This window comes from Bemisia tabaci, chromosome 3 (assembly GCF_918797505.1).
Source record: "Bemisia tabaci chromosome 3, PGI_BMITA_v3".
Taxonomy (NCBI): domain Eukaryota; kingdom Metazoa; phylum Arthropoda; class Insecta; order Hemiptera; family Aleyrodidae; genus Bemisia; species Bemisia tabaci.
Genome location: NC_092795.1, coordinates 17,618,039 through 18,194,754, shown reverse-complemented (window position 1 = coordinate 18,194,754; position 576,716 = coordinate 17,618,039). Strand labels below are relative to the sequence as shown.

Below are 576,716 nucleotides of genomic sequence, written 5' to 3'. Positions count from 1 at the left end.
TTAAAATGTTTACGGACAATATTTTTGAATTATTTTCAAAATATTTTCGAAAAAAATATTTTCAAAATATTACTTTAAAAAGTTTTGAAATATTTTGGAAAATAGTTGGAAAATATTTTTTAAAAATTATTTACGTGACAATATTATAAAAATATTTTTATGCTTTCATTTTATAAATAATTACATTAAATATTTTTACAATATTGCTATGTAAATTATTTTTTAAAAGTATTTTCCAATTATTTTCAAAATTTTTTAGCAATGTTATTTAAAACTTTTTCAAAATATTTTTTAAAACTATTTTAAAAAAGTTGTATCAATATTTTTCAGAGGATATTTTAATAGCAATAATGAAAATATTTTTAAAATGTTTTTAAAATATTGCGGACTGACGGGAGGGCTTCTCCTTTTCATCTCAAGTCCTCATTATCATTTCTCTCTAAGTCGCGCCGTCCTAGGCGATATTGTTGGTTTCTCTCGTAACTCGACTTATTGAGAAGTGCTGTCTCTTGTATCACTATGAGACGACAAAATTAGAAATTACTATACTCGCAGGAAATGAGAGATTTTGTCGCCTTTTCTCGTTTGTGATTTTGTTTTTATATATCCGATTTTTTTTATACCTACACTTTAAAAAATTGCAAATTGCCGCCCCTTAGATTTGCAGCCATGGGCCGCGGCCCATGTGGCCACCCCCTTAATCCGGCCCTGGTTCTTTTTCTTGTCAATGTTTTCAGGAGTCTGGACGCTAGATCCAATGTGTTTTTTTTTTTTAGTGTAGTTTTCCGTTTAAAAAGTAAAGTATGCATGCAGTTTACAACGTCGCAGACCGAGATACGTGGTCTGGTAGTTGCACTTTCGATTTGTCATTTCCATCGATATCTCCGTAAGAACCTCGAGGCTGCTTTGACCGATTCACACCAAAAAATGTATATTTTGATAAGCAATTTACTCCATGTGTAAACTCAAGTTCTCGCTCTTTTTAATTATGCACCATTCCAATGAACAAAAAGAGTTTCCAAAGACAAAAGAATTAAAATAAATTAAAATACAGAGGGAAGGGGAGGAAGAGAGAAAGGAAGAAGAAAAAAGAAATAGGGGCAAGTAAAAGTGCGACAAGAGAGATGGAAAATAATGGACACGATTAAAGATGTAAATGTGCAAAAAAAGGCACCTAGATCGCGTCTCCTCTAAACTAAGAATCTAGGATGGAAAAAGGGAAAAGGGATATGAACCTACAGAACTGAGTAAAGGGAGCTTCAAAATTTAAGAACTTTCAGTAAATACAAAAACCGTAAATAAAAGAGATGTTTAAATAATCCGGAGGCGTTTCGCTGGAGCAGGTCCCTTTTCACTTGGATCACTTGAAGTTCGCCTGCAACTTTCCCGGATAGGCAACAAACCAACTAGGGAGCACGGAGAATAAAGGTCTTTACGAAAAAACATTTACCTCGCGCCTCATGCTTTGATTGAACCCGTACTTACGCGATTTGCAGATATACCGTACTACATTCATCAAAGAAGATGATTACTAGGGTTCTCTCAGTATTTTACTTACTGAACAATTAGTTTTTAAATGCGAAAATAGTGGACTCTAAAAAATCTAAGAACTTATATTTTTTCATTTTTAATTTTACTCAACTGATAATTTTTAAGAGATTTAAATCCACGGACCAAATCCTCTTTGGAAGTTCTGCTGTTCAAGAGGTGAAGGTCTATGGTCCCAGGCAACTTTTAATTTCTCAATTCAATTAAAAGCTCACTGAAAACTGTATTATGTAGACACAGTAAACACTTTTGAACTGTATTTGAATATGTTACAAAATCTAAAGTGGTTCATAATCAAATGTGTAAATAGTGTTATAAAATCAAACAAAAAAAAAAAAAAAAAAAAAAAAAAAAAAAAAAAAAAAAAAAATGATGGGAGAAAAAAAGAGGAAATGAAAAACTTAGCCAAGAAAATTCAGAAGAATCAAATCACTCGAGAAGACTTGATCAACTAAAAAAGGACAAATATCACTTTTAAACTAAAATGAAATTTATCTTTAAAATTTATAAATATTAAACTTTATATCTTACATGTGGAATTAAAGATTTTTTGGATTTTTTTTTCTTTTTAATCATATTCCTATTTTTAATTTTCTTTTCTCCTTTAGTTTTAGTTGATTCTGATAATTTTATTATGGCTAATTCAATTCCTACAACCAAGAGAGTGAAGCGTCCTGACTTCCTGAATTTAAAATCGGCTTTTGTTTTTCATTCTCTTTTATTTGATCCTAATCTCTCCTCTTTTTGCTTTTTGTCTCAGAGAGTGAATTATTCTTATAGACTAATCCTTCTTCTCAAATGTGAGCGTTCAGGATAATTTTTAGTTTTGATCTCAATTTTGATAGTCATTATTTTATCAATTTACTTATTTTTACCGTTTAATTACCTACGGTGCACACTGATTAAATTCAAGTCATGAAGAATAATGTTTTTGTGAGCAATATTAATTTAGAATTAATTAGAAAAATTTGTTCCTTTACGCTTGTACATTTCAAATTATTTATGAAAACTTGTTTTGTAGGTTACACTCAAAAGAAAGGAAACATAGAAACGAATTATGAGAAAAGTGTTTATTCAATAAATAATTTGTTTTTTTATAGATAAGTTTATAAATAAAGTACAATCTTAAAGTAAAGAAATTAAAACAATCTGTACGAAAAATCACAAATTTCATTTGTAATGTCTTTTTTGGTTTAAATTTCATAACAAAACAACTGCTGAAGATTAAAAAGTACCTACCTAATAACATATCACTTTAACAGAACCTGACAGTCCAAATATTTTTCATTCTTAAAAAAAAAAAAAAAAAAAACGAATAAATAAAATAATTAAGCATTAGGTATATGGTTTGGTGGAAAAGCTGTAAACTTGAGCTGTCAGATCAGATCTGCAAGATTAGATCTTGGTTTATGTACACATTGTTATTATTTTTTTACCGGCCATGTATTTGTTCCTACATTTTTACTTGGACTTGAATGTGATTTGCACATGACTGCATTATTGATCATGTGAAAATGTAGAGTGGCAGAAACCTGATTGTACCAGAAATATCAAATTGATTAATTTACGGGTCAAAGAAATTTTCAAAGGATTTGATCAAAGCAGAATTTTTGTCAGAAATGACCTCCTTATTCAAGATCTCAATCTAGTTATTTCTCCCTACACATCCATTCAAAACATTCAGATTTAACAAAAACTAGATTTGTCAAGATAATCGTAAATAATGTAAAATTTTAAAAAGTTAAAAACGGTTTCACATTCACTTGCATAAGTTTAAGATATTTTGTCCAGATACGTTTCAAGGCTTTTATCATCAGCGGCACAATTCCTTTTATGCAAGTACATTTTAAACTTTTTTAAAATTTTACCTTTTGAGTTGTGACATGATATAAACTACGGATTACTTCTGCCGATGATTGCAATAATTCTAGTAACTTGTAAAATTTTACAAGACTGTCCTCTCCATTTTAAAAATTTGATAGGTTTCTAAAAAAATATTTAAGCAGTTTCATTGGTTATGTTTCATATCTATTGGATAGTTTCTTTTCTGTCTTATTTTTTAGAATTCACTGTTTGATTAAACAAAAATATTGCAGATCGATTATTTTCCAGTTTCACGGACATGACATATTGACTAAAAGTTTCAATGAACTTCATAAAATTACAACTAGAAAAGAAAGTAAAAAAGTGAATATATGAGAAAGTTACTTTCATTCAAAATGGCAGAACAAATGAAGGAACCCCATGCAAAATTCCCTTAGGGAAGCTGAGATGTTAAAATACGTTAAATAAAAGCTCTCATCATTTTTAGGCCTTCAAATTCGACAGTTACTCACTGATTTTTTATAATCCAATCACTTAAAAATATTGGATGTGCACATTATATAATTGGTACAATGTTAAACATTTCAAAGATATCCCCCCACCCCTTCAAACTAATTATTGTAAAATTATTCAAATATAATTGCAATTTTTGGAGTAAAGAAAAAAACAATAGAGGAAAGAAAAATAAATAAAATGAAAGAAAAAAGGCAACTTAATACCTATTTAAAATTAGTTAAAACTGAGAGGCAACGATAAATTTGTGAGCTACCCTTGAGTAAAGGTATAAATTGTAATGATTAAAAATGGATAAAAAAAATTGAGGTTGTTTTCATATCCAAAAAACCATTAACCATTGAGCTAGAAAAAATATTGGCTTAAAATTATAAAGGAACACTTACAATCGTACTTAACTGAATATTGAACTAACAGCTGGAAGTGACCGTCGTTATTTGATCAATTAAAGAGCAAAGATTATTGATGTGAGACAGCGTTTGCGACTTTTCTTGGCTCAATTTTTCATTGGTAGCTTTCAATTCGTCCATCTGGCAATCTAAGAGTGCAGCTTCTTTTTGGTAATAACTTAACATTTCTTTTAATTTGAGCACCTTTTCCTGTAAAGCAGCCGTTTCCAAAGCTCGTTCTGTGAACAAAAATTGTACAACAGATTAAAATAACAAAAAATTAAAACAAAAAAATTAGGGTCATGGGACGACTAATACTAAAATGTAAGAGAAAAGAGAAATTCAGACTGAAAGTGTCAGCTAAATCAATTGCTTTTGCGTCCTTTAAGAGTATTAAATAAATAAAACCTGAGATTATTTTCCTAAATTCTTTTGATAACAGCAAAGGGAAGAAAAGATAATTCTGAAGTGTAGACGATTCCCGAAAAAAACTATCTATGGCTGTAGACTTCATCTTTAGAGATTAACACAAAAAAGCTAAGAAAACCAAAAAAAGGAAAGATAATTATGGGGGCCATACAAAAATGTTCAGTTACTCGAATCTGGCATGTTGCACCCAATTAACTCAATGGCAGCCAAATCCGTAGTGGAAGTACTTACAAAAATAATAAATAAATTAATGATGCAAAAAACCTCCTCAAGACATCCACTTCCACACACATACTTCATGGGTATTACATCTTATTAACCACCATCAACTCAACATTTATAAATGGATGATTCCTTTACATTTACAGCATATTTAAGACAGCCCTTGCAACAAGGCGGGCATTGCAGAGAGAATTTTTTATTGTGAGCAAAAGTTGCGTTATTAGATTATCTTAAATGGACATGATCAGGGCGTCGGTTCAGAAAAAAACATGTTATCGGGTGCAAAACATACCTTTAGCGTAGCTATGATAGGTAACAAGAACCTCCTCGATTCCAGGCCATTTCAACATTTTTTCTTGTAAGGAACTGTTCTTCTGCTGGATTTCTTCATTGCAGTAAAGTACTAATGGCGTCACTGCTTTTCTTCTCCTTCGTTCAGCAAGAATTTCTTGCCATATTATTTCATGCTCTAAAAACAAAACAAAACATTCATCATAAAGAGGCATGCGAGTTCAAAAAATCATAGTAAATGGTATGATGATATGCAACCAGAGAATTGCTAGAATTTTGAAATGAACAGAAGTAAGGGAACTTTTCAACCAAGTGACTGGTGAGTCGCGATGGGTTGCATGCAAAAGAGGGAAGGCTCCAAACCTACGGTCTTAATATGGGAAGGGTAGCTCACCCTAGCATAAAAGCTGCGTTTATCATAAAATTGTGACAGAAAAAGAAAAAATAGGGAAGGTTAGGACTTAAAAAGAGAAGGCCATTTTTAAAAATATATGGGCTAGGAGTTTTCTGTAACTTTGAAAGCAAGAGGCTCTCGACTCATCTAAGATTTTGGAACCAAAGAAAAAAAATACATCAATTTTTTCATAAAGAGATATTTTGTATCGTACAAGGCAGAAGAACTTCCCAAAACTGTGTGGTTCTTTTCATTTGTATACTATCTGGCTAGAGATTTGAAATAAGGAGTCGATGAGTAGCACAAATAATGAGTTCGTGAATCAGTTTCTTCTTTTAAAAATACCTTATTTACATTATTCAGTCCAAAAATAAATTCCCCAAAATTTAATGGTCACTTTGTTTGGGTCAGGAGAAAGCTAATTCTAACTCCTTGTGAAAAAAAGGAATTTAAAATGAAATTAGCGATTCTTTTATTAGTTGAAAATATCCACAAAAAGGGAAGAATGGAACAATTCGTCGGACCTCTGACGTAAGGGCGTATCTCAATTTCTACATGAGCCGTGTTCTCCGTATGATCTCATGCTTTCCAGGGATCATGTGGAATTAGAGATACGCCCTTAAGTCAGAGGACCGACGAATTGGGGGCGTTTAATAATATACGTAAGTAATGCTGAATTTGGGATATTTTGACCCGTCATCCCTTCTCATAACGCTTTCAAAAAACGAGTAACTATCCTGTACGTAACATGTGAAATAAAATGGCGTAACGCTCTCCTCGACTCCTCTCCACCCTAGAGTATGATGTATTTTATGAAAAGACTCACAACTGATCCAATTTCCGTATTTATAGGACAAACTGATAGCTGGACCTACAATCTAAATGATTAAAAAAAAAAAAAAAAATCACCATTTAAAGATTACTTACCCTGCTTTTCTTGCTCAGAAAGACACTGTAGCTCAAGATAGTCCATGTAAGATAACTTTTCATTTGAATTAGTAAGAGCCCGAGGAGACAAAATTGGATGGGGAAGATCAAGAGACTGCGGAGGATTCTTATCCTGCGGGGCCTCTGTTTGACTAGAAAAATCCATTTCAACAGTTGGGACTGCTCTTCGCCGAGATAACTTACACAGCTCCAAATCTGGAAAATAGGAATGAATCATTGTAATATGATTTTAAGAGGCACATAGTAAAGGGGACAAGTTCCTGCAAGATTCATCAAATTCACCGACTAATCCTCCATAAAATTTTTCAAGATGCACAGGGAGGGGCACCACTGATTTTTTCCAAAATCAATCCATTAGCCAAATTCCTCTGTGCAAACACCAATTTAGTTATGATCGCAATTAGTTGAGATTTGATCGGAAGATTTTTGAGAATTCAGCCTGACCTAACACCCTGAAAATTGGCATTGAAAAAAGAGCAATCATGTAGCAATAAATTACAAGGGTTTGATAATACTACCTACCTACCTAAAAACGTAACGCTAAATTTTGGAAGTTTTAGAAAAAGTGACAGGTAATAATGTTATTTGCTCAGCTAAATCCGTTGGTTTTGGACTCAACAGGGCCTTATGTTGCGACTCCATTGGTGGTATCTGCATTATTGATTTTTAAGATGTGAGTAAAACTCCAGCTTACCATTACGTTTTGCTAAAGTAGTTAGACCAAATATTGCCAGGAATCTGAGCTTCCGTGGAGGAGCATCTAGTTTATCCGGTGGCCCTTTTGTTAAGAATACATTCGATAAAAAATCCTCCGTTTCATCTACATTGTTGGCTTCCGGATTCAGTCGTTTTCGCTCAGCTTGGTCCAAACGGCTTATAATGTTCTGTAAAACAGAGAAAGATAATTTAATAAAAATAAATTTGGCACTGAAGGCAAGAAAATTCAAATGAAGAGAGCTGAAAAATAAGAAAACCAGTCGTTCTCCTCATTGGACACTTATAGTTACTTGCTAAAAAAATAAGCCTATTTTTTAGTCGCATTTTTATTAAAACTCTGTATCTTACTCACAAATAAAGCATTTAAAATGAAAAATAGGAATATCAGCATTGCAATGTGTTTCTCCACGACTGTAGAAAAGCTATTAGGTACAGGCAATCAGATGTCATTGGTAAAGAACTTTAAAGAACGACCTCGGCTTAGAGCGCCTTCAAATATGGGCGTTACTCTCCGCTTTGCTAGGCAGTTAGATTAGTTGCCTATTCGAGCCAAACCTAACGGAGGCCACTAATTTCACTCGCGAGTGTGCTAGATGGTAGGTACCATGTGTGCATTCAAGCAGAAAAAAATTCCGTCGGAATGCCAAGCATTATGATCAGCACTTTCCGTCTTGGCTCTTCTTTTTTGGAATTTTTACATTTTTATATTCAACACAAATAGAATATAATTTGCCGGCGCCTCATCCAAAGTTCACATGGAATACCTACTATCAGTTAAAAAAATATCCTGGCTTAAAATTTCTTCACTACCTATATGAGTGTGAAGTTGCTATTTATTAGGAAGCGGGTTACTTGTTCTTCCGAGAAATAGTTTTTCATAACCCGCCATACAATGCTCTGGTTTCTGGCCATCATGTTTTTCAAATGAAGATTTGACTGGAAATGATTCCCCATTTACTAACTTTCACAATAACCGGCAGGAGCCAATATAGCATTAGCGGCCGTGGCCGAAAATGCTATATTGGATTTGAGAATTTTGGAAATTTGAGTTTCCTGTCGAAAAATACCCCGTGGTTCAGAGTTTCATGAAACTCGAACAAGCAGATACCAAGATAGCATTTTAAGCCAGGCTTGCCATCTTGGATTTGAGAATTTTCAAAATTTGACTAAAAATTCGAGTTTCCCGTCGGAAAGTACCTCCAGACACCGAGTTTCAGAGAAAACCATCGCACAGGAGCCGAGATAGCATTTTAGGCCACGTCCGCCATCTTGGATTTGAGAATTTCGGAAATTTGACTAGAAATTTGAGTTTCCCGTCGAAAAATACCCAGAGGTATCGAGTTTCATGAAACTCCAACAAACAGAAACCGAGATAGCATTTTAAGCCAGGTCCGCCATCTTGGATTAGAGAATTTTCAAAATTTGACTAAAACTTCGAGTTTCCCGTCGGAAAGTACCGCCAGACACCGAGTTTCAGAGAAAACCATCGCACAGGAGCCGAGATAGCATTTTAGGCCACGTCCGCCATCTTGGATTTGAGAATTTCGGAAATTTGACTAGAAATTTGAGTTTCCCGTCGAAAAATACCCAGAGGTATCGAGTTTCATGAAACTCCAACAAACAGAAACCGAGATAGCATTTTAAGCCAGGTCCGCCATCTTGGATTTGAGAATTTTCAAAATTGACTAAAACTTCGAGTTTCCCGTCGGAAAGTACCGCCAGACACCGAGTTTCAGAGAAAACCATCGCACAGGAGCCGAGATAGCATTTTAGGCCACGTCCGCCATCTTGGATTTGAGAATTTTGGAAATTTGATTAGAAATTTGAGTTTCCCGTCGAAAAGTACCTCCTAATATCCAATTTCAGAAAATTCCATCGGCCAGGAGCCGAAATAGCATTTTCAGCCACTTCAGTCATTTCGGATTTTCGAATTTTGCATTTTTTGAAATTTGACAGATTTTGATTTAAAACGCGTGATACCCAAAATTGAAATTCAGATTCGGATTCCTCGTAAAAAATCGACGCAATTTCATTTATCATACCCTGACACCGAATTCTAGGAGAATCCATCGAACAGGAGCCAAGATGGCATTTTAAGCCACTTCAGTCATTTCGGATTTTTGAAGTTGAAAAATTTTACTTAAAACGCGTGATACCCAAAATCGAAGTTTTGATTCGGATTCCTCGTAAAAAATCGATGCGATATCATGTATCATACCCTGACACCGAATTTCAGAAAAATCCATCGAACAGGAGCCGAGATAGCATTTTAAGCCACGTCAGTCATTTCGGATTTTCGAATTAAGAAAATTTGACTTAAAACGCGTGATACCCAAAATCGAAGCTCAGATTCGGATTCCTCGTAAAAAATCGACGCGATATCATGTATCATACCCGAGCATAGCGTGAAGGAAAGAGACGTAACGTAGACATACTGATTCGAGCATATGAATGCAACGTGGCAACATGGGTAGAGCTCAGTGGGTCAGCGGAGGAGGAAGAATAAGAATTTATCGTAAGGAATTCCTCGCGACGAAACCGAATGTTAGCGCCGGCCGGCGCCTCCCCGTTCGGTTGCATCTCGGGCGACCCCCCGCGTGGCGCGGCGGCGTAGTTCAAAGAGGTGGTACGACAGAATCTAAACGCGTCGTTAAACATTTTTCCTTCACGCTATTTTGACATATGATGCATGAAATTTCATCAATTTTTTACGAGAAATCCGAATCTGAGCTTAGATTTTGGATATCACGCGTTTTAATCTATTTAAAATCGTAGGAGAAATTACAGGATTGTCCTTGAAAATTGATCACACATTAGTGTTTTTTTACGTCATTAAACCTCTTTCCTACACGCTATTCTAACATTTGATGCATGAAATCGCATCAGTTTTACACGAGGAATCCGAATCTGAGCTTAGATTTTGGATATTACGCGTTTTAATCTATTTAAAATCGTAGAAGAAATTACTGAATTGTCCTTGAAAATTGATCACACATTAGTGTTTTTTTACGTCATTAAACCTCTTTCCTACACGCTATTCTAACATTATTGATGCATGAAATCGCATCAGTTTTTCACGAGGAATCTGAATCTGAGCTTAGATTTTGGATATTACGCGATTTAATCTATTTAAAATCGTAGGAGGAATTACAGAATTTTCCTTGAAAATTGATCACACATTAGTGTTTTTTTACGTCATTAAACCTCTTTCCTTCACGCTATTCTAACATATGATGCATGCATATGAAATCGCAGCAGTTTTTCACGAGAAATCTGAATCTAAGCTTAGATTTTGGATATTACGCGTTTTAATCTATTTAAAATTGTAGAAGAAATTACAGAATTGTCCTTTGAAAATTGATCATACATCAGTGTTTTTTTACCCTGTTTTTCTTCTGCGTTCACGTAATGAAATTAGACCAACGGTTGACTCGTCGACTAGTCTAGCCTAATCCCCCAAATCGGTCTAAAGGGCGAACGATTTTATCGGATAAGATATGCGGTCCTAGTTTCCGGGCAATTGCGATTTGATGGAAGCTGCGATGAAGAGAAACGGAAGATATGCGAAACTCGGGCGGATATTAAGTGAAAAACCAGGAAGGGGAAAGGCTTTCTTCCCGAAAAGTTTGTGCTCGGACAAACTTACGTGGTCACTGGAGCATTGTATAGCAGGTTGTGGGAAACTATTTTTTTGCAGCAACAACCAATTGGATCGCATTTTGCACAAAGAAACTGAGAGCAATTCAATGTTGCTGGGATTGTGCAACTTAGGTACAGGCCCGCCACAAGGGAGGGGATACTGGGCCCTGGGTCCCCGTATACTGGGGATACTGGGCACGGGCCCCGGAGGGGGCCCGTGCTGCCTGTGAAAAACCACTATGAATTCACATGCAGCCTTTGTTTCGTGAGAAAAAGTGAAAAATTTACCCTAAAAATTTCACAAGAGGGGAATCAATTTTAGAATTCTTCTTAAATTTTCAAAGAAGTATACCTCTTGGAAAATTTCTATCTATTTTCAAGATTTTCCGTACAGAGGATATTTTTAGTAATTGCGTTTCATTTTCTTCCGTTGTCAGATGCTTAGAGTCTCCAGTCTGGGCATCCTCGACTTCAATGGCTCATGGCTCAACTCCCTTGCTATAGACAAACGAAGGGGGAGTCCAGGGGGGCCTGACCTCTTTAGAATTGAAAATAGTAGGATATGCCCCCCCCCCCCAAAAAAAAATAAAAATTTTCCAGATGCTTTGAATGCAACAATTCGCAAGTATTTAGTGCTGAAAGTAGGGGAAAAAAGTGTAATTATTCCGCAGAAATTAATAGAAAAATTCGTCATGGAAGCTTCAAAATGCGTCCGAATAGATTTACATATTCAAAATTTCTCGGGGGATGCCCGTCCCCCCCCTCCGTGCTTGGGGCTCGGGCCTTAAAACTAGAACCAGGGCCGAGATGGGATGTGGCGGGCCTGCTTCGGTACATTCTTTGCAAAAAGTAAACTTTACGACGGTAATTTTCGTCTTGAATTCATAGTTTATCGGGAATAGAGGTGAAACTAGTTTAAATGATCGATTATGTTTGCAAGGTAAAAAAAAGTGGCACAATCTTAGCGACATTGGAATGCTCTAGGTTCCTTTTTGCAAAATGCAATCCGAGTATAAAAAAATAGTACCAATAATAATCTTGATTTTTATAAGTATATTTTCGAGGTGAGCTTTCCTCTTGATAATAGAAGTATAACAGCTTTATGAAACAAACCTTCATCAGTGCCAAGCACAATTGGACGTATTTATGCTAAAAGGAACTATGTGCATAGGGTTTGCGAGTGACATAGTTCCTTTTAGCAATAATACGTCCAATTGCGAGTGGGTTTTTTATGAAAATGTGAGGTATGAGGATAAAATTACGAACTTACATTGGTGTGACTTTTAGTTGCGGAGGGCGTCAACTGCACATCTTTGGAGGAAGAGAGAGCTTTGGTGAGATCAGGCGAACTGAACACAGGAGGTATGAATTCTACGCTTGAATTGGAGTGGTCGCTAAACGCAGTAGACGTGAATGTGCTCGAGAGAGGCGTTATTTCTTCAGTAGGTACGGCAACGGCATGACTGGTGGGTTGACTTGAATTGGACTCATTATTGTTCGAAGAGGACAGGAGATTTGAAACATCTAGAGCTAGAGGTTTCGTCTTTGGTGTCGAGAGGGGAGCTGTGCCGATAATGGTGGATGGCCTTGAGTTATCCATGGACTTAGGCGATAAATTATTGTTGACTTTAATACTATTGTTATTACTGATCACATTATTGACTTTATTATTCGGACTAAAACTATTTGAGTTTGATTTTTTACTGCTACTGGTTTTTTTACTCGAACTGTTAACTTTACTAAGCGTATTTGAACTAATACTAATTGTTGCATTTTGCTTGAGTTTATTGCCCGCATTACAAACTTTATTACTGAAACTATTACTATTGCTGTGGTGATTTAAATTGGATGGCTTATGATCCGACAGTGCCAGACTATCGTTCAATTTGTGCTTCGTGCTGGCAGTTGTTGAAGAAATACATGAAGTTGTCACAGGGTATGGGTACTTGGCTTGTTGAAGGACCGGTGAGTTGTAGTACGGATCACTACCAAGGGGATGAATCCTGTTATTGAGTAAAGGATTCGACGAGGGGGAAGATAGGAGATAAGGGTAGGTTGATGACGTAGGTAACTCAGACTTATCATTGGCTAAAGATGAGTGACTGTTCAAATACAAAGGGACAGGTTGCGAACCGGATGAAATGGGAACGCAAGGCGCGAGGGAAGAAATTGGTAACAAATCGTTACTGACTAGAGATTGATTGCTAATACTTCCACCGTTATTACTACTACTGAGACTGCTTACACTAGAGTTATTAACTATACCGCTATGCACCGGCAGGATCCTAGAATCAGATTTGAGCAGCGGAGGAGGAGGTGGCTGCGGCAATAGATTATTGTAGTAGTCGTGGTTCAACGACAAATTGGAACTGTTTAGGTAGGACACCGGTTCAAGAGGACTTGGATTCTTGTAGCCATCGTTTGAGGAATTCATTTTTAAACTCATTGAATCGCTCATTGCTGTCACTGAGGGTGAGTGGAGGGGATAGCAGGAAGGTTTTGATAAACTTAGGGATGGCGAGTGAGAGGAATGTTTGGGAGTGGGCGAGGACTGGAATCGGTCCTCGAATGGCCGAACAAACTGAGGTTCCATCATAGGTCCTGTTGAATTAAGTGACGGAGATGCTTTTGGTGTCAAAGACGAAGAAGAGGCGACGGATGAGGCAGTTAAGTGAGGGGAGCTTGTTGTGCTCGGTGTGCATGATGGCGTTCCGGATCGGGACTTTCTCGCTGCAACAGATAAAAGAATACAAATTCGTTTCAGAATGATAGTCAAACTACGGCATAGGCTACTCCACAAGTAGCACAGTGCAACGAAAATATTGAAATTAAATTGCAATTTGATTTCAATATAAAGTCGTAATTTTTTTACCATTAAATTGCAATATTTTCACATCATTTAGTCGATTTATGCCGATTTTAAAAAATCAACAAAATGAGCTCTGTGTCAGAAAAGTAGGCAATATGCAATGCGATGAAAAATTGCAACTTATTTAAATTGTATTGCAATACACTTTCAATAAATGGGACCCCTTCAAACAGGAGCTAGGCAACACACACAACACTCAGTGGAATTTCAATATTTTGACGATGTAATTGCTACGTATTGCAATCGGTGCTACTTGGGGATTTTAGGTCAGGAAACAGAGAGATGAACTGTGGCATTTCTCCATAGGATATAATAATGTGGCCTAGAACCTCGCATGACAAAACAAAACAAAATTCTCTGTGAAAACCATTATAGCCTGAGTCGTGGGACTGACTGAAAAGCTTCATATAGGTATCTCGTTTGTAAGTTGAGTTTTAAGAGCTTGGAGGACTTTGAGTTTTAGGAGACAAATTCAATTTCGCTTCAGTGTTCACGGTTGGGAGAGTTGGTCCAATTTCAATTGCTAGAATAAAATATACAACGTATATGAGAAAAGATTTTATTAACGAGACGAGAAATAGATTTTTTTTTTTTTTTTTTTTTTGAATGTGACCATGCATATTGAAGATAAAATTGAAAGAAAAAAAAACACGTATTTTGCTAGTTGATTTTTTTTTCCTTTTGAAGCGACCAATGACCCTCTTTCATAGAAATTCAGGGTTGCCTCGAAATTGATCAAATAAAAACTCAATTCTTCATCTCTGCAAATATAGGTACCTTACCTGTTAACACATAAATAGTTCATACATAGCTGTCTTACTTTTTGCTAATTTAGGAATCAAATCCCCTTAGAGTAAAGGCCTCATTTGCAAAAGTTTAAAATTTTTATTATTATTTCATTAAATTGCCTATCAACTTACAGGATGCATAGATTATTCATATTCAACGTATCAGAAAGTAAGAATTTCCACTAGCCATTACTTAATACCTCAATTTTCTTTTTTTCCCCTTCCTTTTTTTTCGCACGACCAGTTACTTTAATTTTAATTGATTTTGTGTGATGTTTCTTTGCTATTATAACACTGTTCTCTAGAAATTGTGTACACAAATATTGAGTAAGTTAGCTAAGTTAAATTTTCCTTAAAAAAAATGAAGTGGGGACGCAAATTCAAAAACGCAGCAGCTGAGAATTGTGCTTTTTAGTACTTTCATAATGGGTCAGTTGCACGCAAGAAGTACAGTCATATGGAAAAAGTCTGAAATCCACTCTTTAGTGCAGTTTTTGCGCAATTTGGGACCTCTTATTCAAATTTCCCTAGTCTGGGGGCACTTCTCTCGTCACCGAAAACGAGCAAACGACAACTTCAGCCTGCCTCTGTGGTTGCCGGTAAATGTCAGTAGTTGTCGATTCGTTGCTGATTTTAATTTGTTTTGTTTACAAGTGAAATGTGATCTTCAATAATGGTGCACGCCCAGTCGCCCACGCACATCATCTATCAATTGCATCGATCTGCAGGTTATGTTAATAAATATTATCTGTGTGTATAATCGTCAGTTCCCGTTAACCACAAGAAGCCGTTGCTCGTTGCCCGATACGGTGCAGTGGCTAGAAACTGGCCTCAAACGCTGGAAATTTGAAAATGTGTGTTCAAAACAACGCAAATTGCGCCAAAAGGAGTAGATTTCAGACATTTCGATGTTGCCATCGTGTTTTCGTACCATTTTACCCCTACAAAGACTGTTTTCACGGCTTCATCTCTTGCGTGCAATAGACCAGTTGAGGAAATACCTATTGATTGATACCTAAGAACTAGAGTCATAACATTCTTTTTATAGAAGCACTGATAGAATTTTTCCATGCATTTCTAACATTTTAAAATAATGAGGGAAACCAAGTATTCACTGAGTTCTATGATAAACCAGACAGAACTTTCTGATTCCAAGGTTTAAAGAAGGGATTAAAAAGGCAAAATCAAAGTTTCAAAAAGGAGCGAGATTAGGAGAGTTTTCAAAACCGCAGTGAAGACAGAATACGCACATCATGATCATTCTCATGCGCTCTCTTACCCCCTAAATCTTCATCGTCACAGGTCGTTCCACCTTTCTACCAGGGGCGGGGAGGCGATTTTTTTCGAGTCATCGTTTTTTCCCCGTAATGTTGCGATTTTCCTATCCTTTTCAGTCACTACAAGGCCTCAGAATCCTTGAAAATTTGTCTCTACAAGAAACATACAAGGTCGTCTACAGCTTATAATACAGAATATATAGGAAAATCTAGTGTGCTCCTGGGGGCCCAGAAATAATGAGAGGGCGCGGGTCCCCAAAGAATCCTAAGAATGGGTTATTTTGAAGTTCAAATACTCTTGAATTTGACTCCGAAAAGGCTTAAAATTGCGTTTAAAATGTGTGAAATGTTCAAAATTTACCGGGGGAGGGGCCCCCGAACGACAGGAGGGACTCCCAAATCTAGGTCGCCTCCTAGCTTTTTGACTGCCAGTCCGCCCCGCCTGCGTTCTACTGGTATGCGGTTGTCGACAAAAACGGCGGCGACGGTTCCTTGATGAGCCTGTTCTTGCCAGATATAGAAAATATGACCAATAATTTTTTAATTACACGATAAAGTGGTGAATACTCCCATCTAAACAATGTGATACGGCAACTTGCACAGCTACGGATATGAAGGCGCGATCAGGTTCTCTCAAAAACGTTAACTTCATTCTACTTTGGACGAGACTTTTAATTTTTAAGTGCACCCCTTTCTTTTAGCGTCAAAAGATATCAGGGTGAAAATGCACAAAGACAGACGTATTAATTTTTGAATATATTTTGTAAAGAAGGCATGTGCTTATTAGTATCTCAATCTCTGCAACACGTGCGTTTTGACAAGAAAATCCAACTTGTCATTGGAAATTACGCGGCTATTTTTAGTCGAGTTTTTTGTCTGACAGAACTCCTTATCGATTTTGGTACGGAATCTTGGGCCACCGTTACTGATTAGAATTCGGCACACAAATCTCAAACTGATTGAGTTCAAGGAATTTCACGCCATGAGTTATGTTCCTTCTTGGTTTATTTTTTCAAGAACTTACATAGCGCTTGCTTTTTTGGGATTTAAGGTGATTCAAAAATTGAGTAGCAATGAATCAAAATGGTTCATTACGATAAGATGAGAACTCCCAGGGTAAAATTTTGCGAGTCAGGATGGCTACCAACACATTATCCTGAATTTGGAATGTAGTTACTTTCACCGTTTACTACAACTAGTAGGTATATGTCATCCGTGCAAAATAATAAGCGCATTTATTTTTAGAGTTTCAAATCCCCTGAAAGTTATTAGAATTTTATCGGAGTTTGATAAAGATAAAATTCAACATTAAAACCACTTGGGTAGCAAAGATGTTGAATATTTGCTTGTCGTTAGCGCAAAATAGCAAAATTTCCAATGTTATCGTGAGTAATGTAAGATTTTTTCAATAATTTTTCGCGTGTCATACTATTTAACCAATTGAACTTGACCTTGTGCTGCACTAAACATGCAGCAGACCTCTCATACGGTAAATTGTGCATTGAAACTTTTTTTGTGTGATCAGAATTTTCAGCGTCATGCTTGGATATTAATTTACTCTACGATGATAAATCAAACCATCTAACAGTAGGGAGGAATTTATCAAATCGCACGTAAAATTTCATTTATGAGGGGTGAACTTTTACGATATTGATCAAGGATGCGAAGTTTTAACGACCGTACGACCAATCCAGTCGCGATGGAAAATAATGTAAAGGCCGCCGAAAAGGGATTTTTGAAATATGAAGGCTGCTTTTGCAAACTTGTGCAACTTCTTGTGAATGAGACTATTAAACGCGCTATCCATCCAGAGGGAAACTGCTGATTGCGTTACAGTCAGTGAACTGTCGCTGGAAAAAAAAAAAAAAAAAAAAAAAAAAAAAAAAAAAACTCCAGCCGTGGAAGCCGTATTTACGGAGTTACAGGCTATTAAAATATACCGTCCGCGTTCCGGGCTCAGAGGCCGAAAGTTCCGGGCGGAGCACCGCGGAAAAATCGAAACTACGGCTCCAGCACCCGAAACCTTTGGCCTCTGTGTCTACAACGGTCGGTATGTCTATATACCCCGTAAGTTTATTTCCAGTGTGCCTTTAGCGGCAAAAAGATAGTGAAACGCGCAGTCTCATAGCCGGTGTGATTTTGAAAAAGTTGGTTTCTCAGCGGCAAAGAAAGAACATTGAAAACTGTGTAAATCCTTCGGAAAAAACACAGAAAATGGTAATAGGGATGATGGTCCGGTATGCTTCATTCAGCAACCAACGAGACTCGAGGGAAAGTACATATGAATAACACCAAAAACACAAAACCAATTAGAAGTTGCTGATATCACTTTATTCAGTTATTGACGAAATAAAGGAGTTCTTAAACTCACAAATTCAATGTTTTATTAAAACTAGACATCATACACATTTTGTCTTATTTAACGAACAAAAAGAGACTTTAGAACTATTACATAATCTACAAAATCAAGTTTGCTTGGACATTCCCAAGGCTTCAAAATAGAGGTTTCTTGCGAAATAAACTACTTTTTCAAAAGATCTGAGCCAGAGAATGCCGTGATCATTCTGCCAAAAATTGAGCTGATTCAGAAGTATCAAAAAGAGGGGGAGGGCGGGGGGAAAAACTATTCAACTGAGGAGTATTTTCTAAAGTCAGATGTCAAGTTGTCAGTCTCTTATGATATTAACACAAAGGGCGCAGTTAAAAGTTGAAAGTATAAAGGCTAATTTTGCCCCCTTCATTAAGACAAAAATTCAAACAATTGTCTGAAAAGTTCCCACCATTCTGGTATCAAGAAGTATGTACACGGAAAAAACGAGCTTAGGGTTGGGACCTACATGTTAGTGCTGGACACTAACGAGGGTTAGGTCAAATGGAGCCACCAAGTCAGAGGAGTGCTGGGCACTAAACAGCTCGAGGCTGGGTCACTAAGGTAGAAGTAGTGTCAAGCCCTAAAGTGACTTTGGAGCGAGCGTAAAATATGAAACGCCTCCGCCTGGGATCGAACTCGGATTGCGCCGGTGGAAGACCAGCGCGTTACCACCAGGCTATTGAGACTCCGACGTGTCATGGGTGAATTTACACCTGTTAAGCGCAACTACGTCTCGCGGCATCTGATTAGCACTACTCATGTTCAGTGCCCACCTGTACTGCCTTCCGGTGTTGAGCTGTACAGCGCTTAGACGCCAGCCCTCAACTACTCCCCACTAAACGGCCAGTAGTGCTCAACACTAGTCTTGTTTTTTCCGTGTATATTGCACTATTTTCTATCCTATTGGACGGTGCAGGACTATCCAAATTTCGGAAATTTTTTTAAGATTTCAATTGAGGCATTAAATAATGTATATTTTTATGATTTGATGCATGACAAATAAGACAACAGGAATTTCTAAAATAAACTCGTCCCATAAGAGGTACGTAGAATATACAAACACTCCTCTTTTATACATTTTTCATGCGATCTGAAAAAAAAAAACTAGGCCAATACTATACTGATTTGTTTCTTTTCAATGCAACTATGATGCAGCCTCTGATGCATTGTGAAATTAAATTACATTCATAAAGCCTGAGGTAAGTACTTGTGATTTTTGACCGAACTTGTGCAAAAGTATACCAACTACACACACGTGTGTACAATGACCATCATAATTCAATTTTTGGCTCAACTTCATCAGCATGAACTTAAAGTGGGCTATTGACATACATATTAACTGATTTTTCTTGAAAACATAAAAATATTGCGCTCCTCTTTCATTAATGGGATAATCACTTCTATTCTAAATTTATCATATGTTCAGTTTTTTCGGAATAAGTGGATTTCAACTTTAGTCGGAAATATATGGGAACACAAATTACTATTTTTCAGTGAGAAAGTCGACAGTTTCCTTCCATAATACTTTTGAAGATATCCTGGTTGCTGCGTATGCTGATCTACCTACAAAATCAGCGGTGATGTGACTTTAGGAAAATCACTGCGTTGTTGTTAGATTCACTTGTAACATTTACAAGTGAGTGAAGCTTTTATCAGGTAAAGTTGTACACATGCTGAGAACTCTCATGCTAGTGAGGCTATTTGTTGATATCATGTTTTTCTGTTTCCATTTGTCGGCACATGAACTGATTTCCACGGTGAATTACACTTTGAATAACACATAGTTGTACAGCAAGTAAAAGGAAAGTTACAGGTAGCATAATCTAAGGACTAACAAATAGTGAAAACTTTGAAAATAAATTAAAAGTTTCATTAGAAAACTCACTTTTACTAAAGTTCCGAATATTAAAATGAGACGTAGACGACTTTTGTCACGATTGAGAATGTTAAGCGAAATTCTCGAGACGTCCGTCTGATTTTAATTTCCAAAATTCTAGCGCGAGTGAGTTTTTTAACAATATAGTTCAAGAGTTCATTTCCAGAGATAAGTGAACATGCCAGACTTGAATCACTATTTCTGTAAAAATAGACCACTAGACAAGGTACGAATTTAAGCGTTCTGGGAAAAGTTTCCAATTTAAAATTTAACCTAGAACACGATTTTCGCGACAAAGATTAGTGAAATTAACTTCCAACTAAGATACTAACGTATGCATTTGTCACTGGTTACAAACAATTCGAATTTCCCGTTCACATGAAAAAAACATAGTCTCTGTGCTAAAGCGGTTTTGGCGTGCTTCTTAAACGAGCAGTATTCATTCCCTCTCTGCCCTTGGATGGTCAAAGTGTAAACAACATGCAACAGCTGAGCCGAAATGCCGAGACTGAGTTTGCCATATTTTTATACACCCTAGAGACTGATACAATAACCTTCAGTGCGCAATTTGACTTGTGAGGGATCATGGTTTGTTTTTTGAGAGCGGGAAGTTTGAACTCATGCTTCAAAACCGTAAAAATCGGGTGTTTTCTGGACGAATTGTATTCAACGAAAAATTTTAATGAGAAAACATACACCATAATGCTTAAATTTATACCTTGCCTCGTGTTCCATCGTCAACAGGAATGTTAAGTGTCCGATTTAAAAAGAGGTAGGAATGCCGAAATTTATAAGCTTGCTAAAGACAGCAGTGCAAAAAAAAACTCTTGGGAAAACACACCCTGAAAACTCGAACTATCTAAACTGTAGGCCTGGATATAAGAGTTCTCTGGATTTTCAGATTTTTTAAGCATTAAGAACCCCAACTTTCCCCTTGCCTTTCAGTGTTTTTTTTTGGCATGGTTTATGAAACAGTTCTAACCATGAACAATTCCGAGCGCGAAGCGCAAATGGATCGAGTTCATGCAAAAGGAACCAACCAAAATTGAGTTGAAACTGAGAAAAAGAGGTTTGAAGTTTTATTCCTGCAAAAGGCTCAATGTAGAAAATGAGCTTTAAACCCTCTTTTCACAGACTAATTTCTCTTTTTCGACTACCTATCAGTTTTTGGCAGGAGAAAATTTACAACTAGTGGAACTCAAAGACAATCTAAACTCAATTTCTACGAAAATGTGGGTTGGTTCCTTTCTGATAAACTCGGTCCAAATAATGGACCATTAGACAAAGTACGAACTTAAGAATTCTGATACATGATTTCCGACTAACATTTCACGTGGCTTAAGATTCGCGCAACGCAACTTACTGAAATCAACAATATCTGACTGAGATATTGATTTGTTTTACATTGGATACGGGAATTTCGAATTCCCCGCTTACAAGAAAAACAATATGGTCTATTTGAATTCAATCGCGCACTTTAACGGTCTTGGCAAGTTTTCTAATCGATCTGCGTGCCCTCGCGGTGTGCTGATTAAAGTGTTAAAAACGTGGAACAACTAAACCGAAGCACCGAAATTGAGGTTGTCATATTCCCATACCGCAGAGACTGTTTCAGTGATGTTAATACGCTATCTGACTGACGTAGACTTCAGCTTTTTCATGAGTGGGAGGTTTGAATCCACGCATTAAAAAAAGTTAAAAATCTTCATTAGGAGTTTATATCAGTTATTTTCGTAGCGCGAATCGTGTATTTCTTGATTGGGAAACACGCATTATTAATAGGCTTTTTGCAGCTCGCCTGGTGGTCCATTGCGGAAATTTCACGTTTTTATGGAAATGATGATTTGCAGAAATTTGCACCATTTGGTAACGCTGCCATGGTCCAACACGATTCATCCAAATTTCGAGGATTCCATGGTAAATGAGATTGTATCTGCACCGTAGAAAACCCTTGGGAGCTAACAAGGGCAGTCATGCGTCGTGATTGAGAAAACCAAAACGCCTGCTATTGTTAGTGTATGCAATACGGACATCCTGAGAACACGAATAGTTGTATCCAGACCTAGCCATAGAAAAAGCCGGAGCGCCTTCGATTTTTCCGCTTGTGATAACAAAATGGATCACCTGTTTCTTCCATACGACGTGGTTGCACGAAAAAAGGGAGGTTTCAGTATTTTATCGAACAATAAAAAAAAAATAAAATAATGAAGTCTATTCATTTGGAAATATTTCGAATTATTTTACGGCGATTACACGCTTCACCTATCACTGAATTTTCTCATTTCATCACGCATCAGAAAACGTTAAATATCTTCTTTGGGAGTTAATTTCAGTTATTTTCTTTGCGCGAATCGTATGTTCTACGTGAAATTTAAACAAGGAAACCTAACTGACATAGAATCAAAAATCAAACTCTTGTTTGTTTAAAATTATTATTGTCAAAGAGGTCTAATATTTTGAAAAAGATTGAGTTGTTACATGATAAATAGAGCAGATGAAAATGAACGGTCGTAATGCCTAAAAATGTAAGAATAGAACAGATGAAGAAAGGCGGGGGTTCATTCCATCACATGTCATGGATACACGTGCACGAAATTCCCAAACGTGATTTCAATGTGAATGTTAACACTCAAAATCGTACGTAGGTAATTCACAGGTTAGAATTTATTTCTCAAAATTTTACCGAAAGAGCCGTGGGTATACAGTATTGCCTGAATTTTCCGCTTCTCTGATGTGAGGTCGTACCTCGATTTCTACATGAGCCCCAGAAAGCATGGCAGGGTGTCTACTAAAACAGGCTGGCCACAAATCAGTACTTTTTCAGTACATTTCCAAGAAATTCGGTACCTCCTCAGCGGGAAAATTCAGTACTTTTTCAGTACCTCCAGTTCATGACGAAATTCGAAAAATTTGAATTTCTAGCTCAAATTGCTACAAAATTGAAAAAAATCCGGACCTTCTCCAGGGATTTCCGCACTTTTTCAGTACTTCCGAACCGCCCTTAAAAAATCAGTACTATTTCCGGAAATTCCGGACTTGTAGACACCCTGGCATGGGCTTATGAGTAAAACAGGACTCACATGGAAATCTAGATACTCCCTTACGTCAGAGGAGTGACGAATTACCCGACGATTTGTGGCGGGGGCCGCGTCGGATATCGAAAATGTCAGATAATCAAATCCACCAACAGAGACTGAAAAAATACCTTTCAGGCTCTTTTTGAGAAAAAGAACAAGCTTCGTCTATTTTCCATCGAATTTGTAAAATATGGTATTTTAATCAGAGAAAAACACAAATTATTACACTCATAGTAAATTCTCGCCAAAAAAACGTTTTTTTTAATGGCGGAAAAGTTTAGGACCAAAAACTCAATATGACAACACTGTCATGCTAAAGAAGAACGCCGTATGAGCCATCAGGCGTTGCCAAATTTCCTTCGAAAAGCAATGGATTTTCAGGAAAATTTGAGAATATTTCTCCTCCATTTTTCCGGAGCACTTGGTTCGAAATGTGATCTGAAGAGTCTAAAATGTTCCGGGAAAAGTATTAATAACTTTCTTCAAAAATAGATATTTTCTGAGAGGAAATTTGGCAACTCTCGAATGTTCATACGGCGTTTTTCACGGCAGTACAGTCGACGGTCGGATAATCGGGTCATTTCTATACTTCAGCCGATGAAAATGAAATTTTAAACAGAGTTGCACCTCATGAAACAAAACTTGATCACTAGACTCATTTAGGAGTCCTTGCGACCCTTTCTCAATGGCACTGATTATTGCCTGATCATTTTCAGTAGTCGCAATCTTCTGCTAGCAGCTCACTTCTACGTTGTCCCGTGTCAAGGAGTTCTAATGAGATATTTCTCAATCTAAATCCTTCAAGATCTTCGATCATCACTCGGTTCCTAACTTTACAGATGTAGTTGCTCTCTACTATGTTGGGAGACCTGTTTTTCCCACGCACTGAGGGGTGCTCCACTTCTTTAATTCTAAATCTACACTCTCCTTGCTGCATTTTTCATCACTATTCTCTAGAATTAAATTTGTTTAACAAGAGCTAAAATTTTCTTCCTACGTCTCGATCAATTTTCGGGATTTTCAGAAATTCTTTGATCAAACTGTTGAACACTACACATTTGAAGTTGCTCGGATAGCATCGGTAAAAGTGTCGGCTAGAGTCTACATTAGTAGGTTTTCTGTACCAGGGTGAGCTTCTTTCCGGTTCTAGGTTTTGTCTTGATTTCGAATTCAAAACTCTTCCCGACTCATTAGTTCCCAAAATGCGGTTTGGTGCGTTTTGTATTCAATTCAGTCCAAACAGTTTCTCATGCGGTACAAAGTTTGTCAGATTCATATTTTCAGAAACGTTCTACCCTCGGGTATTTCAGACTTCGTTTCTACATATCGATGGCCGAAGTACGAACCCACGTATCTCTATTAGAAAAATTGCAGACTTTATGTCAAACTTCATTTTTTCTTTGGAAAACTATTTAACTTGATCTCTTTAAAACTTCTTTAATCTGCTAATGAGAAGAATATTTCGTAGACATACAGGCATATTTTCTAAGTATACAGTTGACTTGTTTTTTTTTTTCGCGAAAATAAAAAAAAGCGGAGATTTTGAAACATCGCCATGGAGATACGTGGTTTCACACTTTAGCCATAGATATAGTTTTTAACATCTCATACTTTTTTTTAACTAGATTAAGTCTAAAGCAAAATTGCTATCAAGTGAAATTTAGGAGACGTTTATATGCATTACAAGTTCTTGATTCCACTAATTATGCTATTTTCCTAATTTGGGTGAAAAGACAAGATTTAAAGTCATTTGGGTATTCTTTCTTGCCAATTATTTTTCGGACAAGGACGAGCAATATCCTCAGTGTCTAGTCTTCAGTCTGCATAAATCTCAAAAACTATGAAGACTAGTGGAGAACATATTGACAGGATATTTATTTTTTACACTGCAAGACACAAAACAGTACAGTTAAAGTGCATCTTTGTCATTCTACCAGAGCCACTTGGTTGAGAAAATTCCAGTAATCTTACACTTACTCTGTTAATTAAGATGACAAGTTTTTCTTATAATTACAACTACAAAACCATAACTTTTTGTACTACTAGGATACTATGGTTTATCTGTTGAGAAGACCTTATGATGGGCTTAACTTCCATATAAATTTTGCCGAAATTTCTACTTCCCTGTACAAAAGCGGAGAAACCTTACTGACTGTGTGCTTTTTGTATGCATTGTGACTGCTCAATGCATCCTTGGTGCGCAAAATTTTCCTGACTTTTCCAGGTTTTTCCCTGAGCAAAATGATCAGAATTCCCTGACTTCATACATCAACAATTTGTGCATATACAGGCGGGCATGAGACATGTTCGGCAAAAATTTCACTGCGAATGACAGAAACACGTGGGATTTTTTTCTCCAGGTACTACTATACTTCACTTGACTAGAACTGCAATTCCTAATTGAAAATTATTATTCCTCTAGACTCACTATTAATAGCGCGAATCAGAGCATTGAACCTTAGACCAGACTTGGGAATTTCTTGTTTTGTGATTGTGTAGACAATCCTGATGTTTTTCCAGAATTCAATTTTCAAACTCCTATTTTTTAAAATAAAATTCTCTAATTTTCCTCACCAGATGACGATCTCTGACAGTTACCTGTTTTTCAGACCAATAGAAAGCCACCTTATGATGCTAATGAACTTGAAACTCCCATGATGAGGTGAGAGAATAAGCTATCATGTTCAAGTTTTTCACACAATGTGCCCTTAAGATGAAGAAAAAGTCTCATTCCTTCTTAAATCATAATTTGTGTCCTTCAATGCAGAAATTGCATGATAAAATTGTATTCAGTCGCCTGAGATCTTCACCATAACTTATGCATGTTGATTTTATGATGTTCATGCATGAGAAATAATCAGAGATGCTTTTAGTCACTGATTTTTCCCATAATAATGAATTGATATACGAGCATACTTTCATAAGTTCATAAAAACAGTTGGTACGCCAAGAGAAAATTCTTCTTTCACTGAAGTCTTCAAGTTGTCGATATTCAAGGCTTGTTTTCAAAGTATCTTTTAACTTGTTGCGTCACATACCAAAGTAATAAAACAAATTAAGTTTGAAAAGAGGGAACCAACTACGATCTTAAAAATACAAGTGTCTCTGTCTTGACACTTTCTATGAGAAGAGGCAAAACTACGAATACAGCTGCTTACACAAACAGCGCGGTCAAGATAATTGGAATCATTAGCATCAACAATTCCAGAAACTTCCAGTCAATTCTTCATGGAGGGAATGAAACTGAAATTCAAAACTGGCACTTCTTGGATAGTATTTTATTGTGACAAAAAATTAAAATAGGTTTCGCAAAAAATTGTAGTAAAGAACTTGGAACTGAGTTTGATTAACTTAAATATTTACAGTCATATGGTGTGAAAAGACATGTTTATTTTTTTAATCATCCTGAAAGGTTTGATATTAGGACAGTCAATCATTCAAAATCAGGGTAAGTTGTAAGTTGAGGTGCAATTATTTTTAATACAGGCTTGGTTTACAACCATATCAGAACACTAAAAAATTACTGACATGTAAGGGGTTTGTACATAGGTTGTCTCAAGTTTGAGTAGTCTGATGTTGCCATTTCAATACTAATAGAACTCTCTAAAAGACATGGCCTTGTTTCACTTCAAAGACCAAATCAAAAGCTGCTGTTCAAGACTAAGATCACCACATTCGGCTAAAAATTGACCAGATAAAACGATTTGGGTTAGCAATTAAATGCTACCATTGACAAGTATGTATTGGACAAAAATCTATTTGATTAAAAACGCTCAGTTGGGTTACAACCAACACTTGGCAGTTTGAGTTATGTCTGTATCTAAACTTTGCCAATGCACTGCCGTATTTTGACAAAAACAACTTGGAAGTGTCAAATTTTACGGTACAAAGTCATAAAGTTGTCATTTCAACTATGGTCCTCATTGTAGCATAGATGCAAAAAAACCTATCGATAGAGCACAAATTAGGTTTGCTGTGAAAAAGGGTTTTGAATTTGAAAATGGTGTGAACACCTACGTTTCACATAGGTGTACTGAATCGTGCGATATCTGCTAAGTAAATGGAGGGAAACAGAAGAAAAAGAGAGAAAGAAAAGGGGCCACTGCCTGGAATTTTAAAAAAAAAAAATTCTGAATAATAGGAGGATTTTAAAAGGGAAGGGCAAATTGACAAATGGCTTTGTTGGGAATTTCTTGCGCCCTTGATAGTAACAGGTGATCCCTACACTGATGCGGTGCAGAATAGCAATTTCTCAGAGTATGATTGCATTCTGGGTCAGTATCACATTTGATTTAATGGAACTTTTTATTAAAAAATAGAGAAATATAAGAATATTTATTACAGAGCATCATTCTAAACCTGAGGAGAGCTACACAGTGGGTAGATTCGAGACAAGAAGGATATCAAATTGCCTATTGATGAGATTTTGGAGGAGCTATTTCACAAAACCTTGCTTGAAAATTGACTCACTTGAATACACAAAGGAATTAGAAAGAATTAAAAGTGCTTAGTACAGCATTTAGACCTTCACAGCAAACGGACTTGGAGAATAGCAAACATGAAAATTAAACAAAAAACGTGTGGACTAGTTGCGTAAGATCCTGAGAATACATTCTTGTCATAAGCTTGGAAGCGACAGTATTTCATTCTTCAAAGATATTGCCATGCTGCTGTCAATTTTTAATCAAACGATATCCTTGACTAAACATATTGACTGCCCCACCAGACTGTCAGAATCAGCAAGTGACTAAGCCCACAATTGGGTGAAGGAAATGGCAAGTTGACACTTGCAGAAAACTGGCAAGGAATGTAGAAATCACAATGGGACAATGTTGGTATATGAAGGAGGATGTGGTAGCATTCAATTTTAGTGGCACGCCAACAAACAGCGCCCTCCTCTAAAAGCTACCGAACCAAATCTTGCTTGTTTCTTCTGACTGGCCTGGTGCGATGAAACCGGGGACCAAAAAAGCCTTGATAGTCAATGTGTAAATTAATAGCCTGGGATCTTATTTAAAAAGAAACAGAGATCATGTCTCTAGCATTATTAGTTTTGAAAATAACAGCATAGTCTACTTTCTTTCGGGACGACCCATTTACTTAATAAAAATAATTAGTCAAATGATTAAACTGTATCCTATTACAGTCTTTGGTTAACTGACACTTTTACTCAAGTGAGGATAAACATACTAGTAGGGTGCCTGTCAATGAAAAATTATCATAAATGATAGAAAATACAAAGGATTAAAATGCAGACCTGCATAAAACACGAAGGACATGAAGTATCCTGAGGGAATTCTTCGACTCCGATTCAGGTACAAACGAATTTTGTAGGAAAGAAACAAAGGGAGATAAAATCAAAATAACCTTCATCCTTCAAAAAAAGGTGACCTCCCTTTCAAAGAAAAAATAAAATAAAAAAAATGCGAGGAGAAATAAATGGTTGACAAATAAAAATAACCTACAGCCGTAGTCTGCCTAGAAAAATAATATAAAAAGTACTGATGTGTCAACGATCCAAGTCAGCATCAACAAATTAAAACTTACTATTAACAAGTTGAAGGCTCTTTTTTTCTTTCCTTTTTTTCTTCTTTCTCAAACACACACATAATTAAGTATACATAAATAAGGGTTGTAATGAAAGGATGAATTATAAACAATATCACAGTAAACATGACTTTGAGACTTTTCTAGAAAAAGAAAAGGAAAAAGGAGTAAATTAAATTGATAGTTTTAAGAGGATAATCAATCAACTTTGCCTCTTCTCAGCAACGAATTAAGAAGGAGGCATAACTTGTAATATGCGCTAAGGAGGGAAAAAGAGAATGGGTTAGTTGTGCACTTTCATCACAGTTTCGTCTCCTGATGATTGAAGCTTACAGATCGACAAAAAATAAGTGATGAGATTCGTTTAAATGTCATATTTATCTCTCTAATATTGAAATAGATTCCGATATATGAGGAACAATAACGATGATATCAATTGTCAGAACAGTACACATCATGATTTCTTTAATTTTTGTCTTGTCGATGGGACACATAGAGCAGCGATTGCAGATGTAGGCATCACAGATTTCTGAGACCAAAGTAGAAAAAAATGGATATGCACTGCCCACAAAGGATGCACTATCCACTGAATTTCTTCTGGGGTAATGTCTGATCTAAACCATTATTACGTGTGGAAAAATGGCTACAAGGCAGATTCAATTTCTCACTTCTTACAAGGTTCGTGCGGCCGAAAACCAAATTAGAAGAATATTTTACGTACTCTTGTAAGTTTTTCAAGAATTTTCCTTTGAAAATTAAAAATTGAAGGCTATCTCAGCTAAGAATCATGTTTCATACATCAACTTCCTATGTTCAGAGACACCTATTTACTTAAACGTCTTTCCTTACAAATCGAGCTGTCATGAGGACTTGACACTCAGATGAAATTAAAAATATTTAGCAACTTTTAAAGGAAACAAGAACTCTCTAATGTTCTTAATTTTTGGCGATTTGTTAGCTTCAACGATCAAAACCAATGCTGCAACTAGCGAACCAACCCATAGAGGGAAAGAAAAGAAAAATTAACCACGAATTATACACAGGGATGTTACATTGAAATGAATCTTAACAAGAAAAATCTCTCATTCATTAGCTAGAAAAAAAGAAAAACATGATCTATTAGATTCTAAATTTTCTTTTGAAAGCAAGAAACAACAAACAATAAAAAAAAACCATCTCCCATCTCAAAATTATGGAAAAATGAATAAAATGAAATGAAGGAGCATCATTTGAAATAAACAGGAGTCGCATGCCCACCTGGGTGATCATGGCTGTGAGAGGGTGAAGCTCGTGGAGAGGAGCGTCTGCTTTTATCCCTTCGCTCTCTTTCTTGCTCTCGCTGACGATGTTCTTCTTCTAACTTCAATCTGCACAAACAAAAGAAGAATTGATTTACTGATAGGTTAAAAATTCAGACATCGAAAGCAATAAGGTCTATTTTCATGAGTTCTTTAAAAATAAAAAGGTCATTGATAAGAAAATAAGGCATTTAAAAGACATTAGGGTTGTGAAGAGTCCTTACAGTGATAGCCTTGACATCACCTGCTACCCTAAGTGGGTTGAAATGTGCATGAATGGTTTTAGAGGTAAGTCTGGAATATGACTCAGTTTCACTGTCGACAATGGAGAAAGCATTAAATCGCTGGTAATCACTTTTGTCGATATTGTTTTCTTTCATAAAACTGATCCATGCAACGAAACGTCCATCGAATTTGGACAGGGTGAACAATTTTCGCGGATTTGAAAATTCACTGACTTTTCCAGGGTTTTCGAACGTAAAATCCTCCAAATTATCTACGAAGTTTTGTACATGAGTTCTCATGAAAATGCTTTACACCAAACAATTGAAGCGCCAAGAATCTTGAAATCCAAGAAATTCAAAATTCGATAATTTACAGGCTGAAGTTCTGTTTTTGGTCGAAAAATCGTTGGAGTGCCGTAGGAAATAGTTAAATATTTCGGCCTATACAAAGAAACTCAAGGCTCTCTGGAGAAATTCCCTGACGTTTTGAACATGAACTAAAATATGGTGCAGCAACGATTTTAGTCAAATTGGGTTTAAGGTGATTCGATGGACGCCATATTTCGGGTCAGAACGGCATGCGATATATCGCATCAATTGGTTCCATTTTTTTAGCTACTCGTCATTTTTCTCCAATTTTGAGATCGCAATTCTGTTGTCAGGAGACTAAGGCACTCACCAATTTTAACAAAGAAATTCAACGTAATAAAGGCGTGGTTTTCTCTCTGAAAAAACCACGCCTATATTACGTTGAATTTCTTTGTTAAAATTGGTAAGTGAGTGCTTCAGTCGTCTAGTGGTCCATCACACGAAAATCGCGGTGATATAAATAATAACTAGGGGCCTGCCAACCACTGAAAAAAAAACTATACGTGAAAAATTGTAGAGCAACCATATTCAAGTAATTTCATAGATGAATGGATTCAAAAGCCGACGGGTGCACGCGAAAGAAAGCGTATTCATCTTTGATTGCAACGTAATGCACCACTTTTTACGTCTAATTTTTGAACACCGTTTTTAAAAAGCTACACACACAGTTTTTCTGAAGAGTTCCCAAGTTTTTTTTTTCAAAAAAAAGCTACACACACACACAGTTTTTTAGAAGTTTCGAAATTTTGCGGAATGATTTAAAATAAAATCACAATAAATTTCGACGCGATATTTTCGTTCGTTCTGTTTTCTTTTAATTAAACCAAAATTAACTTTATACTATTTAAGTTTCAGAATCGCTGCATCGTTTCAACATCGTCCGAGTTTCTGAATCGTTGCAATTATGATACATATATTTACCATTTAATTGGGATAAAAACCGGGCAGGGACCGTCAAAAGAAATGACGCGTGGACCTAGTTATGCGGCGATTTCAGCGTCGCGCGAGCCAGGGAAGGGAGTGCGGAGTCATCTTCACAGTGGGATGCGCTTTCAATCCAGCTAGCGGCAATGTGCCTATGCCCGTGGTCGAATAGTTATCGCAAACTCTCGTATTGCGTTTGGTGCAATGCGAGAAGTATTCAGGCAGTCTTGTAGGCGCTAACATAGGCCGACGCCGACCGCACTGTTTGGCGCAACGTATGAAGTATTCCGGCAGTCTTGCAGGCGCTGATGTGAGTTAGAAGCCGACTGCACCGTGTTCGGCGCGATTATTCGAACTCGCGTTAATAGGATCATCATAGCATCGAACAATGGGGCTTTAAAGGCCCATGTTGTGTTTCGACGCCGTATGAGACGCTGTAACTCCAACGTTGCCTCGTTTCTCCCGATAAAATACTTTCTGTGAGAAAAGTTAGGGAAGTTCTGTATGTTCGCTTCTTTAGATTGTATGGACCATTAAACGAGGTACGAATTTAAGCACTGAGATACACGATTCTTCACCAGAATTTCACGTAGAATACGATTCCCGCAACGAAAACTACAGAAATGAACTTCGAGCTAAGATATCAACGTTTTTATTGCCCATTGGTTACGGGAACTTTAAATTGCCCGATCACAAGAAAAAAAAAAAAAAAAAAAAAACTATACATGAGTCAAATTGCGCACTGCAACAGCTTAAGCAGACAACTCAATCGAGCATTGTTTCTTTCCCACACTCTGTTGTTGTCAAGATTGAGGTTGCCATATTTTCACAGTACTGAGACTGTCATGGTGAAGTTTGGTGGGCAATTTAACCCTAGTAAATTATTCTTTCTTCCATGAGCGGAGTGGTTGAATTTATTCATGAAAAACGTTATTACCACGGCCAGGAGTTAATCTAAGCTTAGGATTTCGATCCTTCGAGCTCGACGTCGAGATATCGATATCCTCGTCGCCTAGTGGTGGTCACACCGCGAGCCTGCGATCCTGGGATCGAAGGATTGTGGACATTTTTCTCTTTTTCGTTCATTTATTTTTTTCAGTTATTTTAATTGAAAAAGAGGCTAACTTTTTAGCTTGAAATATACATAGAATATTCCGCCAAAGGAGGAGACAAATTAAGATAGCTTTAAATAAATTACGTTCAGTGTGGCAGGGAGTCTGCTTCTGCAACGTCGCAAAAGGAGATCCGTGGAGATCCGAGATTCGCACTTTGGTCATCGCTTTGTTTATATCTCGTTCAAAAGTTGATCTCCGAACTTTCCGTTGTGTAAATATGGTTAATTTACGTAACATTTTGAAGTACGCCTCCGCCGTAAATCCATCATCCACAGCGATTTCCATGACGAAAAAAAGCGCCCGAAAATAACAGAAAATCGCGCGTCTCCTGACAGATCGAACGGGATAACCGATCTTCTACAGGAAGCAAGGAGCGCAGGACCCACCGCGCGATCCCTCTATTTTTCCGGTCATCGGGGGACCGGGACGGTCATGGTACCACACGTGCCCGGATCGGTCCGGCGGTTCCCGCTGAATTTTGACCCGAAGGATTGGGCTTACGAAATTATATATTGTGATGATATAAGATATGATATGATATGATATATAAGTACGTATTTTCAAGCGGGTCCCTGAAATCCTCCTAAATTATACGCGCTATTCATCTCGGTATCGAGTGAAATCCACTAATGATGCAACGAATTTGAGAGAAATGATAAAAGACACAACAATAAAAGAGTATCGCGGCAAAAACGCGATTTTTTCCCGATTTTGTAAAGTTATGCAAAATTACGCGTACTTCGTCTAAATACCGCGACATTTACGCATATTTTCCAATGGTCAATCGAAGAAATCACGCAATGTTCACCTCAAGATTGCGGACAACACCCTATTTCATTATCGACGCGAGCATAATATTCATATACTTCAGTTCTTGAGATAAGCGAAAAGCTAAGATTTTCCTTCAATTTCGTATGATACCATAAACCTACTCCGGAGTTCGAATAGTTGCTGACAGCAATTCCGCGTGTTAAAAGCAATGAATGGCGCGAACTTCATCTCAATATTGCGAAAAAACGGCACAATTTAAAGGAATGCCGGAAGTCTCCAGATATTAGGTAAGTTTCATCCCCGTATCGCTCGAAATGCGCAACTTATCCAGCGAATGTGTAAAAAAAAAAAAAAAAAAAAAAAAAAAAAAAAATCTGATAAATGACGCGAAAATTACAGCAATACCGCTGTGAATATGCAATTTTGTCCAGCCGCTGTGTGAAGTATTTTAAAATTGACTCGTTATTAACCTCAAAATATCGCGGCATGTGCGCATATTTTCTAGCGGAATATAAAAGATCACGCAATTTTCACCTCAATATCGCGGAAAATCCTCATTTAAATATTGACGCGAGAAAAATATTCATGAACTTTAGTAATTTGAGATAGACAAAAAGCTAAGATTTTCCTTCAATTTCGCGTGATAATATATACCTACACAGGAGTTCAGATAGTTGCTCGCATCTTTGCCACTTTCTGGAAAGTAGAAAATCGCAAATCTCATCTCAATATCGCAAGAAGTACGCGATAAATCAGGCAATGCCCTTAAATCCTGAGAAAATACGCGCTTTTAATATCAGTATTTATCTCTAAAAATTCGTAACTTGTCCAGCAAATGTGTGTAAAAAAAATGAGAAATCACGCAATTTTTTTTATGAATGTGAGCTTAATATTCATAAACCTCCGTAACTTGAGATAGGCTAAGAGCTATGATTTTCCTTCAATTTCGCGTGATACCACAAACCTACTCTGGAGTTCGAATAGTTGCTCACTTGGGTTCCACTTGTTAAAAAGAGCGATATTACGCAAAATTCATCATAAAATCGCGAGAAGTACGCGATTCCTCCACCGAATTCGTTGAATCCTAGGAAATTACAAGCTCTACATCTCGGTATCGCAGTAAACAAGTCATTTTTATTGCAATATTACCTAAATTACGCGATACTCTCAGTGATAATGCGGGGAAAAAGCTATTTTGTGAGATTATTGAAAATTACGCGCGTAGTTTACCTCAAAATCGCGGTAAAAAAGTACTTTTACAGCTGTTCATTATAATAAAAAAATAAGATCACACTAGTTTCGCCTCATCCCGGAAAACACCCGATTCTTGTTTGAATATAAGCTTAATATTCATAAACGTCCGTAACTTGAGATAGGCTAAGAGCTATGATTTTCCTTCAATTTCGCGTGCAACCACAAACCTACTCTGGAGTTCGAATAGTTGCTCACTTGGGTTCCATTTGTTAAAAAGAGCGATATTACGCAAAATTCATCATAAAATCGCGAGATACGCGATTTCTCCACAGAATTCTTTGAATCCTAGGAAATTACAAGCTCTACATCGCTGTATCGCAGTAAACAAGTAATTTTTATTGCAATATTACCTAAATTTACGCGATACTCTCAGTGATAATGCGGGGAAAAAGCTATTTTGTGAGATTATTGAAAATTACGGGTAGTTTACCTCAAATTCGCGGTAAAAAAGTACTTTTACAGGGGGTTCATTATAATAAAAAAATAAGATCACACTAGTTTCGCCTCATCCCAGAAAACACCCGATTCTTGTATATGAATATAAGCTTAACTAGGGGGCTACGCCCCCCTGGCCGCTACGCGGCCCAACCCCCTGAAGGCGCTCCGCGCCATCAATGGGCCGCTTCGCGGCCCTATTTTTACCCTCCTATCGGTGTTAGTTTTATTTTTACCCTAAAAAATTACGATATAAGGTATACTATACTTTTAGAATGAAATAATTTTTGGTTTTGATGAATAAAGAAACAAAATTATTTTTTTGAAGTCTAAAGGACGCGTTTCGGAATGACTACTTGATGAAATATTGCAGTAAAACAACAATCATTGATAATCAGGTAATAATTAAGAGTTTCGGGAGACGGGGATCGAACCCACACCATGTTTTAAGTGGACGCTTCCGACGTCTTTGACGACTCGGCCACCGCTCTACTTGAGGCAGACGGGGCGAATATTGTGTAAATAAGTGTAGAGCTGATGCGCAGGCTACACAGCTACTGCGCAACCTCCTCGACGACTGCGCATCCTCCCGCGCATAGCGGTAGCAGTCTCGGAGCATTCTGAAAATTCACTCACGTTTATAACGTGATTGTAAAAAAACCTGGGTCCTATTTCCAAAATCTGAATAGAGCGGGCTCATCTAGGGCCAATTACCCGTCGATTACCGCAAAGAACTTAGAAATCGGCCCGGTAGAACGCTCAAACGAACTATGACAAAAAATATAAATTTACATTGTTTAAAATGGGAGAATCGCAACTTTACCACTTAATATAAAAAAACCTAGGCCATATTTTGAAAATCTGAAAAGAGTTGGCTTATCTAGAGACAATTGCCCGTCGATAGCCGTAAAAATCATAAAAATCGGCCCGGTAGAACGCTGGAACTAAGCGTTACCAGTTTCGCAAAATTAGGAGGCTTGAGAGCTTATAGTATAGATATTCATAAACCTCCGTAACTTGAGATGGGCTAAGAGCTATGATTTTCCTTCAATTTCGCGTGATACCACAAACCTACTCTGGAGTTCAATTAGTTGCTCACTTGGGTTCTACTTGTTAAAAAGAGCGAAATTACGCAAAATTCATCATAAAATCGCGAGAAGTACGCGATTCCTCCACCGAATTCGTTGAATCCTACGAAATTACAAGCTCTACATCTCGGTATCGCAGTAAACAAGTAATTTTTATTGCAATATTACCTAAATTACGCGATACTCTCAGTGATAATGCGGGGAAAAAGCTATTTTTTGAGATTATTGAAAATTACGCGTAGTTTACCTCAAAATCGCGGTAAAAAAGTACTTTTACAGGTGTTCATTATAATAAAAAAAAACAAGCAGTGAACTCCAACACAATGTGTTGATAAGGCGCGTCATTAACTCGCACATATCAACCCCTTTAGTTTTTATTTACAGAGATTTCAAAAAAGGCAAGCAGCACAACAAGAGAATTCACGATCCAACACTGCAGGGTCAACAACGCACCTTGACGAGACCGTGTATTGTGAATCTAGAAAGCTGTTCGAACAAATTTAAGTTTTTTGATCTGCCTCAAGCAAAATTTTATCAGATTCTTGAAGAAAAGTGCTACGGAAAAATTTAAGCGCAGAAAGGAAAAATTCTGTCGAACTCCTAGAAGATAAAGTCGATTTAAAGGTATTTTGGGGCTAAAATACCCAAATCACCGGTATTATAAATCCCGTTCTATTATTGAAAAGAAATTGACTCGATATAAATGAAATTGTAATAAATATGTCTTGATTTTGTTATTTTAAACGTCTTTTCATGCAAAGAAGCTCAACCATGTCCATGTTTTATTCATACATGAATTGAAAGTAAGCAATCCACATCCCGAAAATCTACCGATTCGCCGTAAAAAAATCGCAGAAACTTGATATACCAGGTCGATGTACCCACTCTTTGAATTTACCAATCAATTTAGTGAGTGCACGTATGTGAAAGTCAAAATGCTATAGTCATTTTGGGTGCATTCATTTTTCATGAAACAATTGTAAGTAATTTCAATCCCGAAAAAACCATAAATTTTCCGTAAAAAAATCGAAAAAATCAAATATGTTTGACTCCCTGACGTGAAAATTAAATTCTACGTGTGAAAATACTTATGTATCGATATGCTGAACAGAATGCCCGCCTCTCCTCGTAATTTACAAACCGTTCCTATACCCATCTCAAAATTTTTCTCAGAGCTTTGTGTTATTATCTGCTTCCATTTAAACCCCGGTTTGATGGCCGAATCGGCTGCCCAAAAAGCAAGCCATTTTTGAAGGGCTCTATGAGAAATTCGTGATATTATCAGCTCTCAGGAAATCACCCCATGGGTAAAATTGCTGGTATAAATTTTCGAGTGCTTAAAATAATCGTATTCAAGAAACTATGGAGTCCATTTCGTTTTAATAATAAACGGGATTTACCTGTCTTCAGGTCAAAACTCATACAAGGAAGTCCCTTGCAAGAGGCTAATTTTTTGTAATTTCACTCAATTTTTTCTCCTTTTTATAATTGAATTGCTTGTCACATTCTGAGGTCAATCATATTAAATTGTAATTTATACATTTCTTTTTTTCCCCTTCATTTTATTGTTTGTTTGGAGAAGTTTTGTTGATTTCTTCGGATTTCGAATACTGTAACTTCTCTTCTATTTGGCCGATTTTTATGAATGAGACCTCTTTTAATTCGTGTTTTAACGGAGAGTAAGGAAATAATTGCTAAAAACTCGCGAAACAATTTTTTTGAAAATTGGACGAATCCTAGCGTGACGGTGAAATGGTTAATGAAGCGTAAGTAATTGGGCGAGGGGCTGAGGATCCCGGCATCGCTTGGCAACCGTCATTAGCTATTGTTCGTCGAGACGCCGACGCAGTGAGCAGGAGCGTGGGAAGAGAGGGGTAAGTGGATTCTTTTATGAGCCACGTTTAGCTAATGGTCTAATGAGTCTCGAGGCTCATCACAGATTGCACTTACACAGATTGCAATATCAGAGCACGGGTACCAACTTTTGGAAAGTATAACCGAGGTTACAGATCTGTCAAAGCAACGTTTTGAACAAAACGGAGGAGTTAAATTCTCATTTCGAGAGTGCCGACCTGCTCAGCCATCCTCGAATCAATTCGCTTGATTCTGCTTATATATGCATATTTTAAATCAGCGCGTCGCATTCTTAGGCTTTTTTTGAAAAAACCAAGTAACGTAGACTCTTGGTATTCACTGCACATAAACTAATGAGCCCCAGAAAGAGAAACAACTTTAAATCATAATTATTGATGGATAAATAAACTTTTTACAGGCTTTGGAAAATCTCAGAAGTTCGCGGTAGTCACTTTTCGGTAAGGAACTAAGGGACTCGGTTATTGTATCGAGCAAGGTTCGAAACGATCGCAAAGGCGGTATACTACGTATACGCGCCAAAAGATCACACTAGTTTCGCCTCATCCCGGAAAACACCCGATTCTTGTATATATGAATATAAGCTTAATATTCATAAACGTCCGTAACTTGAGATAGGCTAAGAGCTATGATTTTCCTTCAATTTCGCGTGATACCACAAACCTACTCTGGAGTTCGAATAGTTGCTCACTTGGGTTCTACTTGTTAAAAAAGAGCGAAATTACGCAAAATTCATCATAAAATCGCGAGAAGTACGCGATTCCTCCACCGAATTCGTTGAATCCTACGAAATTACAAGCTCTACATCTCGGTATCGCAGTAAACAAGTAATTTTTATTGCAATATTACCTAAATTACGCGATACTCTCAGTGATAATGCGGGAAAAAAGCTATTTTTTGAGATTATTGAAAATTACGCGTAGTTTACCTCAAAATCGCGGTAAAAAAGTACTTTTACAAACAACTTATGTACTTTTACATTATAATAAAAAAATAAGATCACACTAGTTTCGCCTCATCCCGGAAAACACCCGATTCTTGTTTGAATATAAGCTTAATATTCATAAACGTCCGTAACTTGAGATAGGCTAAGAGCTATGATTTTCCTTCAATTTCGCGTGATACCACAAACCTACTCTGGAGTTCGAATAGTTGCTCACTTGGGTTCCACTTGTTAAAAAGAGCGAAATTACGCAAAATTCATCATAAAATCGCGAGAAGTACGCGATTTCTCCACCGAATTCTTTGAATCCTACGAAATTACAAGCTCTACATCGCTGTATCGCAGTAAACAAGTAATTTTTATTGCAATATTACCTAAATTACGCGATACTCTCAGTGATAATGTGGGGAAAAAGCTATTTTGTGAGATTATTGAAAATTACGGGTAGTTTACCTCAAAATCGCGGTAAAAAAGTACTTTTACAGGTGTTCATTATAATAAAAAAAATAAGATCACACTAGTTTCGCCTCATCCCGGAAAACACCCGATACTTGTTTGAATATAAGCTTAATATTCATAAACGTCCGTAACTTGAGATAGGCTAAGAGCTATGATTTTCCTTCAATTTCGCGTGATACCACAAACCTACTCTGGAGTTCGAATAGTTGCTCACTTGGGTTCCACTTGTTAAAAAGAGCGAAATTACGCAAAATTCATCATAAAATCGCGAGAGGTACGCGATTTCTAAACCGAATTCTTTGAATCCTAGGAAATTACACGCTCTACATCTCGGTATCGCAGTAAACAAGTCATTTTTATTGCAATATTACCTAAATTACGCGATACTCTCAGTGATAATGCGGGGAAAAAGCTATTTTGTGAGATTATTGAAAATTACGCGTAGTTTACCTCAAAATCGCGGTAAAAAAGTACTTTTACAGGTGTTCATTATAATAAAAAAATAAGATCACACTAGTTTCGCCTCATCCCGGAAAACACCCGATTCTTGTTTGAATATAAGCTTAATATTCATAAACGTCCGTAACTTGAGATAGGCTAAGAGCTATGATTTTCCTTCAATTTCGCGTGATACCACAAACCTACTCTGGAGTTCGAATAGTTGCTCACTTGGGTTCCACTTGTTAAAAAGAGCGAAATTACGCAAAATTCATCATAAAATCGCGAGAAGTAAGCGATTTCTAAACCGAATTCTTTGAATCCTAGGAAATTACACGCTCTACATCTCGGTATCGCAGTAAACAAGTAATTTTTATTGCAATATTACCTAAATTACGCGATACTCTCAGTGATAATGCGGGGAAAAAGCTATTTTGTGAGATTATTGAAAATTACGGGTAGTTTACCTCAAAATCGCGGTAAAAAAGTACTTTTACAGGTGTTCATTATAATAAAAAAATAAGATCACACTAGTTTCGCCTCATCCCGGAAAACACCCGATTCTTGTTTGAATATAAGCTTAATATTCATAAACGTCCGTAACTTGAGATAGGCTAAGAGCTATGATTTTCCTTCAATTTCGCGTGCAACCACAAACCTACTCTGGAGTTCGAATAGTTGCTCACTTGGGTTCTACTTGTTAAAAAGAGCGAAATTACGCAAAATTCATCATAAAATCGCGAGAAGTACGCGATTCCTCCACCGAATTCGTTGAATCCTACGAAATTACAAGCTCTACATCTCGGTATCGCAGTAAACAAGTAATTTTTATTGCAATATTACCTAAATTACGCGATACTCTCAGTGATAATGCGGGGAAAAAGCTATTTTTTGAGATTATTGAAAATTACGCGTAGTTTACCTCAAAATCGCGGTAAAAAAGTACTTTTACAGGGGTTCATTATAATAAAAAAATAAGATCACACTAGTTTCGCCTCATCCCGGAAAACACCCGATTCTTGATTGAATATAAGCTTAATATTCATAAACGTCCGTAACTTGAGATAGGCTAAGAGCTATGATTTTCCTTCAATTTCGCGTGATACCACAAACCTACTCTGGAGTTCGAATAGTTGCTCACTTGGGTTCCACTTGTTAAAAAGAGCGAAATTACGCAAAATTCATCATAAAATCGCGAGAAGTACGCGATTCCTCCACCGAATTCGTTGAATCCTAGGAAATTACAAGCTCTACATCTCGGTATCGCAGTAAACAAGTCATTTTTATTGCAATATTACCTAAATTACGCGATACTCTCAGTGATAATGCGGGGAAAAAGCTATTTTGTGAGATTATTGAAAATTACGCGTAGTTTACCTCAAAATCGCGGTAAAAAAGTACTTTTACAGGTGTTCATTATAATAAAAAAAAAAAAGATCACACTAGTTTCGCCTCATCCCAGAAAACACCCGATTCTTGTATATGAATATAAGCTTAATATTCATAAACGTCCGTAACTTGAGATAGGCTAAGAGCTATGATTTTCCTTCAATTTCGCGTGATACCACAAACCTACTCTGGAGTTCAATTAGTTGCTCACTTGGGTTCTACTTGTTAAAAAGAGCGATATTACGCAAAATTCATCATAAAATCGCGAGAAGTACGCGATTCCTCCACCGAATTCGTTGAATCCTAGGAAATTACAAGCTCTACATCGCTGTATCGCAGTAAACAAGTAATTTTTATTGCAATATTACCTAAATTACGCGATACTCTCAGTGATAATGCGGGGAAAAAGCTATTTTGTGAGATCATTCAAAATGACGCGTAGTTTACCTCAAAATCGCGGCAAAAAAGTACTTTTACAGCTGTTCATTAAAATAAAAAAAAAAAGATCATACTAGTTTCGCCTCATCCCAGAAAACACCCGATTCTTGTATATATGAATATAAGCTTAATATTCATAAACGTCCGTAACTTGAGATAGGCTAAGAGCTATGATTTTCCTTCAATTTCGCGTGATACCACAAACCTACTCTGGAGTTCGAATAGTTGCTCACTTGGGTTCCACTTGTTAAAAAGAGCGAAATTACGCAAAATTCATCATAAAATCGCGAGAAGTACGCGATTTCTAAACCGAATTCTTTGAATCCTAGGAAATTACACGCTCTACATCTCGGTATCGCAGTAAACAAGTAATTTTTATTGCAATATTACCTAAATTACGCGATACTCTCAGTGATAATGCGGGGAAAAAGCTATTTTGTGAGATTATTGAAAATTACCCGTAGTTTACCTCAAAATCGCGGTAAAAAAGTACTTTTACAGGTGTTCATTATAATAAAAAAATAAGATCACACTAGTTTCGCCTCATCCCGGAAAACACCCGATTCTTGATTGAATATAAGCTTAATATTCATAAACGTCCGTAACTTGAGATAGGCTAAGAGCTATGATTTTCCTTCAATTTCGCGTGCAACCACAAACCTACTCTGGAGTTCGAATAGTTGCTCACTTGGGTTCCATTTGTTAAAAAGAGCGATATTACGCAAAATTCATCATAAAATCGCGAGATACGCGATTTCTCCACAGAATTCTTTGAATCCTAGGAAATTACAAGCTCTACATCGCTGTATCGCAGTAAACAAGTAATTTTTATTGCAATATTACCTAAATTACGCGATACTCTCAGTGATAATGCGGGGAAAAAGCTATTTTGTGAGATTATTGAAAATTACGGGTAGTTTACCTCAAATTCGCGGTAAAAAAGTACTTTTACAGGGGTTCATTATAATAAAAAAATAAGATCACACTAGTTTCGCCTCATCCCAGAAAACACCCGATTCTTGTATATGAATATAAGCTTAATATTCATAAACCTCCGTAACTTGAGATGGGCTAAGAGCTATGATTTTCCTTCAATTTCGCGTGATACCACAAACCTACTCTGGAGTTCGAATAGTTGCTCACTTGGGTTCTACTTGTTAAAAAGAGCGAAATTACGCAAAATTCATCATAAAATCGCGAGAAGTACGCGATTCCTCCACCGAATTCGTTGAATCCTAGGAAATTACAAGCTCTACATCTCGGTATCGCAGTAAACAAGTAATTTTTATTGCAATATTACCTAAATTACGCGATACTCTCAGTGATAATGCGGGGAAAAAGCTATTTTGTGAGATTATTGAAAATTACGCGTAGTTTACCTCAAAATCGCGGTAAAAAAGTACTTTTACAGCTGTTCATTAAAATAAAAAAAAACAAGCAGTGAACTCCAACACAATGTGTTGATAAGGCGCGTCATTAACTCGCACATATCAACCCCTTTAGTTTTCATTTACAGAGATTTCAAAAAAGGCAAGCAGCACAACAAGAGAATTCACGATCCAACAGTGCAAGGTCAACGACGCACCTTGACGAGACCGTGTATTGTGAATCTAGAAAGCTATTCGAGCAAATTTAAGTTTTTTGATCTGCCTCAAGCAAAATCTTATCAGATTCTTGAAGAAAAGTGCTACGGAAAAATTTAAGCGAAGAAAGGAAAAATTCTGTCGAACTCCTAGAAGATAAAGTCGATTTAAAGGTATTTTGTGGCTAAAATACCCAAATCACCGGTATTATAAATCCCGTTATATTATTGAAAAGAGATTTACTCGATATAAATGCAATTGTATTAAATATGTCTTGATTTTTTTAATTTAAACGTCTTTTCATGCAAAGAAGCTTAACCATGTCCATGCTTTATTCATTCATGAATTGAAAGTAAGCAATCCACATCCCGAAAATCTACCGATTTGCCGTGAAAAATTGCAGAAACTTGATATACCAGGTCGATGTACCCACTCTTTGAATTTACCAATCGATTTAGTGAGTGCACGTATGTGAAAGTCAAAATGCTATAGTCATTTTGGGTGCATTCATTTTTCATGAAACAATTGTAAAAACCCGAAAAACCAATCCCGAAAAACCATACATTTTCCGTATAAAATCGAAAAAATCAAAATATGTCGACTCCCTGACGTGAAAATTAAATTCTACGTGTGAAAATACTTATGTATCGATATGCTGAGCAGAATGCCCGCCTCTCCTCGTAATTTACAAACCGTTCCTATACTCATCTCAAAATTTTTCTCAGAGCTTTGTGTTATTATCAGCTTCCATTTAAACCCCGGTTTGATGGCCGAATCGGCTGCCCAAAAAGCAAGCCATTTTTGAAGGGCTCTATGAGAAATTCGTGATATTATCAGCTCTCAGGAAATCACCCCATGGGTAAAATTGCTGGTATAAATTTTCGAGAGCTTAAAATAATCGTATTCAAGAAACTAAGGCATTAAACTATGGAGTCAATTTCGTTTTAATAATGTAACGGGATTTACTTGTCTTCAGGTCAAAACTCATACAAGGAAGCCCCATGCAAGAGGCTAATTTTTTGTAATTTCACTCAATTTTTCCCCCTTTTTATAATTGAATTGCTTGTCACATTCTGAGGTCAATCATATTAAATTGTAATTTATACATTTCTTTTTTTCCCCCTTCATTTTATTTTTTGTTTGGAGAAGTTTTGTTGATTTCTTCGGATTTCGAATACTGTAACTTCTCTTCTATTTGGCCGATTTTTATGAATGAGACCTCTTTTAATTTGTGTTTCAACGGAGAGTAAGGAAAAAATTGCTAAAAACTCGCGAAACAATTTTTTTTGAAAATTGGGCGAATCCTAGCGTGACGGTGAAATGGTTAATGAAGCGTAAGTAATTGGGCGAGGGGCTGAGGATCCCGGCCTAGCTTGGCGACCGTCATTAGCTATTGTTCGTCAAGACGCCGACGCAGTGATCAGGAGCGTGGGGAAGAGAGGGGTGAGTGGATTCCTGTATGAGCCACGTTTAGCTAATGGTCTAATGAGTCTCGAGGCTCATCACAGATTGCACTGTATTTCTTAGTTTTAATAAGAAATAAAATATAATTCTGTAAAATTAGTAAATAAATACCAAGACAATTATTCAGGATGTCAAAGACTGACTGAAAACTTTTTATTAACCTCATATTTTTTTTTTTTTTTTTTTTATCGGTATTTTAACAACAATCTACAATATATGTATTCAGTTGACTTTGGATAGGACGCCTCACAATATGATCACTGGCATATTAAAACGGGTGGGGAGGAACTTAGCATTCTAAATTCTCCAGCAGATAGCGCTAGCGGTGGTTCACGAATGAAAAGCCATGACGGCGAGCGGTATGAAGCTAAATATGATAAAAATATTATTATCAGCTGACACTGACATTGTTGTCAGATGAACAGCACTATCAGAGCACGGGTACCAACTTTTGAAAAGTATAACAGAGGTGTGGAGATCTGTGAAAGCAACGTTTTGAACAAAACGGAGGAGTTAAATTCTCATTCCGAGAGTGCCGACCTGCTCAGCCATCCTCGAATCAGTTCGCTTGATTCTGCTTATATATGCATATTTTAAATCAGCGCGTCGTACTCTTAGGCTTTTTTTAAGAAAACCAAGTAACGTAGACTCTTGGTATTCACTGCACATAAACTAGAGAGCCCCAGAATGAGAAACAACTTTAAATCATAATTATTGACGGATAAATAAACTTTTTACACGCTTTGGAAAATCTCAGAAGTTCGCGGTAGTCACTTTTCGGTAAGGAACTAAGGGACTCGGTTATTGTATCGAGCAGGGTTCGAAACGATCGCAAAGGCGGTATACTACGTATACGCGCCAAAAGATCATACTAGTTTCGCCTCATCCCAGAAAACACCCGATTCTTGTATATATGAATATAAGCTTAATATTCATAAACGTCCGTAACTTGAGATAGGCTAAGAGCTATGATTTTCCTTCAATTTCGCGTGATACCACAAACCTACTCTGGAGTTCGAATAGTTGCTCACTTGGGTTCCACTTGTTAAAAAGAGCGAAATTACGCAAAATTCATCATAAATTCGCGAGAAGTACGCGATTCCTCCACCGAATTCGTTGAATCCTAGGAAATTACAAGCTCTACATCTCGGTATCGCAGTAAACAAGTTATTTTTATTGCAATTTTAACTAAATTACGCGATACTCTCAGTGATAATGCGGGGAAAAAGCTATTTTGTGAGATTATTGAAAATTACGCGTAGTTTACCTCAAAATCGCGGTAAAAAAGTACTTTTACAGGTGTTCATTATAATAAAAAAATAAGATCACACTAGTTTCGCCTCATCCCGGAAAACACCCGATTCTTGTATATGAATATAAGCTTAATATTCATAAACGTCCGTAACTTGAGATAGGCTAAGAGCTATGATTTTCCTTCAATTTCGCGTGATACCACAAACCTACTCTGGAGTTCGAATAGTTGCTCACTTGGGTTCCACTTGTTAAAAAGAGCGAAATTACGCAAAATTCATCATAAAATCGCGAGAAGTACGCGATTCCTCCACCGAATTCGTTGAATCCTAGGAAATTACAAGCTCTACATCTCGGTATCGCAGTAAACAAGTCATTTTTATTGCAATATTACCTAAATTACGCGATACTCTCAGTGATAATGCGGGGAAAAAGCTATTTTGTGAGATTATTGAAAATTACGCGTAGTTTACCTCAAAATCGCGGTAAAAAAGTACTTTTACAGGTGTTCATTATAATAAAAAAATAAGATCACACTAGTTTCGCCTCATCCCAAAAAACACCCGATTCTTGTATATGAATATAAGCTTAATATTCATAAACGTCCGTAACTTGAGATAGGCTAAGAGCTATGATTTTCCTTCAATTTCGCGTGATACCACAAACCTACTCTGGAGTTCAATTAGTTGCTCACTTGGGTTCCACTTGTTAAAAAGAGCGAAATTACGCAAAATTCATCATAAAATCGCGAGAGGTACGCGATTTCTAAACCGAATTCTTTGAATCCTAGGAAATTACACGCTCTACATCTCGGTATCGCAGTAAACAAGTAATTTTTATTGCAATATTACCTAAATTACGCGATACTCTCAGTGATAATGCGGGGAAAAAGCTATTTTGTGAGATTATTGAAAATTACGCGTAGTTTACCTCAAAATCGCGGTAAAAAAGTACTTTTACAGGTGTTCATTATAATAAAAAAATAAGATCACACTAGTTTCGCCTCATCCCGGAAAACACCCGATTCTTGTTTGAATATAAGCTTAATATTCATAAACGTCCGTAACTTGAGATAGGCTAAGAGCTATGATTTTCCTTCAATTTCGCGTGCAACCACAAACCTACTCTGGAGTTCGAATAGTTGCTCACTTGGGTTCTACTTGTTAAAAAGAGCGATATTACGCAAAATTCATCATAAAATCGCGAGAAGTACGCGATTTCTCCACCGAATTCTTTGAATCCTAGGAAATTACAAGCTCTACATCGCTGTATCGCAGTAAACAAGTAATTTTTATTGCAATATTACCTAAATTACGCGATACTCTCAGTGATAATGTGGGGAAAAAGCTATTTTGTGAGATTATTGAAAATTACGGGTAGTTTACCTCAAAATCGCGGTAAAAAAGTACTTTTACAGGTGTTCATTATAATAAAAAAATAAGATCACACTAGTTTCGCCTCATCCCGGAAAACACCCGATTCTTGTTTGAATATAAGCTTAATATTCATAAACGTCCGTAACTTGAGATAGGCTAAGAGCTATGATTTTCCTTCAATTTCGCGTGATACCACAAACCTACTCTGGAGTTCGAATAGTTGCTCACTTGGGTTCCACTTGTTAAAAAGAGCGAAATTACGCAAAATTCATCATAAAATCGCGAGAGGTACGCGATTTCTAAACCGAATTCTTTGAATCCTAGGAAATTACACGCTCTACATCTCGGTATCGCAGTAAACAAGTCATTTTTATTGCAATATTACCTAAATTACGCGATACTCTCAGTGATAATGCGGGGAAAAAGCTATTTTGTGAGATTATTGAAAATTACGCGTAGTTTACCTCAAAATCGCGGTAAAAAAGTACTTTTACAGCTGTTCATTATAATAAAAAAATAAGATCACACTAGTTTCGCCTCATCCCGGAAAACACCCGATTCTTGTTTGAATATAAGCTTAATATTCATAAACGTCCGTAACTTGAGATAGGCTAAGAGCTATGATTTTCCTTCAATTTCGCGTGATACCACAAACCTACTCTGGAGTTCGAATAGTTGCTCACTTGGGTTCCACTTGTTAAAAAGAGCGAAATTACGCAAAATTCATCATAAAATCGCGAGAAGTACGCAATAGCTCTACACCTCGGTATCACGGCAAACACGTTACTTTTATGGTATTTTCACCTACATTACGCGATAATCTCAGTGAGATTTCGGGGAACAAGCTGTTATGTGAAATCATTGCAAGTTACACGTAGTTTACCTCCATATCGCAGCAAAAACGTAAAATTTTCAGCGGTTCATTAAATTTAAAAAAAAAAAAAAATCGAACGATTTTCACCTTATCGCGGCAATAACGCGAATTTTGTAGAGGTGTGAGCTTACGATCCAAAGACGTCCGTGACTTGAGACAGGCTGAGGGCTATGATTTTCCTTCAATTTCGCGTGATAACAAAAACCTACCCCGGAGTTCAAATAATTGCTTGCTTGGATTCCACTTGATAAAATGAGCAAAATTGCGCAGAATTAACGCCAGAACTACGCGATTTCTCCATCGAATTCAGTGAAACCTAAGAAATTACAAGCTTTTCATCTTAGTATCGCGGTAAAAACGCCAATTTTCCAGCGGTTAGCCTATGTCTGAGGCGACAAAATGTGATAGCATTAATAATACTCAGTGAAACAATAATAAGCAAGATATTTACCTTTCATGCATTGATGGAGTCATGAGTCCCAGAGGGGTTGGCATTAATCCGTATAAAGCAGGAGGGTAAGGAGGGAAAAGGGACATACCACATCGCTCTAAGTATAAGTGGTCATCCAAACTGAAACACAGAAATGGTATTAAATAATGAACACATGCTACATACTTTCAAGGGCATACAAATTTGAAAGTTTACAATAAGGTCAGTGTTGGAAACTCACCCTTGAGTTTCAGGAGCCATGTGGCGCATCAAACTCGATTTTTAGGGGCCATTGAAGATTTTTTTTGGGCCAAATTCACTTTTTGCCTGTACATTACAGCGCACTTACTGAAAAGTTAGACGCAAGATGTTTTCGTTACAGAACTAGTAACAGTAACTTAAGAGAGATTTCAAAAAACCACGAAACAGAAAAATTGGGATTTTTTTTTTTTGGGGGGGGGGGGGTAATTTTTTAGGGGCCAGGTTGGCGCAGAGCCTTCAGTTTTTAGGCGCCATGACCGATTTCTTAGGCGCATTTGGCGCCTGTGAGTTTAGAACACTGAGGTAGGTACACATTAAAGGTAAGTACACATGAAAACCTTCAGGAATGGATAAAAGAAGAGGAGCAGTAAATGACTTGCTCACATAATGCAGAGGGCAGCATGATTACATTCTGTCTCAAACCTTCAAAAAAAAAATTCATTTTTTGAAAAACTTACATACTTACATTCATAAAGCCGAAATATCTTTCTGTTTGTCAGGGAAATGATGAGTTGAATACATAACTTCATCTAAATGGGCGTTCCTTACAAGGGCTAAAATCAGCAGCTTTCTTTATAGGTATGATATCCTGAGATAATTGCACATACTTACAGAGAGACATGTATAATCTTTAATATAAGGTGATATGAGTTTGAATTATGACTTTAAACCGCAAGAAAAGGGAGAGAAGGTGTCCATTTAGAGACCTGCAGCAGGATTGTTGAAACTTTAACTGGCTATGTTGGCACGATAAGACAAGACATAGCCCTATCTATGCCATGTAATTTATCGATTTTCGATTCTTGTCGTGCCAACATAAATTTCAACAATCGTACTGCTGAAAGGCACAGTACCCTATTTAAACTTCCTGATATCCATTCCTGGTAAAAATTTAGTGCTTCCGGGCATTTGACATGCCAAAAATTCTATTTGAAAATTTTGTGGTCCATTTTTACATTAAAACATTGCCAATCTAACAGAGACAGACAGTAGTTTAGAGCCTAGGGCCTTGTTAATGGTAGGCAGACCTGTCTGCGACATTATACTCGTCAATTTGAGTAAGTTCCATCAGGGATGAAAAAATTTTCAAAATGCCCACAGTTTGCCATAATTTGGTACTTGGGTCTTACAGCATAGTTTGGATTTGCCTCATGGTCAACATCTTACATTGTGGCAATGAGCCGAATTTCTCAATAATATGAACTATTTGTCACCCTTTTCTGAAGAAATGGGGGAAAAAAGGAAGGTTATCACTTTTGAAAATTGCTTCATACCTGTGAGACCAGGCTTTTTCTGCACCCCTACATTTTTTCCTACTTTCACAGGTTTTTTAAGGGTGATATTGTCCTTTCTTTAAAAATTTCAAGATGGTCAAAGTATATTTCATCGATTTTTCAAAATTTGAGTATTTCTAGTACAATGACAGGTTTAGAAAACACCGAAGACCGTATTTTCACTATCTGCAAGAACCTTGCAATATCAATGACAAAACTAGAAAAATCCTACATCTTGATTAGTTAGCAAATCACACTTAACTTCTTTTAACTGAATTTTTGATTATGAATGAGATTTTGCATTATTTCTCTTGACCTCTCAAAGGTAGGTACCTACCACCAAAAATCTGAAACTTTTGAATGAAGTATTGAGGATATTTTTTTTCCTTCTAAATAAAAAGAAAAAAAAATTAAAATGAGATAAAATAAGAAAAAGAACAAAATGTTTTGGATACAGTAAGTAACCAAGACATAGGATTATTCAGTATGCTTAAAAATTCACAGTGCGTGACAAGATTACTCACCGATATGGATGCTGAAGGTGAGGTGGATACAGAGCAGCGGCAGTGGGAGGATGGTGATAGGGATTGTAAGCAGCAGCCGCTGCTGCTGCCGAGGGATCTAGGGTAAACGCAGGATGAGGAGAAGCTCCGGCAGGTGAAACGTTCACCGAAACCGGACCTCTCCCATCCTCAGGCGGTCTGTACGGCTGAAAACCGCTCCTCTGCTCAGAGCCAATATTAGGTACAGGGCGGTCTTTATCCTGCCCTTTCAATGGTTGGGGTGACGCACCCCTGACTAGTGGCTGAGGAGGACCTCGCGTTTTGGGTGAACTGACTCTCTCGGAATCGTTTTCATTCCTATCATTGGTTGGGCCAGCCTGCTTGGCTAAGTTACGTAAAGCGGCTGCAAAGGAACGATTCCCTGAGCTCTGCGAGGGCGGAGCCCCAGGGCCAGGACCGGGCCCAGGACCCGGGCCAGGTATGGTATGATGGTGTGGTTTCGTCCCGACTCCTCCTGCTGGGGATTTGACCAACCCTGTAACAGAAAGATAATGATCGAAGGTTAAAATTTGAACATTAAGGACTTAAAATTTTAATAAAACATCATTTCAAATCAGAATTGATGGAATGGATGCTTCAGTTAAGCAGGAACCAAAATCTCTCAAGACATTTCAGAACAAACCAAGCAGCATGGGCTTAAGTTGTTAACCGCATGAAAGTATCCATTTTTTCTAACTTGAATACGTTTATGGTTTAGGTACATAGAAAATATGGGATTCAACCATGGAAGGTTATCTGCAAAGGATTTTAATCACTCTGCTAAGAATTTGTTCAAGGTGTCTAGTGGCAAAACAACACTCTCCATTGCCCTGCCTATAAATTTTTCAATCATATTAATTTTTCCTTCGGAACAACCACAGCATTTCCCTACTTTAAATTTATACCCAATTTTCTCGCTAAAATACAAGAATTTTACAAGGAAACGTGAATATGGAGGCTTTTTTGCTCATTCAATACTAAGATAAGTACATCCTTTTTTTCTTTTAATTCATATAGCTCTCAAGAGTTGATCCCGTTTAGCTGTTCAGCAACCGTCCTTACTACCTTGTTCTTTCTAAACTCACAACAATCCCCATTTTTCTACCATTTCTATAAACGTTCTCATTCTGATGAAATCAAGAGATGCTTGCTATGTGAAAAGCAGATAAGACTCAACAAAGTAACCTGCGGACCAATTTGATTGTTGTGGTAGCTTGTGGATTATTGAAGAACACAACAGATTTTCAAATTAAGCAAACAAGTTACTTAAAACAAACCTTGGTAGTAGAGAAGATTGCTCATATTTGGAGGAACCATTGGTCCCGGGACATGCGGATTTAGACCCGGACGGTTAAAATCCATATCGAACACAGATTACCGAGAGTACGCGCACATAAAAAGCCGATACGCGGTCGCTAATTATCACAGGTTTAATGCACAAATGAATGGATGAAAATTTTTCACACTCAAGACTCTTCCACTAAAAAAAATTCATGTTCACTTAGCATCATCACTCTGAGCATAAATTAAAAGAACATATTTAATTAATGAACTTCATTACAATCAGTGGAAATAAGCTGTCAAGACGCGGGTAGAATGACAGTCTTGTTTTAAACCTTTCCAAATAGAAAACTATCTGCTCAAGTGTTAACGACCACCAAACAGATCTAAAAATTAAGTCTGTTCCAATAATGAATGAAAACTCTCTCTGGGTATTCATCAGTGATACATTCTACACCTCGCAATAATCACACCAACCTGAGGGCTAAGAACTAACGGAGAAAATACAAAAGAAGGAACAGCTAAAATTTAGTGCTCACTGAATCAATCTCAAGCAAGGAGCATAAAAAACCTGACACAAAATACCTAATCATGAAAAATAGGAATTTATGATCAAGATGCTGCCATAGATTGAATGGTGGATACCGACTACGATCGAATAAATTGAAATCGTAGAAACTTCAATCGATTATGCTCAGAGGTCAGATGTTCCGAGAAAAGCTAAATATTAACAGCCGTCAGTTCTCAATGAGATCACAGCAGAGTGATCTTAGTTTGTTAAGTGCAGAGATTAGTCTTTGATCAATTCCCAATCTGCTTTGCTTTGTGAGAAATGAGAAAAGGGCTATAGAATTGAGGCGATAGGTGCGTGATAAAAACTGAAATGCGAATTGATAATCAGTTGTTGTGATAGGATTTGAGATGAGAAATTTGCAAGCCCTCTCTTGAACTTTTTTCACACAGGGGCAGCAGATTGAGCCGTAATCAACCCGAATGGATTGAGGGCTATTTGGAAACAAGTACGGACAGGCGATAAAGGAAGGTAGTAGCTCGAAGTGAGAAAAATTTTCAAGGTAGAGATTAACCTAAAAACTTGGATCGAACCGAGGGAGGCCGATTCCGCTGTGTTGGGACACGCATTCAAACCGAAAACACTTGGAATAGCCCGGAAACGCAAGGAAACACTGTCGCGCGCGGAAAACTGAGCGACACGCACGGGAAAACTCGATTTTTTCGCGAAATTCTGCACGAAACCGACAGGCGGGCCGCCGCCACCATTTTGACAACAAACGATGTTATTGTTTTTTCTCGCGAGATGTCGCAGCTCGATCGGGATTTCTCGCGGAACCCGAGAGCGGATGCGGACGGCGGCGGAGGGAGGGACGGCCGCCGATGATGGACTGACGGGGTGACGACGCGACGGAGGGTTGCGGGCGGACGCGGAGGAGGGGCGCGGGGGGTGATACGCGAGAAGAAAAGAGGTGTCGATAAAGAAAAGCATCCCTCGTCCCTTTGTGCCGGCGAGCTTCCGCTTTATCACCCTCGTTCCTGACAACACATCAATCAAACCACCACTTACAAGGTGAAACTTCCCCTCTGATGATGGGTACCCAGGTATTTCTCGTTTTCTCAGGGCTGAGTTAAAAAAAGTCGATGCTTCCTGTTTAACCTTAATTTTGATGTTAAAATAACAAAAATTCAACCGAGTCACTAAACGTTAAATTTTTTTCTTAATTTTTTTTTTAAGGGAGAAAAAAAATTTAATGTTTAGTGACTCCGTTGGATTTTTGTTATTTTAAATTTTTTATTAAACTTCAACTGGACTGCGTTAAACAGAAATGAATCAAGCCACATCAGCTATTGCCAAATTTAACTGGGCAATTTAATTTTATACAAGAAAACTATTTTGCGGATTTATGTGCAAATTTCAGTGAATTTTCTCCATAGTGCTAAGCAAATTCTTCAAAATTTTTGAAAGAATCCGCAAGAACGTCCTCTCGTAAAAAATTAAATTGCCCGGTTAAATTTGGCAATAGATAATGTGGATTGGTTCCTTTCTGTTAAACGCAGTTCAACTAGCACACAAGGGCTAATCCCATCTGTCCTAACCGACTCTTGCGCCTTTCTCTAATATTCCTAACGTCCCTAGTATCACCAATGTGTCCTCAATCCTAATTCAAAACGTCCTTAATGTCCCTGGTGTTTCATTAATCCAATTTTTCCTAACCCAACCATCCCTAACTTAGATTGGATTAGATCCATAAAATAGATGGAAAAAATTAACGTGTAGAAAAATTATAATGAGGGACGAAAATAAAATAATGGTAAATAAACTGGGAGGGCAACAGCAAAAACAGGTATAGTAGCCAACAATTTGAAGGTACTTGAGGATTTAGAGTCAAGTTTAATTTTCCGCAAAAAATAAATTACTGTCGGTCCATCAACGAGGCAAACATTTTTTCTCTGTGATATTTTTTTCACATATTTTGAGGAAACAAAAGCTTCGAAACTTTTCGATCCCATAAACTAAAAATATAAATTACTTTCATGATGATTACCATTTATCTACTTAATTAACTCCAAAATAGATCATACCAAAGACTTTTTGAAAATTTAAAACGACATGGATTAGAAATTTTTCAAATGTAAGAATAATCAAAAACTTTCCAAATCATATTCCTGAAAGGCCCCTGTTCCACATTCTTGTAATCCACGGGGGCTACTTATTTTTAGATGTGGTTCTATCACTTCTTGTTGGGTATAACCTTGGGTTGAAATCTACCAAGAGCCTTGGATTACTTATTAGGTTTCAAAAAGGAAGCTAAAAACTTTGGCTGTATGCTGATTGTCCCAAAAAGAAAGTAGGCTGAAACTACCATTTCAAAACTGATGACACTACAGATATAATATTAGTTACGACTTGAAGGTTAAATCCTTCTGCTCCATTTGCTAGAATGTTAAAAAAATATTGGTGAAGGGTGAAGGGTAAGATGATGCACCCTTAAGTTTTTAAGAGTATACCAAGTCTACAAGTTTTGATCTTCTTTCTGCTACCCTCTAAATTAATTTGCAGGTCAGGATGTTTTTCAAAGTACTTTATCCAGTTCCGTAAGTACTTCTGCTTTCGATAATACATACCACTCTTACAAACAGAATTGTAGAATTGATCCTCTGTAATCTCATTGAAAATCTCCTTAACGCTTAATTTTAGTACTTTCTTTTGTTTTCATAAATACTCCATGCAGCTTCTTTTTGCGAGTCAAAAACATGGTCTTGAACTAGAGAAGGTATTCTGATCCTTTGCTTTTTCTTGAGTAAAAATTTCAATGGAAAAAAGAAAAAAACACTTGCAAAAATGGCAGAAAACTGGCAGTCAATACGTGTAATTTGAGGAATCAAAGACTGCTCAACAACTCACCAAGGTTTGGGAATGTTAGCTAGGTGCTCAGCTTTTGATTATTGTTTACTTTTGCGACTGTTGTCATGATCATGTATCAATTACAGCCAACTTTGTTGAGTTAAATAACGCATCTTTTAAATAATTATGCTGATAACTTTAAAAGCATCATGCACAAAAAGAAGAGCAAACATTAAAGGAAAATTTCTTACCTTGATCTAATTTGCCGGAGGGATTTTGCATTTGTAGACTTGAGCTTTTCCTATCAGCCTGTTTCGATGGACCATTTTTATTACTGGATCGATTTGGTAAGGATACTGGAACCTATAAAAACAGTTAAAGAAGAATTGCTTTGTTAGAATGTATCTATGAGTGAGGTAACTCGACAAGTTAGCAGTAGAGGCAATTCAGGCTAAAGAAATCATACAAGGAACAATTATTAAGTGCCAGCACCTGACATATCCCCAAAACATGCTCTTGGTCATTTTGAACAGCTGTCATTCGTAATGCATCTTCTAAAAACTGTAAGTACCCACTAAGGTACAAAAATGTTTGGAATTCCAATCTCATCCATTTTTTTGAAGGTTCACATACAGCCTTGGAAATCAATAAAGTTGCTCAAACTAGAGCTAAAAAAAAAATAGCAGTCAGGCCCTGACCCTCAACACCATTTCTCACGAATTACTTTCTTTGCTTAGCACAGATGAGTTTTCTTTGATTAATTAAAAAAAAGGTAATAGAAAAAATACAGGCAGCTCTGAATGTTTCTAGTCACAGGAAAGTGTCAGTTTTTTTTCCTACAGGATATCTCTGTCCTGCTACTTGAGTAAATTGCCCTCTGGAATTATGCAAAAATTGGTACAATGAAATTAACGCTTAAAACAACTTAATACGTCTTCATATGAGCCTCAGAGAAAAATAATCATTGCTTGCGCAGAAACTTACTATTTTATCAGACCGTTGACCCGAGGGTAATCTTGCAACTGACACTTCTGGGCTGTCTTCAGGCGGAGGAGGTTGAGCAAGCCAATTATATTCTCTTTTATCTACTGGAAGGCCCCATCGTTCATATTCTAACGCTTGTTTTCTCAACGTTTCATAACAATCTAGACACACTACTGCGTAATCGTTATTTTCGATGAGTAGAGGCTTGTCAACTTGATGCAGAATGAATGAATAATCCTGAAACAATAAAAGAGAGGTACATTAAATAATATTCAGCGCTATGTTTTTGAATGCATCAAATGTACAAAAAATAATGTACTTACTGCATCACTTGATTTTCTTCCTAATCATTGTTATAATTTTTAGCAAGAAAATATTACAAGTATCGAAGTCTGAGTGAAACTTTTTGAGAGTGAGACTACTCGATATTCAGCAATTCATATAGTAAATGCTCTACACTAGCCAAAAAAGACCTTCTGCACCCAAATATTAGGAAATTTCAGAAAAAATCAAACAGTTTGAGCTAAAATTCTGCCACTGAACCCCCCCCCCCCCAAAAAAAAAAAAAACCCCTGTAAATTCCTTTTAATTAAAGGTTGTTCTTAGAAGGGGTTGAGCAGATACCTGGAGAAAATCCACTGCGCAGTAAAATCAAGTGAATCGAGCTTTTACTTCACTAGCTAATTACAATTAGAATGGAAATTGCAATTGAAAGAGATTGCAGTTCCAAATAGAAATAACTGATAATATAAAATTCTACATACTTTTACAGGTAAAGCACGAACTCTGCGTCTATATGTAATGGTTTTACATAAACTACATGAATAATCATGAAAATTGTAATGACGATCGTCGCTTGGTGTGCTTGTCTGCTCATAGCGACGCCATTGGGACACCATTGAGTGGTAACAAAATGTACAAACTAAGGCTGACTTGTCATCTCTCAACTGCTCTGCATTCAAAGGTGACTTATGTTGCAGGAGCGAGGGAAAATAAGGTGCATTGCGACCCTGAAAAAAAGAGAAAAAATCACTTGGTTAACACTCATTAAATGGACACTGACTCTTTTAAGTGATATGGAAGGGTAAAGGTCAAGAAAATTACAAAAAGTAAATTCAGTAGGTATCACATGTTCACATACGTATCTGTATTTAAGAGCAGCAACTACATTTTCACTGATTTCCTTCATCAGAGAAAAATAGCACAGCGGTCCATTGCCCTCTTGTTAATTCACAATGTTTACAATTTTTGTACCTTATGCCAAGCAGTATTGGACCCTCAAATATCATCACCTCAAGGGATCGAACCAGAGACTTTAGTTCTAGCTGTGAATGGCCTAGACCACTTCACCACCGAAGCTTAAAGAAAAACTCAAGATTTTCATAATTTCTTCGTTGTCCGATTCCCTGACTTTTCCAGACTTTCCATTAAAACTGCCTTTTAATTTTTTATCTTTTGAAATGCTGACCATTACTTAACTCTTGGCAAAATCTCCACTTGTAGCGATTCAAATTCAGGAAAAAGGCAATCGGAAGTTGGTTGCATTCTCGAATCGCACCGGCTGAAGTTGCTTAGCTGACGCACTACTTGCGAAATTCCCTGACTTTTCCAGGTCGCAGCAAATTCATTGACTACCCAGGTTTTCTAGATTGCCATGAAATCTGATGCGGCATTTAATTTTGATGAAAACATTGCGACTTTTGGAAATTAAAGCAAAAACTTATGAAGTTAAATTATTAAAATCTACAATTTTTTATCAAAGGACAGTACATTTTTTCATACTTGTGAGGGGAAACAAACCGGATTCCCATACAAAACTTTTGTTTTGCATGGAAAGCTGGCAACGCCGGGATGAGCTATGACTCGAGGCGAGAAGTGCTGACTTTAAGGCGATGTCCGCTGCGGACTTCAGGCGTTTAGAAGCCATGCTTAGCTCCGACCACTCAAGCCGAAATAAGTTTGTGTGGGGTCGTTTGAAGAACAACTGACCAGCCGAACTCCAGCTGGACAGTCGTTAGGAAGTTGTAACTATTCTCTTGTCCTTGGTTAAGGTACTACACTGTGTGACCTTTCCCATACAAAACGATGGTTTTGTGTGGGTATTCAGTTCGTCTCCTCATACTTGACACATGAACTTAGTGTTTGGTGATGTACTATCATTTATTGCTCATGAAAAATATTCAGCCATGGAATCACGATTCCAAGATCAGTGCAACTAAAATGCAATCAAAATAAAAATGATTGATCCTTGATTTCAATGCTTCATTAAAACTTTGTAGGTTGAAGATAGATCAAAATTGAGATTGAGGTTTAGAAATTACCTGTGGACGAGCGTAGAGGACTCGAGCGAGAGTCAGATCAGAGTGAAGACCACACAGGAAGCAATACATGGAAGAGGAGGTAGAACTGTTACTATTTGGAGCTATTGAGCAAACGCTAGACCCATTTACACCTAAATTGTAACTGGAATAGATAAAAAGAAAATATTTTAAGGAGAAGTCTAAAATATTGAATAAGAGACATGTTTTTGAGGTCAAAAATATAACATATTTTGTTTAATTTTTTAAAAAAAGTTAGAAATTGACTTTCATTGAAGGGAAGAAAAGACAAATAAAATTCCACTTCTTTTGTTTGTTTTTCAGGACGAAGGACACACACATAAATTAATTTTTACATTCAAGTTTCCACGTGAAATAAGCATTCAACACATTGCTTGCCATGATGTCTTGGCAGTTATTTCCTGCCAGGCTATAGAAATGCACAAAAAATGCCCATTGAAAATTCGAACACAGTATGCTGACAAGTTATCTGACAAGGGGAACTTACGGACCTGCCGCCTCCGATTGGGCTGAATTTTTTTTTACAGACTCTATGGACCAATTCTAAAGGTCAATTTGAGCCGTTTTCCCGAATGCACAATAGGAAGGGCGTAAAAAATTCCCAAAAGTTGCGTTTTCGGCGTGTGATTTGGTCGTGCGGCGTGTGGCAACACTGAAGCAGCCTCTGGTACCGCTTTATCGGCCTGAAGGTTTTAGCGGAGTCCGGAGCCCTACTGCACACGTACTGGTTCCATGATAGTGATGTCCCGGGTTCGATTTCTTGACTTTTTATTTTCCGCATGATCACGTAACATTTTATTTTTAATTCTTCATCCGCATTTATAAATCAAGCAGTTCCGATCACTATCCCCCCCCCTCCCTCATTTTACGTACATTTTCCCCCGATATTTATTCACATTGGCCACATATAATCGTATGAAACTTCATTGATATAAATTAATGAATTAAAAAGCAAAAGAAAACCTTATTTGTTACTACATTATCTTCAAATGTTTTCCTGGAAAAATATGTAATGTGTAAATAAATCGAAGAGCAACCCCAAACCCATGTGCATGCAAGGGTCACCAAGAAACACATTATTTTAGCCCTTTGCTTTTTAATTCATTAATTTATATCAATGAAGTTTCATACGATTATATGTGGCCAATGTGAATAAATATCGGGGGAAAATGTACGTAAAATGAGGGAGGGGAGGATAGTGATCGGAACTGCTTGATTTATCAATGCGGATGAAGAATTAAAAATGAAATGTTACGTGATCAGGCGGAAAATAAAAAGTCAAGGATCGAACCCGGGACATCACTATCATGGAACCAGTACGTGTGCAGTAGGGCTCCGGACTCCGCTGAAACCTTCAGGCCGATAAAGCGGTACTAGAGGCTGCTTCAGTGTTGCCACGCGCCGCACGACCAAATCACACGCCGAAAACGCAACTTTTGGGAATTTTTTACGCCCTTCCTATTGCGCATTCGGGAAAACGGCTCAAATTGACCTCTAGAATTGGTCCATAGAGTCTGTAAAAAAAAATTCAGCCCAATCGGAGGCGACAGGTCCGTAAGTTCCCCTTGTAAGTAAAACAACAGTGTTTCCCTCTGTTGACCATTGGAAAGTGTTGCTGGCATACTTAAATGCCGAGAGATATGATGCTCCGCAGGGCCCAGCTGATAACGAAAAATTGGCGTGCGACTACCAGCAGTATTTATCAGTTGTTCAAGCCTGCAGAATACATTGAAACTGGTTGAATCAACCAGCATGGCGGGCAAAGTCCAACTGAAGACAAATGGCTGCATTTCTTCTTCAGAGGAACTTCATCTGACGTACTTAGAAATGGAGGAATTGTGATTCACTTACTTCCTACGTTCAAGCGGAATCCGTTCAGCTTCCATAGATTCCCATTGTTTACCTAAATGCTGCGCGCAATTTACACAAGTTAGAACACGGCCATGTGAATCTATGCAGCAATTTTCTGAAGACCTAAAGGTGGGCACACAAAAAATAAAAAATAATCAAATAAAAATAATTGACAGAGACGTGACAAGGATTGAGATAGCTAATGTGTTGCAGACCATTTTTAATGGCCAAACAACTATTGACTAGCTTAGTATTCATTTCATTAATGAGCCTATAAATTTACCTTTTCCAATAGAAGAATAAATAATTGATTAATTTAAAAAAAGATTAATTGATTCTACACTGTATGAAGTCTACATTTTGCAATACAGAATTAATACTTCTGCCTCATACTAGAAACCATGTCCATGCCATTGGTTTCTTCAGGCAGATATATTCTTTATGAATGAGCCGGAAATAGTAGTTCCTAATTGCAGTCCAATTAATTCATGAAATGCAAAGCGTAGATATAGAGATAGGGCTCCTACCTCTAGAGTACATAATTGCACGGAATTGGGTGCAAATAAGTAGGGTCAAATGAACTCTCACCCATATGTACCGTAAAGCCTAACTATGAATGAAAGTTTTGGTCAAACTTTTGATTGATTGATGTACTTCAACTGTAAAATCACTGATCAATACTAGAACAACAGCCCTTTTAACCGTGATGAAACCGTCTGTCAAATTCAAATCTCATGTCGAATCCAACAGGAAAATGGAGCAAAGAAATAAATAAATTTAAAAAACAGAATGAAAAATAGCACACCTAGATAGGTAACGTAGGCATGGAAAATGCATAGCATGAGAATTTAAACCTTCAGCACTTGTACTGAGCCATTCTAATTGGGAACCTGGGACAGAGTTTAGACAAACATAACAATTGTAACTGGAAGATGCGGAGGCTGCAGAGATTGTTCTCTGCATTGAGGGTCCTTGGTTGACTCCAGATACGTTTGAAGCTGCCGTACTTGCTGGAGTGCTACTGGGTAGAGAATCAACCTGAAAAATACAATAAACACGATCACTTACAACTGAGACAGCTCCTATAAAAAAAATATTCTCTACAGCGAAAAGTCCATGTGAGCGAGGGCAGTACTGCTTCCCAGACCTCAATAGGCACAGTGAATGACAGCTAAATTAAATAATTGACAAATAAACAATTTTGAGACTTTTGACTTCAATTGAGACAAATTTGAAAAGTAGTGCAGTAATGATAAGCAAAAATCTGCCTGGGGCTAGCACCATGTGATATGTTCAAAATAATTACAGAATTCTGGTACTTCATTGAATGGGTACGAATGAGACAAGAGAAAAAACTGAAAAATAGCAAAATAATGTGGACCGAGCACTATTTTACCATTTTGTTACGGATAGGAATACTTTAGGATCTTTTTGTATACTTTATTTTTTGGTAGGACTCTACAATGAAGCGAACTTAATGAATAAATACGACTGATTTCTCTGTTCCTGTTAACGATAATTTATCATTATCATAATTCAATCAAAAAATTAATTGCAGTTATTTGAATTTTCATAAAATGCAATATTTTAAATTCCCAATACGTTTCTTTTTTGCAAAGACATATCACTTGCTTCTTGACAGTTAAAAAGCTCTATTTTTTGCACATTACAAGGCAGAAAAAAGCATTGTGATCTAACGGTTTTTGGGGCAGATTTGAAGTTCATTGGATTTTTCTCAAAACTACTTTCTTTTAGCTGAACAATATCGATGGTCATGCATTCTATTCAGTTTTTACCAGTAGCGTGGCGTGGATTTTGATTAATCGATTGTTATGCCATTTAAACCTACGGAAAAGGATCGAACCTATGGAAGGAACCTAAAGGAAGGAACCTATGGAAAGGTGTTCGCTGCGGTGTTCGCAGCGAACACCTTAATAATCGATTCTTTACTGTAAGTTTAAATGGCATAACAATCGATACATCGCAATTCACGCCACGCCACTGGTTTTTACATTTTAGAGCTTTTTTGAGCTAAAACCTTCATAGAACACTTCTGTACACTCATCAACGCCACTATCATGAAAATCTTGACACTTAGGTCCTTTTTTCCATCAAAACTAATGTATGTGCGAAATGTTTTAGGTAATCCTTTATATTTTTATGTCTGAATAGCATATCAGCTCTTTCTAGTTATATCGCTTTTGTTCGAACCATACACTCTGTACGACAACAAAACAGATTACAGGCAGAACTACAAATGAACTTACGACTGAGGCATTTGCAATGGTTGAATTTGGTTTGGATGAGGTATTTGAGTTTTTGCCGTGTTTGGAAATTTCATAAGGCTTAAATCGAATGTCTGCCGGTGACTTCACTTGACGAGAGTACACTTGGGGCGACTGAGGGGGTGTAGGTAACCTTGCATCGGTGACGGTAACATTCAGGTTACTGGCACTTCCACTAGCGTGTTTCTGTGGCACTGACTTGTAGCATATGGAACAAACCTGAAATATCAAAAATCAATAATCAAATAATCAATATAAGAATTAGAACGAGTAAATTTGTACCTAGTCTAGTGATCCATTGTTAATAAGTGACGAAATTTGTTGCAGGACCTTCAGAAAAAGTGCCAGATTACTACAAGTGACTTGTGGGTTAATCCATGTCAAATCAGACCGAAAATTAACACTTTTTGACCTGACCCCTTCAGAATTGAATGAAATTTGGAATACTTTTTCTATTCACTGAGCTGAGTTGAAAAACGTAGATTTTAATTTTTTTTGATGCCTCGTTCAACTTTTGTTGGGCTTTAAAGTCCGGGCAAATTGACGGACATCAGGTTACTAGCACACACACGGTTTGGCACATGCCAAGACACTTGCGTCTTGGAGTGTAAGGTGCCGATGATAGATCAATTGGAACTGCGTGGATTTATACTTTTATTTCCAGTTAAGAACACACTAGGTGCAGATTCAAAACTTAGGATTGAGTCTATAGACAAGAAAATGTCCTTTATTAAGAAACAAGGGCTATGACATACTTACTTGAACCATTCCTTGAGGAGAAATAGGACTAGCTCCAGGAGGTGGCTTCACACTATACAAAAATGGGTAATATGCTTCTTTCTCAGAATTAGGACAACAGTATAAGAGTCTGAGGCAACTAGATGGATACTCCAAGCCACAAGTGTAACAAACAAAAGTGGTTGAATCAAGCGAAGGAGTGGCTCGTTTCCGAAGAACATAATCCCTCTCGGAGTGCGGAATTCCTTCTGCTGTGTAAGCCTGAAAACAAGATTTACTTTGTTCAGCAACAAAAAGAAATGAAATAATAATAAAAACAAGCGGAATCTTGTGTGGGAACTGAGATACCTAGGTATGCAGGTGCAACGGTAAAATTAGATGGAGACAAGTTTTGGTGATGGAAATTTTTTTATTTTGTTTCGCTGATTTTCTTTTAAAAGGAAATTATTCAAAGTTATTAATTGTTTGTTGCCCCATTTATTTTAAATCTCTCATTTCTTTTCAAAAAATATTCTTGAGAGGAGTAAGAAAAAACATCAGACATAGCAATCGATGATCACGTAAATTTAAAATTAGATTTTGATATTAGCTGAATGTTATTGGCAGTAATTACACTTGAACTGAGTTAAGCAAAAAGACATCAAGTCACTATTTCCAAAGAAAAGAGAAAAAAAAGAGTTGCGCACAGAGGGGCAGAACCTTCTAGCCTTCAACATTCTCAAACGCCTACCCAGTATCATCCAACATAATCTCCTGCAGCTTTCCACAAAATTCCCACCATTTTCAAGACCTTGCCAACTAGCTGTGTAAAATTTTAATTTTTAAAACACTGCAAAGCGCCAAAATGCATCTATTGGGTTTGGGGAGTTTTACTCCCTCAGATCATTGATCAAATGAGTTGTGACTGCTGAGATGCCAAGTTTGTCTATCAATCATGAGAAAATTTTTGGATCTTACCTGCCACTGGTGCAGCAAATGTGAATGACATAAATCACAGGCTTGAACCCTTCCTGAGCTGTCAACTGGTCTAGATCGACTCGGCCGAGGGTGAAACATTAAGCTGGGAAAGTAAGGCTCTTTGCTGGCTGGTATGCACTGATTGCCGTTACTTGTCGAACACTGACTATTATCTGTCAGAGGCTTGACAGCAATCTGGCGAAGAGTACCTCTTTTGAATTCATCACCGCAGATGTAGCAGACTTCAGTTAGAGAGTTTTTGTCTGGCATGGAAAGATCCAGAATATCTGTTCCGGTGCTGCTGTAGCTGCCTAAAATTATACAAAACAGAAAAATCAGAGAAATACAGATATGGAACCTCACTAATATGTGTTTTCTGGATGAAAGCATGATGAAAATCATAAAGCTATCTTTCATTGAGAATATCGATACCTTTAAGTAATCATTATTTTCTGATTCAGTGAATTACTATTATAAAATTTTGAGTCTGGGACTAAGAGAATAGGACGATTTTCTGGGGTCATAAATTTTTCTGGGATGAACGGAATAAGAAAATCTCCTAAAGTCATAAGCATTGTGAAATTTTAGCTTGATCAGGATTCATTATGATTTATTAGATGGTAATTTACCTTGTTTTCCCAATTTGTATTTCTTTAGCGTAGGCGAGTGCTATACTATGACCATTTTGGCTTGATCATAGTATAGCACTCACCAACGCTAAAGAAATACAAATCAGGAAAACAAGGTAAATTATCACGTAATAAAGTCATAACTCAATGAACTTTTGATGAATATGACACCATGCACTCCTTTCAGACTTTACGAAATCTAGCAAACAAAAAGGTTTGTATCTGTTTTTTCTTCATATTTTTTTAACCTTGAACCTCACAGAGAGACAGAAGAAAATTTGAACAGTCGAATAGCTCTGACAACATGATGGTAAACATGACACTGGGAGGGACATTTGATCCGGAAGGGTTAGCAAAGTATAAAAAGTTGAAGAATACTTTCCTCAATGAATCATATCAATAAAAGATGAGGGCTTCTCCTAAAATATATAAAAAGGTCCTAAATACTGAATGTAAGTAGAGTAAGATAAGATAAGATAAGATAATTACTTTATTTTCACCCTTTGCAGCTTTATAAAGGGAGGTTTAACAAGTGCAAAACAAAATTCCTTTCCTTTTCATTTAATTAGTTATACGATTTTAAAACCATTAAAAATTACTGAGCATAAAGATGTAAATGGAGTAAAGGAATTAGAGGTAAAGCAGAACTGAAACAGAAAAAGTTCAGCATTTGCTTAAAATTTTAAGATCTACAGTGGAATAAACTCCTAGATAAAATGCATACCTGGGTTGGAGTTGGCGCCATTCATCAATGAATGTGAGGTTGATGGAGATTGAGTTAGATCCAGAGGCGGCTCCGAGGAGGCGCAGGTGGTTCCTGGTCCTGCTAAGATTAGTTTATTGGACTGCTCATCTGTCGGTAACGAGGGGGCAGGCTCTCTATTTGGAAGCAGAATGAGGCAAAAATATTTTAAGTGTTAACATCAGGTGGACTATCAATGCTCAAAATTTTAGCACTACAAAATCGGTAACCACAAGGAAATTCTCGTGTCCAAAACTCTGTTTGCATAAGGTAAAATAATATGTATTTGAATAACCTCTTGTACACAGAGTTGAGAAAACAATAGAATTGGCTATGACTAATAAATAATAATGCATCAAAAAATAATTCTTTCTGAGAGACAATTTTGCCCTAAAGAGCTGTTTTTCTTCATTGAGACATTTTTTTATTTTAATTGGAATTTAATGCACTATCGTCAAGCATGCCTTTCGTCAATCTAAAACCAGTGAGGACTAGTAGAAAGTAACTTTACAAGATCACCATATACAGATGCCAATACTGCAGGGAGAAACCCTGAATATCCAGACTTTTCTGCTAGATAGCTAAGCTGACAAACATACAATCAAGATAATCAAAAAGGTCCCAATTTTCCCCCTTGACTTTTACATTAAGATATTAAAACAGTTAAATTTCCATTCGCTGGTTTCTTTTGTTTTATGTTGAAAGTTCACCATTGAGTAAAGATGAGAAACGGAGCTCACAGAGGAACAAAGGTGCAATTCTAAAAAATTGAGTTGCTTTCAATTTATTTTTATCCTGAAAAATCAATTCCTCGACAATCAAGTTCAAATTATCATGATCCATTGGGATACCAAGAAATTGAGAACAACTCGAAGGTGAAATCAAATCAAGTCAAGCCAAACCTCAAAAAATTCTGGACACGCTGACATGTCTGTTTCTGAGCAAAAAAAAAAAAAGTGTAGAAGGAGTGATTAGAAAGATCTGAATTAAGATGGTGTTATAATTTATAATTATCAAAGATGGTTCATGCTGAATGCTATCAAGCAGCTACAACCTTCATGGTTCTGTATTTAAGTCAGACATCATGTAGAATTTAGAGAATATAATTTCATTTGAACATACCTGCGTTGTACAGTCGGATCTAGATTTAAGCCAAGCAACTGAGCCGCATACTCTCCCTGAGATGTCATATCTGCACCGGTGAAAGCACCATTATCAGAGCGCTTCAACCAATACAAGCGCTGAGAATGGGGTGTGTCATCCATCTGATGTCGATCCCATTGTTGTAACAAAAGGGAGTAGCACAAGAAGCAGGCAGCAACCTTGGAATGGGGAGAAATTAAAATTTGGAATGAACATGGAATACATGCGAAATAGATCACCCACTATAAATACACAAAATCAGAGGTTGAATAGTGATTGATTAGCTAAAAACAGATTCACAAATAATTTGGACGGGACATTTAATTTGGTGAACTTCTTTAATATTTCTACCTCTTTACCATTTTAAATCTACATCAGCAAAAGTTGTAAAAATATTACGCTTAATTCATTCAAACTGCCAATGATTAATTTAATAATAATTATGAATAAGTAGTTCTATGAAAAGAAAATGCTGGTTAAAGCATTGTCTAATTAACTATGCAATTTAACAGTTGTTGGAATTTTTAGCGCTACTTCAAATTTAATAACATGGCCAAATTTGATACCTTCAGGTAGGGGGAAGGGTAATAAGACAATGTTCTCCTCAAAATTGGTACCTTCCTATTCAATCTCTGAAACTTTAAAAAATATTAATGCATTTTTGAAGGGTTATGAATTATTTTAGTTGTGGATTTAACACCGTGGAGGCAAAACATTTAAATACTGAAAATCTTTGCTCCTTTTGTAAGTTTTATCTCAGAGGATAAATGTTACATAGGTTCTCAACTTAGCGACACTTTCCTCTGAAAACATTTTAAAGGAATATGAGATAGTGGGTTACTAATGAGTCATTTTAAAAATAATGAGCCCCTAGAGAAAATCAGTGAAGCAGCCCCAGTATTAGAAATAAGAAGGTATCCCATGGCAAGAGAAAATTATGAAGGCATTAAAAATCGATGTCAAGTCCCTTCAAGCCTGAAACTTTCATCTTTTCCTTGGAAAAATAGCAACACATACTGCGAAAAAATTTCGACTGACAGACAAGCAGTTCAAGAAAGATGCACTGAGAAAGCATTCTGCAAAAAAACAATGCAGGGTGTCTATGGACTTAAGGAAAAATAGTTTTCCAAAATTTTCAGATTTTCAGTGTATCAATGTTCCCTGACTTTTTCCATTGACAATTTGAATACATAGAGCTGAAAATGAAAACAATTTTACATTACTTTCATTTCAAATGACAGATACATGTCAGCCTTTTCTTCTGGTAGTATTTATTCAATTGACTAAAACTGCATTGAAAATTGTTCCTCAGATACTCATTCAGAGTGACACTTAGAGTATTGAGCCCTGTACCAGTTTCTTTGATTACCCATGGTCATTAATCCCTAGTGTTAGCTATTTTTGCAACAACCTCTATTCTAAATTATTTACACAAAATGGATTCTCTGTATGACACACATCATGCAGCACACTTACAACAATTTATTTTCCAAACTCTTCGGCTGGTTTCTCTACCAGCTGAGTTCAGTTATTTATTGAAAAACACGATATGACACCTGCAGAGAAGTCTAGTGTCTAACCATGTTCCGTCTGCAAGTGCTACAGAGTGCCAAAAACAAATAAGTACTCTGAATCAAACATTGCAATTAATCTTGCTGATGGTAAGACCTGATAGGTCTATCATCTGATGAGCTTTCAAATCGGAGGAATCTTTTGACTCCTTTGCTTTTTAGAAAGTGAACATGATTCAAACATCTAGGTTTCAAACTAAGGTTCAACAACGGCCAATCAATCAAGACTATGATGATACTTACGACTGAATCATGAAGAGGTCCAGGATATCCTGCCGGTGGTTCATGACAATTTAAGAATGGAAAAAAAGGTTCCGATGGATTTTCTGGGTTTGCCTTGACACGCAGCCAGTAATAGTCACGATGTCCAGCACTCCCACAAACGAAACAAACATTCCGAGAATGCACTTCTAAGGGCGTAGGAGCTTCACGTTTTATGTACATACTGTTCAGCTCATATGCCATTTCCTCCTACTGTCAGGACATTACCTCTTGACCTAAACAGAGATAACAATGATTAGAACAATGGGCAGTTAACGTTTTATCTTTCAGATCAAATTAAAATTTAAAAAATAAGTGATGAAAAGAGGGATTGTCTTGGTCGGGTGCTGAAGCTTCCTTTCCAAAACTGTAAAACTGTCTTTCTGACCTAGCTCAACAAAATTCCACTTCCTTTTTTTGTAATAAGCTATTGTACATATCTTAGTGGTAGAACTAATCTTATCTTGAATGGCCATCTAACGAGGGCAGAAGATTACTGTTCAGACATCCCCCAACTGTTTGATCCTGTTGTCTGTCCAAACAGTAATTTTCTGCTCAGTAATGGATTTATTTATTTTCCTTTGGATTCATCTCCATTGATCATGCAGTGGCAAGTAATTTTTACCGTTGTCCTGATACTTGGTTAGCTGGGATTATTTGATATCGATACTTAGGTCCAGTAGCTAATTAGCTAATTTAAGTTGGCTAGCAATTATGTCCAGTTGGTTCCTGCAATAAACTAAAGCAACCTGATCCTAAATTGCCTGTATAATTCTAATTGAATGGTACAACTTAAAATTTGTAAATGAGTAGTCACAGATCAAAACTGAGCTGAGAGAAGAATTTGGTAAAAAATGAGACGCAAGACTCAGGACATCAAAACAATCATGTTCCTTCTACAACTTTAGGTACGTCCAGCAAAACACTAGGGAACAAAAAGTAATTCGTGTTATCTTAGTAAAAAGAAGGTTACAAATTCTGAAGCTGATTCAGGATGAATCTACAAGAGGGATACAGCACAACAAGATTTCAGGTTGAAAAATCTACTGAGTACCTAGACTTTGAGTACCTTCCAAAAAAACTTGCAGATTCTGATAGCCTATTCAATGAAACTTACCTGGAAAATCCCTTACTACATAGTTTAGTATTCAAAATTAGAAAACTAAAGCCTCAATATGTAAAAATGACACATTACCACCACACAATGCATACAAATGCGCCATTAATATTAAGTGTTCGTGGACTAAAAACATATTGTTCTCCTGATGATCAACTGGAGAGAACTTTTAGGTATTTAGATTGGTCGTGGAAGTAAAAAAATTACCACTAGCAACTACTTAGGTATTGCAAGTCATTCCCTGGATATTAAATATTTACTCCAGGAGCATGGATATAAAATATCTAAACGGTGTGCTTAATCATCAGAACTCAACATCTAAGTAAAGAGCAAGGGAAGCTGGTGCATTAGTCAGCTCTAAAGCTCGAGGCTCAAAATAGGTGACCAGAATTCCTTCTGTTCGTAGAAGTGGTAGAGTTCTGTAGTAGAGTACCTACCCACCTTGGAAGTCTTTTCATCAAGCTCAAAAGTGTGAAGAGCACTTATATAGTTAAAACAACCACTTAGTACCCTTATAAGTGGTGGTAACATCTGTTTCTAGAGGTTTCAAAGGTGACTTCCCCTTAATTCTCCGGCAATGAGTAGCTGTACTCAGTTGCGTACTTACTCAAGGATACCAATTACGTTCCAAAAAACTTCTAATTAGTAGGTAAATAACAAGGGTGTAAGTTAATAAATGGAGTACTCTCTGCTAAAATATTAAGTCTCTGACTCTTCAGTGACAAAATTGAGTATATAACTTGGAAGCAGATGCTCGAAGTAAGAGAGGTTAGGTTAAACTGAACAGCAACATACAGAAATTACACAGAGACTAAGGTAACAAAAAGCAGGTCTTCGGTGCTATATTCTTTTTCTCTTGCAAATGACTCGGAAGGGAAAGTTTCCACAAATTGTAACGTTGATTTCACGTCACACCTAAGAAGCCTCGCCTACAACTTCAATAGACGTATTGGACTCTTGCTTCACTAATGCATAGAATTGATAAAGAATGAACTTCTGAGAAACAGTCTGGTGATTAAGCTATTGGAGATTGCGTGCATAATGATACATAGTAGTGCACGTAGGGGAGGATAATAAGATATGAAGCTGGCGCCTGGTAGAGCTGGCGAAATCATAGATACTAAGAGTGCGCAAAATAAATAACCAGGAAGAGAACACAATTAAAGCTGATTTGAATTTAGAAGGACAGTCCTCAGCTCCGATACACCCCCATGAAACATTTGAAACTTTACCCTTATTCAATGAGGCCCACTGGTGACAGGGGTGATGATAACAAAAGAATGGAGAGAGTACACTGGGGCAGAGTTAGGAGTAGAGAAGTCGAATGATCACTAGAAGTTGCACAGAACGAATTATTAAGTTCTCAAAATCACTAAAACTATAATGAGAGATAGAACTGATGATAAATTTATCACCCATACGAACTCAAGGTTTGATGAGCTCGGCTCCCTACGGTAACTGCTGAGAGCTGAGGCCAGAAAAAGTTTACTTACCAACAGAAGCAATAATCAGAGAATTCTGGGGATGAAAGAACACACTTCACACATCAATGGAGGTAAAATGACACAGAATGAAAAATACAAGTTACTTTTGAAATAAAGCCTAAATTGGTACACGCATTACGATCTGGTGCACTCCCTTACAGTTTTTTTTAAGGCTGGTTGCTCTCTTTTTTCATGGTTTTTCCATCTCTCTCTCTCCCTCTCTACCTATTTTCTTTTCACTCAGATTTAGAGCAAAATCGGAGTAAGTACAAAGTGAAACCAGTGGAACAGATTTGACAGATTTTGCGTAGTCTCGTCCTATCTGCAAACAATGTACACTTTGGCCTTCAGCAACTAAAAATTGTAGCAACTAGTTTCAAAAATCAGCAAAACTAGTCATGCATCCAGTTTCCAATTCAGTGCTGCCGTTCTCGCTCAGGGCTCAGCCCAAGATTCCGTGATTCGGAACTATTTTATTCCGATTATTTTCAAATATTCCGGGAAAAAGTTCCGAGATCGGCCAGGAATTAATTCCGATTCCTGACGCGGGATTTTCAAATGGTTTACCCGTTTTATAAGACGGCCACCCCTTAAAATCACTGTCAGGGCGTCATGAATATTAAATGAACAGTTCTCAACTGGTTTGGACGTAATTATGACGCCCTGACAGTGATTTTAAGGGGCGGCTGTCCTATAAAACAGTTAAATCGTTTGAAAAGCCCGCATTAAGGAATGGGAATTAATTGTAATTAATAATTAATTAATTGACATATAATTGACCATATCCCCGAATGAAAACTCTGCTTATTTTATTTTTATATAAATTGAAGATTACCTAAACATTAGAGATGTAAAAATAACACATTTAAATGGATCAGCCCATTTACTTGAAGCTTTTCTTTTTTTAGGAACATATAGGTTTTCCCAGCAGAAAAATATTTGCTGCTTAATAAATTTTCAGAGCACTTTTTTTTTTTCATTTATGCTACATCAACTTTTGAAATTTTTAGCTTTGAACTTGTTTTCTTCAGAGTCATTGCAATGCATGTGTAGTGTGTTGTATAGAAGCTCGACTGACACTTCCGTTTAGGAAAGGAATTTTTTGGTTTTAATGCATAAATTGGCTTTAATTTTCTAATAATTTATTTTCTTACTTGAAAAATAACAAACAAATATAGAAAAAGGACAAGGAGAAAAATAAGTACGGCTTGGACAAAAATAGACAAGAAATCACTGATAGTTAACTATTTACTTAAAAAAACTACTTAGTAACAAGCACCAAACATGATGTGAACAGTTGTTCAGTTCATTTCATTATTTTCATATTTGATTTTCTTTCTTGAGGTTATAGGTTTGGTAGAAAACCGCGGGAAGATGGATACGACACTCGAGAAAATTCTAGAAAACAGAATCCCCATTTCCAGAATGATCATTGCGAGAAAATGTCCAGATTAATCTCAATACCTCCGATGAAAATATTAAAAATTCCTACAAAAATGGCCTAAATTCCGGGAAAATCCGAAAAAAGGCAAAAATTTCGGGAAACATCCGAAAAAAGGCAAAAATTCCGGGTAAAATCCGAAAAACGCAAAAATTCCGGGATATTCCGAGAATTACAAAGATTCCGGAAAAATTCCGAGAAACTTCAAAAGTTCCGAAATTCGGAATTAATTCCGGGAAACGGCAGCACTGTTCCAATTGCTTTTCAATTTGGCAATTAGTTGCCAGTCAAAGATTACATTTTGGTTTGATATTAATCAGCAACTTGCAGAATACGAAAAGTGTAATCTTTGCTAAACTTTGTTTACTTTTAGAGGTTATGTTTTCGGCACGGGAGTTTTCGTGATTTTGAATTTCGATTTCGAATGTCATGATAGGGTTTATCTCTACTTACCGCAGTGTTTAATTATATAAAATTCTTTCAGTGTGTTGATATAATGAACTTCCCAATCTTGAAAAATGACAGACTGTTGAGAGCAGCCAAAGGTGAGGAAGTGGATAGAATTCCTGTGTGGGTCATGCGCCAAGCTGGAAGATATTTACCTGAATTTCGTGAGCTTAGGTCCAAACATGATTTTTTTACAATATGTCAAACACCAACCCTTGCAGCTGAAATCACTCTTCAGCCAATCGATAGATTTGACTTAGATGCTGCCATCATATTCTCTGATATTCTTGTGATACCGCAGCCTTAGGAATGACTGTTGAAATGAAACCAGGAGTCGGCCCTGTTTTACCCGAGCCCTTAATCAAGCCAGACGATATTTCAACCTTAAAAACTCCAGTAGATGTGCATTCAACTCTGAACTATGTCTTTGAAGCCATCACCCTTACAAGGCACCGACTGAATGGCAAAGTACCCCTCATAGGATTTTCAGGGGCACCATGGACTTTAATGTGCTACATGATTGAAGGAGGTGGTTCAAAAACTATGTCAAAAGCCAAACACTGGCTTTACAAATATCCAGCTGAGAGCCATACCCTCCTCAACATTTTAAGTGTGGTTGTCATTGATTACCTAGTAGGACAAGCTTCTGCAGGCGCCCAATTGCTTCAAGTGTTTGAGTCAAATGCAGAATATTTGGGCCCAGACATGTTTAAAAAATTTGCCCTCCCTTACATCAGTTCCATTGCGAAAACTGTAAAATCCAAGCTAAAGGCTCTTAACATTGATGTACCAATGACAATATTTGCAAAGGGTGCACATTATTGTATTCAAGACCTTTCAAATAGTGGTTACGATATTGTTGGTATTGACTGGACAATAGATCCCTCTGTTGCTAGACAAGCAGCTGGGAATAAAGTCACTTTGCAAGGAAACTTAGATCCTTGTGCTCTGTACAGTAGCAAAGAAAATTTGCCGAACCTTGTGAAAGAAATGGTTAGTAAGTTTGGCAAAAGTAGGTATATTGCAAATTTAGGTCATGGTATTTATCCAGATATGGACCCTGAAAGTGTCCGTATTTTTGTTGAGACTGTTCATAGCTTTTAGATTTTTGTGCCAGTCCTTTAATTTTAATAAAATAATTCCAACATGCTCACAGGTCCACTTTGTTACATTTGTTATTACTTGTGCATATCAATTGTTCTTCTTATCTGAAGTGCTTGTAGCAAGTTACAAATTGTATATTTTCCCCCTCTCTTCAGTAACTTGTTTCCACTTCAATCATATTTGTATTTGTCATATATTTTATTATTATACTGTTAATTTACATCAACTTTTTGGTCATTTTCCTTCCCTCCCTTAACTTTCTAAATGGATACGAAGAATCATGTCCATCTGCTTGTAATAAGCTTACTCAATACCATGGATTTCACTTTCAAATGCAAATCTGTCAGTGGCTGAGGTCAAAGGACATGCCCATGCACTTCAGCATTGGGACTTAAATCGTCATTAGTTACTATTTTATGGTTTGATCAATGTTATTTCCGTAAATATTTTTTTTAAACTGACTTCCTTTCTTGGAAAATTAAGAGAATGTACTCAATTCTCACATTAAGAAATTAAACTAAAAATCAGGTAACATACATTTCCTTTTGTCAATTATTGTACATTATGCTCTATTTCTAACTTTTTTGACGACATATTATTTCATGACTTGTAGCACACAAAATAGATTTCATGTTATGAATGGCAAAGGGCAAGTTCCTCAAATTAAACAAGTCTTACAGAACCCCCCTCCCCGTTTGAAAATTGTCTTGGAATTTTTTGGAGAGCAGACCCCTCTAAAAAGAAGATTAAGGGACCCTTCTAAAATGAGGAGCTTGGAGGGCTAAGTGAATAAGTGCAGTTTTTAAGAAATAGAGACAAAAACAATTTCAACTAAAACTAGTCTTGAAATATATTCTGAGAAAAATTCACTCCTGCACTCCAATTTTGAGACATCAAAAAGTGAGATCGAATTATTTTTCTTCCATAAGGATCCATGTAATTTTGAAACTTCGAAAAGGTGATTCTCACAATAGCGAAAACTGCACTTGTGCGCCTTATCCTCCAAGCTCCTCGAGTTAAGGAGGGAAATGTTCATAAAAGGATGCCAGGTTTTTAAAAAAGTGCTGAGTGAGACCCCATGAATCTGTAGGGAGGAGTCCCTGTGGTGCTCCTTCAGTCAAAGATTAGGAGGCGATTGCCCCTATAGCCGTCTGGACCAGCCAATTGCTACCCCCTTCTCATGTTGTCCTCCGAGACTGAGAGTCTAACTTTGGTTTATCTCTGTACATGGTACATTTTCCGGGTGATTGAGTAATACTCCTTAACTCTGGATCATTTAAAAACTCGCATTTAATCTTAAGTGTCATTCAGGAAAAAAATAGTCTGAATTAGTGAAACTGAATTGAGTTTTTATTGAGATCAATAAAGTAAATACTTTGACTTCCTGAAAATATTGCATTTCAACTTCTGTTGGAATGATATCTCTCATTATAAAGAAACTGCTAAAAAAAGCAATTCTTTAAAAATATTTTTACCTGAAAATTTATTGCAATTTACATGTACTACCCAGTTAATATAAAAAGTTAATGTTTAAATATTTTTGTTTCTATCAATTTCTGATGTGAGTGTGAAAAGTAGAAATACATTTCTAAAAACATGAATGATATTCATACCTAAACTTAAAAAGGTACTAAAACATATTACTGGATACAAAACTTAAAAAACATGGTCTCCTATGCAGTAGACTAAAGGAAGGTTTTTAAGTTTTCGGATTTTTTGTTAAAATTCAAAATTTTAAGAATACTTGCTTACTTACTGGGAGTAAAGTACTAAAAAATATATCGATATTATGTACAAAAACAAACACCTCTATTGGGATGTCACAAAATTTGTACTTCTACTGGATTTTCCCATGGGAAAGAGAGTATTTCTTACTGACTGGGCTTTTTTTTAACAAATTTTTGGAGAATATTTTTGACAGAACGAAGTTTATCATACAAAGATTTTATGGTGAAAACCCGTCATCCTTCAAATGTTCAGAATGTGAGAGAAAATCTGCAGCTTCATGATACAACTACATAGTTTTAGAGTTTTGCCATTAATGTGCAGTCGATTTAGCGGACGGATGATTTTTTAACATGTTCTTTGCTTTATTTCTGCGACTAGAAAATTGATGAAAAAATCTCTCACTGATCTTTCTTCGAATCACTCGTCCTGGCTTTACTTTTTACTCTTGTCTTTGGTTACTTTTGATGCTTGATCCATACAGTCTCTAGATTCTGAGAAAATAAGCACCCACCAAAACATCAGCCAATTGGGTAGGAGAATGCTTGTCGCCACTGTGAAAGGCCAACTACCGTAAACAAAGGTGTCTACTACGCTTAAAACTAATGTTGTTTTGGTAGCACTCACTGCTCTCTTCAAAATTGTCAGGTAGCTCAAATCCATAAAAGTAAAGCCAGTATAAAATAAAACGGCCCAAAAAAGGAGAAGCAGAGGATGCAGGAGAAGCCACAGCGTCTTTTTATAAAAGCTAAAACAAAACAACAAAAAAACGAAAACGATCAATAAAAATTATCAATATATGTACTACGAGGTAGTATATTTTGTGTTGAAGTTTTCAAAAGAATATCGATGGTCAAAGTGGGAACAATACGTCTCCATGGCGATGTTTAACAATTTCCTTTGAAAAACAAGGCAACTTTATAGCTTGAAATATAAACAGAACATTCTACTAATTGAGAAGAAAAATCAAAGAAGTTTTCAAGAAAATACGTTGACTAGTTTTTACAGGAAGTCTGCAATGTTGCAAAATGAGCTACAGAGTTCCTCACTCTGGCCATCTATATTCATCCTCTTAATACTAATGTGATGAACATAGTATAACATATTTCATTCATCTGATAACTAGCAGTTTGCTTTCTCATTACTACAAGCATTTTTTTCTCCTTAGAAACAATCACAGACCAAAAGAAAAATCATATCAGTAAAATGCACATACAAGGTGAGCAACAGACACTACACAGCGACATACAAGGTGAGCCAGACAGCACCAGGTTTTTTTCTCTGTTACTTTAAACCGCATGAAGTCAAGGACTTAAGTCTGAAACTTGGCATCATCACACTTAAAGATTCTAAAAAAGCGTTTTCCATAGAAATGGCAGCTGCCAGAAGCTGCTGTTCATGTGAATACAGCTTTAGGTAAATAAAGCACTAACTTGACTGATAAACTTTGAAGAATAGCAAAGAAAAGTCAAATTGCCAATCATTTGATTAGATTACACGCCAGACCTCTGAAAATACTTCAGCCTCCTATGATTGGACTGAACATTCCTCATGCCAAAAGGCCGTTGCGATGTCAATAATAGGTGTTCATTAAAGTTGTGTAACTCAAAATTAGCGAGACTTAGAGACCCTCCATAAGTGCTCCCAACACAGGACTGAATTTTCATCAAGGAGACCCTAAAATTTGCGGCTCGAGGAACTTGACTTGCAATTTTGAGTAATAATAAATTTTGGGTAATTTTTAATTGAGTTTATAGAGAAAAAAGATAATGACGTCATGAAAAATGGTTCGAACTTGTCAAAAAGAGAACTAAATTTTTTGGCAATTATCAGGGAGAGGCCCCCCAAAATACTCTTCTGTACATACTTCCTTCCGCTGTGAATCTTGCGGGCATGGCAAAAAATCAAATCCAGCCATGCCTCTGTATTGAAAAAAATTCAATTTCAATGTTTCCCAACATTTCCTAGCAGGGAGAAACACTCACCCTATCTCCTCAGTGACTGCTGAGTTATTTCATCTTACTCCTAAATTGAGTGAAACAGAAATTATTCTTACCTATTCTTCTTCGAGTCGATCAGGATCGCTGGTAAAACATATATTGTTGAAGCTATGAATGCTAATGAAAAGTTATGCATTGCAACACAAAGTAACAAGGTTGCCAATTCATTAAGAGCCAGAATATTTAACAATATCCAATTGTTGCTGATACGGAAGCTGAAATCAAATAGCATGAGACTGGGTAAGCCAATAATTCTATTACTCATTGCACACAAAAAAATAGAGTCAATTCAATATTTTTTCTTTTTTTTCATATAAAATGGAAGAGATTAAAAGATGAAAGCTCCTGCCTAGAATTCAAGAGGTAGAATTTGGTTACCTGAGAAGCGAGTGGGTCACTTAACAGCAAGCTGAATACAATGAGGATGCTGACATTTTTTTAAATTAAAAAATAAGCAATTAGCGCTTTCCATATTGGTTGGTTTTAACTTCGCACTCCTAAAAATACCCAAGTCTACTTAAGAAAATATTTTCTGGTCCTGCACAATTATTTTTTGAAAAACTAGATTTTTCTTAAAAAGCTTGCAAGTTCCATGTACAAGAGACACAGTGGCGTGGCGTGCTTTGCGATCTATGGTTATTTCCCCATTTGAAGCTACGGTAAATAATCGATTATTAAAGTGTTCAGGAAATATCAGGAAAATATTTACACTTCAAATAATCAGAAGTTTCTACTGCTTATGATAAGAGTCAAGATCTAATAATTGATCTGAGATTGACAACATCATCCGTGATATTAATTGTATTTTTAAAGGAAACAACCAATGAGCAATTTGTTCATTATAAATATTTAAAATATTCATTGAGAAATAACTCACCATCTTTTAATTACTAAAGGAAACACCAGACTAATAATCGAGAAAGAAGCTAAGACGACCAACAGAGAGTCTTCAGTTGAAAAATAGCCCAACGAAGTAAATTTTTGACATAAATAGAGTAAGTTCATCCCAAGGAAGTGTGTCATTAGTATCACACTACCGACTCCAACTAAATTGAGAGTCTTAGGATCGTCTGCAGCAACCTAAAAGAAAAGAAATACAGAAGTTAGGAGAAATGATAGAGCAGACTAGACAAGCATAAAAAGGTTGAAAATCCAGACTACTAGATGAATAGTGCAATTTTCTACATGACTACACTTACAGAAGAAGTCTTAGTGATTCCTTAAGATGATAACTTTTTCTAGTGGTACATCATTACTCCAGTTGAAAGGTAGCTCCATTTATTTTTTAGGCATACACTGCTAAGAGCCTTATGTTTCATCAAAGAGCAGACACGCTTTTGAAAATTGTCTTTCGTCATGATAAATAGCTAAAAATGTTCTGATTTTTTCCACTTAAATGCCATTGCACTCTTGATTTTGCTTCGAATTCTGGAGGCACAAAAAAACCTAAATACTTTCATTTAAGACCGAAGAAAAATCGGATTAGCTTTTATTTTAAAGTTTTATGGGCTTGATTGTCTACAAATGGCTATTTAGGATAGATATTTGAAGAACATTGTAGGTTATAAAATTCTTTAAAGTTGAAGGGCATAGGGGGCCCCATAAAAAGTATTCCCTTCACTGTACAATGTGAGCTGTAGTTTATCCAGGAAGGATTATCAAGAATGAAAACCACTGTTGTCTTGTTTTGATCTTTGACTTTACAGTTAGTTAATTCTCAACTGCATATAAATACATATGCAATAAACATTTGAATTTAAAATATCTAGAAAATTTGTTTTCTATACATCCCTAATGTAGTATGCATCAGGTGATGCTGGAAACTGAATTTTCAAATTAATATAGGCTATGCTATGCAATCTTGGCTAAAAGTGATACTATGGATCAATACTGCCAACTTCGGGTGGTTCTCTAACAAAAAGAGCAAAATAAATCACTAGAAATATAATGAAATACAAAATACCATTTTTAAAGTCTTGATAGAAGCATCGTCTTTTGGTTTAGAGGTGTCACGTTTCCCATTTATTTGAATCTGCAGCCAGGTCACATAAGATTTTGCGAACAAAGCAGCAACTGATACCCCAAGAGATATCATGTAATTTCCTGAAAGGGAGAAGTAGGTAAGTGGGATTTTAAAAAATGCAAACATTAATATTCATGTTCGTCACTCTTACCATGCACTCTGACACTTTGCACAACACCCAAACGCCACACGCCCCTGTCTCCCCAAAAGTCATCGAGCAACTAACATCTTAGAATCTCTTTGTTGACGCCCTGCCAACATTCCTTCAAGGGATTTCCCCGTCTCCTTTTTCCCGAGGGTACCCAATCCAAAACTAGTTTAGGCAATCTCTACTGTGACATTCTTTGAGCATGTCCCTACTACTTGACATTGACATGATGTCTACATTTATAAAAATAGATTAGACATTTATTTAGTCTCCATTTTTTGGGGTGAAAAACGGTGGCAAATTTATGAGCACTAAAGGAACAAACGCTACAATAATTTTGTGATTTTTTACCAGCATCTCAAGGAAAAATGCTTATAAAATACGCAGCATTGAGGCGGCTACAGGAATGGATTAAGCTGAACCTCAGCTCCTTGATTACTATCATTAGCATACTGCAATTTAGTTAGAATGCATGTTAGTGTTTCAACTGTGGCAAGAGGGAGATCTGTGTTCGTGTACAAAAATGAGATGTAACTTAAAACAGAATCTGTTTCTGCAGATAGAAGAAAGGAGACAAATAAATAAAAATATTTACCAATTGAGACATATCTGTCGCTAGCAGGAAGAAGATAGAAAAAGTATGATTGATGGAACCTTTCCAGAAGATTGTTCAGACTTCTAAAAATACCCTCAACAACACTGCGGACAAAAAACATCAATTAGTAAAGTACAAAAAAGCTATTAAAAAGAATGGAGCCTAATTTAAAAAATAAAAAAATCGGGGTAGGTGCACTTTCAAGACAAATTTTTCTTAGGAAGCATGAGAAAAAACAAAAAACTGTGATGCTTGAGTAAAAATGCGCATTCTTTAATATATATGGAGAACAAAAGCACTGCCAAGAAGTTTCCCACCTATTTTAGTTGGCTTTCCTTTTCTGCTTGAAGCCGAAAAGCCCTGAATGGGTGCTTCAATGGTGACCACTCTTAGAGAAGGTCTGTATTTTTTCAAAATTAGAAGATTTTGAACTAAAATTTGAAGGAAATCTAAAGAAACTTTATAACTTACCGTCCCAGCTGATGAAACGTTATGTATTTGACGCGGTTACCATGTTCATAGCCTTCTAATGTTAAAGCTTCAATTCCAAACCTGAAAGTTCAATTATTGAAATTAGACGAAATCAAAAATCGACTTTCATTGGTAAAGAATTTTTCTAAATTTGTAATTTGATTTTTCAGCTCCATTTGGTAAGTTACGACCGGTTTTTTTTTTTTTTTTTTTTTTTTTTTTTTTTTTAAACAACATGTAGACTAATTGTAACAGTTTTTTTTTATAGGAAATTTTATGTTCATTCATCAAAATGTTCCCATTCTCAAAGAAATGGATAAAAATTCCTGGAAAAATTCATCCCCTAATTTCATAAAATAAATTGAAGAAATAGGTGCAAATTACCTATGGAATAATCCATGATTGCCATTGGGTACTCCAGATGCTTGAGTTGCCACCATTGATACCAAAGTATTCAACTTTGAGCGCCATTCTCCCACAAAATCATTAGGATGAGACTGTAACAGAGGAAAAATAAAAGACCAATAAATTTTTTAATAGTTATCGAATGTACGATTTTGTTACAGTTGAATTTATCTGCTGTGGAAAACAATTGTGCAATACAATGTACATACCTATTCTACCAAAGATATCCTCGGCGTAAATCCGCAATCACATAACTCGTTTGAGGAGTCTGAAAATCTCCGCCTCTATGTTATTTTTTTATAGGAGAACAACTCAACATCATTCCTTGAAGTTTTAGCAGAATTTTCTTCCCACAGAGAAGAAAAATCAAGGCAGTTTTAAAGAATTGCTGTTGAGTAGTTTTTTGTTGAAAAAATAAAGTATGACAGGAAGTTTGCGACGCCTCAAACCGAGTTACATGATTGCTGACTTACACTGTTGAATTGTGTGATACAATGCACATACCTAGTCTACCGAAGACATGTTGAGCAACTATTCAGATTGTTCACTTTGCCAGCAAATGAAGTGAATCAAATGCTATTAAGCTAGTAAATTCTGTATAATGAGATCTTAAAATGGGATGTAAATGTTTTTCCAACGAATAATCTAGGGAAGGTTGCGGAGAAAAATTATTTGTTGAATAGCCTATGGTTGAACTACTAGATCAGCATTCAATCTTAAATTATGCTCTCTACAATAATACAATGGGGTTTTTTTTTCAAAGCACTTGATACCTGCACTGATTTTCTTTTTTTATGATATCATGTTTCTGATTGCAAGTGAGGTAAAAACAAATTGAAATTTTTCAAAAACAAATGGTATTTGTTAAAAAGAGAAACAGCGCTACTAACACTTGAATCCTTGTTGTAGAAAGTGTGTTTGATTCCTTCTTTGGCACACATTCGATGCACAAGATTGAATAGATCTAGATTTGGAAGCTGTCCATTCAATCCTGATATTTTCACATCAATGCGAGAAAGTCTACGACCATGAATTTCAAGGTTTATAGCAGCTTGAATCGGTCCGCCTCTGCCATCAATGTCACCATAATCCACAGCTCCTCCCAAACCACATGAAATACCATGGTAGGCTTCTAACCAAGCTTGCACACCCAGCTGCTCATGCTCTGTTACCAGAAATATTATATCCTTAGCCCAGTATTTTTGCTCTGTAAAAGAAAAAAGATGAAATTGAAACAACAAACCATTTAACAGATTCAAAAGAAAAATCTGGTTATAATTTGTTTTAAATGCAGGATTTCGAGTCAGAATCTTCCCTACATTTACAGACAAGTCGTATCTCAATACATTTTACCTTTAAAATTCAGGAAAAAACCATTTATACCTAAGGCAAAAAAAAAAATAAAAAAAAAACTCCTGAATCACTTTAAATATAAATAAATCGACGTATGCGAAAACGTCCGTTGTCCAATACAGGGTTTCATAATTGCGGTGGGTTTCTTTTGTCCCACAACACTGGTGAATAGGATCAAACTCTTTTGTAAACGTTTAATTACACTTAGGGGATTATTTATAAAACTGTTCTTTATTCCTAACGTCTTAAACCATCTTGTGTTGTTAAGTTACAACGAAATTGTCCGCTCAAAATCTGAAACATCATCTTGGACATCGGACGTTCTTACATACTTCGATTCAAATGTCATCAATTTTTTTTCCTGGTTGAAAATTTTTGATTGGAGTTCCTGATGTCTGGCTGAGAGGTCAATTTTTTTTCTTAAATTCAAGTCTGATAAGCTTGTTATATTTTTTTCCATATTTTTGCTCGTTTTCAGAAAATCTCATTCAGGAAATTATGCCTCTTTAGTTTCTGCAAAGTGCATCTTTGTTGCTATGTATGCTCATACTTGGGCAATGACATCTGATTTGGAAAAAAAAAAAAAAAAAAAAAAAAAAAAAAAAAAAATCCAAAATTGTTTGCAGCCTAGCAGAAAAGAATAATACATTAAGTAAAAGATGAGAAATACTTATTGTCCTAAAAGAAATCTTGATTGAAAAATGAATTAATTGCCTCACTTACTGCCGAAAAAATTAATTAGTCCTAGCATGAGAGCAAGTCCTGGCAAAGTTGTTGGATTTGTGCTACTAGGAGGCCTGAAAAAGAATAAAACAAAAATAACACTCAGAATAAAAGACATAGTGAAAAACAGACGCAGAAAAAGAGATACGGACAGAGGAGACTTTAAAAAATAAAATAAAAAATACACTAGGTAGGTAGTGATAATATTTTGAGATTTGTGTTTTCATAGTACAACTATCGATGCTCTAAACATTTCCACCAATTTTTAGAGATATCTCGTGAGTCAATCATTAATCCTGACTCAAATATGTAAAGAGTAACAAGATTTCATTTATAAGCGAATCTGCTCAACATATCAACTATACAAGCGTATTTCCCAAGACTTCATACATAACTATATTTTTACATTAAATATCAAAATTAAGAGTACTGACTCCGTTTCGATCAAAATCAACATTTAGAGTCTCCAAAATAAGCTTAAGATTTGCGAAGTATTTTTACTTTGACCAAAATCTTAAACTAAATAACTGACTGAAATTGAGTTTTATGGGATCCCAGCGAAACATCAACTCTAAAATGAGCAAAATTGTGGACTTGCAGAATTAAAAAAGAAGCAAAACAAAAAGTAGCATGGTAATACTATTCCCAACAAGCTTCAGGAAACAAATTTCACTCTAAAATATAAAATGAGAAACTAACCTGTACGGAAGAGATAACACAACAGCTTCCGTGCTCGCTCCTCGTGCTGCTCTTAGTATTCCATAAATATTGGTTCCAGTGTATTTCTGTAACACAAATTAGACCTTCAGGAGTCATACAGTGAACAAGAAACTAGATCAAAGAGATGACCAAAAAGCTAGTCATGGGGCTTTGTTGTTTGTTGAGAGACAGACAAAATAAGAGAAGCAAATTTACCAAAATTTTGGCTCAGATGCTTGGACAGTTAATGTGACGGAAAATATCAACAAGGTAAAAATCGAGCCTCTTCCTCGGTGGAAATATTAATGAACACTTTGTTTTTTTCTTTCTTGTACAAGCCCACTTCTTTAGAGGATAGAGCAAATTTTGCCGAGTTGGTACTTCAGAAGGGACCCTCAGAATTAATATTCATACTCTGCAGTAAGCTTTGTCTCCACGGGCAGTTTTCAAGAGATATATCGCAGTGTTGAATCGCACAAAAGAAACTTCCGAGATTTTCTGCTGTTCCCTTCTCAGGATGGGGCTAATACATTCTTCCAACAGAGCAAAACTATCATTATAGTTTAGTTATTGATAGTCAATATTTCTTGCCATTTTCATAAGTGCAACATTTCGCTGCCACAAATTGCTAAATTGCAGGGAAACGTCTCATGGAGAAAAGGCCCTATTTTATGGACAGGCATTCATGTGTAAGTGTAGTTCTGACTTTTACTGCCGTCATGATATTTTGGTTGGGTACTTTTGATTTAGTCTTCTTTCTATTCATGTTCATGAGTATCAATATATTTGTTTTTACAACGATCTTCAGAAAGTTGAATCATCTTTGTACTTGAGGTTGGTTTGATAAAGTAAAGAAAACTTCATGATCATGAGTCTATAGATACAGGACAGTCAATTTTTTTTTTTTTTTTTTTTTTTTTTTTCATAGAACCCGTGATTTCATTTTGAGAAAACCTCACCTGTTCCTCAGCAGGTGCCTGAAAAGGATATTTTCACAAAATTTGCCATTATTATAATTAAATTTTTTTAAGGAGTGAGTGCTTGAAGTAAATATTTGTACTTTGAAAAGGTAATATTTTTTAAAAACCTCACCACAACAGTCAATTATCTTCAGTGACAGGTATTTAAACCGCCATTTTACGATTTGAGCTCAGACTTTCGTGATTACCTGTTTTTTGCCTAATGGATAGTTCAATGTAAAATTATGAAGGTAAGTATCAAGTCCGAACTGTCTAAACTTCGCAACTATCCATGATTGAGGAATAGAATTCTGGTGGGCATCAGCTTCAACTTCCAATTCCTCCATGACCCTCTTTGCCACACCATCATCGCTGTAATCTCCTTTCACTAATCCTGGTAGCAGTGCATTCTCAGAGAAATATGTTGCTGCAAAAAAAAGAGGAAGTGCTACTTACTACTTGAGAAGAAAATTAATGAGAGAGAATCATTAACACTTCTCCAATATAATCACCTTAATTATCATTTAAATTTTTCTTTTTCTTTTACTCATGAAACAATCCTGTGTGAACTACATGTGCAACAATACATGGTGCATGAAATATTAAAGCAATGACCAGGGTTTTAGAGCTGGGAAAGAAAAAAAAAGTCAAATGTCACATCAACTTGTATGCGTCAATCATTAGCTGGACATTGGTTACCGCATAAATATATGCTGAATGGTGCCATTTTCTGATGTGACATTTGTCTCCTTATCCCTTTCCCCAGCATGTTTAAAAGGGTAAATTCAGGCATTTTGATTCTATGTATCTCCTTTTTTTCAATGAGTGACTTAATACATAAACTTCATTCAGGTAATTTCCATGCCATTTCCTGAAAATAGAATTGACAGAAAATATATTTTTGTTTCTAAAATGACTGTGAAGTCAAAACGCCTGAGAATGAAGGCAAAACTACAGCGGGAAGTAGTGCAGCTATACTATCGGTTACATTTCCTTCTTTGAACAGATCAAATATTCAGAAAAAATTGCAAGTAGGGCATTTGCTATTAGGAAACTTAATAGGAAATAGATAGGGAGTCCCTCATGTTTTACTACCATTCTAACGTGGATTCCATAATTAGCTATGGCATACAATTATGGGCTATACAACATGCCAGAGATATTCTTTTAACTCAAAAAAAAATCTTAAGAATTATTGCAAACAAAAAAAAATTTGACTCTTGTAGAAAACTATTCCCAGAGTTCAATGTGATGACTGCCTTCTCTAGGTATATATATTCAACAATAAAGGAATCAATTAAATTAGGCTACATCATCAAAGAAAAATTAATTACTAATAATCAAATACAAACCAGAAATATCCTAGCAAAAATTGAAAAAAAACGGGGGAAAAAGTAGACTGGATAGCTTAGAAAGCAGAGGTATCAGATATTTTAACAAGCTTCCCAAGCCATTAAAAGACTTTTCATTAAATCAGAAAATTCAAATCTATTCCTAAATAACATAAAAAATTACTTCATAGAAAACCCTTTTTACGAGTTAAAAGAATATCTCGACGCAAATCTCCCCAATCCCTAAATTGCCTGAATGTAGTCCCCTAAGTCTTAAGTCTTAGTTCTTCATTTACTGTTTTCTTTTTTTTTTTTTTTTTTTTTTTACTTGTTTGTTAAAATTTTGTTACATTTATTTGATGTTAAATTTTGTTCCATTAAATTATTTGACGAGTGTTAAGCTCATAAATTTGTATGAATTTCATGAGGCTGTTGCATTAATAAATATATTATTATTATTATTATTATTATTAAATATATCAATGACTGCTACTTTAAAGCTCAGAAAATGTTAACGCTCAAATGTTATCAACAAGATATAAACATACGGGATTGCATTTTTCAGTCCAGTTAACCTAGCAAGGCAACTATTCGAGAGCTCCTTCCTCTGAAGTTTGCTTGAAATTATGTGAACTTTAGATATGAGAGGATAAAGAAACATTAAGTTATCACTGCTGAAAATGACAAATTGACCTGTAAGTGGACTCAGCTTTTATCTGGAGGAGGCTGCTTCAAAATTGATACATAACTCTGCAGCTTTGTCCAGACTTTTTAGAGGTACATAATTTTTTTTTCTCTTGCAGGAGGAACTCGATAATGTACTAAAAGCCAAAACACAGGTGCCGAGCCTTAGCGTTATGTTCTGATTTCATGTTGGTAATTTCATTGAGCAATTAATGAGTGATTGCTATCCCCTAACGAAGCATAAAAATTACAATAAAAGCTTCTTACCTGCGTTGAATTGGTTGTGCGCCAGTAAAACAAACCAAACAAGGGATGACAGGAAAAGGAGTACACAGATTTTTCCATGATGATTCAAGAGTATTTGAATAATTTTACCTTGGCCAGTTGTTGGATCAGTTAAAAGACCCATTGTAAAATGTCTGAAAGAAAAAAAGATGAAGTTTTGCAAAAACGTAGCCGAAAAGAAATCAGAAACTTCATAGAGACATTAGCAAAAAATTGTAGTTCCAACAGTTTATAGTTCAAAATCAAATTCGTCATACCTAAATGGTTAGGGCGTTACTTAATCATCTGATCAATCAGCTTCTTTTTGACTGCTAAACAATTACTCATTATTTGTAATAAATTGATAAAGAGAAGGATGAATTTCTAACAAAACATAAATTAATGATTTCATTTTGAAATGTGATGAGTTGTTCATGATGAATTTTACAAAACTTAAATTCAACTTTGCTCAAAATTTAAACACAATCCTTCCAAGTAAATTAACTGATAAGAGAGGCGCTCATTGTCAGGGTGAGTTTTTCACATCGACTTCGATAGCTAAGAGTTTATAAAAAAAGCAGGGATGAGCCTGTATGACCTCACATGGACTATTGTGAAAATAATGCAGATTTTGAGAATAGAAGACGGAGGGAGACAGGTATTAAAATCGGCATTAAACTATGTGAGGCACATACACCACTCGTTGAGCGGTTCCAGAGGACTTAAGATCTGCTACCAGCAATAATGGCTTGACCTGGCAGTAAAAGACTATCAATATATTTCAAGTGACACAGTTCAATTAAAAAGGGTAGAAAATAAAGAGTTTCTGACCTGGTTTTTGATTCTAAATGTCTCTTTTAGGAGGCTTCTTCGTTTCCCTCACACCCTCAACACTGAATTACAATCACAGGGATAAGTCATGCTTAATGAATACGGTAGGAGGATATTAATGGATCAAAATTTTCATACATAACGACATGATAGTTGATAAGAGACTGAATTTTGTGTTCTAAAACGATAATTTCTTTTCTAATTCACTGGATTCTGTTCCGGTAAAGGGGTAAGGAGACGGCATCGCAAAGATTGAGGTTATGTTTATGTTTACACAACAAGACTTACTAATTATCGGCAACACTGTAGAAGGCTGATGTTCGCGCTCGCCACTAGTATCAGCGACAGTATCAGCAGCACTAAGTTTCTTAAGTTACTAAAGTTTTGCGACGTAACGGCCGGCTCTACGGATTTGCAGGATAATGCAAATTGTTACGGACTTTGGTATTGACTGATTGAGTAACCGCGAGTCGTGTGCGTCCTTCGCGTCTCTCGTGCCTTGCCGGTGCCGTGCCTTTGCCGAAGTAAGTGTACTGTAGGAACGCGCTTTCCTTCTTTTTTCCTACTTCTTTGCCTTACCGCCGTCTTTCGCTCGTTTGAAGTTATTCTCGCCGTAAGTATTAGGATAGTTCATGGCACGGGCCTGACTATCCTAACAATGTGGTAGACGCCGTGATTCTCGGGTGAATATCCAGCCTTTCAGCATGTGACCAGCTTACAGCCCTTATTTGGGACCTGCTCGTCCCTCGCCAACGCGCTTGCCGCCCCTTTCAATGCACCCCATTTTAAGGTAGGCTCAATTTTCCATCTAGTCTCTCAGCACTGAGTTCCATAATGCAATTTTCTGTGTCTTCTTGCGATTTCATCTTTCCTCATTTTCTCTGCATCATATCACTTCTTTTTCTTTGGAGCCTCGGCTCCAACATAATGGTCTACATGGTCATGCAGAATATGGTAAAGTGCAATAATTGCCTGTGCGCGTCGTGAGAAACATAAATTTCATCGTTCAGGATAGGATTTATTCGTGATTTCGTGTCTGGGTGCGAGTGGGATGTGCCCAAATGATTTATAAACTTGTGAAATTGCTTTCATAGCTTACTTTTGAAGGTGTACCTACTTAATTTTCTTCTACATAAACATCACTTTTGGTGTGGAGACGTGTATCTTAAATTCAAATTAAGTTCTTATAGTCACATGTGAAGTGTGATCAATTTTCATGAACTGGATTGTTACCACGTGCAGGGCCAGATTTACCTACTTGCCGTCCATGGGCCACCTGTGTTTTGCCGCCCCCTTCTCATTCGTTTTGAAAATAAAAACCATCAAGTGAACGTGCCGCAGGAGGAGGGGTGCATGAGACGCGTTTACTCGTGTTGGACACATTTTTTTGCGAAAGCCCTGTCAACACTCCTGGCGAAAGTTCGCGGAACTTTGCGCGAAATTTAAGTTCGTTAAACCTATCTCTGTGTGGACAAGGCCATCCATTTATAAGAAATGAACGAAAAAAATTTCGAAAGAACAAATATAAATGCGGTTTCATAATTTTAACCCTCTATAGCATGAATTAATTTTAGATCTCAGATTCTATTCCAAAATCATAACACAAGGGAAAAATTCAATTTTTAAAAACCCCGAAAATATGTTGCTACGAATTCCTGACGCTATGCCATAGATGGTTAACTTCCGCCGCCGCGCTGACCGCGTGAAGTATGTTCACTTCAGTCTTGTAGGCGCTATGCGTCATACGCCGACCGCTGCTGAACGTACTGTGTTTGGCGCAATGCGTAAAGTATTCATGCAGTCTTGTAGGCGCTAGTATGTGTTACATGCCGACCGCCGCGCCGAGGGCTTCTCCTTTTCATCTCAAGTCCTCGACATCATTGCTCTCTGTGCCACGTCGCTCCAGGCGTAATTGCGTGTTAGGTTTCTCTCTTTACTCGACTAATTAAAGATGCTGTCTCTTGTATCATCGAAAGACGACAAAATTAGAAATTAGCATTCTTAGGAAATGAGAGATTTTGTCGCCTTTTCTGGTTTGTAATTTTTTTTCTGCATCCGATTTCTTTTTACCTACATTTAAAAAAATTGCAAGTTTTGCCGCCCCCTAAATTTGCCCATGTGGGCACTCCCTAAATCCGGCCCTGACTACATGTTTAAAACCTCTCATCCTCATGCTGGTTCATTAATTGTTTTTGCGATTTAATACTTATATTAACCGGTCAACCTGTATTTGTGTCTCTGAAGGTATGTCAACGTCTTACTCTTCACATGTATCTCTTTAATTAAATTAGCACCATCCATTGATCTGCCTGTTAAGTTTGGTTAAGGCCCTAGTGGTATCTGCGGTGGATTTTGAGGGAAGCTATCGGCAGGTTACTTTTTCGCTGCGTACCGTGATGTAACCACCAATCGCAGGTTACGGACCAAAAACGCCCCTCCCGATTTTTAAGAAGAATGAAGAAACTTCCTAACTTTCTTCCGGTTGACTACTCAAACGCAAAACCTGGTGAAAATATCAAGAATAAGATACTTTTAGAGTCTCATAACGTTTTTCGCGAAATAATGTTAGCAGTTGCGAAATACGGTATAGAGATACGGAGATACGTGTATTTTGGGACTAATGATTGACACCCGAATCGGAGATAAGATTTTTTTCGCTTATCAGTCTGCTGACGATACCCAATTCGGGGTCAGGCGTGCCTTCACTTTGTTTTCGTGTTTTTCAGAGCTATAAGGTATGATGCGCCTTCACTTTGGCATGTATGCAATCTTTGATGCTCGTCTGCCCTGGCGGTTTGAGCCGGAGCCGGCATTTTTTATTAGTTAGGTACGTTTCTTTGATTTCGCTGCATGATTATTTTGCAAATAAAATGGATTTCAAGAGAAAATCACTGAATTCAATTACTCGAATTTAAAAAAAAAAAACGTCGGAGTTGTATCAACGACAAAAAACATAGTTTTCTTTGACATGCATGATTATTTCACAAATTAACAACACGAATTTAAAAGGTAAAACAGCCGATGAGTGAGATTTAGTTCAGCTCTGGGGCGATAGAACCCCTGTAGACGCACGAATAGTTGCATAACCTGCAAAAATAAGGCGCCGAAGACGAGGTTCGGAAATATGTACTTGGTTTTTAAACTAGGCGCGAGATATGTGTTGGCGTGTCTCGTCGTTTTTAAGCAACTTCCCGATTTTTTTCTGTCATAGGGCCAAGTTTCATCGGCACATTTATTTTTTTTACAAGAAAACGGTAGGTAGGAAAATTTTGGGGGATTTTCTCTAACAATAAGATCACTATCAAGGCAAATTACCAGATGGAATGAATCGCACATTCGATTGCTCGGTAAAATTTGGCAATAGCTGCTGTGACTTTCTCCCTTTTTTCTTAACGTGATTCGGTTAATAGTTCACAATATTTTGATTTTTAGATGAGCTCTCAATATCACCCATTATGGCAAAATTGGAAATTTAGGTCTAATTTTTGTTAAATTAGAAAAATCGCGATGATCCGCTCGCGAAAAAAAACAACCAGGAAAGGGTAAAGACTTCATACTAGGTGAAGAATCGCGAACACTCCTTCCCTGCCGGAACTACAGTCTTGCCATTGTGATACATCGACGGTGCGACACTTGATGGTAGAAACAAGGACGGGAGAGCGTGTTAAAAGCCAATTTAAAAATTAAAATGCTAACCTTTACTACCAAGACGCTCATCTGAAAACGCAGAATCTATCTCATTGCCGTTTTTTGATCATCGTTTTTGGGCCAAATTTCGAGTGATTTTTTAAACCTCAATTTAAGTGAGAGAGAAAGAGAGAGGAAAAAATAATAACCTTCAAAATTTCAAAACCAAATTCATGTGAGTAAGTAGTATTTCGAGAATTCATGTCATTATCACAATAAGAATTGTATGCTTTGATGTAGAAAATTTGAACTTTGAAGGCGCAAGCAAACCTTGGAAAGTGTAACTTGTTAACAACACCTCTCTTCCACTCTTTCGCGTGGGATGGACTCTCTGCATAGGCAGTCGTTTGACTCTGTAGGCAGGAAGGTTGCGCAAGGAACGAGAGGGTAAGTTAACGTGTTGTTGACATTTCAGAGAGAAAATCCAGCGCGCCTTCAATTTTTGAATATGCAACACGGACATCCCCCGAACACGAACAATTGCATTCAGGCGTTATTACCAAAATGATCTTTTGCCAAACTAATGATTCAGACAAGATGCGCCCAATTATATCCTAGTTTTTTATGCGATCGAAACTCATCGATCTATCAAATGTTTAAATCAAAGTATGTCACGGAAATTTTTTTTCATGCAGAAACAACTCAAGACTTACTGTTCAGTGCGAAGAAACATGATTCACTAACACAACGCGATCCTCTCATTGGGAAGCTACACAGTTTCCTGTTATTCCAGTGGCTCATTTTACGGAGGATTTGCTCATTTGTGCGGAAATATTTCGTGCAGTATCCGCTACGAGCCGTCTTAAAATCCGTTAGAACCAAGACAGAGAAATAGTTTAATTTTGTTCTCATACTCATGCTTTACCGAAAGTAAAATAACCAAAATTGTACGTTCCTTCAAAATGAACGGAAGTAAGCACACACATACACACACACCATCCCCACCTTCGCGTAGCCCTATTTTCTTGAAAGGAAAAAATGGATTCCTTTTATGATTGATGCATTTTAGTTTTTCGCACAAGGTGCTTCTCAGCGCGGTACTCTTTCTTCGCTGTTGCAAATCAATGACCGAAGTGCGAGAGCGAAACCAAGTATCTCCGTTTGCGACGTTGCAGACTCCTTGTTATACTTCATTTTTTATTGGAAAACGAGACAAAGTAATGTACAGTCGGCCCCGCTTAATTGGGACACATCCGTCCCGGGCGGTTTTGTCCCGATTAAGCGGGTGTCCCGATAAAACGAAGTTTTCCCAAAAAATCGAAAATAGCGAGAAAATGGTCAATTTTTTTTGAAATAACGAAAAACAACATACTTTTGACTGTAAATTATAGCTGCCGCGTCAAAAAGGAGTCCATTACTGTTTGCCTTTTGTTGCTGACGGATATTTTGTTTATAAAGTCGGAACATGCAGCCAGTTCTTGAACCATTGATACATCATTGTATTGAGAAATACCTTGAGTTTTCCTCTATTCGTTAGCAGAATATTCTGTATAAGTTTCAAGCTGTAAAGTTGACTTGTTTCTCTGCGAGAAAATGAAGGAGGAGCGGAGGCTTTGAAACACCACAATAGAGTACGTGGTTTTGCAGTTTGGCCATCGAAATATTATAGCATTTACTGCGACTCTTCGCTCGTAGAATGGGTTAACCCCTGTCGGAATATTTTTGCCCTGCATTGTTAAAATCTTGACCTCTTCTGGAACACACCAGTGCTATGTCGCCAGTCTAGAACAAGTTCTCCACTTCTTTGTGCCGAAGCTATAATTGCTCTGACTAACTCCTACTTCACCATATTTTTTAGACAAAAACAACGCCTTCCGTAAAGTGGTTTCATCGCATTGAATAGAAAAATTGGATTTTGTGATTTCAATGGACTCGCAACTCTTTTTAAAGTCCTCACAAATGAGTCACGAGTGGTTTCGTTCATTTTTGTGCCGATAAAAGGCATACAATTTAATTTCAATTCGACAGTATCGCCTCACCAACATGGTAAATTAGGATATTATATATATTTTCTCTTAGAATGACGTTTTTTAAAGACTGAAAACATCAAATCGCCTTGAGCCCGGTTTGCCCTGGTAAAAATTGGCAGAAGAATGTGTGTTCCAAAATACTATAGACCTACAGCCGGCTGTAAGATTTCCAATAGCTTCTGTAGCCGGCTGTACAATTTCTTAAGGGCTTTTACAGCCGCTGGCGACTAAGCAACAGCCAGACGATAATGTTTATGCTAAACGTTACTAAATACGGATACTAGGACTTAGTTAGTTTTTGGACTACCGCTCTCTTTATGTGCCGTAGTATCTTGATTTATTTTGCGAGGAAAGCTCCGTACTTTTGAAAGATGACTGTCATTCTTAATATGTTGGAGCGCCTTCAATTTCTCATGATACTGTGCAATACCTCTGGTGTGGAATAGTTGCTTCAGACGCCGTGGCACGCTGCGGCGCGGCGGGCGGGTAGAGAGCTCGAAACGCGCATTGGCGCGGCGCCTACAAACCTAACAGGGATACTTCACGCTTTGCGCAATGCGTGAAGTATCCCTGTTAGGTTTGTAGGCGCCAGTGCGTTGCCGCTCCACTTTGTGTTAGGCTCTAATATTTAATCTCGCGGAGTCAGCGTTTTTTAACTCATGATTTTGAAATGTTTGCACACTCTGTATGGACTATTCTCATTTTAAGTGATGAAAAAAATATATGTTTAAAAGGAAAATATAATGTGTGTTTTGTAAATGTTAAGGTAGTTCCGTATCAAACTTAAAGATTTCCAAAGCACACGAATTTCTACAAAATTTCTTACAGCCTTTTATAGCCAATGGCGATAAAGGGTAAAGCCCGGCGATAGGAACTATAGCCCGACTGTATACTTTTTTATAGCTTTGTATGGCTATATGATTCGCTACGCTTTCTACAGCCAGCTACATGATTTTCAATAGCCCTCTTTAGTCGGCTATAAGAACTCCTATGGTATTTTGAAACGCAGCTCCTATCGCCAATTTTTACCAGGGTGGTTTACCATTTTTTTGGTAAATATATAAAATGACCTGGTTATACATAATGCTCGTAAAGAATTCCTGTGACTCCAGGCTCTGGTACTCATTGCTCAATGAGTCAATGATAAATTTTTGTACATTGAGGTCTCTTATATTTTTTTAATTGTCTCATACGGTAGGCATTTATATCCTCCGTAGGCTCTCATTTGAATCCATCTCTATTATATTCTGAGAGAGGAACCCAGCAGAATTTTTAGCTGAGGCTTGTTATAATAATCTGTAAGGTTCCGCCCACACTTAAATATTATTATTATTCTTCCGCAGAAGCAACAACTTGAGACTCATTAAAAGGGACGTGGGTATAGACAGGGGTGACTGAAGCCCCTGGAAACAACTCTTTAGCCCCCCTCCCCTTCTCCTCCCCTCCTTCAACGGAGATACGCATCTAATTTAAAAAAATGATGTTGTAAATTTCTCTCATGCATAAGTAGTGAAGCGAAAAAGAACCTGAAAATGGAAGCTTGTTTATCGTCGGATAAGTACTAGTGTGAGGAAAAACTGAAAACCCCTCAGTCTCTATGCAGGTGGATTTTGACTGGACTAAGTAATTCGATACCGCAAGAAATAACTCCGCGCAACTGAGCAAGTTCTTCGTGAATAAGGCCCTGAAAAAGGTTACCGTCTCATTTTAATTGAAGTCGGTGATCAACTTTCCCCGAAAAAGTCTTTGCGGTGTGTTTATGGAAAAAAAAAGGTGCCATGAGTAGTTTATACGATTTTCTTTTAACGATTCTGGCAACCTGAGGGATACAAACACGAGACAAAAGCAGGTAATACTAAACCTTGATAAATCCCTGAGAACAGAGTTAGATATGGTTACGAGTACCAAAAATTAACAAAAAGTTACCAAAAATTAGTGAAAAATGACAGATGGGTTTCATTCATAAAAAAACAGGCGCATTTAGCTTTTCATCATTGTTTTCTCCGTGGATCGAGATGTGACTGTGATAGTGACGTTTGGTGGCAACTATTCGTGTTCGGAGGGTGTCCGTGTTGCATATTCAAAAAATTGAAGGCGCGGCAGCTTGTTTTTTCATGCGTCAACCATCGACACACGGATTTACCCACCCGTTCTTTGATTGTCCTCTCTACGTACAGAGACAAATCAATGTCAATATCGAACTGTAGTCAGAGTTTATGGGTGATCTCAGTTCTGCGATAAAGAGAAAAATTGTCAATGCGTTAAAGGGAAAGGAGAAAAGAAGGAGAAGTAAAGAAGAGGAGAAAGAAGAAGGCTTTTGGCAATAAAGAACCGACAATCACCAACACGAAGCGGATCATCGAGATATCACGCATCGCGCAGCGCGCCTTCAATTTTGCAGACGCAACACGGACATCCATCAAGTACAAATAGTTGTATCCCTGCGCCTTGATCAATGTGCGTTCTTTCCTTTGCTCTATTTCCATATTGTGTCTATTTCCGTTTGCCACATTAGTAGAGGTGCTTCATGCATAGGTAGTCATATGACTGACTACCTATGCAGACAGTGCGCCTGGTTTGAAGTGAGGATTTTCCGACATGCTTTATTTCCTGAGGTTTGTTTGCATTTATAGTTCAGATTATAACTACATATAGAATACTAACTAACTAACAAGTCACTCTAATAGCGCCTCTGTGCGCTCTGCGACACCCAACCGCCACTGATAGCGATCCTGCCAGAGCTCCCCTGGCAGATCGCATCTCCTCATTTCCTGCCTTATTCCCTCAATCCACGATTTGGCAGGGCGTCCTCTACACTTTCTGCCAGGGGGGACCCAATCCAGAACCTTTTTAGGCAACCTATCATTTGGCATCCGTTGCACATGGCCATATCAGACAAGTTGTTTTGTGAAAATGTCATGCACTATGTTGTTTTCGACATAATAGAGTACAATTTTCTATTGTGACAACAACATAAATTCACGAAGTATCAAGTGGAATTTCGTTTTGAATTTTGTTAAGTTTTTGATCTACGGTCATTCTTCATCCTCCGTTACTAAACAAAATTTTAGAAGGTTTAGAAGCGGCTACAACATTTAATTTTCCACGTTGGCACCAACGACGACCACTTCACAAACATTTTCAACCAACCGTCCCGAGCTGGGTTCAAAAGTGGATGAGCCTAAAATTGACCGTAAACATCAGAATTAAGTCTTTGAATGCTCTTCTTCGTAAATTAAAGCGATCCGTGGAAATTCAAGGGCTGAAACAAGCATTAATACCTTCATTTTCAACCCTGAAGGTAAATCTATATACGGAAAAGACTGAATGCAGAGGTTGGCTCTTTCACATGGAGGGTACTTCTTCACAGTAAGTTCAACTCTGGGAACTTGTTTGAACCCTGAGCGTTGATTGCAGACGAAACCGCTGGCACCCTCGTGTCAGTGGCGTGGCGTGAATTGCGATATATCGATTGTTATGCCATTTAAACCTATGAAAAAAGATCGATTATCAGGGTGTTCGCAGCGAACACCTTAGTAATCGATTCTTTACCATAGCTTCAAATGGCGAGATATCGATAATCGATTATTCACGCCACGCCACTGCCTCGTGTTCCTCGCAAATTACTTCCGAGCGAGTGTTTAGAACGGAAATTCCCGGACACATGTTCAGCTTCCATTTTCTCGGCATCTCGAAGGGAAAAAATTAAAGAACAACTTGGTCTCGAGGAAACTTTCCCCCGCGGCGCTGCCGTGCTAAGGAAGAACGCCGTATGAATATTCGAGCGTTGCCAAATTTCCTTCAGTAAAATGTATATTTTTGAGGAAAGCTCTGAATGTATTTCCTTGAAATTTTCAGGAACTTTGGGTGGAATTGCGAGCAAAACCATCTGATAAATTTGGAAGAAAAATATTCATAAGTTTACCAGGAAATTCGTGTTTTATCAACGAGATTTGGCAACGCCTGAAAGTTCATACGGTGTTTTTTCTAAAGCAGCGCGCTCCGCACGCGACTGATTAACTCCGAAACCGTGTAAAATCGTCCGGGCGAGCGCGCTCCTCAGCGACGCGAAAGAACGAGTGCGTGGTAAGAAAAATTGAAAGTGGGGAAACAAGCGGTGCTCCTGGGCGCGCGCGGCGCGCGGAAATTGGAACATCTGAAGTGGAAAAAAATAAACGCGATTAATTCCACAGGTGAGATTATGAGGGGTGGAAAGCGGGGGTGCGGCGGGGTGGCGCGGCGAGGGTTCGAAGCAAGATCCCTGCCCGGGCGGCGCGGGGGAATTTCGCGAGGGGGATAATTAGGGTCCTGTGCGGATGCCGTATCGCTGCGCCGCGATGGGTAGGCAACAGGAGGGCACCGGGCGTCCCTCGAAGCGGACATAACGCCGAGAATAAACTTGATAATAGTCGGTGTGTAAGTACATACAAGGCTTCAACCGGTGGTGGCCAAGAGCGCATGCGGCCTAGGAATATTGACAGTTGTAGTGAGTAAAACCGACTTACCTCATGTCCTCTCCACAAGTAGCCGCCAGTTTCTCCTACCCTTACTCCGCGCACCGGTCGTTTCCCGCGCTCCGGGTTGTCTTCGCGTGGTTCATTTTTTTTTTTTTTTTTTTTTTTTCGCCGCGGCATGGATTCTTTATTTAATTTTCGACAGTTTCGTGCTCATAGCCGTCTTTCGTCGTCGATAGTGAGTTTTTGAGACGTTGAGTTTGTGAGTGCTTCATCATGGCGACTGATTGGATAATTGCGTTTGATAAAAGGTAGGTTAAACTGCACCAATGAAAAAAAGGGGAAAAATTTGGACGTTGAAAATATCACGTTATTTTTTTTATCCCTGAAATTAATTTATTCCTCTGTGAACATCGCACGAAACGTTCAAATTTCAAGACACGTTATTTATTACACGGGCATTCACGCGATATTCGCGCTAATATAAACGTTCGTTTGCGAAATTCATTCCAGAAAAATGACAGTTTTAATTTCCTTTTTTTCTCCTTTTTTGTGCCTCAAGTGTGGTATCCTCCCGAAATAGGTATCGAGTTAAAGACGATTATTTTGTGGAACAAATTAAATACATATGTGCAATTATAGATTGGGGTAGCTTTCTAGTTATACACTTTTTCAGGTTATGAGCCACTTGTATTTTTCTCTTTTTTTTTGGCACAAGAATGGAGCCAAATTTTTTTCTTGGGGACGAAACCGTGAGGATTATTTTAACATTTGACAAACAAATTGCATACCGCCTAACCAGAAATGTTCATGCAACAATGCAGAGAGATGGTAAAAATCAAAAGAGCTGTAAAAAAATGGAAATAACCAATTGACGTACGAATATTTTTCGAAAGGAAACGTTGTTTTGGAGCAGTACGATTGTTTTCTTCCTCATCTTTTAGAAGACAAATACTTATGGATTACTAATGTTCCGACGTTATATAATGGAACATTTTAGGAAATAATGTGTTGAATTGGTTTATCAGCACGGTCGACTTAGATTAAAATAACACAAACATATTCCACAGGTTATTCGTAGGTACTTCATTTGCACGTAAATTTGTATTTAATACGAAACATAAGACTCAAAAGAATCATCTGATGAATTGAATTTTTTACTTCCGATTTTAGGGTGTCCCATCATTTGCATGTCACATCCATGACTCAAGCTCTACATTTTTAAATCAATGCTTTGGCAGTATTACATAGTTGCAACTTTGTTCCTGTTTTAAACTGTTTTTTTTTTAAAACTTACCTACTAAACTGTGGGAATGTTTTTTTTGTAATCTTTTGTCATCACGTTCTTCAAAAATATTAACCAATCAAAAGAGAAAAAAATTGAATGGTAATGCTGAACATCATAATATTTGTGAAGTAAGTGTATGAATGAATATTATACTGATAAATACCATGAGATCTTTGATTCGATACCTTGCATGCTGACTATGAATTTAGTTATTAGTCACTCACGCTGTATTTGCAGTTTTCGAAAACACATCCACCTCCTTTGACGCTATCCGCGTAATACTGGGTTGTGTGTTCCCATACCGATTCGTGATTGTGTCGCTGACGACCTTCTCCTTTTGCAGGAAATAGAGAATGCCACAAATGCTTGAAATAATTAGTCAAGTTAAGTCGAGGTTGCTTTTTGAAATGAACAATGAGAGACAAAAAAACAAAAGTGAAGGGGTGAGGCCTAGTAACACTACAACGCTTCAAAGTTATTTACGCTCGATAATTTACAGGTACATGTTTTACATCGAAAATTTCAGAGAATTTTCAGCCGAATCAAGAAGTAAATTCACGATCAATTTCAAATTAAAATTTGCAACCGTTCTTGGGTAAATTGATAAATTTTAAAATGAAACGTTGCAGTGCAGTTAGACTTACGGCTCACGATGCTTCAAATACTGCAAAATGCCCGCAGTTTCTTGGTACCCACATCAGTCAAAAATTACAAGAGACCGCATAAATATAGGGGAAAAACTTCTGCTGGGCACTATATTGTCTTCTCCGCCCCTCCAAAAAGGTAACGCAGATCCCCCCTCCCCCCTTCTGCGAAATACTTATTATATTGATGGCCTTTTACAGCATATAGTGCATATTTCACAAGTCCATTTACCAACATAACTTCACATCAAATCATGGGGTAGTTTCCTCATTATTCCACCATTCCGCACACATATGTATTCAGCATAACGGCATTAAAACCCATCAATCCAGACTCTCGTTAAGGAAAGCGGAGTTTAGAATAAATTACGCGGACGAAAGACCTAAATTTTTTTTTTCTATGAGTTGCTTTTGAAAATGTGTAATTTTGGATGCGTACTAAGTGCTCCCGAATGGAATGATGCTTAAAAGCTTGGATCAAAAACATTCCTCATAAGACAAGTCTGCAAAAAATGAAAAACACAAAAAAAATGCTGGGGGTTTAAAAGTTGATTTTCTGCGTTATTTTTAGGACTAAATCTAGAAATGAATATTGTGTTTTCCCGATGCTAATTATCCAGAAAATCGAGATTTTAATAGAAAACGGTTGTTTTCTCTTTTTTTTAAAAAAAAAGAAAAAAATTGATGTTCCAGGAAACTGGTGCATGGTGTAGGGAAACGCCAAGGATATTTTCGGATTTAATATAGCAAAAAATTCAACGGTATGCACATGTATCGCATGCCTAAAAATATGTCCCTATTTGCATCTGATGATTAGGTTTTTGCGATCAGAATCTTCTCTTATATGTCCTCGGGTAAAACGAATCCATTTACTTTTCGTCTGAAAGGACGGACAAATTATCATACACAATCGTCTGATGAGAATACTTAACTATGTTTTTTTTCTTTCTTTTTTCTGCTGTTGACTCCGAAAATCACCTTGATTTTTCTCCATCTTGTACCAGTTTCCTGGAAAGTTGAACTCTCTTCGGAGGAGGCCTGTTTATTTTTGAAGAGAATATTCATTTGCCGAAAAATTGATAGGTGTTTGAGAAAAACCATTGTTATTCTCACAGCACTAAAAAATAACGCATGAATCAACTACAAGACCCCCTAGGAGAGTTTTTTCGATGCAGAACTGAATTGTCATTTAAAACATTGGCGCTACGCGACTTCGACATTAACATTCTCGGATGCAACTATTACTCGGGCTGAAAGTTTTTTTTTTCCAACAGACATGATGGCGTGCCTGTTTTTCATCGTTCTTTGGCTTGCCAACACAAACACATGAAGTTAAAGGAGTGAATTCCTGAAATTATCAAGTACCACTATGACCAGGAGGTTCAACCCAAACTAGGAAGGCATCAGTTTTAAATGAAAACTCGCGAGGGTGGTAGATAATTCCAACGAAGTCCTTTTATGCAATCTGTCAATGTTTTATTGGTTAGCAATTATGAAAGGACTCTAAAGCGGGGTTTTTTGAAGAAATAAAACACATTTCACCGAAATATTAACATTTTAATGAAATTTCACAGAAGTAATCAATTAATAATCTTTGAACTGTAATAAAAATTAACATTTGCGGTAAAATTTTGCGTGGAGTCTAAACAAGCAGTAAGCTCCAACGCATTCGCGTCGGAAAGCGGCTCTGGCGACGGTAGTTGTAGTCAAGAATGAGGGTCTAGACACATTTTGTCATTGATGTACAATCCGACAACTGTCGATTCATGTTTTGTAACTTAGCAGATTTACAAAGAGAGTCGATGTCATTTCAATAATCGCCCCGATGGCCACGATAGTTGTTAAACGTTTACGGTTTCCTTGGTAACCTTTGTTTGCTATCAGCTGATATCGAGTAATATGCCTAGGAAGCTCCAACCACTGCATTCTTCCAAAAAACCGCGAAAACTTTAAAATTCAAATTTTCAAATTTTGAACGTAAAGTACATTTTTTCCATCACGAGATTAAAGCACAGACAAGTTTTGAATTATTGACTGTATCACCATGATTCCAAAAATACACTACACAACATAGCATTGGCTAACAATAAAACAATATGCAATAAAATAAAGTCATGACAAGGTACATAGTCGAAAATGGCGCCGATTCCCATCAACCAACGCGCGGTCTCTCCAATGTAACATGGTCCATTGATACTCCCCAGCTGGGACCGTCCGGAATAGCAGCTCTAGTGCAAGCACCAGAGCCGCTAAAAAGAAAGAAAACAACAAAACGGAGAATATGCCTGGTCTGACGGAAATCTTTCCAATAAACTCTGCTGAACTTGTAATTATACCGTGAAAAAAGTCACACAATCCTAAAATCAGTACAGCATTTTATATTGCTTTATTTCAATGACAGCATAATTCTTCCTTTAAAAGTGATGGCATACTATGCATGCCGGATTATTCAAACTGAGAGAGCTGCTGATTTTTTTCTACCGGTTTTTTTAATTTATATCGGTAATTTATAGTATTAATGTGATGTCAGAGCACTATTTAGAAATAAGCAAGTGAAGAATAGGTATAGAATGAAGAGTATGAATTAAACTCACTGGCAATGATCTCTCGCTTATTATCCTAACCAGCCCGCCATCACATTAGTTCTTTTCTCTTCTTCAAATTTTGGTTCAACAATGATAAGCCTTGAGCTTAACGGCTGAGATAGATAGCATAGAATTGGTCTCGTAAGTATTATTTGGACGTGTAAAATGTTCGCAGAACACTCCATTAAGCCATAGTATAACAAAGCAAACTTGCGTTTTCAGGAATCTCATTATCTAAGGGTAAAATTCGAAGAAGAATACCATTGTCGATCCAACTTTATACTCCTGAGCCCTGAGTTCCATTAACCCTTCGATGCTTTTTTATGCGCAAAGTCCCAAATCGGGTCAAATGGACCCCTAAATGAATACTTTGATTTTGAAGGTTTTTAAAGTATTTTCTACGTTATCTCTATGTTTTTGAAGGCGAAAAATACTTTTTCTTATATTTTTACGGGGTGAAAAGTTAAAACAGAGGCCTGAATAAGTCTCTCCCATCTTCGGCTGTCACTCAAGTAGCCCTCACTACAAAGCATCACTATAAAAAATACAAACGGAAACAAGCACACAATAGAATAGAGCACAAGACACTCGGGACAAGGCGCGCGTTGATGACGGCGCAAAGATACAGCTATTCGTGCTCGATGGATGTCCGTGTTGCATCTGAAAAATTGAAGGCGCGATGGCGCGAAGCGTGAAGGAAATTAAATACGCGGAAGCCGAAGTTACGTTCGGGTCAAATTCACCGAATGATGACTGGTTACCAAAGAGTTGAGGAATTGATTTTGTAAGTGGAAACTACTTTGCAAAAACTCGCTTAGCAAAGTGCTCTTCCCGACAATCATCGTTCATAATTAGGCAGATTGTTTCCTCCGTTTGCTCATCAGTTATAACAGGGAGAAAAACAGCGATGACCTGCACTGCAATTTTGCCTCAACTGATTACATCAGTCCTTTCTAGAAGCTCAAACCGCAGCGTCAGTCTTGAAGTATCGATGCAGGTGTTGGCTGTTGAACCTCGAAGGTCTGCGAGGTGATGACTTGATCAACAACTACGAGTCAACTCTCGCCGAAAAGCAACGCAGAGCAAGGGACAGGGCACGCGTTGATGATGGCGCAGGGATACAACTATTCGTGCTTGACGTATAGTCGTGTTGCATCCGCAAAATTGAAGGCGCGATGGAGAGGCGTGAGCCAAAATAAACACGTGGAAGGCAAAATTACATTCGGGTCTTTTTATTTATTCTTTATCATTTTCAATAGTCAACACCCGCAAACTGACGCGCTTCAGTTTGAGCATCTGGAAAGGGCTTGCCTTCCCTGGAAATCGAGGTCTCCGAAATAAAATGTCTCCAGGCGCTCAATTCTTCGTGTAAATCTTTGGACGTGACGTTATCGGGAGATCCCTAACGGGGCGCCGCTTCCCTTCTTTTCATTCCTTTCGGCTCCTCGATTTTGAGTATTGCGATCCTGCGTATTGCGATCCTGCGTATTGTGATCCTGCGTATTGTGATTTTGCGTATTGCGATTTCGCGTGTTGCGATTTCGAGGCCCTCAAACCAGATCCCACAGAGATCTGAGATCCATCAGCCAAGCTCAAGCTCGTGGCACTCCCTCTACTGGACGTTGATCTCGGAGGTGGTGGTAAACCCTTTGCAGCACGTCGCTGATCGAAACTTATCCGCTCTTGCGCCAGGTGCGCCTCGAGTGAGAGAGGTGCTGTACCTGTGCTTTGCAGCGCTTTAACGTCCACGTTTTGCTGCCTATAGGCGCCTGCGCCAGCCGCGGGAGATGTCGGCGGTGCCCGCGGCGGACCATTATGACTCCGAGTGTTGTGCTGCTTTCGTTCTGTCTCCGCATGGGTTTCCCCACTTTCCTCTTCGTGTTCCTCTTCTTGTTCCTCTTCTTGTTCTTCTTCTTCCCCTCCATGCACTTGGTCCCACGTATAGAAATTGATCTTGGAGTTCTTCCGGAGCATTCGGTTGCGGGCCCATCTTCCGAGGCCGATCTTCTGGAAATACGGGTACATCCGGGCGGTCCAGGGACCAACGGCCTGGGCGACGAACTTCTTGAACTCTCTGGTGACGTTGCAGAGGCACGTTTTGAAGCGGACCCTTCCGAGGGAAACGGGCAGGGGCTGCCTCGTCTCAGCGAGGCCGAAATAGCCGTGGCTGGAGAGGCATCGTTGGGCGCACGCGTCTTCTGACAGCATGAAGGCGGGTCTCGGTACGGCTGCGACTGAAACAGAATTGCGTCACGTGCTAAGGGGCCGTTCATAAAACACACAACAATGCCGTGCCAAGGAAGAACGCCGTGTGAACCTTCGTGCGTCCCATAATTTCTTTTGGTAAAATACGAATTTTCAGGAAAACTTGTGAAAATTTCCCGTTCAATTTTTCAGAGAATTTTCTTCGCAATTTGATTTGAAGTATCGGAGAATTTCAAGTAGAAACAGCGTTCGAAACTCACCTTTGAGTTTCGGGAGCCATGTGGCGCATCATGCTCGACTTTAAGGTGCCATTGAGGATTTTTTAGGGGCCAAATTGACTTCTTGTCTATACATCACGGCGCATTTAGTGAAAAGTTAGACGCAAGATGTTTTAGTTACAGAACTAGTAACTGTAACTTGGGGGAAACTTCAAAAAATTACCTAACACAAACATTAGGATTTTTTTTTTTTTGGGAGGGAGGGGCAATTTTTAGGGGCCACGTTGGCGCAGAGCCTTCATTTTTTAGGCGCCATGGCCGATTTTTTAGGTGCATTTGGCGCGTTGGCACCTGTGAGTTTCGAACACTGAGTAGAAATATTCAATATTGGTATCAAAAATTAATATTTTAGGAGGGGAAATTTGGCAAATCTCGGATTTTCATGGGGCGTTTATCCTTAGCACGGCAGAACACGCTGGACGGAGGGGAGGAGGAGATCTGAGCCGCGACACTACGTTACGAGATGGGAGAGATCAAAGGTCTCGTATTACGTAACGCTTGATGCAGTATTTTGCATTTATTTTTTATTTAAGGTTTTCGTTTTTTACTTATATTTGGGGGTCGAAAATGACATTGTATTTGACGTCATGACCAGACAGCTTGTCTGGCATGGTCATGCCATTAGAATGACGGACGAAAGACTGCTGAAGAAGATGCTTGATTGGGTTCCTCCTGGGAGAAGACGAAGGGGACACCCAGTGAAAGGGTGGTGACAGGGGGTTTCAGAAGAAATGAGGGTGTACCTGAGGAAATGAGGGGTTCCTGAAGGGCTTTGGGAGGATAGGGGACTTTGGCGGCTAGGTGTCGCAGAGCGCCAGAGCGCGCTATTGAAGCGGCTTTATATGTATGTACTTCCTTATTTTATTTAATTGTAAAATTTTATCTTTTTCAATGTTTTTGAAATTTTCTCTTATGTTTCATTGTTCTCTTTTTTCTTCTGAATTTTGTGACTTTTTTTTTCCAAGGTCTCGCATTACGTAATGCTTGACGTTGTGTTTTTCATTTCTTCTTCATTTAAGATTTTCATTTTTTTACTTTCCTTATTCTATTTTATGGTAAAATTATACACATTTTAATGTTTTTAAAATTTTCTCTTATGCATGTTTCATCGTTCTCTTTTTTCGTCTGAATTTTGTGACTGGGAATTGTTCAGACTACTTATTTCGCCGTCAGTTTCCCTTAGATTCTTGATTATTTTAGTTTTTTCCAAAAATAAAAAAAATGTGGGGAAAAACTGAGATTTTTCGGATATTTTTTGCACACTGCACTACCAAGAAAAGCTTGGGACCAAAGGTTAATTTTTTGCTAGAGGCCTCTCTCATCAGTGGGTTTCTTTTTATTCACTTCTCGTGGTGACTTGCTCTGTCACAAGAGAGGCCACTTTTGGGACGACTATTTATTGTTTCAGTCGTGATACCTCCCCTCTTCTGCTATTATTCCATGATGAACTCATGTATAACCATTTCAACAAATAACTCAAGGTAGTTCTAATGAGTGTTGATGTTTTATCTTTCGTATGCATAAAAATAGTCGTTCATATTTTGAAACATTCAGCTTTAATGGCTACCTATTTATTTTTTGGTTGAATTATAGAGGTGGCATCACAAAAAATATTTTAGATATTTAGTCTGTGGTGAAAAGTATGAGGATTTCGTTGGCCACACGAGGGTCATCGGAAATCAATTCATGCAGTATGCGTGAGAAATTCCTTATAATCTTCCTTTTGACGAAGACAGTTTTCATCCCGGTTTACTGATGCTCAGTTACGTTAAGATTAGATTTGTCTAACCCTTGTCTAAGAACCAACTCTAATAACTTCATTTTTGAGAGGAATTCAATCTAGTTCAATTTCAATGGAGCCGGATCAGCTTAATTTTGTTGCATTTCAAAAGTTTAATGAACACTATCGGGGATTTAAAAACTTTATTTAAAAAACTGTAACCTTTAAAACTCATCAATTTTTTTCAATACTGAAAATATATAGTTTGCTCAAAAACCAAAGGTGCTTTTCCAAAATTTTTAAGTTTTCGCATTGGATGATTTGACTTGGTCCGTACCGAAAATAGCCTACTCCGAGCTTAGTTCTAAACCTCGTCCAATTGGCAGAAGCACATACGACCTGATATAAAAGTGCATGCCTTAATTCAGTGGCTGTAAACGTGCAAAAGAGAGGGGAAAATTTTGACGCACACCATTACGAAGAATGTATGAATCACGTGATGTTCAAGGTCTTAAAATGCCAAAGATAAAACTGGAGTTTTTTGCTGCGTATACATTTAGCAGGCACCTACCGCGTGCAATTTTTCTGAGTATGGAACCTCAGGTGCTCACAATTCCAGTTGTTTTCATGTGCTTTTTATGCCCGACATTATAAACGCGGCGCTTTAAAGATTAAAAAAAAAAATAAAAAAGTAAAAAACTGTGTGTTTCATCATGAAAGGTTCCACATTTGAAATAAAGGATTTAAGAAAATATCTGCTTCAATAATATTCTGTGATATTATGCGCTAGATATCGTTGAAAAATTAGCGACATTAAAGTTTCAAATTTTATAAATTGGCTACATTTTTTTTAATTTTTATACTTTTAATTTTAAACTCTTAGGTTATTTGCCCCTCGCCAAAAAAGGATTTCTCTCGGTATCAGGAACCTAAGACGAGTCGAGGATTAAAGTCTTGGATCCTTTTCTTGCCCTAAATATTTAATTCTTAAAATATAAAAAGCAAAAATCTAAGAAATTCAAAATAGGAAAGAAAGTCAGTTAGAAAGAAAGAGATGGCAAGAAAGTTCAATTATTTGAGTTTGGGTCGAATAGGCAACTAAACTAGCTGTGCGATAAAGCGTAGAGTATCGCTGAAAATGAAGTCGCTCAAAGCCGAGTTCGTGCTTTAAAGGCTATCAATACCAATACATTCAATATGCCAATGTAAATTATTGTGATTTGGCGAGATATTTGTAAGTAATAAACCGTATGCAAGTTCAATTCCGTTCGATTCGTCTTCTTAAGTGTCTGCGGCGTACACTTTGACTAGAATTCTCTGTGAGACTTTATACATCACTCATAGGGTCTTTTAATGAGACCTAGCACTTGTACAAAGACACACCCTGAAGCTTCTCATAGGTATTTACAATCATGACGGCTAAAACCGACGTGTGAGACATTTTAGTTAGGAAGAAATAAATACAGTCTCATCATGTTTTAGTTGAAAATAAACGATAATTCGAAGGCATTTATGAAAAACCAGTCCCGTATGTAAATATTTAAAAAAGAAACAATTGCTCAGGCACTGAGCAAAATAAAAAAAATCTAAAACACAAATTACTCACTACTCTAAATCTAAACTTTTGTTTTTCTTTTCGTATTTCCGACGTGTTTCGGCGATAGCAAAATACCTTAAGTACTTGAGGGGCTTAGAGGACAGGGCGCATAAGTGCAGTATTTGCTTTTCCGAGAAAACGTATTTAAAGTTTCGAAATTACATGGATCCTTATGGCGGAAAGAACGTTCAAACTGACTTTTTTATGCATAAAAATTGGAATTTGGGAGCAACTTTTTCTTAGAATGTGCAGTAAGAAAAGTTTTACTTGAAAAATATCTCAAATTAATAACCATTAATATCTCAAATTTTTTCAAAAACTACGCTCATGCACCTTTTCCTCCAAGCCCCTCATTTGATCATCTGTCTGAGACGTAAACAATTGAGATTTGGAAACTCAGCCACCACCGGACATCGCTGAATCAAATACCGCCTACTTTAAAAAAGGAAGAGAGGATATTATGCGTTAATTTATAAATTAATAGCAAAATGAAGCCTACAGGACCACTTGAAACACAGCAGGCGCAAGAAATCTGCTCGAAGGCCTACTTTATAGAGCGATTAAAATGAGAATATGAGGTTTAATCTGGGAGAATTTCAATCTGAAAAATTAAAATAGTAATTATTAACTTGATTTATTTACCTCCAAAATTCCGAGTTTCCAAATTTGCCAGAATCAAAACGAAAGCACCATTTAAAAACAGCATTATGTCAATTTTGCGTAGCCTCTAAGACTGGGGTATGAACGTAACTCATGTAAGGTCAAAACACTATAGGCAAATGATGAACGAGACTACACGAGAAGTAGGCTCAATTCAGAAAGTCTGTTAGAATATGAACGAAAGCTTGCGTCAGGACCCATTTTTTTTTCCGAGGCAAGAGATTGCATCGCAAAAACCTGTTACTTCGGGATTGAGCCTTTTTTGCCTCTCTGAACAATGAACAACCTAGGAGAAATTTCCACGTTTTTTTCCAGCACGCATCGAAGCTCGGAGAGAATTTTCATATTCATTGCGAACAATTTTCGGGGAATCTAGCGACCACAGTACTGCCGTGCTTAGGAAAAACGCCGTATGAACATTTGACAGTTGCCAATTTTCCTGCGATACAAACCGGAGTATTTGGAACCCGGAATATTTTAAAACCGGAATTTTGTGAATATTTTTCCCCAAAATTTGCCGACAATTTCGTACGCACTTCAATCTAAAATATCTGAAAATTTCAAGGGAAAATGTGCAGAAATACCATAAAAAATACTTATTTTATAAAGGGAAATTTGGCAACGCTCGAGTGTCCATACGGCGTTCTTCCTTAGCACGACAGAGAGGGAGAAAATTTCGTATCAACATTTTATGTATTAAGGAAAATTGCAAAATTACAACCTGAAGACTAAACGGATTGTAAAATAGTGACGGGTCCACTTCATTTGCTGCAGGTGGTGGAATGATAGTGGAAGGGACCCCAGAGAACATTTTAATGCACCATTTCAGAGATGAACGCCTCCCCCTCTCAATTTTGCACTGAAACGTGTTGGAATTTTTTCCCGATCTCTGATACTAATTTTTTTTCTACCTCTTTTTTTTTTTACTTAATCCCTAATTCTAATTTTTTGATAGAATTAGAGTTTTGCTTTTAGTTCTTTGCGACATTTAGAACCAGCACTTTTTTATCATTTTGCCACACATGCATTTGACTGTAGACATTAGTGTGCATGACACATACTACTTTTCCGAGCTGAAGACAAAAGATTGGGGGGAAAATGAAGGTTTGAGCATATCGACGGTGTAAGTCGGCAATCACATAACTCGATTTGCGATGTCGTAGACTTCCTGTCATGTTTTATTTTTTAAACGGAAAACCGTACAACGGCAATTCTTTATAACTGCCGTGACTGTTCTTCTCTGTGCGAAGAAAATTCTGCAAAAACTTCAAGGAATGATGTCACTTTGTTCCCTTTTAAAAAAATCACATAGAGGCAAAGATTTTCAGACACCGGAAACGAGATGTGTGATTGCGAACTTATGCCGTCGATATGTTGAAAGCCTCTTGGTCTAAATGCAACGTACTCACTACAGTGTTTGTGCTGGGCAGACAATGGTTTGCATTAAAAACGATGCTAGGCAATGAGGAGATCAAAAAAGAGAGGAGATTCAATTTTTAAAACGTATAAATGAAATTTTTCCCCTCCAATTTTTTTAAAAGTAAAGGCACCTAGCTAATATGCCTCTACAGCAGATTGAAATTTCGCAATACTATTGAAAAAACATGTGAATATGTGAGAGATTTCAAATTTATTAAAATGAATATATTTTCCAACCAAGATCGTTTACCATTTTTAATTAATGGGTTTTAGAGCTTCCTTGATTTGGAGCAGCTCTTGTATATCCATCGCAAGAATTCTCCCTAAATTGCTTATACATATACTGCAGTAATCTAGAATCGCTCCACACGTTGCATATACAATTCATTTTTCACCCGGTCATTTTCATTTCTTCTGACGTAAAACAAAGGTTGAGTCATGCATTATCATTGTTAAACTCGACGCATACAAGCGAGCTCATGAACGCAATTAACTGACAAAGGAAATGCAATTTTGAAAAGTAAATAAAGCAAAATGAGAGTCAAATTTAATTCCATCCAAAGTCGACCTGTTTCCACGGGACTCATTTCTTTTTCTCCGCTTGAGGGATCAAGTTGGATACTAAGCGATTGTATTATATTTTCCTATTATCAGGTCGTTTTAACTTTTTTTCAGTCCTGCATTCAGATTATTTGAGTATATCCAAGGCTTGCAATTCTCCAAGTTCAGAGGAAAAAGAAAAAAAATGCAAAACATTTTCAAATAAAGTGTTGAAGCTACCTTTGCCCGTCGTTGAATGATATATCAGCTGCAGGCGTTTATTGTGAAATGAAGAGGGCATACAAACGAATATCAATAAGTACTAACAATTTGCACTCTCCTAACCTCCCCCTTCCTCTTTCAATTTTAAAGTGAGAACTGAATTCATGCGGAGTGTTCTTCATTTGAAAATATTAATCTTGCAGAAGTAATATCACATACACGGAGAAAAAAACTTCGTTCATGGAACCCGAAGTTTAGGTCATATGGATCTCTGAAGTTTTCGGATTGAGCATCTGAACACTTTAGATCTAGCTGTCGAGGTTTGGATCACACTCAGAAACTTCAGCTCTGACATCTGAAGTACTTCAGATGTGAGAACCGAAGTTTTTTGAATGTGAAAACCGAAGTACTTCAGATGTAAGAACTGAAGTTTCAGATGTGTGATCCGAACCTCGACACCTAGATCTAAAGTGTCCCGATGCTCAATCCGAAAACTTCAGAGATCCATATGACTTAAACTTCGGGTCCCACGCACGAAGTTTTTTTCTCCATGTAGAGGGGCAGATGTAGATATGACGTGGGGAGGGAGGGCGTGTTGTCATTCAAAAATGAGGTAGCTTAGACCATCGAACAGATGAATTTTGCATCTATCGGCACAGAAACACATACAAGTATTGTCTGAGACAGCTTCAAAGTTCAAAAGGAACACTTTGATAAACACTCTGCTCATCCCAAGTACCATTTTTCAACGAAAAAATCGCGATATTTTGAAATTAAATTTCGATGATTTTACGATTTTTTGGCGATTGAATCTCTAGGATCGTTAACATCTAAACGATCATCCACAATCTTGTAGCAAGTTTAGTTCCTCCACAATCGGGTTCAATAAAATTGAAATTGTATCTCAAGTCATCGCGACTTTTTGTTCGATAATATTATATTGCCATAAATTATTGTAAATTTATTGCCACTTTATTGCAAATTTATGCGATGAAATTGCACTTTATCACAACTTTTTATCCGATCATATTGCAATAAATCAATGTCAAATAAAATCGCGGTAGATTCTCCGATCAAATCGCAACCTATCGCGATTACTGCGCTTTGGGGTACAAAAAACATTGTTCTTGCAGCAAAGAACACGTATGTGTCTAATGAAAAAGATAAAAATTTACTGCAGCGAGTAGATTTCTGTTATCACAACTGTGTCTTCTCTTGGCATGATAAGTCACCCTATTGACGCAACAAAGAATCCTCTCAGTGAAACGTGACTTTGACTAGGAGACGGTTTTTGTGATAGTGAATTTCGTTTTTCTCACCAGACACTGTGCAAAAAAGAAAACGCCCGTGAAATGAAATCACCGAGCAAATTCGTGGCACAGTATTGTTAGAAAAGGCTCTTCTGCCTACATATGCTTAACATTATTTTATGCTGAACTTGGATACGTTTTCTAAATTTAATGTTACATCATAATTCATTTTGCGCAGCTCGCGTTGAAGTTTACAGCTGATACCGCCCAGCCGAACCAAGATGGGGCCAGCGTTGTGCTGTTGCCGTTGTAAGAAATGCTTCACTTTAAATAATTAATTCTACACAGGGTCGGATTAAGGGGGTGGCCACATGGGCCGCGGCCCATGGCGGCAAATCTAGGGGGCGGCAAATTTTGCAATTTTTTTAAATGTAGGTATAAAGAAAAATCGGATTTAGAAAAAAAAAAAATTACAAACGAGAAAAGGCTAAAAAATCTCTCATTTCCTGAGAGTATAGTAATTTCTAATTTTGTCGTCTTTCAGTGATACAAGAGACAGCAGCTTTAATTAGTCGAGTTAAGAGAGAAACCAAACACACAATTTGCCCTGGAAGGGCGCGACTTAGGGAGAAATGATGACGAGAACTTGAGATGCAAAGGAGAAGCCCTCGCGCCTCGGCGCGGCAATCGGCATGTAACACTTATTAGCGCCTACAAGACTGCACGAATACTTCACGCATTGCATCAAACGCAGTGCGGTTATTGTGGTCAGCGCGTGAAACGGATAGCGCCTACAAAAATGCATGAATACTTCACACATTGCGCCAAACACAGTGCGGTCAGCGTGAAACGCATAGCGCCTACAAGACTGCGTGAATACTTCACGCATTACGCCAAACACGGTGCGGTCGGCGCGGCGCGGAGGCGGAAGTTAAAATCATTAAACCAAATTTTGTTTTTGTTTTTTCTTAATTTTTGCGTTCATTTCTTATGAATGGAAGGCCTTGTCCATTAGAGATAGGTTTACGAAACTTGACTTTCGCGCAAAGTTCCGTGACCTTTTTCTAGTAGCGTTGACAGGGCTTTCCCAAAAAATGTGTTCAATACGAGTAAACGCGTCTTATGCACCCCTCTCCCGCTGACATGTTCACTTGATGGGTTTTAGTGATGTTTCAAAACGAATGAGAAGGGGGCGGCAAAATACAGGTGGCCTATGAGCGGCAAAATACAGGCGGCCCATGGGCAGCAAGTAGGAAAATCTGGCCCTGATTCTACATTTGGTAAATTCAAAAATGTCCGTTGTATTCTTAAGGATTTAAGAGAGCAAGTATATCCGAAACTAAAAATTGCTAATTTCAACCTCGGGTTGCCATTCTTTGCTAAACCAAGAATTTTAACCTTTTACTTCAAAACCGAATGGAAGAAACTCTGATGAGAAAAATCTCTAAAAAGCTAGTCTAGAATAAACTTGGGTCTATGGAGAGTAATTTTCTTTACTCAAAAAAAAAATAAATTGCGAAATGACAAGGAAAATACTTATCGTCTTCGTCATGAAAGAAACGTGTATGATGAAATCAAAAGATTTGAGCACAAGCGGAAAATTTTATCGGGAAGATCAATTGACGTCATCACACATCTAAAAGTTTAATCACAATAGTAAATCACTCCTTGACGCAAAAAGTACCTAGTTTTCTTAACGCCTTAAATGCGACGGAAACGAGTTTCATGTTTACGGCACTAAATTTAATTTTTCTCAGTGAAACTGAAATTAATATTAAACTTACGAAGTACCTACGTGTTACCTTTTTTTAGTATTCGTAAATGTGTGCGAAGAACATTTTTCATCCCAGTTTTATCCAAATACTGCAGCTATTATTCGTGTACCATAATGATGGCCGAGGTAAAAAAATATGTACCTCCAGTGACAATTTAGAGGGGGGAAAAAAACAAAAAAAAACTTCAAGTTACTTAGTTTTATTCCTCTACAAGGAAATCAAGCAAAATATCTCCTTATGAAGTTCGTTGTGAATAATTTTGAAAGAAGGCATTAACTTTACACATAATTTCAAGAAAAACTATTTGTTAATTTTCTTGTGGGAATAAAACATAGGTAGAGCCTCGAAACGTCGCATTAGGAGGTAAGAGCGCATTTTTTTTCCAAAATTTTGCCATCGATATTTTTCTGTGTAATGTGTCGGACTTTTCGAATATGTAGTCCTCACTTTTTTGTCGCAGACCATCTGACAATCCGCAGGAGACATTTCACTCGCATGTATTCATGTGGGTTGCGGATATTCTGGGGTATCAGCAAGGCTCATTCAAAGCTAATCTTTGATCTGACATTAGCCGCACAAGTTACCCTCTACATACATTCTACAAGTCGGCATAAGCCTTATCAGCCGTAAGCAGATGTTCAAAATGTATTTCAGCCCTCTTGAGTGTGTTCACATTCCCGGGTTTGTGCGTGGAGTTCGTCCCCTCCGAAACCACCGATCTTACCGGTAAAGTGTCCTCACATAGGAGTTTTACTTTCTCCCAGAAAACCCTTCTCATTCAGAATCGGGACGGAAAGGTTCAAACGACGAGAATTTAATATCTGACGAACGTGTTTTTAGTCGTCTGAAATTGCTATTTAGAATTCTTATTAGGTAGCTCTCGGTCTGGAATGGGCGAGCATGCTGGAGTTTTTGCGTGGGTACCTGCAAGTTCGCCTTCAAGTCGGAACTTCAAAAACACGGAGAGGAGATAAAACTCGAAAATAAAAACTAAAACAATTATTAACTTCCATTCAACATGAAACAATTGTCTTAAAAAAAAAAATCAGACATAATTATTCCCACTGGAGTGTTCTCATCTTCGCATTATTTTCAACATTATTTTTCTCTCGTCGCTGGAAGTGCTTTTCGCGAGAGAAGTCATTCTTAAGTTATCCAAATTTAAGCAGTTCCATATTTTTCCAGTAAAAAAATGACGCGGTATATATAGGTAGCTCGTTTTTTATGGATATTTCCCATTCTACATGAATGTTGCATAACTTCCAAAACAAAGCAATCGACTTATAGGAACCCTTCAAATATAGCCAAATCTGTTAATTTTAGGATTTGAATGTAAAATCTTTCAGTAATTTTCAATGATATCCGTAACCATCATGCGAGATATGGAAAAAATTGAGGATCACGGGTCCACGGGATTCTTTAAAATTTTCTAGACTTTAGCGGCTCTCTTTCCTTATCTATTTATACTTTTTATTGATCTATTCTATTCACTTACTTATCTATCAATTTAATTATTTTGTACTCGGGATTGATAATAATTGCTGGACTTATACGAACTATAGAAATTTAATCGCAGGAAGCCGAGTTGAAATTTCATCAGTTTGGATCTATTATTACATGGGATCCAAACCTATCAATCGCTGAATCGGCACTGTCCGAGGGTTCCACTTCACTTCGACTGACGCCAATAGAAATGTTTCTGATTGCGATCAATAGATCGGCCAACTAATTTTACTGGTGACCTCTTTGCGCATTCTTCAATTTTGAGGGCATGGAATTATTGGTGTCTGAATATTCATTTTAATTCATGAAATAAACTGTAAACTTCAGTGCTATGTATATCTGCAGTATTTTTTTCAACAAAAAATACAATGAACTGAGTTTCAGCATGAATTTAAGGGAATAAAATCCAGTTTCAGATGGGTCCAAGTACAATTTGAATGAATAATCATCTTGCGGTGGAGACAGCGCCAAGCCACTTTGGTTCGGACCCAACCGTTTCCATACAAACAATTGTGAAGAATTTCGCTGGACGTATTCCCCCGGGACAAGGGGACGATGAGGGGCAATTAGTTTCAATTTAAAACGAACTTGGGGAGTGAGGCGGAGGAGAGATTCAGTGCTGCCAAACTAGTCAAATAATTCAATATCACCCATAATGCTGCGAAAAAAAAATATTTATTAACTGTTGGGGAAAGTAAAAGTAACTTAAGCATCATAAAAAATATTTCCTAATTTGAACATGTTGAATTCATTGAAGAATTCTGAAATTTACCAACAAGTGAGTGATTTGCGATTCGTTTTGTTGAAATAAGTGACTTTCAAACTTACTGAACACACACACAAAAAAAAGAAAGAAAAAAAAAAATACAGAAATTGGTTATTAAAAATGAACATATTATTTTTAAAATATTTTGAGTATAATAATTTTACAAATATTACGTTCCTCCTCTAATTCTAACTTCTTATCTTGGAAGGGAAAAATCTACCTGACTAAAAAAATAATTTAACCTAAAATCACGCTGGAATGATCAAAGTAGATTTCAGTTTTTTAGCAATTGGCTATTTTAGTGTGGAAACCTACGAGCCTACTCAAATATTGTGATGCTTCTTTTCACCGGCATTAGCTTTTTTGTCCGATCCAGAGTCAACACAACTGACATCCTTCTCTCCATTATAAAAAGTTGCTGTAACAACTGCATCCGCACGTTCCTGGCTTATTATTTCTGCTACATTCGGTGCATTTTCAACATGCCCCATTTTTCATTGCGAGGCACTTCATTATAGCTCTGAGCAAAACCAAAGGCAGGTTTTTTCCAGAGAAAAGCTTGAATGATAACATTGCAATTATGAAATTGTGACAATACGCTTATAATTTGGATGCAATGTTTTAAAATTTCCTTCCTTGCTTTATTTATCGAAGAAAAAACTCATTTTATTTTTAAAACATGTTTCAAAGTTTCGCCAACTGACCAACGGTTAGTGGAACTCTGGTTTCAATCCAATTTTGTATTTTGAAACCGTACCCTACCCTGCGGCATTAAGAGTTAACATTTTGCAAAACGGGCTATCGGCTATTTTCACTGGGTCGGCAACCGTGGAGCTCCTTGCCGCGTGGTTCTTCAACCGCGAGCGATGGATGGCTAACTCAGCCAATTTAATATCCAAACTGCTCCTCGTCCAGCTTCAAAGTGATTCGCCTCATGTCTCTCGTACATTTTTAATGACAAACTATTGTCCTCAAATTGTTTTGGCCTGACTAATAATGGATAGAAAAGTCCTGCCATAGGTCGAGACCTCGACCGAGACTCAAAATTTCAACACCCAGGGCAGACTTCTTAATTTTTAAGGAGTTCCACCGAGACGCGTATAATTTTCGTCGGTCGTTTCCCTGTCCATAAGGTCCAGTTACACGATCAAATTGAGCCATCAAATTGGGCCTCTCATTGGGCGCATACTCACCTTAGGTCTTTTTCCACCAATCAAAGCTTCAGTTTGATGGCTCAATTTGATCGTGTAACTGAACCTTTACTGGAAAAAACGAATGTACCTACGCTTTCCTTCTTTCTGCACCTAATTTTCTCTTGGATTTTTTATGACTATTACTTTCAAAACGTCACAAAAATAAGATAAAAAGAAAATGAACGGAGAAGAGAACATCTCAGAGTTGCATAACGATTCAATGACATTGAGCTACAATGAGTTTGAATTGTTTATTCACAATGAGTATTTGATAATTTATAATTTTGTAACAATTCTCATTTCTCAGGGTGGGGTGGGATATCCCTTCCATTTTGGCCTCAACTTGAGAGTTTGTTTTGAGCTTGGGATATGATTTCAGGGAAAACCAGTGGAACCATCGTGTTTCTCGCGAACTTTTACATAAGAATCAACTGTCAAATCGCAAATTCCTCACACATGCAACACCTCCATTCTGAGAGACTTCTGGAGTTCTTCAAATACCACGTGGCACCTACAAAGTACATTCTTGAACTGAGCCTAAAAATATGAAAATTCTACGCCGAGAACGGAATCTAAACTGTCCATGGGGCTGCTTTAAAAAAAAGTATCTTCCACTGATTAAAAAAGAGTGGAGATTAAATTTTGTTGCGAGCCTGTACCCATACCTACACACGTTTGTCACACAAGATGACGCACTAAAGCAAAAGCCTATTGCCAAACAGCATGCCTCTGTAAAGAAAGTACATTGTGAGGTCATACAATATCATTCTATTTTTATAGAATTTCTGCGGGGAGGAAGCAAGTGCAGCCGATTCTTTTTTTGTCTGACACAGGATTCAAAAGCGGGATTCTTTTTTGTACGATTTAATACTCTGAATGAGTTTAGAAAAATAATTCACCATGCTGCACCGCGATTGCGCTCTTGTTGTAACGATCATTTAATAGTCCCTCATAATTTGTTGAGAATGAGGAATCACGCGGTACTACACGGAGAAAAAAAACTCGTGCGTGGGACCCGAAGTTTAGGTCATATGGATCTCTGAAGTTTTCAGATTGAGCATCTGAACACTTCAGGTCTAGCTGCCGAAGTTCGGATCATACATCTGAAACTTTAGCTCTTACATCTGAAGTACTTCAGGTGTGAGAACCGAAGTACTTCGGATGTGAGAGCCAAAGTACTTCGGATGTGAGAACCGAAGTACTTCAGATGTAAGAACTGAAGTTTCAGATGTATGATCCGAACTTTGGCAGCTAGACCTAAAGTGTTCAGATGCTCAATCTGAAAACTTCAGAGATCCATATGACCTAAACTTCGGGTCCCACGCACGAGTTTTTTTTCTCCGTGTATGAGCGCTATTTCTCTCTCGGGACAGCTCCTAAAAATATCTGAATGCATGCCGTGGGTCTCGTGGATCATGACTATTTTGGAGTTTATTTTTCTATAAAAGATGTCCATAAACTGAAACTAACGTTAGAGAAACCGTACGAAATACTTAAACTAGTCTCATTTGCTGATTTGCGTTCCCGGACGATTTTGCTCGTCACGCAAGATATGAACGCGTGTCACTAAAAATATGAAAATTGGTCCCATCGCACAACTTGTTTCGTGTTTTTATGAAAGTCTCACAGAGTCTCTTAAAAAATAATACACTCGCCCTTTTTTCAATCAATGTTGTCATATTTTAAGATATACGAGCCGCAGTTGCTACGAAGCGCGTTTTCCACCGGTGCGGAACGTTGGAGGACACTAACGCATGCGCCGCTGTAAACCTAAAAATTATTTTAAAGACACAACTTATTGCCTACCTGAATGTTCTTACCATAGTTTTCCCAAACGATATTCACAAAAAATAGTTTTTCCCTTCTTACACGCTGTCCCATTTACAGTTGAGATTCTCGTGACATTTGATGAGTCATGTTTTTTGTCGATGCGGAGCGTCAAGTACGACAAAAATGAGAGCCCATGAACTCGTGGTATTAAGAATCGAAAAATCAGTGCATTAAAACAACTGTTAAGTGCTTTCGAGTGATGAATACATACAGTCTCAATGCGAGAACTTTAAAAACAAATGTCACCGCCCAGACGTGCTACATTTCAAGGAGTGAAAGAACGTCACTAAAACTCACTGCGCAACATGTGGCATGTCTGAGTGCTTACAAAAGAGGTTTTTAACAAAAAAGTCAGAGTAATGGCACTCACCATTCAAAAATACGAAAGAAGTTGTGCTAATATGCTGATTTTCTGAGTTTCATCCCTACACGGAGAAAAAAACTTCGTGCGTGGGACCCGAAGTTGAGGTCATATGGATCTCTGACGTTTTCGGATCACGTATCTAAAAACTTGAGGTCCAGCTGCCGAAGTTCGGGTCAGACATCAGAAATACTTCGATACATACCGAAGGGTTCGGATTACACATCTGAAGTACTCCGGTACATACCGAAGTGCCTCGATGTCTGACCCGAACTTCGGCAGCTGGACCTCAAGTTTTTAGGCACGTGTTCCGAAACCTTCATAGATCCATATGACCTCAACCTCGGGTCCCACGCGCGAAGTTTTTTTCTCCGTGTACTCTCTGATGCTCTCACGCTTGCTATAGGTCCATTTCGAATTTTCGATTCAACCTGGCAAAAATCGTTCTCAGGAAAAAAACTCAGTACACTCGGGCACGTAAAGGTTGTAAAAGCTCTGTTCTCTTGATTTGGCAAGGGGAGGGCTTCCGATAACAAAGCGCACGCATGAAATTAAAATGAAGCAGGAAAGAAGGAAAATGAAAAAAGTGCGAAAAATTCGCGGAGCAACTCCCGGACGAATATGAATATTTATGTTTTTGTTACAAGTTTTCGCGAGATTCGGGATGGTCTATCCTCGTAGACCCGGGAGAGACGCGAACAATGAATGCGCGGATAAACGTAAACATAAATATTTGATTTTTACAAAGCGTGGCTCGGCGTTAACCTAACGGATGAAACACGCGAGTAAGTACATACGTGGGTGAGACACGCGGTGCTCCCCACAGACAATTACCCCTTCGGCATGGCGCGGAGAGCACCGCCGCCGCGCCGCAGGGCGGGGGAGGGGGCTGCAACTTTCCCGACGCTTTTCATACAAGTTTATTACGAGGCGAAACTTTCTTTGCAAAACAGGTAAGTGTATATTGGATGAAGTGTGCGGGGACTCCGTTACTTCGTCAGACGACGATGACGATGAGATGAGATGCATTGCCCAGGGCTCGTGCCGTCGTTGTCGGCTCGCGCGCCTTCACCGAGAAAAAAAAACCCTTGCGCACTTAAAAAAAATTCTCGGCGTTTTTACCAAGGTCCGTTGGTACCTTTACCCTCTCACTTTTTTTCACCAATTATTGGTAAGTTTACCAAGACAGACTGGTAAGCTTACCTAAAAACCGGTATTTTTACTGTTTTTTTTCAGGTAAGAACACCACTTTTATTGGTAATCAAAAACCCGGTAACTTTGCCATTTTATCTCGGTAATTCTACCACAGTCGAAAAAAATATTGGCCTTTTTTTTACCAAGGTCCAGTAAAATTACCGAGAAAGTTCAATAATTTTACCAAGATTTCTCGGTAAAATACCAATTCCATGAATGGTAATTTCACCAAGAAAAAACTGGGATCAAATAGAACCCTGAATTCTTGGTATTTTAGATTTTTACCCTTTTCTTTGTGTATACATCGAGATTTTTTTTTAAGTGCGCATAGTGAATTTTGGGGTATTTTTCACCGTAAAAAAAGGTTAAGTTGCTTTAAAATTCGCACATTTTCCGTGCGAGAACTTACAAAATACTAAATTACCCGCTACAGCAATTACTTTAGCAATGTCAAGATGTAAAACTAACTGCTGTGGCGGGTAATTCAGCATTTTATAGGTTCTCACACACTTTTTTTTACACCAAGGAGGTTGAGTTAACCTCACTTTTTTTCGGTGTTCTGGTCACAATTATACGAGTTCAGTGAACTGATTATTGAAAATGACAGACGAAGAGAACAAAGAGAAAATTGAGTTGCTTAAACGATCCGATGAAGGCGAATCATAATTCCAGCGGGCTGAATTTTGAAATTGATAGACAAAGCGATAGACATAGAATACATTAGGAGTATGAAAGAATCCTGTCGGCCGTTGAAATGGGTGGTTCTCGTAGACCAAGGGAGAAAATGATGGACTAACACTAATGGAACTCTCGTGGGTTGCCGTTCGTGTTAGTGTTAGTGTTTACCTTTGTTTATTGCAACTACCCGCTTCCACCAATCGGATCCCTCCTTATCCCTTTTGTCTTCTTTGTCTAACAATTTCAATAATGGGCTCGCAGGTTGGCCTACTAGTCAGCGCGTCTGATTCTACGTCAACAGGTCCCGGGTTCGACTCCCGGCACTGGCGTCAAATGTTCACGGAGCTGACGAGTGGATCTGCAGCTGCACGAACAGATTCACTGGAAAAAAGTCGCTTGGATCTAGAGTCCAGACTCTTGAAAACATTGAAAAGAAAAAATACTATTGATTCCATCAGATTTTTGCTTAAATCAAAAGGAAATCCGCTCAAATAAGAGGCTTGGTTCTTGATTTAAGCTAGATTCTAATTGAATCAAGAGTACTTTTTCTTGTCGATGTTTTTAAGAATCTGGACTCTAGATCCAATGTGTTTGTTTTTTCCAGTGTGCGTTTAAAGGCTCATACGGCGTTTCTCCCTAGCACGGCGATACAGGGCTCATAGACAACCATACAACCGGAAAATTAGGCATTCTGAGTTAAAAATTTGAATTTCTCGGATTAAATGCAAGCTCAGGTTCCAGCGATAGCTAAAGCGACTCAGTGATGCGATAGCGCGCGCGAACGACTGTTTCTCAATTGCATAGTCGTTGCATTTGGCAGTTGCATAATCGCGAGGAAGCAAATGAAAAAGTATTTTTTCTTGTCGATGTTTTTAAGAGTCTGGACTCTAGATCCAATGAGTTTTTTTCCAGTGTTCTGCTCGACCTTGAACCCTGGTAATTTGAAAAGCCTGGAGCATGGATTTACCAAAAATACCTTTATATCTACGGACAATCAATTTATTCCAAGAAATTTCAACAATGACGCTGCGGGGTGCAAAAATTTCTCGACCACACGACCGGGCGAGCCACGATCGGTCGCTTGTGAAAATTAGAAGGCTCCAAAAACGGTGTTTCCAGGTAGGAAAGCCGGTGAAATCGCGTTTTTTTTTGGTTGTCAAACTGCGGGATCAATCACGCGAGTTTCGTAAAATCACTGTGAAAATCACGTGTTTTCGCAAAATTGCGGCAATCTATACGTTCAGAGTCATGACAAAGTCATTAAGGTGAAATTTCTGAGGAAAGAGGAATTTTTCAAATGGGAAGTCACATTTGAAAAATGGGAAGACTTAGAACTTTCTGCATCCCTGCACGATTCGTTTCTCACTCGGAAGCTGTTGCTCCTTGCTCCATGGTGCGATTTGATTGTCCGCCTTCATTTCGCCCGGTAGGCAAAAACAGCTCCCTCACGACAGTATAGTTGCCGAACTACTAAATTGAAGGCGAACTGTTGGTTATCGCTAACTCGGTGGAGAACTCAACAAAAGTGTGCTCTATGGTGCGTAGCTCAGTGATGCCTCCCACTTACGGCCTTGATTTCAAAGCGACTCCATAACGTTGGAGATCGATGCTACATTAGTCGATCGAACAATTTATATTTGTTTTAAGTTTAGAATGTTTCTTTTTTTCAAAAGTTACTGGACGTTCAATCAAGCCGCAGTATGTCAGATTTTCGCACGCAAGATCTAGATAAACTTTTAATTACCTCCAAAGGTAGATCCTCAGTGAATGTCTCTGATTGTTTTGTCTCTCGACTTGTGGTACCTATGGGACGTGCTGTTGACGTTATTACTTGCAGGCGGTATTTTCCGGTCAAACTTTGTGTGCGAATACTTGATGTGCCTCAGCGTCGCTGAAGTTTTGTCCAATAAGTCTATAACGTAAGACGACTTAGTTTGTCCTAAAATCCAGAAATGATCAATTCATCAATAGATTATTGTATCTTTTGGCAGAGTGCTGTAGATCAACCTTAGGATCTTTCATTGAGCTTGGGTATGGATTTTACACAAAACCAAGGCACTATATTGTCTCATGCGTGATTTAATCAAAATGTCGATGATTGAATCGAAAATTCTCTGTATACAATTTGAATGGGTCAGTTATTCACTAGTTTTGGAATCGTATTTATTTAATTAAGCTTGTGGATAGGTAAATACTAAATATTTTGGTCCAAATTCCAAATTTTTACGTCAGCGTCAGCCAAGGTGTTGCTCGTCGGAAACATGACTTATGACATCATCCACCACGGTTTTACATGTTACATACCGTAGTCCCTTCCACCCGTTTTATGTTGAGCAACCATTGGAAATATTCGTATCGCTGATTCATGAAACTTAAGGGGAAGAAACCATGGTATATATTACAAAGGTGGATCACGTCATACAACGTGTGCTTCGATAAGAATATCTCTGTCGATACTCTACGAGGAAACTTGAATTTGAAGAGATCTTATAATTTTTCGCTGATCAACAAGTTTGAACCGCTAAACAGATTCTGTGACCAGCGAAACTGACTCATTCTAGAGTACCTCTATGGTGAGAGTATAGACAGATGTGAAACTCCGAAAATTCATCAGGCCTTCACCGATGCCTCCGCGAATAAAGTTAGGGCCCAGAAATGCAGCCAACCTATGAATTTCAAATGTCTAGAGTGATTTACAAATACAATTGTTACGAACCGTCGTTTATAAAGCGTGTGATTGGCTTACTTTTTGCATAATTTTACTTATTTTTGCGAAAGAACGCTCATTTATGTACATTCTTGGCCATCTTGGTTAGAATTGAAATTTGTAGGCTGACAGTGAAATTTCGTGTGTTAGAAGTTGCTCAGAAGGGTGGCTGCACTTTTGGGCCCAAAGCTCTCCATCAAGCGATCTGTCCATACTCTCGCTATAAAGGTACTCTAACTCATTCTAACACACAACGTCGTAATTTGAGTTGCGTGCCTTCAGAATACCTTCATCAAGTTGGCAAGAGTGCGCGATGACGATGATTATGGCGCGGCGGGGCTTCTGACTGGAGGAGAGTAGAGAATTCAATTATTTAACCCGGGCTCGAAGCTCGAAGCAAACGCGGCTCCAACACTGAGATCCTCTCCCGCGCAAAGTTGTCGGGTTTTGCGATAAAAGTCGGATATTTTACATTGGTTTATGCGAGGAAAATGTTCGATTTTTCAGCAATAGCTGGCAACAATACTCCCGCACTCGACCGCCGGGCGCGGGCGTCAACCCATTCTGCCGCGGCTGAGGCTGGACCCACCGCTGTTGTTCTTAGCTTCGTAAACTTCCACCATCCGCAACCCAACCGCTAAATAGATGCAGAATGGATGTCCCTCTGTTGACCTATCCCTTGACACCCTACCTGCTCGAGCTTTGACTTTGAGGACTTTCAAACCGATGCGAAACGCTGAAATGTATCTGGAATACAAAGAAGATAAAAAAACTGATTTTTGCAATACGCCGCGTTTTTCTTGCGTCTTTCACGGTTAAAGAGCATATCGACGGCATAAAACGCATATTAGCGCCTACAAGAGTGCGGGAATACTTCACGCATTGCGCTAAACACAGTGCGATCGCTGGTCGGTGCGGAAGCATGTTAGCGCCTACAAGAGTGCGGGAATACTTCACGCATTGCGCTAAACACAGGGCGGTCGCTGGCCGCCGTGAAACGCATATCAACGGTGTAAGTCAGCAATCACAGAACTCGGTTTGCGACGTCGGACTTCTTGTCATACTTGTCATACTTGTCATACTTACTGTCATACTACCTGAAAACTACTCAACGGCAATTCTTTAAAACTGCCGTGATTTTTCTTCTCTGTGCGAAAAAAATTCTGCAAAAACTGCGAGGAATGGTGTCAATTTGTTCTCCTTCAAAAAATAACATAGAGGCGGAGATTTTTAGACACCGCGCAAACGAGATGGGTATGTGATTGCGGACGTACGCCGTCGATATCCAAATAGTTGACGGCGAAATGAAATTATCTTTGAAACAACGTTCAAAAACAAAAGACACTTTAACGTGCTTTGATGACAGCACAGAGATACAACTATTCGTGCTTGATGAATGTCCGTGTTGCATCGGCAAAGTTGAAGGCGCTATGTCGCGAGGTGTGAACTCGCAATGCTCCGCTCTATGCTGCTAGTAAGGTGTCGCTTGGATTCGGGAGGAAAGTTAAAATACAAGGCGCGAATTCGTCTCTCCTGTTTTGGGCTGTATTGCTCACGTAGCCCTCGAATCACTACTACAAATAAGACAAACGGAACCAACACAACATGGAAACAGAGCGAGGAAAAGGAACGCGCGTTGATGATGGCGCAGAGATACAACTATTCGTACTTGAAGGATGTCCGCGCTGCATCTGCTGAATTGAAGGCGCGTTGGCATGAGGCGTGCACCTTGCAATGCCTGTTCTATGCTGCCCATGAGCTGTCGCTCAAATTCGGGAGAAAAGTTGAAAAACAGAGCCAGATTACGTTCCTCTTATCTTCGGCTGCGTTAACGCACGATTCTTTTCTTCTTTTTTTTTGAATTTGATGTCCGATTCTTTTTTTAGGATGTATTTATATACCCATATCTAAAGCTCTTATGCATTTGCCCCATATAACCCGCAGGCTACTTGTTCTTAGCAAACCTTGGATCAACTTGACCCGGCTTGGGCAAAGGGTTAAGTCTCCGACAGGAACATTTTTTAAAGCATATCTAGAATGATGGGTTCCGAGCGGTTTATTGTTAGTACATTTACTTGTTGAGAAAATATGTAGAATTGCATTGAAATTCGACAGTTTTTAGCGACAACATTGCTGATTTCCAAGTAACTTTTTTATGACTAAGTTTTCTTAACTGAAAAAAGAGTCTCATGACTTCGCTTCAATTTTATATTCCTCAGAATTTCCGGAAAATCATCGGTATATCAAATTCCATTTAATTCCCTCAGCCGGCGCAATGATGAACCCAACCAATAATTCTTGGGAATGCTGTAAAAACCTTTTTCGAGAACCGTAATTTCCATTTTGTTCGCTCACTCAAGAGAAGTTACCTATTCCATTCTCTGATAAATGTACCGTCGTGTCATGTAAAAGGTCATGTACATCAGGCAACGAAACTACCTAAAAGGCCCATTAGGGAGAATCCAAAAAAATTTAGAAGAGGCATTCGTATGTAGAAAACACGAACACTTAGCGCCTCTTTTTTAACGGAAAACGAGAGCAACATGTCATGAAACGGTGAGAAATGAGGGTCCGTAAGCGATGTTACCGAATATTGTGTAATTTTTCACCGTTCTTCGTTAGGCACGTTAGGAAAAATCACGAGTGTACGCGAAATGTGGCAACAAGCGAATGTAAGTTCCAGGATGAAATCCCTCCCACAAGAACAAACCAATCGGAAAGAGACACTCAAGTCCTCGTTTGATCTGGAGAGGGAACCGAGCATCCTTCTCCCGTGAGCTTTTTACAGCTTTCAATAAGAGACAACGATGCGACTTATCAATCATATCAAAGCCGCCGTGCGATGGCTATAAATTGTATCAAGTGCTACCGAGGAAAGGCTTCCTTGCTTCGAATAATCGCGCCGCCATGTTCCGAATCCTCGGGTCTTTTGCCCAGCCAGTGCTGTCGTATTTAAGCGTATATATTTGGACCGAGTTCATCAGGAAGGAACCAACCGACATTCAGTTGAAACTGAGAAAAAGAGGTTTGAATGGAGATGTTGCATGTGTGAGGAATTTGAGATTTGACTGTTGATTCTTACGTTAAAGTTCACGAGAAACACGACGGTGCCACTGGTTTTCTCTGAAATCAACTCCCAAACTCGAAAAAAGCTCTCAAAGTGCGGCCAAAATGGAGGGGATATCCCATCCTACCCTGAGAGTCCACGTCTACATCAAGACAAACTCTCCATGCAAAGATAGGGAGCAAATGCATTGACAGGGCTGCCACTTTATTTGGGGACTCTAAAACTCACGGCAACCCTGTCAATGTATTTGCTCCCTATCTTTGCATGGATAGTTTGTTTTGATGTAGAGGTGGACTCTCAGGATAGTGTGGGATATCCCCTCCATTTTGGCCTAACTTTGAGAGCTTTTTTTGAGATGATTTCAGAGATAACCCGTGGCACCATCGTGTTTCTTGCGAACTTTTACATAAGAATCAACAGTCAAATTGCAAATTCCTCACACATGCAACATCCAGAGAAACGACCAGAGGTATCTATCTTCAATAAACATTCTTAACTCAATTTTTTTGAAAATATTGATTGGTTCCTCTCTGATAAATTCAATCCATCTAACTCTTGAATGACCGTTTCACATAAAGACATACCAAAGACATCGTTTTGATAACCTTCTAAGACAAAAATACGAAGTTCCTTTCTTTCTTTTAACTGCCTCCCTTCCTTTTCTTCCTCTCCCCACGCCCTTCGCAAAAAAATAAACCATGTGCAGGATTGACAACACCGCAGTTAAAATTGTGGGGAAAAACAATGAAAACAAGCATGGTTTAGAAACTCTATTTTGACGTCATACCTACCGCTGAAATTTTGGCCAACAATGACATGAAGCACAAAACTCACACATCGGTCCCCCAGACCAGTAAATTGTGATGCTGAAATTTACGCGATTTTAAGTGACCGCGTCAGGGGATCTCGGCCCCAAAACGCTTAAAAAGCTGAACCGCAGGCAAATATTTTAGTGTAATTAAGCAGAGTGAATGAAACAGGTGTGGCTCATGACATCATTGGAGGCTCTCAAGGCGTCAATAAAAGGATTTGAGGGTAGCAAATTAACTTAACTGTCAGCTTAACATCATAAAAGGAGCAGGACACTACCGTGCTGAGGTAGAACGCCATATGAACATTCGAGAGTTGCCAACTTTCTACGGATAAATCATGTATTTTTAAGGAAAGTTACGCATATTTTTCTTTGCGAATTTCAGACATTTTAGATTAAACTACGAACAAAATTGTCTGAAAAATTGGAAGAATAATAGCCAAAAGTTTCCCCACAAATTCGCATTTTATCGAAGGAAATTTGGCTACGCCTGAAGGATCATATGGCGTTTTTCCTTAGCACGATCGAATGTCAAGTTCTTCGCGCTTTTCATACCTGCGCTGTCACATATCTCTAATTAATCTTCTGCCGATGTTTTTTTCGACTGTTCGCATAATATGAGGAGAGATAATAAAACTAGACATTGACTTATACTAACCCCTATAAAGACGTACGAAACGAATTAACAATCGATATATTGGCTCCCAAGATGATACATCGGAAATTCGTCACGCTGCTAGTGTGCTTGGAAAAAAGTGCAACTCAATTTTTACGCAGAAGGTAGACAGCATGGATATCAGTGGCGAGGCGTAAATGATCGATTATCGATATTTCTCCATTTGAAGCTATGGTAAAGAATCGATAACTAAGGTGTTCGCTGCGAACACCCTGTTTATCGATCCTTTCCCATAGGTTTAAATGGCAAATCAATCGATATATCGCAAAGTACGCCACGCCACTGATGGATATGTGTGCCTGACAGGGCTCATCACAAAATGAAGTCACGTTATATAAAGGAGAATTTCGATGAGAGGGAATTGCACAGAGCAAATGAAACAGGTGCAAAACAACGGTCGCAAATCGAGAAAATACGGCATTGCGTTGCACCGAGCGGGGTTTCATTCCTTCCTGAGTCGTCCTTTCCTGTGAGCTTTTTTCTCTTTTACGTTCCGGTTTTATCAACGAAAATTCAGAATAAATAAATCTTCTATCTGGTCTTTCAGCCAATACTGCCTGCCTGAGGAAAAACGTCGTATGAACATTCGAGAGTTGCCAAATTTCCTTCGATACGATGTTTATTTTTAATGGAAGCTATGGATATTTTTCCTTTGAATTTTCAGGAAATTTAGGTGAAATTGCGAACAAAATTATCTAAAAAATTGGAAGAAAAACGTTCACAAATTTTTCCAAAAATTCTCGTTTTATTAAAGGAAATTTGGCAACGCCTGAAGGCTCATACGGCGTTCTTCCTTTGCACGGTAGAATAGCCTTCCCTACAGCATGAAAAATTTTCTATTAAGGTGGATCCTTAAGCTTTGGCTCATTACGTTCTGGGTACGATCCATATATTTCAAATTTTAAAATATGGTGGGTTATTTTGGAAAAACAAAAATTTGAATCATCAGATGAACTGTATGGAAACGTTCCAGACGAAAATCATCTTCTAAAAGCTTAAAGTAAAGTCTAAAAGGTTATACCTAATTTGTAACCGATTGCAGTATAAATCAATGTCAATGATTAATTGCAAACATTCATTTTGGCTTTATTTTAAGATATTTGAGAATGTTTTTCTGAAGGTCTCCGTAACGGCTGATTTTATGATCTAGAGACTGAAAATTAATCCGCCTACTTTTAAAAATCGATCGCACACCGAATGGATCGAGCGGAGATTTACCACCCCTAACTACCCCCCCCCCCCCCTTGACCCATTCTTAATTCCCACGTATCATTTTGACTATCGTCAAGAGCCATATTTTCCTCGAGTCAAAAATATCCCTCTTCATTGTCATTATATGAGTGCTGCTGCAAACTACTTTCAGAAAGCAGCGGATCGCATTTTACCCCTCCCCCGAAAGAAGAAGAAAAAATTGGCTCCTTTTCAATCAGTGCACGAAGTGGAAATCCAAAACCGCGAAATCCCTGAATGGATCTTGAGTTTGAACTCTCGTGGGGTTGAATCGGAAAAGTTTGAAATCTTAAGCGAGCCCTGAAATTCGTGTCGACGCGAGATTACAAGGAGAGTTTTGGGAAATAGAGCGGCGGGATGCGAACCTGGAGCAGCTGACGCTGACATTAGCAATTAGCAAGCTCATCAAAAGCTAGCGAGGAACAACGCTCCTTGCATACTGATCGAATGAACTGCTCTCTCTAATCGCGTATCAGCGGAGAGAACCGCGCTGAACGGAGGAAATGGGTCACAAGTGAATTAAGACTGCATAAAAACTTAAGAGAGCGGGGCGTGCCGTGCATGCCTCGTACTGTGCTCAAAAGCGCCGGAGCTCGTTCAGGACCTCATATTTGGCCAGAATATGTAAGATAGAAGCTCGAAACCGTATGCACACTTCTATAATAACCTGCAACGGTAAAATAAAGTATATTTCTGGGTATCCATTCTTAAGTGCCGTTCCATTAGCACAGCACTTAAATATTATTAATGCTAGGGGGCTATGATCCCTGGGCACTACGCGGCCCAACCCCCAGAGGGCGCTTCGCGCTCTCTTAGATCCGCGTCGACAAAAGAGCGACTAAATAAAATGAACAGATTTTTATACCCGGCTCTCATTTGTCCAATCTCCCTCTGGCCGGGAGCGATTGGACCAATAAGAATCGAATGAAAAAATCGGCATTTATTTCAAACTTCACGCCAAGACTGGAACGAAACAGAACAAAGCGTTTCGTCGCTTTTTGATTGTCTGTAGTAAAGGAGCATACCTTCAATGCACTTACCTTACCAACAGACCAAGATTCAACATTTCCCGTTCATTTCAAATTTTGCCCCCCTCTCAAGCTCTCATGGTCTACTTTTATATAAAAGAAACCTGGGTCCTATATTCAAATTCTGATTACCGCGGGCTCATCTAGGGACTATCACCTGTCGATAGCCGAAAAAATCATGGAAATCGGTTCGGTAGAACACTGGCACTCAGCATTACCAGATATGCTCTCCTAGAGAGAACTTCCTTGATGAGGAAATTCGGATGACGCCCCTCCCCCATCTGTAGTGAGATAATCAGTTGTACAGTGACTTTAAAGCAAATACCAAAATCAACAACTCTATCCATTATTTTCTATCCCATAGCATTCTGCACTAAAAATTGCATTCACTCAAATTCTTCCTTTTAAATACCGCCCTTTTTCATGGTACGCTCGATAGCTTACTGAAAAATATGAGATCTAATGACTGTCGTCGTTAGTAGCGCTTTGCGATATATTGATTGATCTACCATTTATACGTATGGAGAGGATCGATAAACAGGGTGTTCGCAACGAACACCTCAATAATCGATTCTTTACCACAGCTTCAAATGAGAAATTATCGAAAATCGATCATTCACTCCTCGCTTCTGGTCGTTATCCGAGTCTTTTTCTCAAAGGGTTGAGGAAGAAATTGTAAGAGAGCTGTTATAATGCTCCAGCGGTCACATACCGTAGCGATAAGATTTAAGGATCGGTGCTAAAACGAATTGGAAGTAAAACCATCAGATGGGTCACTTTATCGTCCAATTATTTCGAAAATCTAAATCGGTGGGGTAACTGAACGGTTTGAGGAAGCGGATCATTAGGCTGCAAAATGCGGGGGTTTGCAGAGGGCGACCCCCGCATGAAGGGGAGAGGAATCACTGAGTAGAGTAAATGATGCTGTAGCTTGAGAGGTAGAAAGAAATAAAATCCACTAAAACCTTTGTTGCCGAATTTTCGCCAGCAGTTATTAAGGTGCTTCATAACCGTAAGATAAGCAGAATGCTCAAGAGGAATGATGAAAAATTCAAATTTTATGTCGGCCCAGATGTAACTCCTCTTTACATACTGTTGAGAAGTGATATACCTATCTGCAAAAATTCACATGGAAAAAATGACCCAGGTATCTGCCCAAAGCCATGGTCTCAGCGGGCTGATATTGAAATTTACAGGCAAGGTATATACTAGAAGACAAACGGTAACAAGCGATCCTACTAGTAATAGATTAATTATATATGGCACGAAAGACCTTACAGTTAGTCCATCATTTCCTCCTTAGGCATTGACAACCAACCGCTTCAACCACAACAGGTTCGCTCCATTTTCGCTCCAACTCTTTTGTATAAAGTCTTGTCTACAGGCCCGCCACATCCCATCTCGGGCCCTGGTACCAATTTTCTGGCCTGGGCCCCTAGCACAGGGGGGGGGGGGGGTCCGGGGGGCCTCCCCCGGGAAATTTTTGAAATTTTAAATCTATTTGGACGCATTATGAAGCTCTTATGATGGAGATTTTCCATCAATTTCTGCAGAATAATTACGCCTTTTTGTTTACTTTCAGCACCAAAAACTTTCGAATTGTTGCATTCACAACATCTATAAATTTTTTTTGAGGGGGCAGATGATAATTTTCAATTCTATGGGGTGCCGGGCCCCCCTGGACTCCCTTTTCGTACGTCTATGGCAAGGGAGTTAAGCCATTGAAGTCGAGGATGCCCAGAAAGGAGCCTCTTAGCATCCGACAACGGAAGAAAATGAAACACAGTTACTAAAAATATCATTCTACATATACTCAAAATCTTGAAAATCTCTAAAAAAGTAAGAAAAATTTTATAGTGCCCTAGCGTGTTTTTGAAACTTTATTCACCTATTGCGGAATTTTTAGGGTAATTTGTTCACTTTTCTCTACGAGACAAGGGTTACACATGAATTCGTAGTGGTTTGCCACCTGCGTCACGGGCCCCTCCAGGGCCCGGGCCCCGGTACCAAGGACCCAGTATCCCCCCCCCCCCCCTTGTGGCGGGCCTGCTTGTCTATCAATTTCAATATTCAGCTCGCAGTTTTCTATTGCCAATGTCCCATTTTCCGAAGTGATTAAGCATAGAATTACTCCAAACCCAGCCTTCATTCGACTCAAATTAAAGCAAAACAGATATTTCAAGAAGGCGCCGAGGTGTCTTGTTTGCCTGATTCTACAGAATTGTATTCATGTTTGTGATATAAATATAAAAAAATAAATAGTCTCTAGGGGCTTGAAAATTCAGGCGAGGTATTTACTTTTTCCGAGGAGAATTCACGGCGGAGGAATTTCTCGTGCAGCGTGATCTTATTTCTAAGTCTCAGCCGTGATGACCCTCTCTCACCCTCACGCAAGGAACTCGATAAAATATTTTCCGAATGATCGTTCTCGGGACATAAAATTCCCTTCGAAGGAATTTATTCCTTATCGGAGCTGATTTTTTTTTTTTTTTTTTTTTTTTTTTTTTTTTTTTTTTTTTTTTGATGCCACCGCTTGCGCCTGCCGACGGTTCTCCCCCGATTTTCTCTCTAGGTCTTCGTCTTTGTTGAGAATATATTTTTCATTCCTCGATGCGTCTGTGGAGGGGTGAATTTTTTGTAAGTGGCGATAAAAATTTTGCTCAAGCAAAAGATCCGAGAGTATCTTCAACTTCCCTTCGTTTCTTCTGAATATTAAGTGTGGTCAAAGTTCCATGCCAGTGAAAAGTTCAACGATCGATCCCTAAACAAAGCATAAGCTTCCTTGGGTAGCAAGGTATATTATGGTATGAGGTCGCAAGGTACGTACATCAGGAAAAATATGAATGAACTAATGCAACCAACCGCCTTTAATTTGTTAAAACTGATTATTAGTGTACGCTTCAGTTAGTTGCGGCGGCAACCGGGAAAGGGACCTACTGCCAGAAAATAAAATTGAGATTTTTGTGTCCCTGCAAATAAAAGTATTTTGCAAATACGTAAGCCAATTATGTATGTATGTGTGAAGCCGCTTTTATAGCGCTCTCTGGCGCTCGTTAGCCCATTAAACACCCAAAAAAAGGAACTGAACTAGAGTTATGACGATTGGAGAATTGCGGGTCAAATCATTGTTGCGGGGAAAGTATTTTCGTGGTAATGTCCGTAGTTCAAAAGCGTCGAATGTCAATCCAGCTTTACGAACTGTGCATTTGCACCGAATGAAATGAGCTGCTCGCAACACATTGTTATGGATATCCGGGTGTCTTTCGCTGAGAGCTCAAGAATAATATTTTCGGTCAAATTTGATGAAGGCTGACAAAACTTTGAATGGAATTTGGAAAACGCAACGCGTAACATAAACACAAAGGTTCTAACGCAAGGTTCTCATCGAGAAAGTAAAGCGCCTTCAATTCACCGTGATACCTCCGCATACACGCGTGATCGAATAGTGGTATCACTCGCCGTGAGAACATACTATACTGGAGACCGCGTGTGTGAACGGCACAGGAAGAGAGGATCTTCGTCAATGGAGGCAAACATTGGAGCGATTTTTGTCACATACTACCGTTGGATGACATCATATCCCGCCTTTTCAATGAGCTATGTCTCCGTTAATATTAGACATGAAAATTCAGCATTTGAGCAGATCTTATTGTTTTTTGCTCACAAAACGCAATTCGATCGTCTCTCGGACGAAGGACCGTAACTCTATTCCAAGGTCTCCAAATTGACACGAACCATTCTTCTTCTTCTTTTTACAAAAATGTAGCTCCGCAATTTTTAACACAATTTTTCCGATTTTTCTATGAGATTTGAGGGGAAAGTCAGGAATATTTTCAGCTAGAAATGCTCAAGATACTCTTGGTGAAAGTTTAATTGGACGTACTTCTGTCAAACGGAACCATGTGCATTATGACATGAGCCCTGTTATGCATGTATTCTTCTGGGTCTCAGGGCTCATACCTGAATGCACATAGCTCCGTTTAACAGAAATACGTCCAATTTTCGAGAAGGTCTGTTGCAATTTGGCAACATTGAAATATAGTTACGTTCTTTCGTAAGGGTAACGACGAATTCTGTGACTTGCGCAACTAATGCACACACCGGCGTGGGGTGCTTTGCGATATATCGATTGATCTGCCTTTTAAACCTATGAAAAAGGATCGATAAACAGGGTGTTTGCAGCGAACACCTTGACAATCGATTCTTTACCATGGTTTCAAATGGGGAAAAATCAATAAGCGATCATACGCCTCGCCTTTTATCCGCACCGTATGAATTTGCATGAGGAAGGACGCGGTACCTGCATCTGAGTGCAACTCCGCCGTGCTAAGGAAGAACGCCGTATGGACATTCGAGAGTTGCCAAATTTCCTTCGATAAAACACGAATTTTTGACGAAATTTATGCATATTTTCCCTCGAAACTTTCAGACATTTTAGATTAAATTGCGTAAAACATAGTGTGAAAAATTCGAAAACAAATATTCACAATTTTCTCAGTGAATTCGATTTTTATCGGAGGAAATTTGGCAACGTCTGAGGGTTCATACGGCGTTTTTCCCTAGCACGGCAGAACCGCGGTGGCTCGCCCGGCTAGCTGCGAGCTGGAGGAATTTCAAAGGAATCGCAGGCACTGGAAAAGAGCCGCATGTGCATTCCGAGATGAACCTTGAGACACATAAGAGCATGTGCTAATCGTGGCTCATACAGAGATGCATTTACGGCTTTTTTGCTTAACACGGCAGGGCAGAAGCCGCGGAGGTGGAGCGCAGACGAAAACGCGCGAGATCAAAGTGCTCGCTCAAGTTGAAGTCGTTTGCAAACGAGGCTGAGCGTTTTGCAGACAGCCACGCGCTCCTATTCGCTGCAGCATTAAAACATTTTAAAAGCGCAAAAAAGGAGGGCAGCGGGGCGGTGTCGGCGTCGGGGGAGGGGCCGCGGGGGGTGGGCAGAGAAAACAATAGGAGTGTCGTCGGTAAATCGATTTAGTCGGCTTTAAGTTGGCTCTTGGCTGAGGGTAAGCATTGAGGCGAAAGAGGTGTAAATTGTAATTGAACCGAGGCATTCGTCCTCACCACTCACCATCACCACCCAGTCTCACTTCCGTCGTTGCCGCCCTCAGGCAAATTTTATTCGCGGAGCTTCGCAACTTTTTTGAAGGCTCAGTACGATTCTATCTCATCGATCATCAAACCTAATGTTAGGGCCGTATTCGAGGCGTTGGTAGCAGAAGGGCATTTCTTGGTTGCGGTGTCTCAAAACCGGTAGCGCCGAATTATTTTAGACTTTCAAAAGGCTTCATTTCTCGAGATCTACTCAGGGATCGCTAAATTGTCCTTGTTATGACGTTGAGTTGAAGATCTCTCGAAACCTTTCTCAATATAATATGGAGCCTCTAATGTGGAATAGAGCTAAATTCATTTTCTAGAACATGCCGGCTCGCTACGAAATACACATGCTTCAAAACTGTGATTTCGATCGAAACCCCTTACTTTCACACTTCTGGAAAGTTTGCCCGGGGCTTAAAAGTTTCAGACCCCGAAAAGTCCTCTAAAGTGCGTCATTTTGTTATACGATGTAATTTCTAGGAAGTCTGGAACATGTCCTTTGATGCGGAAGGCGTTCGACCGCAAATTATTTGTTTACAATCCTCCGGTTAAAATTTCGCGGAAAGAGAACGGAATCTGAGAATGATCGATGATATTCAAACTTTAGCAGCTTGGGAGATCGATGGTAGCGGTGCCGGCTACGAATCGTAAGTGAACTCTCCGTACTCCACGAAGAACTTTTTGATCCTTTGATCTTTATAAAGGTGAGCTCTCAGAGGGTCCAATTTTGCGGGTAAGCTAGGCTTTTGAGGCTAGTCGTAGGTATGCGTTGTTCGTATAATATTTGGTTAATCATACAAATGAGGACTTATCTGTAACAATAGCGGATGTGAAAAATTACCTTTTCGAAACACCTTCAAAAAACTGTTTTGGCATAGAGAAAATTTTGAGAAAATACTTGAGATGTGATCTTCGAGATCTGTACATTATGCCAGAGCCAAACATATTACATTTTTGTGTGAACAAAACAGTTTTTTAAGCATGTTTCTTAAAGGTAATTTTTCACATCCGCCATTGTTACATATAAGGCCTCAAATACTGTCACTTTAAAAAAAACCGCCCCGCTAATTTCAAGAACTGGTCAATAATAATATGCTAGTCATAAACTTGTAATAATACTATACTAACTTTTACGGATCAACAAAAAGTGGTGACATCATTCCTTCCTGAGCATCGAATATCAAAAAAAAGAAAAAAAAACTCGACGGAAATTATGAGTAAATAGTATAGATAAGGCGCTGTTTGTGATTGTAGGTTTCAATTCCACGATTAATAACGTTATCCATGATGTTTTCAGAGGTCAATATCTTTACAAATAGTGAACGTAAAGATTTGAAGTTTGGACAGGTCTTGTATTTTATCTATGTAAATATGATTATGTATGTACTAGCCGTTCTGGGCGCGCTTCGCGCGCCCGTCACGCCTAGCCGGGGGCTACGCCCCCTGGACCCCCGGTCACTCGCTAGGCGAGTGACATTCGGCTCGCTTCGCGAGCCGATTTTGTAGTAGTTGCAAATTTTTTATCATTATATTTTGAAGATTTCATAGAAAACATTATGAAATTCTCACTCCACAATTAACTTGTAGAATAATAATAGCAGGGCAAGAAATATACTATATCTTAAAATGGACGGTTCCCACTTAGTAAAAACAGCCAACACCACGTGAAGGTGAGGAACCATCGTTAGCCACTTTTTGTTTTCTTTCTTTCTTTCTTTCTTTCTTTCTTTACTTTTCTGAAAAAAATTTACTGAAATTTTAGTTGCGTCCCCTAAAAGGAAACACGGAGAAAAAAATTTGTGCATGGAACCCGAAGCTGAGATCATATGGATCTCTGAAGTTTTCGGATCACGCATCCGAAAAGTTAAGGTCCATCTGCCGAAGTTCGGGTCAGACAATTGAAGTAGTTCGGTATATACCGAAGATTTCAGGTCACACATCTGAAGTACTCGGTGCATACCGAAGTGCTTCAGATTTCTGACTCAGAGATTTAGGAAAAACACAGTAGAGAACCAAGGAAATCACAGTAGAACAGAGAAAAAAATACAGTCGAATAAATAAAGAAAACTATTATCGAAGAAATTCTAATTATTAGAAAGTAATTAGCTGGCGTAATCAATGCGTAGCTGCATAGGAGCATGAGCGAGATTTATCATCAACTGACCGCTGGCCGCTAGGTACCTGGGTGGGCGAGCGACAATACGTAAGAGGTGTCATATGGTTCGATTGACAGAGGAGTGGGGAACGGTCAGACGTAGGGGAAAGTTTCAGGCTGAACCGTTCAGCACAGCGCAGCGTCAGTCACCGGGTGGGGAAGAGAGTCCGGGAGGGGACACTTCCCCTCGAGTGAAATAGAAAAAGGCAGAATCCTTCGAAGTTTATATTAATGATGATGATGATTAATGATGATGCACGGCAAATATTGACTCCTGACCCAAAGCTCGTGGTTGTTTTTAGGGCGAAACAACGGTGGCTTTGGATATGAGGGGGTGGTCGCCAAACTTTGAAGGTTTCCAGTTCCTGCACTTTTACCCACTATTCCCACTACAAGGTCTGTATGGGAAGGATTTTCTCCGAATATATCGCAAAAAATTGCTTTTTGAACTAAATAGACTCGTTTAATAAAGCAATGTAAGTGAAACATATGGTGCACCAAGGCAAGAGAACACAATTTTTGGTCATTTTAACTCACTCCTGTTAGAACCGTCCACCTCTTTTTGAGCTCGAATGAGCATTATGACGAGTCAATCAAAAAGAGATCTTTAGGTGTAAATTATTCTCAACAAACGTATTTCAGAGCCAGTAATCTACATCCGATTTTATAACACCGCCCCAACTGAACTATCGTATAAGCGCCACTTTAAAAAAATATGGTAGATTTTATCATACTTTGACACACTGATCCGAGTATGGTAAAATACCCCAGTATCGATGGGAGTATTTACCATTTTATGAGTTCTGGTGGGTACTACTATAATTCTGGGTATTTTCACTAAATAGTATCATTGTGTAAAAAATCAAGTAGACTTATAGGAGACGTTACTGTACTTATATTTCAGTCGGTATTTTTTTCGCGGTGGGATGGTAATCTTGGCAACCGGTTCCGCTTGATTCGCATCCACCCGGTGGGAGGAAGTGAAATGAAATTGAGAAAACAGATAAAATGCGAAGGATGTCCTTACACAAATACAGACTGACAACGCAGTGGGACGGTCAAAAACCCAGGGAGCGGGATTGCCAATGGAAATTCTGGAGAAACTTACCCTCTTATCAACGCAGTACCGTTCAGGGGTATCGGGAACTTTGGCGGCGCCGCTTGAAGGGTTGGCGAGCTTGGCGCTGGCCGCTTAAAATAAACATTTCTGGCATTCCATTATGATACCACCGCACCTCTCCTCTCGCCCTAGAGTGTCTGTCCATCATTTATTTTACCCCCACGAAATTTTTTCAATTGTATCGAAGTCATCCCTTCCGTCGGGTCGATTCAATTGTACCGACAATTCCTTCACGATGTCTCGGTTTCATTTACATCTCCCACGAGTTATTCAAACACCTACATGTTTGATCTTTTTGTTTTCGCATTACTCTATGAGCAGACAAATTATGAACAATTCTCATACGTAGAATTAAAAAGAGAGATTTAAAAATTAAGGACAAAAACCCCTGGCCCCAAGAAATTTTAAATCGTAAGACTTTCTGCGTGAAAAATAGGTAAGAATTGTTATGTAAACCAGCGCAACGGTTGACGAAGTAGATGCCTTTGTGCAATTATAAAGACAATATACACGGATTTTTTTCAACCCCCCTCCCAAAAAAAAAAAAAAAAAAAAAAAAAAATCCGCCAACAGGTATCAAAGTTTATAGTTGTATCAATTTTTTACATGGAATTGTTCATATTGTGAGATCGATGCGTTCCCTATCATGAGGGAAACAGTAGCTGTTTCCCTGTTTAGAGTTACGAGGAATTTCTTTTTCCGTACCTGCATTTATCCTTCCTTATTTACTTAAGTAAAAACATGTGATATTCATCTAATGTTTAATTTTAAATCGCCAAAAAACAGGTTTCATAAATGCTTGTTTTTATCACACGCTTGAACAAATTTGCTTACTTCATAACTTGTTGCGCTCCTAAGTTAGTGCATAAACAATTATTCATTTAACGTTACGGTCTATTTAATTGGACGAAGGTTTAAAAGCAAACAGAAAATTTCGAACATACCTTCTATGCAAACGTATCGTGCAAATAATGCATGTTCTATTTTATTTTCCAATGTAAAGCGGACCTGGCAACATCATACAAAATGGCTGACCGGTAAATACGAATACAAGATTAAGTAGTTCGGTTTTCGACAGGGGCTTTGGAACTGAGTTCCTTCGAGTTTTAAGCCCTGCTGGGAAATTTGCGTCAATAGGGTCGTAAGCCGTCTCTCCTATCATTTGCCCTCTTCAACAGGAGGGCGGTCTCGCTAGCTTTGTTTTTGAGTCCTCGCTTCATCGTCAGTTGTTTATTCCAAGTTTATGTAGCGCAATTGAATTGTAAATCGATCAAATTATGACGAATTGGCGCGTGCATCAAGGAGCACTGTATCGAAACCTTGATAATATTGTGAGAGGCCCATTCTTACGCAATAGACTGCTGGACAAAGTAAGGAATAAAATGCTCAAAGAAGCCGTTTATAAAATACTCGACAATCTATGAGAGATGAGGTTCATTTAGAGCTGCGTTACATGACGCAAGAATACAACTATTCGTGTCCGTGAGGTATCAATATTGCATATATCTAAAATTGAAGGCTCGCTGGCTATCTTCTTCCTCATTCGAGCACTTTCATCGACAATGTGCATGTACCTTTCAGTGGCGTGGCGTGCTTTGCGGTATATCGATTGTTATGCCATTTTAACCCATGGAAAAGGATCGATAAACAGGGTGTTCGCAGCGAACACCTTAATAATCGATTCTTTACCATAGGGTTAAATGGCATAACAATCGATATATCGCTATTCAACGCCACGCCACTGGTATTTTTATTCTAGCAATGAATTAGAATTAGACTCACGTGTGTTGCCCTACTACGGCTGTCTTGTTGAACCCTAAAGCTAACGAGGAAAAGAGACTTCCTCAATCGGCGTGAAACAAAGCGACACAGCAACATACGTCTTTGCATACTTATTTTCATTTTCTAAGCTTCACACGCCAAAATGTATTGATTTTGTTTCATTTGTTACAGGTATGGGGCCTACTTGTTACCTTATTGGACGTTTTATTTAGACAGTCTTGTCCATCCTGCTTCCGTGAGTTTTCGTTGTAATTTTTCAAGTGATTCGGTCACCGAGAGAGATAGTGATAGATTTACCCAATTTTTAAATATACCCACCAACAGTGAAAGACTGGCCATTTTCAGAGCGAGCGAAAATTAGTTTTTCTCAAGTGCTACAACGCCATTTTTTTTTCAAATGTGTATTTCCTTATTTTATTACTATGAAGGTTTATGCACCATGCATAAAACTTTAATGAGAACGATTGTCTTGTGTCCTGTAACGGTTTGATTATTTTCCTCTATAGTAGACTAATCAATATTGTGACACCTCAAAAGACTTTTTTTTAAGTAAAGTTTTTTGAAAACCAACGACCATCATACCTTACTCCAGAGGGTGATCCACGGTTGAACGGCCAGACTGCAGGAGCGTGTTCTATGGGTCAAAATAAGACAATTTTGTTGTAAATTGACATTCCGATTTTTTGTTTTAGATCATATCGACGGTGAAACTACCAAACCACGTATCTCGTTTGCGGTGTTTAAAAATCTACGCTCGCATTTTAGTTTTTTGAAGTAGACCAAATCAATATCATTCCTTGAAATTTTCACAGAATATTCTCCGCACGAAGAGGAAAAATCACAGAAATTTTCAAGACCGGACGTTAAGTAGTTTTTCATTTAAAAAATAAAGAATGACAGGAAGTCTGCGACGTCGCAAACCGAGATACGTGGTTTGGTAGTTTCACCGTCGATATATGAATTCAGGGCATAAAAGTACAGGTGAGCACAAATTTTTATGAGATTTGGTTCAGAACCGTTGCCAAAATTAAGGAAAAACTATTTACTTACCGAAATTTTGGGGGGCCGTGCCTCCGACTGGGGGCACTGTTGGAAAACAAATTTATACAGCCAATAAGTCTTATCTAGACCCATACACGCTCCTGCAGTTTGGCCGTATAACCCTGGATCACCCTATATTTTATGAAATTATTATAGTTACGCGTAACGCATAAAGCTCAAGGCGCGAAGCGCTTGGCGAAGTTGGACCGCGAAGCGGTCATGGGGCACCCCCCTCTGGTTTTCATATTAATTCGTAGGGGGACCATTTCAATGCATCCTTAATTATCGTACATATTTAACGGATCATTAGGAGAGCCGACAGTGCGTTAGGAGCAAGTTATTCGCTTTGAGTCGATGCGGAGTTTGAAACAGCATTGATTACCGGGCAACTGGGCATTGAAACAAACCGGTGGGTACATTAGCGGAATGAGCGAACGGCCGGGCGGCGCGGCGCGTTTAATTAAATTAGGCCCCGGATTTCGGGAAACTGCTCGAATCAGCGTTGTCAATTCCATTCGGGTGAATCGATATATTTCAAAGACCTCTTAGAGCGGTGGCTTGGATAATTTAAAGTACCATCACACGGAGAATATAACCATTTCGGGCTCTAATGCTCATGGCGACCGACATCTAAAGCTTTCATGATACCCTTTAGGCCCGCATTTAAGCAAACAGAATGCGACTTCGCCGTGCCCTTTTACCTTTTTCTCACGTCGTAATTGGGACCTGAAAATGGGACCCGAGCTTGCACCAATGGCCAATGAGGAGGCTGGAAAAGGCATCGATGGCTCCAATTTTAGCTCTCGTTGCGACTTGTTACAACCACACAAAGGGGGATTTTAAAGAAATGGAGCTTCGACTCGTGATGGGCATTATCACTTCAACCCATTGTTTAACATGTGTCTAGCACAGTTTCATTAACGCAATTAACGTCGCCCTATAGTTGACCCGTCTAGACTTTCTCCACCGTTGAACCCTTCGGATGAGTCACAACACTCGTTGGGATTTTATTATCTTATACATTATAATGGATTAGATGGGAAGACATAATTTTGCCCCAGTTTGGCAAGAATGAGGGAACTTTAATGATCATTTTAGATAAAATTTAAAATTAAGTTAAGATAAATTTTAGTTTAAATTGGGAATTGAATTTTTTATAAATGTATTTAAAAACAGAGTTTTAAGAAAAAGGATTAAAACTTCAATTTAAATTAGGACAGTTTCCATACATGTTCAATGTTTTAATAGTTCGTCAGTTTATAAAAACCTAATCTCAGTGTAAACATCAGGCTTTAAAGCCCAGGTTTTGTTTTTGAAATCAATTTCCGTGCTCAGGAAGTACCCAAACTTTAAGCGACATCACTGCGCCACACGTGCTACAAAGAAGAGCCCACATTTTTTTCATTCAAATTTTTGGAGCAGAGATAGGGCTGAATAAGTTAGCTGGGTTGCTTATCTGTGAGGGCATTGGGAGTATTAACAAAGTGATTAAACTCGTAGTCAGGGCAACCTTACGAATGGATATGGTACGGACTCTCCTAAAGAGGCGTGACGCAACTATACATCACGGTTAACTTTCAGAACTTTTTTCAACTTAAGAGTTTATCCTGAATACAGTTATACCATTATCTCGTTTCCAGCGAAAATTGCTGATGCATAGACGAGTAAGTGCATTAAAAATCCTCGACACACTTCGAGTGTTGGAACTCTATTATCCTCGGAGATAAAATGAAGTCAGTAAGAGTACATAAGTAGGGTCCGTTCATTTATAGTACGGGAATTCAAAAAAGAAAAATACACAGAACTATTTGCTGAGTTCCAAGCTTTTATACGGGAGGGTTAATGTGTTTTGCGAAAACGCGATGTAACAGCTTTCAAGAAAAAAATGGAAGTATGAGAAACTTCTGTTGATACTTTCTGAGAACTTTCCTCGTCGTGTAAAAACAATTCTATAAAACTTTCTCGTGCTAATGTTATTTCGTGCGCTCTCGAGAGGGAAATATTTAGGCGCTTGGCGAAGCGCGGGCTTTTTCACACTTTCAATGTTCCGGAACCTAATTTAACATTTTAGCTCTTTTATGAAAAACAGATGCTCTGCTATAGGTGTCTACATGACGATGTTGCGAAATTTTTCCGGAAATGTCTTTTCAACTTATTTTTCATGATATTTGAACAGTGATTTCAAGTATAAATTTAAAAGATTCCTTCAAATTTGTCGAGATTTCAAATTTATTGAAATTTGTATCCACACTGAGAGGAAACAATGTTGAACAACTTAATCGAGGGGCTTGGACGGCAAGGCGCGGTTTTTGCTATTTTGATAAATGCGTATTTGAAGTTTCGAAATTACATGGATCGTTATGGCGGGAGAAGAGTTCAAACTGACTTTTTTATGCTTAAAAATTAGAATTTGGGAGAAAATTTTTCACAGAATGTGCATTGAGGCTAGTTTTACTCGAGAAACGAATATCTTAATTCTTTAAAAAAAGTGCACTTATGCGACTTGTCGTCCAATCCCCTAAATTAATATGTCATAAAATCCGTCTTCGACAGTTTGGCTCATATATGTCAACAGCAGATATGAAAAACACAAATTCTAATAGAACCCAACCGTTACTTCACGTAATCTCATCGAACATCACTCTTATAGCAACCACAGATGTATTATACCCTAAAATTGTTACGTCCGAATAGTTTCAGAGGACGTTGGAATAATTCAAATCAACCTAATTTCATAATAAAACGTTCAGAGGTATGAGTGCTGTTTGTATCTTTTACCCCAAAAATGATCCCCATACGAATGTTTTTTTGACAATAACTGTCCCTCTCGACAAGTCATGTGCCAAAACACGTATTCTCGTGTACGTCGGATAAAAAGGCTCTCATATTTTTTTAGAGGGTGAAAAAATACCTCAGTCGTGGAGACGTATTTTCCTCACGTCCGTCGTAGAGGGTCAGGGATCGAAATCTCATATTTTTCTTTCATGGCACGATATGTTTGGAATCTAGAGAACAAAATTTTCGGTGTCGCCAGGTGGAGAAAAAATTCCGCCACGAAAACCTTCCGCGAGGAAAGACTCAAGTAAGTTTCAATCATTCCAAATAAAATATGTAACAAAACCATCCAAGACTAGCAAATTTTTTGCCATCAAAAGACGTAGAATTGCTCATACTTCAATCGCTCGGCCCAAGTTTAATAGAGAGGAGCACATCGATTATCGATATTTCTCCATTTGGAGCTATGGTAAAGAATCGATTATTAAGGTGTTCGCTACGAACAACCTGTTTATCGACCCTTTTCTATAGGTTTGAATGGCAGCTCAATCGATACATCGCAAAGCATGCCACGCCACTGATCAAGATCAAACCAGCGGGCTGATTTTTGAAATTGATAGACACGCTAATAGACAAAGAAGACTTAAGGGAAATGAAGCAATCCTATTGGTGAAAGCGGGTGGTTGCAATGGACAAAGGAGGTAAGTAATAGACAAACTAAGGGCAACGCATGAGGGACCCTTTAGTTAGTCCATCATGTTCTCCCTTAGTCTATAACAACCATTGGTTTCAACCAAAAGGGTTGCTTCTTGTTCCCTATGTCTTCTTTGTCTATCGCCTTGTCTATCAATTTCAATAATCAACCTGCAGGAAAAGAAATTCTAAGTTTTATAAGTTTCCAAGTTCCACGAGATAACGCTAAGTCCCTGTTCCGTGACTGACTGTTCGGCACAAATGGCATACAACAGTATAGTTTACCCGGGAAAATCAAGAAGAAAAACAAACAACTACCGTGTTTGAAGTTGTGAAAGTTCGCATGAATTTTCCTGCATTACCTAAAAAAACGCACTCCACAACCTTCATAAAAAGTATTAGATCAGAGCAGAAATTGTTTGACACTTCAATCGGTGTGCCGCATGCCGGGCAACCATGAGCATGAGCGTCAGGAAAGCCAAAGCTCCTTCAATTTTTCGCATATGCAACAGTGACATCCGAAGAGCAGGAATAGTTGTATTCAAGCGCGTGTGACGGCGCGTACTCGTGTTCATGATTTTTCCCATCAAGTCTGTGGCAAAGTACGACCACCCTGATCATTCGTATCTTTGCAAACGAGGTACTCTTTTTCTCAGACTAAAGAACTTTAGACGTGCACACATACAGCATTCTTGTTGAGTTCAACTCGTTTTCCATTATGTAAAATTACAATGTAGAGTTGAATTCTTTTTCCATTCAAACATATCAAAAGCACATCGACAGTCGATAGTCTGTAAAGTGCCGTTATAAAACTCAGAAAAAAGAATATTCTATATTCTAGAAGCCCGCGCCCTTCATTAATCTCACGGGTCCTTGATTACTTTGATTTTTTCTCGTTCTTTCTTTCGGAGAATTTTAGATGCCCGATTCTTGTAACAAGGTGGACCATTTATCCGTTCCGTGCATGTCCAAACCCATGAAAACTTCTGGTCCCTCCTGTGCTTTTACATAATAGAAAATATAAAATCTTATACACAGTATTGATAGCGCGTTAAGAGAGAGAGGGGGAGGGGGGTTGGAAGAAAACCGGATTTTCCACAACTCGGTTTTGAGTATATCTAAGATCAGAAACGAGCCTCTTTATCGAAGATATCTGATGAAAAAGTAAAGACCAACTAAGCTTCCAGACCCTTTCCGAGACTAGACTACGCCGTCCCTAGGGACCGACATTTTCGAACGGGTTGTAGGAGTAAACTTGATTCGATGTTAGAGTCACTGAAGTGGGCTGCATATCTTAGTTGGACTTCATTTTGCAATTAGGAACTACACAGACTACACTTTCTTGCTTACCCGCAGAAATACTGATAGGCATAGGGAAAGTAACGGTACATACGTTGTTTCTGAATTCAGCCAGAGATTGTAGTTCCTAATTGCAAAGTGTAGTCCAATTGGAACCGAGACGTAGGGTATTGACACAAGGAGCAATGCCACGCACGGGGACGAAGGTTGAATGCACGGAGAGATCCTGGAGTCGAGTGATGTTGCCGTCTTGAACAATAATAATTCAAATTTTCGCTCGCAATGATACGTTTGGTTTTCTCAAAGTAAGTACGTGTTTGTAAGAAGCCACTGAAGAAGATACCATAAGCAGAAACATTTTTCAGGAAGGCTTTTTTAATCAGGTTTAGTCCAAAAAATGTTTTCGGAGATTTCGATGATATAACTCTCTCTCAAATATCCACAAGATTGAGGCGTGGGCCATGCCTTTATACCGGGGGAATGGAGCTAAGCTTTTTCTAAAGTGAGCCAGAAATATTAGTTCCTACTTGCAAAATGTTGTTTACTTGTGGTTTAAGGAATTACGTACACATGTTTTAAATCAAGAGTAAAAATTTGCATAAATTTTGCGTGCTTTACAGCTCATTTTTTAGTCCATGTGTAATTTGTTTTTGTAGCATTAATAAGTCCCTTTCCGAGTTCTGAACATAACCAAACTTGAAAATGTCGTGTTTTTAAAATCAGATTTTTTTTAAATACCTCAAACTACAAGCTGTTATGTTGGAGTATCATTTTTTTGGGTTTTTTTTGTCAAATGCACTTAAAACACTCTTTTAAAAGAGAACATACATACATACATACATACATACTCGATGTTTAGTTTTCCAGCACCAAGTTAGTTAGTTAGTTATTATAATTTTGAGACATTCAGCGACTCAGGCTATTAACGTCTTTACAGGTAATTTTACCAAGAACCCTTTTCCATTGGGTGAACATATATGTATTATCTCCTTAATGAAAACCAATCAAATCTGAAATAATAAAGTTATCACCAAGTACTCTCAACATTCCAAGAGTTTTTCCCATTTCCAAGGGATTTTCTTTAAGTTGGATCCTTTGATTCGCGCGTAACGTATTTTCTTTCGCATTCACCACACACCGCCCCCACGCCGCTAAAGTTTTCCTCCAAAGTAGAAAAATTGCGGCCCCCTGTATTCGTCGATTCAAATATCCGGTTTCAAAGACAAGCATTGTCCGTTCAAATTGGACGCCTCTTCGTATGTTTTATCAAGTTGGAAACATTTTATTTATGTACCATGAATTAATGGAGAAGGAAAATTTGTGTGACAACGAGCTTTAGGGAGCTATTTGCCGATCGTACTCGTTTGTTCTCAACGGCTAATTTTAGCTACACACTGAAAAAAAATTCTCGGCGTTTTTACCAAGGTCCGTTGGTACCTTTACCATCTCACTTTTTTTTACCAATTATTGGTAATTTTACCAAGGCAGACTGGTAAGCTTACATAAAAACCGGTATTTTTACTGTTTTCTTCAGGTAAGAATACCACTTTCATTGGTAATCAATTCCCGGTAACTTTGCCATTTTATCTCGGTAATTCTACCTTAATCGATAAAAAATATTGACGTTTTTAGCAAGGTCCAGTAAAATTACCGAGAAAGTTCAATAATTTTACCGAGATTCTCAGTAAAATTACCGATTCCATAAATGGTAATTTTACCAAGAAAAAACTGGGATCAAATAGAACCCTGAATTCTTGATAATTTTACCCTTTTCTTAGTAAATACACCGAGATTTTTTTTTTCAGTACACAGATTTATATTGGGTTTTCACCGCTGGTGGTAAGTTAAAATTGGCTGATTTTTATGTAAACTACAGACGCTGTTTCTTTCACTTCTGAGTCGATTGGAAAATTTTCTATATGTTCAACGTGTCTTGCGTGACATTCAACACTCTGAGGAAGGCACGTTCTTGTCAACTTTTTGTCAGCACTCTAGTTAGTTTGTGTTAGTTTTTGTCCCGCGACTCCGTGGTAGACGACACAAAATCAATGACTTAATCCCGAAAAACTCTCATAAGTATACAGTGACCTCAGATGACCCTCGTCAGACAATCATAGCACTCAGATTTTTCACGACATACTCGGGTTTTTTTTTTTACCCTAATGGGTAAAAATCTAAATTACTTCTCTGTAGGTACTTCAATCTGAAATCCAACCAAAAAAGTACCTATCAATAGACATTGAAGCTGAACGAAATTTACAAGTAACCATAACTAATTGATGAGATAACGAAAGTTGCAATTCTTGTAATCTTATCCTATACAGATTTTATTTCTTTTTTGTTCCATCTGTACGTTCATGAAAAGCTTTATGTGAGTCTTTAGTCTTAAATGAGATAAACGTTTTATTTTCAGTCACCAACTTTCGGTTGCCGCTCATAACATATTTGACACCGAAAATTGGATTTTCCGTGTCCTCAATTCATGAAATCGAGGTTTAATCGAATTTTATAAAAAGCTTGGTTACATGAACCGAAGATGCGGTTCCTTAGAACCGAGAATATGCTCACATGCGACTATAGCACGGTCAACACAGAACTTCGCACTAACGATTCATATGACCCACTTTTATTTCTAAGTAATACTAAAACATTTTAAATATATTTCGACGATTTTATTCCGTAACCATGTGTCCGCACCTCGTTTGCGGTGTTTGAAAATCTCCGTTCCTATTTCATTTATTTAAGGAGAACAAGTGGATTGCATTTTGCAAAAAGGAACCACTAGCATTGCAATATGATGCTAAGGTTGTGCAACTTCATCCTTTGCAATAAAATTGCGGAAATTGTGAAAAACTATGAAATTTAGATGGTAATTTTTGTCTTAAATTTACAGTTTTTAGCGAGTAAAATAGAAACTATTAAGGGATAATCGGGTTTTTCCTCCGTGACAAAAGAAAATGCACTAACTTAACAACATGACAATGCTAGTGGTTCCTTTTTGCAAAATGCAATCCAAGTCGTCACCATTCTTTTGAAGTTCTCGGAGAAAACAACCACGGCAGTTTTTAAGAATAACCCTGGGTAGTTTCCCAATTAAAAAGTGAGGTATGACAGGAGGTCTGCAATGTTGGAATATAAGATACGTGGTAGCGGATCCACACTGTCGACTGACGGTGCGGAAATAAATCGTCACCTTCCGGCTGAAGTATCAGAAGTTTAAAAATTTCCGCCGCCATTTTATTTTTTACAGAGAAATTGTTCAACGAAGCTGTCCGAAAATTTTTCTGAATTTTCTTTGTACCGCCAATTAAATTCCGTGAAGTTTTCGAACATATTCGACCAACAATTTCTCTGTAAAAGAATAAAATGGCGGCGGAAATTTTGAGAGGTCGCATGGCGCTTGTAATTCTTTAGCTGGAAGCCCTGGTAAAATGCTGGTAATATGCTGGGTCGCCTTCAATTTCGTATTACACTGTGCAATACTTCTGCTGTGAAATAGTTGCTTCAAACGCCGTGGTACGCTGCGGCGCGGCGCAGCGGGCGGGCAGCCAGCGCAAAACGCGCATTGGCGCCTACAAACCTAACAGGGATACTTCACGCATTGCGCAATGCGTGAGGTATCCCTGTTAGGTTTGTAGGCGCTAGTGCGCCGCTGCTCCGCTTTGTGATAGGCTCTAATATTTAATCTCGTGGAGTCAGGGTTTTCAACTCATGACTTTGAAATGTTTGCACACTCTGTATGGATTATTATCATTTTAATTGATGAAAAAAAAGATGTAGTAAAGGAAAATATAATGTGCGTTTTGTAGATATTAAGGTGATTCCGTACAAACTTAAGGATTTACAAAGCACACGAATTTCTACACAGTTTCTTATAGCCTTTTATAGCCAATGGCGAAAATGCAACAGCCAGGCGATAAAGTGTAAAGCCCGGCGATAGAAACTATAGCCCGGCTGTATAATTTTTTATCGCTTCGTGTAGCTCGGCCGTATGATTTTTTCCATTTTCTACAGCCAGCTTATATGATTTTCTATCGCCTTCTTCAGTCGGCTATAAGAACTCCTATGGTATTTTGAAACGCAGCTCCTATCGCCAATTTTTACCAGGGAGGTGACGATATATTGGCATAATTATTTTTTTACACGAGAATGACATCGCAATTTCTGTCTAAAATTCCTTTGCTTTATGATTGAAACTCTTGGACAAATATGTGAAATAATTTATGTGCCACCGATAAAATTCAGTGAAATTTTCAAACGGATTCGACAGACAATTTCTCCGTAAAAAAATAAAATAGCGGCAGAAATGTTTAAACGTCGCGTGGCTCTTGAGATACTTTGGCCGGGAGGTGACGACATTTAAGTTTACCTCAGACTGGATGGATTTTTCCAAAGTCGCCTTGGGAAAACCGTCGCAGAATACTTCTCAGGCCTTGTCTCCACGGGCCGTTTCATGGGATTTGTCCCAGGGAAAAATCCCACTTACAAAGTTGGGAAAAATATTGATTAACTCAATATTTTTCCCAACTTCCCAGTACCAAGTATGGTCCTTGTATTGTACCCCTAGGACCTACTGAGAGAGGAAGAAGAGGTGAAAGCGAACTGTGCGATATTTTGTCGATTACTCTATTGTTCATGTTTGTTCAGTTAAAATAATGTGTCGAATTGTCTATTGAGTGCAATTATTATTTTAATCTCGGTTAAATACTCGACTTTATCTAATTTATCTTCCCGCGCAAACTAGTCCCGGGACCGTATGCGCCTCGTCCCGTGGAGACGGTAACTGGGAAAAATCCCAGAAGTTTCATTCCTGCGATTCGAACTTGGGACAAATCCCATGAAAACGTCCCGTGGAGACAAGGCCTCGCAGTAATAAACCGGCGGAATATCGCGGGAGAACGCAACCCTGTCCGGTTGGCAGAGACGAGTAATGAGAGCGAGAGCGCGTTGCGAAATTACTCGCTAGTGTAAGAATCAAGGCTGACACGTGTTTGCTCATTTATTATGAGGACCGAACGCTCCGACGCCCTTGTTAGTTCCTTTCCGCGGTCCTTTTCTCCCTCCGTCTCTCTCCCATCCCGATTTCCGAATCTCTGCAGACATCTCGATTTCCCCGTAAATCAATACGCTACTAAAGCAAAACCGCTTCGCCTCATCATGACCGTGTACATCCTCAGGGTCCGTCCTATCATTGCGTTACGGTTTAAGGTCGGCGCTTACTTCGCCGCTCCTTTGACGTAAGGGCGTATCTTGATTTCCGTAAGAGCCCCCGAACGCATGGATTCTTGTATGTAAAAGGGGACTTTAAATAATTTATGTTAGCGAAATTGTTATTTTGGCTTGAATTTCTGCACTTAGGGGCAGTCCCTAAATGACGTAACGCTCTAGGGGGAGGGGGGGGGGGGTTCGAGGAGAGCGTCACGCCATTTTGTTTTTACGCGCTGAAGGGTAGGAGGGACCTTTGTCACAAAAGCGTTATGAGGGGGGGAGGGGGGTCAAAAATGCCAAAAAAGTGCGTTGCGTGATCTAGAGACGGCCTTAGGTGTGAAATAAGTTTAGGAGTGATAATTTATCAAACATTTGAGGAGAAACAATCAATCTTACGACCAAAATTAGCACTTATGTTGTATCCTGAGAGGATTCTGTGACCATCTTGGCGCATGTAAGATAAACTACGTATTCGTTTCTTGGCCTTTGTGATGCTTGCATTAGCTTTCAATATTTTATTTATATATATAAAGTCGCTTTATAACGCACTCTGGCGTTCTACGACACCCAAGCGCCACATATGCCTGTCTTCCCAGAGGTTATCGGGCAACTGACACCGCAACATCTCTTTGTCAACGCCCTGCCGCCAACCCTTTACGGGACGTCCCCGTCGCCTCTTCCCAGGTGGTACCCAATCCAAAACTTGTAATGGATTTCCAACCCAAACTGAAATGGATTTTTGGCGGCGATCTGCCGGCATTTCGAGACGGGACCGTGTCCGTAATGAGAGAATTCGCCAGGTGATGAAGGTTGAGAAAGATATCGTGCACGACGTCATGTCCAGGCAGTTATGCTGGTATGGACATGTGCAAAGAATGTCGGAGGAGAGGTTGCCCAATATTTTATTTACTTTTTCATAAATTCAGTATTATTAGTATATCAGAGGAGGAAAAGCAGTTGTAAAGGCAATTTTCCGATCGTATGAGTCCGTCTTCAGCGTATACGGTAGCAACGTGTGGATGCAACTAATACAGCTCGATGGATATCCGGGTTGCATATCCAAATATTGAAGGCGCACAGCTGTTCCCAGCGTTCGCACTACCGCACGGTGGATCGAGTCAATCAGAGAGGTCGGACATGAAATTTATGACTAAAACTGCAAATTTTGATGTTTATTCCATCACATTTTAAACAACGGGTGGTTGAAGTAGAAAATTTCACGGGGGAACCAATGGAACCACTTTTAGAACCTCAAAGTTTTGTATAAACAGAATTATAAGCGTTGAAAGTTTCCAAATTTTTTCCGACCTCTCTTATCGACTCGATCCACTGTGTGCCGTGTCATGCCGTGCAAAGGAAAAACGCGGTAAGTGAATTACAGTATTTTCAGTCTCTCCCTACGCAGCGTGCTTTTCACGAGGATTTTCCCGCCCTTTTTCTGATCAGGACTTATAACTAGGACACGCAGCTCTCCGACGAGAGAGGCGAGACGGAGATTTCCCGACCGCGATTGACAACTGGAAGTCGAAGCTAGTTAGCCGTTTTTTCGGGGGGGGGGGGGGGGGGGACCGCGGGCTGCGGCTGCCGAGCTCGGAGCTCGAAGTTGGGGGTGTTTGCCCCGAGGGAGCCGAGAGACGCACCGCACACGAACAGCTGCGAGCGTCGCGACAAGGTGCGGGGCGGGAACCTATAAGCCTAGCTCCACCCGTCCTGCCTCCGCCGAAATTGAATGGTAGACAAGCAATCCGGCTCGAAAACTTTACAACTTTATCACTCCAATTAAAGTGCACTTAGGTCGGGCCGTGCGTGCTCGCGACTGATCGAGATCCAGCGTTGCCAAAATGCTCCATGTTAAGAAGTGCGTGTCATATGAGTCTTCAGACGATGCCATTTTCTTCGATAAAATACGAATTTTCTAGGAAACTTGTAAATATCTTTCTCTCAATTTTTCACGGTTTTATTCGCAATTCGATCCCACGCGTGTAAAAATTTCAAGGGAAAATATTCATAATTTGTCTCAAACGTAATAATTTTAACACGGAAATTTGGCAACATTCAAATTTTTATAATGCGTATTTCCTTAAAATGGCAGTAGAGTGCCCCGGGCGTTAACTCAAATTTTCAACATACACCTTTTTAGACACATTTTTTTTCTATAGAAAAGGCACCAGCATTTGAGATACTAAAAAAATGTGCGACAACACACTGAAAGTTCACGTTTATTAGCTTGTAACTTTATGCCATTCCCCAAAAAGATAAAGCGTAAAAACTATACAAACGCAGAAGAAAAGGGGCACAAAGGAAACAACTTTACTTTTAGAGGGAATATATTTTACGGACGTGTATTCAAAGGTGACAGCAAATAGGGTTTAATAAGTATTGATTGCGATTCGAGTTGTCGTGCACGTGTTTAACAGCCTCCGCGATCAAATACATTTAGCACCTTTCTGGTTCAGTCACAAAAGTGAGGTTTGAGGGTGGTGAATTTATTATTTCAGTATTTTGGGGTAAGGGAGATTCAGTTTGAAAATTATGTGAGTTATTTAAATAAAAGTTCAGAAAAAAGAAAGAGTAAACAAGTTGGATTTTGCAATCGCTAGCGATAGCAATATTCGTCATGGGAACGTTAGCTTCTGGGATATGAAAATGTTAAGGTACAGTTCGTTTGTAGTATCTTCTGAATTGAAGGGGCTATGTAATTTTGTGTTGACATCTCTTTTTTAACATTTTTAATTATTTTCTTTGCATACAAGAAAGCTGTTATGTACCAATTATTTATTTTCGTTGGATTATCTATGGTTTTCGGAAGTTAACGCATTTAAGTTTCAGGTTCGCTTTTTCGGCGTAAAGTATACATAAGGTGTCCCAAAAGCACCGGGACTTCTTCTGTAACTTCGAAAGTGAGATAGATACAGACATGATCTTGATTTCATTTTAAAGATCAACTCAATACCTATCGATTAAAACCAAGATCAGCTCAATCGGATAAAAATTGACCGAGTTATGGCAATTTGAAATCAGCGAGGAAAGTTTACGCCTACGGTTTTTAAGGAAGATTCTTCATCGCCGTAAATCGAAAAGTCGGCCGATAAAGTGATGCTTATTGTGTTTTTTTATTTTCGAGGTGTCATTTATCAACATTTTGTACCATCAAACACAACAGTTGACAGTGCGTATTATTGCAAAGTACTAAAGGAGTTGAGAATGCACATTTCCCGGATACGGTCGGACTTGAAAGCTTCGTGGATACTCCATCAAGACAATGCGCGGCCTCACACATCGAGCTTAACACGTGAATTAATGAGTAAAAATGGAGTTGAAACAATCTCTCATCCCCCTTATAGCCCTGACTTGGCTCCATGTGATTTTTGGATGTTTTCTACGCTTAAAAAGGAGCTTCGCGGACGAAGATTCGTATCGAAGACCGAAATCCAGAATGCAATTCAAAACTTCTTCAACTCCATCCCAGAGGAAGAATTCAGGAAAACAATGGATAAGTGGCAAGAGCGCATGAAAAAGTGCATCCGGTTTGATGGACGGTACTTTGAAAAGCAAAAGGAAGTTATGGAAGATTCGGAGGAAAGTGGATACGAATATTAACTTTTTGAATCCTGGTAAGCGAAAAATCTTCCTAAAAACCGTAGGGGTAAACTTTCCTCACTAATTTCAAATTGTCATAACTCGGTCAATTTTTATTCGATTGAGCTGATCTTGGTTTTAATCGATAGGTATTGAGTTGATCTTTAAAATGAGACCAAAATCATGTCTGTATCTATCTTACTTTTGAAGTTACAGAACCAGTCCCGGTACTTTTGGGACACCCTACGTATGATATTTTTACTCTACACATATGCCCGAATACGCATCATAAGGGACCTATGTGCTTCCTAAGTTGCCAAGTATTAATTATTGCTTGATGATTGGTCTAAAACATTCAATACAACCAGTAAAAATTAACTGTCTCCTACGAGATTCGAACCCCCGCTCGCACAAAAAGGGACGTCATCAAAACGCTAAGTAGGTGTCGTTGACAACTGAGCTATCTCCGATCACGTGGTGTATTGGAGAAAAAAGTACAGTTAAGTGATCTCGGACGCTGAGCGGGGCTTCACAAAAGAAGACCTTGAGGTTTCGGCGGTGCGGTGATATGAGAGAACGGATGAAGCGCATTTCTCTGTGAGACATTGTTTGCCTATGCTTTCATGTGTCACAAGGTTCATCTCAGCATGCATTTGCTATCGCGGCAGTAAACTGAGGCAATATTTCTGTATTCATGGATTAAATCCATCAATCGAGTTCTGATTTTGGCTCATATATCCGTAACGGGTCCTCCAGAGCAATTTTCCACCTTGTACGATGGTTATTATTTCTTTATATCTATGTTTAAAATTTGAGGTGGGATAATGGCGGCTTCTCAAGAGCACCGAGGTAGGCGATCTTTTGCACCAACGAACAGAAAACTGATGGCAAAAAATAACCAATCAGAACCTCCCAAAAAAAAAAGAATTTGCCCAAAATCGGAACTTTGTGGTTCTGCGCAGATTTACCAGTCAGACACGACATCTCAAGGTGGAAAAAAACTCACTGAAAGCGAATTTTAGAAATCAACACAACTTGACGTAGAGACATGATTGGCTAAAAAATACAACGGTTTTTGATACATCGGAAAATCAACCAAAAATCGAAGACTGGGCGAAACGCTCAAGGTCGCAGAGGCATAGGGAATCCCATAGCGATAGCAACGGAACGATTGTAATATCATGGGGAACTCCGTTCCCATGACAATATCAAGTTCTTTGGTGAGAGCACTAAATTTTCCTGACTCGTCACGTCCTACAAAGCCGCCCCCCCCCCCCCCCCCATACTTAAGGCTGTATCTCAATGAGTCAGTAGTGCTGGTCATAGAATCGTGTTTTGATGCTTGGTTCTTGTAGATTAGCTAAACATAATAAGATAAGTCCAAAGCGCAATTTTCCACTTCAAAATTAACCGATATATCGCGCTTTGAAAAATTCGGTTTATGACGTCCTCCACTGCGGCAGGTACACCCTCGGTTTCTTCCACCTTGGTTTAATCGGTCAGGAAGACACACTCTTGCACTGGTTACTCAACGTGAAACTTGGATGGAAGCAAATTGAAAGAAACCAAAGGTGTCCCTACCGCGGGGGATGACGTCATGGAACAAATTTGCCAAAGCTCGCTGTATCGGTTCATCTTGAACGTTTAGATTGTTGCTGTTTAGACAGATCTTACTACTTTTAGCAAATCTACAAGAATCTAGCATCAAAACACGATTTGCCAACTGTCCCATCTCCAGCCCTGAAAAGAAGTTGCGGGCTATACACACATAGACATACCATATCGTCTGTTCCGGACTCTGGGACCGAAGGCTCCTGATGATAGAGCCGTAACTTCGACTGCTACGGGCGCTGGAGCCATAATTTCGACTAATTCGACTGCTCTGGGTGCTACCCCGGAACTTACGGCCTCTGAGCCCGGAACGAGGACGGCATGTCTATGTAGCCTGTAAATACGGGTTCTACGGCCGGAGTTTTTCTTGTTTTTTTTTTTGAGTGTCTACGTGAGTAAAACTAAACTAATTTACGTGTCCTTGGTAAAGTTGATATCCTAGCAAATTCCAGAGGGGGACGACGTATGTCCATATCGTCTGCAATTATCTCGAGATTTTCCCCCTTTTCTTCTTTTTTTCTTCAACGTCCGCGCTCTCGTAAGCATAGAGAACATGAACTTATAGTATACATAACCTATAGCGATGATCTATTCATAGAGATCAATTCACAACTTACGAATCGTCTGGTTCTCTTCGAAAGCACGCGAAATGTTCTCACCAAATGGCAACCTTTGATTTAGGCTCGGTGAAATTTAGAAAAAAAGGGGGGAAAAACTTGAAGGCCTTTTTTCAATTGGCCAACCCTGCAAAGCCCGTGAATTCGTAGAAATTTCGCCAGCACCATAATGAAGAGCGGGAAGGGGGGGGGGGTGAGGGGAGGGTTCGCGCCGGACCTCGGACCGTGGAAGGACCCGAGACGTGAAACAGGACGAATATAATAAATGAAACGGAAGCGGGTGAGTTATTGCTACAGGAACGGGAGCCATAAGAACTAGGCATTTCGGCCCATTTCGGCGGCTAATAATTTATGAGCCAACTGAAAGATTTATCGACGCAACTGCCAGGATTTTGGCCCCTTTTCGCCACCTCGTTGCGTCCGAAACTCAAGCCCACCCCGCCGCCCCGCGGTCTTTGATGAAAGACTAATGAAGAAATTAGTATCCTTCCTAATTTTCGGAATGCCGCTCTGTGGGCCAACACGCGCTCTTCTACGAGCAAAATTTCTGCCCAGCACAAGATCAGATTATACAATTTTCAGTTCGAGACTCTGGGTAAACGCCTCGACTCATAAAAGAGTACGGTTTTGTAGATTTTGAATTTAGGTTCATAGCCCCGTCAAATTCCGACAGAATCATGGATTGTTTTCATTTCGCATTTTCGGCTATTGGCGGGGCGAATCATTTCACGTTTTAAGGACATGCATTTTCAGCGATACTCTTTGAAAGTTTCTTTAAATTCTGTAAAAGTTTCCTTTTGCTGGCTGTTTGCACTAAGTCTCTGCGAATCACGAGGTAAACCAGACTAGGTCAAAAATCAAATTATCGAACTGCGTACATCAGTTTACAACGTCGCAGATTTTCTATGACATTTTACTTTTTTGATGGATGATCGGTAATTGATATTGGATTTTTTTTGCCCTTTCAAATAAATATCTGAAACATTTTATAAAACAGTATACAGTGATTAAAAAAAGAAAAGAAAAGAAAAATATGAGCGGATATATTTAGAAAACCCAAATCTATTTATAAATGCTACATCAAATCTCACTATTAATGCGCAACGCATGGATCACATGCAGAATATCGCGGATGAAGGAGTCAGAAACATTTTGGGAAAAAATGGAATCTCGATTATTTTGAGCAGAACTTTGTTTCAAGGTATGCATTTATGCATATATACTTTACGAAAAGAATCAAGTATTGAACAATATCAAGTATCTTTTATTGCTCCAGTTTTCAAATTGAAAGTTCATTCGTATCATGAACTCCCGAACTTTTTTTTCAACTTTAAACGCGTTTTTCTGAAATTTGCAAAACAGGTTTTTTACTCATTCTTTCTTCATACCGAGCTCTCGAAGAGTAACTTCACTACATTTCTCCTGAAAAATTTCACACCGAGTCCAAAAAAATTAAAACACATTTAAAGATAACGGTATATTTAGCTACACTTTAAGCAAAAACGAAAAACATGATGCACATACACAAAAGCATGAACGTGTAGTTATGAACTGGGGTTTAGAGAGGGCGACCATTATGCCAGTGATTAAAAAACTCTATTTCATACGTTTTAAAGGAACAATTTCGGCTGCTGTCCACTTCACATATTACTTAGCCACTGTGTGGAAGCTCAAACATGTACGGCTCAAATTACTTTTAGCCTTGACCGGTTTGAACTTTGATTTTTTACGCCCAGTTTTTCATCGAGCTAACAAGGTACACGCAGCTTTATGATTGCGTCCTACCTCGTGAGAAAATTATTTTTATGATTTTATACGGTGCCCTCTATGTTCGAGGCGAGACCTGATAATAGGATTCAAGGTCCTCTGAGAGCTGTGTGGCTGTGGAGGGTACAATAAGCCTCGTCGTCTTACCGACTTCATGAAAGTTGAAACGTGATCTTCATTTCTATGCGTACCTGAAAAATTAAGGTTCATCCCATAATGTATGGTTTTCTTAACTGGAAAATTAATTAATACTGTAAACAATGCATACAAGATAACCAAGACGGAAATGCCAAGAAACTTGGAATATTTCAAGGAATTTTTTACCTCACGTCTTTTGCTGCTGCGTCATTAAGTAACTTGCGCATGTCACAAAATCATGTTTGTAACTGTCTCAATTTATTTGAAGGCGCACTGGGGTAAAAACGCACTATTCGAAGAGGCGATATCTCCGTCGATATCTAGCGAAGAAACTCAGCGTTTCAACGAATGATCAAAGCACAAAAACACGATTTCATGACAAGCTCAACTGACCCATCGATTTACATGTTCAAACAACTCTTGTATTGATAAAATTAGATTGACATTTTGACTTGCTCCAAAATGAAAGAGGTGGAAGATTCAACCCAGTCAAAGTTAATCTGTTAACGTTAATTAAGACGGAGCCTTGAGCACGGAAATTTTGCAAAGATTATGCAAATTTGGTCTCGTCGTTAAGCTGACTGAAGTGACTGCACCCCGAAAAATGACATTTACAGGATCATTGAGCGTTGTAAAATCGTATCAGCAAATTCGCGTTGCATACCTTTCTCCCGTGCAAGGAACTGCAACAAGCGGTACCTGGCAGAGACACATCTGTTCATCCTCAAGTATTCTAGGGCGATCGCAAAAAAGTCGAGTGAAAATATAAGATCTGTAATTTGGGTCTTAAAATGAAATGTTAGAGACCATTTTGAACCGTCTTAATGTAGTTGCATCGCCTTTTTGCTGACTGAACTGCAGTAATAATGAAATGAAATGGAAGGGTGATTCCTTCATCTGCGGAACCCCACCATACTGAGCTATAATCCCGTATACAAACGTTCAAACGTTGTCGATTGGCTCCGGACAAAAAAGGTATGAACTTTTTTTTAGAAAACTCGTGAACATTTGTCTATTAACTTTTCAAAATTCTCGAAAGCTCATGAAACATTCCTCTCCAGCGAGGCAGAATAGTTGGATTACACTTTACAATCAGGACCTAAAATTTTTGGTTCAGTTCAGAAACAACGTACGTACCCTTAGTTTCTCTATGCACGTAAATGTTTTTACGGTTGAGCCAGAAATTGTAGTTCCTCTTATCTAAACAGGTATATAAATGTATCACTTATGCGTTATTTAGGTTTACATAATGTCTCATTTCATCACTTTTACTCGATCATTTATCGAGAGATAACCCCTTCATGGTGGAGTGATTTGTAAGTTCAACTTAGACATATTTATACAAAAAAAAAAAAAAAAAAAAACCTTTTTGCAAATATAGATGAAATCATAATAAAAAGCTACGCGCATATTAATTTAGTGATCCGCAGTTCTTTTCGATTTGATTCATTTACATGTTCTTTTTGGCATCGATACGTCCAGTTGGATGTCACAAGGCATCTTGAAACTACCTGCACAGAGAATTTTGAAAAAAAGACGTTCGTACAATAACTTAGAGTTTAGTTCAAATGAAGCCTTGAATAATTAAGCGTTGAAAATGTAAATGTTCGCGGGCTATACTGCCGCGCTAAGGAAGAACACCGTATGAACCTTCAGGTTTTGCCAAATTTCCATTCATAAAACACGAATTTCTTGGTAAACTTATGAATATTTTTCCTCCAATTTTTCAGATTATTTTTTTGCAATTTCACCAAAAGTTACTGAGAATTACAAGGAAAAATATCCATAACTCTGCTCAAAAATGAACAATTTATTAAATGAAATTTGGTAACTGTCGAATGTTCATACGACGTTCTTTCTTAGCACGGCAGTATGTAACCATGCTGCGTTGATATTGCTCTATTGAACGGTTAGCAAGAACGTCTGATGAAAGCCTAACTTTGAAACAAGTAGTGCGCTCAAGAAAAGAGCCCACGGGGATCTAAATTCTCTATCGCTCGATCAAACTTTTAATGCAATATTCGAACAATAGTATTTAATTAATGGCCGCTGGGTGGGGGGGGGGGGGGTTGGGATTATGCGTTGTTAATTTCATTACGAACCGATGAATCTCCATGACGCATTAATTGCATTTATTCCCACTAAATTACAGCCATTAGTCCCAAAAGTCAGATCAAGCTTGGAGGAGATAAAAATCCCTCTTAACTCGATTTATTTCGCTAAGCTCGGGCAAATCTCTCCATCAGAGAAAATTGCACTCTATTCAAATAAGTCACATCATCAGTCAACTCGATTGTGTCTCAGTCTACCGCTCACGTTGGATGAATGGGGTGTGCGCTAAGAACTTATCGCGTTATTCATAAAATTATAAATGCGGTCGTTTGTTTCCCAACAAAAAGAATAATAATTTAAGTCACTTTGTTTTTCCTCCGTGTTTATTTTCACATTCTCAAATGGCTTTTTAGTCGGATTTTTGTGCCAGGGCGCATATTGTATTTTCAGCATGTGTGTATTGTGTGCAACAGTATTCACTGTGACTCCATTTATTAATAATTAAAAAAATCTCTGATGTTAATACATATAAATAGCGAAAAACACTGATGTCAGTGCCGTAGAAATTCTCTACCAAAATACGAACAATCCGAACCTCATTAATTTTGTATAAAATTCGATATAAGTTTTTGCCTTTGCAAATCTCCGTTCAGAGGAGGCCTCGAAAAAGCTCGTGATTCAGGTAATGCCGTAGTTACATTGTGTCACAACTTGACCGATATTTGCGCTCGAACGCATATTTTTCTAACCTAAAAATCAATTGAAAATCATTAAAATTTAATTGCACTGATTCAAGCTTACCTCGTGCTTCACTGAATGCAAAACCTGGAGACTAAGTGCCCCTATAAAGAGGATTGTCAATGCAGGAAAGTAAAGCGACTTTTTCTCGGAATTGAAACTTAAAAGTTCAAAGATCTTAGTGTGCAAATAACAAAAGAAGAGACTAAAAGAAAGAGGGCAAAAGTAAATACTTTTAAAAGTTTAAAACGGATCCGGAAGCACCAGCCTGAGCCGGTATCAGATGCTGAAAGTGGAGGGCGCGGACTTTTTTGCCTAATTTTCGAAAATGCCCGAAGCTCGGCCCATTAAATATCCAGTTGAAAATGCAAATTTGGCAGCGCTAGGTTCTTGTTTTCTCTCTCGTTGCAGCTGTGTTTACCGATTCATTGTTTTTACCGTCTTAACTTAAAAATCCTTTGTTTATCGTCATTCTCTTTATGGGTTTTCTCGAAACGTTCCTCTGACTCCTTTGTTTTGAGAGTGCAGTTTTTCCACCGCTGCACTTTGCACGCCCGCCCCGCCCCGGACAACAATAAAAAGCTCAATCCTTTAACCCTTTCCTCACCTTTATCTCACCAATATACCGATCCAACGCAGCGGCTGAAGTGTGTGCTGGATGAAAGTTTTCCTCGAATGGCGGCCAGAATTTAAAGATCACATTACACATCTTACCTGAGCGTCAGAACTGTCGGAGCACGTTCCTTGATTACGGTGTTTCAAAATTTTCACCTGGTATTTTTCCCCCCAATAAAAAAGAAAGGAAATTAAAATTAAAATTAAAATTTCAAAAGAGATTCTGGCGGATAACGGAGGATAACATCAACATTTAGGAGAGTCATAGTGCTTGTTTTTTACAAACCGAGGAAAAATGTGATAGAAAATGTGCGAGGGCACATCTCGAAACATTTTCTACTCTTGTTAAATTTGTTTTTTCTACTATGTTTGGCTCTACTTGGAGTAATCGTTTAAGTTTTATACTTTATTCTATATTATTAGCTTCTGATTTTTTATTTTGAGTACTCATCAAGTTACTCATATTTAATATAACAAGAGAAGAAAAGAACCAAAACCTTGAAAGTTGACTGGATTCATAAGATTGCTGAGAAATTTTCGGACAGAGGTGCCTCTTCTCAGCTTTTAAACTCTTGGACTTTGAAACTTTGGGCTTTGCAATGAATTTCAGCGTTTCAATGCAAATTTGTTCTAAGTACGAATGTAGCATCATACATGTTACGTTATTACATACAAAGAAAAAAAAGACTAAAAAAGAAGAAGGAGAAAACTGATGTATGCAAATTGTTTTAAGTGTTCTCGCCCCCCAACCTACTCACACGTGACTTATTTGCATATACACTGGAAGAACATATCGTCAAAAGACTTCAGGCATTCAAAAAGCGCAAGGAAAATTATGGTGGATGGCTGCAAGAAGCTGAACCAAGCTTAATTAAGTGATGTTGATGTTACGAAGCGACCCTGTTGCGAGATTTTAAGTAAAGTTTGTCAACTTTACAAGGAAATTGGAGAAATTCTGGCGAAAAATGACTTCGATGAGGTATGGAAGAGCCGCGAGCATAGCTGCCGTTGCTGCTTGGCGCATGTAATAACTTCTCTGAAAGAGAACTCGGGAAAAGAAAGTTTTAACTCTGTCGCTATACAGCAACGTAACAGTTTGCTTCGTTTTCGTGGGGAACAATGATTGGCGCTGAAGAATAAGAGAAGATTTAATCGCACGAACAATGAACATCTCCGAAGTTGATTGAGTTTACTGGTCAGGAATTGTTCGGTAATCAGACATTTTTCTTGAGGTGAGTTCTCTGTCTAAATTTACTCACAGGGGGTGGGGATTTGAAGGTAAAAAAGTCCTGAAAATCTCGAAAAATGAATCTACTGGGAGAATTATCCGATAATATGGGGGGGGGGATCTCAGACCTTCTGTCCTCCCTTTGGCCCCGTCACTTAAGTAACAAAAGATGGGAGGGATTTGGGATTTCATATTCACAGGATGATTCATACTGACAAAATTGGACGCTATGAAACGGTGCGAAACTTTCTACGTTAAGAGTTTCGGAAAACGAACTATATGTGCAATAGTTTCAGACGGGTATCAAATTTTGAAAAGGGACGCAAGTAAAATTGGAATGTTAGGGAACACTTATAAAAACTAATTTAGGCTTCAGTAAACTCCATTGTTCTTAAATATTCTTAAACTAGATTATGCCTAGTTCGCTCAATGCAAGCTCCGCTTGACTCAGACATTTGACATTTTGACAGACTCGGATATCTTTTTCTAGTCAAATCAAATGTACCTTGAAAAGTGAAGGGTAATACAACCTATATACCCAACATATACATGACACTCTTTATATTATCCAACCATCTATACAATTGTATAAATGTTTGATGTGAGGATGTATAATACCCGCATATTTTTTGCTTTTAATGCAAAGAAGTTCATCACTTAGTGCTAGCCAGCATTTTAGGTTCCATACGCGAGGATATCAAGTATGGGTGACTCTTCATTACGTCGCCTAAGGTGATGTACAGCGATTAACTGCAACGGACAAATAATTTTACGAAGGTTCGCAAAACCTGAAGACACTATTCGTGCTCCAGGGATATCCGTGTTGCATATACAATTAATTGAAGGCGCCTCGGCCGCGCACCAGTCAGTCGCAAACCTTTGAAGTATCTCTCACATAACCCACCTTTACTAAAATATACATCATGAAGCTAGGAATTGAAAAAACTCGCAACTGGTTGTAAAATAGTGACTTTTAGACTTTTCTTAGGTGCTCTCACGTGAAATATTATCTCTCTCCTCGGCATCAGTAAAATATGGAAACATTATCATTCACTGTACATGACTCTTCTCGGTGCAAAATTTCGATGCGTGTATCTCTATTAGAACCGTTAAACATTTTCGAATGTATTTTATTCGTTTAAAAAAAAGAAAGAAGAAGAAAAATCTGACAAAATCTCCTTCGATAGTATCTCAGGGGAGAGCGTTCCTTTCCCGTAGCGCTCAGCATGCTTATTTACGGAATAGATGGTAATTTTATCGATCGATTCTTTCGTCTTTGTGACACACGCACATCGGGAAGTGGGAGCGCAAAACATGTAAAACACTCTTTTCTCAATTTTGATTTTTCTCTCTCCAGTCATTACTTTTACCGCTTTCAATGGCGTGCTTGACAAATGCATAACTCATGCTGCATAATAGAAAGAGCATTGGAAAAATGCAACGTTTCCAGAGCGCACGATCATGGACCAATTTTTTAAGCGTAAACCTACCTCGGTTACTGATGGTTCTTAAAAATGCTCTCATGTATAAAAAGAACTTCATAAATGGATACAAAGCTAATTATTGTCGCAAACTTCCGACTTTTCTCTCACAAAAAAGCGTAACTACATTTAAATGTTGCCAAATTTCCTCTCTTAAATTGCATTTTTACCAGGGGAATCTTCGGCATTTCTATAATTCAAAATTTCACTGATTTTTCTTATCTGATCTAATGTGAAAATCAGATAAATTTTGGACAAAAATTGTGCATGTATTTTCGTGTAATAAATTAAATTTTTTGAGTCAATTTGGCAAATTTGCAATTGAGCTGCGTTCCTTCGGCCGCAAAACGACGACTTGTTTCAAGAATAAGGAAGTCACATTGAATGTGCAAACGCGTTTTGGTTATTTTTCAAATAGATATTGACCAAAATCGTGTTTGGTTGATTCTCCATTTGATTCTCCCTTTTCGACTAATTTGAAAGTAGATTCACACTGATTAGAATGTTATAGATTACAGTTTTTCAGTCTCATTTTCTATTTTCTCGTATCACTGATTATCGTTATCACTCGGGATCTTCCTTTGCCTTTACAAGAATCATCTTGGAAATTACATATATATGAAAAATGAATTCCACAATTTTCTTTTTAAGAGTAAATAGGGAGCGATTACAGCACATTGCAATCGTGGCACGCTACAGTTTCATCAAAGAAGTGGCGCAGTGTGGTGGATTTTTAGATAAAAAACGTGAAAACTGAGAAAAAAGTGAGTTGCAATTATTTTAACTTCCCCGCGTGGCTTAAATTGCATGAACAACGAAATGCAGAAACACTCAATATCATATTTATAGTCTGGTCGATCTACTGATATCCCGTTTCTCCGCTCGAATTTGAGCCTAACAGAATAAAGTGTAAATAAAATGAGACAATGAAGGAAAAAACGAGAGAAGGAGAGGAGTTAAAAACTCAGCGAGCACAGCGGCATGATGATGAGCGGAGAGACCTAAAAACTGAAGATGCAAATTTGCTTTGCGTCGCAGAGTATACTTTTTAGGCAAGGAATAATAAGTATAATTATTTACTTAGCTTGAAGCAAATTCAATTACCTTATTAAATTATGAAAGGAGCCTCTTCCTTTTCGCAACAATACAGCACGACAATACTGCCGTGCTAAAGAAAAACGCCGTATGAACATTCAAGAGTTGCCAAATTTCCCTTGATAAAACATGTATTCTCGACGACACTCATGCACATTTTTCTTTGAAATTTTCAGATATATTAGATTAAATTGCGTAAGAAACTGTCTGAAAATTTTGGAAAATAATAATCACAATTTTCCAGTAAATTCGGTTTTTATCGGAGAAAACTTGGCAACGTCTGAAGGCTCATGCGACGTCCTTCCTGAGCACGGCAGAATAATCAGCTGACGCGTTAGACGGGACATTTGAACACTTCGCTCCTGTTAAAAGGGTGGAAGTCAGTCACTTTTAATTGTAGGTTCGCGCACTTTTGCATACATAACAGGAAACAATTTCACTTAGTGCACTCGCAAAAACTCAAGGGCTTCTCGGTGTAATTAAACAAGAGCGCTCGGTTATTGATCATCAGAAGTTGAAGGGAGTTACTTCATCTGTGGATTTTCTCGTCTATTATTCAAGGGATCTCATCTCGGAGACTTGGGACCGGAGCATGTCAAATTTGTTCACCGGGAACTGCTTGATTGAGTCGGAATTAATAAAGGCACCTGAGTGCTCGTTGTCAAGTTGCGGCTTACTTCCAGGGTGTTTATTCTACCGTGCTGAGGAGAAACGCCGTATGAACCTTCGAGAGTTGCCAAATGTCTCTAGATAAAACATGAATTTCTGAGGAAAGATATGCATATTTTTCCCTTGAAATTTTTAGACATCATAGATTAAATCGCGAACGATATTCTCTGACAAATTTGAACAAAAATATTAAAAATTTTCCCAGTAAATTCGTTTTTTATTGAAGGAAATATGGCAACGCCTGAAGGCTCATACGGTGTTCTTCGCTTCTTTCTTGGCACGGCAGTATTGTGAAATAGGAACAAGCCCCCTGGCCACTTGAAGGCCCAACCCTCGGAAAGTTATCACGCTCCCTGGCGTCGCGTACTGATAAAAAATAATATTAGCGGTTGGATCTCTGATCATGCGTGATCCCCAAGATATCCAGTAGCTACATTCATACATCTCTGCTACATTTACAGTACAGTTACAGTACATTTCCAGTAGCTACATTAGCTACATTTTATACATTTCTGGCAGTTCTTATCACAAGGCATGTAAACGCAACTGGACCTATGATCATTACTCACAGACATTAGAACTTTGACGAAAATCTAGTAATGGTTACTGGCGTTCTCGGCGAACATTTATAATCGGCAAGCTAGTGATTTTATGGCTCTCACTTAATAAATGTAACATTTAGCAAATTTATCAAAATTTACCATTTATCAGCGTCTAAAGACGCTTTAATTTTTCCCCACTCAGTGTTTTTAGACCATTAGCAAATCGGCAATAATGGAACGACGTGCGGCTGCGAATCCTCTCGTGAGAGTTGTCAGAGAAGTCTTAGTTGCGATTCTGTTTTCAATTGTTGAGCAATCGCTTTTGGGCATAATCATGCTCAGTTGCTAGGATTTTATCCCAGCTTTCTTTAAACGATCCTTTCTTGGAACTGACCAGTGACTCGATAAAAACGAATTGGATTGAGTTAGGCCGCGAGATCAAGATGTCAACTTCCATTATCGTTTTTCGCTCTCTCCGTGTGGGACGCTGCCCGGAGGCAGTGGAAACTAATCGCATTTTGGTGTGCAAAAGACTGATCGGTACCTCAAATTACAAAAGTAATTTTTGGCATTTATGACGTAATGTCAGCATTGATTTATCCTCAAAAATTATCTGAGCAGCAAAATTGTTCAAGATTTTTCGATACAAGCCATGAACACGTCAGAGTATGACTTGAGATTTTGCTCAACTCTATCTTTTTACTTGAGTCAACTTCAAACCGTCATTACTCCAGTTTGATTTTAAGTTTTTATGTTTTTTTTTTTCAATTTTTTCAAAGCACCTGGCAATAAGATAGTAGCAGTATTTTACTTCAGAGCTAAGGCCCCGTTTTTCGAGAACGGTCAGAAATAGAAGATCCGACTTAAAAATATTATCGCACATATTTATTTTTTAGAAGCAGCGAAAGAACGAATGCGTTGAATAAACCTACCTACCTTGAAAACCCCTCATTTCCCGTTGCCCCTCATCCTGAAAGGATGAAGTTACGATAGAGCCTCATCCATCATCCACGTACGTGGCTTCCCATTTGGACGTATTTCTGCCAAACAGAACTATGTGCACTAAGAAATGAGCCCTGAGACCCATAAGAATATATGCATAATAGGGCTCACGTTATAATACACATAGATCCATTTGGCAGAAATACGTCCATTTGCTCCTTGCTTTGTCTGCTTTCACCGTGAGGAAGGTGCAGGAATCAAATTTTTAACACTCTTTGGACATCATTCAGCAGAGAGGATTTTATCTACTAAAAAGGATTTTAAAAAACAATGTAGGGTTCATCATACCGCTTTGATAGGTAGACGTTTTCTCAAAACCTGAGAATCGTTGTAATTTCTAACTGAAAATTCCACTGACTCATCTTCTGATCTCATGCAAAAGTCAGAGAAATTTTAAAAACAAAATCGCACAAGACTCATTCTTTTGAAAAAGATTATTGTTTTGCGACAATTTTGCAACCTCGGAATGGTGTTACGTTCCTTCGTCCGGAAAATGACGATTCAAGAGAATTTCGCAGTTTGAAAATTTTAATTATTTGCGACAATTTTACAACCTTGGAGCAAAGTTACGCTCCTTCGTCCGGGAAACGACGATTTTAGAGAATTTCAGTTTGAAAAATTGTAATTATTTGCGACAATTTTGCAACCCAAAAAAAACATAAAACACCAATATCTTTCTGATTAGTTGAAAAAGCTCAAATTTTCATATTTTATTATTAATAGTTAAATAAATAACACTAAGATGCAATTTTAGAATTGACTGATAGAATGTTAATAAATAAAGTGCCTGATAGAAGGGTTAAATTGTTACGTTAATTGTTATTTTTTTGAAGTTACGTTCCTTCGTCGGATCCGAGAGACGACGATTTTAGAGAGTCTCGCGGTTTGAAAAATGTAATTATTTGCAACAATTTTGCAACCTTGGAATGGAGTTACTTTGTCCGGGACACGACAATTTTAGAGAGTCTCACAGTTTGAAAATTTTAATTATTTGCGACAATTTTGCAACCTTGGAATGAAGTTACGTCCCTTCGTCCGGGAAACGACGATTTCAGCGAATCTCGAAGAAAAAACTCACAAGGGGCGATTCTGTGACGCATATCACGAACTGACCTCATCGAAGTTTGAAACGCATGTGACTATCACGTCTTCTCGCGGAGGGAAACATGTGGCCGCACCGTTCCGCTATGCAAAAAAGCGAGTCTGCATAACCTTCCTATCACAGTTACGCGTTTTCATACCCACGGTGAAACGAGTTTCGTCGAGCGAGGTCCAGGAAGTAGGTGCGCGAAGGGGGAGCGGTGCTGCGGTGAGCAGGGACACGGGAACAAGTGTTTGTTTCAAAATTTAATTTATTCGGTTTGTGCGGCCATCCTGGGGGACCGCTAACGTCACTGTCGCCGCCGCGTTGCGTTGTCATCAAGTTCGGCGGGGATCGACCTCTCGGCGAAACGCAAATTAGAGCGCACACAAAGACAACTAAAAGCCAACCTCTCGCTGATGAGAGTAAATCCCCAGGGACGGAGACAGAGGAAGGCTTGAATTGGTTAATCTCGAGGTCATCAACGGCCGACTTTTACGGAGGGAGGTGGTGCCCACCTTGCGGAACGATTTCGCAGCTACATTGCCAACGGTAGTAACAAAAGATTGCTACTTGCTACTGGCAAACTCCAATTTTAGGCGATTCAAGGTATGCCGAAAAAAATGTAGTAAGTAATCCCTGCACTTTTGTATACTTGTACTTTTTACGGGTCTGCTGTACACAAAGACAATGCATAATTGAGGGGCTTGGAGGACAAGGCGCACAAGTGCGGTTTTTGAAAAAAACTAGAATATTAATGAATTTAAGTAAAGCTAGTATCTTCTGTGAAAAACTCGCTCCTAAATTCCAACTTTTAAGCATTAGAAAGTCAGCTCGAACTTTCTTGCCGCCATAAGGATCCATGTAATTTTGAAACTTCAAACACGTATTTCTCGAAACAGCAAAAATTGCTCTTATGTTTAATACTCTCAAAATAACATGTCCTTCACTCAAAAGCTCGATTCTAGCAATAGGTAGTTTCCAAAATCAACGAAAAAGAAATGATGATACACTGGAAAGGTGAAATTAAATATTTATCAGAAATTTAATTAATTAAATTGAAAAAGGAAGTCCTGCCTTTACACGCTGTGTTGTTTATGACGAGTTGTTGTAGTGGAAGTACATTTCGGACATCAAGTCCATCCTGAGCACTTAATCACAAAATTACACAATAAAACCTCGGTAGTAGATGAAATATCACAACGCATTACAATTAAAATAGGAGCAATTTGACAAGTGAAAAGATTAAAAGCAAAAAAGTGCGTAGTTATTTAAAAAAAATAGCTAATCGACTTATTCTCAGTTATTATGAAAACATCAACAAGGTCTGATCACGCAAAACGCGATACCCCAATTATTTAAATTAAACTGCAGGATTACGATTGCGCCCGCGCGCCTTCGATTCCGAATGATACTTCCAGCATTGCCGCCAAGTTTGTTTAGTTGCTGAACCTAACCTAATGTTAGTGACAAAGGCAGAGTTGAACAGACCGTACTATCCATGATATAAGAATGCGCAAGATCCTGCTTGATAGATGGTATACTTGGTATACTCCTTCTGCGCCCAAGGTTCAACGAATGGTTAAATATCTTGCTCTAAATGTTCTTCAGGGCAATGTCATCCTAGAATGTGTGCATTGGGTTTGAATTTGAGAGAGCTTTAAACCTAAAGTTTTTCTCGATTAGTGGGATCAAATACGTCATTTACGATTTTTCGGGGGAAAAGAAACTCTATTCCGTTAAACTCTTTCCGTGGACGGGGACATATAGATAGCGAGAGCACCAAAACCTCGGATCTCAAAATAGTGATGTGCTTGAATATATCCGCTCGTTTTTATTTTTTCAAAATATAACGCATTTTTGTACAAAATTGCCAAAGAATATTGTTAAAAAAAACGATGGAAAATTAAACAAAATTTTGCGCAAAAACGATAATCAAGACATACGCAGAAAAATAAATAGGACAGAAAATCAAGGTCGAAAATGGAGATCCGTTGTATTAATAATTTCACCATCGATATGATCAATTTTATTTTACTTTATAATAGGTTATAGCATGATAGGCGTAGGCGTAGTGCGTGATAGATGCTTTTAAAAGTGTGTTGGATTAGTTAGAATGAAAGCTATGAGATATAGTTGATTTTGTCCTCAAAAGAAAAAATAGAACCTACTTTAGAGTACCATGGGTTTGAAATCAATCGTATAGCAAACGCAAACGCAACAAAGATCCTAAAATGCAAGAAGATGGAGGACCATTCCTTTGGTCCGAAACGAGATCAAGTACCTACGTTTTCTGGGATAAAAAAGAGAAGAGGACCCTTTCTCCTCTTCTCAAATGGAGTGCATTTGATAAACTTGATAACCCCTGCTAAACGAAGGTAATCTGGTCTAAAGCCGACGGCAAGGGTTCACGTTCATGAGACGGGAAACTAAAGAGGGTGATTCCATCGACAGCATTATCAATTCATGGAGGAATTCCCGAATTTCAGATCGAAACCAGTCTACGGAGAAAAATTGTCACGCAAAAATGGACAACGCTGATTGCTAGTTAGCCAGAGATTTAACGACAATAAGCCACGTCACGCTAGTGCGGAGCCCATCAATCGTTTTGATTTTCAATTGTTGCGACCGCGACGCCAACAACGTTGCCGATTTTCCATTAAAATGTCTCAATTTCACACCCATCTTCGCTGAAAAATTGAATGATTGTCCACGATCTGGCTGTGGCGCTCACAGAATAACAACCCCGATCGATGTAGTTACAACTGGGATTAAAGCCCGGGCTAGCTTTGCCAATTCGTGGAGAATTCATCAACTTGATTCTTACGCATTAACGTCGAGGGGTCGAATGATTAGCTTGCCAAATTTTGCAACACTGAGCGCGGCTTTCCGGATCATGAGCCAGTTATCTTGTGGCTGTGTTTTTACAGCGTCAGCTTAATTGGATCTGTTGGTGAAAAAAAAACAGCCTCGAAAAGTTACGCCCCGGTTTACGCCTCCGTTTGTAAGCTGAGCGAAAAAAAAGCCTCCGATTTTATTTACGGACGTTTTTACGCTATTTTCTATGTTTTTTCAAGCTTAGATTATCGTGCAAACTAATTTAGCATAGCGTAAGCGTGATTCTATTGGAGATTGGTATGCACGAACCGACAGAATTTAATTTCGTGCTGTTTGCGTAAGAGAGCCCCCAAATCTTCCTGGAAATTGATAGAATCAGGAAAAAAGTTTTTCTGAAAGTTTGAAAAAAGTTTCTGAGTAATATGTTGAATAGCTGAGAAAGAAAATATTAGTTAGAGCAGGTAAATAATATAGTTTGCTCTTTTCTTCGTGTTTTGTATGATATAATCTACTTTTTACGACCAACACGTTAAGAGATAGCCAATATTTAACCCTTTATGGGATAGACCTACTTGAAACTTGAAGGAAAGTTATTTTATTGGTGTTCAATGTACCAATAAACAGGGTATAATTATAAAATCGCAAGACCTGTGTCCTCATTGAAATTTTACGCAGTTTCATCCTTTAATTAAATCAAATTGAATGGAATTTGTTGAAATTTTAACCGAATTTTCTTGATAATTTTGCGATGCTGAAAACGGAAAATTTCAGAAAATTCGTCGATTCCTCTCTCATAAATAGAAATTCTTGTGCTTTGTAAATCCTTAAGTTTGTACGGAATCACCTTAATATTTACAAAACGCACATCATATTTTCCTTTACTACTTATTTTTTTCCATCAATTAAAATGAGATTAATCCATACAGAGTGTGCAAACATTTCAAAGTCATGAGTTGAAAAACGCTGACTCCACGAGATTAAATATTAGAGCCTAACACAAAGCGGAACGGCGGCGCACTGGCGCCTACAAACCTAACAGGGATACTTCACGCATTGCGCAATGCGTGAAGTATCCCTGTTAGGTTTGTAGGCGCCAATGCGCGTTCAACGCTGGCTGCCCGCCCGCCGCGCCGCGCCGCAGCGTACCGCGGCGCTTTAAGCAACTATTCCACACCAGAGGTATTGCACAGTATCATACGAAATTGAAGGCGCTCCAACATATTAGGAATGGCAGGCATCCTTCAAAACACAAAGCGGGCGTACGGAGATTTCCTCGCAAATTAAATCAAGATACTGCGGCCCAAAAAGAAAGCGGTAGTCCAAGAACTTACTAAGTCCTAGCATCCGTACTTAGTAACGTTCAGCATACACTTAATCGCCAGGCTGTTGCTTAATCGCCATCGGCTATAAAAGGCTATAAGAAATTGTGTTGCCGGCCGTAGAAGCTATTGGAAATCTTACAGCCGGCTGTAGGTCTATGGTATTTTGGAACAAAGGTTCTACTGCCAATTTTTACCAGGGGAATGATTGATGTATTCACCGTGACCCTCAAATGATGAACCTGATATGTGATAATAACCATTCCTTTCATTAACAGCCTAATGGGGTCTTTTTGTCGAAATTTTTAATGGAAATCCTGCACGGACAGGTCGAGAATAAAGTCAAACCACGCTCAGTCAATGCCACGTCTGAGCGGAGTTCTCGCGAAAAGTTAAACTTTTCCTCCTCGCTGCCGGTCTCCAGGGTTTGTTCTGCCGTGCTAAGAAAGAACGCCGTATGAACATTCAGGAGTTGCCAAATTTCCTTCGATAAAATGTTTATTTTTGTGGAAAGTTATGATTATTTTTGCTTGTAATTTTCAGGAGCTTCAGGTGGTATTACGAACAAAATTATCTGAAAAATTGAAAGAAAAATATTCATAAGTTTACCAGGGGATTTTTGTTTTATCAAAGGAAATTTGGCAACGTCTGAGGGTTCACACGGCGTTCTTCCTTAGCATGGCAGTGTTTTCCTTCGGAAGAGGGAAACACATGGAAATGGGTTCAACAAAGTTCCAAGTCCGATATCCGGGGAAACTAATCCGTGACACTCGCGTCGGAACTTTCCGGAGGCCTCTGGTCCTCCCTGTCCAGTTTCGCCACCTTCAATTACACTCGTGTTCTCGGCTCGCTTATCTTCCCCGTGCGGGCTCTCCCTTGACCGACATCCCGCGGAGGGGCGCGCTCGTTTCGGCGTCCAGGGACTCCCATCCGAAAACTTTCCGATGCCCGCTAGTGGCTATGTCACTCGACACCGTGTGGAACTTCACCGCGGCCGTCCGAACACGTTTCAACTCTAATTACATTATTTGGCTCCGCGCCGCACCGCGCACGGCCGCAGTTCGTCCGCTAATTCGGGAATTCGCTCGTCTAATGAACCGTAAGGGGTTGTCCGTAAATTACGGCACCTGAAAGCCGGTCTAAAATTCTAAATGGGGGAAATATTTTATAGAGATTTGGTAATAATTACTAATGATCAAAGTGCTGATTTATGTGTTTAATTCGCGAATGAGGGCCGCACTCATCTGCCGTGATAGGGAAGAGAGCAGTAAGTGGATTTCTGTATGAGCCATAGTTTGCACATGCGGTTATGGGTCTGTAATGTGCACTTTTTTAAAACTTCTCATATAGCATTATTCCATTCATTTGTACCATTTTCAGTTGTAGCAAGCCTCAGGTCCAAAGGATTCAATCCTGTAAGACTGAGGTTAAGGTGATTCGATGGACGCCGTATTTTGTGTCAGAACGGCATGCGATATATCGCATCAATTGGTTACTACAAATCGTTACTTTTCTCGAATTTTGAGATCGCAATTCTGTTGTCAGGAGACTAAAGCACTCACTTACGAATTTAACAAAGAAATTCAACGTAATAAATGCGTGGTTTTTTTAGAGAGGAAATATTGCATTCGAGTGCAGTTTCGATATCAGTATCGAATGCGATGTTTTCTCTCTAAAAAAAAACCACGCCTTTATTACGTTAAATTTCTTCGTTAAAATTGGTAAGTGAATGCTTAAGTCTCCTGACAACAGAATTGCGGTCTCAAAATTGGAGAAAAATTACGAGTAGCTGAAAAAATGGAACCAATGAATGCGATGTATCGCATGCCGTTCTGACACAAAATATGACGTCCATCGAATCACCTTAAAAAGTGTAATTGGGGTTCTTTTGTTGAATGTGGATTTATTTTGACTGTTTCAGGCCGGAGGAGCGGACCGGTCGAGATGTGGAGGCGATCGGGGCCCGGCTGCGCCGGTTGGAGAACCTGAGTCGGATCCCGGGTTCGGTGGTTCAACAGTTGGCAACGCGCGGCTATTACGAGGACCTCGAGCCAGACATAACAAGTGAGTGCCCCCGCAAATTCCATCCCTGGCCCCGTCCCAACTCCCAGCAAACCCATTAAACACCTCCAAATGGAGGGCTAGTGGTCACAGCATCCTGCGATATATCGCCCAAGTAGCCGCAGCTTGCCTCCAAACAAGTCCTTCCCATCCGTTTTCATCACTAATTCAAAATAATGGGGAGTTAAGGAGCGCTTTCCTGCACTAATTGAAAAAACAAAAACAAAAAACAAACAAATTGTCCACAACAAACAATCGTACCAATATCAAACGCCTTCAATTGCGTGTGATACTGTGCAACACACCGAAGTTCAAATAGTTGTATTTTTATGTGTGCTTAAGTGAGCTTAATAACTTGAAATTCACACAGAATATTCTACTACCTGAGGATAAAAATCAAAGAAGTTCTCAAGAAGTTACTTTGACTGGTTTCCTAAAAAAAAAAAAATAAAGTATGACTGGAAATGTACAACGTCGCAAACATAGATAGATGGTCGAGCGACTTTAGCCATCAATAATAAAATTACTTGTCATATTGCATTCAATGTACGCAGAGCGAAACACATCAGGACGGCACTCTCCGTAAGTCGCGGTCAGACCAATATAAAACGCCTTCAATTGCGTGTGATACTGTGCAACACACCGAAGTTCAAATAGTTGTATTCTTAGGTTGGAACCTAACTCGAGTGAGTTGATCTGCTAAATAAGGCTGTCAGCCTGTTAACGGCTGTATTTCAAGTCACCTCGCGTATTTGAAGCCCATAATTGCCATGACAAAAACGTAAGCCTCGGTTGATTTAAAAAGAGAGGATTATCATCATTAATACGACCAACGAAAGCAACCACAACCACGTGGCAAGGCGTCGAGTAGCATCGGAAAATTAAGGTATCTCAAGTCGAGATCGTGCGATTGCAGTAATTTTCCGTGAGACTGTCATCTTGGCAATGCAACTCATTGTCAACAGATGAGCCCTTTTATCTGTATAACTCCATACTTACCAGGAATCTCACTGGAAAAAAATCACATTGGATCTAGAGTCCAGACTATGGAAAACATTGACAAGAAAAAAATACCTTGATTCTGGTAAAACGATACTGGTAAATGACTCTGATAGCTGCTAAAATGAACATACTATCAGCTCCGGGTTCAGAGACTGTTAAAAATGTTGGTTCTAAGAGACGTATCTATAAGGCCAGAGCAACGCTTACAGCTATTGAATCCAAAGTGGTCGGTGCGTCTACACAACCCGTATTTACAACTTTTGAACTGGAAACTTAATTATCAGCATATGAATTTGAGTTTCCGACAGGAAATACTCTCCAATATTCCAAAAAAATGTGCCAAGAACAGTATTATAGTGCATCTAGTTCCATTACCTACGCGTTATATAATCTTGATAATAAGAGTTTTTCATTTTAAAATTATTAATAATTTCATAAATTAACTTTCATGAGTGCGAATGGGTTATTCTTAGTTAGGTATTAACAATCTATCAATTTAAGAATATAAAATAAAGTGTTTTTTTAAGTTCATTGATTTAATAAAAATAAATACAGTGACGGTGGTTAATACAGACAGAGGGCATCAATTTTCATTATAATTCGACAAATTTGTGCCTCAACACGGCAGGTTCTAACTTTCAACAGCTTTCAATCAAGCTTACGTTCTTTAAGGAGCAATTTTGAACTCAGAACATGAAGGAATGACTCTTTTTCACGGTTCATTTTTAGTTGGAGCTCTCAAAACTTTATCATATTTTACCTATAGTAGGCTGAAAAGTATAAAGGCTATTATATTCTCTGGTCATCATTTTAATGATGCATTTTCCTAGAAAGGAAAATAATTGAATTATCTGACTAAGTTATGGACGCACTTGCTTCAGACGGAAAAACGCTCTGAAGGGTCTCAATAAATGTATATCCGTTTTTGCGGGGCGATGAATATATTTCCATGCTCAACCAATTCCCTTTTCTTCTACGAGTTTTATTGAGTGGTTTACATGACAATGGTGCCTGTTGGTTATCTCGCCCGTTAAGGCAGCAACATGTGAACTTGCGGAAGGAAAATACTTCCGATGAATTCGCGATATGCGCGCTTTGTACGATGCACGTTATTACTTCCGACCCCCCTTCGCGATGCTTCTTGCTCTGTTGATGTTTATGAGGATAATATGATGCGCGCCAACCGAGTTCAAAAACAGTTACTCAACGGACCTCAATAGAGAAGTGTGCCAACGGATCGTATTTTAGCAACCTCGGTTCAAAGCTCTGAGTTCCGTTTCATATCACAAATATAAATTACAGAAGTGAGGAGTAATTAAAATCTGTATCAATCCACTCCTACTTAATACACGCGGTAACAAACAGCACCAGCCACCCAAAGCGTATTTAAATGTATTAAATCTCGCTTCAGCTCTCGATGGCTCTTCTTGATTTAATTCATTAATTTTATGGTAAGAGGAGTCATTCGCCTTGTTGAGTGCTTTAGAGGATACATCGTTTTTTTAAAACTCTTTATATTTGCGAGTATGTCCGCTCCAAAGGCAGATCCAGCAATTTCGCAACAGCGGATTCTCTCCATTTAAACCTATGTTAAATAATCGATTCATGTCAGAGCACCTGGCCCCTCAAGGAATCGATGCATTTCCATAGGTATAGGTAAATAGAAAAAAACAATGTGGCCATTTAGCTAGATCCGACAATGATCCGCTCTATTTGCTGCCCCGATGGAATACCGTCGGTCTTCAATAAGACTTATGGAACTCAATAGAACTCAAGGCTAAATAAAAGAAAATGTATTAGGTGTATCAAGACGAGAACTCTACTTGACAACAAGGTAGGAGATAAATATACTAAGTGATAAAGTTAAGGTTTTCATTGACAATTCTGCCCCGATATTCAACCGCAACGTGAGAATTTAAGGCAGGAGGAGAGAATGATAAATAGGCGTAAAATGACAAACAGTTTCCGAACGATTGGTTCAATCCAATAGGGTGAACGTTGGTAGAAATTAAAAAATTCTCAGGTATCAGAAATGAGGCAGAGAAATAATTATAAGTAATGACCATTGAGCCGAAAGGGCGGAAATAATAAATAAAGCGGCCACGCGAATAATTTTAGAATCCCCTTCTCATTAATTTTGAATGCTGTCGCATTTCATCTTGCACTTTCAGCCTATAATTAGGTCGATTAAAAACTTTGGCCGTATCTTTCTCCTTCGAGGTTCCGATGTTTTCATAACCGGGTTTGGAAGGTACTGAAAGCGTTCTCCGAGTCAGGCAGTAAATTGTAATGTTAGGCAGCCTGTAAGCCCCCAAAAAGCCCTGGTAAGCCTCGAAAAAAGTTGTTGAATTTTAAATATGGTAAACCTAAAAAACGTGGATACTTAAGCTAGAGTAGGTTTAGAGACCACTCACACAACTTGACCTCCAAAATTTCCGAAATATGCGCTCTCTTAATTACCCATTCAGCAGTTTTTAATCCTGTAAAAGTTAACGCCTTTCAACAACGGATGAATTGCGCAAAATAAGAGTAGCTGTGAGCACATGCTCGAGAATACCACAGATTACCGTACATCCATTTTTGTAGATTATAGCGCAAAGTTCTCAACAGTGATTATCTTCTATTTATTATTTCTCTATGGAAATAAGTTCTAGTTTGGGTGTAAATCAAAACATCTCTTTTGAAATCTACAAACATTTTCTGAGCCCATTGCTTTTATGATGCTGAAATTTATAATGTCACTAATTTGAATATTTTGAACATACGGCCTTAAACTTCCTTCGAAGTTCATTTCAGATGCAAGAAGGCAACCTTGCCAAATATTAAGTAAACTCATTCAAATCTGTACTCTTTCTCCGACCGAAAATTTTAATTTATAAAAGGGCGAATACAAAACGAAATTCAATATTGCTACATCGCTAAAGAAAAAAAAAGTTAGTCGGTTAATTATTAGTTAATTTATTTAAAGACATTCAGCATCTTAGGCTATGAATGTCTTTACAAATGGATGAAAAATATGCACCTACAGAAACAGTCTTCCGTGCGTGGTTTTATAGAAAATGGAAGAAGCAATCTTGCACCATTGCTCGCGTGACATAAGAAAAACACGACAACCGCTCATACAGCGTTGATATGCGTATATCAAAATTCATGTGCATAAGTTTCTGTTGGCCCTCAGTCTTTTTAGAATTAATATCATCTTCCGGAAACAGAAATAAAAGGCAATCTGTAGCAAATTTCTGGGCAAAGAGATTTATTTTGTATGGTATTATACAACATTATACAGTTAGCTCGGCATGTTTAGAATACGTTTCCATCATTTGGACTTCATTTTGCAATTAGGAACTACAATTTCTAACCTATTTGTGTAAGCATTTAATTGGCGTAAAGAAACTGATGTCATCTACGTCGTTTAGTGAGCTGGAAATCGTTTATCATAATTAAAAAATGCGGCTCATTCATTGAAAATTAATTAAAACTTTTTCATTGATGAAACATTTTTCTTTTGAGCTTAATTTGTAACTCGTTTCTAAATTATCAAAAATCTGCCAGTAGTTCTTACTTTTATATTAAATGGAAAATCAGTTTTTACTCCACAAAAATTTCATTTCACGTCAATACCTCAGAGAAAATGGATAGCTGGCTCAAATTTCTGAAAAATCAAGTTTTTGTTTTCCAATAACGGTTCCATGTGTGACAAAATATTTTGTAGCTTATCCGGCGCAGCGTCGGTTCTGCGATACGAAATCTCAAAAATTGCCATTTAAATCATACTGGAATCAATGCTGCAACCGACCCATTGTTTTCTCCTGATATCTTGAGTTGGCGGAATTGAAGCTGGGTACCTTTCCGCTCTGAGGCATCGACAAATTTTAGCACAAACCTCAAATGATTGAACTTTTGACTCTTCTTGGAAGCTGTGTTGAGGGTTGAAATAATCCTATCGGGTGATTGATGGTATTCCCGATATGCATTAATAAAGTTACCGGAATCAATTAACGCTTGGAACTTTGCCGGGTCCCCAGCTTCCTGTCCTTTCCGGGAACTTCTCCACTGAAACTAGAAGGTAGCTCGTACGTATCCAAATACTGCTCATTCCTCAAGAATTTATAGTCGTTCTTGCTTAACTTTGGTAGGTGCTGACGTGATGTTTACACGGCGACGCTCGTGGTTGAAACTAGGTATCTAGTCCTGCGCAAACACTCTTGGTTTCGTAAATCGACAGAGTCAGAATGATTTAAATTTTGAAATTATAGTTGGTGAGAGAGGACTAACAAGATACGAGCAAGATATGAAAGCGCAAAATATACCGTATTATATGAATGATAAAATAGTGAGCCATCATGTTGAGTAATAAAATAAAACTGGAGAGAAGCGTGACTTGCAATTTCAATCCTTCAGAAATGGATCGATTACCGAAGGAGAGGATTCTGGAAGATTATGAAAAAAAACCTCAATTCTATACGGGAAAGCTACCTTTCAGAGGGTCATGGCATCAGTGACTAGAGGCAAAAGAAGGCCTTTGATTTGATTGTAGTAAAAGATGATGTCATATTGCATACAGCAAGAACGCACGAGATTACCAGACACTTGTAACGAGACGATAATATTTACTCGAGTAAAAGCATGAGATAAAAATGAACACTTTTTTTGAAGTTATCATATTTCTATGACTCCTTTCAAATTTACATAAACATTTAGCTAATTTTTTATGAAAAGTAAAACGTGTCTCCTTTAAACGTTACTTTTTCTCGCTAGCGTTTTGTTATGCAACTTGTGCGATGGTAAAGTTGTGCGGACTTTTCAAGAGGTTCATCTCATCATCGGGGTCTCCTCCAAGAAAGTTAATAAGGGCAGGGATGGTAGAGCAAAAGTTCTCTATAGAGAATACACTGAACGAGACAACTCGAAATGTTTATCTACGTCAGCATCACCGAAGTAATACCATATTTCAGCCCTAAAACACACCAGCGGAACCGTGCCTTAGTCACTTGTCATAGACACTCTCTTCTTTGGGGTTGCCAATCTTCGTGGGTAAAGTCTTATCATGATTAAAGCTTTTCTGGAGAATTTTCGTGAATTCCCCAAACATCGCAACTTTTCTTTTGGGAAATAAATTGCGTCCTCACTTTCTCTTCATGGCTCCTTTGTCTTGCACCTCGTTGACATCCATCCATAGTCACAGAACATAAATTTTTTAGAGCTCATTCAATTTCGTTCAGCTGTGAATTATTACCGATGAATAGGAGCTTTATCGATAGTAAAAGTAGAAAAACACGTCTCTCGATTTAAGACGATGCTAATTCCCTATCGCAATCTTCTTCCGAGAACAAAAGCTCATCTTAACGATATAATATTTCTTTATCCTCCCAAGAAAATTCCTCGAAAATCGTATTTAAACATATATTCTCGGAAGATTAATCGAGCGTGGGTATTTCGAAACGGTTTAATTGAACCATTGCTCACCATTTTACCCAACGCAAAGTTATTTACTCTGATGATGAGCCGCATTTATAATTTTCTAAAATATTCCTCATGAATTAATTAGGGACACTGCTGTGAAAGTTTCACCGTAAATTTATTTCAATAAACAATCCATGAAGAGGAACAAGTGAACTTAATAACTTAAAAGTTACACAGAATATTCTACTACCAGAGGATAAAAATCAAAGAAGTTCTCAAGAAGTTACTTTGACTGGTTTCCTACGGAAAAAATAAAGTATGACTGGAAATGTGCAACGTCGCAAACATAGATACGTGGTCGCGCGACTTCAGCCATCGATAATAAAATTTCTTGTCATATCGCATTCAACGTGCGCAGAGCAAAACACTCAGTCAAAACATCAGGACTGCACTCTCCGTGGGTCGCGGTCGGACCAATATAAAACGCCTTCAATTGCGCGTGATACTGTGCAACACACCGAAGTTCAAATAGTTGTATTCTTAGGTTGGAACCTAACTCGAGTGAGCTGATCTGCTAAAGAAGGCTTGTCAGCCTGTTGCCTGCTGTATTTCAAGTCACCTCCTCGTGTATTTGAAGCCCATTATTGCCATGACAAAAATGTAGACCTCCGTTGATTTAAAAAGAGAGGATTATCATTATTAATGTGACCAACGAAAATAACTACAGTAACCGCGTATCTCGTCAATGCAATTCACTGTCAAAAGATGAGCCTTTTTGTCTGTACTGCCGTGCTAAGGAAGAACGCCGTATGAACATTCGAGAATTGCCAAATTTCCCCGAATAAAAAATGTATTTTTGAAGAAAAATATGCATCTTTCTCATTGAAACTTTCAGACTTTTTAGCTAAAATTACGAATAAATCCTCTGAAAAATCGAAGACAAAATATTCACAAATTTTTCTGAAAGCTAGTGATTTGTCGAAGGAAATTTGGCAACGCCTGATGGCTTATACGGCGTTTTTTCTTAGCACGGCAGTGTATAACTCCATACTCTCCAGGAATCTTGGGAAAGAGTGCAATGTTGTTTTTTCAGAAGCATGACGTCAAAAGAAAAATTAGCTCAAAGCTTGTTTAGCATAATAAAATCAATTTTTTGAAAGTCATTTTTTAAACAAGTCAAGCTCTAGCAGATCAGTATCTCAAATTTCCGATTCATTTTCTCTATCTCCTTATCTAGTTCCACCCGACGGTCCATCGCGGCAATCGGAAGCGACCGGATCCAAGCAAAGATATTCGACGAGCTTGTGCTTCGATTACAGGGTATCCCCGGGAGGGTTGCAGAATCCTCAGAGATAAGACCAATCTCTCCTCTGGCGCTTCCTCTGCCGCGGGATCAGGAGCGGAGAAGGAGAACAAAGCGGGAAGCGGAGTCAATCCGACGCAGTACCTTCAGGTAGTTAGCCGGGACCGTAGTTAAAGTCACGCTCGTGTTCAACTGAGCCTAAAGTGCTCCGCTCTTCCGATGGATCTGAATCATGTCGGCCCGAAAAACACCGCCGACTCGACTTCAAAGGGAACTCGCCGCACGGTGGATCGAGTCAGTCGGAGAGGTCGGACAAAATTTGGAAACTTCAAACGCCTTTAAGGTGATTCGATGGACGCCATGTTTTGTGTCAGAACGGCGTGCTATATATCGCATCTATTGGTTCCATTTTTTCAGCTACTCGTCATTTTTCTCCAATTTTGAGATCGCAATTCTGTTGTCAGGAGACTTAAGCACTCACTTACCAATTTTAACAAAGAAATTCAACGTAATAAAGGCGTGTTTTTTAGAGAGGAAACATCGCATTCGATACTGATATCGAAACTGCACTCGAATGCAATATTTTCTATCTAAAAAACCACGCTGCTGAAAAAATGGAACCAATGGATGCGATATATCGCATGCCGTTCTGACACAAAATATGACGTCCATCGAATCACCTTAACTCCGTTTATACAAAACTTTGAGGTTCTGAAAGTGGTTCCATTGATATCCTCGTAAAGTTTTCTTTTTAAAGCACCCATTAGAATTTAAAATGAGACGAAATAAACATCAAAATTTGTAATTTTTTTAAAAAATTTCATGTCCGAATTCTTCCAAAGACTTGTGCCACTGTGCGCCGTATCAAAGCCTGGCGCGCTGCATTTTTCATCGCACAAATCATCCCTCGGTGATCCGTCGTAACTTATCTCTTTGCTCTCCGCTCGCGAAGCACAGCAAAGGAGCATCCAAGTTAACTCTACCATGATATCGAGGAACGTCGTATCAGCCATCAGACGTTGCCAAATTTCCCTCTACAAATCATAAATTTCCAGGAAAATTTTTAAATATTTTTCTTTCGATTTTTCACAGGATTTTGTCCGTAATTTGATCTGAAAAGCCAAAAAATTTAAAGGAAAAATATTCATATTTTTCTTTAAAATTAAATATTTTCTGATAGAAAATTTGGCAACCTTCGAACGCTCCTACGGCGTTTTTACTTAGCTCGGCTGAACTTTATGCGCGCTGTACCCAGAATGCAGTCCTGAGCGTTAAAAAAGTTTGTGACGTGCTCCGCATTCGTTTGCGTTGCCCACTCCTCTGCTGGGGCTCTCGTAAGCGAAACGTTTTCGCTTCTGATTTAAACGCGCGACGGATCAGTAGTCAAAGTGAATTTTGAAGCACAACGTACCGTTTGACGTTTGAACATCGCAGAGATGTTCTATTTATATCTTTGAACATTTTTAAATGACGTACATACTACAAAGGGATGAGAATTGTAATTATTAACAGTTAAGAACGTGGGAGCCACCCTTAAATCGTTGTCCGGCTGATATAAAGACGTATTTACGCTTTGGGATGAGCCTGGAGAAGTATGCAACTGTATGGATGACAGGGTTCGTGGCAGATTGTAGTTACGCCCTTATTTAAGGAGGGTGACGAAATGACGATGACGTTAGATAATTAGGGAAAAGAGGGTCTAAAACTACCTGACAAACTTCTACACGGAGAAAAAAACTTCGTGCGTGGGACCCGAAGTTCAAGTCATATGAATCTCTGAAGTTTTCAGATTGAGCATCTGAACATTTAAGGTCCAGCTGCTGAGGTTTGGATCACACATCTGCAACTTCAGTTCTTACATCTGAAGTACTTCGGTTTTCACATCCGAGAAACTTCAGTTCTCACATCCAAAAAACTTCGGCTCTTACATCTGAAGTACCTCTGATGTAAGAACTGAAGTTTCAGATGTGTGATCCGAACCTCGACAGCTAGACCTTAAGTGTTAAGATGCTCAATCTGAAAACTTCAGAGATCCATATGACCTAAACTTCGGGTCCCACGCACGAGATTTTTTTCTCCGTGTATGAAAAAGAGTGAGAGGTGAAGAGAGAACCTGTAACGGGGGTGGAGAGGCATTGAAAAATCTGCAGCAGTAGTCGACGCTAAGGCTCTTTTTATTGTTGAAATGTCTAATATTTGCAAATGCTCATTCAAATGTATTGCATCTTGGTGGATCCTAACTCTTTTTCAAATGAATAATAGAGGATGTTGAAACTTAGCTAGGTTTCCCGGTGAAATCTCAAAATCCGATTTTCGGACCCGACTTGTCGAAAGTTTCTGCATTGAAAACTTCAACTCCGTGGACCAAAGTCTCTTTTTCTCGTGGACGTTAATATTTTATTCGGATGAATACTGCTTCCGAATGTTCATGCGCCGCGCTGATAGCACTGTGTTTGGCGCAATGGGTGAAGTATTCATGCAGTTTTGTAGGCGCTAATATGTGTTACATGCCGACCGCCGCGCCGCGCTGAGGGCTTGTCCTTTTCTTTTCAAGTCCTCGTCATCATTTCTCTCTGCGCTGAGCTCCAGGCTAAACTGCGTGTTTAGTTCCTCTCTTAACTCGACTAATTGAAGATGCTGTCTCTTGTATCACCGAAAAACGAAAAATTTCGAAATTAATATACTCTCAGGAAAGAGAGATTTTGTCCCTTTTCTCATTGATATTTTTTTTTTCGGAATCCGATTTTTTTTATACCTACATTCAAAAAAATTGCAAAAATTTGCCGCCATGGGCCGCGGCCCATGTGGCCACCCTCTTAATCCACCTCTAAATGGAATGATGTGAGAATTTAAGTTCATTTCCTATCACAAAATATTGTGGCTTAACTCTCTTACAGTAATGCATCCGATTTCTGGAGTGGAACGTAAGTGAATGATTTACCGACAACTTCAAAAGTGCTTACGACAACAGAATAAGAACACCAATCGCTAGGGTGTTGCCTCTGGGTCAGATTATGAGGTAAATTCTGTAATCAATAAATTCGTAATAAATTATTAGCTGCACCAAATTTCCCTCCTCCGAAATCGAAGCAGGATGTACATAGCAACGAAGCACTGCCTTTATCACACTCACTGAGTTGCAAATTCGTTGCAAGTTAGAATATTCGTGAGTTTAAACCCAAGTAAATCAAATAATAAATTGCTACGACCGTTTATTATTTTGACTCCCTGTATCACAGGGAAAGGAACTCATGATGATGTATTTGCTTGTGTAACGAAAAAATATCAAAAAGTCAAAGGAAACTGTGAGGAGTATGGAGAGAGAGAGAGAGAATAATTCGATAGGATGAAATTAATATACAGCTGAGTAAAGGCAAAGAGTGGAAAAAATAATGGGAAGTTGAGAAAACACACTTAATTAAGCTCATTGAAATTTAAGAAAACAACGGCAACGAGGAAGACAGAGCTGATAATTAAATTAAAAACAGCCTTTTTAAAATGTTATCGAGGCAAGAGATACTCATTAATAAATGGATTAGGAGGAGGACTTAATAAGGCGCTCAATTTCTCGTTCGGCTAATAAGAATTTTCAACTTTCGAATGGAAAGGAATGAGGACTGAGCCAATTAAAGAAAGCGGGTCGCATTTCGCTTCAAGTCTACCATTTAAAAATTATAGTCGGGCAGAGAATGAAGATGAATCCACTAACAGCGAATATGGTAGAGGTATCCACAGAATTCACCGTGCTATTTCCACCGAAGAGAGGAAATACTATATTTAGAGCGAGAGCAACACTTCAGTGGCGAACATTTAAGAGGTATATGATACGCAAGAGCACCTGCATTTTTATTTGTATGCATCACACGCTTTCATTGAGTGGGTATAGTTGCATTCAGGCGTTAACATTGGCGTCGTGGCTCATTCGTTGGGAGTTTCGAATTGTTGAGCTCTTCATCTGGGTCCGTCCGTTACCCAGGGTCAGCCATAACTCGTGCTACTCCCAACGCTGCTTTTTTATATTAAAGTATGTGTAAAACTGAAGTTTTGAAAAATGCAATCGACTAATTCCCCATTCCATGTAAGATTATCAATATCCGTTAAATTATTGACAAATGAAAACAACGTTTCAACCCGAAATGTGACAAAAACACGGTCCGGTAATTTTTCGGTTGTAAGTGGGGTTATTAGGACTCCAAAATGCCAGGATTTGTTAAACATCCAACATTTTACAGTTTTCGTAGCCCGATTTTAATGCGTTAAGCGCTTGTTAGGACTCGTTTGGATGATTGAGGTCCAAAACTGCCGTGCTAAGGAAAAACGCCATATGAGCCTTCAGGAGTTGCCAAATTTTCTTTGACAAATTGCAAAATTTCCAGAAAACATATGAATATTTCTCTTCCAATTTTTTGGAGGATTTCGTTCGAAATTCGATCTAAAAGTTCTGAAAACTTCAAGGAAAAATACTCATGACTTTCGACAAAGATAAATAGTTTCTGATAGGAAATTTGGCAACATTTGAATACTCATACGGCATTTTTCCTCAGCACGGCAGAATATTCACTAGACTTTACTTTTCACTGTAAAAGCAACAAGGGATGAACTCATTTCATGCAATCAGTTTCATGCTACGCAAGACCGCAGTATGTGACAATTTCTGGTCGCTTGCGCGATCATGTACATCTTAGCAGACAAATATGATCTTCAAGAGTTGGCAGGAAGAGAGACATTTGCAAAAGACGGGAGCTTGCACAGCTTTCTGAAATGGAGTAATTTGAACTGACTGTTGTCTTGGCGGAAATTGCTGCAATGAATGTACTCTCGTACTCTCTTGCGTTTTGCGTCGCTTGTCTATCACATTGATTTAGCAGAGTCGACTGATTCTCTGCTTGAAATAGTGCAGTTTGTGACATTTGTTCGTTACTGCTCTTCTCAATAGCACGGCTCACAGTGCAGCTAACTGATGCTCAATATTCCCTCTTCTGTAAAAAATGGTCTCGAAATCAGAATTACGTACTGCAGATTGCAAAAGATTGTGACTCACACCCAAAACTCATGTTAAGTCAGATCGTTGAGCAAATACTACACATTTAACCTAGAGAGTTAAAAAAAAAGAAGGAGAAATACTCACAAGTGCTAGGGGAACAGGAAAAATTAGACAACTTCCATTAGCCATGTCATTAATCTTGACTTGCCAAGTAAATTAGGGCGACTGATAACTTGGTTTGATAAATTACTTGTCGCTAATATACTTTTCCCAGCCTTCCGCTAGTTTATCCGGCATTTTCTCTGCGGAAAACCGAATGTTGCTTTATTGTCATGTTAAGGGCCTCGTTTGACTTCGCAACATTCTCAAAATTGGATGAGTATTTGACAAGCGTGACTTGTGACAACCTCAATAATACCGCACTGCACCGACTGCAAAAAAAAATGATAGGAACTGAAGGGTCTCCTTCTCCCGATCGAATTTTCCGCGAAAAAAAAGCTGGCCAAAAACTGTTTCGGAAATTTTTCTCAAGCAAAACTACGATTGAACATAAAATTGCGCAATAAATAATGATAACAAGGCCCATTGGCTCTCTGAAATATTTTTTAAGGATTCCATACACTATTTTAATGGCTATAATAAAGTGATTTAGCTTTTGAAGGCTTCCGAGTTATACCTGAACAAATTTCAAAATGAAAAAAGTCTTCAAAATTTACTTTAAGTATTTTAGATTATTATTTTAAATTAGATTATGTTTGTTTTCCTATTCAATCAAGTGAAGGCGAACTAATCAAAATATTACAGTCGTTACATTATCTGCGTTTATTATGAAAGCATCCAAAGAGTAAATTTTTACCGGAAATGGAGTTTCCCCCAGAGAGAGTTAATTTTCTACATCAGATGAAGATTTTGGAACGTTCCTTTATTTGCCCGATCAAATGGATATCATTGAGAAAATCATTCATATTTACATTGAGAGTTGGGGAAGGGGGGGGGGGGATCTGCCCGCACACAGTCCAGCAAAACGGCCACATCTACAAAATTGCCAAAAACCGAACGTTTTATCAACTTAAGGCCCTCGCCTCTCCCTGGAGAGAGTATTCCAATTTTAATATTCCTTTCTGTAGGAATTTGTATGAATCATATTCGTATTCGTAGAATCATCCTATACCAAGCATCCCTGCATCTAAACTGCCGTGCTAAGGAAGAACGCCGTATGAACCTTCAGGCGTTGCCAAATTTCCTTTCATAAAACGCGAATTTTGTGGTAAACTTATGAATATTTTCTTCCAAATTTTTCAGATTATTTTGGCCACAAGTTCACCTAAAGATTCTAAATATTTAAAGGAAAAATATTCATAACTTTTCTCAAAAATAAACATTTTATCGAACTAAATTTGGCAATTCTCGAATGTTCATACGGCGTTCATCCTTAACACGGCAGTAAAGGTAACTCAAATTTTTTCGCTGCTGAGCAAAAAGCCTCTTTTTGAAAAGATCCAACGCAGGTACAAATGGTTTGTTTATAACAATATCCAAATGACAGCAAACCATGCGAAAACAGTATTTCATCACGGCGTGCGTAGATGAGTCCTTCCCGTGCTAAAACGCCGAGCCCCCGAAAAATCCCTCTTCGCCCTTTTACATTACTAAGATAGATAGCGAAGGGTCTACGGGATATTTTGTCCCCAGCAAAGAACAAGTCATCACGCGGGAGACAGCCAGGGGTCGAGGTTAAAAATGTCGGTTTTAGCTCCAGGAACGTCGCACAGTGGAACACGTTGCAGGGAAAAATCGGACATGATGAGGACAATTTCAAAGCTCATATGGACCGCGTTTAGCAGAAAGGAACCGAGCCACATCAGCAATTGCCAAATTTAACTGGGCAATTTAATTTTTCACAAGAGAACGTTTGTGCGGGTTCCTTTGAAAATTTTACTGAATTTTCTGCGTTCTACGCAGAACAATCACCTCTTCAAATGTAAAATTTGACGAAATAAACTTCAAAAATCGCAATTTCAGTCGAAAGTTACCTTTTCGAGCTCTTTCGAGCGCGGGCTAGTTATATTCCGATGAGGAACCACTATTTTTGGCTCATTTTAGAAATATCTTATACGCCATTGGTTTCCCTTTGCAGGAAGGTGCTTTTATGGAAGAGCCAGAGATAGTGGTTCCTTAATGCACAATGCAACCCTACCTACAATCCCTTTATACTGAGAGTCAAGACAATGTGAATCCATTTCTGATTGTTTCCCGTATTTTAGGCCTTCCCAGTGTCACAAACGGGAATAAAGATTACATTTTCACCGATTGCAAATATTATAATCTGGAATGGACCAGGGAATTACGGGTTTGGCAAGGAACAAACGGAATGAGAGAAGGAACGGAGAGAGGAATTTGAGAATGGGCCGATCAAAGATTACGAAAAACGTTCAATTTGTGGAATCTTTATTCCCGTTTGTGACTCCATGAGGGGGTGTTGTCTTGACTCTCAGTATAAAGGGACTCTAACCCTACTGTGCGTTGCTTGGTTCGTGGAAACGGAGGCTTTTAAAACGAACCGTTGGATTCGACGGCGGATCCCGGGATGCAGACGCGACGCGCCGGCGACGTGGACGCGCGAGAGACGAGGGTGGGGGTAGATATCAGACGGGTAAGTTGAAAAAACGAGGTCGCATTTTTGCCCCGATCGCGGTATCGTTCGAAATTTCTCCCTCCCTCTCGAGGCGTTCGCGGGGTCCCGCAAAAAGAGCCGGCGGCCCTTCTTTTATTAACCCTATTATATCCCTTTTACTTGGTTGCCGCGCTCCAACTTACGGATGCGTGAGCCAGCTCCGAGTCTTAGGGTTTCGTCTTATAGATAGGAAGGATAAAAATATGTGCTGGAACTAAAATTTAAGAAACTAGCAGTTACTAAACTTGTTTCACCACTACGAAGGCAAAAATTAAAATAAAAATAATTCCAATTGATAATACAAAGGTTCAAAATGATAGTTCGACTCCTCATATAAAATATCTGATCTTACTTATCTCTTGTTTTTGTCACTTTAAATCCAATAACAATACAATTAGTGAATAGCTAAAAACTGATTTTTGTTGTTGTTGTCATTCTAATTATCATCATAATACCCCTTGAATAACGGTCGTTGCTGAATTAATTAACGCTCCAAGAGGGGGGGGGGGCTTTGCCAGCGTTACGCATCGTTACAGAGGGGTGGGAATAATAGAGCAAAGCGTTACGAGACAAGTTAGGGTGATTTTTTTTTCGAGTTTCTGTAGGATTTTCAGTCGGTCCTCTTTAGAATTAGAAGATATTTAGATTATTTTTCATCGAAATGGGGGGGGGGGGGAGTGCGGGCAAGCTTTACGTAATTTTAAAGGGCGTTTAGCACAGCGTTACTGAGCGCTACAGGGGGCGGGGGTGTCAAAAAACTGCAAATTTAGCGTTATGTAACTGCATCACATCTTATCGTGGGCAGTGTGAAGATGTTCGTGTCAATTGGACGGAGTTAAACAGAAAGGAACCAAGCCACATCGGGATCGAACCGAGAAAAAGAGGTTTAAAGTTTGGCTCCTGCGTAAGACTCAATGTAAAAGATAAACTTCAAGTTCAATTTCTACAAAATTTGCTCCAACAAAAACTTTGAATTTTTGTTGATAGATAGTAGAGCAGTGGTTGAGTTCAAAACCACTCATAACTCAATTTTTTCCAAAATGTGGGTTGGTTCCTTTCTGCTTAACTCAGTCCAATTCAAGTGTCGAAAGACGACCGTCACTTAAGTACGTTTTTTAAGCTGGCACTCATAAGGATTAATAAGGTGAAGGGTGATGAGATACACAAAACTTTAAAAAAAATAGGGGACCAAAAATTGAACTCTGTTGGGATGGGCAATGGAGCTGGCCACTACGGGATAAAATCTTTGACTAAACGAAAAAGAAGCGGCTATTCTCGAGCTCCAAGTCGCCATCCCGTCACTGGGCTTACTTAACCTTAATTGCTGTTAATCTTAAAAACATACTGTTTCAAAACTTTCTGCGACTTCTCCATGGGTTGTATACGTATAATATACTTACCAAATTCCAAATCAGAAAGTAGCTCGTTTTTCTATCGAAGGAATGAAACATGAGAGGAGAATTAGCTAATTCTGATGTAGTTAAGTTGCTTCTATTTACCTCTGTCTACTTTAAAGTTAGTCCACATTCATGACACAAAAATTGCACATTGTTTGCAACGTCGCAATTTCTTGTAGCAGCTGTGCATCGAGGCTTTTAATTAGAGTCGGAGCTAGGAGAGTCAAAGAGTTTCAGCAATTTAACTTGAGGCCCGACGAGTTGTTTACTCGAGTTGACGGCTCAAACACGCCTGGCTCCCCGGCAACCGGCAATACTCTCAGGAGCGGGGCACGGATACTCAAAGAAAGCAATGCCTCTGGATATACAAGTTGATTTCAGTCTCGTGTGCCGGGGGCTTCTTACTGAATCAGTTTGTGAATACTTTATTCTTGCATCTTGTTGCGATATCTCTTTCGTTGTCGTTGTCTCTGGTTGACTGCAATTTTTTTCTACTTTTTTTTCTTTTTTCTTCTTTTTCTTCTTCCAAATTCATGCCCTTATTTGGAATAATGGCTCGAGGGATTCCTTATTTGCTGATAGAAATAAACGTCTCTACCTCTGGTAAAGAGTCTGTCTCGCATGGCTCTAAATCATGTTTTGGAGAATGAGGCACGAATGTGACTACCGCTCAGTGGCGTGGCGTGAATTGCGATTTATCGATTGTTATGCCATTTAAACCCATGGAAAAAGATCGATAAAGAGGGTGTTCGCAGTGAACACCTTAATAATCGATTCTTTACCGTAGGTTTAAATGGCAGAACAATCGATAAATCGCAATTGACGCCACGCCACTGCTACCGCTGCATTTTCCAATAAGGAACCACAATTTCTGACTTGATTCAAAAGCAATATTGCGATGGATAAATGGACGTATTTCTGCCAAACGGAACTATGAGCATTAAGACATGAGCTCTGAGACCCTTAAGAATATATGCGTAATAAGGCTCACGTCATAATACACATAGTTCCGTTTGACAGAAATACGTCCAAATGTGAAACATGCGTGTCTGCATTGCAACGTTTAAAAATCTTCGATTGTGTTTTATTTTATGCAAGGAACCGATTATGCTTAATTTAACCAAGGAAAATTAATTATAATGTTTCTTTACAATTTTGTGTGATTTTTTTAGATAGAGTACAGGTAATTCTCTAAAGATTCAATGGAAAATGCTGGTTAGTTTCCCTTTCAATAAATCAAACAAGAGCAGAGACTTACAACGCTGAAATTTCAGATACGCTCAATCAGTATTTGGCTTACAATTAAAAGGCATGAGGGAACATACGAGATCTACGAGATAACTATTTTGACTCCCAGGATGTCCTGGTTGTACTCTTTTTTTTAAGGATGTTTTTAATGTGGATATGTTTGCTTGATCAATGCTCAGGCTCACACGGTGCACAGGTGACACAAAGTACCTTTGTACACGGCACATGATTACACATCCACTAAATTCTCGAGGATATGCTTGGGTATTATAGAATATTCAATTTGTACCTATTGTACATACTAGGTGCATGATATAAATGATTCAATCTGTGTGGATTCTTGTAGAAAAGTTTTATATTACTGACGATATCCTCTTTCGTTCTTTTTTTTCAGTTTTTCGACATGGAGAGTCTGGAGTTGGATGGTACGCTGTGTTAGCTGGAAATTTGGAAGTGCGTTTATCTCAGCCCGAACAGGTGAGTCACCAGCACACATCGCATCTCGCTGTAATCATTGTTTGATGTGGTAAAAAATACATTTACTTGTGCCTGTCTTTGGCACTGAAACTTCCATCGTGTCCCCTTTCTAGTTCCCAACACGGGTGCGAAAAGCATGGCTTTATCTTTGTAAAGTATCTTCTAAAGAAATTTCGACAAAGATATTCAAGTGTATTCCTTCAAAACAAAGCAACAACTAAACAGTATTACGAGCATCATGGCTGGAGAGATTGAATGAAGTTTTTGAAAAGATTGTGACCATCATAATCTTGAGCGAAGCGCGTTCCAGGGTGTGTCTGTAAACAAGGAGCCTTAGAGCTTTTCGGGAAGCTGCGGTGCCTGAGTCCGTATGAGTCATAAGTTTCCAAGTAATTTTTAAATGAGTTTTTCTGAAAATCACAAAAACATCACAGGAAAGTCACCATAACTCCTTCATCCGTGGTACCTTCGAACCACGATGCGTGTCCTCAAAGCTCAAACATCGACGATATCTCCATTGTACAAACCATCTTCTTTCAAAAAGCATATTTCAAGCATCACGTGGAATTTCAAAGTTTTCCTGATATTTTATTCATCCACAGATAAACCATCGAACTAATTCTTTCGAGAATTTTGCACAGTGCCTATAAAAGTATGTAAAACTATCGCAAAAAAGTTCATTGAATGGTTTTTCCCGTAAGAAAATATAAAATCAGGGAAAACTTGGCAAAGCTTGGATCGGGTGATATCCTTCCCAAAAGCGACTTTTTTTGAACGATTCGGCAACAAAGTAATCAATTACGTTGCAGCCATGACTCGTGAAGTTCAGGAGTGTTACAAAACTTCTCTCAATTCTGTAATGAATTTGATTGTTCTGCCCTCTTCAAGTTTGCAGACGTGAAAAGCGATCAAACGGAGCTGGAAAATCTGTCGGGTGACAATTCCATTCCAGGGAACTTTCACGCGGTTTTCTTTTTGCACGAGCGTCTCTTTTATTAAAGATTGTCTTTCTTTGCGGAACTTCTTTTTCTTTGCGCTTGTTACGTCAGAGCGACTTCATGTACTGGTGGTAAACAATTATCCATATGTCGAGCAAATCTTCCTGGAAAAATACCCGTTTCGACCGACGAAAAAACTAGAACATAAAAGCATACTCTTCAACTATCCGTATCCAAAATATCTACTGGTCCATATCAGGTACCTTTCATTAGGTTGTAACTTTTCTTCAATTTTGATTAATTCACATTTCTACGACAAAATCTCATTTTATCCGTGTGAAACTTAGCGAATTCATAACCGCTTTTGAGTAAATTGCGATCTTGTAAACGGCGACTCTCTCAGTTTTGCATTAGAATACGATGACCAAAGCAAGATGACTTAAAAATCCACAATCTGAACCGAGCGTTTGGGCTCTCTTTTTGAAATAAGACTTACAAACAAAATAAAAGCTTAGCACGCAAAATAATGTTCTTCCGGCATTCTTCAAAATTAAGACTCGATTGAAGACTACAAAATTATGAACATTTTGGTCAAAATCATTGAACAAGGCCACTCAGATAGGATACAGAAGAGCGCCTTCAATCCACTGCGTAATATTAATTTGAAATTCTGATACCACTATTCGTGCGTTACGACAGTCATTTTGCATAGCCGCCTAATTGAAGGACAATTTTTGACCCAGGCACCAAGGTGCTTTCAGCAATGTGATACGTGTTTTTTAAGGAGAAAAACCTCTGGGGCTCCCCCGCCTACATCCCAGCAGCCCAACCCTCGGGGGCTGCCCCCTCCCATGAGATCCAAGGAGCCCAACCCACCAGTTTTGTTGTTGGGAAAATGGCTACGGCTGAAGGCTCTTTCTTGCGGTGTTCTAGTTGCTTAGCACGGCAGTGTAGGTGCTTGAAGTCATTTCTCCACGCTACATTTTCTCAAACTTCATTTTGTACATTATGCTACTTTTTTAGGAAGGCACTAAAGGTGCGTTGATAAAAGTTGAGCTTGGGGTGAAATTTTAAAAGATAGGCTCCGAGCTTACACTGCTGCCCAAGGAAAAACGCCGTATGAACATTCTAGAGTGGCCGAATTTCCTTGGATTAAACTTTTATTTTGGAGGAAAATAGTGAATAATTTTCCTTGACATTTTCAGACACTAGACCAAATTACGAACAAAATTATCTAAGAAATTGGCAGAAAAATATTCAAGAATTCTCCTAAAAATTAGTGATTTGCCAGAGGAAATGTGGCATCGTCTGAAGGCTCTTGCGGCTTTTTTCCTTAGCACGGCAGTGCAGAAGTCTGACTCGAGACCCGGGTGTCAGCCCGGCCGTGAGACTATATTTTCCCTTGAAATTTTCAGACACTTCAGATCAAACCACGAATAAAATTATTGAGAAATTGACAAAAAAAAAAAAATTCAAAAATTCTCCTAGAAATTATTGATTTGCCAGAGGAAATGTGGCATCGCCTGAAGGCTCATACGGCGTTTTTCCCAAGCACGGCAGTACAGACGTCTGACTCGAGACCCGGGTGTCTGCAGCCCGGCCGTGAGACTGAGTCGACCTCTGGTGTTGATGTTGGTGCGTTCGCCGGCCTCGGCAGCCGGCACCAGCGTCGAAGAATTGGAATTCCTCGTTTTTGTTTGCTCATGTGCTCATTCTTCCGCTGTCACTCTATTTGCTTTTCATTTCTCTCACATCACCGCCACTACGACTCCTCCCCTTTCATTATCCAGTATTTTCTTTTTTTCCCCGCGCTTTGTTCAATCTTATTAAAACGAAATCGCTCCTTTTTTAATAACGTTTGCGGACTCTCATCTCTCGGTTCTCGCGCGTTTCGTGACATTGAACTGGGACATAATTTTTATCTGGGGCTCAGAGGACTAATAAAATATTTAGGCTGTGTATTTTGGGTGCCCATTTTTTTGTAGGATGGGGGTCTCAATCAAGATAAGTGAAAAGGAGGTATGCGTTCTTCCCCTATCCAAGCACCAAAAATCAACCAAACGCACGATCACGCTGGTCTCTTTTCAGTCTTGGCGGGAAATTTGCCCCTTGGGGAAAATCGGACCAATGAGAATGGGCGCAACCCCCTTGGGCGAGTCGCCCAAAACACAGGTAAAAAGTAGGAGCGCTTTTGGGCGAGGAGTAAACGACGAAATGAGGGAGGGTAATTGAGATGAAGGGGGGCTACTGGGCGAGGAGCTCTCGCCAACGCGGCAACGTTGCGTTGTCGCCTTATCACCATCACCTGCTGTCCGTTGATCTGATTATGAGGAGATCAGCCGATCAGTTTGTTTACATACTGGTTACCTACGGTTCCAATTGCCTATCAGAGGTTAGTGCTTTTCGAGCGGCGGACGGGACATTAGCGTGCAGGATGGATTTACGCATATCCTCAAAGTTTCAAACTTTTCGCGGAAAAACATGTATAATCGTAGAAAATTACAAACTGACGGAGTCGAATAATTTAACGCCGATATTACGCCGAATTTAACGTCGAATAATTGAACGAGGGCCCGCCTACGAGGCGGGCCCTCGAACACACGAAAGTCGCTTCCAATACATTAAAAAAATATGATATTTGCACCAAGCAAAAAAGATTTAAGGTCTTTCATTCTTCTGACGAGAAGTTTTTAAAAAAATTTCGAAGATACATTTTTTATCGTTTTAACCGTTCTTACCGTTTTTACCGTTTTTACACATTTTACGATCAACTCTCACGTCTTTACCACTTTTACGCTCAACTATCAAGACATGTGGTGAGTTTTATTACTTACTACTTATTTATTTTTTTAAATTCTGATTTCTGATGGTGATAAGGCGACAACGCAACGTTGCCGCGTTGGCGAGAGCTCCTCGCCCAGTAGCCCCCCTTCATCTTCGTTCCCCTCCCTCATTTCGTCGTTTACTCCTCGCCCAAAACACCCGTCGTTTCTCGCCTAAAAGCGTCAGTTTTTGAACGGGGTCGCCCAATATTCCTGCGCCCATGAGAATCGCGTATTGCAGAATTGGAGCCTGTTTCAAATTTTCCACCAAGTCTGACAAAAAAATCAGCACAATTGAGCGTTTTGTCGATTATGGATGGTCTGTATCGTGGGAGCATACCTTCCAGTGGCGTGGCGTAACTTGCGATGTATCGATTGTTACGCGATTTAAACCTATGGTAAAGAATCGATTATTAAGGTGTTCGCTGCGAACACCCTCTTTATCGATCTTTTTCCATGGGTTTAAATGGCATAAACATCGATATATCTCAAAGCACGCCACGCCACTGATACCTTCGTTTCACTTATCTTGGGTCTCAATATCTTTCTTGAGCTAAAATGGTCATATTACAAACAATTTTGTGACCATAGTGAAAACCGTTACAAGAAAAAAAGTGCTGTGCTGAGGGCGTATCGCGATTGATAAAGGAATGACTTTAAATTTAAAATTAGCAAAAACCTTTTTCGTAAATACTTTTCAGTAGAATTTAAGTCTGGTAAAATTTATATAGACAAGAAATTCTTCTAAATAAACACGGTCTTTTCAGACTTTTTTACTGTTTTTAATTAAAGATACACTCTTAGTGTAAAAGCTAAACTGATTTTTTAACATTTTATTTATTGAAAGTTTATAAGTAAATCTACTCTAAATAATACCTCACCAGAGCCTCCTAAATATTGTTTATCTTGTGTAATTTTTACCAAAGAGGTGCTGAGGGCGAATAAAAACAAAAAAAAAAGAAACTTTTATTTATATTATCGGTGTTGTCAAACTAAAAAATTATATGATAAATATTTTGGTGAGCCTAAGATATTTGATACAATAAAAATGACCCCAGAGAGTAGCAGATCTTATGTTCCTAAAAAAAAAACGTTATGGCACGGAGTTTTTCATTAGCGAGATCTATTTCCAAACGGTGTATAAGTTGGAACTTTTCTTGTTCTTATTGTTATTTTTTTAATACCTTTGTTACTTAGGGCAGTCAAAAGTTCCTGTAGGACTTATGCCCTAATTTTGTCGGCAGTTCATCTAATAACTTGTCAGTTATCAAGGTACTCAGTTAGTAAATTAAGATAGAACAACTATTTTGAAATGTGAACGTTTATTCTTGCAAGTTACAGAAAAATTAAATGAATATACATCTAAGTAAGAAAATGCTCTTTTAAAAAAACCTGACTATATCGAGGCCCTGCGTCACATCTGAATTGCATTTTGATGAGGGTAAATGCTGCGTTTAGGTGCGTTCCGAATTTTTGCCGTTTCTACTGCGCCTGTTTTTAAATTTGATTTAAAAGAGTCCCTTAAATCATCACGTCAAAAGAAAATCCCCAAGCTTCGTGTGGCGGCGCCCGAAAGGTATTTTAAACGGTGACGGAGGGATTTTTCTTTTTATTTCCGAGCACGTGTGTCTCAGGGAAAATATTGTTCTTCTGTAAGAAAAAAAAGAAAGGGAAAAACCAAAATGGGTCACACTTGAGTAGAAAAGTCCTAGGGATGAGGATAGCCTCGGATGGTGTTCTTTGTCAGCGGCACGTATTCATAATTCCTGCGGCCGGGTTGTCAAGTCGATTAGTTGAGTGAAGTGGCGATGTGTTATTTCACCGGTTATTTTAGGATTGTAAGTATCTTGGAGTCAATTGACATCTACTTTCATACAAGATTTAGACGCTTAAACATGTGAGGGTAATTTAGTTACAATGGATAATTCAAAAATGTGACCTAATAGTGCTAAAAAAGGACCTAAGCGCCAGAAAAACTAAAAATTGAGTCAGAGGTACTATTGCACTCGGGAGTATTTTTAAACATTTTGAACAAACAAATCCTTAAGTTGGTGAATATACAAACTAAAATTATGAAAATGTGACGTATCTGTGCTAAAAGAAACTATATGCATATGGTATGGGTGCAAAATAGTTAATTTTAGGATAAACACTTCCAACTGAAATTCGCAATAACGGCCTTCCTTTTTTGATTTTTTATTCCATTGAAATTGTATCAAATACCCCATTCACCCTATATCTGAACATCAGCCGCATGGTTATGCCATCGCCATCACTAGCAGAAATAATGGAAGGCGCCTCTGCTTTCTTAATGACAAAGTCAGGATACAACTATTCGTACTTGAGGGATGTCTGTGTTGCATACACGAAAAATTGCAGGCATTTTGGCTGCCGTGACGTTCTCAACTTCTAGCTGCAACTAAACAGATACTAACTTTCTATAAACGCAGCTTTTTAAAAAATATTCCTGATCGACTGAAAAGATTTTGTTACTTTTTAAAATAAGATGTTAAAGACTTGAGTTATCATAGTAGTCGTAAAAATTTCTGAAACCAATCTTACGAATTTGATTCTAGACACTGAACCCCGAAAATAGCTATCTAAAACTAAATACGATCTAAAAACGAAAAGGTATCGAGTATTTTATAAATCCGTGATTATTGTCGCAGTAAGAAGTTTTGAATTTATCAAAGCCATACTTTTGAAAATATTTCACAGGGTAAACTTTGTGCATTGTTAAATGTACCCTCCTCCCTCCATCTTTGGCTATTATTTTCAAGAGTGTCCCTGTCCATGCACTAGAAACATTCCGTGTAACAGTCGTTGTTTATTCGATGAATCCATGCAAAGTCCTTTAAGAGACTTTGAGCTCAGCTTTTTGACTTTGACGCGGCAACAATGGCAGATGCGATTCGTTCGAGGCATTGTTTTATGACGATGTAGATGTCGCCAGGTAGCGAGGACAAAGTAGTAATTAGGTCTCCCGAGACAAGCACTCAACCGGCATGAGCCGCCAGTCATCACCTGGCAAACGAGGTAAATAATGAAAATCTCAACAAACAAAGGAACCAAGCAGTCTTGCCGAGGAAAAGTCTCTTTTATTCTCTGGTTTTGGCGCTTTTGCCACTGACAGGAGAAAATGAGGTATTTGCGACGAAAGTTCTGGAAATGTTTACTTAAAAGTTCTTGGACATAGCCCGGAGAAAATAATGGCTCAATCTGAAGAAGAAAAAAACTCGTCATTACTTTGCCGTTGTGAGATGACTCTCCAAGATCAACTGCTCGTTAGTAAGAACGACCGTTAAGAATGACCTTCCAAAAACACTTATAAAACATAGTAAAAAATATGTTTAAAGAAACATTTTTTGGACATTTTTACGAAATAAAAGTCTTTAAAAAACTACAATTCTTGTCGGTTTTTTAACTTTTTTCAAGCTTTTTCGAGCGCACCTATCTTAGATGTAACATGATTCCAGTAAATCTCTTAAGGGATTTTAACACATTGTTTTCCTTAACCGTCGAATCTTATTTTACATTAAAAAAATACCCCATTAGGATTTTCCCTACATAGAATACATTTTGACGTTTTTTGGGGAGTTTTAAGAATTTTGTAAAAGTTTTTTTAACAGTCGTTTATGGAGCGTTCATAAATAACGTGCGTAACCCTTAGGAGGATGGGGTCGAGGAGACAGGAGTACGTTACGCTATTTTGTTTTCACGTGCCAAATAATATGGACCTACGTCACAAAAGCCTTACAGGGGGAAGGAGGGTTAAAATGTCGAAAAAATGTATCAAGTATCCTCAATCACTCAAAGATACCATTCAGAACCCACATTTGAACAAAGGCAGATCCAGACGCATTTCGAACGGGGGGGGGGGGGGGGCATGAAGGATATGGGGGCACGAGGGGGGGGGGGGGGGTCCGAGGGCCTCCTCCAGAAAAATGTTGAATTTATTACGCAGCTAGTATGCAGTTTGAGTCAATTTCGTCATGATTATTACCTAATGTAAGCGTCTTTCATTCTTCTTCCTCCGTCCCTTTTTTTATTTCTCCTTTTTCCGAGCGAATGGGGGGTGAGGGCGTAAGTTCCCCACGCCCCCCACCCCAGCCCCCTGGATCTGGCTATGCTCGGAAAAAACCCGTCACAGTTTGAAGGTCCATCCCTCAAAATGTTGACCAAACGCACAATCGCTCAACAACGTTTGTTTTCACATAAATCGGAACGCTTCTGATGCGAGGTGCCTCGTTAATTTCGGAATTCATCAGTTTAATGCGCATCGAAATAAACCGCACTCCAGCGGGCACCGTGTCAATACAAAGTAGACTAATTCTTCCGTAAAAAAAATAATCGCGGCCAGCAGTGGCGTGGCGTGAATTGCGATACATCGATTGTTATGCCATTTAAACCTATGGAAAAGGATCGATAAACAGGGTGTTCCTTAATAATCGATTCTTTGCCATAGGTTTAAATGGCATAACAATCGATATATCGCAATTCACGCCGGCCAGTCGAGAGCATCCGCGAGAGTTTAGCTGCTGTGCGGGGCAACAGAGGGCCGTTGGTGACTTCATTTGATCTGCATTAAATCCGGAAATTCCCAGATGAATAGGCAAGGGCCCCAGGATGTTGCACGTTACGTCTGGATGAAAGCTTCGTTGCCCTTTAAATCCGCTCCCCGGCTCCCCCGTTAAATCTTATCCGGCTCACCAGCTCGTGTACCTATTCTCTCCTCCGGGGGGCTCCGGCCCTACTTTTCATTAGACTCAAAAACTCTCGCTCCTTTTCAAAACCCGACCCCATTTAAACCGCTGCCTTCGGGAGATTTGTATTTTTCAACCATCTGCACACCGTTCAACGGGCAAACGGATCGGGGTCCTTTTTTTCGGGAGCAAAAAACTTCACGTTGATTGCCTCTGGCTTCCCGAAGTTGTTTCACGAGAGGGAATAAATGAAGTTAAAAACTGTACCGGCATTACTTAATCAAATTATAAATAAAGCTTCATTGCCCTGCGCTGCAATTGCCCCCCCCCCCCCCCAATAAAAAATTACGTAGCGCTGACCCAGACTCTCTGAGTTGAAGAATAAAAAAATTGTTTTTTTTTTTTTTTTTTTTTTTTCAACGGCGACCGAAAGAGAAGGGAATATATTGGTTTCTTAACTCCTCAGCCAATAGAAAGCTCTTTTTGAGTTCAACCTGTCTCCAGAAATTATTATAGTATACCAGTGACAATGTGTTCAAATGGTGCACTAGCTCAACAACAAGATGGCGGACAGGGGCCTCACATATTTAAAAAAGATTAATCTGTGATACCTTCATTTAATAGTTCTGACGTCAAAGCGCGGAGGACGATAATCGTTTTTCTGTGATTAATTTTTTTAGCTGTAGTTTAGTTTTCCCAAAATTGATGGTTAAAATTTTGGAGAGCGAGTTAATTCACTCCCACGGTGCTCATCTTCTTCGGGGATCTTAAATACGCGCCTACGTAAAAAATAGTTGAGCGTTTCCCTGGTAAAAATTGGCGATAGGAGCTGCGTTTCAAAATACCATAGGAGTTCTTACAGCCGACTGAAGAGGGCGATAGAAAATCATATAGCTGGCTGTAGAGAGTGGAAAAAAATCATACGGCCGGGCTACACGAAGCGATAAAAAATTATACAGCCGGGCTATAGTTCCTATCGCCGGGCTTTACACTTTATCGCCCGGCTGTTGCTTTTTCGCCATTGTCTATAAAAGGCTATATGAAATTGTGTAGAAATTCTTGTACTTTGTAAATCCTTAAGTTTGTACGGAATCACCTTAATATTTACAAAACGCACATTATATTTTCCTTTACTACCTATATGTACATATTTTTTTTCATCAATTAAAATGAGAATAATCCATACAGAGTGTGCAAACATTTCAAAGTCATGAGTTGAAAAACGCTGACTCCGCGAGATTAAATATTAGAGCCTAATACAAAGCGGACCGACGGCTCATTGGCGCCTACAAACCTAACAGGGATACTTCACGCATTACGCAATGCGTGAAGTATCCTTGTTAGGTTTGTAGGCGCCAATGCGCGTTCAGCGCTGGCTGCCCGCCCGCCGAGCCGCGCCGCAGCGTGAAAGCAACTGTTTCACACCAGAGGTATTGCACAGTGTCATACGAAATTGAAGGCGCTCCAACATATTAGAAATGGCAGGCATCCTTCAAAAGCACGGAGCTTTCCTCGCAAATTAAATCAAGATACTGCGGCCCAAAAAGAGAGCGGTAGTCCAAAAACTCACTAAGTCTTAGCATCCGTAATTAGTAACGTTTAGCATACACTTTATCGCCAGGCTGTTGCTTAATCGCCATCGGCTATAAAAGGCTATGAGAAATTGTGTTGCCGGCTATATGTGGAAGCTATTGGAAATCTTACAGCTAGCTGTAGGTCTATGATGTTTTGGAAGATCACTACTGCTCACAGATCCTACTGCCAATTCTTACCAGGGTGTTCCAATACGAACCTATCAGAGCTTTTCCACTTGTTTTTCCGGTGAGACCTTTCATTTAAGCGCCAAGTCATCAAGACTGCCAGAGGCAACAGGCATAATCCGCATTGTAAAATCACACAAAATGGTTTTACGTCACGCTACACTCGAAACCAGTCTGCGTACCGCTGGCGAAGACTACACTGTTGTCAAAAAGGTAGACCATAGACCATACATCGACGATGTAAGTCGGCAATCACATAACTGAGTTTGCAACGTCGCAGACTTCCTGCCATACTTTATTTTTTAAACGGAAAACTACTCCACGGCAATTCTTAAAAACTGCCGTGATTTTCCTTCTCTGCGCCAAGAAAATTCTGCAAAAACTTCAAGGAATGATGTCAATTTGTTTTCATTTGAAGAAATAACATACCTAGAAGCGGAGATTTTCAGACACCGCAAACGAGGGATGTGATTGCGAACTTACGCCGTCGATATAGTAGCTTTATCGTTACAGATACAACCTTGAACAGCTGTCGCCGAGAATATAACCATCTAGACTCAGCTATTGCTTCAGATATAGTTATCGTCAATACATTAGGCACAGTTACAGACTGGAGCTTTCGATGTAGCTACAAGCCGTGGGCATTGTAACGGAGAAGTACCCTTCAGTTCATAATTCAATCAGAAAAACGGCACAAAGGAAATAATTAAGACACAAATGAGGTTCTAATAAACGTATGTATGGAATAACACGAAGTTACAACTGAATTGAAAAATTATTCAAACCTTTTTCCCGAGAACCAGGTTGATCCCTCCTCTTTGAGTTGATGCACGAGTTCCTATTCAACAGGCGGCGGGAAGGGAACGCGAGAAAGCTCAATGAAAATAGGGTTGTAAATTTTGATGAGTACATTCCGCCGCTGGAGGATCGAAGGTGGAAATATCGCTCTGCTGCGCCGAGGAAAAAAATAAATTATAAATCTATAAAATTTCATTTTGTATGCAAATATTCTCTGTGCGAGTCGTACCCGGGGGGTAGTTTTCTGCGAAGGCCGGATCGAGCGGGGTCAGTGACACAGACCGCTTGCATAATTTAACACCAATTCTTGTTCTGCTTTCAGCTCGGTTCTACCGCGGCCGGGAACCGTCCCGTCACTTTCCACGTGGTTGGAAAACGATACTCGAGGGCCTGAAATCAGGCAACTCTCGACAAGGGAACTGGGAATCTTCACCTGGTTACTTGGAAAGGAATTGGACTGCATTTTGCAATTTGGAACAAAAAATTCTGGCTCTTCCGGAAAAACACTTACGTGCATGCGGAAACTAATGGCACATACGTTGTTTTTGAACCGGGCTAGACTTCATAGTTCCAAATTGCAAAATTTAGTCCAATTATAGGGCAGCAAAAAAAATACAGACCACTTGATTATCGAATCTTGGAATAGTTTGGTGATTTTAGAAAATACACGGGGCGATTCAGGTTAAGTAGAAGTACTTCAGGAGTTGATTTTTAGGGTCAAAATTAGCATTTTTTGGTGGAGTAAACAACTTCCAAGGCCACTTAACCTGGGATTTGTAGCCCTGAAAATTTTAAAATAAATACACATTACAAAACATTTTTATGCATTTATGGATTAAACAAGTAAAAATAATTATTTATCTGAGAAGGGAGAAAAACCCGAAAAAGTTACTAGCTTACTGGGTTTTAAAATGCATTCCGTTCGTAAACACAGCTTCCTGCCAATTGCCGCCCCCCCCCCTCCCCCTCCTAAAACATGAATCTACAAGACAGAAAAAAGCATAGAGCGCTTAAAATCACCATCGAATCCGGGTTTTGATCTTATTTAATTTTTATGGAAAATGTCGCACATGGAAAAAGCCTGGTTCTGCGATTCAAAGATTGAACACCTCAAGTCTTTGCAATCAATCCTAAATTGTCGGCCTAGTCAATCCCTAATTGTCGGCTGCATGACGATTTCACTTTCTACTGAACCCATTTTCGCAGGGCCATCGCAAATATCACGTCCGTGAATCACTGCCAACAACAGTTTCATCAATGGTATTGGTGTAATTTATTGATTCTTGATGATTACGGCGTGCTGCAATAATTATCATGATTAAATTGTATCATTTGGCAATTCTGGAACACAGCTTTATATCCCTCCCGCATTCCGCTGCGATTTCACGGTCAACGTAATATATATTCGCTGCACAAAAATATTATGAATTGCAGCCAGACGTTGAGACTTTGGCGACAGCCAAAACGCCTGCAATTTTTCGTGTATGCAACGCGGACATCCCTTAAGCACGAATAGTTGTATCCAAGCTTTATCATCAAAGAAACCGAAGGGCCTCCAAATCTTTCTGCAAGTGATGACGGAATATGCTAAGTAATAGCATTTTCATGTCATTTTTGTACAGATAAAATAGAGTGATTAAAATATTCAATAACATTTGAGAGAAATAATAAATGAAAATACAAACACAAAATAGCGATAAGTTGTTGCGGCAGTTACTCGTCTCATATTATTTAGACCTGATTTTACGGGCAAAAGCCCCATTGTCAATTATTTTACATTTCTGCCTTCAATTAATCTGGAAATATTTATACATCATATCATAGTAAAAGTCGTATCTTCTGCACATGATAGCACCACCGAATAGTGTAATTTGAATCGAGTTCGGCAGGTTTTAAGTTTTTTGAAAAGGGTTTGCTTGTTGTAGAATATGTAAAAGTAATCGAGTACAGCTGGTTCGAGTCTAACAGAAATGCAGCGAGTCGCATTTTGGAAAACAACGAGTTGAGAGTAGTTTTTAATTATCTACTCGAAAAAAAATGCTTTGAGCGTGATAATAGACGTTGGATTTTGTCCAAAACATTTAATCTTCCAGAAGAATACAATTTTCAACACCTTTTTTCGGTTGAAACTTAATGTATGTCTGTTGAATGTGGTCCACATCATCTTCAACATTTTTACTAATAAGTTATAGGGTGCACTCGTGCTTCTTGACCTATGTTAATACTTCATACTGATCGGCGGCAATGGCCGGAATGAACCATCCGACCGACCCGTTCCTTCAAATAGACGTATTTCTGCCGAACGAAACTGTGTGCATTACGACATGAGCCCTGAGACCCATAAGAATATATGCACAACAGGGCTCACGTCATAATGCACATAGTTCTGTTTGGCAGAACGTCCAAATATATACAATTGTGCGGTTCGTTTGAAGAGGAGTATGAGTTCCGAAGAGTTGCCAGGGCTCTCACGTACTTCTCTGTAAAAGGCGTTCGACCAACCCGCCCGAAGTCATATTCAACTGACAAAAGGGCATGACGCTGCATTGAAATTAAGGTCCGCGTCTCACCGAATGTTGTGTTTGTGTTCGAAAATTGGGTATCAACATGTGCGTGAACTTTCGGCAACAAAAGAGAAGCTTTGAAACGCACCCGTGAAAGTCGGTCAAACAAACTGAAAATTCGTTTCATCACTTCCGTCATCCCCACGTTTGAGCCTTGCGTAAAATCCTTAGCTCACGTAGAAACTTGAGTTAAAGTTTGCCCGCCTCGGACCTCATCACGCTTGATGGGATTAGAGGGAATAACCCCTATGCTTTAATTCTCCGCTAGAATTATCCACGAGAACAAAAGACGGTAAAAAGACTCGTGCTGTATACCGATTTATTACTACGCCATTCGATGTAACGAAAAAAAAAAAGAAAAAAAAGAAAAAAAACCTCAATTTGAGTCCTCGTGATCTATTGACCTATCGAACTTTGCCGCTCTAGCAAATTCAAATAAACAACCAAATTATGAAGTCACCACATACACTAAATGAAGTTCCCCTTGAAGTCCTGAATCGGTATGTTATCAAAAATCTGATTCATTTTAAATTCCTTCAAATTAATTTAGTTTGCGAACTCAAAGTCTAGCGCCTCTAGGTTTGATTGTCTAGGAAGATAAGACGTAAGAGGAGCATTTCAATATTGCAAAATTTCCACTGGCTGATAATAATTCTGATGGGAGATTTTTCTGGGGTTTCCTCTGATTTTGGGCACTGTTAGCAAAATTTTGGACTTAGACCGCGAGGCAAAATTCTTTTGAAAAATTAAATTATTTAGGTCAATTTTGCTGCTTTAAAATGAAGTTGCTTTCCGTCATCCGGGCAATGACGGAATATGTGTTTATTTTAAGATGTAGCTTATCATAAGAATTAGAAATAATTTATAATATTGCGCTGAATTCGAACAGAAGCTCCTTTGCCAAGTATTGCTCGATGTTCATTCAATTTTTTTTCTGTGAATCAAATTAACCTGAAATCTAGTCAATTGTTTAACTGGTGTATTTTGCAATTCAAGATTAAATATTAACAAAGCTTAGAGCAGTTTATCAGGGACAAATTTTAGGAAAGATTTTTGTGCTAGAACAGTCAAGACGCAGTTCTACCGCCTTTCGGAAATTCTATGAACATACATTTTTTCCCCACTCAAAAACTTCAATAATATTTTACACTTCCTACTTTCCAAATGTCACCACTATACTAATCCTTAACACCAAAGAAAAATTAGGATGTTGAATTAATACTCTAGTCGTTTAAAATGTTTACGCTAACTTCAAAACGTTTATCTCAACCGTCCTCGCTGTTAATTTTACTTCCAGAGAATGTTCAATAAACTGCAGGGGCAGTTGAGACAAATGTTGTGAGGTCGTCACTTGCATTTTTTCGACATCCAGCATGCTAATTCTTTTCGGTGATTAGCTCGTCGTACGGCGCAGACGAAAAAATTCACTGGTAAACTTAAATTTAGTACCTAAAAAATGGATCTTTTACCGTTCAAATTCGGGACGCCGCCGCGCCGCGAGAGCACGGCGATATTTTCAACTTGCAAATCACGTAATGCAAATAAAGGGAGCGAACTTTGTTATAAACTTGTTATAATTCCGTCGTAGTGTTTCTCCCGTTTTTAACATTTAAAATTTCGTTCGAGCCATCTGGCGGCCAGAACGTGACACGCTAATTGACGCGCACGTGATGAACAATGCGTAGTTGCCGTCCGCACAGAGAAAAAAACTTTGTGCGTGGGACCCGAAGTTTAGGTCATATGGATCTCTGATGTTTTCGGATTGAGCATCTGAACGCTTAAGGTCCAGCTGCTGAGGTTTGGATCACACATCTGAGACTTCAGTTGTTACATCTGAAGTACTTCGGTTCTCACATCCGAAAAACTTCGGTTCTTACATCTGAAGTACTTCAGATGTAAGAACTGACGTTTCAGATGTGTGATCCGAACCTCGACAGCTAGACCTAAAGTGTTCAGATGCTCAATCTGAAAACTTCAGTGATCCATATGACCTAAGCTTTGGGTCCCACGCACGAGGTTTTTTTCTGCGTGCGCGTGGAATTTTTCTGGATCATACAAAAACTTCAGTCAACCTCGTTCCGCTGGAAGAAACGCTCGGATCCAAATTCACGCGCCTTATTGAATCGGTGAACCGAATTGGCTCGAGTAAGTTTCCCAAATTTGGTCAAATATCCAAAAGGTAGAGAACCTAGGTGAACGGAGACAAATCTTTTATTTGACCGATTTTTCCAGGCTGGGTCAAACAAGTCGAATTTTAGCCTCCGCGTTCTTAAACACTCCGATTTCCCAAAAAACATGCTGTTTTGGTGAATAATTTCATATCCGACCTCTCTGATTGATTCGATCCACTGTGCGGCGTACCATGCTGCCGTGCTAAGGAAGAATGCCGTATGAACCTTTAGGCGTTGCCAAATTTTCTTTGGTAAATCGCGAAGTTCCGAAAAAATGTGTAAATATTTTTCTTCCAATTTTTCACAAAATTTTCTTCGCAATTTTACCTAAAGTTCTTGAAAATTAATCGGAAAAATATTCATAATTTTCCTCAAACGTAAACATTTTTTCGCCGGAATTTTGGCAACTCTCAAAGGTTCATACGGCGTTTTTCCTTAGCACGGTAGCATACTGTTCAAGAGCACCCCCCCCCCCTCTTGGTGAGTGATTTTTCCCGGGCGTATCGCCGGAATAGTTTTGGACGTACAGAGTGTTAGATAATGCAATTTCCAATAAAATGCACTCTCGAGCCGGGATAGTGGCGGCGGGGAGGGGCTCCGTTGATTTTGTCACGCGTGTTGCGCGCGAATGTCAATAATAGTTTCCTGTCGACGCCAAGCACCACTTGTGACGCGCGGCATCGAGAGGCGCATCGCGAGTAATAATCAAAGCACCGGTGGCCATCCCGCCAGCAATTACCGAACATTGTTCGTAATCAACTCAATCATGTCCTTCGTGATCTCGTTAAAATTTTAGCCTCTTGTTAGGGGATGTCAAATATGCCGGGGCCAAAATAAATCCGTCCCGTTAATTGAAGTGTGCGGTTCGGAAACAAGCTCCTCTCATTTTTACGAAAAGGCGTCCCTTATTGTCGGTCACGTTCTCCGAAGCATGGCATTTTTAGTTTCTGATTCTTGCGGGCCGATTATTGAAATTGATAGACAAAGCTATAGACAAAGAAGACAAAAGGGATATGGAGGGATCCTATTGGTGGAGGCGAATGGTTGCAATAGACAAAGGACGTAGGTGATAGACTAACTAACGGCAACCCACTAGAGACCCGACAGTCAGTCCATCATTTTCTCCTTAGTCTATAGGAACTACACATTTTAACCAATATAGGTTAGCTCCATACTCTCTATGTCCTTTTTGTCTATCGCTGTGTCTATCAATTTCAATAATCAGCCCACACTGGGAGAAGAACGTTATCACCACAGCCCGTGATTATTTTTTTTATTTTTTTTTTTTTTTGGTCGGTGAGAAACGCAGTTGTGCTTCAAAGAAAGGAATCGAGAGCGTAATTTGCTTCAAATCGTAAGGATAGAGGGATTGAAGTCGATTGGCTAAAGTGCATTTTTTACAAATGAACATCCATGTTTTATTTCTTTATATATCGATTTATTTTTGTTTTTGACTACCTTAAGTAAACCCCATCCCCTTCAGCCTTGGTCTCTAATCAGTAACCAGCCCTGGCACCGATTCTGCCGTCCTAAGGAAGAACACCGTATGAACTTTCAAGTGTTGCCAAATTTCCTCCGATAAAATTTTAATTTCTTAGAACCTTCATGAATATTTTGCCTTTACATTTTCAGATACTGTAGACTAAATTGCGAATAAAATTCTTTAAAAAGTTGGAAGAAAAATATCCACAGGTTTTTCAGGAAATTTCCCCTTTATTGGAGGAAATTTGGCACTTTGTAGTGCGCAATTTGACTCGCGTAAGGTTTTGTATTTCTTGTCGCCGTGCAATTCAGTTCCCGTCACCAATGGACAATAAAAACGTTAGTATCTTAGCTAGAAGTTGATTTCAGTAGTTTTAGCTGCGTGAATCGTGTTCTGCATGAAATTCCGTTGAAGAATCATGTATCAGAGTGCTTAAATTTGTAACTTTTAACTGTCCATTCAATCTAAAAAAGCGAACATAGAAAACTTTCCTAACTTTTTTAAGAAAAAATGTTTTATCGGGAGAAACGAGGCAACGTTGAGCTGCTCGCACGGCGTCATAACAAAACATGGGCCTTGTAAGCCCCTTTTTTAGTTGCCGCGATTATTCTAACGTTCGAATAATCGCGACGAACACGGTGTGGTCGTTTTCTAACTCATATCAGCGCCTGCGAGACTGGAGGAATACTTCACGCATTGCGCCAAACAGTATGCGGTCGGCGTCAAACGCATATTAGCGCCTACAAGACTGTATGAATACTTCTCGCATTGCACCAAACGCAATGCGAGAGTTATCTCTTCTTCTATACTATAAGCTCCGAGACCTCCTAATTTTGCATAACTGGTAACGCTTAGTTCCAGGTAAAAGCTTAGTTTTATCTACTTTGCAAACAAACTTATTGTAACCCACTTCTAGATCATTCAGCATTTGTTTGACACTCTATCAAGCAAATCAAACTTCCTGCTCTTTCGATCGTTAGAATAATTTTTTTCAGCTAGATTTTCAGCACATTCGCTCAAAAATTAATTGTGAATTTTACGCGGGGAAATGCCCAAATATTGGCCCACGGTGCGGTGGGATAGATTCGATTACTTGTCAAAAGCAAGTACAGGTTTACAAGGGCGGTTACTTCAGGGTTGAATCTACACTCAGGACCAATGAAATTCAGTGCTGAAAAGCATCATGTGGGGAAACTCGATTAAATTTCCTTTCCATCAACTTCGTCTCCTGATCCTCTTGACTCGTCATTCTTATATTATCATTTATCCTCCTAAATTACTGAGCGAGCAGACTTCTATTGATGTCAATCGCAGAGGTTCTGTTTGGGAGGATCTCGCAGAACGGAGGGTGTTTAAAATGCGCCCTCGAATTATTCAATATTATTACGATGGCAACTCGGAATACTCTTCGGGTGTGCTTAAAAAAGCTGCGCACTGAAAAAAATCTCGGTGTATTTACTAAGAAAAGGGTTAAATTACCAAGAATTTAGGGTTCTATTTGATCCCAGTTTTTCTTGGTAAAATTACCATTTATTGAATTAGTAATTTTACCGGTAATTTTACTGGACCTTGGTAAAAACGCCAATATTTTTTATCGACTGTGGTAGAATTACCGAGATAAAATGGCAAGGTTACCGGGAATTGATTACCAATAACAGTGGTATTCTTACCTGAATAAAACAGTAAAAATACCAGTTTTTAGGTAAGCTTACCAGTCTGTCTTGGTAAAATTACCAATAATTGGTAAAAAAAAGTGAGATGGTAAAGGTACCAACGTATCTTGGTAAAAATGCCGAGAATTTTTTTTCAGTGTGCGGATATGTGTGTGTAGTATGTTGATGGCTAATGTCAGAAAATGCGCATTTCCTTTCCGGCGTTTAAATATCTTGGATCACTTCTTGTTTCTTTAAAGGAACGAGCTGAATACCTCCTTCGAATCTCTTGTGAATATTTATGAATGAGCGAAGTTTCATGCGTATATTTTGAAAAAATCTGATGGAGATTTCTTTGAAACAAATACGTGAAAAAAACAAATTTCTTTATTTCAGCTAAAAGTAATGTAACTACCATAAAAATACATAATGTATCCATCTATCTAAACATTGAATCAAATTAGAATAAATTAAATTAAAATGAAAATGAAAAGTAACATTAGACGATACTACAATCATCTAAAAAACAGGAATTATAAATTTTCGATCTTTTTTTCTAAAAAAAATTAAAAGTATGGGTTACTAGTTTAGAAAAATTAATTGTATAAGTTACTAGTTACCAGAACATTCATCTTTAAAAGTAGTTTTTCATTTAAAAAAAAAAATTCCTTGACCGTAGGGGTTATGAAACCATGAATAAACCAAACTTCGTTATTTTAAAATGGACTTCGATGGAGAAACACATTTTTTCACACAAATACCAATTTGGAACCCCTCAAAGAACGATCCTCATAACTATCGAAACCGGGTCGGCGCAACATCGGCAAGAATGCGCACCTCCTGATTATGAGTAGCCCCTTGTATGTTCTGACAGCTTTCCCGCACACGTGTCTCGAATTCACGGAATTTTCCCGAGAGAAGTTTACAGTTCGAAGTTCGGACCTGCACGAGATCCGACCGTTCCCGGGCGGGGGATTCCAAAGGGAGAAATCGTTGTCCCTCCGACGTAAGGGCATATCCATATTCCCACGTGAGCTCTGTTCTACGTACAACTCAATGCTTTCTAGGGCTCATGTGGAGATAGAGGTATGCCTTTATGTGGGAGGAGCGACGGAGTAGGTAACTCGCTGCCGCACGCTACCGCCGTGGCGCCCCTTAAACAATAGCTTTTAATAAACAGACAATGGCGGTTGCCTCGGGGGTTTGTTTCGGCTCCAGAACTCGATAATCCTTTTGAGCTTTCAAATGAATGCGCGGAAAAGTAAAATTAATCGTCTCGCTCTCAACTCTAAACTCAACCTTTCATCCGCATCGCTGACCTCGAGGGACTAGAGCCACCGAGCCACTTAAAAGGATCCTCGGATGGAACTGAAGTATGATTTTAACGCACTACTGCCAGAGTAATAGATGTAATTGAATAAGACAAATTTCATATTTCATCATCCCTTAAAAACTGTTGTAATTTTTGTCTTCGTGTGAAGAACATGGAAATGCCCAAACAAATAATATGCTACTGAGGGATACAACTATTCGTGCAGTTAGGACGCTGGGTTGCCTACCTGACAAATTGAAGGCGTTTTCGTCCCATCACATCTAACAGCGTGTCGCGTACAAGATTTCATGGATTTTCTTCCACCTTGATCTCGCTCGTTGTGTTGAAGTGTGTGTCACTGCAGCTTGAATTGTATTCGATATTTCTTGTTGAAAGGCACGGTATTCCGTAACTGCCTTTCAACGTTTTAAAAATCAAGGAAAATTGTTTTAAATCCAATGGAAAGTTATGATACTCAAATTTTTCACATAAAAAAACATTCCGCACTGAAGTCAATTAGAGGTGCGTTCTTTTTTTACACAGCACAGCTGTAATTAAAATTGATTAATACACTAAGATGAGGATTCCAAAGAGGTCATTGAAATATAAGAATTTGACTGTACACTGGAAAAAAAAAACACATTGGATCTAGATTCCAGACTCCTAAAAACATCGAAAAGAAAAAATACTCTTGATTCAATCGGATTTTTGCTTAAATCAAGAACCAAGCCTCTTAATTTGAGCGGATTTCCTTTTGATTTAAGCAAAAATCTGATTGAATCTAGAGTATTTTTTCTTGTCAATGTTCTCAAGAATATGGACTCTAGATCCAATGTGTTTTTTTTCCAGTGTACAAATTTAAGAAAAAGAAGAGGATTAATAACTATCCATAAACCGCACAAACGGATTTTCGAATTTTTTTTATTCGAAAAACTACAGGGCGCTTGCCATTTTTTTCTTATAATTCTTCTTACGACATAAAAATTATACACAAATCTTGAATAAATTTTAGCCTGGCCGTGAGTTTGGATTTGATCTTGTTTAAAAAAAAATGATACGACAGGAAATGAACGAATTCGACGGTGGAGCAGAGTCTAACGCCGAAATAAGAGAGATTAAAGGGAGGGGAAAACTTCCGTGATGTTATTTATCCGTTTGAGCAGGTCGGTGAAATTGTCGAGGCGAAAGTGGGAGTTAGGGGAGCTTGGATTGTGTTGGGTCGGCGGAGGAATATCGTGTTTATGTCGGGAAAGATAAAAATTGGTGAGCTGGAGTGAGCCTCTCGGGAGATTCAAAAATTTAATTTTATTAAAAAAGGGGAGAAAATAACCTCGCGAAGAGTGAAGAACATAAAAGAAGAATCGGACAAGATGGGCGTCAGCAAGACGCGCGGGATCAGTGTTGCCACGTTGTTCAAACTTTTTAATTTTACAGAGACTTCCGGGTTTTTTGTTTCATTCCTCTCATGATGCGACCTCAGAAATGTGACGGCTCTGCGTCAGAAATCGTTGAAAATATCACATAATTCACACTGTTCTCGGAGATCACGGTAATCGAGTAACTCCGGAAATGTCATCAGTTATTCCCGAATATTCTTACTTACTTGCTCAATTTCGCTTTTTCGGGGAATTTCCAGCCCATAAAAGTAATTTTTGATTTTTCAAACGATTTTCGACAACCTGTAAGCATGAGCACGCCCTGACAAGTTGAAAGAGCACATTTTACGGACCGTTTAAAAATTACGTAGGGCGCTTTTCCGTGCTGTTTTACTTCCCTCTTCAAGTAACGCATTCTTACGGTGCAAGTTTGAGTTCCTCTGCATATTAAATAACACGCTAACACTCCTTTACAGTAGAAAGTGAAGATTATATTATGGAAACATTTGACCCTCCTTTCAAGTTTCCAAAAAATCGTCACTTCTGCCAAATATTCGTATTATTTAGCGCCGCGTTTAATTCCCTCTCTATGTTAAGTTCCCGCAACGCAGCTTCATACTTTCTTCCCGCAGGTAGGGAGCGTAGTTAATAGAGATCTTGCTGCAAAGCTTGTAAAGCATAAAGAGCGGTTTTTAGGCAAAAAGAATGAAAAATTTGGCTGTATGAAATGGCAGATTGAAGTGCGGAACAGCCGTATCGATTCGAGACTTGCAAAATTTCTTCGGATAAATAATGTATTTTTGAAGAAAGTTATGCTCATTTCTCCGTGAGATTTTTGGATGTGTTAGATCAAGGTGCGAACAAAATTATCTGAAAAATTCGGAAAAAATATTCAAAATTTTTCCAGTAAATTCGGTTTTTATTCAAGCAAATCTGGCAACGTCTAAAGGCTGATACGGCGTTTTCCTTTAGCATGGCAGCATAATGGCACACTATCTCAGTCTAAAATTCGTGCTGTTCTCGCTCTGATCATCTTAATATTTACTTAATATATACTTAATAATATAATTTTTTTCTTGCCACACAGAGGTCATTTTTTACTTCAAATCAGTGTCCAATAAAACTGCAGCATGATTGAGTCGCTTGCCTGTCATTTTGAACTCCCTCCGTTTAAGTCAAACTCAGATTCTTGATGAATTAACCTCATATTAGACCTAGACGCAAGACTAAACAACCTTCCCACCTCACATTTACGGAATCTGGGAATATCGGATCAATACAGTTTAATAAGCTTCGCTACGATGTGTATCTGCAAGCGGAACTAGGAGGTTCCGGAAGGGGAGGTAGGGCGGCTTCCCCGAAGCTCTACGTGGCCCCCAGGAAATGCAAGGGATTTTAAGGAACAACTGAGTTACATTAATTTTCTGTCATCTCTGAAATATTATTACAGTGAATTCGGCAAGAGCAGCTCACAATTCCTCCTGAGACGTTTTAATTTTCAAAATTGTCCCGGGTGGCCCCGCGCCGACTTACGAAAGTGCCCTTGTTCACCCTTCGAGGGAGGGTTTTCCATGTTCCCCGAGTCCTTCTCAATAAGGTGCCCCTCTGTACCTTCCCATGCAAAGAATTCTTAATTTCGTTCAGTTTCTATCATGCCTTCATCGAAGTACGAACAATATTACGTACTTTTAATTACATGAAACAATTTGATGGTTACTATGAACACCGTTAGGGGGCTGCACAATTCTCGAATGTTTTAATAACACAACACGTTTTTTGGAGAAAACCAACTCACTTGCGTAATTTAAAAAACAAAAATTAAAAATAAAAATAAAAAAACGCAAGTGAGTTGGTTTTCTCCAAAAAAATGTTTGTATTTTTAAAAAAATTTGATCATTCCCGTGGTGCTTTTATCATTGAAGAAGAGCAAATAGCTTTTGAGCGAACTTCCCAGATGAGTGGAAAGAAGAGAGGAAGGTCAAAAATATTCTCTCTTGGAGTTTAATGCTGAGCTCTCTATAAATTTACATACCTACGTATGACACACGTCAGAGAAGAGATTCATTAAGATTCAAGTGAACACTTAACTCTAATAATTTACATAAAAATGACGTTCGATCTTTAAAAGTATCGTTTAAAGTTCGCTTTAATATAAATTACAAAAGCAAAGTTTCAGACGTCGAAGTAATTAAAACTCGGATTTTCCTCCGGAATCACTGCACTTTATACTTAATCTTTGCACTGCGCTATTAGGTATTGTTTTTTTTGTTTTTTTTATTCAATTTTTTTACGTTTTTCGTTCCAACGCAGTCGATCTTCTTGGGACAAAGGTAGTCGATGCGTCTGTTGTAGATCTTAACCTGTTAATACAATCAAATGTCACCAAGCAGAGGGAAATTTTCCGCAAAGGAAGGTATGAAAACAACGTCTATCTCCTGAAGCTATTAAATAGAGGACTAGCTGCTCCGGGCGCCCTTCACAGCCAGCAATGGTGGTGCAATAGCTTATTTGGAATCGGAGCAATTAGTTGAATCTATATAATAATGATGATAGCCGAAGGAACGTGGCGGGTGGGATGGCTGAGAGCGTAGAGATGGGGGGGGGGGGTACTTAGCGACGGTCAAGCAGGCAGCGACCGGACGACCGCTCTAAACAGCAGAACTTTACTCGTTGATAAAAGTAAGAAAATTTGAGAAAATCGAAGAAACAATTACAGCTTGCAAATCTACAGCTCAGGGGCTTTTACTTAAAAATAAAAGATCAGGAAAATCCAAAGATTCGGAACTTTGTGTTTTAATACATAGGATTCTTATTTCCAAACCCTTTTTGCAGGAATATATCCCCTCTTTTGTAGAATGGCGTCCAGTTCGGCTTCTGGGAAACGACGCGCGATTTTCCCCGAAAGTAATTTGATACTCTAAGCCAATTAAGCCTACAGCGGTGGATAAAATCATTACACATGAATAGGTCCTTTCGACAAACTACGGAGTCGAGTCGGCTGATTCCTAAACCTGAATCGACAGGATTTGGAACGACCTTGATCGGATGATGAACTTCCGAGATAGAGCATCATTGATCTCGGTCATTTGGTAAAGGTTCCAGTGACGTGGCGTGCGAATTGCGCTATATCGATTGTTATGTCATTTAAACTTATGGCAAAGAATCGATTATTAAGGTGTTCGCTGCCAACACCCTGTTTCTCGATCCTTTTCCATAGGTTTAAATGGCATAGTAATCGATAAATCGCAATTCACGCCACGCCACTGAAAGGTTCGGTGATCAACCTGTCAGAGTCAGATAAATTATTGAAACCTTCCTCCCCCCCTCCCACTTTCCTTTAATGAAATTATCTATTTAATTGGTAAGTATCACACTTCATTGATCCGATGCTGCACTATTCTGCCGTGCTAAGCAAAAACGCCGTATGAACCTTCGAGCGTTGCCAAGTTTCCTCCGATAAAAACCGAATTTACTGGAAAAATTGTAAATTTTTTTCCCAAACTTTTCGGACAATTTTGTACGCAATTTAATCTAAAATGTCTGAAAATTTCAAGGAAAAATATGCATGATTGTTGTAAAAAATACATGTTTTATCAAGGGAAATTTGGCAACTCTCGAGTGTTCATACGGCGTTCTTCCTTAGTGCGGCAGTATTCATCAGCTGTCACCAGACACAGAAAACGCTTGACACTCATCACGTCCCTCTTTAGTCACCATAAGGCGAACCTGTATATCAATAAAATGGCTCACTGACTCATAGTGATCGATGTGCGTCGATTTTATTAATAATGAATCAGTGACGCTGTAAAATTGTCTCAGCCGTTTTCTTTGGTCAAAATAGAGGAGCGAGGTCTCTGATATAGTGTCGGTTTCTCGGTCGTTCAACAACATTTTCAAATGAAAATGAAAAAAAAAATTATGAAAATTGGCCCAATAAAACAGTGGAACGAAGTGAGACAAAAATAAAAATTTAAAGGGTCAGAGAGCTTACCTAATACTTTTTGTTCTTTAAAATTTTTATTAAAGTCAACATTATTATTTTTCAGTGTTATTTACGATTGAAAAATATTCCTAGCAGTTTGAATTTTTCTTCAAATCTTTGAATGCTGCAAGAGTTCTGATACTGGCTACCATAGAGTCAGTTGTTTACTGCCGTACTCATTTCACTCAAAGATTTTCATAGTACCGGAATCAGATATTTTTTCAGTGACCTTATAACTTTTGCCTATCTAAAATATTTCATCAGAGGAGCTCAACTTAAAATCGTCAAGGCGGAAATAAATGCCGCTCCCTGCGAGAAAATGTTGAGTTTCTGGGCAAAACTTCAACCCCACCCGCAGCATTTCTCGGACCCTGTAAAATGTTTGATCCCTCCTGAGGCCTCACAACACTGCCAGACGGCGCGGTCGCGTATCGGATGACAGCACCACCATTTGAAGAACCACACAACTGCCCGACAGTGGCGTGGCGTGAATGATCGATTATCGATATTTCCCCATTTAAATCCGTTGTAAAGAATCGATTATTAAGGTGTTCGCTGCGAACACCCTGTTAATCGATCCTTTTACATAGGTTTAAATGACAGATAAATCGATATATCGCAAAGCACGCCACACAACTGTCCGAGATTTTAATTAGAGTTGCGCGGTTCTCGCTCAACAGAGTCATGGAGGGGTAGTGAACGTACGACTACTTGTTGAGCTCGAATCCCGTTAGGGGTAGGTTTCTCGGCGCAACAAATTCTTCCTCGGCGACAGAGCTGCGGTCGTGCCAACCCCCCCCCCCCCCCCTTCCAACTCCCTCTTGCAAACGCTCGGGTCTTTGTTTTCTGAGCGCCGTTATTTGCTTTTAATATTCTCGTTTATTTTAAATTTTCGCCCTGCGGCGGTTATTTTTACTTATCGCGTGGAGACGCGGAACATGAGAACGAGGGACCGCGCGCGCGGGGAGGGGGGGACGGATTGGTGTCCCGTTCCGTTCGAATATCCGATATTTTTTACTCGGTGCGAGGCTCATTAAACTCGGGTTTCTTTGATCGGACCATGTTTTTGAATGAAAGGCTTGGGGGACAAAGCGCACAAGAGCAGTTTTTGCTATTTCGAGAAATACGCGTTTAAAGTTTCGAAACTACATGGATTATTATGGCGGAAAGAAAGTTCAGACTGATTTGTTGGTGCTTTAAAATTAAAATTTGCAAACGAATTTTTCACAGAATATGCATTAAGACTATTTTCATATAAAAAGAAAAATATATCATTTGTTTCAAAATCTGCACTTATGCGCCTTGTTCTCCAAGTCCCTTGAAAAAAGATCTACTGGTATTGCACCTTCTACGTTTACAAAAATTTCAGGTGAGAATAGATCAATGAATGGGCTAAATTTTACAATGAGAAACTACTTTTTCTAGCTTATCTATAAAGAAACACTTTGCACGCAGAAAACAAACGGTACACGCGCTGTTTTTAAATATCACTTAAAATTTCACAAAGTTTTGGAAAATATGAACCATATTTTCAGGGGCTGGGTGTGCAACAAGCTTTAAATCACCAAAAAGCAAAAATCATTTGCCTCCCATTTGGACTGCATTTTGCAATTTGGAACTATAGATTCTGGCTCATCTGAAAAAACACTTATGTGCATAGGAAAACCAATGGCACATACGTTGTTTTTAAACCGAGCCAGAATTTATAGTTCCAAATTGCAAAATGCAGTCCATTTAATGTAGAATTTCATTTCGAATTTTTTTCAATATCTTTCGTATTTGTCCGAAGTTTTATGAAATATTTCAAGAGAAATTTCAAGATTTTATTTTCAGGAATAAATGCAACCCCGTCGTGCTCAGTAACGACTGCACCTATTCTCCATCGCATCATTGTGTGATAGATATTTCTGAAAAGCCATGATATTAATACACGATTACTCGTCCTAGGGTTTATTATTTACGTATATGCTTTTAGTTTAATTTCACCATCCTGTTTTGTTCCAGACCCCAGTGGCGCTATGTTCACTCAGAGCGGGCGCAACTTTCGGCGAGGAGATTTTGAAAGACTTATCAAGAGACTCGGCCGTTGTCACGAAAACGACGTGTGAGCTCCTTAGGATTCCTTTTCATGATTTCCGAATGATTTGGGAGGTAAGATTTCTATTGAACTGATTTTGCACAATTATTTCTTGCCCTCGCTCATCTATTGTTTTACTATGGAAATATTTCCATGTTAGCCTTACGCCGCTGAAAAGAGAAGAAAAATACATACTTCCAGAGCATATAGATTGCATTTTGCAAAAAGGAACCAAGAGCGTTCCGATGTCGCTAAGATTGTGGAAATACAAAACATTGCAACCTTGCAAACCTTGCAAACATGAACGATCATGTAAAACAAGTTTTACCTTTATTCCCAATTAAATAAAAATTCAAGACGCGAATTACCTTCGTTCATTTAATTAATACATAATTCCAGAAATTTCATAATAAAGAATGTAAGTTGCACAATCCTAGCAACATACGCGAGCTCTATTTCTTTTTACAAAATGCAATCCAAATAATAATTGCTGCATTTTTACTTTCCGTATTAGCTGGGACTAGAAACGCTAGTCTTTCAAAATTCCATTGATTTTTTCTGTCATCTGGCAACAATTTTTAATTTTTTTTTTACTAAATTAGGAGGAAAACGTGAAAACGTGTAATCATTTAAATAAATGGACGTATTTCTATTAAACGGAACTAAGCGCCAATTTGAGTTCCTTTTGAGGGATTTAGAATCCCGGATAGCGCGTTCTGTCAAACGGACCTAAGCGCCATGGAAAAGCATTGCGAGTATAGGACGGAATAAGCCGGACGCCCGATTCCGCCGCCAATCCAAGCCCCCCTCTACCTTCCTCACCCTATGGCGCTTAGGTCCGTTTCATAGAAATACGTCCAAATATATTCTTTAAAAAATTCATTCTATTTTACCTCCTTAAAAATTAAGGAGACACTGTCATTTTTTAAAAAAAAGGAGTAAGGAGGAAAAAATAAAACATAGAAAGGAAAATTAAAATAGATAAAAGAGGGAGAATTTTAGAGAGAAAAAAGTGAATCTTGAATCTAGGACTGGGTATAATGTGGGCGTCCTTTGCTCATTTTGGCTGCAAACACGTGGAAAACCAACCCCGGAATGCGATTCCAGCCAAGACTTAAAGCAGGATGATGGGAACCACCATGCTGTTCCGGGAAAAATGTACGGATGAATAACGGCGTTCGACCGACGGAACACACTACTACCCAGAGGGCATTGGATTTTATTAATAATTCATTAATTAGTATACATATCAACAGGACGAAGCCACGATTGAATCTAGCAAGTCATAAATATCGAATGCGGATGGAGGGATAGAGACCATTAATATTATTCAGATTAATTCAACGGAAAGTCAACAATATCCCTGTTTAATTAAGCACATAAAAAGTCAAAATAGAACACAAGTAAAACCGTCCGGCATACATTGAGTTGAATAAAAACGAACCGGAGGGATTAAAAAATGTTTACTCTCTCTTATGAACGCGTGTATGAATCTGATCGTCAGAATTTTTCATTCGGTTGAGGTCTTCGGCTAAAACATGTCAGGAAATCAATACAGAATTGGAAAAAGTAAAAGATACTTTTAACCCTTAGATGCTGATTGATCCAAATTGATCCTCGGCTAACCACGGCTCCCGCGATTTGTATGGCGCCAGCACATACTATAGTTTTAGATGTAAGTTAACGTACATAAATCCAAAAAACGAATAAGACATCAAATTGAAAAAAAGAAAAAAAAACCGTGTGTCAACAAAGCCGAGGATAGGATAGATGTAATCGAGTCTCGTCCTCTAAATTTACTGTATGCAGAATTCGAACGGCACACTGGCAGCATAGATCGGAGAATTGCGAGTTCACGCCTCGCGCCATAGCGCCTTCAATTTTTCAAACGCAACACGGACATCCATCAAGCACGTATAGTTGTATCTCTGCGCCGCCATCAACGCGCGCCTTATCTCTTGCATTATTTCCCGTGCTGTGTTGGTTTCGTTTGTCTTATTTGTAGTGGTGCTTCAAGGCGCGCATCCAAAAATTGATATTTTGACGAGAGTTGTGTCGTATTATCAGGGAATTTTATTTTACGACTACCCTCAGAGAGCCGAGGTTCCCTCCATATCTCTTACCTCCATTTCCTCTTATCTTGTAACATATATCCTCTGGAGGAATTAGGTACAAATTACCGAAAAGGTTTAAATTTAAAAATAAAGTATTTCCTACCCTTAGAACATAAAAATAAATTAGATAATACTTCAAAAACCATCAAGATTAATGTATTTAAATACGGGTCAAAAAATCTTGGGCACCCAGGGGTAAAACGAATTCATTTTTTCGTTTTAAGGAGCGGCTCAAAATAAATAACGACGAGGTCAGTAGCATGGCGTGCTTTGCGATATATCGACATTCCTCCATTTGAAGGTATGGTAAGGAATCTATCATTAAGGTGTTCGCTGCGAACACCCTGTTTATCGATCCATTTCCATAGGTTTAAATGGCAGATCAATCGATACATCGCAAATCACGCCACGCCACTGGACGAGGTCACAGTTACCTACATTCATTGCTTTAGGACTGAGGATAAGAGAAAATTCGGAATAATGCGACCTACAAGAGATATTAGCCTATCAGGAAATCAAAGAAAATTTTGAATGCAACGAAAAGTAATATATATCACTATCCATGCACAGAAGGTTATAGGACATTTCGTCAACGATTTTTTGTCCGAGCACTTGTTTTTTTCAGTAGTTTAAGTCCACACGTTTTTTCGGCAGGGGAGTTTTGGTCCACTTACCAATTATTGAGACCCAAAGTTAATTGATCTACATGTAAATACAAACAACATTTGCTCACGACGTTTTTGGATGAAATGTATAATGTCTTGGAAGAATGAAGGTTTGCTCGTTTTTTGTTTGTTTGGTCGGCCAAACGGAATAAAATATATAATTGAGAATTTTGGCGTCAATTCCAAGAGGGAAAATTCACTAAAACTCTCTACACCTCCTTGGTGCAACAGGACTTAATTATCTTTCAAGAAAATCCCATCTTCTAATACCTGAATCGGATGAACCTTTCGATTTTCCTCAGCTGAAGGCTCTTAGATTTTTCCTGTGTACGATAACTTCGCGACGGCGCCAGCCGCCAGCGTGCCGCGGCGCTTCGAACTACTATTTCGCCATGAAGGTGTTGCACAGTATCATACAAGATTGAAGGCACTCCAACGTATCATGATTGATGGCATCTTTCAAAAGTACGGAGTTCCCTCGCAAATTAAATCGAGTGACGACGAAAAAAAAGGGAGCTGTAGTCGAAAAACTTGCTAAGTCCAAGTATCTGATCTAGTAACGTTTAGCATGATTTTTAAACTTAATTAAAGGAAAAAGTGACTTGATTCAAGCAGGAATATGCTCACATTTACCGCCGAGAAGATTTTTGTATAAATCAATAAAGAAAATAATGCCTGTTTAGAGAAAAAAAGGATGCTTATATAAAGAGAAAGGTCACTTAGATCAAGAAGAAACCCGCTTTCATTTAGCTATTTTATTCTTGATTCAAAATAAAATCTTCTTGACGGCATACTCAATAATGTTTCTGCCCAAATCGAGTCACATTGTTCTCTAATGAAATTCAAAAATTATGCTAGCTAAACGATATTGAAAACGGATGCTAGGATAAAGTGAGTTTTTTAGATTACCACTCTCTTTTTGTAACGTAGTATCATGGTTTATTTTGCAAGGAAAGCTCTATCCTTAAAGGAAGCTTATCGTTTTTGATACGTTGGAGCGCCTATGACACTGTGCAACACCTATGTCGCGAAATAGTTGCTTGAAACGCCGTAGCACTCTGCGGCGCGGCGGGCGACCAACGTAACACGCGCATAGGCGCCTACAAACCTAACAGGGATACTTCACGCATTGTGCAACGCGTGAAGTATCCCGTTAGGTTTGTAGGCGCCAGCGCGCATTTTGCTCTGTGTTAGGCTCTAATATTGAAACTCGCGGAGTCAACGTTTTTCAACTCATGATTTTGAAATATTTGCACGCTCTGCACGGATTAGTCTCATTTAAATTTATGAAAAAAAAAATATATATATATATATTAAAGGAAAATATGGCGTGTGTTTTGAAAATATTAAGGTGGTTCCGTGTCTAATTTAATGATTTCCAAAGCTTTTAAATTTTTCTTTTATATTTTGTGCTTTTACTGGGCTGCAGCGTGGTGTATTCGCAACCAAACGCTCAAAATTGGACGTGCTTGACCGTAAAAGATCGATGTAAAAGTGGGTTAAAACCAAAGATTGCGTCCTTCTTGGTTTTTTCTCTCTTTTTCATTTTTGTATAGTTCCTTTCAACACAAGTACGCCTCATTGAGACTAATATCGATGCCATCGCTTGGAAAATGTTCTACCATAGAATTTGCCACGTTTTAAAAATATAATTTTTTTAAAATGAGGTAATATTATCATTTAAAAAATTAAATATTCACCAATGAAAATTTGAAAGATCAATCAAAAGAAGAAAGTAACATTTCATTTAAAAAATGAGTTACCATAACAACACCTTCCTCTCTCTCAATTTTCTAATTCGATATTGTCAATATAATTTTACATACGGACTGAAATATAATCTTTGGACCAAGTCACTGTTTCTTATTTTACGCGTGGACGTAAATTACTGGACTAAACAGGTGTCCGGACAAAAAATCGTTGACGGAATGTCCTGAAACCGTACAGAAACAAACCGAATAAAATATACATACCTCCACGCTGTGAGCTTCATGCACCTTGAAGTCCTCAACTTTCGTGACTAAGCAGATGCACGAATTCACGCGCAAGTTGGCAATCCGGGGAGTTTAATTCAGTGAAAGCCATAAAAATTCATTTATTACCTGCGCAACATTGCGCGACTAAATTCACGCGAAGGAAGGTGAAAGTGTGAGCACCTCACAATACAAACAGGGCCCTGAAATCCCTGCACAAGCGCGGACTACCCGGCAACAGACAAAGCCAAGCTTACAGTGTTGCAAGATTATGAGATGAAATTTACTCACCTGTGCTACATCGAGAAAAATGTCAGTTATATAAACGGTCAGCACCGTGATCTATATTGGCCGTATTTTTCGGCTCATGAAACCGTGACCATATTCTCGGTTCTAGGAACCATACACTTGGTAGAGCAGCTGAGTTTTATTTAATCAAACTGAACCTTAGAAAAATTACGGTTGTTGTATGGAACGGAGAGCACAATTACATTTGCCGATCAGTACGGCCGCGGCCGATGTGGGACGACCGCACTTATGATTCACAAGGCGGAAATTTCTCCTCAGTCTCAGTGTACCGAAGACGAAAGTAACACTTTCAGTTTTATCGTAGAATTTCTTCAAAGCTTGACTTATTTTAGTCCGTTGAATTGGTTGATCCTGTTTAAATCCTGAGCTACGTTTTTTCCGCAAAAGAAACATCGGATACAAAAGAGCAGAAAGTAAGCAGGTAAAACTGTCAGTGGCGTGGCGTGCTTTGCGATATATCGATTGATCTGCCTTTAAACCCATGGAAAAAGATCGATATACAGGGTACTCGCAATGGACATCTTAACAGTAGATTCTTAATCATACCTTCAAATGGGGAAATATCGATAATCGATCATTCACGCCACGCCACTGAAAACTGTTTGTAATTTTCAACAGGAATTTTGGTCGGTTTGCTAAAGAGTCATTTTTTGCTTATGCCCTATCGTGTATATGAGCTCCCTTGCTCCCTCAACTTTCTTTTTTTTTTCTTTTTTTCTCCATAGTTTGCTCTAGAGATGTATTCAATAGTTTTCTCGCATATCGGCACGTAATACACTCCATATAAACTCGTTTTCCTTAAAGTTATATAGGCTTGAGAGGCGGCCCTTCTAAGAAGCGAAGCTCTATTAAAGGGTTGGACTGCTTAGCGGCCAAAGAACTTACCCTACAGAAAAGTGCATTGACCGAAAACTTTTATTTTTCTGCAAGCACAACGGCAGCACATTACTCCGCGTTATAAAAGAGGATCCGCCGCTAAATCCGGCAACGACGATGATTTATGGGGGAATAGGAGCGTGCACTTAAAACAGAGCTTTTAGAAGAGCGTAGCGGGGAGCCGGGGGAGGGAGGGGCTTGACTTTTTATTCACCGGATATATTATATATTCTAGATCCAGCTGCAAGTGTTGGAGCGCGCTCGATATTTAGCACCCGCGCGGGGGTGGAAACGCTTCATTTAATATTCAAGCTTATTTGATGTTTACTTGTTTGCTCCGTTCCATATTCATCCAACGGTTAGCGGTGCGCGCGTACATCTCACTCATTTCACATGCACCTTTCACGCAGAGGCGTTTCTCACTACCTACTTGAGCCCTGGAAATGGCGGCGTTAAATGGAAAATAGGGCTCAACTCGACAGGCAGTAACGCTTATAACGTGAGAGGTGTGATGATTTCACATGCACCTCTTGCGGGTCCGGGATGGCTCCCTCGCTCTGCCATGCTAAGGAAGAACGCCGTATGAGCCTTTAGACGTTGCCAAGTTTCCTTCGATAAAACCCGAATTCACTGAGAAAATTGTGAATATTTTTTTCCAAAATTTTCAGACTATCTTGTACACAATTTAATCTAAATGGAGAATTTGCACGCAATTTTTTTATTGCTTCATCTGAAAGTGCCTAATGAGCTGAGTTCGCAATATTTTTCATAATTTTTTTCTGACATGGGAAATTGGAGAAAAATCGATTTAAAAGTGAGAAAATGTGCCGCCTTGTGACGTCATCCGGCGGCATTTCCCATTTAAACACATGTATTTTAGCAGAATCGGTTATTTTGTCATATCTCCTCTAATAATTGCTCAATTTATGAATCAAGGGTATCTTCGTGTTCAGTTCACTCAGAGGATTCCACTTAAACAAGAAATTCATCAAATTTCAGACCCTTGCAAATTCTCCATTATCTGAAGATTTCAAAGAAAAATGCGCGTAAATGTCGTCAAAAATTCATGTTCTATCAAGGGAAATTTGGCAACTCTCGAATGTTCATACGGCGTTCTTCCATAGCACGGCAGCGCTGCGATCAATATTCCGCCCCCGCGCCCCTGGGCGATATCGAAGACACATTACGCTACTGTACCACGCAAGAGAACAGTAAGTGCGTGGGACGTGGTCCGCGATCAACGCGTGTTCTTACGCGGTTGAAGGATCACTTTATGAGGGAGTTACTGCTGTTTTGCGTAACGCGGCGTGTCAAAGGCCCCCCGGAACAAATCAAGCTATGCGTGGTATTCCATTGATGCTCTTTAATCAAGGCCCGGTGTGATGGGGTGGAAGTCTGGAGGTGGCGCCTAATGAGTCGCGCATCGCTCAGCTGTTACATATTCCGCTCGAGTGGGGGAGGGTGGTGGCTAAATTTAGGCGGAGCTTCGAATGCCCTTTTGTCTATAAATGAGCTGCGTTTGAAATGGGCAGTAGAGGAGAGAACACTCCTTCAGACCCTCCTATGCAGGGAGGGGGTGGGAGGGGAGACGGGGAGATAGGCACCTGGACTGCCGCACAGGAAAAAAAGAAACATTGGATCTAGAGTCCAGACTCTTAAAAACATCGACAAGAAAAAGTACTCTTGATTCAATCAGAATCTAGCTTAAATCAAGAACCAAGCCTCTTAATTTAATAAGCGAATTTCGTTTCGATTCAAGCAAAAATCCGATTGAGTCAAGAGTATTTTTCTTGTCAATGTTTTAAAGATTCTGGACTCTAGATTCAATGTGTTTTTTTCCCAATGCGTGCTAAGGAAGATTGCCGTATGAGCCATCAGGCGTTGTCGAATCTCATTCGACAAATCGTGAATTTTCCAATCAACGTCTGATGTAGTTAGTCCGATTCTAGTTAATTTCATCCAATTAAATTTCGCTCCGCGGCAATCTGAAGAGGAATCACGCATCACCTGATTTCTTTCTGCGATTTAACTTGCCTCATTTTTCAGCATGGGTGTAGCGTGGGCTTGGAAAGTGAAGGGGGAGGCTTTATTTTTTCGGACACTTTTATTTTTGCTTTTTATATTTTTTTTTTATTTTTATGCTTTATTTTGCGATGCTCCTACTGTATTTACGTGCAAAACAAAAGGGGGGCGGTCGAAGGGCTTGAGGGTGTAAAGGGAGAGGGGGACCTCCACTGGAGCTTGAAAAAAATGGGTGGGCTTTAACTCATACAGACACCCCCGCGCGCTACTCCTATGTAAAGGAATCGTCTCGCGTGAAATGAAGCCTCCCGTAAATGGAAGGGGGTCAGTATAACAGTTCTGTAATCTGCGTTCAATTCTATGTCGTGGAAAACGAATTTTTAAAAGCATCAAGTAAGCTGTAGACCGATGAAACATTTCCGAACGTATTCGTCTCTAAACAGACGTGTGTTAAATCTAAGTTTAAATTGAGCAATTCGAAAAACGCGTATCTATTGATGCTTCATTACATGAAGATATGTTTTTTTTTTCAAACTCATGATAAAGTGACGTATCATTTTTTCCTTACAACGTCCAATTCGACCTAGTCCTCATTTTTTGTCATGAGGCCTCGCCTTATTTGTCATTTTTTCGAATGATTGATTAACGACTCTTTTTCCATCTCTTTGTTTTTTTCACAATGAATTCTTAGCGAACGGAGAAACGCTAAAGATTGATTGATCACCTCATAGCATTACGAGAAATAGCTTTGTCAGAAATATGACATTTGTTAAAGTAAAATAATCTCGGGTCTCCCCCAAAAGGATGTTTGCCTCTTGATTCAAAGATCATCCACGCGAGGAGAAAAAATGAAGTATACTGTTTGATTTGTTAATTGTTGAAAGAGAAAAGGGAGGATGAGAAAGGAACAAAAGGAGAAAAGAAGGACAGGCTCAAGACCTTTCATATCATAAGAAAATTATGGACTGCAATACTTAGACTTTTTTCTAAACCATCTTCTCGCTTCAAATCAAATGACGCTTCTTAAATGTATAATCATCAAGAAATATTATTCGGAAAAACACCAGAAAAGCTTTTGAACAATGAATATTCATTCGGTCAATATTTGATCCGTCGAAGAAAGCTTTTTTTGAATGAAGTGCCAAGCTGATTGAATAATTTTTCCATGAAAGTCATTCAGAATTCATTTAAAATTTTACGAAGGTCAAGAGTGAAATAAACAAAGTAAGGGTGCATCGCGTATAATTTCACTCCATTTTGCTTATTTTTTCATAAATTTTGCAATGGTTTTTTCTTTCTCTCTTATTGTCTTCAGGTGTTTATTATTTTTTGAGAGACTAAAAGTGATCATAATGAATAACGTGGCATTTATTAATTTATTTTGAACGCATAGCAATATTGGAATGATATTTAATAAGTCGTCTAGAAAATGGAAGTGAGGTTGCCAAATAAGTAGATACCTCTTGTTTTTTCGGTTCTCTCGTACTTTCTATTGTGTATGATTCGCGGATTAGTTAGGTGAGCTCCATTTTGGAGGCTTTTTCTTGAAATTTGAAGAACATTAGCTGCTTCAAAATTTCTGAAAAAAGTCTGACCTTATTTACGGTAATCATTCAATTTTTCCCTGATTGTTCTCTGTTTTTATTTTCAAAAGGATGAGAAGAGGAAAATTACGAGACTCTACGTTTATGATAAACGTAGAAAAAGCTTTAATAACCTCCAACTCCATGTCCATGTAGTTCTCGTGAATTTTCATGGAACAGTATCAATTTCAAATGTGTTTCCCCAACTTCGTTGTTTCATGGATTGATAAGATTACCATTTTTTACTTTTTTCCAGAAAAATAAAGACCTCATGATGGACCTGTTAACGAATTACAAAATAAAAAATGGTAAGTTTTTCTTTTACCTTAACTTAATTTTTATCAATGGAACTATTTAAACCTTTTTTCTTAAAACATTTTTATAAGCAACCTATGAGTTATATGTTTAAAGTCAGAATAATGAGTGTATAACAGAAATCAAAATCGACTCAGGCCACATCGACCATAGGAGTTCAATTAATCTTACGACAAAAAAGTGATGATAGATTTTACAAAAATCTCCCTCCTACCCCAGAACGCCACATTAGTATCAGAAAACTTCAGCGCGCTGAAAAAATTATGGATCTTAAAGATAAAAAAACCTGAAGTTAGTTCAATGGCCAATTTAAAACTAGTAAACTTTGGACGGAGGGGACGCCCAGTGAGAAGGTGGCGACAGGGGGGTGTTAAATGAGATGAGGGAGTGTCAACTCCCTTTTGACCTATGGGAAGACCGAGTTTTGTGGCGATTAGGCGTCGCAAAGCGCCAGAGAGCGCTATAAAAGCGACACATGTATGTATGTAAACTTTGGCTCTTTGTTAAGCAGTATGAGTTCAAATAAAACAGTGAACAGTCTTTAAGGTTGACACATAGAGGTTTATCAGTTGATCTATTAATCATTTCTTTACATATTGCGGGTGTGTCTTCAATTTTAGGTTCATGCAGTGAATTTTATTGTTACTATTTTTAATATGCGAATTCTTGGTATAAACTTTGAATATCTAGGATTATTTGTTTGGCCAGTAATAATTACTGTATTCTTACCATTAGTTTCACTTCCTGTTCTTGCAGGAGCTATCACAATGTTATTAATAGATCGAAACTGATTCATTCATTGATTGAATTTAAAAATGTTTGATACGTCCACAATGCGGTCTCTACGTGGAATTTTGAAGAGAAAAACATGTGTTACAGTGCATGATCCCTTACCCTGTCTATGTTATCCATTAGGGATTTCGAGTTACAGTCGTTTCAGCATGGCGCGGTAACATTTATCTTCAGGCGTGAGGGATTTTCTCTACACAGTGACAACTTCGCGCGGAGGTGGTTGAGAATTCTTCGATTATTACGAGAGCATCCCTGCTCGTCACCCCCTTCCCCTCCCCCCCTTCTCGACGCGTCACTAGCGTTTGAGGGTAGTGCTGCTGCACCTTGCAAAGAACCTCGTAACTGGATGGGGTCTTCATTGCTGGGTTGCGCTGTTTCTGCTTAGGAGGGTAGAGTGATAGAGGTGGAGGTACCCTTGTTCCCTCCTACCCTCACTGTTTTCAATATCGAATTAAGCATCCCTGAGAAAGCGTGTCATATCACTCCTCCACTTTCACTTCGCCGTGCAATCGGAGGCGGAGGGGGAGGGGGTCGTCTCTCGTTGCAGGAGAGGCTCCCGCGCCCGGATCGGAAAACTCCGCAGATTTTCCCCCTTTTCTTTCACTTTTCTTTTTGAGGGATGCGAGAAAAGTTGGAGCTCTCGGGCTGGAATTAGCTGTTACTGCTCCAGACGCACCCGACGGCTTTTGAGTGCAGGTGAGGCGGCTCCTTCCGCCATTCCAATACGTGTTGGACATTTTTCATGAATGGTTTTGCGGTGACATCGAGTTATTATTTTTCCTTTATACTTGGTCTCAAACGTTTACATGAAACACTTGAGGGTTTCTATTCGCTGTAAATTAAAAGGAACCTTTTGGGACGACGGAAAAAAAAAAAATAGATTATTGGTATGAAGAACGTTAACAAGGAAAGCGACTCTATTACAAAGAAGATAAAATCACAAAAAATGAATTTTGTCACGTTGGGCCGAAAAGTTGGAGTATTCACTTGCACCGGGGAAAAAACACATTGGATCTAGAGTCCAGATTCTTAAAAACATCGACAAGGAAAAATACTCTTGATTCCATCGGATTTTTGCCTTAATCAAGAACCAAGCCTCTTAATTTGAGCGCATTTCCTTTTGATTTAAGCAAAAATCTGATTGAATCAAGAGTATTTTTTCTTGTCAATGTTTTCAAGAGTCTGGACTCTGGATCCAATGTGCTTTTTTTTCCAGTGTGGAGTATTTGGAGGACTTTTTTAAATCGTAGCGCACAAGTTCGCTTTGCATAACTCTGATAATCACGTTCCTTGGAATGCAAAACTCAATGTGCCATAACTCTGGTGTTTGATTTGAAATATTATTTTTGAGGATTTTTTGCCCTAAAATTCCCTAGGCCACTTATCTAAATAGTAGAGCAAATATACCGAAATTGGAATAATTGAACCGAGTATAGCAAAAAAAAAAAAAAAACCAAATCAAGTTGGAACCGAAAATAGGATGTTCAAAGGTTTAGCTCTCCGTAATTAATTATAAATATCAACGTTTTATTCAAAATGTCTTTTTTATGTCAAGAGGAGAGGTGTTTGGCTAAATTAGGCTTGTTTCCTTTTTCTTGATTACGTCAAATTTTGAGTTTTTCGGCACTAAGGCACATGATGTTTTCGTGAAAAATCACAAATATTTGAACTTGTTGAGTCCGCGCCAGATAAGTTTACGCACTTTTAGACTATGACAGAAAATCCGCCATCTCGCTTCTTGCATTTACGTAAAAGTGACATCAAACGATTTCATGTCGCAGTCTAGAAGTGCGTATAAACTTATTTGACGAGGGCTTTAGAAATAAAATATGACTAAAACCATCGCACCACTTGTGTCAAACATGATACCTATTATGAAGAAAATTTAAGAAACCTTAGACTTAAAGGACGACCTGCTCATTCATGCGATTTTGCAGACTTTCATGGAAGATCGCAGTTTTGCTAGAATTTGAGTATGGTTTAACGCGCCGTGATAATCACGGTCGCCTGCAAACATTGGCGTGGGAGCCAATTATATTCGCGTGAAATTTCCCTTCGCTGCAAATCGTCGCTCCCCGGACGTAAGGACGTGAACCCTTGGCTCCGTTCAAGTCTATCCTTTTCGGGGCTCTTGCGGAAATAAAATTACGTTCTCACGTCAAAAGAGCGACGAAATTTGCAACATTTCAAACATGTTTTTGCGACGTGACGTAACTATGGTTACGTTCGACGGAGCTATTTTCTGTTACCTCCCAGGAAAACACTCGCATGAAAAACTAAATAAAAATTGTAAAGAAAAAGCGTGTACAGAGAGTCGCGAAATGTAAACAGCACGCTTTGCGCATTTGACGAGAGAGTTTACGTCTTTTACGTGTGCCGGACGCTGCATCACGCCAGGCTACTTCCCCGGCTGCCGTCGCGTGGAAGAGAGCAGTATGTACCTACATTCTAGACTGAACCTTAAAACTCATAGAAACGGGTCACAACCGGGGCTCACGCTGAATTGCACATACTGCCCTTTCCCGGAGCACGGTAGTCTATAGCAATGTCGGCAAGCCGGCCATCCGTCTTTCTTCCGCTTCATCTATTTTGCACGAATCTAACTTCCTTTATAACACGGTTGCAGTTTCATCGGAAAATTTTCCGATTCTACCGCTTAAAAAAATGAAAGAAAGAGGTGATTTTGGAGGAATTGCAGTGAGGAGAATAGCTCTGTTTCATGGGTACACACGTGTGTTTCAAATCTCGAGTTCGCTCCTCCCGGCAGTAAATATTCCAGACAAAGTATTTTCTTCCCTACAAGCAACTCCTCACATCCATGAATATTAGAGCCGGAATGAAAGAGGATGGAATGTTGTGAGTGGGGTCTAGCAATCACGAAAAACGGTTTTCAGACTGTGCGAAGTACTCATCAAGTATAGAATGGAGGGGGAAATAAGTGTAAAAATCTGTATCTTTTAGCATTAAACTCTCCCTCTCCCCCGCGCTTTTAATCTCATGCAACGTTTTTAGGATTATAATTGAGAAAAATACGGAAAAAACTGTTTACGTCGCATACACAAGACAGCTGTTCTGCCGTGCATATAAAACCACCGTATTAATATTCGTATGTTACCAAATTTATTCTTTGAAATTATTTATCCTTGGAGAAAGTTTTGAATATTTTTCCTAAAAATTTTCAGACTTTTCAGATCAAATACGGATTAAATTCTGTGAATATTGGAGGAGAAATGTTCACAATTTTCCTGATAATTCGTTATATTTCGAGGGAAATTTGGCATCGCTTGATGGCTCATACGGCGTTCTTACTCAGAACGGCAGTTATCCAACCTTTTTTCCGACTTGCTTCTCCCCCAGTTTGCGTCTCAGCTTTGCAAGGGTGGAGCGTCGAAAAAAGTTAGGAAACACCTATTGACCCACCTGTCTTGCGTCTCTGGAGCCAACTTTTTGTTTCCTTGCACGCACGCTATAGATAAAAAGGAGAAGACTGTGCAATGACCTGGATACTCTTTGAGCGGGATGTGATGTAGTACTGGGTGCTGGTGCTACAGAAAAAAGCCGGGTCGTATTGGAAGATCTTCCATGATTTAAAATTTACAGGGGATAAAATATAGACAGAAATAGCGAGAAGTATAAAGTTATATGAGGAATACTTCCGCGTGAGGTTGTATTTGTGTCATTCAGTTCGTAGCAACCGTTCCTCGTTTCGTGATGGGTCGAAAAGCAAGATCAAGGGGCATCATACAACTATATCAACGTTTAAGTATCTCAAATTGCAGAACTGCTTGAATGAAGGCGCCCGCGATTTCGCCCATGTCGGCTTTTCGACAATGGGGAATCACACTATACAGGTGCTGGGAAGTTATAACTAATAACATAATACAATTGCAATGGAAACGCCGGTAAAGGCCTATCAAAGAAATAAATTTAATTTTAAATGATCTTGCAAAGAGAGATTTCGAAGATTTTATGATGACTACAAGGAAAGTGTGAAAATGTTCCTGAATTTCTCGGATTAGTTCCTTCATTAAAAAGTTGCAAACTTATTAATAAAGAATGCATACATAGGGAGACGGATCCAGCAATTTGGCAACGCCGGATTCCCTCCATTTAAACCTATGTTAAATAATCGATTCTTGTCGGAGCACCTGGCCCATCTGAGAATCGATACATTTCCATAGGTTTAAATAAAGAAAATCAATGTTGCCAATTTACTGGATCCGCCAATGCGTACATACGGAGAGTACGGACATTTCGGCCATTTCGAAGTTGAAGCTTTTAGGGCCCAAAAGGACAGCCAACCTGTGAATTCAAATTATCCAGATTGATTTACAATTACAATTGTTACTACCCGTCGTTCCTAAAGCACTATTTGACTTTTTTTTTTGCAAAAATATACTCATTTTTACGGAGGAACGCTCGTTTGTGAACATTCTTGGTCATCTTGGTTTGACATTGGAGTCTGAAGATTTGGCAGTGACATTTTTTGTCTTAGCAGGTTGGCTGCTCTTTTGGGCCCTAAAGGTTTCATATTTCTACATCTCTCCCAGCATAGGTACTCTGTATTGATCTAACTCTCCGTTCTGTAAGAAAAGTTGGTCGCAGAGCTTCCTTAAGTTGGACTCGCGTCTCGTTGCGCTCTAACGTCAAACGCGGTTAAATTCACCCTAAAACGTTTTACTGGTAATAAAAACTCACTCAACCGAAAACGAAAATTTAAAAGGATTGTTTGACGGCGCAGGATTTCCTAAGTGATCAACAAGTTGCGTTGAATTGCCTCCGTTGTTGCCGTTTTTTGCTTGAAAACTGACTTACTTCGCGACAGTCCCGAGTATAATCATCGCGATACTTTCTGGGAAGTGGCAACACCGAGTGGCTCCCCTGTAACCACTTCACCACAGTTTTATGGCCTCCTCCAATTCCTTTCCCGAATGCTAGTCTGACACCGCGCCGAGATTATTTCTGCCGTGTTTAACAGGAACCTCCTAACTCCAATGGAAACCTTACGGAGCTCCGTGGGTTTTGCGTAGCGAGGCAGATTTTCCGTAACAGTCTCCTCCTCCCCCCCCCCCCCGACCAATCCTCTTTTCTGCATTACAGATTTCTCAGAATTCAATGATCATCTACGAGATCCTTCTTTCGCCCTTTCCTCCTCAGAGTAAGTGAAATGAAAGTTTATGCCTTGAAACTTTGGGTCTCTTATTATCTGAGTTTTGGGAAACGGGGTTTACAGTAGATACTTTTGTGTCAAATGAATCAACATCAGACGATAGTTAGAAGGAAATAAAAAGACGAAGACTAAAGTAGGAAACTTACGGATAGTAGCGGGACGCAGAAAAAAAATAAATTTTTCTAATGACTCCGTGTTCGTCATTCAAGAATTTTAAATAGGACGGCTGGTCGAGGCTTGACTTAGATTGCTCAATATTGTTCAATTGCCAGAAATTACCATCTGTGCCAAATAATAAGTCACAAAAAGAAGCTTAGGGATCAAATAAAATCCACGGTCCGACTTTTAACAATGGGTCAGTTGCACTGGTCACAGATTCGTGTTTTGATGCTTTATTCTTGCAGATCAACTAAAAATAATAAGATCTGTCCAAACAGCAACTTTCTACGTGGAATATTAACCGCGATACAGCGTCTTGAAAAACTCGATTCATTACGTCATCCGTAGTACATACCATGTCATGTACTACCGCGGTGGATGACGTCACGAACCCAACTTTTCAATGGGTGATATCTGGGTTAATATTTAACGTAGAAAGTTGCGGTTTGGACGGATTTTATTATTTTTAACTTATCTATATGTACAAGAATCTAGCCTCAAAGTACGATTCTATGACCAGCACAACTGACCCATTCTGACAAAGTAAGTGATTTTGCCGTGTGCGATAAATTCACTAAACCACTAAGTCTCACACATACATTAGGTTATCCGCCACGATGACCAAAAATTATAGTTCCAATAATCTCGGAAATAAAATCCACGGTTCAACTTTTAACAATGGGTCAGTTGCGCTGGTCACAGATTCGTGTTTTGATGCTGTATTCTTGCAGATCATGCAACTAAAAATAATGAGATCTGTCCAAACTGCAACTTTCCACGTGGAATATTAACCGAGATATAGCGTCTTGAAAAACTCGATTCAGACGTCATCCAACGTAGTACATACCATGTCATGTACTACCGCATTGGATGACGTCAAGAACCCAACTTTTTTTAAGAACGATTTTAAGAATGAACCACACTTAATTACAGTTGAGCGAATCCCTTAATTTCTCTCAGATCAATTACGATATTTCTCCTAGGAGAAATGCTGTTTGGAGCAACACTTGTTACGGCGAAGCAGGAAGACAACCGCAGACGCGTTTCGGGTCCACGTGGACCCGTCATCAGTGCAACGCAGCCTCCTGATTTTCTGCCTCCAAACTCGGAGAGGTTGTGAAAACCAGACCGAGCTTTGGGCATGCGGTCACGGTGGCAAGCAAACTTGAGCGGCTCGAGCCATTTTGTGAGGGAGAGAGAGCTATACGAGAATTTCAGTTGCTCACTAAATTTATCGCACATGACAAAATCTGAAAATCACCAACTCTGTCCAAACGACTTATGCGTCAAACCGCATGCAATCTGTTTAGTGTTAGTAGTACTTGCTTACTAATTGTTCAAATGAAATTTTAAATGACTTTTTCCGAAACCAAATTTTTTGAAGCAAAACCCTTTAAATGTTAACTGGCTCGGATTTGGTGCAACTTGAAAGAAATATTCGGTTTACTCTCACAAATTACTTCTTGGTAAGCAGTAAGACCGATATCGCAGTTTCAGATTTCGCAAAAAGCGTGTGTCGTCATATTATGTCAAGGTCACCATTCTGTATAATAAAACGTATCAAAAACGGCCAGGTGTTTCGGGGTTTGTCGGCAAAATGTGACCATATAGCTACCGAATAACACTGTGAATATTCTTCGTTCAGGCGACACCAATATTTCACAGCGGGACAATTCACCTCCGACAGGGGCATGTTATCGCGGCGAAAATTCACCCCTCGACTTTTCACCACCTTTTATTTTATATTTATTACCCTAGAACTCCCCCTTCACATATCTTAGGGTTTAGGATTGGCCAAAATCGTTAGCGGCGAATGGAGAATTTGCAAGGGTCTGAAATTTGATGAATTTCCTGTTTAAGTGGAATCCTCTGAGTGAACTGAACACGAAGATACCCTTGATTCATAAATTGAGCGATTATTAGAGGAGATATGACAAAATAACCAATTCTGCTAAAATACATGTGTTTAAATGAGAAATGCCGCCAGATGACGTCACAAGGCGGCACATTTTCTCACTTTTAAATCAATTTTTCTCCAATTTCCCATGTCAGAAAAAAATTATGAAAAATGTTGCGAACTCAGCTCATTAGGCACTTTCAGATGAAGCAATAAAAAAATTGCGTGCAAATTCTCCATTTGGGGGAATATATCCAGAGAGTCGCAATCTGGGATTATACTGAGAGATTTTTTCGCAAACCAACTAGCTGTAGGATAAAGAATAAGTAGCCTGACGTGGCCATGCTAAAATAAAAAGGTGGCAGCGAAGAAAAGTGGCGATTTAAAAAGTTATCGCGGTGAATTGTCCGCGTTGAAGCGTGGCGAGGTGAAATGTCGCATAATCTCGTGTCCACGGTCTTGTCCCAGCGCCTCATTAACTTCTGTGGTCCGTGTTGTGGCATCGCCGAGCTGCCGCACAGTGGACCGAGTCAGCAGGAGAGGTCGAACAAAATTCAGAAACTTTAAACGCTTATAACTCCATTTATACAAAACTTTGAGGCTTTAAAAATGGTCCCATTGGTTTTTTCGTGAAATTCCCTTCCATGAGCACCCCTCAAAATTTAAAGTGTGACGAAATGAACATTAAAATTTGCAGTTTTAGTAAAAAATTTCATGTCCGACCTTTCTAATTGAATCGCTCTACTGTGCGGCTGCCGGACCGGGAATTAGTTGAGGATACATGACTTATCCCAGGCTCCCCGCGCCCCGCCCGCCCAGAGCCCCCGCCCTGGCGCGTCATCCCTTGGCGTGGATTGCACGTTTTAAGCGCCTCACGCCCCGCGTGCCCGTGTCCCTGTCCCACATACTGTCCATCTTAGCCGTGGCTCCAGCCGGAATGCGCCTTCGTCTACGTGTCCGGAGTCTATGATTTCCAACCACATTGCCAACAATATCCAGTCCTGGAGATGTAGCCACATTCATGAACACGTGTGTTTCTTTAACTAAATGCAGGTTGCAATATAAACTTGAGTCTACCAGCTGATTATTAAAATTGATAGACGAAGCCATAGACAAAACTATAGACAAAGCTGTGGACACAATGATGGACGAAGCGATAGACAAAGGAAACAATGAAATAGGGGCGATCCTGTTTGTAGAGACGAGTGGTCGCTACGGACAGAGGAGTTAGGTATTAGACTAGCCATCGGCAACCCTTGAAAGACCATTCCATCATTTTCCCGTTTATACAGCCATCTCTTCCATCCAATAGGATCGCTCTACTATCCTCTTACCTTTTTGGTACATCAACTTCAATAATTAGCACGTAATTTTGTGAAATGGTTAAATGCCCAGGCAGATGGTGCCTTTAGGCTGCAGAGGTGAGCACTTATTGAAAGGAACTTGAAAGAGAAAAGCTTTTATCAATTCTCATTTCTAGACTCCAAGAAAGCATCAGGGGGTACTGATGGCACAAATGAAATCCTTAAAACAAGATACAACTATCTTAACTCTTCGGAGCGCGAATTGCCTACTCGATAGAGTGAAGGCGCTCTGTAAACCTCAGTGCCAATCAGGTAGAATAATACGTTGCCCAATGCATGTGTGCCTTTGCAGTAGCAGTTAAATTCATTTCTAATGATTTTTTGATAGTTTTTTTGAACTCCTTGCTTATCAGAGTTTTATGTGTGACCCAAACGCATGCAAATTCATCTTTCAATTACACAGTTTCGAGACTTTATTTTAGGAAAAAGGAATAAATTCCACCCAATTTTAAAATTAAAATGTTACAAATAGTTTTAAAAAAAGCAGAGTTTTGTTTTGAGGCACATCTAGTGCATGCTGATATGAGCAACAAGTCAGCACTGTCAACTCATTTTTAGCTCTGAGGACAGGCCGCTCTTACCACCATGCTCGATGAATTTGATTTCGGATTTGTTTTGTAATTAAATATTTTGACGACAACTTATGATAGCGTTTTTTCCAACGGAACGCGTTGCAATACATGTTTTTCATCTTGCACAATTTCAAAGAGAAATTAGTCAGAAAATACACATCATTTCGTACTTAACTCAGCCAACAGCATGCATCCGCTTGCTCTATTAAATCAGTGCATCAAATGCACGTTCAAATCTTCGCATGGTATAAATTGGATTTCATTTTGCAACAAAAAAAATCAAGAGCATTCCAATGTTGGTGGGATTGTGCAGCTTATATTCTTTGCAATGAAATTACTAAAGTGGAAGTCATGAGGAAGAGTCATGGACGTCATAAAAGAGACTTAAAAGAGACTGTCTCTTGAGAATTGTTTGGATGATCAGTTAATATTTGCAAGGTGAAAAAAGTTGCACCACCCCAGCGACATTAAAATGCTCTTGGTTCCCTCTTGCAAAATGAAATCCAATTAATCTTAAACCTAGGTAAAGTCTTCGTCATCTCCTTTGATTTTCTGCATCAATATATCCTCGGTGTTAATACAGTCGTATTTAGCCTGACCACGCGTTTGTTCCACGAGGTGTTTACATCGCGTCCAAAAGACATTAATCACTGCAGTTGGAAGGGCCTCTGATTGATTGACTCCTACTCACTATTCATCGTTGAGATTGGGAGCGATCATAACTTCTAATCGTGTTTGATCTGCGGATCAATTTATCTACATTGATAACAGTTAGTCGTATTGACGCCTTTCAAGCTGATGCACGGAACGAGAAACTTTTATTTCAACAGGAAGCTCGGTTCCAACATGAACTTGATTCTTCATCTTTCTGGTGTTATTTTTCTCTTACATTAATTGCGTTCAGCTTTTGAGTGGTTGATTTGTATGATTGCAGGGTTCGGGAGCTATGTTTCCAAGACTGCTGTTTCACCACCATCTCCGCCCTCCTCGGGTATCAGCCAAATAAGGACCTCGTCACCCGAGAAAACCAACCCAGCAGACCCCATCACAGAGGTAGGCCTAACTACAAAATTTTACGACTAAATTACTAGAGTCCCTTTATACTGAGAGTCAAGACAACACCCCCTCATGGAGTCACAAACGGTAATAAAGATCACACAAATTGGCAATTTTTTGTATTCTTTGATCGGCCCATTCTCAAATTCCTTTCTCCGTTCCTTCTCTCATTCCGTTTGTTCCTTGCCGAACCCGTAATTCCCCGGTCCATTCCAGATTATAATCTTTGCAATCGGTGAAAATGTAATCTTTATTCCCGTTTGTGACACTGTGAAGGCCTAAAATACGGGAACCAATCAGAAATGGATTCACATTGTCTTGACTCTCAGTATGAAGGGACTCTAAAATTTAACAATAGCAACAACTCGCGGAGAAAGTCGCGGAACAAGATCTGAATGGGATTTTTGAAAAATGGTTGCATGCACAGGGTCGGATTAAAGGGATGGCCAAATGGACCGCGGCCCATAGCGGCAAAATGTAGGGGGCGGCAAATTTTGCGATTGTTTTGAATGTAGGTACCAAAAAGAGAGAGAAAAAAATCTGATTTAGAAAATAAATTACGAACGAGAAAAGGCGACAAAATCTCTCATTTCCTGAGAGGAAAAGTACAGTAATTTCTAATTTTGTCGTCTTTCGGTGATACGAGAGACAACACCTTTAATTAGTCGAGTTAAGAAAAAAACCAAACACGCAATTTGACCTTGGAACGGAGCGGCGCGGCGGTCGGCTTAAACGCATAGCGCCTGCAAGACTGCATGAATACTTCACGCATTGCGTCAAACACACTGCGGTCAGCAGTAGTCGGCTTGAAACGCATAACGCCTACAAGACTGCATGAATACTTCACGCATTGCGCCAAACAGTGTGGTCAGTAGCGGTCGGCGTGAAACGCATAGCGCCTACAAGTCTGCATGAATACTTCACGCATTGCGCCAATACAGTCGGGCACGGAAAAAATTAAATTGCTGATTCAACAGTTCAATTGCTAAAAAAAAGTTACTGCAATATTTCTCACCAAAAAAATGCTACTTTAACCACGGTTGTAAGCTATTTTAACCACGGGAGTGGTTAAAATAACATTTTTTGTTGTAAAAGCTACATTGAAACATTGCAGTCACTTTTATTAGGAATTGAATTGTTTAATCAGCAATTTACTTTTTTCCGTGTGTTATCAGCTCTCAGCATTTTATGGAACCTCAAAGTTTTCCTTCACAATAGAGACTGAGACAGACCTTCGTATAAATTTCGAAAACTTTATAAATCCATAAGAAATTCTTTGCTTAATTTTAAGTACGATTTCAATGTAGACTCTACACAAACGAGAATCTTCATGTTCTAAAGATTATTACGACGTACTTACCAATTAAGTTGGCTTGTATGACGACGCGACGTTCTTTTGAGAAACACTCAGTCGCATCAGTCCCATGACGCTTTTTCCCGCATTCCGGAATTGAAGCAATTGTTCTTTTCTCACGGGAGAAAATACAGCAAATGGTGAGGGGAAAAATCGCAAAAAGTGGGGAAGCGGGAAAATAGATGGTTACTGGGGAGGCGATGCAACAAGCGGAGAGCGAATGGCGAGATAAATACTCATCGTCGAGGATAATGGGCGGAAATGTAAAAATTCTAATGAAAATGTGTTGGTTTCTCTTCTTCTCCTCATCATTCTTCGTTTGTTTGAAGAGAGAGGTGGAGTGGTTGGACCGCCAAGATTGACTCCATCTTGCGGTCTTGCGGACTTTGTTAAACGGAAGAATAATATTTACGAATCTAGGGATTTTCCTTCGACGGAGTTCTTGCGAGAGCGAGGACTTTGCTATGTAAAAATGCATTTCCATTTACAGTTTTACAAGAAATAAGGTCCCACTGGTTTTGTTAAGTTTAGCTCTGAAGCTCACAAAAATCTCTGAAAGCCGGGGCCACAGTGAGACAAATAAATGACGCTAAGAAAAATCGGGCTCATTACCTTGCTTTCCTGACGTAAGGGGCTTATCTCTATTCCCACGTAAGCCCCGAAAAGTATGCGGTTATACGGACCTCAGGGCTCACGTAGAGATCGAGATACGCCCTCAGCGGGCCGATTTTTGAAACTGATAGACAAACCGACAGACAAAGAAGACATAGGGAGTATAGAGCGATCCTGTTGGTTGACATGGTTGGTTCTTATGGACTAAGGAAGAAAATGATGGACTAACTGTCGGGTCTTTGGTGGGTTGCCGTTAGTTAGTCTATTACCTAACTCCTATGTCCTCTGCCACCGCCCGCTTCCACCAATAGGATCCCTCCAAATCCCTTTTGTCGTCTTTGTCTATAGCTTTGTCTATCAGTTTCAATAATCGGCCTGCAGGTCAGAGAAACGACGAGTATAGACTGAAGAAACAACTTCCCTTGGCAGGTTCTAGTTGCCCGGGAAAGAATACCTACTCGTTGCATTCAGAAAGCGAGTGATCGCCCGCCAAATGAAATTCTACGATAAGAAAACGAAAGTTTTCTTGTGACGATAATTTTTTCTCTTATTTTTTGGAGAAACCCTGAAAAATTGCATCTCAAAGAGAATAACACAATTACACAAATTAATCATACAGCATCGGTATTCGAATTTTATAAATAGAATCAGAAAGAGGAACAACCTTGGCGATGAATAATGAGGTTTAAAAACCGTGGGAGAAATTTTTGAAATAAAAGAAACAATGTGACTTTGAAGCGGACGGAAAAATACAAGAGGAGATGGATATAGAAAGAAGGTTTTCCTTTCTGCATATATAGGCACCTATGAAAATACAACGTGCCATCAAAAGCTTGCTAAAATTTAGGGGGCGGTTGTCTCTTACTCCAGGGACTTGTGCGTCCCATGGGGGGAGGGTAAGAAAATTCATATAACTTCGATTCTCAATTTTCTTCTGAGCAGGAACAATCTTCTGAAATATCCGTTAGAATCCGTTCTCTATCCGTTTTCTATCTCGTTGAGAAATTCTACAAATGAGGGGCTTGGAGGACAAGGCGCATAAGTGCAGTTTTTGATAATTCGAAGAATACGTGTTTGAGGTTTCGAAATTACATAGATCCCTTGGGCGGCGCGAAAGTTCAAACTGACTTTTTGGTGCTTAAAAATTTGAATTTTGGAGCGCATTTTCCACAGAATGTGCATTCAGACTAGTTGAACTTGATATAATTAAATTCTCAATTTCCTCAATAACTGCACTTATGCGCCTTTTCCTCCAGGCCCCTCAAACATTTCCTTACACTGATGAACATTGCGCTAAACATAGTGTTCAACGCGATTGGAGCGTTGGGTGTAGCAGGAGCATATCTTGGTTGCGGTGTTTCATGAGCTCTACCGCTGAATTATATTTGAGAGAGAAAATTATTGGGTGAATTTTTGGACATTTTTAGTTTTCAGCATTGTAAAATCATGAAGGAAATTCAGTGAAAGTTTTAACAAATTCCATGCATTTACTTAATTATAGTGGATGGATCGTAAACTGAGATCTCAAGACGACGACGCAACCAACATATGCCCTTCCTAAACCCAGCGCCTCAATTTTTCAAACGCGTAAAAATAGAGGATCGGCAATATTGCAAATCCCGATACTACAGCCAGTGAAAGGAGAAAAACTCTAAGGAATAGGGATTCCTCCAGAAATAGATTTTGGCTCATTTGTTTCCCGCGTTCGCTAGACTTGGGCTCAGGGCGATGTTTGTTTCCATTAGTCTACCTCTCGCTCGAGTTTTCTTATCTACCGCAAGTCGGCGAGATTTAGGGGGTGCGTTGTGTTTTGGGATCACTGAACGGAAAACCCTCTCTCTATATCCTTCGCCTCCTTATCTGCCTCTCCTTTCGCTTCGCAGCCACAGTGTTTCATAAATGTATCTCGCAAATTTCCTCTATAACTTTTAGACCTCGATTCGTCATATCTTCTATTCTACTCCCGTCATCTTCTTTACATAGAAAGAAATCATCTTAAAACAAACATCCAGAGGCGGATCCAGCAATTTGGCAACACCGAATTCCTCCATTTAAACCTATGCTAAATAATCGATTCTTGTCGGAGCACCCGGCCCCTCCAAAAATCGATACATTTGCATAGGTTTAAATGGAGGGAATCCGGTGTTGCCAAATTGCTGGATACGCCGATGCAAATATCGACGGTGATACTGTAAAAATGCGTATCTACGTTTGCGGCCTTGCAGACTTCCTGTCATACTTTATTTTCTACATGAAAAACTGCTGAACGTCATTTTGTTTTTAAAATTTTAGTGATTTTTTCCTGATTTAAAAGAACATTCCGTGAAAACTTCAATATCGTGATATCTGTTTAGCCGATGAAATCCGCCCAATTGACAAGCCTACATAGTAAAACGATCGACTTAATATTCACTATTCACCGACGGACGTTAATAAGTGCTACTGCCGGTGCAGAAATTTTCACCAATGGTGGTAATTCAGTAGTGACCCGCTGATAAGCTTGGATCGCCAGGGGTGGTTTTCCAAAATATTTTATCTCTGCTCACTTCATTCCGCGCGAATTTACATTTATCCTCCGCGAACACATTTTCGTGATGCTCTTTACACAGCAACGGACGTTGCCATTTTTCACACATTAAAAACTTTATGGTTATTTGGTATCCAAGGGAAAACCGCTTTTTCACAAGAAGAATCCTGAAAATATTTCAAAACAAATTTGAAACTTTTGCAATCCATCGTTGCCATTTTTCACACACAGAAAATTTATTGCTATTTGGTGTCCAATGGCTAAACCACTAATTTTTGTAAAGAGAACCTTAAAATATTGCAAAACAAATTTGAAACTCTTAAAATCCTTGAACGCCGAAAGAATTTTTCAAAGTTATTTTTCTTCTTAATTTTTTTTCCGCATAAACCAGCAATAAAAAGGCCGTTCTTAACATGATTTTGAACACTCCGGAAATTCGGTCAGGGAATTTGGAGACAAATTACGGCAGGATTTTTTTTCTAATTTCATTTTATCGGATATTATCTGAGGAAATGACTTTCGAAGTTAAGGAAAATACGGTCCTGTTTATGGAGAGAAATGTTACCCTCACAGACTTCGTGACGCCGTTGTTTGGTGAACGCACTGAATCTCCTCCACGTACGTTTCCACTCGTGTTTACATCCTGGTTCCGGATCGTTAAGTTGAGGTTAATGCTACTGCGGTGCAGTGTTTACGAATTTTGTTATTTTTCTTCACTCCACTTCGAAAATGAAAAACATTTCGCCACTATTTTATAACTGGATTAAGATCACTAGCCGATCAAGCATATAAAAGTCAGAGGTCTGAAATCGATAAGAAACGTAATATGTTTCGTAAAAAAACAACATAAAGTTTCGTTTATTACAAAAGGCTTTCCTATTTACGAGAAGCTCGGCAACTTTTTTTTCTCAGTCTTACGTAAGTTGCTGGGATCATGCAATGGCCACATTCGTACCGTGCAATAAGTGAGATAAATAACATTGTGCACCGCCGTATAATCAATCGAGTAACGGGTATACATGTGCTATAGGCGCTGTTGAAAGCGGTTTATGTATTTCTTACGAGGAGGAAGTCTAAAAGAGAAAGGCGATCCCTGCCGGAAAAATGGCGACCTAGGACGTGTACTAAGCGCATTCGCTTTTTCAGTCGAGCAAAGCTGTCTTTGCGGATTTACGTCCAAGAATGCTTTACAGTTCCAAGAACAGTTCCTGTATATTTGCAGTCCTTACAAGTGGTGCAAATCTTACGAAACATAGAAAAGAATCTCGGTGAAAAGGCGATCACGGTTTTGGATTTTCTCTTCCGTGAAAGACTCGAATCAAAAGTGTGTCACGACCGCAAGATATTGAAAAATTAAGAGAGAACAAGTATAGGGAACTGTTTCTGTTTCAATATTTGATCAAGTCCTTGCCGCCTTTCAAAGGACGAGTTCTTTTATTCTCGATGGTTATTTTTATGACTTCCACTCCATGGAAACGTTTCTTTAAAGGTAAAATCCTGCACTTAATATGACCGTAGGCCCACTTTCAGTCCGAAATTCGGGAGAATCTTTAGGTTTTAGCATCAGAAGAATATTCCGTAATAATTCAAATCCTCTGAACAGGTGCAGGTGTCTAACTTTCGCAAAAAATTGAATGTAACAGAGACATCACTTAGGGAGGGCAGGGGCATGGAACAACCTCCACTCCCCCTCTTCATTTTAAAAATGACGTTTTAGTGTAGGTCAGTTTTGATAAATGTCCCGGCATTTTTGGAGATTTTCCGAAGATCCCCCTCCCCTCCGCTAATATTGCTACTTTTGAACAATCCCCTCCCCCTCAAAGTTTGGCTATAACAGACGCCCCTGGATGTTAAGACATGTCGTCGTTTCCCGAACGAAAGAACCTAACTTCATTTCAAGGTTACAAAATTGACTGGAACAATTTGATTTATTACAAGAATGCACTTGTGCGGTTTTTGTCCAAAAGTTCTCTGATTTTAGCATGAGATCGGAAGAAAAATCAGTGAAATATTCAGTTAGAAACGCCCAAGATTCACCTGGTAAAAACGAAATTCGTGAAAGGAAATTTGGCAACGATGAAATGTAGTTACGTCCTTTCGTGAGGTAAACGTCGCGTCGATGTTCTCTTTTCGAAACGACAGATTTAATCAGAAATGAATTCCTCATGTCCCAATACTCTCCCTAGTAGGAGACTCATAAGATAATACTCGAAAGAGGAAGAAGAAAAAGAAGAAACAACGATAATCGAGAAGACGATCGATTCTCTGTCAATGAAGTCAGGCCGAGCCCCCAATTTCCATACACGCCCCTATTATTTTTATTTCCGCCCCAAGTTGAGCCGGCCTCGGATCATTTCCTGCTGTGGCTCGATAGTTGACTCGTTATCGAATGACATTGATCGATTCATAGCATTGCTAAGATAGGGAGCTATCGATTAAGGTCGCATTCGATTACGATTCAACGATGGAACTGGGTTCCATGAGGCGCAGGCGGGTCATGCATGAGCAGCCAGCACTGCGACTGCCGCACAAGTAAACTTTCTTGGGAAAAGCGGTGCGTGCACAGCCGCAGGCTCCCGCTCCAATTCCCCGTCTCCATTCAAACCACCGAATAATGTTTGTCTCCTCCAGGCCAAACGCAAACGCTCCCTCTACCTACGGAGTCGTTTGAAGGGATCATCCGCGGTGCAGTGCTGCCACTTTATTTCCAAGCCCCCCCCCTCGTTGATTCGTGGGAATAGACAAAGCTACCGGGTTATCGAAAAGAGTGGATGATATAATTTGGAATCGAGGTTTTTTCAAACTACGACTGATGAAAGTCTAGGGAATTGTCTCAATGAAATACCGCATGTTTTGGGGGAAAACATTTTATTTTTGGTATTTGAAGAGGATTACTGGGTCAGTTGCGCTGGTCACAAAATTGTATCTAGATGCTTAATTCTTGTAGATTAGCCAAAAATAATGAGATCTGTCTAAACAGCAACTTTCTACGTTCAATATTAACCGAGATATTGCCCTTTGAAAAGTCGGGTTTTTGACGTCATCCACCCCGGTAGTGACACCGTTGGTTTCTTCCACCTTGCTTTTATCAGTCAGGGAGACACACATTTGCATTGGTCGCTCAACGTGAAACTCTGATGAAAGCAAGGAGGGAGAAACCAAAGGTGTCACTGCCGCAGTGGATGACGTCAAAAACCCGACTTTTCAAACGGAGTTATCTCGGTTAATATTGAACGTAGAAAGTTGCTATTTGGACAGACCTTATTATTTGTAGCTGATCTACGAGAATCAAGCATCAACACACGGATTCTGTGACTAGCGCAACTGACTCATTGGCACTTATTTCAGAATAATTTTAAACTCTGAGTTAATAAATGTTTATTTTCTCTTGATATATGATCAATTGTCATTTGAGGGACTTAAAGGACAAGGCGCATACTTGTCCCCCTTATCAATCGAAATTTCGAAAATTCTCTCATCAAATATTGACGTAGCAAGTATTGAGGAATCAAAAATGCATACGCCGGGCATTGATTTATTATACTTAAAAAATTCTTGACCAGAGACGGTTTCAGCAATTTGGCAACACCGGACTCTCTCAATATAAACCTATGTTAAATAATCGATTCTTGTCGGAGCACCTGGCTCCTCCAAGAATCGATACATTTCCATAGATTTAAATGGATAAAAACAATGTTGCCGATTTTCTGGATCCGCCAATATTCTTGACTCTCGACCCTAGTACTGTAAATTAACGTGGGTACCGGTACCTACATGTTTCAAGTAAGTAACACTACAAATATCACACTAATGCTTGATGAAATGAAGTAATTATCATTACATTGTGTCTTCTTCTTCTTTTTGCAGACTCCAAGTATGGCGATGGCACGTGCGGGATGGGTTCTCCGCACTCTACTGCTTAACGAGGAAAAAGGCATCCTGCGCGACCGTAAAACCGGCGGAGGTAATCGACCTTAATCAACCTCTCGCAGACTAACATCGTAACCAACCTTTTTTAATCTCACTAGTCTTTAATTTCATTTAAGTCAATCTCGCCTCCAACTTTTAATTACTCCTCCTGACTCTGTTTCTCTTGAGAGTGTCGGTCTTCCATCATATTTCCCTCCGGCAGCTGGATGCCTCTCTCCTTTCCTCAGGGTATCAACTCACGCAAAAGGGACACGGGTTTTATTGCAGGCACCTTGAGCTCCATTCAGAAGTATTTTCTTCCAGAAAATCAGGCCGTGATTCAAACTAGTGCATTGGAAAAGGGATACATATCTGAAAGAGGAGTGGATTGCTCAGCTCCTCACTTCAAAGCACACTTTCGTTACACAAAATACTGTTTTTTCTAAACCATTCAACTTCCACACCAAAATATCATTGCCAAGTAGGGCCAGGAACACATGGGGCGTTTTGGAAAAGTTTTCCGTACTGAGCGACACAACCTCATTGGCAGCATAGAGCGTAGCAACGCGAGTCCACGATTCGTGCTGAAGCGCCTTCAATTTTGCAGACGCAATACGGACATCCATCAAGCACGAATAGTTGTATCTCTGCGCCGTCACGAATGCGCGTCTTTTCTCTTGTTCTATTTCCATATTGTGCTGGTCCCGTTTGTCTTGTTTGTGAGGGTGCTTCAGGGGCTACGCGAGCAACACAGCCAAAGATATAAAATACGTGATCGGGCCTCGTTCTTTAACTTTTCTCTCGAATCTGAGCGTCACCTCATTGGCAACATAGAATGGAGCCTAGAGTATGCCGAGCACACGCCTCCAATTTTGCAGATGCAAAACAAATATTCATCAAGCACGAATAGTTATATTTCTGCGCCATCATCAACGAGTGTTGTCGTGTCTTTAGTTTCTGAAATTTAAGAAAAGTTAAGGTTAAGTTTCCCTAAAATCTACAATGCTGTGTCCAAATCAATAATCGTATTGAAGTATTTTAAGCGTCCTAAAAGACGCACGTCTAAAAATTGATACGTTCGACGATAGTTATGTCGTTTCAGTGAATTTAATTTGACGACTACTTCTAGGAATCCCTGGCAAGGTCAAATGTTTCCGACTTTCTCTCCTGGGGGTGTTACGAATGGCGGACGAAGAGGGGACTGAGACAGGGCCAACATGTTACCAAAAAAGTGAAAAATTAAAAAAAAAAGTATACTTACCTTCAAAAACATCGAAATAACACAGATACTCCCTCAAAAACCATCAAAATTATGTATTTATATACGCGTCAATTTGACCCGACTTGTCAAATTGACCTGACTTTGAGCTTTGCGTAAGAAAAACATTTTGATGATCTAAGGGTTAAAGCAAACATACTACTCTGAGCTCTCATACATTTCTCGGTATTGCTCTGAAGTCCTCTCTCGGGAAGCTGAGCTATGGCGATGTTTTGACACCGGTTGAGTATTCTCGAAAGTTTGAAAAGACTTTCCTAGGGACACAACATTGTCTTGAAGTACGACACGAATTCTCTCTTTTGATCAAAAGCTTAAACAAGATATCAGCTTCTCAGAATCACCGCTTGAAAAAGTTTCATGTTATTTATTCCGGTGGTGGGTCTGCCGATTTCTATAGATTTGCGATGCTATGAATTCGGAAGAGATGATTTGGAATTCTCCTAGTTCATAATAGAGCTGAACAATAGTAAGCAAAGTTCATAAATATGTTTGACCTTGGTTAGTGTGACCTGCTTCTACGCAAAAAACCAAACATCCATAGAAAATATCATAATTAAAAGTTTTGAGCAACTAGTTACACGTCTTACCCATATTAAATCCCATTAGCTGCAATCCACCCATTCACGGCGTTCTTGCTTAGCACGGCAGCATACTAGCTGACTCCATTTGGACTGCATTTTGCAATTTGGAACTATAAATTCCGGCCCGGTTCAAAAACAACGTATGTGCCATTAGTTTTCGTATGCATATAAGTGTTTTTTCAGATGAGCAGATGATTTATAGTTCCAAATTGCAAAATGCAGTCCATTTGATCTAAATTGTTGGTGCTCAGCACTAGGTATATCGTTTCTTCCATGTGAATGCTGCCAATTTTTTGTTCTGGATGCAATATTAAGACCCAAGAAAGAAAAAATTCCATTATGGTCAGTTGGCATCCTTCAGAGTTATTAAGCACAGGTACCATTCATAAAATAATTAGGGTGCAATGAATCCGCAACTTCACGCGGTTTTGGCGAACACCTGCTCTCTCAGAGACGCGTGGGGTGGGTCGCGATCGAGCTAAAGTGGAAAACCGTGTACGGGGCTAATGGGTGCATTCCTCGTGGTTTACTGAATTGAATTGAAAGTTGGAGCGTTCATTGATCCACCTAATAATTTAAAAGGATTTAATTTCGGAAGACACCTCATGAGACTGGAGCCCTTTCGATACTGAAATAACGCGGATTTTTAGCCATATATTTACTGGTAAAGCTGAGACGTTAGGCTGTCTATGTTAGGGAGATTTCAAATCAAATAAACCGTTTTGAATTAGTTCTGACTAGGTACCTATTGCAATAATGAGGGGCCGTCGATAAATAACTAAGAAACTTTCAAGGTGTGAATTTTGTTAATATCTACTATCACATCAAAAGAATTTTTCGAAAAACCTGTATAATTTCATTTTGCTTAAATTGTTGTGGTTGTTGTACAAATTGTAAATTTGACTTGTGCCAGAGCTTTTTACTATAGGCTGTATGCATCAATAAATTCTATATATCTATCTATTTATCTATCTATCTATCTATCTATCTATCTATCTATCACTAAACGTAATTTACGTAGGGCATTTTTGACAATATACATGGAGCAAATGCTCATTTTTCCATCGTACTGTTCTCTTTTCGATTGAGTTCTCTTATTTGTGTACCTACCTACTCATTGGAGGGAAATGCACTATTGTTTCACCAAAGGTAACTCTGGTGTTTCCGATTTAGATACGACTCGGAAGCAATTTTGATCTCCAGGGAGAAGTTCCAGAGTAGGAAAAGAATGGATGGAAATAGGAAGGAAAAAAGAGGTGGAGGGAGATAAAGAGTGAATTTGTTTTCAAAGATGACCTGATGTTAATGACTGTCTATACTATAGATGTGTGAATAATGAAATTAAAATTAAATTATGAAACCACAAAAACTTGTAACTCGATAGCGATGTTTCAGTCATAGATTCCTTTTTTCCTTTCAGTCATAGATTCTACTTCATATTCTTAACGAAGTATTAATTAACATTCCCCCCAAATTTTTGTAGAATTTTCTTGGACAAAAAGTTGATCTCGTTGCTCGAGAAAATATACTTTGATAGGGTTGCAACCTAACAGGCCAAAATATGCGATTTCGTATCTCATCGAATATTTGTATGGTGATCTACGGCAGGGGAACCGAGCATCGCAGGAGATATGGAGGGGAATCTTCCAGTGTCAAAAAAACCGTAAATTTGGGGGCACGTAATTTATGGAAAATCCCCGATTGGTTTTTGTGATAGAAACTAAAATACGATGCGGTCAGAAGTGAATACGCGTTGCCGTTCACCAACTGTGAATTTATTGCGAATGGATGGGAGAGGGCGTAAAGTTGCCAGGTTGTGCAATGAAAGTGAAATACATAAAATGGGTTTAAGCAAGGAGGAGTGCTGACTTTTCAGCACAATCTGGCAACGATAAGAGGGCGAGAAACGAGAGAAAAAAGGCTCGTTTCAATTCTAAACGCCCGTGGGCTTAACGTGGGATAGACCTAGCCAGAATAATCTTTACGGTCCGAGAAAAGAATTCATGCCCAATTTAAATCTTACTCGACTGAAGTGAGCGGGGGTGGTTACTCATGCTGCCGTCCGAAGGAAAAGAGCCGCGTGAGCTTTCGAATGTTGCCAAATTGCCTATCAAGAAATATTCCCTGTTGAAGAGCGTTAAAATATGTTGCCTTGAAATTTTCAGACACTTTGGATCAAATGGACCGCGTTAAACAGAAAAGAACCAAGCCACATCAGCTGTTGCCAAATTTAACGGGACGATATAGTTTTTAATCCGAGAACATCTGTGCGGATTACTTTGAAACTTTTAAGGATCGCTTCGTACGACGAAGAAAATTCACTGGAATTTGCACAAATATCCGCACAACCGATTTCATGTATAGAATTGAAGTGCCCAATTAAATTTGGCAATAGCTGTAGTGGCTTGGTTCCTATCAGTTTGACGCGGTCCAAACGGAGATTTAATTCGCAGACGTTAGAAAGGCGAGTTTTATGTTTAAGAAAAAACTACTATAGTGAAGGGAGTATGATAATAAATGATTCTAAAATGAACGATGCGTCGTTCTCCTCACGAGAGAACGATAAGACTACATTCCTGTGATGACAAATTTCCACTCGCAAATTGCAGTTTTATCAGGAGAATTTTGGAAATTTCAAATTGAAATTTTCACTGATGTTTTTGGTGTCCTCATGCAAAAATCAGACAAACTTTAAACAAAAGTTGTACAAGCATATATTCTTGTAAAAACATTGAATGGTTTGAGTCAATTTTACAATCTTGAAATGGAGTTACCTACATTTCTTCGTCCAAGAAATGACGAATTATGAAGACAGATAAAAACAAATCACCTCTTTTGCTAAAATGCTTGTGTTCAGATGAACAATGCCGCCTGATAACGCCACAAGGCGGTAGCTATTCGGACTTCTAAATCAATTTTTCCACGATTCCCAATATTAGAAAAATATTACCAAAACTACTACGAACTCGGCTCGTAAAGCATTTTTAGACGAAGCAACAAAAAAATTTTGCGCAAATTCTCCATCACGAAAAAAAGTCCCTGAAAATCGGAAGAAAATATCTAAAAAAGCTCCCGAAAATTCATGATTTGTCGCAGGAGATTTGGCAACGCCTGGGGGTACATACGGCGTTTCCCCTTAGCACGGGAGCATGGTTCTAGGCCTCAGCCGACCGCGAAGGCGCGACTTAAACGTTGAATGCCACATTAACTTCCAGACTCAGACGGGGCTGACAACTTTCGAGGGGGGATCCTGTCTTTCAGGGAGCTCGTCAAACTTTTCTCCTCGGGTTCAATGTTTTCGTTGGGGAACGATTTCAGGATATCGCTCTTGGTTTTCCGTCCCGTTTCGACCCACCTTGAAAATCCCAGGTTCAAGGGTAGGAGCTTGAGACGGTTGAGAAGTTTAAGGCGCCCACGGTCTCCGTTATTCAGATCTTTTTTTATTTCCATTTAATTTGGAGATAAGCATTTGTATATTACGGTAGAAGTATTCGGAGGCAGGCTAGGGTGCTCCATCCAAGTATCTGAAGTGTTTATTTCTGGCTCATCTGCTTAGAGGTTTGACCTTTTTGAAATTGTATTTTTAATCTTTTCTCTCTTTTTGTGGTTGGCAGACACTTAAAGTGGTTCTTACGGGCTAATCAAGATCAAGGCAAGGATTTTAAAGACCGATTCTTTGGGTACAAATGGACCGAGTTTATCAGGCAGGAACCAACCCACATTTTCGAAAAATTTGAGTTAAGAATGTTTTTGAGTTCCTTTAGCCATATATTTTTTCCTGCCAAAAACTGAAAGTCGAAAAACAGAAATTAGTTCGTGTAAAGAGGGGCTAAAGTTGATTTTCTACATTGAGCCTTATGCAGGAATAAAACTTCAAACCTCTTTTTCTCAGTTTCAACTTAAAGTGGGTTGATTCCTCTCTGATGAACTCGGTCCAAGTAGGACTTTTCTTGTGGTTTAAAAATTTCTACAAGAGTCACCAACAGCTCTTAAGAAAATATGCTAATTTTTTAAATCACGGTGATGCTCAGGGGGCAAATTCATTCATCGGCTCAGGCAAAATAATTATTATTGAAAGAAGCTGTAGTTCATTGGTGCCATTTTAACGATACAGAAGATGCAACTATTCGTGCCCCGATGGATGCGTGTGTTGCATACACAAAGGAATTGAAGGAGCTTCGACGTTTTTCTTGCTCACAGATATGCAAGCGGCTTCCACGTAGCTGTAATGAGAACACGATTCGTTATCTTTTTTTCTTTTCCTTCTTTTTTTTCTTGTACTTCTCTTCCTCCTTTCATGAATTTTATTCAGTTCACTTAGTATATTATGAATGATTTTATCTTGGCTCCTGTTTGCATAAAATATTAACGATGAACCGGAAAATATCCACGAAGTTGCTTCCGAACAACTGTGCGGATTTTTTATCCGTGTAGCAATGTAGCATGTTGTAGTCTGCACTCCTCGTTTAGCCGTTGGAGCCGTAGTGGCATTTGTTCCATAATTACCAGTTTTTTTCTTTGGTGAGGCCTCATTTAATTTAAATTTTCAACAAGGGAAGTTCTAGGAGACATTTGATGTAGCGTTTGAAAAAAGATGATTTACTTCCTGATTACTTTTTATGTATTTATTTAACGCGGTGGAAAATTATTTAAACCTTACAAGGACCCATTTCCAAATCAGTGCTGTTGAATTTTTTTGTAGGCTTGTGAACATTTTTCCTCTCATCGCGGGAAAAAAAAACACGAGGTTGTTGGATGATATGGAAATTTTCAATTAATTGTGGCAGTGCCTTAATAAATCAAGAAGTCGCTAACCCAAATGTTGCGGCACTACCACAAGTAATTGAAAATATCCATGTCATCCAACGAATTGGGGTAGTGCCACAATTTTAGAGGATAACCCCCTTACACTTTTTTTCCGTGACGATGCTAGGTCAAAAGCTACTTTGGAAAGTTATGTAACCCACAAGGGGACTCCCCGAAGAAAGGAAGTTGATTAAAGAGCGACTATGAACACAGCACTGAGAAAAGTCTGCAAGAACCTGATTTGAGGCATGCGAGATGTCGCGGTGTCATTTGTCAAAGGGATATCAGTTGGAGGATCTGACGTTAATTTTCGTGCGTTTGTCCCGCAGTGATCGCCCGGCGGTGTGCATCGGGGAGCGACCTGGTAGATTGGCTCGTGTCCCTGGATCCGCGAGCCATCCCCACGCGACAAGTGGCCGTCGGCATGTGGCAAGCCCTGCTCGAGGAGGGAGTCATCTCTCACGGTGAGTCTTTCATTTTTCATCCCCTTCCGCCACCCTCTCCGCCCTCCGAAACGTTTTATCGACCCTATGAATACACCCCCGTTCCGGCATCGTAAACTCACGCAGAAATCATTCCTTTCAACGCAACGCCAACGGTCCGACGAGATTTTATGTGAAGCGTCGAATAACTTACTGGCAACGGAATCCGCTTGACTCAGGATCCGGAGCCAGACGCGCTGTTGCAAAGTCTAATGCGGGGGCAAAAGAATAAAAATTTAAATATTTTAAACATTTAAAAGTTGAAATAAATAAATTTTTAGGTTTTATATATAGGGTAAAGACATATTGTGGCTGAGAAGATGAGGGAAAGAATAGAAGAAGAATAAGAGGAGAGACATGAGGGAGAGGAAGAGATGGAGGAATAAAGGACTAGGAGAGGAAAAGAGAGAGAGAAGAACTCTCGTGAGAACCAGATTGAAGCATTCTTAAATTTCTGAACTATTAGTCTATCTCATCTTATTTTAAATCAATATTCCTTAAATAAAAAATAAAAATAAAAAAATTCAAGTATTCCTCTGCTGAGGGAACAAACTCAACACTACCTAATTCTTGTTTGAAGTTTTGAAAATAGGACTGATAAAATTCTGAAAGATCATTGAACGATCAAAAAAATTTAAACACACAAAATTGCCGTTCTGAGAATCTAGAAAAATGATATACCGACTTATCTTGTGGATGAATGAAAAAACATGTCCAATGTATTGATTTTAAATAATTGCTCAGATATTGCTTCATTCTAAAATCCCATTTTAATACTATTAATTTCCTTTGGTATGATTTTTACTAATTATTTCGTAATTCCTCACGTAATAATTTCTTGTTCCGGATCGATGGAAATTTAAGAGCCGTTCATGGTTGTTTCTTTTCGAAAATGCTTGATATCTGCTGCGAGCTTTGCGTTCTAACGGAGAAACATAACAAAGCTTTTAAAAATCCTGAGGGAGACGTAAGCTCTTTCTTGCGTAACCCCATCATCACGATTCTTTCTCCTATTCTGCGCTCGGAGCACACTGGGCAAAAAGCGGGGTTTAGTCGTAAAAAAATTAAGATGCGTGTCACGAACACCAACATCAAATTCTCGTGGCCTCACTCACAGGTTTATCCTTATTTGATGAAAACGGATTGTTATTGATCACTATCGGTGTTCACCAAATGCAAACTATGATAGATTATAAAATTACGGTTGAGTATTATTTTTTCAGCGTAAAATGTGATAGAAAAATTTTAGAAACTTCTGTAGGGACAGTCACAAGACAAATGTACAAGAAATGATAAAAACCGCGAACTCACTTGTGCTAGGTATATTAATTTAGATGAAATATATTAATGTAGGTATATTAATTCATCTAAATTAATATACCAAGCATAAGTGAGTTCGCGGTTTTTTATCATTTTTTGTAAATAGAAAAATGGTGTTTGTTTACTAAGTAAAATAGCCTAACAAATACATGTTAATCAAATCTTACGTATGTGTACGTGGAGCTTCTCGCGACACCAAAAATTAATGACGTTTAGCTGTCAGACGTATTTTATTTTAGGTTGCCAGGAGTTTACTTCAGGAAAGACCAACTGTTAGCCAATAAATCGGATTGATTCAGTAGATTGAGAAAATCTTAAATAATCCCGGAGTGCGACATCTTTACGTCCACTCTAATGTCCTTTCCCACCATTCCCTCCTCAATCCTACTTTTTTGGAAATCGTTTGATTTACTGCACTGCTGAATCTCTTCCATTACGAAGTTAGGGATCGATTTTAACCTAAGATATCCTACGCTTTTCGATAGAACATCTGCGACAAAAATGAGGATGGGGAAAAATATTAAGATGAGGTGCTTGGAGGACAAGGCGTATAGGTGCAGTATTTGCTATTTATAGGAAAGCTTATTGTTCGTAGTTTCGAAATTATATGAAGCCTTATGGCGGAGAGAAAATTCAAACGCAGATTTTGATGCTTAAAAATTGGATTTTACCGAAGAATTTTTCACAGAATTTAGTTCGAACCTAGATTTAGTTGAAATCACTAATATCTCAATTTTTTCGAAAACTGCACTAATGCGCCTTGTTTTCCAAGCCCCTCAAATATTATTTCGTCACTCAAGTGTTGAAAATTAGCGACTGGAGCGTAATCTGCAGAGAAGCGTGGGAATTAAAGTTAAGGTCGCGAATGCGGAATCATACCGTCCGAGACGTGACTTGAATATCAGCGAAGAAAAGGAGAAAATAATAATTATTAGTCGAATGCCAGTGGCTTCAATAACGTCATTTCTTCGCAGCGGTGAAAACTTCCATCGAAAAATACTTATAGGTCAGGAGCCACTCCGGACGGATTCTAAACCATTTCGCAGAAAAATGAAACTTGAGAAATGATCTTAGATCAACAAGAGCTGCACCTAACACATCGATGAAACTTTGAAATCTCGTGCCACGATTCCTCCTCTTGCTTTACTTTTGAATGGAAAACTAGTGCACATCACTTGTCTAGACTCCCGAAATGTTTCTTTTCTTAGAAACACGCTGAAAGAAAAATCTCGGTGTATTTACTAAGAAAAGGGTAAAATTACCAAGAATTCAGGGTTCTATTTGATCCCAGTTTTTTCTTCGTAAAATTACCATTTATGGAATTGGTAATTTTCCGAGAAATCTCGGTAAAATTATTAAACTTTCTCGCTAATTTTACTGGACCTTGGTAAAAACGCCAATATTTTTTATCGGCTGTGGTAGAATTACCGAGATAAAATGGCAAAGTTATACCGGGAATTGATTACCAATAAAAGTGGTATTTTTACCGGGAAAAGACAGTAAACATATCGGTTTTAAGGTAAGCTTACCAGTCTGTCTTGATAAAATTACCAATAATTGGTAAAAAAATTGAGATGGTAAAGGTACCAACGGACCTTGGTAAAAACGCCGAGAATTTTTTTTCAGTGCAAACCGTTCATTCCCATTTAAAAATAAAGTTGGAGAAAAAAATGTAATTCCTGTAACAAAAAACAGTTTCCTTGGATTACAAAATCTACATTTTGAATAAACTACATCAATTTTGAGTGAAATTTTGACACGTTCGCTTGAAATAAAGGGCGTTGGAATTTAGTCATCGAAAAGTATTTTCGGTGTCCAAGTTACGCTATGGAGATAGGCGAACACAAGATAAAACAGAGCAGTTCGATTGCTGAATGGTTATCATATGTTCCTAATCGATAAGTCCCTATCTTAGCAATGATTTTTATCGATTCAACTATCGACCCGTAGAAGCGCGATGAAGTTTGATTGATGTTCTCCTCCTGTTCCAGTGAGTGGCGAGCATCCCTTCAAGGACAAGTGCATCCTGTATCATTTTTGGCAGGACAGAGAGGGCGCCATGAACAAACCTACAGTTCAAGATGTGGCTGAAGCAGAGGAACACCTAGACGAGAGTATAACAGAACTACTTCATAGGCAACCTGACGCTACGTTAAGGATGATCTTACGAAAGCAGTGAGTCTTGCCTCTTTGATTCCTTAGTATTACTGGAAACACTTACGGCAAAAATGCGTATTTGACATTCTACTAGAGAGGAAACTTTATTATACTTACAAAAGCATATTATTCAGGACAGTGAATTCTTTGAAAGAGTGAGTTTTGTCGATGTAGGCTAAAAAGCGGAACTTGAGTCTCCAATTTCGAAGATGCTTTTCAAGCGAGTGGTAGAGAGATAACTTAAGTACACGAAAACACAAGCAGTGAACTCCAACACAATTGTGTTGATAAGGCGCGTCATTAACTCGCACATATCAACCCCTTTAGTTTTCATTTACAGAGATTTCAAAACAGGCAAACAGCACAACAAGAGAATTCACGATCCAACACTGCGAGGTCAAAGACGCACCTTGACGAGACCGTGTATTGTGAATGTAGAAAGCTATTCGATCGAATTTAAGTTTCTTGATCTGCCTCAAGCAAAATCTTATCAGATTCTTGAAGAAAAGTGCTACGGAATAATTTAAGCGAAGAAAGGAAAAATTCTGTCGAACTCCTAGAAGATAAAGTCGATTTAAAGGTATTCTGGGGCTAAAATACCCAAATCACCGGTAGTAAAAATCCCGTTATATTATTGAAAAGAAATTGACTCGATATAAATGCAATTGCATTAAAGACGTCTTGATTTTGTTATTTTAAACGTCTTTCCATGCAAAGAAGTTCAACCATGTCGTTGCTTTATTCATTCATGAATTGAAAGTAAGCAATCTACATCCCGAAAATCTACTGATTTGCCGTAAAAAATTGCAGAAACTTGATATACCAGGTCGATGCACCCACTCGTTGAATTTACCAACCAATTTCGTGAGTGCAAATGTGTAAAAATCAATATGCTATAGTCATTTTGGGTGCATTTATTTTTCATGAAACAATAATAATTTCAATCCCGAAAAACCATCAATTTTCCGTATAAAATCGAAAAAATCAAAATATGTCGACTCCCCGACGTGAAAATTAGATTCTGCGTGTGTAAATACTTATGTATCGATATGCTGAACAGAAACTATGTGTGGACACAGTCAGAAGCCCGCGGCAACATTAATTCAACAGAAAAACTGTAAAAATTAGATCGGATTTTAGCCGCTTTGCCCGCCTCTCCTCGTTACTTACAACAAACCGTTCTTATACTCATCTCAAAATTTTTCTCAGAGCTTTGGGTTATTATCAGCTTCCATTTAAACTCCGGTTCGATGGCCGAATCGGCTGCCAAAAAAGCAAGCCACTGTTGAAGGGTTCTATGAGAAATTCGTGATATTATCGGCTCTCAGGAAATTACCCCATGTCTAAAATTGGTGGTATAAATGTTTAAGTTCTTAAAATAATCGTATTCAAGAAACTAAGGAATTAAACCATGGAGTCAATTTCTTTTTAATAATATAACGGGATTTACTACCGGTGATTTAGCTATTATAGCCCCAGAATACTTTTAAAGCGGCTTTGCGTTCCAGAATCTCGACGGAATTTTTTTTTTTTTTTTTTTTTTGGCTTAAACGATTCAAGAGACATTGTAGTTAAAAATATAACGATTTTTCGATTTGGACGTATAAAAAATGTTTAACTCGTTCAGGCACACCGTGTATTGTATGGAGTACTGCTGTTATTCGACCGTTGTCTTCAGGTCAAAATTCTTACAAAGAAGCCCCTTGCAAGAGGCGAATTTTTTGTAATTTCTCCCAGTTTTTTCAGCGTTAGGTATATAAATGAATTGCTTGTCAAATTCTGAGGTCAATTATATTTAATTGTAATTTATACTTTCTTTTTTTCCCCTTCATTTTATTTTTCGTATCGAGAAGTCGAGGTTTTGTTGATTTCTTCGGATTTCGATTACTGTAACTTCTCTTCTATTCGGCCGATTTTTATGAATGAGGTCTCTTTTTATTTGTGTTTTAACGGAGAGTAAGGAAAAAATTGCTAAATACACGCGAAACAATTTTTTTTGAAAATTGGACGAATCCTAGCGTGACGGTGAAATGGTTAATGAAGCGTGAGTAATTGGGGACGGGTATCGGCCGCGTTGGGACCCAAGGCGGCCCAAGGCCCATTGTTCTTCGTGACGCCGACGCAGTGTTCAGGAGCGTGGGGACGAGAGGGCTGAGTGGACTCCTGTATGAGCCAGGTTTAGCAAATGGTCTAATGAGTCTCGAGGCTCATCACAGATTGCACTTACCACTATCCTGCTGGCCCCGGCTATCAGAGCAAGGAGTACCAACTTTTGAAAAGGATAACAGTGGTGTGGAGATATGTCAAAGCAACGTTTTGAACAAAACGGAGTGAGTGAAATTCTCATTCAAGGAGTGCCGAACTGGTCAGCCATCCTCGAATCAGTTCGCTTGCTTCCGCTTATATATGCATATTTTAAATCAGCGCGTCGTACTCTTAGGCTTTTTTTAAAAAAAACCAAGTAACGTAGACTCTTGGTATTCACTGCACATAAACTAGCGAGCCCCAGAATGAGAAACAACTTTAAATCATAATTATTGACGGGTAAATAAACTTTTTACACGCTTTGGAAAATCTCAGAAGTTCGCGGTAGTCACTTTTCGGTAAGGAACTAAGGGACTCGGTTGTATCGAGCAGGGTTCGAAACGATCGCAAAGGCGGTATACTACGTATACGCGCCAATAGATTCCATGTGGTTTACTCAATTTTTATGCCGGTGAAAGGCAAAATGCTGCATTTTAACGTAATCAAACAATTGTACAAGCCTTCAACATCACAAATGAAACCTTTGAACATATTTTTCTTAAAATTATGTTATGTTCAAATGGCATAAACTTCAACTGTTATATCAATGGTTTTGGTTTGATATTTTAGGCATATTTGAGCCAAAAAAAAATATAAAAAAATAAATTCTTCTTGTCGGTGGTACCAATGGGTCAAGTTGAAAATGTTTGACAAAACGGTTCCATCTTTTTTGGGTTGATAGGTACTTTTCACGGGCCAAGCGTGTATCCAAGAAGGAGGGTCATTTTAAGGTAGCTTAAAATTGCTCCTTATAGACATTTGTTATTTTGAAGGACTAATATCAATTCTTGAACTTTTTTCTCTCTTCTTTTTTTAAATCCCGCATTTATTTATATTCAAATAAACTGCTTCAAACAGTCAAAAAGACGTGTACGCAAAATTCCTACCTAGTACCTCTAAAAATGACTAAAAATTCCTTTTGGAGCTACCATCATCAGCCACAAAGACCAGCTGCATCATTTTCACTACTAAATTAGTGAATGAATTTTGTGTCGTTAGCCAGCAAGACCGCTCGGAAATTAGACAAATTAATGTCACGGGAGCAATTCAAAGTTTGAATGCGGCGTATGAGAAGGAACAAGTTTCAGGTTTCGTGACCATTAATGTGACGGTGTATAAGTTATCGACATGGAGCTCAAAACTTCTTGTTTAAACATCGTAAAAAACTATTCAATAAAGAGCTGAACAGAAACAATCTGAAATCGCGAAAATACGTTGTTCTTGGATCGGTACTCGAAACGTTTTAAACTATTTTTGTCTTATTCTTCACAAAAACTCTGATAAAAGTCAAAGGTAGTTTTTCACTTCTTTGTCTTCACTCTAAAACAGAGTGTCATCTCAACTTCTTAGTTGCTGAAAATTGAGTCCAACTCAATTCATGAGAAACCTTTCAAATCATCATTACACATACATTCTAATTACAATGATTAATACATTTTATTAGATCAGGAAAGATGTTACTTTTTAATTTTCGTGTTCAGAAACAGAAATCCAAGAAAACCAGAAAACAAGTTCCATGACAAAATTCTCCGCGAGTTGAACGTTTTATAGCTGGTCGAACCTCCTTGTGAATTAGTGTCTCCACGACGCTAACAGTCCCTGGTAAAAATTAGCGATAGGAGCTGCGTTTCAAAATACCATAGGAGTTCTTATAGCCGACTAAAGAAGGCTATTGAAAATCATATAGCTGGCTGTAGAAAGCGGAGCAAATCATATAGCCGGGCTATACGAAGCTATAAAAAAGTATACAGTCAGGCTATAGTTCCTATCGCCGGGCTTTACACTTCATCGCCATTGGCTAAAAAAGGCTATAAGAAATTGTATAGAAATTCGTGTGCTTTGGAAATCATTAAGTTTGATACGGAACTACCTTGATATTTACAAAACACACATTATATTTTCCTTTAAAACATATTTTTTTTCATCAATTAAAATGAGAATTATCCATACAGAGTGTGCAAACATTTCAAAATCATGAGTTGAAAAACGCTGACTCCGCAAGACTAAATATTGGAGCCTAACACAAAGCGGAGCGGCGACGCACTGGCGCCTACAAACCTAATAACAGGGATACTTCACGCATTGCGCAATGCGTGGAGTATCCCTGTTAGGTTTGTAGGCGCTCTTTGCCCGCCCGCTGCGCCGCAGCGTGCCACGGCGTCTGAAGCAACTATTTCACGCTAGAGGTATTGCACAGTATCATAAGAAATTGAAGGCGCTCCAACATATTAAGAATGACAGGCATCATTCAAAAGTACGGAATATTCCTCGCAAAATAAATCAAGAAACTACGGCACAAAAAGAGAGCGGTAGTCCAAAAACTAACTAAGTCCTAGTATCCGTATTTAGTAACGTTTAGCCTAAACTTTATCGTCTGACTGTTGCTTAGTCGCCATCGGCTATAAAAGGCTAAAAGAAATTGTACAGCCGGCTACAGAAGCTATTGGAAATCTTACAGCCGGCTTTAGGTCCATGGTATTTTGGAACACAGATTCTACTGCCAATTTTTACCAGGGGTTTAATAGGCTATCAAATAGCAGGGAGGAATGGACTGAATTTTGCAATATTAAGCTGCTACCTTGCACTTTTCTACTGAGGTCATGCAACCTTCCACCAGAAAATACCTGAATATGTAAGCAGGTCCTAATTTTGTGCAAAAGAATCTTAATTTGGTGGGAAAATTACCGTGTATGATTTTCATTCATAGATTCACTTCTAAGTAGTTAGTTTTTAAGCTCCAGCAGTTTAGTAGGTTCAGCGCTATGAGTAATTTGCACTGGAAAAAACCACATTGGATCTAGAGTCCAGACTCTTAAAAACGTCGACAAGAAAAAGTATCTTGATTCAATCAGTATCTGGCTTAAATCAAGAACCAAACCTCTTAATGTAAGCGGATTTCGTTTTGATTCAAGCAAAAATCCGATTGAATTAAGAGTTTGTGAATTTTTCATTTTACCAGGTTGATAAATGAGTTTTACCTCCAGGAACCACCAGTACAACCAGGAAGAAAAAATAAATAAATCAGGTAATACTGAATTAAGAGTATTTTTTCTTTTCAATGTTTTTAAGAGTCTGGACTCTAGATCCAATGTGTTTTTTTTTCCAGTGTGATCGTAAAATCCATTGTCTGCAATTTTGATCCCGAGCAAGATATCTTGAATGTTTTTCTCTCTCGTAGTGTCATAGTTGCTCATTTTTACTTAGCACGCCAGGGCCCAGGACTGCACCGGCTAGCGCCGCGTTTCGTTTGATGAATGAACCACTAATTACAGAAGAGCCTCCAGAGGGTCGTGCAGCAGAGGAAACAACGGCCAAGATAATGGCATCATGTCGCCATGGCAACGAAACTCGTGGCTGCCGACTGAGCGCGACAAAACCACCGCTTAGCCCACCTGAAAACGTGTAAAATGATATCATTTTTACGGGCTCCCGGCAACCGCGTGAGCTTAAAAGTATTTCAAATCTTTGGCCGCAATGCACTATGGCGCGCGTTGAATTTTAATGTTCGCAACATCCTCTCGAGTGAGATTCACGCGCGGGACCTTGTTTTTGCTGCGAGATCGGACGCTTGAAGCGGCAGCGTTGCCAGTTGGGCGTATTTCCCACCTAAAAACGACCATAATAGCATATCGACACATAGTGAATCGAGTAAATTAGAGAGATCGGACTTGAAATTTTTGACTTAAACTGCAAGTTTTGATGTTTCTTTCGTCACATTTTGGATTTTAAGGGGTGTTTCGAGAAGAAAATTTTTCGAGGAAACCGATTTAGCCACTTTTAGAACCTCAAAGTTTTGTAAAAACGGAGTTATGAGCGTTTAAAGTCTCCAAATCTTGTCCGACCTTTCCTATTGACACGATCCACTGAACGACGGTGAAACTGCCAGACCACGTACGTATCAGTGGCACAGCGTGAATTGCGATTTATCGATTGTTATGCCATATAAACCTGTGGAAAAGGATCGATAAACAGGGCGTTCGCAGCGGGCACCTTGATGATCGATTCTTTACCATGGGTTTAAATGACATAACAATCGATATATCGCAATTCACGCCACGCCACTGGTACGTATTGGTGGATCTAGCTACTATCAACCAAGAATTGATAAGAAACATCTCCACTATGGCTCTTAGAATCTAAGATTTTTCTCAGCGTACGAAACAAAACTTTTAAAAGTGAGAAGGAACGTATTAATAAAAATAGTCATGCCTTTGTGACGTAATCTCGCGAATACAATTTTCAGAAAATTTTTAGGAAATTGGATCTTGAAAATGTTCACCTATTGTGTTCGTTCGCGTCACATGGTTTGCTCGGCGAAGAAACTTCTATAAATTGTAACTCATTCTCCCATCGCAGCATTCGAATTTAAAGTTCATATACAAGCTCTTTTGCATTTTTTCTGCTTTAAGCGCATTTTCACGACATAATAAAATTTCACACAATTCCTTCATCTATGATACTTGTGTGATTGTTGCGAGTTCAAGTTCAACTAAATTTTTGTTTTTAAGAACAATGTCATCTATTTAAACCGAGCTGGGGTGCCATAAATTTTTGCTCATTTCATTGCGTGTTTTTTGAAAATTTTATTCCATTGATGATGATTTCAGGAGCTTCGAGAGATCACCCGAGGAGCTAGAAATGATTTATGAGGAACTTTTACACCTGAGAGCTTTATCGCACCTCTCTCACTCCGTCAAGAGGGAGTTGGCTGCGGTCATCAAATTTGAAGCCCATCCTGTAGCGGGACAAACACGTTAGTTTGAAAAGAATCCTTATTTTTAACGAGTTGGCCGGTGGAAATTTTTGCTAGTAGGCAACACTTTGTTATGTCCACTTGGACGCGTGTGAAACAGCCAACATTTATCAAGCCAGTCTTGATCGATTTTTTACTCCAGATTGAAGGGAGGGCATGGATTCGATCGACATGAATCGATCGACACCGATTCGATTGACAAATTATTACAAACCTGGTGTCGATTCGATCGACATAAATCGATCGAAAAACAAGAATCGATGTGAGTCAATCGACACCGATTCGATCGGAAACCGTGAATCGGTCGGTAAAACCGTGAGTCGATCGAATTTTGTCGATCGAATGGGTGTCGATTGATTCACGTCGATCGATTCACGTTTTTATTTTTCGATCGATTCATGTCAATCCAATCAAAACGGGGTTTTTTTTTTAAATTGACTGTCTATCGAATCGGAGTCGATTGATTCAAATTAGTCGATCGATTCACGTTCTTGTTTTTCGATTGATTCATGTCGATCGAATCCATACCCTCCAGATTGGAATAGAGGAAAAACACATTGTCTCGTAATTTTTTTATTTTTTAATACAGTAAGATTGTTGAAACGAAGACTATTTTCGTTGGAAAAACTGAATGAAGATTAGTTAGCTCTACGTTCACTAAGTATTACGTCAACGCCTGAAGTAAAGGCGTACCTTTAATTCCACTTAAGCCCCGAAAGGCATGGAGTTATACGGAGGTTACGGCTCACGTGGAGATTCAGAGACGCCCTTGCATCAGAGGAGCGACGATTTGTCATTGGCGAATGCAGCAAATTGGCAACATTGTTTTACCCCACTTAAACCTATGGAAATGTATCGATTCTCGGAGGGGCCAGGTGCTCCGACAAGAATCGATTATTTAGCATAGGTTAAATGGAGGAAATGCGGTGTTGCCAAATTGCTTGATCCGCCTCTACGATTTGTACCTGTGCATTGAAATATGCATGCAAGTTTGCCCCGCCCTCTCCTTTAAATCTCACAACTTCCTCAAGAATATATCATGTTCTCTTTTTTTCAACAGTTTTCCGACAAGGCGAAGATGGCAAATCGTGGTACATAATTTTACAAGGCTCAGTAGACGTTGTCATTTATGGCAAAGGAACTGTGACGTCACTACACGCTGGAGATGACTTCGGGAAATTGGCACTTGTCAACAATGTTCCGAGGTAAAATTTTCATACATCGATTAGTTTATTCATAATATTTTTTGTCTTCCTTTCGATATTTATTCCAACTTCATTCGCCCGACAACAAATGATAGATGAACTGGACACGATGACATTAATTGATGGCAATTAAACCAGGAGAGAGCAAGCCGGAAGAGTATATGCCATTATCTATTTTATTTTTTTATCATTTTTTTTTCTTAAGTGCCCTCTTCCTCTGTAATTTCACGATTTTTTTCCCTCGTTTCGCCAAAACCATCATCTCCTTCTCCCCATGGACCCAAAACATCTTTCTTTCTCTTTTACTTCGCTTTCAAACGTGCATTGTCAGTGTGAATGTACATGTCAGGGCATGAAAAGGATACTTTTGCAACCCCTTCCCTAAATCCAAGGGGAGAAGGCGAGATGAGAGTGAGCTTTCCCAGTTTGTCAAAATAGTGGGGAATGGGGGGAAAAGAGTGTTTGAAAAAAAGCATGAAAAAGGACGGTTTTTTTACATAAAAACCATTGATTCGTCCCCACTTCTCCTCTCTCGCACCCTGATTCGAGTGTTGGGCAAATTTTGAACACAAAGAGACAGATTTTATTTGCAGTGATCGGATTTCAGATTTTTAAAATAGATCGTCAGCACAATTCAGGTACTTAATACACGCCACGCTTCCCGGCACTTTTTTTCCCTGCGCGATGACTTGATGCGGGCTGCCAAATTTATTTGATTTTACATTGTGAAAACCAGTATTTTATCCTTGGTGTTTTTTGTTAATGTCAAACGGCAAAATCTACAATTTACAGAGGAGGCGAGGAGTTTATTACATATTACTTGGAAAATGGAACATCTCGTGACACGGAGCATTAAGGGAGAATTCGAGGCTAATTTTGAGCTTTATTCACGTCTCGATCAAAAATACAAAGATCGCGCATTGCGATAAGCTCCGATTTGTTCGGAGAATGTATTGCGATTTTATCGACGTCCATTCATCGCAATATTTTCGGATAAAAAATTGTGATAAATTGAAATAAACTTTCAATTTCATCAATCGCGATTTTGTAGAGATGAATTTGCGATAATATTAAGGATAACAGCTCAGATGCTAATGATCCTAGCGGTTTTATCGCCAGAAAATCGTAAAAAAAAATCGCGACTTAATTTCAAAATATCGCGATTTTTCCAGTGAAAAATGTTACGCGAAAAGTTCCAAAGCTGATATTTTTTTTTAATAAATTGGTGAAAATTGAGAGGCGGAAAGTTTCTGCTTAGTGTTACGTAATTCATCAAAAGTGACCAAGGTTTTATATTCCCGTCGCGTTACAATGGAGAGAGAAGGGTGAAAGAAAAAAAAAAAAAAAAGGTCACGGAAAAGTTGACTTCCGTCCTCTCCTACGGGAAGCCTTTTTTATCGTAATTTTGCTGCATCGTTTGTCTGTGCAATACATCGCATCTCCATCCAATCATGAAAGTTGGACAAGAACTGACTTTGAATTACTGGTAATCGGGGACGGAACATGGCCGAGAAAAATAAATGGCTACTTCACTGCCCCATGAAAAGAGTAAGAATTTATGGGTCCGAAGTATGAGGCAATAAAAAAGAGCGCATTGCAAATGTAACCGAGTGGAGCATTGAATGAGATACGAGCCGGCTAAAATAAATTATTTATGGCTATCGGCGCGGCGAGCAATTCGAGGTAACTCTTTTCCCTGTCGTCCTATTTCTCTCTCCGATGTTATTTTTGTCATAGCATGGCGAGATCGTTTTACAGGCAATATTTTGAATGCAATTAAAATTAGATTGCTAATGTTGACACTTCGTGCTGCTTACAGCCTCATTTTCTCTCGTGTAAGGCACATTTTGGGCTGTTGCCATAAATGTCGCCTAGTGTCTCAGAATTAATAAAAATTTTAGCCGTAGTTTTGAAAAAATACATTTTTCCAGGTTCTTCCGACTGAATCTCATCAGCTGCTGTTTACATGGAATCATTTGCTGGACAAACGCACTGATGAAATGATCCGAAAGACCATTTTTCATAACGAAATTCTCTTTGTTTTAAGATAACTTTTTTGTTCAGTGAAAGGATTTTTTCGTATTTCAGATGATTTTTTTTATTTTCAAGAAAAACAATTTAATTTGCCATTAATGGTAAACTAATGTTTCTTCAAATAAACAAAAAAAAATACTTGCGTTGGAACAATAATGTCTTTCACTTAAAACAAATTTTCTTTTCGCAAAAAGATATTTCCTTTCCCAAAAATTTTCTTTAAATCAAAGCGAATTTTGTTTTAATTTAAAAAAAAAATTCCTGACCACTTTTTTCGATGCATGCCAAACATTGAAGGATCTAGTGCATAAATATGCTTTGATACGTTTTTAGAAAAATCAAATGATATATTGCTAAGAAAATACCACAACGTTATGGCACTGATATTGAAGGGCTTTGAGTGACTTCTTGTTCTAAGATCAAATCTTAAAATAAAAATTCACCGCTGTCTAAAAGAAACCTTCGAATTCTTTTGATCCAAATGGAACCGTGTTCCCTTTCATGTTTTCAGAGCAGCCAGTATCGTTCTGAGAGAAGACAACTGCCAATTTCTACGGGTCGACAAGGAGGACTTCAACAGGATCCTGAAAGATCTCGAGGCCAACACAGTAAGACTGAAAGAGCACGGCAAAGATGTTCTCATACTGGAAAGGATGTCTACGCCGCAATCTCACTATAAGTAAGTAACCTTTTTCTCTTGGGGCTCTTTGTGAAATCGTATGAATGTCAGACAAAACTAAAGAAAATATTAGACCTAAAATCGCTATTGTATTGTATGCAAATCTATTATAGATGACGATGGTTAAATCATCCTATTCATGCTTCCGATTGCGGTGTTTACGCAGGTACACAGTCGTGGCTGGAACTCCACAAAAGATGCTGGAACATCTTCTGGAGACCCGGCTTGGTGGTGGAGTATCTGCAGGCAGCACCATCGATCCTTGCCTGGATGACTTCCTCCTCACGCACATCGTTTTCTTCCTCACCAGATCTTTAGTACAAGAACTCAACAAACAATATCCTTTTCAAACACCACTTTACAACCATTCGCTTTTCATTCCGCCTTCGAATCATTTCGAAAAAAGGCCTCCTAGGACATGCGTAGCAGTGGCGAGGCGCGATAATCGACTATCGATACAATCCAATTTGAAGCTATGGAAAAGAATCGATTATTACGGTATTCGTTGCGGACGCTCTGATAATCGATATTTTTGCATAGGTTTGAATGGCATATCAATCGCAAAACACGCCACGTCACCGTGCGTAGGAGCCGTGAGTAGCTATTTGCTTCCGCATTAAATTTGTCCTGGAGCTGCTCATTCGTTGGAAGCACAACGTTGGCGCAACGATGCAGGGCCGTTTACCCGACAAAAATTCGCACCAGGTGTTGTTCCAATTGCGGATTAAATTAACGTTCCGATTGAGCATGTTTTGATGGTGAACGGAAAAATAGTCAGCGATGGTTAACATGTAAAATACAAAGAATCAGCTGGGGCGAATATCGAGGCTTTAATTTGCATTTCGGGCATCTTGGATTTTTTGGATGACGTAGGTCAGTATGGACAACTTTTATCATCGATTTTCTTGGAAATGGTGTACTTAATGAAAAAATGACTTCTATATAAAGTGTTTGAAATTATGAGTTGATTTCAAACAAAAAAGTCGGACGTTATGGTCCGTTTTTTATAGGTACCTCGAATTCTAGATTTTGCTGGCCATGTTGTATACCGAACTTACATCCTCAAGATGCAAACACCCCTTTTTTTCCATGGGAATGCATTAATTTTTTTTGCATTAATTTAAAATTTCTTTTAATTTTGTCTGTCGGATCTTGGCACCCAATCGATGGATGCAATTTAAGCCAAAGCACATCCATCGAATACAAAAGTATCGAGTTTCTTGGAATCAACAGCTGCGGCGAAACAGCAAAGCTGAAACGATCGATAGTCGAAACGATTATATTAAAAACAAAACTTACAATCAGGCTATTATTACTAGGCGTCTAATGTTACAGTCACACTAGTTTTCCGTGTAGGTAAGCATAGTTCATTAAAAATAAGAAAGTAAAATATGATACTACACTTTCCCAATATTTTTTTTTTCCAATAAAAGCGATGAGCTCTTTTCCTTGACTGGTTGAATTCACCTATCATGCAGATTCAGTCACGCAGGATCGTGACTTTCTAATGACGTGTCGCAGAAAAGTCGTTCAATTCGTCTATCAATGGGTCGTTACGATCAGGCATCCTGTCTTCGACGACCCAACGTCGCAGAATTTTATAGAGGTAGGACTCGAAGTATTTGCACAAAGGTTCACCATTCCGCTATTTATCCAGGCATTCTCTGTAAATTATAATTATTTTATACTGTATGATATGAATTATTTTTTAAGGTTACTTTTCTTTAGGGCGTTTCATCATTGGGGGAGGGGGGTTACAAACCCCTCCCTGACTTCTTTTCTACGCCTTTATGTTGCTTTAACAAAGGATTCGACCGTTTTTTTCTTCACTTTCGATGATCGGCCATTGATGCGTAACATCGAAAAAATATGACCATAATTAAATTACAATGGCTATAATAAACTTGTTAAAATGGCAACAACGCTCAGAAAGCACTGAAAAGGCTGTGGTCACTATTACATCATAATACACGGGTACCCGGTGCATCTGACAATTTTTGGCTGCTGAAAAGCGCAATTCCATTACTTCATTCTTTTTTAAAACAGAAAAAAAAATTATAATTTTCAACTTGGCAACGCTGCAGCAGGGAGAGAAGTTTTTACCTGTCTTAAAAATTTTAGAAATATACTCATTTTATCCTTGTCAATGGAAGGCAGGAGAGTATCAAGTAAAGATTGACATAGGTATTTACTTAAAGGACCAATTAGTTAAAATCTAGGACTTATACTTATTGTTACTTTAAATTAGCTTACCGAAGTTGAAATTTTCAAAACTTAAACCGGCTGCCACTTTAAGACAATGATAGAAAATTTCAGCTGTGAGCAATAATCATTTTTGGTGTTTTTTTCCCACTATTTTTCTAGGAGGAATGTAGTCATGACAGTAAAAAATTGAGAACTTCATCAGGTAACTTGCTTAAATCGATGACAATTATAATTTTTGTACAGCGCGGCGTGAGTGTCAGTACCCTTTTCGTATCCTGATATTGACCTGATAATGTGTACAAGACGTAACACCAGTTTTGCCGTTTTCTTGTTACCCTTTTCTACGCCCCGAGCAGCGGGCGGTGATGAGAATCAAGCCAAGTTAGGTTCGGTTGGGTTAAGCAACTAAACTAACTCCGCGGTGGTGCTTAGGGTATCCAGCAAAATTGAAGGCGCTTCGCTGCGTTCTTCTTGTAGATCAGTTTTATAACTCTCACAGTGTGCCTGAGCACATTAATATAAAATTGAAATGCCTTCTAATGGAACCTTCAAGACCTTGTGGTACCTCCACTAACATTCTAGCCAGAAATTAAAATACCCTAAATAAAAATTTTAGACCCTTAGAACACTAACCTAGCATTACTCATAGATTAATGATGATTGTTGCAGGATTTAGCGGCAACAGTTGAAAGTGATAGCGGTCAAACCGAGGAAGCCAGTTTAATGCACAGAGTAATGTCTTTATTACGAAGGTATCAACAAGACACAAGTGTCATTAATAAGTGGAAGCTGCCACCTACTGGACAACCTGTCACTTTGTTTTCAGATCCTGTGGATGGAAAAAAGTTATCAAACGTAGCAATAAGACCAAATGACGAAAGTAAGTTTCCTGTAACTACGCTATGAGTTGGAAAAGAGATTGTGACCCTCAAATCTTATAACTTTGCTTACATCGAGCATTTTCTTAGCGTAAACCTCCATCCTTGCCAATTTCCTCAGCCTCAAATTTTCAGATTAGACCAAACGAGGGGCTTGGAGGACGAGGCGCATAAGTGCAGTTTTTGCTATTTCGAGAAATGTATGTTGGAAGTTTTGAAAGTAAATGGATCCTTCAGCCGGAGAGAAAGTTCAAACTGGACCTTTTGATGCTTAATACCGTTGTGATACCTTTGACGATCAATCTTACAATATTTTATGAGGGATTATACCAAATTGTAACCCTACACTCCGAAGTTCCAACTTGATAAGCCGCCCCTCCCCCTCCTCCCTAAATTTATTCAGGCTTCTATCGAGTGCCTCTAGATCCCACCTTCTAAAAATTACAAAAAAAAAAAAAAAAAAAAACTCGTTGAAAGTCGTAATTTTTTCAGAATTTCTTCTTTCCTTCTTTTTGACCTCCTCAGATTTGGATCTACCGGCACATTCAGCCTTACCAATACGGTAGAAATGAGGGGAGAAAAAAAAGAAGGAAAAAAAGCAGCCCGAACTGTATGTAACAAGGTGGAGAAATGGTGGTGGGTCAACACCATTTCGCGGGGAAAACAAAGCCAAGAAAGTCCAAAAATTTCAATCAGAGGAATTATATTTTTTTCATGTTTCCGGTTCTAATTGAAATTTTTGGCATTTCTTGGCTTTGTTTTCCCCGTGAAATGGTGTAGGCCCACCACCATTTCTCCACCTTGTCTTTTGGTGGGTTATTCATAACCTTCCATTTTCGTCATTTTTCTGCCCTGAGGGCAAAACTCCGTTTTGGGATGATCCCTAATTTTAATTTAATTGGTTCCATTCCAGAGCTCACGTAAAAAATGAGTTATACCCCTACGTTCGAGGAACGACGTTTTGTCTTACCATTTTAAACAACTTCTTTCCGAAGTGTCTAACATAACTGGCAAATGCCCGTGTGGAGCTACTCTGAGTAAGCTAATCTTGCTCCACGAATTATGACCCTAAGTTAAAGTATCTGAATATTGCTTTTTTCCAGTAATTTTCCGCGTATATTGTGCCGATCACACGTACTGCACTCTAAGGTTTCCAATTTCGGCGACTGCGGAGCAAATAAAAGTGTCGGCTGCTGAGAAACTGGGACTGAAACATCAAGCCTCGGACTTGTTACTCGTAGAAGTAACGACAGCAGGAGAGAAAGTGCCTCTACATGATAGTATAGTGTCTGTGCCTACCGCTTTAACTCTTAACGGGCGATTATTTATCTCGCCCAAGGACCACTTAGATGCATTGGTGAGTGCAATCATGATTAGCTGTATTAAATGGTCTCTCTCTATAACAAAAACTAAAAAAATACAAAGGACCATCGATTTCCTTGCTGTAGAGAAGGTCTCGTTATAACGGTAGTCGATCAAAACGAGACAGACGACTCATCATCAATGATTCATTAGACTAAAATACCGTTTACGGCAGCAGAAACTCCACGATTCCTTGATCCTAGGATTTCAGGCTTGCAGTCCGGTACCGAGAAATTACGAATTCTCAACGATTAAAGCGCGCAACGTCGCGTCGCCGGCGGAACGTAGTGAACACGCAATGCGTACGCGATGCGTGAAGTATTCATGGAGTCTTGTAGGCGCCAATATGAGCCGACGGCCGACCGTGTCGTTTGGCGCAATGCGTGAAGTATTCCAACAGTCTTGTAGGCGCTAATATGCATTCTACGCCGACCGCACTGTGTTGGTCGCGATTAGTTAGAGTAAATTCGCGGAATCAAGTTTTTCAACTTGATACTAATAATATTTTGCACACTCTGTATGAATTACGGACATTTAAAATCATTATTTACAAGCGGTTAACACCATGCCCACACCTCTTGTGAAACTGCACTGAATTTTCCTAAACTGTACTAAATGTGCAAGAAAAACAATTATTATATAAAACTTGCAGTGTGGTAAGAATTTTTGACTTTTTGTTTCTTATCTACGTCTAGACCTGCGTACCAGAGCAAGAGACGGCAGTGGAAGGAATGGAGGGTGTTGACATGGAATTTTTTAGCACACGGGAGCTGGCTTATCATTTGACTATGTTCGATTGGGATCTTTTCTGGTGTGTTCATGAGGTAAGATACTCGTTTTTCAGCATCTTTAATTTTCGAAATTTCCCGTTTTGATAAATTATTTGACCAATTTGATTATTTTATAATTTTATCATGTTCGATTTTTAAAAAAACAAATTCTACGCTGTAAATTCTATCGAACTTCAGGACACTTGACCAAAATTACTGCACCGCTTACTCTCTGATTTAATCACAGGAATTGTGTCAAATGTAATAATATTCTCAAAATGCCTTGCACCCTCTTACCTAAGGCTCGTGCAAATGACCGTACGTCTCCGAGTAAACATTTCTAAACTGTTTGCAAACTGTTTCTAGATGGCAAACTCTGTGGGGCATCCAGGCCCATCTCAGTTGATCTTACAGGATAGAATTATGTTTTTACATCATAAAATCTTCTAAGAATTTTGGATGCCCCCTGAAAAAGATTCAATTTGATGCGATTCCGTCAATGATGTTCTCAAAATATGTACTTGTCACTCGATCGTTTTTCTCATGAAATGAATCAATTGTTTTCAGTATGAGTTGCTGTATCACACATTCGGGAAGCATAGGTTTCAACAAATCACTGCAAACTTGGACGTTTTCCTAAGGAGATTCAATGAAATTCAATATTGGGTTATAACAGAAATCTGTATGGCCACAAGCATTAGCAAAAGAGTTCAAATTTTAAGGAAAATGATCAAATTAGCTGCTTAGTAAGTAGATCACCTTCTAATTATTCTTCACCGAAGTATCTGCTCAGCTGTGGCATTTTTTGCCTTGTAATGATTATTTCTTGTTTGAAATGGTTTAATTTTCTCATTTCAAACATTGGCTCATGCTTTCTTAAGATTCAGATAATCCACTGAAAAAAAAGCGAAAGGAGGCAGAGAGGTTGGTTGAGAGGGAGAGAGAGAGGGAGATTTTTCCTGTACAGAGTTTAGAAACAAGCCGATAAAATTTCAGCGAAGTTCGTCATTTCATTAGTGTTGCAGCTGTAGGTCTACAGGCTATGAGAGACTAAGTTTAAGACTAAGTTTGAGACTTTTGCATGAGAAATAACGGTTTCTGGGGCTGTAATCTCTCTGAGCTAGACACAAAATATTATTTCGTCTCTTTTGCCATTAAGGTGGAAGTAAGACAATCAGTTTCATAGTATTTCAGACAAATTATGCGGAGTGGCATTGAAAAAGATGCTTGGACGTAACTTTGTCTATTCAAAGGATACCTGTATTGCATACCCCCCAAAAAACAGGCGTTTCAATTTTCAGTGCACTCTTAAAGATGCATGCAGTTTCTATTCTAAAACACAATATTGTTACAAGCAAGAGTCCGTTACTCTTAGGTACTACCCATGGGAGAGTTTGTTGCAGCTGACATATTTACGTAACGTTTCCGTATGATTACGGATTAATTGCACACATCGCAACATGAACCTCATTATTAACCATTCATTTTATTTTTGTGGTATCATTGCTTTATTATATATTTTTCAGCTGTAAGGGTTACCGAAATTTAAACGCATTCTTCGCAGTGATAATGGGCTTGAGTAATGTAGCAGTTAGTCGATTATCCTTGACTTGGGAAAAATTACCGTCTAAGTCTAGAAAATTGTTCACCGAACTAGAAGCGCTCACAGATCCGGGCAGAAACCACAGAGCTTATCGCACAGCAGTTGGAAAATTGCAATCGCCTTTTATTCCTTTCATGCCTCTAATTCTCAAAGGTTGGTGACTATTTATTTAATTGGAAAATTTATTTATTTCATACAAATTTATTTTATTTAATTTATCGTAACATTTTTATTAACCGAATGCATTTTTTTACATATCCTAATGAGAGAATGCATTAAAAAAGATGACACAAAATATCAAAAACGGCCAACTACGTTTCCGAAATATGACAAGACTTTTACACATTTCGTTTAATAATTATTTGGCACTTACTTGATTATTTTTTAACGGTTGAGCCGAGCCCTGGTAAAAATTGGCAGTAGAATTTGTGTTCCAAAATACCATAGACTACAGCCGGCTGTAAGATTTCAAATAGCTTCTATAGCCGGCAACACTATTCTTATAGCCTTTTACAGCCGATGGCGATTAAGCAACAGCCAGACGATAAAGTTTATGCTAAACGTTACTAAATACGGATACTAGGACTTAGTTAGTTTTCGGACTATTGCTCTCTTTTTGGGCCGCAGTATCTTGATTTAATTTGCGAGGAAAGCTCCGTACTTTTGAAGGATGCCTGCCATTCCTAATATGTTGGAGCGCCTTCAATTTCGTATGATACTGTGCAATACCTCTGGTGTGAAATAGTTGCTTCAAGGGCCGCGGTACGCTGCGGCGCGGTGCGGCGGGCGGGCAGCCAGCGCTGAACGCGCATTGGCGCGCCTACAAACCTAACAGGGATACTTCACGCATTGCGCAATGCGTGAAGTATCCCTGTTAGGTTTGTAGGCGCCAGTGCGCCGCTGCCGCTCCGCTTTGTGTTTAGGGCTCTAATATTTAATCTCGCGGAGTCAGCGTTTTTCAACTAATGACTTTGAAATGTTTGCACACTCTGTATGGATTATTCTCATTTTAATTGATGAAAAAAAAATATGTAGTAAAGGAAAATATAATGTGCGTTTTGTAAATATTAAGGTGATTCCGTACAAACTTAAGGATTTACAAAGCACAATAATTTCTACACAATGTCTTATAGCCTTTTATAGCCGATGGCGAAAAAGCAACAGCCAGGCGATAAAGTGTAAAGCCCGGCGATAGGAACTATAGCCTGGCTGTATAATTTTTTATCGCTTCGTGTAGCCCGGTCGTATGATTTTTTTCACTTTCTACAGCCAGCTATATGATTTTCTATCGCCCTCCTCAGTCGGCTACAAGAATTCCTATGGTATTTTGGAACACAGCTCCTATCGCTAATTTTTACTAGGGAGTCTATGAACAGAAAGAGATACGAGACAATCCTGAGAAATAACTTTCAAAATTCCAATATTGCTGCATACAATGTTCCATCCAAGTGGAAATTAGTAACTTTGAAAAAAAAATTATTCTGGATTCTGCATATTTCTGACTGCATTCACACCATGAATATGAGCCGGAAATGGTCAATTCTGGTAATACCTACAAGGAACTTTATCGTTTTTGCGTGAGGATTGGGAGCCTTTAATTTTTAATTTCTTCCTAAGCTTTAACAAAGTTTAAAAGTTGTTAAATCCACTGTACTTCTTCGTTCTAATTTCTAAACTGCTTTTTGATAGTGATTTTTATTTTGCTTACACTCCTATAATTCCATACTTCCTTCTCTGCTTTCGTAACAGATATGGCGTTTGTTCATGAAGGCAACAAGACCATCGTTGATGGATTAGTAAATTTTGAAAAAATGCACATGTTGGGTCAAATAATGAGGACACTTAGATATTGCAGAAATAGGCATTTAGGTAAGTACCAAAAACTTACAAAATTATTTCAGCTAGTTTCATGAAATAGTGCTCCTGATTATTCTCTTTCTAATACTTCCTAAAAGATGATCAGACGACTGACTACCTAAATTTTGCAGGCAAATCCTCTCTTCAAGGAAATAACGTGGCACTAGAAATCTTTGAATATAAATATATGACGCTTGGGTAGGTATGCATAAGTTATGACCACGCCAGTGTCAAAAAAAAAACTCGAGCAGAGCAAATGCTACACTGATCAAAACTGACGTAAGCATTATTCACATTGGATTCAGTCTCTAACATCAATCTGATACTGAGAGTCAGATCTGCTCTGAAGGCAAACGTTATGAACTTCTCATTTTTATAACAGAAATGAACTCTTTGGAGTTCAACATCACTAACTATGATCATAATATAGTAGGATCAAAATGAGATTAGCTCACAATATTTTCAACAATTTTTTCATTTAATTTGACAAATAAAGTAATTTAATTCAAGGTGCTTTGGTTACTAAAATTTGTTTTTTCGTTGCATTTCAGTATTAGAGCCACCGTCTCCAAAAAACGAAAATGAGGCTGTAGCATACGTCCGCGGCCTCCGCACACTCAACAATCAGAGAGCTCTCACTAGCCTTTCAAATAAACTAGAGCCACGTAGATCATAAGTTTGAAACAGCTTCTTCCATTTAGCTTTAGCGTTTGAACAATCAGAGTTGGTAATATTTTAACGATTGATGACATTAAAATTCCTCTTTTAGGATGGTCATGCCGACTTTCTCTGACTTGTTAATTTGAAGTGTTTTCATGGTTGGAATTTGTGATCCTTGTGTGAATCCACACACGAGTATGTCATACGGTTTCATATTACCTATATTGACAGAAACTCTGGAAATCTTTTACCTTTTCTCCAGTTTTATCAAAAAGAGCAGTAAAGGGTCAAATTTTCCGAATCAAGTTTCCGTCAAAAAGCTTATCACAAGCTGAAAAAGCGCACATTTTTGAAAATTTATTTTTTCAAAAATTTGGTGGGTGCTAGATTTTGGCTTCAGCGATTAAAATTGGGTAAGAATAGATAACCCCATTTGATACTTGAGAAAAATTTCCAAAAGTTCTTCTAAGTAACTAGAAAAGAAGTTGCCAGTAAACCTATGTAACAATGTTTCACTCGTTCTTTCATCACAGCAAGTAACTACAAATAAGTATACAAATAGCAAACAGAACACGTTCAGCACATTCAAAAAGTTACTAAATTTTGAATCACATGCAAAAAATTCATAAGGTTACAAGGTCGTTTCATAGAATTTTTCACGAATTTTGTCAGCTATTTTAATTCTCATTTTTCATGAGCGTTTTTTCCCTACATATACGTTTGAAACTTATTTTCATCCTTAAATTTACTAAGTACATAGCACCTATGTCTTATTCAGCTGAGAAATTTTTTTTATTACCATTATCATTCTTCTTCGTTTCCAAAAGAATGGCTTTAGAAAAGCAACAAAGTAAGCAAAATAGATAATTTGTCAAAGTTCAAGATTATGACAAATTCTGTGTTTCCAGTCTCCTTTCATGAATTTTAAAATAGATAATTTGTCTGGCAACCTCTTGCGTTTATTACCTGATTATCATTATTCCACAGTCGCTTTCTTGTTGCACTTGTTTTTTAACTTATGTAAACTTAGAGATCTCTCTTTGAAGGGAATTCTTTCACCACTTCTTTGTAGCTAACTTGAGTGCTGCTCAATGAAGAAGGTGATTAAAAGTTCAACTCATCTTTATCAAAGATTCTTTGCTACATTAGCTACTATATTCGTAAATCACGTAATGGATAAGCTATTAACTACTAGTTCTGGAGCACAGTATCTCCTGTTAAATGAAAAATATACTATGCTGACCAAGTTTATGCACCTGATAAAGCACACATCATGTATTGTTCAACAGTTTACAAGATGAATAATGCATGAATTTTTTATTGATATTCATTCATTACATGCAATTGCCTTTCCTTTAGGGGTATCAAAAGGAGTCAACATTCTATCAGCACAGTTGTGTTACTAAACTTAGGAGAAGGTATACGGGTAAAGTATGCTGTTTCAAAAAAGAGAGAATAAATTGAAACAATTGAAAAGTAGGTTTAATTTAAGTCATGGAAGCAGTAAATTTACCAAAGAGACTGCTAGATTGAGATTAGCATATTTTGAAAACTCTGATTACTGTTATTGAAATAAACCAATGATACCATCAGACATGGAATTATGGGGGGAAAAAAGAAAAATAAAATCGCATCCACCCCCAGGCCTCCTTAGAAGTCTCTTAATAAAATCCTAGCGTCTAATTTGTTGCAAAATTCAAAATATCACAGTGATCCAAGGTCACCTGACAAATCTCCACTTTCTGCTTTGGTCAAAAACGTTCGACCAATCATGAGACGAACTAAAAATTACGAGCAAGAATCTTTCAGTTTATCACCGTCTCAAGGTTAAACTCTTGGTTTTTACGACTTTAAGATTGAGAGAGCTATAAAATAGATACTTCATGGGTCATGATTTGAAAGCTTGCAAATGGGAGACAGAGGGATATATGAAAGTAGGAAGAAAGCAGACAGTGGAGAGTGAGTGTGAAAAAAAAAGCACTGACACCCTGCAAATAATTCTAAAAACATCCTCCATTCAAGCAAGGGGTAAGGAGCAATAATCTGGCCACTTCCGGAATCCCGAGATTTTCCGATATTTTGCAGTCGATGACGTATGTTATGCAGAAACAGCTGTGTTTCAGCAATTCTCTCACTTTTCAGCTTCAAAACTTAGGCTTAAATTCGGGTCTGAAGGCAAAAATTCGCGTTTTTTCAATGTTCCATATTAGATTCCATGCTGGGCCCAAAGGATTTGGTATATGAGCTTTGGATATCATGTATGGAACCACTTGAGACGAAAAATATGTGAAGATGGTGAAACGAGTCCTTTTGGACCAGCATTGAATCTAATATGGGGCACTAAAAACATACAAATTTTTGTCTTTGGACCCAAGCAAGACTTCCACTTCACTATCCTTCTTTTTTATTCGTTTCCCGGGAGTCACAAAAAGAGATTGATAAAATAGTCATTGTACAGCCTATGACGGATTATGACGAGCTGAATGTTTAAGGCAAAAATTTGATACTTAAATGTTTAACCCACCGAAATCTAAATAACTGCATTCAAAGATATATTTTACCACCATTACTCTGTACATTTATACCAATGCATTGTGATATTAGTTTCTCCTTTTTTCTTGTAACGTTTTATTTTTTTTCACTTTTCTGAAAGGGTCCATCTTTTTAAGAAGTTTAATTTTTGTGTAAATATGAAATTTTAAGGATTATATTCTGTAAATATTTAATGAAAAGGAATGTTCTAAACATTGATTGAAATTCATACTTTACAAATTAAATATCAAATAAATATATTGAAATACTTGAAATGTTTGATTGTTCACCTTTTTTTTCCACCTGTAATAAAGATGGTCAGATCATATTGTGAAATTTCTGGGGCATATAAATATTTTCTGGTTGAAGTTTTCGATGGTTTAAAAAACTTGTGCTTATTTACAAAAAATATTAGATTTATTGGTTCAGGAGCACATGAATATATAGACTTGTCATAAAAGTTCCAAATTCATTTCCTCTGAAAGATTCCTTGATATCTTTTAGCTCTGTTGATTCAGGGATGCAGTGAAAATACAGATCCCTTCCCGACAAATGCGCAAGAATGGTTTGTCTTTAGAAGTAGTGATTATGGCTATGCTCGCATGAAATTTATCACAACACTCACAATAAATAAAACTCAGCTTTGAAATTAGGCAACAGAGCTTATTAATATTGACATGAGTTGATGAATTTCACCATTCTGGCTCTAGAATCATTTGAAAAAATTTGATAGGATGAGAATTTTTACCATTCAAAATTTGCCATTTAAATCATTGTTCAGAAATGATAGGGGCAACTACTAAAAGATCTCGTTTAAACTTACTTTCATAGGCATCAAAAATCAGAGATTCGCCATAAACCTTTAAAAATTAAAACAGGTAGACGATAATCTACTCAAAAAAAGCAGCCTTCAGTTGGTCAAAAAGTGAGTACGAATGTTGATCGATCAAATTCTATGAAAGGGTAAAAACAATGGACTGACTTTGATTTATTTAGACGCATTTTTATTTTTCATGGAAATGCAAAAATTCTAAACATATTGGCAAATTTTTTGATCACAAAAAAGCAATTGAACATAGTTTCAAACATTGAGTGCCATCTCAGTGGAAATAATATTTAGATCTTGATCAAACTTTAATTTTTAATTTTTGAGAAGGAGAGAAATCGGAGAAAAACCAAATACATTTTAGGAAGATCTAAACACCACAATCAATATATTTAAATTTGCAGTTGATCCATAATATTTTACATATGGATGTTTCATGAAAGCAAGTGCTAAAGAAAGTAAATTATATTCGAAGAATTTTTTCCTTTATACTGTAAAATTTTATTTACAACTCCTAAGTTCTTCGGGCACACACAATCAATGCCATCTTCAGCGCACAGCAAATCTTAACTTTAAATTGACAAGCTTTGAACTTTATTTCTCCTTTTTAATTTTGATTTCTTTGAAACTAGTTTCATTTCCAGAAAGGACTGCTGACTAAATACATCAAGCTTGGGAAGTTATTCAGATTCATCAACACCCTCCTCTTTTCAGGAACCTCTAAATTCCTAAAAACTACACCAAACAAAATACACTGACTCCCTTCTCGTTCAAAAAAAAAGAGAAAAAAAACTGCTCAAGATTATTTTTCAATCTTTTCTCTTTTCTTTACTTTTCGAATTTTCAAACTGCGCTTTTGGTCTTGAATCTGAGATAAGTGTTCTTACTGTCAAGCATCTGTCAGGGACTTCTGGATCTTCTCCTTTTAAGCACTTGGCATTAATTAAGGATGGTCCCATGAATTTTTGGTTTAGATGCTTGATCCTCTTAAATACTTAAGTCCATGATTTTTCCTGTAGAAAAGTTCATGCTCTGATAACCTATCCTAAGAACTTACAATGTCAACATTCCTTGGGTCTCTTCTGATTGTCCTACTCCCAAGAAATTTTAAGCGATCTTTAATTGGATAGCATATTAATGTTAACGAGTTACTTCATATATTTTGCATCTGTTTTCAACTCTAAAACGCCTCGGTTGCAGGAAAGAATCTAGAACTCTCCTGGGGATTCTCTTTCCCCGCAGAATACTTTTCCTGGACACTCTGAACCCTTTTCATGATAGGGACTGAAAGATGAAAGACAGATAAAATCTTTCCGCTGTCTTGATGTTAGATATGGGTCTTCACACCATTATGTCTTATTTAAACATGCAATCGAATTTGCGATACAAATCGAAAACAGTGAAACTGATGGTGAGAAAGAACAAATGTGCCTTTTGAAGGAAAGTACAAAAGACAGGAATTATAAATGTAGAATCTTATCTGGTTTATCAATTCCTAGGGATTCTTCTTGAGTAGATCTTTGTATGGATTTTGAATTACACTTTTTGTGCCTTGAATTTCAGCTGATTCGTAGATCCACTTCCTGAATTGCCTGGAAAGAGAAATAATTTTCTTCTTTATTAAAACCTTTTGTAGGGGAGACTCTTCTGAGTCTTTGATGGTTATATTTTATTTCAGTTAGAAGGTTCTAAAAGCTTAAACGACCTTGTCAGTTTCCCGTCTCCCCCAAAAATTTTGAACAGTCGGGTACATTAGAACTTCCGTCTGAATCTTTCATCTAGTCTAAAAATTACTAAAAAAGTACCAATAAAACAAATTCTAAACTCGGCTTTAAACAATTTAAACAGCCTGTTGTTTTAGGTCTTGAGTGCTGAGAACGGATTAAGGGAACTAGAAACCATTCTCTTCGGAGATAGTGACTAATTTAGACTTGGTGAGCATTTTGATATCAAAACAGGGGACAGTCAGCTTCCACAGCATATTTGCTCACAATGAACCATCAGACAAAATTCAAATTCATGGATTCTGAGGCATACCAGGTACCTCATCAAAATTTGACGTAGAACTTGATTCACGCAGCAAATATTATTGATTTAACTCCTAAGTAAGATGTTTGACATTTTTTATGCATAAATTCAAACCTCCCTTTCATGAAAAACACAAAACTACGTGAGTCAAATTCCACTAAATGTTATTGTAAAAATCTCTATCGTATGAAAATATGACGGCCTCAAGGCTCAGCTGTTACGCGTTGTTGACACAATGAGCAACATAGGGCAAAGAAGAAACATTGCTCGATTATGAAGGCTGCCAAAACCAATGTATGGTGCGCAATTTGATTCAAGTTGACTATCATGACTTTCATTGAAACTCATGAGAGTGGCTGGGGAATTAAAACTTCCTGTAACTTTGTGAACTAAAAACGTTGGGAGTTGATTTCAGTGATTTTCAAAGTGCAATTCATTTTCAATATGAAATTTTAGTCAAGAGACATGTATCATAGTGCTTAAATTCTCACCTTGTCTAGTAATCCACTAACATGGAAGCAAATTAAGAGTTTTCATGAAGATTTTTACATTACAGCGCACATTTAGGTTCATCAATAACTTTCAAGTTACTTGAGCTCACTCAAAAGGAGAAGTCAATATTATAAAACTGGCAGCCAGAACAAAGGTTGACCGGTTTATTCTGGGTCTCCTATCATAAGAGAGAGAGAGAGAGAGAGAGGAGAATTGAAAAACGTTGGTTCAGTTTTTCTGTGCTTTCTCATTCCCATTTGAGTTCAAGACCATTTTTGGGCTTCTTCAGTAATTTCACAATGGTGCATTGTTAATTTTAAAATTACACAAAGATATCCATTTCATAATAATTGCTCGATTTAATTTGAAACAGTTGAGTGACATGACTCACCTGCATTCATGTCCACACTTGCAGGATCTACATTTTGGACATGGAAAGAAACAACCAGGACATTTCTCATTGAGGCAATCACATAAATCTTTGTTACATACAAGCAGTATTCCTTTTGCATCATATGCACGTTTGCTGAAAATAAAAACAGATTTAACCCTCTACTGCATGGAATTTTTTTGCGACGCCGATTTTGATGAAAAAAATATATGTTATAGTAAAATGTGATTAAAAAGACACGTCTTTGAGCTTTTTTGAAATTTCAATTTTTTCTTTAACTTTTGAAGCTTAAAAAAGCTCATTGCCATACGGCAACAACATGTAGTAATTTCTTGCCAGAGTATCCACTTGTTTCCATATGGCAACAACATACAATGCAGGAGTGGAATGGTGATGCCAGGGCATAACTCTTGTGCGGGACTTTTGGAAAAAAAAAACTAAGAAAAAAAGTTTTTTTGATTCTTCTAACATTACCAAATTCAAAAAGCATCTAATGATGAATTGTAAGCTCCGTTTTTGAAACAGCACGACAATGATTGCGTCGGAGCCAGTATGTTGTTGCCGTATGGCAACAGGAAAAGTGTTGGGCCAGAAGTTTGCCGGTATGTTGTTGCCATATGGCATCTTGCCGTTTTTGAGCCGAAAATAATATTTAAATTGTTTTTATTATCATCGGACCAAGAAATTTTCAATTTAGACCGTATGGGCCATAACTGTGATTTTTTTCCGTCTCTGAAGGCAAGCCAAGTCATTCAAAACATCCTTCAAAGTTTGGCTCCTCGCGGCTACTCCTCAAAAATGGTCCCGTGGAAAAACATGATTATTTAGTTGATTTGGCAGCTTCAGTTCCCACCACAATTTTTTTTTAGGTTGGTAATGCGGTTGAGTTCCCTATAATCCACAGGGTACCAATATGAGCATTCCTGAATTTACTACGAATTAAATAATTGCTGTTGCCATATGGCTACGCGATGCAGTAGAGGGTTAAATTTTACAGTAGGTAATGTCAAAAAGCAAAACAAAAACGTTCCAATAAAATTTTGAATATTTAGAGACAAAAAAACCTGCATTAATCTATGTCAGGTCATATTTGGACCGTGTTGAACAGAAAGGAATCAAGCCACATCAGCTATTGCCAAATTTAATCGGTCAGTTTAATTTTTAACACAAAAACGATCGCGCAGATTTCCGTGCAAATTTCAGTGTAAAATCTCCATAGTTTGAAGAAAATTCCTTAAAAATTTCAAAGGAATCCGCACAAACGTTCTCTCGTAAAAGAATTAATTGTCCGGTTAAATTTGGCAATAGCTGATGTGGCTTGGTTCCTTTCTGTTAAACTCGGTCCATTTGAATGTTGTAAGACTAAGTAAATCGGGGTTTCACTTCATCGGGGCCCATTTATGACAAGGTATGTATGTACCTTGTATGTATGACAAAAAAATTCATCTAAGATGTCATACTTTCTATGGCGCATGTAGGTGACAAAATTCAAGTTACATTAATTAATTTGGGTGCACTTTAAAGATTCTCTCTGAAAAAATGAACTGTACTGCTTGATTTTTGAAGTTTATCGAATTTTCCTTTACAAGAATTAAGAAGTACGAGCCACATTATTACTGACTTTGAAAAATGACTTTACATAAGTACAGCTTTGAGAAAAGTTGACAAAGTAATATTACTTAATTCTCTCTAATTGCTCCCAGTTTTTTTTTTGTTGGTAGGCTGTGAAAGTATTAATTTTTTGCAGAAGCAGTGTTCAACTATAGGTGTAGTGTTGCGAGTATTATGAAAGATTGAGGAGTGAATCAACAACTACGTGTAAATTTCATAGGCACCGACAGAGAAGAAATAAAAAGCTTGAGGTATCTTCGTTCTGTTGGTCTAGTGACTATTCTTTGCCCTGGGTATCTCAATATGTACTTCAAAGTAAAACCAACAGAAAATTCGAAGATACCAGCTTCAGCATTTTGAGAAGCCTCATCTGACATTTCATTACAATTTCTTTGATGTACTTACTTATTTTGGACCAATTTTCTTGTTAATTTCCTCCTTTCGCGATTGCTATTTTCTGGATTAAAATTATGAAGAAACTTATCTGTGGCTGATGTGAGTCCCAATTTTAAGGCTTGCTGAAATGAGAAAAATAATTTTGAAATTAGTCTCAGCATCAGTAAAATTGTGTGCTCTTTCAGCATAAGAGACAACGGAGAATATGTCAATATAAAAAAACTGCAGCATTGAAAAACCAGTTGCATGCTTTCCTCGCTGTTCACCATCAGTATAGTGGTGAACCTTAACTGTTACATACATTGTTTTTCAAACCTCAGATTGTAGATAAACATCTTAAAGGATCTTTTGTAAAAATGCAACGTAAATGGCAAATATGGCTCAAAAAATGTTTATCTAAAATTAAGTATTTTGGTCCATACATTTCATGAACAAATATTTTTAATAATTTCTACATCAGAGGCACTCTGGAATCTGCGAAGAGATAATGTGCCGAAATTCCTTTGATTCTTTTTGTGGCATTCCATACTTGATACTAAACTAAAATCAAGCTGAATATACATGCTAACTTACGGCATGTTCACGGTGTCTGGTTCTTCTGATATTGGACGGCCAGCTTACATTAGCTAGCGCTTCTGATATTAATTTTTCTTGGTCTGAGTCCATAACACTCTGGGTTGCTGCCGTACTGTTTCCATTTGATTGATTGTCAGGAGTATCATCAATGATTTCTACATCCATCATTACAGAGGATGACCAAATGTTGCTTGAGACGTTACTTCAATGCTAAAACACAGTTGAGTAAATTAGAAAGCTTCGCTTGGTTTCATCTTAGAATAAACCACAAAATGGAATTAACGTCTTGGAGAATGAGTAACTCTTTCACTTTTTCAGGTGCGGGAAACGCAAATGGTTAATAAATAAAAGATGAGAGAAAAGAGAAGTGAACTGATACGAGAAAAATTCGACGATCTAGGAAAAACCCGGAAAACGGGAAAACTTGAAAAACTCCACCTCACTCCATGTATTCTTGCAGGTTGAGGTTAGGGTTTTGTTTTGGATTTAGTTTCTCCTCAGCACCGCCAGGAGCACTGGAAAATGTTTACAAACTTTCTAACCTCTCGGCTCTTATCTCTTATCAGCTTATCAGTTCAGTTTCAATTTTTGACTGCCGCCGATAAGGTTTTTTAAGTTTTACTTGATCCTTGGCAGTTTAGTTAATGTTAGTTAATTATGCTATTGTGACGTTTTTATCGTCAATTCATCAACTACTCACAATGAATGGCGATTGACTGGTTTTAAGCATATTTCAGTTATAGAGACACTAACAGCTTATCATCTTGAGAGTTGGCTGCTTCTCTAATCGCTTCATTCTCTTGGAAGTTACTCAGTTTTAATTCAAATCTCGTTCCTCATCCATGACTGCTGTGTGCACTAAAGTGACTAAATTCCCTCTGGCCGAACAAATCTTTTCAGTTCCTGCAGAAACTTATTATTGTGATATATCATGAGCAACAACAGAGAATTTGCTGAATTTCAGATTGACGTTCCATGGGGCCACATCAGTGGTTAGTTTCTCACTATTTCATCATTAACACTTCTCACCGTATCAATTATTTTCACCGACATACCTTTCAGTTTTTTTATGAATTTGTCGAGCGTCCAATTTTTTTGGATTGCCTAGCAATTGATCCTAATTGATTATCAGTATGATACTGTGTGTTAAATTGTTCTTTTCCCTCAAAGTTATATACTCAAGTAGTTTATAAATGAAGAATGAAGTTTAAAAAAATTGAATTGAGTTATGATAATGGGTTTGGGATGAAAGGGACGGCTATCAGTCTGTGTCAGTTTTTGGATGTTTCAAGTCCAGATCAGTTTACTTGACATTGATGGGGATGTTGACCACTAACTCTCCAAGGTCATCACCTTGACAAATCGCAATCATTTTCAGCCTCTGTCAGTATTCAGTACTGGGATTTTGAAGGAAAAATTGATTTCAGTCAGTTGATTTGATCCTTGCATAGAAATCAATATAATTCAATAATCGGTGGTGGAAAATTGATTTTCCTTAAAATGTATTTCCTTTACTTAGGATTGAAATGATTAGCAATCTCTAATACTTACAACGTCATTGTTGACATCACTTTTTTGTTGGATTTCTGATGTTTACCAATTTCAATTATTAGTTGTCGAGAAATCGGTTGAGAAAAAATCTTTTGAAATGTGGTGTTAATACATGAGACCGTTCACCCTGAATCCTTGATTCCTTGAACAAAAGTTCTATATTAAGTAGAGGAGGGGTGTAATTTTCAATTAAATTCAGTTTCAAAATATGTATTAAATATGCATTTTATGCATGTCATGCATGTATGTATTAAAAAGCAAGTAATAGGCATGTATATGATGATAAAATTATAATGATTATGGAGAAAGACCAATTGGTATGTAGTTGAATATTATCCTCTATTTTATTTTGTATGTTTCAGGCAAATGGTGGGGTCCTAAAGGTAAACAAGCTATATTAGCATTGCATGGTTTCCAAGACAACGCAGGCACGTTTGATGAGTTGATCAACCTACTCCCAGCTAACCTTTCAATCTTAGCCATCGACTTCCCTGGGCATGGACAATCATCACATTTACCTCCTGTACATAGCTTGAGTCTATTTATTTTTAACACATACTTCTTTTATTACTCGATGATTTTCAGTGGAATAGACGTAATTGCAATATTGTATGTTGGAATTTTATAGCCAATGTGCGTTAAAAATCAGCATAAAGCTGAAAATCTCAATACAGAAAGAAAAAGCTCAAGCATAATCACAATTTTCCCTCAAAGAGATATGCCGTTTGGTGCAACACTAGTAACAAGTCTCGGGCTGGTTTTCACAACCTTTCGAGCTTGGTAGCAGGAAATTCAGGAGGCTGCACTGCACTGAGAATTGGCCCAATAAGGCCCAAATGCGTCTGTAGTTGCCTTTCGGAATGGTCGTTACTAGTGTTGCACCAAACAGCGCATCTCTTTGAGGGAAAATTGTGATTATGTGTGAGCTTCTTTCCTTTTCTTCGCTCTGTATTGAGATTTTCTGCTTTATCCTGATTTTTAATGCACGTTGCCTAAAAAATGCCAACATACTGTCTTACGATCCGTGTGTCTACCGCAATCAGTTGGTGTAGTTACTATATTGGTACGCGCAGACCTGAAAAGATTTGACCTTACTAGAATATTTGTGATGGCCCCCTCCGCAGGAGCTGTTTGCGTTATTGTTGGCTTATTACTGATATATAGCAGGTTCTGATGAAAAGATTCTGAATTGAGGATCATTTTAAGCAGGGTGGGTTATGAACCCTCCTCATGAGGTCAGAACTCAGGTTTGTCTTGATGGAGATCAGGCTATCTATAGCCAGCCAATCTTGGCATTAGTATGAGAATCATTTTTTTAGTGTATAATTTGGACAGCTTCGACCAAAATCAGTCCAGCTACATTACTCGCTACCTGATTTCCTCTTACGTTTTATTTTTCTCAGAAAAAAACTTAGCAACAATCAGATTTGAAACTTTCTGACTATTTCTCATATACCATAGGAAATTAACAGCAATTTTCAAGGCATCACTTATGTTGCTTGGTACTCTGTGAAGAAACTAGGTATATAACTCCAGAGGAAATTAAGCAATGTGAAATGCAGTCAGCCTGATTTTGGTTGAAGTTGTTCCCACAAGTTACTGAAGTGAACTCAACACAAGTTAAAGTTTGTCAAAATATATTTTCAAGACTACTCCTGCGCTAAATTCTTAGTTGAATCTTAGCTTAACAAGAATATAGGAAACTTTTGATAGTAGCGAGATATATTGATGGTAAAATTTTAAGAAAGTGAGAAATGAAGAAATTAAACAGTCAGTTCTAGTTTCATTCTTTCATTGTAGAGCGTCAACAGGAACAAAGTTTAGTCATTCGGGACTATAGCTAGATTGACCTGACATTTCTGCCGAATCTAAGAAGTACCCAATTGTGCGCAAAACCAGTAGCAACTATACTAACACATTAATCAACCCATCATAACCCACTACCACTTAACAGAAGAATATACATTTTCATTTTGTTACAGTATTTAATTCTGTCCTCTGTTCTAAGGGAGTTGCCTACTACCGCTATTGGGATGGCCTCATACATATTCGAAGAATTGTCCAGCATTTTAATTGGAAAAAAATTACCATTCTTGGTCATTCAATGGGAGCTGGGATAGGATTTCTCTATGCCAGTTGCTACCCAGATGACGTAGAAGCTCTTATTTCTTTGGACGCTGCTGGTCCTCGAATTGATCCACCATCAACTCATGCTCAGAGCACTCATGATTATGTAGAAAAGTAAGTCACCTCTGAAAGCCTTTTCCACTCGAATTTTTTAAAGCTTTTTATGGAGAGTTGTACGCAATTTTTAAAAGATGACAAATGACAAATTTCTAATTTGATGGCGAAACTTGGTGACTATACATCTCACTTGTTTAGGTACTTTATTTAAATGGGATTGCCAATTAAGAACTGAGTAATGCATAACCTTAGTTGGACCGCGTTTAACAGAAAGGAACCAAGCCACATCAGCTATTGCCAAATTTAACTGGGCAATTTAATTTTTTACGAGAGAACGTTTGTGCGGATTCCTTTAAAAATTTTAAGGAATTTGCTTTGTATCACGGAGAATATTCACTGAAATTTGCACAAAAATCCGCACGACCATTTTCATGTATAAAAATAAATTGCCTAGATAAATTTGGCAATAGCTGATGTGGCTTGGTTCCTTTCTGTTTAACGCAGTCCAGTTGTTTCAAAACTGAAATTATGAAATGCAAAATTTTTTCTTGCCAAGTCTTCGTTGGCTACTTTAGAGCTAAGCTGTTGTTCAAAATTTTCAGTGTTCACAAGCAAGCCACATTTTTCAAGTAAAATGTAAGTATTAATTTTCCCTAAGTCCCAATTTCATGTAATACAACAATTCCAAACAGAATTGTGATAATAATATGTAAGAAACCATTAAGGTAGGGACAATGAAAACTTGAAAGAGAGTAAATAATTATTTTCTTACTCCTTCAAGAGGTTTTCTTTTCCATCAACCTCCAGGGAAAACTTATGACAACTTTGTAGAACTTATGACAGTTATTTTCTTTTTATTTTATAGATTTTTAAAGTATGAGAAACTTAATGAAAATAACATGCCATCTTATACCTACAACGAAATGATCGATCTTGTGGAGGATGCGTATGCTGGATCCATGACAAGAGAAGCTTGCAAAATAATGATGAAACGTGGAATGCGCCGAAACCCACAAAATCCTAATCTATATCATTTTACACGGGATGTCCGTCTGAAAGTAAGTATGTCAGCAGGGTGATTATTAAAATTTCGTGTCTTTTGGGCGGACATAGACAACATAGGTTAAATGTTGGAGCATGGTTGGTCGCTCTACTAATCACACTCTGCCATTAAACCTATGTCGTTTATTTCCCCCCGACAAACACAATATTTCAATAATTGGCCTGCAGGATCGTCTTTTCAAGTTCTAGTTGCCTTAAGCTAGGAGATAATATTAATGATACCTTGATTTAACTTGAAGAATTATGCTTTAAATAAAGTAGGTGAACACTGAATTACTGTGGCAGTTGTCTGATAGATGGACCTAAGTTTGTATGATCGAAGATCGATGGTGACAAGTATGCTATGATACTTCTCTTACTCTTCAATGGCTATTTTTACGAGTGGAAACCATTTCATTTCCTAAATTTCAATTCATTATAAATAATTGATTCTAGGTGAGGCTGCCTCCCTCAAAAAATATTGATTACGTATTTATATGCGCTTAAGTGGACAAAGCCAAGTATTGCCAACTTATGAGAAACCCACTGATCCTCTCAATTTCTAAAACATTATGAAATAAACATGTTTTCACGAATTTAAAGTATATGATGTGAAAATGGTCTCTATAATTCATTCTTGATATTTGTGTAACAATCGGTTCACCCGTTTCAAGTAGTCAGTCAGAGGAAACTACTGAGAGAAAATGAGAAAAATATGACAAAAATCAGTTCCCCCAAAAATGAATTTTGAGAATCTAAAGTTTTGGTGTAATCTATTGTTTACCATACTAGTCATTTAAGATATTGGTCAATGCATTTACATGCTTGTTATTTTGCTCCTGCCCCCTTACCCACATTAAAAACCAAAAGACTAGCTTTTATAGAAAAAAAATCTGTTGAGGCTACTCCAAACTTTTAGTTGCAAGCAGAAAAATGTGAAAGAAGATGCCTCTGCTAGAGTATCGGCCACTCAAACTAGCAGGCTACTCAGGTAATCTGTCTCAAACAAAGTAGATTGAAGGCTGAAAAATCCAAATTTGATATTAATTTATGACTGTGCTCAAAGTTATAAGAAGAATTCAGTTTGAAAAAAGTTTAGTTTCATGTGTATCATTCTCTTTTCATTCTTCTTCAACTATGTCTCATCCAAGATTACAAGTATTCCTCTAATAGTTTTTTGACCAATTGCCTTTAGGTCTCAAACATTGGCCTGCCCTCAATAGATGTTGTTCTGGAATTTGCCAAAAAAGTGAAGTGTCGCTATTTAAATGTGAAAGCTGTACCAGGAGGAAAGTCTGCGGAAAAGGAAAAGATCTACAATGAAATAATGGAGGTGCTGAGAGAAAGTTCCAGAGATTTTCGTTGTGTCGAGGTAGAGGGGGCACATCATGTTCATTTGAATAATGCTTCACTAGTCGCACCTCATGTTATGGCATTTTTGGCATTATAGCAAACCCTTTTATATTGATATTTTTTGGTGTAACAAAATCAGCTTTAAAATTCTGATTACAAAGAGAGACTTTACTTCTTGCGTTTTACATGAATATCTGTTAAGTTCTATGATTTTTGATTATGATTAAAGTTTTTAAGATCAAGCAGCATCTCTAGTTCATGCGTTGATACGAAGACAAATTGTACTGAACAAGTCAGCTTTCATGCCTTTTGTAAGGTCTACCTCTGCAAAAAGAGCAAATACACAACATTTGGAACATTTACTTTGAAGCTCATGGTTAAAATTTGAAAACTAATATCTCAATTTGTGGTATCAGGCATGAGATCTCATTATTGTCAGCTTTTTAAATTGAAGTCTACGTTTTCTTATTATTTTATAGAAACAGTTCTGACTTTTCTCCTCCAAAAGATGTATAAAAAAGAACTGACGATTTAAAAACGCTGCAGTTGAGATTCGTGTATTTAGCGTTCAGCCATAATTATTAGATCAGACTTTCTTATTAAATTTATGTCATTTTACCAATACTAATTTTTCAGCTAGAGGTGTGATTTTGTTTGTCTGAGGAAGATCATCATTCTGTGATAATATTTTTGTTCTTACATGTTATTATAATAATTATTTTTTATTATTAGTCTCAAAGTAAGGGTGCGTTGATTGATTTATTCTTTTTTCTTATTTTTTAAACAGACTTAGGTACCATTGTACACTCATTTTCATCTTTCTTCATAAATTCTACAGTAGCAACCGTTACTGTTCAGATCTCTACTAAGTAAATGCCCAATGGTTCGAGTTTTCATATGTCCAATTCTTAATTATTTTCCTAAAATGTAACCAACCACATGAGGAGGTGCCTCAGTGCAAAGGGACGAATTTCATAGGATAGTAATTTTTTTAAGTCGGGCAAGAAAATCAGAATCTGCATTTTGTCGGGAAACTTGTATTTTCTAGATCCCAAGGAGAATGTTACATGGTTACAGAAGGCATCCAACATTCTTGCGCTCTGCGCATGATAGATTAAAATTTGAAACAGAGGTTCCCTAAAATTACTTGTCTTGAAAGGAAAACTGGAGTTGCCATGTGTGTGTTTGGTGTACCTATATAGTGGTAATTCAATCCTCTGAGAAATTCACGGATTTTACAGGAACCAGCCTAATTGCATTTCATTTGGCCTAATTTTCTCGCATGGTTTATTTTTTTAACACAGAGCTAAAATATTATACGCCATTGAACTCTCTGTGAATTTACCTACGATAGATTATGAAGAATACTCTCACAAAATTTCAAGTTTCAGTGATGCTTGGTTTTATATTTATAAAATAAAATGAAACATGCGAGAAAATTGGGCAATGTCTGATGTAGTTAGGTTAATTTCAGTTGCATGTATCCAAAAAACTCTGATGATATCTTAATTTCAAGTTTTTCAGCACTAAAATCTCTTTTCCATGGACAGTTGAGTAATCTATGCTATAAATATTTTTCTTCCGTGATATCTCAGCCTGATATAGGTGAGAGGAGTTTTGAAAAGGGTTCATTTTATTTCATTAAATAACACGGGTATGATTATGGGTTTCTTTCATGTTTTGGATTTTTACAAATCCTGAAATTATTTTTTCCAGTCTGTAGACTTTTTTGTTTTTGATGTTGAGGGAAAATATTTTGAGAAAAAGAAATACTGATGATGAAATATATTTCTTCTTTTTTCACAGTTTATATTTACTTATTTTTTCTAACTTTGCCCTACTTTCTCTTGCATAATGTATACATATACCCTCAGCCCTCGGACCAATCTTGTACCAACTGTTTTTTCATATGAGTGAAAACTCATTTCAGGAGGGGTAGAAAAATGACCTAGATCTTGTCATCACAGAGTATTTTCATGAGATTTGTCGCGGGGAAAAATCTCACTTGCAACGTTGGGAAAAATATTGACTAACTCAATATTAATTGCAGTAATTAGTATGGTCATTGTAATCCTTGAAAAGAAACAAGACCAACTGAGAAAGGAAGAAGTAGAAATGAAAGCAAAGTGTATGATATTTTGTTGTTTACTTGATTGTTCGTGTTTGTTTAATTTAAATCATTTATTTAATTGTTGATTTTGTTCAGTTATTATCTTAATACCAGTTAAATACTCTCTTTTACTAATGCATCTTCCTGCGCAAACTTGTCACAGGAATGTGAGAGCCCCGTCCTGTGCAGATGGTAACTGCGAAAAACCCTCAAGTTTCATTCCCAGGATTCGACCCTAGACAAATCCCATGGAAAATTTCCTATGGAGACAAGGCCTTAAACGATACTCATATTACCCAGTACACTCTATCATATATATAAGCTCCAAGACCTCCTAATTTTGCGTAACTGGTGACGCTTAGTTCCAGCGTTCTACCGGGCCGATTTTTATGATTTTTGCGGCTATCGACGGACAATTGTCTCTAGATAAGCCAACTCTTTTCAGATTTTTAAAATATAGCCCAGGTTTTTTTATATTAAGTGGTAAAGTTGCGAATTCTCCCATTTAAACAATGTAAATTTATACTTTTTGTCATAGTTCGTTTGAGCGTTCCACCGGGCCGATTTCCATGATTTTTGCGTGAATCGACAGGTAATAGGCCCTAGATGAGCCCGCTGTAATCAAATTTTGGAAATGGGACCCAGGTTTTCTTAAAATCAAGTTATAGAATTGAGTGAATTTACAGAATGCTCCGGGACTGCTACCGCTATGCGCGGGAGGATGCGCAGTGGTCGAGTAGGTTGCGCAGTAGCTGGGTAGCATGCGCATCAGCTCTATACTTATCTACACAAGATTCACGGCAATCATCACTATCCGAGCGGTGGCCGAATCGTCTAAAACGTCGGATGCGTCCACCTAATTTACGATATGGCTTCGATCCCCGACTCCTGATTATCTTAATTATTACCTGATTATCATTGTTCGTTGTTTTACTGCAATATTTTATCAAGCAGTCATTCCAAAACGCGTCCTTTTGACTTCAAAAAAAAAAAATTCTTTATTCATTGAAACCAAAAATTATTTCATTCTGAAAGTAAAGTATACCTCATATCGTAATTTTTTAGGGGAAAAATAAAACTAACACTGATAGAAGGTAAAAATAGGACCGCGAAGCGGCCCATTGATGGCGCGGAGCGCCTTCAGAGGGTTGGGCCGCGTAGCGGCCAGGGGGCGTAGCCCCCTAGTAGTTTTATAACATATCAACAGTGAAACTGCAGGAATGCGTATCTTGTTTGTGGTGTATCAAAATTTTCTCTCCCATTTTATTTCATCAAAGAGAACAAATCAATGCTATTGCTGGACATTGTCACAAAATGTTATTCATGCAGAGGTAAAAAGTTAGAGAAGTTTCCAAAATGTGCCATTGAGTATATTACTATACTAGGGGGCTACGCCCCCTGGCCGCTACGCGGCCCAACCCCCTGAAGGCGCTCCGCGCCGTCAATGGGCCGCTTCGCGGCCCTATTTTTACCCTCCTATCGGTGTTAGTTTTATTTTTCCCCTAAAAAATTACGATATGCGATATACTTTACTTTTAGAATATAATACTTTTTGGTTTTGATGAATAAAGAAACACATTTTTTTTGAAGTCTAAAGGACGCGTTTTGGAATGACTGCTTGATGAAATATTGCAGTAAAACAACGGTCATTGATAATCAGGTAATAATTAAGTATATCGGGATGTGGGAATCGAACCCACACCATGATCTGAGTGGACGCTTCCGACGTCTTTGATAACTCGGCCACCGCTCGTCTTGACGGAAGCAGAGCGAATCTTGTGTAGATAAGTGTAGAGCTGATGCGCAGGCTACACAGCTACTGCGCAACCTCCTTGACCACTGCGCATCCTCCCGCGCATAGCGGTAGCAGTCTCGGAGCATTCTGAAAATTCACTCACTTTTATAACGTGATTGTAAAAAAACCTGGGTCCTATTTCCAAAATCTGAATAGAGCGGGCTCATCTAGGGCCAATTACCCGTCGATTACCGCAAAAAACTTGGAAATCGGCCCGGTAGAACGCTCAAACGAACTATGACAAAAAGTATAAATTTACATTGTTTAAATGGGAGAATTCGCAACTTTACCACTTAATATAAAAAAACCTAGGCCATATTTTGAAAATCTGAAAAGAGTTGGCTTATCTAGAGACAATTGCCCGTCGATAGCCGCAAAAATCATAAAAATCGGCTTGGTAGAACGCTGGAACTAAGCGTTACCAGTTTCGCAAAATTAGGAGGTCTCGGAGCTTATAGTATAGATAAAAAATTAGGTATAACAGGAAGTCTACAACATCGCTAACGGAAATATGAGTTCCTGCTGTTTCACCATTTATATGCACGATGAAATAAAATTGAAGATTAATTTGCATGAGCAATGAATCTGCACAGATTACTTTTTTGGACTTGATTTGAATGTATAAAGTGACTTTTGGATGGCAAAAATTCGCCCACCCAATTTTTGGATTTGCTATTTTTCTAAATTTACTTGACCTTCTGGAGAGTCGTTTTGACTATGGCAAAATTCAGTGCATAAGAAGGGAAATTAGGAAGAGAAAAATTGTTGATGATGCATAAAATAATATTTTTTTTAAATCAAAAACAGAACAATCTCAAAATGATGGAATAAAACTGATTAGTCCTCCTATTTCAGTAAAAGCTGCGCTCAGTTAAAAAAATTAATTTTATCTTATAAGCAGCCTGGAGGATAAGGCGCATAAGTGCAGTTGTTGAAAAAATTAAGATATTAATGATTTCACGTAAGGCTAGTCTTTAGTAATGCACATTCTGTGAAAAATTCGCTCCCAAATTTCAACTTTAAATTGGAGCATCATAAAGTCTTTTTGAACTATCTTCCCACTACAAGGATCCATGTAATTTTGAAACTTCAAACTTGCATGTATTTTTCGAAACAGCAAAAACTGCACTGTTGCCCGTATGTTAAAGTAGGCTGCGTTAAACAAATAATTAGAAAAGGTCAAAATTAAACAGAAGATGACTAATCGAAACATATTTGATGCATTTGATAGTAGCGCCTGGATTCAACTTTATTCATGAAAACCATTTAGAATGAAGGACAAAACACATGCAACCGCACAAGATTTATTGGCAATAAATTAGCTTTGGAGATAAATCTTTATAAACAATAAATAACGTAACTAAAAACTATCAAGCACATATAAACTTCGTATAGTACTTTGGGATGGAGGGTAGATCCGTAAGAAATACAAACCTACGAATACCATGTTACACGCTTTTGATCGTTAGCAAGATTGCAATTGTGTAGAGCAATAAAAAATTAGGATTTTAGAAATAGTATACACTTATGTAGGCGGATTTTCAGGCTAAGTTGACAATAGAAATCAAAAGGAATCGATGATAAATGGAGAGTGCTCCATAGGAAAAAGAGATTTCACTCATCCGAGTAAAACATTTTAGGAATGGAATTCTAGTTAAAATTGGATAGGTATTAAGAATTTTAGTCAGGTAACTTACTCTACCAAATCATGAATCTCCAATGCAAATTGAACGCAATTCATCAGATCACTAAACAAGGAGCAAATTCAAGCATTAAGATCTTTCTGTTTGAATTAATAATTTCGAGAGCTTTTGAACCAAAATGTTGGAAAGAAAATATTTTACTCACGATCTTCATTATTGTTAAATCTCAATTTTTAATTTCAGAATGTTCAGATCCCTTCACCCATGGAACATAAAGATCTATGAAAATAAGTATTTACAATTTGTCATTCGATTTGACTGATCAAAGTGTGATATTTGCATTTCTTCACTTAGCGCTTTGATCTGGGTCTCCAAAAGACAGTCTTATTAAATAGAAAGTAGAAGAGCTCCTTCAGCCGGGTAGGATATGTTTAGTCAAAGAATCGAGTCAAATCAGTGCTTTAGCAGAATGTGTTGAATATCTCACACTTTATTCACCTATAGCGTATCCTAGGCCTTGTAATTTTGTTCGAATCCTCATATCAACATAATTAAATCAACGCTGAGCCCTTTATTAGTGATTAATTTCTTATGGATTACCTTGAACAAATGTGGAATGTAATTCTAAGGAACAAAACAGGATATAAATAAAAACGCTGTAACAATATAACAAAACGTAGAGTATCTGTAGGTACATAGTTAATAGTCCCTGTGATGAACAGCTTCTTACAAGTTTTAAACAAAACTCATTTTAGCCATTTCTTAACCAATGACTTCAAAGATAAAAATAGACCAGTGCTCGGAGAGATCATTAGAACACTAAGTAACGCATGTTTTCTTATCTTTTACCCCCCTCTCCCTGACTGAAAACAGTTTGAATATTTCTATGATAGAAAAGAACACTACATGAGACCCCTCTCTCCCTTGGTACGTTATGACACTTGAAGGACCCTTGGCCCAAATTTGTTAGCTACGGATGGCTACAAGCCTCCTCAACATCACTTTTCAACTATTTATATAAGGGTATTGTGCCTTTTTTTCCCCTAGAAAATTACATTAGATAATAAACAACAGTTGTTGGTTTCTTGATACAAGAACATCATAAAAGCTGCTAAAGTAACAGAGGGAACCGACTTTACTCGGGTTAAAATGGATTCCAATCCAAAGCTGCTATCACACTATGGGAGCTGATATGTAATAGAAAAAAAAGAGAGAAAAGGAATCTTCAAATCATTCTCTACTACAACAAATTTTGCAAATAGTAATTATTAAATATCTATTAAATCGGTGTTTGTTCTTATGTAATATTGAGCAGGAAGAAGCATTGAATTTTGCTTTAACTACAATTGAATTAACAATAAAGGTTCAGCGATCAGGGCAATTTACAGCCAAAAGAGAAGCACAAGTAAGGATGGTGGCTTAGTGAAGAAAAATATGTACCATGTCAAACATTCAGTAAATTTTTTGGTTGATAATTTTGGACATTAAGAGGCAGATAATTCATTCTCTGCTTTAGAACAGTTTGCTGCATTACAGTCAGTTGGATACATACCGTTGGTCAAATTCACACCTCATTTCCAGCATCATGTCATTCAGTTGAGCTGGATTGAAATTTCTTAAAATAAAAACCTAGTGAAAACTTCACAGCCAAGATCAATCAAATTTGTCCATTTTTATCAATTTTAGAACAACAAAAGGCTGTGCTTACTCCTGAAATATCTCTTGCATATACTTACATTTATCAAATCAAACAATATCACACTTTATGTTTTTTCAGTGGCCATTACTGTTGGACTGTTTTTTACTGCTTGAATAGAAGAACTCAATGTTTCTAGAGAAAAAAAATTGGTATTGATGATTTTTCCTCCTACTTATCAAAACCAAGTTCCAGTTATTCAAGAGAGTAATAAGTAAATGATCAAAGTAAGAAGCTTGTTAAGTCAGAAGTTGAGGGTCAGGCAATATCGTACGTTAGAGATTAAAGCTAGTGGAACGCTCCAAATTTTTGAGCTATTGATTGGTGATGATAAGAAAATGTGAAATAGAGTACGAAAACCTCTTTAACTTTCAGTGACAAGCTTTAAAAGGCCCATATCACCTTCTAAAAAATTTGATGTTCAGCCGAAGCAAAACTTTGAAGACTTTTTCTGCAAGCTGTCATTAACACAATTACAAGTGCACTTCTTGGATTAAACAAGTAAGAAGAAAACATACTTAACAAATTTTATTTGCTAATAACTTAGTCTACAGGTGGGAAAATTTTATCATACCCAATTTTCCCTGCCTCAAAAATACTATCAAAGATAAAACAACAATAAATATATAAAAAATTAACATTTGCATCAATACGAAACATCTCGTAAAAGAGAAAAAAAACCATGTCCAATTAAAATTTGTTCACACTTCCACTTCACTTAAAACGTTAACAACAGGGGACAGACTTCTTGTCCAATTTGGAATGACAGACAAGGAATACTGTGATACTTGTGCACACAGGAAATGAAAGCAGTGAGGACAAAGGGAGGTTTTGCAAATAACGCAAAGGGATCTTTTGCTGTGTCGGAGAAACAGTATAACTAACAAATGAAAATAAAATTAATTTTTTTTTTTAAATATTTTTAAAATTTTTTAAGACAAGTTCTACTAGGATGATAACACATTATAACAAAGGTGCCTATCACAGCCCACTTCGTTAGTGATTTTTTTCTTTTATCCACTGCTGTTTTGAAAAAATCGAGAAACTTTGACTACATGTGTGAAACAAAAATAGCAGAAAGAAAACGACAGTTAGGTTCAACATCCAGTTTTTATGAATTCAATTATTTTCATTTTAACTTAAAATTCAGCCTAAAACTTAAAACATACATTAAGTATTAGAAATTCAATTTTTATTTTTTCGCATGGTGCTTCCATAGAAAATAAAAGTATTTAATATGATACTTAACAGAAGACCCCTTTTTTCATAAGAAAACATTCTTTCTCTCATGTAGGTCAAGTCTCTATAAATCATGATTTATAGATTTTCATCAGTATAGATTCAAAAGTCATAAAATTTGGCGAGACTGTAAAATTTTTGCACTCTGGCCTCATCAAACTCAAATCAAAATTCATATTACATCAGTTAAAAAGGAAGAAATATATATCCAAGACTTCCCTGGAAACGGAGGGATATGTGATAATAATTATCGGTGATAACAAAGAGATGAGAAAAAAGAGAAAAATAACAACTAAAGTCAAATCTTCAGGAAAAGATGAATGGTTCATAGCATCAAAAGTAATCAACCGACAAGTCATTAATACAAGAAACTACATATTCTCTCATAACAGTAGTTTTAAATCGTCCAAAATTACATAAATCCAAATAAAAATCTGGGTGAGGAAAAAGATGGATTCCACAATATTTTTTGCAAAAGTTAGAGACCAGTCTTCTCTCAATGTTTTTACCCTCTTTAATCCCCCCCTCCCCCTCCACACACATACACATTCTTCATTCTTTCTGACATTAAATGATGCTAGAGAACTCCACACCCCCCCCCCCCCTCTATTCTTCAGTTTCTCATCTGAAAAATATCCGACTATCCATGTTTTCCTCATCAAAAAAACACACAATGTCTCTACACATATCGCTGATTTTAATCACCTTGTGACAAAATTGTAATGTAGTTCTCAAATCCCCTCCCCTCTCTCATCCCAACAGAAGAATATTGCGCAATGTATGAGCCACTTTGGAACCATGCTTGATTCTCATGAATGAATGACTTGGATGTAGGGAATCAAGAGAGAGAGTAAGCTCTCTCATTATGCGCAACCTTGAATACGGCCTCTAGGCGGTTGATGTAATTATGCAAATTTGGATCACAGTGGAACTGTACGAATGTCTCACTGCATAATCATAGCAGAATTGATTTCACACTAGAGACTTGCAACTTTAAATTAATCTAAAGCTGTAACCTTATCTAAAAAAGAAATTACTCTTGTTCAATGGAGTCAATTGCAAAGTCTTGGGAGTAAATTCATTAGTGTAAGAAAAAAGCACAGTAATGAAATGCAAAATAAAATGGAGCAGAAAAAGGCAGCAACGTAGGAAAAGCACCTCTTTTTTATTGAAAAGCAATAGCAAATGGTGCGCTTTTGAAAATTAATTACTACTAGAATTCGAAATTTCTTTGCATCTAGACAAAAAACAGAGGTCCGAGGTTAACCGACAGTACAACACTGATGAGAAAGATGCATTTCCTGGGCAAGGGCTTTTATCTGCTTGACAAATACTTTGAACTAAGTTAGCATTCCATGCAGAAGAGAAACGTGTGTAAAGTAAAAGAGTTAAGTAATACATAAAGAAAAATCGGCTATAGGTTTATTAAACAGGAACTTTGGGGTTGGATGTTAAGGGCTAAATGAGCAAAATTCAGCAGCAAGTAGCCGCGTAATGTTACGTCCACAAAACAAAGAGAAATCGTACAGTTTAAAGTTCCAAAAAACTTTCCTGAAGCTTACAAAGGATTTGACTTGTTTGATAAGTGGCATATAACCAATATGTGGGTCTTCAAAGTCTTTAAGTTTACAATTTGATAAATTTACACTCAACAGTTATAAATGTGACTATTCATAGGAAAAGGGACGTTAGTGCATGGAGGAAAATCTCTTGAAAAAGATGTTTAAACGGATTTATCTGGGAACTTAATATTTTTAATCTCCAGATTCAAAATAGCACGAATGCTAGTTTGATATTTAAAAGTTTCCTCATACAAAAATGTTTTTAAAACTCTCTTCTAGGCTCTTCTAGGCTTCTTGAATGTTTCAGCACTGACAACCTCTTTCTTGTGAAAGGTCACAAACAAAAGAAATCAATCGTAACCAGTGCTAAAAAATTTGTGTGGGCAACAACTATATTTTTTTATACATACAAATAGTAAATCTATTGGTGAACATGTTTAAAAAAAAGTAGCATTTTCAGGTTTTTCTAGGAAAAGTTTAATTAAAGCCTTTCAAGCAAACTATACATTGTGCTTAAACCTGTTCCTATGCTATATCACATTTATCATACTGTAAGCAATACTTTCCATGATATAGAACTTCCGCTCCTAATGCTTAGGGGTAGAAATATCATTACCATTTGAATAAGAAGAGGAAAATATGTTAAGGTAAAAATAAATGAGCGGAATGTGAATTTCATAGGAGAAAAAGCTTTAAATCTTCGAATTTCATTTCTTCATCTCTGAATAAAAACATGAATTAGTTTAAGAACAAACTTCAAGAGAAGGATAGACTTGTAGAACTAAGTGAAAAATTGAGCTCTTTGACTAGAAACGAACGGTTTCAGAGATCAAATCTGAGCGTAACAAACTGAGTTAAACATAACAAACAGTTGCATATTTATACAAACAAGAAGGCGAAAGGTTTCAAGGTTAGATCTTTGATGTCTAATTAAATAGCAAATTTTCGAATTATAAACTGTCAGATACGCTAAGAATCATTACCACCTATCTACATTTAACAATTTTAAAATACAGGAGTGAACCTGTCACATGATAAGAAAATGATCAAGAGCCCTGGAAAAGCTACTTCGCCAAAACAAGGCTTAAACATTATTCTTGTTCAAATATTGATGAAATGCTCCATATTGTAACCTTCCAAAAATCGTTCTGCCATTGGCCTTTGTTCTTTCTCTCTACTCTATTTTAACAATGCAAGAGTTTAAGCATAGATTAAAGTACTGAGTGCAGAAAGGGCACTTCTTGGTTGTTGTGTCTCAGAATCGCTGATGACGTTTCATCCATTAGGATCAAAGCAATGCATGTAGTTCGCTGAAAATTTCACTGAATATTCTTCGTGATTTCACAATACTCTACACGAAGAATTTCAGAAAATTCATCCAATAGTTTTCTTTCTAAACTATAAATTAGCAGTTGAGATTCTGAAACATCGCAACCGAGAAGTGCCATTTCTACACTCGATGCCTTAATTCTAGTTTCAAGCTTCCATTGATGTTGGTGCATTGCAATAAAAAAATTGAAAAGGTTTTAGCGAAAACGCTATTGATCTTTATGCAAAAGGCAGAAAATACATACCTAAAGACAAGAATTTTTAGATGGACAGAGCAGAAATTTGTCCTTGTGGAGGATTATCAACCCCTGCTTTTGCTCAAGAGAAGGAATAGGAGAAATCACAAGAATTTATGATTGCTTCAGTTTTTTTAACAATAAAAATGCTTCTACATAGACAAATAGATAGTCTGTAAAGGTATACAGACTAAATTATTAAGAGGATAATATTTCACATTAAAGATAATACTTGAATAAGTAATTTTGGAGCCTTATTTATGGTGATTTGGTTTTTGAATGATGTAAAAACCAGAGCTAGTTTCAGACTGAAAGAAAGAGAGAGGAAATGTAGGGATTAGTTCTCACCTCCGTTTTCACATGGTTTTTTCTCTACGAATTCGACTATATGCGGGGCCACCAGCTGAGGGTCGTTCATGTGTACATGATGTTTGCCCTCAACTTCCACGTACTTGTATTCTTTTACGGATGGTTCAATTTTTTCCAACACAGCTTTGTAATTGGAGAGAAGCTCCTTATTTTTTTCGGGCACAGCTTTGACATTTAAGTATCGACACTTTACATTGGATGCAAACTCTAGAATGAGATCCAAGCCAAGAAGGCCTAAGCCGGCAATCTGGAAAAAAACATGATAAAAAGTTAGTGAAGGGTAAACATACACGGTGTCCACAAACTCAAGGGGAAAAAGTTCCTTGACTTTTCTGATCAAAATGATTAAAATTCTTGATTTTTCGCACGACACTTCATAAGTTTAGAACTGAAAATGATCAATTCTTGACATTAATTTCCCTGCAAATGACGGAAATATATAACTATTTTTTTCTCAGGCATGAATAACTCAGTCAACTAAAATTGATACTCCTCATTGAAACTCATTAACCTGTTCACTATGCAGCGTTTAACTTGGATCATTGAGCCTCAAACCAGAATGTGGTTAAGTTTGATTGTGAGGACAGCGCTGACGTTTGCTCGGATTCAAATATCCAGTCTGAATCATTAAATTCCCTGACTTTTTCCTGTTTCTCTGGCCTGATGAGGTTTCCTTACAATTCCTGGTTTTTTAAACTTGTAGACACCCTATTTTTTCATTAATATGATGGAATTAAAAAGTTTAGATTTGTCAACTTTATTCCCACACAAAAAAATTGAGGTCCTGCCGTTTGACTTCAATTGGAGTTTGTTTTGCCATTACTTTCCGACAGTGACACTCTTGTGGGCAGGCTTCGTGCAAAAATTGCTGCTAGCCAAATGTCCGAGATGATAATAGTTTCCATGCAGGTAATTACTTTTGATGGTTACTACATGAATCGTTACATGAATCGAAATGGAGCAATGGCAACTGGCCAAGCAGTGGCTATCCCCCAGTGTCTATCTATGAACTTCCAAAAAACTGTTTATGCAGAATAATGGGTCAGTTGTGCTATAACAGAATTATGTTTTGATGCTAGATTCTTGTAGATTAGTTTAAAAAATAAATATAGGTCCAAACCGCAACTTTCTAAATTCAATATTAATCGAGATGTCGCCTTTGAAAAGTTGGGTTTTTGACGTCATCCATCATGGTAGTGACACCCTTGGTTTCTTCCACCTTGCTTTCATTTGCGTTTCACGTAGAGTAACCTTTGACTGATAAAACCAAAGTGGAAGAAACCAAGGGGGTCACTACCGCAGTGGATAACGTCAAAAACTAAACTTTTCAAAGGGCGATAACTCAGTTAATATTGAAAGTAGAAAGTTGCGGTTTGGACAGATCTTACTAATTTTAGCTAATCTACTATAATCAAGCATCAAAACACAATTCTGTGACCAAAGCAACTGACCCATGAGTAATAGATGTCTCTACAATACGATTTCACAACAGTTAATCAACTGATGTTTGGGAACAACGAATTAGTAGTTTCATGTTGAAAGAATGACTGTTTCACCACGTAACTGGCTGCTTCAGATTGCTTTTGAAACTGGCCAATTGACCTGCTTCTTGCACGAAACATTTCCTAGATGATTTTCCAAACATACAAAGTTTAGAAGCCTTCCTCATCCATCCTCTTGACATGCTTCGGTCACATTTTCCTGCGCATTTCAGTCAATTTTGCTACATTTTAATATAATTTATATTTCCTTGATAAAATTATTTTTTGTCCCCACACTCAATCTGATGTTGTGAAACGATTGGTATCATCGGTAAATTCTACGTCATGAAATGCCAAATTATTTTTGTGTTAAGATGGAGCCTTTACCATAGAGATTTGAAGTAGTAATCTTTCTTTTTGTTAAAAAGGCTTTGTCAAGTAATTTTGAATGACTGTCACACAAATAATCTCTCTGTAAAAACCTTTCCAACCCTCTTATCAAAAGCACGGATGCGAGAATTGCATAATTCTGCATTATCTGAAGGCAAAGACCACCTCTCCACCTCTGCTTAAAAAAGGTTCTTGAGCCATGAGCAGACTTGAATTTCACTTAAAATTTGCTCACCCTACCAATTAGACAATTTAACGGAAACAAGCTAGAACAAGGATAGTCTAGTATTGGTAATGGGCCACTAGACAAGCACACTATAATTAAAGCACTAGGTAACATGTTATCTCTTCAAAATTTCACACGACAAGAAGTCTCCATGCCAATTCCTTAGCAGGATATAAGTGTTTACAATTAACACTGGTTGACAGACAAAAAACACAAATGGCGTTTACTTGATCTGTAAGCCTTTAAAGAGAAAATATACGACTTTTTCTCTGGTTCAAACCTAGTATAGTTAAGTAGGTACCTATTACAGTTTTTTTGCGCTAGGGCACTTGTGAATAGCCATTTCATGTAAAGTGAAAGGAGCAAAATCAATTAAAAGCAATTATTCAACAATTTTCAAAAAATGAAACAAAAATTCTGTAGAATTTACCACCGGTAATAAAGGAAAAATAGTTTTCAATTATTCTTCAGCGATTGGGGCTTTTGAGTAGCAGTTGTTTCAGCATGCTGCCATTCAGTTAATTTATAAGAGTTAAAATTTTAATGATGCTAAAATAGGCAGATCTAAAGATACTTTACATACCTTTAGGCGTGGATCTCGAGCAAAGTGGTATAGCTCAGGATTATCTGGATTCCTGTACATGCCTCGTCGAAGCATGATTTCGCACGACTCTCTAGTTAAAGATCCACTATAAGCGTCCTCAACAATGTCCACCATTTCTTCATAGGGCAAACCTCGAGTTTCCACGCCTGCAGAACTTTCATAAACTAAAAGCCTGAGGATGAAATCAAAAATTACATTAGTTCATGGATAAATGAAAAACTTTCGACAAAAAATTTAATTGATGAGAAGTAATGTTAATGAGTTTGTAGTGAAAAAAATCAAAACGATGAAATCTTGGGTGGATGGAACAGAAATTACCTTCGAGTAATTATTTTGTCTCCTCATCATGATCCATCAGTTCATATTACAAATATTGAACTTGAATATATTGATTTATTGAATATTGCAAGAGTGCCGTGGCCACTATGCCAGTCTATCAAATGAAAGTATAGTAGTTGCTAGTAAAGGGCACTGAAGCTACCAGATTCTATCTGATGTTTGGATTCATTTTAGAGGTTGCCGCCAAAAGCGGTTCCATTTAAATGCATTTTTCATGTTCCTGCAAAGGCTAGCATTATTTCTTGGATGGAGAAAATTACACATGCAATCTTTACGTACTCAATGTTTTTCTGGAATCAAAAACTGTACTAAACAACTATTGGCCCAGCAAATCATACCAGGCATCATTAGCTTGTCTTTCGAAAATACGGAAAAAACATCTGCATGCTGTGAAAATGTTGGAAGATCTCCCGCAAGTATTGCTTCCAGAATCTTGTAATATAAGAGATAGCTTACTAAATTAACGTACTTGTCAATGATGTGCCCACTCCTTTTCACTTGAACTGCTGGAGTATCGATATGCGGGCCAGCCATGTCCAAGGAAATTATGGCTTCCACATCATCAGGGTAACACGCAGCATACAAAAATGAAATAGCACCACCCATTGAGTGACCCATCAATGTTACATCTTTCCACTTGAAATATTTTAAAAGTCGTCGAACTGCTATGACTCCATCCCAATATAAATTATAGTTAATACCCTGCTCAAAAAAGGAAAAAAATAACATTAATTGATAAAACAAAGAAAAAGATAACCATTGTAAAGTAAATTTTGAACAGTAGTTCTGTTAATTGAATACACAAAGGAGTCTTAGTCAAAACCTCAGCTAAGATAAACATTGAGGGGAAAAGACTAGAACATGGCAAAATTTTGTCACCTTCCGGCCTCAGTATAAAAAATGCCAATACTGTGCTTAGGCACTGTGTTGCCAGACTTCTTAAATCTGTCGAATTTTTTTCAGGAAAACTAGCAAACAAATCTACTGGAAAATTTTACCTAGTTTACCTTTTGTCTGTTTTTTGTTGAGGTTTTAACAGTTTGCACAGTATTTTGTTCAGGAAAAGGATAATCCATTTAGAAAAAAATTCTTCTTTGATCTGTGGGGGCTTTAAGAGCAGAAAAATTTTGTTGACTATTTGCTCTTCAATGTCTAGGTTTGCAAAGTTAACATTACCCACCGTAGGTAAGTGAGATGAGAGGCCGTGTCCAGGTAATTCAACAGCTAATATAGACCAGTCTTCCGGTAAAAATTTGACTAGTTCATCAAAGCTACCTGCATTGTCTTGCCAACCATGTAAGGCTAAAATGGCCTGCTTTCCTTGAGGACCCCACCATTTACCTGAGAGACATAAGAAAAATTATTTCTAGAACACACAAAAACTTCAACTGCCTTTAAATTGGCCCAAGAGAAGCCATAGTACCTCGAGAACCTTTGATGATGGGCACAAAACATGTTTAACAATTTAAAAGTAGGATACACTCAACACTCACAAGTTGATTCCCTTTACATCGAAACTAGGGTTTTCCGAAACAGGAGGGCATTCAATTTCAGTCTGATTTTCAATTCATATTTTCTGCTCAACTGTGGTGATCATATTTTAATTAGATTTCCAGAGTGATTTTGTGCATAAAAAGGCTACTTGCCATGCAGTTTAGCTACATGTTTCACCTAACCTGTGACATCAGGGCTGAATTAAGGAGAATTGGTGGTTTCATCGTCGTTATTTTCATACACATGCATGGCAAGAAAATAAAAATATGTGACTGAAACATGCTGCGATAGAGCAGTTGGAAATTACAAGATTCAGAGTGGTTGACTTCTCTTGATGCTTTTAAGCTATTCTTATATTCTTTCAAACTGTGTTTTAGAATAATGCCAAAGTTTCAGAAGAGTCCACATTGCATGAATGGAGTAGTGGAAAATTTTTGAGACTTTAAGAAAAAGTTGAAAATTTAGATAGGACCTTATGGCTTGAAAAAATTAGAAATAAACCTGCTCGGCGACAAGTAGTTGCGAAAACGTTGTCACAACATTACTGCTAAAAAAAATAATACAGCGATGTTTTCGCAATGATTTCATGACATTATTTTTGGCAATTGCCAGAGGATAATAATGCACCACAAGACAAGGTGCAAATTTAATCATTATGCTATGTATTTCTTCATCAAAATTTCACATTGAATGTGATTTGCGCAAACTAACATGATTGAACTGATGATAACATGATTGTAACTCCTGACCAAGACATCGATATTTCTCAATGTATAAATTCAAACATTCCGCTCATAAAATAAACCCTTCACTACTGGAGTTAAATCGCACACTGTGCATAGCTAAGTATTAGTCTCTGGGGTGTGAAAATATGGCAATTTTAATCTTGGCACTTTGAAACGGCTGTTGTATTTTGTTTCTCCACTTTGAACAACACAGAGTAGGGAGGGAACACTGCTCGACTGAATAGCCTGTCAAAACCGTCAGGGAGTGCTATGTGATTCATGTGCACTCTCTAGTGTTTTTCAAGAGAGGGAAATTCAAATTTATCATGACTAGTGCTGTAGAAAATTTTTAAAACCTTGATTGGGAGTAAACATTAGTAATTTCCTTGTATCGAATGAAAGTTTGAAGAAAGTAGGTACAAGATGCTGAAATGTGTACTTCGTTTTGTGGTACATTGAGTTGCATTTTAATTTTCTATTTTTTCAAGTGCTACTTGAAAATTACTGAGGCAACTCTCGTAAGATAATCAAAACCCTAATTTTTCCAAAAATGTCCTGGAGCAAACATTCTGTTACCACATACCTGAAATTGTGCCCCATGGTACAGGAATTTTGACTTCATTGAACTCTCGTATTTCTGCCATTTAGATATCTGGAGGGAATAGAGATCAACCAAACATTAGAGAGTTAGGAGACAAATGAAAACTAACACAGGTGAAGAAAAATAGCAAGGAGCCCTTTTGTAGATAAATTCTAGCATAATGAATGGGAATGATATCAATAGATGATCTTCCTCTGCCCATCGCAAAAATCTATTAAATTTGCATCAGAAGAGTCCCATGGACTCAATCAAAATACTCGAAGATACATCATAGATGCCCCTGCTTGATCGATACTGTTAGTTCAACCAAAACCGAACATTTTTTTGCATGATAATAAAAAACAAACTTGACTGACAGAGGGGCATTCAGCACTTCTAAGTTAGGAATTGAAATGATGTCCTGGATGCGATTCAGAATACCTAATGTGGAATGGCACTCTAAATGTTTTCAATGTATTATTATAGATTTCCTGGTCTCATAAAACATCCTGCTAGACAAATATCAACATACATGACAATTTGCTCACAAGCAACCTCTCCTTCCTTTCACAGAATCATGCTGCTTCTTTTAAAATTAGACAATGATTGAAATTTGAAGATATCGAGGAGGATCAAAAGAAGAACAGTTGGGAACTAGAAAACCACTAGAGCGACTTCAAGGGAATTCTGATCTTGAAAGATAAGATAAGAGCCCTGGATGCTGAGATCGATGATAAGCAAGTACTTACCTGTGCAGTCAGATGATAAGAAACTAGGTGCCACGAACTTCTGCAAAATCGAGACTTGGATCGCCAGTGATAATAGACTGAGTATTGCGTTGATATCACGAAACGAGATGACACGACGGCGAGTTACTTTCTAAATTTAAAAACCGAATTGCAAATAGAGGGGGAAAATTCCATGCCGATTTCGAAATCCAAAAATCGGCTCTCCGCGAAATACGGAAATTAATGCAAGTCTGTATGACCTAACCTAACTTTCTTTCGAAGGAGGAAGGAGCTAGGTCAATGTTGCAAAATCTTACGTTAAATTTGCTTATTTTAACCAAAATTTATTATGAAACGGCACCACTGCACAATTCTGGGGCAAATACCTGTTTGAATGTGATAACTGATACTAACTAGAGACAACCTTGAGACCTTGCGTACTTCGTCCATGCTTCATGCGTGTAATTTTAGGTTGTGTTGTGTCTGTGTCTGATAATCCCTGGCAGGTCCCTGGTATCTGATAAGGAATAAGGATAAATGACACGTAGCTACTCAATCCAGAAAGTCAAATGTGTATCTTCTGGCGATTTTAATTACTAGTCTCAACACTCACATTATTTTCTGAAATAAGTAGGTATCAGGTTTGTACAAGGATTTCTACTACTAGCTGGGAATATGTCAGAAAATCGTCATCTTTTTTATCTCTTATCAGTGATGTGATTACTTATGTAGGTATATTACTCGCTGTACCAAATTACTGCCAGACACTTGGTCACTATTTTCACAGGGTAGGATAGGTACTCCTGTAAGAGCAAATATTTTGGATAAAATATGTATCTACACCTAAAATGGAGTGTACGATTAAGAATTCCTTACCTACATGTCATTGGAAAGTATCTACTTACTACCTACTTAGTGTATTATGATACATGATCCTCAAAAAGATTTTTTGAGACCTGAGGGTCTATCTGGTTTTTACGAGTGAAATTACCGAAAATCAATGAAACTATTTTAATCTCCTACACTATCTCAAACCTACCTTATTGTAAAAGCAGCAAAATCATATTCACATCTCTTCTTCATTTTCAGAGTTTATTAGCAGAATGGATACTTCAAGGGTACTGGAAGAAATGGTTGATGAATCCACTGTTCCAGATTTCGTCAAATACTTTTTTGATCCAGGAAGAAATGGTGGCGGTTTGATCTGCAGAATCCCAACATGTCGTAAAAATCTTACAGTAAGCTAATAAGTCACCTTTTATCATCTTTTTTAAGCTTTCATCTCTTGAGAGGGATAATTGGACATATTTCTATCAAACGGAACTATGCGCCAATTTGAGTTCCTTTTGAGGAATTTAGAATCCTGGATAGCGTGTTCTGTCAAACGGACCTAAGTGCCATGCAAAAGCATTGCGAGTATAGGACGGAATAAGTCGGACGCCCGATTCCGCCGCCAATCCAAGCCCCCCTCTACCTTCCTCACCTTATGGCGCTTAGGTCTGTTTGATAGAAATACGTCCAATTGAAGGCAGCCACAATTTTAGTTGAGTCACCATTTTAAGTACAGCCTCCTGAAGCAAGGCGAGGGCAAATTCTTCCTCTTGCATTAAAGGAATGGCTCATGCAAAAAGTCTGATCAGTGGCATGCAATCCTGATAACCACGGCAAGCCGCTGCCCAAAGATTTCAGAAAAAATCAGATCATTAACATGTGTTGTATTTTAGCTGGATAGAATTGATTAAAGGATTTACGCAAGTACCCAAATTGTAGTTGAATAAGATGGACAGAAACAGAAATAGGCATGCCTGAAACTGCAGGAGAAAGAATGGAGTAGAGTCGATAGGTAATACAAGTGTGCTTTGCGGCCAGAACATGCCAATTTCCACTCTGAAGAATTACTTACTTTCGTCTGAGTGGAGAGTGCCACTTGATAGAGGAGATGAAGACAATAACAAGAGTGCAGTGGGCACAGAGTCTTTGCTAAACAATGCCCAATAGCAGCTCTCCTCCAGGCCGCTGATCACAGCCGGCCGTATAACTTTGTCTTTGACGCGGTCCTTCCTTATCGCTTTCTGTTATCATTGAGTTTATTCTCTTCAGAGCAGGTGCCCTCCAGTTCTGTGATTTGGCAACCACTTAGATCTACTTACCTGATGGTGAACTAAACAGGCTCAATTTGTTTTTAATACAGAGAGGAGGTTTTTGAGGAAACTTAATATTTCAAATATGCATACTTAAGTGATGCTCAAAAACTGGGATTAGGAACACCTTGAGTAAAATACAAATTGGAAGGTAAGTGCAAGCAGGAGACAGTCCTCTAGGGCTCAAATAAGTCAAGAGAAATGAGTAAAAAAAAAATTGTGGGAACATCCTAGATTCTACTCTTACTTGGGGGGGGGGGGGGGGGGTGCTTTTACCTTGCCCTATTACCAAGCCCACTTCATCCGATGTCCCAAAAAACCAAAACTTGGTAAATTGCAAAACAGTTGTGAAGGCCTTTGAACCGGGGTTTTTAAGAAAATCAAAAGGTGATTAATTTCTGTGGAGAATTGTAAAAAAAAACATCCAAGTGGCTTTTCTCCCAACTACCACCGGAAGCAGAGTGATTTTAAAAAAGCACGCTGGGTATCAGACGTTTATGCACATGGAGCACAAATCTGTTTCAGAAAAAATTTACCTATTTCAACACTGAAAAAAATTTCATATAAGCATTAATCAGCATTTGAGGCTTTCAATCAGCGAAATGAAAATTATTTCAAGATTTTTTTAACCTCTACCGAGATCCACCAAACAGTAGAAAAAATTGACATCTAATGTTTTTGCACAATATATGTTTGTCCCGGAAAAAATGTGTAACTAGATGTAAATAGAAATAGAGACAGATGCTCAAGACCAATTCACACAGGTCAGTCATTGCGCATCTTTTTGAGAGCCACTTCCCCGCCCGGCCCTAACTCGGCTGTACTCAATACTACGTCACAATGGGTGCTCCCATAAGAAATACATTGCAAGCACTCAATAGTACGTCACTGCGCAGTAGAGTACCAAAACTCGTCCACCGGAATGACTGACCTGTGTGGATTGGTCTTGCAGATGCTTCGGAATTGTCAATTTTGGTTTAGGAGATTAGACTACTCATAAAACTACTCTTCTCTCACTAATAGGTACTTGCATCCTCTGCATTTAATACGCATGCTTTGCATGGTATGTGAACTAAGTGTTCTATGAGAAGTCATTAAGAGTCAAGTACTCACCTCAAAAATCTGCTGCGACCACTACTCCTCTTTTCATTTAGGGCAAAGTTCTCCTAAGTATACTTTTGCTTACCAGTTGTATGAATATCCATCATTTCCTATTTGTACGAATAGTGCACTTGTACGATCAGCGCATTAGTGCAGTGACGATGTCCGAAATGTAACGAGAAAACAGGGTGAAAAAACAAGTGGACATTGCACGTTTTTGAACAATTTTGAGGTTTGGACGCTCCAAAAGGGAGCTGAAAAAACCCCCTAAACGTGTCAAATCTTCCTGTCAGATGCATTTTCTTTGTAGCTTTTTAATATTAGGAAATAGAGAGATGAATCAAATTACTTCAATATTATTCAAGAGCAGATTTATGAGTATAGCATGTGGATATTTGCTCCAAAAGTCAAAATCGAAAAAAGAGGACATCGGCTGTTCTTGCATACGTCGATTTATTTATCTTTTTGATAACAAATTTTTGTGCAAATTGCCTCAATGATAGTGTGTCCTTTTTGCAAATATACTATTAGGGAGGTTGAATGCAATCGTTAAATGCTAATATTAATGTTCATTATGAAAATGTTGCTGCAACATTAAATTTTTGTGAATATTTTCAAAATTTTCAAGTTTTCGACTATCATTGAATTATGGTACAATATTTAAGTGTACTTGAAATTCTATAATTATGTGTCCTTCACCCAGTGATTATTTTTCTTGAATGTCTCGGAAGTCAGTCTTCATCATTGTTTGTGTCTGTTCTATCATTGCTTGTCAGCCTTTATTTTTGTGTCCTGTTTCAGACTAAGAAATCATCAAATTTACAGAGGCATTTGAAAACTCAACACCCTGACCCATGGAAACTCTTTGTGGAAGATAAAGAAAAAAAGATCAAAATTAAAAATTCCATCGCGAAACGCAGCAGAGATAGAAGCCTTGAATCTACAAAAGTTACAATTAAGTTTTCGAAGGAGCATCTAATATCTTGTTGTGTTGAAATGTGCACTGTCAATGCACATCCATTGGATACTATTAATTGCCTACTCCGGTTCTTTGGTCCCATCCAAAGAAGCCTCAAATGCCAAATAGTAAACACCTCGAGGATTCGGGAGGAAATTCAAAAGAAAGCAGAATCCCTCCGGGAAGAAGTAAAAGCAGAACTGAAAGGTGCGTTTGTGTCTGTGAAGATCAACTTTGCATCCAGAAACACCACAAAGCATTATCTAACCACCAATGTGCAGTTTAGTAAAGATGGATGTATTCAGACAAGGCTACTAAGAATAGTACCGGTAGCGATCTCATCCACAGGAGAAGACCTAAAAAAAAAAGTTTTAGAAGTCCTTACTGAATATGACATCCCCCTTAAGCTAATCTTCTCATCATCGATTAGTAATGGTGGGAACATATGGGAGTATCCCTTCCTTGTAGATTCAAACGCAAACTGTCCCAACCAAGGAGTGACGAATCTTTCAGACTGCCTCACTACCGAAGTTGAAGAACAAGTAGATGCTTTTGCTTCATATCGAAGCAGGAAGATAAGTCTAAAAATGGAAAGAGACACTCAGGAAGGAGCGGAATGTAGCAATAAGGCCAAAGGGTGTGCTAGAAGTGAAGAAAACAGTGATGCCAGTCAGAATGAATTTGAATTTGCAGATGATGAAAACTTGAACAAATTATTGTCTGCCACAGACAAAGCTTTGCAGGAAGAAGGTATATGCTCAATACATTCTGCAGCTCGCGTCCTACAACTTGGTATTCAGGACACGCTTAAATCTAGTAGATACAGTAAGTATTACAAATTTAATCTTTTCATCTATTACTTATTCCAAAGAACAAAGGTGATGAGACACACCTGCCAATAAACAAGGCAGTGATAGTATGATCATAGCCAAGGCCATGACTGCATTAAGCCAGGGGCTATTGACTATTGAGGGAAAATTCAGAGCGTAATAATACTCATATTTCTGCCTGTCCACCAAAGAGTAAAGGTACAGGGAAGGAAATTCATATTTTATAGGCATACCTTAGGACATGTGAATACATTTTTTTAGTCCTCAAGAATCCCACTAGAAGCTCTAAAAAAAGTCTTTAAAAACCTTGATTTTTATTAGAGCTTATGCCAAATAAGTCAACCCACTTCCTAGTTGAGACAGAAAACTCTTGATCTTGAGTTTTGCACTCATTTTCGATACTAAACTTAAGACCGCTGATCCTCTATTGTACTCTAAAATAGTGTTACTCTTTTGGCACTGGCTCTAATCAGAACTCCCCAATAAGTCACACATTTTGATTTTGAAAACCTGTCCTTGTAGTAGAATTTGATGAATCCCTTAATTGTTGTCATACACTTGCCTCTTGTTTCCCATTTTGAAATTTTTCAGTACTTACGTTGTCTGTCTAATCTTTGACCCCATTCATTCGCCTCTTTCATGAAAACTATAGGACAGATGCACTAGGGAGAGTGCATGAGCCATGTTCGCTGTTGTAGCGGGGGACATGGTATTGCCTCTTGCATTTTAACAAAAAGTATAATATCTTGTCACACTTTTTTCTGAATCAAAAATTTCTCTTGTACTAATAAAGAAAAAAATTGAGAAAGCTATCATTGGTTACATACAACCCATGTGGTTTTTCCATTAGCTGGTGCTTAATTTATTATTACCAAAGTTTTAGAGAGTTTGTAGTACTGATCTTATCGCAGAAAGCTAAAAATCCCTGACTATGATGGAAATTTTCAGGGTGGATAACATGAACATCCATTCTCATGAGATTTTTGTGTCCTCTTCTTTGTTCCAGAGGCGGTCATCTTAAAAGCAAAAAAATTAGTGAAGTCACTGCAGACATTTGAAATGGCAAAGCTATTTGCTGAAAAAAACCAGAAGAGACCAGTATTATGCAATGATAGCTGGGATTCCATCTACAGGATATTGATTCAACTGATTGAGTTAATGCCGTTTATCCAAGAAAATATTCCATCTGCGTGCGGTCAGCTCTCTCTCCAAGACCAGTGTGACATGAAGGAAATCATAGTTTCGCTGAAGCCGTGCGCAACCGCCTCAATGAAGCTCCTGTTAGAACCGCTGCCATACAGTGAAGTTTTCACTATTTTCACAGTGTGCATCGCCAAAATTGAAATGCTTACGACCAATGGAGCTTCCCAGTTCGCATCGCTCCTGTCAAACAAAATCCGAACAAGAACAGAGCAAGTATTTTCTCCGGATCTCTTTGCTGCTGTAATTCTAGATAAGCGATTCAAGACAGTGCTTGATGGTACCCAAGTCAGGATGGGTACACATCGTCTTTTAGAAATTTGGGAAAGAATCGTGGGCACCGATCAAAACCACACGCCAGACTTACAGCCTATGGTAGAAGCACCAATGGAGATGGATTCAGAAGACGATGAGATGAAAGACCTGAGCATTTTGCGAGATATTATGGAGCGTAACAAATCAAACGAATGTTGCTTCAAGTTTCCTACATCTCTTATGTTAGAGCTTATTCGTGCCAAAATCGAGACGTATTTAAGGGAGAACAATCTTGAAGCTAGTGAGAACGTATTTAAGTATTGGCATGACTCCCAGTTTACGAATCCGGAGCTTGCTTCCCTTGCAAAAATTTTATTAGCAGTGCCTGGAGATGAACTCCTCCTTCAGAGGCTGATATCCAGCCTACAAATGATTTACAGTGAACCCTCAAATAAACCGGACTTCCAATTACTGAATGACATTTTGTTCATACGAATGAATTTTCCCAGATGTTTCGGTGAAGTCGAATAACATGTACTTGCATCAGTTTCATTCTCCTGAGTTGAAATTTTTGTGAGGATTTGTCCTCTTTACACTTAGTTGTTTTTGAATCAACCTCCTTCAATTGCATTTACCCTCAGCTGTGAAATTTGACAAAGCTGTTGCCTAGATTAAGGTTTTTGTGATAGCTGACTGTGATTTTAGGGTAAGAATATTTACAAAATGTATACATGCATCAGTCAACTTGCTAGGCCAGTAATATTATTAAATTGTTGATGTATTATTTTCATGTATATTTCGAGCCAACATCTTATCTTTACCACTTGTTTTGATTATTAAGAATTTAATTAAATTTAAAAAACAGGAAACATTTTACCGACGGCATCATGCAGAAAAGAATCAACTTTTTTACCATTTAAAGAAAGACTTACATGCAATTTTCTGATTCAGAGAGGTGCTCATATAAATAAGCTCGGAAAATTGATTCCCTCCAATTACAGCATTTAGTTGAAAGGCACTATGAAGTGGTATCAGAATATTTCCAAGATTGTGCAACTCCTTGGTTCATCATTAAATAACTCAAAGCAGATCAATGTATGAAATTTGAAAAATAATTTTTCTTGTTCCACTGATATTTCTTTTGTGAGCAAATAATAACCTTTCAGCTACAAAATAAAGTAAGTTGCACTGTCTTAATAGCATTCCATAGCTAATGGTTGCTTTTTGCGAAGTGTAATCCATATAAATGTTGGACTGTCAATTGGACAAGGTTCAGCGAAAGAATGTCATCTGCATTCTGGTAAGCATCTTCCATCTTTTCAGCTTATTGTTACTAGGGTTCTCCCAATTGAAACATTTGAGTTAGGAGTTGTATTTTTTCAAAATTTCTTTGAAAATGAAAGTATTTTGCTTCTAAGAGAGTGATTGAAAATTTGATCCTCTACAGATTTTTTCTTTAGATAAGTTCATTTCAAAAAATCCCCAAGAAATACTTACAATAAATATAAAATTTTGAGGATTTTTTCCTTCAACGATGTACCTGTTAATTTTTGTCTTCATTTAATTTGTTGGTTCAGGGAAACTGTTTTTTTATTCATGAAAATGTTTTATGGTCAAATAGTTGTTAAAATTTATGATTAGGATTTGCAACTAGTGTTGTTTTTTTTTTTTTTTTTTTTTTTTTTTTTTTTTTTTTTTTTTTTTTTTAAATTATTATTTCAGTGAATTCCTCATTTAAAGAATTATTTTTTGTTTATAGAACTGCTTCTCCTCTTTATTTCATGTTTCTCCCCTTTATTTCATGTTTTTACCCCCAAATGTATTTAAAAGTGAGAATTAGTTACAGGGAAAACTATTAAAATTGCTGAGGGAAGTGAATCGTGTTAGTTAATTTGTTAATTGTTCCTCATAAATTTCTTTTTCAACCAAAAAATTACATGACATGCCATACTTGTTGTAATTTTCATAAATAAGTGTAATCTTGCGAGCAATTTTTACTAGTCACCAATCTTTAAACTGTTTGATCACCAAGCTTCAATTTTTTTTTTTTTTTTGGGGGGGGGGGAGGGGCATTCTTAATGATCTTTACGTATTTTAAGTGTAGCTATGTAATAAAATATGTATCTTGAAATTTTTGTTTCAAAAACTGATGTTTACCTTGTGCGAAAATGATTAGACTTTCTGTGGTTTTCTTATGTTTACTCTTCATGTACTGACTTTTCCTCATTCGTTCATGATAAGACTGCTGTTTTTGGGTAAAACAAAAACAAAAAATTAATATGTATTGAAAATTTGACAAAATAAACAATTTGATCTCATTACTTCTAGTCCTCCATGATCTTCTCAACTCTTTTCTGGCTTTCTGTTTCACAATAGATTTCTATCAAAGAATAGCCTGCACATTCCCTGGAGTTGATTGAATTGGCAATTAAAATTATGATATTGTCAGTAATTCTGATTTTTAATAACATTTTATTCAAAAAGTAGATATGTGCTAGATACACCATTTCTCTGTTAAAAACGAGGAGAAAAAAAATTAACAAAGAATGAGAGGCAACATTAGGCTTGATGTCAAGCAATTTAATTAATTACATACTAGGTACATAGTTGTGAGACAATACAGAGATATATTCAAGGAAAAATGGACACTACGGTTCAGTTCTTGGGATTGAACAAATTTTTAGGTTCCATTGAACCCAACTCAACTGAAGTTTGAGATTTACAATTATTTGCATAAAACCACCGACAGTGACAATCGAAGCTGCAGGGAAGTAATAACGTGTTTTTGAGAATAGCAGACGTTAATACTCAAAAAACTAATTTCCCTTTATTTCTTCTTTCTTTTTTTAGAAAAAGAAGAAAGAGAGAAGTCAAGTGCATTTTACTTCACTGAAAAAAGAACGGAGAGCACCCATTTTTAAAGCTTTCAATTTTACAATAATATTTTTTTTTTCCAGACATTCTTGCCTTCCATTTTTCAGGATTCACACACTACGTATTAAAAGTTCTTCTCTCATTTGATGTTTAGTCTTGACGGACTTTAAAATATACCATCAATTTTGAAAAACTTCTGAGGATGGAGGCTTGTTTCTTAGGTAGAGGAATTGTGAAAAAGAATACTCATCATAAAAGAAGTTCTCTCTGGTCCTTCACAGAACAGACTTCCTTAACCTTAAGTGGCAGGGTAAAACTATAATGACCTTTTCTGTTAATATAAATTAAGAGCACCTAGAATTATTTATGCCTGAAGTAAAAGGTCTAGGGACATTCTGTAATGCATTGCATCCTTTGAAATGATACCCAAAGGTAAAGAATTTTGCAACGCGGAAAGTTCTAGGTTATACTCCTCGAAATTTGTCCCATTTATTTGACCTCAGTAAGAATCAAAACATTCTATAGTTTTCACCACTTTTAAAAGATCTTCGAAATTTATTATCTCTTAAAAGCTATTAAAGATGATAAAATTCTGTCCAGACTTCTAACAGAACATATAAAAAAATTTAACTCAAAATAATCAAAGCTCATTTACCTTCCACATCTTACAAGAAACAATACCTGATATTTCTTACCTATAGAAATTTTTTTACTCACAACAGTGGCAGAACAGTGAAACAAAGCATAATGGCGACATGAAATCATCCTCCTACAGTTTACCCTTGATCTCCTAAGTTTAGAGTCAATTATAGTACAAAAATTCAACTTTATACCTGATTTTTTAACAGGTAGGCAAAGTGGAAATTAGCTTAAAATGAGCTGCATCTCATTGGCACCCCATTGCACTATTTAAAGAATGGATGCGAAAAATGACTGGTGATTCATCAGTTAAAATTTTGATGAGACATTTTACCTACAAATAACCTGCAAACTGACTTAGTTTAGCAAACGGAACGTATTAGTTAATATATTTTTATTTTTGATGAACTAATAAGGTACTCCTGATTAAGAGTAAAGTTCGAAAAAAGGAAAACAAACACGTTTCTTAGCTTCTCATCGCGTGAATTTGTTGATTATTTTGGAAAAAACAATTTTATCCTATCAGTATTCTGTTAGTCATGCATTTAAAATCCTGAAATGTAGGTATACGGAATTCGAACAATGGATAAACAATTTTATCCCATCAGTATTCTGTTAGTCATGCATTTAAAATCCTGAAATGTAGGTATACGGAATTTGAACAATGTGATCTGCAATTATTTCCTCCATACCCTGAAGAAGAAGAGCCTGAAAAAGCGAGGTGAGTGATGCGGGCCTAAAATGCGCACCTCCAGTATTAACTTCACAAGCAGATTTCAATGAACAGAGCAGAGCTTGGAGCTCCAATGTTTATTGATGGAGATCTTGATAGGGAGGATTTTTGTTTAGTATTCCAAGAAGCCAATGAGTTCAATTTTTTTTTTTTTTTATCTCAGTGATTGAATTATTGATAGTCACCCAGTAGACAAGAAATAGATTAAAGAACTGAGTTAAAAATTTTCCCTCCAAAATTTCATGACTAACATTGCATGCAATTTTTTTGGGATGGGTGGGGGGGGGGGGGGTCTAAACTTTTGAAGGAGGTATAAACATTCAAAATTAACATACAGTAAATGCAAAACAATGAATAGTATTGTTCATTCTCTGTTTTATCAATTTCAAAAGAGTGCAATGGTGAATCGGCGAGGAGTTGAGATAATTGAAATGTTTTTCCGAGCAAAATTCCAATCGAGAAATTTTAAAGGGAAGACATACAATGTATTGCTTCAATATAATAGCTACTGTATCCATTTTACAAGAAGAGAACCTAACAGGGTAAATTTACATGCAGCTTCACAAGAAATGAAAATTTAGAAAGTAAAATACAAAATTCTTGCTGTTAATATAAGGGTTAAATGAGGATGGCTGAAGGGAAGGATATATTTTATGATGTGAAGGGGGTGAATCGATTTAACATTCTTGGGCCCTAAGAAAGTGAGCAAATTACATAGCACCTAAAAATAATAATGCACCGAAAAAAAGGTACTGGCATCCATTGGAGAAACTTTTAATTCAATCCAAAACTGGCACAGCACTCATTATGATCCGTAACACGTCATTAAAAAACTAATTTAACTAATAATAAAGATGGAAGAATACTGAAGGCAAAAAATTATGGAACAGCAGAAAAAAGGCAATTCTCTGGTAGCACTGACCGTTAAAAAAGTTAAGGACTAAACAAGAGGAAAAACTTATCTTTTGAAAACAAAAACAAAAAATTTTTTCATGTAAGAAGTAGGAGATCCTTTTTAGTTTTTCCTAACTTAGAATTAACGACTTGCACTTTCAGAAGTTTTAAATCACATTATAGAAGTGCACTGTAACAGATATTATGAGTACATTTTTCATTTTGTATGTTTTATATTGATTTTAGTTTGTCCTGTATTGATAGAGACAATTTTCGAATTTTATTCAATTATGGCTAGCCTTTTTTTCACTTCTTCTTTTCATATAAATTTTCCGTTCAACATACGTGAAAAATCCAAAAAAAATGTCTTTATTTGTACATTTTAACAGTTTTTTTTTAAAAATATACTTGTTATGTATTTAAATTTAGTAGTCAATGCTACAAGGAAACCTTTAGAGCACTTATTCCAAGATAACAATTATCTTGAAAATGAGCAACACACCATTAATTTCTTTCAAAATCATAATATGAAAGACGACTTGGAAAGAAGCTGAGAGCTAATACATGGTCCTAACAAAGGGAACAATGGTAATACATTTTTCAAAAGCACACAAGGGTGTGCGCATTTTCAAACTTCAAATTCTTTTCGAGTCCAAATATAATAAAAGCATTCCCCAAGAAAGAAACATAATTCAATAAAAACTAGAAAAAATTAATCTAAATTTCCACTATGAGAATCTAAATGTTATCTGAGAAATTTACAACATATCACATCAATTATCAAAGCTAATCAAGATAATGAATGGCAATGGTGATGGTCAAAAAACACATACCAACCTTGATTACTACGTTTCAAACTCTATTCTATTATTCGATTTTCTCAAAGGAAAAACTAACAAATTTAATTTATTTGGAATTTTTCAGGAATATTCTGGAAAGAATACAAAAAATCAAGAAATCAATAAAATTCCAAGCATCAATGTTCATTCGTTATCCTTTGAAAAAAATAAAATGTGACAAGAAACCTACAACTTTGCAAATAAAGGTACCTCCATGGTTTCACCATCAACAAGGGACTCAGCGTACCTTTCAAACAATTCAAGCCACAGATTTTATCAGCAACCAATCTTCATTCCCAGATGACAGCGAGTTTGTTCACGATTGATGATTATTGGCTATTTTATGTTTAATATCATTGAAATGGGTCGTTAAAACAGATTCACTCGCAAACAATTTGTGTTTGGATATGGATGCCTGATTTATTCTTCAGAGTCTGGAGGTTATCTTGACTTGACTTGCGAACAGCTTTGATCAACAAGATTTAGGCCCAGGAGTTTATGGGGGAGAGAAAGAGCAACTGGTATCTTCACTGCCTACAAAGGTGGAACGCTGTTTGCCTGGATGATTTTATAATGGCAGTTAAGGGTAATTAAGGGCAAGGATAAATTGCTCAAATTATCATCAGTTTTTCTAAAATTAAACCTCTGCAATAAATCAACTGCAATGTCTCATTTTATCAAAACTGTATGCCAGTAACTGAGACTTTAATTTTTTTTTTCTTATCAATGTTGAGTTTTGTAGCAGTTATGGCATAACAACTTAGCTTCATTTGAGGCTATTAGCATCAATTTTTTTGAAGTGAGCAATCACGCACACATGCACTCTACTCTTCCTCATCTTTATTGTAGTTCATTGTAGTTCATTCTATTTCTCAAGATCTCACTTTAGGGGGAAGAGGTGTCCAAAGGGGCACTGATCTGGAAAACTTGATCAAAAAAAAAATGGCAAACTTTAAAAGATTCGTGACCTTAATCTTTGTTGAATGTTTCAAAATAAGAAAACTGAAAGTTAACCAAGAAACTTGGTGGATTTTTAACAAAGTTTGTTTAGTAGTTCCAACTCTTGTAAAAAAAAATAAACATAATCCCCCTTCCTCCTAATAAACTGTGGGTATTTAGCTTGGATAATCCAACTCAACTCGTTCACATCTTGATTAGCATTTCAACAACAATAAACTTTAAACAACAATAAAATATAAAAAAATATACACTACAACCGGTTTTTAAAATAAACAATAAAAGATAATAACAAGTCATGGCCATCATACCCAAAAAGAGTTGCGTTTGTACGTTGCGTACAGCCACTACCATTACGATTAGAATCGAAGGGGCGAGAGGAAGTGAAGAAACTTGTCTCAGTGGAAAGAGCTTAACAAGTTGATACCAGACAAGAAAACGTGAGAACAATACGGGCACAAAATCGATAGTTCTCTCAGCCAGGCAAAAGAGCTTCAGTGTAGAAATCAGGTTCGTCTTCTTTATCGTCTACATCAGGTTCATCACTGTCCAACTGAAAAAAAATTAACAAATGCATTAGTGAACACAATATTAAGCAAGATTACTACTGTTTTGTCCATTAAATAAATTGATTCCTCTGGATTTTATTCTGTCAAAGGCAAAATGATGTTCATAGTTTCACTACAGTAAAACCTCGCTAAGTCGGTTTCCGGATAAGCCGGTAACCCGCTTTAGTCGGTAGAATCGCCCGGTCCCGTTTATCACCCATATAACACAATGCTAAATAAGTCTCGGTATCTCGGTTTGGTCAGATTCTGAACCCGCTTAACTCGGTGAAATTTTTCCATCTCGACCTGTTTTTCTTCGATCGTCACCCGTGATCAAGCGTAGGTAGTGTTTCCGTGCGCGGTCCGGGTTGGGTCAAGTTACGCCACGAAGGGTGAGCGAATCTCCGAGAAAGCGCAGCGCAGTGCGAGAAACGACATCGGAAATAGAGAGATAAGGAATCAAAAACACTCGATAACGACACGAAAGATGAGAACAGTAGAGAATAGGATATCTGATACCGCGTGTTATCTTATCGCGCGTGTGAAAACACGCATGCATAATTAAGCAATTTCACGCATCGATGAGTTGACAGGTCAAGTCGGCACCGGCCCCTCTCCCCCTACCATCTTGCATTGCCCTTCCCCGCTCCCCCCAGGAATCTTCCGCAGAGTTTTTCGGAGATTTTAGCGAGTATTGATACGTTGCATTTTCAGTTCAACGACCCGCCATAGCGGGTGGCCGCGGCGCATCACCGCGCGGCATGCCGCGTGGGGTGCGCGGGGGGTGATACGCAATGGGGTGCCGCGGCACCCCAACATACGATTAACCCGATGACTTCATGATGCCCTGACACTTACAACACGCAATTTCAAGTGCATCTCATGAAATTTTACTCTTTAGTACCATTCTCTTCGATCAAATGGCTCTCCTAAACACTCCTACAAGTCACTCTACACGCACGTTTGCGTTTGTCCAATTTAGGGCGCGAAATTTGAAAAAGCGCGGCAGGAAAAGTGGCAGTCCGCGTAAGTCGGTAACCCGCTTAACTCGGTAAATTTCCTCGGTCCCGATGAAAACCGACTTAGCGAGGTTTCACTGTATAATAGCATGGATAACGAAACTTAGGACAACTTGGAGGTCTATATCAGTAATGTAAAATGCTGCTAGTTAGGTACATTATTACTGACTGATGCATTAAAAACATTTACCAAAGCCTTAGTAAGATTTGTGAGATAATAAAAACTATCGGGGAAAAGCCTTAGTTTAAAATTAGTGTGATAAAATTAATAATTGAAATACTTACAGCTCTAAGTTCTGCTGGTGTGAATATAAATCGCAGTTGAGCTCGCAATGGAATCATCAAAATTAAGAAGAACGGAAAGGCAAGAGATATTGCAGTTGACTTGACTATCCACAAGACCACAAGACACAAAAGTTGAATTATTGTAAACAAGTGCATTTTCATAGTTTGGACCTGAAATTCAAAATTAGGGAATTAATATACGTAATAATAGTACATATAATTTTGATATTTAGAGGTCAAACATTTGCCATAGAGAAAATACATGCCAGAACTAGGGGTGCAAAAATTTTCTTACCTCATGATCCTAGAATTGGGGAAATTGTGAGGCAGATTTTGGGATGAGAGGCAAGACTAAGACTTTTATTTCTGCTTTTTTAAGAACTGAAAACTTGTAGATCATAGTTTCTCCAGTGCCTATTTTCCCCTTGGCAGTTCTGCAGTTTTCAAGCATTTATTTTATACGATGAACAGCTTGTAATCCATTTTCATACCCTTTTGAAAGCCGGCACTTGCAAAAGATTGTTACTGATGTGAAAGACAGAATTCTACTTTTTTTTAAGAGATATTTATTTTTGAGGCATTACTTATAACAAGAAACAGAACTGGTTGGTACTCAATATGAAATTTGCATTGTTCTCAGTGGCAAAAGAGCCTCACCCATGAGCCTCACTAGCCACACTAAAGTAAACAAAATTAGCATTGTAAACTTAGTAGATTTAGGGGGAATTCTGCTAACTTATCTTCAGTTTTTAAACTTTTTCCTAAAAAGTAACATCAGCCTTTCAAGGCGGGCAGTCAGTCTCATGCACCAGCCTCATGCGCCAGCAGATCGACCTTACAAGCGATACAAATTTAGGACTAAACAAAATTTATTTGGTGTGCCTATTAGCCACAAAGGAGGCTAAACTCAAAGAAGCAAAATTATGGTTAGATCATGGCAAACACGTGAAACGCTCGACCAAAAAGCAATTTCAAATAGAGATGAACGCCCAGAAACTTGTGGGCTGAGCTTTTCGTTTTCATCAACCTCTAGGCAAAGGGGAAATACTCGCTCGTACAAAGATCATTCATGGCGCTAGACTGATTTGAAATAGTTTACGTAGGTAATGGAAATTCTTACATCATTTGTAGTAATAATTTCGGTTACGTTCTGATGTACTTGGTGAACACAAGAGTGACACCAAACGATTGAGAGGATTTGGGTCTTTTTCTCACCTTTCGGACATAAGTTGCTTGAGAATGATGTTTTACAGGCATGAAGAATAATCGCAGTCTTTCAAAAAATTGAACTCCGTTCAAGGAGGAGATTCCCATGTACAAGAAAACACCGAACAGAACAGACATTGGAACCAACCGTAGGAGAGGTGACATAAGCACCGAAAGCCCTACTGAGACTGAAACTATGAGAGCACTGACTCTCTGTTCTGAAAAAGGAAAAAAAAAAAAGAATTACTGCATTTTCTAAGGACACTTAAAAAAATTTTTATTCTGAAAATGAAACAAATCATCAATTATGATGGCTTTTCTGAGGCATTGACTCAATCTTTGACAAAATGTGTACTTTTCATCAATACAGGATCCAGGAAATTGCAAAACATTTTTGGCTTCAACCTAATAACTTTATACTAAATAATAAACTCAAAGCCATTTTTTTCATCTCATCACTAATTTTGTGACTAGTCCTCGGGAGGAGGACTTTCAACAGGGATGAACTTCATACCCTGAAAGCCCTCTTTCCAATTTAAAAATGCAAGGAAGATAAATTTTACAGGTGAGCAATTTTTACCGGTTGTGTCAAAAATAAAATTTTGAGTTTGTATATATGGGTCTCAGGAGAATCTTCATGAAAACGTATTGGCTTACTTTTGAAGCTTTACAACAAACACTATGAATGAACTGAATTTAATTAGATCCAAGGAAATTCATTTACACAAACTTACTCAAAAGAGGGTAAACTATGATGAACATTTAATACTCAGAAACCTAGTTTAAAAAGGTTTTTGTTCAAAGAATTGCATGCAGTTACTGTCGGTTGGCCCTCGGTTGTAACCATTTCACATCACTTAAATTTTCCACAGAAATAAATATTAACACTTCCCTAGTGAAATGGGCAAAACAAGTCACAGTTGTATGGATGAAAAATGCGAAGGATACCTTTCACATCTATGATATGTGGTTTCTCTCCCGGAGCGTGAGTGCGGGACATGACTGTCACAGAGGAAACATGAGTGACGGAGCGAACAGTTGCGGCACACATCCATGGTGCACCCATCAATCCACAGCCAACATTTAACATACAAACAAGAACTATGTCTAAATGGAATCCACTTCCTTTCTTCAATTTCCTTTCTTTTTTATCAATTATCAACCTGAAACCAGATAAAATGAATAAAACTTAATGTAAACTGACAATGCCCCAAACATAGAGTTTGAAAGTCCTGCATTTTTGTTCTTTAATATTGAAGAAAGTTTTGTAGAGGTTTGCGAACTTTCAATTTCTTTGATTTAGAAGATGATGTTGAAGCTGTTACTGATGGAATCTCCATTTTGTACCTGTGCAGTATTGAGGTAGATAGCAATAGAAACAGAGACAGAGAGGGTGAGGAGGCTACAATGAGTCGTTCTGAGGCACTCGCCAGACTGACAGAGATATGATGACACAAGGAGGGAATACAATACAAACATACCACAATTTTGTTTTTGCGTCCAGGCAAAATACGATAATACGTAAAAAAGAAAAGTTTTCATTTCCCCTTGAGTTCATCATAATTGGGCTTAAAAAATTTTTTGAGATGGAAATTATACTACATGAAAAGCTTTTGAATGAGAGGCAAGATGATTTCAAATCATGTTTTCTTTCATCAATTGGTAGAAGTCAATCTAAAGATGGAATAAGTCATTCCAGCAAACAATTTTGCTGAATTTCGCATTAAATGATGAAAGCATCCGCAGCAATGATGTAATAAGGAAGATTTTTCATCCTGTTTGTCCCAAAAATTGATGAAATCAAATTTCAGGCAAAATCAATTTTTGCTGCTTATTAAAAAATCGTATTGATTTTATTATAAAAATCAAACTGACCTCTGAAATTTATCAAAAATTGCCATCCCTAATAAAAATAAATAGAAGATTAATGTTTCACACAAGGTACTTACTCGCAAATGTGAGTTTCCATGAAAAGGAGAATGTAAACAAGTAATGCGGGAATGCAAGCAGCGAACATGGTCCATGTCTGAACCGGTAAATGAACACCAGTCGGTGGAATGATCCAACTTCTTTCCTCCGGGTTTGACGGCGACAATCCTTCAGGCACTTTTAATTTTTCTGTGTAAGTTTGTGGGTTGAAGTAATCCAAAGCAACCATCGTTACTATTGCAATTGGAACACCAAAGTCACCCAAGGCTCTTCTTGCCTACAAAAAAGAAGAAGAAAAAGGTTCAAGAGCAAAATAATGGATTTTCATTAATATTATACTGCTATGTGAATGCTAATGAGTAGGAATGTGCGAATAATCGGCAGATAACATGCTTAAATTGTAGGTCCATTGTCATAAATTGATCTTATTTGGCAAAATTAAGCATTTTTATGCCAAAATGTCTGAAAATACTCCCTTTGGCAATAGTACCAATACCTCAATATTGGCACTGAGAACAAACTTTCTACTACATAATTTAAAAGAAAGGGGAAGTCCCTTTGATTGAAAATGGTCACAAATATTGAGGAGCAATAATTCATTCGTTAAAAAAGTGTTGTGTAATGAAACTGTTGTACAGTATTTACCATTTAAGCTCATGAATTTTGGTAAATCCAAGCATTTTCTCGCACTTCCTTTTAAAGATAATTCATTTTATGTGAAGATTTCAGATTTACTTGAGCTCAGCTCTCACTGCAGTCTCAATCCTCAAACAAAATATGTTGGCTTTTTGACACATACCAAGTCTTCAAGTGGGTACATGAAAGAGAAAAAAAATTACCCTACAAAAGCTACACCTAGTTCTGAATAATTTACTTACACTTCTGCCTAAGAATTTGCTGTTACGAAAATGGCGCAAATAGTAAGCAATGAAGAAGGTACCGAGCGCCAAAATCAAACAAAACAAAGCAGTATTCGGCTGATTGGTTACTTTTGGCTCAAAAATTGGATCTTGAATTTTGCGGGCATTTACATCTAAACTGAAAGAAGAAAAAACTGTGCGTAAAAATCTAGTGTGAAGTGCGTTTTGCCATTCTCAAAGAATGACGTAATGAGCTCAATGAAAAAAAATGCTTTGATTCATTCACTAAAATAAGTCTAGACAAATATGTAGCACAAAGCATGAAATGAGCACACACAACAGTGAGTCAAGGAAATGAATGGTCAAACTACCAAACCACAAGGCATTATTTGCAATTGTATTTAAAATTTCAGCAAGATGGACGGATAGGTTTTCAAGAAGTTCAGATCTGAAAGTACTTCTTAAATCTGAAAATATTTCAATGTGTTTTATACTGACACGTTTTGACACACTTTAAAATGGATTGCCCAATTCACACAACTCCTTATATGGCAATTCCAGAATTCATTGCATGGACAATCAATTTCCTGACTTTCTGGCTGGTAGATTGCATTTCAGTGTCAGATCAACATGCTTTTATTGTCTTTATATCAGCTCTTTTCATCTCACAACAGGCCTGCTGCAAACTTTTGCTAAAGCAAAAGTAAGAGTTGTTACTTATAGAAAATGTCTCAAAAATCACAATGAGCGCATTGACAAATGCTGAAATTTACTCCTAACATCACAATCTGCGTAAGAAATTGGAGTTTTTTTTTAACTTCCTGCCTCAAAAACGATACTACAGTACTGCCAAGCTAAGCAAGAACGCTGTAAATCCATCAAGATTTTCCCTCATTTTTTGGAACTTAACACTTTATAAAATAAAAACTGTTTTACCTATGTACCTCAACTTTTCAGGTTAAGTTCTTGATAGTATTTGCGAAAGAATTCTGTAGAAACATTGTCCCAAGGTGCATAGGTTGTTCTGCTATGATACATTGTTTCCAAAAAATTTAAAATGGCGTTTACGGCGTTTTTGCGTTGCACAGCAGTGTACAGGTGAACACTTCGTTAGAGGAGTCATTCTATCCAACCCCTGTGCATTAGGATACTACACAATATTCAACATGGCCAGCACCAATCCACCAAAACACATTTGTCTGGACGAGATTATATCTATTTGTTAACAACCTGTATGGCGTGTTTACATTCACGATATCTTCGCGTTGATAAAGATCCGCTTTGATTGACCTTGTGCTCCCGATTGCGATTTGCGCACGGAAGCGTCAGCTATGTTGGGAATTGCTTTTGCGAAAGGGTTGAATGAAACGACTCCTCTGACGAAATTTTCACCTGTGGCATAGTATCGTTTTTGAAGCGGGAGGCTAAAAAAAACGCCAATTTCTTACACAGATTGAGAAGTTTGGAGTGCATCTCAAACTTTGCCAGTGCGCTCATTGTGATTTTTGAGACATTTACTGATAGGAACAACTCTTATTTTTGCTCCAACAAAAGGCCCATTTGCTTGAAATGTCCTTTTTTTCAATTTTTATTGATGAAATTAATTGATTTATTGATGGACTAGAACAAAGGAAGTGATAAATGAAAACACAAATTATACTTACTGTGATGAGGAATTATTAGAAGGTGCAAGATACGGTGCAGACCTGGTGATAATGCTGTGGGTGGATTTGGCACAGTAACTATCCAAGGTCAAAAGGGGGTGAAGATAAAACAACTGAAACAGAGTGAAATACCTGTATCATACACTTAAGATGAAAATCAACTAAAAAGCTGCTTATGAACTCCCAAATAGACACACAAGAGCCAATTAAATAATGGATCCAGTAATCTTAGAGATTCTGTGAGTTAAATGGAATTCTCTCTGCAGCTTAGAGAAGGTACCAAGGAGGAACAGCCTTTTTACTCTCATGTTTTGTTGCTTTTACTCACGAATAAGTGACACTCTGCTTTGGAAGGATGTATTTTCTCCTAAGTCATAAAAAAAATTCACAGAATAATTATTGATTATTGGTCATCAAATGAGAGATATATCTTTCATTTTTCTCTTGTTGTTGGCTCTTTCTTTTTTGGTTGAATACATAAACATCGAGAGTTAACTCAATTTAAGACGCAGTTTGACTGATCACAGTCACTGCTTTTCATAAAATTTTCATGCGATATTACCTAGTTCAGAGATATATTTTCTGTTACGTAAATGTTGAATTATTGACAAAGAGGAAACTTACTGCTAGTATTTTTAAAAGACTTTCGTGAATATACAGTAATGAGATGAGAGAAGAGAAAATTTCTTCAGAAAAGCGTGTGAAGACTTTGACAAAAACACTGCCCTCGACAGCTGCCACCAGCAAAGCTATTACGCCCAGCCAAAACCCGATGTAAACTCTCATAGTTAAGAATTCCACATTATTTTTTTTGCAAAACTGAAACAGAGATAAAAGAAAGCTATAGAATGAGAAAAGGCGCCAGACAAAAACGCTGGAGAGAGAACTTCTTGAGACATCCAGAAATTTAATTCCACTACAAATGACAGAGACATGTGAATTTCTTTTCTTCAAGTATTAGTCATTCAATTAAATACAATTTCAATTCTTTATCCACTATTCAGAAAGTAGCTCAGAGCACTGAACCCTGACCTAAATTAAGACTCAATCTGATTTTGTGGATAGCGCTGATGGTTTTCTGATTTCAATTTTTCAAATTTCCTGTCTTTTTCATAAAATTCCTCAACTTTTCCCCGATTTCCCTGTCCTGATGAAATTCCGTGACAATTCCCGGTTTTCAGACCTATGCACACACTATTACAGTACAGTGCACCAATTTGAATAAGTTTTGACTTAGGTTTTTTGTATTAAAAAACAAGTTGAGAACAAAATTTTTGGGGTTTAACTGGAATCACTCATAATGCAATTAATCAAAAATGGATTTTCTATGATAGGTACTGAGCATTTGAATTTTTTAGCTATTTCTGATTGAATTTTTCGGAATACATTTTTAATTATTCATTCTGGTTACAATAATACTGACCGATATTTGGATATTCTAACTTACACTAAAAAGGCTCTCATCAAATAACAATAATGGCCCTGTTGTGCCGATGATAACCAGTGGCTGGCCAGCGAAAAGAGCGAATATGACGCCCATAATGGCAGTGGATACCAAGGTTTCAGATATTCCCATGAGATTGCTTGTTTTGTCAGCTGAAAGAGTGAATTAAACCAATTAGTTTCAATAATCGATGGAAGAAAATGAAAGGCATGTGTAAATTATGATTGAGCACTTGTTGAATTTCATCATGCTTGGATACTTTGTTCATAAAAACATCACAAGCTCCAGATAAAAAGTTATACTGTGTTTTTCTTGTTGGAACAGGACAGTATGCAAAAAAGTACTTTTAAATGCAATAGTGTCTCAATCATCCGACAATTGGTAACGAAAGCTGCATCGGATATCAAAAAAGTTGTTTCGGCAAAACGACCGAAAAAAGGCTAAAAAATGCAATTGAAGGCTCTGTTTGTAACCATTAAACACAAGCTTGGCCAATTTTCTATTGTATATATAAAATGAATTCATTTAATTGGAGAAAAAGCCAAATGAAAATTCAATTATTTCCTAAAAAAACCGCTTTTCATTAAGTCAGCTAACTTATTTACCTCTTAGTACCTTTAGTTACCTTTAGTACCTCGAAGGAGACAAATTTTACCAACAAGAATAATTTATTACAAATATGATGGTTTTGAATGAATTTTCCGTCCAAAATATGTTCAAATGAATGAATGATTCAAATGAGATAAGGTTCCATTTCAATCTGAGGGATCAGTCCCAAGACATGAAAACCTTACAAACTTGAACTGAGGTCTAGAATTAGCACAAATCTGTTTTCAAAATCGTTACCTAAAAGACCACCAAAAGCTATGGCACCAGACAGAGCAGCAAAGTACATGAAAATAGCAGCAGCTAAACACTGCAAATTCAGACCATCTTTAAAGTCGGAGGCATAGAGAGGAAATCTTCTTTTCATGTCGTTGAACAATCCACCAAAAGGCCTTTTAGTTCGCTGCAATGGGTCAATTGGTGGTTTTTTTCCTCCATCTCCTGGTGAGGCTAAAGCTATGGACATATTGAACAAATTAAAAACAATTGATTCTTTATTTGCAATAATGCGTACATTTGAGATGGGGTCTGGAGTGAAATTTATCATCAACATTCATGTTTCTGAAATATTTTTTTAAAACATTTTTTTATTCAGTATAAGTTAAATTTTAGATCTGATGTGGGTTGAAAGTAAGTTTTTCTACTAACAATAAGTATCATTTGTTCAAGTATATTAAACACCAAGTAAAATGTAAGAAATAGTTCAGATTCACAGATACTTCCTTTGCGTCTCATAAATCACATTCGTGCCTCTGATCGGTATATGTTTAAAAATGACAAAGAATGGTTCTATTACACGCAAAAAAATACAGTCCATAGGATAGACTATCTATAGGAAAAGTTGCAGAATAATGGGTACATGAAAAAAAGTCTAAAATCCACTTCTCAGTGCACATTCTGCACACATTATACAGTTTCAATCCTCATTACTTAAGGATGGAGTCTTTTGCAATTATACTTAACTAAGATTAGAAAATAGAAATTACCTTTTTGTGTTTCGTGCTTTACTTTGGCTCGGATTTGTCTTCGTCGAATTGCTTCACTTTTTGCTTTAAGTTCTCTGAAGGGAAGAAGAGCTTGTCTTTCCCAGTCTCCTGGCGGCAGTACGATACTACAATCTAGAAATTCATTAATAGCACTTAAAAGATCTTTCCTTTCAGTAGCTTTGTAAGCTGATTTATGAAACTCCTGGAAAAAACAGAAAAAAACCAAACCGTCAATACAACAGAGTTTCACAAAAATGAGCACTATTGGTTGTAGCTTGATGAAATCACACAGAAAAGCGGATGATGTGTAACAGCGCATTAATCTATGAAGATTACATTGAATCATTTTGTTAATAAGAGACACGACATGGTTCTGAAGATGATTATTGGTCACATAATCATTTGAATTTAATGACCTTCCAGAAAATTATTTTTCCAAATTTTTAATTAGAAACCAAACCACCGTATGGTCAACCGTTCTCATAATTTTTGCTCTCCATATGTTAAAGTCAAAATTTTCAAGTTAAAAACATACTTAAATTGTCAAAATGCAAGGGTAGTGAGAAAGAGCCCGAAGCAAAAAATATGAATGATGCCTGAGAAAATAATAAAAAACTAAGTCTTAACAATTTTGGCACAGTCGTGGACAGTTGAGGGAAAGTTATCTTGCTGGATCTCCTGAATCTACCCCAAATTCCTGGGTTTTTCTAAGTTTTCAGATGTGTTGAACCCTGCTTGATTCTTAAAAAATTGATGACACCTTTATGAAAAGTTAAATACTCACAACATTAGACATCAGTGTGGAGATAGAGCGACCTATTTCATGGTAATCTAACTCAGCGTCTGGAGGTCCTAGTAGAATGAACATGAATCTCACAGGTATCGTTACCTGAAATGTAGGGAGGGAAAACGTTTTAACTTCAATACAAAACAGTTAAAAAAAAAAAAAAAAAAAAAAAAAAAAAAAAAAAAAAAAATAAAATGATGCTGCAACCACAATTAGGGAATGGAAAATATGTGAGTGAGCATCTTTGATGCGGATTTTGATTTGCAAGTTATATTGTATTGTTACTAGTAACGTAAAACTCTTTATGATCATTTAGGTAATATTTTATGTTTTCAGCAGAAGCTTATTACGCCTCTCTCGGTTAAGAAAGGTGTAACTACAAAGGAGTCTTGTAACCTAGGAGTACCTAAGGGTGAAGTAAAATATTAATACAAGATGTGAAGTCATATCAGATGGCAATTCTTCTTCTTCCTTTTTACAGTTTTTTTAAACTTAACCTTACAGGAGGTGAAAAAAATAAAATAATAACATTAAAATCAGAAATACTAAGAAGGTTAATAAAGAGGACAGCCGTCAACAAAAAGAGGAGCGACTCAAATCTTTCGTTAGGCAATAATGTGTTCCTTCTTAGACAAGCTCAAATTTATCAAACTTATTATTCCTTCATGGTTCTCTCTTACTAAATGCTGTCTTTTTGGGTACTTCTCTGTCTTAGAATTTCTGATAAAATGGATTTCATGGTTGGAAAATATGCAAAGGTTAGAATCCGTTATGTGAAATCACTCAATTGCAGGAGGGAAGCAAGATGTGTCTAATTGTAAGCACATGCTGAGAAACTCACCTCAGTTATGGAAGGTAACAAAATACCTTCAGCCAATCTGACAAAAGCAATAGTCGGTTGTTCCAAAAAGTCAACCGCACCAACAAGAACAGTTGTGGCTTCTGCATCAACAGGAATCCTTTTTAAAATGCTTTCCTTCTGTGCTTTGCGGGACAAATCCTCACTTGATGACATATAGGTAGTTTCCTCTTTCATATCAATCTATGAAGAAGAAGAAGAAGAAAAAAAAAGAAGTTAATAAATGTTCAAATTGGAACACAACTAGGCAGAATAGACAGTTTTGAAAGCTTATTGAAAAATGAGGAAGTTCTTGTAACGTAAAGCATACTGTCAACAGTTTTACTCGAATTTCATTCAAGGGAATATTTGCTTTCGTAACATACACATAAATAAATTGATGAATACTGAGTACATTAATACAATTTTTCAATAATAAAAATAAATTTGGAATTTTCATTGCAACTATCATATTTTATTGACAGATTTTGCTGAGAAAACATGTGTTTTGCTGTATAATTTCATTTCTTGTCTGATTGTGTACCATGCAGAGATTATGTTTAAAATTTTGGCAATATTAATGCTAAAAACGATGTTCAGTGAAAAAGTAGTAAATTTTATGAACTACAATACAGTAAGAGCTTCGTGCAGAGGTGAACAAAGCATGAAGATTTTATGTACGGCACTTACAGCATGGTGGGTAAGGCCATTTTTATTTTCGGCATCTTGTGTCACTTTTGAAACGGTTGAAACTTCCAAATTAGATGCTGAGGGTATGACTTTGATTTTGTGTTTACTGTCTTCATGAATATTCTGTGAACACCAAAAATCACAGCATAATTAAAATAATTAAAAACATACTATGATTATATCGCACAGTGTTAATTCCCTTGAATCACGTGCTTGGACCTGTTCCCATAAAGTAAATTGGGAGGTAACAAACGCTGATTTTCAAATATTTTAATATTATTAATTGTGCCTCAAAAATTAAATTTTAATCAACTTGATTTTTTCTTTCTATAGCTGGTTAATTTATCTAGAAATTAAAGATTTTCAACCCTAAAAGGTATTGTATGAGAGAGTTTAAAAGACCTGCAGAAATTTAGACTAAAGGGTGGTGCTCAGGCTAACAGCTAAAATTATGGTATCAAACATTTCTACTTCATCCCTTTTTTACAAAGTAGAAAAACCAGTCAATTTCACTTTTTTAATTCTGAAATTATGAAAATTTATTAATATAATAATAGCAAAATAATTTTTAAAACTTCAGTTGCTCAAAATATTTCACCCATAATGGATAAAAACATGATGATCTTTGCAGCAATGGCTTAGTTATGAATTTATATTTTTTATAGCATTAATATTCTTTTTCTTATTCTTTGTAAAAAAAAGGCTATGATTCAACCGAGCGGTTTAGAACTTACAAAAGAGGTCTAAATTAAATGGAGTGGAAATTACTTTCTAATCATCTCATAAGTAGGTTTAAAAAATAAACGCATGCAATGTTAAGGACTATCAGCGCAAACCTATTCGAACACTCATTCCATGAATTTTTACTTCAGAGAAATGAGCCTAAGGTAACTCGAGCGGGCTGGGAATAGCAAATAAGGTGAGACAAATCTTTTTCACAAATTTTAGGGAAAAAGAAAAGAAGGAAAAAAAACAAACAAAAATAAGCTCCAAATACAGTGCTCACATGTATACTTTTGCACAAATATTTAAGACTTAAGAATTATGAATTTATTCTTCTCTGTTTTTGGGAGGGAGTTTTGCAGTCAAATTTTTTCTCCAAACCGACTAAGGTTGTATTCAGATCAGCTTCACTCACTTTTTGTCCATTTTGTCAGGATAAGGAGCACTACTATCTGACTGAAAATCTTGGCAAAAATGAGTTTGCCACTTTGCCAAATTCTAAATTGCATTAGCAACCTAATGTTATTGCTTTTTCCGATTCCGCATGGGAGCACTGTAATGTATAAACTAAAGAAGGCAAACCTAACTTCAAAATTACAAAAATGGCGAAGTTTTTTCTTCATCCTGTAAAATTGTCAGTTTGCAGATGGATCATATAGTTCCTTAGCCATCTACTTTACATCGATGAAAAATCCAAAAAATTTTTAAATCCATGATTCAAGAAATGCAATGGGAGACATACTGGTGAAAGACCACACTTGCAATACCAAAAAAGTCGGCTCCTGTTATATTTCGATTTTATTTGATATGATGTTCCTTACGACCTTTTGAGAACAATGATCTTTTAAAATTGAACTTTCTATGCGCAGATTTCAAGAAAGCAGGGTTTAAAAGTGAATTTTGTGGCCTCCTTACGCATGTTTTCTGATGGAAGAAAAGACTGTCATTATGTATGTGTGGACACTGTGCCGCTTGCTGTTATCATTTGGAGGAATTCGATTCTTTTTGTCTGTTTTGTCCTCCCGTCCAGTGAGGAAACAAAAGCTCTACTTCATCACCAATCAAATGTTGCAACAGTTCTACTGAATATTCCATTTAAAATGCTAAAAAATTCACTTATAACCCTCTCTTTTCGCAAGATAGGTACATAGATGATTCGATTCTAAAGTCTCAAAGTGCTCAGAATTAGAATTAGACTTTAGTTGGTACCTTAGTCATTTGAAAAAATCAGAATGCTTCCTTTATTGTGACTTTTGTTAAGAAGAGCAGATTGTTGAAAAATAACTAAACTACATTTTGTAATAAGGCACTACTATTTGTGGCTCATTGTAGAGACAATGTATGTGATATTAATTTACCTTTGCAGATGGATGCTTGAATATTTAGCTGGAAATGGCGGTTCTATATTGCAAAATGCAGTTCAACTAATGGGAAGGTAAGGATTACAAATGATTAGGCGAATCATATGCCTGAGGAAACAGTCTCACAACGACTCCATTTGTATGAGAGATTCATAAGAAATTGGTGGGCATAAAAGTAAAAAAAACCATAAAATAAAATATTTTTGCTGGCTTACTTCATTGCTAACATGCATGTCATCACTCTTGAATTAGACATTAAGAGAGGGAGAAAGCAAGAAATACGAATAAAGGAAAAAAGAAACAAAATCAAAATACTAGAAAATTTCAGGCAGCTGAAAGCATGATGTAAGGAAACTATGACTATATCTTACGAACTGATACAGATTTCCTCAATGAGTGTCACTCAAAACTATGCATTTTAAGAAGTTTGATATGGACTGAACGAAGATATGTATGACTCGTTTATTAAGACAAGCAAGATTTATTATAATTTGTTGACACCTTATTTACCTAATTTAAGTGGAAGGAGCTATAAAAAAACGTAAAATGTGCATTCGTTATGATCCATGCTACCTAGAACTTTCCCTTTAAATTTATCTGCTTTGCAAACAGTTTTGTTTGAATCCAGTGAAAATAGTATTGGAAGTTACCAATTATTTAAATCTTGGTACCTAACTTAGGATACACAACCGACAGCCAGTTGAGCTATCGTCAGTAATGGCAAAGTACCACGGCAGTCAATAGGGCACAAGATGGCAAGTCAAAGACCAAAGAGCACTGTGAGATAGCATGAGGTGCATAAGAGCTTTTTGTAAGAAAGTTTCTTTAAATAACACAGGAAAAAGTTGTACATACTTTTAACGGTAGTCCATTATATTATTCTCATTGGAAAGCAGTCATTTAGCCTTAATCTTATGACTATTCTACTTAGTGTCATGCATTTTTCATCAGGCGAAAAAAAAAGTAGTGAGGAATGTTCCCTTAGCGAAATGGACCTCTAGACACGGTGTACATTAAAGCACTCAGCAACACGTTGTCTCATTGAAATTTCGTAGGGTAAACGAGACACACGAGTTGTTTGTTTTTAATTTAGACCTGGTCTAGGGGCCTATTGAAAATTGGTTGCAAAAATGCACTGAGAGAAGCTGATGGGAATAACTAAGGTCAATGGAATTTCTCTAAAAATCAGTTAACATTTATGGCTAATGTGCTTTGATGAAAAAAGGAAGTGTGTCTACCATCACAATGCAGAAGTAAAGATAAAAATATTATAAAATGTGTAAATTGAACAAGCAGAGTAAGGGGTATTACAGGGTTATTTTCAAACTCTAAACAGGCTGCTTGAAAGAACAGTACTGGAGCCTTTTTCTAGTCATTCTAAAAGCGCAATAGCATTTTTAGGTGGAGAATAAACGAGGAGTTTTGTCTTGTACTGCATGTGTGTTTCTGACAACTATGGAATAGTACTTTTATGAAGAGACTTCTCTGCATTGAAAAATCCCATTATTCATTTTAATACTATAAACTATTGCTAGCTTGACTATATCCAGAGATCTAGAAGGCCAATTTTCAAGATTTTTGATCACCGGCAGGTAATCAACTTTGAATGAGCCTGCTGTCATTGAATTTTTAAGTCATGACACGGGTTTCTGTTGCCAAACAGCCGCCTCTGAAGGACACAGAGCACCTGTTAAAACTTGAGCCACATAGCAGCGAGGGAGGTGCCCCTGGTGATTGCAACTGATGCTTCAGAGAGAGCAATATTTCAGCTTTTTATTAGACTGTTGGCAACAACTTTTTAGAAATAAATTTATGAGGAATCATAAGAATGTTAGTGATCAAGAAAGAGAGATTGTAAGATTCAGTTGAATATTTTTTTGAGGGGAAGGGAGATACATTTTAAGACAAAAGATTTGAAAGCAAAAAGGAGAGCTGCAATTTAACTTTCAACTGCTAAACTATCTAAAAACTAGAGGAGGCAAAATGAGGGAGGGACTGAAACTACGGAACAATGCAGACATGTCCGGCGGGAACAAAAGAAGAAAACAAATTGAGGATTACGTTATTTTTCAGATGAATCGAGACTTCATCCAGAGAACCTGCTCCTTCTTCAGACTGCCCAACAAATATATTAGCAATCTCAGTTATATTCTGCATTATCACTGACATAATACAATTCAAAGTGATCTGAGGATTAGATTTCTTTCACTGCTAGGTTTGGAATCTTTCTTATAGCAATTTAACAGCACCAAAGTGGTAAAATTAAATTTGCTTGAAGTTGCTTGAGTGTAAAGTGCATCAATGCACAGTTCAATATGTACAGTGTGAGAAAACACAGCGAGGAGTAGAGAAAATCTACTGATACAGGTTTCTAAATTGTTACAAAATTATCTCCTGGCAGAGCATACAGCAGCATACGGTCTTCCTAGTCTTATAGTAAGTATTGCTAGTAAGTAGACTAGTAGTAGTACAGTCTTACTAGTAATTTTAACTCACGAATAAACACTAAGCCAGTCTATTCATTAAAAAAGGTTTAAAAAAGCGGCATATTTTGATATTATCTTTGACGAGATTAAAGCAGTGCATAGACAAAATCAAGAAGCTTAATACTTTTTCATTATTTTCACGGTTTCTGGTAAAAAGCTAAACCTGAAAACATACACTGCAGTATAAAGTAACTTCCTTTATTCTCTATTACATTAGATGACTTTCTCTGATAGGCCATAAACGGAACAGAGGCAACATGAAAAGAGAAAAACTTTGGCCTAAGCAGAGAAATTATTAAGTATACATCAGCCTTTTGATACAATATGATATGCAGTAAAATTTTACTTATTTTCTTTTATATCAAATTCTCCTTCATCTTTCAGAAAAATTAGGCCTAAAAATCCAAACACTGCAGATTATTCGCTTGAGATCTCACACCAAAGATTTAATGGTTCCCGATCTTAGAAATACGGAGGGAGTGAAAACAATTTCTTTTGCTTTCCTGTGCAAAAGCTTTCCAAAGAAGTTGAAGAACGGTTCTGAGGAAAATACATACAGGGAATTTAAATTACGTTACATACCTACCACAATTACATTTTTAAGTTCAGGAAATACTGCAAATACCTTCAGACCAGTTTGCAATTTAAACATAAATATGGAAAACTAGGTCATGATAAACAACTGATAATATAGCTTTATGTGATTTGGGAGGGAAAATAACTACAAATATCTTTTACTTTTCTCCTCCTCTTTTCAGAAAAGAGATTTTTGATGAAAAAGTTTCTTTTCTCACCCCCCTTTCCCCCTCAAATACTGATGGGGGTGTCAGGTATCATCAAGTGCAACTAATGATGGAGGTAGAGCCTACACTTTTATACATTGAAAAGCGAGCTTAGAACTGACTGAAACGACTTTAATTCAAAGATCAACGAGGAAATCAGATACTGATACAGTAATGAAGATTAGATGAGCTAATTGAATTTCATTAAATAGAACTTGACTTAAAAATGTACATACCTGTAAACTTGTGTAACTGGAATTATTTCGTCGCACACTGAATTTGAACCGATCATGATTTTCTACATGTCGATGTCGTAAGAGTAAAGCTCGCATTACTTTTGTATGGTCCCCTGGATTAATTAATTCGGCAGTCACCATTTTTTCGACTACCCGGTAAGCTACACCGGGTAAATCTTTTTCTTCTAAATCTAATAGCACCACACCTAAAAATAAAAATTTATTTTTTCACCATAAGAATACTTTGACAAAATGATTGAAGCGGAAATAAAAAAAAGGGAATATTTATATAAAACATCTCAAAAAAGAGACATCACTACCAGATAATAGAGGAATGCTTTAAAAATATTTTCAGCACAGAACATTCAAAAACTTTGAACAAGTCGGTATTACAATGCACTGAGGTTTGCATTCAAACAATATACTCTTTAGAAGAGTTGATTAAAGTTTTGATATGCTAAGTTTGCATTTCTACATAGTCCTGATAAAATGAAATTCTACACAACCTATGGACACAAAAATGAACTAGACAGCTTGCATATTGTTTTTTGCCACACGGAGGAGTTTTTCTCGCAAATATGTGCAACTCCACCCATCTTTAATACTTTTTTACAGAAGACTAAAAAACTTCAAGGAACACGTGAAAATTTATATAAAAAAGACTAGATTTTATAGTTTTAAAACTGAAATACAAGGCGAAAACTACTACATAATTTCATAAATGAAGAAAAAAAAACACTATGAAGTGGCCCGAAACTGTATGTAACAAGGTGGAGAAATGGTGCTGGGTCCACACCATTTCGCGGGGAAATCAAAGCCAAGGAGTTCCAAAAATTAAAATTAGAGTCAAAATTAATTTTTTTGAGCTCTAATGCGCACCAGTACGAAACTGAGGGGGGAGAGTGTTCAGCTCAGGCAGTTTGCATAGGAATATTCAGTTGGAGTCACGTCGAGAGATCTATACCGGTTTGGGCCTTTTTAGACCTCATCAGTAGATCACACTCGGCAGTGAACCCAACTTAACATGCCGCAAAATCCAAGACGGCATTAAAATGCCGTCATGGATATGACCCGAGGCATGACACAAAAGTGTGATCCTCGCGCCATCTACCGTCGCTCCTGAAAAACTCTCATAACAAACAAGGAAAACCCAAAAAAATTGTGTTTGATTTCCCTGCGAAATGGTGTGGACCCAGCACCGTTTCTCCACCTACTTAATTTCATAAATTAATGGAGAAAGTAGAGATGAAAGTCACCTGTTTCAAGGCATCGTCTTAAATTAAGTAAGGAATGGAAGCTGAGAGATGCTACGTGAGGCTGACCCCACCTCTCAGCACCTTCTTCGACATCTTCTTCATATTTGATCCATCGGGCGGTTTCTTTCCACTCACGATCTTCGCCTGTTCCACAAAGCTCATCCAATTGTACAAAAATCTTGAAAAATAAACACAATAATCTTTGTTTAGGGAAGAGAAATTGTTTAAATAAAACTAAAGTTTGAATGGATAATATTAGTAACTTAGTAGAGAATTCTATATCGTAAATTTTAGAATAGAATAGAATTTCTTTTTTCTCTTATCAAAATTTCATGCACCTGTTTCATTTACGTGACTCTTTTGAAGTTTTCTAAATCAAAGAGTGAATCTAATTAAGGAGGATCATGGATAAGGAAGTTGAAATTTTTAAAATTTTAGGGAAAGAAGTCCTGCTCAGAGTTGTAAAATTTCATGGAGGCTTACTACGCAGATTAACTTTGAATTTGTAAAATGAAATAAAAAAAAAATTGAACTGTACTTGAAGCTCATTTTCTTCCAGAAATGTCCAGGTTGCCCTCTCTTTGTGATACCTTTCAAGGAGAAATTATAAAATTAGAATAACAGAGAACAATTTTTATGTATACACACCTCATGAGGGCTATGGTCGAAGAACTTTTTATAAACTTGATAAGGAAACCGACTAATGGTTGCAAGCGCATCGTGTGGTGGTATTTGATTTTTGGTTTTTGTACTATATCTCCTTTTGCCTTTGGCGATGTCATAACGATGCCCTGTAAAAGAGGATGGAAAATATGAAAATTTTTAACAGATTCTAAATTATTTGAATGTATACTTCATCATACCCTGCTTAGAAGAAAAAAATTGAAAAAAGAAAAAATACAAATAAAATAATGTCAGTTTGATGGAAGCATTTGTTGTATTAAAAGATGAAGGCTCTTAAATTATGAATGAATCCAGCTACATTAAAATGACTGAAAAAGCGCTTAATGATGCTGAGTAAATAAGTATTAGCATACTGCCTGTTTTGGTGTATACATCCTAGTTGTTTAATCCTTTGATTACCAGGCTAGATTCTGCGTTCACATCCCCCATAACAGAAATCAATCTGTCATGCAAACGAATCAGAGCACACTAAGTCAGGAAGTATCTAAAATTATAGTTTAGGTCCTCCTAGACAAATAAAGCGACAAAAGCGAATACTTCTAAGAAAAGGTTGCTGAGTAATGACGGAAATACTGCTGGAAGGGCAGTATACTTTTGCCATAAATGCAGGTGCTACGATCTTGGTAATAAAAGGGTTAATTCACAGGATCAAGAAAAATCTACAAAAATCGCTGTCTTTGTTCTAAAATTATCGCTGAAATGTTTTCTGATAAGTTGTCAAATGAGAGACAGCTAAATAATCAAATGGAAATGGTCTTACTGGCAAGTTCCTCCCGATCTATGTCCTGAAGAAGAGTGTCTTCTTCAATTTGAGCAATTAAAGCATTGTAACATTCTTTATCTAAATACTCCGCGCCTGATCGTTTTCTCTTTTTAGGATCTTCAGAGGTACTGTGCTTCCTTGATTTATGATGATAGTAGTGTCTACCACTGAGAAAAAAGAACAAAAAACAAAATAATTATTAGTAAAATGAAACTGACGATGAGTTAAGTGGGTCTGTCTCTATTACAAGAGATATAGATATAGAGATAAAAGGCAAATTCAAGGCTTGATAATGTTTGCAAATTATTTGATGATAGGATCAAATAAAAAAGGGGTTATAAACACGTTTTTTCAGATTTTGAGAAAAACGAGATAAAAATTAAAAATGACATTGAGTCTCACAGCTCAAAAATGTTTAAACCAATAGAAATTGAGTTTTCGAGGTCAACTTTTTTTTTCAAGCCCACTTTAAATCAAGTTTTGTTCAGAATCAGACATATTATAATTTTCTTCAATGTTACTACCATGTTACTTTCTTCATTTGGTAACTACTTCTGTTGTTTGAGATCATTACTGCACAAACAAAAACAAAAACAAAAAAACAACCAAACCCAACTGTAATTAAATAAACATAATTTCACATACTCATAAATGAGATGTTCAAGGTTAAAACCAGTTTAACACAATTAAATTCTAAGGATGTGGAGCCCTGATTTTTTGTGATTTATCAATTTTTCAATCACATGCCACAAGTAAAGTAATAAGACTTAGTAAGCAAGAAGTTTTAAGTATTCAGCACAACGTCCAGGCACAACCTTCTGATTATCTTCACACCAAGATATGCAGCACCAACTGACAGGCAAATGCTACCATCTAGCAAGCAAAAGGCATGATGGCAGATTCACCATCTCTAACGAAACAGCTCGAACAATCAACCATGACCGTTCATAATTAAATTGCGAGTATAAGATTGATTAACTACCTGTGTCTCCGTTTTGACCTTTTATCACTGTCTTGTGGCGAATCCTCAACATCACCTGTTGTAGTTTTCCTTTCAACTAGAGGTATTAATTGAGTTCCATGTTCTTCCTCAATTCCATCTACAAAAAATGATGGTTAGAAGAATTATAGGGGATATGATAAGAAAGGAGATGACATATTCGCTATATCATACTACATAATTTCCACTACCAAGCTTCAAATGCAGCTTTCCTGATGAAAAAATCTTGTATCATTGTTATTAGTGCGTTCTTAGGTAGCCTTGGTTCCTTTAAACAGCTTTCGATAGAAATCATTCTGCTATTGATTGTAAACAATAAAGCTTTAAAGAAAGAATACATAAAGCAGAAGGAACTTTCCTCCTTAAATTAGTGAATCGTCTCCAATCGACAGACAATTTTTTCTAATTTTTATAATTTTCACTTTCTTTATAAATTTTTTTTAGGTTGGCAATGCAATGGAACTTTTGGTTAAACATTTCAGGTTTTCTTTCTATGTGGTATTCAGCCTATTTTATACTAGGTAATTGTAGTTTTTTACAGGTAACATTGATAACTGCTTTAGTTATTTTTCATCATTGCGTTTCTTCTACAGCTGAAGTAATGCAATTGTGACAACTTATGTTCTCAAAATTTAGTGGGTTTATAGGAGACTCCTTGCAAATAACGTGGTTGTATAGTTCAGTACCTATTTCAAACTGGACCCGCCTGTCAGGAGAACTACTCAAAATTGAGGCGTCAGGCAAGGTGGCAGCTCGTTCTGAGATTTGTGGCTCACTGCCACTACTGAACAATACATCTCTTGTTGAACTCTCTTCACAATCAGGACTTGAGATCTGACATCTATAGATACAAAAAAATGTTCGATTAAATTAAGTAGGTAACTTTAAAAAGAGAAACAAATGAAAATTGGGTTAAACATTAGAAAAAAATTTCTGCTTAGTTATGCAAGAATAATGCGTTCTCACCCATCAGGATTCATAGGGGAAAATTGGTACTTATAGAAAATGCTACGACTATAAAACTGACGGACCGTTTTGAGGTTTACTTCAATGATTTCATTTCTATTTGCACGTTAACTAATCTTTTTTTGGATCAGTGAAATGTTGGGAGCAATAATAAAATGAAAATCTCAACTATAAAGCCATGCCATTCATCATAAATCTGTAATCCCTCCCCTCCCCCTCCACTCTTCCCAGGAGAACACTAGAACAAGCAAATAGTATGTAAGTTAAAAGACTTTATAAACTCTTACATACATTTTTAAAACGTCGAACATGTGTAGCTGATCCCCTGACGAAATTTTAAGATTAAAATATTTGGAAATGCAAAATGTATTCTTTATTAAGTCTCCAATCAAATACTTCATCCTAAAGTCTTAAGCTAATTTTTTCACAGTAATGGGAAGGGCCTTACCCCGCTGGTGAAGAACTGCCTTCGTTGAGCGCTTGGTTGCTAGTTTTAAAATCTACAGGAGGTGGTGTTGGTGGAATCGAAGGCTTGGGCGCTTGACTACTGTCATCAAAGGAATCTTGGGCTGGAATTGATTGTCCGACAGAGATTTCACCTCCATTCTCTGCCACTGCTTCACTTACTCCCTTCTCTGATAAGGATGGAGAACGTTTCTGGGCATCTCCGCTGCTAACCTAGAAAAAATGATCAAAGTTTCAGTTCACATTCTACAGGCTCATCTTAAAAGTACCATTTTCTAACACTCTATGGCATAGCGTTACAAACTTGTAACAACGTGTTTTGGGGGTTTTTAAAATCAAATCTGAAATGATTTTGCGTTAGTTTCTCTTTTTTTTTTGAAAAATTGATTCCCTTAAATTCAAAATTTTGAAAATTTTGGTACTCTATTTCTTTTATGCGAGCTACAAAATAGATGAGTGTCTCCTAGACTCTGAAATCAAAAATTATTTCATGCCACAGAGAGTTAAAGATTCCAAGACCAAAAAAGAATGAATACGTATGCGATCGTTCCTTGAAAAGGGGATTTTGACTCAAGGTGCCAAATTTTTAAAAACGCGATGTTCGTAATGTTTGATCAAAAATCGGAGTTGGAGTTTCAAATAAAGAACATTTCCATTGCTCAAAGGGAATAATTCAATTGATTTTTAACTTGAGTGAGTTAAACCACTACAATGTTTCAAAATTGCCACAGAAAATACATTTTTGTGCTCAAGGAATTGCAAAAAAATCCCAACGGAAAGTTTACTGAACTTGGTTGGTTGTAAGGAAAAAACTATCCATCCCCCTCCGGAAATATGATCGGCAGTCCTGCTATACAAAAATGACCAGAAAATCAGCAAACGCCTTTCCCGCGCCTGGGTTCGTCATCAGCGCCCGCCCAAAATGTCGTTTCAAACGAGTCCTACTTTTGGCATTTTCAAAACGAAGTTTCTTTGCCACTTAGGGTTCAAAAGTATCCGACGAAATTCCTAAAAGCTTAGAAAAGTATCCGACGAAATTCCTAAAAGCTTAGAAAAGTATCCGACGAAATTCCTAAAAGCTAAGACTACTACGTACTTTCAGAAAATATATTAAAAAAATGAATGCCACTAGCCCATTGAAGAAACGCATTTCTCAATTTCAGTCATCGAAATAGTTGTTTAAAAGAGACGGGTGTTCACTTACTTCGTTACTCTCTGAGCTATCTCTCGTGGGCACAGAGGAGCGCTTTTTCATCGAGCGAGAGTGGATTGCTTTGAGAGGCACATGTGTGTGAGGGTAGCTCTTCTTGCGGTGAACTGAAAAATAGAAAGGGCAACGAATAGACTGATTAGAGATTGTGTAAAACAAAAGGTGCGATGAAAAAAATTACAAAAAACATTGAAACTTTATGTGTTGACAATTATGTGAGCAAGATTTATCCTTCCTCAATGAAACATGGAGTCTCGAATATCCGCGACTCGAATTAACCGCGGTCGCGGTACCATCCAACAATGTTGCCGAATAGAACCGTGAAGACCGAGTTTCCGAAATCGAGTTTTTTCAAACATTGAGTCTCGAATATCCGCGACTCGAATTAACCGCGGTCGCAGTACCATCCAATAATGTTGCCGAAGAGAACTGTGAAGACCGAATTTCCAAAATCGAGTTTTTTCACACATTGAGTCTCGAATATCCGCGACTCGAATTAACCGCGGTCGTGGTACCACCCAACAATGTTGCCGAATAGAACTGTGAAGACCGAATTTCCGAAATCGAGTTTTTTCAAACCAATCTTAATCGAATGAACTGAGTGATTCCGTTTAAACGGCGGCATTTGCCCTTCTCACCATTACGAGGATTGTCGAAGAGCGGTAACTGCTCAGAAATTGCCGTAATTTCTGTCAGAGCAGCAGTAAGTCCGCATTATTCCGCGAGAGAGCTGTTCTTACTGTGTTCGTACTATGCTGCAAAATCGCACCCTTTCCTGCCAACGTCTAATTTAAAAGTTTCTTGGTGATTTGTTTGAAACGTGACCAAGCATTCATCCAGAAAACTGAACATATGACTGCTTTCCTAACTTTTGATGAATAAGCTCCTTTCTATACAGTCACGAAAAAATTTTTTCAATTATTTACTCGAACGATTTACAATCGTTTTTAGAAATTTAATGAAAATTATTTGACAAAAAGCGGGGAACTGTTACAAAGAAATTTTCCGGTGGGCCAACTTTTTCAAACCTTCATTTTTGGACTCACTTCTTACTTTGGTAACGCGAGAGGACAGCGTTATCTGTTATGTAAAAGATATAGTTCACTGTCTGATTTTATTTTTCTAATGAATTCCCCGCCTTTCCCGGGAATTTTTTGTTTCTCGATGGGTTTCGTTTTTTCCAGGCTTGATAATAAGACACCGTGGGGTTAAGCTCAAATCAATCGGCTTACATTTTCCCAAAATATAACGTGGCTCTTTCTCGTTTGATTCGGTCCATTTTTCTGACTTAAAACCGACATAGGTGGGAGAGGGGGGGGGGGGTGTCGGAGCCGTAGTTCTCCGTTCCTTAATAGAACGGAGGCTGGATTCTGGAGGTCCAGGCCTGCTGAAATATAATTGAGTTATTACAACTTGTCCTAAGTCCTATAAGCTTTGAGAGCTTATGATCGATCGGCAGTGTAACTCCGGCTCAAGGGTGTGGAGACCATTTCATCTTCAGAATTCGAGCTCGAAGGCTCCGGAGAAACCAATCTCTGTCGGTTCCAGTTCCTACGCTTTCAGGTACCCGCAAAGTCTCTCGAGTGCCCAAATCAATCACAGTTTTCAAAATCTCCCCCTGAGGTCCAAGGATTTTTCTGTAGTCCCGTTCAGCGGGAAACAGCCGCGTTACATCGGAAAGGAGTCCAGAAAAACATATTCTAAGTTGAGGTTGAAGGTTGAAGGGTTGAAGAAGAGGTGCAGTTGTTGAGATCCTACGTGAGGGTGTGTAACGACAACGAGAGAATACATTTTTCAAAATTTTCAGCAGAAATATGGAGGGTATTTAACTTTACAGCATAAACAGTTATCAAACTATTCGGCTAGAGACATGAATTCGGACCAAAATCTGCATTTTTTCGGGTATCTCTCTCTTTTTTGGAGGGTACTTTCCGCACTTACGGATCTTTTTCCGCATTTTATCACATAACGTTGATATAAGGTGGCCAAAAAAATTAGAATTGGAATTTTCTCTTTTTCCGGGTTTCTTCCTGACCAATGTTGAGAATATTGACTTTCGAGATCACAAGGGATGAAAAATCGTAACTTCAAGATTTTCTTTCTGTTTCAAACAAACTGAAACTATGAGATACGACACGAAAAAATCGCAATTTCCATAAACGCAGCTTTTCTCTGATTTTGGGACATTTTGCTCATTTTCCCCGACTCATCTTCGATTACTGGACCAATTTTCTTTTCCTGACCTGAAAACAAATTTCTAAAAATTTCAAATTCATTCAAAATTCATTTTTTCATTTTGTTTTCATTTTTTTTTCAAATTTCCAATTTTCTTTTCTTGTCCTGAATTTGACGAGGATAAAATCACTTTCCGTTTGTATCATAATTTAAGAAAAAGTGTGCATCTTAATTGCAACGTTTCAGAAACTCGGACCATGTTTAATTTTTTTCTTTCTTTAACCCCCCCCCCCCCCCCCCAAAAAAAAAGAAGAAAAAAATCACCTCGAAATTTCCTGTGAATATACTTGAAATGATGGGGATTATTAACTGAAAATTAAAAAAAAAAATAGCTTTTTAAAGGAAATCTATCCATCGAAAGTAAAACATGAGTGGAGGTTTGCAACGTTGCAATCAGAGAAGCGGGGATGAAGACGCTTTTATTTGCGTGCAGCCAACGGTATTTGATTTCATTTACGGAAGGCGCTTCTGAGATAACTATTCGGCCACGGGTGATGCCCATATTGCCGCTGGCTGAATTGAAGGCGCGTCACACTGCGACGATAACTCGACCACGCTACGCTTGCTTCCACTTTCCTTACAATGGATGAAATATTAGTTTCATTCATTGCAAGGAAAGTGAATGCACCCATTTCACTAAAAATTCTACTGAATATTCCTTATGATTCTACAATTTTCTACGGAAAGATTTCTGGCAAATCACCCATTCTTCTCCAAGGGATTAATCAGCAACAGAGATTCTGAAACACAGCAATCGAAAAGTGCCCATTTCGCATCCAGTGCCTCAATTTGTCTTTGACATTTTTGTCATTTTCCGGTTTCCCCTGACATTTTCGTCATTTTTCCTAACATTTCCAGGTTTTCCATGACTTTTTGAAGTTCCCTGAAATTTCCAGGTACTACCCGACTGTGGCAACCCTGTCCTTCATGCGGGAAACGCGACGAGTTATGTACGCTTGTGAGTGAAATAGGGTGGGAGTTTCACGGGGGGTATTTCTAGACAAGTGCATTGGTGGCTTAGTTTGACTTACAGCTGTAGTCGCGCTCGTTGAAACGTTTCTCGGGCGGAGTGGCCTCGGGCGAGGATGCGAGGCGCGCCACGTCGAAGCGTTCGCCCTCCATCGCGAACACCTTCTCCATCTCCTCGTCCAGGTTTGGCCCCGTCTCCGGCCCATCTCCATCTGTCTGAAACAACACAAAAACACAAAATTAAATTACAATCTATACATTTCATTTCAGCCAAGCTTCAAACAGTTTCACCGCTTCAACTAGGGGTGCGAATTGTTCTAGACCGCGCGATCGCGACCAAAGTAAGGAGTCGCCCCAAAAATTGTAGAGGCTGGGGTTTTTTTTAGATAGGGGGGTTCACTTTCTAGATTTACAACTCTTGTTGAATAGTGCAATTTTGGCACACATTCTAAAATCAACTAAAGAGTCAACGAAACTTTGATCAGCGCGTTATGTGGACCCTTTTGAGAAAACCCAGCGCGTTGCAGAAAATTGTGAAGTTGCCCTAAAAATTTTGGAGGCTGCTGAATTTTTTTCTTTTCTTTTTTAATTTTTCAGCTTCCAGATTTTCAATCCTTGTAGAATGATGTGGCTTTGGCGTACATTCTAAAATAAAAAAAAAAATTAAAAAAACTTTGATCACCGCGTTTAATTGACCCTTCTACGAAAACCCAGCGCGTTGCAGAAAAGTGAGGAGGTCTCTTGGAGAACTGAGGAGGCCTATTGAAAACTTGCGGAGACCTAGACAAATTTGCACCTCTGGCTTCAAAATTGAGTTGCTCCAGGCATCAGAAATTTGTGAGTGAAATCTGATAACCACAAAATGCGATACAGTCAGGCGAAAACGTCCATGGTGGAACTATACACGGTAAATACTTTCGGTTACCTGGAGTTATTTTTATTCGGTTAAATCAACCAAGAGGATTTGAGTGAACAACCGAATTTCAACTGGAAATTTCATTGATTTATCCTATGTTCTCATGCAGGGGTCGGACAAATTTTGGACAAAAATTACACAGGTATGTTCTCGTAAAAAATTGAATTGTTTTAATCAATTTTGCAACCTTGGAATGGAGTTAAGTTTTTTCGTCCGGGGAACGACCATTTGTCACACGTTGGTTCTGTATGCAAACACATAAAAAAACAAAAGCCTGGGAGGAGTAAGCGGGCGTCCTTCAGGACACTCCCCCTACGACTACCCGGCCTTGACAACTTAAATATGTATGAACTATTTTTTTGGGAGGCGTATGAGAAGGGGGGAAAGGGGGTTGGGGGATATTTCACTCAAGTAACTATGTCACATGAGAATGAATCTTTCAACGGACGACGAAGAAACCGTAGAAGAGCCTCCATTTGGACGAGTTATGTTTACATAATACTTACTTAAACTCTGGCTGTATAATTCCCTTTGCCCATGTCGTCGGCTTCAGGGAAATTATCTAGCTTACCCCCTGGCCACTAAGCGGTCCGACCCCTAACAGGCACAGACAACTATAGAAGGTAGCCTCGTTGCGACAAAAAACCTTGAATATTTTTGCGAATAATCACACTGTTCCGATGAGGAAAATTCATTTGACCCTCTATAAAAGAAACTTTAGATTGGGATTGTTCAACTGGTCCTCCTCTTTTTGAAATGTATATAGAAGAAAATCGTTTGCTAATTTTTTTAGAACTTCATAAGTTGATTGCCGCAAAAGCATTTTTAGAATATTTTGATTTCTGATTTTTAGAACAAAACAAGTTTTAATGAAGTTTAAAAAGGATCGCAAGAGCGTCAATCATGCCCGAGTTGCTGTCTAAAATTACTCAAAAACATTGCGGCGAAAACATTTTTAAAATATTTTGATTTCTTAATTTTTTTTTAAAAAAAAAAAAAAAAAAAAAAAAAAAAAAAAAAAAAAACCAAGTTTCAATAAAGTTTAAAAAGGATCACAACAGGGTCAAGTATGCCCAAATTGTTGTCTAAAATTACCCAGAGACATTTTTTAAAATTATTTATACATTTAAAAAAAATATATTCTTAAAGATGAAAGATGAAATGTTTCACAAAACAAACTTATTTATCAGCGTGTTATTAGGGCGTGTGGATACCCTAATGGGTCTCGGCTTCCATGTGTGAGTGTGGTTCCGGTTGGAATTTTTCACGGCGTTTCCCGCGTGTGACGCGACTTGATACGGCGGCTAATGAAAAGATTAATGTTGACAAGTGTCGCAGGCTTGCGGCGAGGTGGGGTGGATTGGACATTAGCGCGAGTGTTCGGGAGACCGAAGGGATGAGCATCGATTAAACGACCCTCTCCCGGACAACACCTAATTCTCTACGTTCCCGTCCATCACATCAATTTCCACCTTTTCTCTACCTCTTTTTTCTCGGCGTAGGGAATTCATGTCTTACACATCTGTTAGTCACGTGGCTTGAGAAGCTCGCGATCTTCGAAATATTGTAGAAAAATATGTCGACCGGTGTACGATTTTGATATTTCTTAAACAAATTCAACGTAATGATGGAATTATGCATCAAAATTTGGATTTTATGCCCTCCTAGAAGCTAACACGCGCTGCAAACGCAGCTCTTTGTAGGAAAAACATGGATCCTTTCGAATATCGGTTTATTTAAAATCGTCGTCCTCGAATATGTCATGGTGACAATTTTTCTTAAATTCCGAAATTCCCTGTCTTTTATACGACTTTTCAGAGTTTTTGAACTTAAAATTCCCTGAAATTTATATGTTTTTAGTTGCACGATTTTTTAAATAATGCTGTTCATAAAAATATTTCAGAATGAAGTTTCTATAAAGATATTGAATATGATTGAATGCTTTAGTCTCAAGAAAGGATTTTAGAGTTTTGCATAGAAATTCCCCAACTTTTCCACGTTTTTGATGACTTTCCAAGAACTTGCCATCGTAAGACTATATTCCAACGCAGCGCTGCAAAATTTTCAGTCGCAATTTGTAATTATACTGGAAAAATATTAGGTGTTCCTGACTGAAAATTTCACCGATTTTACTTCGAATGACACAAGAAATTCAGCCACATTTAGGACAGAAATTGCACGGTTGTATTTTTTGATAAAACTTGAATTGTTAATATTAGCGCAGTGAACCTAGGAATTAAGTTATGTTCCTTCGTTGAAAAACGACGAAATTTAAAAGTAATATACCTCATTGAAACCGAGAATACAAGGATAAAAATGCATTCGACACATTTGCTTTCATCACTCATCGCTTTTGAGGAAAAAATTGGGAAACTTCCTCTAAATCCGTGACACAGCGGGAGGTTAGGCCTCAGGCGACGGTGGGCGGTCTTATTGTCAGTAAAATTGAGTTTTCTCGCGAACCCCTCGACCAATGTTCAAAATCTAATGCTTATCCTAAAGCTAATAGAATATCTATTTAGCTTCTTTTCGTCGAGTAGACACATCTGCTTTAGGTTGGAAAATATAAAAAACGGAGTTTCTTTTTTGATGACCCTCATACCTGGCAAAGTGCGATATCTTGGTGTTCGTTTACTTCCGGTATAAATTCATCTAAAATGAATATTCAGGTTAGAGAGTGGATTTCTGCGATAAGAGACTCCAACAATAAATTGTTTCAGGAACATACTTTAAAAAATTAGTCGAAGTCCCTCTTCACAGATCACCAAGACACACTGATAAAAAAAAATCCGGCTGTGGAAAGCGTTTATACTTATGGACTATGCTAGACGTACCGTCCGTTACGGGGTCAGAGGCCGAAAGTTCCGGGTGTAGTACCAGTTGATCTGGGCACTAAACCCGGAGCAGTCGAAGCTATGGCTGCGGCACCCGGTACTTTCGGCCCCTGAATCCGGAACCAACGTAATGTCTATACAGCCCGTAACTTTTTTCAGTGCAACAGGCAGCGCCGGATAAAACACATTTCCAGGCTCTTAGTGTGTTCTTCACGTTAGAATGTTCTGACGTTATCTGATTTTTTCTCCAAAATTATCACATTTTCTGATTTCTTCTAACCTCCGAGCAGAATTTCTGCCATATTTTTTTTTTTTATTTAAAAGAAAGAAGAAGAAGAAGGGAAAAAAACGCTGAATTTTCTATAACTTGAGGCAAGTTGTCCACTTCTAGGGATTCAAGTTATAGACTGAAGCTCTCAGAGGGTGTTCAAAAGTTACCGCAACATAACGGTGCATTGAAAGTGACAAGCCACTCGCAAAATTCCCTGATTGTAAATTTCCAAGACTTTCCCGATTTCCCATTTCTGGAAATCCTGATTCAGGTGCTAAGCAAGAGTACTCCAAACGCCCGACTTAAAATCCAGAGCAATTTGAATTCAGTACACAAATGGCGTCTTATTATAACCATACCCATTACTACCTCTTTTCTAACCGCCGCGTCGTGAAATTGCATAGCTGATAAGCTGAAGGCACGCGACGCTCAGAAAAAACCTCATACTTAACACAGATTCCTCAAGAGCTGATGATAGACAAACAGAATGATACGCCCAGCGCTTCCGGTATTTTCATATTCCATGAATTTTAGAGTCGATTGCCGGCCTTCCGCGTTGACCGGTTTTCAAAACTGACCTTTCCTAATGGTAAACTGCACCTTTGAGAGCGGCGGATACGCGAAGAATCCCGGTCCCAACAAAACGCGACGCGATTAAAATTCATACCGTAAAACCGCGAAACGTTTGAAAGGAGATTTTCTAGGTTACCGCCCGTAATAACTCATTCGGAGATATTCTCTTATTTATTTAGGTGTTCGTGAGCACACGAGGCACTCAATATTCAGATAGTTGCGGTTCGACAGAGGCGGAAATTGCCTGCCTTGACTCTCATGACGTCACCGCGATTCATCAGCTACTGACCGGCGCTCAGTGCGGCCCTATCTATATGGACAAAAATAAAAAATGCACAACTCGACAACTGAATATTTTTTTTTTTTTTTTTTTTTTTGAGTTTTTCACCTTAAAGATATTTTTGACTCGCAATGGTGGTTCATTTTCAAATTTTTCGCTCAAAACTGCTTCAAATTTGGGTAGAAAGTGGGCGGAAAATGGGTCAATGATCACTGGTCTATAAGAAATACACGGGAAAAAGACGTTAACTTCGAGTGGAGATTTCTCGCTTGAAACGCAAAATGCTCTGGGTGGTTGACATTTTCTTAATCCTCAGATATCCAGCTTTAATTCTACCAAAAAGATCTTACGACTTTTTGCGACTATCAGAGACATTTGAAGGTAAAGTTTGGGTGTTTCACGTTGCTTAAACATTGTTAACATAGGGCTAATGCGAGGTTGCCAACTTGAAATGAAATTTTCTCAAAAAGGACGCAAAAATCCTGAGATATAACATTTTCTTATTTCGAGTGTTTTACTTTGATAGTGCCAAAGGGGTTTCCTATGTCAGTGCAACTATCTTCATTATTTAAAGTTAAGCGTCTTTTGCCGATTTTTGTCCGCATCATCTATAAGGATGTCGCACTGTGCGGTGTTGCCGCAATGGGGTCGCCGGTCGTTGAATATGATGGGCTTCGTAAAAAATGGAATAGTGTATTTTCTTATTTTCTTCGGAAAATACACTAAAAAAACACTCGCTCGTTTACACTTAACACTGGATGAGAAAGGGACTCCTGAAATGGACCACACACTCGAAGGCACAGTAATTAAAGTGTCACGAAGCATCTTTCCTCGATAAAAGCGCATCCAGAGTGACCATCCACGAGAAAAAAAACCTCTGTCAAAATCCGCCGTGCTAAGGAAGAACGCCGTATGAACATTCGAATATTTCCAAATTTCATCTCAGAAAAGATTTAATTTTGGAGGAAATTATGAATATTCCTCCTTGCAATATTTAATTTTTTTATATCAAATTACGAACAAAATCCTCTGTAAAATTGAACGAGAAATATTCACAAATTTCCCGAAAATGCATGATTTGTCGAACGAGATTTGGCAACGCCTGAAGGTTCATACGGCGTTTTCCTTCGCAAGGCACAAATGGGTACAAGTTCAAGTGAAGCGATTTTTGTTGAGTTGGATAAAAAAAAACGGACTTTGAGATTTTGACGGATAACGCTTTTTAAAATCCTAAAGAGTGAATTACGTATTTTTTCAAATGGCGGTCTCTCAAAACGAAAATTTTGAAAGACGTCCGGTTTTCATGAATCTCTCTCGTGGCAAGCTTGGTCGCCGGCGGCTAAGAAAAGCACGCCCGTGGACGCAGTAAATTTGAAAGTGCGTGATAAAGTTTAGCACGAATATAGCACATTCAGAGGTATATTTTAAACATTCCTGATAGTAACGGCATTATTTTCGAGCAATTTAACCTGTAAAAATTACACTCGGTTAGCTTTATCTCTTGAAAGCAACAGCTCTATCGTCGCATTATGACCGCCCGAGTTTCGAATCACCACAAAGCGCGCGGGGGGGGGGGGGGGGGTGTGTGCTTCGTTTTTTAACGGTTTTCTACTTAATTTTTTCATTTGCTTTGAGGCGAATTGACGCCGGAAGCAAACAAACATTGAGATATCGAACAAAAATTGCTAAAGTATACTGGTTCAAATTCATAATTTCTGGCAAAAGGCGGATCTGTTACCCCTGCAGGGATCGAAAATATTCCCGATCATGCGCGTCAAGGCGTCAAGGCGTCAAGCTTGCGAGAAAATCGTGGAAAGCTCTCGGGGGTTTTTTTTTTGGGGGGGGGGGGGGCGATGCCCGGCATAGAAATGGTACGGCGTTATACATCTATTTCAGACTCCCAATTTGAAATTCAGCCGGTATTTCATCTACGTTTGTTCGACATTACCGTCAGTGGCGTGACGTGAATTGCGATGTATCGATTGTTATGCCATTTAAACATATGGTAAAGAATCGATTATTAAGGCGTTCGCAGCGAACACCTTGTTTATCGATCCTTTTCCATAGGTTTTAATGGCATAACAATCGATACATCGCAAAGCACGCCACGCCACTGTACCGTGTTTTCTTACTCCAGCTACGGATTTGTCTCGACGCACAGTGAACCGAGGTCAATAGGAGGGGTCGGATAAAATTGGAAACTTTACAAGCTTATAACTCCGTTTAAACAAACCTTTGAGGTTCCAAAAATGGTTTCATCGGTTTTCTCGTAAAATTTTCGTCAAAGAGCACCCCTTAAAATTTAAAATGTGATGAAATAAACCCCAAAATTGGCAGTTTCAGTCAAAAATTTCATTTCCGACCTCTCTATAATTGACTCGATCCACTGTGCGACGTTTCAGAATTTAATACTCAAATAAATCCGTTTTCCCGCGCCCCCGTTTTAATCGGCCTCCTTCACTGCACGCGACGAACAATGCCCGGTAGCGCAGGAATCCGGATTCATATCCTGGAATTCATGAAGATGTACGTTTTCATATCTTTGTTTCAGGAGATTCGGATTGATGAAAAATTCCTTCGCTTTAGAGGATATGCAATAATTCCTGTACCTTGTTATTTAATTTCGTACTCGGAAAACGCGACATCGCTTTTAATTCCCATTCAAGGTGTCTTCGAAAACAGGCTGGCCCAAAATCAGTACTTTTTCAGTGCCTCCGTTTGACGAGATTCGGAAATTTTCAAAAATTTGAATTTCTCGCTCAAATTGAGACAAAAATGACAAAAAAAAATTAAAAAATTCAGGACCTCTTGCGGAATTTCCGCACTTTTTCAGTACTTCCGGACCCCCTTAAAAAATCAGTGCTTTTTCCGAAAATTTCGGACTTGCAGGCACCTTGGGATGTCAAAATTTCAGGGATAGCGGCGGCGGAACTCAGAAATCCAAATTCATTGATTTTTCTAAATATAATAAAAACAAATTTTAATTAATTTCAACAAAATTCCTTGACGTTTCAAAAAAATTAAATTTAAAAAAAAAATCCCGAGTAATTTTGACAAAATCCCCCGGACTGTGAACAAGTCTGACGACTATTTCCGGAAAGTTGAACCTCGTCGTCAGTGTGGTCTCACCTCAAAACGAAAACTTTCATGACTTTTCAGATGTTTTTTAATTTCCTGACTTCTGCTACGTCAAGATTTTCTCTGACTGTGTCACCTTCCTGAACATATTTCGCAATGTAGACAAGACGATGATTTGAATACTCTTTACATAAGCCCTTATAAAAAGTATTTACTCTTTTCATATTCCAACCCATTTCATTATTTTTACGACCATTTTTCTATTTGTTTCGTGTTTTATCATCATGTTTTATTCATCTTCAGTGTCATCTTCTTCCCTCTCTATAAATGATGCCGCGCCGCTGAGGGCTACAGCGATGAGCTTGTTTTGTTTCATAGGATCCATTCGCTGCAACTGATCCATTTTTGAGATCCTTGTGTATATTCAGTTCCATTGATGAGCAATGTATGGTTTTTTTTTTTTACTAGAGATAGGGTAAAACATGAGGCATCACAAGACATGCTTTGGCTTTATCTTCAAAAGCAGATCAAAAACTTGTTGGGGGTATTGGAAAATGTCCAAAATTAACTCGTAAATAAGATATTACTGTGCATAGTGTGCATTAAAGTTGGTCGATTCAACCTCTTCGTTCGCTAGAGATAAAATTGGATAATTAAGAAAAAAAAAAAGAAAAAAAAAAATGGACGTATGTAGGCCGTAGGATTTGTCGGCGTTCTTGCTGACGTCGACAACGCATAACTCCTACATTATTTTTGCTCCCTAAAAAACCGAGTACAACCTCGAGCCCGCAATACTTAGGTCACACTAAATAGTTTCCACCTATGAATAAAAGTCGCCGAATTTCAAACACCTGCAAAGTCTTAATTGCCTAATTTTCCTGGCTATCGCTCGTTCCCTGGCGATTCCCGAGTTTGCCAAGCAGGGTGTCTGCAAACTCGAGGGGAAAAAGTTTGTAAACCGTCAAAGTTTTACATCTGTCAAATTTCCGGTCTTTTCCAAGAAATTCCCTGACCTTTCCCGGATGTGATGAGTCCCGTTTCCCCAGGCCTGTAGACGCCCTGCCAGGTCTTGGACACGGTGATTAACAAACGTCTTCTCTACACTTTTACGTCGGCAATTAAAGTCATTCCGGGGTCACACCCCTCGGGTTCGGCACCGGCCGAGTCGCGGGGTGTTTTCCGTGACCCCTGCGTGGAAATCGATGCGCGGTGTCATTGAAAATGGAATATAAAATTGTTTTCCTTGTAATACGCTCGCGAGACGGGGTTCGTGTTCGGTTCCGACGAAGAACAATAGGAGGGTCTTGCAAGACGACATGACACTTCTTCGAGCGAGCGAGCGAAAATGTCATCGATTTATCTTGTGAGAAACTCGAGCTTTTGACTTGTGTGCTTCGTTTGTCCGTGCTTTGCCCGGTTCTTTCACGCTAACAAGCATCCGATCTTACGCGGAATTGGGGGTTGGATCGTAACATGACAGCTTCAAAGACGCTTCATACGCTTAATTTGACGCAATAATGCAAAAGAAATCGATCTACAGAGAGTGTTATTTCATGAATTTCAAAATTCCCTGACTTTTCAGAGGTTTTGTACGTAAAATGGTCCGTGGGGTTTTAACATTTATTTCTGGGCATGATTTCTCGTGGTAATATTTTCACCGACAATTTTTTGCGCAAAATCTCTAAAAATTGAATAACATAATGGTCTCTCTCCAAACGACTATCGTTGTGACGAGGACTTCTCGATAATGAGGAAATGGGTCGGTCCCTTCAACTACCAATATTAAAACACACTATCCTCAAAATGAGAACCTTTCTACAGTGCGGAAATCGGTCGGTTGAGTTCTCGTTATAGAGAGAGCGTATACTGTAATTGAATTTTTCGGATTGGAGAAAGAATTTTAAGATTCCGCAACATAACCGGCTTATCAGGGCTCCTTATCAGGGTTGAACAAAATTTCCTGGCTTATCCAGCGGATCGACAAATTTATAGGACTAGTCACCTTGATTCAATTTTGGAGATTTATGAGAGTTCTGGTACCTGCGCTTACAAACGAGTTTAGTAAAAATGAGCTGTGCGGGTCATATTATTTGACCTAGTTTTGTTCAGCAAGTACAACCGCATATTGGGTTTCTTTTAATAAAACTCTTCAATCCGCAGAATCAAATTTCAAGAATTCGGTAACCTCAACCGAGAGTGATTTGCATCGAAAAACGACGGGTAGCATATCACCGAACCGATGAGTTTTCTCGGTTTTGTTCATTCTGTGTAAAAGCCCGTTCTCCACTTGTCAAAATGGAAGATCAAAGTGGCTTAAAGTCGGGACTTAATTAGCCCGTTGAATCAACTGACCAATCAAGTCCCTACTTTGAACCACTTTGATCTTCCATTTGACAAGTGGAGAAAGCGCTTTTCAAGCATGCTCTGGTTAAAGTTGGAGGGTGATTCGGACCAAATTCAATGCTCAACACGGGAGAAACAAGTTTGCACGCATCGGAGACACAAGATGAGTAGGTCAATTGGACTACATATTTCAATTAGGAACTACCGTTTCTAACTAATTTGTAATAGCACTTATCTGTATGGGGGAACTAATGGCACATATACGTTGTTTCTAAAGTGGGCTCGAGGAAGAAGTTCCTAATTTATTGCAAGATGAAGGTAAATTGGCTCTGCCTAACTTTTTTTCGTCCCACACCCACCGGTTAGGGCTGAGACGCAATCGGAGTATGCTGTGGCTCTACCGCTCTGAACTCTAACTCGAGGTGTGGGGACGCAAAAAAGTAAGGCAGCGCAAATTGACCTATCTTCCTCGTGTTTCCGACGCAAATCGTTTTTTTTTTCTGTTGAGCAAGGCCATGAATGGAAGATCACGGTAAAAAGACAAAATCTACTCGGTCTGGCAGTACCTAAATAGAGAGTTTTTCTAGAGTTTCCATGCAGATAGACATTTGTTCTACGCGATGTTCCAAAGAAAATTTGCAATTTGCAAAAAACCCAAGTTTTAAACTGCAAAAACGTCGAAACTCCTGAGCGGCTTCTTGGGCACTGAATAGAGCATTGAGAGGTGTATTATCACCCCATTAATTTCTTGAATTTCATGTTCCGGTGTGGATCAGAAAATTTTTTAGTGTAGTTCTGACGTCGGACAAGAACTGAAAATTAGAGGACTTCGAGCTATCATCGTATATCTCTAGTGATTAAAAGCGACGAGAGAGAGAGAAATCTTTTTAATATCAAAATTTTTGATAAAACACTTCAATAAGTCTAAAAAAAGGGAGGAAATATGGATATGTGTGTTATATTACGCTCTTCCAGGGTGTCTCCTGACAATGTACTGAATAACTGAAGTACTATTTTGACAGTTCTCAAACACTTCTCACAACTAAAAAAAAGTAAGTTCTTGCTTAATCTTTTTGAGAACTTTTTCACAACGATTTACAAATGCCTTTTTCCCTAAAAATTCCGACAATATTTCCCAGAAATATTTCGCGATGGATTCCCAATTCCATGAAGAATTACACGAGATTTCGGACCGTTCAAGCATTTTCGAACACACCCCAAGAAACGAGTTATTTTTCTAAGGTGGTTTCAAGGGAAATTCAGTACTAAAATTCCTTGACTTAACCAAGATTTCCCGAGACCAATTTTGAGAAAATTCGCGGACCTTTGAACGAAGACAGAAAATAAATAAAAGATTTTCCGATCTTGAAGAAACAAGCTGGAGCTATGTGACGCGAAACGTAAAAATTCTCCATTTTTGCGAACGAAATTTTTCGCTGACTTTCGGATCACTTTGCTCTTTTCCTTTGACTTTCCAGGTTTCCCTGGCTTTTAAGAGTTTCCTACGTACGGCTACTTTGTTAAAGCTAAGAATAAAAGTTAATTACTATTGTTCAATAGATCCTCTTCAGCAATTGTTCACCCCCAAATCATTTGGATATGATTTTTTTCCAAAAAATTCGAAAAAAGATATTCTGCGAAGAATTCTGGACTTCAGGTAAAATTTAAAGGAGGTTAGGGATTTGTCAGGTGGGTTCTTGTGGGATGTCAATAACATTCCACTGAGAATTTACATTCTACTTTGGTAATTTTTCAATATTTCCTCTTGGAGCAGACAAAAATTGGGTACCCGTAGATCCAGAGATCCTATAGGGTGACAAGGTTTCTTAGATTTTCAAAATCCCCCAACTTTTCCATGATTAATCATAGTTCTTGAACATAAAATTCCTTGACTTATACACGGCTTTTTAATGTTTATTTCGACATGATTTTTGATGAAAATGCTTTTCACAATGAATTTTCAGCGCGATGTCTCTTGACATTGGAAACAATCAAAACTGCATTAGGCAGGAGTTGTTTGATGCATGATCCACAGATATGGACCAAAAAACAGCAGAAAACAATTTCCTCGCTTTTACCACGTTTCTAACTGACACACATGCTTTTTTTATAGAAAGGTATTGATAAATTCAAGTATAGATTTTAACTTAAGAAAAGAAGAAGCGTGAGGGTGCGGTAAAAAATAATTGAATGTTTCGGCCAGAGAAAATAATTTCAAAGTTCTGCAGAAATATTCTCTCACTTCTCCATGATTTTTCAGGCTTATATAAAATTCCCTCACTTTTCCAGATTTTCATAGACTTTTTGAGAACTTGACACCCTCAATCAAAAAAACTTTAAGTTCCTCTGAAGAACTTTTTCAACACGATTTTCTCCCCATGAGTCACAAAAAATAATTAAATGTTTCGGCCAGAGAAAATAATTTCAACGTTCTGCAGAAACATTCTCTCACTTCTTTATGCTTTTTCAGGCTTAAATAAAACTCCCTCACTTTCTCAGATTATCATCGACTTTTTGAGAACTTGACACCCTCAATTAAATACTCAAAGTTCCTCTACTGAACTTTTTCTACACGATTCTCCCCGTAAGTCACGAAAAACATTTTCGGAAAAATTCCAGACTTGGCGGGAAATTCCACGACATTCCGTCCTGTTCGAATCCTCCCTGACCCACCTCAAATACCTCCCCGGTTTTCCCGCGCTCAGAGACACCCTGCCTCGCAAAATTTCACTTTCCACCCCCGGGCGGGGGCGAGGGGCGGGGGGGGGGGGGGGGGGGTTGCGGATGCGGAAGTTTACCTCTTGTCGTTTCCGAGGACTGATCGCTCTGCGAAGCTTCCGGATCAGTTTGGAGTCTTGTCCGTCCGGTGGTCCGAGAGCCCCTTGGCGGGGGGAGGGGCGCGCGGGCGGGCTGGCGGACGGACGGGCGGACGGGGCGGCCGCGAACGGGGGTGGCGCTTCGACGGACGGGACACGACTGCGAGGATTCTCTGGGTCAGGACGAGCGTCGAGCGTCGACGGCGGTGGCGGATCGATAGGCCGCAGGGCGCAGGATCGGGCCCCGTCCCCCGCGAAACCGCGCTCGCGTCGCGGAAAATCCCGTGAGGATACGCGGTTTTTGCACGGGGAGGTGGAATTATGCCCCCCGCCCTGCCCCGCCCGCCCGACCGAAAAATTCCCTCCCCCTGACCTCTAATTTTTCTCCGCGGAGGATAGGCGGTTGCCTCCGAGCCGGGCGGATTAGGGTAATCGACTCCTCTCAACGACCAGGATCGCGCGATCGATGAGCGAAAATATTCGGTTAGAGGATTTATTGTTGGAGGATTAAACAACACTGGAAAAAGAACACATTGGATCTAGAGACTAGACTCTTAAAAACATCGACAAGAAAAAGCACTCTCGATTCAATCAGAATCTAGCTTAAATCAAGAACCAAGCCTCTTAATTTAAGCGGATTTTGTTTTGATTCAAGCAAATATCCGATTGAATCGAGAGTACTTTTTCTTGTCAATGTTTTCAAGAGTTTGGACTCTAGATCCAATGTTTTTTTGTTTTTTGTTTTTTTTCTCCAGTGAAACAAAAAAATCGCATGGATCACTGAGAAAAAACCGTGATTTTTAATGGGGTTGTTGTATGGGTGGGGTGTTTCAGGGACAAATATCTGTTCCGCTTGATTTTTTAGCGAGAAAAACGATGGGGACGTCCAAAAAGTTCTAAATAGAATCCTAAAGCCCAAAAAAGCTCGCTGAAGTTCGATACAATCGCACGTGGGATTGACGGATTCTCATTGGCTGCTGCGAAAATGACGTCACTACGCTTTTTCTCCATGTTCCCGTCGTCAGAATTTTTTTTAAATAAATAACTTCATAATCAGAACACTTCCAAGTTTTAGAAACTGAATTTTAAAAAAAATGCATGCAACATCCCCATTTTCGTTAGGGTGTGAGAGCCATTGGATGGATCTTCAGGAAAATAATTCCCTGACGTCATTATTTAAAAGGGGAAAAGGGGGAAAAAGTGATTTTACCAAATTTCATGATAACACAGCATGATGCATGTCAACGCGATCTCAAGGTCAGCCAACCTAAAATCTGATATGTCAACGATTGTTGACGCCGTATCCAGAAGTGGAAGTTAAAATTGGCATTGAAGATGTGATGGTAACTGCGATCACGGTGCAGTATTTTCGACCGATCATTTTACAAAGATAGAAATATTAAAAATAAACCAGACAAGATAATAAAATATTAAAGCCACTCACAAGTCAGAAATTTTCCCGTTAAAAACCGACACGTTTCGGCCCACACCGTTACTAGTGAGCGGCTTCAATATCTTAATATTTTATTAATTCACGATCGAGAAGGCTGGTAAAATTGGTATCCTGTCATTATTCTGATGGAGGTCAATCGTGCTTCGTTTCATGACAAATGGTGAGTTCAACTTTAATTTAATGGGAAGTGGACTTATGTAAAGTTAAAAATGCACCGAGAGACCACACCACTCAAAAGTAAAAATAGAATTCAAGCGAAATCAAAATAATGTTATTTACCGATACCATGAATGCACGAGCGAATATTTTGTTGACCGTTTTGACAACAGCGTATTTTTGATTACCTTAACTGGAAAAGAATCAAGATATGGTTAAGACAAGCATACGTCCTTCAGAAGAATCGATTTTTGGAAAATGTCTGAGTGAAAGTGACAACCGCCGAGAGCATTGTTTATCTTTCTTCCTCGATTTCAAAAGTCAATAAATTACGCTTTTACTTCGAGATTTATTAAGTAGGTTGCGTAGGTTGGGAGTGGAAGCAGCAGAAGCTCCTTGAAGAGTTGTGGGGGGGGGGGGCGCTAAGTGGACTACTTTCTATCATTTGTTCAACAGGCGCATAATGGGCGCTCTTCAGAACCCCTTGACACTATGAGCGATAACTATTCGAACACGACTGTCGCGAACACGCATACTCTCCGTTTTGAAGGCGATTTTTGCGCTCTAGTCGGATCAGAGTTCATTGCATTACATTATACCACTACCTTAATGGTGATGTTTCCAACCAACTCCTGTGAAAATAAAGTAGAGCGGGCCTTTGAAGTTTATCATTCTGAGGAGTCAGATCTGAGCCGTTGTAATGATGAGATGAAATCCCACAAGACTTTAATAAACTGTCCATTTGGTAGAAAATTTTCAGGATTTATCAACGAAGATTAAACGGCTGTTACTTACAGGTTATACTTTAAACGCCTTGTGCATTGATTAAAAAGTCTTCAACCTTCCCTTCCACCGAAACGCAACCCGAGCTGATAGCACATGCCAAATGGCAGCGGTGTTTCTAGCGCGTCTATTTTTATTAACTTGTAGATCTTTCAGTTCGTTTTTTTAACCTTCCAAAAATGTTCTTTTCAATTGAGGGGCTCATTCATAATTTAACGTCATTCTACCATTGCTGCTCTTATTCTTTCATGTTGTCACTCTGCTTATGTATGCGACCTACAGTGTATTTTAAATCCTTTTTACTCAAAGGCGAAAAATAAAGACAGACTCCCCTTTTTAATCTCTTTCGACTGGCGCGCCGGACCATTCGGACTTCGTTTAGGGTTTCAGGACATTTTGTCAACGATTTTTTGTCCGCGCACCTTTTTTGTCCAGTATAGTTTACGCCCACACGTAAAATAAGCAACAGTGACTTGGTCCAAGCGTTATATTTTAGTCGGTATGTAAAATTATATTGACAATATGGAAATGAGACATTGAGAGAGAAGGAGGTGTTGTTATGGTTGCTCATTTCCTAAATGAAATGTTATTACTTTCTCCTTTTGAATCATCTTTTTAAATTCTCATTGGTGAATATTTGGTTTCATTTCTATCCTTAAAATATTCGATGTATAATATACCTTGTGCAGGTACTTTTTTTTTAATTTTTTTAATTTTTTCTTTACGAAATCATTACTTCATTTTGAAAACATTTATATTTTTAAAACGTGACAAATATTTGTAAAACCTTTTCCAAGCGACCTTAATCTCAATGAGCCGCAGTTGTGCCGACAGAAACTGCAAAAATGAATAAAAGAGGGAAAAACCAAGAAGCACGCAATCTTTAGTTTTAACCCACTAGTACATCGATCTTTTAGTGTCAAATACGTCAAATTTTGTGCGTTTGGATGCGCGTACACTTCGTTGCAGCACAATAAAAGCACAAAATGTAAAAGAAAAAATTAAAGTGCTTTGGAAATCATAAAATTTGACTCGAAACCACTAATACTTAAAAAACACACATTATATTACTATTCTCCTTTGATAAATTGATACATATTTTTTCCCCATCAATTTAAATGAGAATAATCAATGCAGAGTGTGCAAACATTTCAAAATCATGAGTTAGAAAACGCTGACTATGCGAGTATAAACATTAAAGCCTATCAGAGCAGAGCGGCGTGCTGCCAGCGCGAGAGGCTCACTGGCGCCTACATCCTACAAACCTAAGTTGATACTTCACGCATTGCACAATGCTTGAAGTATCCACTTAGGTTTGAAGGCGCCTATGCGCCTTTCGCGCTGGCCGCCTGCTCGCCGTGCGGCGGCGCCAGAAGCAACTGTTTCACAACAGAGGTGTTGCACAGTATTTTACAAAATTGAACGTATTAAGAATGGCAGGCATCCTTTAAAAGTACAGATCTTTCCTCGCAAAATAAATCAAGATACTTAATGTACACAGGAAAAATCAAAGAGCCTTTAGCTGAGGCAAATATAGAGGTTTATCCGGTTCAGGTATAAGAAGGTGGGAATTTCTTGAAAGATAATTAAGTCCTGTTACACCAAAGAGGCATAGAGAGTTTTAGTGAACTTATTTACCTGATGGAATTGACGCTCCCCTATTTTTACCAAAACTCTCAACTATATATTATTCTCCGTTGGACCAAACGGACAAAACAAAAAAACAAGCAAACCCTCATTCTTCCAAGACATTATACATGTTCATCCAAAAACGTCGTGAGCAAGTAATTGTCGTTTGCATTCACATGTTGACCAATTAACTTTGGGTCTCAATAATTGGTAAGTGGACCAAAACTACCGTGCCGGAAAAACGCGTGGACGTAAATTACTGGAAAAAACAGGTGCGCGGACAAAAAATCGTTGACGAAATGTCCTATATAACCTCGTTTAGCAATAAAGCACCATTTTTTTGGATTATCCATAAAACCTGCTTTTTGCATAAAGAAACTAATGGCATATATATATACTAACACATCCCCAGCGAAAGAGTGTAACTCCATTGCAAAGTTGCAAATCTTCGTAAAAAGTTCAAAATGTCGCAAATTTTCGCGAGTAAACAGGTGGAGAATCACTCGGATTTTCAATTAGAGAAACCGACAGATTCCTAGTACAATAATATTTTTGAGAAGTTTTGCGGCGTTGAAAAATGGCTACGTTTCTTTGTATCGAAACCGACAATATGTTGCTTCAAGAGCGAACCAGAATTAGAGACTCTGTAAAATGTGGTCCAAATATTATTGAAAGAAAAATGTTATTAATCGAGGAGCGAAATTCGGTGCCGGAGTCCAAACAGCGCCCAAAAACCCCGAGTGATATGAATGCGAAATGAAATTAGCACCTTATAACACCGTGTGACACTCCACAAAAAGAGTAGATATTCCACTCCGTGATAGTGTAGCCCCCCCCCCCCCCCGGATAGATTTTACTTCGCATTCAAATCACCCGGAGTTTTGGGGCGCTGCATACTCTGGCACAGAATTTCACTCCAAAATGTTTGACATTAAATTGGATTTCAATGGGCGCACAGTGGATCGAGACAACGACAGAGTTGGGACAAAATTTGGAAACTTTAAGTGCTCATGACTCCGTTTATACAAAATTTTGAGGTTCGTAAAATATTCTTCTTTGAGCACCCCTTAAAATTTAACATGTGACGAGATAAACATCAAAATTTGCAGTTTTATTCGAAGATGTCATGTCCGACCTCTTTCATTGACTCGCTGCACTGTGGGGCGTGACCTTATTATTGCGACGTCACTCACCGGAGGGTTGCTCGGTCGGCGCCTGACGATAATGAACCTCACGTGCATTCAGTTTCCATGTGCGACTGGAGCACTTTCAGAATCCTGGATCGACGAACGATTTCCCGAATTACCTTTGGGTTGAACGGACGGTGCGACGACCGGATATCCGACATAATCGCGATCGACAAATCGGCGGCGAACACATATTCCATAGTCAAGATTTTCAGATCCTCTAAATCGACGCACAGTTCAATCGATCGTGGGTGCAGCATCCCGACGCGTGAACGATTCGCAGACGCGGTATCCCACATCCCCAGCGTCACAATGTTGTCAGAATGTGCGGTAAAATATCCATGTTTCACGTCGGGTTTACGAAAGGCACATGCTACTTTTTTTAAACACGATCTGGCAATCGTACAGCGCTACCGAGTTATCGTAAAATTGCGGATGGCGTTATTGGAGCTCGGAAAAAGTACTGAACAATCTAGCAATCACTGCATTAGCGCGATTATTATTCGAGCTATGTACATCAAACACCAACCGACTAGGACCACCGATACGAAAACCATGCTGGTCGCTGAAATCCGTCGGAGGCAGCACTAATGGAATGTGATCGTCCGCACAGAGGAAAGGACCATCCTCAATCCGCGATTTCAATTTCAGTTTCGGGTTGAATTTAAACTGTCCACGTGAAGAATCTCGGAGGACGGAGACACCATCAACGGGACCTGTGATCGAAAACCGGCCTGAGACACCATCAACGGAACTTATAACCGAAAACCGGACGGAGACACCATCAACGAGACTTACGACCGAAAACCGGACGGGGACACCATCAACGGGACTTATGACCGAAAACCGGACGGAGACAACGTCAACGGGATTTATGACCGAAAACCGTACGGAGACACCATCAACGGGATTTAAGAGCGAAAACCGGATGGAGACACCATCAACGAGACCTATGACCGAAAACCGGACGGAGACACCATCAACAGGACCTATAACCGAAAACCGGACGGGGACACGATCGACACCTATGACCGAAAACCGGACGGAGACACCATCAACGGGATTTATGACCGAAAACCGGACGGGGATACCATCAACGGGACCAATGACCGAAAACCGGACGGGACACCATCAATGAGACCTATGACCGAAAACCGGACGGAGATTCCATCAACGGGATTTATGACCGAAAACCAGACGGAGACACCATCAACGGGACCTATGACCAAAAACCGGACGGGGACACCATCAACGGGATTTATGACCGAGAACCGGAGGGACAAAATCGGAAGAGGAAGAGGACAACCGAAAGTGATAGCGCGGTCGAAGGAATGACCGATGGGATGAAGCCGTGCAAAGGAAATAATTGCGGCGCGAGTTCCGCGGCCGTTAAACTGATTAAAGGCGACGGCGACGACGAATGCGACGCCGGGCATGAGCGCATCTCAAATCGCGGCACCGGAAAGGAAAGCCAGCCGACGATTCCGTCCGGGAACTTGAACGGATTCGCCAGTTGTAAGGGGATACGGCGCCGCGCCGCCAGGACCAATTTATCCTTTTCCGAAAGAGAGGGAACCGCCAGGGGTGCAGACTGATCGATCACGCACCTTGCCCGGCGCGTGAAAATGTCGCACATTTCGTCGCTCCTCTGACGTAAGGGCGTACCTCTATACTGCCGTGCTAAGGAAGAACACCGTATGAACATTCGAGAGTTGCCAAATTTCCTTCAATACAATGTTTATTTTTGAGAAAAGTCATGAATATTTTTTTGAGAGATTTTCAGGAGCTTCTGGTAAAATTGCGAACAAAATTATCTGAAAAATTGAAAGGAAAATATTTACAATCTTCACCAAAAATTCCTGATTTACCAACGAAAATTTGGCAACGCCTAAAGGTTCATACGGCGTTCTAGCTAAGGAAAAACGCCGTATGAACCTTCAGGCGTTGCGAAATTTCCTTTGATAAAATACGAATTTACTGAGAAAAATTATTTATCTTTTTTCCTCAATTTTTCAGACAATTTTGTTCGTAATTCTAATCTAAATAGTCGCTCCTCGACGAAAGTAGTTTTTTTCTCTGGCCTAGCGAGAAACTACTGGGGCAACAAATGGATTGCATTTTGCAAAAAGGAACCACTGGCATTACAATGATGCTAAGATTGTGCAACTTCATCTTCTGCAATAAAATTGCGGAAATCGTGAAAAAGTATGAAATTTAAATGGTAATTTTTGTCTTAAATTTACAGTTTTTAGCGAGTAAAATAGAAACTATTATTGGATAATCGGGTTTTTCCTCCAAGACAAAAGAAGTTGCACAATCTTAGCAACATTGCAATGCTAGTGGTTCCTTTTTGCAAAATGCAATCCAAATGTCCTTAGTCCTTACTTACGTATAATGAATCCGATTTTTTCTTTTTTTTTAAAAAAATTGAGGCTCCTACGATGAGATAATTCTGGACAGCGGTGATTTCTCATCTCGTCCTCATTTTCGGGTAGTTAAGTCCACGAAGAAAACGACGAGGCACTTGTTCCTAATAAAATCCGCCCCTGAGCACAAAACCTGAAAAGAGCTCGGAAAGTTGAAGCCGTGAAGTGGGAGCACCCAACCCTGCATGAGAGAGTCCATCGCCATATTCAATCAAACTTTCCGCGCAGAGATGAGGTTGAATACATTGGCAGGGTTGCCACTGTACGCGATGAATTTCAAATTTTAAGATGGTAAAATTTAGTATCTAGTAACGGCAACCGTGCTAATGTATTCAGTTCAATCTCTGCATACAAAGTTTGAATGAATATAAAAGTGGAATCTTTTATAGAGCAAGGAGCACGGGTCCCCCTCCATTACGGCCGCAACTTCAGGAACTTTTTTCCTCTTAGGAGTTGATTTTACAGGAAGTCAAAGGCAGTATCGTGTTTCCCGTGGAATTTTCTGACGAAACTCGTGGGTAAATGTAAAATACTTGCAGCAGCGGGAACCCGACTAATACCTGGCTGGTTGGATTATTTTTATTATTCAATAAGGGACCGCTAATCCTGCCCTTCTCAAAAACAACTAATGTGTTGTTAGTTTCTCTGTATGCGGATTGATAGCACAGTTACACAATGGAATGATTTTAATGTTGTCAATCTCGGATCAGTCATTAACAGGTTCATAACACTTTTTCAAAACGAATACATGAAGTGAGTAAGTTGACTGTGTCTTTGAAACATATTGAAAACATATTGAAAATGTTTCTAATTGTAGTTAATCAAACGTTCTTAAAATTATAATGTGTTGGATACGTTTCAAATTTATTTCAAAAAGGCATAAAAAAACCCCAAAAAGTGTGTAATGATGTGTCAGATATATGTTGTAAATATATTGCAGTCCGTTCAATAAACAATATCAGGAAGGTTTCAAAAACATTTCAAAACCATTGCCACAGCTAAACCTATGAATGAAACATATTTACGATACATTTCTGATACTTCGACGGAGATTGACTTCGTACTCATTAATTGAAATTCATTTTGCTTCAAAGTGCGACTACATCTGGCTCATATTTAGATACGCCCTTACGTCAGTGAAGCGACGACTTGAGCACTTCAAAAAAACAATCTCCTGAGATAGGTAGCAGGAAGAACAGGATTGTAAGTCTGAAAATGACATGATACCCTTGAGAAAATGCTTCATAAACACGAATATCGCACAGAAAAACCAACAAAAGTAAACTGCATACTGGAGTCTTCGGAAATGTGCTGGTATCGGGCCAATGACACCAAGACGACAGTTGGTGATGCCATCCCATAAAAACTTGATTAATGGGGTGCGAAGAGTGATGAGTGATGACTACGCGTGGCTAATGGGCAAACTATTCGCAATAAACAACTCATGGTGAGGATGTTGGAACTGGCTACCGCTAATATCTTGCCCCCGAGCTTCGCACAGCGCATCATCGATACTGACACCTGTTGCGAGTGCATTTTATGGCGTCTGTTAACCGATGGATGGGCTAGGGTTGAGATGGTCGCGGAATTTTATGAGCAGTTCTTCTTGGCTCGGCGGTTTTTATTCGGATGCCACTAAACGAGCGGGACGTACAGATATCGTCACCTTCTGGCAAAGTATCACAAGCGCCATGCGGCGTTACAAATTTCCGCCGCCATTTTATTTTTTCATGCAGAAATTGTTCGACGAAGCTGTCAGAAAATTTCACTGAATTTTCTTTGCGCTGCCGATAAAATTCATCGGCGGCAAAATAGATTCAACCAACAATTTCTATGAAAAAGAAATAAAATACCGGCGGCAATTTCTTAAGGTGATTCGATGGACGCCATATTTTGTGTCGGAATGGCATGCGATATATCGCATCAATTGGTTCCATTTTTTCAGCTACTCGTCATTTTTCTCCAATTTTGAGATCGCAATTCTGTTGTCAAGAGACTAAAGCACTCACTTACCAATTTTAACAAAGAAATTCAACGTAATAAAGGCGTGGTTTTTTTAGAGAGGATATATCGCATTCGAGTGCAGTTTCGATATCAGTATCGAATGCGATGTTTTCTCTCTGAAAAAACCACGCATTTAATACGTTGAATTTCTTTGTTAAAATTGGTAAGTGAGAGCTTTAGTCTCCTGACAAAAGAATTGTGATCGCAAAATTGGAGAAAAATGACGAGTAGCTGAAAAAATGAAACCAATTGATGCGATATATCGAATGCCGTTCTGACATAAAATATGGCGTCCATTGAATGATTCTTCGTGATTCTTTGGCCGGAAAGTGACGATACGACGAAATTTAAGCCGAACATCCGCTAAATAGATGTTACGATGTACTGCAATTGTCTATATTCCCTGCTCCCGGGGTTCCTTGGGTGAAGAATAAGGTTAACGGAACGACATGATACAGGGTGACATCGCGCGGTACTAAACAGCCGTTGGTTACGGCGACTATTTATTTATGATTTTTCGTGTGCAAGCACGACTCACGAATTAAAGCCACGGTCCCACAAAGCGCGGCGACACGAAGTTGGCTGCGCGGCAGATTCTTGTGACCGAGCCCAATCATTTTCCATCCATCCATTTCTACAGGCTCTAAAATGGAGATGTTGCATGTGTAAGGAATTTGCGATTTGACTGTTGATTCGTATGTAAAAGATCGCGAGAAACACGATGGTGCGCTACTGGTTTTTACTCTGAAATTAACTCCCAAGCTCAAAACAAGCGCTCAAAGTGAGGCCAAAATGGAGGGGATATCCCACCTTACCCTGAGAGTCCACGTCTACATCAAGGCAAACTCTCCATGCAAAGATAGGGAGCAAACACATTAGCAGGGTTGCCGTGTTTTCAGTTTTGGAGTCCCCAAAATAAAGTGGCAGCCATGTCAATATATTTACTCCCTATCTTTGCATGGAGAGTTTGTCTTGATGTAGACGTGGACTCTCAGGGTAGGGTGGGATATCCCCTCCATTTTGGCCTCGACTTGAGAGCTTTTTATTAGTTTGGGAGTTGATTTCAGCGAAAACCAGTGGCACCATCGTGTTTCTCACGAACTTTTACATAAGAATCAACAGTCAAATCGCAGAATCCTTATACATGCAACATCTCCATTCCAAACTTACTCTTACTATTACAGCAGCAACGGGCGATTAAAAACCATCGCACACGATCGAGGTGTTTTGCGCGGCCGACCTCGCGCCGGACCGCTTTCTGTGAAACCGTGGCTTGAGCTGCGTGCGGGGACTTCATTCAAAAGCGACCTGGAGCACCGGCGCACAATGGATCGAGTCAATAGGAGAGGTCGGACAAAATTTTTAAACTTTAAACGCTCATAACTCCGTTTGTGCAAAGCTTAGAGGTTCCAAGAGTGGTTTCGTAGGTTTCCTAGTGCTACTACCTTTTAGAAACACCCTTTAAAATTTAAAACATGACGGAGTAGACATCAAAATTTGCAGTTTTAGTTAAAAATCTCGTGTCCGACCTCTCTGATAAACTCGATCCTCTGTGCGGCGACCGAGGAACGGGGAACGGGGAGAGGTGCAAAAATGCAAAACGCCCGAGTGAAATGATCGGACTGTGCCACCACCACAGGGGTTCGCGCAATGTTGCCGCTTTATAGATGGATTCCCCTCGGGGCTTTACAAATCGCGTTCAAAACGGTCCTCGTCTGCAGTGGCGCGGAGTGGCGTGAATTGCGATTCATCGATTGTTTGGCCATTCAAACCTATAGAAAAGGATCGATAAACAGGGTTTTCGCAGCGAACACCATAATAATCGATTCTTTACCATAGGTTTAAATGGCATAACGATCGATATATCGCAATTCACGCCACGCCACTCCTCGTCTACATGCTTGGTAAATATCACGAGAGACGCGATGATGGTGGGTACAACGGTTTCAGTGCAGTGGCGTGGCATGCTTTGCGATGGATCGATTGATCTGCCATTTGAACAAATAGAAAAGGATCGATAAACAGGGTGTTTGCAAGAACGGACACCGATCGAATGGTAATCGATTCTTTACCATAGCTTCAAATGGGGAAATATCGATAATCGATCATTCACGCGCGCCTCGCCTTAGAGCGGTCTCCATCTGAGGCTTTTAGAATTGCAGTCATTATTTTGATAAGGCGAATTATAAAGATCAAATATGATAACTTTCGCCCCCCCCCCCCCCTTGGATAATATTAGGTGTGCTTGTTGGTCTAACCAGAGACAGATGTAATTTACCGATTGAAAATGTTAAGCTTGCTTCATTTCGAGGTTCGGGGGTAATTTTGACATCCGAACTCATGGTAACGCGTTTTATTTAGAGTTTCAAACCTCTGGCCTGCGTGGGTGACTTTGAATCGTTTTAGTTTCATTGATTGATTGTTTTCGATCCACTTCGCCTGAGATGATTATAAAATTTCATCAATTTGACTGCTGAATCTAAATTGATGATCGATGACAAACGACACAGCCAAATAGTCTCCACAAAGGTTCTAAACTTTGGGACAACATTGGCGTTGCTGAAAAATAGCGAGTAAAAAGATTCCGCGCGTTATTCATTAGATCATCTTTGACATTGTGCCGAACACATTTCGAGAGAAAACTTCAAGGGTGAAAATTCGAACAAGCAAACTTAGTTCGACGGCTTCATCAAACTGTTGAGCTATACTTTTCGGTGGTAATAAGGCGTGGTTTGCGATACATTGATTGATCTGTATCGGAAAAAGTTCGCTTGGCTCTAGAGTCCAGACTCTTCATAACATTGACAAGAAAAAATACTCTTGATTCAATCCGATTTTTTCTTGAATCGAAGAGCCGAGCCTCTTGATTTGGGCGGATTTCCATTCGATTTAAGCAAGCCCCCGATTGAATCAAGAGTATTTCTTCTTGTCAGTGGTTTTAAGAGTCTGGACTCAAGATCCAAGCGACATTTTTTTTCCAGTGTGCCATTTAAGCTTATGGAAAAAGATCGATAAACAGGGTGTTCACAATTGTCGATTTTTTACCACGCCCTCAAAAGGGAGAAATATCGATAGTCGTTCATTCACGGGTCGCCACTGATACTTTTCCGATCTCAATTGTAAAACGATAAAAATGGACCAGTAGACAGGGCACGAATGTCAGCATTCTGATACACGTTTCATGACCAAAATTTCACGTAGACTACGATGCACACAACGAAACTTACCGAAATCAACTCCTTACGAAGATATTTAATGATTCTTGATGCGTGAATTCAAACCACCCGCTCATGAAAACTCAATGCTCTACGTGACTCACATCGCGCGCTAAAAGTTATCATGACAGTCTCTGCGATATAAAAATCTCGAAACGTCAATCTTGACGCTTTGGCTCAGCTATAGCAAGTTTTTCATAGTTTGAACAACACATGGTGGGAAATGAACATTGCTTGATCAGGAAGCTTGCTAAAACCGTTGTAGTGCACGATTTGACTCACGTAGAGCTTCGAGTTTCTTGTGAGCGGGCAGTTCAAATTCCTCGTAACCAATGTGAAATAAAGACGTTGATATCTTTCGTAGGAGTTGATTTCGGTGATTTTCGTTGCGCGAATCTTGTTTTACGTGAAATTCTGACTAGGAAACATGTATCAGAATGCTTAAATTCGTACCTTGTCTAGTGGTCCATTCCCTAACTTTAGACATTTACTTTGAAAATTTCCTCGATTACCCTTAAATTTTCTGGGTCATCACAAATTTCCAGCTATTGTTTGCTGCTTCAGCGGCCGGCCGTCAAACCTGTCAACGAAGACAAAGATAAATCGAACGATATTCGCACAAAGCGAGGCATCGCAGCGCGGCGCACGGTGGATCGAATCCATCAGTGAAGTCGGACATGAAATGTTTCGCTAAAGCTGCAAATTTAGATGCTTAATTCGTCATATTTTAAATTTAAAAGGATGCTTGCAGAAGAAAATTTCACGAGGAAACCAATGAAACCGCTTTTAGAGCCTCAAAATTGTGTATAAACGGAGTTATAAGCTTTTAAAGTTTCCAAATTTTGTCCGACCTCTCCTATTGGCTCGATCCACCGTGCGGCGGTCTGGATTGACACGACGACGGCGAAAACAGGGTTCCATCAAAACATAAGATTATTGATTGAAGTGCTCTCGGCTCAAAAAAGGGTACTTATTTTGCACCGAGGACGTGGGCGGGCGGGAGAGATGAAAAAAAGATGAGGAAGAAGAAAAAACAACAACAGGAGAACGCGACCTTTCCGCGCCATTGATATCGGAACGGATCGTTCTCGAAAGGGATCCCGCGCTTTTTAAGATGAGTCACGCGACGACCGTGCTTTTCCGTGCGTTGAAGCTCGTCTGAAAATGTCCGTGTCCTTTTTTCAAAAACGCCCGGTTTGTTTCCCGTTTTCGTCCGGATTTGGTAGTTGCGCGCTGGGCAGCGACTCGGCAAATGTCAACCCATTTGCGAGTTTACCCTCAGCGCGGCAACCCTTCTCTCCCGTGATTGGATGCCCGGGGTGTAAATCTGACGTACTAAGGAAAAACGCCGTATGCGCCTTCAGACGTTGCCAAATATCCTTGTATAAAATACGAATTTATGAGCAAATTTCTGAAGATATTCCCTCCGATTTTTCCGAGAATTTCATTCGCAACCAGATCTAAATTCTCTGAAAATCATTGGGAAAAAACTAATTGGATCTAGCGTCCAGACTCTTAAAAACATCGACAAGAAAAAATACTCTTGATTCAATCAGATTTAAGCTTAAATCAAGAACCAAGCCTCTTGATTTGAGCGGATTTCCTTTTGATTTAAGCTTAAATCTGATTGAATCAAGAGTCCTTTTTCTTGTCAATGTTTTCAGCAGTCTAGACTCTAGATCCAATGTGTTTTTTTTTTTTTTTTTTTTTTTTTTTTTTTTTTTTTTTTTTTTTTTTTTCCAGTGATGGGAAGAGAAAATATTCACAACTCTCCTCAAGAATGATCATTTAGCGGAGGGAGTCTGACGACTCCCGAATGTTCATACGGTGTTTTTCCTTAGTACGGTAGAAATCCGACCGTATTTGGTTCACTCATCAGGGGAGAAAAATATCGTCGCGCGAAAACATCTATCTACACTGCGGGCCACACAGGGGGTTCACATCCTGCACAGTGGTGTTAAACTTTGAAATTTGACCTAAATTCGAGTTTCTTGTGGACTGTGGAAAAGTTCTTCCGAGCAAAAGTTGATGGCAATCTCAATGATAAACGATGACAAATGTGAAGAATCTGGAAAACTTAACCTCTAGAATGGACAATTAAAATCGTATAGAGGGATGAAAATGGATGGTTGATTACCTTCAAAAATTTCAGAATTTTTGGGATATTCCGACGGAAGTGGATGATTTATATCGAATAATGTCTCTAGTTTCCAGTTCTCTTAGGATATTCTGGAAAAACTGAGCAGTTTTTTTAGCGATTGGATTTTTTCTTTTACTTCCTTTGAAAGCTCAAATTCCATTGTGAGGTTCGGTGCACGACCCACGAGAGCGAGAAAAAAAGAAAGAGAGAAAATAATTTAAGCGCGATAACGCGTGGAATATTAAAATGAACGGAGACTCATTTATAACCAAGTCATCGCCACTATCTTGTTGAATTAATGTGTCGGTGATGTATAAAGCAAACAAAAGGATCCTAGATTCTAAAATGTTGGACACACGCGGTTTTCATAATCCGAGGTCTGAATGCCAATTCACGTTCAGCATAGGGGCAGAAATATGTTCTTTCTCTCTTCTTGCATACAAAAATTGTTTGCAAAAAGCTTAGAGCATTAAAAAAGTTACCCCTCCTCCTGACGCGAGGAAACCCACAGCGTGCACTGATACGGTACCCCACCAAGTTTTTTCAAAATGCATTTTCTCCGCTGCTTCAAAACGTAAACCTTCTCGCTAGGACTCAAATATGACGCAAACTGAAGGTACGGCTATTCTTAGACAAGTGTCGCACAGGTGGTGCATTACATTTTTGTTTCAAAATCGTCGTACATCGGTTATGAATCTCGAAGTCGAGCCCGGTGCAGCATTAGAAGGATGAAAAGGCTCTAGATTGCCCTCTGGGCCGAAAAAGAAAATGAATGTAGAGAGAATGAAAGAGCATGAAAAAGGGATGGGTGAAAAGGGGGAATAAGAGGGGAAGAGCGAGAGAAAGGGAGGGTACTTAAGCAAAAAAGAAAAAGGAGCAGGTTTGGGAAAGCAAGAGCACGAATATAATATTTCCAAGCCTACGCCACAAATGATCACAAAACCAACATTATATTTTTGGTTTTATGTGTTTTATGCGTTTTAAGTTCTTTATCGATTAAAACATATTTCTTCTCTGGTGGTTTTCAATAATTGCAGGACGGAGGGTGAAATTAATTTATTTTTACCACTAATAAGGTACATAGTTTTTAACTTCAATGCTGATTCGGTTAAATTGTCAATTTTTCGAGGCGACTCGGGAAACAATTATCCGCGGGAGGCACCCCAGGTGTCACTTTAAGTTAGAGGAAAAGGGGTTCCTCTAACGCCCCCCCCCCCCTCCCGCCCTGCCAAAATAGCCTGGCCATTTTAGACCACGATTTAGATCCGCCATTTTCATCCCATTTCCAGAATGCCGAGAGACCCGCGGAAGGAACTGTCCGAGGTGCACGTGACCAATCCTGACCAGACATATTTTTGGTACCGTCAACTCTCCTGGATGCAAAACAAGGAAATTATATGTAACTTCTTATCAGCCTCTATCTCTCCTCCCTTCCAATGTACAAAAGAACTAAACAAGTTTTTGCGATGTGACAACGAGGGTATCGGAGAGAATCAAACACTGCACCAGGGCACCTGGGGGCAGAAACGCAATTTGTGGCGAAGATTCTGCACTGAACCCGCACTACCCCTCTCTTTCGAATTGATCGCAGCTGCAGTGATTAAAAGAGGCCAACGTCTTGCCTTGCAGCCTTCATTAATTGACTGCTTTTAAGCCAGGCGCTGTTCAGTAAGTGCCGTAAATGAAGATCTCATGAGGTCCCAAGGTTCGCCGATGGACTATTTTCGCACAATAGAGAACCGATTTTTATGACCAATCCACCAAACTCAAACGCATAAGGAAAATAAGCCAAATAAGAGACAATCCATAAAATAATGACGTCAGTTTTATAAGAAGGGACGGGAGTAAAAGACAGGCCTGACTCTTTTGAAGGAAAGCGTAAAGGGAAGAGAAAACCAGATACGGGATAAGAAACATCATTTGCGAATGACCTCTAGGTTAGTTTCTATTCGCGAAATGTATAGTCCGCATGAACTTCCTTATCGTGGGAAAACTTTTGCGAAAGACAACACGATAAGGATTTCCACGTCCGAGTTTTCAGCTGATAAAAGCTGTAGAGGCATGTGAAAAAGCAAATGCAAAATGCTTGATAGCGATTTCAAAAAGTACGGGAAGGCACTTGTGCCTACGGTGAATGTCTTGGTCAACGTTGACGGCGCTTTCGGTGCAACTATTCGTACATAATGGATGTCCACGTTGCATACACGAAAACATGAAGGCGCACTGGCTGGTAACTACTCTCCTCCGAGCAGCAATTTGGGGTTGCAATTTTACAAATCACTGATGAACAGTCATGTTGCTACACCTCAATATTTGAGTCTTTGGGCTCAACATATAATGAATTTCAGATTCTCAGCATCTTTCATTTTTTTTGCTAGAGGTTGTGACTGAAGGGGAGAGAAATATTATAAGCTATCGTGACCTGTCTTCAGAATCTAATGGAGCCTTAAAGGGATGTTCGAGATCCCTTGCTCTTTGTTCCTTGCTGCGCCACTTGCTTTCTTGCAATGTTGATTTAGATGTAGATAAGAGCACTCCTCACGAGACATTTACCACGATAAATCCTTTTGACATTTAAAAAGTTGAGAACTTCTTTTAAGAGTTTACCTTCATGATTGTACTGGGTGCGATCGTAGGATGTACCTAGGGAGACAACAATCTGCGGAAGGTTATTTTTCCCTCGATTTACGATTTACCTTCTTGTTTCAGCATCACATCTAGAACGAAAATCAATTGACACATGGATGCCAAAAGTTTGAAAAAAGATCGCAACTACGGCCTTGATGTTTATGACTCGATGTTTGACGGCTACATTTCAATTAAATTTCTAACTTTCACAATTGAGTGCAATTTTCTAACTTTATAAGTACGTCACACTGTATGTAGTAAATTTCCAGACTTTTCCCCAACTTTTAAACCTGCCTTAAGATTGATTGAAAGCGAATATTAATAAATATCTCTATCTGCAAAGTTCAGAAATATGAAATTGTTGATGAATTGTATGAATTGTACATTATGATGTTGTTCAAACACAACTTAAAAAGAAAATGTTTTTAAACGATTGAAAAAAATTCACGGAAATTTTCAAGAACCACTTTTGGTTGCTTCCTTTTCACAAAAATGTAACATGAGCGGTGATTTGCAAGTTGTAGTCGGAGATATACGCTTTTCCCGGCTTAAACCATCAAAAAATCTGACCTTTCAAGTCAGGTTGTTTGAAAAAAAAGTCCAGTCGAATGAACCGAATATTCCACCATGATCCTTATCACCCTAACTATTTGGTTTGTCTGAACCGAACCGAACGTTCGGTTTATACAACCGGACGTTCGGTTCATACGACCGAATTTCGTTCGTAAGTTGCCTTTACCGCCGAAGCTAGGTTACACAAACCTAAAATTCGGTTTGACACGACCTTTTTTTTCAGCGCGGATTTTTTTTTTCTTTCTTTCATGAATGACGAAATTGAGATAACGTCACTTTGTGGCCGTCGCACAGTGGTTCGAGTCAATGGGAGACGGACAAAATTTGGAAACTTTAAAAGCATATAACATCGTCATCACAAGATGTCGAGGTCTTAAAGACGGTCTCACTGGTTTTTCCCCGTAAAATTTACTTCAAGAATCACCCCTCAAAATTTAAAATTTGACATGACAAGCGTGGAAATTTGCAGTTTTAGTGAAAATATTTCATGTCCAACCTCTCTCATTAACTCGATCCACTGTGCGTCGCGTCGCCAGGAGCAAAACGCACACCGCCCTTCGTGAGCGGTCGGTGCAGACAGCATCCACGAACAGACGTCAGTATCGGCGGACGGACGCAGTCGACGCAGCATCCAGCATCGATAAAAGCGGCGATCCTTTCGGATCATCGGGCCTCTCGCAGGGTTGCCGGATGGCCCCGGCAAAAATTGTAGGGTTCGGGTAAAATTTCGCGGGAACCGGGAACGGGGGCAACGGCGGCCGAAGGCGTTGTTCTCTGTTTGGCCTCGTTCGGCGAGAGACATGCAGTCATTGCGGAGTCAGTCAACGCTCGCGCATTTCACGCGCGGTTTGCTGCCTATTCGAAATACAATCCCCGCGAACCGCGCGTCGCGGCGAGACGACGCGAAACGATCGCCCGCGGTGCCAAACCGAACGACGACGCGCATCGGGCAACCGGGTTGCATGGACGCACTGGAACGAGAGAAGTCCGTTTCCATTGGTGATTTGAAAGAAAAAAAGAAAAGAAGAAAAGAAGAAATGAAGAAAAAAAGAAAAGAAGTAGTGGTAGTAATACAGGGTGAGCGAGAAGTCCCCGATCCCCCCTCTAACTTTTGAACGAATTGAGCTAAGGAAATGAAACTTTGGGAATGTTCCTATCTCAAAGGGGACCATCTTTTGAGGGGCTCAAAATTTTGTTCCCCCCCTTAGGGGGGACAGGGGCCCCCCAACTTTTTTTTTTCAAATAGCAACCCCTATCTTGTGATACCTCATTCAAAAGAGCAGAAAAACTAAGAATTTTGGCGCAAACCGCAGATCAATATCTCAATTTTTGACCGAGTTATGATAGGTCAAAGATCAAATTTGACCTATTTTCAAAAAATCATAACTCCGGTTCAAATTATCGTAAAGAAAAAAATAAAACGGGAAAATTTACCAAATTGTGTTCGCTTTTACGTAAAAATTGCAGAAATCACTTCGATTTAATTTTAAGGGGGGGCTCGGACCCCCGAATACGTCAATTCAAAGGTCATTCAATTTTCCCGCGAAATAAGCCAATTTCCTCTGGATTTGCCTCCACATTATCTCAGTAAGGTCAAAATTAGTTCAACATTACGTTGGAAAGTCCCCAAATTTCGGGAAAAGTTAAAAAAACGAAATTTAAACGGTCAAATTTAATCACCTTAAATTTCGTTTTTTTAACTTTGCCCGAAATTTGGGGACTTGCCAACGTAATGTTGAACTGATTTTGACCTTACTGAGATAATGTGGAGGCAAATCCAGAGGAAATTGGCTTATTTCGCAGGAAAATTGAATGACCTTTGAATTGACGTATTTGGGGGTCCGAGCCCCCCCCCCCCCCCCTTAAAATTAAATCGAAGTGATTTCTGCAATTTTTACGTAAAAGCGAACACAATTTGGTAAATTTTCCCGTTTTATTTTTTTCTTTACGATAATTTGAACCGGAGTTATGATTTTTTGAAAATAGGTCAAATTTGACCTTTGACCTATCATAACTCGGTCAAAAATTGAGATATTGATCTGCGGTCTGCGCCAAAATTCTTAGTTTTTCTGCTCTTTCGAATGAGGTATCACAAGATAGGGGTTGCTATTTGAAAAAAAAAAGTTGGGGGCCCCTGTCCCCCCTAAGGGGGGGAACAAAATTTTGAGCCCCTCAAAAGATGGTCCCCTTTGAGATAGGAACATTCCCAAAGTTTCATTTCCTTAGCTCAATTCGTTTAAAAGTTAGAGGGGGGGTCGGGGACTTTTCGCTCACCCTGTATAAGTTTATTTAAAAGCGGTGCTTTAGCATCTAAGGCCATTTAGACCTCTAAAGAGGGTAGTAGTAGTAATGGATTTACATGGAAATTAAGGTTACATCAGTAAAAATACAAAAGGGTTGAAGGGAAAGGTTAAATTTTGAGTTTAAATAAGAAAAAAAGAAAAGAAGAAAAGAAGAAAAAAGAAAAGAAGAAGAAAAGAAGAAAAAAGAAAAGAAGAAAAAAAGAAGAAAAAAGAAAAGAAGAAAAAAAGAAAAGAGGAAAAGAGGAAAAGAGGAAAAGAGGAAAAGAGGAAAAGAGGAAAAGAGGAAAAGAGGAAAAGAGTCGAAGGAAAAGTCTAACTCTGATGGATTTGGATCCCGGTCGCAAAGGAAATGTGTGCGAAGATCAAGGGATTTAATTTACTTATATTTCTTACCGCGTGTTTATTTTTCATTATTCTATATGGATTAATGGAGTATCCATCTAACTTAAGCACACATAAATTATGCGGTCAAAACTGTCATAGCGGCAAGGGAAAACCGACAAGGCCAGCGTGGAGGCTGATTTGATATTTATCTTCCGTGGCGCTGCTAAGGCGCAACGGTACAACTATTCGTGCTCTCCGGAATGCGGGAGGTATCACGCCACAATTGAAAGCGTTTTCAAAACCACCAATTTTCTGTACCAGGATAACCAGGATTCTCGTGTCGCATAAAATTCGGAGCATGAGATTAAAAAATGACTGATCTTACGAGCTTGTGCAACAGTTATGAGCGAATTTCTTGGTTTATTTTTTTTTTATAGCTTTCGTTCCAGTCGATAATGAGCCTCTAATTTACTCGGATATGTTTCCGTCCTACTCAAGCTTTTCATAAAAAAAAATTTTGCTGTACTTTCTTGTATTTTGCGGTTGATTTGAGTTCCCTTTACCTCGTTACATATCTTACCGCGTGTTTGTTTTTAATTTTTCTGTGAATATCATCCATTTGCTAAATACAATCCCAGCTTGGGCACACTTAAATTATGCAGTTTAAACTGCATTAGCGGCAAAACAACACCGACAAAGCCAGTGTGGAGGCTGATTTTAAAATTAATCTTCCAGCGCATTGCTAAAGCGTAATGATACAACTATTCGTACTCTCTGGAATGCGTGAGGTATCACTCCACAATTGAAGGCGTTTTCGGAACTGCCAACATTCCATATCGGGATTATTGTGTCGCATAAATAGGGTGTCTACTAAGACTGGCTGGGAAATATTAAGTACTTGAACAGTACTTTTCCAGTACCTTTTCAAATAATTCAGTATCTCATAAGCAAAACAATTCTGTACCTTTTTGGTACCTGTAAGCGACGAAATTCGAAAAAAGTCGAAATTCACGCGGAAATCGCGAGAAAAATGACGTAGCCAGGAAATTCGAAGCTCATTGCGCAGGCTTGAGGATCAACTGGCTTTACAATATCGATCCAGCCGGAAAATACTGCACTAAAAATTATTGCGAAAGGGATTGCAAATTTTCCAGGCTGTTTTAAAGAACACCCGTGGCATGAAGCAAAATATTCCGGACCATTATAGGGAATTTTCGTACTTTTTTAGTACTTCCGGACCGCCCTCAAAAAATCAGTACTATTTCCGGACTTTCCGGATTTTCAGGACCAGTAGACAACTAGCGACAGTAGAGGCCACGGGACCTCCCTTAGTGGTCTACTAAAACCAAAGCACGTATACACAGTTTCCTTTGGGTCCGGAATAAGGAACTGAGGGAAAAATGAAGTGAAACGGAGGAAAAACTACCGAATACAATGAATAGAATTAGAAGGAGATTCTGACACCGAACTCGTTGACATTCCAATTATAGCGTGAAGCAATAAGTGAAGAGCTTAATTCCAGTCACGCGGCCAAAAATCAATTCAATTAAGATATCGGTTTCGAATCCGGGCACTTGAGCCGTGAGCCCTCTTGAGAGCGACGAGGCTTACTTAAAGACACCCGTTTTTTCAACCGGTATCATACGTCTTGCGCTGCCATGCCGGTTTTCAGATGAAAATTCGCTCATAATACTATAGCTTTCAACGTAGAACAGCAGATTTTTTATTTGTAGACGCCCGTTTTCAAGCTGCTGTTAACGTCTTGGGCTGCCATGAAAATTCGCCCGATGAACATATATATAGTCTTCAATGATAAGACAACGGTTTTCCCGTTTTAAATTGTTTAACTATGCACATTCGCTGTTTCTAAATAAAATGTGGGGCTATTTTATCCTATAATGACAGCACAGGAAATAATTGGTTTCGTCAAAAACGTGCCAACTTCAGGACTATTGAACGTGAAAGTCTGCTATTTAAATTTTTTCAAAAAACGCCTTCAATTGTGGCGTGATACCTTACGCATTCCAAAGAGTACGAATAGTTGTATCGTTGCGCCTTAGCAATGCTATGGAAGATTAATGTTAAATCAGCCTCTACGGTGGCCTTGTCGGTCTTGTTTTGCCGCTAATGCAGTTTTGACCGCATAATTTAAGTGTGCTTAAGATAGGATTGCAGATGCAAAACAAGGAAACAGAAGAAACAACGCTAAAATACAAGGATTGCTAGGATTGTGTTCAGCAAATGGACAATTATGACATTTTTTTTTTTTTAAGAATTAAAAATAAACACGCGGTAAGATATGTAACGAAGTAGAGGGAACTCAAATCAACCATGAAATACAAGAAAGAACAGCAAAAACATCGTATGAAAAGATTGACTAGAACGAAAACATATCCGAGCAAATTAGACGCTCATTATCAACTGGAACGAAAGCTATAAACAAAAAATTGAAACAAGGAGGTGTGCACACAACTGTTGCACAAGCTCGTAAGATTAGTCATTTCCCTAATCTCATGCTCCGAATTTGCACACGACACGAGCACGTTTTCATGCGGCACGAGCACGAGGGTCCCGATATGGGAAATTGGTGGTTTCGAAAACGCCTTCAATTGTGGCGTGATACCGCACGCATTCCGAAGAGTACGAATAGTCGTATCGTTGCGCCTTAGCAATGCTATGGGAGATTAATATTAAATTAGCCTCCATGCTGGCCTTGTCGGCATTCCTATGCCGTTATCGCAGTATTGACCGCATACTTTAAGTGTGCTTAAGCTAGGATTATATTTAGCAAATGGATAATTTTTACAGAAGAATGAAAAATATACATGCGGCAAGAGCACGACAGTATGATAGAGATGGCTTTTTCGGAGCGCTTCGCTCCAACGAATGAATGGCTGCTTGATTTTGTTTGGTGTTCAACCACTGTGGCAACACCACCGGGAGATTCCCACGGAAAAACACGCAGGAAAAGCCGTAACGGCTCAAGATGATGAGACAAATAAAATTGTGATGAGCAGAGAGAATAGTTCCAGCGGCGGCGGCGCGGCGTATATTAACCTGCTGATGAGATTTCGTTGAAAATTGAGCCGGACTCTTTACGTAAGAGCCATCGACTCGCTTTTGACGAGTTTACTACTCTAATGATACTTCCTTGTTATTTCCGAAATTTGGAGAGTAAAAATTCGTGAAGAACAGCCCAGTAAATTTTTTGACTACCCATAAACGGAAATGGTTAACCCTAACGGAAGTGTGAAAGAGTCCGAACCTCGCCGCACGGTAGATCGAGTCAATAGGAAAAGTCGGACAAACTTTGGAAATTTTAAAAGCTTTAACTCCGTTAATACAAAACTTTGGGGTCTGAAAGTTGATTCCATTGGCTTCCTAGTGAAAATTTCCTTCAGAAACACCCCTTAAAATATAAAATGTGACGAATTAAACATCAAAATTTGCAGTTTAAGTTAAATATTTCACGTCCGACCTCTCTCATTGGCTCAATCCACCGTGCGCCGTGCCTCGAGTCCGTTACGCGTTTCATAGAATCATTTTTCCTCTGTCGAATATTGTAGACAGGCGGAAAATAATGAGATCAGTCTAACGAAAACGGATGAGTAGATTCTATTTCAGTAACTTTTAATTGTTCCCCCTTGAGATGTTGCGTAATGCCTCACGGAAATTTCCTGCGAATTTTCTTTTCATTAGGAAGAAAATAATATCATGGGATTTTTTTTCGCCATGCAACCCTTGCCTTAGAAGTTAAAAGATCCTTCAGTTTCAGTTTCGACGAAAATTTAAAGAGGGATTCTTTGTTGAAGTATCGTAGATAAAATTAATAAAATAAAAGTCTTGCCTCTTGGTTTTATTTTTTGCTCAGTGTACGTGCTTTTCGGATGAGTCCATTCTCAGTGCTACACCACAAACTTCACGGCAAAATTCACTATAATGAATGTAGTTGCATCACAAATCTCACGGCGAAATTCGAAATCTCTGTTGCAGGGCCGGATTTAGGGGGTGGCCACGTGGGCCGCGGCCCATGGCGGGAAATTTTGTAATTTTTTTAAATGTCGCTAGGTATAAAGAAAAATCGGATTCAGAAAAAAAAAAACGAGAAAAGATGACAAAATCTCTCATTTCCCGAGAGTAAGTATATCTCTAATTTTGTCGTCTTTCTGTGATACAAAAGACAGCACCTTTAATTAGTCGAGTTAAGACTAAGAGAGAAACCGAACACGGAATTTGGTCTGGAACGGCGCGGCGCAGATACATGCCGATGATGACGAGATGTTGAGATGAAAAGGGAAAACCCGCGGCGCGGCGGTCGGCATGTAACACATATTAGCGCCTTCCAGACTGCATGAATACTTCACGCATTGCGTCAAAAGACAGTGCGGTCGCTGCAGTCAACAGCGGGCGCTGTGAAACGCATAGCGCCTACAAGATTGCATGAATACTTCACGCATTGCGCAAAAACACAGTTCGGTCAGCGCGGTGCGGCGGAAGTTAAAATTATTAAACCATATTTATGTTCGTCCTTTCATAATTTTTTCGTTCATTTCTAAAAACCTAACTTCCGCGCAAAGTTCCATGAACTTTTGCTAGTAGTGTTGACAAGGCTTTCGAAAAAAGTGTGTCCAACACGAGTAGACGTGTCTTATGCACCCCTCCCCCTCCGGCACGTTCACTTGATGGTTTTTATTGATGTTTCAAAACGAAATGAGAAGGGGGCGGCAAAAAAACAGGTGGCCCATGGGCGGCAAGTAAGTAAATCCGGCCCTGCTCTGTTGAGCGTTTTGAAAAGAATATCCTGGAAAAGCTGAGGATAAATTCCGCGAAATTCGATACTATAACTATGAACACTCAACCTTTTAAAGCTTAACTACGATTGGAAACGTGCAACCGTGCAAAACAAAGTTGATCATTATCAAAGTCTCACCATCGAAATGCCATTATTAACAAGAATCGCCTCCACTTCCAAGAAATAATGGTGCCCTAGCCAAGTCGTTGAGTGGAGATCATAAACATTTATTTTTCTCAATGAAGGGAGGATTAAAGAACAATCCAGAATTTGAGCTATCAACGGTTTCAGGAAATTGCACGTCTACGAAGTGACATCCTGGGATTGGGTTCATTTTGCTTGTACATGAAGAAGAGACAAATCTAAGGTTGACGTATTTTTTTTTAGCCGCCACCTCCCAACCGTTCTCGAGATATCGATTTTTAAAGTTACGATTTTTGCACGTTTCCGCGCGGAGTTCCGGCGAGTCAACTGAGCGCCGGCAAGCTGCACGAAGCGCGTTTCCTATCAGCGCTGCAGACCGGCCATTCTTATCAACAGTTCCGTGGCCGAGTGGTAGAGTGTTCGCCTACCGTTCCATCGATCGCGGGTTCGAATCCCGCTTCGTGCCGTAGCTTTTAGGGTACGCCGCAATGCGTTTTTACAAGTTTTCTTTATTTTTATCACACACCAAGGGGTCCGCCCCCTGGCCGCTGCGCGGCCCAACCCCCGGGGCGAAAAGGCGCGCTTCGCGGCGAGCGAAATCATCGAAATCGACCGTTGACGGTTGCAAATTCAGAGTAAGGAAAAAGTCATTAAGAATATGTGTGGTGGGAAATTTTTATTTGAAACATCATTTTATCATTCAATTAAAATTATTTACCCAGTAACCGTCAACGGTCGATTTCGATGATTTCGCTCGCCGCGAAGCGCGCCTTTTCGCCCCGGGGGTTGGGCCGCGCAGCGGCCAGGGGGCGGACCCCTTGGTGTGTGATAAAAATAAAGAAAACTTGTAAAAACGCATTGCGGCGTACCCTAAAAGCTACGGCACGAAGCGGGATTCGAACCCGCGATCGATGGAACGGTAGGCGAACACTCTACCACTCGGCCACGGAACTATTGATAAGAATGGCCGGTCTGCAGCGCTGATAGGAAACGCGCTTCGTGCAGCTTGCCGGCGCTCAGTTGACTCGCCGGAACTCCGCGCGGAAACGTGCAAAAATCGTAACTTTAAAAATCGATATCTCGAGAACGGTTGGGAGGTGGCGGCTAAAAAAAAATACGTCAACCTTAGATTTGTCTCTTCTTCATGTACAAGCAAAATGAACCCAATCCCAGGACTTAGTCCTGTTTGGGTACTTTCGGAAGATTTTCGCATTTTTGTCGGCCTTGGCTCAAAGGAAGGCACAAAGAGAGCGTTTTGCGCCGCTTCTCTCAAGCACTAAACAATGGGTTGTTACTCTGATGAACGATCGCTCAACGAATTTCAGCGCCATTCACCAAATGCGACAGTCTTTTCGGGAATTTGTTATCTCTGGCATTGTTCGTATGCAAAGTTGCAAGGCAAGAAGATTTCGCGTGATCTTGGCATGCACTTAGTGAGGTTCGAGCGGGTGCGAAATTTGTTGCCTATTATCTTCGCGGTAAGTTTTAGACGTGAAGTAGAGGTAACGAGTACGTAAATGAACTAGGCTGGGCTGAAATGTTACCGCGTCTTGACTCCGTCTGAAAATACCGCTATGAAAACAAATAACGAAATACTTAACGTACTACTACTGACCGCCTTCAATTTTCAGCCGATGAGGAAACGAAAACGAGGATTTAAATATAGCACGAAGGTGAAAATCCGTTTTAAATCTTGGCGTAACGGCAAGATTTAGATAAAATATTTGGGGCCCTTATAGCGCTAGTTGGTAGGTGAAATTTTCAGGATTTCTCGCCGATTGTGTCATACAGCAACCAGTTTTTTTCTCTAGATTTTCGAGATTTATACTCAGATTTTTACTGATTGGGTTCCATGTCTACTACAGAATATGTACCGAGATCGGCTATTGCCGGTTTGTTTGGTTTACACATTAAATTTTTTTTGAAAGCTCATCATTGAACCGTGCAAAACCGCATCGACCAGAGGGTGAACGAATAAAATGTGCGAAAGGAGCGTTTCGCCAGTTTCAGTCGGTAGCGGCTGGAATCTGCTGACGGGCAAGATTAGGTTTCAGGTTTCGAGCTTCGGTCTCAAGTGGGCTAATTTACGGGAGAATAATTTGACTGCGCTAACATTACACGCTCTCAACCAAAACAAACTAATTATGCGAGGCGAGGCTCAAGCCCCTGAACGGCTGAGCAAGAGAGCAGCTAAGTCCTCGGAGCAGTGGCGGCATGCAAGTTTTGGTCGGTTTTTTCAAAATTCACAAAGCGTGTGCTTAAGTGAAATAAAGCTCCTGCATATCGTCGTTTTCCTCACGAAAGAACGTAACTAGCGATTTCAATGTTTCCGAATTTCCCCCTCACGAGTTGCATTTTTACAGGGTTGCCACAAAATTTAGAAAATGAAATTCCCTGACATTTCCCTAATTTCCCTGTCTTATTTTGGAAAACTTCCAGGAAAATTGAGGATGTGTCAGATGCTTAAAAAGACATGATTTGAAATAGTTTTCGGACCAAATCTGTTATTGTTGAAAACGTCAAACCTATTCTAGAAAGAAAATAAAGGCGACTTGACAATTTTTCTTGACATTTTCGTCATTTTGTATAACAGCTACATAACTTTGAAAGCTTTGTTTTTGGGTTTGGAGTTTGTTTCGGAAGAAACCAGTGGCACCATCGTGTTTCTCGCGGAATTTTACATGGCAGCCAATTCTTAAATCGTAAATTCCCGACATAAGCAAAAGCTCTGCTGAAAATGATGAGAATCATCGGGTCAGAAGAAAAAACTTAAAAATTCAATTGCGAAATTTCCCGACTTTTCACGGTTGATTAAAAAAGTTTCAGAGCTTCCCGAGTTTTCTTGACTTTTCGAGAGCTTGTCACAGTATCGTAATTAATCATATTCCGCATTCTATGGGGGGAATCGATGGAGCATGGTTGGAAGGTTGTATCAAGATGTTCCACCTTTCATGACTTTGCTTCGGCTCGATGTGCTTGGAAAGTACTTAAAATGCGCGACGCGCCGCGCGCCGCGACGAGAGACACCGCATTTCACGCCCGAATAATATGCGTGAAATTTCGTCGCCTTGCTGACATAAAGGCGCAACTACACTTCGCGATGAACCCTATCGTCCATTTAACTCAATGCTTTTCCGGGCTCATCTCAATGCGTAGTTACGCCCCTTTGTCAGCCAAGCGACGATTTTCATAACAAGGCGCTGAGCTTTGCGCTTATCAGACTCGCACTGTAAATGGTTCTACAAGGCTAATATTCTCATTGCGGTGAGTAAACTAATCATAGTAATGTCTTCATCCTCATGACGCTTTTTTCCACCTCTCCAGTTGATTCTTGTGCGGTTTTTCGTTAGGATTTTCCGTCTGAACAAATATTAATAAGCCGTATTGCTAATAAAATTATGTAGGTCTGCTTCATTGAAGATTATAGCTCTGGAAGTGATTAATTAGTGTTCCTCAAACTGGTAAAAAAAAAGTTACGGGGTATATAGACATACCGTCCGTTTCGGGCTCAGAGGCCGAAAGTTCCGGGTGCTGGAGCCGCAGTTTTCATTGCTCCGGGTGCTACACCCGGAACTTTCTGCTTTTGAGCCGGAACGCGGAGAGTATGGAAGTGTACATAATTATTTCCCATTGCCATCTACCTCTAATATCTTTACGGCCCACATTGGATCGAGTCGATAGGAGAAGTCGGACAAATTTGGAAACCTCAAACGCTTATAACTCCGTTTATACAAGACTTTGAAGATCTAAAAGTGGTCCCATTGGTTTCCTCGTGAAATTTTCTTCAAGGAGCACCCCTTAAAGTTTAAAGCGTGACAAAATAAACATGAAATTTTACGGTTTTAGTCAAAAATTTTATGTCCGACCTCTCTCATTCACTCGATCCACTGTGCGCCGCTCATTCAGGGTGTCTAGTATTTTTTAATTTTGAAAAATCCTGATACGTATTTTCCTAATATTTTATGAAAAATTCCTGATTTTTTCATTTTGAAAATTCCTGATATTTTCCTGATTTTTTCCTGATCGGCCAAAATTCCAGATATTTTCCAGTTTTTCCGGTTTTTCCTGATGCTGGACACCCTGTTCATAATTCAAAAGCATGGTTTACTCACCGATCGGACGCGGAGGAGGGAGATCTTCCTCGACGGGAACTCGCTCATTTTGGCACTGAACACTGATCACCGGACACTGGACACTGATCACTAATCACCGGTCACTATCACAGCGATAATTCGATAATAAAATTCACGGGCGGCGGGAGGTGATGGGGCTCAGCGCCGACATCGGCCACGGTCGGCGCGCACTTTTTTCCGGGGTGCCCGTCCGATTCGGCTCAGCTGGGAGCGCAACCTCATAAGGGGGTCCCGGTCCAAGGCAGCGATCGTCCGCCCGATTGCGACGAGCCGGGGGCGCGCCGTATTTGAAGACTTCTCCGGAGGCTCACCGGCGACAAGACACTCCCGAGGGACACCGCGAGCTTGATGCGAGATCCGACACCGGACACCGGTTAGCACTTCCTCATCGCACGATTAGCGCACTTTCGTCACCAACATGACGTCACTCGGAGCTCCGGTTCCTGAAACAAACAAAAATTGCAAAACAGATAAGTAAAATAAGAAATTAAAATCATTAATCTTACTAAGAACTTAAAACCAAGATATCAAAGATAGTTAATCACTAGCCATTTATTAAAAATCCAAAAAAAGGCGGAAATCCAGAAATCCTTAAGCCATAAATAAAAATTATAATTTTTATATTTAAATTTATAGAACTAAACTTGAATTGATTAATATAAAAAATGTTGTACTTAACCAAATCATTAATCAGTCAGCAAAGTATAATTATATAGCCTATAAAATAAATAAATAGAAGAGCGAGGTGAGAATGGCTATTGAAGGATCAACTGGAAGTCCTTTTTTGCACCAAAAGGAATCATTCCCAAATATTCCCTGCAAAAATGGTACCCAATAAAAATGCAAAATGCAACGTATACAAAAAAATTAAAAAAAAAAAAAAAAAAAAAAAAAAACTCGAGGACTTAGGGCTATAATATACCATATACCAAGTCCTTCAAGTTCTATACATTTAAAAGTCGTTCTCTTGGCTACTGCACCCGGGGTAACCTCACGTCAACCCTAAATCTAGATCCAAAACGAACGGTCTCCAAACCGAGATCAGAGAGATTAGACTATGAGGCTAATTGGGCGTATTACTATCAAACGGACCTAAGCGCCATAGGGTGAGGAAGGTAGAAGGGGGCTTGGATTTACGGCGGAATCGGGCGTCCGTCCGGTTTATTCCGTCCTATACTCGCAATTCTTTTCCATGGCGCTTAGGTCCGTTTGACAGCTGACGCTATCCGGGATTCTAAATTCCTCAAAAGGAACTCAAATTGGCGCTTAGTTCCGTTTGATAGAAATACGTCCAATTATCACTCCGTATTAGCTCTAGACTAAGCGCTAAGGGTGCGAATCGTCGCTCCTCTGACGTAAGGACGTAGCTCGATTTCTGCTCTGCATGAGCCCCATAGAAAGCATGGATTAATAATTAAATTAGGCTCAAGAGGAAATGAGCGAAGGGTTTGGCTCACTGCTCCGGTCAGTTTTCGTCCAAATTGGATATTTATTTAAATGACTCCCCTTCAGAGATGGAGCTTCACGGCCGTATTATGAACATTTTGGCACAATAATCCACTCTCGGTGGTGTTCAAATTACTCAAGAGGCGCCGAACGGAAGGGAGAAAATGCTACAATTTCCGGCTTTTTCGGTCGTTATGGCAACTGGAATCACTGTTCCGTCCTTCCGCACAGTGGATCGTGTCACTCAAAGAGGTCGGAAATGAAATTTGTTTTACTAAAACTGCAAATTTCAACGTTTATTTTGTCAAATTTTAAATTTTGAGTGAAGAATCTTGAAGTAAATTTCACGAGAAAATCAGTGAGACTATTTTGAAGATCTTGATATCTTGTGATAACGGAGTTATAACCGTTTAATTTTTCTAAATTTTGTCCCACCTCTCCTATGGACTCAATCTACTGTGTTTCGGCTTGGTGATTCACGAGGGACTTGTTGCTTGCGTCGGGATGCTGTTTTCATACGGCCCCTTTATGATAATCTAATATTCTCCCATTGGGAAATATTATCAATGCATTGCGCCCATTTTCACCATCTAAAAAGGAAGCGGTCGTTCTGCGATAACAGGTCATCTCGTTTGCAGTGTTGTCAAAACCGAGATTAATAAACGGTTGTACCTACAATCGGAGCATCTACGTCCGACGTTGTTTTTTATACATTTTAGTACTTTTTCGCAAGGAAAGTAATTGTAAGCAACTTTTCGACTTAAAAGTTTGGGATTCAATTCTTTATACTCGAGTCGAGATCCACGACAAGTTGTTTTTTGTTTAAGAGAGTAAGTGACGTAAAGTACGGTTGCGCTGACTCGAGTTAAATCCGTCAAATGTAAGAGCTTCTCCTACTATACACTAGAGAAAATCTTGAAGAGTGAAGCGCACTTAAACTACGAGTTAATTTGGGCACCGAACAGCTCGGAATAGGAATCGCCTCGAATCCCTGAGTTGACGGTTGAGCAAGCTCACCGCTTTAAAAAATTGAAGCGACCTCAAAAATAAAAAACGCAAAAATCCTCAGACCCTTGGTGTGGTTCGAACCGACGAGAACACGTAACTTCTTCGGAATATCACGTTTTGATTTTTTTGTTTTTAAAATTTCTTTTGGCCCACCCCTAGAATGCTTGTGGCCCCTCCCAAAAAAAAAATTGTTACTGAATAAAATTAAAGAATATACCACAAGACTCGTGGAAGCATAAACCATTTTCCTACGGTTGCTCCCCCAAAGAAAAATACCCACTACGCCCATGCGTATACCACGACTTGCAACGATCTCCGCAGCATTGAACCACCAGATGACACAATTTCGAAATGACCGCGAAACGGAATTTGTAACAATTTTCCTGTTTTGCCGGGAGCACTTTCCGTTGTCAATCACAATCCGTAATCCGTCAAGTGCATGGCATGAAGGAGCGCAGTCTAGCAGTGGCGTGGCGTGCTTTGCGACAAATCGATTGATCTGCCATTTAAACCTATGGAAAAGGATCGATACACAGGGTATTCGCGACGAACACGTTCATAATCGATTCTTCACCATAGCTTCAAATAGGGAAATATCGATAATCGATCGTCCACGTCTCGCCGCTGCAGCCTAGCGCGCTTGCGCAAAGTCGCCCCTCCCTCCCGCACAGCGGATTGGATCGAGACAAATGAATCGTCCTGTAAAAATCGACGTAAAGGTGTAACTCCACTCCCTAGTGAGCCCTAGAAAGCATTGGTTCATAAGCACGAGAGGGCTCATCTGACAGTGTACCTACGCCTTTCACGTCGACGCGGAGCGACAAAATGCGTTGCCGCGCGGCTAAGTCACGAACTTTACAGAAAAGCTGCTCCATCGGTATACGTACCGTTAATTGAACCGGTAAAACAAACAACAGATGGGTTCAGGATCTCCTCCCAACCCCCCCCCCCCTTACAATCCTCCTATCGCAAACGCAGCTGTGTGAGCTCTCCGCGCGATGTGGATTTTTTTCGCGGATCTAGATTTTAGGAGCGAGAAGGGGAAAATAGACCACATTTTGCGATTAGGAAGCACAGTTTCTAGCGCAGTATAGATAGATACAACATACGTGTCATTATTTCTCCTACGTAGATAGGTGTTTTTAATAGGACTATATTTTGCAATTTGGAACTATAAATTCTAGCCCGGTTTAAAAACAACGTATGTGCCATTAGTTTCCCCATGCACATAAGTGCTTTTCCAGAAGAGCCAGAATTTACAGTTCCAAATTGCAAAATGCAGTCCAATTCAGAACCAGAAATTGTAGTTCCTTATACTGCAAAATGTGGTCCAAATTATGTTCGTGCCGCGGCCGGTGCGACGCGTTCCGGGAATCTGCCTGCCGCTTCCCTGAAGGGTTGATTTCAGCTGATGCTGAAGATGCTGGTGTTGAGTTACAAAGGCGCCATTCAATTATGCAGTTCCCGGAACTGCCGTCCAAAGTAAAAAAGCCGCATCTTCTTTCAATATTTTTTCGAGTCTCCTCTGACAAAATGCTGCTTTACAAGAAAACTACCAAGCACTCATCCTTCATTTTTTATAGTCAACTCCGGCATACCCTTAGGAACTAAAGTGAAAAACTGAAGCCTTACGGCGATTAGGTTTTCTTGTAATAGAACAGTATGTGTAGAAGAAACATTACAATATTTGGAATGTAGGCGCGGCGTTTTTTTCTGTGAACAGCAGAGAAGTGATAATTCTTCATTGTAAGTTGGCGACACTGGTTCTCTTTCATTAAAATCCAGAATAGATATTGGTTTTTAGTGAAACAGCCTGCCTCAATTCGAATTGATGGTTTGTACATAATAACTGGATGAAAAACAGTGTTGCTACTTAAGAGGATCGCCACTGTGCTTACTACGGCGAAAATTACGGACGTTAATGCAAACACATGGATGCAACTATTCGTGCTCATAGGATGTCCGTGTTGCATATTCAAAAAAATGAAGGTGCCTACGTGTTTCTATCATGAACCCTTACGCCGCATATCACGCCTCTTCATAAATTTGGCAAGCTCTTTGAAGATTCGTAGCGATCGGATAGGATCGCTACTGGTTCTTAGCTGCTGGCAGGGGTGCAGGAAAGAATTCTCCTTCAAATTTATGACAAAGCCTAAGAAAAGCTTTCGAAATGTTCTTTTTTTACATGAGTCTTGGCAAAGAGAAAGTACATGTCGACTAAAAATCGACATTTTATGAGCACGCTGCCTGCTGCGACTTCGCAGAGGGGTTCAAAGTAGCCGCTGGCTAAAAATTGACAGACCATTTGGTGCAATTTACTTTCAGGAAAATACACAAAATATGTCCCAATAAGTTGGGAAGTTCCAAAACAAGATCTCAGATATTAGAAGATTTAAAAGCTTTTAAAAAGCTGGGAAAATTCGGAAATATTCTTTAAAAAAAAAAATAATAATGTAGTGCTTGAAAACATTTTGAATGTTTGCCAAAACTCGAAACATTACTATTCGGAAGCCGGCAAATTTCGAAAAAATATCGAAAAGTTACGCTAATTTAAAGAGAAAAGCTCAGTTGCTTATGTCTTGTGAATAACAAACCCATTCAGGAATTATAGACTAAACCATCGCCGATCTCCCATCTTCTGATCTGTTTTTTTTTTGGACAAAATGCAGCCGAATTATTTCATCACCCAAGTTAATGTGAGCAGATTTTTTTTAGAAATCCCTTCATTAATTATTGCTGAGAAAGAAGTCCTAAAACTTTCTTCGCGATGTTTGCAGCATTCGAGCGTTTAACTGTGCAAGGGAGAAAGTATTATCTTCGGGATAATTCTTTTAAGTGACGTCAAACAGAGCTGTTGAAGAAGGCCCCGTGAGTCCCGTGACATGATGAAGCGACACCTGTCACCTCATTTACGTACAAGAGCTACCGTCAAAATCACGAACGCAAACCAACTCCCAAGAATCCACGAGGTAGGGCTATTTGAGTAGGTAGTGTATCACTCATGTTCTCACACTGCATTTCCAGGCAAAATTCAATAGAAAGAACGTCCAAAATGAAGGGGGTGTTTGTACATTACTAAACGCTTTTAGGGGTGAGTGGGCCTTCTGAATTTTGCTGCCGGGCGTTCTGAGAGGGATGGTCAAGCTCAACGTTATGTAGCGATGTCAGCATCAATTTTTGTTTTTTGTGAACTGTTATTTCTTAAATACCTGACCATATTTTTGAATCTAGTGTATCAATTATTATTCGTTATCAAATTATTTCTGGACTCCATCTACTTGCCTTGACAACTAGAGGCGGCCGTTAGTAGAGAAAGAAGATGTGTCGCTGAATGGTTGCGTATAATATTTGTGGGGTCATCTAGATCAGCATTATGGGCGCGTTGTAAGGGAATAAAATCGGAAAAATAGCCTCACGAATATCATGGAATCCCCCCCCCCCCCCGATCCAAAATTTACAAAATAAGGTTTGCTTGTGGCATTGACGGCAGACAATGGCACTAATAAGCATTGCATGACTTTATCTTAGAAATTTAACGTTCTCACATTAAATATAAAATTTTTACTTATAAGGTGCTCCAAAATTACTGATGATAACAACAATGTTCTCGCTTCTAAAGGTACAGCCAAGTATTACGTTTTAGATTTTTACAATTTCTTTACTGTTTTATCCTACTGAGGAAGGCTGAGTTTTCACCCGAGACGTTTTGGTAGTATTTACGTGAAAATTAGCCTTCTTGCCCGCTGTGTATTTGTTTTATTATTGAATAATTGTAAAGTCTACCACGTTCTGCGAGAAATTATGTTAAAGAAATGAATATGGCGACGCTCAGTTTTCACCTTATATTATAGGGATTATAAACGTCTTGGACAATGACACACTTTTATCCAAATACGGATTTACTATCGAAAGTGCCTGTTAATCTAGTCGGCCATAGGAAACGACGTATCCTGACACCGAAGTGAAAATGGCCCGAGCAGGGCTTAACTTTTCCACTTAATGAGTTTTTAACTACCGAACGTAGCTCCCGTGTTACTGACTTTGGCATTTTGACGTGAGTCGTGGTTATAACTTGCTCTCGTCCGCTTGGCGGCTCACTCCGTACTAAAATTACTGCTTTTTCATTTAGTACAGGTCACGGAGTTCGTACAACGATACCTCATTCCACCCTGCCGCACAGTCCCATTCAGAATCACAAAAGGCACCCCGAGAAACATGGAAGGTTGTAAATTTCCGCCGAGGACACTGTGAATTTCTTCACGAAGCGGGGTGTCTACTAAAACCAAAATTCAGTACATTTACAGTACTTTTTCAGTACATTCCCAAGAAATTCAGTGCCTCCTTAGCGAGACAACTCAGTACTTTTTCAGTACCTCCAATGGACGAAATTCGAAAAATTTCAAAAATTTGAATTTCTCGCTTAAATTGCTACAAAAGTGTCAAAAAAATGAAAGATTCCGGACCTTCTTGCGGCATTTCCGCACTTTTTTTGTACTTCCGGACCGCTCTTAAAAAAGCAGAACAATTTCCGGACTTGTAGACACCCTGCGAAGGCTCACCCCTCTCCAAAAAAACTAACAAAGTTTGAGCAAAGTCATCGTGTGTTAATCGAATGTCAATTTCTGAGCAGCTCTGAATCAGCACCACTCAATAGATTAACAAATACATTCAGATGGCATCACTGATGAGTGGTGGCATGAACAATACTGCCGTGTTAAGGAAGAACGCCGTATGAGCCTTCAGGCGTTGCCAAGTTTCATTCGATAAAAACCGAATTTACTGGAAAAATTTTGATTATTTTCTTCCAACATTTTCTGACAATTTTGTACGCAATTTACTCTAAAATATTTGAAAATTTCAAAGATAAATGTGCATAAATTTCGTCAAAAATACATGTTTTTTCGAAGGAAATTTGGCAACTCTCGAATGTTCATACGGCGTTCTTCCTTAGCACGGCAGAATACTGCCGTGATAGCGCAGAGAGCAGTAAGTGCATTTCTGTATGAGCCATGGTTAGCACATGCTTTTATAAGTCTCGGGGTTCATCCCAGCATGCACTCACTGCTCTCTTCGCTATGACGGCAGAATACTTAACTTTTGTCTCAACAAACGATGACTCCGTTCTATCGACCTGAAACAATTGATCTTGCAGTCGGTATGAGCCTCTACCTTGCTAGATCCATAAATCAACGATCCACGCATTTACGTTGGTTACTTCACGTCAGTTTTATGGATCTACAGTAGTGTTCGAAACTGACCCTTGAGTTTTAGGAGCCATGTGGCGCATCAAGCTCGATTTTCAGGCGCCATTGAAGATTTTTTAGGGACCAAATTGACTTTTTGCCTCTATATTACGGCGCATTTAGTAAAAAGTTAGACGAAAGATGTTTTCGTAACAAAACTAATGAGTAGCTGTAACTTGTAGAAGACAAAAGCACTAAGAATGAAAAATCGTGAAGAATAGAAAAAGCAAGCTTTCACTTGTAGTGCTGAAAATTCTGAGTTTTTTCAATTCAAATAGATTTGTTTTTCTTTCTTTATGTGACTTCCTGTGAAAATCCAGCTTTTTAGGAGGCAATTTTTAGGGGCCATGTTGGCGCAGAGCCTTCATTTTTTAGGCGCCATGGCCGATTTTTTAGGCGCATTTGGCGCGTTGGCGCCGGTGAGTTTTGAACACTGACTACAGGGCCGTCCCTAAATTACGTGACGCACTTTTCCGACGTTATTAACCCACTCGCCTCTACCCCTTGTAGCGATTTTGTGACGTAGAGGCCCTTATTAACGCGTAAAATCAAGATGGGGTAGCGCTCTCCTTGACACCCCTCCCCCATGGAGCGTTACGTAACTTAAGCACGGCTCATAAGTGAGAGCTTTTCAGCCAAAGTTCCTGGGAATTCCCGGCTAAAATCTACTTGGACGAGAGAATCATTCGAAACAGAACAAACCAAATTCGTGGTTTCCTGAACAAGAGACGTAACCTCATCCCAAGATTGCAAAATGGACATAATCGATTAAATTTCTTTACAAGAATGTATCTGTGCGAATTTTGTTAAAAAGTTCTGATTTTCACGAGAGATCAAAAGAAAACTCAGTGAACTTTTCAGCGAGAAAGATTCTCCTGGTGAAAATGCAATTTGCGCGGGGAAATTCGGCAACATTGGAATATAGTTACGTTTTTTCGAGAGGGAAGTGACGAATTGGACTGCATTTTGCGTTTAGGAACTATAAATTCTAGCCCGGTTCAAACACAACCTATGCTGTGCCATCAGTTTCCCTATGCACACAACTGTTTTTTCAGATGAGCCAGAATTTATAGTTCCAAATTGCAAAATGCAGTCCAATTATAAAGGACTCATGTACGTGGTTGAAAAAAACCTAGGTTTAGAAAAATGATTTAAGGTTTCTAAACTATCCCAGGTTCAAAATGCCATAAAAAATTCAAAAAAAGTCGAATTACAGCAATTTAACGTACTAAATTGGCCCGTAAACGAACTGGACCTCTCGTTACTTCTATGGATTCAACACGATATCCTCGTCGAATACTCAAAATTCTGATAGTTCGCCTCAACTTGACCACAAACGCTCCATTGATTTTATTTCTAGTTGACTGTCAACACATGATGATTACCAAACAAAACGTTTTTCTTCCGGTAACGTTTGAGTGCTTGTTTTTCAGATATTTTTTCTCTTCTGACAAGAAGATCGACGATTCAAAATTACTGAAGAGCGGACCAGACACAGACGCTCGCGGTACTTAACCTTCACTTTTAACCAGAGCCGTACGCACTTCGTCTACAGCGTCTATTTTTCAACAACACACGAAACCCAGCGATTTGCTTGGCGAGGACGTTAAAATGGTTACGGAAATCTGTCGATAAAGTTACGATTTGCGTCGTATATCTCATTTTTGTCGAGCTCAACTTCTACGAAACAGCTTCTCAGAATACTGACATTGATTCCGAGGGACCATCAATAAACATGACAACATTGTTTTAGTTCTTTTTGAGCGTTCACAACGTTAGTAGTGAACGCTCTTTCCCGTCGTTTTGCAGCGGGTATGTTACTAATGGATCCATTGGTAAAGGCCCGCACTGCTCCATGGGAATCGGCGCAATTTTTCGTGGCGGGAAGCAATACCTAGTTTCTCAATTTTATTTATGTATCATTTCTACCTTGTTTCTCCTATTTTGTCCACTTTATGTAATGCCTGTAGGCTTGTCTATGAGAAATTAATATCTTTACGTTTTAAAACTCTGCAACGTACTTTTATTTAATGACACTTTCAAGCATCGTTCAAATTTTTTGCCGTCGCAGTTCTAGAAAAAATTTTGGGTACAAAGTACCCCTTTACAAATGACCCCTATATTTTACTCGGAGAGTCAACAAAAGTCAAACTTTTACATAAGAATCAACAGTCAAATCGCAAATTCCTCACACATGCAACATCTCCATTATTGGCTTTCAATATTTCTCATTGCGGCTGAGATGATGCCCCTGACCGTTGACCTATCCAACTGACCGGACCGTGCACCGCATGTAGTGTGCTAATAAACTCTTTCCTGCACAGGTCTAAAAGAGCAGTCTAGACCAATTACCACTGAAGTGCGAGTGAAAAATTAGAAGAGCAAGCAGTGCGCGGCGTCCCATTCATGTATTCTCAATTTAGAAATAAGTCCAGTGCAAATTTAAGAATAGACAGAGAAGCAAATTAAAGCCTCCAAATTTAGCAGAAAAAACTTCACTGTTAAATATTTCGGAGTGAAACTCTGTACCGGAGACCAAGTAGCGCCCAAAAACCCCGAGTGATAAAAGTTCGGAGCGAAATCTATGCGCCTCAGGGAGTAACTTACACTTTTGAGGAACGGAATCTTCTCTTTTTGCAGTTTGTGGGTTTTTGAGCGCTACATCATGGACTCCGCTTTCAGTCCTAGGTTTTTGAAAAAGTGAAGAGTATACAGAGTTTTTGCAAAATAGGTTAGGTTTTCTAGACCAATTAATCGCTTGGCTCTACAAGCATAAGTCGTCATTAGGCAAATCTGAAGGTTGATTTCCAAAAGTAACTTCTACACTACAATGGAGATCTGCTGTGATAGAGAAAAGAGCCGTATTCTCAAATTTTCGAAATCGGGTTCGCTTCAAAATTCGTCCAATCTCTATTAGATGAAATCACTGAGACACCGAGCAGGACGATTTGTATGAAAACGAGACATATGAGAAAGCCATAAGTGCGTAAAAACTGACTTTCAGACGTTTCAGACAAAGCAGCCATGAGGAGCATTATTCAACTAGAGAGCCAATGTGAACAGTGTTTTCGAGTAAACTCATAAACCGGCATCATTTTCTATTTTCCAACTGGAGAATTTGTTTGTTGATGTGTCCAAAACGCAACCACGAAAGCATGCAGAGGATGGCTTACGGCAGAACAGCACTTCGGCTGTTTTGTCTAACACTAGCCTGACATGAAAATGAAAAAATACCCGTTTTATGTGGTGGAAATGAAATTCGTTGATTTTTAATCATCCAAACGATTTCCGAGAGTCTTTCGGATGATTGGTGGCAATTTGACATGTAACAAAGGCTTCTTCCGATGACATTTTCCGCTCCGAAGCCGCTAAGCCTATATTAACAAAATTTGATTTTTGCACACACTGCGCACTCCGCTATCACGGCAGAGATAGCAGTGCAGGGTCTCTAAAATATACTATCTATAGACTTTACCTATTGAAAAAGTCCTAACATCAGTTGGCTGTACTTCTTGCGTGCATGCAACAGGCCCATTTTACAATTTTTCTGACGATGCCGGGATGATAAAATTGAACAGATTAAAGTACACCTTTGCACTAGCACTCGCACATTCGCACTGCAGAGGAACGAAAAGCCTTGACACGCGCGTGTGCGTTTACGTTCACCGTCGTCGGCGCGATACCGATGCACTAACCAGCGCAACTTGGGCGTCGCAGCGCGGCGTCGGGCGTCAGGCAGGGGCAAACCTAACGTTCACTTGCACAAGTGGATGCCGTTCCATACCGCCATGCTAAGGAAGAACGTCGTATGAGCTTCCAGGCGTTGTCATATCTCCTTCAATGAAAAACTAATTTACTGGGAGAATTGTGAATACTTATATTCAAATTTTATACAGACTTATTATTACCCAGATTTTTTCATTATTTCTCATCTCTATGTAGTTTGAAATATTATTTGTTTAATTTATTTTTGGCTTGTAGCTCGATTATTTTTTCAATCATTTTACCATATGTTCTATGAAGGCCAGCCAAATTGGCATTAAAATGTTTTTACAGACAATTTTGCTTGTAATTCCATCTGAAATATCTGCAAATTTCAAGGGCAAAGATAGAAATCCTTCTTTTCTGGTCAATCTGCGAATAATTGTATTTATTTATCTTTAAATAGGCACGTTTCGGCACGGCAAAGCTCCGGAAAGTTTCCGTTTAAGCGATTTTTAAAAACATTTCTTTAAATTTTCTACATTTCGATAACTTCCTGAAATGAGAAAAATTGCACGACAATAAACAGCTAATCGGGATTAATATTTGATATAATTCAATTTGTACGATAAAGATACCTGGAGATTATCAAAATCAACATCCATACTGACCATTATCGATTCAACAAATGACTTGATGGCTTGGTAACGCAGGGGTAGTGGTAGAGGGTAAACACGCAACGAAACCGATAGAACTTGGCTGAAGAAGGTTGGCTTTGTGCGTGTGTGGACGTTTCCGAAGTGAGTACCAGGGCCGGATTTACATTCTTAGCGCCCTATGGGGTAAACTTATAGGGTGGCGCCCTTAAAAGTAGGCGCTCTCGTGGGGGGGGGGGGTCCCTAGACGCCCCTCCCCTCTAGATCAGACGAGGGATGTTAGGTGTCAGGAAAATGTTCAAATTCACCCTTAAAAAACACGATTTTAAACAGTTTTGAGGTATGTTTACGTCTGCAAGTTGGTTTTGGAAAATAAAAAGTAACAAAAGACTCGTTAAATTAAAAAAAAAATAAATTCTCAAAATATTGCGCCCCTCAGAATGTTGCGCCCTAGCCTACAGCCTATTGGTAAATCCGGCCCTGATGAGTACAGCAGAAAACGCTGGGACGAGGAGTTTTCGATGGCTGAACAACCGTCTTAGAAATCCTAAGGAATGCGATTGATTACGTGCGAATACGCTGTCACCTTCTGGCCAAAACATCACGAGAGCCATTGGACGTTCCAAAATTTTCGCCGTAATTTTATTTTTTACAGGGAAATTGTTGGTTCAAAATGTTTGAAAATTTCACTGAATATTATCGGCAGCACGCAGAAAATTCAGTGAAATTTTCGGACAGCTCCGTTAAAAAATTTGTCCGTAAAAAAATAAAAGAGCGGTGAAAATGTTTAAACGTCGCATGGCGCTTGCGATACCTTGCTTGTGATGTACTGCCTCACGCAGGGGTGCAATAGATCGTTTTCGATACATCAAATAGGTGAAATTGTATCGATAACGATTGGTTCGACATGTAAACATAGCCTGAAAAGTCAATCTAGTAATCTGAGGAAACGGGGGTTTTCTGATAGATTTTTTATTCTAATAAGTAATAAATGGCATTGCAAGATGAAATGGTTAGGAATTTTCTCATTTTCAGCTTTTCGGAATGAAATCCTGAAAGTGATGTTTGAGGTTATGTTCTATTGTTTGGAACCAAACGATACATCGAACCACTATCGAAAACGATCTATAAAAAAACTCGACCGGCCGACCGTTGTAGGTCGGTCCCGGGAGAATCGTGGAGGCACCAGAAAAGGGGAAAACTATGAAGGCAACGCTACTTTTTGTGAAGAGAACCATCGACCGCGCTATTTTTGCGAAGAAAATAGTGAAAGCACGCGTTTCATAAGGACAGCAATGTGAGGGCTCCCTGAAAAAATGTGGCACAAAAGAATTTTCTGCACCCTCTCTGGCCCCACGTTTGCGCTTTCCCGAGATCGCGAGGTCGGGCATTTGCTGCGAACTATGCTAAGGTTTAAAAATGTTCACACTTTACGCGTAAAGGAAAAGCAATTTTCATGTTTTTTTTTAGGTTGACCACGGGTCTATCTTGGGATACTGAATGGCATGCGTGCGCTGAAAACGTTAACCATTCACCGAAAGTTTCTGGACTTTCTGGGAGAATTCAGTTTTTCCTGTTTTCTGGACTGTTTTCCTTCCAGAATCTGGCACTTTTCGAAACAAGATACTTAAAATGTTTGCAATTTTGTCGAAAGAACCAATTTTGAAAGGTTAACATGACTTGTTCAGTTCTTTCTTGACTACTTTAATTCTTACTTGTCTTATCTGGTAATTCATCCTCACATGAAAATTAAACATGCGTGAACAGAGGCGATTTCTATAGGAGGCGGTATCTCTTGTGTTTTTCTCCGTTTACATGCACGTTCAACAATAGATTTTAGACGAGTTAGAGTGTCTCAACTACAATCGAGTTTTAGAATGACTTTAAATGTAGTCAAAACAATGTTGCCAACCTGCGCGTGAGTTCTAAAGAATGGAGACGAAAATTATGTGCGTGAGAGTTCATCGGACGTTACTTTTATGCTAGCTAGCACGGCTGAAACTGGCACGGGAACAAAACGGAAAACCCTAGGACGGGTGGACAGGTTAATGTCGAAAATACGCGCTGAAAATGAAAATTAAATATAACTGTCTAGCGTATATTTATAGTCGGAAAGATATAAAAAGTCTGGGTCGTTGATGTACGCAAGTGCACGGTGACGACGCTATTAACTTCGGTTTTTGGCAAATATTCCAGTTTCGTTTTCGTTCCAACGGACTGCCCGTTCCCAACAGCTGCGCGGAAACAGCGCACTAAGGTTAAAAATTTGAGTTCCCATTGAGAGAAGGAGGAGAAGAAGAAGATGAAGATTGAGTACACGACGGAGAAAGAGGAATGAGTGATAGGCACCAAGTAAGAAAAAATTAAGGTGATTCGATGGACGCCATATTTTGTGTCAGAACAGCATGCGATATATCGCATCAATTGGTTCCATTTTTTCAGCTACTCGTCATTTTTCTACAATTTTGAGATCGCAATTCTTTTGTCAGGAGACTTAAGCACTCACTTATCAATTTTAACAAAGAAATTCAACGTGATAAAGGCGTGGTTTTTTTAGAGAGAAAATATCGCATTCGAGCGCAGTTTCGATATCAGTATCGAATGCTATGTTTTCTCTCTAAAAAAAACACGCCTTTGTTACGTTGAATTTCTTTGTTAAAATTGGTAAGTGAGTGCTTTAGTCTCCTGACAACAGAATTGCGGTCTCAAAATTGGAGAAAAATGACGAGTAGCTGAAAAAATGGAACCAACTGATGCGATATATCGCATGCCAATCTGACACAAAATATGGCGTCCATCGAATCACCTTAAGTTGATTTTCTAAGAGCACGCAGGTAAAAACCCATTTTGGTTGACTTCAGCGGCGTTCCAGTATAAAGTGACTCTATCGTTCACTATGTTTGAAATGCTGCGATTCGAAGTTATCGAAGAAGAGTTTCGGAACTCCAATGTTTGCAACTGCGAGATTCGGGTATTAAAACTAGCTCGAGCCTCAAAATAAAATTCGCTTGATAGCGGCACCGACAACAAAAACAATGAAGCAAAAGCAAATGAAGTGAAAAAAATTATTGGGTCAATCTGTCACGCAAAATAAGAGCTTGCAAAGACGAGTTTGATGACTAATCAGAGACAATAATTATTATGATCACATTCATTTATTTTGATTGATCATCTGCGGGAGCGGTTGCGCACAACTGAAGTTGCAAATTAACACTTCGGCGCGGGCAAAAGAGTTGCCGTCGCTACAGGAAAATAAAACAACGAAAACGAACCAAAATGTTCCTGTGCGAATCAGATTCGCTGGTGAAGGGCCACAGGTCCAAGTGCTTTACCCTGAATGATCCAAAGCCTCTTGAGACCTCACCGAAAAAAAAGAGAGGTTGATGTAACATTCTGGATGTAAAAAAAAATGTGCGAGAACTTACAAAATGCGGAATTAACCGCTACAGCAGTTACTTTGGCAATGTCAGGATGTAAAACTAACTGCTGTAGCGAGCAATTCAGAATTTTGTGAGTTCTCGCACACTTTTTTCACATCCAGAATGTTACATCAACTTCTCTTTTTTTGGCTGCTCTCTTAAACTTAAACTGTTGACATATTTTAAAATCTTCGACGGATTTTGTGCTAAAAATTGTTTTCAGTTAATTCTGGTCCAAAGCCTTCGACACATTAAGGAAGAAAACGATGAGTTTCCAGAAAATTTGAAGAGGGGGGGGGGGGTCATAGTTCCATCCGGGGGAGCTTCCGGGGGGGGGGGGGGGAACTTAATGAAGAAGGGAACATTTCCATTTTGACCCATGGAAAATATTTCTACAGTCCGACTGTTGAAAGAACCCAAGCAGAGTGCCAGAAAGTGCCACAGTGCCAGAGCAGTGCTTAGCTATGCACTGGCACTCAAGTCTCGCGTTCTAGGGGGTCCATATAGCTTGGCTGAGTTGAAAGGGAAAATTGCTTTGAAATAGAGTGATAAAAATGTAGGGGTGCATTGCATTGTAAGTAATACTGATAGTTCATGGACGTCGCATTCAATTAGAGTTAGAATCATGTGAGGATGTGAAGGTAATCGTATCATTCAAATTTGGATGCGATCGTAATGGATTTACTCCTCTCACACAAGGGACTTCCCGTCCCTTCCCAATCATCTGGCGACACACACATCTCATACCTTTATTCTTAGTTCCCATGACTGTAGTGGTAGTGTGTACAACTACTGTCCGGAGTCATTCACTCCGGCTTGGAGTAACACGTGCTTCTATTTTATAACACACCTAATTTAACTCCGTGTTAACGGGTCGTTTCTGTCAATGTTGTAGTGCCTCCGCACTGCAAAAAAAATATCGGTGTATTTACTAAGAAAAGGGTAAAATTACCAAGAATTCAGGGTTCTATTTGATCCCAGTTTTTTCTTGGTAAAATTACCATTTATGGAATTGGTAATTTTACCGAGAATCTCGGTAAAATTATTGAACTTTCTCGGTAATTTTACTGGACCTTGGTAAAAACGCCAATATTTTTTATAGCCTGTGGTAGAATCACCGAGATAAAACGGCAAAGTTACCGGGAATTGATTACCAATAAAAGTGGTATTCTTACCTGAAAAAACAGTAAAAATACCGGTTTTTAGGTAAGCTTACCAGTCTGTCTTGGTGAAATTACCAATAATTGGTAAAAAAGTGAGATGGTAAAGGTACCAACGGACCTTGGTAAAACGCCGAGAATTTTTTTTTCAGTGCGCTGTATAAACCCTGAATCAATATGGCAACCCTGGCGAAGAATAGTATCGTTCGCCAATCTGGTCAATTGGGCGCTGGCCTCCGCTGATTGGTCGTTCGGTCACAAATCACAATTACGAATTACGACGCCATGCGCCCCGACGCCCGTCGATGACCCGCTCGACGCCGGGTAACGAATCCGCGGCAAACAGAATCATCAATTCGCATCTTGTCACCGAATTATCCCGACGCCGCACAGTGGATCAAATCAGTAGGAGAAGTCGGACATAATTTGGAAACTTTAAATGCTTATATACTCCGTTCACACAAAAATTTGAGGTTCTAAAAGTGGTTTCATTGGCTTTCTCGTAAAATTTCCTTCATTTAGCACCCCTTCAAATTTAAAATGTGACGAAATAAACATTAAAATTTGCAGTTTAAGTCAAAAATGTCATGTCCGACCTCCCTAATTGACTCGACCCACCGTGCGCCGACGCCGGATCCTCGAATCGCCTCTCTTCTAATGCGGTGTAAGGACGTATCTTGATTCCGGCATGAGCCCCAGAAAGAATGGATTTAAATGTAAAAAAGGACTCACGTGAGTAATGGAGATACGCCATTATGTCGGAGGAGCGAGACGAAATGCCGCTCCATTATTAAACTACTTACATTAGTCGCGCTACTTCCCGTGCAACAAACTCCAGCGTTGCGACACTTCGCAGTTCAAAATGTCAGGGTTTATGGTCACGTTGGATTTCTTTGAATGGAGATGTTGCATGTGTGAGGGATTTGCGATTTGACTGTTGATTCTTATGTAAAAGTTTGCGAGAAACACGATGGTGCCACTGGTTTTCTCTGAGGTCAACTCCCAAGCTCAAAAAAAGCTCTCAAGTTGAGGCCAAAATAAAGGGGCCCCACGCTATCCTGAGAGTCCACCTCTACATCAAGACAAACTCTCCATGCAAGGATAGAGCGAAAATACATTAGCAGTGATGCCGTTTTCAGTTTAATTATAGTCCCCAAATAAAGTGGCAGCCCTGTCAATGTATTTGCTCCCTATCTTTGCATGGAGAGTTTGTTTTGATGTAGAAGTGGACTCTCAGGATAGCGTGGGATATCCCCTCCATTTGGGCTTCAACTTGAGAGCTTTTTTTGAGCTTGGGAATTGATTTCAGAGAAAACCAGTGGCACCATCGTGTTTCTCGCGAACTTTTACATAATATTCAATTGTCAAATCGCAAATCCCTCACACATGCAACATCTCCATTACCTTTTTTCGGCCGAATCAATACTAAAAGGACTAGATTGACCGATCAAATTTTTGGTCCATCGACCAAACAGTAAAACGAGAGAGGAAATCGGACAACGTCTGATGTACTTTCGTACTAAGGAAGGACGCCTTAGGAACATTAGAGAGTTGCCAAATTTACTCGGATGAAGCATGTATTTCGGAGGAAAGTCATGCATTATTTCCCTCCAAATTGCGAATAAAGTTGTCTGAAAATTGTCGAGAAAAATATTCGCAACTTTCCTGATAATTCGATTTTTGTTGAAGGAAATATGGCAACGTCCGAGGGCTCATAAGGCGTTCTTCCTCAGCACGGCAGTGTAAGTGGAATGATTCTAATTAAATCCACCAATAATATAAACTCGAGCCTTCCAGTATTTGTTCTACGACGCACTCGACAAATGCGCAAAAACGAAAAGGGACCATCATCCTCATCTTTTTTACGGTTGAAGTAGCAGGGATTGAAGAGCCTCTCATAACTGTGCAGTTATGAGAGTGCTCTCGGATTAGATTAACGCGACTGACTCTGGTCATGAATGAACGAGGTATGTGTGTGTTTTTTCGGTCGTGTGCTGGTGGAGATAAGCCGAAAGTTATTTCAGGCGGCGGAAGCCTGTTCGATTAGGTGAAAAATGAGACCTTCGCGTTTTGATTGCGACTTGTGAGGCTCCACTTCTCAAACTAGTAGCGACGCAGATTCACCGCCTGATCATGATTGACGGGGCACTTTGTCGATTATTCGTACAGTAGACTCTAGATTATCCGGATTAATTGGTGCCGGGCCCGATCCGGATAAAAAGAAATCCGGATAATAATAGTGAACACAAACACTACCAACCAACACTACAGTATTCTTATTATGTATACATCATGTACATACCAACACGAATTTAAAAGGTTAGCGCCAAAATGAACGACTCAATGGTGATTGTGAATGGTAGCCGACAACGATAAATTACAATACAACGATTAAAGCGCGCAATGCGTGAAGTATTCATACAGTCTTGTAGCCGCTAATGTGCGTTTTGGGCTAACTAACCGACTGCACTGCGTTTGGCGTAATGCGAGAAGTATTTATGCAATCTAGTAGGCGCTAATGCGTTCCACGCCGACCTCACCGTTTGGCGCAATGCGTGAAGTATTCCTTCAGCCTTGCAGGCGCCAATATGCCTTGCGACCGCTTCTCCGCGGATCCGCTCACTTATCGGAATGCGTACGTAGTTACATGGTTGCAAAATCGATCCGCATAATACGAAGCCGGATAATCCAGAGTCTACTGTACACTGGAAAAAAAACACATTGGATCTAGAGTCCAGACTCTTAAAAAACATCGACAAGAAAAAATTCTCTTAATTCAATCGGATTTAAGCTTAAATCAAGAACCCAGCCTCTTAATTTGAGCGGATTTCCTTTTGATTTAAGCTTAAATCTGATTGAATCAAGAGTATTTTTTCTTGTCAATGTTTTCAAGAGTCTGGACTCTAGATCCAATGTGGTTTTTTTTTTTTCCAGTGTAACTTTTCTCAAAAATACATGTCTTATCCGGGGAAATTTGGCCACTATCGAATGTTCATACGGCGTTTTTCCTTAGCACTACAGCATTATCCGAGCTTTCCGCTAACCTTTTTCTTTCGATGGATGCGACGAGCGGTGCGGAATTTCGAGGTGTGGAGAGAATCATCATTCCTGGCGTCAATAAAGTGTCTGCCTCCGAGAAAAGTGAAACAATGCTCAAACCGTTCCGATTAGTGGCGTTATTGGACTGAAGGGCATCAGCTACTTGTCTCTGACGAGCGGCTGCGTTCGGACCCGAGCGGCGTTGCCTCTTCGCCGAAAATCCTCCCGTTCTTCCGTTCAAAAACGCTGCATTTCGACGGCATTTTCGAGCAGAATACGCAACACAGCGATCGCGAAACTAGATGACCGGCAATCGATTGATCATCGGTGATGGTGCCGAGTAAAAAATCGACGATTCTAAGTGTAAATCAAGGTAAAAGGGCTCTGGAATTGAATCGCACTGAGTATTTCCGAAAGGGCGGAAACGCCTGAAAAGTAATGAGCCCTAATAGTCATTGTGGCTGTGGGGAGCCACGGTGAGAGGGCTATGCCACTTTGGTCTTTTCATAAGTAAACGGTTCGATGGTGTGTGGGGCGGTGGACAAGAAAAATTCCGCGAAAAGCCTTTTTTTAGCGTATCGCGAAGACTTAAATAAAGCTCTTAAAGTTCAACCTGCGGTTATGACCGCTTATGGTACAGATGACCTTCACCTACTCAATGCCCAACACCAGCGCTGACGCGCTGAGGAAAAACGTCGTATAGACATTTAAACGTTGCCAAATCTTCCCCCTAAAAGTGTTTGATTCTGTAAAAAGTTATGAATCTTTTTCCTTGACATTACAATAGAAGAAATTGTAAATAAAATTCTCAGAAAAATCGTAAGAAATAAATAGGGAAGACGGGTAATAAGAGAGACCATGGGGTAATAAGAGAGTGACACCCTTATTTGAAGAGTTGTAATTGAGTTACAAATTTGAAAAAAATAGGGCATATGCACCTATCAGTAAGTAACACTTCCTCAAAGTTTCAATGTTTTTCGTGCTTTATTTTAGCGAAAAAAAAAATGTAAATATTTTAAAAAAAAATTTTCTCTTATTGTACCCCCTGGGGTAATAGTAGAGCAGGTCTGTATCTCGTATGAAATTTTAATTGTAAGCACGGAAAAGTATATAAGATCAAGCATTACATTACTCTTAATAGCCCTGCAAAATTTGAGTGAGATCGGACTAATAGTTCTTGAGTTATGAACTTTTGACACTTGAAAATCGCTAAGTTTAAGAAATGAATTCAAAATGCAAGTTTTAGAAATTGTATCAAAACCATACCCAAAAAAAAAAACCCCAATCCCCCTGCCCCTGTGTGCCTGCCAATTCTCTTTAGTGTAAGGCACCCTCAGGCCCTTCTTTTTTCGGTTTCGAGTCATTTAATGTGAAAAAAAAAAATCACCAACAGTTTTAGTGTTCATTCTACTATTGTACCCCTCCCTGACATAACCTCACTCTCTTATTAGCCACAGGGGTCACCGCTTGGGGCCAATAAGAGTAGAACATTATAAATCAGTAAAAAAAAAACTAATCTAAAAAACCAAGTATCAGGAAGAAGCCCCATATCCTAAGCTTCAAAATGATATATAGTTCGATTTTTTATGAAAATGTTTACTTGACTTTATGTTGATTAAAGCGCCGAGGTACCCGAACTTCGAAACCCAGTTCAAAAAGAGGTTAAGTTTACACGCTGGTCCTGTCCCAGCCACTTTTCCGATTCGGCCGGAATTAATACGAATGCAGCAAGGACCAAGATCGTTCCCCACGGCGGTAGTTGTTATCACTCACCAGAGAGCGCAATCCAATCTACCTTATTGTCCACTGCTTATTACCCCGTCTTCCCCTAAATAAGTTTCTGAAAACCCGTATTAGTTAAAGGAGAGGCGACGCCTAAGAGCTCATACGGTGTTCTTCCTAGCAAGGTAAAGCGGTTATTTACCAGTGTTGCTCTACAGACCTTTTGGTTATTCGCGGGCTGGCCTTCTTACTGCGATGGTTATACAGTGGTTTCACCTCTTTCGTTCGGACCGAGGCTCTAACTAAACCCCAAATGTAGAGCATATGGCCGAAGTCCGTTAGCCGCCACATAGATTTTAGAGGGCTCTGTGAACTATTTGATGGTAACGAAACAGAAAACTTTGTGTGATACAGTCGCCAGAGAAATTAGGGCTGCGCCGATATTTTTAAGGGGCATGATTGGCGCAGGGCGCTGGTGCAGTGCTGCTTTAAATTTTCAGACGCACTTGGTGCGAGGCACCCCGTAAAATTAGAACTCTGGTCCGAAAACGGCAACTTTTAACTTTACTTTTAAATGATTCAGTAATGAGTATAACGGAAAACGGAGGGGTCAAACCTTGAGCCTCTCTTTGGCGGTGTCAACCTGTTGTTAAGTGGTTCCTTTTTGCTAAACTCGATCCAACTGTCCACAAAATGTCGAAAAATTACACCGATCGGGAAGTATACTTCGCAGCGGTTTCTTAAAAGCGACTTTCGTCAATCCTTTTGCTAACTTTGATAGACAGAAAGAATTTCCGCCCGACTTTCCGAGCCTATATCTGTGACTAGGCGAAAATGAGAGAGAGCGAAGGGTTGAATGAGACATTAATGCCCCCTTGCCCCTCCCATCACTTTGCAATTAAGTTGATTAACTTGCTTGCCGGGGGCCCAAACTCCGGATGTAAGGACCCTGTAAAATAATGCGAATACTAGGCAACCTAAAATAAAAGCGAGCAGAGATGCAGACAGGTTCAGCCCTCCTATTTTTCAAATTACCTTCCCATTTCGAAGACCCCTTTTTCCTAAAAAAAAATCGAGGTAATGAGGACTGCATTTGGAGTACATTTTGCAATTCGGAAGAACAATTTCTGGCTCAGTTTTAAACCAACGTATTTACCATTACTCAGTTCCCCTATGTATATAGATGTTTTTACGTATATGAGCCAGAAATTTTAGTTCCTAATTGCAAAAAAAAGTTTTTTGTTCTACAGGTACCTACACATTTCCGCGAATTTGCAAAAGATGCGCGATTATTTTTACCGCGTTTACACACGATACAAGCAACTTCCTTCTCAATTTTACCGAAAGTACAAAACAAAACCCATTTTGAAGGCTTTCCCTCCCTGAACACGGCAAGTGAACAATCGCCACCCGCCGTTCGCGTGGTCGAGAAGTGACCGCACCCCTGAAAGTGGGAGACATAAGACCGATCAAGAAACGGAATATCCACGAAATGTTTCGTATTCGTTGTATTAGAGAACATTTGTGTGATGGATAGTCCATTTGATGATTGGTCGCGCGATTTGAAGGATTGAAGTGCTCGAAAACACTGTCATGGGAAAAACATCAAAAGTATTTCCCGAGATTAAGGATGGTTTGCTTTTTCGATCATATTATTTTACACAGGCTGGCAGGTCTATCGCGAAAAATTCGCCTTTTGTCTCAAATATCCGACGATAAAACTTGAACCGCAGTTTGCAAATCAGAACTGCAGTTTAAAATTCAGGACATTAATTTCTGGCTCAATTGAGAAACAACCTATGGACCATGTTTCCCTACGCACATAATTGTTTTTATGGATAAGCAAGAAATTGCAGTTCCTAATTGCAAAATGAAGTTCCATTGGAGGCAGAATGCTGAATCATGCCTTCGCCTTGCTGCGAGACCGAAATTGCGTTTAAAAATAATGTTGGTCTATCAGCAAAAATTGACAATCCCAGGCGTAAATTTCGTGACTCAGCTCCGATGGAAAAAACCGACCGATTTTTCTTCACATGATTGGACTGAATTTGCAATTTGGAACATAATTCTGCCTTCTGGAAAACACGTATGTGCTTAGGAACTACTGGCACTCGTTATTTTTAACCGGGCTAGAATTTATAGTTCCAAATTGCAAAATGTAGTCCAATTTCGCTGTTCAGACAATAACCCAGCTAGAGTAAGTAGGTTTCAGTCATAAAGCATAAATTTGCCCTTTTAGCTTACCAAACGGTGCCTTTGAGCTGAAATTGGAGATATTTAAAGATAATAGTTTATTTAATTAAAAAAATGCTAAAGCTTCCCACCACGGCTGGAGCATAGAGAAATGAATGCACACTGGAGGCACTATTGCTGGGAAAAAGCTGCAGAATTTTTGGGGAATGTTCCAATACTTCAGGTTCATTTCAAATCTAAAACTAAATAAGTATATATTAACCTCCGAGGCTGACTGCACCACAAACGAAATATTTAGCACAAATTTCAAAGTTTGGTTCAATCATTGACCTGCTGGACTTTGAGCAAGAAAAGAGTAAGTAGATGCTGGGAACAGCTTTATATTTCAGTACCAGCCCTACTTCAAAAGGGGAAAAAGAATGAGAGAAAAAAGGTAGATAAACCACTGGGGGTCATGAAAATTGAATTCACAGGGTCTCAAAATCTCTAATCACATTTCATTTCATCAAAGGGGAACAAATAATGTGATTGAGCTCTTTTTCATTAAATATCCTTCACAGAGGAAGGAAAAATTAGAAAAAGTTTTAAGAAATGACGTGGAATGCTACCTCACTTAGGAAATAAAGTAAGTATGATAGGAGTTCTTCGACGTCGTAAGCCAAGATGTGCGTTCCGAGAATTTCACCATTGACTGTTTTCAATAGTGTGGTGGGGCTGTAGAGCTCACTTTTTAAAATAAATAAATACTTAAGTAGCTACCTAGCTGAGTATTACAAAAATTTAGAGGGACAAACCCCCCAGGCCCAGGGCCCACAGGCTCGGGACCTCCCCTTGAGAACAGCTGAAAAAGAGTTGTTGCTGGTGCCAATCCTCATTGAGATAAATGTTGGAGTCCAAATACAGCACTGTTCTTCGACTCCTAAATCTCATTGCTATAACTACGCCGAAGCAACCAGGTTAAATACTGTCCAAACCTTATTGTAGGATCCATTCCCAAACATGGCCTCAGTATGCTGCCATACTAAGGAAAAACGCTGTAAGTATGAACCTTCAGGCGTTGCCAAATTTCCATTTCTAAAACACGAATTTCCTGGTAAACTTTTCAATTTCTTCCAATTTTCCAGATAATATTGTCTGCAATTTCACCTAAAGTTCCTGAAAATTTCAAGGAAAAATACTCATAACTTTCCTCAATAATAAACACTTAATTGAAGGAAATTTGGCAACTCTCGAATGTTCATACAGTGTTCTTCCTTGGCATGGCAATATGGGAGCTTTATAGAAATGAATGCAAAAACTTGTGCGAACTCACTAAATATCAACTCAGGAGAATCAGCATTAAGTAATTTGCGAGGGTTACTATAGTTAATTAAGGCAAAGGGCAGCCGCCAGTCATCAAATTAATTTAAAAGTCACTGGATGAGTCATACACTCAACCATCTTCTAAATACCTGTTCTGCCTTTGGAAGAGTGAGAAAGAGAGGATCATAGTCAGTTTAAAGAACCATAACATACCAACCAACTCATGAGTGTTTAGAATTGTTTTGACGGTGCAATACCAATTTAAACATCCGCACAGTGATGACGATTCCCCATGAACTTCCTATTGATTGAGTTTTCAAACTTACTTGTGCTGAAAGAACCTTCTTCGCAGGGATCAGTTTTTACTCTCATGTCACATCTAGGAATAGTCTACACTTCAAATAAAATCTGAGTTACATATTATCAATGGCCAAAGTGCGAAACCATGTAACTCCGTTTGCAATGATGCAGACTCTCTGTTCTCATAATTTCTTCCTTATTTGTAAAATAAATCAACATAATTTTTGGAAAACCATATTGGTCTTTTAGTTCTGTTAGCAGAATATTCTGTTTACATTTAAGTTGGCTTGTTTCTCTTCAAAATTACAAAACAGGAGCAGAAACTTTGAAACACTGCAATTAAGATACATGGTTTCATATAACCATCAATATGTGCAACATTAGTGCAGTCAGAGAGTAATAAAATGAAGACCGGTAATGTACGCTTCAGGAAATTAAAAAAATTGCATTTTCATGATAGCCGCCTGCCGGTGATAGTCCTGAATACCAGAACATATTTTGGTACATCAACACTTTCAAGAATAATTTTGAGTAGAGCTCTGGCACACCTCTCATTAATCTACGGACATCTTTGACACTTAAAATAAAAAATTGGATGTATAGCTATGGTACACAAGAGAGTATGTGAAGAATAAATCTAAAGAAGGCAAGAAGTATGCAACTTACAACTGAGAACAAGCACAGACCTCATGGCCCGAACATTCCAATCTTTCATTTGAATACGTCCGAATGAAACCGGTTGAAGGAGCATACAATGCAAAATCAATGAGTTTCCGCAAGTTTTCCAAATCCGAGAAAAAGACGCGATTGGAACACAATTTCACACACAAAATAAATCCGGTCACATACCACCATGCTCACAAGCGAGAATAGGTTATGCGAAAGCGGTCGCAGTTGTCATCGAACGAGACAAAGTACTGAATATTTAATGACCGGACTTTAGCGGCTAATGTCACGGAAATTATCGCTGTAATTCAATTACTTACAGCATTAATTAAATACACTTCGATCAACACAACAACGTGCTCGCGCACCACGCACGAATTTCGTCCAAATCTATCCGGCTTCTTTCTACTCACGACTGTTTACGTTTTCTTCGAGCTGGCCGGTGCTCCGATCTATCGGCATTTTTTCGCAACCACTGTGTGACGTTGCCGCTTAGTGCTATGTTGTCAAAATTATTCGAGTGACTCAGGTGTCTCGTCTTTTATTTGACCCGTTAATTCAGGCTTGATGACGCAATTCAATGAATGCATTTTCGGATGAGTATTGGATTAAAGTTTTAACGGAAAAAAAGTAATGTCCTCGATATTGTAAGGCAGCAAGGGTTGCAAATTGTCACTGACAGGTTGACTTGACAATGGTGTTACACTCATTACTCATTTCGCATTCGCGTCCATGATCTAGCCAACCAATCGAATCTTTGTTTACATACTGGTCCAGCCAATCACTTCCTTAGGTCGTTATTTCTAACAAGGATTTACTGCGAAGCGCCAAATGGCTCCAACTCTTCAGAGATTTAAATTGGCGCATCGATTCTAGGAGGGGCTGTAAAACCTTTAAACTTTTGCAAGGACTATTAATGTTGGTTAGATTACCCTCCTCCGTGTTTTTTTTCTACTCCATCTTTAATAACTTCTTCGCTAGCGCCCTCCAACCACGGCAAATACGTTATTTTATGGGTGCCCCTCGCCCCTGCCCCCAGTCCCCTTTAGAGTCCCTTTATACCCAGAGTTAAGACAACTCACTTTTGGTTCGGCTGAAAGTGGCCTAAAAAAAAATCCAATTCTGATTGGTTCTCGCTCATGGAGGCCGAAACGAGTGCACCAAGATGGCGGTACCTCGAATGTGAACAAGAATAATGAAAATATCACCTAATTGTGGTTTATCAAGAGTAAATTGTCATTTCCATCGGTCCAAAATGAAAAGAGATTAAGAAATTACTCACAAACCAATCTCATTTTCTTTTTAATTGATCAATTTGTTGATGTTGTTGTTTTTGTGTGACAGACATCGGAGGATTCCTGATCCTTACCCCTCAATATCGTGCGTTTGGGTGCACTCGTTTCGGCCTCCATGGCCAGCCAAGGCCGGCTGCCAGTCAGCTGATAATCGAGTTGTCTTAACTCTGGGTATAAAGGGACTCTAGTCCCCTTGCCGGAGTCCAAGAAATGATTTTCAGTTATGTATGGTTTTTTCGAATTTCCTCGTCTCTGGCATGTCGACACGGCTGATTTTCTTTAAAAATGGAGTATATGTATCACAATACAGATCAGGATGAGCTTTTGTCCATATATCCCCCCCCCCCCCAATACTGTGTTAGCATGAATAATGTGAAATCAATCGTTTCCTGAGTGCTTTGCGTTTGTAGCGCTTAAAGTTCCCGCCCGATTGTCTGAGCGAATATTTTGATATGAGTGAAAATGGATTACATTGATCGGAAAGATCATATCTCTGCTTACAAAAAAAGCTTTCATAAAGGCTCTGCCACGAAAGACTTGGCTGGAGGAAGAGCCCGAGGGGATTTGGGATCAGGCTCCCCAACCTCCATCCCCTTCCTCCCCCTTGCTCCTTTCCTCTTCCCCTCATATTCTCCTCCCTATCCATCCTCCTCCCTTTACCTCATTCCGATGAGCTGAAACATATCCAACCAAAAAGCGGAAATGTCTAGGAATTTTAATCCCTGAAACTCTCCCGAATACATACATTTTGACGACGAACCTACCTTAAAAAATTTTGGAGTACGCCTCATCTCTCTCATGAAGAAATTCGGGGTCTTTTAGGTCATTTTTGAGCATTGGCGTGGCGTGCTTTGCAATAAATCGATTGATCTGCCTTTAAAACCTATTGAAAAGGATCGAAAGACAGGTTGTTCGCAACGAACACTTTAAAAATCGATTCTTTACCATGGCTTCAAAAGGGGAAAAATCGATAATCAATCATTCACGTCTCGCCACTATTTTGGAGAAGGACTTTCATTAAGCATGTGTATAAAAGTATTCTGTGAAATTTTAAATCTTTTTTGGGCCGCCTCGGTGTGATCTCCAACGTTCGATTGAACAATCCCCTTAAGATTTTGCAGTAGTCATAACATATGAAATAAATTCATTTTTTAGGACGGAAAACGATGAGAAGCATATTGATTGGTCAAATCTTAAAGAAAAATTGTGATAGTTTCACTTTTGCGTTACAAATATTGCAAAATCGAGAATTTTTTGTCCGATATGTGAAAATTCTTGTATATATTTAATAAATATAGCGAACAGACAAAGTTTTTTTGTTTTGTTTTTTATAATAATATAATCTGTTTCCTTTCGTACTTTATTTGCACTTAACCCCATTTCAATCTCATTTTTCTAGAATGTACTTAGACTTGACCATTAGCAGGTAAAATGTCAACTTTTTTGCTTCCTTTTTTCACCATCTTAAGTAATGTTGCACTAGGAGAAATCGAAGTCAGAAAAATCTCTTCCTACCCCTCAGCTCGTCGAGATATTTAAAATTAGGTACTGAAAATACTTCGTAGTGTTTAAACTTTTTTTGCGTTGCCGATTGGTTAAAGTAAAGCCGACTATGAAAACTACAGAATCCATATCAGCTAAATTCGAAGGGCCCTCAGATTTTGGAAAGAGGAGACTAAACCTCAGGTTTTGTTTAGACCAGTGAAAAAATAGCAAGAGCTCGATTGAAACCATTAAAATTCATGACAGATTATATGACGAGACGCTTACATTTACTGGAATACATATATTTTTCAAATTTTTGATGCCGAATTCAAATTGAGGGAAATAATGCAACTAATCAAAGTCATTCTCACATTTGCAACCTTTAGGCTTATTATCTTATTCAACAGTCTTTAAGCGAATGATATTCACAACGGAGGTTTTTACGGTTAAGGTTCAGTGATGATCTTAGACTTGGCTTGGTTGACATGGAACTTTACGATGTGTGATCTCGATCTGGTATGAGTTGCTACGGAGCGGACAGCGACAGAGGAGCCGTTAGGATCAGTCGCCTGAGTAAAATCTCCTTCATTTTTGCTTGATACCACACAATAGCACAGGCGCTCGATAAGTGGTATTTTTAAAATAGGGTCAGGCGTACTAGGATACGGCCGCGGTACGAGATGAGATGCCCAATGTTTATGGCTATAAGATACAAATATTATGGATATATAATTTCAAGACCCGCAGTTTTTCAATATGACATGCTTTATAATTAAAATTTTCAGTTCTACATACAGAACTAGTCATTTTAAAAACCATACAGAACTTATTTTAACATAAAGAAAACTGTACTTTTAGAACAATTTTTGTTGAGAACTTTTATTGAAAAAAGGACGCGTTTCGAGGCACCTATGTAAAATACCATTATCAGCCGTCAATATACTTCATAATATTCATAATCACTAGAAAACAAAAAAATCCCAATTACATCGCAATGCATGTTGATAAGACCGACGCCTGATCGCCTGTTGCAAGTTTATCATTTGTCGGTCTTATTACCATGCATCAAGATGTTACATTGTGAATTATGAATTTTATCGGCCGGCTTTTGTTGGAAACATGTGCCCAAATCGTGTCCTTCTTAAATATAATTAAAAATTTCGATCAAAAGTTGGTCGAAAAGTCTTGTTTTCTTGGCTCCTTCGTTTCTTGCACTCTTTCCATGCAGATTATCGTTGCCTCGACATTATTCAAGATCTTTGCGCACAATGATTGTGTATAGTTAATCAATCTCAAAATATTCAGGGGGTAAAAATAATCAAAACATCAACATTTCTTCGACGCAAAAACTCCCAAACCACGTATTTCATCAGCAATGTTTCAGAATATCCGCTCCTATTTCCTATTTTTAAAAGAAATAATTTCATCATTACTCCATGAAGTTTTTTCCAGAATTTGCCTCGTACGGAGATAAAAAGTCAGGGGAGTTTTTAAGAATTGACGTTAAGTAGTTCTTAAAAAAGTTCCTAACTTTTGAGCCTTCCTCCGCGATAATATATACCCGGTAGCAGTTTAATGATTGTTGAAAATATTTTTTTTTTATTATTAATTGGAATGCCCACCCGTTTCCTATATCTTCTCTTTATTTACGTTCACCTTGCATTAAGATGCAATTATGATACAAATACTTATGATAGTACCAATTTGAGGGTAACTATACTATAATTATTCCTCATGAGTTCGATTCTTAATAAATTGCAATGAAATAATTGTTGGACGGAGTACCGTTCCTGCACTTCGTCCGACAATATAGGGACACTTTAATCTAATTTGTCGTCGACATTAAAACATGAAAAGTTTATAAACAAAGAGGTCTTCAAAATGTGTTTTTTTGTGATTTTTATTTTATTTCGTCTCATTATTTAAGGTTCAAAATAAAATGTCAAGGTTATCAAATTCATATCATGAAAATTCCCTCTCGCTTTCAATTTGTTTCCCTCGAAACATTACAGACATCGCAGACAGAAAAAATAATGCTCGCAACTATATCGTTATCAACACAGAATTTTAATCAAAAGGCCAAATATTGACCTCAGATCAGATGAACGAACTGAATCTTCCTCAATTAGACTAGTCAGTCATCAAGTGCATTCGTGCTTGAGACGGTCCTGAATGAAAAGTGAAAACACGGAGTAAGACTGCCCAAAGAAAGGTAAATTCTAATAATTTTATTTCCACCATTACAAACCATTTTAATTTCCCACCAAAATATTGTAGAGATACCCACATAAATATTAATGAGATAAATGCTAGTCTATTCCAATTCCAAACGGCAAGGGCGTTTGAAATATTGATGTGTACTTCTACGAAACATAGAAAAAAATTCTTGAGTTGTCGTCTTTTTTTTTAAGTTAAATCCGTGCGGATTTAACTTAAAGTCAGTTTTTTAGTTAAAAAAGCTTCGTTTTTCTATCTTAAAGTTTTAGTCCAACAAACGATTGCAGAACAACGTTTCTTTAACTCAAAAAAGCTGACTATTACTTAAATCCGCACGTATTAAATTTAAAAAAAAAAAAAAAAAAACAAGAAACGATGCTTTAAGTCAAAATAATATTTCAAGAAGAAATTTTTTCGGTGTACACTTTAAATGAACCTTTATTCTTTGTATTGATCCCTCTATCTAGGTAAGTGCATACTTCGTGTTCATGAACATAAGCATAAAAATACGAATATCAAGCATAAAATATCTAAAACCATCCTCGGATATATGATAAATTACGAACTGTATAAGAGTTCTTGAAGCTACCTTCAGTTCTCCAGGGTAAACTGAGGTTAAAGGTTATAAGTAAAAACACAATCATGATCATGATACACAATATAGGAACTAGGAAGGTAATATGCACACGAATATTGAGCTCCTTCAGTCATATCTAGACATTTTTCAAGATGACAAAAAATTACAGCAGTGGCGAGGCGTGAATGATCGATTATCGATATTTCCCCATTTGAAGCTATGGTAAAGAATCGATTATTAAGGTGTTCGTTGCAAACATCCTGTTTATCGATTCTTCCTCGTAGGTTTAAATGGCAGATCCGTCGGTACGTCGCATAGCACGGCACTCAACTGAATTGCAGGCGACTGATCAATGAAGTTAACGATGAAAATCATACACAGCAAAGTGAACTAAACAGTGGTGTAAATACCAAAATTTAGGAAAGTATCGAAGATAAGGTGCAAAATGCGGAGTGAAACATTTGGTCTCATAAGAGGCAATGTGTGTGCCAATTACTTTAAATTATAATTCAGAAAATTTTCCTTGAAGTTAAATACATCTGGGGGAAAAACTGTGCATCATTTTTCGACCGTGTGTGCAGCTTAAGGAGCAAGTACCATCTAGTCGATGAAACTCGTGTCCTGTCAGTCCTAGAGTACCTCTATAAAGGAGAGCATTTGGACACTGGACCCCATGGAGGGCTTCGAGTCCCAAAATGGCGGCGTTTCTCTTGTTGTTTCAGAATGAGAAGGGAGTTATTGCAAACTTCTAACGGTTATCACCAACCGCACTTGCCGCCAACCTTATATCTAGGATGACTTTTCTCGCTTTTCTATTTCTCAAAGAGAATCCTGCCTACTATTGAATTGTTTCTTATGCAGCTTTCTAGAGCACAGCCCAATCTTTCCCACTCATTTGTAGTTCTGTTTAGGAGAAATATGTCCAAATTAATGTTCCCATTAATATAAATCAGATTAAGACTCGTCAATTGTCTTTACTTTTCAGATGGCGACACCACTTAAGGATATCAGTGGTTCCTGTGGGCAGCTTAGCTGTCTCACTTTCCACTTAATAGCGTTGGTCATCGCGACGGTTTTGATTCCATGTAAGATATATTGTTCATTTATTCGCAGAATAATAAAATGCAATGCGTCGTAAAAGAGGCATGCGGTAAAAAATATCAGATTCTTTAAGTAGAAAAAAAAATTCAAAGAAAGTCCAGGGGTGCAGAGATTTTTCGGCCTCCGTAGTTTCAAGCTACCAGGGATTCAGCCTACGCATACTATAACACGAAGCGTTAGAAGTATTTTTTACAAAAAAAAAAAAAAAAAAACAAAGAGTGCGTTCGATGTAATTTTCTAAAAAATTAAATAGCGTTGCATCCATTTCCTAATAATTCAACGCTTTTGCGGTAAATTTCTAGAAGAAAATTAAACGCTTTTGCAGTAGATTCTTCATACAGCCGACACTTAAGTAAGACTAGGGCAAAAACATAAGCAGTGATTTTCTAAAAATAAAAATAAAATAAATAAATGGATGATGAAAAAAAAAAATATCATCATTTACGTAGTAATTCTTAAAAAAGTTCAACGCTTTTACACCATTTTTGTGAAAAGCAGCGCGTCCGCACAAATTTTTGCAAAAGTATAAACATCTTTGTCGCAAATTTTCGTAAAAAGCAGTGCGTTGAACATTACCTCTTTAGAATAAAAACTAGGGGCTTATGGGGCTGCTTCGCAGCCCCTTATTTTTCCTGTACACTTTTCACTTTCACATGTTTTTTTTTTTTTTTTTTATTTATTTTCATTTAATTTTCTGTTTTGTCTTTGAATCGGGTCTAATTATTTTTTTGAGAGAATAAATATAACAAATGTTTTCAAAAATTGTAATTTTATTTAGTAAACTTTAAACTAAAATTTTGTTTTAATCTTCATACAAAATTATTTTTTCGGTTTTACATTTGTTTTCAAACTAATTTTAAAGAAGATCTTTTTTTATTTTTTAAATACTTTGCTTTTTTTTCGATTAAATTGTTGATTCTTCTTTTGCCATTTCTGTCCTGCTTTTCTTCCTATATTTCCTACAACTTTGCTCTTCTTCTTTCCTCCTTTTGTCTTTTCTTTTTTTGCTTCTTCTTTTTCTTCTTCAGTAGCTGTTCCTTCTGGTTCTTCTTCTTTTTCTGCTCCTGTTTTAACTTCATCTAATTTTTCCGCTTTTTCTTCTTCGTTTTTTCCATGTTCAGTCTGCATTCTGGTTCCGGTAATAAACTTACCTATATATGGATCCTTGAACTTTAAAGCAATAAGGTCCATCACCCGGAATATCAATTCGATTTGCAGAGAAAGAGGCAAAAGCAACAGCACTATTATAATTTCTGATATGCTTTATGAAATTTGGAGAATATAAAAATAATGATTTCAAATCGGTATTTGTCCGAATACTCGGTAAAGAAATTAAGCCATTTTGGCAGCAGTTATTAAAATGACCATTGGACATTTCACCCTGAAAATGGCGAGCATCACAATGATGACAAATTATATTCATTGAACCGACTGAAAATTTGGTAACAAAATTTTCATCAAAGTTCTGATCATCAATTTTATACTTCCGAAATGAAGAAATGAAACTTTGATTTTCTATACTAATAACAGAGTTAAGTTCTTGCTTCACTAAACGAACATGCAAAGAATTCTGGAAAACGCGACCACGTTTTGGAGGACGACCGCCTCGGTCATTGAAAATTTCACTCATAACAACTGTTAAATTTAAAATTAAAATTAGTAAAAATTATTATTATTTTAACAAAATCTTAACTGAAAAGTTCAATTTTTAAATTAAAAAAAATAAATCAGAAGAAAAAGGATGAAATGAAAATGGAAATTAATAATAAACATATTTATACACATTGAAAAGAAACAGCGTGAAAAGTTCTGATCGGAAATGAGAAAAAAAACGTGGAGGTTATTGACTTAAGGAGGAAAAATTGGCAATAGGAAAAAGATGGAACCAATCATGAAAAACCGTAAAAAAAAAAAAAAAAAAAAAAAAAAAAAAACGCGGGAAAAGAAAAATGTAAGTTGATGGCAGTTGAGTGTTGGAAGTAACCTCACTTAATGATGATTGTTGAATGAAAACAGCTGATAAAAAGGCAGCAAACGGTAAAGTAAGATGCGTAGCAACAAAACTTTTCCGAAAAACAAAAAAAAAAAAAACCCCACTTCCCCTCATCCAATTTATGAGTTTTTAGGGATTTAAAAATCGGGGACGAACCCCAGAAAATAATTTATAGTTTTCCCGAAGCATTGAGAACAACACCTTTCAAATGAACCAACGCCCCTCGCAATTAGTACAGTGGTTGATTCACAATTTCATTCTATTTTTCAAATTAAATATTAAGATGATTACTTAATTCGTGTAACCGAGGGTGTGGTTACGCAAATTGGACTGCATTTTACAATTTGGAACTATAAATCTGGCTCTTCTGGAAAACACTTACGTGCAAAGAGAAACTAATGGCACAAACGTTGTTTTTAAACCGGGCTAAAATTTATAGTTCAAAATTGCAAAATGTAGTCCAATTGATAGTTGAGTCTGATAAATAACACCATTTTTGCCTTTTTTGTGGATATAGATTTTTATCTTCTTGGGAGTGAAAAAAGTTGTATCACGTATTTCGTCTCATCCAGCTTTTCTGTTCTGCGTTGAAGTCTCTGAGTCAGCCGAATTCACATTCTCCTTCATTTCGTGGATCTACAATTTTATCTACTCGGTAGCGGAATCAGTTGTATCACGCGTCTCGCCTCATCCAACTTTTATAATCTCCCTTAAAATCTCTGAGACAGCAGAAAAGAGAGCAAGCTCTTTCTCATTGTTTGTGGATATGTGAGAAAGTTTTGTTGCTTCAAAAGGATGATTTGAAGCAATGACATAAATCAGGGTACGAGGGAATTTTTTGCGATGGAATGTGTACCAACGAGATGAACAGTTATTGAATTCCACATACTTTCCGGTAAAATAATTTACGTTTGTGCCACAGGCGAAACCAGGATCATTTCAAACGTGGATGAAAATGACATAGTTAGCTCGATATCACCGGAGCTTACAAGTACCTCAAGTCCACTTCCAACTTCACCTTCCGATTCAGGTGCTGAATTAACATCGAATGCGACCACACTCAAGAAGGAGATCCCCGACCTCTATGAGCCTTACATGAAAGGTATTATTTCATTATTATTTGAACTTTCAAATGAACGTATTTGTGCGAACAGGAACTATGTCTCACGTAAGCCCTATACACATAGTTCTTTTTAGCATAAACACGTCCAAATCGTCTTCTACGACTCCTAACCTCCACTGCTCTCTGTTGAACCACAAACCTTGGAGCATTGAGCACCTTAACATTTCCGCTTCAATCTCCTCCCTCATACCTCTCATTGGGCGCCCTCTGCGCATTCTGTCAGGCTAGGTTTAAGTTTTTAAAATTTTGTATTATACATTTTTTTATTATAATCTATCTATATATTTAATATCCTAAGGCCTTTTTTGGCCTCCAACAGTTTGTGCTAATTCGATCTCGGAAACTACTGGACCGATTTTCCTCGGATTTGTTTTAAATGAAAGCTCTTAGGCTGCAGACGTGCCAACATCCCTTGATTTTTCGATTTGCGCGACCGACGTTGCAAAATTTACCTCGATTTGATAACGACATATTTGCATTTTTGACGCTGAACAGTTTGTGCTAATTCGATCTCGGAAACTACTGGACCGATTTTCCTCGGATTTGTTTTAAATGAAAGCTCTCAGGCTGTAGACGTGCCAACATCCTTTGGTTTTTCGATTTGCGCGACCGACGTTGCAAAATTTACCTCGATTTTATAATGACATATTTGCATTTTTGACGCTGGACAGTTTGTGCTAATTCGATCTCGGAAACTACTGGACCGATTTTCCTCGGATTTGTTTTAAATGAAAGCTCATAGGGCCTAGATGTGCCAAGACCCCTTCGTTTTTCGATTTGCGCGACCGAGGTTGCAAAATTCACCTTGATTTGATAACGACTTATTTGCATTTTTGACGCTGGACAGTTTGTGCTAATTCGATCTCGGAAACTACTGGACCGATTTTCCTCGGATTTGTTTTAAATGAAAGCTCTTAGGCTGTAGACGTGCCAACATCCCTTGGTTTTTCGATTTGCGCGACCGACGTTGCAAAATTTACCTCGATTTGATAACGACATATTAGCGTTTTTGCCGCTGGACAGTTTGTGCTAATTCGATCTCGGAAACTACTGGACCGATTTTCCTCGGATTTGTTTTAAATGAAAGCTCATAGGGTCTAGATGTGCCAAAACCCCTTCGTTTTTCGATTTGCGCGACCGAAGTTGCAAAATTTACCTCGATTTGATAACGACATATTTGCGTTTTTGACGCTGGACGAGTCATATGGTTGGGGGACCTCCCTCCCACCCTCTGATTTTCCGTTTCCCTCTCCACGTAAACCCATCCCTACCTGCTCACAACACGTGTCACCCTTCTACCCTAGCATGGGTCCTACGGCAGTTTCACTCATGTCGGGGGTCGGCTCATGTCTTCTTCCAAGAGAATTGGTGATTTATCTTCACCCTTTCGCACCGTTACATTTTCAAAAAGTGTTCTGATTTTCTTTTCCAGGAGTGTTATTTATTTTTCAAGGTTGTTTCTTTTTCTAAAAGTAGGTAATTTTTAGTTTCCTATTCTTTGTTTTTGAATTTATCATTTTGCCTCCAGGAAGTCCTCTAAGCACTGGTAGTAGCAAAATTTGGCTCGCGAAGCGAGCCAACAGTTACTCGCGGAGCGAGTAACTGGGGGTCCAGGGGGCTTGCCCCCGGCTAGCGGCGCAAGCGAGCGTAGCGAGCTGAAGCAGCTAGTTTTATCATAAAAATGTTTAAATTTTTTAACAATTTCAAAAACTTAAACCTAGCGTGTTTTTGTATACATTATACATTCTCATTTTAAATTAATAGCACCCAAGATGCGTTTTTCTAGTTTAAAAAATTCCAATTAGTTAGTGGCAAAAGTACAATGTGCGAGTGGAAGTTTTGCAACTTTGAAACGTGGTTGTTACGTTTCTCTCCTCAGAGACGACGAACGGACTTTTTGCGAGCATTTTAAAGTTGGGGAACGGCGCGTCGCGAATTCGAGAAAAACGCAATTTAAGTTTGCAAGCGCTGCTGCTAGTTTTTAAAACGATCCATTGTGATTTATTTCAACATACTTTAATCATTACTGTACCCTCCCTCTTTTTCTTTCTCCACATCAGGCATGACAAGTCAGTTGGGAGATTTTGATTTAGAGTTTGCGCTGGACTATTACAGCGAAAAGACTTTGATCAAAGAATACAAATTCGACTCAATAAACTTGGTGAAGAAGCTTGCAGACTCCGCCATGGCCCATAACACTCCGCCGAACTCGTTCTTGGAGGAGATCCAAGATCTGATCTCCTTGCAGAATCGATCTCGGATTGAGCCGGACGAGAGCACTACTCGTGATGAGGTATTTAAACATTTTCTGTCGGAAATTATTAACAAAAATGTTGAATTTTAAAATTAGTTCAGGTGCTTTGAATTTTAAAGCAAATCGACGGTGAGAATACCAGACCACGTATTTTATTTGCGGTGTTGAGTGGTTTTCCATTTAAAAAGTCAAGAATGACAGGAAGTCTACAACATCGTAAACCGAGCTATGTGGTCTGGTAGTTTCACCGTCTAAATGTATATGGGGCAATATAATTGGACGCATTTCTATCAAACGGAACTATGGGCATTATGAAGTGAGCCCTGTTATGCATATATTCTTGTGGGTCTCAGGGCTCATGTCTTAATGCACATAGTTCCGCTTGACAGAAATACGTCCAATTATGAATATCATCGAAGGCTTGATCGTAATTTCTGCAGAATTCAAACAAGAGTCAAATAAAATTATTTAAACCAAAAATATTCTCCGAATGGTCAAGTACGATTTATCATAGATGCAAAATTGGACGTATTTTTGTCAAACGGAACTAAGCGCCAATTTGAGTTCCTTCTGAGGAATAGAGAAGGACGTACCCGAGTTGGCTCCCAAACGTCCGAATCGGCTCCCGTTTGAAAAAGGGTCCCCTCCCCTAAGGGTCGAGTTGGCTCCCGTTAGAAAAAGGGTCCCCTCCCCTAAGGGTCGAGTTGGCTCCCGTTTGAAATGAGTGGCGTGTGCGACGCGCCGCGCGTAAAGCGGCGGACACTAGGTGCGAAATGCATGAGATAAGTCTGAGAAATTAAGAGTGCTGAGGAGAAATCAGTTATCAGCAGTAACACTCACGCCCAAACAATGATTAGGTATTCGGCACTGGACGTTGTCACTTTGAAAAGCAACTGATTATTTTCAATGGAGAAAAAACTTGGAATTTTTTCGATGGAAAAAAGTATAAAATTAAAAAAAAAAAAAACTTTCCCTTCACACTTAATCCAGGCTTAGGACTGGCCAAAGAGTGTAGCGTACTCAAAGGGCGTGTTTAAAAAGTTTTTTTTTTTAATTTTATTTTGTTTGTTTATATCGTCTCTCTCCGGACATTCGTTAATTTGGAACTGTTGATAGGAGGCTTATCTTGGACTTTTTGTAAACATTTTTTCGCTCATTCAATAATACTTTTAGGAATTTTACAAACGGATATATTGGTCGGTATTCTCGTAAAAAATATTGGAGATTTTGAAACGTGGTGAGTGTTTATTGTACTTTGTAGCAAGGCAAAACACACACTCGCGAGTTATTATCGGATACTGATTTATGACGAGACTGCCGACGGACACGACGGAATTTTGGAGGCGATTCCGCTGCTTAGTTGCCGGGCACGGCGGAGCGGAAACTTATTCGACGCCTCGCTCGCTCGGGTCGTCCGCCGCGTACGATTCCGCGGCGGCATTCCGCGTCTTAATTGCCGTACCTTAAGCGTAAATAAACGCACGCTTACGGGAGCCAACTCGACCCACCAAAAAAAGACCAATTTTCAAACGGGAGCCAACTCGACCCATAGGGGAGGGGACCCCCTTTTTCAAACGGGAGCCAACTCGACCCACCTAAAAATGGACGGGAGCCAACTCGGCAACTTCCATAGAGAATGCTGAAACTAAGCGCCACGGAAAAGCATTGCGAGTATAAGACGGAATGAGCTTGACGCCCGGATCCGCTGCCAATCCAAGCCCCCCTCTACCTTCCTCCCCCTACGGCGTTTAGTTCCGTTTGACAGAAATACGTCCAATTTCAATTCGCAATTATAGTTTCTTCTTTGCATTTGTTTGTTCCTAGACATCTTGATATGAGATGTATAAAAAATTACCTATGCTACTCTACATAAACACACACATTATTGCAGTACCTTTACTGTATATGAGGAATATCTGTAGATCAATAATGTAAAAACTGATAATTCAAGTCTTACAACTCCAGCATCAGTTAGCAAAATGTTATGATAATTCGCACAGAGAATTTAAATCCGTGATTGGTATTGAAGACAGATAAGTCATTTTTTTTTTAAAAAAAAAAAACAAAAGCACCCTATGTAGCGCTGGCGTTAGCAAGTCAAAACTTAAGATTGCTTAAAATCTTTTAAAATTAATTCTGTGCGTAGCTCCTCTCTTCATGCGAGCTCTGCCGTTGAATAGTGTGACGAGTGAGATAACAAAGAAGGAATAATCGTGACTCTCAAAAGTCTCGTAGGGAACGCCAGGTCCTGTCAGGGGACCTGGTCAATGGTCCCATCTACTCTCTGGTTGTAATGATTACAATGTAACTTCTGCGGAAGGTAACATTTTGTTTGGCACTAGTTAAAGTGCCGTCCTGGTCAGAATTTTAACGTTGACCGTGAAATTCGTTGCCACGAAGGTAACGTTGTAACTACTACTAGAAATTAGGTAGGACCTGGGTTCTAAGACCATGAGCATTAAAAAGGCAGTCGTTCTTTCTTCTCCGCGATCATTGCAAGAATCAAGGAAAAAAAGTGTTAGGGTTTCTCCCCTAAATTGCGGTACTGCCCCAATTCGTTGGATGACATGGACATTACCAATGATTTGTGGTGGTACTGCATCTCATCGAGTTGAGCTAGCACCGCAACTCAAGCTGGGGTATAGTACTGCAACTCAAGTTGAGTTAGTACCTACCGTTACATTTGAGATGGTAACCTAATTTTTCGGAGTGCTACCACAATTAATTGAAAATGTCCGTATCATATGATGGATATCCAACAATCCCGCGCTCTGCTTTTCTGTGCTTCGGTGTAAGATTGACGCATACATTTTATGTGAGATGAGATCCATGAAAAAAGATTAAAACTATTTTTGGTAGAGGTTTTTTCCCGTCATTCTTTCTTTCTTTCTTTCTTTCGACTTCTTACCCTCCAATTTTTGACCAATCCCCCCAAAAAAATATTAACTCCAACTTGGATTTTTCTAGGTTTCGCAGCTCAATACAGGACTTCTCAGCGAGAGTTATCTCAAACGAATGGCCGAGGGCTGGAAGAACGAGCTGAAAAGACTCGAAAAGAAATACAACGTCAGCTCAGAATGTACTGGCCCGGACTCGATAACTCCAACGCGGTTGGCCCTCATGTTTCCGCACTACCTCAACTTCGGCCAGAGACCCTTCGCAGTAGGGTCCAAGATAAACTTACGCATGAATGACTACCATACCACAACACCAGCTCCAATAGACAATAGTTGTGATCCTGACTATTATGACACTTATGGGAGGTGCCCGCCTGCTCCACGATCAACAGTGTCCAGAGGCTTCGTTGTTGTTGACGAAACCTACGAGGTGCCAGCGATCTTCAAACGGGCGGAATTCGGTGGAATGATTCCTCTCTCATGGACGAGTACTCCATCCCTCCATCCCACTTCCACAAGAAGTACCCTTTCTCAAGTCACAAAAAGTCTTATTGGCTTGCACTTGTTCGCACTTTACGGAAGTGAGCAGAATGATGTGATACCCTTCCGGACGAAGTGCGTATTGCTACGGATGCGCATGCAAAGGTGCATGCTGTCCAACAAACGAAGAATCAGATTTCTTGATAACAATGACATTACTCCCTCAAGTTTAGCATCGTCTTTCCAAAGAGCGTATGATAAACTTCCTTATGATTTCACGTCGAAAATCAATTGGAAAATTTTTGAGTTCGGAGAAAATTCCATCAGTCATTGATCCTGAGGGTAGTCCGCCAAGAGATGAAGTTTGAGACATATAAAAGTTAACGGAAAGATCTATTTAAGAAAAGGTATGCGGATTTTGATGCATATAATCTTGGATCGTCAGTTTAAACAATTTAAATTGTGGGAAAAAATTCTAGAACGAATAAAAATATTTCGATTATGAAGCTTCTTGGGTCTTATTATTTGTTCATAGCTTGTTTACACCTGAATGTTACGCACTTTTACCAACAAAATATCAAAATTATCCCGTATGGAGCATAGCAACTGGCGACGTCGGCCCAGAAAGAGTAAATGGATATTTTGAGAAAACGCCTGATTATTAAACATCACAATGTGCTAGATTTTCTGCCATAAAACTGCTCCCTTCGAAGACAGTGGCCGAGTGGCGGTGCACAGTCGTGGATCGAGGCAATGGACCACTAGATAAGGTACGAATTTCAGCATTCTGATACATGATTCTTGACAAAAATTTCACGTAAAACACGATGCACACAACGAAAATTACAGAAATTAACTCCTTATACGAAGATATTTAATGATTCTTGATGCGTGCGTTCAAACCACCCGCTCATGAAAACTCAATGCTCTACGATTCACATCGCGCGTTAAACGTTATCATGACGGTCTCTGCGATATAAAAATCTGGCAACCTCAATCTTGACACTTCGGCTCACACATAACACATGGTGGGAAATGAACATTACTCGATTGAGAAGCTTGTTGAAACCGTTGTAGTGCGCGATTTGACTCACGTAGACTTTTGAGTTTCTTGTCAGCGGGCAGTTCGAATTCCTCATGACCAATGTGAAATAAAAACGTGAATATCTTCGATAGGAGTTGGTTTAAGTCATTTTCGTTGCGCGAATTGTGTTCTGCGTGAAATTTTGGTTAAGTAACATTTATCAGAATGCTTAAATTCGTACCTTGTCGAGTGGTCCATTAGAGGGGTCGGATTTACCCCTTTCGCGGTTTCACCCGAGGTCAACCCCGACAGGTTACCGGGATTTTTCAAACGAGCGGAATTCGGTGGGCTCATACCTCTCTCGTGGGGTTCCACAAACGGAAGCTGTTCATCTTAAGGCCTAGATACTCACGGCGATTGAAAGACGGAAGCCAATGGAAAGCCTTGATTTCGATATATCGACGTCAATGGATCGAAATCAAGTCTCTCCATTGGCTTCCGTATTTCAATCGTCGCGATTAATCGCCGTGTGTACCCAGGACCGAATTTACCTACATGCCGCCCATGGGTCGCTGTATTTTTCCGCCCCCTTCTCATTTGTTTTGAAAAATCATTAGATTGTATTCAACAGTGGTTTGATATATCGTTTGGTCCAAATCAATAGAACATAGCCTCAATCAAAAATAGGATTTAATTTGGAAAAGCTGAAAATGAGAAAATTCCTTACAATTTCACCTTTCATTGCCATTTCATACTCGAGAGAAAAAAAATTCGATCACATAAGACCCGTTACCTCAGATTTCTAAAGTGACTTTTGAGGCTTTGGTTACATATTGAACCAATCGATATCAATATAGTGTCACCTGTGTGATCTGTCTAATACGATCTATTAAAAACCATCAAGTGCCGATGGCGGAGGGGTGTATAAGACACGTTTACTCGTGTTGAGCACATTTTTTGTAAAAGCCCTGTCAACACGAACAAAAGTTCAGTTCCGTAAACCCACCCCTGTTTGGACAAGGCCTTCCATTTATAAAAAAGAACGAAAAAATTATGAAAGAACAAACATAAATGTGGTTAATAATTTTAACTTCCACCGCCGCGTCGACCGCACTGTGTTGGCGCAATGCGTGAGGTATTCATGCAGTCTTGTAGGCGCTATGCGTTTCACGCCGATCGCTGCTGACCACACTGTTTGGCGCAATGCGTGAAGTATTCATGTAAGGCGCTATGCGTTTCAAGCTGACTGCTGCTGACCGCAGTGTGTTTGACGCAATGCGTGAAGTATTCATGCAGTCTTGTAGGCGCTATGTGTTTTATGCCGACCGCCGCGCCGCTCCGCTCCGTTCCAGGTTGAATTGCGTGTTTGGTTTCTCTCTTAACTCGACTGATTGAAGATGTTGTCTCTTGTATCACCGAAAGACGACAGAATTAGAAATTACTGTACTTTTTCTCTCAGTCTCAAGAAATGAGAGATTTTGTCGCCTCTCCTCGTTTGTAATTTATTTTCTGAATCCGATTGTTTTCTCTCATTTTTTGATACCTACATTCAAAAAGATTGCAAAATTTGCCGCCCCCTAAATTTTGCCGCCATGGGCCGCAAAACCCCCTTAATCCGGCCCTGTGTGTACCTAGGCCTCGAGAAGAGAGCTCTTATAGGGCTGCACCTCCACGCTCTTTATGGGCACGGGCGTGACCTCAGTGACGCGATGTCCTTCCGCATGAAATACGTGATGCTGCGGTGGCGCATGCAGAAGCAGAAGTGCGTGCTGTCGGATGCACGCAGGATTAGATTCCTCATGAATAATGACGTCACTGATGCAAACGGAACTTCTGCGGAGTCGTCTTTAAATCGGGCGTATAGAAACCCTCCCAGTGGCTTCACGTCGAAGATCGATTGGAATATTTTCAACTTCAGTAAGGGTGTATGGTGATGTCGGCGCTAAAATGCAATCACGAGTAATCCCGTCGAACGAATGTACATACATCAAGGCATTTTTCGGTAAAAGGGCGTATAGCTGCTAAGATTATGCAACGTACGTAGTTCTCCAACTGTGAGTAACTTTTCCAACAGTTCTGCAATGAATTTTTCCCTGAATCTGCTCCGAGTCTTTCCTCACTTTTGCAAGGTAACATAGGTTGACTAAGAATGGATTTCATCTGCCGGAAACGCTGTAAAAAATCGCACAATCCTAAAAACATTGAAAGGCTTACGCCCTTCATCAAACAAGTCCTCAAGTAATCCAGTTCTGCGCCTCCTAATTTCGTCCTCTTATTTTAGTCGTCACCTCACAAGGCTCATTCTACACAGGTGTGATTAAATTATTTCCATCATGCCTGATTTTCGTTTTTTCAAATTCCATGTTATACTTCAATGCCTAAGGCAATTTGAAGACTGAAAAATTGGAGAGACCTTGTGTTCTTGTGTACGAGCGTGTTAAGCCATATGTTTAGGACCTCTTATAATATAAGTTCACGTCAAGCTCAGCGACCATTTTAGATCTTACGACCTAAAATACGATTTAAAATTGTTTCAGGACTGAAAGTTGACTTCTTTCATTTAAATTTCACACATGGCAAAAGTAAGTTGGTCATACAATGGCTAATTTTTTCAAAAATTGGCAACTTATTCTCGCACTATGTATGTCTTTCTTTCACTCATTATTCCTATATCATTAATTAACAACAAAGCTTATATAAATTGAGCTAAAATGTCAAAGGAAGTAGTGACTCATTATTAAACGTAATTATTATACATAGTTATTATACATAATTATTACATAATTACCTACATAATTATTACAGCTTCTGATATCGTGCGCTTTATTTCAATATTTTCCAATTGATTAATTTTTCGCGTCCCAAAATTGGATACCTATTAAGCAAACCAAACTAACATTGAGATTTTTTTGAAAGCGCTTATCTATAAAGAGGCAAATCTTGAGTTGAATTTAGTCTGGTTCGTTCAACATTATCCAAATATAGAACGCTTTAAATGTTTATATGATCTAGTGTGCGTCAAAGAAAATCCCATCTAAAAACTCAATCTTAAAATCTTGTTGCACATTAGCCAACTAAGAATACTAAGGTTTTCTGGAATCCGAAAATGACCGAAATTGAAAATCAATGTAGTTTAAATTGACTGAAATTGTTAATCCGCTGAAATATCCCTAAATTTTTCTTCAATTATATGAGTGAAGCCTGAAGCGGTGAAGCCTCTGGTGATAAAAAAAGTGAGTAGTATATCGGCGGTGAAACTACCAAACCACGTATCTCGTTTGCGGTGTTTAAAAATCTACGCTCACGTTTTATTTTTTTGAAGTGGACCAAATCAATATCATTCCTTGAAATTTTCACAGAATTTTCTCCGCACGAGGAGGAAAAATCGCAGAAATTTTCAAGACTGGACGTTAAGTATTTTTTCATTTAAAAAATAAAGTATGACAGATAGTCTGCGACGTCGCAAACCGAGATACGTGGTTTGGTAGTTTCACCGTCGATATCCGGGGTATCCCAGGGTTAAAAAGCCAGACTGCACGGGGGAGTGCTGCGCTGTATTGCAAAAAATAAGACTTTCCCTTATTTTCTAAGGGTTTTTTTTTTCAAAAGCGCTCTCACTCAAAGCTACAGCTCCAAATAATTTTTGAGGTCATCGTTTTCCTAAACGCGATTGTCATCGACCAAAGATCAAGGACGTTGCCACTGCCCAGTAAGGAATTGATGGAGCTTAACTCATCCATAGTCCCAAATTATTGAAATTTCATGTTAAAAGGCGGGAATTAGGGGGCTGTAGATAATAACTTGGGTTCCTCCCCTCTTGGGGTCCATCTCCCCCCCCCCTTTAACTTAAAATTTCGATATTTTTTTGGACACTAAATAACACACGCTCTAGGCAGAATACGTAAGCTATTAATACCCCCCCCCTCCATCCTATTCAGATCGAGCACGTATCTTGATCGTGCGACGCGACGTCTGGAATCATGTCTGCGGCGATTTATTTAATCATTTTTGAAGAAAATATCTAAACGTTTTGTACAAACATTCCACAGAATATCTTGAACAAAGCGAGTAACCTCCAGAGGAAGTTTAAAAAGCAAAGCATCCGTAAATTTCCTTTTTGGACAATATTGTAGCGCGCAAGGTTTGAATATTAATCTCTTCAACACTGATGAGAATTTTAATAATAAAACCAAAGAATATACATTATACATCGTCGATCGTTTGTTTGACATGCATGAAAACTATTGATAATTTAAATATAAGGGAAAATAAAAACTCCAAAGTATTGAATAAAAATGTGTATTGGAACATTTTTGCACTAAAAGACAGGAATAGAATAAAATGTTTAGCACGTATCTTTAGGTACACAGGTTGGAAGGGTAAAAGGAACACAAATATACTCCCTCTCAACGATGTTCTACTAGCCGTTTGAAAACCATCAGATCTATTTTTTATGGTGCCAAGCATTGAGGTGGAACTCTAATTGTCCAGTGCCTTTGAAGAAAGACCGGTTCGGGGTGAAAAATATAAGAATATTTTGATTTTTCGATGCTGAACACGAATACTATCAAGATCATAGGGGTAAATTTTCAGACCTTCTCATATTCCCCTTACTTATCGTCCTAAGACTTTGAATTGCTACCAATGGCTAATTGGTGGAATATTTGGACTACATTTTGCAATAGGGAACTACTATTTCTGGCTAATCTATAAAAGCATTTATCTGAATAGAGAAACTATAAAAAATAATGGCACACGTATTGTTTCTGGAAGGAGTCAGAAACAGTAGTTCTTTATTGCAAAATGTAGTCCATTTGGGTGTTCTTTGCTCCAAACGATTCGATATCGAACGCCTCTTTAGCTGTAGTTTATAAGTTTATAGTTGTCTCATTTTTGTCCCAACATTAAGGCACATTTTGTCAGACTTCGCCGCATTTGTCCCTAGCTACCACATTATTAGACATTTATTTTTCAGCCCTCAAAGATGCACCTCCCAACTCAGCAAATCCCAGTCAATTTTTTCCTTAAAAGTACTCGGTATTTGCTCGTAGACATTTTTAATTGATGTCCTCAGCAAAGTTCCATTTTTATGCATGATTTCATTGTTGATTAGAAACCTAAATCTCCGCTCCTCCGATAGTGAGCTCTTTTCCATACGACGCTTCAGCAAGGCGCACTTGGTCCGGAAGGGCACCATGTCATTACCGTCCTGCCAATGAAGGGCATAGAGGTGCGTGCCTATGATGATCCGCTGGGTAGGTTTACTGAGCAGCACCAACGGAATGACTCCACCGAATTCTGGGCGACCTAAAATTGATGGAATATATGCGTCGGGGGTCTCGTAATAATAAGTTCCTCTGCGAGAATCATACACCTGTTTCTGGGCAAATGATATGCCCACCGTGATGTTAGCCGGAGCCGCGAATGGTTTCTGGCCGAAATTAATATAGTGCGGGAACAATAGCGATAACCTTGTGGAGGTTATGGAGTCAGGTCCTGCGCTCTCCGAACTGATATTGTATTTTTTTTCCAGACGTTTCAGCTCGTTTTTCCAGCCTTCTGTCATTTTTTTCCGCAAGCTCTCGCTCAGGTAGCCAGCAGGAATTTTGGAGGCGTCTTCTCGGCCAGCAGCGTCATCCTTAAAGAAGAAAATACATTTTTTTAGTGGAGAAACAACCAACATGTGTCTATTTCATCATTTCCTAGACGAAGAAAACTAACTCCAATTCAAGGTTGCAAAGTTGACTTCAGCAATTTGAAGTCGAGCTTCATCTTTCTTACAGCCCAGTCCCTTCCTCATATCTTCAGAAGGATGGTAACACTTTTAAACAAGACCAGCGCGATTCTGATATCACTAATTAAACTTCTAAGGGCGCACATTGCATACCCTGTCAAAGGGAGAAAAATTGAATGCAAGAAGCTGCGCCACAAACGAACTTTCCCAGGGCAATATCACAGGGCATTTCACTCTCTGTAAACAGAAATTGTTAAGAACTGGAATCGCACCACCATTCTATTCTTATATTTTACTTCAAATACGTTTTCTTGTTTTGCCTCTGTGTATTTAAAACTCTCTTCCCACACATAGAATGGGCTCATTTAAATTACGGAAAAAGCAATGCACGGTAGTGAATCTTAATCCACCATCTAATTTATAGATTTCATTTAAATTCCACATTGGAATTACATTTTCGCATTTGCAGGCTTTATGTCACACACCCTTTTACCAGTTTGCCAATTAAGCATGTTTGTAATCGGCATTTCCATAAAATCAGAGCTTCTTATTTTGTTGGAACATTCTTTCAACTCAAAACAACGCGGAGAACAATGGAAGAATATGTGTAGTTGGGTTCGAACCCAACATGCAACTGTTTTAACTCCGCGGTGGGCCGGGTTGCATACGCTAGATTTTGCGGGCGATATCTGAGATCTGTCCACGGCCTACGGGCGCTCGCGATTTTCAGCTCTCGAGATAGACACTGTTTGTGGCACGTCACAAAAAAGCGATATATATCGATTTATTAGCATTGGTAGCATTGAAAGAGGTTATGCCAATTATATTGTTTGGATCCAATTCGATATAATGGAGAATCCCTATGATCACGTCGCCACTAATAGCGTATATCGGGGTTTAGGTGTGATCAGTGTTTTCCTCGAGCGTATGCAACTTGGCCCACCGCGAAATTATAGTAGCTGCATGTTGTGTCCTAACCCAACTTAGTACATGCTTCGCAAAAGCCGTAGGCAGATCTCAGGTTGCGCCTGCAAAATCGAGCGTAGGCAACTTGGCGGCAGACCGCACTTTTAAAATAGTTGGACGTTGGGTCCGGACCCAACTTCGCGCATTCTTCCATTGTTATACGCTCCGCGCATAATTCAACTAACGAGCTTATCGTACCTCTCGGAAAGGCATCTCGGTTGGTTTATGCTGCGTTATTATGTTTGTAATATTTTTTCTCCATCAACTGAGGAGCCTAGCGGAAGTTAAACGGAGTGTTCTTGGATGATGCCAATACTAATGGGGGAAATGGAAAATGACAAAATGAATCGCAAACAGAGATTTGTGTTACATAAACTAATTTTTAATGGAGGAAGAAATTGGGATGATACTTATTTCGCTTAACTTAGATATGACGAGAGCCTAAAATATTAGTTTCTTATCGGAATTGCAATTTTTTTTTTTTTGCTGAATCGCGTGTTTCTTTAAACTTTCTCAATAGTGGTCATCAGGCTGACAGTGACAAAATCTCCGAGGGTTTGGGCGCAGAACACCCATGAGGTGGAGCCCCTTATATTGTGCTAGTTACCCTATATCGACGGTGAAACTACCAAACCACGTATCTCGGTTTGCGACGTCGCAGACTTCCTGTCATACTTTATTTTTTAAATGAAAAACTACTCAACGTCCAGTCGTGAAAATTTCTGTGATTTTTCCTTTTCGTGCGGAGAAAATTCTGTGAAAATTTCAAGGAATGATATTGATTTGGTCTACTTCAAAAAAATAAAATGCGAGCGTAGATTTTTAAACACCGCAAACGAGATACGTGGTTTGGTAGTTTCACCGTCGATATGTGCCTATGATGTCATCTGACTATGTTAGATGTTCTACATTGACTGGGATGGTGTCAGACTAGGATTAAAACAAGTAATAAGCTCATCAAAAATTGTATTATTTAGAAGAAAATACCTGTTCAGACCGCGATCGGTTTTGCAAAGACAGGAGATCCTGTATCTCTTGAAGAAATTGTGCTGGTGTCGTTCCTTCCGACATCGCAGATTTGGCGAGTCTCTTCAAAAAGTCCGCGGGCTCAAACTCGTACTCCTTCATCAGAAATTTTTCATTGTAGTAATCTAACGAGTACTCCAAATCGTCCTCCTGCAAGGGTCCGGTTACTCCATTCATATACGCAACGATTGGATCAGGACTCGCGTTTTTTTCAATAACAGCATTGGACGTAGTCGCGGACTCATTGGTAGTGGAGGTCGCCGCCTTGATATTGCCCGTGAGCAGACTAAGTACAGCAGATTTTTCTCCAGAGTCGCTTGTTGGAATGTGAGAGGGAGAAGAATACGCCGTACGCGTAGGCACAGTGGGAAAAGGAGATTCCGCCACGCCTGCGTGAAAAATGAATAATAAATCGCCATTTAAGCCTGAGGAAAATTCAATAAAAATACGTTGATTTTTTTTTATTTCCCAATTCTTTGTCACTGTTGTTTTTTACTTCATCATTTCTGAACTTGCGATAAGGAATGGGCCTGTTGCAAACTTTTGCCAGAGCAAAAATAAGAGTTGTTCCTTACAGTTAATGTCTTAAAAATCACGATAGCGCATCGGCAAACTCTGAAATGCACTCCTAACTTCACGATCTACGTGAGAAATTTGCGTTTTTTTTTAAGATGCCCGCTTCAAAAAGGATACGACAGCAAAGGTGAACCTTTCGTTAGAGGAGTCGTTCCACTCAATCCCTGCTTAACATGGCCGACGCTTCCGCGCACAAGTTCAGGAGAGCGCGAGGTCAAGCAAGGCGGATACCTATCTAACAACGCAAGAAAAATGTGAATGTAAACATGCTGATTGTCATCGGGTGGTTAGAATCATCGTCCCGTCACATGCGTTTTGGCGGATTGGCGTCGGCTATGTTGAATATTGCGTAGTATCCTTGCGAGCAGGGGTTGGATGGAATGACTCCTCTAACGAAATGTTCACCTGTGCCGTCCCAGATAAGACAGGAATATTTAGCCAATATTTAAACAATATTGTTTTGGTATTTATGCAAACATTGGGCCAATATTGGTTAAATATTGAGCCAATGTTAAAATCGTACACCATCTTTCCTTTTGGCATAAATACTGTGCCAGTACTTTGGCTGAGAATACTGTACCAGTACTTCAAAGGGAAAGTATTTGGATATCAATATTGAGACAATACTACACCAATATTGAATCAATTTAGGGGTTCGCAGCTAGGGGATGGTGGAAAAGGGTTAATTGTGGAAATAATTTTAGAAACCATGAAAAATAAAAATAATGAAACCACTGGGATGTTATTGAATCGATTTTGCAGATTAGAAATTTTTCATCCACCTTGGGGATTGAACCCGGGACCTACCTAACACTAACCGACGACCCTACCGATTGAGCTTCACTAGACGATGTGTTTTAGTGACTTAAAACCGGTATTTAACGTCGAGTTGGACGGGCAACTAGGATATTTTCCATCTGCCTGGATTTGTCCGTGTATTTATTTTACTTTTTACTTTACTATATTTTTTAAATTTATTTTATCGTTTTACTTTGTTTTATTTCCTTGCTGACTCTATTTTTTTCTTCACTCTATTTTTTTTTTTTTTTCAAGCACTTCATTTTTTTTCTTTAATTATTTACTTCTTATTCCTTTACTTTGTTTTGTTTTACTGTAATTTATTTTAATACTTCATCATAATTTTTTTGACTTCAGTTAATTCTTTAAATTCATTCTATTCTTTAACCTCATTTAGTTTTTTCCCTTATACTTTATTTTTTTCTTCATCTCAGTTTTTTTACTTCATCTCCTTGCTCCCTCTAATGTTTTACTTCAGTTTAGTCTTTGACTTCATTTTATCATTAATTTGATTTACTTCATTTTATTTCTCTTCTTTTGTCTCTGTTATTCTATTATTTCCACCATTCTATTATTTTATTTATTTTTTTCTCTTTAAATTTTTCATCGACATTCTGAGATGCATTTTGCATTTGATTGCAGTTTGATGTCTTCCTCATAAAGACTATGCAGGTGCGATTGCCATAATCTCACAGCTGTACAGCTACTAAGTGCAAGTTCTACAGGAGACCAATAAGCACACGAGATCAAGAATTTCTTCTTCAGTTGAATTTAAATGTTTCATTTGAAATTTGAAAAATAAAAAATAAACAACCAGATGTGAATGAATGATAACATTCTCATTCAATGATAATATTCACAACAGTACATGAACTACAAACGAAACAAAAAAAGAAATAAACTGAGATCACGCGCAAATACATTGAAAATGACCTCAAGGAGGTGGAAATTCAATAATTTCTTGGGAGGCAAAAAAATATATATTATTGTATATTATATTATATTAAATTTGACAACAACTGCAATAACCTTTATGAATAATAAGGTTGAAAATAATGGATAATTGTTCAGAAAGAACACATTTGAGCTACGTCTTAAATCTAAGCCTTATTATGTTTAATACTTTTCGTTATGGGCAGGCATTTAGTATGATGACTTATACCGATTAGGATATTGAAAATATTTTAAAAATATTTTGAATAGCAGTATTATTGTTTAAAATATTTTCAAAATATTTTGAAAATACTTACCAATGCATTACTGTCTTTTAAAATGTTTTTAAAATATATAATAAATATTTTGAATATAAATATTATATGTACTGATATTTTAAAAATACTCTCACGATATAAATTTTTACAGTATTGAAATACAAATATTTTGAAAATATTTTTATGATGTTTTGGGTAAACATATTATTTTTAAAAATACTAAATGATGATTCTTTAAATATTTTCTAAAAAAATAATTTTGATTATAATATTATCAAAATATTGTCAGTATTGTGTAAATATTGCGACAGTACTGACAATATTTGCCCAATATTGTAAAAATATTATGTCTTATCTGGGGTGGTATCGTTTTTGAAGCGGGAAGCTCGAAAAAACGCAGATTTCTTACGCAAATTGTGAAGTAAGGAGTGCATTTTAGACTTTACCGATGCGCTCATCGTGATTTTTGAGACACTTTCTAAAAGTGACAATTCTTATTTGCTCTGCAACAAAAGTTTGCAACAGGCCCATTCAAATAAAGCCTCGCCTCCCCGTACAATCATCCAATGAGCACCTTTCCGACCAAACAACTTACACCCATGTCAACGTCTCTAAAATTGTGCAACTTATTCTTTTATTACAGGTATCCGAAATCACTCACATTATAAACTCTACCAACATATTCAGGAAAATAGGAAGAAAATTTGAGGCAAATTCCAGAACAAAATTTACAGCTCTCTACCAACTAAACGGTGGAATGTAAGTACAATCTTAGCAACGTTCTAATAGTCTAATAGAGCTATTTGATCAGAAAGGTCCTAATATGTATGTATTATGTATATCGATGGCTAAAAGGCGGAACCACGTCTTTTGGCAATGTTTCAAAATCTTTGCGTCTCTCTATTTTTTCGTCGACCATGTAGCGTAAAATGTATACAGAGTATTCCATCTCAATTTCTTTACCAATTATTGGTAATTTTATCAAGACAGACTGGTAAGCTTACCTATAAACCGGTATTTTTACTGTTTTTTCAGGTAAGAATACCACTTTTATTGGTAATCAATTCCCGGTAACTTTGCCATTTTATCTCGGTAATTCTACCACAGTCGATTAAAAATATTGGCGTTTTTACCAAGGTCCAGTAAAATTACCGAGAAAGTTCAATAATTTTACCGAGATTTCTCGGTAAAATTACCAATTCCATAAGTGGTAATTTTACCAAGAAAAAACTGGGCTCAAATAGAACCCTGAATTCTTGGTAATTTCACCCTTTTCTTAGTAAATACACCGAGATTATTCTTTCAGTGATATGTTACCGGGAGACCGGGGCACTACCGAGATCATTTGATCAACGTTGCTCGTGAATCGTTAATTCAGTCACAGTAGAATTGCATTTGCAAATAGGAACTACTATATCCAGCTCAGTTATAGAAACGACATTTTTTTTGTCATAGTTCGTTCTAGATATAGATATGTAAAGCCGATTTTTATGATTTTTGGGACTGTTGGCAGATGATCAAGTCCAGATGAGTTCGTCTTTCTCAAATGTTTGATCTATGGCCCGGGAAGAGGCACTCGCGAGGCGAAAGTGAGATAGGTCCACAGCGGGAAAAAGTTTAAAACTTTTCAGATGCTCGGAGTTTAGCTTGGTATGAATTCAAATGATAACTAACAACGCCATATTCTCTCTTTAATTTTTATTTTAGACAATTGTCGCGGTGAAGAATTTGTTAAGCTTTAGACGGACTGAAACATCTAAAATAATCCTAACCGTGGCGGTAAAGTTACTTGTGGGAGAGCAAGAAAAATAGACGAAAGGGTTTTTGAATGACGTATGAATTCGCGTATATTTGAAGAAGATGGAATCGTTACAAAAGACTGACTATCGGAGCACTTATGGATGGCTGTGCTAGTTGGTGAGAAATCCGAAGTGCAGGACTTCGAGGTGGAAGACCAAGACGAAGTGGCCCGGCTCCCTATGTTAAAAGAGGAGCTCGGTCCTTAGAGAGTCTTATCTTTCAATCCATCTCGTGACGCTGGTAATAAAAAATATAATAAAGATATGCGTATGACGTGATCACAGCAACGAGTAAGTGAAGCTTGCTCGATGCTAGGTTTTGGAAATTCATAGAGAGAGACCGAAAATATGGGAGAAAGGGAGATAGAGAACCTCTATGAATTAACGCGTTGCGGTATACGCGACAACAATCATGCCATGTCCGATGCTCATCTTATTCCCGAAAATAAAAGAAATGTATTAGGCGACAGTGCTTTATGATGTTAGGATTCTCATCGTGGTCTATAGTTCGACATATTATTCCAGAGTGCTTGAAAACTTACATGAACCGAGAATGGCAAGAACTAGGAACAGTGCATGTGGGTGGAAGATGAGCCATCTGTCATTCTTTCTACAGTGCGTCATCTTAAAACAAAGCGAACGTCTCCAAAACCCTTGTTTTAATGATCAAACCTAGAGGAAAAATTAAACAAGGTTTACACTGAAGAAATTTAAAACTTAAATTATATTGTCTGTACGCGACGCCTCTGTATAAAATTCTAAATTTCAAGGCAAGTCTGTGAATTTTTTTATAGATATCGAAAATATTTTGAATCTTGACGTTTCTTAAGTCCCAGTTTAATCTTCTCATAAAAACTGGTCCGTATATGAAATATGTAATTGGGAATTTGTCTCACAGATATGTGATCAAATTTTAAAGTTAGAAGTACGGTAGAAGTTGATTGATGCCATCAGTGGTACAGAGAACCTTCCTTAGTCGTAATTATATTATTTTATTTTTGGCGCTTTTAATCTCAGATAGACAACGAGAAAAACACCCACTTTCTATACAGCCGACTCGAATGGGGGGGGGGGGGGGGTGTCACGATTACTCGTGGATTTAAGTGGTCGAAATAACTGGGACTAAAACGCCTCGATTCATCTGAAACAATGTCTCATTTCGAGGCAAAGTATTGCTGCGCAATTAATCGATAATGCAAAGGTTATCAAAGGCTGAGTCAACCCGATAACCAACCCATTGCGACGATAACTTAAAGATTAGTATAAACCACTGATTAAGGATCATTTTTTTCAAGTGTCCAACACTGTAATTAGTTTCTAACGTTTATCTTCTTTGTATTTACAACCTGAGATGAACATTTATGGACCACGAAACATGGCAAAAAATTAGACACTCAAGCACAAGTTTTCCAGTCACAATTTCACAAAGGATACGGTGAGCGTATGAAAAATTTCCTAACTTAATTGAGAGGAAAATCAGTCTGTTAGTGTTTGTCAATTCAGATCTCCTTATTTGACAAAATACCAATTTCATTTTAGTCCAACTGGGCATTAGATTAATATCAATGTATTTCGCAGAGAAATGTCTTATGTTTGTGCGCTTATTTTTGCTTAACGAGGTTGAGGCAAATCTTTTCCGATCAAGGATGGACACTTGGGTGAAAGTAAATTCTGGTTACTTGCCGAATATCTACGACAAAGTCAGGGATAGGAATTCTAATTGTGGAAAAAATATACTGAGATAACTAGAATATAATTCGTGATGGTGTTTGCATGTTCAACGCACCGCCAAAACAGCAACACGATTCGGCGCGCACTCGTTACACTTTCAGCGGAAGAAAGAGCCTTCATTTTTTTGTGCCTACAACCGCAGCACAGGAGCAATCCTATACCAGGGATTTTCATATTTTTAAAAATTAACGTTGCTTAATTGTGTTACCGGAGATACCTCACAGCCCACCCTCGTTCATGAATAAGTCGCGATCATATATTTTCGGTTGTCTCTTCAGTTTTTTTACCAGGTTCATATGAAAAATCTCAATGCTAGATATAACTTCCTGAAATAGGGGCCTATGATATCCTAATTTTTAAGAAATGCCTAATGACAACTCTTTCTTGAGGTGAAAAATATTATAATGACAGACATACACAAACGGACATTTCCTTTCCCAAATAGACCCGGAGATACAAAAACAGCACATTTTTCTATCCACGAAGTACTTGAGAACTTAATGAATTTTTGGAGCGCATTACTTTTTCAAAACACTTATAAAAAATTTTGAGTTTATCCTACCTGCTTCAGATATGATGTTTACGCGCAGACGCTAGTGGTAACAGACTGAGGCCCTATACCTATACGTTTAAAGAGTGAGCTAAGTGTGATTGTAATTTTGATTACTTCAGTAGATTGAAGACGGAGACGACCTTTGACTTCTCTGATTGCCAAGCTCAAGGTATCATGATATGTATGAGTCAATGGTGAAAATCATTTAAGCTATATATCCTTTGTTTGATAGGTATTTCATCTTGTCAGTATAGAACGACACTCTCAAAAGATTAGACATTAACAAGTTATGGTGAGAATAGCGTATAGGTAAATAATATATAGTTTTGATTATTTAGTTAACGTGAGTTGAAAATCAGTATAAAACTGAAATGCTCGCCAGAGAGAAAAAGCTCATTCTGGCACAATTTTTCTTGAGAGATATGCTTGGTGCAACATCAATTCACAGTGCAATGTGCCGATGATATGATACAAACTAGTCCCAAAACGTGGTCACAGTTTTTGCCTTTTTAGTTGGGCGTAACTAGTGTTGCATCAAAAAGCATAGCTTTTTTAAAGGAAAAGTGGGCTCGATTTGCCTTTTTCCGTTTATACTAAGATATCCAGGTTTGTACTGAATTTTTTTAAGGCGCAATGGTTTAATAACCAACCCTGCCTAATTGCCTAAACGACTCGTGCATCTAACCACACTCTACTCATTTAGTAAAAAAGTAATATGCTGGCATAGCATTTTCACATTCCGAGGATTGAAATTAACTTTCAGGGTGGTTAAACTAGCATTTAAAAGGCCTTAAGACACACTTTTGATATCCTGAATATTGCGTAACATTACAAAGATCCTTCATAAAAAGTATCCTTTTTTATGTGGAGATTTCATTCAAACCTGAGTAAAATAAAACCTAAAAGTGATGCAAGCCTCCTAGAGTGAACATTTTAGCTTGAAAGTATTGTTCGAAATAAATTGTAGCAAATTTTGCAGCTTTAATGATAAAATATTGTTCGTGACTTTTACATACTTAAAAATGTTTGTTAAAATGATGCTTATAGTTCGCTTCAAAAAAGTAAAATGTGAGCGTAATTTTGAGCTACCACAAACTACTTGCTTTTTTCCCTCTATCTCTCTTTTTAAATTCCATAACTATGCAAGCATTATTATACTTTCTTTATTCTGTGCAATTTTCTTGTGAACAGTGCCGTCCGCCGGTTTGCACTATGCCAATGCTGTGTATGTTACCAAAATTAGAGGTTAATTTTCTAAGACTCGTGTGATTTGGAGACAGTGCGTGGCGGATCTAGAGTAAGTCGGAGGGGGGAGGGGGATTTGCTGATGTCGAGAGAAGGGTCCAGTCCAGGACGCCTTTCCCCGAAAATTGTATAGATAAAAAGTCCCTCCCAGATTGAATTTTAAACAGTTTCAGCATAGAATTTGTGCATTTGAAACTTAAAATTGACCAATAATACCTCTTTCAGCGTAATTTTAGCTTAACGTTTGGGATATTTATTTCCGCAGTAAATAAGCGCACTGACACATACAAAACACTAATCACGTAATCAAATGTCAAAGGACTGTAAAACGGAGTAAAATCGCTGCTATCTGGTGCAGACACTCAACCCTCCCTCTGATTCTTCCTAAAATATTCTACTCAGCAAAAGCTGTGATGACCAAATTTAAGATACAGATACCATACTAACTAAACTGAACAATTTAAATATTTACTCACCATTGTGACATTCAATAGAAGTTAAGGAGCAAGAGCACACACCCATCTAACTAATCGCAAGTTTCCTGACTACCCAGGGCGTCAGCTTGCAAATTTGAAATATTAAACCCCCGCAAGTGTTCGGAGTAGACTCGTCCATCGTAGTTATGGCATGTGTCATCATTTTTGCAAGTGGAGCCCTGTAAGATTTGCGGCTAGGCACATTCTCCTCCACCTCTCTCCTCCTGCCGATACTTCAATAGGAGCTACCATGAAACGGCTAAAGCTACACCAGGCTCATGCATGAGGTGGGAGAGAAGTACAGGGACTCGGAAAAGTGGCGAACCTAAGTGTAAATATCCACTACCGCCCTCCTCCTCCCTAATAAAAAAAGAGAAAAATTCAAACTTTCTATTCTGCCTTAAAGCCATTTCAGGAAAATTTCAGGAGCACTTTTTCTCTCTTCCCCTCCACCCCTTTACCAGATTATTTCCTATTTTCCTCTTTTTGGCCCGAGGTGGGGGCGGGATGCATTGGGGAAAATTCAGCCAAAAATGGTTTGCAGAGGGTGAATCTATGGTACGTACAGACTTTAAATCGCAAAAAAGAAAGTCTTGGCTGATCCTTTTTTCATGATACCGCATTTGAAATTTTCTTACTATATACAAATCCACTGATTTTGATCCGGTTTGTTATTTATTTGTCCATTGAATCGGTGTCGATCGGTTCACATTAAATCAATTCACTTTTTTGTTTTTCGTTCGATTCATGTTGATTAAAGGTATACCCTCAGTCGCTCACATTGCATGCAGACTTCCTATCACACCCTTTTCTAACTGAAGAATTCGCCTTCTGCTGCCTCTGCAGCAATTGTTTGTTACGAACATGTTGTGCGTGCTGATTTCAGCTCATTACATCCTTGACTCTCTGAAGGCGTTTTATGTGTGAAAGTAATTCGCCTTCAGCTGCGTCTGCAGCAATTGTAGTTATGAATATGTTGTGCGGCTGATTTTAGTTCATTACATACTCGATTTTCTGAAGGCGTATAATGTGCACAAGTAGCGCAATCTGTCGAAAACGAACGAAGTAGGGATCGAGTGATTCATTCGATCTCACTTACGTTATTCTCCAACAGGGTGCTCTACTTTCGCACTTAAAACGCCTTCAGAGAGTCAAGTATGTAATGAGCTGAGATCAGCACGCACAACATATTCGTAACAACAATTGCTGCGGACGCAGCTGAAGGAGAATTGAAAACAGTCGTATAATACATGTTGACAAAAATTTTAGCTCTTTAATTTATATTGCTACCAATAGAGAGTTTATTTTATAGTTTTTTTATGGGAATTCTCGAGCTAAACAAAATACACCACGCTACAGTCTTGGCGGCAAGTTTACCTAACTTTCCGCCTTAAAGACTGAAAAAGCGCCTGCAACATCACTATGTTCTTGACTCTTGAAGCCAAAAGAAAAAAAGAAAAGAAAAAAATGCGACAAAAATGTACCCAAAACTGGTTTGCAGAGGGTGAATGCATGTGCATATGGCGTGCCCAGTGCTTCAAAAATTTACCGTGGAGACTCCCAACTTTACTCTGACCAATATCCCAAAATGTTGTTTCCATCCATGAATTCTAAACTTTTCTCCACGTGTCTTATCATGACGTGGATTTTCAATTAGAGGTAGTATTGGTAATACTCCACGATGCTTCACTTAGCTTTTCAAGTTTTCATCGTGTTCATGCAATTCAGGGCCTGAGATCAACTCAGAATGAAAAGATTACCTGAATTTTATTAAAACCTTCCTAAGCAAGCTTATCTATATGCAATTCATTTTTACATTTTCCATTTTTTATTAGTACCTCAAGCGAACTACATAAACACCATCAACCCCTCCCCTCCCCCCATTTCCCCAAACAGGACTTTCCTTTGAATTGTCAAAAATTTGTAGCTCTCGGTTTTTTTTTAAACTAAACCTCAAAGTTGATGGAATCCTGAGTAAAATGAAGTCACTGACAATAAGAAGAAAATAATGTTGATATCTCTAAGGAAGAATATCCTCGAATAGGCCCATTCAAACAAATGAAGTTATCTGCACTCAATTTTAATTACAGATAGGCTTCTTTTGCATGAAGTAGTAAAAAGTCAATATTTGAAAATGAGGACCTGCATGAGATGGAAGAACTCATTCCTTTTTCTTTTTTTGTGGCTTCCAGACCACTGTGCGATGGCTCTAGGATCTAGCGGCCGCCTAAGCCATTCAGTTGAAATAAAAAGACATTTTTAATTCAAAGTAACTGTAATTTAAGCAACACCAGTTTTTCCAATGTTATTTCACAGTGTTAGAAATAAGGATATAGATCTAGAGCAAATTTAATCCTAAGTTCTTAACACAAGTTTTATATCTAGGTCAAAAAAAGCTTTTAAATACCAGCTTTCTAAGCCTGGAAACATTCGTTGCTCAAAAGTGATCTGCATTTATACTTCAAAGCGGTGCCTTAATATCGATGGCCATAAACACCTTTGCGGTTAGGTTACAGGGTTCGTTAAAAAAAGTGAAAATTGGAAGGTAGTAATAAAAAAACACGAGCGTGAAATCGTCGCCCGGCTTACAAAAAGGCGTAACTACATCTCGAGATGAGCCCGGAAAAGCATTAAATTGTATGAACAACAGAGCTCATTGCTGAGTGTAGTTACGCGCTCATGTCAGGAAGGCGACGAAATAGAAGATTGGAAGAAAAATAGAGGAAGAGCGCAGGAAGGAAAAAGGAAGGGAGAAAAAAATCCCCTGCTCTTTCCGGTGAGGTGAGCTTGTGAACCGACTTGGGGCCCTTTATAAGATCTCTTGTCAACCTCTGGTCACCAAACCAGCGGTCAGACTTGACCAGCAGTTAATCTGCTAATCAGCCTAACTACACGGAGAAAAAAACTTCGTGCGTGGGATCCGAAGTTTAGGTCATATGGATCTCTGAAGTTTCCGGATTGACCATCTGAACACTTTAGATCTAGCTGTCGAGGTTCGGATCACACATCTGAAACTTCAGTTCTTACATCTGAAGTACTTCGGTTTTCACATCCGAAAAACTTCGGTTCTCACATCCGAAAAGCTTCGGTTCTCACATCTGAAGTACTTCAGATGTAAGAACTGAAGTTTCAGATGTGTGATCCGAACCTCGACAGCTAGATCTAAAGTGTTGAGATGCTCAATCTGAAAACTTCAGAGATCCATATGACCTAAACTTCGGGTCCCACGCACGAGGTTTTTTTCTCCGTGTACTGGTTTCTGAGAAAGAACAAAGGCTGACCGGGACTTGACCTGAAGAAAACCGGGAGTCGTACACACCTATGCTCTGGTCAGATCCAAACTACCACTTTGACTAGCGCCTGACCAGAGGTCGTATAATCGGCCCTTACAGTTGTCACCCTAGAGTAAGCAACGCGTCAGGCCGTAAACCGGCACTTCCCAGGTGAGCAAATCCCAATCGATGTTATCCTTGAAAGTTTTCGGGATCCGATCGTAGACATTTTTGATGGAAGTCCTCAGCAATGTCCCATTTTTATGGACGATTTCATTGCTGCGCAGGAACCTGACTCTCCTGTCCTCGGACAAGAGGCTCCTCTCCATGCGACGCTTCAACAAGAAGCACTTGGTTCGGAAGGGCACCATGTCGTCAACACTGTTCCTGTGAAGCGCATAGAGGTGCGTCCCTATGATCATCCGGCGGATGATCTCGTCAAGTTGAACTAGAGGGATGAGCCCACCGAATTCGGGGCGGCCTAGTATTGATGGTATATTCGCATCGTACAAGTCCGTGCGACAGCCGCCGTAACCCCTTTCGCAGTTTTCATCGCGCCCTGAGAAACCCACCGTAATGTTGAGGGGAGCCGCGAAGGGTTTCTGGCCGAAATTGATGAGATGAGGATACATCAGCGCCAGTCGCGTCGTGGTGATGGAGTCGGGCCCTGCAACTTCCGAACTGATGTTGTATTTCTTTTCCAGGCGACTCAGCTCGCTCTTCCAACCGTCCGTCATTCTTTTCAGGAGCATCTCGCTCAGGAGTTTCGGAGTGTCACTTCGGCTGGGCGACTCGCTCTGAAAAAAAAGAGTGTCGATGAAAAAAAAAATTTTAGATGTATATAAACCTACGATTAAATATAACTAAAAATTTAACATTTAGAATTTAATAATTAGAGCAATCTGCTATAGGAATTTATTTAAATTCCAGCTAATTAGGTGCCAGCACTCAGTTCCACCCCCCCGTTCGAAATGTCTGGATCTGCCTATTTACGCCATTACATCGCTAAGCAACGAGGGAGGCTACACGTAAAGGTCGTTTCACTTGCATGCTTCTATTTAGAATTATTAATAAAAATATATGAAAATGAATAGAAAAAAATTGAGTTTTTTGTAATGTTTTACCATTAGAAATGACAATAATTCCAACTACCTGTGCAAAAACTTAAAAATCATAAGTTGAAAGCCGCTGACGCCAAGTTTGTATAGTGGCGTCGAACGCAGGGACTGGCGCGCACGGCATGATTCGCTTGGTAGCGCCTAACAAGACCGCAGGATACTTCATGCATTGCGCATTCAGCACGGTGCGCACGGCGGCGCATAGTAGCGCCTTACAAATCCGTAGGATACTTCATGCATTGCGCGTATACCGCGATGCGGCCGGTGTGCGCTCAAGTCGTTCAAAAGTCTTATTTTCTTGGTGTCGAACCCATGCCGGTGCACACCATTTCCGAAAAGTTGATTTTCTGATGTTTTGGGTATTTTTATTATTTTCGGCGCATTCTGTTTATGACGAAATAACACGGTTCGCGCTATTTAAAATCAAATCATGTTTGGTGGTCCATCAAAAGTTGAGCTATTAGCTAATTTTAGAAATATATGCAATAATAATTGCGACTCAGGCCATGCTTTAATAAAAAAAAATGTGCAAGAGGATGTTAATATTTACAATTTTACCTTAAAATGGTGGACACGCAAACGTTTCAGTTGTTGCGGTTAAAACAAAAGTTACCTAACTATATATCTATGTGTCGATCGAACCGATGTCAACTGGACCGCGTTAGGCAGAAAGGAACCAAGCTACATCAGCTATTGTTAAGTTTAAGTGGGCAATTTATATTTTACGAGGAACATTTGTGCGGATTCCCTCGAAAATTTTAAGGAATTTGCCTCGTACTATGGAACATTTAATGTTTGTATTATGGTATATTTGAAAACTAATGGCACTTACACAAGCTGTTTGTAAAGTGAGATAGAAATTGTGGTTCCAAATTGCAAAATGCAATCCATTTGTTGTAGATGAGATCACGGTTGTGATTACGCCTCCAAATATGGTTCAATTTAGAAATCGTTGCTAATTAAAAATGAGTTAAATCAAAAGAAACTATGAAGCATGCAAATCTTATGCGGATATAGTTCCTTTCGATTTAATTCATTTTTAGATAGTTCCCTCCGAAATAAAAACGTATATAATTATACCTGTTCCGATAAAGACCGATTTTGCAGGGCAAGAAGATCCAGGATGTCTTGCGTAAATTGAGCGGGCGGTGTCCCGTGTGATGCTGCAGAATTGGCGAGTTTTTTCATAAAATCTGCTGGCTCAAAATCGAACTCCTCCATCATAGCTTTTTCATTGTAGTAATCCAACGGGTACACTAACCCGTCCTCCTCCAGAGGACCGCTTACACTTTTCACGTATTCAAGGAGTGCAGCGGAAGATGCAGTTTTTTCAACCACATTGTTTGTCGTTGTAGCTGACGAGTTGATGTTAGAATCTCCGCTGGTCGTTGAAGGTGCCACTGTCTTGTCTGCTGAAATTACTTTAAGAACAAATGAAGAATTAAGACGGGAAAAAGACCCCTTAAAGTTGCCCTTCAACGCATGATCTTGGCTTGGAACGCCTTCATTTTTCTGTGATACTAAAGGTTTTGACACGAAATTAGTTAAATTGCCTATCCGACTCGGACCCAACTAAAATCTCGGATTGCACCAGGCGCTCATCTGAATGTGTCATTTATTTCCGAAATTATGATTATAAAAACATAATACTATGTTTTTACGGAGGGAAAAGCATCTAGTCTAATAAAAGTCAAAATAATCAGTAAGTACTCTCTTCTTTTTCTCTTGGTTTCTGAATTTTATGCTTTTTTCTTGTATAACACTAATGGCAGTCGCACTGCCGGCGATTTATAATTGCCTGTAGCTTATGCAAATACCTTCAAGCACGAAAAATTGGATGATGCATCAGAAACTGATGCATTTTTTATCCACTGTTAAATTAGAGTTAGACTCAATGGGAAACTCCACTAAATGACGCTAGTAAAATTTCGTATCTATATTTTCAAAAGTTTTAGCCGCAGGATACCAAACCCAGCCGATCTTGGATTTTAATTGTTAATTTCTGAGCAGCAGACCGAAAAGGTAGTGCTTCCAGTTTATTTTCATTAGAAACTTCTCTCGTGGAGAGATCAACAAGTAAATTACAAATAAAAGTCAAATCTGTGTTTGGATTTTCTGCCTATCAAGTAGTCAAGTTAGGTAGGTACTCTTATACGCTTAAGAAGTGATTTTAGAAATTTCAAAAATGTTTGGTATGTTACTTGTGAAATTTTAACGATACAGCAAGTTTCACTCATGATCATATTTCTCTATTTGCTTGATAATGCATCAAAAAACAATTGTTACTATGGGGCTCCTGTAGAGTCCATTACTTACTTGAACAGATGGCAAAGAATAAAAATGGCGCGTACACATGAAAGACAAGACCTTTGCCTCGTTGAGAGATTCTTGAGGTCTGTGCCATTGTTTATCAGAGATCACTTACTCCACGGAGGAGTTTGCAAAATAAACTGCTGGAAAAAAATTCAAACAAGGTTTTATAACACACAAAAAATAAGTATTGGTACTTTTTATGATGATACCGTCACCTTCCAGGCAAAGTATCACAAGCGCCATGCGACGTTTAAAAATTTCCGCCGCCATTTTATTTTTTCACTGAGAAATTGTTGGTTGAATCTGTTCGAAAATTTCACTAAATTTTATCGGCAGCACAAAGAAAATTTGGTGTAATTTTCGGACAGCTTCGTTGAACAATTTCTCTGTAAAAAAATATAATGGCGGCGGAAATTTTTAAACGTCGCATGGCGCTTGTGATACTTTGCCTGGAAGGTGACGATACGGAAAAAAGTCTTCTCAGATTATTCACAATATGACCGGTATGTTTAGAGATCGATTTGCACTTCCTCAAGAATATCGACTAATGCTAGGCTCTGTTAATAGTTAATTTGTGTCTGTAATTGTCTGTGTTAATTTTTCCAGTTAATTTGCGTCTCCTTACCTTCGTTTATTTTTATAATTTCGGGGAATGGCTGAGCATTAGACGAAGATCGCCAGTCTACGTTTGTCTGGGCATAGTTCATGATGCCAAAACATGATCTTGGTCCCTACAGACAGTAGAAATGTATAAATCTCAGACTGGGGTCATTTTTAAGGACCAATCTAATACTTAAAGTTGAGAGAAATATGGCGTAATTTTGATGGAAATCAAAATATTTGTGAATTTAACAACATGCGCATTTATTTGAAGATCCAGAAAGAAGATAAATTATTATTTGATTAAAATATAGTTGATATGTATAATTGTGAGATAATCCTTTTAAACTTGCCCTATAATGCAATATTTCTCTGTACAACATATTGATTTTCATGAAATGAAAACCATGTTTTAAAGTTTAAATAATTGCGATCGAGTGCATCATCCTTTACTTGTACGTATTTATATGGCGATTATTTGAGTTATTTTTAAATGGTATACTAAAAACTTTGTTAAAAAATATTTAGTAAGCGCGTTCGTAATAAATTCAAGGCTGTCGAAGAGTGGATTTTTTTAAATGAAATAATTTATCTTACCTGCAGCGTCTAAACGTTGCTAGCACGAATGAAACTAAAAACAGACGTGAGATACTAACATAAAGCTGAGGTAAAATTTTATTCTCCGCGGCGTTTGAAATGACCTTTCACTTCACTGATTGTGTGAATCTCAATCTGTGATGATTATAAACCATATTACAAGATAAAATAAACTAGAATAAAAGAAAAATAAAAGAAAAATTGACCGACCACTGCGCACTGATTTCTATGTGATCATCTTCATCTGCTACAACACTGAGAGAGAGAGAGAGAGAGAGAGAGGGCTTACCTTTACTATCTTTCTCCCGACTTCTCCGGACATTATATTGATTTGCGGAAAAAACAGACGAAGTTCCTTTTAAATTTGGACACATTTCCCAGAAATAAAAAAGAGGTTTAAAAACCTTGATTACCCATGATTTTGGTTCCTTTTGACTTATTTCCTTCGAAGCAACCCCCCCCCCCTCCTAACATCAATTTATTTCTGCAAATTAACTCGTTTTGAACTCATTGACGTGAATTGCACGCACCTCCTTAAAATAACTTATTCCTTCATTTCTGCTATTGTGCAGAATTGCAAACCTTTCAACACTGATTTGAGTTTTGAAAACACGAAAAAGGTTGACGCAACAGCAGAGATCAGGGAAAATTAGTTTACGGGGCTGCATGCAAATGTGCAATCCACGCCAAGGAGTTCAAAACGAGTTTTTTGAAGTGAAGTGAAGTGGTATTGCTAGAAATACATTTTGTTGGCGGGGATTGTTTCGAAAAGAGGCAAGTTAAGGGCACCGAAATGATGGATAAATGATCTTTAATAAACAACAAATGAAAGCTTTCATTTGAATCAACTGCCAAAAACAATGATTGTGGGCAAGTGATTACTTTTTGGCAGGGAGTCCTAAAAAATCGTAGACCTCCAAACCGTGTGCCAACAAAATTAGTATTTGCATTTTTCAAGGTTGCGAATGTAGAGTTCTTCCGTATGTTATCAGCTTTCAGGAAAGTCCGAAAGCCTAATTTTGGATGAACGGTGAGCTGGTTTCCACCAAAATCTGGCATCTATATAGCACATCGCATGTGTGTATTTAAAACCACACTGCCGACAAAGAAAATGGAATATCTGCAATATCTCTCTTCATTCTTCTTCATTTTATCGAAATCCTCTGAATCATACAGCTGAAGTATTCCACATCACAGTCGTGCAAAACTGCGTGAGCTCGGCGAGGTCCGGGAATTTTTAATAGCGGCCTGATGCAACTATTCCAGCTCAGAGGATGGCCGTGTTGCATGTAATAAAATGAAGGCGTTTTGGTTTTCATGTCCGTCTTCAAACGTGTGCACAGTGCGCGCGCCTCGGTGTTACAAGTAGAAGAATATATATAAAACAATAATTTTTAGAAGAATATGAAAAATGGAGCAATACAATATGCGTTAAGAGCTCCGCGAAGAGAGATAACTCTTCCATATGTGTCACACACATATCATGCCAGGTCCCTCCCAGAACGCGTAACATAATGAATGAGTGGTCCCAAAGGATTTCTACTTGTTATGACGTTATCTTAATGAGACGCGACCCAACGATATGACTCATGTAATATATCAAGCCTATAACACTAGTGGAGTATTGGGAATATCAATGATCGATTCTTTCGGTGTTTGCACAGCACTATGACAAAGCAAAAACGACATCAGCGCTCGCGCGCAAAATGATCTCACAATCAATTTTTCACACTTCAATGCAACCGCTCTCAATACAAGTATCTGATCGCATCGTTTTTCTTTACATGCTCACGCAACTAAATAGTATTACTTGTGCCTCATATAGCCCATGAAGCTGTTTAATTTTAGATGGCTGCTCAACTTTTTCTCATTAAACGCGACATTTTTTCGTGGTATCTCATCTTTGAATTATCTGTTTTCTTAAGTGATGTTTTGTTCTATGCTTTGCGGGTCAGTCCATTTAAGATTTCATTTTCAGAATCAGACTTTCACAGCAGTTGGAAGTCAGTAAGTGACTTATATATAATATTTTTTGGGACCTTTGAACCCCTCAGAATAATTATTGGACAGTGGCATAGCTCTTTTCGGCACCATTTTTTTTATTTCTTGTGATTTTTGAGAGTTTTTGAAAAAACTCATCATTACCGTAACCTATTTACTTTGTTAGTCCAGCACACGCTAAAGAAGTGGAAACTGATCTTTTTTATTTTTATTGTTTAGTTTAAAGTCTGATAGTTCGAAATAAATACAAATATTTGGATAAGTTATGATTAAAACTTTTATTTAAACAAATTTCAATGTCAAATTCGGAATTTTTTGTTTTTTTTTGAGTTCTAAATTGCCCTACATTTGAGAGAAAAGGATGAGGTTGCATGTAAAGATTTTTCTATAAAGAGCTAAACTTATATTTTGTAATTTCCCCCTAAATTGTAAATTTACAGCTTTTTTTCCAATTTTTTTTCAAGAAAAATAAGCCGGTTACGGTAATGATAAATAGTAGCGGTAATGACTGTGAGTATACGGTAATGATTTATTGTTATGCATGACGGCCTTATGGGGTAGGATCTCAAGGCTGAAGGAAAAAAGCACTGATTTCTAAAGAAACATTGTATTAAAGCAGTACAAAAATTCGAAAAAATGACCAAACCAAATCATTTGAAATAAATAAATAGTCAAAGAAATGGTAGAAATCAAACAATTTCACATTAAATGAGTATCTCTAATAAGATCACTAAACAAAATAATTATAATAAAGGAAAAATAGGACTTTATTTAACCACCTATATAGCAAAAGAGAAAATTTCTTTGAGAAGAAATGTAAGTAACGTAAACAAAAATATCTTTAGTGAGATCTCCGAACAAAATAATAATAATAATAATAGTCAAGAGAAAATAGAACTTTTAACTAGCAAAACTAGCAATAAATAGTATAAGACTATCTCGGATCGTATTGATGTACTTTCTGGGCAGGACGGGACGGTATTGCTGGTGGTATCTGATGGGCCATTTTCTTGTACTGATTTAAACTGACTGACTTTCAGTTTTTCTTCTAAGTTCTGAAACCATTTCTCATATGGGGTTGACATTTTTCTCCAATTAAAACGTCTGTGGACAAGGAAAAGACAGAGATATATTTCAAGGTAATCTCAAGCAACTGAAATTATTCCTAAAAAACTAAAAAAGGCCGCTATAGATTCATTAAAAAAGATAGTTGGTCATAACCGAAACTCTTGCATCATTACCGTGCACCCTAGACGGTCTGGGTGGAAGTTACGGTAATGATGGTTACGGTCACGGTAATGATGGTTACGGTAATGAGAAACATTCAAATTTCGCGCCAAAAGGAGACATGGGCTTGTTGTAGGAAGGTGAGATTTCATATTTGAGGTTGGTTTAATGCCATGCGTTCATAAATGAAGTAGGTTTGATGATATCTTCAATCCTTGGTGGATTTTTATATGGTAACGGTAATGGCAGCTGAGAGTTGGACAAAACTCAATTCATCACTGTAAATTGAACGAATATTACTTTATGATTAAGTAAAAAATAGAGAGCTACTCACCATGGGTCCTCCTTCCAACACAAACATCAACGAATGTAAGTTCGAGCTGGTGCTGTCGCCTAGCAGCCGAAGTTTGCTCCAGAACAAGGGGTTACGGTAATGACACCAAATCCAGTAACAAGCACAAGATGGCAATTTTTTCGAAGACTTAGAGGAGAATATAGCTCTAAAAAGAAAGAATTATCAATTCAAAGTATGCTGAAGCCATATTTGATTTCAGAAGCCCGTGACTTTGTATATATTTGCTTGAATTCAGCGATAAAGTTGAGACTTTCGACCGGTAACAGGTTACGGTAATGACAAATGCAGCATTTCAGATCAAATTTGAGCGATAAAAAAAGAAAATTCCTGCAATTTAAGCACGGATTCGGATTCAGCGCAAAATTTTCATGAGGAATGATGTACAAAACACCATGCCATTGGGTTGGTTTTGTGAAAAAAGTAGCGGTAACAGCAAAATGAAATCTTAAATGGACTGACCCTTGCACTCTCATGGGACTGGAGCACTCTTGGTTAAACTGTACCGATCATCACAGCCAAAAATTTCAAGCGCTTTTTTTTAAAATTATCACTCAAAAAAATAGTTGGTACTGATGACAGAACCTTCTGTTCCCGGGGCTCCTGCACTTTCTTTGTTAAACTTACAATACTTTTCTGTTGTGAGAACAGAACTTCGATCCTGAGCACAGAGTGCTCTGTCTGCATCGAGTCGAGCTCCAATGGAAACAATGTGTACCCAGCCAGAAGCATCGATTGGAGAGGGCAAAGGGGTGAATTGCCCCCTCCCCTTGCATTGACCTTATAAAATTTAGGTCAATTTTGAACAATTTCAGGGCATATTTTGAGATTTTATGAAGTTTAGGCCGCACTCTCATAAAAAATGTGTTAATACATAAATAACTTCCGGTTTGATTCAGGCACTACTTCCATGTCAATATCTCAGCTCCTCGAAGAATTTCACTTAATGCATTGATACTCCATAGAGTACCTTGATAGCAAAGTGGCTATGAATATCGATTGGCTACAAGGCCGGATTGAGGGGGTGGCCACATGGGCCGCGGCTCATGGCGGCAAATCTATAGGGAGCGGCAAATTTTGAATTTTTTTTAAATATAGGTATAGAAAAGTCGAATTTAGAAAAATATAAATTCTAAACGAGAAAAGGCGACAAAATCTCTAATTTTCTGAGAGTATAGTGATTTCTACTTTTGTCGTCTTTCAGTGATACAAGAAATAGCACCTTTAATTAGTCGAGTTAAGAGAGAAACCAAACACGCAATTTGGCCTGGAACGGCGCGACTTAGAGAGAAACGATGACGAGGACTTGAGATGAAAAGGAGAAGCCCTCGGCGCAGCGATCGGCCGGCATGTAACACATATTAGCCCCTACATGACTGCACAAATACTTCACGCATTGCGGCAAACACAGTGAAGCGGGTCCCCCTTCGTCTCCAGGGAAACAAAATCTTTAGTATAAAAATTCCAAGCTAGCTTTTTATGTGTCTGTAAAAATCATCTCCAAAAGTTCAATCTAAAAATCATCTTCGTCTCTCCTCATTTGTCTTTTGTCCATTTTCTGTTAAATAAAAGGTAATAAATTCCAAATCAAATAGTTCAAGTTCTCCAAAATTTCATTTGGTGCCGAAACCCGGGAAAGTTGAAAATATTGTTCGGGTGCTCGACGTTCGACAGCGGATAACCTATCAAGTCCTTCCCCTTCCCATTCTTGCCCGGCGCCTTTTCAACGGATCTCGCTCGGAACGAATCAAAGGGACAATTCTTTACATGGCCAAAATCTAAGCTCTCCCAAAATCTCAGATCGTCAAAAAATCGGTGAAGTCATTCCAATTCTTTCCTTATTTTTCCTTTCTTGGTAGTAATAGAAATTCATAACCTCAAATTTTCATTAAAATTTTCATAACCTAGAGAATTCGAATCGTGGTGTTGTTTGATGATGGTTTGAGGTTATGTCTTATTGTTGATATCATCTGTTCGCCTCCTTCGCCAATATTATAATATTCTATTCTTTAGGAACTGTGAATTAATAAGCAGTTATGGAATCTGAATTCAATCTCGGAGTGGGAACTCAAAGTGAAACTCACTTACGGAGAACAAGTCTTGAAAATGTTTATTTTCGCAAGGCTACACGGTTGCATGCCGGTGGCCCCTTTAAAAAGTCCTCTTCTGATCCTCTTTCCATTCATTCGCCTCATTCATCTAAAAACTCGTTCGCCACTCCTCCCGAAATCACAAATAATCCGTTACTTAAAAAGCGACAAATGCTGTTAAATAAAATTCAAAGGATCGTCAAATCATTACGGGAAGTAACAACCGACAATGTGAATGAATTTGATTGGTCTATTGAAAGGTTGAAAAAATGTCAAGACGAATTTGATCTGATTCAGGACGAAATTGTCATGAATTCGGACCATCTGGAAGAAGAGGCAATATGGCAGGGAAAGTTAGATGACTTGATTGAGGAAGGTCAGAAACTCTACTTACCCGCGAAGCATGCAGCAGCTTCTATTGTCAGTTCTTCCAGAAACTCTCCAAAGCCTTCAATGAATCTTCGCTCTCATCTTAAATTACCAAAAATCGAATTACCAAAATTCGATGGTAAAAGTTTATCTGATTGGTCTGTTTTTCGAGGTTTATTTGAAGTAACGATTCATAATGCGACTGAGTTGACGAAACAGGAAAAGCTTCAATATCTTTTAGCTCAATTATCCGGGGATGCGTTAAATCATGTTAAAAACTTAGAATTTACCAGCGAAAATTACGACGTTGCTTGGAAATTGTTAAACGAATATTATAATAGTCCTAGAAGACAAATTACTCATCATTTGGTTAATTTCTTGGACTTACCTGAGTTAGGTGCTAATAACGTCTCTGTCTTTTTTACTAAATTGAGAGAAAATATGCAAGCTCTAGAAGCATTAGGGTATAAATCAGAAAACTATGGGTTGTTATTGATTGTAATTCTGTTACGGAAAATGAATAATTATCATCGAAGGAGATTTGAGGATTCCAGAGACGATAAGTCAGCAATGCCAACAGTTGAGGAACTTTGTACTTATTTAAAGGACGAATTGTCTCAGTATTTGGGAGCTTCTTCCACGTTCCGTCAATCTCAACCGCAACCATGTAGAGCTCCAAAAAAGGAACAGCCACAAATGATTTTGCATAATTCTAGTAAAGAAAATAAAAAGGGAAGTTCTGATTCTAAAAAATATCAAAATAAAGTTCAAAATGCAAATCCGTTGGAAGTTCCTGAATGTTTTAAATGTCCGCAATGTCCAAACGCAAATCATGTAATTTCTCAGTGTCAAAATTATAGAATGCTATCTCCTCAGGAAAGAAAGAAAGTTCTTGAGAAATACAAACTTTGTTTGAATTGTACCTCGAAAGATCATTTTGTAAGTTCGTGCAAGAGTAAAAGGAAGTGTAGAGAATGTAATGGATCCCATCATTCTTCAATCCATGAGAATAGAGGCAAAACTTTCTATACTCAGTTGTTCAAACATGAGCAATCAAATGATGAACCAGAACGATCTTTAATAAATCACGTAAAAACAACCAGTTCGATTTTACCAACAGTTAAGGTATTATTAACAAATGAAAAAGGGGATAAAATCATCGTTCGAGGATGCATCGACACTGGCGCAGATCGTGGTGTATTGACATCACAGTGTTGCCAATTGCTCAATTTGAAGCCTAAAAGAGGTGGAGTGACGGTCTCTGGGCTATCAGGAAATGTAGTGGAATCATTCGGATCAGTGCAAATAAATATACTAAATAAAAATGGTAAATTAGTAGCGCCTAACTATCCGGTGATTGTCGTTCGAAAAATAACAGATCCTGTTCCGTCAGTTCTTTTAGATCCAAAATTAAAAGAGGTTTTGAAAAATAGACAGTTAGCGGATGATTCTTGTGAGAAGGATGCAAAAATAGACATTCTATTAGGAGTAGATATTTACGCAAATATAGTGACTGGAATTCCAGAACCCCTGGGTCCGTCTCTCCCTTCTATTCTTCCCACTGTGTTCGGTGATGTGGTTTTGGGACGCAATGGTGGAGAATTCTCCGCCTTACATTCTAAACCTTTACTTCTGAATTCAACTGTTTTTATGGTAAATGTTGAAAATAAAAATGAGAATAATAATTTGAATAAAATAATGGAAAAATTTTGGACAATAGAAGAGATAAATCCTCCAAAAAAGGCAATGACACCAGAGGAAGAATATGCAGAAAAATATTATGTTGAAACGACAACACAATTGGAAAACAAAAAGTATCAAGTCAGGCTACCTTTTTCAGAAAACGCAAAAAACTAGGTCAGTCCCGCAACTTAGCCTTAAAACAGTTTTACAAAATGGAAGCTAGGTTGCAAAGGGACACGGAAATGAAAAAATTGTACACTAAATTTATGGAGGAATATCTTAATAACGGTTTTATGGAACCGGTCAACCCTCCTCCAGAAAATTCTCAACACTTTTTCTTGCCACATCATGGAGTGTTGAAAACTGACTCGACAACTACGAAATTGCGAGTAGTTTTCAACGCGGGGATGAAAACCAGTAATGGTGTTTCTTTGAACGATATTTTATTACCTGGACCAGCTCTTCAATCGGACATAACGGATATTTTAATCAAATTTCGTAGTTATGCAGTAGTTTTTCTCGGGGGATATTAAACAAATGTATTTACAAATTCCTCTCCATCCTTCAGATCATAAATATCAGTTAATATTTTGGAGAGCTGAGCCCTGGTTACCTCTACAAGTTTATGCTCTAACAACGGTTACTTTCGGCATTAATTCGTCTCCATTTTTAGCTATCAGAACTATAAAACAGTTAATTAAAGATCATGGGCATAAGTATCCGAGAGCTGCAAAGGCACTTTCAGACGCTTTATTTATGGATGACTTAGTGCATGGGGATCAAAGCCCAGAAGAAGCACGCTCTTTATTAATGGAAATTATAGCTCTATTAAGTGAGGGAGGTTTTTATATGCGAAAATGGACCTCTAATGTCCCGTCAATTTTAGCTGATCGCCCCAGTGCAGATTTAGAAATGCCGAAAGGAAATCCGGAAAATCCTTATTTTAAACTTTTAGGAATTATCTGGTCTTCAATAAAGGACACATTTTCATACAAAATTCCTGATTTTCCCCCAGCAAAAACAAAGAGAGATATCGCTTCACAAATCGCATCAGTGTTCGACCCTTGCGGTTGGCTGTTGCCAGTTTTTGTGAAGGGCAAAGTCTTCTTACAAGAACTCTGGCTTCTTAAAGTAGATTGGGATGATTCTCTCCCTCAGGATGTTCTAGATCGGTGGCATCAATTTACGCAAACTCTTCCAAAACTTTCAGATATTTCGATTCCAAGGTTCTTAGATAGACATAAACAACCTACTCAAATACACATTTTCACGGATGCAAGTGAAATGGCAACGTCATGCGCTCTGTATCTCCGTTTTGCTCCTTCTTCAACGGAAGATAAAGGTCAGGTTCATTTGATAATTGCTAAGTCCAAGGTAGCACCTTTGAAGAAAGTGTCTTTACCGAGATTAGAACTAGTAGCTGCAAATATGGGAATGGAGTTATTGCGTCGTCATGCCACTACTCTGGAACATTATGAGGTCAATAAAGTTTTTGCATGGACTGACTCTTCAATTGTTCTTTCTTGGATTCAAACTCCAACTTATAGACTAAAAACCTTTGTAGCAAATCGAGTAACGTCTATTCATGAAACTCCGTCGCAAGTCATCTGGCGTCATGTCAAATCGAGTGACAATCCCGCCGACTGTGCGACAAGGGGACTCTCCCCTGAGGAGTTATCGACTTTTCGGCTCTGGTGGTCAGGCCCTTCGTGGCTGGCTGATCCAGAGGAGACTTGGCCAGTCTCAAATCTTATTCTCCCCTCTTTAAAGGCGTTGCCTGATGTGAAGTCACCCAGGCAAATTCTCAAAGTTCAAGTCGGGAAGGAGGAGGTCTCTGTCCCTGCCCCCTCTCCGCAAACTTCTATTCGTCTACCAAGTCTATCTTCCTGGACAAAGGTCGTCCACTCTCTAGCATATGTATGGCGTTTCGGGGCGAGACATTTCGTGTCAAAAAACCTCGAGCCCATCAAAAAAGGGTTTTTATCTCTTTCAGAGATAGAGCACGCAGAATTCCTGCTGCTCAAGTTAATCCAAAGGGATACTCTTAGTTCAGAAATTCGCAAAGTTCGGACCGGAGAAAAGTTGTCTGCAAAATCCAAAGCGATTAAAAAATTGAATCCTTATTTGGATCACAGAGGTTTACTTCGAGCCGGAGGGAGATTAGAACATGCTTCATTACCGGAGTCATCGAGGTACCCGATTATTTTGTCTTCTAACCATCATGTGGTGAGATTATTGGTTCAGCATTACCACATTGACAATCTTCACGCACCTCCTCAACTTTTATTTTCGTTGATCGTGCAACGTTTTTGGATTTTGGGTCTGCGAAATTTAATCAAGTCAATCGTGGACGGTTGTGTGGTGTGTTTCAGGGCTAATCCTAAAAATCAATTTCCACAAATGGCACCGTTACCATCATTCAGAGTACAACCCAGTCCACCTTTCTATAAAACCGGTCTGGATTATTGCGGTTTTTTTCAATGTCAAAGTTCACTTTTCTCGATTTGCTCGGGTTATGCCTGTCTATGTTTGTGTTTTCGTCTGCATGAGCACGAAAGCAGTGCATTTGGAATCAGTCTGTGATCTCTCAACAAATGCTTTCATAGGTGCCTTGCATAGATTTGTGGCCAGAAGAGGTTTGGCAGCACATATCTATTGCGATCAGGCGTCAAATTTTAAGGGAGCAGTAAATCTTTTTCAAAGGCTCTTGTCTCCTTCAAATTCTGAGTTAATTCAGTTTTCTCATAAGGAGAAAATTGAATTTCATCTCAATGTCCCTACGGGGCCTCATTTGGGAGGCATCTGGGAGGCAGTGGTGAAAAGTTTCAAGTTTCACTTAAAACGAACGTATGGTCTAAATGTTCTCACTCAAGAAGAGTTTAATACTTTGATCGCACGGATAGAAGCTGTTTTAAATTCTAGACCTTTGACTGCTCTATCATCAGATCATAGGGATCTTTTAGCTCTCACTCCGGGTCATTTTCTGATTGGGCGTCCTTTGGTAGCGCTTCCCAATAAACAATATGATCCAGATGATCCTCCTATTCTTAGAAGGTGGCATTTGGCTGAGTTATTGGCTCAACAGTTTTGGCGAAGGTGGCACATAGAGTATCTGCATACCTTGCTGCCAAGGGGAAAATGGTGGGAGAAAGAGGAATCTCTGAAAGAAGGACAGCTAGTGGTATTACACGATCCTTCTACTCCTCCTTTACGGTGGAAATTGGGACGAGTTATTGAGCTGCACCCTGGAAGAGACGGCCAAACTCGGGTGGTAGATGTTCGCACGGCTTGTGGAACACTTCGTCGTCCAGTAGTGAAGTTATTCCCTTTACCGGTTGCCGAGAATTTAACCAACTAATCCTTGTTTTCAGGAACATGTCTGGTTCAAATTCCGATAATAACAACAACTCCACTACGGTTCAAGATCCTATCCCTGCTCCCACTCAATCTCAAAATCCCACGGCAACGCCCGATTCAACTTCTCCTTCCTCGGCCAAATCCTCCCAAAATTCAACCCCCTCAACAAGACCCAAAACGATGGCAGAATTCTATGGGAAACCAAATCCCAGATATGTTTATGTACCGCCAGGACACGATCCCCCTAAAAGTTGGGACGATGTCACATTTTATTACTAAACAACATCGTTTTAAAAAAAAAAAATTCAATTTTAAAAAATTCAACATACGTCTTAAATACAACGTTCTGAAAATTCTCCATATTGCCATGTTTTTCCGACCTTCCCTTTCCCTAATCCGTTCCCTTTATTCTGGTTGGTCTTTCAGATGTCGACTAGGGAGCGAGTTACCGGTCTCTTTTTACAAATGACGACGTGTATTAGTTGCAAAAGAACTACCACAGGCCCGTTCTGGAGCTGTAAACGCGACCACGTGCAATGTACTGCTTGCCAAGGACGCGACTCGAGAAGGAGATGTCCTTTGTGCAGAAACATGCTCAGAAGAAACAGGTTGCTCGACCGTCTAGAGAGGGCAATCTTCGACGAGATAAGGATTTTCCCTGGTCCTCATCAGGATCAACCATGAGTCTGCAGTTCAGAACTTCCGGGAAGTTCAGGGGGGCCAGAATGAAGCGGGTCCCCCTTCGTCTCCAGGGAAACAAAATCTTTAGTATAAAAATTCCAAGCTAGCTTTTTATGTGTCTGTAAAAATCATCTCCAAAAGTTCAATCTAAAAATCATCTTCGTCTCTCCTCATTTGTCTTTTGTCCATTTTCTGTTAAATAAAAGGTAATAAATTCCAAATCAAATAGTTCAAGTTCTCCAAAATTTCACACAGTGCGATCAGCGTGAAACGCATAGCGCCTACAAGACTGCGTGAATACTTCACGCGTTGCGTCAAACACAGTGCGTTCAGCTGCAGCGGTCGGCGTGAAACTCATAGCGCCTACAAGACCGTCGGAATACTTCACGCATTGCGCCAAACACGGTGCTGTCTGCGCGACGCAGCGGCGGAAGTTAAAATCATTAATCCACATTTATGTTTGTTCTTGAATAATTTTTACGTTCATTTCTTATGAATGGAAGGCCTTGTCCACACAGAGATAGGTTTACGAGACTTAACTTTGGCGCGAAGTTCCGTGAACTTTTGCTAGTAGTGTTGACAGGGTTTTCCCAAAAAATGTGTTCAACACGAGTAAACGCGTCTTATGCACCCCTCCCCCGCTGGCACGTTCATTTGATGGTTTTATTGATGTTTCAAAACGAATGCGAAGGGGCAAAATACAGGCGGCCCACGGTCGGCAAGTAGGTAAATCCAGCCCTGATTGGCTCCGCCATCTTCAGCTTCATGAAGCTCTTTAGGACCCAAAAATGGTGAGCGCTGTAAGTAAACAGGGTGTCTAGCATCAGGATTTTCCCGATTCTATCAGGATTAGAGGTCAATCAGGATTTATTAATCCCGATTTCATCAGGATTTGAGGTAAAATCGGTCGTAAAATCAGGATTTGAGAAAAGTCGGCCGTCCGATCGAATTTTATTTATCGAGCTATTTTTGTGAAGTTACATTCGCCAATTTTTCTCCGAAAAAAATCAGGATTTGATCAGGATTTTGAACAATTATGAAATCAGGATTTATCATTCAAAAATCAGGGAAGATCAGGATTTCACCAGGATTTTTCAAAATGAAAAAAAAAAACTAGACACCCTGTTAAATGTAAATACAAAATCATTTAGAATGTAGTTTTATGTGCCGATCGCAACGAGAACTTGACTCAAGTGCATTATTACGACGTATTTACATAGTTTTACGGCTAATCGTGTGCTATTTTCGAGAAAAATCATCCTGGATATGCTAAGGTCGGCAGCAAGTGCGGGTAGTGATAACTGAAAAAAGTTGCGGATGACCCTCCTCCCATTCTCAAAAACCAGAATAAAGCGCCGCCATTTTCGGATAGGCCTGCATCGAAAGTGGAGGGGCGTCATGTGCATACTCTCTCTATCAATCGGTACCCTAATACTCCAGACCAGTCAACGAGTATAAAGCTAGTCTTTTAGCTTAAGGTCTTAAAATATACTAACTAACTACTAATTAACTCATCCTTGAATAGCAGATTGGCAACACTGATCCCCCGTAGTCATGCACCATATTATTGCTTACCGAATTGAAACTTAATAATTTCTCTGTCATTCACCCCTCCTTCCTCTCTTCCGCTACTGCCCATTGTCTTTAGCCAGGACCATCGACTGCTCAAGCGTTAAACACCAAGTGCAGCTCAGACGAGGAGGGTATCTTGGTTCTATTTTCAATTGGAAAAATGAACGAATGATATTGAGAGTGAAATTGAGAAATGTCATGGTCCGTTACTGCGTGGGTACCCAAAGCCGCGCTTCGGTCCGCAAGCCTTGTGCACTCTCTTCAAGCAAACCACGCTGATTCCATCTGTAGCAAATAACCAGTCATCTGTGTCCTCTTGAATACCTTTCCGCGTACTGTCTACTTTCCGTGATATTCCTGTTCCGACCCGCACTTTTTCTCAATATTACTTCGGAGTCAGTAAACTTTCGTTAGTACTAGTCGAAATGAATGCTCCGTCCAAAGTTGTGCTGATTGTGCGTCGGCCCTAATTTTATGAACGGAGTGAAATCGTATGAGCGCAAAAGTGTGCTCAAGTAACCGTGTGTTTGTTCGGTGCAAAATGAGACCTTCATTGAACCAGTGTCTGTTGATTTCCAGTTTATTCATCTTAGTTCTACCGTCAGAAATTTACTCAGCTCATCTTGGCCCGTCTCGGACCATTCCTAGCCACTGGTTTGATAACTACCCAAGGTCCCTCCAACTGGACCCAAGTCCACAGGATATCGAGAGACGGGACAAAGATTTTGCGATTCATGGACGTAAGTTGTTTTCTCTCTCTCTCTCTCTCCCCCCCCTCTCTCTCTCTCTCTCTCTCCCCCTCCCTTTTTAGGGCTCACTTTAATTAAACGTCATACACTACTAATCGATGGCGACGTGCGGGGAGGGTGTGTTTGACAATTTTACGGGTTTCTGTTCGGGGCGCAATCTATTTGTCAGGAGAAGGAAACAGGCTAATCTAGATAATAATAAAATATTTTATTGTTCAAGTGATTTTCTCTTCAATTATGCTTGTTTTTACTTTACTTGGGAAGGAAGGAAGGAAGGTGCGTCAATGACTTTGTTTTGCTGAGGTGCCCTCAAATAAATGTATGCGCCAACCAACCAACCGACAAATTTCTACGTTACCACATTTCGGATCGTAGGTACACGGGAAGCTTTACACTGCCATGTAGGTAAATTTTTTTGAAATAAGTAAAGTCAAGTTGGATCTGAAAATCGAAATTGCAGTTTCCTGAATTACAGTAAATGCTCCATCGTGTCCGTATGTTTACAAATCCAACAATTTTTGTTCCCGTTGAGAGTATGAAGTTGGTTGATAATGTATGACTCAAAAAACCAACGATATTTTAACAAATAATGCTGGTTTTTTTTTCTCCGAAACGAAAATAAAAAATTGAAACTTTCAATAGATTTTTCTTAAAAGTACGTTTTTTGAGCTACAGATGTTAAGTCGTCACGGGTCTAGTTTGGTTTGAAAAAATGAGTCAAGTTAAATCCGTATAAGTTTGGATGTAAGGAGATTACCTCAGAGACCGCGGGATCTGACGGTACTTGAATGGATAGCCAGCGCGCCTTCAATCGAGTAGATATGCAACAAAGATAACCTTCGAACAGTAGTGGTTGCATCCACGCTTACTTCAACGTTTAGTCGCCTCAGACATTGACCACCACATTATTCACAACATCTAAATTAATGATACGCATTATGAGGATGCATTTTAACTCAGCTTTACCTTAACCCACAAACATGGCAAGTAAAACCTTGAAAAAATCGTTTCTCGAACTACGTTTTTTCAACTGACACCTTCCAACCGTCATAACTCGCCAGTTTGATACGACGGATACGAACATTTACGATGTGTCAAAACCTCCCATCTTCCTCCTTCCAAGGAGTTATACGAATACCTCCATCTTGAGGTTTTTGGTATTGATATCAAAAAACACGATATTCGCGGGCAGTGAAGAAAACGCTAAGCAGTATGAAGTAGTACAAAGAATTTTACTAAGCCAAATGGTGTCATATAACATAGTATTATGATTACATTCTCATAGTTATAAAACTTAAATTGTCAATATTTAACATAGATTTCCAGCATTTAGCATCTATTGATATGGGCCTTATTATGATATCATTTGGAACCTGGTGCCAAGTTGCGTTATTCTATTTCCGTGCCAATTCCAGCTCCTGATGTCTCATTTTTTAGTGACCCCTCCAGCAGTCGAGCGACAATAATAGAGTTTTTACATATGGCAGGGATTTGCGATTTAAGTACTGTTTCTGATGTGAAATTTCGAGAGAAAAACGGTTGTACCACTGGTTTTCTCTGAAATCAACTCCTAAGCTCAATAAAAGCTCTATAAAAGATGTCAAAGTTCATGCAGTAATGGAGAGGATAACCCACTCTGCGTTGAGAGCTGCTAAAGTACTTGCTCCGTACCTGAGAATGGAAAGTTTGACCAGATATAGAGGTGGACTCTCGACGTAGCATGGGATATCCCCTCTATGAATTTGAGAGCTTTTCCGAGCTGAGGAGATAATTTCAGAGAAAACCAGTGGCACCATCGTGCCTCTCGCGAAATTTTTTGCTAGACCATGCATTTCAACTGTAAATCCCTGATCCATACAAGATCTCAATTGACATCCCACCAGCGGACCTCTCTGCCTATACACATCAGCCATTAAAAAAGCAATGGTAAGCTTTGGAAGCGTAATTGGGCCCATAACCTGATACGATTGATTCAAGCTCTGATATAGGTCATATGAAAAATACATAACATGTGATCATAGGTTGTCAAATTTCCTCGATAAAAACAAAAACAGCGAACATGCCAGAACACATGACAACGCGACATCAGTTTTAGTAGCCGCAGCAGTAGCATCTCCATTTACGACCTCTATTGTGACCGTACTATCAGCCATGAGACTCTCAAGCATAATCATCACCTCCCTGTAGGGTTTACTCTCGGCCCCACCACCACCTCCTCCTCCGCCACCACCCCCACCACTACCCCCACCTCCTCCCCCTCCGCCACCCCCACACCCGCACCAGCAATCGCACCCACCCCCGCCACCGCCCGTGTCACTCCGATTTTCCTGGAGTCTTGGCGGTTCGATGAAAGTCTCGCCCTCGGTAAGGACCCCATCGTGGAAGGCGCTGGACGGCCTTTCGGCTGCAAAGGTCCAGTAGCCACGAGTTTGGCCCCACTCGTCGTCCAGGATGACGGTCGCACCGGTCGGCGACACCGCGAAACGATAGTACCTCCTTTCGCCGGCCTTCTTCATCGTGTCCCTCGTCAACGATCCAAGTTTCGGGGTCTGCGGCATCGACTTCGCCAGACGGGCCACCAAGGCTATATGCTCTTTCAGCGTGGCGTACGAATGCGTCTTGAGCACGTTATCAGTCTCGTTGTTTGCAATGCTGAGTAGTTCGTTGTCGTCGATCTTACTACCGATTCCGAAGGCACATGTTACTATACCTGAAAAGTACGGGAAAGAAAGTTTTTATCACCAACTACCCGTACTGCCGTGATGAGGAAGAACGCCGTATGAACATTCGAGAGTTGCCAAGTTTCCGAGAATAAAACATGTATTTGTGAGGAAAGTTTTGCATAGTTCTCTTGGAAATTTGCAGATATTTTAGATTGCAAAATTGCCTGAAATTTTTTAAAAAACACAATCACAATTTTCCCGGTAAATTTCACTCTTTTTGAAGGAGATCCGGCAACATCCGGAGGCTCATACGACGTTTTTCCTCAGCACGGCAGTGTAGCTTGCCATTAATATCTGTTCGTGAGATTTTTAAATCAATTCAATTAGCAAATCCCATACACGGAGAAAAAAACCTCGTGCGTGGGACCCGAAGTTTAGGTCATATGGATCTCTGAAGTTTTCGGATTGAGCATCTGAACACTTTACGTCCAGCTGCTGACGTTTGGATCGCACATCTGAAACTTGAGTTCTTATATCTGAAGTACTTTGGTTTTCACATCCGAACAACTTCAGTTCTCACATCCGAAAAACTTCGGTTCTCACATCTGAAGTACTTCAGATGTAAGAACTGGAGTTTCAGATGTGCGATCCGAACCTCGACAGCTAGACCTGAAGTGTTCAGATGCTCAATCCGAAAACTTCAGAGATCCATATGACCTAAACTTCGGGTCCCACGCACGAGGTTTTTTTCTCCGTGTATGGGATTTGCTAATTGAATTGATTTAAAAATCTCACGAACAGATATTAATGGCAAGCTACGCTGCCGTGTTGAGGAAAAACGTCGTATGAGCCTCCGGATGTTGCCGGATCTCCTTCAAAAAGAGTGAAATTTACCGGGAAAATTGTGAATGTGTTTTTTAAAAAATTTCAGGCAATTTTGTTCGCGGTTTAATCTAAAATATCTGCAAATTTCCAAGAGAACTATGCAAAACTTTCCTCACAAATACATGTTTTATTCTCGGAAACTTGGCAACTCTCGAATGTTCATACGGCGTTCTTCCTCATCACGGCAGTACGGGTAGTTGGTTCCGGGGCGTCATTTGCAAAGAGGCGACTGTTTTTAAAGTTAACCTTTTGATGGGTCAATTTTTGTAAACTTCGTTGCTTTTTCGGGCATTTTTAAAGGTTTTTTGAAGATCTGCTCCTCTCACGCAGTAAAATTTACCCCAATCCGCATGACTTTTTGAATTGGCTGGTACGACCTTCTGAATGCAGATTGGGATCTTCGATTTTCCGCTTACAAATTTTAACAGAGGAGAAATTAAAACGAAAAAAAGGAAAACAATTCGAAAATATTTTTAGCTTATACTGTACTCTTTCTGAGAAAATTGATCCGTCCAAACACAGCAGATGTTGGTTGGTTTTGATCCAAATTATACTTATTGACATCAACTGTATTTTGGCGAGGGTCACCTAATTAGTGATTTCGATGGCGCTTTGAAATTTTGTCAGGAGGGAATTTTCAGAGGAGAAATAAATCTCTCTTTTCAATGGGACGTATTTCTGCCAAAAAGAACTATGCACTATACGCTGCAGAACTTCAAAATACCTGAACAACGTCAATTTTTGAGCGCTCTATGCGCACTTGGATGGGCTGAAACACGTTGCCATCGGAATCTTTTGCGGGTATCGGGGATATTTTTTCGGGGTAAAAATGGCCAAAAGCGTCCAGATCGCATCAAAAATTTGCATGGTACTCAGTATGGACGGGTTTGAGGCTGACTTTCTGGTAAATTTGTCCAGTTTTTATGATTGTTTGGAAATATTTGCCGTCTCGATTGACGTACAACTCAACGGAACTGCGAGATCTGACACCGGAGAGCAGCGGAAAAAATCCGCAATTTACGCTCCTAAGTGAGTACCGTCCACCAACCTCTGGAACGCCTTCTCGCCCTCGACTCGGTTGCAGCGTTTTCTGCCAGCGTCAGACACCCCTAAGGTTCCGGACCTCCCAAATTTGATCATCCTGAACCACACGAGAGATCGCCAAGATGGTAAAATGCTGGAATCACTTCAGAGACTTTAACGCGCCGAAGAAAAGTAGGCGTACTCACAAATGCAGATTACTCGATACATGGAGACCCATGATCCAGAGACTTCGAACACTTCGGGAGGGGGTGTAAAGAGGGTCCAGGGGGCTCTCCCGAAAATTTTTGAAATTTAAAAGCACCTAATATGCAGTGTGAGTCAATTTCGTCATGATTACCTGCAATATCACTGCCAATCTTCAGATTCCAGTTTCAATCCAAGATGACAAAGAATGATCATAAATGAGCGTTCTTCTATAGAAATGAATTAAATGAAAACAAGAAGAAAAAATCCAACATGAGTATGTTGGAAAAGCGTGCCGAATAACTGAAATGTTGGACAAATACCTCTTATTTTCACGTCTTTGCTTTTTGCATCAATTGGTACTTTTTGCTAAATTTGAGAGAAAATATTGATTCATGAACGTTGAATGTAAATTAATTTTAAAGATTCCGTCCAATTATCTTGATTTTAAGCTGATTGCGGCATTTGCGCACGACCGTGATTTGGGCGAACTGCCGTGCATCGAAATCGCGTTCAGTTAATCTCTTTGGATTTCGAATTGTAACTTCTCTCCTATTCGGCCGATTTGTACAAATGAGGTCTCTTTTTATTTGTACTTTAACGGAAAGTAAGGAAAAACTCGCTAAATAGACGGAAAACAATTTTTGAGAAAATTTGGTGGATCCTGGCATCACGGTGAATGGTTAATCGGTTAATCGCCTCGCCGTCTTTTATTGCCTTGCTCGAAACCGGACACCCAAAGCTATATCGCGAGATAACTGTAGTGGTTTAAGTGGATTTCGGCAGGGGCCATGGTTAGTACATAGTATAATGAGTCACGAGGCTCATCACAGATTGCACTTACAGTGCAAGACGCTCATTGGCTATAGAGTTTTGGCGGGAAAGAAGGTTCTAGAGTTGAGTCCTCCGAGCGTAAGAAAGCTCCTATGAGGTTTCTGTCAAATTGAATAATACGGTTTTGACAGAAAAATGTTCTCAAGGGTTTCCAATTAGCAGTTCATTAGATTTTTTGGTAAAAGACCATCAGGGCTTGACAGTGTAATGGTTCAAAGACAAAGAAACGGGTGCGAGGAAAAAAGTATTTGGACGACCCGTTGAATAGCATTGGTTGATCTGTGTGCTGTACTATGGTACATCCGAGTGATTTCAAAAAGCGAGCCCTACTGGCACGCTTAAAACTAAGTCAAATACGTGCTTCACAACGACGGGCCGTGACAATTGTAATAATAAATCGTTGTGTTTGAATACACAGGTTGGCTGCCCTTTTGGGCCCTAACTTTATTCGCGGAGGCATCGGTGAAGGCCCAGTGAATTTTCGGAATTTCACGCCTATCCATACTCTGTCTCTACAGTTACTCCAAGCTACTTTTATCAAACAAAGATCAAAACGAAAACGTCGCGCCGAAAAAAAAGGACGCTGATTGAACATTCTGGATGTAAAAAAGTGTGCGACAACTAACAAAACGCTGAATTGACCGCTGGAGCAGTTACTTCAGCAATGTCATGATATAAAACCAACTGCTATGACGGTAATTTTAGCGTTTTGTGAGTTAGCGCACACTTTTTAAGGTGATTTGATGGACACCATATTTTATGTCAGAACGTCATGCAAGATATCGCATCGATTGGTTCCATTTTTTCAGCTACTCGTCATTTTTCTCGAATTTTGAGATCGCGATCTCGTTGCCCGGAGACTGAAGAATTCACTTACTAATTTTCACAAACAAATTCAACGTATTAAGAGCATGGTTTTTTATGGAGGAAAAATATCGCATTCGACACTGACATCGAAACTGCACTCGAATGCGATATTTTTCCTCTGAAAAAACCACGCCTTTAATACGTTGAATTGATCGTTTGTGAAATTTGATACGTGAATTCTCTAGCCTCCTGGCAACAGAATCGCGATCTCAAAATACGAGAAAAATGACGATTAGCAGAAAAAATGGGACCAATTGATGCGGTAGATCGCATGTCGTTCTGACACAAAATATGACGTCCATCGAATCACCTCAACATCCACGATGTTAAATCAGCATCCTTCTATTCGGTATGCTTCTAAAAAAGGACGATTTACCTGCTTTGGCAGCCTTTCTCGCCGCGAGGGCCGGATCGGGTCCAGAACCGTCAGTTCCATCGGTTAAGACGACCATGAGCCTCGGAACCCCGCTCTCTTTCCGGGAGGCCGGTGATGTTTTGAATTCGTCGATTGCTGCCATCATACCGACGTAAATTTTCGTTCTACCCTTTGGATATCTCGTCAATCGGATGGCCCTCTGGAGTGCTGGCATGGTCAAATCGTTCATGAGCGGAATCAGTTCGGTGACGCTGTCGGAGAAGGTGACCATGCCGACGTTGGCCTCCTCGAGGTCGAAGATGTTGACCAGCCGGGCCAAAGAGTCGAGCGCCGCGGAAAAAGACTCTTCGCCGACGGTTGAGCTTCCGTCAAGAACCAACATGACGTCGATCCGCCCACCGGTGCTACGCAAGTCTTCCTCGAGAAGTTCGCATGCCCGTCGAGCGAAGTCGCCTTCCGTCCGTTTATGCAAGCTGAAAGAGTTGACCAACCAGGAGTCTTGGTCGTCGATGCTCCCAGGGAGCGGGCTTTCGTATGTTCGTGTCACATCAATGAGGATACTCGCGCTGAGTCCAGAGTAGAGTGGCGTTAGACCGTCCTCCACCTGCCGAATGTCAAAACAGCATACCGCCGGTGAAACTACCAAACCACGTATCTCGTTTGCGGTGTTTAAAAATCTACGCTCACATTTTATTTTTTTGAAGTAGACCAAATCAATATCATTCCTTGAAATTTTCACGGAATTTTCTCCGCACAAAGAGGAAAAATCACAGAAATTTTCAAGACTGGATGTTAAGTAGTTTTTCATTTAAAAAATAAAGTATGACAGGAAGTCTGCGACGTCGCAAACCGAGATACGTGGTTTGGTAGTTTCACCGTCGATACACAAGTATTTTGAACGATTTTTAACTCCTGAACGAACGTTTATCTTGAAATCTTCAGCATGTCATAATATACAGAAGATTTAACGATATTATACACAATAATTCCTATAGTATTAGTGGGTTTAATTAATATTATTTATGTTACAATCAAGAGTAAATCTATTAATTCTTGAGAAAAATACTCAACCTTTGAATGTGAAATAGGTCCAATGGAATGTAGACGAGTTTAATCTGGCATTTTAGTCAGAAAATAACTCATTTTTATTATTAACAATGATATACCTTTGCTTCGGTTTTAACTAAAACTGTACAGGTACAATCAGGCATTTTGTCAAATACCTGGGCAAATAGTCAAATATTCTGACTTGCAAAAAAATTTTCAGATTACTCTCCTGATTACAGATATAAAATTCATTGCGCCTAAAAAAATGATTGCTCTGTAAAAATGTGCAGCATACAAAAGTATTTTGAACGATTTTTAGCTCCTGAATGAACATTTATCTTGAAATCCTCGGCATGTCATAAAATACAGAAATTTTAAACTTTTAACATTAAAATATATGGAAAGCATTTGTAGAGGAAGAAAAAAAAGGAAATATATATTTGATGAGTCGTGGTTCCCAAAATATTGAATATTCTTGGGTTCTTCGCCATTAATTTACAAAATTTCGTAATCCGTCAAAATTTGACTATTTGCCTGGGCAATTTGATAAAATGCCTCGTTCTAAGTTCTTAAAATGAATACTCTTTATAGTTCTCCGAAGTCTAGGTACAATTTTGGTAATATTTTCAAAGAGGAAAAATTTCCTAAGAGCTGACATAAAGGAGGTGATTGCGCAACTTCCCGTTTGTCGTTTTTGGTAAATGTTTCATTTTTACCAAGCCCTCTTTAAATACCGACTTCAGTAAAAATTCCAACAACATTGCGAATGAATGAATTGCACCTTTATCATGCGATATGAGTTGGTACTTTTTTGGTAAATGTTTCATTTTTACCAAGCCCTCTTTAAATGCCGACTTCAGTAAAAATTCCAACAACATTGCGAATGAATGAATTGCACCTTTATCATGCGATATGAGTTGGTACTTTAAAACTACCCAACATTTCAAATAAAATAAAACATGGAGATCGCTGGTTCTGATCACTGGTCCTATCCAGGGTTGGTCTCTTCTCTAATTCCGCCTGTCCTCTCCACCCCCACGGTATTTTATTATAGCACAACGCAGTAGTATAACTTAAAATCTATCTCCACGGATGCAGCGGGCTGATTGTTGAAATTGATAGACAAAGCTATAGACAAAGAAGACAGAAGGAGTATGGAGCGATCCTATTAGTTGAAATGGATGGTTCTTATAGACCAAGGGGGTAGAATGATTGACTTATCGTCGGTCTCTCGTGGGTTGCCGTTACTTACTCTATTACCTACGTTCTATGTCCATTGCGACCACCCACTTCCATCAATAGGATACCTCCGAATTCTTTTTGTCTTCTTTGTCTATCGCTTTGTCTATCAATTTCACCAATCAACCCGCGTGGACAGCACGCTTAGAGACTCTATACACATGTCGCATGTTAGTTTACCTTTATCCAGTCGATTCCCATGGTGCGCTTGATTCCTTCATGGATACCCAAGAGCCGCGAGGTGAGATCCGTATTCGATGTGTTATATTGGGTAAGATTTAACTGGACACATTTCCAGATGCCGCCGTTAACGGCGGCATCGCGATAGGTCTTCGGATCTTCACCAAAGTTGGTCTCGGCGTAGGCCAGGCGGCGAAGAAATTCCTTGTCGTCCTGGAAAAGACGACTTCGACGAATCCGATTGATGACCGTTTCCACGACGTCGCGACCTTTGGCCTGCGGTTCGAGGGTCCGATCGACCAGTTGCCCGAGACCCGTCGCGCACAGGAAGGAGAACAACACGGTCTTGTACATATTACAAAATTTTCCGGAAAACCGGAAAATGAGAGTCGAAGAAAGGAAAAAGTCGAAAGTCCAGCTGTCGAAACCCCTTGACTCAATTTCGGTAGACTGTTGACTCACTTTTAATACCGTTAGGGGACTACACAAGTTAAAATTCTTCAAAAAATTCTTTAAAAACACAAAGATAAAAACACTCTCACTTGCGTAAAATTTGTTTTAAAATAACGGGACGCGTTTCGGGACCTTAGCTCCCATCATCAGCCGCGACTGGAGGTATTTGTTTACATCGCCGCACATTGACTGGCTATCTTCAGAGACTCGAAAACTAAAATTAAAATTTTGATTTTTAATTCCAAATAATTTTGTATTTTGCGAAGCTTCCGGGAAACCGACGAATCAAGAGGAGGACCGTTCGCCTCAAGTTCGGCAAACTGTCGACTGATGATCTTGAGGATTTCGGAAACTTAATTTGGCGTGAGTTGAGTAGCTTTCGGATGGGGTAATCGCGGGCTGTTTTGAAGAGGCGGCTGGTTTAATGTAAATAATAATTTATAAGTGGTTTGGCGGTCTTTTGAGAAAATCAAGTGCTCAGGATACTCGAATTTGGAGATGCTATACCTACTTTGCAGATAACTTCTTTGGAGCCTTGTTTACCGGCCCACCGAACCAAAACAAATTCCGTTTCTCTTTTCCGATCGGGAATGAGCGATTTTTTAAGCAAGGTACGGGGTTCGGGATTTTTGATTCAACCACTGATTTCTTTGTAAAACTTCGCGATATTTTCAAAAGATTTATAAATGAGCGAACTGCAATTTTTCCACGTCTGGGGTAGTGATGAGGTGCAAAATTAGGTATTGGCTCGTGCATAGTGTATGAAAGTTTTTCTTTATTTATGATTTTTTTCATTTTATGCTGAAAATGCGAATGAAAATCTTTGAAACTCATTTCATATGAAATGGAAGAAAACAAACTAACACTAATATGGCAACAATATAACATCTAAAATGCATCAAAAAGAGCAACGAGCTGTAAAATTGATGATACATTTAAAAATAAAATCTCATGATTTCCCTCCGAAAGAAGTATCAATGCCGTAGGTTTCTTCGATGTATCACATCCAGGTCAACGTTTGAGCTTAGTAAAAGTCAGCCCATTATAGCCAATCTACAAAACACATTAATTATTCTTGTCTTTAAGAATAACCTATAGTTACTTTGCAAAATGAAATTGATTCTCTAAGCTCTAAGCGGTCTGCCTACAATCTTAAAAATGCTTCGAAAAATAGATGTGAAGAGTCAACAAAGTCATTGAGTAATGTAAAAAAAAATAAAAATAAAAATAAACAAACAATTCAAAATAATATCGAGGTACTTCAAATAGGAAGATAGGTGTGCATCTACTTCATTTTTGGGCTATCGAAATAATCAGGACCTCATCCTCCTCATCAAATTATTGTCAGTCTTAAGTGAAGTATTTCTCAGAAATCTATAGTGAATATTTTCAATTCTTTGTCTCCAATGAGTCATTTCTGAGGCTTATTAACACTGTCGTATGAAAAAAAAAATGGCCAAAAAAGTGTGATGTATAATTTAAAAGTCAAATACCGAGAGACTCATACAATGTAATGCCGGCTCTGATGATAAATAATATTTTATCATCCTCATTGATTATGAAATCTATCGGACAGTCCAACTTACGTTCCCAATCAAACGTAACTTTTACATTCCTCATTTCAACAACGATTTAAATTTCAAGCTCTGAAATCAATAATCAAATCATGCAGGCATGCAGCAATGGGAGGCTTGAGGGAAAGCAAAAAAGTGGGAGGAAACAGTAGGAAGAAAAGAAGTTATAGAAAGTTAGAGAGGACGAAAAATGAGTGTGTACCCTTTCTAGCTATTAAAACGGAACACCCGATATGATCGAAAACTTTTATTGAAGAAGATAATAACTTTTTTCATGTGAAGAAAAGTGCTGAAAAGTATTACTGTAAAAGACAATACATTTTCTTTTTCCAAGCAATAAGTTGTTTTAACTAATGAATCTACTGTCTTTTGATTGCAGCGGCGAGTGTTTTTGCTAAAGAATGTTTAATATTATCATGAAAGACTGTAGCTTCACTGCAACTTAAAAGTAGTTGTAAAATAGTGAAAGACATCAGTTTTTAAGGGGGCTTTTTGAAACCTTTTGAAGAGACCTCTGGACCCCCTTATTCCCGGGGGGCAGCGACCTCCCTTACCCGACCGGGCGTAGCCCGATTCCGTCCCCCGATTCCGTCCCGAGTCCGATTCCGTCCCGAAATTAAAACCAGATTCCGATTCCGTCCCGGAAAAATAATTTCTAAATACAAGCGGCAACATCGCAGCAATTTAAATGGTAGCACAATAGAAGAATTAGGAAGTGATAAAAGAAACTCATTATGCGATTACGTTGAGAACCAGCTTCTGAGCAAAAATGTTGAGAAGTGTAAACTGATCGGGTGTAAAGAGCCCGATGCGTCAAACGGTAAAAAAAATAAATAAATAAAAATTGAAATATTACAGAAACATGTTAGGCGTATTTTTATGGGAAACAGCGTAAATAAATTTGAATAGAGAATCTTCACTGCTATCACCGAAGAGTTTGGTGATGCTCACTTGTATGGCCTTCATTTTTTTCAAAGTTTTAGATTGCAGAGTGGCCTCAGATTTATTCGCAGAGTTGATTAAAATTTTGGAATTTTTAAAAACTTGTTTCAGCACACCGACGAAACTGCACAGATCTGGATGGGTTTTATAAAAAGTGGAGTTATAACGGGAGTGGAAACTCTCACATGCGTTGTTGGTTTTTGTTGGCGCTGCACTTTTCTCCAAAATTCTGTTAGTTCGTCACACTGTGGCTGAACCGACGTAAAAAAATCTACGAAAGCATCCCCTACTTCCGACGGGTCCAGGAACGGTAACCCGAAAATACGACGCAAAAAAGTACCGATTTCTGAAGAAGGGTCTCGGAAAAAAGGAGTTAAATGCTACCATTCAAATTGCTTCGATGTTGCCGCTTGTATTTAGAAATTATTTTTCCGGGACGGAATCGGAATCTGGTTTTAATTTCGGGACGGAATCGAACTCGGGACGGAATCGGGGGACGGAATCGGGCGATCCCGACCCGACCAAGCCCCCACCTCCGAAAAAAAAATCCTAGCCACCTGCTGAAAACATACTATCATCTTGTCAAAGAAAGATGCACGAAAAGATTTCTGTAGGGAGAGGGGATAATCGGTCATCATTTAACCAAATTATTTTCAATCCAAAACTCGTAATTAAACTCCGTCTCTTTGGCCTTCAAAAGTGCTGCCTTTGGCGCATTTCACACAGAGATCAACATCGAATAAAATCTGTATGTCAGTGCTGCAAACAGGTCAAGTCATTAGGACATCCGTATTGATGCAAGGCTCTCAGCTTAGTACTCACGAAGATTCGAACTTCATGAGCAGCGAGCTGACATATGTCGAGGCGAACGCCAGTATTTTTTGCACTGGCCTTAGTGCAAAGCAAAAAGCAATAATCACTATCACCTAAAAACCTAATAGAATCAGCATACAAATTGTCTGGTGGAGTTAGACAGACGAGCCTCCGAGACAGGAATTGTAGACAACGACCCTCGGAGTGGATAACTATTGCTGCACAAAGGATGTATTCTGGTCTACCTCGAAAATTGAAGGCGAGGTAGACACGTGTGCAAACTCCATATCGATGGTGAAACTGCAGAAATTGCGGTTTGCGGCATTGCAGACTTCTCGCTATACTTAATATACTTAATTTTTTACATGGAAAACCAATGGACTTCAGTTTATGAAAACTCTGGCGATTTTTCTTACCTCTTTGAGGAATATTCTGTGAAAATTTCAAGTAGGTAGGAGCGGAGATTTTGAAGCACCGTAAAACCGAGATCCGCATTTTGGCAGTTTTACCGTCGATAAATTCGATTACATTTAGCAATAAGGAACCCCTATTTTTGGCCCATTTTAAAAACAACATACATGCCATTGGTTTCCCTGTGCAGATATGTGCTTTTACGGGAGAGCCAAAGATAGTGGTTCCTTATTGCAAAATGTAATCCAATTCAATTCTACTTTCTTTATATTTTAAACCCGCAAACGGCACTGATCTCCTCATACGACGATGGGTCGTTTCCCGAATCCAGTGGGACTGAGGCTTCAAATTGTAGTTCACAACATTTGCTCCTACTCCTTTTGGCGCGGGAAAAATTGGACCGTGGCGTGACGTGCTTTGCGATATATCGATTGAATTCCCTCTTAAACCTATGAAAAAGGATCGATAAACAGCGGTTTCGCAACGAAAGCCTTAATAATCGATTCTTTACCTTAGCCTCAAATGAGAAATATCGATAATCGATCATTCACGCCCCGCCACTGAAATTAGATATTCCAAACCTTGAAAATACCCAAATGAAAGGACAGCAGCAAGTATAGTGCGGCCGGTTGAAGCCTCTATCTAAAGAAAATAAACTTTGATCTCTAGCTTTTTTCGTCGGGCACTCACATTAGCTATTTCAAAAGATAACTAGAGAATCGCATCTTGCGTGTTTTAATAATGCAAGATAAATAATTAATCAAAAGATACATCAGAACACGCATATACCGGGAAAATATGCTGTTAATTCTTCATAATATGCGTGTCCTGGTATATCTTTTAATTAATTATTTATCTCATTTCAAAAGAGCTGTACTAGAGCAGAAAATAACAATACGCAAGTATAACATTAGGTCAATGTTGGTGGCAGCAGTTCCAGTAGTATCTCCCTCGTCGATCCAAATCCTCATTCTACTGTTGTTCGCAAAACTTTCGAATACAATCACGATATCTCTATTCGACGTGAAGCCAAGTAGCAGGAGTGGCGGTTTGATGAACGTCTCCCCCTCTGTTATGACGCCATCACGGACGGCACTGGAGGGTTGATGAGCAGTGAATGTCCAGTAGCCACGGGTCTCACCCTCCTCGTTGATCAACGTGATGGTTGTACCAGTCGTTGGCACCCCAAATCTATAGTATCTCTTCTCACCGACATACCTCAGCGTCTCGACCGTTTCCGATCCAATTTTCAGCGTCTGCGGTACCGTCTTCACCTGGCGAGCGATCAGAACTATCTGCTCCTGCGACGATCCGTGATAATCCTGCCTGAACGTGAAATTCGTGTCATTGTTTGCGATTCGCAGGAGCTCGCCGTCATCAATACTATCACCTATTCCGAAAGAACAGGTTATAATACCTGAAAATTTGAGAAATAATAATATCAGACGGTGGCGACAGGGGGTTTTAGAAGAATTGAGGGTGTGCCAACTCCCTGGAGGGCTTTGGGAGGATAGGGAACTTTGGCGGCTAGGTGTCGCAGAGCGCCAGAGAGCGCTGTAAGAGCGGCTATCTATGTATGTGTGTAATATTAGAGACTCGTTAAACTAATGTTAATGTATTTCTGTTAGAATAGGGACGGTGGAGTGTACTCTAGAAAGCTGCATAAGGAACAATGTAAAAGTGGACGTGATTCCTCTTATGGAAATGGAAAAACCGGATTCTACATTAAAGCAATCGGAATTGCGTGCAAAAATATACGGCCGGCCCTCATGAGCTGTAGTCATGTGACATTAGAAAAAAGAAATTGAAGTGTCGAAAAATAATTAAAAAGAAAGAAGGGAGCAGATAAGAAAACTGAGGAATGCAGGGAGCTAGACCTAAAAATTGGGAGGGGGGGGGGAGCGTTCATAAATTGAGTAACGCTCTCGGGAGGGGGTTAGTGCCAGCGTTACGTAACCCTCCTATTAGTAAGAAACACACAAAATCCAAAATGCATTATCCTCATTTCTTCGACGTTATTTGTCACGCTATCATTACAAGTACTTTAAATTGATCTAGCTATCCATATATTCAACCGTTCTCCTCAATATTTGAGATTTTAATGATAGACCCGTCCAGCGTTACGTTACGAAGTTGCTTTGCGAAGTGTTTCGAAGGGGAATAGCGGCCAACACTGCCAAAAAAGTGCGTTAGGTAAATGGAGATGTTGCATGTGTGAGCTATTTGCGATTTGACAATTAATTCTTATGTAAAAGTTCGCGAGAAACACGATGGCGCCACTGGTTTTCTCTGAAATCAACTCCCAAGCTCAAAAAAAGCTCTCAAGTTGAGGCCAAAATGGAGGGGATATCCCACGCTATCCTGAGAGTCCACCTCTACATCAAGACAAACTCTATATTCAAAGATAGGGAGCAAATACAATGACAGGGCTGCCACTTTATTTGGGGACTCTAAAACTGAAAACACGGCATCACTGCTAATGTATTTGCTCCCTATCTTTGCATGGTGAGTTTGTCTTGATGTAGAGGTGGACTCTCAGGATAGCGTGGGATATCCCCTCCAGTTTTGCCTCAACTTGAGAGCTTTTTTTGAGCTTGGGAGTTGATTTCAGAGAAAACCAGTGGCACCATCGTGTTTCTCGCGAACTTTTTTACATAAGAATCAATAGTCAAATTGCAAATTCCTCACACATGCAACATCTCCGTTATGCACGCTCGCTCCCACAGTTGTTTTTTACAAATCTTTTTCAACAACATTACAACAGGAATAGTACTCTCATGATTATGGTACCTGCTTTGGCGGCCATTTCAACCGCAACGGCATGATCCGGCCCTACAACGTGAACTCCATCGGTGAAGACCACCATGAGTTTCGGCACCCCGCTTTCTCGCCGAATATCCGGTAACCTTTTGAAACTATGGATGGCTCCCAGCATACCGAGGTACGTGTTCTTGCTATCTCCATCCGGATATTCCGTGTTTCCGAATTTCCCTCTTCAGTTCCTCCGAGGTCAAATTGTGCATCAGCGAAATCGTGGTGGATATATAGAATGAGTAGACGATCATACCGACGTGGGCCTCATCGAGGTCGAATATTCCCGCCAGGCGTTCCACCGAGTCCAGCGCTATCTTGAAAGCCGTCTTTCCGATATTTTGGCTTCCGTCGACGACCATCATGATGTCTATCTTTCCGCTGGTTTTACGCAAGTCTTCTTCGAGTAATTCCTGTACCCGCGCCTCGAAATCTCCAATCCTGCCTTTTCTCGGGTTGTACCAATTATGCCACCATAGATCCTGGCCTTCGACGTCGGAAGGGATCGGACCTCGAGACTGGCGAGTCAGCTCATTGTGAATGCACGCGGCAAGCCCCGAGTAGAACGGCATCAGCAAGTCCTCTTCCTTCACCTGTGAAGATATAAAATAAATTAGGCTATATTTAACTAGGCGAGAGATTATTTTAGAAAGATCTGGGCATGGCCGGATTTACCTCCTTGTCGCCCATGGGCCGCCTGTATTTTGCCGCCCTTTTCTCATTCGTTTTGAAACATGAATAAAAACCATCAAGTGAACGTGCCGGAGGGAGAAGGGTGCATAAGACGCGTTCACTCGTGTTGGACACATTTTTTACGTAAGGCCTGTCAACACTACCAGCAAAAGTTCACGGAACTTCGCGCGAAAGTTCAGTTCCGTAAACCTATCTCTGTGAGGACGAGGCCTTTCATATGTAAGAAATGAACTAAAAAATTAAGAAAGAACAAACATGAATGTGGTTTAATAAGTTTAACTTCCGCCGCTGTGCCGCGCTGACCACACTGTGTTTGGCGCAATGCGTGAGGTATTCGTGTAATCTTGTAGGCACTGTGCGTTTCACGCCGCGCCGACCGCTGTTGACCGGACTGTGTTTGACCCAATGCGTGAAGTATTCATGCAGTCTCGTAGGCACTAATATGTGTTACATGCCGACCGCCGCGTCGAGGGCTTCTCCTTTTCATCTCAAGTCCTCGTCATTATTTCTCTTTGCGCCGCGCCGCTCCAGGCCAAATTACGTGTTTGGTTTCTCTCCTAACTCAACTAATTAAAGGTGCGCAGTCTTTTGTACCACCGAAATACGACAAAACTGGAAATTAATGCACTCTCAGGAAATGAGAGATTTTGTCATCTTTTCTTGTTTGTAATTTTTTTCTGAATCCGATTTTTTGTACCTGCATTTGAAAATATTGTAATTTGCCGCCGCAATGTATAAATCACCTTCTTTTACCGATTCTTGGACGAAAAATAACCCATAACTCTGTTTTTGCTTTTAAATTGGGTAAGGGAAAGGTCTCTTGGTCTTCCTGATAATAACGTGGACTCAAGTTCTTCTCTTTCTCGAAGTGGTTCACAAAAAACGAATTTTATTTAGAGGTTCGGTACTACTTTTGTGCCTTAGCCTCCAAGCTGCCATTTTATTTGAGTTCGGAACTTCCGATTCGATTACTAACGAATCGCAACGTTGGTACGTGATTTTGGTGCAGCCTCGCGAAGTGGTACCAAAAAAGGTTCGACCTATCGAAAACCAACGGATCTGATTGGTCGAATCTGGTAACAACGGTGTCCACTGGTTTTGGTGATTGATGAGACAATCCGGGACAGAACTTTCCAAAGAGGCTCGGAACTTTATATAAAATTCGCTTACACACAGGGGTCTAACCCCTCAAGAAGTGCACTTTCACCAACCTGGGAATATCAAACCGAAAATTTCACGATTTTTTCATCTGATCTAATGCATAAATTAGGGAAATTTGGGATAAAACTGCAGGTGATAAAAAACTTCTTGTAAAAAATTAGATTGTCCGGGTTTATTTTGCAAACTTGGAAGGAGTAGTAACGTTCCCTCATCGGGAAAGACGATTACACAAAATTTAGGTTGGTTTGAGTTTCACTCACAATGATAACCATCGTAACACGAGAACACAAATATTTTTGTCGGTGTTGATCAGTGTTCGAAACTCACCTTTGAGTTTTAGGAGCCATGTGGCGCATCAAGCTCGATTTTTAGGGGCCGTTTAAAGATTTTTTAGGGGCCAGATTGACTTTTTGCCTATATATCACGGTGCATTTAGTGAAAAATTAGACGCAAGATGTTTTAGTCACAGAACTAGTAACTGTAACTTGGGGGAAATTTTGAAAATTCACCAAAAAAAAATAGGAATTTTTTTTGGGGGGAAGGGCAATTTATAGGGGCCAGGTTGGCGCAGAGCCATCATTTTTTAGGCGCCATGGCCGATTTTTTAGGCGCATTTGGCGCGTTGGCGTCTGTGTGTGTTTTTTTTTTTTTTTTTTTTTTTTTTTGAGTTTTGTGGCTTCTATTCCTTTGTATTATTTTGATAGGAGTCTACAGCCATCTATAGACAGAGGAGGTTATATTAAAGCTAAGAAGGATTTGAAAGAATAGGAATGTACAGTAGAATTTTTTAAGGTTTTTAGAGAGTTGGGTGGGTATATAGTAAAAGTAAGAGTCCCCTACACCAGCTTCACGCTAAGAGGCTCGACATAGCGACTAATAAGAAAACAACTCTGGTGTTGATAACGCATACAGTAAGGCTAAGTTTTTAAGGTAGCTTCATTTACCCGTAACCAGTCGAAGCCATGGTGTCCAAGATCGCTGCGTGGATTCTTCTGAGCTCCGGGCTGATGATCGTATGGGGATCATCGTATTGCGTCTCTTTGAGCCGATCGAATTGCCAGATGCCCCCGAAGTAACCTTTGCGATAGGTCAGAGAGTCCTCTCCGAACCTGCTTTCGCAGTAGGCCAAACGTCGGAGATAGTCCCTGTCATCGGGGAAAACCCGGGACCGCCGAATCTTATCAACCACGGCTTCCACCACATCGCGACCGCGAGTCCCCGGTTGGAGGGTGAGATCGCGAAAATATCCGCGGACCATTTGGCATAAAACAAGAAACAACACAACTTTGTACATATTAGGAGGCTCCTGAGAAAATAAAAAAACAGAACAAGAAGCGGTGAAAATGTTTGAAGGGAACGTTCGAATCTAGCTTCGCGGACTTTGGACTTGAGGCAACTTGACTGATAGGTCTGAAAAAACTTGAGAGTTCACTCGCATAAATTTGAGAAGTATCGCTCGCGTTGGGGCACGCGCCGCACGGTGTGTTGAGTCAATACGAGGAATTTTATAAAAGCTCAGTTACAAGCACTTAGAAATACGATATTTACTGTATTGCAGCCTTGACCTTGGTCCGTCAAAACGAAGCAAAATAAATGTGTGTCTTTCCAAACGGTAACTATTCGAGCTCTGCAGCGCGTTTGTTGCCTATGCGCCGAAATTGAAGGCGGAAAGTTTATGGACTATATTTTTTAATGAGCTCGTGCATTCTATTCATTCAATAAAAGCATACATCTTCATAAACGCGCTTTTTTCAACATATAATGGTTTGTGCTTCCCGGGTAGATCCTCGGAATTACCTTTTTTCCAACTTGGACGCATTGATCCGGTGCTTTTCAATGACGGAGATGCCATGGGACAATTTAAACTACTTACCTTCTATTCTTTCAAGTTTTTTTTTTCTATTGATCCCAGTGGCGTGGCGTGAATGATCGATTATCGATATTTCCCCATTTGTAGCTATGGTAAAGGATCGATTATTATAGGTGTTCGCTGCGAACACCGTCCTCATCGATCCCATTCTAAAGGTTTAAATGGCAGATCAATCGATATATCTCAAAACACGCCACCCCAATGATTGATCTAATAATGTATAAATTCATTGGAGATCAGAGATTCCATCAGGATGCCACATGCTCGATTTTTGGTAATAGACAGTAGTTAAATATGTAAAGGTAAAATCAGACAAGAGATTGAGACCTCGGTGTTTATATTATTGTGTCTGTATTTTGTCTCCTTGAAAGATAAAATCGTCTTCCAGAGAATTTGGTGCCATTTAAATACTTATTTGAGCAAGTTGCATATATTTAACTGAAATAAGTATAGCATGGCTGGCTACTAGCGCTCAGGCCGGATTTACCTACTTGCCGCCCATGGGCCGCCTGTATTTTGCCGCCCCCTTCTATTCGTATTGAAACATCATTAAAAAACCATCAAGTGAACGTGCCAGCGGGGGAAGGGTGCATAAGACGCGTTTACTCGTGTTGAACACATTTTTTGGGGATGACCTATCAACACTACTAGCAAAAGTTAAGTTTTGTAAACCTATCTCTGTGTGGACAAGGCCTTCCATTCATAAGAAATGAACGTAAAAATTATTCAAGAACAAACATGAATGTGGTTTAATGATTTTAACTTCCGCCGCCGCCCCGCGCAGACCGCACCGTATTTGGCGCAATGCGTGCAGTATTCACGCAGTCTTGTAGGCGCTATCCGTTTCACGCTGACCGCAATGACCGCACTGTGTTTGATGCAATGCGTGAAGTATTCGTCCAGTCTTGTAGGCGTAATATGTGTTACATGCCGATCGCCGCGCCGATGGCTTCTCCTTTTCATCTCAAGTCCTCGTTATCATTGCTTTCTGCGCCGCGCCGTTCCAGGCCAAATTGCGTGTTTGGTTTCTCTCTTAACTCGACTAATTTAAAGGTGTTGTCTCTTCTATCACTGAAAGACGACAAAATTAAAAATTACTACACTCTCAGGAAATGAGAGACTTTGTCGCCTTTTCTCGTTTGTAATTTTTTTTTTCTGAATCCAATATATTTTTATACGTACATTTAAAAAAATTGCAAAATTTGCCGCCTTGTGCCACGGCCCATGTGGCCACCACCCCGTTAATCCGACCCTGCTAGCACTTTAATTTACCTATTGTAAATAAAATGAACGAAGGGGAACCAGCGGTATCTTAAGGTGCCTTTTTTTACGGATTTTGTACTCAATCTGCTACCTGCTGCTATAGATTCTCTACAAATCTAGATACTCTTATTTTGCCGGAATGCCCGTATGCATTTCCTCGTATTATGTAGGCACAAAGACTGTTGTCTAAAGCAAATAAATATAGGAGAGGCTTGGAGGAAAAAACGCATTAGTGCAGTTTTTGAAAAATTGAGCTATTAATGATTTCAAGTGAAACTAGTCTTAGTGCATACCTTGTAAAAAATTGACTCAAAAATTCCAATTTTAAGCATAAAAAAGTCAGTTTAAACTTTCTTTCCGCCTTAAGGCTTTATGTAATTTTGAAAATTCAAACACGTATTTCTCGAAATAGCAAAAACTGCACTTATGCCTATGCGTCCTCTCCTCCAAACCCCTCATAGGTACCTTCACTCCGGGGGTCAAACTTAGTCAGGAAAAACGGGTTTGCGTTAGACTTGAGATCTGATTCCCTGATTTCACGTTTCTAATTCAGTTAATCAGAGATAGAATGTATTAGATGTGAAAAACTGCCCAGATTCGTGTATAATTATTTTTATTTACAATTTCATACAACCAACAAAATTTGGCCCGACAAAGTTAGATTTTTTCACTTGAAAAATGCTCCTCTACAAAAATGAACATTTTTGTAAAGAAAATTGCAATAAAGTTTTCGTTGACTGAAACCGTGTTTCCTCGAAATTGTGATGATTTTCACCCAGTAGTGGTAAATATACCTCATTGCGCCACTGTGATCATTACGGATACTTGTCGCGCCTTGAATTGAGAGGTTAGGCAACATGCGACTACAAGGAAACACTAACATAATATGTGTAGATACCCTAAAAACTATATGCAAGCATATGAACAGGATGAACTTTCCAGAAAAAAGCCATTATATATTGCAATTTCCTCTTATTAGTTTAGTTCCTTTGCTGATATCGCATACTATCATGTGACATTGCAATATTCTTATGCATAGCATTAAATTTTTTCTTGTTTGCAAGATATATTGCAAACAATAACAATGCCACATTTTTGAAAATTTATACCAGAAAAATGAAGCATGAAGGAAATCAGATTGTCTAGTGATAGAGCATTTTATCTAAATTAAAATGCAAAACTTGAATTGGGTATACGACTTTTTTTTTATTGGAATGGCAAAACTCACCCCATTTGAAAATCATCTTAAACTCTATTTTTCAAATATACTAATTTTACTCCGCGTGCAAAGTGTAGAGAACGATTTTCGAACGTATATACGTGCGTGTGACGGTCTTAAAGTTTTAAAAAATAAAGGCTACTTTAGGTAGGTAATAAATAATTGTTTCTAATTGCAAAAAAATCTTAGAAATTGTAGGTATTTACAAGTAAGGAAACTTTAAAGTAACTCTGCAATCGGCAAGAGACCTTAAAAAGTTATCTAAATAATACTGCGTAAAAGTATAATACTGTAATACTGTAATAATACTGTATAATACCGCACCGCGTGTTTTAAAATGTACATGTCTTTATTCAAAACAAAGTTATTTGACGTAGGAAACATTAACATATACTTCTTGTTCTTATCAGCGTTTCACATTAAAGTAATTTAGCCACAGCCTGCTATTTAAAAAAAAAAATCATGCGTTTTCTCGAGTTAGGTCTAGTTCGGTTAACCCCTGCATAACATACGAAAGTAGCTCATTACATGTGCAAAAAACATATATCGCTAATATCAGCTATATTTTTATCGAGGTATGAATGCTGATTCAAAAGCATGATTATTTATAACTATAAGTCATGTTTTGAACGCATGATACTACCATTATTACATTATTATGTTCAGTGCTTAACAAATACGACACCACAATTCTATAACGAATCAAGTATTCTCTAAAAAGAGTATAAATGCTTACAAAATACTAACACTACATTATCTATTTGGATAGATATTTTCCCAATCTCGTGTATTACGTACTAAATCATGAACTCAGTCATGCATGTCAGCATAGAATGATTTAGCGGCCACGTCATTCAGTGGCGTGGCGTGAAATGCGATGTATCGATTGTTATGCCATTTAAACCTATGGTCAAGAATCGATTATTAAAGTGATCGCAGCGAACACCCTGTTTATCGATCCTTTTCCATAGGTTTAAATGGCATAACTATCGATCCATCGAAAAGCACGCCACGCCACTGACGTCATTCGATGTATATCGTTTCCGACGTAAAAATACACACCATCACACATTCCTACCTTGTCATATTCATACCAAAGCGAAGAGGAGATTGGAAGTATTTCTTGCGATTGAAACTCTTGTTCGATGATTCATTCATGATTTTGGATCTATTATGACAAAATCGTGATGCAGTAAAACAAGAAACCCTACCTCGAGTCGAAAAGAAGCTCTCCACCGGTATCTCAAAAATGATAGAAGTTTTCGGTCTCTGGGGACTTAAACATTGACTGTTCACCCACCGCATTACTGGCCGTTAAGCGACGAGTCGGGCCATTCTTGTAGCAAATAAGCTGATGTTTTCTAAATTTATCGGCGCATTTTTTATCAATTTGAAACCTATCAGCTGAAAAAAAATTAAATGATCATTAGCTTTGAACATTTTGAATGCTTGAAAGTATTTTCCACCTGTCGCCGAGAGGTCAGTGGAAATCCATCCTCGTCTGTGAGTTCTATGCACAGGGATTTGAAATATATTACTTCATTGTTTAATATTGGAATCACGCAAAATCGATTTGTTTGATTTATTTATTTATTGACGATGCAACGGAATTACGCACGATGGAACCGACTTTTTAGCTCATCTGAGGAATGGCACAAAATCGGTTTTCTGATAAAAGTGGGCTATTTTTGCTTCAATCCGAAAATCATCAGCCAAGAAGAATGTAGATCATTATCGCCTTGGAAATTTTGAATGCCCAAAAGCAAAATTTTCCACCTGTCGCCAGGAAGTTAGTAGAGGATCTCTCCCTGTTTCCGAATCGGACTGCATTTTGCAAAAATTCGGAACTGCAATTTCTGAAAAAAACATTCTCATCTGAAAAACAAACACTTATATGAATAGGGAACAAATAGCTATATATCGTTCCTAAGAGGAGCCAGATATTTAGCTCCAACTTCTAAATTGCAAAATTCAGTCCAATTCTCCATACACGGACTTGAGTTAATACTTATTTGTTTAAATTTGAATAATCCAAAATCGATTGTCAAGTGGACGTATTTCTGCCAACGGAACTAAGCGCCAATTTGAGTTCCTTTAGAGAAATTCAGAATGCCGGACAGCGCGTTCTGTCAAACGGAACTAAGCGCCATGGAAAAGCATTGCAAGTATAGGACGGAATGAGCCCGACGCCAATCCAAGCCCCCCTCTACCTTCCTCCCCCTACGGCGCATAGTTCCGTTTGGCAGAAATACGTCCAAGTATAATACGAAAACGTTACTGTTCAATCAGTGAATCGCTAAGACCGCAAACTAAAAGCTGCGACAAGCATAAAACACGCGACGTCAACTTTAGTGGCGGCGGATTTCCTGGCATCTCCTTGGACAATCTTCACGTTGGCCTTACTATCGACTTTGCAACTCTCCAGTGCGATCATGACGTCGTTCGTCGTCGTTGTCGTGACAAATGGACTACATTTTGCAATTTGGAACTATAAATTCTAGCCCGGTTTAAAAACAACGTATGTGCCATTGGTTTCCCTATGCACATAAGTGTTTTTTCCAGAAGAGCCAGAATTCATAGTTCCAAACTGCAAAATGCAGTCCAAATAGCATTATTGATCGTTCCTAAAAGGAGCCAGATATTTTAGTTCCAAATTGCAAAATTCAGTCCAATTCTACATACACGGACTTGAGTTAATACTTATTTGTTTTTTGAATAATCCAAAATCGATTGTCAAGCATAGTAAGAAAACGTCACTGTTCAATCAGTGAATCGCTAGAACCGTGAAACTAAAAGCTGCGACAAGCATAAAGCACGCGACGTCAACTTTAGTGGTGGCGGATTTCCTGGCATCTCCTTGGACGATCTTCACGTTGGCCTTACTATCGACTTTGAAACTCTCCAGCGCGATCATGACGTCGTTCACGGGTGCATCCTGGCTCACGTCCCGTCGCTGTCGCACCTGTCGTGCCGGCGGGGGTGGGATGAACGTCTCGCCGGCGTTTATGACCCCGTCGTAGAAGGCGCTGGACGGCTGTTCGACGGAGGTGTAAGTCCAGTATCCCCGGATCTCGCCCTTCTCGTTGATGAGGATGATGGTCGTCCCGTTCTCCGGCACGGCGAATCGGTAGTACCTCTTCTCGCCGACTGCTTCATCGTCTCGCTCGTCTCGGAGCCCATTTTGGGCGTCTGCGGCACCGTCTTCGCCCGCCGCGCCATCCGGGCGATCTGCTCCCTCAGCGTGTCGTAATCCTGCACCGTGTAGATGTAGTCCGGGTCCTCGTTCGCGATGTCGCGAAGCTCGCTGACTTTGATCGAATCGCCTATCCCGAAGGCGCAGGTTGTAATTCCTGAAACGGATCAGATGGGAATATTATAAGAATGTTCCAAATGGATCAGTTGCACTGGTCACAGAATTGTGTTTTAAAGCTTGATTCTTGTAGGTATATGTCGCAGGCAATTAGCAATCGCCGCCAATTTGCAAGGCAAAGGTGAATAAATATAGAAAGTCATATAATTCAAAAATACAAGAACAAGATTAGTGTGCTGATTATGTTGCCTATGATGTGAATAGACACTTTGCCATCCATAAAAACATGGCAGAAATATACACACGTGGGAGAGCGTGCAGTGAACTCCGTGACATTAGTCGGGTTCGGGTTGAGATTGAACAGGCAACTAAACTAACATCGTGACGAAGCTTAGAGTATCAAGAAAAATGAAGGCGCTTCAAGCCGAGCTCATACTTTTGAAGACCATGACCCTTAAAAATTGCATCATGCCGATGCGCATTATTGCGATTGAGACAACATGTGAACCGCTTGCAAAGTGCCGGCGATCACCAATTGCCTGCGACTTATATAAGCTAAATATAATATGATCTACCCAAACAGCAACTTCCACGTTACATATCAAACGAGGTATCTTGCTTTGAACAATTCGATCTATGACGACATCCACCGAGGCGGTGCCTTGGTTGCTTCCACCTTGGTTTCATCCGAGTTACAAGTTGAGTATAACCGCAGTGCAAATGTGAGTTTCCCCTTCTGATGAAAGAAAGGGAAGAAATCAAGGGTGTCACTACCGCGATGGATGACGTCATAAACCGAATGTTTCAAAGCGTGATATGTCGGTTAATACTGAGAACGGAGAGTTGCTGTTGGGCAGATCTTATTATTTTTAACTGAACTACAAGAACTAAGCAACAAAACAGATTTCCGAGACCAGCAAAACTGACTCACTTGTAGCAGAACCCGCTCACAGAAAATAGTGCTGTTTTCCCCAAAATTGTGGTACTGATGCAATTTGATGGATAATATGGACATGTCCAATGAATTTTGGAAGTGCTGCAACATTTGGGTTATAGTAACCTAATTTATTGGGGGTACAATCACAATGAATGGGGGTACAACCATAATTAATTGGGACTTTCCATATCATCCAAAAGCCCCTTCTTCTTTTCTTTCCGTGTTTTTTTGTATGCGCACCAAGGTTAAGCACGTAAGGCTTTTCATAACAGTAATTTTTTTCTTACGGGTATAGGGGAGTTAGCCCGATGCCCCAGCCTCGACCTGGAGAACTGGGGTTTGATCTTGGAGGACCGTGTCCTATAACATAGGTGCAGTGGCAATTCTGCAAGTTGGCAACACTGTATTCATCCATTTAAACATTAACAATATTGATATAGGTGAGGCAAGCTGCCTCAATTGTTTCTCTAATGCCGCAATCGCACGCTGAATTTAGCAGCTGAATGTGAAGTCAACAGTCATCGCCCAACGGCTGAAATTTAGCAAATTTGAGTTATTTTCATCCAGATGTGTATCAAATCTACTCGAATAGTTCAAACAAATTCAAAATTGGTCCGATGGTTGCTGAGAATCGTTGCTGAATTTTGCGCGTCACGCGCAAATTCAGGCATCGGGCCGATGACTTCCACATTCAAGCCACATTCAGCGTGTGATTGCGGCAATATATCCAATTGGAGCAAAAACAGTGTTGCCAGCTTACGAGAAAAGCACTGAATAGAAATAGAGCAAGGGAAATGACACGCTTTAATGACGGCGCAGAGATACTATTGGTGCTCGACGGATGTCTTTGTTGTATCTGCAAAACTGAAGGCGCGGTGGCGCAAGACATGAACTCGCAATGCTCCGCTCTATATTGCAACTGAGGTGTCGTTCAGATGGTCTGGATACACGATCAAATACCGAACCAATTCTGATCAAAGTAGACCAGTTGATTTCTGATGGTCACCATGCAACAGTCCTCTCTGATCTAAATTGGACGGGCCGACAAATGATCAGAATAGAGTACCACCGTTCATCATTTCCTACCGCACGAAACATTTCTGAAAAGTTTTCATTTTAAAACTAAGCAAAGTAATGATTTTAAGACTGATGACTCCCGACACGTTGATGGTAATTGGTTCGGGAATTCGCTCGTGTATCGAGACCTAGATACGGGAGAAACGTTGAAAAACGAGGCCCGAGTACAACGTGCCCTCTGAAGTTGTCGATGAACCTCCTCTAGATTAAGGAGAATATACTTTTAAAATTGTATGTTTTCATTTTGCATGGTTCTCTGCCATAAAGGTAACTCAAAGAGAAATTAGACACTGCCTGATGTAGTTGAGACAATTCTATTTAGATCCGTCCTGAAAGTCAATTGGCTACACTTACATGTAACTTGAAGGGCAAAAATTTTCAATTAAAATATATACAGCACCTGACATGGCAGCCAGCTTAGCCGCAACCACCGGTTTCAGATCCCCCTGATTATGAAGTCCATCGGTGAGGACAACCATTAATCGTGGAATACCACTTTCTATCCGGTCATTTGGTAGTGTTCCGAATTGGCTGATAGCTTCCATCATCCCGGCGTAAGTGTTCGTTTGCTGTCCTGGATACCTCGTGCTATTAATGGCGTCCTGCAATCCTTCCGTTGTCAAATTGTGCAGAAAAGGGATGACGCTGGTAACAATTGTCGAGTAAGTGACCATACCGACGTTCGCCTCCTGAAGGTCGAAGACGTTGACCAGGCGTGCTAATGAGTCGAGGGCTGACTGGAATTTGGGTTTGGTTATACTAGCGCTGCCGTCAACGACCAACATCAAGTCTATCTTCCCACCGGCTGTGCTCATGTCCCTCTCGAGCAGTTCCTTCGCTCGCATCTCGAAATCTCCGTACTTGCCTTGCTGCGTGTGGTACCAATCCTTCCAGAATTTGTCCTGGCCTTTGATGTCGTCAGGTATCTGACCGCGAGATTGGCTCGTCAGGTCGATGTAGATGCGAGCGGCGAGGCCAGAGTAGAGCGGCTTCAGCAAGTCTTCCTCCTTCACCTGTGAGGACATCGTGTATGAGAACATTTTGGAGGGAACGTAGAAAATGAGGAAAAGATTGCAATCAAAATTATTTCGATAGAATGTTTTGTTAATTTTTCTGAGCTGCACAAGTTGCAATGAACTGCGACTATAAAGTAAAATAATTGCTGGTGCATCGGAGTGTTGTGTATTTTGCCGACTTACTAATTGAAGGGGCTCGCTCCTCTGATTGCAATAAAATTGAGATAAGTTGCAATTTTGTTTTGCATTGCAAATCGCTTGTTTTCGTGTGAGCATCCGATCATTTAAAACCCGGTATCTGTTGACCTACCGAAAGATTTAAAAATCTTGCAATTTCATGCGAATATTTTGTTTTTCTTTCAATATTTCTGTAATCCCAAAATGCTATTGAGTTGTGATTTTTGAAATTTTCTTGAGAAGCGTTTCTCACACAAAATAACCATTATAAAGAGGTATTTCAGAATCAAAGTATTTGTTAAAACTTAAAATCCTATTTGCTCGATTACGCCTCTTATTTTGTCTTGGCGAGATAATTGAGAGGTCCTGAAACAACAAGGACATTAAACCAATATAGAAAATCCAGATCCCTATCAAGCTAAGGGTTCAACTTGCCGCGGCTCATAAGAAATTTACAATGGACCAATAAACAAGGTACGAATTTCAGCATTCTAATACATGTTTCTTGACCAGAATTTCACGTAAAACACAATGCGCACAACGAAAATAACCGAAATCAACTCGTTATGAAGATATTTAATGAGTCTTGATGCGTGAATTCAAACCACCCGCTCATGAAAACTCAATGCTCTACGTGACTCACATCGCGCGCTAAACGTTATCATGACAGTCTCTGCGATATAAAAATCTGGCAACCCTAATCTTGACGCTTTAGCTCAGCTATTGCAAGTTGTTTATAGTTTGAACAGCACATGGTGGGAAATGAACATCGCTTGATTGAGAAGTTTGCTGAAAACGTTCTAGGGCACGATTTGACTCACGTAGAGCTTTGAGTTTCTTGTGAGCGGGCAGTTCAAACTCCTCGTGACCAATGTGAAATATAAACGTTAATATCTTCGTTATGAGTTGATTTCGGTAATTTTCGTTGCGCGAATCGTGTTCTAGGTGAAATTTTGGACAAGAAACATGTATTAGAATGCTTAAATTCGTACCTTGTCTATTGGCCCATTCTATGTTTAGCAGTCACTGGCTTTACTTCAATACCACGTATCGTATCGTATATCGTATTGCAACTTGTCAAAATTACCGTACACATTTTTTCTGACGAGGGGAATTACATCAAAATTATAGCTTGAAATTTTCTCTGGTGGAGTTTTTGAGCCTCAATGTTCGTTTTTTTTTTTTTTTTTTTTTTTTTTTTTTTTTTAATATTAAATGTATACCTGCGCAAAAATGTTGACATACTGTCATTGTGGTACGTGATTTTGGAGAGTAGCCAGTGACGTATTTCTATCTTTTTCAAGGCCTTGATATGAATTCATTATTCATGCTTGGAATTTAACCTGTAATTGAACGTATTTATGCTTAAAGGAACTATGTGCATAGAGTTTCTTGTTCCATAATCGTTTCCAGGGAGGCCTTTTATAGGCGATTAATGTATGTCCATTATTTCGTGTTCGATTTATATTGGTGATGCCCATTCCTGCGAAAGTGCCGCTATTTTGATCAGTAATTTCTTGCACTCTCTTTTACTCGATTAGCGTTGCTTTTTTCCGTATATAAAAGAAATTTCAACAACCAATGCAGGATGCACTAAATTTTTACCTAATACTGATGTAGGATTCCTAAAAATATCATTCAGAGCTTATTTTAAAGAACTGTTATTGTAATCATTATTGAAGATCTATATTCTAGGAATTTATCATTATTCGGTCATTTCCGGCCTCTTTTCGAGTCCAACACTGGCCTAAATTTGGTTTGAGGGCCGATTTTGGTGAAAAATGTCAATTTTTCGACATTCGACTGCAAACCCACAAACTTGCATTTTCCCTCAGAATCGGCTTTTAGATCCATGTTTGAATCAGTATCAGACCCGAAATAAGCAAATTATGATATACTCGTAAAAAATAAAATATAGGCATTCAATGATCAAATGATCGTAGGTTGAATGGTCAGGACGGGCTCAAAAACGGCCCGTATCAAACCCCTCACATCATCATTTAGCGTTGTTACCTGCATCCAATCGATGCCCATCTTATCCTTGATCGATGCATGGATACTTTTGAGGTACGGGCTTGTGGCGTCATTGGCATCGTCGTATTTCGTCTTCTTGAGTCGATCGAATTGCCAGACACCTCCGTGGTATCCGCTGCGGTATGTTTGCGGATCGTCGCCGAACTTACTCTCGGTGTAGGCCACGCGCGTAAAAAATCTCTGTCGTCGGGGAAGACACGACTTCGGTGTATCCGATACACAACCGTCTCCACGACGTCACGGCCGTGGGTCCCCGGCTCGAGGGCACGATCCACGTGTAGACCCAAAACCGTCGTGCACAAGACGAATAATAACACTACTTTGTACATAATTAAAATTTTAGAAATTTCCGAAAGACTGAGAGTCCGTCAAAAAAACTGGGACCCGGGAAAGACCGTTTGAATAAAGCTCAGCAGACTATTGACTGATAATTTCGAAAGATTCGGGAACGTATTTCATCTAGAGTGGAGTGGCTTTGCGGCTGAGTCACCGTGAATCATCCACAGAGAGGTGTCGCGCGAATAATCTCTAAGTGGTCTGGTAGTCTAGTCGAGGTGGATACTGAATATTTTCGAGGAGATAAGTCATCGTCGAATAGTCATATCGATTGCTAAAGTCAAAATTGCAGCCCTGCTTTGCGCCGTTTCGGATTTTTCGGTTTTGTTTTATTTTTTGAGAAAGAAAATTAATCAAAATAAATATTTGAAATTAAAAAATGAATTATTTAATGGACATTGTATAAAAATTAAAAATAAGTAATATGTATGTATTTTGGACAAGTGTATGATAAACGATATGACAACGCAATAAAAACACACTAAAATACAAAAAACAAATTAGAGGAGACATAAAACAACCAGGACGTTTCGGGCCAATTACATGCCCATTCTCAACTGAACAGAAGCTAAAAAATGTAAAAATTTAAAACTTTTTACATTTTTTAGCTTCTGTTCCAGTTGAGAATGGGCGTGCATGTAACAAAACCAAAAAATTAAATATCCTCCGAGTTCCTGAATCGTTACAATGAGGACACATAAATTCCCTTTACTTATGGTAAAAACCGGAGCAGAGAGGCAAGAATGATGACACGTAATCCTAGTTTAACGGTGACTTCAGCGTCGCGCAAGCCAAGGAAAGGAACGCGGTGGAGTCATCTTTGCAGTGGACGCGCCTTCCATTCGGCTAGCGGCAAATGCCTACACCAATGGTCGAATAGTTATCTCATTACGCCTGCCGTAAATGAAATTAAAATCGACGCCTATACGCTGAAAAAAGTGTTCTTATCTCCCATCGCAACTTTGCAAATCTCTGCTCCTTTTTATATTTAATCATTTTTTTTTTACAAAGCCACACACAGTTTTGGTAGAACTTTCCAAGGAATTCCCGGAATGAGTTGAAATAAAATGACAAAAAAATTTGACGCGATATTTCCGTTCGTTCTGTTTTCTTTTTATTAAACCAAAATTAATGTCACGCGAATCAAGTTTCAGAATAGCTGCATCTTTAAACATCGTCCGAATTGCTGAATCGTTGCAACTAAGATACTTATTTACCCTTTAATTTGGCAAAAACCGGGCAGGGACCGTCAAAGAAATGACGCGTGGTCCTAGTTTTACGGCGATTTTAGCGTCGCGCAAGCTAAGGAAGGGAGCACAGTTCGAGTGTCGAGTCATCTTCACAATGTAATGCGCCTTCAATCCAGTTAGCGGCAATGTGCCTATGCCCGTGGTCGACTAGTTATCGCAAATAACTCTCGCATTGCGTTTGGTGCAATGCGATAAGTATGCATGCAGTCTTGTAGGCGCCGACATACGTTTGACGCCAACCGCACTCTTTGGCGCAATGCGTAAAGTATTCCCACAGTCTTGCAGGCACTGATATGAGTTTGACACCGACTCCACCGTATTCGGCGCGATTATTCGAACTCGTGTTAGGATAATCGTGGCATCGAAAAATGGAGCTTAAAAGGACAGGCCCATGTTGTGTTTTGACGCCGTTTGAGCAGTCCAACGTTGCCTCGTTTCTCCCGATAAAACATTGTTTCTGAGAAAAGTTAGGAAAATTTTCTATGTTCGCTTTTTTAGATTGAATGGACCATTAAACAAGTAAGGAATTTAAGCATCCTGATACATGATTCTTCAACAAAATTTCATGCAAAACACGATTCGCGCAACGAAAACTACTGAAATTACCTTCTAGCTAAGCTATTCAAGTTTTTATTGTCCACTGGTTACGGGAACTGAATTCAAAGTGTGTACAGCTTGAGCTTATTGTTAGCGTCAAGATTGATGTTGCCATATTTTCATATTACAGAGACTGTCATAGTGACGTTTGACGTGCAACTTAACTCTAGTAAATTATTCTTTCTTCCATGAGCGGAAAGGCTGAATTTATTTATAAAAGTCGTTATTACCTTTACTGTAGGGTTAGGATATCCTCGTTGTATATTGGTGTTCACATCGAGAGCCTGCAATCTTGGGATCGAAGGATCGCGGAGATTTTCCAGCTTTTTGTATGCTCATTTTGAGAAAGAAGCTGGAAGTTTGAAAAAACGAATGCCGCTTTGGTCGTGTTTAATTTTTATTGGTCCGATCACCCTATGGGTTGAGCGCGGCGGCAAGTAGATCAAAAATAATTGACTATCACACAATTGGAATTGTGTTTCAAACTTCCTGCTACGACTGAAACGGTGCTAACGCAACTGACCATTATGAAAACCTAGGTGCCGAAATAAGGGGTAAAGCATACTTTCATTTTGCCTACCTTAAGTGCGATCGACAAGCGGCTCAAGATCCTTGTATTAGGGATAAAAAAACAGCAACGTTTTAAACATTCTATGAAGTTTATAAGGTAGAAGATGAATCTGTCTAAAAAAAACCAGGCAACCTGGTAGATGTAAAAACAAGGGTCGCGAAGAACCCTCAAGCTAATGTGTGTAGCTGTGTGTGTAGCTAATGTTGACTGATAATTCTTAGAAATCTGGGAATGAACATGAACGGCATGCAGTGAATGAAAACATTTACATTGAGTCACAATGAGTCATGAGCAGATTGGCATGGTAAATATAATCTGAGACAAGGCGATGGCCCAAGTATCTCCTGAAATTCCAGCTGAAATTTTGCTCACGAGTATGATAAAAGGTGGTTCGAGGACCACTAATTAACTAATTTGACATTTTTGAGCCTGCCCAAAAAGTTCAATATCTCGGGAAATGAGCGAGCGTCTAGCTGCCACAACTAGTCTACTACGATTTGTACCGAGTTATCTCAATCAATGGCACAGCTCAATGGCGCGGCGAGAGTGCTGCACCCAGTGGCGTGGCGTGAATTGCGATGTATCGATTATTATGCCATTTAACCCATGGTAAAGAATCGATTATTAAGGTGTTCGCTGCGAACACCCTGTCTATCGATCCTTTTCCATAGATTAAAATGCATAACAATCGATACATCGCAATTCACGCCACGCCGCTGGCTGTACCTTATGTTTACTTTTACGCGTCGCGCAGTGGATCGAGTAAATAGGAAAGTTCGGACAAAACGTGCAAACTTTAAACGCTGATAACTCTGTTTATACAAAACTTTGAGGTTCTGAAAGTGGTTCCATTGGTTCCCTCGTGAAAATTTCTTCTTGAAGCACCTTTGAGAATTTAAAATGTGACGAAATACACATTAAAATTTGCAGTTCTAGGAAAAAATGTCATGTCCGACCTTTCTGATTGACTCGATTCACTGTGCGTCAGAGTAACGTGGAGTTCAATTGAACGTATTTACGCTAAAAGGAACTATGTGCGTAGGATTTGCGTGTAACATAGCTCTTTTTAGCATAAATACGTTCAATTCTACATCCGATTGTCAAAATTTTGACTCGTTTGTTCCTCACATGATTTGACACTCCTTATTAATTTGGACATGTCTTTTACTCTCCTTCTCCTTCTCTCTCTTCTTCTATCTCCCTTTCGTGCATACTACACTGCCGTGTTAAAGAGGAACGCCGTATCTGAGGAATCAACCATTTCCAAATCTCTCGTGACGAAATATTTTTTGTTGAGGAAAGTTCTGCATATTTTCCCATGAGATTTTCAAATATTTAAAGTTAAATTGCCAGCAAGATTTTCTGGCAAATTGGAAGAAAAACATTTAGGATCTTCCCAGCAATTCGGTTTCTACCGAAAGAAATATGGCAACGTTTGAGGGCTCATATGGTGTTTGTCCCTAGCACGGCAGTACTGGCCTTCAAGAAGGATATCGACGGTGAAACTACCAACCACGTATCTCGTTTGCGGTGAAAATCTACGCTCACTGAAGTAGACCAAATCATATCATTCCTTGAAATTTTCACAGAATTTTCAAGACTGGACGTTAGGTAGTTGAAAAAATAAAGTATGACAGGAAGTCTGCGACGTCGCAAACTGAGATACGTGGTTTGGTAGTTTCACCGTCGATATGCTCCTCCACACGAAGACACGTGGTTGAATCGATAGAGACCAATTATTATCGCTCCCAAATGAAACTTACCATCAACTCCTTCGCCAGCAAAGGCGATGTTAAAATTAGGTGAGTTCTAAATTTTCTGTGAGGCGAGGTAGTATTAGCGACCACCATTTTTCTCACCTTTGCATAATTGGATTGCATTTTGCAAAAAGAGACCAGGAGCATTCAAGTGTCGGTAAGTAAAGATTTTACAGCTTTCTTCACCTTGTAAATATAAACTGATGATCAAAACAACTTAAATCTTAACTCCCAATGCTATGAACTTATAGACGAAAATTACCTTCGTTACTTTAATTTTTCCATGTTTTCACTAATATTCTGCAAAAAATGTGAGATACGCAATCTTAGCAACATTGTAATGCTCTTGGTTTCTTTTTGTAAAATGCAATCCAATTTATCTTTGATGCTGATTTCATTTTGAACTCGACGCAAATCGCGACTATTGTGAGCCACAGGCTAAAAACTAGCTTCAATAAGTCCGTTATGAACCGTCAAACTGAAGTTCATTGCAGGCCCGGATTTAGGGCGTGTGCAGGGCGTGCAGCGCACACGGGCGCCAGCCTTTGGGGGGCGCCACGATAGAAGAAGAGAGGGAAAAAAAGGGGGGAAAAGGAAAAGGAAAAAGGAAAAAAGGACAAGGGGAAAAAGGAAAAGGAAACAAGGTTGGGCAGTGAAAGCAAGGAAGAAGGGGGGAAATGGAAGGAAAAAGGAGGCAAGAAAAGTGAAAAGAGAGTGCGCGAAAGGGGGGGGGGGGCATAAAAACCATAGACAAAATATAAAGAGAATTGCCGTCTAAAGGTAAATTTTCAGGACAAAAACTCCACCTGGTCCATAGACGGTCAGGCGCCCCTTGACCCTAAAATTGCGGCTGTACAGAAATACAAGAGTAGGCATGTAGTAAAGGGGCGCCATAAATCCACCGAACAGGAGCCGACATAGCATTTTAGGCCACGTCCGCCATCTTGGATTTGAGACTTTTTAAACATAGTAAAAATTCGAGTTTCCGGTCGAAAAATACCCTCAGACACTGAGTTTAAAAAAAAAAATCCATCGAACAGGAGCCGACATAGCACATTAGGCCACGTCCGCCATCTTGGATTTGAAAATTTTCAAAAATCGACTAAAAATTCGAGTTTCCCGTCGAAAAGTACCCCTGATCCCGCGGTTCACAATGATCTAACGAACAGAAACGGAGGCCAGAACCGGGGCTCATTTTAGGTCACATCCAACATTTTGGAGTTGAGAATTTTAAAAAATTGACTAAAACTTCGAGTTTCCCGTCGAAAAATACCTCCTGACACCGAATTTCAGGAAAATCCATCGAACAGGGGCCGAGATAGCATTTTAAGCCATTTCGGATTTTCGAATTTAGAATTTTTTTAATTTTGACAGATTTTGATTTAAAACGCGTGATCCCCAAAATCGAAGCTCAGATTCGGATTCCTCGTAAAAAATCGATGCGATTTCATGTATCATACCCTGACACCGAATTTCAGGAGAATCCATCGAACAGGAGCCGAGATGGCATTTTAAGCCACTTCAGTCATTTCGGATTTTTGAAGTTGAAAAATTTACTTAAAACGTGTGATACCCAAAATCGAAGTTCAGATTCGGATTCCTCGTGAAAAATCGATGCGATTTCATGCATCATACCCTGACACCGAATTTCAGGAAAATCTATCGAACAGGAGCCGAATGGCATTTTAAGCCACTTCAGTCATTTCGGATTTTTGAAGTTGAAAAATTTTACTTAAAACGCGTGATACCCAAAATCGAAGTTCAGATTCGGATTCCTCGTAAAAAATCGATGCGATTTCATGTATCATACCCTGACACCGAATTTCAGGGAAATTCATCGAACAGGAGCCGAGATGGCATTTTAAGCCACGTCAGTCATTTCAGATTTTTGAATTTGGAAAAATTTGACTTAAAACGCGTGATACCCAAAATCGAAGTTCAGATTCGGATTCCTCGTTAAAAATTGATACAATTTCATGTATCATACCCGAGCATAGCGTGAAGGAAAGAGACGTAACGTAGACATACTGATTCGAGCATATGAATGCAACGTGGCAACATGGGTAGTGCTCAGTGGGTCAGCGGAGGAGGAAGAATAAGAATTTATCGTGGAGGAATTCCTCGCGACGAAACCGAACGCTTAGCCGGCGCTAAGTGGCGCCTCCCCGTTCGGTTTCACTCGGGCGACAGGCGGCAGCGCAGTTCAAAGGGGAAGTACGACAGAATCTATACGCGTCGCGTCGTTAAAACCTTTTTCCTTCACGCTATTCTAACATATGATACATGAAATCTCATCAACTTTTTACGAGGAATCCGAATCTGAGCTTAGATTTTGGATATTACGCGTTTTAATCTATTTAAAATCGTAGGAGAAATTACAGACTTGTCCTTGATAATTGATCACACATTAGTGTTTTTTACGTCATTAAACCTCTTTCCCTCATGCTATTCTAAATTTTGATGCATGAAATCGCATCAGTTTTTCACGAGAAATCCGAATCTGAGCTTAGATTTTGGATATTACGCGTTTTAATCTATTTAAAATCGTAGAAGAAATTACAGAATTGTCCTTGAAAATTGATCACACCTTAGTGTTTTTTTACCCCGTTTTTCTTCTGCGTTCACGTAATGAAATTAGACCAACAGTTGACTCATCGACTAGTCTAGCCTAATCCCCCAGAATCTGTCTAAAGGGCGAACGATTTTATGAGATAAGATGTGCGGCCCTAGTTTCCGGGCAATTGCGATTTGATGGAAGCTGCGATGAGGAGAAACGGAAGATATGCGAAACTCGGGCGGATATTAAATGAAAAACCAGGAAGGGGAAAACCTTTGTGCTTGGGCCAACTTATGTGGTCACTGGAGCATTGTATAGGAGGTTGCGGGAGGTTGCTATTTTTTGCAGCAACAACCAATTGATTGGATTTTGCAAAAAGGAACTGAGAGCATTCAATGTTGCTGGGATTGTGCAACTTTGGTACAACAACCTAGGTACATTCTTTGCAAAAAGTAAACTTTACGACGTAATTTTCGTCTTGAATTCATAATTTATTGGGAGTAGAGGTGAAACTAGTTTAGATGATCGTTTATGTTTGCAAGGTTAGCGACATTGGAATGCTCTTTCATTGGTGCACCTTGAAGCAGAGACATGCATTGTTGTAATTTAATTCTTAATTTTTTAATGGTCTAAATGAACGAACAAAAGCTATTCAAATATAGATATCGCGGTGTTGCATAAACACAGAATTGAGGGCGATTTTTGTTTGCGCTCCGTTGCTAAAACATACATGAGAAATACGGGAATAGAAGGAGGTGAGTAACATCAGACTTCGGCAAATTTGGGCAAGTTTAGAATTTTCTAAACAGCGCGTTGTAACATGCTGTCACTTATATTAATTTCTACCTTTATACTCACGCAATGCACAGGACAATGCAGGTGACCATTCACTTGCTGTATTTTATTTTAAATGAGCAAACTCAAAGCCTAATTATTTCTTTTAAGCGTTTCATTTTAATTTATTCCATTCTAGGTATATTTTACAGAAATGTGAGATCAAAATTGTATTACAATTTATTATTCCACAATTTGTCGTTCGCCTTACGAAAGAGCGTGACTACATTTCAGTGTTACCAAATTTCCCCCTAGCAAATTCCATTTTTGACAGATGAATCTTCAGCACTTCTGACGGAAAATTTCACTGATTTCCCCCCGGATGTCACGCAAAAATCAGGAAAATGTTTACAAAAATTGCATATGCGCGACCTTGTAAAAAATTAAATTGTCTCAGTCAATTTTGCAACCTCGGAACGGAGTTACATTCCTTCGTCTGGAGGACAACGAATTTTTTTCTGAAATTTTTTTAGAAAAATTTTTTTTCTGCACTTTTTTTCCCAAAAATTTCTGAAGCAGGGATTCCTCTCCACCCTTATTACATGAAATTATCATCTACACAAACCCCGATGTCAGTTATTTTAAGAACAAAACATTCAGAGCGAAAACCAAAATAAGAGCAGTGCAAATGACTTCAGCTTTAATGGCCGCAGTCGTGGCACCATTTCCAACAATCGTCATCTTCACCTCACTGTTGGTCGCTAAACTCTCCAGCACAATCATCATATCGATATTCGGTGCATCCAGGCTCACATCCTGTCGCTGTCTAACCTCCCCGGAAGAAACTCGCGACGGTATGTGTGAGGGTGGAATAAACGTCCCATCCGCGGTTAGAATCTCATCGTAAAGGGCACTAGACGGCCGCTCGCCACCGAAAGTCAAGTATCCTCGGGTCTCACCCCTCACGTTGACCAATTTGATAAATACACCACTCTGCGGCATTTCCAGTCGATAGTACCTCTTTTCGCCGACCTCTTTCAGTGTCTCAATTATCTCTGATCCCAATTTTGGCGTCTGCGGCACCGTCTTCGCCCGCCGGGCGATGAGGACTATCTGCTCCCTCAGCGTCTCGTAAGAATCAGTGTTGAATTTGAAATCAGACTCATTGTTCGCGATTCTAAGTAATTCTTCATTGTCGACTTTGGGGCCGATCCCGAGGGCGCAAGTTATTATTCCTGAAACAGAGAGAAACAGAAAGATACAGAAAGAAAGAAATATATTAGGAATTTACAAAATTGAGCATTTTCATAAAAATCCGTCCTCTCGAACAGCTCCACATATCGACGGTGAAACTACCAAACCACGTATCTCGTTTGCGGTGTTTAAAAATCTACGCTCACATTTTATTTTTTTGAAGTAGACCAAATCAATATCATTCCTTGAAATTTTCACGGAATTTTCTCCGCACAAAGAGGAAAAATCACAGAAATTTTCAAGACTGGATGTTAAGTAGTTTTTCATTTAAAAATAAAGTATGACAGGAAGTCTACGACGTCGCAAACCGAGATACGTGGTTTGGTAGTTTCACCGTCGATATCTCGACTAAACACCAAACAATGCATGGTATTAAATGGAGGGGTAAGAGCTAGAGGAGCAGGAGGGCCAGAGGGCTGATTATTGAAACTGATGGACAAAGCAATATACAAAGAAGACAAAAAGGATATGGAGGGATCCTATTGGTTACAATGGACAAAGGACGTGGGTAATAAACTAGCTAACGGCAACCCACGAGAGACCCGATAGTTAGTCCATCATGCATCCCCTTAGGCTATAAGAACCACCCACTTCAACCGATAGGAACTTCTTATTTCTTCTTTGTTTATAGCTTTGTCTATACATTTCAATAATTATTGGCCCACAGAGGCCAAATGAAGATAAAACGTTTCAATGAGTCACGGGACCTTGTGTTTTTTATTTGTGTTTTTTATTTGGTTTTTTTTTTTTGCAAAAATGCTTAGCTGTCTGAATTGCTTCTTTCTGGGTTCTTGAGTTACTTTTTCGCATTTTTAATGAGCTCATCGTGTTCTACGCGTCATTTACCTTCAAAACACACAGCCGCAAGTCAAAATTCGTTCACGGTTTAGTGACGGGTTGAATGTGTATTTGTTCTCTTAAAAACGGTGACAATTTTTTTTGGCAATTTTTTTGTTTGACAAATACCTCCTGAAAACTACGTAGCACATACATATATTCATTTATGAATAAAAAAAAATGGTTCTAATCTCTTCAAATCTGGGCATGTTAAACAATAACGTCTCGACTTAACCAAATCTTCAAGTATCGTGATTACCTGATTTTGCAGCCACTTCAGCGGCAACACCAGGGTCCGGCTCCACGGTATGTTTTCCATCGGTAAAGACAACCAGGAGTCGTGGTATGCCCATTTCCTTTCGGGCATCTGATAATTTTCGGAATTCGTCGATAGCTGCAAACATTCCAGCGGCGGTGTTGGTACCTTTGGCCGGCCACTGAGACTTCCGGATGGACTCCTGGAGTTGGGACATAGTCAAATCGTTCATCAGAGGTATAAGCTTGGTCACTTCAAGCGAGTATACGACGAAACCGACGTTGGCTTCTTGGAGGTCGAAGATGTTGACCAGGCGAGCCAACGAGTCCAATGCCAACTGAAAGTATATCTCGGTGATACTACCGCTTCCATCCATGACCATCATCGTGTCTATCTTCCCGCCAACAGTGCGCATGTCTTCCTCGAGCAAATGGCGAACCCATTTCTCGAAATCCCCGTATTGGCGTCGGTGCGTGTCGTACCATACCTTCCAGAATGTATCCTGGCCCTTGATGTCGTCAGGAATCCCTAGGTGGTTTGTCTGTTCAATGTGGATTCGGGCGGCGAGTCCTGAATAGAACGGCTTCATCAAGTCTTTCTCCTTCACCTGTCATATCACATTTTTGTATTATTCCCCTTAAATACACGACAGTTTAACATATCAATTAGAAATTAGATAAAACAGAAGTAAAGTATAATTCAGAGCAAAATAAGTGACTACAAACAGGCTTAATCAACAGGCTAGAGACACTGTGTAGAAGAGAGTGCTCTCTATAAGGAAGGAACTCTACGTGCTAAGGAAGAACGCCGTATGAACATTCGAGTGTTGCCAAATTTCCTTCGATAAAATGTTTATTTTTGAGAAAAGGTATGAGTATTTTTCACTGAAATTTTCAGGGACTTTAGATGAAATTGCGAACAAAATAATCTGAAAAATTGAAAGAAAAACATTCATAAGTTTGCCAGGAAATTCGTGTTTTATCAAAGAAAATCTGGCAACGCCTGATGATTCATACGGCGTTTTTCCTTGGCGAGGCGTGAACCCGGTTTGGCCTTGCGGCAATGCTATGGACAGGGGAGGGGATTAACAGTACTATCTTCCTCCCTTATTATACCCTGATTAGAATCTGGGTGATGTTTATAAAAATTTCCTCTAGGCGATTTGGAAATTTGCTAATGTATGGATAGTGAAACGATCAATGTAATATCAAGAGGCGAAAAAGGCGCAGGTTTGATCTGAATTTTAAGAGGGCGATTCTTACAGGCGTCGGCTTCGTTTCAAATTATTCGCTCTTGAGAGATTATTATATCAATTTCGTACGATTTCAACTGCATGTTCGAGGGGATTGGCTACTTTTTTGAGGTATCACAAATGCGTCATATAAAGATTAATGTAGAAAAAGAAATGAGAAAAAGTTGAAGTGGGCCAAATTTTGGTTTTTTTAAAAAAGAAATGAGTAGAGACTTGCAACGTTTCAATTGCTGATATTTATGCACTTTTCGACTTTAATCATCAATTTAAGTACGTGATGAAGCAAGGCAACATGTACCGTAAGGTGGATATTTAAAATGACTGTATAGTACACACACAAAAAAAAAACACTTCGGAGTCATTAACATAGATTTTCTGTGTATATTAAAAAGCACATGCTTTAATACTATCATAAACATGGGGCCATTTCAATCCATAATTTACATTAAGAGACTGGTAAATTTCTCCAGCTTACCGTCCATTAGCATGACGCCATCACATTTTCTTCCCTCCCAAGTTAAGGGAAACACAGGAGAGAAGCACACAATTCGTCGCCTACCTGACATAAGGGCATAACTACACTCTGTAAAGAACCCTGTCTTCCATACAATTCAATGTTTTTCCGGGCTCATCTCAATGTGTAGTTGCGCCCTTATGACAGCCAAGCGACGAATTATAAACCACGACTATTATTTACCTGGAGCCAATCGATACCCATCTTATCCTTGATCGCCTCGTGGATGCGTTTTAGCGGCGGGCTGATGGCGTTATACGGCCCGTCATGTTGCGTCACCAGGAGCCAATCGCATTGCCAGATGCCCCCATAGTAGCCCTCGCGGTAGGTCGCTGGATCGTCGCCGAACCTACTTTCAGCGTAGGCCACGCGGCGAAGATAGTCTTTGTCATCGGAGAAGACACCACTCTTGTGGATCCTGTAGACCACCGCTTCCACCACGTCGCGACCATGAGCCCCTGGTTCGAGGGTGCGATCGACCAGATGACCAAAAGCTGTCGCACACAACGCGAAAAGCAACACTGGTTTGCACATACTGTTGAAAAACTAGGAGACTAAATGGAGAGAAGAGGGAGTAAGCGGAATCGATCGATGAACCTGGATCAGGGTGGGAACTGTTCACCTAAGCGCGGTTAACGGTAGTTTGATAAAGTGATTCTGAACGACTTGAGTGTTTTTGTGAACGTAGGTTAAGTAGCTTTGGAATTGGATCACCGTGAATCATGCCGGAAGTAGAGAGGCTTATTGTGGATAATCTATGACAATAAGTGGCTTAGCTGTTTGGTGAAAAGATGGAAGTGCGCAGATGCTCAGTATTTGCGATTATGAACAATGTATGGTTAAAGAGTGAATAAAATTCAATTGAGAGTGGTTAAAGAGTCGGCGAAGTCCGTTTTCGCTTTCCTCTTTTTGGGAAGAGTGCATTGGTATAAGTATAACTTAAAAGTTGCGAGACGCTCAATTTGTAGATTTTTGCGGGACATCTTTATTTTCATAGCTTCAGTTTAATCTTTATTTTAACGTAAATTTTCTTATTTGTGTGCACGAAGATGAATACAAATTTATTTTTAAAGAAGAGGGTTTATGACTATCATCCCTCTTGCTGCATTACGCTGCGGTGAGCCTGAACACTTCCTTGAAATTACGGCACGCAATAATTCCGATCCCATCTCATAATATTGGGGTAATACGGTTTAAATCACTAAAATATCCACGGTGTAACCACATATCTCGTTAGCGGTGTTTTACAATCTCCGATCTCATTTTATTATTTTGAAAGAAAAGAAACTAGCATCATTACATGAAATTATCACAGAATTTTCTTCGCACAGAGAAAAAAAATCACAGAAGTTTTGTAGAATTGACAGTGAGTGGTTTTTCATTTAAAATGTAAAGTATGACAGGAAATCTGCAACTTCGCAAACTGAGGTACATAGTTTGGGGGTTTCGCAGTCAATTTCCCAAGATTTATTGAGATTCAAATGACACAACACTTGAGTGTTGTAGAGGAGCAATGTTATAAACAATAAATAATTTAGAAAAAAGTGAAAATACTTATGAAACTATGTTTGCCCTCGCTGAAAACTTACTAAAATTTTCAACATTCATTCTCTTTCGTCCTTTTTCATGTAGCATCTTGTTATTTTATTCTTTTCCCTTTTTTTCACAAAATTGTTCAAAATTATAGACAGCAAAAGAAATTGAGACCAGACTACGGATTACGTTTATGCTTTAACATAGGTACGTTAATTATCAAGTTGGTTCACAAAATTTTGGGAACGAACAGAGTTAAACGTTGCGTTTTATTCTTTGATCTGATGGTTGAATTTCAACATATCACCATCGCACCGAAAGAATATGATGGTGAGTTTCATTTTTTAATCCGTTTAAATAGTTGTATGAAAAATGTATTCTAGAGAAGGCTCTCACTACTTTAAGACTATTAAAGTATTTGGTCTGATAAAACATACCGAAGCTGATTTTGCTGATTCAGTTTGAAAAAGGGGATCGGAAAGGTGGACAGGGATAGAAAGGCAGGGAGGAGGATATAAAGAGTGAGGAGGAAGAGAAAGGAGAAAATAGCGGAGGAAGAAAAAAATTAAAAATTACCAAATCAAACATTGAATATTAATAAAAATTAATCCGGAAATTTAAAAAAACAGGATTTATTTGAGTTTTATTGTATGGTTATGTATGTTTGTCTGTGGCCGTTCCATATTGATAAATTTCGAGTCTCCTGAAATTTCATGAAGAATTTCACAGAAATTTTAAATCTTTCATATACGTTTCTTTCGTTCATGTTCTGCTCCGGACGCACAACCAGCAGCAAAAAGCTTTTCTGGATATGCATATCACACACATGGTTGAAGGGGCTGTTGCACTTCAACCTGGGTGACAATAAGTAAAAGAGGGATATGAAAGAACCTGGGTGACAACTTTCTGTGAAATCTTTCATAAAGCTTGCAAAAGCTGTGAAAAATATGAAACACATTTTCAGTGGCTGGGTATGCAACACGCATGGAGAAACATCAAACAGCAACAAAACCTAATTTTTTGCATTTAGTTTCGAGAGGCACTTTTTTTATAAATCTCAAATATTTCACATGAAATTTCAAAATAAAATCTTTCAAAAAATTGCAACCCTGCTCCCAACTACTCAAAGACAAACGTCCACGTCTATTTGCTCCAATGATGCACTTAGAGACTTAGGTCCTCCTGGCCCTTCATTTATCCAGCGCAGCATTTTGAAAAAACATTCATTTGCGGCGTGTTATGCTAAAATTTTGAGTTGAAAACTTGGTAAAACTTTCGTGAAAAATACTTTATTCTTTTATAATATTCTGTATTGCACAACAAAGAGATCACATTCCTATAAAAATAACAAATAAATAACACTTAATAAAAACAATTGAAATTGCTAGATATATTTTATTCCTGGAAGTGTCATTTTCCACCGAGAAATATAACAGAGGACCAGGCAATATATGTACAGATGCTAGTTACTTAAACAGAGTACTTTTAAAAATAAGAACAGCGACAAGCACAAAGTACGCAACACCATTCCTAGTAGCCGCGTAGATGTTGGATTAGAGGGCATGATTTTTGTATACATTGGAACCATCGAAAATCGACAAATCGAATAAACTAAGAATGACGTATAGTTGTCGCAGGCATTTTGTCAAATGCCCGGGCAGATAGTCAAATTTTGACAGTTTACGAAATTTTGTGAGCTTGAGACGAAAAGCTCAGGAATTTCCAATAATTTAGAAAAAATGACGAATGAAATCTACGACCTCTCCTTGATCCCTCCTCCTCAGACGTTCTTTTTGTATTTAAAAGTTAAAACTTTAAAATTCTGCGTTTTAGGACATGCTGCAACTTTTAAGAATGTCAATTCAGGATCTAAAAATCATCGCTTTAAAACTATCCTACGACGAAAATTCTTACAGAGGTTTCTTTCTCACACGATCAATGGATTATTTTGCCTAATATTAGCAAACGGATTAGGATTTATATCTAAGTAAGAATATTTGACTATTCACCTAGGCATTTGACAAAATGCCTGATTTGACTATTTGCCTGCGACAAAGTCAATAAATCGATCTATTTTAAGAGAGAAACGGTGAAAGTGAGAACCGTGGCAAGAACAAAACACGTGACGTCAACTCTGGTAGCCCCGGACGTGGTGACATCTCCCGCAGCGATCTTCATCCTCACTCTACTATCAGTCGAAAAACTCTCAAGCGCAATCATGACGTCTCTCTTGGGTGGATCCTGGATTGCTTCTCGTCGTTGTCTAACCTCCCCGGAAGAAACTCGTTGCGGTGGGGGTGGAATAAACGTCTCCCCGGCGGTTATAACCCCATCGTAAAAGGCGCTGGACGGCCGCTCGTTGGAGTAAGTCCAGTAGCCCCGGGTCTCACCCCTCTCGTTGATCAGTATGATAGTCGTGCCGTTATCTGGGACCCCCAGTCGGTAGTACCTCTTATCACCGATCTCCTTCAGAGTTTCTTCGGTCTCTGATCCCATTTTCGGCGTCTGCGGAACTGTCTTTGCTCTTCGGGCGATGAGGACTATCTGCTCTGTCAACGTGTCGTATGAGTTCGTGTTGAATTTGAAATCAGATTCGTTGTTCGCGATTCTGAGTAGCTCGTCATCGTGGATGGAATTTCCGATCCCGAAGCTACAAGTTATGATACCTGGAAAAGAAGATACGGGGCTTTCAAAAAATTTTCTGGGTAAAACGGCATATGACACGGAATAAAGACGGTGAAACTGGAGAAATATGTATCTCGGTTCCCAAGTAGCACAGTGCAACGAAAATATTGGAATTAAATTGCAATTCGATTTCAATAAAATTGGAATTTTTTTTACCATTAAATCGCGATATGATGATTTCAAACAATCAGCAAAATGAGCTCCATGTGTCAGAAAGTTAGGCAACATGCAATGCAATGAAAAATGGAAACTTATTTCAATTTTATTGAAATACATTTTGATAAACGAGGTCCCTTCAAATAGGAGCTAGGCAACATACACAACACTCGGTGGAATTACAATATTTTTACTTTGTAATTACTAGTCACTGCAATCTATGCTACTTGGGTCGCTGGTTTTCAAAATTTCCGCTTACATTTTACTCTTTGTAAGGGGGTCGAAGCAACATTATGGTTTGAACAGAATATTTTTTACATGGAGATTGAAAACACTGAAGTTTTCAAGAAATGACGTTGACTAGATTGCCATGTAGAAAATAAGGTATAGTGGAATGTAGGCAGTCTGCATCGCCGCCAACCGAGATATGCGACTCTGCAGTTTCGGTGGTTAAATCTCAAATTAAATCAAAACTATAATGAAGTACGTCCACGCGTCTTATATCGTAAATTCGCGTAATGGAGAGGTCAAGATTTAAACAAACTCTTTTGACCTCGTTAAAGCGCGTTCATTGTCACCGCTTTCGCCCTCTATCATAATCATCTCTGAATTTTAAAATTTTTATCGGCTCTTTTAATTCGGCCTGGAATAGAAGTGGGCCGATTATCATATAGTTCTTGGGGCTATCTGTAGAAGCGCGCACTTTCTTTACTATTTTGAGAAAAGACCCAGTTTGTTTAAAACTATATGATGAAATTGGACTTTTTTGTATACGATAGAAACATCTTTAAAAAATTACTGACGGAAAATTCATGCTCATCGCTAATTTACTGCAGAAAATTACTCCTTTGCATCAAAATTTTCCTTCAGCGAGACACGCATTTTTGAGATTCTTGTGACAAAAAGCCACAGCAAATTAATAAATTAAACGTACTTGTGCTAAAAGGAACTATGTCCCACGCAAATCCTATGCATATAGTTCCTTTTACCATAAACTCTTCCAATTGATACGTATGAGTCACTTGAGGACAGGGCCCGATTAGGTCTCAGCTCAGAGGCCCGGGTTGCTCGCGGGTAAAAGGGCCTGCACATTGCGGGTTGTATAATTTGTAAATTGAAGGTGACTCACGTTTCCAAACAAAAAAAAAGGCCCCAAATGCCCTTAATTTCGTCCAAGGAGATGGAAAAATACTGATTTTACTGATTCTTCTCCTGTTCGGTCCTCCCCCCCCCCCCAAAAAAAGGAAAATAAACTGCGATCGAGGCCCACCAAAACATTGGCCTTGAGAGGCCGAAAAAAATTGAGACCTGAGCTCAAGAGCTCATGAATATTGTCGTAGGGGGCTCCCAAAAAATTCCCTATTTCAAAGTTCCATCGAAATTCCAGTCTCAGGTTTCTAATAGGTCATTGGGAGCCCTAATTCCTCTAACGGTCCCCAAATTTCTAATTTCATGACCTATCAAATTGATCAAAATCTTCAGGACTCCGGGAGCCCCCAAAAGATTTGATTGGACCCCTCGCCGCAGAAAAAATAAATTGAAAATAATGGGGGGGGGGGGGGGGACAGTGCCAGGGAGCCCGTGAGGCTGAGAAATGCTACAGCACCCCCCGCGCGCCGTCTAGTCCGGCCCTGCTCTATAGGAGGAACACCAAGAAGGTTTAATTCCAAATAGGGGGCTCTGCTCCCTAGCCGATAGGCGGCCCAACTCTCAGGGCGCTGCGCGCCCCCAAAGGCCGTTTTGCGGCCAGCGAAATCGTCTAAATCGCCCGTTTCCCGTTAAAGAGCAAATGATTTGAATTGAATAACAAAACGACGATTGAAAGAAAAATTTCCCGCCAGACAATATTCTTCATGACTTTCTCCTTGACCAAAATTTTAATTCATTCTTGGGAATTCGTCTTTTGGACCGTCTCACCCTCCTTCCTCACCCCGTCCATCGAGCGTCTTAAAAATGATTTGATTAGAATAGAGAGGATGATCATACGATACCTGCTTCGGCAGCTTTTACAGCCGAAACGCCCGGATCAGGTTCAACGTTGTGTTCGCCATCGGTAAAGACGACCATTAATTGTGGTATGCCCAATTCCTTCCGGGCTCCCGGTAGTTTTTTGAACTCATCAATGGCTGCCATCATCCCCGCGTAGGTGTTCGTATTAGAGCATGGATACCTTGTCTGTCGAATGGCCGCCTGTAGCTGTGTCATGTTCAGCTCGTTCACCAAAGGGATGATGCTGGTCACCTTGTCCGAGTAGGTGACCATGCCAACGTTGGCCTCCTGGAGGTCGAAGATGTTGACCAAGCGTGCCAGCGAGGCCAGCGCCGATCTGAAGTTTGACAGTCCGATACTCGCGCTGCCGTCGACGACCATCACCATGTCCAGCTTCCCGCCTGCTGTGCGCATGTCCTCCTCGAGCAGCTCGTACGCTCGCCTCTCGTAGTCACCGTACTTCATCTCGTGGGTGTGGTACCAGTCCTTCCAGTAAATGTCCTGCCCGTGGATGTCGTCGGGAATCGGGCCGCGGGAGAGCCGCGTCTGTTCGATGTGGATGCGAGCGGCAAGGCCTGAGTAGAAGGGCTTCAACAAATCTTCTTTTTTCACCTGTTGAAATAAATTAGACCAACTTCATGTATGCATGTATAAAGCCGCTTTTATAGAGCTCTCTGGCGCTCTGCGACCCCTAGCCGCCAAAGTCCCCTATCCTCCCAAAGTCCTTCAGGGAGTTGGCAAACCCTCATTTCTTCTAAAACCCCCTGATGTCGCCGCCCTTTCACTGGGCGTCCTCTCCGTCTTCTCCCAGAGGGAACCCAATCAAGCAACTTCTTTGGCAGCCTTTCGTCCGTTTTTCTATTGACATGTCCATACCAGACCATCGTCATACCAGAGCTAAATTGGACCTAATATTAAATTAAGAACTACAATTTTTGACCTATTTGAGAGCATTCCTCTAAACAAGGAAACCAATAATGGCACTTACAGCGTTTCTAAAGGAAATTTTAGTTCCTAATTGAAAAGTGCGGTAAAATTGTAATAATAAAACATCCTAGGTCTAAATTATTGGCGGAAAAAACGATAATATTTATATGTACAAATTTTTAGCTGTGTATTTTATTGTTGAATCTCCGGCTGCCCAGTGAAGGAAGAGCACAGCATGTAGGAGACAAATGGGCTTTACCGTATAATGTTAATCATTCATAATTCTTGCTATACGCATTTTGGGGGAACTGATATCATGCCAGAATTATCGTCGATATTCTAACGTTGTATCTCGATTTCCAAATGAGTATTAGAAAGCATGGATTTATGTGTTAAGCAGGGCTTACGTGAAAACTGCAATAAGTCCTTACGTCTGGGTTACAATGATGTATCAGAAATTGAAATATAAATGTGTGAAAAACGAGGATAATGTGGTAGTTAAAAAAGTCGACATGGTCAACTACGGTTACAGTTGGACAACATTTTGCAATTAGGAACCACAATCTCTGGCTCTGTTCAGAAACAACGTATGTACCATTTGTTTTCCTATGCGCGTAAGTTTTTTTACGGATCGCCAGAAACTGTAGTTCCTAATTGCAAAATGAAGTTCAGTTGATCATTTCTGGAAGCCTTATTCCTCACTTGCTGAATTTTCAGCCGAAACGTTTTGCTTTTCTTCGTGAAAATTAGCCTTGTTAGGTACCTACCCGTTTTTTAAATCGTTTTATTATTGTTATTCCTCACTTGCACTGTGCTCTTCCTTAGTAGAACAGCGGGTTGATTGTTGAAATTGATAGACAACGCCATAGACAAAGAGGACATAATGCGTATGGCGTGATCCTATTGGTTAATTCGGGTGCTTTTATAGACTAAGGGATGGACTAACTATTAGGGTCTCTCGTGGGTTGCCGTTAGTTAGTCTTTTGACTAGTCCTTGGCAACCACCCGCTCCCATCCCTCCATATATTTTTTGTCTCCTTTGTCTATCGCTTCGTCTATCAATTTCAAGCTGGAGTACGGCAAAATACTGCAATTTTACCTGCATCCAGTCGATTCCCATCCTTTGTTTGATCGCTGCGTGTATGCTTTTGAGCTGCGGGGTGATGACGTCATACGGGCCATCGTGCTGCGTCGTTTTGAGCCCGTCGAACTGCCAGATGCCTCCGTAGTATCCGTTGCGGTAGGTCCTCGGATCGTCGCCGAAGTTACTTTCGGTGTAGGCCACACGCCGGAAAAAGTCTCTGTCGTCCGGAAACACACGGCTACGGTGGATCCGATACACAACCGTCTCGACCACATCTCGACCATGGGCCCCCGGTTCGAGGGTGCGATCCACAGCCAATGTGGAGCCGAACACGCATAAAGCGAAAATCAAAACCGCTCCGGGCATACTGGAGAAAACCGGAAGTAGGAAACCGGATATAGGAAACCGGATTTATGAAACCGGAAGTGGGAAACCGTGACAGTACCAGGGACCCGGTTTCCCTTCGAACTTAGCAAACTTTTTACCGACGATTCTAAAGCGATTTTTCCGGTAATACTGAACGATACTGACAATTGAACGAGATACCGGAAAACTGGTAGGAGAACCGGAAATAAGAGACCAAGAGTTGTAAATAGGTAGTCGGAAATCGTAAGACTGACTGGGACAAACTTTCACCTCAAGCTTGGCGGACTGTTTACTGACAATTCTGAGAAAACAGGGATCTTATATTGATGAGAGTGAAGTAGCTACTGGATTTAGCTCCCTTGAATCATCTGCAGAGTGGCTGAACATGAATCATCGCTCTTAGAGTGGTTTAGTAGTCTAATCATAATATGCAAGTGCGGATATTGGATATTTGCGATGATTTACAGTGGAGTATAATAATGCTCATTCGAGTTAAATAATTTAATGGGCCAATAGAGGATTTTCAGACCTTTATGAATCATGACATGACATCATACGGTACCCCTTCACATTCTACTATTGAAATGGGGCGAGCGCATATAAAGATAAGTTTGGAATTTCACTTACTTCCGAATACATGGGTGTTATCTCTACACTTAAATTCTATAAATGCCGATGGTAAGAGTAAAACAAAATTTCTTGATTGGAGCATATCATCATTCCTTTCCTAATTTTATTCTTTGAACTCGCCAAAATTTTCTCAGGAAATTTTCCAAGAATAATCTTGGGAAAAAAATAAACCTAATTCATTTGATTCGAAACATACTTTGTACGTATTTTGTGATAATTTGGATAAGTTCAATCTGACCGAAAGTCAAATTTGGAAATTTTAATATTTAAAATCTTCGCAACGTCATCAATCCACCGTTCCAACGTCCAACGTTGTGGGGCTTTCTAGGGCAGCCGAACGGACGCGTTTCGGACTGATTCAATTGAAGCATGAGCCAAGATGAATGTTTTCATTTATTTGTTGAGTAGGTAACTATGAGTGCCTCCCGATAGGTTTGTTGCCTATATATCCAGCGAAATTGAGGGTGGCTTTCAAATGAACGATATCTTTCATAAGATTTCCAAATTCCAAATGAGAAAATTCCTGACAATTTCACTTTTCATTGTCATTTGGTACTCGAGAGAATGAAAAGTCGATCACATAAGACCAGTTACCTCAGATTTCTAAATTGACTCTTGAGGCTGTGGTTACATATTGAACCAATCGATATCAATATAATCTCACCTGAGTGATCTGTCGAATACGATCTATAAAAACCATCAAGTGAACGTGCCGGTGGGGGAAGGGTGTATGAGACGCGTTTACTCGTGTTGGGCACATTTTTTGTGACAGCCCTGTCAACACTAACAAGAGTTCAGTTCCGTAAACCCATCCCTGTTTGGACAAGGCCTTCCACTTATAAAAAACAAACGAAAAAATTATGAAAGAACAAACATAAATGTGGTTAAAAATTTTAACTTCCACCGCCGCACCGACCGCACTGTATTGGCGCAATGCGTGAAGTATTCATGCAGTCTTGTAGGCGCTATGCGTTTCGAGCCGACTACTGCTGACCGCAGTGTGTTTGACGCAATGCGCGAAGTATTCATGCAGTCTTGTAGGCGCTATGCGTTTTATGCCGATCGCCGCCGCTCCGTTCCAGGTCAAATTGCGTGTTTGGTTTCTCTCTTAACTCGACTAATCAAAGGTGTTGTCTCTTGTATTACCGAAAGACGACAAAATTAGAAATTGCTGTACTTTTACTCTCAGGAAATGAGAGATTTTGTCGCATTTTCTCGTTTGTAATTTATTTTCTGAATCCGATTTTTTTCTCTCTTTTTTTGATACCTACATTCAAAACAATTGCAAAATTTGCCGCGGCCCATGTGGCCACTCCCACTCCCTTAATCCGGCCCTGGATGTGTACGTCTCAAGTAAATTATTCTTAATTGGTTGCTTTGTTGCCAATCCGGGTAATTTGAAGGCATGCTTCGCAAGTGAATAAAATCGTGAGGAAGAGGGGGATCAACTTACTTACTCTGTATGAAACGAAATACTTCTTCCAAAATCGTTAGGAGCACTTGATTTGATTTATGTCATTTCCTATAGATTTTTTATGCACTCAGAGGTCTTCGAATTTTCTAAACTTTTCTTAACTTCCTCAAAAACGTATTATTATCCCTTCTTCAATTTGAGGACGAGATCATACCGCCTGTTTTTTCCATCTCTATGCTTTCCCCATAAATATTTTTGTTCATCATTCACTTCATCTTCTCTTTCCCACTATGTTCACAATACATATTTTTTTGGTTCCTTTTTCTCATCTCTCTTGGGGCTATCTGATTAACAGTGGCTCAGAAAATATTGCTTGCGGACGCGGCAAATTTGAAAATGCGTAAGATCGAGTTTCCAAATTGTCAGTTACGGGTTGGATTTAAAACTTTTTTCATCGGCTCGTATGCGATTTTACTCGCAAAAAATCTACTCAGTTGGCTACACCTTTTGAAGGCAACGGACCTATTGTTATTTATTAAGTTAGCCTTGTGGTAGAGTGTTTTAGATGTTGATTATGAGGAACAACCACAATAATTCCTGTGTCATCATTTTTCAGATAAGTATGGAAGGGTGCAGATCAAGGTGTTCCGAGGACCTACCCAAGAAGGACACCATGAACTCTATGCGCCTCATGGTTACTGGGTGAAGCAACCGGCAGCAGATGATGACTCTCGTTAAAATTCTGGTGGGGTCAGAGTTTACGAATAGAATCGATAAGAGACAGTTACATTAAGTAATGATACAAATTTATCAGGTTTGTATAAGAAACGAAAACCAGCATGAGTGTGTTGTAAACTTTTACGAAAACGATGAGAAGAGCTGCTCCTCAAAAATCACGAGAGGCATCTAGGGATATTGAGTTATTTTCCGTCGAAGCAACTTTTATTTTCGCTCTAGCAAAAATAGCAGCAGTAAAAAAAAGGCATGGTACGGTTAAGATTTTAGTTACGTATAGACACACATCTACAATTGGAGTAGTAAAAGCATACTTTCATTGCTAAAATTAACAAACCCTAAATCTTAGTTTCGGAGTTTCAAAATCTCCGCTCTTACTTTACCTACCTAAACGAAAATTAAACAGCTATTAGTCCTTCACGATTTTTTGGGCGAGATCTAAGTAGGCGGAAACAAATCTTTAAAGATTAAGCAAATGATTCTCTCTCTCTCGTCAAGTTAAAATAAGTCAAGAGGCTCACAATTTCGCTGAAAGAGGTGAAGAATTTTCTAGTTCCACTATCAATAAAAACACTCGTGAGATTACCTCTTTTTCCTTCACAGCCCTGCTAAAAACCCTTCAGTGCCGTTACAGCTGACGGGAAATCCATAGAATTAAATTGAGCGGTAAAAGTATCGTTATATGTCTCTGATAAGTAATTTTATGTCAATAAAAGATAATCGCGTACAGTCAAATAAGAAGAATTTGTTTGTTTCACTTTTTATTACATCCCATGAGAAACATCAAAAGCCTCGCATACTTTCCTGCTTAGTGAGGTTAAGCTATATACCCTGAGCGATGTATGAACAAACACATTAAGAGTGTTCTTTTAGAAGTGATCGAGTATTTTTGATAGTATCAGTTGGTACAAAATTGAAGTTGGACTCCAGGTACTTATTTCATTTTAATCATATTTCCTAATCCAACGACAGCACCGTATTTGCCAGTCATTTAAAAATCGAGCAATATTACAAATGATTTCAAAATCACGATTTGCGGTACCTATTCCTAAAACTTTACTTTGTATTTGTATGATATATAGAGAAAAAAATGTGATCTTTCTCGAGCGTATATCACTTCGCAATCAATTTGGCAGATCGATCATGATATGACACTATTAAACCGAACAAATCTCAAGTTAGGTACATTATCAGGCCTTCTTTAAAAAAAATAAATTTGACAGACATTTGCAACGTCGCAAATTTACATAGGTTATTTTGTAGGTTTATACTATCAACATGAAACCAAAAAAGTGTGAGTAAGCCTCAAAATTACATTTATTTCCAACTAATAGTCAATTAAATTATCTATATAATTTTGAAACTTATTACTAAAAATAGGAATCAGAAATTAGGCATTAAGTATGCAATCTGGGTAAACTTAGCCAAGTCGGCGATCGATAAAAATCGCAACTTATTTTTAGAAAAATAATTCATCCCCTCATGTTACCGATATGATGTTTGAGCAAGTATATACTTTGTTGTATCTGCTAAAAGTAAGACGCTACAACATAAGGTTGCGTTTTGAGAACCGCTAGCTAGTTGCTAAAATGTATGCACAAACCGACAATGTATCTTTTTGTGAAACGAAATAGAACTGCCAGAAACTTGGAAAAAAATGATACTTGATCGCTTAGCGATTTTTTGTTTCCTGTCGTCACGAATTACTCAATTGGAATTATTTCTGTCAAACGGAACTAAGCGCCAATTTGTGTTCCTTTCGAGGAAGTTCGAATGCCGGATAGCGCGTTCTGTCAAACGGTACTAAGCGCCATGGAAAAGCATTTCGAATATAGGAGGAATGAGCCCGACGCCCGGTTTCGCCACCAATTCAAGCCCCCCCCTCTACCTTCCTCCCCTATGGCGCTTAGTTCCGTCTGACACAAATACGTCCAATTGTGGGTTGATTTTACTATGTACCTAATCATGGTAATCATTAGCGCATAGATATCGTCGCAAAGGTCAGATGCTGTTTGTATACCGTAATGATCGATAAATAAATACGATTAATCTGATACAAAGGGTCTGATTACTTTGAGTTACCATAATGTTCTGCAATATCCCGCCTGTGGGCGGTAAGAAATTACTTTAATCATTTAATTACAATCTCTCTCTGTTATCTGGAATTTTCGTGCTTGTGTCAAATTGTTGAAAATGTGGCTCTTTAGCAAGTACTAAAGTTTAAATTTTCGTACATGGATGATCAATTGTATCAAATAATATTGAAGGCGCACATCAAAGAAAATTCGAATTTCGCTCATAACTTTTAACTAAGAGAACATGTAGAAATGGTGGCTCCTAAACGTCAACAGCGTTCAGATTAGTGTGTACGTATGCTCTGTAGTATCCTACAAAATTGAAGGAGCCTTATTTAGGTGCACTTAAATAGGTATTATCAAGGAGCTCTTGGCGCTTATCATATTGTATGGACTTGTTAAGTTTTATAATCGAGAGATCCAGCTATGTTTCTTGGACATTACAGACTTCCTCGTAGGACTTCCTGTAAATGATTGAAAAACTGATTGCTGTAATTTCTTGAACATTTCTACGATTTGTCTTGTTTGTGGTCTCTAGCTGTTCGAAGAATATTGAGAGAAAATGTCAAGCACTTTTGGCTCACCTCTCGTTTCACAAAAGTATGAGCAGACCTCAATCGAGACGGTAGTTTCGGAGCTGAACCATCCATATGTTTCAGCCTCTACAACTTATATATCATCGCTCAAATCGGAAAACGCGTACCTCCATTACAACGTTGAAAACTCTCCTGTCTTATATATTTTTTGAAGAGGAGACCGATCAAAGCATCTCCTTATTTGCTGTGAATGGTTTTGAGTGAGTGAAGAAAATTCATAACAAATCTCAATAAATACCGTTAAGTAATATTTTTTGTTTTAAATTACAAGACCTAGTAGGCGATTGGAACATCACAATTGCAGGTACGTGCTTTTCGACTTTAGCCATCCATGTATGCTGCCGGTTTTTTCATCCAATTTTCGGCGAATTTCAATCGCGGTATGATCTCAAATATCTGAACATGTCATAACCAACTTTTACACCTAAGACTTACAAGTTTACCTAATGAGTGGCAAATTGTGCGAGAGGTCCCCGAGGTGGGCGATTTCAAGAGCAAAATTGATTCACCTCTGCATTATACCTGTAAAAGGAACGTTCATTTAACATTAGGATCTATCAAATTAATTCTTAAGACCATAACGTAACTTTGTGTTTGATCGGACTAATTCTGATCGGAAGTATAAAATACTACGAACGTATTCATTTTTAAACTGCACAAAAATATGTGCCCGTGTTATAACCTTATGAAAGATCAAAAAAAGTATTTTTAAAATATACAATAAAAAGAACGTTGCGTCTACCCCTAAAACATATTTTTGCATAAAAGCGAATTTTTGAAATATTCAGAGTTGAGCCGTTCCCTAACTGAGAGATTCAATTTCGCTACTGCAAAGGACTCATCTATTTCTGATTGTGAGTGCACACGCACACAATAAACACTCAACCTGGCTTCATTTCTGAGATGCGATGCCTTTGAGCGTGACCTTTGACCGCCGAGATACTCATTCGAATCGAACGAGCGCTGTCAACAGGTTAGGTCATTCTGATTGTGCCCCGCCGAAGAGAGCGCAAAGTTCGGGTTGCCTTTATCATTTTTCAATACTTACGTAAATCATTCACTATCGGAGATGTGGGTAAAATGCTTCCATGCAAGCTCCACAAAGTAGGAAGACAGATCTTAAAAATGTACAATCATCACTTTTAAAACACCCATGTAGTAGGAAAGTGTTGCGAATAAAATTAGAGGTAATTCAATACGAATGCATGCTTCTTAAGAATACTTTGATAATACAGTGAAAGCTCGCTAAGTCGAATTGTGCAGGGACCGACAAAAAATCGACTTAAGTGGCAATTCATCCTAACCAGAGCTCCACTTAACTTATGGACGTGTCCAAGGACTGAAAAAAAAATTCGACTTAATCAGCATTTCTTCCTAACCGTAGTTCGACTTAGCGAGCTTTTACTGTAATTTGAAAAAAAAGTGCAGATAAAAATAATTGTAAAAAGTTGAAGAGACAGATTTTAAACTTAAAGGGTTGATGTTTTTACGTGAATTATGGTAAAATGCATGCATGATAATAATATGAAGATCATTTTGTTTGCCATTTCTCTTGTCGAACGATGCAAGTTGGAGAAAAATTTAAACGTGTTTACTCATATAAAAACCACATTTCTATAGTAGAAAAACATTAGGTTTACTGGGTGATTTGAAGCGTCCGGGTGCTGGAGCTGCCTTAACATTTATAACGCTTACCGACGGAAAAAATGGAATGATGTAAGTATCAAAGAACGCATCAAAAATTCAAAAATAGAGGATGGCGAGCTCAAGACGAGGTGGAGAAAATTGTGAATATGGGGGTAAAATATTACCTAATATATTTTATTTATTTTGCCTCTGGCGTAGCGCGACGGTCACTGAACCTTCATAAAATATCTCAATAGAAGAAGAAATGAGTGATGCTACAGGGTCATTCCGAGCAAAAGAGGAAAATATGTTGAGACCTAGGTGAAATCATGTAAATTCTCAGAAAATTCCCGGTTATTCAACCACAAACTTCATTATGCTCTGCTTCAGAGCAATCGGATTGAGCAATGCTATTTTTCTCGGATATTGACGCTGCGTACATCTAGAGTTGCTCTTTACGCTCTCCGAGCAAAATCTAGTACTCTCTTTCAATCTACATTTTCTGGCTCGAACACTATTTGCCGAGAATTTGTCATTATTTTCGAGAGTGAAAAAGAGCCTGCGAAATCTGATTGAAGCCTCCTGATTGATCGCTGAAAGTGGTTGATTCAAATTCATTTTAGAGATTCAGAGGAGGACAAAGTTGATCTATAAAAATTACACAGAGTCTTGTGATTAAATACGATTAAAATCTATGCGACGAATTCACCATTGAATTCTTAAGATACAAGCTCTGCAAAGTTTCCTTTGATTACCGAGAATTTAACGTTTCAAAAATGTTACAGCCCCCCCCCCCCCCCCCCCTCATTGCACAGAATCAAAAGTGTGAAGAAAAAGTGCTTCGTGGCAATTTCTTATGCAATGCACTTTTCACTTCTACAATACGCACAGTGCAGTTTTGTAAGTCGCGTACAAAATATTTAGGCGCACTGCAAGATTCCTGCAACGCTTTCAAGAAATTCCCGATTCCAATTTCCTTTTTATACAAATGTGAAAACTCCTTCGTCTTTGTTTTCTCTCATAAGTAGATTGCTGCAAGCAGAGGTCGATGGAAATGGTCCGATACTTAACATATCTGATTCGAGAGCCTTTGCAGTTGAAATGCATTTGAGAGGCTTGGAGGATGAGGAGCATAAATGCAGTTTTTGAAAAAATTGAGATATTGATGATTTCAAGTGAAACTAGTCTTAATGTATATTCTGTGAAAAATTCGCTTCCAAACTCCAATTTTTAAGCATCAAAATTAGTTTTGAACTTTCTTTTCGCCATAAGGATCCGTGTAATTTCGTAACTTTAAACACATATTTCGTGAAATAGCAAAAACTTTACCTGTGCGCCTTCTCCTTTAAGCTCCTCATTTCTGGTTCGCACGAATTAACAGACGTTATTTAAATCCTTCATGAATGCTGCAGTATTTTGTTGTGCCTAGATGTTTCTTATTTACGATAGTTAAAACGTCTCTGTGCAAGTCTGCAAGGTACAAGATTCTTGGAACACACAAACTGCACATAACATTCCTGTACCGTCCTTATTTTTCGGAAAGTTCTAAAATCGGACAACAATTCTTTCCCTAAAACGAGGGTTTAAACTCAGAAAAGTTCGGTTTCGGAATAATTCGATTGGCCTCCGCCTGCAGTGATCTAATTTTGAGCTCCAAATCAAGAACTTGTTGACACATTTACTATCTCGATCCATTCGGGGCACGCTATCGCTAACCCACAAGAAGGAGAAAAAATACACTGTCGACGTAAATGAGTTTGATCATTTTAACGCTCTGAATTTGTCGAGTTCCGAGGATATGAATTGCTTTCCTTCTTTGATTTATCTGCCTCGAGGCTGTCAGGACCGTATGAATACCCAGTCGGTTATTTTAAGCACTCCGTATCATAAAGAGGGCCTGTATTTCCCACTGCAGGAGAAGAGTCTTATGTGCTGTTGTGCTGAGAAAGAGCACCCTGTAAGCAGTTAAACGGTGCTAAATTTCCCCGAGTAAACTATTTTTATGGCGAGTATCAATGTAAGTGATTTGTCTTGAAATTATCAGAGAAACTAGGGTGCACCGCGAATGACAATCAATGGAAAATTGGAAAGAAATGATTCAGGCATTTTTCAGAAAACTCAGTTTTTTAATAAGAAATGTTTCAACGTTCAAATGTTCATAATGGATATTTTCGTTAACGCAGCAGTGTGTTGAGCAGTTCCGCGCTATGGTGTAAGAAGAAAGGAATGATTGTCTTACGATATAATTGAAGCTGATGTGTCCCTTCTTTCATACACGCTACCAGAAAGCTAAAGCGTTGCCTAAATGGACCAGGGTCGGACTGGCTCGCATCTGAGGGCGTAGACCCTTGGCTGGTTAAAGGGGCATAATGTAATATTTCCTGGTAGGGCATCTACCCTACGTGAAAAGGGGTTCAGAAAATTTTGGCAAAGCAGCAAAAGTTTGCGCTATTTTCAGACTCAAAGTTTATTAATCGTACAGAGTAAAAATTGCAAAATTGAACGTATTGAAGTAACCGACAGACTTCTGAAATTAAGAAAACATAAAAAATTAAAGCCACTGGACGCATCGAGGCACCGTTATTTCTAAAAGAACCGAGCCAGTGCTGTGGTTTACACGAGCTTAAGACGTGGGTCTGCAAATCTATCCTGAAAAAGAATCAGACAAGAAACTGAAAAAAGAAGAAAGATAACGAGTATCAACACAGCCGAAGACAGGACAGACGTATTCGGGCTTCTTTTTAAACTTTTCTTCGGAAACACCTCATTGACAGCATATAGCAGAGCATTGAGAACTCACGCTTCGCGTCATCGCGCCTTCAGTTTTTCAGATGCAGCATGGACGTCCATCAAGTACGAATAGTTGTATCTCTGCGCCGTCGTAAACGCGCATCCTTTCCCTCCCTCTATTTCCATATTGTGCTTGTTTCTCTTTGTCTTATTCGTAATGGTGCTTCAAGTACTTCGTGAGTAACACAGTCGAAGATAGGAGAGACGTGTTCAGGCCTCTTTTTAAACTTTTCTCCCGAATCTGAGCGACACCTCATTGACAGCATATAGCAGAGTATTTAGAGCTTACGCTTCGCGTCATCGCGCCTTCAATTCCTCAGATGCAGCACGGACGTCCATCAAGTACGAATAGTTGTATCTCTGCGCCGTCGTTAACGTGCATCCAGTGCATCCTTTCCCTCGCTTTATTTCCACATTGTGTTTGTTTGCGTTTGTCTTATTCGTAATGATTCGTCAAACTAGTAGCATAGAGCAGAGCACTGCGAGTTCACGACTCACGCCATCGTGTCTTATATGTATATTTTTCATATGAAATGTAGACATCAATCTTTCGTGAATAGTTGTATCGCGTTTACACTTTAGATGTCTCTTATTTTTGAAATTCGAGATAAATAAAGTTAAGTTTGCCCGAGATACGCTATGGTACGTCCATACCAATAGTCATTTTGAAAAGGAAGAAGTATGTTTGAGGGTCTCTCAAGAGGTCTGTAAAGGATGCGTATGTCTAAAAATCGAACCGACCAACGCTTCTAAGGGAGTTACACATAGCGAATGAAGGAGGGGCATAATAAAGCACCTGTACGTCAACAAAAAGGTGAACATTTCACAGAAAATAGTGTTTGCGCTTCAGAAAGTAGTTCTTGGACCTCTGTTCACCACTATCATACGTAAAAGCACCTCTCTTTACTCCTTACTCTCTCTTTTTCCGTTCATTTTAGAAATTTTCCGCATATATTCTCGGTCGTAATCGTTTTTTTTCTTCTTATTTTGCTATCTGTCAGAGTGGCGCGTTTTCGGCGCATCAAGGGGGCGTATCTGCCAAAGGCAGATTGGCTTTATGGTCAATGGTCAGACCGAGCCTGGAATGGACCACGTTAAGCAGAAAGGAACCAATCCACATCAGCTATTGCCAAATTTAACTGGGACATTTAATTTTTTACATGTAAACTGTTGTCCGGATTTTTTGGGCAAAATTTAGTGAGTTCCCTGCATAGTGCGAGGCAAAATTTTCAAAGGAATCCGCACAAAAGTTATTTTGTAAAAAATTAAATTGCCCGGTTAAATTTGGAAATAGCTGATGTGGCGTGGTTCCTCTCTGCTAAACGCGGTTCAGGTAGCCTCCATCTCTATCCAAATCACCATCGTTTTTCACGGTATAATCCCCTAAAATATAGGGTATTTCTTCCACTTCAGAAATCTAGACGACTGGTTAGACTTTGAAATGTAAGAGCGCAAAATAATCACGTTGAGCATATAAAAAAATTTTACAATAAAATCCGTAACGCGCGGTTTGCGAGGGCACTTTTATAATGTCACTGGATTACGGCACTTCATTCTTGCCCACAGGCAATAATTTTTGACTAGAGAGAAATGTAAAAAAAACCTGACCTTAATATACAATCCATCTTGCTAACTGCTGCACACGTTTTTTTGCGTATGCTTTCACGTGTATTAAAACATTTTGTTCTTGCAATTTAAATAAAATAATCACGAAACGAACAGTTAGGTGTGATTGAAATCATGCGTAAGAAACAGTTCTGACAATATTTTGTTCATACAGGTTGGGTATGAGTAAGAAAAAAAGTAAAAATCTGATGGACGCAATAACTGAAAATGGGTGATACGGACCACGCAAATTGTGCGTTATGGAGTTGATGTTAGATATCTATAGCGCGCAAAGCGTGATTTTTGTGCAATTTTACATGTGTAGTCAGTTTATCCAGTTGACTGTATCTCTTGTGTAAAGCGTCCATTTTATCCCCGACGGAAACTTATTTGTTTGAAATAAATGGATCATTACGTAATGCTGGACTTCAATCTTACACATTCTCTTGTTGTGCACTTTAACGTGGTCGCAAACCTCTCCTATCCTTGCGTTGCGTAATTTTTAATCGTCCTTCCTCACTAACGGGGTGGATCGCGTCGTCATCATGTTTCTAAGGGAGAGAAACCTCCGTTATTGAAACTTTGAAACTTTGGCTCATGACAGATAACCAGATTGTTTTGCAAAAGCGTGATATATTTCGACGGTGTACAATCACATAACTCGGTTTGCGACGTCGCAGACTTCCTGTCATACTTAATTTTTCAAACGAAAAACTACTCAGCGGCAATTCTTTAAAATTGCCGTGATTTTTCTTCTCTGTGCGAAGACAATTCTGCAAAAACTTCAAGGAATGATGTCAATTTGTTCTCCTTTAAAAAAATAACATAGAGGTGGAGATTTTCAGACACTGCAAGCGAGATGTGTGATTGCGGATTTACGCCGTCGATTTAATCATAAAAACGGTGGAATCCGAAGCACAAAATTGACATACTTCTTAATCGTGGGATGAAAAGGAAATATTATATACAATCAGCCTTCCAAACTAGTCCCTCATTACTTCATGACAACGGCGAAAAGCACGGGTTACCTGTCTCCTATCATATTTTATATATATCCTCATACAAGAAATGTCAAAATCTTACATTATTTTTTCTTTCTCTGCCTTGACACGTCCAGCTTTGCCAAGTAGGTAGCCTAGGCAGTTCTCTAGATGTGACAAATCACGGAACGACGAAGAAGGTGCTTTTAGAATTTTTTTGTATCGTTTTGTCTTTCAATTACGCGGGTGAGATTTGACGAAAAAAGGTCAAAATTTCTGGAGGAAGACATAATTTTGTGCCGATTTTTGACACTCCGAACTCCGAAACTTTATTTGTCACTGGAACTATCAAGGAGGCGGGGAAATTAAAGTTATCTCGGACTCGGGAGGGCACAAATAAGTGAAATTCAGGCATGTGCCTGAATGTATTCTTTTTATTTATTTATTTTTTTTTTTTAATTGGTTACAAGCGAGCTTTCATAATGAAGATATACACTTTGTTTCTAGCTTAAATAAAGAGAAAATACAAACAACAGAAATCTATTCTCAAACATTTTAAAGAAATTGGCTATAACTCGGTTTAACGAGATAAGTAAGACCATAAATTTTGTAATATTATGCAGATACGTGTTTTCTAGTTTAAGCATCAACTTTGAGCTTCCGTCAGTGGTTACACGGTACTTTTGACCCAGCTCTATTTGCTATAAAAAAATAAAGGATAAAAAGTCATGCTGGTTCCAAAGAGCAAACTAAGGAATATGCATATCTGTAAACTTTAAGTGATCTTAATCTAATTAGAATAACTTAAGTGCTCCGTTGCGTCATTTTCGCTACAAACCGCGTGTTCTCACTGTGAACCGCTCGCGCGATGGACACTCCGTCAAATTGCATTTCCCGCCAACCGACTCGAGTGCGTGCATCTACCAATCAGTTTTAACCCACGTTCGCGCGCTCCAGAATCGGCGGGAACCGCTGCACATGCGTGGATTACTTTCGCAGATTGCCATGTCTGCGCTGCTCTTTATTAGGAGGACCCGATCAAGAAAAACTGGCATTACTTATGGAGAAATGAAGGATACTCGAGGAAATATACATTATAAAACATATTCTGTAAAGTTTTATCAAAGCGTATTTTAGGAGGTAGATATTGAAAACCCCTCATCACGTCTTGAAGTTGTATCATCATCTTAATTTTGTTTGAGTATGTCCAGAGCGGAACCAGTGAGAACGAAAACGCACTACTCGAAAAAATGAAAATAATCAAGACGTACACAAAACTGCACAGTAAGTGAAGAAATTGGCTTCAGGAAAACATTTTTGGTGCCGAAAGACAAGTACTTTAGGACATTTTAAGGGACCAAGTTGGAACTGATGCGCTAACTTTGATGACCTTTATGAAAATTGACTGTCTTTAATCAAAATTGAGCATTTTCGAGTTACCGAGTTGGTGTGGTTTCGTTCTCACTGATTCAACTAAGAGTGGAGGAGGACCGATTTTCTCCACTTAGGTATCAATGTGCAAGGGAGCGTTCAAAAATCACACAACGCACTAGGTATATCGGAATTCTTGCCCCTCCCCCCCCCCTCCCTGGTCTACGTGGCCGCCTAGGAGATGGTTATAGAACTATCTTAAACCACCACTACCGCAGGTAATGAATTTCCTTAAACGCAAGGTGAAAAACGGTATTTTTCGTGTGAAATTTTGTAAGGTTGATCTTAAATCGTGAATCCATTACCGTATGAGGCATTTTGCGATAGAAATTACTTATAATTTTATCGCAAAATCGTTGAATTGAATGGCCCACTCAATCGAATATTCAAGAATCCGACGGCGATGACAAGTTCAAAACATAAAGCTGAAATTCTAAGAGAAATGGTGTTGTATAACATTCAACGAGTCAACCTCAGGCAGTTGAAATCACGTATCATTTTCGTTATCAACAGTCTGTGTCATTTTTGAGAAGCCCTCATAAGAGCACAGTGGATTATTACAAACAATCTCAATGATAAGCACACTATATGGACGTATTTCTTTCAAACGGAACCATGTGCATTATGACGTGAGCCCTATTATGCACATATTCTTATGGGCTTCAGGGCTCATGTCTCAATGAGCATAGTTCCGTTTGATAGAAATACGTCCATATAGGCTCCGCGGGCAGAGGCGCACCGTGGTCCCGCAACCAGATTCTTTTCGACAAAAAAAGAGGATTTTTGAAATGGATGGGTGCGGAATCATTTGATGGGAAAATAAGTAATAAATGAGCAACGTGTTTTAAATGAAAGAGCTGTTATCATAACTTCTCTAACTAATGTATTTTTTTCAGTTTTGGTAAACGTTTATTATGAATGCCTTCTCATGCGAGGGGGAAAAAATAACACCAAAATTTGGTGAAAATGATAATAATATGTAGAACAAAAAGTGATCCAAGTCTTTGATTCATTTTAGGGTTTACGAGTTTTTCATTGTTTTCTTTGCTACATTAAATGCAACTTTCATCAATGTAAACCAACTTTTGTATTGATTTGTGTCTACATGGACCGAAAATTTTACAAGATCACAAATATTTTCCTTAGTGTTTTGACACGAATTTCATAATTTTTGTCGGTGATGGTAGGAGAGATCATTAAGATGTATCAGTTCTTTTAAATGCTTGAAATAAGACTCAAATGTTTAGTATTCTGTGATGAAATTGTGATTTTTCCGTTGTGAAGAATTTGAATTTTCATTTTTTTGTATTGGTTGTTATTGAGATATACAGAGCCAAGACCTTTAACAACGCCTTGAGATGTCTGATCTCGTCAAAATTTTGGAATGTGACCCATCAAGCGACCCTTTGAGGGTGCGAAACATTGGCGGTTTTAGGATGTTGACGACCTTGTTTTCTCTCCATTTAAACCTATGAAAATGTATCGATTCTCGGAGAAACCAGGTGCTCAACCCAGAATCGATTATTCTACACAGGTTTAAATGGAAAAGAAACAGTTTTGCCGACATCCTCGATCAACCTTCAACGCGAAACGTTCTCTGGAAGTTCTGTCGAGTAACGGCCAGGGATATACGCTGTGCCCCATGATGTTTTCTCGTAGCTATAAGACTTCATTTACGAGACATTTTTCAATGATACATCGTTACATGCGTACTTGCACAGCAAAAAATGTCTAAGTAAATCAACTTAAATGCCTTAATGGGGAATTTAGGATGAAAAAACTAGTTTGTTTCGTTTATTTCAGAAGCAACATGAGAGTCATTGAAATTACACTGTCGGAATATGTGGGTTTAATTAAGGTCATGCACAGTGCACTTGACTCCCCCAGATGCAGCATTACTCATTTCAGAAAAGCCTTGGAGGGGCGGAGGGGGTAAAAGTTCTTGAGAGTAAATGGGGGAAGCAAAGTTTCGAATAATTTCTAAAAATGCCTTAAAATCGATACAAATTAAATAAAGTTTCTCTTAAAATGAGCTTCGGTACATTTCTCCATCCCCCTGGCCTCCGTAAATGACGCCTTTGGGTTCATTTTTGCTGACCTGGATCCAATTAAGGTCTATACTTCTAATGGAGTTCGTTGCATATCTTGAACGAAATGTCACGTTCAGATGCAACAATTTTCGGAGTTCGTCAGAGTGGCCAGACATCTTTGTTGAATCGTTCAGGAACTACTGAGTGTCAACTAATTAAGAACTGATTCTTGATGCAATATTCTGAAAGTAAAGAAATTGAAACACATTTTGTGGAGTGTCATACACGGAGATGGCTTTGAAACCAATTAGTGGTTCATATGGAACATCACTAAATGCCGTAAATGAACTAATACTTCTCGATCTGTGAACCATACTAAGATATCTCGTACCATACCAAGGTATATATACCATCACTAAGGTATAGGTGCTATTATTATTAGTTGCCTTCACTACTCTTAGTGGTGTTCTTCATAAACCACTAATTGGTTTATAAGCCATAGCTTTTTCTCAGTGTAGAAAGGGCTTTTTTAGACTTTCTTTGAAATATGTATGATAGGTCTGTAATAATTAATAGTTTACCCTTTCCCTTCTCAAACATTAGTGCTCTTGTATAATTAGATCAAAATATAGAACATTGAAAAAAGAACACGCAAATAGACTGGGTGATTAGAGACGTATCGTGACTTGCGATTTACACGAATCGCGATGAGGTAAAAGTTGCCATTCGGATTAAAAAGTTAGGTATAATCGGATCACAGGATACGACTTCCTGAGGGCGGTCTTGAACTTTAAGGGGTGGGACACAATTTCTTTTTGTCTATTAGCATCGACAAACTGTTAATTCTTCTTATCACTCGATTGAGTAGTTTAAGGGTATCAGTCGACTTTTGAATAGCGCTGTGCCTGTACGTAATCACGTCCTTGTTTTCCGCGCTAATTCGGCCCTAGACCATTGTGCAAAGCTGATACAATGTTGTCCACGCAGAGTTGCCACTTCACGGTATTGTCAAAACTACAGCGGCGAATTCAGAGAGGCGATAAGACATTCAGTAAGACTCATATTTTTCAAAAACCAGGGTGGGAAGAAAACTTTAATACTTCTATTTTTTCGTAGATGGAAGACGGGAGTTGATGAGACAAAAAAAAACCGTTGAAGTTAAGAAACTGATTTGTTCCTTCCCTTGAGTCTGTAAAAAAATTGAATTCAGCAGAAAGAGCAGTTTTTTTTAGAATTGTGCATCTGCTACTAATTTCTTCATAAAAGAGGTACTGCTATAAAGAAGGAGTGGAGATTCAAATTCATTGCTTAAGGTGATTCGATGGACGCCGTATTTTGTGTCAGAACGGCATGCCATATATCGCATCAGTCGGTTCCATTTTTTCAGCTACTCGTCATTTTTCTCAAATTTTGAGATTGCAATTCTGTTGTCAGGAGACTAAAGCACTCACTTACCAATTTTAACAAAGAAATTCAACGTAATAAAGGCGTAGTTTTCTCTCTAAAAAAACACGCCTTTTTTACGTTAAATTTCTTTGTTAAAATTGATAAGTGAGTGCTTTAGTCTCCTGACAAAAAAATGGAACCAATCGATGAGGTGTATCGCATGCCGTTCTGACACAAAATATGGCGTCCATCGAATCACCTTAAAGAGTAATCACAGAAAAACCACAAAAATTTCAATTTACAATTTTTCAGGAATCCACACCAGTCAAGGGCGATTGAAAGTTTTCACATTGGAAAATTTCCTCCATTGCTTCATTTCTGCGGCAAAAAATTGGGCGACATTATTTGCCGTTACATTTTGCAAATAAAGAATCTTCTTCATATGAATAAAGAAGTTCAGTGAAATGTGTGCGACTCAGAGAAGTACACATTTTAAGCTAAAAAATTATATGATTTGTAATAAAGTTAACTTGATACTTGAAAATTGAAACAGAAAATTCATTGAGCGAAAAAACGGGAAAAAAAACTGACTCTATTGATCTAGAAGATCATTTTCAAGAAGAGGAAAAAACCATTTATTTATGCTGCAATGGGTGAGAGTGAAGAACGTGCAAAGCTGCTATTCGCTGCTCCAATACGATTCTCGACCATCAGTCCGAAGCCACCGATGTATTGGATAATCCTTGGTGTGGGCATCAAATCCTAGTCACAAGCGAAGGAATTTCTGGAATTTGCTTACTCGAGTTCACATATCATCGAGAAAATCCGGGTCAGTTTCATTATATTAAGAACTCTTCACGTAAAATGAAGTCGTTTCAAAATTAAACTTAACCATATTGGAGAAGAAAAGTGTGTAAATCGTCGTTCCTCTCAAGAGAGAACGTAACTTTATTTCAATGTTGCCAGATTTTCCCTCGCAAATTGCATATAAACTGGTAGAATCTTGAAAATTCTTAACTGAAAATTTCACCGACTTTTCCTTAGAATTCATGTAAAAATCAGAGAAATTTTGGATAAAAATTGCACAATTACATTTTTGTAAAATCAATTACTTGTTTTAGTCGATTTGGCAACCATGAAATGGAGTTACGTTCCTTTGTCCGGAGATGACGAGACATACATATTTTTTTTTTTTTTTTGTAAAGGCGCCGAGGCATTTATAGGAAAATTCTCAGTTTAGACACCGGACAAAAACCTGGGTCTTAGTCTGAGAGCCGTAATAAGACTATATTTTGCAAAGAGGAACTACTATACTTTTACCTATCTGAATCATCAATTAAAGCACCTAAATCTCTACTTATAGAGATATTAATAGAACATAAGCATGTTTCTAAAATTAATCAGAAATGGTGGTTTCTCATACTATTGAAAAATTCACTCCTTGTAGAATTTCCGTCCGTTTTGGGGTCAGAGACCATAAATTGGATTACATTTTGCAATAAGGAACCATTATTTCTGGCCCATTATAGAAACAACATACATGCCATTGGTTTCCCTGTGCGGATATGTGCTTTTGTGGGAAAGCCAGAGATGGTGGTTCCTTATTGCAAAATGTAATCCAATCAATGAATTTTGGAGTGGTAAAGGTATTCTGGTGTGCTACGGAAAAACGCCGTATGCGCCTCCTGGCGTTGCCAAATTTCCTTTGACAAATCTCGAATTTTCGGGAATGTTTATGAAAGATTTCTCTTACGATTTTTCAGAGGATTTCGTTCGAAAGATCTGTAAAAAGTTTGAAAATTTCAAGGAAGAGTATTCATTACTTTCTTCAAAAATAAGTATTTTCTGATAAGAGTTCGGCAACATCCAAATGCTTATCCGGCGGTTTTACTTAGGACGGCAGTATTAGAGCCGGAACAATGGGTGTACGATGACTTAAGTCCAATTACAGCCTCTGGACCCTGTAGAGCCGATACTTATACATGACCTATAGATTGTTTCCATCGGTGAAAAGACCACGTCAACAGAGCAGAATCTATTTTTTGAAAAACAGAAAACATTATGACTTAAACCTCATAACAGGATGAGAATGGAACGATGAAAAAATCATAGAAAATTTCAAGTTATAATGTTGATTTGTTTCCTGTTAAAAAATACATATAATATGCGTGAGAAATTTGAAATTTTACGATTGAGGTAAGTACCTACTCGGTTTTGGCGTGCTGTCATCGATTTGTCTCAAAATAATAATTTTTCTGCGATGTTGATACGCGGTTTCTGAGGAACATTTCCATAATATTGCAGCAATGTCGCTTTCATGGATCTGGGCTTGTTCTTGCAGACTGCTGCACAAAATGAAGGTCCTAACCCAAATTAACTGACAGGCACAGGCACATGTGCCAAATTTCGTGAAAAAATAAAGTTTTTGCAGCACTTCAGTGTTAAGTTCAAAAATTATGTTTTGAGAATGGACCTAGTAAGTAGGTATTGTTCGAATGGAAAATTTTATCTGGAAATCCCTCAACTCTTGTAAAATTTTTAATACTCACCCAAGATACCACTACTACGAACAAATTAAGAATCTATGAATTATACACTTATAGTTAACTCTTAAAAGAAGGACTTATTCCGCCATGTGGGCCAAGACAGACTTATGTGCAATTTTCTGAATGTTGCTTCGATATGCTTTCAACAAAAGACAAGCCAATTTCTAGGTTTGACATCGGAAGAAAAGGGTACAATTTTGCAAAAGAAGTAAGTATAGCTTTTCTGCAGGATTTACTGCTATCGTGACGAAAATGACGTGCGTCTGATCTCGGATGGATTTTGTCGGAGCGGAATTATTCAATTATCATATAAGTTAGATTAGTGGATTTTGAGGAAAACTAATTCTGAAAATTTTTTCGTCACTGCTCCATTCGGTATACAGCACGGAAAAATGGTGGGAATTCCTCTTCCACTCAGCTTTCATGATGTAACAAGACGAAGAGCTCTACAGCTAGGAGTCATCAAATTAGAGTGATGATTTATCCAAAGTAAAAGAGCACATGACAATGATGTATTCTCGATTCATTTCCGATGCATTTATGGATCTATTCGGTGCTTATTTCCCTCCTCAAACGAATAGATTATGCAAATGGCAAAGAGTGACCAAGTACTCACTATTCATGAGCCATCGGAAATACGACGTTCACAGTTTGTTGGCATCTAAACTTCAAACACACGTTTACGAGGAAAATGTGTTGACGTATCCAGAGCGAGTTGTACCTTTCTTCGTCTTATGCTGCGTTCTGCATCCTCATGAAGCCCATTTGTGGTCCTTTTTCAAATAGACTGCGTTTTTGTACTAAGAAACTACCATCTATGACTCATTTTAGAAGCAACATCATAAACCATCAGTTTCCTCACACAGATAAGTGCCTTTGTGAATGAGCAAAAAAGTAAAATTCCTCATCGTAAAAGGTAGTCCAAATATGCATTATCGATGCAAAAACCGAATAAATCACGTATCCTAGTTTGTAACGTTGCAAATAGCTCTTCTTTAATTTTACTCATTCAGATAAAGCCTGATCATCGTGTTTGCAAAAATTTCGTGTGATTTCTCTTCGTTCTTTTAAGAGGATTCTCTAAAAATGTTGCACAAAAATTCGAGAAAAAGGTAAAATATGATCAGAAGTTTTAGATCGCCACAATCGAGATCTGTAGTTAGGTAGTCACGCCGTCGCGATGTGTACTTGAAGCACCTACATGGGAAAAGTTTTGCCACGTCAGATGTTACTTCCTGATTAGTTTCACCAGTTTGACGCTTTGATAGGGATCTCAAGAACCATTGTACATCAACCCGTCCGGAATAATTTGCAGCTTGTGTGCATTATTCACCATCTCGAAAAAAATCTGCACTAGGTACCTATTTTCTGAGGAAAGCGTAATTATTGACTGAAATATCCAAGATTTACGACTTTCTCAGACAGGAAGTCCAAAAGCAAGAGTTTCTTGGTGAGAGAAGTCCAGATGAAAAGTTTTTGAATCAAGAAGAGCCTTTAAGCTTAGAATTTTACTAGCCGTTCTGGGCGCGCTTCGCGCGCCCGTCACGCCTAGCCGGGGCTACGCCCCCTGGACCCCCGGTCACTCGCTACGCGAGTGACATTCGGCTCGCTTCGCGAGCCGATTTTGTAGTAGTTGCAAATTTTTTATCACTATATTTTGAAGATTTCATAGAAAACATTATGAAATTCTCACTCCACAATTAACTTGTAGAATAATAATGGCAGGGCAAAAAATAGACTATATCTTAAAATGGACGGTTCCCACTTAGTAAAAACAGCCAACACCACGTGAAGGTGAGGGACCATCGTTAGCCACTTTTTTTTTCTTTCTTTCTTTCTTTACTTTTCTGAAAAAAATTTACTGAAATTTTAGTTGCGTCCCCTAAAAGGAAACACGGAGAAAAAAATTTGTGCATGGAACCCGAAGCTGAGATCATATGGATCTCTGAAGTTTTTGGATCACGCATCCGAAAAGTTAAGGTCCATCTGCCGAAGTTCGGGTCAGACAATTGAAGTAGTTCGGTATATACCGAAGATTTAAGGTCACACATCTGAAGTACTCGGTGCATACCGAAGTGCTTCAGATTTCTGACTCAGAGATTTAAGAAAAACACAGTAGAGAACCAAGGAAATCACAGAAGAACAGAGAAAAAAATACAGTCGAATAAATAAAGAAAACTATTATCGAAGAAATTCTAATTATTAGAAAGTAATTAGCTGGAGTAATCAACGCGTAGCTGCATAGGAGCATGAGCGAGATTTATCATCAACTGACCGCTGGCCGCTACGTACCTGGGTGGGCGAGCGACAATACATAAGCGGTGGCATATGGTTCGATTGACAGAGGAGTGGGGAACGGTCAGACGTAGGGGAAAGGTTCAGGCTGAACCGTTCAGCACAGCGCAGCGTCAGTCACCGGGTGGGGAAGAGAGTCCGGGAGGGGACACTTCCCTTCGAGTGAAATAGAAAAAGGCAGAATCCTTCGAAGTTTATATTAATGATTCCGACATAACTCCCTTCATTTTTATCAAGAAAAATAACCTTAATTCGAAAATATTGAGATAAGAAGTGGAGTGAGCCCTGAATCTCCAGCCTCCCTTCCCACCTGTATTCTCACAGCGTGCATGGTGCTCTTAAACACTCGGCATCTATAATTGTAAGTGTAATATATCAGCGGGAATTTTTGTTATCATTTTGCTTCTGAGAAGATATTGCCGAAGAAAAATGGTTCAAAAATCACGATGCGTATTTTGTACGAAACAAAGCGACAAAAAGATTATTATTTATTTTTTTTTATTTTATTATTGAAAAATTGCGACACATGAGGGCGGCCGATGCAGTCATTTTAAGTTACGCGTTAAACTATGAAATGGAGGTGATGAAATTATGATTTTTATAGAGAATATTTTTTGAAGCGAGGAGCTCGAAAGTACGCTTATTTTCTGCAGTAGATTTTGAAATTACGCATAAATTTTAGATTTTCCAGATGTGCTCATTGTGATTTTTTAGCCACTTTCCGTGCGAAGCGACTCCTCTTCTCGCGCTGGCGAAAGTTGACGACAGACCCATTGCGACATTTCTGCCCATCATTTGGTTTCAGAATGCGAAATCCGAAATAAGTTAAGAACGCTCATGACGTCAGCAAGTTCAAGAGCAAAGGACGTACTTGGCGTTTTCACTTTCAACCAGCCGGGATATATTTCGCACTTCGGATGTATTTTCGGAGCAATTTCGCATTGCACCAATCCGACTTATTTGATCTGACCCGACTCTTTCTTCATTTGCGTTAAAAGCGTCGTTAAACTGAAGACAAACGCGAGAATTCGTTGCTTTTTTTTCTTATTCCTGGCACCTCCAAACTTATCCTCTTTTCGTCTCAGGCCGCCTCTTCTAGCACCGACTTCGTAAGTTCATCGCCTGGTATGCTCGCCTTGCGGTAGATACCTTGCGTTCTTAATTTAATCGGTGTTGTCGTTTCGCACGGAGAGAACGAAATTCGTGATCGTAAAGTCGAATCCCTGGGTAAAAACTGACACCTCCGAGTTCAATGCATCATTCGAGCTTGGATACTCAGCATTGTTTGATGGAGGCTACAATCCGGCTGACGAACTTCAAGCTATTTGTGCTTGGCTATGCTCTGACATGCTACAGAACACTGGAAAAAAAACACATTGGATCTGGAGTCCAGACTCTTGAAAACATTGACAAGAAAAAATACTCTTGATTCAATCAGATTTAAGATTAAATCAAAAGGAAATCCGCTCAAATTAAGAGGCTGGTTCTTGATTCAAGCAAAAATCCGATCGAATCAAGATTATTTTTTCTTGTCGATGTTCTTTAGAGTCTGGACTCTAGATCCAATGTGTTTTTTTTTTTTTTTCCCCAGTGAAAACAGCGGTAGGTGCCTTCCAGTGTGTTTCTTGAAGTTTACAGTGCAGTTTTTGCCATTTCGAGAAATACATGTTTGAAGTTTCGAAATTACATGGATCCTTATGGCGGACAAAAAGTTCAAACTGACTTTTCCGTGCTTAAAAATTGGAATCTGGGAGCGAATTTTTCACAGGATATGCATTATGACTAAGAAAACTATCACTGGCGGTATTTGCAAGCTTTGTCTTTCGAACTACATTTGGACATATTTCTGCCAGACGGAGCTATGACATGAGCCCTGGGACCCATAAGAATATATGCATAACAGAGCTCACGCCACAAGGCACATAGTTCCGTTTGACAGAGATACGTCCGTTTTGCAGTGAGGAATTAATATTTCCGATACATTTTAGAAATAATACAACGCATGTGCTATTCTTTTCCCGCTGCTGATAAAAGCTCATACGGATGAGCAAGAGATAGTATAGTTCCTTATTGCTGAATGCGATCCAAATGTAAAATAGTTCAACCGGAATTAGTATAACTGCATTTTGCATCGTTGCCTTTCCTCTTCATTTCTTTCAACAGGTAACGAATCATCATAAAGTTTTACAATTTTCCATCATATTTCCAATGGATTTTAAAGAATATAATTCGCAGAATCTCAAGTCAGAAGGCTGCTCAGTTTTATATTAAAGAAATAAAGCACGAGAGAAAAGCAGGTGAAGTTCGATGCAGTTACACTAACTCTAGTAAAATCCGTTTAATTATAATGGAAACAAGTGGACGGATTCTATCAGACTGATTGTGAGCCTAAATGCATTGCACGTTGCCTGATTTCGTCTCATATTTTATGTGTCCAACAGAGTATTAGGCAAAAAGATAACGTCTTGAAAATCTCTGTGGATTTTCGCATGATTATAAAACATAAAATCATAAAATTTTATTTCAGAATGTGATTATTGATTGAAAAAAGGAAAACATGAGAGAAAGTAGGCAACGATTGGTGTATTTAGGCTGATTTTGGTCAAAACCGTCCATATACTCGACTGATTTGCCACCGCACCGTGGCTCGGCGAGTGAATTAAAGATGTGAATAAAAAGAAAGAGAGGGTCCAATGGACTAATTCTGCTATGACGTCAATGGAACTGGTTTGAGCGCGTGAGCTATCCGTTGTCTTTTTGAATGACAAAAAATGTTTTATTACACTATAAATAATGTAATATAATAAATGACCGATACGAAGGCTGCCGTATCGACGCAGCTCGGTGACAAATCACCGATCATGTTTATCCTTCTGTTTGCTTCTCTGAGCTCGCGTCTTCCACTCGGAACCAGTGGCATGGCGTGCTTTGCGATATATCGATTGATACGCCACTCAAACCTATTGAAAAAGATCGATTATCAGGGTGTTCGCAGCGAACACTTTAGTAATCGATTCTTTACCATAACTTCAAATGGTGAGAAATCGATAATTGATCATTCACGCCACACCACTGCTCGGAACAGTGGCAAAGCATGGATCATCGACTGAGGATGTTTCCCCGTTTGAATCCATGGTGGATAATCGATTATCGATACCTAATAATCAATCATTTTCCATGAGTTTAAATGGCAGATAGATCTATTCATCGCAGAGCACTGACATGAATTCGGGCGCGATGTCCGTGTCTATGAAAGTATGAGAGTGAGACCCATATGGTGACATTATGCATGCGCCGACCAAATGCTAATGCAATGCTCCCGCGCCAAGGAAGTTCAAGCGAGGCGCGAAGGGTGTCTCCAGCTTTGCCAGACTGTCAAACTCACGTTTGTCTCGAGAATATATATTTTAGCGACCCCGCACGTTACAGTAGTAACGTTGGATGTTACTTCCTTCCATAGAGTGTAAAAGTTACTTTCGGAAACGATATTTGGTATCCTGATGATGCAAAAACTTGCCTAGCAAAACGCTAGACTCGAAATTCGTCAGTCCAAGGCGGGCTGATTGTTGAAATTGATAGACAAAGCTATGGACAAAGAGGACAAAAGGGATATGGAGGGATCCTCTTGGTGGAAGCGGGTAGTTACCACGGACTATAAGACTAAAGTAATGACAACCCACGACTCCACGGACAGGGCCGGATTAAGGGGGTGGCCACATGGGCCGCGAATTCATGGGGCGGCAAATTTTGCAATTTTTTTTTAAATGTAGGTATAAAAAAATCGGATTCAGAAAAAAAAATTATCCACGAGGAAAGGGGACGAAATCTCTCTTTCCTGAGAGTATAGTAATTTATAATTTTGTCGTTTTTCGGTGATACAAGAAGTAGCATCTTTAATTAGTAGAGTGAAGAGAGGAACGTAACACGCAATTTGACCTGGAGCTCAACGCAGAGAGGAATGATGACGAGGACTTGAGATGAAAAAGACAAGCCCTCGGCGCGACGATCGGCATGTAACACATATTAGCGCCTACAAGACTGCATGAATACTTCACCCATTGCGCCAAACATAGTGCGGTCAGGAGCGGTTGGCGTGAAACGTATAGCGCCTTCAAGACTGCAGGAATACTTTACCCATTGCGCCAAACACAGTGCGGTCAGGAGCGGTTGGCGTGAAACGTATAGCGCCTTCAAGACTGCAGGAATACTTCACGCATTGCGCCAATCACAGTGCGATCAACTATACTTTTATGGTTTTTTTTTCATAATTTTTTCGTTCATTTCATACAAATGGAAGGTCTTCTCCCCGCAGAGATAGGTTTACGGAACTTAACTTCCGCGCAAAGTTCCGTGAAATTTTGCTAGTAGTGTTGACAGGGCTTTCGCAAAAAATGTATCCAACACGAGTAGGTAAACGTGTCTTATGGACCCCTCTCCCTCCGGTGCGTTCACTTGATGGGTTTTATTGATGTTTTAAAGCGAATGAGAGGGGGGCGGCAAAATACAGGCGGCCCATGGGCGGCAAGTAGGTAAATCTGGCCGTGCCACGGGAGACCCTATTCTTGGATCGCATTTAGCAAAAAGGAACCAGCTCGATTACAGTGTTTTCAAAATCGTGCAGTTTCTCATTTGCTTTTAAAAATACTTAATATATGTGATGGTTTCAATGGACAAAAGAGGAAGAATGTAGACTAACTAAAGGCAACCCACGAGAGACCCGCCTACAATTAGTCTATCATTTTCTCCTTTAGCCTGTAGGAACTCACCGTTTCAACCAATATGATCGCTCCATACTCCCTATATCTTCTTTGTCTATCGCTTTGTCTATCAATTTCAACAATCAGTCCGCAGGTTTGGATTCGTCCTTGGGCTACATAGGGTATAGTGTTGGAATAAATTATAGAAAGAAAGCACATCTACAATCGACATTTTAAAGAAAAACCGGAGGTGTCCTCTAAATGTTTTCTATGTCATACTGACATTTTGCAACTTTCCGAGATTGAACGTCCTGAATTTTCGGGAGTTTTTTTTCGAAATTCCCTTGTCCTCTGGTTTAATGAGAAGATAACTATTCAAACACGGCTGTCATCGGGTTGCATACATCAACTATTGAAGGCGATGTCAGCGCTTACGACGGAAATTCTGATAAAGACTTTGATTTAAACAACCGAGCCGTTTTCGTTCTAGGGTCACCTCACAATATACTCGTGAAATACAACGTGATAAAGTGATTCACATTTCCCTGGAGATAGGTAAGACCTTGGAAATTTCATAAAAAATATACATTTGAAACGCGGTGAAATTTCATGAATATTTCCCGTGAAATTTTAATGAAACATTGGAAAATTGAAATTGACCGCTGTTTCTCGAGAAAATGAGACTTTTAGAAAATTCATTCAAATTTCACGTGATAGTCAGGGACAATCTCAGCCCCTGACCGCTTTGCGGTTTGACTTCTCCCGAGCGCTACGCGCCGATTGTTATCACACGCCACTCGCAGAGCTTTAATCGAGCTTAAAGCTCAGAGCTTTTATCAGACCTTCATTGATGGAATAAAAGGACGCTAAAAAATAGAAAATAAAGGTGACATGACCATCGGAAAGGATTAATTTTGAGAAACATTGCTAAAAAAGCACCCAATAATGAAAAAATAATTTGATTCTTCGAGAGTACTCGACGGTTAAAAACGAAAACGCGGCTTGCGAAAAACCAGGCTGAAGTTTTCAAATAATATTACATTAGAAGTCTGATCCGGAATAAAATAAAAGAACAGACGGGTCCTCATCATACATCCTCAAAATTTTGCGATAAAATTAATTTTAATTACAAATTCAGTGTTTACTGCATAATATTATCATAATTCATGACCTTGCTCAAGCGAGGGCGAATGCAATCAGCTCATACCGTTAAGCTGACAAGATCCATGAAGGAGAGGAGTCATCAGCGAGGTGCTCTGCCACGCTAAGGAAAAACGCCGTATGAACCTCCAGGCGTTGCCAAATTTCTTTTGATGAAACGCAAAGTTCCTGGTGAACTTATGACTATTTCCCTCCCAATTTTTTAGATAATTTTTTCCGCAATTTCACCTAGAGGTTCTGAAAATTTAAAGGAAAAAAAGTGATAACTTTCCTCGAAAACAAACATTTTATCGAAGGAAATTTGGCAATTCTCGAATGTTCATACGGCGTTTTTCCTTAGCACGGCAATGTTGTCGACTTTGGCCGCGGTTTGTTTTCATCGCTCTTACGTTCTTGATAAATGCAACTTGTGCTCATAATTGTGAATAAATATTCCCGAAGGTATTGAAAAGTGCTCGGTATAAGGTCTAAATAACGGACAATTGATTATTTGACATCAAACGTATTTTTCCCCTAAGCTGAAAAACTTTCGCTTCGAATCCTCTTTACTCAACTACTTCGCATTTGATGCGCAGTATTTAATCTCTCCTTTTTTCCCTAAGACTTGTCAACCGTATTTTTCAAAGAACTCTCAGTTCCTGCGGGTTAACCCTCGCTTAAATTTCCATTACTTCTCCGATTGATTTAGTAAGAATTAGTCCCTCTTGCATAAGATACAATGTGATAAGGGCAGTGCTTAGCGAAAAGGAACAAAAGGGCGTGGGCTTAAGATAAAGAAAATTCGCTCGAAGTTTCATGCCTCCAAAAGGTTCATTTTAAAAAATAAACTTTATAATTCAAATTTTCGTGTACGAAATATTTGTTTGCGGTCATTAAATTTTTGACAGGGAGAAATATGATTCAAGACAAGCTTAAACTAATCTTAACTAATTTATTTTGTCAAATTCAGTGGAGTTCTCTTTCGTTTAACGCTACGACAATGTGCAAGCTCTGTACGATTTAAAGATTCAAAGATACATTCCACACAATATGTACAATGTGGTATGTATCGATGGTGAATAAACCAGAAAAACACTATCATGACTGAATTCCTATAAAATGTTTGACCTCACATTAATTTTTCCAGAGAAACTGACTGATGTATCCGCAGTTCAAAATTTTGGCAAACATTTCTGAAAGGTTATATTAAAATCTTGCAAAATTCCCCAAGTTATTAAAAACTTATGTAAAAAATTGTAAAATATGGCGAGAAGTTTGTAAACTACAATTTATTATTTTGTAAACTAAGTTATCTTCCTTTTTAATTTCATCATCGATCACACAATCATAATAATTTATAATACCATATTATGATACATGTACGATATTACTGATCTAAACATGAATCTACCAAACAGACACAGGTGGGTGGTAATCACGGACACTTTTCTGGGTGCTTACAGTTAGTTCGCTTATAAGATTTTTTATTGCTCGCTGTCTTTATCGATGATGAGAAAAGTAAACATTAAAAAAACTTCAAGAAAATAATACATTATTTTAGAAAAATTCAATATTTTGTTAGGAGACATCCTAACTTTCTACGACTTTCAAGAGACTACGGCAATTTTTACGCCAGAGAAAATAAGGATATTTCAGCGGAGATATGACTACACCACAATCGAGAGGTACATATTGTTTCTCATTCTGCAGTGTGGGAGGTGCAGCGGTCAAAGGTGCCGACAGGTAAGTTACATCGTTATTTATTATACATAAATGTTTCAAGGCGAGAGATCGCCGTCATAAACAATTCAGAACCAGAAAATTGTTTGAAAGAATGATGCGATCGGTCATGGGACCAATTTGAGCTGATATCACATTGGCGGGTTACTCTGGTGACTGTATGATGGTTCACAAAAGAAAAGAAGAAAGACAGAAAGATAATTGTTCTACAATCCATGATAGGGAATAATTTGCACATATAAATAGACAATTTTCAATGTTGTAACATGTAATATCTAAATGTGGTTTTTCAATCGTTATTTTTGAAGAAGAAATTATATGAGAAAACAATTGCAGCATCACTGAAAAAAAAATATCGGTGTATTTACTAAGAGAAGGGTAAAATTACCAAGAATTCAAGGTTCTATTTGATCCCAGTTTTTTCTTGGTAAAATTACCATTTATGGAATTGGTAATTTTACCGAGAAATCTCGGTAAAATTATTGAACTTTCGCGGTAATTTTACTGGACCTTGGTAAAAACGCCAATATTTTTTATCGACTGTGGTAGAATTACCGAGATAAAATGGCAACGTTACCGAGAATTGATTACCAATAAAAGTGGTATTCATACCTGAAAAAAACAGTAAAAATACCTGTTTTTAGGTAAGCTTACCAGTCTGTCTTTGTAAAATTACCAATAATTGGTAAAAAAAAAGTGAGATGGTAAAGGTACCAACGGACCGTGGTAAAAACGCCGAGAATTTTTTTTCAGTGATCGAAGAAACCATTTGGTTGCGCACACAGGCCAGGCTTCAAAAAATAATGATTTATGTACGAGTCTTCTTACTGAAAAGTTCCCTCGGGAAGTTGAGGGTCGTTCCTACGTGTCATGTATGAGAAGGACAAATATCAGCAAACAAAAGCATATTCTGCGTGTATTTCAATCTATGTCCCCTTTCCGGCGGCATTCTTTGCTGGCTAGACGAAAAAAAAAAGCCGATGCATTCTATTCCGCGTATGCACATTGCATATGACTGTGGGATAAGAAACGGATCATCACCGAAGGGAAGAGGTAATATCAGCGCTGCCGCTCCTCCAACTACATTGATAATGATATCAGCCGAAGACGAATTGACTCACAACGTTTATTGCGAGGAAATTTTGTTAAATGAAAAAATTGGAGTATGTATGTATGTGCTGCTTTAATTGCGCTCTTTGGCGCCCTGCGACCCCTAGCCGCCAAGGTCCCCTATCCTCTCAAAGCCCTTCCGGGAGTTGGCAAACCCTCATTTCTTCTAAACCCCCTGTCGCCACCCTTTCACTGGGCGTCCCCTTCGTCTCCTCCCAGGAGGAACCCAATCAAGCAGCTTCTTTGGCAGCCTTTCGTCCGCAAAAATTGGAGTAACATGATTTTTTTTTTCTTCGGCAAGAAAACCGTAGGGGGCAAATGTCCCCCTTTTTAAAATTTTAGGAGAAAAAAACAGAAAAATGAGCGCGCCCAAGGCTATAAATACAAAGAGGTCTTAGGGTCCTAGCGACCCTATTTTTAGCAAGAAAGAATTTACGAAGAATTAAAAGAACAAAGAATAAAAATCTTACAAGTCACGATCGGAAGTACTTATCTGACACCTTTTAAAAGAACCTCCACTTTAACCTTTTGGAGCAGTTTAAGTCAATATCGTTAGGAATCCTGATTAAGTATTTTCCAATATTAATTTCTTCTCGTGTATATTTTGGGTGTATAGGTATACGAATATTACTATGAACACTTCAAGATCAAATAGAAAAAGATCCAACGAGTCTGCTTTTATATACAGGGTTATTCAAAAGTCACGCACCTCTGGCCACGAGGGGGGTGGCCACTTGAAATTTTTGAGTTTACCCCCACCCCCTCTCCCCCGAGGAGATCAAAAACTGGAATGTACCCAAAAAAGTTTCCCCCTCGATATGAGGAAAAACGTCTTATAAACCGCAAATCGATATCATAATTAAAACTAAAGTTATGATCAGTGGTTCGTGAATTTTGAATAACCCTGTACGTCAGAAGGTAAAATATGGACGAATAAAAAGAAGTATCTTAGCAACCAAGTTAATGAGTAAATGTAGGTAAAGTGGAAGAAAATTTTCATGAAATCGCTTGGACTCAAACTAAATTTCAATTCCGATCATGCATTCTATATAAAGATATTTAACATTGGTTTTTAAAGAAAATTTCCAGGAACAAATCGCAAATTGGCAGCACTGGAAGACTTCCGTTCCCACTTTGCGGTTGGTAGAAATTTCAGCGTGAAGCATCGACGGTCGCAAGGATGAGCAGATGGTTGAATGCCGATGACGTCACTGATGAAAAATGAGATCTGAGTACATCATTACCTGACAGTATTAGAGAAGTTAATTTCGCTCCAATGCTGCCCAGTAAGATGTGGACAGATCCTTGCCCATTTACTCGAGAAATGCGCTAAAACTTGGGTCCAAACAGCAGCGGATTGTTGAGGTTTGTTCAGGTCGTCGTCTCCACGTAGTTTGGTAATTACAAGGCTGTCCCTCAAGGGCCCGGACTGGTTCTTTAACTTCAAAACTACGGTAGATACAGACATGATCTTGGTCTCATTTTGAAGATCAATTTGATATCTATTGATTAAAACCAAGATCAGCTCAATCGAACAAAAATTGACCGAGTTCTGATAATTTAAAATCAGTGGGTAAAGTTTACCCCTACGGTTATTATTAAGGAAGATTTTTCGCTTACCAGGATTCAAAAAGTTAACCTACGTTTCCACTTTCCTCTGAATCTTCCATAACTTGCTTTTGCTTATCGAAGCACTGCCAATTAAACCAGATGCACTTACTCATGCGCTCTTGCCACCTCTCTAACATTGTTTTACTGAATTCTTCCTCTGGGATAAAGTTGAATAGGTTCCGAACTGCATTCTGGCTTTCGGTACTTGATTCAAATCTTTGTCCGCGAAGCTCCTTCTTAAGCGGCGGAAACATCCAAAAATCACGAGTAGCCGAGTCAGGGCAATAAGGGGGATGAAGGATTGTTTCAACTCAATTTTTACTCTTAAATTCACGTGTAAAGTTCGAGGTGTGAGGTGAGGCCGCGCGTTGTCTAGGTGGAGCATCCACGAAGCTTTCAGATGCGGTCAACTCGGTCTATTTTTATCCCATTGCGCTGATCTTGGTTTTAATCGATAGATATTGAGTTGATCTTTAAAATGACACCAATATCATGTCTTTACCTATAGTAATTTTGCAGTTCTAGAACCAGTCCGGGTACTTTTAGGACAGCCTTTGTAGTTTGATCCAACTTCAACCCTCATAGCACCATATCCGTTCGGTGAAGGGATGAAAGAGAATGGATTACTACAAAAATATCTCACACATGTGTGAAAGCTGAAAGTTGAATGAGAATCGAACAGATCTTGTTGCTTGAAAATAAGTAAATTAAGTAGTTGGAAAAGGATTCTTACAATATTTCTTAAGATCTGACAAAGTATTCATTATTCAGCACAAAAAATACAAAATCGAAAAGAAATGCACTCAAATATTTTCTTGTTTCTTTATGCTTCTCATAAACTTTTGAAAAGTATCTACAAATATTCCTTTCAAGATGATTATGGGACAAAATCGCTAAAATACATGAACAAGCAAAGGTTACGTAAAACCAAAGCTAAATTGTGGTCCTGCCAAAAATTTTCATTTTTTTAAAATTGATTTCTTCCCCTAAAGTTCTGGGATTGATCACTAAAACAATTTCAGTACAAAACTACTGCAATCAAGATATTAAATTAAATACATTAATATAAGAAAAATTGATTTTAAAAAATTACGAAAACTAGAGCCGCTTAAAAAATATAGACGAAGCAAGAAATCGAAAGCTATAAAACCAAAAGACGCGTACCTCCTATTCAACGCTTAAAAACTCCGATCATGATTTAGTTTTTGGAGGCAAAGTGACAAAAATTTCAATAAAAACTGTTGATCAATTTTCTATCAAAAAAATAGATGAAGGACGAGCGGAAATTAGCAACTTCATAATTGGAATTATTACGTTGGAAAGGTCCTCACATGTACTCTTCTTTGTGCTAAAGCCGAAACTTTAAGACGCTACATGAAAATGTATTGACATGAAATCTCCTTAAAACAGCCTTGAGTATAAGAATTTAAATGCACCAAAGGAACTTGGAGGTACCAAGTGTAGACAGTTTCAAGGTGGCATGGGTCTTTGGATTCCAGCCTTAGTATAACAAAAATACCCCAGTAAGTTGAAGGAAGACAAAAAATGGAGCTTCGCCCGATTTGATTTAATTTGTCGTCGGGATTTAACATCTGGTAAAGAGGCTTGATTGGTAGAGAGGGGACCGTTCAAGAGTTACGTAAAGAGCCTTGGGAAGGAAGGGGGAGGTGTCTAGGTCAGCGTTACGATCCATTACACGTACACATACAGAAGTTGTTATAAGGGGAAGAGAGAGGACGAAAACTGGAAAAATTTCCTTACATAATCCTGACTTGAATTTCTCTAGTGGGGAGATGAGAGTCTGTGGGAAAAGGCTGGAAAGAAAAAGGTGAAATAGATGGTCTTAATGCCTAGCGCTCCGAAAGAAGACAATTTTCTTTTTATTTCTGAAAAGAGAGAGAGAAGAGAAAAACGACGAAGAGAACTGACAGTTTGAGGAGTCTTAATTTTTTTGGTACTGATTTGCTGGCTAGTAACAACTGTGCACAATTGTGCTGGGTAGTAACAATGTTGCAACAATTATTAGTGCTGAGGTCATTTGCAACTATGATATTCGGAGGAAAAAAATACAACATACCGTGCTTCAGATAAATTTAAAACGGTTGGGAGGGTGATACAAAGGCGAATCAGAAAGGGGGGTCGTACACTACACCCACCCCCGTTCGCCCGAAAAAAAAATGGAGAGAAAAAGAGAAGAAAGAAAAAAGAAAGAGCGGAGGAGAGAGGAGAGAGGAGAGACACTTACATTCCGCACTTATTTATGACGAAATTTACTCTAACTGCATATTAGATGCTTTATAAATTCAAAAATTTTCTGGAAATATCCCCCGGACCTTCCTTACGCCCCCTCCTTTTCGTTCGAGGTGTCTGGATCGGCCAATGAGATGATCAAACAATAAGAGGAGCTGTAGTTATGTAAAAATTTGATTTAAAGAAAAGGAACGACAGCACTGCATGACGCTTTTTTATCAGCAAAAAATGTATAACGCAAAAAACATGCGGCAAGAAGTACTTAATGTTAGCAATCCCAGTCGCGCAAATGTCTCACTGTACCATTTTCTACAGTGTTGCCAAACTTCAGATATATTTCGCCTCTGTTACAATTTGTCCTACAGGGGGAAAAACGTGTGCAGTCACACACCAAATGGTAACACTCCTTTTTTTATAGCACATTCTATAAAAACGACAAAGTTCGCCTATTGATATTAGCTAATTGTAAGAGGGGGGAAAAGCAACATTAATCACGTAAGAGAAAGTTTATAAATTAGGTACATGGCTAGAACTTCTCCTGATTATTTGCTATTAATAAAGTGATGAATCCGGAGTTTTTTTTCCTACGACACAGTGTAACCGAGGCAAAACGTGTATGAAATTCGGCAACCTCAGTGAGGTTGGTACAGATGGAACACTTCCTTGCAACTAGCATTGAAAGCACTAGGTACATAAAATCAGAAAAAATCTGTAAGGAATTTTCTTTGGCTAAGAAAATATTTGTTTACGAGTAAGCAAGTCAATGAAAATAATTCGGATTGTCCATGCCCCACCCCCCACCCAAACAAAAAAGAAGAAAAAAGGCCCAAGTTATTTTTTGGTTTTTTTTTTGGTTTTGAAAAAAGACGGACTTGAAATTCAAATCTTATTTCTGAAGAAACAAGAGGTACTCGTTCAAAAATGTCAGCGTAATCTGAGTATCCTTAATTTTGCAAGCTACAGCCATACGATAATGGTGACAGACTCTCAGGAGATATGGAAACAGACAGGAAATGATGTTTCACAATCAGCTGGAAAGGATATGGGAGGGGAGAAAAATGAGAGGGCAGTCAGTTTGTCAGTCGGCGTGCTTTGCGATAAATCGATTGTTATGCCATTTAGACCTATGGAAAAGGATCGATAAACGGGGTGTTCGCAGCGAACACCTTAATAATCGATTTTTTACCATTGGTTTAAATGGCATAACAATCGATACATCGCAAAGCGCGCCACGCCACTGTGAGAGGGGGAAGAATGGTCTACATTAGATATAGAAAAGTGGAAGATATAAACGGTGGCAGGGAAAAACTGAGCCCCGAGTTTATAAGAGCATGTGCTCAAACGGTTCGACATAGGTAAATAAATGATGTAACAAATATTTGCACGAACTTGTGTGGATTACAAAGATGGTAATATTGGATCATTACCCTTAAACTAAGTATTATTAACAACTTTTTCAATAGTTGTTGAGATGATCTTACCGTGGAATGCTGCCGCAATAATTATATATAAAATACTTATGCATATAAATATGAAATTAAGCAAAATTTTGCTTCAAATTTTTTTGGGACTTTTACCTAGATTAAGCAGTTTACTTCATTTATTGGGCCCACGAATCCAGCCTTGAAGGGGCAAAGTGCCCTAGAGGAATTGGGTTGGGCCGCGTAGCGGCCATGGGGTGCACCCTAGTATGGTTGGTTTTGTTGTTTAACGTACTTGCAAAATCATATATGCATCAATCATAATATTTTATTAGATTAACAGAAAAGTAACTAAGTAAGTAAAATTTTGCCTGAACATTTTGAAGAATTATTTCTGGATAAAGGAGCGAGTACACACACAAAATGTTGCCACACTGGAAAAAAAACACATTGGATCTAGAGTCCAGACTCTTAAAAACATCGACAAGAAAAAGTACTCTTGATTCAATCAGAATCTAGCTTAAATCAAGAACCAAGCCTCTTCATTTAAGCGGATTTCCTTTTGATTTAAGCTTAAATCTGATTGAATCAAGAGTTCTTTTTCTTGTCAATGTTTTCAAGAGTCTGGACTCTACATCCAATGTGTTTTTTTTCCAGTGCACAAAATGTTGCCATAGAATGTCGTGCAGTTTCCTTGCTGAGAAAAAAATGTGCGAGAAAATTTCGTAACGCGCGAGAGAGTTGGAGTCACTCTGGTTGAAGGCATTTAAATTCAGTAGATTCGACATAAAAAAGTCGATGTTTCCTCAGAAAGAACAAGACATGTTCATGAAAGAATCCTTAGATAAACATGATACGCTCTTTCTAGGTACTTCTCCGCCATGAGATATCCCCGGTGAACTTTCGATGGAGTTCGCAAAAGAACAAAATAGCGAATAAGGAGAAGAAAAGAGAGCAAAGGTAAATCATTCGCACTGGGTCAAAGAGTTGTGTACTACAGTCCAGTGTGTGTATAAGTGGAGAGGCGTTAATAATCGATGTTCGATAAATCCCCATTTGGAGCTGTGGTAAAAGATCGATTATTAAAATGTTCGCTGCGAACATCCTATTTATCGATTCTTTTCCAAAGGTTCAAATGGCAGATCAATCGATTAATCGCAAAGCACGCCACGCCACTCAAGTGTATACCAAAAGAATGCGCCTGCGCTCCTCTCGCTGTTTTCGTACCAAAGGTCGAATCCGGCTCAGATAATTCACTCACAATCAGCATTGCCGTTTCGTCCGTCAATATTTGCATCGTATAGGAATCATTCAGAGAAATCCAATATAAATGGAGAAAATTGAAAACACTGCAGTCATCGAGTTACGCCATCGACACGATGCGGCTTCCACAGGAAATTTCTGTCCGTACGTTAAGGTCAAATTACTGATACCGTTCACAATAAATATAATAATTATTGAGATGTTTCATACAGTTTTTTGATGAAAAAAATATCAGGATCCACTCGAAATGACGATCTTGCATCGCCTGAAAGAGTAAACCTTTGCTACTAACGCCACCCTTTTGAATGACTTGGAAATGTGCGATAAGTTATTTATTCTGGAAAAATTATCCGATTGGTGCGGGGGAAAAAACTGTACGATATCAAGCCACGTTTATGTAATCTGGATTTAACACGCTGAGAGCTGAGAGTGAGAGACTATCTTATTCATGTGAAAAAATTTGGCAAGTACAAGTTTTAACAATTAAACACAGTGATAAATGAAAAAAATTGGAATTTTTAATGAAGCTTGGCAAGTTCACAACTATCAATAAGAACTCCTGGCTGCTGTTGATGCTTATGAAAAAAGTGCAGTCTTCACGCAGATCAGAACCGACCTTTCTTAGTTAGGTATGCATCGGTTGCCGATTTTTTTCCGCAAAACGCACGGTTGGTTAACTTCACAGCTATCTCAAACCTACCTCACACCATAAAGATTCCCTTGATAAAATATCGATATTTTTTAGAAAAGTTATGGGTACGCGTACTTGAAATTTTAAGATGAGCTAGAATGGATCTCGGCTGAAATTCTCTGGCAAATTAAACGCGGCAATTCATGGCTTTTCCAGAAAATGTTTGTGATAGAGGAGCAAATTTTCCACCGTCTAACTGTGCTTAAGTAGGAGTCTTCCTAAACAGAACAGTATTACGCGCCGTAAAATTCGAAATAATTTGGAATGTAGAAAAATTTCAGGGCAAACAAAAGCCTGCATCAAAATTAATTTATTTGTTGAAAAGTCTGCATGTTGTGGCGGCGGTACCTATAAGACTCTCAAAGAACACACATACTGCAAAGTTGTGATGATTGTTTAATTAGACTTATACCTTTCTCTTTCGCTACCTAAATTATAATGAACTGACCTGGAATTACTTAAGACGCCGATCTGCCTGGGAAGATTGCCCTTATTCCAATATCCTGCGTATAGGTGCGTATGCACTGCAGCTGAGAAAAGAACGAAATCATAGGTTTCAGCACATTGATCGAATATTGCCTCCGCTTTTCAGACGATTAGACTTATCAAAGTGCAGTTCTTGTGAAGGATAATCTCCAACATTCATCTATTTAACTTATTATTTCCTTTTCATTCCGACAATTAGTGCATTAGAGACTAGATTAGACAGAATAGATGGCCACGCTCACATCTCTGATGTCAAAATTACAATCTGTCACAACGAGAACTTTGAAAAAAAAAAATCTTAAATCTCCGCTAATATCGATAAACTGGTCGATCGAATGGTCATACCGTAGATCGTAAGTGCTGTAGGTTCACCTGTGTGACCTGCTAACACAAGTGGACACGGCTATTTCAAAAATACAGTTTCGGAGGACCGCATGCTACATTAGACGCTATTGGTGTTAATTTTTAGAATAGATCGATTTATTTTCATCGGTATAGCATTCACAGAAGAAATGTCATTAGGTTGCTGATACTCGGATCCAGGTCAAACCCAGTGGCGAGGCGTGAATGATCGATTGTCGATATTTCTCCATTTGAAGCTGTGGTAAAGAATCGATTATTAATATGTTCGCTGCGAACACCCTGCTTATCGATTTTTTCCATAGGTTTAAATGACAGATCAATCGATATGTCGCAGAGCACGCCAGGCCACTAGTCAGACCTCGAGCGGTTTCGTTTTCCTGGTAAGCCCGGCCGTTGAGAACCAGCATGAATGATAGGGACAAGGTCGTTGCCATGGAGACCGCCGTGATACAAGAATATTCAGAGAGTCTAATTTTGTGTCCAACGATACGGTCCATTTTTATAGGAGAAGATGGAATCGGAATAGAATTCAGATGGTCTACCTACGACGTGTTTTGATTCCGCTCAAAAATACAGGGTAAAACAATCAAGTTTTTGAGCAATTTCAATGCAAAATAATTTGCAGCCGCTCCCCCCCCCCCCCCCCTCCGCCCCAAGGAACACGTTTCCGCCTCAGAGGACTTTTCATAACGATGCGATGGTCGGTAAAAATTAATGCAACGACTCTAAAGAGCACTGAAAATGCATGCAAATCGATCTCTAATTTTTGCCAAGATTCTCTGAGACCTAATAAGCCTGCAGAAAAAAGTTCCTAGTTACTGGAGCTTAGACGGTCAAAAATCTCAACTAACTTATCTTAATTTTTTTTCCTCTGTTTGTCACAAATTTCTCAACAGCAATTATAGGATTAAATGGACCGCGATAAACAGAGAGGAACCAAGCCACATCAGCTATTGCCAAATTTGATTGGCTAATTTAATTTTTTACATGAAACCAGTTGTGCGGATTTTCGTGCAAATTTCAGTGAATTTTCTCCATAGTACGAAGCAAATTCCGTAACATTTTCAAAGGGATCCGCACAAACTTTTTCTCGTAAAAAATTAAATTATCAAGGTATACTACAGCTTCCAATGTAGAAATATCGAAAATTCGTTCTGTTAAAGTTTGCTGTGAATTTTCTTCTTTTGTTCTAAAACAATTACACAAAATTGCAAAGAGGTATTTTTATTAGTTATTCTTAAAGGAAATAAAATAAAATACGAGCTTTTCTAGAGTTACGGTGGAGATACGCATTATACATATTTAGCCATCGATGTAAGTAAAGCGTTGCTGACATTTAGAGGAAATTTGTAAGCCCCAGACTTAAAACTTTAAGACTCCGAGACTTCAATTTTTCCGATTGAAGTGAAAGATGAATGAAGGGATCTAAGCATGAATATGAGAGATGACATTTTTGTAATCTCGGAAAAATAGGCTAGAAAATCCAAAATGAACCGTAAGACACGAGAAAAGAAATTAAACTGGCGTCGTGAAATTAAAAATTGAATTTCGAAAATTGGTTTTTATAGAAGCAATACTTGGAGGCTCTACTCAATATTAAAGTATTGATTCGCATATATTACCGTTAGTCCTCTGATTCAATCATTCAGATGCGCATTCCATGCTGCATGATCAGATCATTCGGAGTATGAAGACTATGAGCTTTAGTGTTATAACAATGAAATCATGCACCACGAAAAGTATGGATCATAGCACTCAAGTCAATAATGTAAGAATTAAAAAAGAGAACCAATATGCTATATATTCATAACCATATTCTTTAAGGTATCAATTCATGCCGAAGCTTTTCAAACCGCCACGGTTCATCTTCAGGGCACCTTCGTGGATAAAATGTAAAGCAGATTGGTGTCTCTTTTTTAATCCTTACATTTAGTTGTGGTACTCAAACCATAATGTTTAATTGTTCCAGTCAATAATATTTAAATGAAATTTCTAACTTCGACACTGTGATAATACTTGAAGGCATGAATAACTCGTTTTTTCCAGTAAATGTCGGTAAACGCAGTCATATTAATAGCTTGTTGTCTTCATTGCGACGTTACCAGTCTCATTTGAGGATTTATATTTTTGAGAGAAAACCTACCATCGTGCAGTTTTTCTCGTAACTTCCACTGAATTTCCTATACTCATTCTGAAATACGCACAGAGAATTTGAAGGAGATTTGTTAATTAGTTATCCCTGAAAAAAATTGGACATAATTGTGGATTGTAAAAGCTGTACAGGAGATCCGCATATCGACGGTGAAACTACCAAACCACGTATCTCGGTTTGCGACGTCGCAGACTTCCTGTCATACTTTATTTTTTAAATGAAAAACTACTTAACAACCAGTCTTGAAAATTTCTGTGATTTTTCCTCTTTGTGCGGAGAAAATTCCGTGAAAATTTCAAGGAATGATATTGATTTGGTCTACTTCAAAAAAATAAAATGTGAGCGTAGATTTTTAAACACCGCAAACGAGATACGTGGTTTGGTAGTTTCACCGTCGATATTCGATTTCACTGATGGACTTTCAAAATCAGAAATGAACTAAGTTAAGAAGCGAAGAGACAAAAATCAAAACTTACAGACTTGATGAAAAATCGTGTAGAAAACAGAAAAACCGGGCCAAATTCGTACTGGCACCACGCACAGCCTGCGGACGGGAATATATTGCGAATATTTTTTGAAAAACTCGCAGGTAAAGCGATTAAAACCGGGCAGAATATTTTACCTGGCACTTGGGTCAAAATTAAAATCGACGGGAGTGCCCAAGCGCGGCTCCAGGAGACTAGTGACACGCATAACGTACGAGCGAAGAGGGAAAGAGCGTTTCGCTGATAACCTCTCGGGATGGATGGACCCGCTGCAGCCCGCGGGACGGGGGAGGGGACAGCGATTAGATTTTGAAAACCGTTCCTGATTTAGATAGGCCGATCACCGGGTCTCTAATGACCAATAGACTAACGACCGAGCAGGGGCATTTCTTTTTAACCGCCACCTTTATCTGGCCTTTGCCTTATCTTTGCCGACAAAACACATTTCTCGGCGAGCGCTGGAAAAACATCAGCGTTGACTTTGGATGGAGTCATGCGCCGGGCGGCCAGGGATTGGCTGAGCCTCCGGCGGAGATATTTTTGCACTAACGGTGGTCGATGACAAATTAAGGTCAAATCGTGGCTACGTGGAGAAAAATCCGCCGAGAGGATGTTCTTACTTAGTAATCGAATAATTAATGATTAAAGGCACCTTCAGACGTTGTTGGTTTTGGGCGCGCCTTATACTTCCTGAGTCGCTGATTTTTAAGATGTGCAACACTGACTTTGATAGGGCGAAAAACGTATACTTTAATTTACAAGATTCCAAGGTTCTTGTATTTGAGAGGCTTGGAGGACAAGGCGCATAGGTGTAGTTTTTTAAAAATATATTGAGATATTCATGACCTCATGTGCGTATATTCTGTGAAAATTTCACAACTAAAATCCAACTTAAAAGCGTGAATCAAAAAGTGAGTTTTAACTCTCTTTCTTCCATAGGGCTCCATGTAATTTTGTAACTTTAAACACGTATTTCTTGAAAAAGCAAGTTTACTTAAGTGCCTGGTCCTCCAAGCCCCTCATTTTATGTTACAA

The 576,716-nt window shown here is 38.7% G+C and overlaps 18 protein-coding genes and 3 long non-coding RNA genes across 39 annotated transcripts; 7 read left to right on the top strand and 14 right to left on the bottom strand.

The window, feature by feature from the left end:
• Positions 1 to 1,876: 1,876 nt before the first annotated feature.
• Positions 1,877 to 71,894, bottom strand: LOC109044252 (uncharacterized). 3 transcript variants are annotated; one of them, XM_019061873.2, is made up of 21 exons: positions 71,541 to 71,894; positions 68,913 to 69,166; positions 67,078 to 67,277; positions 65,938 to 66,092; positions 64,585 to 64,895; positions 63,649 to 63,888; positions 62,872 to 63,108; positions 61,410 to 61,642; positions 60,605 to 60,727; positions 58,736 to 58,877; positions 57,179 to 57,424; positions 56,415 to 56,651; positions 55,682 to 55,793; positions 50,774 to 51,287; positions 48,736 to 48,855; positions 29,977 to 30,086; positions 12,185 to 13,644; positions 7,253 to 7,442; positions 6,538 to 6,753; positions 5,218 to 5,394; positions 1,877 to 4,513 (listed from the first exon to the last, which is right to left on the bottom strand). In XM_019061873.2, exons 2-21 carry the CDS (start codon positions 69,132 to 69,134, stop codon positions 4,296 to 4,298), a joined length of 5,463 nt encoding a protein of 1,820 aa, XP_018917418.2. In that variant the 5' UTR covers positions 69,135 to 69,166; positions 71,541 to 71,894; the 3' UTR covers positions 1,877 to 4,295. The 3 variants fall into 3 exon arrangements, with proteins under 3 accessions (XP_018917418.2, XP_072154057.1, XP_018917419.2); XM_072297956.1 differs by having other exon boundaries at positions 71,636 to 71,894; XM_019061874.2 differs by lacking the exon at positions 71,541 to 71,894 and adding an exon at positions 71,280 to 71,516.
• A 1,428-nt stretch (positions 71,895 to 73,322) lies between these two features.
• Urod (uroporphyrinogen decarboxylase) lies at positions 73,323 to 74,749 on the top strand. The gene is given in 2 exon segments (XM_019062048.2): positions 73,323 to 73,718; positions 73,721 to 74,749. Coding segments are annotated over 2 exon segments (1,053 nt in total). The 5' UTR covers positions 73,323 to 73,468; the 3' UTR covers positions 74,524 to 74,749.
• A 1,102-nt stretch (positions 74,750 to 75,851) lies between these two features.
• On the bottom strand, positions 75,852 to 89,006 carry GAA1 (glycosylphosphatidylinositol anchor attachment 1). 2 transcript variants are annotated; one of them, XM_019062049.2, is made up of 13 exons: positions 88,735 to 89,006; positions 87,907 to 88,058; positions 85,834 to 86,051; positions 84,666 to 84,751; positions 83,967 to 84,040; positions 82,781 to 83,097; positions 81,870 to 81,982; positions 81,486 to 81,566; positions 81,015 to 81,118; positions 80,212 to 80,351; positions 79,126 to 79,328; positions 78,305 to 78,463; positions 75,852 to 76,996 (listed from the first exon to the last, which is right to left on the bottom strand). In XM_019062049.2, exons 2-13 carry the CDS (start codon positions 88,046 to 88,048, stop codon positions 76,684 to 76,686), a joined length of 1,950 nt encoding a protein of 649 aa, XP_018917594.2. In that variant the 5' UTR covers positions 88,049 to 88,058; positions 88,735 to 89,006; the 3' UTR covers positions 75,852 to 76,683. The 2 variants fall into 2 exon arrangements, with proteins under 2 accessions (XP_018917594.2, XP_018917595.2); XM_019062050.2 differs by lacking the exon at positions 88,735 to 89,006 and adding an exon at positions 88,599 to 88,710.
• A 9,756-nt stretch (positions 89,007 to 98,762) lies between these two features.
• On the top strand, positions 98,763 to 286,821 carry Epac (Exchange protein directly activated by cAMP). Its single transcript, XM_019061818.2, has 21 exons — positions 98,763 to 99,156; positions 177,545 to 177,687; positions 196,090 to 196,172; positions 223,738 to 223,884; positions 233,609 to 233,660; positions 244,556 to 244,674; positions 253,038 to 253,134; positions 260,075 to 260,209; positions 263,539 to 263,722; positions 270,616 to 270,761; positions 271,822 to 271,966; positions 274,512 to 274,679; positions 274,846 to 275,016; positions 276,147 to 276,285; positions 277,554 to 277,764; positions 278,866 to 279,119; positions 279,820 to 279,948; positions 280,462 to 280,640; positions 281,421 to 281,650; positions 283,247 to 283,366; positions 283,906 to 286,821. Exons 1-21 carry the CDS (start codon positions 99,122 to 99,124, stop codon positions 284,028 to 284,030), a joined length of 3,012 nt encoding a protein of 1,003 aa, XP_018917363.2. The 5' UTR covers positions 98,763 to 99,121; the 3' UTR covers positions 284,031 to 286,821.
• LOC109044232 (uncharacterized) lies at positions 102,375 to 110,110 on the bottom strand. Its single transcript, XM_019061829.2, has 2 exons — positions 109,805 to 110,110; positions 102,375 to 105,596 (listed from the first exon to the last, which is right to left on the bottom strand). Exons 1-2 carry the CDS (start codon positions 109,866 to 109,868, stop codon positions 104,791 to 104,793), a joined length of 870 nt encoding a protein of 289 aa, XP_018917374.2. The 5' UTR covers positions 109,869 to 110,110; the 3' UTR covers positions 102,375 to 104,790.
• A 707-nt stretch (positions 286,822 to 287,528) lies between the features above and the next one.
• Positions 287,529 to 293,328, bottom strand: LOC109044233 (ARL14 effector protein). Its single transcript, XM_019061830.2, has 4 exons — positions 292,864 to 293,328; positions 292,300 to 292,412; positions 290,284 to 290,418; positions 287,529 to 288,964 (listed from the first exon to the last, which is right to left on the bottom strand). The coding sequence occupies exons 1-4, from the start codon at positions 293,032 to 293,034 to the stop codon at positions 288,868 to 288,870; spliced, it is 516 nt and encodes a 171-aa protein (XP_018917375.1). The 5' UTR covers positions 293,035 to 293,328; the 3' UTR covers positions 287,529 to 288,867.
• Positions 293,329 to 293,427: 99 nt separating this feature from the next.
• Positions 293,428 to 300,803, top strand: LOC109044231 (probable serine hydrolase). Of its 2 annotated transcripts, none has more exons than XM_019061827.2 (5): positions 293,428 to 293,858; positions 294,780 to 294,800; positions 296,400 to 296,658; positions 297,467 to 297,659; positions 298,838 to 300,803. In XM_019061827.2, exons 1-5 carry the CDS (start codon positions 293,798 to 293,800, stop codon positions 299,090 to 299,092), a joined length of 789 nt encoding a protein of 262 aa, XP_018917372.2. In that variant the 5' UTR covers positions 293,428 to 293,797; the 3' UTR covers positions 299,093 to 300,803. The 2 variants fall into 2 exon arrangements, with proteins under 2 accessions (XP_018917372.2, XP_018917371.2); XM_019061826.2 differs by having other exon boundaries at positions 293,432 to 293,858; positions 294,780 to 294,940; positions 296,426 to 296,658.
• A 3,385-nt stretch (positions 300,804 to 304,188) lies between these two features.
• LOC109044230 (probable serine hydrolase) lies at positions 304,189 to 318,599 on the bottom strand. 3 transcript variants are annotated; one of them, XM_072297954.1, is made up of 6 exons: positions 318,581 to 318,599; positions 316,817 to 316,885; positions 315,195 to 315,355; positions 314,484 to 314,716; positions 313,655 to 313,847; positions 304,189 to 311,221 (listed from the first exon to the last, which is right to left on the bottom strand). In XM_072297954.1, exons 2-6 carry the CDS (start codon positions 316,875 to 316,877, stop codon positions 310,943 to 310,945), a joined length of 927 nt encoding a protein of 308 aa, XP_072154055.1. In that variant the 5' UTR covers positions 316,878 to 316,885; positions 318,581 to 318,599; the 3' UTR covers positions 304,189 to 310,942. The 3 variants fall into 3 exon arrangements, with proteins under 3 accessions (XP_072154055.1, XP_018917369.1, XP_018917370.1); XM_019061824.2 differs by lacking the exon at positions 318,581 to 318,599 and adding an exon at positions 317,563 to 317,805; XM_019061825.2 differs by lacking the exon at positions 318,581 to 318,599 and adding an exon at positions 317,346 to 317,494.
• Positions 318,026 to 326,347, top strand: LOC109044229 (uncharacterized). Of its 2 annotated transcripts, none has more exons than XM_019061821.2 (4): positions 318,026 to 318,171; positions 318,631 to 318,779; positions 321,585 to 322,566; positions 323,578 to 326,347. In XM_019061821.2, the coding sequence occupies exons 2-4, from the start codon at positions 318,645 to 318,647 to the stop codon at positions 324,555 to 324,557; spliced, it is 2,097 nt and encodes a 698-aa protein (XP_018917366.2). In that variant the 5' UTR covers positions 318,026 to 318,171; positions 318,631 to 318,644; the 3' UTR covers positions 324,558 to 326,347. The 2 variants fall into 2 exon arrangements, with proteins under 2 accessions (XP_018917366.2, XP_018917368.2); XM_019061823.2 differs by lacking the exon at positions 318,026 to 318,171 and adding an exon at positions 319,642 to 319,833 and having other exon boundaries at positions 318,644 to 318,779.
• Positions 326,348 to 326,573: 226 nt separating this feature from the next.
• On the bottom strand, positions 326,574 to 428,243 carry Ae2 (anion exchange protein Ae2). Of its 6 annotated transcripts, none has more exons than XM_019061813.2 (26): positions 427,818 to 428,243; positions 401,941 to 402,404; positions 359,023 to 359,176; positions 355,751 to 355,863; positions 354,530 to 354,759; positions 353,802 to 353,956; positions 353,098 to 353,215; positions 352,113 to 352,282; positions 351,317 to 351,459; positions 350,669 to 350,846; positions 349,413 to 349,618; positions 347,970 to 348,023; positions 343,825 to 343,947; positions 343,138 to 343,338; positions 342,294 to 342,398; positions 341,510 to 341,711; positions 340,764 to 340,979; positions 339,921 to 340,069; positions 339,098 to 339,292; positions 338,474 to 338,586; positions 336,828 to 336,987; positions 335,970 to 336,226; positions 334,969 to 335,183; positions 334,030 to 334,238; positions 332,815 to 332,985; positions 326,574 to 331,515 (listed from the first exon to the last, which is right to left on the bottom strand). In XM_019061813.2, the coding sequence occupies exons 2-26, from the start codon at positions 401,986 to 401,988 to the stop codon at positions 331,438 to 331,440; spliced, it is 3,963 nt and encodes a 1,320-aa protein (XP_018917358.2). In that variant the 5' UTR covers positions 401,989 to 402,404; positions 427,818 to 428,243; the 3' UTR covers positions 326,574 to 331,437. The 6 variants fall into 6 exon arrangements, with proteins under 6 accessions (XP_018917358.2, XP_018917360.2, XP_018917359.2 ...); XM_019061815.2 differs by having other exon boundaries at positions 427,838 to 428,243; XM_019061814.2 differs by lacking the exon at positions 427,818 to 428,243 and adding an exon at positions 413,134 to 413,337.
• A 4,406-nt stretch (positions 428,244 to 432,649) lies between these two features.
• Positions 432,650 to 443,745, top strand: LOC109044367 (uncharacterized). The gene is made up of 5 exons (XM_019062073.2): positions 432,650 to 432,809; positions 434,377 to 434,476; positions 437,408 to 437,587; positions 439,669 to 439,901; positions 442,830 to 443,745. Exons 2-5 carry the CDS (start codon positions 434,377 to 434,379, stop codon positions 443,571 to 443,573), a joined length of 1,257 nt encoding a protein of 418 aa, XP_018917618.2. The 5' UTR covers positions 432,650 to 432,809; the 3' UTR covers positions 443,574 to 443,745.
• A 4,801-nt stretch (positions 443,746 to 448,546) lies between these two features.
• LOC109044330 (uncharacterized) lies at positions 448,547 to 460,517 on the bottom strand. 5 transcript variants are annotated; one of them, XM_019062005.2, is made up of 4 exons: positions 460,379 to 460,517; positions 456,916 to 457,045; positions 451,951 to 452,414; positions 448,547 to 449,901 (listed from the first exon to the last, which is right to left on the bottom strand). In XM_019062005.2, exons 2-4 carry the CDS (start codon positions 456,995 to 456,997, stop codon positions 449,242 to 449,244), a joined length of 1,206 nt encoding a protein of 401 aa, XP_018917550.2. In that variant the 5' UTR covers positions 456,998 to 457,045; positions 460,379 to 460,517; the 3' UTR covers positions 448,547 to 449,241. The 5 variants fall into 5 exon arrangements, with proteins under 5 accessions (XP_018917550.2, XP_072154051.1, XP_072154050.1 ...); XM_072297950.1 differs by having other exon boundaries at positions 451,951 to 452,378; positions 460,379 to 460,513; XM_072297949.1 differs by lacking the exon at positions 460,379 to 460,517 and adding an exon at positions 460,119 to 460,138.
• Positions 460,518 to 462,634: 2,117 nt separating this feature from the next.
• LOC109044359 (uncharacterized) lies at positions 462,635 to 468,433 on the bottom strand. Of its 2 annotated transcripts, none has more exons than XM_019062063.2 (4): positions 468,279 to 468,433; positions 467,085 to 467,221; positions 465,849 to 466,189; positions 462,635 to 464,447 (listed from the first exon to the last, which is right to left on the bottom strand). In XM_019062063.2, the coding sequence occupies exons 2-4, from the start codon at positions 467,170 to 467,172 to the stop codon at positions 463,779 to 463,781; spliced, it is 1,098 nt and encodes a 365-aa protein (XP_018917608.2). In that variant the 5' UTR covers positions 467,173 to 467,221; positions 468,279 to 468,433; the 3' UTR covers positions 462,635 to 463,778. The 2 variants fall into 2 exon arrangements, with proteins under 2 accessions (XP_018917608.2, XP_018917610.2); XM_019062065.2 differs by having other exon boundaries at positions 467,085 to 467,218; positions 468,279 to 468,426.
• Positions 468,434 to 473,270: 4,837 nt separating this feature from the next.
• Positions 473,271 to 479,568, top strand: LOC140224219 (uncharacterized). The gene is made up of 2 exons (XR_011899484.1): positions 473,271 to 473,430; positions 479,372 to 479,568. It is a non-coding gene; the product is annotated as an uncharacterized lncRNA (long non-coding RNA).
• Positions 479,569 to 480,293: 725 nt separating this feature from the next.
• Positions 480,294 to 537,656, top strand: LOC140224220 (uncharacterized). Its single transcript, XR_011899485.1, has 2 exons — positions 480,294 to 482,350; positions 536,794 to 537,656. It is a non-coding gene; the product is annotated as an uncharacterized lncRNA (long non-coding RNA).
• Positions 484,375 to 492,031, bottom strand: LOC109044204 (uncharacterized). Its single transcript, XM_019061784.2, has 3 exons — positions 491,678 to 492,031; positions 489,212 to 489,815; positions 484,375 to 485,069 (listed from the first exon to the last, which is right to left on the bottom strand). The coding sequence occupies exons 1-3, from the start codon at positions 492,029 to 492,031 to the stop codon at positions 484,375 to 484,377; spliced, it is 1,653 nt and encodes a 550-aa protein (XP_018917329.2).
• On the bottom strand, positions 496,647 to 499,268 carry LOC109044205 (uncharacterized). The gene is made up of 2 exons (XM_019061785.2): positions 498,661 to 499,268; positions 496,647 to 497,287 (listed from the first exon to the last, which is right to left on the bottom strand). Exons 1-2 carry the CDS (start codon positions 498,803 to 498,805, stop codon positions 496,728 to 496,730), a joined length of 705 nt encoding a protein of 234 aa, XP_018917330.2. The 5' UTR covers positions 498,806 to 499,268; the 3' UTR covers positions 496,647 to 496,727.
• On the bottom strand, positions 506,849 to 513,831 carry LOC109044294 (collagen alpha-1(XII) chain). Its single transcript, XM_019061940.2, has 3 exons — positions 513,418 to 513,831; positions 510,612 to 511,224; positions 506,849 to 508,237 (listed from the first exon to the last, which is right to left on the bottom strand). Exons 1-3 carry the CDS (start codon positions 513,436 to 513,438, stop codon positions 507,891 to 507,893), a joined length of 981 nt encoding a protein of 326 aa, XP_018917485.2. The 5' UTR covers positions 513,439 to 513,831; the 3' UTR covers positions 506,849 to 507,890.
• Positions 521,103 to 526,272, bottom strand: LOC109044297 (uncharacterized). The gene is made up of 3 exons (XM_072297947.1): positions 525,577 to 526,272; positions 523,631 to 524,234; positions 521,103 to 522,515 (listed from the first exon to the last, which is right to left on the bottom strand). The coding sequence occupies exons 1-3, from the start codon at positions 525,925 to 525,927 to the stop codon at positions 521,917 to 521,919; spliced, it is 1,554 nt and encodes a 517-aa protein (XP_072154048.1). The 5' UTR covers positions 525,928 to 526,272; the 3' UTR covers positions 521,103 to 521,916.
• On the bottom strand, positions 528,194 to 534,464 carry LOC109044293 (uncharacterized). Its single transcript, XM_019061939.2, has 3 exons — positions 533,783 to 534,464; positions 531,759 to 532,368; positions 528,194 to 529,592 (listed from the first exon to the last, which is right to left on the bottom strand). Exons 1-3 carry the CDS (start codon positions 534,131 to 534,133, stop codon positions 528,997 to 528,999), a joined length of 1,557 nt encoding a protein of 518 aa, XP_018917484.2. The 5' UTR covers positions 534,134 to 534,464; the 3' UTR covers positions 528,194 to 528,996.
• A 7,680-nt stretch (positions 537,657 to 545,336) lies between the features above and the next one.
• On the bottom strand, positions 545,337 to 576,296 carry LOC109044376 (uncharacterized). 2 transcript variants are annotated; one of them, XR_011899483.1, is made up of 4 exons: positions 575,673 to 576,296; positions 572,644 to 572,725; positions 553,255 to 553,466; positions 545,337 to 550,287 (listed from the first exon to the last, which is right to left on the bottom strand). It is a non-coding gene; the product is annotated as an uncharacterized lncRNA (long non-coding RNA). The 2 variants fall into 2 exon arrangements; XR_002010284.2 differs by lacking the exon at positions 572,644 to 572,725.
• Positions 576,297 to 576,716: the final 420 nt, after the last annotated feature.

Bases quoted from the DNA above. Each gene is read 5' to 3' on its own strand.
- LOC109044252 (XM_019061873.2), bottom strand. From the start codon at position 69,134: ATGGCATATGAGCTGAACAGTATGTACATAAAACGTGAAGCTCCTACG. The intron at 67,278-68,912 runs GTAAGTATCATC...CCCCATTCCAAG, and splicing joins GACCTCTTCATGATTCAGTC to GTTGCTGCCTGCTTCTTGTG. The intron at 55,794-56,414 runs GTAAGTTTCTGC...CTGTTTTTATAG, and splicing joins GTCAACGGTCTGATAAAATA to GTTCCAGTATCCTTACCAAA.
- LOC109044205 (XM_019061785.2), bottom strand. From the start codon at position 498,805: ATGCTGGGAGCCATCCATAGTTTCAAAAGGTTACCGGATATTCGGCGA. The intron at 497,288-498,660 runs GTACCATAATCA...TCAAATTTTCAG, and splicing joins TGAAATGGCCGCCAAAGCAG to GTATTATAACCTGTTCTTTC.
- LOC109044359 (XM_019062063.2), bottom strand. From the start codon at position 467,172: ATGGCACAGACCTCAAGAATCTCTCAACGAGGCAAAGGTCTTGTCTTT. The intron at 466,190-467,084 runs GTAAGTAATGGA...TTGTTCTTAAAG, and splicing joins ATTCTTTGCCATCTGTTCAA to TAATTTCAGCAGACAAGACA. The intron at 464,448-465,848 runs GTATAATTATAT...CTTTTTTTTCAG, and splicing joins ATCGGTCTTTATCGGAACAG to AGCGAGTCGCCCAGCCGAAG.
- LOC109044293 (XM_019061939.2), bottom strand. From the start codon at position 534,133: ATGCCCGGAGCGGTTTTGATTTTCGCTTTATGCGTGTTCGGCTCCACA. The intron at 532,369-533,782 runs GTAAAATTGCAG...TTATTTCAACAG, and splicing joins TGGGAATCGACTGGATGCAG to GTGAAAAAAGAAGATTTGTT. The intron at 529,593-531,758 runs GTATCGTATGAT...CTTCTTTTCCAG, and splicing joins TGTAAAAGCTGCCGAAGCAG to GTATCATAACTTGTAGCTTC.
- LOC109044231 (XM_019061826.2), top strand. From the start codon at position 293,798: ATGAGCAACAACAGAGAATTTGCTGAATTTCAGATTGACGTTCCATGG. The intron at 293,859-294,779 runs GTTAGTTTCTCA...TGTATGTTTCAG, and splicing joins TCCATGGGGCCACATCAGTG to GCAAATGGTGGGGTCCTAAA. The intron at 294,941-296,425 runs GTACATAGCTTG...CTCTGTTCTAAG, and splicing joins AATCATCACATTTACCTCCT to GGAGTTGCCTACTACCGCTA.
- LOC109044297 (XM_072297947.1), bottom strand. From the start codon at position 525,927: ATGTGCAAACCAGTGTTGCTTTTCGCGTTGTGTGCGACAGCTTTTGGT. The intron at 524,235-525,576 runs GTAAATAATAGT...GTGATATGACAG, and splicing joins TGGGTATCGATTGGCTCCAG to GTGAAGGAGAAAGACTTGAT. The intron at 522,516-523,630 runs GTAATCACGATA...TCTCTGTTTCAG, and splicing joins TGAAGTGGCTGCAAAATCAG to GAATAATAACTTGCGCCCTC.
- LOC109044230 (XM_072297954.1), bottom strand. From the start codon at position 316,877: ATGGCAGAAATACGAGAGTTCAATGAAGTCAAAATTCCTGTACCATGG. The intron at 314,717-315,194 runs GTGGGTAATGTT...TTTTTTGAGCAG, and splicing joins TCTCATCTCACTTACCTACG to GGTATTAACTATAATTTATA. The intron at 311,222-313,654 runs GTATGTAAAGTA...GTTTTTTTCCAG, and splicing joins CTCGAGATCCACGCCTAAAG to ATTGCCGGCTTAGGCCTTCT.
- LOC109044233 (XM_019061830.2), bottom strand. From the start codon at position 293,034: ATGATGGATGTAGAAATCATTGATGATACTCCTGACAATCAATCAAAT. The intron at 292,413-292,863 runs GTAAGTTAGCAT...TTCTCATTTCAG, and splicing joins CCAGACACCGTGAACATGCC to CAAGCCTTAAAATTGGGACT. The intron at 288,965-290,283 runs GTGAGTCATGTC...TTCTCTTTCCAG, and splicing joins AAGTGTGGACATGAATGCAG to GCAATTCAGGAAGTGGATCT.
- GAA1 (XM_019062049.2), bottom strand. From the start codon at position 88,048: ATGGGTCTTTTAACTGATCCAACAACTGGCCAAGGTAAAATTATTCAA. The intron at 84,752-85,833 runs GTAATCACGAAA...TTTGTGTTACAG, and splicing joins ATCCATTAGGCAAAAAACAG to AAATACACTGGAACCAATAT. The intron at 80,352-81,014 runs GTAAATATTTTT...TCTCCCTTTCAG, and splicing joins CGACAGATATGTCTCAATTG to GAAATTACATGATATCTCTT.
- LOC109044367 (XM_019062073.2), top strand. From the start codon at position 434,377: ATGGCGACACCACTTAAGGATATCAGTGGTTCCTGTGGGCAGCTTAGC. The intron at 434,477-437,407 runs GTAAGATATATT...TTTGTGCCACAG, and splicing joins CGCGACGGTTTTGATTCCAT to GCGAAACCAGGATCATTTCA. The intron at 439,902-442,829 runs GTATTTAAACAT...GGATTTTTCTAG, and splicing joins AGAGCACTACTCGTGATGAG to GTTTCGCAGCTCAATACAGG.
- LOC109044330 (XM_019062005.2), bottom strand. From the start codon at position 456,997: ATGACGCACTGTAGAAAGAATGACAGATGGCTCATCTTCCACCCACAT. The intron at 452,415-456,915 runs GTAAGTTTTCAA...AATTTTCCTCAG, and splicing joins TCTTGCCATTCTCGGTTCAT to GCTTAAATGGCGATTTATTA. The intron at 449,902-451,950 runs GTATTTTCTTCT...TTCTTCTTTAAG, and splicing joins ACCGATCGCGGTCTGAACAG to GATGACGCTGCTGGCCGAGA.
- Ae2 (XM_019061813.2), bottom strand. From the start codon at position 401,988: ATGAGCGAGTTCCCGTCGAGGAAGATCTCCCTCCTCCGCGTCCGATCG. The intron at 359,177-401,940 runs GTGAGTAAACCA...GTGTTGTTTCAG, and splicing joins CCCTCCTCCGCGTCCGATCG to ACAGATGGAGATGGGCCGGA. The intron at 339,293-339,920 runs GTAAGTTAGAAT...TCTCTGTTTCAG, and splicing joins TTGATGAGAGCCTTTTTAGT to TTTTGCAAAAAAAATAATGT.
- LOC109044204 (XM_019061784.2), bottom strand. From the start codon at position 492,031: ATGTACAAGACCGTGTTGTTCTCCTTCCTGTGCGCGACGGGTCTCGGG. The intron at 489,816-491,677 runs GTAAACTAACAT...GACATTCGGCAG, and splicing joins TGGGAATCGACTGGATAAAG to GTGGAGGACGGTCTAACGCC. The intron at 485,070-489,211 runs GTAAATCGTCCT...CGTACTTTTCAG, and splicing joins GAGAAAGGCTGCCAAAGCAG to GTATAGTAACATGTGCCTTC.
- LOC109044232 (XM_019061829.2), bottom strand. From the start codon at position 109,868: ATGCTGTTTTTAAATGGTGCTTTCGTTTTGATTCTGGCAAATTTGGAA. The intron at 105,597-109,804 runs GTAAATAAATCA...ATTCTGTTTCAG, and splicing joins GGAAACTCGGAATTTTGGAG to TCGCAGCCGTACCGAGACCC.
- LOC109044229 (XM_019061821.2), top strand. From the start codon at position 318,645: ATGGATACTTCAAGGGTACTGGAAGAAATGGTTGATGAATCCACTGTT. The intron at 318,780-321,584 runs GTAAGCTAATAA...GTCCTGTTTCAG, and splicing joins CATGTCGTAAAAATCTTACA to ACTAAGAAATCATCAAATTT. The intron at 322,567-323,577 runs GTAAGTATTACA...TCTTTGTTCCAG, and splicing joins GCTTAAATCTAGTAGATACA to AGGCGGTCATCTTAAAAGCA.
- Epac (XM_019061818.2), top strand. From the start codon at position 99,122: ATGGCGACTGATTGGATAATTGCGTTTGATAAAAG. The intron at 276,286-277,553 runs GTAGGACTCGAA...TGATTGTTGCAG, and splicing joins CGTCGCAGAATTTTATAGAG to GATTTAGCGGCAACAGTTGA. The intron at 279,120-279,819 runs GTGAGTGCAATC...ATCTACGTCTAG, and splicing joins AGGACCACTTAGATGCATTG to ACCTGCGTACCAGAGCAAGA.
- LOC109044294 (XM_019061940.2), bottom strand. From the start codon at position 513,438: ATGGGCATCGATTGGATGCAG. The intron at 511,225-513,417 runs GTAACAACGCTA...ATGTCCTCACAG, and splicing joins TGGGCATCGATTGGATGCAG to GTGAAGGAGGAAGACTTGCT. The intron at 508,238-510,611 runs GTGCTGTATATA...GATCCGTTTCAG, and splicing joins TAAGCTGGCTGCCATGTCAG to GAATTACAACCTGCGCCTTC.